The sequence below is a fragment of the Lissotriton vulgaris genome, unplaced genomic scaffold, assembly GCF_964263255.1.
Source record: "Lissotriton vulgaris unplaced genomic scaffold, aLisVul1.2 SCAFFOLD_2126, whole genome shotgun sequence".
Classification (NCBI taxonomy): domain Eukaryota; kingdom Metazoa; phylum Chordata; class Amphibia; order Caudata; family Salamandridae; genus Lissotriton; species Lissotriton vulgaris.
Genome location: NW_028252855.1, coordinates 1 through 442,808, shown reverse-complemented (window position 1 = coordinate 442,808; position 442,808 = coordinate 1). Strand labels below are relative to the sequence as shown.

The 442,808-nt window shown below is 45.3% G+C and overlaps 1 protein-coding gene and 1 pseudogene across 2 annotated transcripts; both read right to left on the bottom strand.

Annotated features, from left to right (window-relative positions):
* Positions 1-51,708: 51,708 nt before the first annotated feature.
* Positions 51,709-311,742, bottom strand: LOC147661235 (E3 ubiquitin-protein ligase RNF217 pseudogene; annotated as a pseudogene). The gene is made up of 2 exons (XR_015306005.1): positions 310,929-311,742; positions 51,709-51,942 (listed from the first exon to the last, which is right to left on the bottom strand). The product of XR_015306005.1 is annotated as an E3 ubiquitin-protein ligase RNF217 pseudogene (transcript).
* An 82,271-nt stretch (positions 311,743-394,013) lies between these two features.
* LOC147661234 (uncharacterized) lies at positions 394,014-396,782 on the bottom strand. Its single transcript, XM_086951215.1, has 2 exons — positions 395,772-396,782; positions 394,014-395,020 (listed from the first exon to the last, which is right to left on the bottom strand). Exons 1-2 carry the CDS (start codon positions 396,079-396,081, stop codon positions 394,014-394,016), a joined length of 1,317 nt encoding a protein of 438 aa, XP_086807341.1. The 5' UTR covers positions 396,082-396,782.
* Between the last annotated feature and the right edge of the window lie 46,026 nt (positions 396,783-442,808).

Genomic DNA, 442,808 nt, shown 5'->3' with positions numbered 1-442,808 from the left:
ATAATTTAAAATGAACCTTCACTGATCCTTTACCTCGGTGGGGGCGTCCAGCTGAAGTGCTTTTTGTATTGTATGCAATATGATGTGAGGTGGAATACTGAGGTAATTCTTGATGGCCGTAATTGCTACAAACAGATTTCGAGGCCGGCCAGGTTGGTTGTAGGCCCGTAATTGTATTTACATGCTGCATAACAAAGGTTTAATAAAAAAAAAAATGTAAAATAAAAAAAGAGAGCGAGCGAGAGGCAGGCAGTGCTGTGCTGCTGAGAGCGTGCTGCCCAGAGAGGTTAGGCGGGCGTAAGAGACCCGTGAGCCAAGCGAGAGCCGCGGGACACCCGCGAGTCCAGCGAGAGCCGCGGCAGACCCGCGACAGCTGCGGGAGACCTGCGAGTCCAGCGAGAGTCACGGGAGTCCCACGAGTCCAGCGAGAGCCGTAGGGGACCCGCAAGACCAGCGTGAGTCGCGGAGAGCCGCGGGAGACCCGCGGGACCCAGTCTGAATTCTGAATCTGCCGAAGCTCCGCAGGTGAGCTCACAGGAGGTCCGGGGCCCCAGAGCAGAAGTGTACTGCAGGAGATGAGCCATGGTTAGGAGCGGAGGTGAGGCTCATTAACTATCTACTATCCTGCGCCCAGCGTCCCCTCGCTACTATCACACTTCGTTCTGCTGTGCGTGGACGGAGCTGCTGACCGCAACGGGAGGAGCTGAGCCGTGAACGTGTGAATGAGCTGAGAACGCGGAGGTAGGTTCGACGCTTGACGCAGCTCTTGACGACCGTGATCACGAGCGCTCGCGCTCCCAGGTCGATCGGATCCAGGAGCAAAGAGCGAGATGCAGTGGCTAGCGGAGAAGCTCCCTAGGTTGCCTGGGGTAGTAACGAGGCTGAGGATAGTATAAATCACCGAGCCATTTCTTTTCTTCTTTCCCTGTATACAATGCAATAAGGCTGCGGTTTAACAGGCATGTAGTGGAGGGGCAAGCTTAAAGCAAAGGGCCTCTTGCCTGAGACAGCGGAAGGAAACTCTTTTCCCAGGTGGAATCAATCAACTGACATTGTGGCGTTGAAAGCAAGGAAAGCGGATTGAACTCAACCGGTCAGTTCAGCCTGTCCACGCACAGTGGAGGTAAGTGGACTAATAAGGATGTATAATTTAAAATCTTCACTAAATTTGGCACTAATTTATGAGACATAGAAAACTGATACCCCCAACTACGCATACAAGAAGGGTGGGGTCAGAGCAAATAAGTCGGCAGCACTATACCCTGGTGGAAAGGGGTCTAAATACAATACAGTCTAAGTAAATAAGTATTTTTATTCAAGTAGGAAGCCAAAGACATTGTATTATGGCACCAAAAAAGATTAAAAACCTTAAAGGTCAGAAGGAGCTGGATAACACCATTAAGGAAACTGCGCCTGAAAATGAGTCCCAGAGAGTGAGTGTGGAATCACCTAAAGGCGTGCCAAAAAGAAAAAGACACAAGCGAAGGCACCCAAGGTGGATTAAAGGGAGGCGCACATGTATCCAAATCAATTAAAGACTTTGTAGGGAAGCATTTTATAAAATTGCAAACCCCAGTGAAAACCCCGGATTTGAATAAAGATTTGAATAAAGAACTATTGAATGAACAAATGGACCTGGAGGACTGTGTAAGCAGCCCAGATGTACCCTTCAGTAACCAACTGAATCAAAGTCCTATTGAGGCCAGTGCGGAACCTAGACTATCCTCTTCACCTCAGATTTTTTTCTCTGATAGATGGCATTGACTTGTCTTGTGAAGGGATGAACTTAACCAACTCTAGAAGAGAACAGAGGAGTGACTCTGATCAGATTAGAACGTTGGCGACTGCAAAGAGCATGGAGCAACATGGAATGCAAGGAGTAGGACTTATAGAAAATTCAGCGAGTAGCAATACTTTGGGTATAGACATATCAGCGACTGCTTCAGCGTCAATGCTAGATATAATGTTAATGCTACAAAAAACCTTGCAAGGGCTGCTGGAAGTGGCGATGTTAAATAATAGCATTCTAAAAACCCATGAAGTCCAATTTCAGAAGATTGTAGGGGAATTGTAAGGAATCAGGGGGCTGATGCCCACAATACTGAGACCGGTCCAGACCCAGGACCCCCCATTGCAGGTAGAGGAGAGGGATAGTGAGCAGCAGAATGATCATCAGGAGGTTTATATATCGAGACGCCCGATGTTGGTAAATAGATGGAAGGACCTATTTGGCTATAGGCGATATAATGTACAAAGAGCAAAGAGAAGAACAGCACCCTTAAAAAAGAAGTTAAGGGCAGTGGAAAAAAGGCTGGAAGGAATCCCAAACACTGTGAAGAAAGGGAGTGAAGAATCAGTAATCCCCCAGAAAGACAGAGTTATAGCAAGAAATAGGAGGTCAATGAGGATCCCTAAAAATAGTGTAAGGGTGGGGGAGGTAGCAATGGTGAAAAGAAAGGAGCAAATAAAACTAGCGCCATCAAATAAAGGAGAGGTTAAGGTGACTAACTCATGGAATTTATCTCAGGGGCAAATGAACATGAATAGAGTAGTAGACAGTGGAGAGACCTCAGTGAAAAGAGGAAGGGAATGGAATGGGATGGAGGGGATGCATTCTGGTACCATTCCTGAAAAGGATGCGGATAATCTGTGGCTATATTTCGAACCTGTTGAATTAGAGAAAGGGAGAAAAAAAGGTAGGAAGGTCATACCCCTAAATCGCTCCCAACTCGTATACTCATTCTCTAAATGCCCTAGTTTGAGGGGGTTGGGATCAAAGGATTTAAAACAAGTAGGTTTCAGTAATGATATTGACGGGAAAGAACTTACTAGGGTATTATTGTACTCAAGCTTGGTAAAAACAGCAATTGTGAGGGCGGAAAATGAGATAACAAAGGAAGGGATAAGGTTGGTACCAGACAGGGAAATAGAAAAGAGGAACCAGCAGGACAGAACCTTTTTAGCTTGCCACTTAGGCTTGGGAAGAAGACAGATAAGTCTGATTTTAGGCGAGGGAAGGGCAGGAGAAAACATGAGAATGGTAGTTGAGAACCATGGGACAGGTAACCTGTGGGGTGATTGGTCCCTTAATGACAGCTGGCCAGGCGCCCAATATGGGCACAATTCCGTAGATGACTGTCTCAGCGATGTCGATTAGGGAGGAGGGGTGTCGCATAGCATGAACCTGTTATCTTGGAATGTAAATGGGCTAGGAGGGGAGATAAAAGTAGAAAGTAGAAAGACCCTAGCCCGAGGTGCTGAAATAGTAGGGCTGCAGAAAACCTGGCTATGCGACAATACCACCGACTTTGAAGGTTTTGTGCAACTACATAAGCCAGCAAGAAGGAAAAGATTTGGTTGTCCGGCTGGGGGCATTATGACGCTTGTCTCGACTAAGATAGAAAAAAGGGTCATGATTGTAAATACGACTTGTAAATGGTTACTGGTCAGTGATGTATCCCTGCTGGGCTCGGAAGGGTTGTATGATCACACGATAATTGTAAATGTTTACATTCAATGGGGATCAAATGAAGACTATGACAGTGAAATGCGACGTTTTGAAAATGACCTAGATATATTCTGTGAAAAGTTTGGAAATTATGCAATAATTGTAATGGGAGACTTCAATCATAAATTGAACCCCTTGAGAAATGATCAATGGTTTAAAGACCTCTTGAGTTCAAATAATATACCCCCAGCGACGTTTCCAAACTGCATAATCTCTAAACAAGGCATTAAGTTGGGCAAATTTCTGGGGCAAAAAAGATTGTTTTGCTTAAACGGCAGATGGGAAACAGACTGCCCGGCAAAACAGACCTTCAAGTTAGGTTCCCAACTTTGCCCGATTGATTATGTATTCATTCATGCGTGGAATTTTGACGTTATCAAGGGATTTCAGATAACTTCTTGTGACGGTAGTGACCACAATATTTTGCAATTTGCATCAGCATGGGGACCCTAAAGCTCTAGAGAATTGGTGCTCCCTCAACAAGTACCCTAAACGGCTGACAACAAGACTAACCGAGCAATATAATGAAAAGATAGCAGGATTTCAACATAAAGTAGGTTTGGAAGATGCTAGGACTAAGAAAATGCCTTGGTTTGAGAAAAAGATCAAAGAAATGGCGCAGTGCCTTAAAGTAGACCTAAAAAGCAATAACTCATGTACTACTACCAAACAATCAAGGCAAGGCAAACAGCCAAGTTGGTTTAACGAGGAGTGTCTAAACAAGAAAAGAGAAATAAGATGAGAAGAAAGAAGCCTGAGGAAAAAATATGATCCAATAAGGCATAAAAATCCAAGTGATATGAGGAAGGAGTATAAAACGTTAGTTAGAAACCTGAAGAGGGCATTCAAAGAGAAATGATGGGTTAACTTGCAGGAAATTATTGAATCTAAAAACTTGTGTAAGTTTTGGAATTTGATAAAGGAAGCATCAGGACAGGCTAACGGGGCTATGCCCTGTGTAGTAGAGGAAGCCGCTTGGGAAGAATATCTAGGTGATTTATATGGAACATATGCTGAAGAAGCAGGTGGGGATATTTGTCCCTGGATGGAGGCGGTGGTAGATCAAAACCTTTATCCACAACAGAAAAGATAAATTCAATCATAAGAAACTTAAACCTAACCCGTGCTGCAGGTCCTGATAATCTGCCAGCAATTATTATAAAATCCCAGCAAGATTGGTGGGCGGAATTCTTCTCCTGTATGTTTTTGGCTATATTGGAGCCAGGCAAAATCCCCGAAAAGTGGAGGGGAGCAGTAATTAGACCCATCCACAAGAAGGGTGACAGAAAAGCACCCAAAAACTAGAGACTTATTAATTTGTTGGATATTGGGGAAAAGGTATTCTCCAAAATAATTTTGGGCAGTTTGAATGACTGGGCGGAACGGTGGTCAATCGTGCCAGTGGAGCAAGGAGGTTTCAAGAAGGGACATTACACGATTGATCACTGTTTCCGACTGTGGGCTGTGGCGAGGAAGTCTGTGGAAAAGCAGGGGAAGTTATGCTGCTGCTTCGTAGATTTCTGCACGACATTCGACCTAGTAGATGGAGATGCCTGTGGGAGTCCTTAAGAAAATTCAATATCCCCGAGGGGCTCTTGAAAATTATCCAGGAGCTACACAAACAAAACTGGGCGCAAGTCATCAAAGACGCAGACGGAGCCTTGACACCTAAAATATTGATTAAGAATGGTCTAAGGCAGGGATGTGTATTAGCCCCCTTATTATTTGCAATATATCTGGCTGATCTCCCATCCATTCTAGAAGTGAGTAGAAGTCCCAGCCCCAAAATGCATGGGAAACATGTGTCCTGTCTGCTGTACGACGACAATTTGGTAATCTTTGACCAATCGGATTGCAAAGGAAGTTAGCTGCTTTCAATGAATACTGCTGGCTAAATGCCTGACTGTAAATATGGATACAACTAAAATTCTATGTTTTGGGAAGAAAATTCAGAATTTTAATTGGTACCTGGGATCTACCAAACTAGAAATCGTGAATGAATACAGATACCTCGGTATTTGGTTTGAAAAGTCTTTAAAATGGGATATCCATCTGGTAGCCCAGACTGCAAAAACCCATACATCAGGATGCAGGCTAAGGAAATTTAGCCAAATCTATGGGGATATGTCACATAGACCATTACTGAAAGCTTATAAGGCAATGATACCCCCACAAGTGCAGTACGGGCCGAAGTTTTATATTTGAGCGGGAAGAATAATTGGGACATTGAGGAGGGGAAATGTGTAAAACCGTTGATGTCACTGCCTGGCTCCTCTATGATTCAGGCAATCCGATTGGAATTAGGCGTGACTTCATGGAACATACAGGTACAAGTGGCCCTTTTAAGATTTTGGAAAATATTGGGATCTAAGGAAGTCACAAAAGTGTCACAATGGTGTAAAGAGGAGATTTTGCAAAGCGACTTAAATTGGGCCAATGTGATTAGAATGAAATTGTGCGCATTGTGTAAAAGCCTAAATGTAAAATTTGACCAGGCGACACTGTCGGTTGAAGCTTCAAATGCGGAGCTTAGAACAGTAGGAAGAGAAATATCCAGGCAAAATGATATGATATACCTGACAAAGAAAGTTTCAGCCCATTATATGACAAATAGATGGGAGAATGATACATGGTACCCCTATTAGGATACACTACCTAATGCTGGATTAAGAGCCGAAGTGCTTCGATGGAGAATAGGGATTAACTGTTGGGTATCTCAGGGAAATAGAAAAGCAGAATTGGTACAACCGGATGGTAAATGCCGCTGTGGATTAGGTACCAAGTGCGACAATCTACATATTTTACTAGACTGTCAAAATTTGTGTCACAGCGGAAACTGTTTTTACAACCTTTGTTTTTAAAATATGGCATAACTGAGCGCCTGCTAGCAATTAATCTACTTACTGACATGCCAAATCTTGATATAGCAATCGCCATGGCAAAATATATGAAGGCGGTAAATAGGACTCTGTTGGAACCAAATATGATTGGATAGAAATTGGCATGGAGTTACAGTAGATCATGCTCTAAGAAAATTGTGTTAAGGTTGGAATGCTATCCTTACGTTATAGCTTGACTGTGTTGATGACTGCCATTTTAGGAGTATTGCTGTACGAATTTTTTTAAGTTGCGGGTGAGAGGCAGGAACTGCTCCTTGAAGGAATCGTCACTTTTTAAAGTATTCGTGAAATTTTTTATATATGTTTTAACCTATTTATTGTAATATGTATTCTGTTTGGAGACCAACGGTCTAATAAATGTACTTTTACTACTACTGCTACCCTCCACCATAATGAAGGTATGAGCAGTATGTATGCACACACATATATTTCACTGAGGAAAGCCTAGTTGTTATGTTGAGTAAGTCGAAACAAAAACATTTTATTTTAATTTTTGAGTATATTAAACCTTTCATTTTCATTATTGGCCAGGACTACCAATCATCAACTACAATAAATACAGACCTAAGACGATCAAATATTATTGACTTGTTCTTAAAGTAGAATCCTAAAAATAAACATTAGAGTTAATAACATGCCTAAGTATTTAAATAGTTGCAGGAAGCACAGTAGCATGGTTGCACTTGGCTCAATGCATGAAAGAAAATTGCTCATGCTCCTCCAAATTGGGCAGTGAAATAAAGCTGCAGTTAGGCTACAGGGGGTCAGTCACACCCATTGGCCCCACAGCTTGGCAAATGTAACAACACTTTACAAAATTATTCTCATTTATATTTTTTGCCTTTCAGGCAAAAGCTAGTTGGGTGGGGAGAAGTTGCAGGATTTCTACTAAACATAAGCATCACATCTGTAGGATAACTAAGTTTTCCTTTTGTTGTAACTGAAAAGTGCTTTTAGCACATAAACAGAAATCAACTAATTCCAGCAGCTGATTGTGACACGCTTCTAGAGGTCAAAGTGTCAGTATAGGATCAACCATGTAAAAGTTAACAATTAATAATGTGCATCCATCTCGGTATACATTTCTTGAAAAGTTTAGAAACTGAAATTTGCCTTAAACAAGACAACTTTCAAATAAGCTACTCCCTCTGGGCCGTATAAAATAATAGCATTTTTTCTGAACACTGAGCTGCCCCTGATTGACCTGAGACACATAGAAGGGAGGATGTCCCTGTAGCTGCTGACAAGAAGTAAAGAGAATGCATTACACATGAGAAACAAGGAGGCAGAAACAGCCAGGTACCATAAAGGATCCTATTCCGGTCCCAGTGGCAGTCTTGGGAGACATCAAAAGCTTGAGAATATGTCAGAATCACTTTGAAAGGGCCACAGGGCAAGCAGGAGCTACTGGGCCCAACTGTATGTGTTAATGCCAGATGTTCCTGCTGCCCAATTCAGAATGTGTACTGAGCAACTGGACCAAGTACTTCCTCTTGGGCGCTTGTCTTTCAGTGATAGGGCGACTCGGGTAGGACAAGGATTCTCCGGGGGATGGGAGAGGTGATGCAGGGTTTGGTAGATAGGTGTAAGGTGAACACAGGTAAGTTTACAGATGCCAACAGCAAGCCTTGGGCAGTTACATGATCTCTGATGCTCAAGTCGGTGCTCTGTGTGCTACTGATCGAAAAGCCAGGTCTTGAGAAGTCTTCTTAAGGCCAGCAGGTCCTGGGTGTGTCGGAGGCTGGTAGGGAGAGTGTTCCAGGTCTTGGCGGCGAGGTAGGAGAAGGATCTGCCGCCTGCGGTGGTTTTGTGGACGCGTGGGACTGTGGCGAGGGCGAGGTTGGCAGAGCGGAGGCTGCGGGTGTGGGTGTAGAAGCGGAGTCTGTCGCTGAGGTATGCTGGTCCGGCGCTGTGTAGGGCTTTGTGTGGGTGGATGAGGAGTTTGAAGGTGATTCTGTGGTTGACGGGGAGCCAATGCAGGTCTCTCAGGTGGGGTGTGATGTGGCTGCGACGGGGGACGTCGAGGATCAGTCGTGCCGAGGTATTCTGGATGCGTTGCAGCCGTCTCAGGAGCTTGGTTGTTGTTCCTGCGTAGAGGGCGTTCCCGTAGTCCAGCCTGCTGGTGACGAGGGCCTGGGTGATGGTTTTTCTTGTGTCGGAGGGGATCCATTTGAAGATCCTGCAGAGCATTCGGAGGGTGTTGAAGCAGGAAGCGGAGAGGGCGTTGACCTGCTTGGTCATGGAGAGGGAGGAGTCGAGTAGTCCCTGGGGTATTATCCTTATCAGCCCCATCCTCTTTGTTAGATGTGTCTAGGTACCACCAATCAGTGACCATTCCATAATCAGAGAGTCCTTTTGAAGTACACAACAGAGTCTTGTTCTACCTTCCGCGAGGGTGTATCACTCCCTGCTCACAGAAATGTGGTAATCCTCTGTCTAGAAAGGCTCCTCCACATGCCTTCCCAAGTCCCTGGGCTTCCAATATGGAACCCAAAGTCTTCCATTTATTGTAACATTCAGAGGCACACATACATCACTGCACACAAACACACAGACATTGCACAGTGCTACATGCAGAAATTGATGTAGGCCAAACATGAGTTAAACACACAGCAGCAGAACATTACATGAGGGGTCAGTAGGCCGCACTCCAATGACACAGATAATAAGGTCTGTTCACACTACTGATTCTTATTGTAAAAACACAATATGCTGCGACGCCTGGGCTTGTGCTACTTAACTCTTAGTAAGACAGTCGCTATTTACAACCGTGAGAGTAGCGCTTTGGGCGCCCCCTCCCAAGCTATCAAAAGTGCACTCTTTGAGACATATATCATGGTGCAAATGCAAGATCCATGTGTGCCCGTGCTCAACAGTTTTGTACTAATGACCATAATATCATTGCTACTGCTTCACTCGGGCCTAGGGAACTTTCCCATCCTAACACATAGGGATCCAGACGGTGGTGGAAGCGGCAGCCCATCACAGGAACATCAGTGAACAAGGCCTAGTGCTGAATCTACAGCACCAAAGCAAATCAGTCTCTTTCTCGGTCTCTGAAGAGCCTGAGGTTCACCAAGAAGGCAGACCACCAACATGGACGGTCACAGGGGCACTGAATGGAGTGGTGCCACTGTGCCTGAACGCTGTGGGGAAGTGGGGTCCCACCTGCAGGAACACAGGAGAGCAGTCAGTGAGTCACCCCACAAAAACTGGTGCTGTGGAAATTTATACCGAACCTCTGCTTGGAGATTTTCCTGGTATTGAAAGTGGGGGAGAAACACACATGCCAGTGGTGGGGAGGGCAGGTAAAGCATCAGTGGTCTTTCATCTCACCCACTCTGAAAAGTGATGGCAGACTTGATGCCCGTGAGCGGCAAAAAGGATGTTTGCTGTTGTGACTGCATGACTGCAGTGGCTAGAATCTACAGAGGAAGAGTGGCTACTAGTACATACAGAAAAAATGGCACCTAATTAAAAAAAAAAAAAAAAAAAAAACTTTTTTGCATTCGCAAAGCAGTTTCCATTGGTTTTTAGGTCGAGCGTCAGCGAAGGACCTTTTGTCGGCGGTTTTGGGGGAATCTGGGACAGCGTTCGGGCACGCGCCTCTGCTGTCTCAGATTCCTCCTCGAGGGCGCGCACTGCGCCGTGCCCATCTCGTGCCTCATATTCCTGTGCGCAAACACACACACACACAGCCACTTTCACGCATGCGCACATACACAGCCACACGCATACACACACTGCATACACACGCACTCTGCATACACACACGCACCCCCCCCATCGCCGCCGCACCTACACACACACTGGCGCACCTACATACACATAGAGACCCCCCACACACACGCACGCACACATACAGAGACCCCCCTCCCAACGCCGCCGCCATCGCCCACATACACACACACACAAGCGCACGCACCCCCTCCCCCCTACAATTAAGCCCCACTTACCGCCATTCGGGACTTCTGTAGCCGGGGCTCTCCCTCGGGCATGGGAGCCCCGCTCTCAGGCACTCCGTGGGCGCGTGCGCGGGACTTCCGAAGACGGAAGTCCCGCCCAAAGGAACTGGCTTTTTTGCTTGCTCAAGCTGCCCCCATTGGTCTACGGTGTGCTCACTGGAGCCCAATAAGCCTGAAAATCAGCGTCCATGGAACACCGGGTTTCTTAGCCAATGAAAGGGCGACATGCGCGCATACGCCTACTGATACCATGTGGGTTGGCCAATGGGAGCCCAGGGAGCATGGCTACCGGTACCTGCGCTGTGATTGGCCGCGTCTGCAGTTCGCAGTGTGTAAAGCAGGAAAATGTGAATTAAAGTGAGAAGACTTCACAGCTACCTGACTGCTGTCCGGGCCTACACGCACGTCTTCCACGCAAAACTTATGCCCTTCTCTTAATACGTTGTAGGCGTACAGGGCACCATGAATCTAATTCATTCGAAAAAACATTGTAAGTAAGACGCATAATCTGCGTATTTTCAGAGGCGATTTAGCCAATCAAATTCAAATTCAAAAGAGACTTTATTCGGTGTTTTTCAACCATAAAAGTGCATAAACATACAATACATACATAAAATAACATTCAGAAAAAATATGATTGCAGATATTAAAAGAAATGTCTTCATTAGATCCGTAAAGCTCCAGTTCACTGTGATCACTTCATTCATTGGTCCAAACAGATTCGCAATTTAAGAGACAGTTTTAAAAATTCAAGAACTTGGAGGACACTATCACTGTGCAGCAATTGTAAATATAAAAGGGCTGGTCGTATCTGGTTAAAATTTAATTTCTTTAAAAGAGCAATTAAAAAGCGTTTACGTGGGAATTCATAAAATCTGCATAAAAACATAAAATGCAACATATCCTGTGGAGACTTTCCGTCGCAGCCACAGGATATTGGATTTTTACAGAAACTCTCCTTTTTGGGTCTAATAAGCAGATGTTGAAACAGGTTAAATCTGAATCTTGTTAATAGAAACTTATCGTGAGTGCTAAGAGTGCCGAGTAGGTAAGGCTCTGTTGTCAGGCAGGTTTTAACCATAATAAATTTCCTTACACTTACTTTTTGTAGCTCAACACCCTCCCTCACAGCCTTCTTACGCAGAAGAAAGGTCTGCTTGACTAGTTCAATGTCCCCCTTTCCAATTCCTGATGGTTGTTCGAACAGATCAAGACGACCCATCTCAGAGAAGCAAGTTTTTAAGTACTTCATCCATGGAGTGCCCAGCGCGTTATTATGAGCCATAAAATAATTAACAATTAAGTGTTTTAAGGGGATATCTTCGCACAACCACATTTTCAACCAACAGGTCAGAGGTCTTAGGGATAGGATATCGCTCAAATACCCCACACCTAGCTCCTTGTGAACTGCAAAGTTGGAGGTGGATGCCGGGACACACAGAAGCCGTTTGTAGAAAGAATTTTCTGTGATCTGAAGTTGGTCCCCAGCCATGTAACCCCATAGCTCACTACCGTAGGCTGCGGTTGCTACAGATTTTGCGTCACATAATTTTAACATTGAAGCCGTGGGCTTTTTACCAAGTTTTGAAGCGAAATTACAAATGGAGGCATTAACCCTAGTCACGTCACATCTTTTCTTTGCAAGTTGAGGGCCCCATGATAATTTAGAGTCAAAGAGGACTCCTAGATAGGAGAATGTATTAGAAAACGGTATTACTGCCTTATCTAGTTTAAAGGTATATTGTCTCTTTGGCTGTTTCCTGACTTGCATGATGTAAGACTTAGAGTTATTCACTAGCAGATCTCTATCTTCCATGAACTTTTTAAATGCATTAAGTAGTAGTTGAAGGCCTTTTTCAGTTCTTGCTAACAACACCGCATCATCTGCATATAACAAGACAGGAATTCTTCTTTCCCCCACTCTCGGACTATCTGCTTTCACCTCCTGTAAAACGCCATCCAGCTCGTTTATATAAAAATTTAAAAGGAATGGAGCTAATATGCAGCCGTGTCGCACACCCTTCCCGGTTTTAAAATCTTCAGTTACGGACAGGTCTTGGCAATACCTTATATTTGCACTTGTTTTACTATGGAGGTCAACCAAAAAGTCTATAATGCCATTGTCTACTCCCTTGTCCCTCATGGACCCCCACAGCTTCCCCCTGTTCACGCAGTCGAAAGCTGAGGATAGGTCCATGAAGGCCAGGTGGACTGTACCCTTTTGTGCAATAGTATATTTACTAAGTATTAAGAAGAGATTTAAACATTGTGTTGTGGTTGAGCGGCCATTACAAAAACCATATTGAGTAATAGACATGATGTTGTTATCCCGTGTCCACTCAGAGAGACGCCGCAGTACGATTCTCCCCACTAGTTTTGCCATGGAGTTAATTAGGGAGATAGGCCTGTAACAGAGGGGGCTATCCCTATCCCCTTTTTTAAATATAGGCACGATAGTGGAGAGCCCCCAGGATTGTGGGCATCCGACTCTTGCGGCTGCGTTAATAACCGCCACAATAATTGGGGCCCAAAAATTAGGATCAGATTTGAAGAGATCCGGGGGTATCCCACCGGGTCCTGGTGATTTTCCCGCTGTGAGTCCCTCTATCCCCACTAAAACCTCTCCTATACTAACATTAAGGCATGAGCCCCCTTTGATGCATTCAGAAAGTACATCATTGACCTCACTACCCCCATACAATTGTTTAAAATGTGCAACCCATTCATCTTTTGTTATAACACATTCTAACCCCTCACCCGAATCTTGCACCAGGAAGGGTTTCTTGAGCACCGCCCAAAATCTAGCGCTATCTTTCAATGTTTGTGGTTCCAGGATCTCGGCCCAAGCCTCATTCTTCAATACCTCCTTCCGTGAGGCAATCACTGATTTGTACTCTTTACGTGACCTCTGGACTAATTCCTTATTTCTTGGAGTTACCAACAAAGCAGCTGTAAGGTCACGAGCAGCTTTAGAGCATTCCTTGTTAAACCACCTCGGGCCCTCCCTCCCTCTGCTCTTTAATGGTTCTGTCATTAAAATAGCTATTTTGTCTGTTAGTGTCTGAAAATTAGACAGAACCTGAGTTGGAGCGGAATCATCCTGTGTGCATCTGATGATTATATCACTACAGGTATTTTTGATGTTTTGATATATGAGGTCCGGGGTGCACGTAGACCATTTTAGGCGGCGTCTACCATCCGTTGCTGTTACCCTACCCCTGGCCAGGTTGCGGCTTATGCTAGCCACCAAGGGCCCCCTTAGATGTATAGTCAGTGGGTTATGGTCACTAAGTTCGTTATTATCTATAGAAAATGAATGCACAAAAGCCTGCATGGGCAAGGTTAACAACATATAGTCGATAAAAGTCCCCTTTCCATGCCCTTTGAAAGTTGGGGTAACAAAGCGCTTTGAGGGGTCACAGAGTGCCATTGCTAAGGTAAGACCATGGTCATTAAGAAAATCATTAAAACGGACCCCCTCCGTGGTATGTTCCAGATGTAGACCATTTAGTCTAGGGCAATTTAATTCCTGAAGGTTTTTCCCTAAGAGGTGACCACAGGGGTGAATATTGAAATCACCCATGAACAATAAATTGTGAGAACAATCCCTCATTGAGGTACCCATATAGTCATTTAAATTTTCTAGGTTGCCATGAGCTGTGCCAGTATTAGTGGAATTTTAAAAATTAATCAGACCAGCCTTGCAATTGCCAGCAGATAAAACTAGGCCTTGTATACCGGGGTTGCTTGATGCCCTGCTATCAATTGTACATGTCAGTGCTACCGAGATAAACATTACCATGCCACCCTTTGGCCTTCCCCGGTTTACTGGTATAGCAGGTACAAAATATGCCTTGTAACCTTCAATACACATTTCACATTTTACTGACCAAGTTTCTTGAAGACAAATAATCTGAAAGCCCCTAATGTATGATAACCAGCTCTCATCTTGCATTTTGTTTTCTAGACCCGCCACATTCCAGCATATGACGTTATTTTTATATATTGTGGGTGGAATCACCTCTATCGTCTGCCCTACAGGAGACTGTACGATACTCTGACCATCCGGCACCATCAGTCAGTCGCAGGCGTCCAGCCCTGAAAACATTTCAAAGCGATTATGTGTGGGAACATTATACCCTCTCTTACTCTGATTGCCAGCATTAGAATTTGCTGCCGGTGTCTGCCAACCATTCAACCCACAGGTATTATTATTGTACATGTATGGTGCAGCCGAAGTTGGAGTCTGAACATGGGGTGTGAGCCTATACCTTCGAGGGACTTTGGGGGGATTCTGGTCAGGAGCATAGAAGTAACCCAGAGGGCGCACACAAACACTGTTTGCATTGTATACTAATGAAGATGCACACAGTAAAACTGTCGCAACATGTTGGGGGTGCTGGAAATTAACAACGACACAATCCCCTGTGGTCGCCTTCCTCGAGGGGCCAACCCAGTTGACCCTTTCAGTAGAGATAATTTGGTCGTAGTAGTGAGTTGGGTAACCACAGTTTTTGTTTAACCACGCCACCGTTTTATTTTTTAAAGAGTCATAAGATTCTCTGTGTGGTTGGGCTGGTACTTCTTCGTAGCGTGGAACATTGGTTAACACCACCACATATGGCACACAATCAGGAGGGAGATTTACATTCCTGAGTTTAGCCCTCTGCGGAGCAGCTGCACGAGTACTCAACGATGCAGGGACCTGATGTGATGGCTGGTTTACTGGTGCTGTAGCTATCACAGCCCCAGCGCCTGCCAATCCCTGATGATTCGGCTGCTGCCCGCTCTGCCCCCTGTCTGTATTCTCCTTCCCGCCCCCAACAGGGATCATTTTAGGGGCTGTAACTGCTGGGGCCGGGGTCAGATGTGCCGCCACCAGACCACCCAGCCTTTCTACCTCCGAGGCTACTACATCCAGTCTAGAAGGTATTGGACTGATTAGTTCTGTGATTTTGGCCTCCAACTTTCCTACTATTGTGTTTATCAAAATTTCTAAGTTCGGGGCAGATAAAATTAAGCTTCCCTCATTATTGCCCTCTTGGTTAGTTTCTTCTATGACAGGTTTACTTGTGCTGTTGGCGTTACTGCCTTTACTAGTGTTAGGAGGATTAATGTAAGATTTCGTTTTTGAAGGTTTCCCCCCGCGCTTCCCTTGAGTCTTTCTGCACTTCCTCACTGGCCTTTGTATAGGAGGGGGCTCTACTAACTCTTCCTCGACTGAATCTTCCACGGATGTATTATGCAGTCCCACAGGCATCTCAGAGTGTACCTGTGCCTGTACCACTATGCTGGGTCCCCCTGTGCTATGTTGGTTAGAGGCATCTTCTACAGTGCCTTCTGGACCTTCTGTTATTTCGATAGGCACATTATCCAGGGGGGGGGGGGGGGGGGGGAGACTTTTGCTGCCTAAGGATGCCCTACGTTCTTTGTTTATTTGAGTAACTTTTTTTACCAGGAAATTGTCCATGGTACGCAGGCCAGCTATTGGAGGATCCGAAATCATTTTGGGCATTATAGCTGCTTCACAATATATCCCAAGACCCCAGTAAGCGTAGAAAGACCAGTAGTACCTCAATCTAATGCAACAATTATCCACAAGTTAAATACGAGTTACAATAATATATAAACAGTCCAGTGTCTCACTTGAATGATATAGTTCCTTAAACCGGAGCCAAGATCTGCGGCCCTTCCCGTCCTCTTCTGGCCTCTGAGGGCCACAGAGGGCCCGCCCTTTGCCCGGGCTTAGCCAATCTTTCAAATGGGGTTCAGCCATCAGAGTGCGAGTCACGGAGACGTGTGCCTTCAAAGTATGAACTGTGCCTGCGTCCTATTCCAGAAATGTGCAATGGCTGTGAGTCATGTCTGGGGCACCGCGTTGAGAGAATTCCAGCAAAGCATAAACTGTTTATGCTCCCCCAATTAATATAATTCTAGTGGGTGACACGAAGCAATGGGAACCCGGAAAAAAAACAACTACGTAAACTAAAGCAGACAGCGTCCAACAATGACGTCACGGTGGAAGAGCTCCCTCGTGAAGAGCTTGTGTTCTGAAATCAACGAATAGACGTGAAGAAATCTGTGGACAAAGTAAGATGGTTTGTAATGTTTTTAATACATCAGATCTGAGGCCCATGACTTGCGTGTGGTCTGCAGTTACACGTTCAAATTCTGGTAAGGCCATCTCGGCCGGTCATCCTTCCGAAGTTATTGTCATAGTACCTCCTGCTCTGGAATGCTTATATACTACAAACTGCTCCATTAAGAAGATTTAAGTCGGCAAGTTATCAGTGACCTTAAATTGCTATAAAAGGGAATGTTTTATTTTAAGCGGCGTTGGGCTTCAAGGGTTTACTAATTCGCTTTTCACCCCAACCCCTTCCCGCTGCACCCCGCCCCCACACCTCTACCTCCAAATAATCTCAACATCGACGTTTCTGGCTGCTTTGCTCATGGCTGAAACTTTTTACCTTGTTCTTGACATTACTGCGTGGCTTTGGCACCTGTATCCCTGTCTCCTCACACTGTTTATTCTGACGAATTTGCAGGGGTTAAACATAGTAGTTTCATCTCCTGTTAAAGTGAGGACGCTTCTCTTTCCCACCTAATGATACATGAAGGGAGTTGGACAACCCCAGTGTAAAGTTTGTTGATGATGGAATTCTGTGGTGCTGTCTGAAGCCTGGCACGACTGAGCCGCTCTAAATGGGCACTGTCAACAACAGCTGGGCATGTCACAGAAGGTGGGGCTTAATGGGTTAAATACAGAATGTTGCCCCATCTCCAGGCTGCGGCAGGGTGTATGCATATTGCTAATGTGCAACTAGAGGACATTAGTCTATTAATTATGTTGATTGACGTTGCTCTTGGTACCTTCAGATCCCCTTAAGTTGACGGTCCCTGTTGTAATTGCATTTGTATAGCACCTAAAACATCTTCAAGGTGTCAAGGAGCATCAGCTGAAGATAGAGCTATACACCACGGGGGAGTGTCTGGTTGAATTGCTTTCATGTCTGTTTGGGAAGTCTTTTGGGGCCATGCTTTTTTAGTACCGAGTGTCAGTGCTTGTCAGTGTGATGGTGCAAAGTGAGAGCAAGGAGTTGGCAGTAGCTGAGCTACTCTATTGTAAGGCCCCTTGCACCATTCTTGTCTGATTATCTCCTGAGAAATGCCCTTTCTGATGTGGATACGAGCTGTTAGTCGCTGGTGTGGGGCAGGAGTGTGTTGTGGGAGATTGCGGTGACAGATGCTGAGCGCTAAGTCTACCACGAAGGAAGTTATTTTTGTAGCAAGAGATTTTTGCTTTACAATTCAGTGTAGACCTGTGAGGAACAAGGGACCGAGCTTGTAGTGATGGGCTGGGTCTAAGCCTCCCTAGGTGGATGATGTTGTAGAGGGTGATTTATTGCACTTAAACCTACTTTAATGGGAGAGCCATTCCTCCCTTTGTTTCGTGCACTCAGTAAAGAGTTAGATTGTTGTGGGAGGGTTGTAGGTTGAGTACACAATTGTCATGTGGTTTGTCTCGAGGTAAGTGGCTATGTTATGAATGTCTTTTTGCTCACCCTGTGAGGATACACAAACAGCCTTTGGTCTGAGAAGGCTTAATCCAGTCAGGATAAATCTCTTCTGGAAACTCAAGTTATCCAGAATGCAGCGCGTGGCATGAAGTGAATTGCCCGCACTGGCAGCACATTATTTCAGTTGTTACAGTGACTCTTCATGGACTGTTCTGTGTCTGCCTTGTATAAGTCTTATGAGTAGTATTCAGTTCAAACCCCTTGTGAAGGAGCCACCATTGTTTGAACGAGAGTGGACCTGGGGAGGTCTTGCCTATAGCTGTGTGCAGGGACTGGCTTCCCCTTCCATGAAGCATAAAAACCCCATAATACATGCGTGACCCTAACTGGTGTGTGTGTGTGTGTGTGCATGTTTTTTTGTGGTTTTTGTCTCTCCCATTCCAGGAATTGCATATTATCTCTTCCAACACCACAACTTCAAGAACTTTGCTATGTCTGAGTCTCATCCTGTGGGTGTGATGTACCTTCTTGCTCAGGCCAGGTGCGTAGTTTGTTCAGTAAGTTTGGGGGGGGGGGCAGCTTCTGATTTCCCAACAATCACACTGGCAATGCTTGTTCTTCTTCTCCTTTCATTCATTCATTTCAGTTTCGTTTTTTCTTCCTTTCATTTTCTTCTCATGTATCTTTTCCTTCACCGCCTTTCTTTTGCCCCTTTCTCTATCTATTTATCCTCATTTATTTCTTCTATTTTCATATCCTATCTTTCTCTGCTTGCCTTATTTTTCTTTCTTACTCTTGCATTGTTTTCTGCACTCTGCCATCCTTCCCTCTCGGTCTCTTTCTCTCCCCTCTTCTTCTAATTTTTCTCTCACATTTTCTATCTCTATTTATTTCTCGCTCTTTCTCACTTTTGCTGTCTTAGAGCAAAGAGGCAAAAACTGATCCTCAAGGACCACAAATGTACACTTTTTGCAGTACAGCTCATGTGTCATCAATGCTGCGTGCTGCTTGTAGCAGGAATAGGGTACTCTAGGGGCAGTACCCTACGCCCTCACTCTAACTATCGCCCTCCCTCTATCTATCCATCGCCCTCCCTCTATCTATCTATCGCCCTCACTCTATCACACTCACTTTATCTATCTATCGCATCACCACAGCATCACTCAGCACCACCACAGAATCACTCAGGGGCACCACAACATCACTATGCGCTACCACAGCATCACTCGTCACCACCACATCACTCCGCGCCACCCCAGCATCAATCTGTGCAACCATTCAACAACAACTGGCTCAAATATGTTCTCTCAATGTTTCAAGCTTTATTAAAAATGTCACAAAAAGATGTTAATATTTCACTTCTGTTCTTGGATTTTCGTCACAATAAAATACACTGAACATAATCTTCACAAAAGTTATTTACAAAAGTTGAAGCTATTGCCATTATAAATCACAATAACTTTTATTTAAGTATTAATTATAAAAAATTTTTTAAAGACATTGTTATTTGTAATATCAATACATCTAAGTCACGTAAATACAACACATATTACATTACAAATGCTATAGGTGTCACATGTGCGAAAGTTAAAACTATTGGCATTGTAAATGACAAAGCTATTAATTTAGCTATTTTCAAAACCAACACATAAATAAAATAATGGTCATTTACAATACCAATAGCTCAAACTTTCCTAATGCGAGGCCTATTGCATTGCAAATGCTTGTTTAAAAGTGAGGTTTAGGGCAAATATGGACATTAGGATAAGCAGAACACAAGGATCTGGTTTCCTATTTCTAACACAGACAGCCACCACAAGGCTTCCAGAAAGCATAACGAGGGACAACTAGTCCTTGTTCCGGGAGCAACCCAGTTTCTACTCCAGGAACAAAAACATTATTTGCTTCAGTGTATTTGGAGATATCCAGCAGGCAAATGCTATTTTACCTGGAACACTGAAAATCGCACTGTTCGTGGTTGGACAATAAGCCAAGAGGTACTGTGCAACAAAGAAAGCTACATCTTAGAGCCCATCCTTTAGGGAAATTCCTCCAAAAGCAGCAAAAACAGCTTGATTGGGGGGCAACCCGCTCCTTTTGGCACTGATTCAATGAGTCAAAGAAAGGCATCAGCACTTATGAGCCAGGCGTACAGAATAGTAAATTTTGAATCAATCAATCAATCAATCAAAGCATTTATATAGCGCGCTACTCACCCGGAGGGTCTCAAGGCCCTTGGGTGGTCCTCTACTGCTCGAATAGCCAGGTCTTGAGTTGCTTCCTGAAGGAGAGGTGGTCCTGGGTCAGTCGGAGGTGGATGGGGAGGGAGTTCCACGTCTTGGCAGCCAGGTAGGAGAAGGATCTTCCTCCCGTTGTGGCTCTTCGGATGCGAGGAACAGCGGCGAGGGCATGGGTGGTCGATCGGAGTTGGCGGGTGGGAGAGTAGAAGGTCAGGCGGTCGTTGAGGTAACTGGGGCCTTGGTTGTGGAGAGCTTTGTGTGCGTGGGTGAGGAGTCGGAACGTGATTCTCTTGCTGACGGGGAGCCAGTGGAGGTCTTTCAGGTGTCCGGAGATGTGGCTGTGTCGGGGGATGTCCATGATGAGTCGTGCTGAGGCGTTCTGAATGCGCTGGAGTCTTTTCTGGAGTTTGGCTGTGGTTCCGGCGTAAAGGGTGTTCCCGTAGTCCAGTCGGCTGGTGACGAGGGCCTGAGTGACCGTCTTCCTGGTTTCGGTGGGGATCCACCGGAAGATCTTCCGGAGCATGCGTAGGATGTTGAAGCATGACAAGGAGACGGCGTTGACTTGTCTGGTCATCGAGAGGGAGGAGTCCAGGATGAAGCCCAGGTTTCGTGCGTGGTCCGTTGGTTCGGGTGCGCTGCCGAGGGCAGGGGGCCACCAGGAGTCGTCCCAGGAGGAGGGTGATGATCCCAGGATGAGGACTTCCGTCTTATCTGAGTTCAGTTTCAGGCGGCTGTTCGTCATCCACTCGGCTATGTTTTATCGCTTCATGTAGGTTGGTTCTGGCGGTGTCGGGGTCGTTGGTGAGGGAGAGGATCAGCTGGGTGTCGTCGGCGTAGGAGATGATGTTGCGGTTGTGTTGGCGTGCAATGGCCGCGAAGGGGCTCATTTGGATGTTGAACAGCGTGGGGCTGAGTGAAGATCCTTGTGGTACGCCGCAGATGACTTCGGTGGCCTCTGATCTGAACGGGGGGAGGCGGACTCTCTGGGTTCTTCCGGCGAGGAAGGAGATGATCCACTCCAGTGCCTTCTCCTGGATTCTGATGTTGTGCAGGCGCTGAACTAGGGTGCGGTGGCAGACCGTGTCGAACGCCGCGGAGAGGTCCAGGAGGATGAGGGCCGCCGTTTCCCCGTTGTCGAGCAGGGCTCGGATGTCGTCGGTGGCTGCGATGAGGGCGGTCTCGGTGCTGTGGTTGGCCCGGAAGCCGGACTGTGAGTGGTCGAGGGATCCATTCGTCTCGAGGAAGGCGGCCAGCTGTCTGTTGACTGTCTTCTCGATGACTTTGGCAGGAAAAGGAAGGAGAGAGATGGGGCGGTAGTTCTTGAGGTCGGTGGGGTCCGCTGATGGTTTCTTCAGTAGGGCGCTGAGTTCGGCGTGCTTCCAGCTCTCTGGGAAGGTGGCGGTGTTGAAGGAGGCGTTGATGATGTCCCGGAGATGGGGTGCGATGATGGAGTCGGTCTTGTTGAAGACGTGGTGAGGGCAGGGGTCGGTTGGTGATCCGGAGTGGATGGAGTTCATCGTGCGGATGATCTCTTCGGTGTGGACCGGTGTCCAGGCGCGGAGGGTGGTGGTGGGGGGCGTTGGTGCGTTCGTGGGGTGCGTCGGCTGTGTGCTGAAACTGTTGTGTATGTCTGCGATCTTGCTGTGGAAGAACGAGGCGAGCGAGTTGCAGAGTTCTTGCGATGGGGTGATGTCGTTGTTTCCGGCGCTAGGGTTACAGAGCTCTTTGATGATGTTGAAGAGTTCTTTGCTGTTGTGGGCGTTGTTTTCTAGTCGTTCCTTGAATGCGGTTTTCTTGGTGGTGTGGATCAGCTGGTGGTGTTTTCGAGTGGCGAGCTTGAGGGTGGTCATGTTGTCTGGTGTCGGGTCTCTGCGCCAGGCTTTCTCGAGGGCTCGGCAGTTCCTCTTAGAGCTCTTGAGTTCGTCGGTGAACCAGGAAGCTTTCTTGTTGCCGGGTCTGACGGGGGGGGGTCTTCAGTGGAGCGAGGTCGTCTGCGCAGTTGCTGATCCACCTTGTGAGGTTGTTGGCAGCTTGGTTGGGGTTTGCTGAGCTGGCGGGAGGGTTCTGGCTCAGGGATGTGGCGAGCTGGTCGGCTGTGATCTTGTTCCAGCTTCTACGGGGGACCTGTTGCGGGTGGTGGTGGAGCGTGGTCCTTCTGAAGCTGAAGTGGACGCAGCTGTGGTCTGTCTAGTGGAGTCCGGTGGCGTGGCTGAAGGAGATGTCCTTGCTGGAGGAGAAGACGGGGTCAAGCGTGTGGCCGGCATAGTGGGTGGGGGTGGTCACCAGTTGCTTGAGTCCGAGGTTGGCGAGGTTGTCCAGCAGGGTGGTGGTGTTGCGGTCGTTGTTGTTCTCCAGGTGGAAGTTCAGGTCCCCTAGGAGGATGTAGTCAGCGGAGGGGAGGGCGTGCGGGCTGATGAAGTCGGCGATGTCTTCACTGAATTGTGTGCGTGGTCCCGGGGGTCTGTAGATGAGGGTGCCTCTGAGGGTGGTCTTGGGGTCGGTGTGTATCTGGAAGTGCAGGTGTTCGGCGGTTGTGAGGTTGTCGTCGGAGTTGGTAGTGATGCGGATGGTGTTCTAGTGGACGATGGCGATGCCTCCTCCTGTCTGGTTGACGCGGTCTTTCCGGGTGATCTTGTATCTGTCGGGGATGGCGATGGCGATGTTGGGCGCTGAGGAGGCGTTCATCCATGTTTCTGTGAGGAAGGCGACGTCTGGGGATGTGGAGTCGAGGAGGTTCCAGAGTTCCACGGCGTGTCTGTGGACGGAGCGGGTGTTGAGCAGGATGCACTTCAGGTGGTTGTTGCTGGTGCTTGGCGTGGAGGGTGCGGTGCAGGTCCGGATGCAGGAGAACTTGCAGGATTGGCACGTGAAGGGTCCGTGGGTGCATCCTGGGGAGGCTCGGTGGCAGCCGGGGGTCCGGCCGGTGTTGAGAGCGTTGAGGGTGGCTGCGTCGTAGGTCCGGCGGGTTGGCTGGCAGCTGCAGGGGCCAGGGGTTCTGGCGCTGGGCGCGGTCCAGGCGCGGACGGGCGCAGACGGGCTTGCCTTTGGCACGCGCCCGCTGCGCGTACGCATGCACTCTGCCATAAATGGAGAGTGGGGGGGGCGAGGGAGGAGCAGCTGGGAGGCGGGAGCGGGGTGGCGGGAGGGGGGCAGCGGTGCGGTGATGCTGGAGGGAGCGTGGGTGGGGCCGCGGGGGAGCAGCGGCAGGGAGCAGGGTGGGGCCGGGGACAAGCGGAGACACGGGGCACAAATTAGCTAAACAAAAAATAAAAGTACAACCGAAAAAGAAAACTTCACAACAAGTACAATACCACAACTTCACAAGGGTGGCGGAACGAGTAACGAAAAGCAGCAAAAAGGGCGGCGATACAGGTACAGAGGGCAGGCAAGGTCCAGAGGCAGGGGCAGAGCTCAGAGGCAGCAGGAGGAGGCCGGGCGCACTCGGGGCGGGCCACGCGGCGGGAGGAGGGAGCGACCGGGTCTGACCAGGTCAGATCAGGTCACAGCTCCTCGCCCGTGAGCCGCGCCTTATCTACCCTAGTGAAGAAAGCAGAGCTCCCAAAAAAACTGAAAAATACCACAGTAACATAGAATGATACTAATAAAGTAAACATGAAGAATCTAGAAATCATGAAAGAGTACTTAGGTTAATGGCATAGGACAACTTAATTGGACTCAAGACAGTTTTCCTGGTGCTCTTTTGAATTTTGACTAAGAAACTAAGTCTAAGAACCGGGAATATCTGTGCTGCTAATTCATCTGGCAGAATCAGAGTGACTTCTACGACTGCCAAAAATAATGGTTATTCTTTCAAAACACAAAGATATTGCTACTTCCTCATATACAAAGAACCATTTCAGGTCAAATATAACCACGTCAAAAGGGCTAATTACTATCACTATCAAAAGGCATGTAGAGCAACACATATCTATGAACTAGGTATCGCATGATACGGGCAGTGAGGACCCTCATAAGAGACTGGTGAGGCAAAAAAGAGCAATAAAGAGACAGAAACGGGGCCCTTGTTAACCTTAAAGTTTACTACATTAAAAATTGTCAGGCTTTGATTTTTTTGGGGGGGCCGGCACATAGATGGAACTGTTGGAGGTGCATATCTGGAGGCCCTGGGATCAGAGAGGCCAAAGTCACAAGATGGTGTTCAGGCTTGGGGATTGATGCAGGGTACATGAGCCATCCTAAACAAACCTAGCATTGAAGCCACAGTGCCTTGACCTGTGCAAGGTCTGTCAACGGAGCTGGGAATATTGGTCTCATCATTTTCAACATCAGCATCATAGCCAACCATGAGAAAGAGATTGGCACAGGCACAGGCGGCACAGTTAGCAGCGGTGGGCTGGAGCGGGTGGGGGTGGAGTGGACAGACGATGGGACAGGGAAAGTAAAATAAAAAAAATTTAAAAACCACTTACCTTGCACTCGCTGCATCTATGCTTCGCCGATGCGGTATGCACAATGTAAGTGTTTTTTTATTTTTTTTTATTTTACTTTCCCTTTCCCGCCATCTGTCAACTTCCCCACCACACCCCGCCCCACCGCTGATACCTGCGCCTGGTTTGGCATGAGGAAATGATGTTGTTTTCTCAAGGAAGATGAGGCACCTTTTGTGTTTTCCTGGGAACATCTTTTGGGAGATTACTCCCTGCAAGATGACTGACCTGAAGACAAGGGAGTTCGCTTTGGACAGTGGGTGCATTGAAGAAATGGCCTGGATATAGGCCTAAAAGACAACAAAGAAGACTAAAATAAATGGATGCAATCAGTGTAATTGTTATTGGAAAGGTTTATACAAAAAGGATAACTCACAAGAGCTTTGTCAGACTTAAAATATTTACTTTGGCTCTTTCAGAGCACCCTGAACTATAACTGTTGGGTCGGATTCCATTCTAACATTAATAACAAATATATTTCTATATATTAACATGCTCGGTTATATATTTTCCACTGAAGGAGGGAGTGGTGTTCTGGGAAGAAAGACAGGCGACGCATTAAAAGAGAGAAAATAATAGAGAGATTAGGTAAGATGGAGATCTGTAGAAAGAGATGGCTAAGAGAGGGAAAGAGAGCGAGAGACCACTAATCACTTTAACATCACATAGGGGCGTGCCACACAACATACCATCATCGGTCTATGCTACAGAATATCCCCTAAAGGGGCGACACATTTTCCAACTGTGCAAGACAGTAAAACAATCTGTGACAGAGTTATATTAGTGCCCAAAGTACAATCACTGTCAGAGATGCAATAGGTGTTGACCGGCATCCTACTAGCCGTATGAAGGCCTTAATTTTCTTTTCTCTGATGGTCTCATTTCCAATCCAACATGTCTGTACTGTATTGAGTACCTACAAAATACTATATGTAAAAACTCCAAATGGGCGGAATAACAGTTCTGGGCCCTCACCTCTTGCCCTACACTTTGTACATGCTGCACACCAGACAATCTCCTTCAGCTTCCATAGAGCTGAGCCTGTTCGAAGAGCACGACAAATAGGGAGGTGACTTACTAAATGCAGTCAAATTATGGAAAGGTATGTGTTGGACCCGGCCCTTTAGGCAGGTTCACCCCTAGACTTTTTGCTTTTTCCTAGCCTGTTTATGGAACCTGGTGTTGGTGATTTTAGGCCTCTGCGCACTTTTTCCTGTGTATGTGTGGTGAGTGACCTGCCCTCCCATAGGAATGAATGGGGAATATGTATGCCCATGGTAGTTCCTGATGTGTGGGGAGTGCAGGGTCGAGTTTGATATGTACGAACTCGTGAGAGTGAATGCTGCGTAATGGTATATGCGGCATGATTGTGTCTAGTCTAGAAGCGCCACTTTTAGAAGCTGGCATATTTGTGTAAGTTGGTTCTGGCGTGTGATTGGCTGGTGAGCTTGGGTCCAGAGTGCCTGGGCCTGCTTGTGGATTGACTGTCTGGTTTGAGGATGACAGGGGCTGGAGAGCCCAGGAGGTTGTCTGAGTCAGCCCGTGGATGAAAGGCTGCATCAGCTGCCAGGGAAGTGGGAGGAGATGGCACCTGATAGTGAAGGGCTGTGCCTGCCTGACTACAAAGCTGGCTCCACCTCCCGCTGGGCGACTGTCACCTCTGTCCCTGATACTGAAGGGACTTCCCTATAACCAGTTCTAGCTGGTTCTCACACTGCCTGCTTCAAAGGACTTCAAAGACTTTTCACTGTATAAGAAGGGGCTGTGTCCCCTTCCAAAAGGTTCTTGTTTTTGGACTTGAAACACACCAGGGGCGTGCTGCTGCTTGGGTCCAGGGGAATCCCTGGGCCCTGCCCAGCCCCTGGACCTCTGATGGACTGCTGGGGGACTCTTCCTGGCTGTCCCCCTGCCCTGGACCCCTGGAAGACTTTGCTGGACTGCTGGTTTGCTCTAGCGCTTGGGAGCGCTGTGCCTTGTGCCCCTCTAGCGCTTGAGAGCGCTTCTTCGTGTCCCTAGCGCTGGGAGCGCTTTGTTTGTGCCTTTGGCGCTGAGAGCGCTTGATTCCTTCCCCAGCGCTGCGTAGCGCTGTGCTTTTCACCTAGCGCTTGTGATCGCTTTTGCGTGCTTGGCGAGTGCCCACCTCGCTTATTTGTGCCTTTGTTGACCTTCGGCTGCCCACGCCGATATTTTTAATGCCTGGCCGCCTGCCTGCCTGAATCGGGCCGCCGCGCTGCCCGCGACGACCCGGAAGTGCCCTGAGGGAGGAGGAGAAGAGGAAGGACACGTGGTGGCCGGGAGAAGGCTGTTACCGCTTCCCCCTGCCTCAGGGAAGCTCTGGGTTGTCGTTGCCGGTCTCCCGTGTGCAGAGGGAGACCGGAGATTCCGCCGCCGCCAGTGGAAGCCGCCACATCGAAGCCGGCGGGAAGAGCCGCCGTCTGGAGGAGCAGCGGGGCTCCGGTGGCAGGAGCAGAGAGCCCCCGCGTGCAGCCGCTGCCCCAGGAGACCGGTGAGTGGGGCCCAGGGCTGATGTGAACGGAGGGGGGCGCGACGGGGCACATTGCCGGTGCCCGCCCCTCCTCCAGTGGTACCGAGTCCTTGCGGGGGCCCGTGAGGTCCCCCATTGCTGCTGGTGTTGCCGGCGGGAGGCGAATGTTGTCCGCTCCAACGAGGAGAGCCAGGGCGGCCCCGGTTGCCAGTGGGCCACCCCAACGTGATAGAGAGCCCATGAGAGGCTCTTGGGGGCCATGTTAGTTAAGCGGGGGCGTCGGGGCACATTGCCGGTGCCCACCCCCTCCTGCCTGCGAGAAGCTTGTGTCCAGAGCCCCGAGAGGCTCCCTGAGGGCATGTTTTGTGCCAGAGCCTGAGAGCTCCAACGTTGGGCATGTTTGGCGGCAGCAGTGGGCGCAGTTTGCTCCTGAGGGCTAGAGAGAGCCCTGCCGCAGTTATGATTCTCCAGCTGCCTAGCAATTAGTGGGCAGCTGCACCGTTTAGGCGCAATTTCAGGAGAGAGTCCCTGTGTGGGACAGAGAGGGCACAGTGGTGCCAGGCCTTCACAGCTGCGCAGCACTTAGTGCCAGCTGCTACGTTTAGGCTTTCTTTTCTTTTGACTGGCGCTGCAGGGCAGCGCGCCCTGACATTTGGACCCAGGGCATCTTTGCCCCAACAAGGCCAGTTGGCCTAGGGACTGCCACAGGTGGTGGCTTATGTAAGTTATGCGCAATGTGATTTCTATGTTTTTAATAGTAATTGCCTACTGTGTGTTTTTGCGCTATTGTGTTCTGGCACCTCTGAATGTTTTAGGCATCATGTGTCTTCTTGTGCTGCACCCCTGAATGTATTTTATTGCATCATGTGCTTTATTCTTAACACCTCTGAATGTTTTAGGCATCATGTGTTTCTCTTTATTACTCTTCTGAATGTGTTTCATGCATCATGGGTAATGTGTTCTGGTATACCCCTAAATGTATTTTATTCTTAGGTGGTTGTCTTTTTTAGTACAGGTGGTCCTAGTAAGGTCCTGGTTCCTGTTACCAGTGGATACTGGTTGTGATCTTTGTCATTACCATTTTAGGTTTATTATTTCTTATTCTAGAAGTGCTATATCTGAATCTGACAGTGGCCCATGTGGCCCTGTCTTGTAAATAATCCCTTATGAATGTTGCCCGTCCGTGCCAGTTGGCACAATGTACATGTGTGATTTTTATCTGATATGTGTTTTGACAATACAAAAGTTATTTTATAATAACCTTGTGTGGAGTTCCTTTTGTGGTGTGCCTAGTATGTTGTTGCTGTTGTGCGCTGACGCAAATGCTTTACACATTGCCTCCGAGTTTAGCCTTACTGCTTGTGCCAAGCTACCAAGGGGGTGAGCAGAGGTTATCTTGGCGTGTGACTTCCTTGCCCTGACTAGAATGGTGGTTTCTGCCTGGCTTTGGCATCAGCCTTAGCCTATCTGAAATAGCCAGTTCTAACAGTATGGATATGAAAATCAATCCCACTGCACAGGGAGGGGCGAACTCAATGATGATGAGGGCCTTTTATGGTGTAAAAAGGGTCAATTAATTTATCTTGATCTCCTTGGATAGATCTCAAGGTTTGCACAGCCTCATGACTTAATGGACACATGTGCACCTTATGTAGATCCTTTAAATAGTATAAAGCCTAGTATAAATATGATACATATCTCCTAGCTTCATTAACAGCTGCCCTCTCATAGCACTTGTGACCTTGAGAGAACTACTACCTGACCATGAACGTGTTATCTGTCCACATCTCCCATAAGGAATCGGTAGCTATAGTATTGATACATCATGTATAACAGTAACTCCATCACTCGACCCACATTGAACGAAATGAGGCATTACACAGTACCAAGAACATAGTTTCTGTTGGATCCACTAACCTTTTGTCTCCTAAACCACATATGAGAGCACACTCAGTTTCTTGACAGCATGCACAGCAAGGAATCTTGGTATTTCAGCAACCAAAAGATGTTATATAATTTTACCTCTCAGCATATACCCACAGAAAACTCTTCTAATTTAGTTGTGGTAACCTGTACTGAGCCAGATGCACACTGTTCCTTAGACAGCATTAGTCTGTTTCTTTTAACCTATACTAAATTTCTCATCATGAGAATCTGATTCACCAATATTTTTAGGTTTTTCTTCACCTATACTGGAGCATGGATACTCTAATCTAATATTCCTTCTATCTTAATGGATACCTGGTAGCATTATCTAAGATTCAGGTTACAGTTGTTAAGGTATGGTCACAGCATTTCCTGTACTAAAGGGCCTGCTCCAGAGTGTGTACTGTTACAGTTTGACTTGCTGGTGCTGATATTTCTTTTCTTTTCATTAAGTCAACTTGACTAACATGTTTTGGAATAGTAAATCTGTGTTCATTTCCACATCAGTCTCGAGAATAACATTACTTCAACACTAAGGAGCAACATGACATCTCATGTCTTTTCCATGCCTGGTCTCAGAGGGAGTATTATTCTTTCACTTTACTCAAAAATAAACTCCTGCGAATTACTTTTAAATTATTTTCAAAAGAATCAAAAGTAAACAACACTGTACTTGAGAAAGCTTTGCTTAACTGTTGGTCAGGCAATAATATGTGAACACTTTTAGCTATATCCACAAAAAAAGGTGCTGAACATACTTCAGAAATATATTTCACTTACAAATGATCAGATTGCTATTTTCCACAAAACAAATATATTAAAAGTAATTCTAAAAGTCTGGAAGAAGGCCTTGAGATTGACCCTGGCTAATAACTTAGAAATCAAGGTAAATAGCTCGGCATTTGCAATTGCAATATTTTATACCATTTTTTGTATACTTTAAATTCCTCTGCATCTATGTAATGCAGATAAAGTAGTGGCAATCTGGGATGGCAATAAAGACACAACCTTTTCATTGATTATGGATACCACAGCCGCATTGGCACTACCTGATATAAATAATACCCCACAAAGGAACTCTTAGTAGAGTAGATGTAAGTCAGTAGAGAAGACCCAACAGGAAATTCAACAAGCAGACAAAATTCTACAAGAAAGCGTAGATTTCAGAACATGTATAGTAAGGTCATGGGCCCTATTCAGCAAGAAACAGAGCTACTCTAGCAACTTGGTTTACAGTATTACAGTAAGAGAATATACAAGTGCTAACTCTGAAAGGCTTCACTTATTTGTAAGGCTTTAGGCTACTGTCAAGTATCTCCAATCATGATCCAGACAACCTCTGACGAATATTCAATGGCTCCATCTATCATCCTTATGGTGGGAATGATGTTGCGCTATCTTGGGATTCTTTACACAACATTGTTAATCAAAGTGATGTTATCTACATACTGAACTACGCAATAACCGTTAATCTTGGATAGATATCTTTACAGGGTTGTATTTGTTAGTTGCGCAGTTCATACCATCTTCGTGCAATTTACCACAATATGCCCCTTTAGCTGATGAGGACTTCCTGCAGCTGGTGAGTGTGAGCAAACTCTCTGGTTTACCTAAGGATCCTGTTCCTGCCAGAATATTCAGGTGGATGTTGTTATTTGAACGTGCCATCTCTAAATCTGTTCTTAGTCCCTTCATATTATCTGGAATTGTTCCCACTGGTTTCAGCATTAATTCTGTAACTCATTTGCTAAAGAAACCCTCTTTAGACACTGATGACCTGTTATAGTAAACAAACAATATAACAGCTGCCTTGATCCAGTAAGCTGTTTGAAAGAGCACATTTTTATCAGACATATGCTTTTGCTGAAGCGTGCGACTTGTAGCACCCCCCCAAGCAGACTTCTCCAGGTGAGAGTACCTAGATGCAGTGCCGGACTAGTCATAGCAGGCATCCGGCATTTCCCCGGGAGGCTGAAAGTGTGGGGGCCGGTTTTGTTGCAGTTTTGGTACAAGCGGTGCTACAATATCGACCCCCGGTCACAAAAGCAGCAGTGCTTCATACTTGCATTCCCACCCCCTCCCCACCCCGGGAGGGCTGGTCCGTCAAATTTGCCAGGGCTGCTGTGGGTTCCCAGTCAGGCCCTTTGAGGTGGTGTTTGTCTGCAAGCTCGATGATTTATGCCGGTGTGCTGTTGCAAACGTTTCTGCTGTAATAATTCGGTTAGTCCTACCAGCGACCTAAAATATAGCAAATCACTGAATTATTTCAGACCGTGTGAAAACATTTGTATCAAAGTACATGCACCGGTGTGATTTTGCAGCTTTCGGTCTGAAATGCCGTTCGAGGTAACAGTGTGGTCTTTCTCTTCATTGGTTTGATCGTTTTCTTGCAGGACCCCTCATGGATCTATATTGTCCACTTTATTATTTAAACTGAACATGGCCCACTGGCCCTGCTGACTCATTTACAAGGATTGGACCTATTCATGAATGCAGATGACACACAGATTGCATTACAGATCTATAATGATCTGAGTGGCATTGTAGCCCAACACTACTTCTGCATACCACAAGTTGGATAATAGATATATAACTACAATCTAAACTTAAATAACAGAGAGACTGAGCTACCCTGTACTTTGAAACCTTCTCGTTTCTTCAGCCTACCAGCTTGCCTACTACCCTAGATCCCAAGTCAATCCCAGGATGAAGAATATAGAACTGGACTTTGCTTCTCATTTGTCCAGGCTACGTCGGTGGTCAGTTAATTTTTTTTCTTTTACAGATCAGAACAGTGAATGGAATCTTACATTTGTTTTCTTTCTCTCATGTGGTGATGATTTTGAATGCCTTTATTGTGGCTCTATATTATTGAAAATGTGTTCACCATGACCTGCCTGCCTAGATTATTCCCATGCTCCAGCTGGTACAAAATTACGCCATCAGAGCCAGTCACCACATTTCACATGCTCTAGCCTCTCTTCACTGGCTCATGGTAAAGGAGTGCATTATTTTCAAGTCACTTTACCTAGTGTACAAATATGTGCCTTCCCCAAATTGATCTATCTTTGAAAATTGTTTAAAGTGGTTAGCACCCTGCTGGTACATGGAGATCTGTGGATCAGTTTCACTCTTTGGTCCCAGCACTCCTCGCTTGGTTGGTGGGCTTTTTAGGTCGAGCCTGAGCCAGCGCGCATGTGGTGTTCTGGCGATCTGCTGTAGTAGAGTATGGAAGAGAAGTCCAGCCCACTCTCCACCCACATTGGTCATTGGCGTCTGTGTTTGTCCTTCGTAAACGCAGGCTTCTGATTCAGTAATCAGTTTGCTAGTCCCTCCTTAGTACCGCCTTTTCTTCATTTGGAACCTCCCATGGCTACTGGCCCCTTTATTTCGGTTGTTACATGGTACGTGTTATTTATTTAGTCTTGTAAACACTATTTTATTCATTGAGTTTCTCTTCCGGCAGGCACTCCGTGCTTTGCTTACTTTAGCGCTCCATGCGCGCTTTCACTTTTCAAGCAACCAGGACAATTGCTTTCCTTATATGTGGCTTGCCGTAGACACTATTTTTTTTAAATACAGCACCCCATTTATTTATTTATTTATTTATATATTTGTATCGCGCCTGACTCATCCCCGAAGGGGTATCTCCGCGCTTAGCTTCTGGAAGGGTATTAGGAACAACCAAGGACATGAGACTGCAATATAACAGGAGAAGTCATTAATCTTGTGTGAAAAGGTATGTTTTTAACTTATTTCTAAAGGAGAGAAGATTAGGGGTGTGTCTCAACTGTGGGGGCAGAGAGTTCCATAGCATGGGGCCTTTAAGTGAGATGGCCCGTCCTCCCTGTCTTGCTCTCGTCACCCTGGGGACCTGTAGCAACATAGTGCTGCTGGAACGCAGGACACGTCCAGGTGAGTAAGGGACGAATATGTCTCTTAAGTATTTAGGGCCAGACCCGTAAATACATTTGTGCATTATACAGCATACTTTAAAGTTGACGCGTTGTCTCACCGGGAGCCAGTGAAGGTGAGAGAGGAGTGGGCGTGAAGGAGTTCGGGGCAAGGCATTCAAGATGAGTCTTGCTGCTGTGTTTTGTACCACCTGCAGTCTGCCCAGTTGTTCTTGATTGGCAGAGATGAGGAGTCCATTGCAATAGTCTATCCGACCGATGACCAATGCTTGTACCAACGTCTTCCTGTGGATGTCAGGCAGGAAGGGAAAGATGCGTCGTAATAGCCCAATTACTCTGAAACAAGTTCCCGTAACTTGATTGACATGATCTTTTAATATCAATGCTTGGTCTAGGCGCACTCCCAGATTTTTGACAGTCTGTTTTGGTACAGGGACAGGTCCTAGTTCAAGTGGCCACCAGTCGGGGGACCATAGCAGGGTGGCCCCTCCAAACAACATGACTTCGGTTTTGGTCACGTTGCATTGGAGGAAGTTATGGGCCATCCAATCTGCCACGGCTCTCATACCATTTTGGAAAGATTGTATAACTGTCGGTGTGAGGGTTTGGAAGGGATACAGCAACTGGGTGTCATCAGCGTAGGAGATTGGGGAGAACCCGTGAGATCTTATGATGTCCGCCAAGGGGGCCACGTATACGTTAAATAACGTGGGGCTTAAACAAGAGCCCTGTGGCACTCCCTTGGTGAGCTTCCTACAGATGGATTTGTGGGAGCCTAATTTGACACCTTGTTGACGGTCCGCAAGAAAGCTTTCTAGCCATGCCATGGCAGTCCCTTTTATTCCCACCTCCCTCAAGAGGCCGAGAAGAATTTTGTGCGACACTGTGTCGAAGGCAGCGGACAAATCCAATAGCACCAGAATCACTGAGCTCCCCCCGTCAAGTGGCATTCTGATGTTATCAGTCACTGACAGGAGAGCTGATTCTGTGCTATGGTTAGGCCTAAAACCAGATTGAGAGTGGTCTAGGTCGCCCGCTGCCTCGATGTAGTTGGACAGGTGCGCGTTGACATGTTTCTCGGCAAGCTTACTAAGGTAGGGTAGGAGGGAGATGGGCCGGAGGTTGGAGAGTTCCGTCCAGGGGAGAGCAGCATTCTTGCGGATGGGGTTCACCACCTCTCTCTTCCACTCAGTAGGCACGTGTCCCTTCTTTAAGGACTGGTTTATTACATCTTGAATGTGAGGACCTAACAGAGGACTCAGGGGGACTAAGGTTTTGGCAGGAATAAGATCCTCAGGAGACCCAGATTTTACATGGGTCATTAATATTTGAAGTTCTCTACTATTGATAGGGGGAAAGGTGGTCAGTGAGAAATTTGTATTCTTAGTGGGGAGAAGATCATTCAGGGTGCCTTTTTCTGTTTGGGACGCTAGGATCTTACCGTAGATGGAGTGAATTTTATTTTCAAAGTATAAGGAGACTTCCTCGCACAGACTTTGAGAAAAATCATCTGGGCTTATACAGGCCGTAGGCTTGACAAATGTCTCAAGAATCCTATATAGCTCTTTAGGTGAATTGCCAGCTTCCGTAAGTTGTTGGACTATGCTATTTTTACGAGCGGCTTTAACATGTTTATAATAATTTGTTTGTGCTACCCGGTGGGCCTTCCTGTTTTCCTCCGAATGGCATTTTCTCCACCTCTTCTCTATCCTCCTACATTCTTGCTTCTCCGATCTAAGAGCCTCTGTGTACCATTTTTCCTGTTTAGCCACGGGAAATTGCCTGAATGCTTTCAGGGGGGTGATTTTATCTATGGCTACAGTGAGTGAATTCTGAAATGTTGTTAGACTGTATTCCACTTCATCTGTGTCCTTAATGTTGGGTTTTTCCCAGACCTTTTGTAGTGCCTCCAATGTGAGTTTATGCCACTGTCTGCGCGTTATAGGGGGTAGGGATTTTTTGCTGAATCCTTTGTTGATTTTGAGTATGTTAAACTCTAATAGAAAGTGGTCAGTCCACTCTAGTTGTGTCGGTTTGTTGCAGGATATGTTCTCAAAATTAGTATATATCAGGTCAATACAGTGTCCGCCTTCATGTGTGGGGCCCTCATTTTTTTGTGTAAGGCCTAAGGTCGCCAGATCAGCAGACAGGCTCTTAGTGTCAGATAGTTCAGGCTGATCAGTATGTATGTTAAAATCCCCTAAGAGTAGGAAATCCTCTTTAGCCCGTATATGTGGGCCAAGTATTTCTAGGAGGGATAAGGAGAAACTTGGACATGTTACTGGTGGGCGATAAATAAGTGCTCCTTTACTGGTCTTTCTGTTAGGGAAAGTGATTCTGTAGATCATTATTTCCAATTGTTTACAACATTTCCTTTCTAGAATATCTAGTTTAAGGTGCTCTTTATAGATTATTGCAATGCCGCCACCTGTTTTTTCAGGGCGGTCTGAATTGTGAAGTTTGTATCCCTCTGGTACTCCCAAGGCAATAGCAGATATCGTATGGGGCTTGTTAGACCTGACATCATTGGCTTGAGTCTCTCCTCCATTTTTCTGTTTGCCTCTACTGTTTTACGATGTTTTGCTGGTATATGCTTTGGGCGCCGTGTCACTGCTGATCAGTGCCATGGCGCAAGTGCTCCCTATGTTAAAATGATGTATCTATTGTATCCATGTTTGGCTTATTTGGTTTACTGTCAGTCCCTAGTCTAGTGCACCAGGAGTGCCAGGGCTTGTAAATGCAAATGCCGCTCGTGGGCTTGCAGCACGTGTTGTGCCACCCACAGGAGCGGCCTTGTAAAAGAATGTCTACGGGTCGGTCATTGCGAGACCCACGTGCAGTCCTGTACTGTCACGCCGGCTGCGCAGGTATCCCTACTTGCCAGCCCCTCCAACCTTCCCTTAACTTCATGTTAGTCACCCCTATGGTAGGCCCATGGGCAGGGTGCATTGTAAGTGTAAGGAAGGACACGCCTGACCAAGTTGGCATGTCCTGATAGTGAAGTGCCGCCATCTTAGTGCTTCACTATTGCGAGGTAGCCTGCTCTCCGTTGGATAGAATGGGCCGCCGGGATTATTAATGCTATGATCCTAGCTGGCTCGGAGAGTACGGTGCAATGTCGAGTTTGGTATCCCTGAACTCGGGGTTTAATTACGCATCCGTTGGTGTGGATGGTTTTTGGACTCTGGGTTCGAAAGTAGTACTTTTAGAAAGTGTCTATTTTCTTGTCTAACCATATCTGGTCTCTGCTGGTCTTACGTGTGTGTGACAGGAGCTGGGTGGCTCCAAGAGGTCTGGATGAGTCAGTGTGGGATGAGTGGGACATTACGCTGAGAGTAGGGGGAGAGTAGTTGTTGATAGCCTGCCTTGCCTGATACAATGCTGGCTCCACCTCCTGCCAAGCGACTGATGGCTCTGTGCCTGCCATGGACGATCCTAGCCCCACCTCCTGCCAGGAGGGCGATAGCTCTGCTCCTGCCAGTATCAATGCTGGCTCCACCTCCTGCGGGGCGTCTGAGGACCCGGCCCGGCTCAATGAATAGGCCAGGTGCGACTACCTAGCTCCACCCACCGCAGACCCAGGGTGTTGGGAAACCCCCGGCATAGACAAAGGGATCAAAGACGAAAAGGGGTATAAGAGAAGGACCCCTGAACTAGGAAATCAGATCACTTCTGACAAGGAACCCTGTAACCAAGGACAAGAAGCCTGCTGATCTAAAAGGACTGCCTACCCCTTCTGCCAGTGTGCTGTTGTTGGGGGAATCCTGCAGTGCTTCTTTATTTTTGCCAAGGAACCAGGAGAGAGGAACTGTGTGTGTACTCTCACGCTTGCTAAGAAAATCTCCAAGGACTGGAAGAGTGCCAGTCTCCTGCTGAAGTCACAGGGCTAAAGGACTTCATCTGCTGAAAGTACTATTTGCTGGAAGTGTGAATCCAGCACCTCTGAAAGGACCAGCAAACACGACGATCGGACGCTGGGCCCGACCGACGCCAGCAGCAACGCCAGTGAGTGGGAGTACGGCTCTAACTCCAGAGGACCTCGTGTCTGCCCCGCTGCTGATCGCATCAACCGTGTGCCCTTCGACGCCGTGAGCGCTGCTCACTCTGTGCAACTGCATCATCGACAACGCCTGTTGAGGCCTGATCGACACCGAAGACGCGACGCCGGATTGCTCGACGCCGCTGATCATCGTGTGCTTCATTTTCCTAAGGTACTGTGTTGTTAGGGGTCCGTGTGACTCCAGGCCCGGCGCAGCACTCCTCGCGGTCGACGCCGAACCTGTGGATTATCTTTGCCCCGGCGTTGTGTAGCTCCCGTGTGAGTTACCCTGTTGCTAAGAACTGTGTTTCCAAGAAGAAGAATTGCTTGATACTAAAGACTTTTGTGCTAAAGAAGAAACTACCTTTGAACTCTCCTTTTTCCTTCCTAAACGTATTTATTCCGATTGTGTACAGTTTTGCCGTTATTTGGTCTTGTGCTAAACCTTATATAAAAATACTTATTTTTATAATACTACTGTGTCGTGTCCATTTGTAGTGTATTCACTTTATTACTGTATGTGGTCATAATTGCTTAACACACAGCCTCTGAGATAAGCCTGTTCTGCTCTGCCAAGCTACCAAGGGGGTGAGCAGGGGTTATCGAAGGGTGTGATCCCCTTGCCCTGACTAGAAAAGGAGTGTCCCTATTTGTCAGAAGTGTATGCCTCTGCCAACTAGAGACAGCCGGTTCTAACATTGGATGCAGCGGTGAGGATTTGGACCTTGCATTTATGACCCATGTACAGTGATTAGTGTACGCTACGTAGTGAAAGCAGACCATAACGCAGTCACAATCTGATTCGGAAGGATCCTATTTTTGTTCTCCGCTTTCCTGAAACGTGATTTTCTGAACACTGCCAGTTTTAACCATGAGTGACAACGGAGTCACTACCCCTGCTATCGTTGTTGTTGAAGAGTTCGAGAGGAGTAAGCTAAAGAGATACAAGAAAGATGAGCTGAAACACTTTTGCAACCAGTTTGAAGTTCCTACCAGCGGCCTCTCGAGAAAAGATGATTTTTATAAAGCATTACAGGCCTGGTGGGAGTCCAGAAATCCCTCTGATGTGGTGGTGGTACCCACAGAGGAAGGGGATGAGGAGGTGCCAGTGAATGGACCTGTGCCCTCTCCCGGAAGCAGTGTTTCCTCCAAAGGTCTTTCCCCTGAAGAAAGAGAAGAAAGGGCGAAAGAGCGAGCTTACAACATGGAGATGGCAAGGCTAAAGATAAATGGGCAGTTGGAGTTAGAAAATGCAAGAGGTAGGAGGGAAGCTGATTTAGAGATCAAAAAGTTGGAGTTTGAACGAGAGAAGTTAGCTTTGGAGCGTGAAGCCAGGTTGAGGGAACTGGATATCCAAGCTAAAAAGTTAGAGTTGAATCCCTCTGGTGGCAGCATTCCATCCGAGCCTGCAGAAAGTAAGTTTTACTTCCCGAAAGATGTGATCAAAGATTACAATAAGAATGAAGATATTGGTCAATGGTTTAAAGCATATGAGTTAGCATTGTTGGCCCACCAGGTCCCTGAGAAGAATTGGGGAGCGGGGTTGTGGGGTCGCTTTGTGAATGAGGGAAGAGATACCCTGTTAGACATGCCTGTTGCGGATAGGATGTCGTATGCTCATATGAAAGATGCTTTAATGTTGCGATATGGTTTAACCCCCGAGCAGTACAGACAAGCTTTTAGAGAATGTAAGAAGTTGCCTGGTACGACGTGGGTTGAATATGTGTCTTATTTTTGCAGAGCCATGGATGGTTGGGTAAAGGGCAGCAAAGTGGAAAGTTATGAAGCTCTCTATGATTTGTTTGCGTGGGAGCACTTGTCTAATAACTGTTTTCCAGAGCTGCGCCAGCACCTGATTGATAGCAAGATATCTAACCCTAGAAAACTTGCTGAGGAGGCGGACCGCTGGGTCAGTACCAGGGTCCACAAGGGTCCAGTGGGAGACTCAGCCAAGGGTGGGCAGGGTCCCCAGCAGAAGAGTGGGGGGGACAAGGGTAAACAGAAGGAGTCTCAGAAAGGGCCCCAAAGTAATCCCCAAGGGAACCAAGGGAAAGGTTCCCAGCCTCCCCCTGAGAAGAAGCCAGGGGCCCCGACGGGTAAACCTGTTCATAGGGGCCCCCTAACCTGCTACGGTTGTGGGCAGGTGGGACACCGGTTTTATGACCCCCAGTGTCCCAAGAAGGATTCGAATGCACCGCCGCGTGCACCCCCTCGTCAGTTGGCAAGTGTAGCCTTGGGAGGGGAGGAGATGGTTGTCCATGGTGGGAGGGGTCCCGCAGAAATGTCCCTGGTCTCGCTAGGAGACATGCAAATGGTCCCTCCACCCCCTCTGCCTAGTAACACTAGTAAATATAGGCAGTGGGTGACCATTAATGGCCATAGAGTGGAAGCTCTCAGAGACACCGGAGCGAGTGTGACAGCTGTCAAGTGTCACTTGGTGTCCAGAGAGCAGGTGGTTCCCCACGCATTCTACCCCGTGATAGCTGCCGATAACTCCCAGAAAGAGTGTGAGGTGGCTCAGGTTTCCTTTGAATGGGGGGGAGTTTCAGGTACTCTTCAGGTTGCTGTGAGGCCCGCCATGCCTGTCGACTGTCTCCTGGGCAATGATTTGGAAGACTCCCCTTGGGCTAAGGTGGAGCGAGCGGCGCACTTGAAAATGTTGGGTGTACCGGAGTGGATGTGTGCAACCACTCGATCCATGACAGCGAGTAAGGGTGTTGATGGGGTCCCGGAGCCTGAAAGTACGGCCCAGGACCCAGCTGTGAAGAGAAGAGGCAGGAGGCGCGGGAAACCGGCCCCCGTTGTTCCCGTGGTCCAGAAGGAGGTAGACCCTGAGGGGGATGCCCTGGAGCCCACAGGGGAACAAATTGCCGAACTGGGAGATCTGCCCGAGCTGACCCACTGGCAGCAGGATGGTGGTCCCTCCCGGGAGGAATTCTGTGCGGAACAGAAGGTGTGCCCTTCTCTTGTGGGCATGAGGCAGCAGGCCTCAGCCCAATCCTCAGGTGATCAGTCAGGGTCACACTTGGTGTACTGGGAGAACGACCTCCTGTATAGCGAGCCTAAGGCTGCTGAGCCTGGGTCAGCCCGTGTGCTGGTGGTACCCCAGCGCTTCAGAGCCTTCCTACTGGGTTTGGCTCATGACGTACCGTTAGCTGGACATCTGGGGCAGGACAAGACCTATGACAGGCTTGTCACCCATTTTTATTGGCCTCAGATGCGTAGGGATGTAGACATCCATTGCAAGACTTGTCGCACTTGCCAGGCAAGTGGGAAAAGCGGAAGGAAGCAGAAGGCTCCCCTCCAACCTTTTCCGGTGGTCAGCACCCCCTTTGACCGGGTGGGTATTGACATTGTTGGGCCCCTGGACCCCAAGACAGCCCTGGGCAACAGGTTCATCCTGGTCTTGGTGGACCATGCCACAAGGTACCCGGAAGCCATCCCTCTCAGGACAGTGACGGCCCCCGTGGTGGGACGGGCACTGATGGGTGTTTTTTCCCGGATGGGGTTCCCCAGAGAGGTGGTGTCCGACCGAGACACCAACTTCATTTCGAACTATATGAAATCTCTGTGGAAGGAGTGTGGGGTAACCTACAAGTTCACCACTCCTTACCACCCTCAAGGAAATGGGCTGGTTGAAAGATTCAACCAGACCCTGAAAGGCATGATTATGGGTCTTGAAGAACCAATGAGGCGGAAATGGGACGTCCTCTTGCCATGCCTGTTGTTTGCTTACCGTGAGGTGCCGCAGAAGGCTCTAGGGTTCAGCCCCTTTGAGCTCTTATACGGTCACCCGGTAAGAGGACCTTTGAGTCTGGTCAAGGAAGGCTGGGAGCAATCTCCCAGGAAACCTCCCCAGGATGTATACAGCTACATGCTGGCCTTTCGGAACCAGACTCGGCGCTTCAGAGAACTTGCTCAGGCAAATCTGGAGGCCAGCCAGGAGGAGATGAAGCGATGGTACGACCGGAATGCCACTCTGGTAGAGCTTCAGCCTGGTCAGGAAGTATGGGTCATGTCCCCTGTGGAACCTTGTGCGCTCAAGGACAGGTGGACTGGACCGTTTAAGGTTGTGGAGAAGAAGAGCGATGTCACCTACTTGGTGGACTTGAAATCTCCCAGGAACCCCTTGCGGGTCCTGCATGTCAACCGTTTGAAGCCCCACTTAGAAAGGTCCGAAGTGGGCATGCTCCTAGCTACAGATGATGGAACAGAGGAGGAGAGTGAGCCTCTTCCTGACCTCCTGTATGCTAAAGAGCAAGACGGGTCAGTGGATGGTGTGGTCCTCTCTGACACACTGACCCTTGAGCAGAGACAGGATTGTCACCAACTGTTGGGGCAATTCCCGGATCTGTTTTCCTTGGTTCCGGGTGTCACGCATTGGTGTGTCCATGACGTTGACACCGGAGACAGCCCTCCTGTGAAGCACAAGGCTTACAGGGTGACTGACAAGGTCCGAGCGTACATTAAGGAGGAGGTCTCCAAAATGTTCGCGTTAGGGGTGATTGAGTCCTCTAGCAGTCCTTGGGCCAGCCCCGTGGTCTTGGTCCCGAAGGCTGCAGCGCCTGGTGCTTCACCGGAACTCCGGTTCTGCGTGGACTACCGAGGGCTCAATTCAGTCACGAAGACTGACGCGCACCCCATCCCCAGAGCTGATGAGCTCATCGATCGGTTGGGGGCTGCCCGGTACCTTAGTACGTTTGACTTAACGTCTGGGTACTGGCAGATCGCCTTGACTGATGGGGCAAAAGAGAGGTCAGCGTTCTCCACACCAGATGGGCAATACCAGTTCCGGGTGATGCCCTTTGGGATGAAGAATGCCCCTGCCACCTTCCAGAGGTTGGTCAACCAGGTCTTGGCTGGACTGGAGGAATTCAGCGCCGCCTACCTGGACGACATCGCAGTGTTCAGCGCCAGCTGGGAGGAACACTTGCGCCACCTCCGAGAAGTGTTGTTGGCCCTGCGCGGAGCAGGCCTCACAATCAAAGCCAGTAAGTGCCAGATTGGGCAGGGTTCTGTGGTGTACTTGGGGCACCAAGTAGGGAGCGGTAAGGTGGCCCCCCTGCAACCCAAGATTGATACCATCCTGGCTTGGGCACCGCCCAAAACCCAAACACAGGTGAGAGCCTTCTTAGGACTCACGGGTTATTACAGGAGGTTTGTCAAGGATTACGGCAACATTGTGCACCCCTTGACCTCGCTGACTTCCAGGAAGCAGCCACGAAACGTGATCTGGACTGATGCCTGTCAAACGGCCTTTGACACCCTGAAAACTGCAATGTGCACAGCACCTATACTCCAAGCACCCGACTTTTCGAAAGAATTCATTGTTCAGACGGACGCTTCAGAGCATGGCGTGGGGGCTGTTCTAGCTCAGGTGAATGAAGAGGGCCGAGACTTGCCTGTAGCCTTCATCAGTAGGAGGTTACTTCCCAGGGAAACAAGGTGGAGTGCGATAGAAAGAGAAGCATTTGCTGTGGTCTGGGCGCTGAAGAAGCTAAGACCCTACCTGTTTGGGACTCACTTCCGGGTTCAGACAGACCACAGGCCCCTCAGATAGTTGATGCAAATGAGGGGTGAGAATCCAAAACTGTTGAGGTGGTCCATTGCTCTACAGGGGATGGACTTTACGGTGGAACACCGCCCTGGTACGGATCACGCCAATGCTGATGGTCTGTCCAGATTTTTCCGCCTTAGTGATGAGGACTCCCTAGGTTAAGGGTAGTTCTCCCCACATTTCAGCTGGAGGGGACACGTGTTAGACCTGACATCATTGGCTTGAGTCTCTCCTCCATTTTTCTGTTTGTCTCTACTGTTTTACGATGTTTTGCTGGTATATGCTTTGGGCGCCGTGTCACTGCTGATCAGTGCCATAGCGCAAGTGCTCCCTATGTTAAAATGATGTATCTATTGTATCCATGTTTGGCTTATTTGGTTTACTGCCAGTCCCTAGTCTAGTGCACCAGGAGTGCCAGGGCTTGTAAATGCAAATGCCGCTCGTGGGCTTGCAGCACGTGTTGTGCCACCCACAGGAGCGGCCTTGTAAAAGAATGTCTACGGGTCGGTCATTGCGAGACCCACGTGCAGTCCTGTACTGTCACGCCGGCTGCGCAGGTATCCCTACTTGCCAGCCCCTCCAACCTTCCCTTAACTTCATGTTAGTCACCCCTATGGTAGGCCCATGGGCAGGGTGCATTGTAAGTGTAAGGAAGGACACGCCTGACCAAGTTGGCATGTCCTGATAGTGAAGTGCCGCCATCTTAGTGCTTCACTATTGCGAGGTAGCCTGCTCTCCGTTGGATAGAATGGGCCGCCGGGATTATTAATGCTATGATCCTAGCTGGCTCGGAGAGTACGGTGCAATGTCGAGTTTGGTATCCCTGAACTCGGGGTTTAATTACGCATCCGTTGGTGTGGATGGTTTTTGGACTCTGGGTTCGAAAGTAGTACTTTTAGAAAGTGTCTATTTTCTTGTCTAACCATATCTGGTCTCTGCTGGTCTTACGTGTGTGTGACAGGAGCTGGGTGGCTCCAAGAGGTCTGGATGAGTCAGTGTGGGATGAGTGGGACATTACGCTGAGAGTAGGGGGAGAGTAGTTGTTGATAGCCTGCCTTGCCTGATACAATGCTGGCTCCACCTCCTGCCAAGCGACTGATGGCTCTGTGCCTGCCATGGACGATCCTAGCCCCACCTCCTGCCAGGAGGGCGATAGCTCTGCTCCTGCCAGTATCAATGCTGGCTCCACCTCCTGCGGGGCGTCTGAGGACCCGGCCCGGCTCAATGAATAGGCCAGGTGCGACTACCTAGCTCCACCCACCGCAGACCCAGGGTGTTGGGAAACCCCCGGCATAGACAAAGGGATCAAAGACGAAAAGGGGTATAAGAGAAGGACCCCTGAACTAGGAAATCAGATCACTTCTGACAAGGAACCCTGTAACCAAGGACAAGAAGCCTGCTGATCTAAAAGGACTGCCTACCCCTTCTGCCAGTGTGCTGTTGTTGGGGGAATCCTGCAGTGCTTCTTTATTTTTGCCAAGGAACCAGGAGAGAGGAACTGTGTGTGTACTCTCACGCTTGCTAAGAAAATCTCCAAGGACTGGAAGAGTGCCAGTCTCCTGCTGAAGTCACAGGGCTAAAGGACTTCATCTGCTGAAAGTACTATTTGCTGGAAGTGTGAATCCAGCACCTCTGAAAGGACCAGCAAACACGACGATCGGACGCTGGGCCCGACCGACGCCAGCAGCAACGCCAGTGAGTGGGAGTACGGCTCTAACTCCAGAGGACCTCGTGTCTGCCCCGCTGCTGATCGCATCAACCGTGTGCCCTTCGACGCCGTGAGCGCTGCTCACTCTGTGCAACTGCATCATCGACAACGCCTGTTGAGGCCTGATCGACACCGAAGACGCGACGCCGGATTGCTCGACGCCGCTGATCATCGTGTGCTTCATTTTCCTAAGGTACTGTGTTGTTGGGGGTCCGTGTGACTCCAGGCCCGGCGCAGCGCTCCTCGCGGTCGACGCCGAACCTGTGGATTATCTTTGCCCCGGCGTTGTGTAGCTCCCGTGTGAGTTACCCTGTTGCTAAGAACTGTGTTTCCAAGAAGAAGAATTGCTTGATACTAAAGACTTTTGTGCTAAAGAAGAAACTACCTTTGAACTCTCCTTTTTCCTTCCTAAACGTATTTATTCCGATTGTGTACAGTTTTGCCGTTATTTGGTCTTGTGCTAAACCTTATATAAAAATACTTATTTTTATAATACTACTGTGTCGTGTCCATTTGTAGTGTATTCACTTTATTACTGTATGTGGTCATAATTGCTTAACACACAGCCTCTGAGATAAGCCTGTTCTGCTCTGCCAAGCTACCAAGGGGGTGAGCAGGGGTTATCGAAGGGTGTGATCCCCTTGCCCTGACTAGAAAAGGAGTGTCCCTATTTGTCAGAAGTGTATGCCTCTGCCAACTAGAGACAGCCGGTTCTAACAGGGCTTTAGCCAGGTTTCGGTGACGAAACAAATATCTGGAGTTAAGGAGTCTATCAAGTCCCAGATTGCGATTTGGTGCTTAGGCATCGAGCGGGCGTTTATTAAAATGCAGTGCAGGTCGTCAGAGGGCATACAGGGTTTGCTCGACTTAGAAGAATTAATGGTGGAAAAATGACAATTTAAACATGAGAAGGGTCCTTCTGGACATGGCCAGTTATCGCGTGTGTGGCATGGGGTGATAGGTTTCCTTAGGTTCAATAAAGCCGACGCCTCATACCTGATGCGTTTAGGATCGCATGTGGGCGGCATGATGGGGACCCCTCGCCCCGTCCTGTCGCGGACGGGCGCAGACGGGCAGCTCTTTGGCTGGTCTTCGGCTGAGATGAGGCTGCGCGCAACCGCTGCGCGCTTCCGGTGAGGCGAGGGCTAAATAGCCCCCTGGAAACAACTAGAGCGCTAACCGCTCCCGGACGTGCCTGGCCCTCACCTGTCCGCCCTCCGCACAACGGTAACGAATTACCATGCTACACTTTCACTCAAATATGCTTTTCTTCCCACTCTGCACGGACGGCACACTAAGCGGGCGCAGTGTTAAATATATAAATCTGCTTCCACCATTGTTCCCCCTCCTACCTCCTAAAATGCCCTTCGTGTGCCTTGTTTTTGTTGTTGTTTTTTTAACACCGGAGGCACAGCGAGGTGGGTGTGCCTGAAACATCCAGCAAATTGGAGAAGAGAGCAAACTATGGCAGGAAAATAAGCCAGAACTAATAATAAGCTCTCGTCATTTTAAAAAGCCATAAAGGTGGGTTGAACCTGCTCGCTAAACTTCTGTGTGCAATATTTACTCACCACGAGGAGAGCCCTATGCAACTCCTGATTGGGTGGTGTCACAACAGACCTTTCTGGTTGGCTGTGTTTAGTAACCCAAGCTAGGCTGCAGAAGGCACTGGGTTATCCTGGTGAGCTGGGACCGGAACGAAGTTTGTGATTACTGCTCCTTGAACCCTGTCTGACTGTTGCAGTAGGTTGGTCATCCTAAAGGAGGGACCAGAAATAAGTAAGAGGATTGACGTCACCCCAGCGTTCTGCAGTGGCCTGAGAGGAGAGATCGGCACACTGTAAAAGAGATTTCTCTACTGGAATTTCGGTATGTTACTCAAAGATCATTGTTCTGTATAAATACACATCGCTACTGTCATGAAAAGCTGGGAGCAAGAGTGGCCCAACGGTTATTTGATCCATTTTGTATAGTGTGAGGCATCAGTGCTCTTTACAAGAGAATAGTTAGCAAACGATTACAGCAGGAGTACATCAATCACAGCAGGAGTACATTGGTGATACAACAGAGCTCTGGCTCAGGAACTTGGAATCTAGCCTCGGCTCAGCAAAAAGTTGTGGGCACATCACTTAATTTCATAGTTTGTGAAAATCTGTAAAGTAATCTAGTTCTCATGTAAAGTGCTCTAATACTGTGGACCAAGTTTGCAGTATGTAAAACCTATCTCGACCGCTTCTTCTCAGTTGGGTATATAATGTTACTGTCACTTCGCAACTGAGTATATGTCAGTCTACTGTTACCTTATATTTTTTGATTACTTATTATAGTCATAGGGCAGGTCTTCATATAAGAGCCTGGACATTGTAGAGTGTTTTTTATTGCACATGTATCTCTTATATCTACATTCAACCCACACACTAAAGAAGAGACTTCTTTAGACCGCTGTACTTCTTCCAATCTCGTTTGTGGCCCGGACTCATGATGAACCGAGTTAGAGGCAGAGGTTTTGAAAATAAGTAAAACATCTGTAAATATTGCAGGCCTAGAAACTTTTTTTTCCTATTTGCAATTCCTCTGGCTTTATTTTGTTGCCTGGAATGGGAGCGGCATAGCCAGTGTGTCATAAACCCTACGGAAAAGAAGGGATGGCATACATTTGCATTGAAAGAGAGAGCGAGACACTCTCCAAACCATCAGTGAACTTGTATGTCTGAACTATGAGATGAGCACTTCATCAGCTGTCATCAGACTTCCTCCTAGTTATGCTCCCTATGCTTTTCTTTTTTTGGCATCGCCTCAATGCATTCAGCTTTGACTTTGGCTTTGTTTACGGTTTCCTAGGAATTACTACCAGCATGTACCAAGGTAGCACCCTAACCGGGTATACACTAACTTAGAATAGGTCATTTCAAAACTTCAGACAGCAAGATATTACTTTCAATCCAGTGCTCCGGTAATTCTCTCTGTTAAGACCTATAAGACAACATAGCATCCTTTGTTCACCTTTTAGCAAGTGCACAGATCTAGTATGACAAACCTCTACAGTAGCTACTCTGGACAGATGAAAGCACAATAAACATGTGTTTTTTCGTATTGCTTTTAAATGAGCAGCAGTATCCTTTTGCCTGTGGTCAAATATATTTGTACATTTCAGGGTGGCATGGACCTTCCAAATTAATCCACTTAGTCTTATTTTACTTCTCTTCGCACCCTTTCTCTGCTAATTGAAAAACCCCTACGTTTTCCTTCTATGTTTGCAACACTTATATCAAGTATGCAGTTTGTTTTCGGAGGGACCCAGTAATCAAAAACTGGCCCTCTGTGAAACCATTTCGTTTTATTTATTTATTTATTTGAAGAGTTTTATATAGTGCTGGCTAGACCCGGAGGTATCAGAGCGCTTTACATGAGAACAGATAGTACATAGTTACACCAGTTACAATAGCATACAATAGAAACAGATTCGAGTCAATAGGAGCATGATGATGCATGGGGGAGCAATGAGACAAGGGTGTAGGTGAAAAAAAGCAAAACAGACAAAGCCAGGCTGGGCTGGAGGGGGGAGGAGGCAGCTACAGGTACACGGATCTGCTTTGATTTTTCGTAAGGATTCTTCCTTCGTTCAATCCTTTTTCGTCAAATAAAAATACATTATCAATATTTCAAATTCCTTCTTTATTATGTGGTTAATTCAAGAACAATGCACAGTTCATTTTTTTTTTTACATACATACATAATTTCAACTTTAAAAAAAGATCAAATTAAAAACGTGTTTGGCAAATCACTTCTGTCACTGGAGTGATCCACTTCCATCACTACAGCACCAAAAGCTGCTGCCAAATCTACTGCTAGACCCCAAGTCACTGCCATGCAGTCTGTAGCGAGGCTACGCTGCAGTCATGTGCGAGAATGTGCAGCATAGCTAAAAACGTATAAGGTCCCAAAGGCGAGACCGATTGCATTGCAAATGCTTGTTCCATTGCTGATTCCAAGTGCTGGAACAAGCTACCTGTTTACAATTAAGAAAGAAGGAATCTCAGATTTTGAAAAGCACTAAAACCTGTCGGTTTGAGCAGTATCTTAAATCGAGGCTGAAGTTCTTAGCATTGACTCTTTCTTTTTTATTTGCTGCTAGCATCAGTTTATCCCTTTCAAGGGGTAACAGTTTTGTGCTTGATAAATACCATTAACGAAATAAACATCTTATTTCAGTGATGCGACCAGCTCTACAGCGTCACCTCAATCAAACGTTAATTACCCAACTGACTATACTGCTTTCCCAGGCTTGCTTTTACAAATATGTAATTCCACTGACATATAAAACTTGTAGGTTCACTTTGCTGCCTTCCTGTAAAATACACAAAGGTTCATTGGCCATTTTAAAATACTCTACACTCCAGAGAGTGACGTAGGATGCAGTTAGCAGTACCATAATGGTTACTATGTATCATAAAATTACACCAAGGAAAAGTTCGTGCTTTTAACAAGTCATATCAGCTTTTATTTCCCAAAGTAAGAGCTGGGCAACATTGAAGGTGGCTATGGAAAAACACACAGATGAGCAGTGGGTTTAGAGCACGAATTATACTGCCCCACTTACGAGCATTCAAGAAAGCTAATACCAGACTTCCCGCTGCATGCCATTATTGGCATTCTAAATGTATATATTTAGGTAAACATAATGGCCATCATTCCTGTGTGCGGAAGAGCTATGAGTCAGAAATTCTAGTCATTCAGAACACATGGAACCAAAACAAGAAGTTAAAGTGACTTTTATACCCATACCAATAATTTTACTTCAGTTAAAATGAAACAATATAAGTATACATTAAAATATTTACATTTTGTACTTTGACATTCTTTAAAAAATCCATAATATATACTTTTTTTTATAAAAACATATCAACACTATTGAAGTATTCTATGTATTTATTTGACAGCCTTGTAACACGGCACCTATCCCGCAGGAAAGAGGCAGATAACGGTGACCCCAACAGACAGCTAGAAAAGCCAAGTCTTCAGGTTATTATAAAAAGCAAATAAGTAGTTGCAATTCCTAAGGGTGACTGGGAGAGAATCCACATAGGTAGGCAAAGGAGCGGCCTTTCATGTAGGTTAGACAGAACCTAGACGTGGCAAAAGGCTAGAGGATCTCAGCCGACGCATAGGCAAATAAGGAGTCACCAGTTCCTGAATGTATGAGGGCGCCTGGCTATGTTTGGCCTTGAACATACCACACAATGCCTTAAATTCAATGCGTTCAGAGATCTAAAGCCAGTGCAGTTCCTGAAGCAGAGGGGAGAATGAGATACGCCCCAGTAGATAAAAAAGCAACCGGGCAGCTGCTTTTTGAATAGTCTGTATTAAGCATCGAATCAAGGTCTTATCAGGGCCCAGGTCCAGCACATTGTCATAACCCAGTCTGGATAGGACTAGAGCCTGAATGGCAGTTCTCTGACCCGCTAAGAGAAGTAACTAAAGGATCTTTCTCATCATTATAATAAAAGTTATGTACATATTTTGAATTTGCATACATTTGTGTAATGCTATTTAATCATGATTTGAGCATTACAACTATATAGTCAATTAATCGATGTACTTTGTGTATTCAGTTAATTCATGGTTGTTTATTTAAATAGCAATACAGGGGCAATCCTCTACTCTTCATGTCTTCTTCAGGCAGTCCTGGGCATCCAAAAATGGAACTCCGGGTCTTCCATTAATGTAACTGTGTAGGCAAATGCGCACTCAGTGTACATTCATAGCACACTTAGGGGCCGATTAGGATTTTGGTCAGAAAGCCTCCAGCCGCAGGTCGGAGGCTTTCTGACCGACATCTCCGGTTTCAATTCCGGCCACCAAATAACAATGTAGGCGGATGGAATTGAAACTGACCGGTCGTTCCGGCTGGATTCCGATGACCTCAAGGAGCCCGCCGACCAATCGGAGGCCTGAATGTAATCCCTAAGGACGACGTTTCCGCCATCGTGATTAAGTTGTTGGTTTCCGACAGACTTGCCATGTCGGCCTTTCTCACATGGAAAGGCTGTCGGAAATTGACTCACAGGGCCCTAATTCCTCCACGGCCTCCAGTTGGGGGCGGGGGGTAATACCTGCACTGTGTGGCAGGCACCTTGAGGTGCATGCCACACGGTGCAGGGATTAACTTCTTTCGTGCGTCGGACGGCCCCCGGCTGTCTGACGTCATGGTGGACTTGTGCGGGGGACGTCCGGGGGCCATCCGAATCTTACACACGTCGAATTCCTCCGCACCGCGGGGCAATTCCGGCTGCGGCGAAGCAGTTAACAGAATTTCCCATTTCTCCATGGGAGCTTGTGCTACAGACGATTTACGGCCACAGCACAAGCTCCCATAGAGAAATGGGAGTATGCAACTGCACCATGTGCGGTCGCATTGTAACAGCGGTGCTAGGACTGACGACCGAAGGTCGGTCGGTCCCGCAAACGCAGCGATGTAGGGCGGGTATGATTTCGCCAGATATCGTAATCAGGCTGTTATTGTTAGTACGTTCATGCATTACAACATTACAGACACACATACATTCAGCACACACATTAAGTCTGTGCGCTGCTCAGTACTGTAGCTTTTCTTTATTGTATCGGGTGTGCTGTTTCCAAACACACTCTACTTGCACAGATACTCACCCAGTGCGCACTGTACAACACTTTGCCCTTCAAGTACTGCACTTTACACAATACAAACACACATACACCCAGCACATGCTTTCATTGTGAATGCACTGCACAGCACTAAATCTCTTATGTAATGTATTCCCAGCAGGCATACATACACTAACCACACATATAGTGCACAGCTCTGCTCTATCCCTTTACAGTACCTTTTCCAGGTACACATTCATCCAGCACAGATTCACTGTTCCTGCGCTGCACACCACTCTAAAACTACTTTATGCAGGACAAGAATGAGTTAAGCACAAAGCAGCTGAATTTTTAAAAGGGTGAGTGAGCCTGTAGCCCTCAATCCAGTGATGCAGGGAAAAATGACCAGTTCACTACTACTGATCACCGCACTGTATGCTGCCACTACTGCGCTTGTCCTGCTTCACTCCTGGTGAAGGCGGTAGCCTACCACCACTATGACTGTAATGCTTTGGATACCCCTCCTAGACCAACACGACCGAAATTCGTGAGCCAGGCCTATGCCTTGGTGAACATGTATGATACTTCCTTGTCTATGACAAAATATTTGCTTTAGAGACCCAGACAACAGTACCGTTGGGCACTCAGGGCAGGAGTACACGTCTAACTATGCAGAGGACTTTTCCATCCCATCACCCTGTCAGCTGATGAACAGGTCTGCAAAAGAAACCACTGAATGTAAACACTTGAATTCCAATAGTACATAAAATATACATTAAAAAGCAGAACCTATATCTGACCCCAACAAAGGCAGAAAGCTGATTTAATGCCATACTCTCACAGGCCTAATTTTTCTCAGCTTAGAAGACATGCTTACCTTGAATTTGTTCTCCACTTTGGCAGGGGTTGGAATGTGGCCCTTCCTCTTTAACGTGGTAAAGTGCTTACATTGCGGACATGGCTTGGTACCGGAGTCTGAGCGGCTGAGCTCCAGGAAGTACTTGTACTTGATGATGTCATCATGCGGTAGGTAGTAGAGGATGGTGGTCTCTTCCAGATGTTCAGTGCACTCTGTTATTGGACATTTGATCTCGGTCTGTCCCAGCTGCACCTGCATACAAACAACCGAAAGGTCACTTGTGTTGGATCTGCTGCATAGTTAATTCACAATACGTTACTTTTCTTTTATTGTGGGTCATGAGGTATTGCATAATCGCATTGGTTATGCATGAATAGATGAACAAATGGGATTTATTCTAGGTAAAGACTCCTACATCTATTGTACCTCTATAAGATGGAGTTGTGTGCTATTGCGAGTACTCGAGTGGTAAATGTAAATCCACTCAGCCCAAGAGAACAATATTATCTCTCTGCACTAAAGTGCAGCTTGCCTTGTTATTTTGCCTCAGTTCATCAGCCTTCCTTATGCAGTATTTGGAGACAAAAAGGACTCCTGCATAATTAAGGAGACAATTTAGCGCTAAACACAAGATATCACGGGAAAAATCAATCACCACTCCAAGACATGGGCTACACAAGCATTGATTATGTCAATCGTTTTTGTATATTGAAACTATTTTTACTGAGCTTCACCTATACACAATATTTGGTTCCTACAATAAAGAGCAGGTACGTGACAGGTCGCAGTGAGAGTAATGCAAGGCTGCATTACTCACAGAACAGGCACACACGTGCAGTAGCTGTGGGGTCTTCCCTCATGAGCAGAGAACAGTAAATGTACAGCCATGGAAGAGAGAGACAAACAGAGAGAGAAAGAGTATGAGAGAGAGAGAGAGAAAAAAAAGACACCCAACACCACGTGCACAGTACTCCCAGCTTGTATTACAACAACCCCTGCTTGAGCCACTAGTAGAGAAGAGAGACAGGAACTGAGCACCATAAGAGAACTGGAGCAATGCTTAGTAAAAAAAGGCCACATACAAGGGAGAAAGAATGGCAGGCGCTGAGCTCAATGTAGGGAAAGGAGCAGCATGAGGCAACTGATCAAATACCCAGGTGGAGTGGGAGGCCAAACAGGGCTCCTTAGACCATCACTTCTAGACATAATACTCTAAATGGAAAGACAATAATGAAACCATCAGTCACATCTCTGTTCTTAGCAAAAAGAACAAATACCATTCCAGAATGTTGTATCTCTACACCATCTCATTTGGAGACATAATTTCCAAATAGGGGTTCTCAGACCATTTCTATGCATATGACACCCACACCTTCTAATTTCCTACCTACCTACTCAGCCCCAGCTTTAATCACGTTTACCTAACCTTCTCACTTCCACCGGTCTCTCCATGATGCAGCTACCCCTCAGGTTGAACTCCCCCAAATCAGGGTTCTAGCATTTTCCTTTCTAATCTGCAACAATCTCTCTAAATACCTCAAATCCACCACCACTAAATCCCACACTTTTTGCCTTCTCAGCCAGAAACCATGATCTTCAAAACGTCTTTCTAAGTGAATAGAATTACCTGAAATCAAATATTACTGAAACAAAGAATCCTCCCACTTACGCTGCTTAAGAATCAGATTCAATTATCGACTGCTCAGTAGCATATATCATATGTTTTAACTCTCCTGTTTAAGTGTTATCCCTGCTTACAAGAACCAGATATTATATTGTAATTGATGTTACTATCTAAGCAACAAACATAATAGTATTTAATGGTAATTAGCAACTTGACTGTTAAATTGTTAGGCAATTAAGGCCTACCCACATTTTCAAATGCTGTAAATATGTATGTATGACGTGAGTCTTAAGAAAGACGTCCACCCAAGTTGTATGTCCTCACAGTTCACGTCAACAAACACCAGCTGATCCACATCTTAGTTTTAATCACCTCATGCCGCCCCCTCTTACTACGTACCACTGCTGTATCTCTTGTACAAAGTTTCTGTTCCTAATGCTATGCCTACTAAACGTATAAATAAAATCAATACACATGGTGGCTCACTCATTGGAGTAAAATGTATTGATGTTGTGGTTACTTTGTTTCGCTCCCTAAAGTATACTGAAACTTCTAGGGGATGGTGTTGTCCTATATAAATATGCAAAATAATGAACATAATAATGCATCACCCAGACACCAATGTTCAGTTTAATGGTCATCAAAGGAAGCAATATTCTTGCAAAGCTAAGATCTGTCACATTTTTCGGCAATACCGGTGTATGTATTTCACTATGCGATGATGTAGTAGACATATCTATAGCATTTCAATGGTAACAGTCGGAGTGTCCCTTGCTCCAGCGTACTCTGCGGCTCTAGGCCTCCTCATTCACCCCAGCTAGAAAACAGAGGGAGTAAACTCCATACACCTAACAACCTTTCCTCTTTCGGCGTCTGCCACATGTTATTTCCTCATCATAATAAAAGTCAATATTCATATTAAAATCGTCAATAAGGAGAGGGACATGCATATGTGAGAATATAAATCATTAGAGAAGAGGTGTTCAATGCAGCAAAACACGCAATAATGAAACTTGCGACAGTTCGTACTAGAACCAGATTTTCGATCAGGGGTCTTCAAACTGGGGGGGTGGCCTTAACTGGGGGGGTCTCTGGTTAAAAGAAGCACCATGCTGAAAGCAGTGCTTTGTTTTACGCTGAAAACCAATGATCAGCAGTAAGCCACTCTGTAATGGGCCATTAGTAACATTTATATCTGCTATATGTGTCCAAAGGGAAGGGACTTCAAATATTCTTTAAAATCTCTCCAACCTCTTTTGGATAATTACACTATGGATACTTGTACAAGTTAGTAAAGCCAAGCTAACCAGAATAGTATATTTGACAATCATGAATTTGATTGCATTTTTAAAAGGTTTAAGGTAACAAATGTTAAAAAAAATTGATAAATTTAAATATTACAAAATGAATAGAATAATTATGGAAAAATTATGGGGGCCCCTAATGAGATTTTTTTATACTGGGGGCGCAGCATTGAAAAGTTTGAAGACCACTGCTTTAGATGGGTGCCGTATCTCCAAAGGAGTTGCACGGTTCAGAACAACACATCGTCTAGAATTTCTAACTATCTTCGTTGTCTGGGGGCTAAATTGAAAGAGCTCAGGTCGTTAAAGGAAAGTTAGTGTTATTCTGCCTTTTGCCTCAAAATGATGACGTCAATTCTTAAACACACACGAGCTGGAGCACCTTGCCTGCTGTTCACGACTGGAGGAGTGCCAATACTTGTTCCAGGTGTCTACCTGGGGAAGTACCGGCAACGCTTTTAAATAATGCAGATCTGTAACTGGCTTGGCTGCCAGGCACGCGCCTCTGAGTAATCAAAAAGTAGTTCAAGATAGAGATTAAAGAGTTGGTATACGCCCATCGGAGCCTACCCTTGCTAATTTACTCCTCATGCAGGAGGAAGGGACACTATTTGCAGGAAAGCCATCATCGTCAAACACTGAGATAAGCAGAGCTGCCAACCTTAAAGAGAGTAGAGGGAGTTAAAGAGAGACAGGTTTCATTGACACAAAAAATACAGATGTCGTTTCGAATAAATCACCTTTGCAAACGCCCATAACCACCATACCTCTTAGACAATTAAGTTGCGTTTTAGTTTTAAAAGAAACTATTTTATAGCATTATCAGTTATTTGCCAAATATTTTAAACTATATGAAAGGTATTTTATTCACTTCTGAATCCAATTGTTTCTGTGGACTTTTTTTAAAACACGCTCCCGACAGTGTCAGATAACAAAATGTTTTTCTGTTCCAAAATCACGACACAGCTGAGAGAAGATCGAAATGCTGAGGGCGAGGATGGCTATGGAACTTATGAACAGTATATGGGCAGTGGCAGGGTAAAATAGTGAGTGCATAAGCGGGTAAAATGTAAAAAAAATTAAATTGATACTTGTATTGCGCACTACTCACCAGCAAGGGTCTCAAGGCGCTTGTATGAATACCGCTGTGGAACCCATCCTGGCTTTCCCTGTGAGGCGTCCACTCCTGGGCACCCCCAAGGTGGAGGCCAGGCATCCTTAGCGTTGTGGGGGCCGTTGTGGAGACACCGAGGCGAGAATTATCAGGTCCGTGGAATTTTGAGCCCAAGACCCGCCGAGGCGGGGAATTGAACCCTGGTCCCGGGCTAGACCTCTGCATCAGGGTCTGCCTCTCTAATCATTGAGCCACACTTCTCAATGAGTTGTGTTATGATACACGCATTCAAATCAAGCGCCCTGAATGATTTTTTCCTGTATGTTGGGTTTTTAAACTGATGCAGATGGTTGTGAACAAAGAATTGTGATGAGAAAATACAGAGTAGGGTACAAGACCTTAATTTGGATATGGTTTGCCTGGTAAAAATGACCTCTTAGTAGCACAATGAAAGGACTACTATAAAGACGATGGTGTAGGACAAGCATCTACGGAACAGGAAGAAGAGAACTATGTGAAGGACTTGAGTTGCCTGTGGACAGATCTGAATGTTTTCAGGCAGTGGAGCCACGAATCCCTACTCTAGCAGCTTAAGTGGGATAAACCATTACATGATGATTAGTTTTACATTGGCCTCTTCAGTCTGCAGGCGTGCACACAAACGATCATAACAGACTCTAAGAGAAGAGCAGGGCTTACAGGTAGAGGTCAAGTCTTGCCATGTGGGCCAAGTTCAGTAAAGGAGAGAGAATGAAATGATACTAACAAAGAACAAACTAGCAAAAGAGAGCAGCAACCTGTGGACGTGGGAGAAAGAGATGCAAGTAAGAGCATACGATGTGAGAAAAGAAAGAATTTTGGTAGTTAGAAACTGGACAGGGGAGAAGGTAGAAAGAGTGAAAGTAATGAATGGTGCAAGGAAGGTGTCATGTCGTGTGGTGTAGTCTAGTGTTTCAGGATGGACCGGTGGGAGGAGTAGGAAAGGGAGGAGCAGGAACAGGATAAGGGGAAGGGCAGTTAGGAGTAGGATGGCTAAGAATAAAGAGGTATTAAAGACTACTCCTGGCTCCGGTCTTGTTTGGGGGGGCACGACAATGGCGACGAGGATGGGATCATGCTGAAACCCGCATCTGCCCAGAACCCCTGCCGTCCGTGAACGACCCAAGACCTGAGAGCCTGCAGCCTGAGTCAGTGCCGAGTGCGAGAAGCGCGAAAATGAAACGCGCTACATGTCGAGCCTGAATGCTGCCCCAGAATTCAACAACCGATAAGCAAAAGGAAAAGGAGCTGCCTGCACGAATTCAACAACCGATAAGCAAAAGGAAAAGGAGCTGCCTGCACTTTCGGAGGGCCGCCGGAGTGCCTCTAATCCGGGAGAATCGGCCAGCGAACACGGTGAGCCTGCAGCCGGTGTCAGCGTAGCGCGCGGGGGGGGGCTCGAAACCAGCATCACCCCTTGCAGCGCGTGCGTATGCTGCCCAGAGCGCGAGGATCAGCGCTACTTCAAAAACTGTGCTCACCTGCAGCCTGTGTCGGCGTAGCGTGCGGGGGTCCAAGGCCAGGATCACTTTTGCGGCGCTCGCGTATGCCGCCCAGAGCGCAAATGTCAGCGCTGCTTTCGAAGAAACGGTGTGCCCGCCCTGAAAACTGGCGCGCATCAGCGCCACAGGCGAGGAGGGCGCGTGAGGACAGCCAGGCGTGAGCAGCAACGAGAGGGTGAGTCCTCGAGTGCCTGAGTGTCCGTACAACAATACACTGATGCCTGCCTAGAGCAAAATAAACGACATTTGAGAACAGAGCTTGGGATTAAGAAAATAACTATTCGTGTCCCAAACGGCGGCCATATTAGAGTCAGGCGCCACCCATAGAACTCCATCAGAGTTATGGAGTCGGCCATCTTTAAGTCAGGCGAGCTGAGTTTGGGAAAGGAACACTGAAGGAAAAAAAATAAATAAATAAATAACTCTGGAAACAAGCATCGGTACCCAGGATAAACAAGCACCAATAAATGCAATAAAGAAAATAACTTTGGAAACAAGCATTGGTACACAGGATAAACAGGCACCAATGAATGCAACAAATAAGGGGAACTAACAACAAGCACAAGCCAATACAAGAGACTGAACAAGCGAACGAACACATGCAAAGTAGGAGGTATCGAAGCGAGTTTAACGGCAAGCACAAGCCAACACAAACCGCGACCACAACAAACACAAGCAAATGCAAACCGTAAACGCAACGAATACGAGCTGATGCAAATTCATAGCAAGCACAACAAGCACGAACCACGAAGCATACCGCCAACGGGCGAGTGCCGACCAAGCTGATCTCAAGAAACCAAATCCTTTCAACTGAAGCTTGCGCATCCCACCACCATGCCAAGGAGGAAAGACACGCACAAACCCAACCCCTGCATCGGAATACCTCCTCCAGTGGCACGAGCCAGCGACCACTGTTTAGGTCCCAAATGGTCAAGGTGGCTGGAGTCGTTGGACGAATTCCTCGCAATAACCGGCGAGCGGAGGGATAGCAGGCGTCGACTACTATTGCTTCAGCTGGTGGGTCACGAAGGCCGACGCCTAATCAAAACATTTTCAACAAAGGACACGGAGAAATATACAGGACTCAGAAAGACGCTGCTCGCTTACTTCTACACAAAGGAGGACGTGGATCACGAACGCATTGCTTTCAACGCAGCGCGTCAGGAACCATCAGAATCCTTACCAAGCTTCATCACCCGGCTGCAACGTTTAGTGGAAGGCTGCCATTTCGACACTTTCACAAATGAAGAGGCAATCCGACTGCGGGTGATTGAAGGATGTTCAAAACCCAACACCAAGCGCAAGATCATTCAAGGACGGTTCTCGCTACAAGAGATCATCAGGAGAGCCGAAGTTGGAGAGCGGGTCACAGCGAGAGAAGCATCCAAGGAATTCCACCAGGACGCAGGAAACAACAAGAGAAGAAAGGAGACATTCCCCATGTCCATGAGGAACATCCAGGAGACAAACAAAACCCGAGAGAGGGAGGGCGAAAGCAGACAAGAAGCAAGATACCATGAGAGACAAAGTGACAGAGAAGCAGGAAACGAAAAGAGAAGAAAGGAGTCATCCCTATCCTCCATGTCCGCGAGGAAAGCCCGGGAGACAAACAAAACCCGAGAGAGGGAGGGCGAAAGCGAACCAGTGGCAGGATATCATGAAAGACAAAGTGACAGCGGACCAGAAACAAGATACCATGAAAGACAAAGTGTCAAGGAACTCCCTGAGCCACCAACACAAAGGACAATGGATAAGGATGTACGAAAGACTAGGACAACCAGGAACTATGACTCTGGAGATATACCAAGCAGTGACACAGACCACACAGAGGAGGCCGAAGACAATCTACTCAATGGTCGTGACGAAAATACCAAACACCGGCGAGGAGACAAGTCACGTTATGTCCAGAAACCAACATACTACTTTGGAGAACCATCATGCAGAGACACAGACCACACAGAGGAGACCGACGGTAGCTATGAGGAAAGGACCAAACACAGGCGAGGGGACAAACCACGCCGCCTCCAGAAACCGAGATACACACACACTCGAGCAACTCATGACCAAACTAAGGAAGCAAACACGTGGCTAGCAAACAACCCCGTAATAACAACAACACAAAAGACATTTCAAGAGAGACACCCAAAGGAGTGTCTCCTCGACAACATCGACTCCAAGAGCATGTCATCGTCACTTCAAGAGATGTACCCAGAAACGTGTCTCTTTGATAGCAGCGACTTCAGGAGTGCATCATCGAGCGATCCAGAAAGCACGTCGGGACGATCACCTAGATCAACGGAAACCCAGCACCGACAACAGTCACGGTGTCCACCACCTGAAATCACAGTGGAAGCAACGACCGTCTCGCCTGTCCAAAGTAACGCACCTCAGGCCAACAACCCGCAATGCCTGAACTCCCCACAAAACAACATACCATGTCAACCACAGGAACATCATGACGTGAAGAATATACCGTCACCACTGAAAGGGTCAGCAAGGCTTACGCAAAAGGGACACAGACGAAACACGGATGCAGGCGATTGTACCCGCTGGGGGGGGAAAGATCACCCAGTCAGGCATCCACATCAGTCAGAAGGGAAACATGCACCTATGTTGTCGGATATGCCTGTCCATGGACAGGAGGACAGTGTTGCCCTTGACCGGAGAAGACAACGAGAAATAGAAGTGCATGCAGACGCTCGGAAGAAAACCAAAATAACGGACACGCATGTAAGAGACCAATTGTCACTCAAGCTAGAATTACAAAAGAACACGGACAGCCGACATCTAGCGGAACCATCGACAGCCACATCACAAGAAGCGATACTCCTGTCAAGAATGCCGGAAAGACACAACGAAGTACCTCCAGCAGACTGCGCCCTGCTGATTGATATGCACGATTCGAAACAAGAGGACAGCACTGCCCACGACTCGAAGAGACAGAAGTTAGCAAGATCTCACACTGATGCTCAGAAGGAAACCAGAACATCGTCCACTCCGGAAGGAGATCGAGCGTCAGTCGAACGAGAACTACCGAGAAAGACAGATTGCCGATATCGAGCTGAGTCACCAACTGTCATCTCACACAAAACAGCCACGTTCGCGTCAGAATCTGTAAATGGGTGGATAACCCTGAAGACTACTGAAGCCCGCAACGAGTCAGAGAACCAGAAGACCACACACAGTACTCTGTACTCTCAAAAACACACTCCCGCAGTCAAGGACACCCTTATCGAGGCAGCTAACAGCAGCTCGAACAAAAACAGGGCCTCAATAGACTATACCTTGCTAGCGCCTGAGAAGCTGACTGAGTCCAAGCCTGGAACGGCAATGTGTCCACGACCGGCAAATGTGTCCAAGACCCCTACGGACTCCCGCGGATCTGTATGGGGACAGTCAAGAAACTATGAACAAGTTGAAGATGACTATTTTGTTAAGAAAGGGGGAGATGTCATGTCGTGTGGTGTAGTCTAGTGTTTCAGGATGGACCGGTGGGAGGAGTAGGAAAGGGAGGAGCAGGAACAGGATAAGGGGAAGGGCAGTTAGGAGTAGGATGGCTAAGAATAAAGAGGTATTAAAGACTACTCCTGGCTCCGGTCTTGTTTGGGGGGGCACGACAGAAGGAAGGAAACAGGAAAGGAATGAGGTGCAAGGAAGGATGGGTTGAAGATAAAAACTGGTGAAAACAGGCACTTTTCTGGCTTCTCCCTTGTGTACCGGGATGAGAAAAACAAGAAAAAGAGCTCTGCTTGGTGGATTGAGCCGAGAAATACGTTTCTTTAACCAATCTGTGAAATGTGGTAAGGAAAATAAAACAAGCACAGGCAAATTCAACAGGTTTGTATTTAATGTGTTGGTGTTTGCATGTGGTGGCACTTTAAAGTGAGATCTATATGCTTTACCGATTTTTGATATGCATGTCACACGTTCAGCTGGTTTCCTAGATAAACGTTACATTGAGAAGGCAAGGGAGATAGATGGTTTCTATTTGGTAGGGTGTTAAATGTTCATAGATTTATTCTTGAGAGAAGATTGAGTGTGTCTACCCATTGAATTAAAGCGAAACACACGAGTTGTTGTCTTGTTTTATTCTTTCATTTTTCCTTTTTGATGGTATATTCCATTGTAGGTTTATTTTCATATACCTTTACAAAGAAGTCCCAAACTTGCAAACACTTCATACTGTTGGTATATTGTGAACATTCAACACATGTTTCACCCGCTTTGGGACTGTATTACCTCAGTATTTTTCAAGAATGCAAAGTTGAAGAAAGCGTGGATTTAATTTTTAAGTATTGTTTTGATATTCAGACAATCCATCACTATATGTAAAGTGACTTCAAATCCAAATGACTTTATGCCCATTGCTAGGCATGAGGTTGTGAAAGTCCACCGCCATAGTTAGAAAGTGAGCGGTCTATGTTGCCTATGTAAGTGTGTCCAGGCATGTTTGAGCAAAAAGCCTCTATCCCAAGCACTCGCAATTCTACAGTACAGACAATCTAACATGCCTCTAACAATATTCAAGGGAAATCACAAATAACTCTTCAATCGTTAATTTTCTTAGGATCCAATTCTTTTATTCTTAGCCACAGAGCTAACACGTGTTTCGTCGCTGTTCAGGATACACCTGTGACTTCCTCAGGGCTGTCACGGTCTTCAAATTTTTCTTACATCTTGTGTCCGGATAATCTTCTGTCCCGGTCCGTTCCCTGTGAGATTTTTATAGAAATGCCACCCCTCCTTAAGGGATAAAAGGCTCTCATTACAAGAGAGATCCAATACCGCTCAATACGCAGTATTAAAGTTCACCACACCATATCCGGCGGGAGGAATCTGGCTGTCTGTAAACTCTCAACCTCTTGTGTACGAGGTGCAGGGTAAGTTTTAGGTTGGCCTTATGTAATTGCATAAGTGTTCTTATATCCTCTGCTTTAGCGGTCTGATTGTACTACAGATGTAGCTTTTGTTGAATGGGCAGGTTATGTTGTAGATCACATAGGTGCTCTCACCATTGATGAAATCCTTGATTCTGAATTGGATGCCATTTATTGTACGTTTCTGGGCTTTTGGTTATTCACAGCTTGCATGTGGAGCAGTTCTTACATGTGTAGATTCCCTTTGGTTGATTTAAGAAACTTTCCATTTATTTTTGTCTCTTGCTAGAAGGAGGGGCATAGTTTTTCCCTCAAGTTGGGTGCTCTTTTGAAGCTGAATTGTGAGAAGGATTTAATGTCCGCCTGTATGGATGGGTTGCTGGTGAGTAATGTCCAATGTTGATTTACGATTTTGAGAATGTATTGGTGGCTGTCACTATATTGTGTAGTATGCTGTATGGCTTGTTTGAACTTGGTATGTCTGGTATCTTGGAAGAGTTGGTCACAATTGACTGAGGGTTATTAATGCAGTGGGAAAAACGGGCCCCCCTCTAAATCCTGGGCCATCTTCACCATAGTGCCAGTATTCAAAAAGTATAATCGCGATAGCACTCATTGCTACAGACCAATATCTTTATTGGACTCTGTGGTTAAGGTGGTGGGCCGAGTTCTCCAAATAGACTAACTAGCTGGGAACATGATAATAATATTTTGACTGATGTCCAGTACAGGTTATGTCCTGGGCGATCCACTGTAGCCCAGTGCCTTAACTTATTTAGGATTCTAAATAAATATACAGTACCATCTATTTGGCCTTCATGGATCTGTGATCTGTGTTTGATTGCATGAACAGAGTTAAGCTTTTGCAGATCCTGTTGGCCATCGGGGTGGATGGGGATATTGTTCATTTATTAGGAGGACCTTCACAGAGACACAACAGCTGAGATTAGATATTCACAAGAAGTCAGGGGCTCCCACCAGATCTCAATAAAAAGAGGAGTACGTCTAGGGTGTACCTTAGCCCCTTTTTTGTAAAATTTGAATATTAACAAACTGGAAAACGTTTTATTAGAGATAAAGGTAGATTTCTCTCAGGAGTGCCAGCGTGGCCTACCGGTTTTATTATACGCAGATAATGCAGTCCGTATGTCTCGGACCACAAGATGACTGCTCAACTTTTTTCCTCATTTATGGTGGATCTAGACCAGTCAATAAACAATTCCAAATCCTATGTGATGAAGGTGGGACTCCGGTCCAGAAAGCTTTATCGGTTCGCGGTTGGAACTGCCCAAGTACCCCGTAAAGATGTTTTCTCATATCTTGGGGTGCTGATAGACAAAAAGATTAAATGGGAGCCACTACAACAGAGAAAGAGGGGAGACTTAGTGCACGCTAATATGGCTATTTTTAATTTGGCCTTACGATTAGGTAGGAGACCGACTGCAGCACTCCTACAGTTATATCAGGCTAAATGTGCCACTAAAGCTTCCTATGGAAGGGAAATATGGAGTTCTATTATTATGGACGAGTTACAAGTGGCTGAGAACACTTTTTTGAAATGCCTTTTATGTGTGCCCCAGGGAACATATAATATCGTGGTACATGAAGAACTAGGGGTGCCCTACCTTTCCGATATGTTGGCTCTTCGTCCCTTAACATTATGGTTGAAGAGCTGGTTGAACGAAGGTCTGTCAGCAAGTAAACTAATTTTGAAGGAGTGCATGGCTCTTGACCATGCTCACCACATCCTGTAGCTCAACAATATAAAGAGAGATTTTGAAAGACTGGGAAGTGTTGACGTATTTATTAAGCCAGATTTAGTGACTAAGAAAGACCTGGGCTGTGTGGGGGAGACTTTTTTACGAACAGAGGATACTAGATAGGGAAGAGTATGAACTGAGGAAACCTATTGTCTGTAAATTCATTATCCTGAAAGCTGTACAATCGACTGAGTTATATCGTTAAGGGTCTCTCAGTACCTATGAGCGTTTCCTACTGACCAGGTTTCACTTTGATCTCTTCCACCTCTTGTTGGCACAGCCACAATGGGTGTAGTAGAGGTCAGATTTTAGAGTCCTGTGGCTGCGACGGGAAGTCTCCACAGGACATGCTTAATGTTTTTATGTTTTGTAAGTATTGTGTGATCCCCCAGAAAACTTTTATTATACCTTTTTTAAAAAGACTGGAGTTTGAGCCGGTGCAACCAGCTTTTATTTACCTACAATTGTTGTCTAGTGAAACTGTATAGCGCTTTATTAGGCATTTTGGTGGCATATGTTAAGGGTTTTGTGCTTATTTTTGTTTATGTTTCTTGTAGGAGAATAGGGTCTGCTTCCTATGGTCACCCCCACTTTTTGCTGTGATTTTCTGGTTTTTCGACTTTAATGTGGCTGTGGGCCTGCTAATCAGACCCACAGCCCAGCTGTTCTCTCTCTAAACTGATACCATGTACTTTAGGTACATACCAGATTGTGTATTGGGTCACCTTTGTGAGCCCCTGTATAGTGTACCATAGGTACCCAGGGCATAGGTGCATCCAAAGTCTACCAGGGGCTGCAGCATGTATTATGCCACCCCTGGCTGGCCCTCCAAACTGACACCACAGGCAGATCACTCAGCTTGGGTAAGGTGGTGTAATCAACCCTTACTTAGAAATAGTATACCTATATCTACCTTATATATATATATAGACACATATGTACCTAAAAGTCACTCCTATGGTAGGCCTCGACAATCCTGGAGGCAGAGTGCTTGGTTTTATGTGAGAGGATGCCCTAGCATGAGCTGAGCCCCTCTGCAGCTTTCGGAACCATCTCCTTATAGCTGTTCTATGATATAGCCATACCATATACTCTTAAGTGCATTATAATCCTCACGGTTAATGCTAACTTTGGGTTGGCTTAATCAAAACATGTTGTGTAAGGTGTCAAACACTTTGGAATACTACCCCCCCCCCCCTCCAATTCTGGCGGCGGAGTTAGCATTCCACCCTTCTAGAGGGAAAAGACATGTATGTTACTGCTTTACCCGGTTAAAGTTAAACAGAGACCCAGCATTACAAAATGGATGCTGCTGCCACAGACACAAGTCTGGCCTCCTGCTGCTGGACGAAACTCCGGCAGGGGAGGCCTGGACAATAGGTTTCCTGTCCAGGGAGAGGCCAGCACCTCCCCAGACAGGCAGATGTGTATTGGGACAGGGAGGGCTGCATCAGCAGATGCTTTTTGAGACACTGCCTGGGGCACACAAGGTGCTCAATGCATAGCCTGTTTCAAACCAATTGCTGGGGCACTCCAGCCCAGCTCTGGCGCGAAACTGGACAATGGGAAAGGGGTGTAACCACCCCCTTCCCAGTGCCATCCATAGGAGGGACCTAGGCAGGTAATCCAGCCCCTTAGCTTAGTATAAGTATAGGAGCTGTGTCCCCAGGAATTTAGATTATCCTGGAAAGAAACTTTGATACAGAACTCTTGGACCTTCGACATTCTATTCTGACTAGAAGACGGAAGACATCTCCCTTGTGGTCAAGAAGTGATCACCCTGTGCAAATAGGCACCACCAGTAACTTGCCGGTCTGCTTTGTCGACGCTCCCGCCGGAACCCGAAGACTCAGCGACCCAGGAACTGGACTCTCAGACTTCTCTAACTCCGACCCACATCCACAGCAAAGCTGAGACCCGTGGCGGACACGAGAGACGTGGGACCGGACACCCTGGATATCCTGCATTTTGCGAACTGCTCGACTACAGAGGTACCTTCACAGTTGTGCATTGGGGTACGAGAAGCCCCAGACCCGAGCACCATTTGCACCGAAGCTCAGCCCTCCACACTCCACCATTTCAGCTCGGCGCGTCTTCCCGGTTCCTTGCCCGTTGGCTAGTGAGCCCCCTGAAGACTTTTCTTTTGAACTAAACTGCTTTCCTGGTTGCTCCAGGCTTGCTTCAGCTTCCCTTCAAAGGAGAAGCGCCACCGATCTTTCTGGTCTGCAACAGAGCCAATATCGACATCCTGCGTGGGTTGCGTTTGCCAAGGCTTGTTGGGTCCAAGCCGGATACCGACACCGCAGTCAGCTAGATCCTTCGTGGGACAGCTCGAGTCCAGCGCCTGGTCATCGTCGATGCCTCCTGGACCTCGTGGCTGAAGAAACAAGCTCACCTTCTTCACCTTCAAGCACGCGACATCGCCTGGTCCCTTCCTGGTCACTGACTAGTGACCCAGACTCTGTCCCCTCTGCTTTCAGGTTCTTCAGATCTCCGATCCACCCTTGGATCCACCCGGACACTTTTCCTCTGGTCGCCTACAGCACTTCTTTTGCAGATCTCCATAGAAAACGACGACGAAAGGCACCTATGCACCCTGCTTCCCTGGGTGAGGTAACACGAGTACTCCGGTGCTCCTGTGGGTCTTGACTCTCGAAGTGTCCTAGTCTAAAGGGGTTTTGTCGTAGTCCATCTGGAAGTGCTCTTAAACAGTAACTTTGCAACTCCTTCGTTTCCCATTATAAGTCAATGGTAACTCGCGATTGTGTTTAGACACTGCACGCGTCTCCCGTGGGCCTCCTACTTCCTAACCTTTCGTTGTTTAGTGTAGTCCCGGCGATTCTACAGGCCCTAGGCCTGCTGTCTAAATCTCACGTGGTTCTTATACCACTTGCTTAGTATATGGTTTGTGAGGCCCCTAGTACATAACTGTATTTGTGCAACTTATCGTATGCTCAGAATCAATGCTGGCAGGGCTCCACTCTATCTGAGATCACTAGTTCACCAGTACTGCCCGCCCCGCACCCTTCGTTCATCCAATCAGCATAGATTCCAGGTCCCTCGGATCAAAAGAATCAGAGTGGGTGGCCGCTCCTTCTCCTGCTTGGCCCCTTCCTTATGGAACTCCCTTCCTCTTGCCCTGCGAACTGAACCCTGCTATCTTAAGTTTCGCAGGGAGGTTAAAACTTGGCTATTTAACCAATAATCTGCTCTCTTCTTGAGTCTCTTGGCTGGTACACTCACCCATTAGGTCCCTAGCGCCGGGAAACCTCCGGGTAGCTGTGCGCTCTATAAATTTAAATATAATAATAATAATAATAATAATAATAATAATGCTAATTGAGTAACATGTGATGTACTTTTACCTCTGACCTCATAAAGAGTGCAGAGGGGTTGTGTTAGAAATAAATACATATTTATTTGATATATATACCTCGTGTGGTGTCCTTTCATTTGGTATTCAAGGGATTATAATTGGTAAAACAGCTTACTTCACATGCTCTCTGAAGTCTTAGCATAATGACTGCTGGTCCATGCTACCACTAGGATAGCTTGTCTATAAGGTTGACTTTACAACCTCCATCAATAAGGGTCGATTAGACTGGTGCAAGGTGCCCACTAGAATAGTGGATATCATATACCAGGCTAATTTCTCACATTTCTCTGCTTTAATGTTTTTCTGTATATGCATCCTATAACCTATTGTTTATGTATCGTATGTATTGTTTAACTATCACTGGGAGAAAGCACCAAAGGAAGGACAGGCTCTTCAGATTGATGAGGCATTGACATCTTTGGAGTTTGTCCAACTAGTGAACGGTCCAACACACGTCAAGGGTCATACCCTGGACTTGATTTGGACAACACCTCCTGTACAGGATATGGTGGTGGCCCAGCCATGTGTTTGGTCTAATCACTTTTTGGTGAGAGGTGAGTTCCTGCTGGACAAACAAATAATGAAGCCTAGGGAAGGATGGAAGGCGGTCAGGAAATGGAAAAACATTAATGGAGATAAAATGTTAGACCATCTCCGAACCCATCCATCTCCCAACACTAAGACAGAAAACTCTGAGGTCCTCTGTAAAGAATTATTGGACAAACTTAGAAAGACTATGGACCACATGGCACCTATACGTAGGTTGAATATAACGAGTAGAGGACATGGGGCCCCCTGGTACAACGAACTCCTTAGGGAGAGGAAACGAGGACATCGGAAATTAGAAAGAGCCTGGCGGAAGCATTATGATTCCAACTCACGGAGCCAGTACATACAGGCACTCGCTCAATATAAACAGGCGATTATAGCCAGGAAAGCAGAGTTCTTTGAGGAGAGAATAACTACTGCCAATAACCCTCAGAAAGAAGTTTTTAAAGTCCTCACGGAACTCAGGAAAAACAAAGAACAAACTTTGGAGTTCATGCAAGAGGACTGCCAAAAATGTCAAGATTTCTTTGTCAACAAAATCTCCGACCTAGTAGCTGAAATTGGCACAACCCCCGTGTTTGACTGTCCCTCGCTGGATACACCTGGCAGAGCATCGGTGACTAGTCTGTTAACGGCCTTTTCCTTGATTATGAAGGAAAGGCTGCCAGCTCTCTTGAGTCGGGTTAAATCGGGCTCCTCGGCAGACCCGTGCCCACCAGAGGTGTTTAAACTAGCACTGCCAGGTATAGAGGACGAGATGCTGAATCTACTAAATACTTATTTACTAACATTCCAAGTCCCGTCTTTCTTTAAGGAAGCCCGGCTGATTCCCCTGCTGAAAAGAGCTGGGGCGGATGTGGAATGCCTAAAACATTTCAGGCCCATATCTCAGCTGCCGTTTCTGACGAAGGTGGTTGAGCAACACGTACTCACTATCCTGTCGGAACATCTGGAAAATAACAACTTATTTGAGCCAAACCAAGCTGGGTTCCGTGCGAATCACAGCACGGAACTCGTTATGCTGTCTATTCTGGATGATTTGAGGAACAGGGCAGATAAGAAAACTCCAAGTGCCCTGGTGCTGTTAGACCTCTCCGCGGCATTTGATACCGTCTGTCATAAACAACTAATGTCGCGGATGATGGATTTCGGCATCGTGGGCACAGCACACGCCTGGCTCTCCTCCTTTCTCGAAGGGAGATCTCAGAGAGTACAGCGCGGTAATTTTTGCTCCACCACTACATCGATCACCTGCGGAGTGCCACAAGGGTCTGCCTTGTCGCCCCTACTCTTTAACATATATTTACAACCCCTGATCAGATTGCTCAACCAGATGGACTGCCATGTATATAACTATGCGGATGACACCCAAATAGTGATCCAACTTGACAAGGGTCCGGGTGGCCTCGTAAGACTGCAGAACATCTTGAAGCACACAGCCAACTGGATGTCCAAAAATTCATTAAAAATCAATCCGGATAAGACCGAGGTACTGCCAATTACCATCGCAGGGAACCCATGGACTGAGGATTTCTGGCCAAGAGAATTAGGGTCACCTCCGGAACCAGCTGCTGTGGTTAAGAGTTTAGGCATCCAGGTGGACGGCAGGCTGTCTTTGCAAAAACAAGTGAGGACGATGGTAGGGACCTGCGTTGGCCTCCTTCGACAACTTAGAAAAGTCTCACCTTTGTTGCCCTTTTCCACTCTGAGGCGAGCGGTCTCCGCCACGATCCTGGCTAGGCTAGATTATGGCAATTCGCTATATATAGGATTGCCACAAAAACTCTTGCATAAGCTGCAGGCTGTCATGAACGACGCTGCTAGGCTTATTTTTAAAAAACCAAGGAATACTCATGCATCTCCCCTTATGCAAGAACTGCACTGGCTGCCGATTAAGCAAAGGGTGATGTTCAAAGGATTGTGCATTGTTCACAAAGCCCTGTACGGTAAGGCTCCAATGTACATGAAATCTCGCCTTATCCCTTATAGCCCAGCACGGACACTTCGATCTGCTGACGCCTCTCTTCTTATTCAACCACGTTGTAGATTGGCCACAGTAGGTGGACGTGCCTTCTCATATTTGCTCCCAACAGCCTGGAATAAGCTACCAATTGAATTACAGAAGGAGACTAATTTGCTGGCCTTCTAAAAAAACGAAAAACAGTGCTTTTCCAGCAAGCATGGGGTGATCTGTAACTTTTTATGAACAGTTGTCCTCCACAGTACTCGATGTTTGGACCCTGATAAAGCGCTTAGAGACCCCTGGGTTATAACGCGCTATATAAATCGAAATAAATAAATAAATAAATAAATGTATTGTATGAGATTTTAAAGCTACATTTGTGATGAATGGGATCTTCGCATAATTAATTTGTATCAGATTATATTCAATACTATGTACAGTTTTAGAATACTTTTATGGTTTTATGCAGAAACTGAATAAAGTGCATTTGATTGATAGACTGCTATTTTATTCTGTGGTTTTTTTTCGAGAGTTGTGTGCTTGTGTCCTCTTTGGCTGAGTCATTGTGTGATTCCCATTGATTTAAACTGGTAATCCTCTTGTTTGCTGCAGTTACTTCTGGCCCATCTATATTCACCCTTTGAAAATTTGGCGAGAGTGTTATGGGGTGGCAGCTTGTGGCGTGAAGGATTGAGTAAGCCACAGTTGGTTTTCTGTGGATTTATGTTTGTAGTTTTCAATATATGTAGTGTTAGGTCCAAATATTCTATTGATTTCCTGGAGATTGTGTAAGTCACTAGGATTTGCCAATTGTTTGGAGAAAGGCTGTTGATGAAGTGATTCAGTAGAATCGGTGGTCCTTGCCAGATTAGTAGGATATCTGTATGTGCCCCAGAAGACCATGTTGTTACTGAGATCCCTATATTTTATCAGTATATAGCCAGTGTTTTTCTACCTCTCCCACAGGTGGCAGTCATATGGTGGAGCGAATTGGGCCTCCATCGGAGTTCCCTGTTGCCGCAAGTAGATGTCACTGTTAAATGTAAAGAATTTAAGGCATTTCCATGATCATCATATTCCTTTCCGGGAAGTGTACTGATCTCATTGCCAAGGAATTCTTACAGCCTCTAGATTATCCTGGTACTTTATTCATGTATATAGGCTGACTGCATCTATGGTAGCAAGTACGTAGTCAGTTTGCCAGTCAATGTTCTCCAGTTTTGTGAGGATGTCCTTTTTATCTCTGATGTGAGTGGGTAAATTCTTCACAAATTGTTGTGGTTCACCATCTAAAAATGTCATTACAAGACTGGAGGCTACCATTATGCAATAACCCTTTCTTGCTACCCCAACATGCAGCCCTTTAAAGAACGTAAAATCCAACATAAAAAAATCTATTTTAAGAACTTTCAAGATAGTATAAACTCCACATCACGAAGCATAGTCCTCTTTTATGCACTGCCCCTGCACAGTTAAGTACTATGGCGTTGGTAATACTTTTACTTATAATGTTTTTTAATCTAATTTTAACATATGCGGGTTGGACACATGCCAACTTACTCAGGTAAGTCATTGTCAATGTCTTTCTCACCCTTCCAATTTATGGTTGGGTGTTCTAACTTCTGTGTTTCTTTTCTTTAACCGGACATTGCGGCCTGTGATTCTGAAGGGCCGGGCAATTCACTTCTGGGCTGAGCCTCTTTAACTTCCAGTGGTCCGGCGGCCCGCGGCACTCACTGAGGCATCCGGGTAGTTTTCTTCAAGCAGAGCATCTTTTAAAAGACGAGTGGGCTAAGGTTCTCAGGCCTCAAGATGCCCTCCTGCATTTCGAGAACAGCGCGCACTAGGAAGTTATCAGAGGTGCTCTTTCGTATTTTGGGAGAGCACCTCTGATTTCATTCACCAGCAACCTTCCCAAAGCCTTTGGGTTCAGCTGAGTCCTCAGTGAGGTGAAAGGAGTACTCTGCATGATAGCAGCCATCTTCCTTTGGGTTAAGCCCTTTGTTTAAGATGCGCTCACAGCGAGCCCATAGCAATGCGAGCTCCTGCCAATGATTCCCGTTTTGCAGAGGCAAAACAGTAGGAATCGTTTGTGTCCGCTGGCTAATGCTTAGTACCTTATTAAAATATGGAGGAAAATGTTAACAAGGGCATGGCTAATAGAAAATTAAAGCCCCTTTGTTCATCTTTTTCTGAGGAAAGTTGTGCTAATGTCTAGGACCAGTAACCAGGGGACCCCTAACCATCTCCTCAGTGAAGATACTTAAAAAAGATTCTGTTAGAGAATGCTAATCTTCCCTGACAGAGGGGATGGAAGCCAATTTTTACAAACAGGAAAAAGGTTTCACCCTTTTGCAGAGGAAGAGACTCCTTTATTAGTTAGGAAGGGAGGTAAGGCAAACAAACAAACGAAACACCTCACATACGAGGAGCATTCCTGGGGCAGCCTGAGCACTACAAAAGACGGTGAACACTCCTTGGGTAGCCCGAGTGCTACAAAAGACCATGGTGTCCATAGCGGCACAATTAGCAGGAGACAACATGAAGGCGCAATTGATATAGGTGTCCCCAGCAGCATGAAGAAAATGAGTGGCCTTTATGGCAGTATTGATACTGATGATGATTACTCGTATGGTAATGAGGTAGGGAACACAGTGGATGAATAAGTCTTCAGTCCTCTGGAGACGTTGGAAATTGATTTCCTTTATGAGGATTTAGACCAGCCTTCAAGTTCAAAGTCTATAAAAAGTCCCTTCAGGTATGGAACTGGTCAATCCTACCCTTATTATGCAAAACAGGGGCTTGGATTGGTGGCCTATGGACTAGATGACTTCCTTGATTAAATTTTGGATCTGCAAGACTCTCGATAAAGAAACGCAAATCTGATGAGAGCTGAATGTCCCAGACAATTCCTGGAAAATAAATCAGGAATACCACCTAATTTGGACCCAGAACTCTTAACTTTCATTTTAAAGTCTAGGAAATATCCTAGGACAGTTCTAGAGTGCTGCTTTAAGCAGTACCAAGACAGATTATTAGACACTGTGGGTTCACCGGCCAGGAGTTTGGATATGGCTGAAAAAGCCTCCTTTAAGGGCATGCCCGTAGATGTGAAACTGCTCCGAGGCTGGAGCCAGCAGGCCTTATGCATGCTTGGCAATGCCAATGCCAGTTTAATTGCAGAAAGAAGGAGGGCTATCCTGATGAAGATCAACCCAAAAGTTGGGTGATCCTGTCAACAAAGAAACACCAGGGAATCCTTATGGCCTCCTTTTCAGGGAAAGGTTTATTAAAACCCTAGGATAATACGTCTTAACGTTCACTGCCTTCACTAAGGCCCAAACTAACATGAGACAAATGTTCAATAATAGCATTTTTAGAAGGGCTGACAGGAGGGGCCTGGCTGTCAGCAATGGGCTACAAAGGCCCCAATATTACTGTCTAGACCAGCGGGGATATGGAAGGAGCTTCCGTGCAAACATTAGTTTCTTCACACAAAGAGGATGAGCCCCTTGCTCACGCAGCAGCAGCAACAGATTTCAGGGATCCATGGAGCTAGGTAAGCCTCAATCCTCTAAATGGTTCTTCCCATGCAAAGGTAGGGGAAGTGAACGTTTTTTCACCCAAAATTGGTCTGCCATACCAAAGGATTGTTGGGTGTTACAGACTGTGAAGAGTTTCAAAATAGAGTTTTGCAGGTTTCTTATCAAAAGTGTCAGTCAAAGGATTTGATCTTAGATAATGAGCAAATGAAACTGGTAGATACGGAGGTTGCACAAATGTTGCTCAAAGGGGCAATTTGCACGGTCACAGACTAAGAAAAGAATTTTGTCCTCCAAGAGAAGAAGAAGGACAAGGGCTGGAGACTCGCAGTAAATGAAGGACTGAAGAGGTTTTTGGTTTATAGGCACTTCAAGATGGAAGGGATTTTACAAGAAGGCATTTTACAAGAAAAAGACTTGCTTGTGACGTTGGATCTGAAAACGCCTAATTTACAATTCATTCCAATGGATCCAGATTCACAGGAGTATTTATAGCTCAGTTGGAGATGTACTTTGTATCAGTTTTCCTATCTTCCCTTCGGTCTGTCATCAGCCCCTTGGTTCTTCACCAAAGTCCTGTGCCAGTAGTTGCTTTTATGAGAAAGAGGGGAGTATGTTTCCTGAATAATCTATTGACATGGTACTGATGTTGCAGCATCAGGGGGAATTGCTGAAGCACATGAAGGTGTCAACGGATCTCTTACAAGCCTTAGGGCACTGGTACTCATAGTACGGCCCGCGGGCCACCAGTGGCCTGGCAAGCCTTTCTGGGCGGCCCACAGACCTTGCAGACAATTTACACTTTAAAAAAAAAAATTAAAGAGTGTCTGCAAACACTGAGCACCAAGATCCTGCTGCTCTGTAGGGGCCCGGGCATTCCAGTGATAGTCAGAGTCTGCAGGGGCGCTAAGAGGTGAAATACAAACGCCTCATTAACATACAAATGGTCTTTTAAAGACCTGTGAAGTGCTCAGGTGCGGCTGTGTGTGTGTTTGTGTGTGTGTGTGTGTGTGTGCCCGGAAGCTGTCTCAGCCCGGGCTGAGGTGCTGACACACACACACACACACACAGGGTGAGATGAAGAGGGAGGGAGTCAGAGGGAGGGAGGAAAAGGGAGGGAGAGAGAGGGAGGGAGTGGGAGGGAGGGAGAGCGAGGGACGGAGGGAGGGGGAGGGAGAGTGAGGGAGGAAGGGAAAGGGAGGCAGACAGAGGGAGAGCGAAGGAGGGAGGGAAAGGGAGGGGAGGCAGAGAGAGGGAGAGCGAGGGAGGGAGGGAAAGGGAGGCATACAGAGGGAGAGCGAGGGAGAGAGGGAGAGCGAGGGAGGGAGGGAAAGGGAGGCAGACAGAGGGAGAGCGAGGGAGGAAGGGAAAGGGTGGGCGGGAAAGGGTGGGAGGGAAAGGGAGGAAGAGCGAGGCAGACAGAGGGAGAGCAAGGGAGGGTGGGAAAGGGAGGCAGACAGATGGAGGGAGTGCGAAGGAGGGAGGGAGGGAAAGGAGGCAGAGAGAGGGAGAGCGAGGGAGGGAGGGAAAGGGAGGCAGACAGAGGGAGAGCGAAGGAGGGAGGGAAAGGGAGGAAGAGGGAAAAAGAAGGAAGAGGGAGGGGAGGCAGAGAGAGGGAGAGCAAGGGAGGGAGGGAAAGGGAGGCATACAGAGGGAGAGCGAGGGAGAGAGGGAGAGCGAGGGAGAGCGAGGGAGGGAGGGAAAGGGAGGCAGACAGAGGGAGAGCGAGGGAGGAAGGGAAAGGGCGGGAGAGCGAGGCAGACAGAGGGAGAGCGAGGGAGGGAGGGAAAGGGAGGCAGAGAGAGGGAGAGCGAGGGAGGGAGGGAGGGAAAGGGAGGCAGACAGAACGAGAACGAGGGAGGGAGAGAAAGGGAGGCAGACAGAGGGAGAGCGAGGGAGGGAGAGAAAGGGAGGCAGACAGAGGGAGAGCGAAGGAGGGAAGGAGAGCGAGGGAGGGAAAGGAGGCAGACAGAGGGAGAGCGAGGGAGGGAAAGGGAGAGGGAGGGAGGGAAAGGGAGGCAGACAGAGGGCAAGGGAGGGAGGGAGAACGAGGGAGGGAGGGAGAGCGAGGGAGGCAGAGGGAGGGAGAGTGAGGGAGGGAAAGGGAGGCAGACAGGGAGAGCGAGAAAGGGAGGGAAAGGGAGGCAGACAGAGGGAGAGCGAGGGAGGGAAGGTGGCGGGAGGGAAACAGGGAGGGAGGGAAAGGGAGGGGGAGCGAGGGGGAGCGAGGGAGGGAGAGTGAGGGAGGAAGGGAAAGAGGCAGACAAAGGGAGGGCGAGGGAGGGAGGGAAAGGGAGGCAGAGGGAGAGGGAGGGAGAGAAAGGGAGGCAGACAGAGGGAGAGCGAGGGAGGGAGGGAGAGCGTGGGAGGGAAAGGGAGGCAGAGAGAAGAAGAGCAAGGGAGGGAGGGAAAGGGAGGCAGACAGAGGGAGAGAGAGGGAGGGAGGGAAAGGTAGGCAGACAGAGGGAGAGCGAGGGAGGGAGGGAAAAAGAGGAAGACAGAAGGAGAGCGAGGAAGGGAGGGAGGGAAAGGAGGGAAGGAAAGGGAGGCAGACAGAGGGAGAGTGAGGGAGGGAGGTGGAGGGAGGGAGACAGGGAGGGAGGGAAAGGGAGGGTGAGGGTGAGCGAGGGAGACAGAGGGAGACAAAGAGAGGGAGAGGGAGGGAGACAGAGAAATGGAGAGGGAGGGAGACAAAGAGAGGGAGAGGGAGGGAGACAAAGAGAGGGAGGGAGACAGAGAAAGGGAGAGGGAGGGAGACAGAGAAAGGGAGAGGAAGAGGGACGGAGGAGGGTGACAGAGGGATAGAGGAGGGAGGGAGGAGGGTGACAGACAGAGGAAGGAGGGTGACAGAGGGAGGGAGGAGGGAGGAGGGTGACAGAGGGAGGGAGGAGGGAGGAGGGTGACAGACAGAGGGAGGAAGGAGGGTGACAGACAGAGGGAGGGAGGGGGTGACAGACAGAGGGAGGGAGGAGGGCGACAGAGTGAGGAGGGCAACAGAGTGAGGAGGGCGACAGAGTGAGGAGGGCGACAGAGTGAGGGAGACGGAGAGGGAGAGGGAAGGAGAGAGAGGGAGACAGAGAGCGAGAGGGAGACAGAGAGAGAGGGAGACAGAGACAGAGAGAGAGGGAGACAGAGAGGGAGAGAGAGGAAGACAGAGAGAGAGAGGGAGTGAGACAGTCTGAGTGAGACAGAGGGAGAAATAGGGAGAGATGGAGGGAGAGAGGTTGAGAGAGGGAGATGGAGGGAGAGGGAGATAGAGGGAGAGGGAGAGGGAGGGAGAGGGAGAGAGAGGGAGAGAGAGAGAGAGAGATGTGTGTATGCTGGGTCTGGTGGCTCAGTGAACGAAGGCGTCCACTGCCGGGACCTGTGTTCAACCTCATGGTCACAGTTTTTTTTGTTGCTCTAGCCCTGCCCCCTCCCCCACTGACCCCGCCCCCACCGGTGTGGCCCTCGGACACAAACCACACCATTTGGCCCCCGAGAGAAAGTTTATGAGTACCCATGCCTTAGGGTATAATATCAATGCGGATAATTCAATCATGACTACTACACAGAAACTGGGATTTCTGGGGTTTCAAGCAGATACCAATTTCACACAGGTTTGTTTTGCTCAGAAACAATTGTAGGAGATCAAGGAGGAGGTAGCTTATGTTCTTGCAAAGTAAGTGGTAACTCTGAGAGGTCTAGCAAGAGTGGTAAGATGTTTGACATCCTCCATTGCGCCATTTCCCCTGGACCGTTGTATTACAGGGCTCTTCGAGACTGAAATCTATGGGGTTGAGGTCTGTGGTATGTAGAAATAATGCCCCTGTCCCAGGAGACTCAAAAGGTCCTTCAATAGTGGTTGAGCAACCTGTTCCGCTTGAACGGCAAGGCAATATTCGGGAATGTTCTTTTCTGTAGACTCGATGCAAGCAACCCTGGTTGGGGTGCAAGATTAGGAGAGTTAGAAACTGGAGGGAAATGGTCCAAGGATGAACTATCCTTACACATAAATTGTTTGGAAATGCTGGCAGGCTTTGATAAGTTTCAGGTCTAGTCTAACAAACAGCATCATATTGATCCGAATGGACAATTTCACCCCAGTACCCTATATAAATAGAATAGGGGGACCAAGATCAAATCAACTTGCTTTAAACATGCATACTGGTAGCCTCCAGTCTTGTAATGAACTTACGATTATCAAATTAATGTAAAGAGAGAATCTTGATTTCATTGAAGACAACTGAGGCTTACACTATCCCACTCACCACTCCCATTTAATTATCTTACAGTTCTGTATTTGAAGTAGTTGTTTACTATGTTTAATTGTGATTACATCATCATAACAGCTTTATTTCGGCAATTTCCATAAAAGCAAACACAGTAACTTAAAACTATAAAATCATTTAATAATTGAACACTTATAAAAACTTGACGTAAAATAATTAAAATACCCACAATTAAAACTAGCAGTATGTAAAAAGATCATCATAACAGTTTTAAAATGCAAGGTTAAATTTCATCCAGCATTTCCTACGCTTATTTTCTACTATTGCAAGTACTTAAGAAATTATAGGAAAACTGAAAAATGCAACTTGAATGCACAAAAATCATACGGGCTATGTAACAGACAACAACTGGGCAGTCTTTTTCTGTCTGATTCTCCACATATATGCCAAAATCCAGAAGACAGCAAAGACAATTGATTGTGCTGTGTCTGCCCTGAATACCATAGTTGCAGTTTTGTAGTCCCTAATGCCTAGATTACGATGCAACGGCAGGATTAATTTTCTCCTATATGCGAAGTACTGAGGACTAAAGTACAAGACCTGGTGAACAGTTTCCTTTACATCTGGCAAAACGGACAACTTAGGCCAGGTTCAGCACCAGCGAGGGGGTGTCACCACTTCAAAGTGAATAATCAAAGTGGCACGGTCCCAACTTGAAACTTAATGTAGAGTGTCTTAGCAGCCGGAGGCTCAATTGTGTCCATATACATTTCCAAATGATAAGTGTCTTTAAATTCCAGAAAGCTAGAGGTGAGAGTGCCTACCGCCCCAGAACTGTACAATCTACCATTGACATATCTCCAAATCGCTCCTTGAATGTAGAATTGAAAATGGCACTAGGCATTTTTGGATAAGCCACATGTTACCGCACCCAATTGCCTTAAATGAGAGCTTGATATCTCCCGGACATGCAATCCTGGTGGCCCCGGAGAGTTTTGTCACTTCCTCCAAGCCCAGCCAATAAGAAAATAGATCAGCCGAGGACCAGATCCCCCTCCAGTACATTAAGGGTTTAAGTTTTGCTATGTGAGTGAGTGAACCAATGCCCAGATCTCAAGATCTAAACGAAGTGGCAATATTGGGGGGGGGGGGATACCAGGGGGAAGATTGGTGATGAGACGGAAGAGACGATTTGGCAGCTCCAAATCATTGACATTTGCATGCCCCCTAAGCAGCTCCCCACAATAAAGGGACCTCCAAGGCTTGCAAATTATAGATTTGCAGTACAGGTGTCATCGGACGAAAGCTGTAACACTTCAAGGCTCTCAGAAGGATTCCACTATAATTTTCTAGAGTAAGTTTGGACTTGTGAATCTGAGGTGACCAGCCAAAGTGCTCATTAAGATTAAGTCTCAGGTAATGATTATATCATTAACTTGATGTCTTTCCTTACAGAGGTAAATGAATATTTACTTTAGAATGAATATTTTGTTTGTCTCACTTGGTTGCTTGTTTTTCAGATAACGGTTTGCAGTAAGAAGATGTTCCAGTCAAGCCACAGAACAACTTGTATCTTCATCGCGGTGTAAAAAAAAAGGGGTATGCTTAGTGACATGGAGTTATATGCCATCTTGAAAGTACTTAAAATTGAATATTTTGTTTATGATGTATATTATGTTCTTTAAAGGGCTTCTTGTGGCATCAACAAAAGGTTATTGCAGAATGTAAGCCTCTGTTGTCTTTAGTCAAATCAAATTGAATGAAATCAAATTTAATTAGAGATTCACCATTCTCCCAGATTGGACCAAACAGTCTCTATTCTTGCAATGATTGGTCTGCCTTTTGGTGGGTTTAATAGATTAATTCTTGATCGTGCATCTTATAAATTAAATAAGATGTGTTCTTCTTTTGGCTGCAATGTTAAAATCTTCCTGTAAATGTTTAGAAATCATGCCTGAGATAAAGGATTTAATGCACGCAAATAGTGATGAGTCAATCTTATTTTGAGATGATTCTAGTATGCATTGCAATGAAAGCATTTTGTAGGAGGCGAAATGATACACCAAAAAGCCAATAATAGGAGGTGAGATATTTACTTTTTTAAGCTCACTATTCATAATTTTTCTTTTTAGGAAAGCAGTATCAAAAGCTCTGCAATGTCAAGCAGATCTAATGAAGGGGTAGGTTGATGGTGAGAAAAGGAACCATGGCTAGCCCAACTTAGATCCTAATTCCATCCTCAGCACATGCTTGACACATACTGTAACCATTCCCAGAGGCAATGTGTACCGACTGGCTTAGCTTGCAGCTAGAGGTGAAAAAGTTTGAAAGCTGAAGTAATTGAGTAAAGAGTTAAAGCTTAGAGGTAAACGTATCTTCTGCTAGAGAAACTATTTTATTATGTTCCAAAATTTGCTAAATGAGTACTTGGATCCCTAAATGTAATCAAGGGCAGACGACTAGAGAAATAATTTTTTCATGTTCTGTAACGAGACATTATTTAAGCAGACATTAAGCTGGTTAAATACAGATAAAATTTTAAATTAAAAAATCGTTGCACTTGAAAATGACAAAATAAATGTATGCCCTGCAATTTAAAAATCAAGATATCATACACATTGAAGGACACTTTTTAATTCTTAAACTAGGAAATAATTGCTCCCTGCCATGTCCCCACTCCTGTTCAACGTCTATCTCAGACCGCTGGTGAGGGATTTGGCCCGGATGGACTGCCAGGTGTTTAACTACGTTGACAACACACAAATCATTTTGCAAATTGACAACACCCCTCAGGTCCACGCACGTGTGCACGACATCCTGAGATATGTGGTAAATAGGATGAGAGCCAATTCATTTAAAGTTAACCCAGACAAAAGGAAGGTATTAGCCATCACTATGGACAACAACCCATGGACCAACAAATTCTGGCTACAATAGCTGGGAGACACGCTGTCTCCAGCGCCGGTGGTAAAAAGCCTGGGTATTAAAATAGATGCCAATTTCTCACTGTCCAACCAAGTATCCACTGTGTTCAGGACTTGTGTGGGCCTGTTGAGGCAATTGAAGAAACTATAACCCCTCCTCTCATTCTCCACCATGTGAACTGTGGTGATACCCTTGATCATGTCACGCTCAGATTATGGTAACTCGCTTTACATTGAGTTACTGGACAAGCTGCTAGGCAAACTTCAGCTGGTGATGAATGACGCTGCCAGGTTGATCTTTAAGCTCCCCAGACGCATACAGGCTTCTCCTCTGCTGCAAAAACTCAATGGCTCCCCATCAAACAGAGGACCAGATTCAAGGACCTTTATATTGCCTACAAGGCCCTGCATGGACAGGCCCCAAGATACATCAAAGAGCACCTGGGGAAATACGTGCCTGGCTCCACTCTAAGATCTTTCACGGGGGACCAACTAACCTGCCCACGGTTTAACTACACGACTAAAGGAAGGAGAACTTTCTCCGCCCTCATCCCCCAACTATGGAATAGGCTGCCATGTCACCTTCACGCCAAAAAATCCCTCCTGCCATTTAGGAAGAAACTGAAGACTCTCCTCTTTGCCGATGTTTGGGCATAGCACAGTTCAGTCAGGGGTTACACTCACCGGGGGGGGGGGGGGGGGGGGGGGGGGGGGGGGGACTGTAGCTACTCTTTTCACAGCGCTTAGAGACCTGACGGTATTAAGCGCTCTACAAGTCACAATCAATATTAACATTAACAAATGTGTGATCATTTTTGGAACTAAACGGCCACGATGGACATGAATGCAAACATAAGCACACTGTAAAAGAGATGTACAGTCCATCAGGTGCATTTTTTCCAAGGTCGATGATGGAATAAAAAGAAAATCACAATATAGAGTTTTGAATACTAGAAAAGAATGGTTATATTAACTTTCTGTCAGCAAACACTAAGATTAGTAACACTAGTGCGTTCGAATCGTTGTTCAGTGGCAGGGAAAGCCATGGTTTCATTGATTCGTTTCATACTTATTTGTGGTTTAGCTTTAAAATAATTCTTTAACCAAAGAGCTAAAAACTAGGTTACTAGGTTTCCTGAGGTCTGTAGACAAGGTAAATGAGTGCCAATGGATGCCGGTGGCTGACACCAAAACTCAGTTTTGGGGGCCACAACTTCTTTCTTATCTGATAGGCTTTCACCCAGAGCAACAGCGATACAAACATAAATGATGCAAAGAAATAAAGCAAAAAGATAGGAAAAAGATGACAAAGGGAGAAAGCAGTGATGGAAAGAAGTACCTGACCAGACAGGACGTGTTAGGTGGTGGAAGAATAGAGTGTAAAATGGTTTTAAGACTAGGCCGCATTGGTATTCAGCAATCTCAGCATTCACAGGCTCCTAAGAAAAACGTTGGAACCCTAAACTTATTAAATAAAGCCGCGGCAATTAGTAACACAGCTTAGAAAAGCGCAATAGCAATGGAACAAAGTTCAGGATAATGTGTACATTCAGCAGTACATAAATCAAAAACCTACTCATCGACAATATGACTCAGGCCCTTCAAATCAAGCCATGGCTGTTCCTCTTAAATATTTTCAAGAGGGTAAACAATCTCCTCTTTGTAAAATGTTTGCAATGTCAAAAAACCACAAATCATGATAAACTACATAGATTTTAAAAGAAGAGAGTACTTGTCCCTAGAGACCTCTACCATTTCCCATTGCATGCCAGAGAGAAATAGATAATTACGTTAGAGACTGGGAAACATTAAAGTTGGATATTAATTATCAAATGCAAATATCAATAAACATTTGCTACCAATCAAGTGTAACCAAAATCCTATGGGCCACACACTCGCTTCCATGAAAACCCAAGCAACCTTGCATGGGATAGTTTGATAGGAAAAACAACCAGGAACCAAGGCCATTTTCTGTTACAGCATAACTTGTTTTACTAGCTATATATAACTTGCATTCATTTTTTTAAGACAACAGTATTCTCCAGTAACAGTATTTTCAAACGTAATTATAAAGGGGTGATCTCAATAAAAAATTATGTGATCTTGGTGCATTTTACATAAAAAATGCTTCTCTGAGCGCAACTTCTCAACATTCCCCATTTTGTCGGGCTTCGATGCTTTCTACTGGTAGGAGTAACAAGTATTGGCAAGGCCAATAGGTCTCTCCTCTTTAAGATCTCTACTGGCCTTGGTTGAGTGGTGTAGTGTGGCATGGAGTGTAGCGTGGCATGGAGTGGAATGGTGAGGTATGTAATGAAGTGTGGAGTGGAATTGGGTGGTATGAGGTGGAGTGGAATTGTGTGGCACTGTGTGGAGTGAAGTGCAATTGTGTAATATTGTGTGGTTTAGAGTGGAACTGTTTGGTATTTTGTGGAGTGGAATTGTCTGGCATTGTGTTGCATTGGTTGAAGTGGAATTATATGCAGTGCACACAAATGCCTTTAACCTTCTTTAACTCCCTTCTAAATTGTACCAACACTATCACATTTTTCCAGAGCTGCTCAGATGACTATAGTAAGCCTGTTGCAATGCTCCAGGCAGGCAGATGTGCTGATTTCTTTTCAATATATATATATTGTTATCTTTGCAATAAAATATGCAGTTCTGATGAACAAAAGGGTCAAAATATTAGTGCAGCATTAGAAGTTAAAATGAAAGGAGCTTTCTGGAGTGACGAGGTCCACAGCCAGGATGTCATTTTATGTAGATTTATTGAGTTTAGTTACATGGAGTGGAGTTGTACAAATGCAGCCCTACCAGGAGCAGTCTTCCTGCTGCTCAGCCAATACTCCAACTGACGCACTCAAGCATCCAGGCACCCAAACATTCCATTCAAGACTCCCACACCAACATTACATGCATCACATTCACACTGGCTGAGCAGCTAGGGCGTAAGTACCAAGATACATACAATACAGGTTACTACATACCTTCCCTTCCTCTACAAAACACAAATAGCAACCAACAAGAAGAGGAAGGTTCAAACAAGGAGAACCCCAGGAAATAGAAAAATGGAAAAGTAGAGAAAAAGCTAGAAGAAAGTGAACCCAAGGATAAAGGATCATAGCGAACAAACCAAACAAAATCAGTTGTGAGCAAAGAAGAAAATACAACGGAGGTATGCAAGAGAAAGTACAAGAGAAAATAAAATAAAAGTTTAAGACCAAAGTACAAGAGAAAGGAAAGAAAATTCTGAGAAAATATAAAAGAGATGTACAAGAAGTACATGTACATTTGTCTATGCATCTCCTCTACATTGTGTATTCTTCTTACATCATATATATATATCACCCACCCATCATCCTCCTATAAAACGTTTTTAAAGAAAACACTAGAAATGGGAGATGGACACCCAAACTGACTTTCCCCAAAATACAGGTGAATAAATGGACCAGAAACAAGGAACATCTACACCAATCATGAACTAAAAAAATGGTTACGGGGAAAGAAATATTGACAGCTAACCATATAGCTAATCAAGCCTCGGGGCAGACAACCACGTGTGTGCACATAGTACGCACAACCAATGATACAAAAGGGACTTGTGCCCATTAGAACCCCTGTGTAGAGGTTAGAAACATGCACAGAATAGCAGAACACATGGGGCTCGTACCCATTAGAACCTCTGAGAGAAGATTAGAAATGTGCAGGGAACAATAGAAAACATGGGACTTGTACCTATTAGAACCACGTAGATGGGACTACAACCCCCTACAGATTGCGTAGATGGGACTAAAACCCACTACAAAAACATGGTACTTGTATCCATTAGAGCTGTGTAAATGGGACTAACACCCACTGCAAAACCATGAGACTTGTACCCATTAGAACTACGTAGATGGGACAAAAACCCACTACAAAAACAAAATGTGAAACACCAGTTGAGTACACCATGAACTGTGAAGATACATTGAAAGGGACTAACACCCATCAACAATGGTAAAGGATAGACACCCTTTGGCCTACTACTTTGTAACAGTACGACGACAAACAGGTAAACCAGCCACAAACAATTAAAAGGTATGTAAGCTACATTAAAATGTATCACAGAATGCTGAATTGAGCATTGTAGGTTCTACCCAAACTCAAGATGTAGATAATACCAACAAACAATATGTCAACTACAAGCTGGTATTAAGTTAGGTAGCCAGATAAAGAAAGCATTATACAATAACGTGTGCGTGTAACAAACTACAGCACACTTGACATATTCGAGTGATGCAGTGTGTGTGTCACTCAAGATTGGCAGGAGAGAAGACACGCTCTGAATGTCCCATAGATGATGTCCATCTTAGCAAAATTAAAACACAATAGTGCCTGGCGCTAGAGCAAAAAAAAAAAAAAATTCCTACTGTCATTCCACAAGAAATGAAGACTTTACCAGAGATAAGATGTCCCGTTTCCCACACGCATTCATGGAGAATGGAGATCGCAGCTACATACTTGCAAAGGTGTGGAAAGTTTTCATGGAGAAAAGGAGAGAAATACCACAGCACGTATGGTTGACGCTTGCCGGGTGGCTCTGTGTAGCACAGTGTTGGGTGATGCCCCGGTTACTTACCGGTAATCTTCATTACGCCGAGTATAGTCTTCCTCGCCACATGACTTACATAGTGAGCTTCAGCTCCACGACAGAACCCTCCAAAGCAAAAAAAGCCACCCATCCCCTCCCAACATGGCCGACCAGTCACCCCTGACCTCTATAAGAAGCGGGCCGGCCCAACCAACAGCCTGAACCACCAAGCAAACAATGAAGCCGATAACCAGACAGGGAGGGGGGGGGAACTCATGTGGCGAGGAAGACTATACTCGGAGTAAGGAAGATTACCGGTAAGTAACCGGGGCATTACCTCCTCGTTAGTCTTCCTCGCCACATGACTTACATAGTGAGCAAATACCCAAGCCAAAAGGCTTCATTGACCACAAGAAAAACAACACCACACGGTGAAGTAGAAAACCAACACAAGGTTTATTCAGTACAAAAGAAAGAAAACAGGAATATCAGCAAACCTGAATCAAGAAACAAAGGGCCATCAAGGAGCCACCGCTCCAGCACTCAGCAGGGCCCCAGCAAATTCCCCAGGAACAGAACCACCCAGGATAACATAATAATGTTCCACGAACATGTGGGGGGATGACCACGTCGCCGCCCGACAAATCTCCTCAGTGGAGACACCCTTGAAGGAGGCCCAGGACACAGACACACTCCTAGTGGAACGACCCTTGACCCCCACCGGAACAACCAAACCCAGTGAAGCATAGGCAAGGAGGATAGCCTGCTTAAGCCAGCGACTCAAGGTGGAAAGAGAGGGCTTGTGGCCAGAATGAACGGGACCGAAAGTCACGAACAGGCTATCACACCGGGAAAGGGAAGACGTGCGCTCAAGGTAAACCAAAACAGCACGCCGGACATCCAGCAAGGGCAGGGAAGGATCCGCGTTGGGAGGGAAAGAAGGCAACGACACCTCCAGAGACCTGTTCACCAAGGAAGGAACCTTGGGAAGAAAACGGGGGTCATGACGGAGAACCAGCCGGTCAGGCAAAACCCGCAAGAAGGGAGGAGAGCGGAGGAACGAACCCAGCTCGCCCATCCGACCGGCAGACACAATGGCCACCAGGAAAAGCACCTTAAAAGTGAGAAACCTCAGAGCCACCGAGGCCAGGGGTTCAAAGGGGGGACCCTGAAGGGCCCGCAGAACGAGGGGAGATCCCAAGGGGGAGACAGGCAGAGCGTCCGAGGGCGACGGAGAAAACAACTCCGGAGCAAACGAGCCACCACCAAGGGAAACAAAACCCCACATTCCCGGCCGCCCCCCCCTCTGTACACCCATGGCACGCTAAAGCAGCACCTAACCGGCCCCACAGGACCGGGGGAAGGAAGAGGGGGGAGTATTGAAGTCCCAGGACCCAGGGTCCGCTAAGGCAGGACCTCCAACCCAAAACCCATGAACCAGCTAGAGCAGGTCCAACTTACCTGCACAGCGCCTCTGGAGAGAATCGCGCAGAACAAAAATAACAGGCTGTTGGTTGGGCCGGCCCGCCTCTTATAGAGGTCAGGGGTGACTGGTCGGCCATGTTGGGAGGGGATGGGAGGCTTTTTTTACTTTGGAGGGTTCTGTCGTCGAGCTGAAGCTCACTATGTAAGTCACGTGGCGAGGAAGACTAACGAGGAGGTAATTCCTGGTGCGTTTGCGTACCAGGCACAGCTGCACAATGCGCGTTTGTGTGCAACAGTCGAGGGGAAAAACAGCTGCGTCATTTTGCGCCTTGTGAAGAGCCAGAACTCCACTGTGATTGAGAATCCACATAGGTGTTCAAAGGTAAGAACCACTCGGGCACAGCATGCGGCACAAAGATGGTGCGTTAAAATTAAAAGATAAATGCCAAAGTAAAATAACAATCAGCAATGTACTTACAGTTAAAACCTCGCAGACAAACAAAACGTAGAACCTCACGTAGCGATGCTGTAAAGATGTAGGTTAAACAAACGTGTTTTACACCACAACACAATTCAGTTTGCCTGCGGCTGTCCGACCACTTAAAAGAAGTTTTCCTTGTAGGCGTCAGCAGGCTCCACAAATAAAACACAACGTGGCTTGTCTCAAACAGAAGATGAAATATAGTGAAGGCAGAACACACCTATATATGACTGTAAATCATTTTTTTTCACTAGAAAGTTGACAAGAAAAATGTGTACTTCCTTGTAGAAGTAAAGCCACTCATTTCACCACGTTTCTAGTCTTGTGAAAACACGAGTCCATCACTGCACAGTGTTGTGCCAGCAAACATGTCTTCAAAGCACAGAAAAACAAAGCTTGTGAGGCACATGGTGCACATGTAGAGCTAGCAGTAATTACCAAATCATGTTGCAGGAAGCGTACTCCAGACAGGTGTAGCTTGCCATGAATGTTTGTTGTCCACAAGATTAATAGTGAGCACATCACGCCAAGGCTGGGGCTGTCTGGTGTGGAGGGCACTGGAGGAGTGCTGAGGATCACACATGCATTATGCGCAGGCTAGGGCCAAGTTGTCACGCTGAGGATCACACAAGTTGTCATAAAAGAAAGAATACCCAGTTCTTGTAGCCAATGAAGTACGAGCAGGCTAGGGCTGTCCGGTGTAAGAGACACTGGTGGGGCTGGCACGCCTTGTATTTCAGACTGGAGGTTTCTTCTTAGCTTCTGTAGCTTTCCTTTGAAGATTTCTTGTTTCAGTAATATCTTTTTAAAACACGCGTAGTTTTGTTTCAAGAATCGTGGCAAAAAATCTATAGTGACGAGGTCCACCGCCAGGATTTCATTTTATGTAGATCTATTGAGTTTAGTTACATGTAGTTGAGTTGTAGAAATGCAGCCCCACCAGAAGCAGTCTTCCTGCTGCTCAGCCCATACTCCATCTGACTCACTCAAGCATCCAGGCACCCAAACATTCCATTCAAGACTCCCACACCAACATTGCATACATCACATTCACACTGGCTGAGCAGCTAGGGAGTAAGTAACCAGATACATACAACGCAGGTTACTACACTTTCATTTTTTGCAGATGTTAAACAGGGCACTTTATCAAAGGTGTCGGATGCTTGCACACAAAATAAATTATTGTAATGAAATTCAATTTGTGGTGTGGAGTGTAATTGTGTTGCACTGTGTGACGTGGAGTAAAGTGTAATTGTGTGGCTTTGAGTGTGATTGAGTGGAGTGGAATTGTACGGCATGGACTGAAGGGGAATTGTGTGCCATAGAATGGAACTGTGTGTTGAGGAGAGGAGTGGAATTGTGTGGTATAGTGTGGAGTGGAAATGTGTTACTTTGCAGTGGAGTGGCATTGTATGGCATGTAGAGGCATTGAATGGTGTGGAATTGAGTAGCATAGTGAGGGGTCGAGTGGAGAGATACTGTGTAGTCTAGAGCGGCATTGTATGGAGTATAGTGATATTGTGTGGTGTGGAGTGTAGCAGCATTGTGTGTGGTGAACTGGCATTTTCTTGGAGTGGAGTGGCATTGCCTTGCTTGGAGCGAAGTGATATTGGGTGGAGTGAAGTTGCACTGAGTGGAGTGTCATGGAGTGGCATGCCAGAAAGCATTTCAATGCATCATTGTAAGCGCTTTATAAATACAATTTGAATTAAATGGAGAAAAGTGACATTGAGTGGAGGGAAGTGGCACTGAGTGGAGTGGAGCTGCTTTAGTGGTATTGAGTGCACTGCATGACATGGAATGGAGTGGAATGGCATTATGTGGTGTGGAGTTCAGTGACACTGTGTGGCGTGGAGTAGAGTGGAATTAGGTGGATGTGAATTGTGTGGAGTGAAATGGTGCAGAGTGGAGTGGCACTGTGTGGCATGGAGTGGAATTGTGTGGCATGGAGCCAAGCTGTTTGGCGCTGTATGCAGTGGGGTGGCACTGAAGAGTGTTGTGTGGAGTGGAATTGTGTGGCACTGTATGGAGTGGAGTGGAACTTAAAGGCATTGTGTGGAGTGGAATAGTGTGGCATTATGTTGCATTTTTCATAGTGGAGTGAAGTGGAAGGGTGAGGTGTGGAGTGAAATTGTGTTGCTTTGTGTGGAGTGGAATTGTGTTGCATTGTGTGGCAGTAGTGGAATGGTTTGTCCTTTTGTGATGAGGGGTGGAACTGTGTGGCATTCTGTGGTGTGCAGTGGAATTATGTGACATGGAGTGGAATTGTGTGGTATTGTGTAGAGCGGAAATGTGTTGCATTGTGCAGAGTGAAGTGTGATATTGTGAGGTGTGCAGTGGAGTGGAATTGAGCAGCATTTTTGGAGAGGAGTGGAGTTGAATTGTACAGTGTGGGGTGGGATTGTGTGGCTAAGAGTGGCTTGTGTGGGGTGGAGTGGAATTCTATGGCATGGGGTGGAGTGAAATCAGGTGGAATTTTGTGGAGTGAAGTGGAATTGTGTGGCATGGTGTGGAGTGGAATTGTATGACATGGAGTTGGGTTGAGTGGAGTGTGGCATTGTGAGGAGTGGAATTGAGCAGAGTGCAGTGGAATAGATTGAATTGGGGTGGATATAGGTGAAACTGTGTTGTGTGGATTGTAATTGTGTGGCTTGGAATGGAATTACGTAGATTGGGTTGGAATTTTGTGTCATTGTGTGGCATGCACACAAATGTCTGTCACCCTCTGTTTCTCCCGTCTAAATTGTACCACTGTGGTCACGTTTCACCAGAGCCGCTCAGATTATTAAGCTTGTTGCAATGCTCCAGGGTAGGGAGATCCGTTTGAATTTTTTTTTTACAGATTTGTTTTTTACTTTACAATAAGACGGGCGGTTCTGATGGAAAAAAGGTTCAAAACAGGAGTGCAGCATTAGAAATTAAACTGCAAGGAGCTTGATTTTTTTTTAAATTAGACAGCATACATCATCAAAGGCCTTGGATGTTTGCACGCAGATTAAATTATAGAAATGAAATGCAACGTGCCGGATATATGAGTTGTACACCACAGATGTTAAGGGAACAGCAGCGTCTGCTGATTAATGAAGTGCAATACTGGTTCCAGGATGAGGTACAGCATGAGCGTAGCTGGGAGTAAGTGAATGGACAAGCCAGGTGAGTTTACCAGGACATTTCAAGAAAGGTAATTGAATTCTGTAAAGTGAAAGAGAAAACACTGAGAAAGTGTGGGTGTCAGGGGGCAGAAGCACCACGGAGAAGTGGGAGGGGAAGAAGAAATAGTACCTCAATGACAGGTGAGTAGTGGCCGGACACCAATTAAGATGTCTCAATCTGTGTTTGGTACATGCTCCACAGAAGAAACAGGAAGTGTCACCCGGCACACACTGGCCAAGCAAGAGGTACCAAATAAGATTGATAATGAGGCCAACGAATGGTAAGAAATGGGTAGGCTACAAACCCTTTATAGTAAACAATATACATTCTAGCAGACAGCGCATGTTAAAGGTAAGGTTCGCAGGTTTCAGCTAAGCATCATCATTGTAAAGTTCCAACCTCAAAGGTATTACAAATTTTGAGATTGAGGTCAATCACACCTTTTAGTTAAATCAGAAAAGAAGTATTACCAAAAAGTTACAACCTAAAGCAAACACAGTGTTGGAGTTACACCACAAACAGGCACCTTTGCGGAGATCATTTTAATCTATTTGAAGACCTTCAGTATAACTTTGTCTTGCAGCAGGTGATTCAGGCACTGCCGTCATGTTACAGTCAAAGTCATCAAGAAACTCTTGCAAGTAAAAGGCTTGGTTATTTCCTACATTATGGGCCTCTTTGCACCTTTTTCAGTGCCGACTGAATTAAGCCACCTGACTGACAAAAAGACCAAAGAGAACAATCAAATATGTTGAAACCCAGTGCACATCATCCAGTCCATACCATTTTTTTTTTCATCTCCATGCATGGAAGTTTCCTCTTTAGTCTTTGAAATCTATGCTAGGAATTCTACTTCCTGATCTGAAATAATTCGCAATTCTTTTCCGTGTATCATTTAAATTTGCAGAAGGGTCAGAATGAAAAAGGTGTGTGTGGCAGCTGTGGTGGAAACAGAGAAAAAGTGCACTTGGGTTTTAGATAAATAGCGGAAGGTCTCAAACTGTGACAATATTGTGGATATCTCAACACTTTATGGTCACCATGCTCATCCAAAAGTCCACCTCGACCAACATGTACATGGTACATACCTCTCAGGCTTGGCTCGATTCACACATTACTTTAATGATGAAGGATTTTTTTCACTTTCTTTCACACTTTTTTAATTAAAACATTAATTACACTCGAGGTTATACTGATAATTCTACAGACTAAGGAACCAAAAGAACTGCTTCAATTAATCCACAGGTACTCTGGGCACGTTTCTTTTTTTACTCGTCAATGTCATTACGAAAACTTGCTCCCCCCCGAGGGACAGTTAAGCCCAAACTGCAAGGATAAGTCCCCTCTAAACGACCTTGTACCTCAATGAGAAGGCCAAAAAAGCCAATATCTTTCTGGTTGCTTATTTTCTTAATCTGAGAATATGTGGCCCAGCATTTCAATCTGATCTACACCATTTTTGAGTGGGAAGAGGAAGGGGTTAGACCGCTTTGCCTATAGCTGGTTCCTTTTTGTAATGCTACAGTGAGCAAAGAAGCAATACAATGGAATACTGCCAAGAGTAATGACCAGATGTGGGATAAATTCAAGCATTTATACCTATCACATTTTTATTTTTCGGCAGCATATACCATCAGCATGCATCACTATTCATCATATCCATCCACACCTAAGGATAACCGTCGGAAAAACCAGAACGGTGGAATGCTTCAAGTAATAAGGGTATGCCAACAAGAGTGTTTGAAATGGCAAGATACAATGCGCTAAAGGTGTCTAAAAACTTAGTAAGATGGAACCTGAAAAAGTATGGTCTCCTTCTCAAAGCCCCACACTTTACCGGAGTCTTCACCACTTATCCACATAAAGGAACCAAACCGCTTTATTATGTGACTCAAGCACACGCTAATCAAATTGCAAAAAAGTATAACCACCAAATTCATAAGAACAGTTTTAACCTATTAATTATAAATACAGCATTTAAAAATAAAGAAATGCTAAATATTTCCAAATGAACACAAAATAAATGCAATAAATATGAAAAATTCCAATTAAAAATAATCAAACTACAACTCCCAAATGGATGAAGATTTTACTCCCAAATACCAGAAGTGAATAACACTATTCATAATTGCACAATTAACAAAAATAAACCACAACTACAATGTCTGGACAAAATACATTAACAAGATCAAGCTAATGCTAGGATGACTCTTGGTTATATATTAGATCAGGACAAATATGCTCCTGGAATCTGTGCCATAACCTGAGGCAAAGCACCCACCAAGGTTTGTAGAATGTTATCTAAAGCATTCCAGTGCGTTACCAATTACTTCCCACATTCAGAACTGTGCAAAAACAACACTCTCAATAATATTTTGCCACACAACTGAATGCTACGAGTATATTTTGCAGTACCTATTTCTCCTTAGACACTTTGCCAACGCAAATAAGCAACCAGAATTATAAGCAGATCAGACAATCAAGAAAGCAAAGCTCCCTAATAATATGCACGTGTTGATTATAGATTTTTTTTATTATTACAGGTGAGTTTTTAATTAAGTGGCACAGTAAGGACAGGTATTGGAGTATTTAGTTGTAATTGAGTAAGGAGATGTAATCGAGAATATTAGGCCCATTTAACATAACAATTTATAATAATAATAATAATACAGATTCTTGTATAGCGCGAACAGCTACCTCACAAGGAGGTGTCCCGGGGCTGAAAAAAAACTACAGCAGCAGAGTGGATTACATGGTGAAGTTCTAGGCTTTCTGCAAAAAGAGCCAAGTCTTTAGGAGTTTCTTAAAACTAGCTTCTGACGTGGCAGATTGGATGGCACGTTAAGGAGCAAAAAGCTATTGTAGAACAAACCATGAGAAATGGGGCCAAACTATGCACACAAAAAAAATAGCTAATCTCGATATCTGCAGGAGAAATCGAAATAGTTGAAAAACAGAAAGGAAAACAAAGAGAGAAAGAGAAACTAAAGAGAAAATCCCAATTCTGCCTCACAAGTGGTGGTTGCGGTCATTGCAGCTCTGTCCTTCTGTATGAATTCCTGCCCAAGAGAGAGCTTTTCAGACGCAATTTTAATCGGAATCTTTCCCGGAAGGTACCCGAACAGTTGGGCTTCAAGCAAGGCAGGCGGTGACCAAGACGGTTTAGCAACCAAGAGACCAGTGCAGAGATGTGTTAAAGGTTGAGAGAGTTAGATGTATACTTCACACAGAGGTTATTAAAATCATTTTAATTCAGTTGCAAACCAAGGTCTCTACTTGTATCTAACAAACTTTTTTTCATTAGCTTTACCTGGAGAGGATGTTCTGGTCGTGCAACACTGCAAGGCCACTTAGCCGAGACCCTGTTAACATGTTGATGCTAATGATGTTAAAAGCAGTTCATTGTTTTTCTCTTGTGTTTCGCATTAAAAACAAATAATGTGCAATGTTAGCCAATGCCAGCACGTGTTACTTTAGAATAACAATGTGACCGTTGTTGTGCAAGAAGAATTCAGTCATGCGCATGTAAGTAAGTCAGGTTATGAACATGGTGTGCTTTCCTGGTCTATAACATTATGAAAGATGGGAACAGACAGTTTTTTTTAAATGTATTTTAGGTTTAGCTTCAGGGCAGTTGGTTTGAAAACTTAGATGAGATTCTTGTCTTTGACTTAGATGGACCAGACCTTATGTCAGTCTACTTGACACATAGGGTTAGATGTTTGTAGCTCATTTTTATGTATATGAGGCTTAACATTAGGTTTTATGATAAATCTACTATGCTAACTTACCTGCCCATGGAACTTTGCACTTATTATGATTGAATTATGCCAATTCCATGTATTGATTAACTAACCTTTTGCCTTCTGTATTGACTATTTGAGATTGGTGCCTCGCGGATTTTCATTAATATGATATCAAGATTTCTCCCTCTCCTCCAACTATGCTTTTAGCATAAACAATGGCAAGTGGTGCAGAACCTGTACATTTCACACCACGATTAGTGGAGAGACTGGATTGTAGTACCACCGTGGTGGGTGCCATATGAAACAAGGCAAAATACCTTAATGCTAAGAGAGAGCTTAAAGTGGTATATAAATGGTATTGTAAAATGCTGTCTTTTCTAGTTGTGTTCAATGAAACGCTGTATCTACTCTGTTTCCTTTCTGGTGGCCTTCCAGACCCACAGCAGATATGCTTAGCACCGCCTTAACTAGTTACCTAGAAAACCATGCACATAGGGCCAAGACTACGAGTCCAGCTTGTCTTTCAGACAGAGCCGCCCTCTTCTAGTACCAGGCTACCGTCTCTCCTCTTGAGCAATGTGTGGTACATTCAATATTCCATTAAGAATGACAGAAGTACATTAACAATATAAATCATATCATCACACAATGTCCTCCGTGTGTTATTGCTGATATTGAGAGGGTATGCAAGTGGTGAATTCCTCTTTCTCGCTCAAAGTGAATTATGAACTATGTGGCCCTTGTTCTAGAGATTTGGCAGAGCGCAACAAATAAGATGCCTTGCATTGGCATTCTTTGTCTGTTCTCTCTCTCTATGAAAGCCATCCCTCTCCTGTTAATAGTGTGAATACACGCTGTGGTACTCCTTTATTTTGAGATACCGATGCTGCAGCACAGGTGAAGGAACTGAAAGGATTATGTGTTCATGAAAGGGTCTGAGATTGGTTTACAGATGCTCCAAGACAGGCGAAGGAACTGAAAGGAGTATGTGTTCCAAGATTGGTTTAGGCATCACCTTAAAACAAACATAAATTAATATACAGATGATATCTCACTACGCGCCATCTATGTTATTTTGTGACATTTCTCTTCCACAATGAAATTAAATTGCATGTGTAGACTGTGGTACTGAAATGATGGTACATATAGTCTCTTTAGTAGACCACTTCATAAAAACGTTATTCTATGTGAGATATGTGTTTACTAAATGGCAAAAGCATTGGCACAGTGCAACAAATAAGAGGCCTTGCTTCGGCATTCTTTGTGTGTTCCCACTTTCTGTGAAAGTCATCCCTCTCCTGTTAATTGTGTGAATCCACACTGTGGTACTCCTTTATTTTGAGATGCCGATGCTCCAGCACAGGTGAAGGAACTGAAAGGAGTAAGTGTTCATGAATGGGTCTGAGATTGGTTTACCAATGCTCCAGAACAGGTGAAGTAACTGAAAGGAGTACGTGCTCATGACTGGGTCTGAGATTGGTTTACTGATGCTCCAGCCCAGGTAAAGGCACTGAAAGAATTATGTGTTCATGACGGGGTCTGAGATTGGTTTACCAATGCTGCAGCATAGGTGAAGGAACTGAAAGGAGTATGTGTTCATGACGGGGTTTGAGATTGATTTACCGATTGTCCAGCACAGATGAAGGCACTGAAAGGAGTATGCGTTGATGACGGGGCCCGAGATTGGTTTACCGATGCTGCAGCACAGGTGAAGGCACTGAAAGGAGTATGTGCTCATGACAGGGTCTGAGATTGGTTTACTGATGCTGCAGCACAGGTGAAAATTACAAAAAACAATTTGATGGACAGAATGTAGATCAATGTCTTACATTCACCCCAGTACAATGATCTGGGCCTAAATCCATCGTTTTTTGCACTCCACACCACCCTGGGTCAGATAATGGCTTTATGCAAATCAGCTCTGACCCTGTGCCCCATGGGAACAGTCCAGTCCGAACTACAACAGCCATATCTTTCCCAGACCGGAATCAAGCATCCGAGGACCGGACCGGTTTCGAGGTAACACCTCTCATCAGCCCGGCTAGCTTGACTCCAGTGGTGTGGAGGCTCTGGGACCCACGTCTGAGCTACCCCAGTACACTCAGGGAGAAAATTACAAAAAACAGGGTCAGAGCTGATTTGCATATCGCCATTGTCTAACCCAGGGTGGTGTGGAGTGCAAAAAAACGATGGATTAGGACCCAGATCTTTTGACTGGGTTGAATGTGTGACATTGATCCTCATTCGGTCCATCACCTGTTGTTTTTGCAAACTCGCTATAAGTGTACTGGGGATGCCCAGATGTGGGTCCCAGGCACTCCACACCACTGGAGTCAAGCTAGCCGGGCTGATGAGAGGTGTTACCTCGAAACCGGTCCGGTCCTCGGATGCTTGATTCCGTTCTGGGAAGGACATGGCTTTTGTAGTTCGGACTGGACTGTTCCCATGGGGCACAGGGTCAGAGCTGATTTGCATATCGCCATTGTCTAACCCAGGGTGGTGTGGAGTGCAAAAAAACGATGGATTAGGACCCAGATCTTTTGACTGGGTTGAATGTGTGACATTGATCCTCATTCGGTCCATCACCTGTTGTTTTTGCAAACTCGCAGCACAGGTGAAGGCACTGAAAGGAGTATGTGTTCACGAAAGGGTCTGAGATTGGTTTGCCAATGCTCCAGCACAGATGAAGGAACTGAGAGGAGTATGTGCTGATGACGGGGTCGGAGATTGGTTTTCTGATGCTGCAGCACAGATGAAGGCACTGAAAGGAGTATGTGTTCATAACGGGGTCTGAGATTGGTTTACCAATGCTGCAGCATAGGTGAAGGAACTGAAAGGAGTATGTGTTCATAACGGGGTTTGAGATTGATTTACCGATTGTCCAGCACAGATGAAGGCACTGAAAGGAGTATGTGTTGATGACGGGGTCTGAGATTGGTTTACCAATGCTGCAGCATAGGTGAAGGAACTGAAAGGAGTATGTGTTCATGACAGGGTTTGAGATTGATTTACCGATTGTCCAGCACAGATGAAGGCACTGAAAGGAGTATGCGTTGATGACGGGGCCCGAGATTGGTTTACCGATGCAGCAGCACAGGTGAAGGCACTGAAAGGAGTATGTGCTCATGACAGGGTCTGAGATTGGTTTACTGATGCTGCAGCACAGGTGAAGGCACTGAAAGGAGTATGTGTTCACGAAAGGGTCTGAGATTGGTTTGCCAATGCTCCAGCACAGGTGAAGGAACTGAGAGGAGTATGTGCTGATGACGGGGTCGGAGATTGGTTTTCTGATGCTGCAGCACAGGTGAAGGCACTGAAAGGAGTATGTGTTCATAACGGGGTCTGAGATTGGTTTACCAATGCTGCAGCATAGGTGAAGGAACTGAAAGGAGTATGTGTTCATGACGGGGTTTGAGATTGATTTACCGATTGTCCAGCACAGATGAAGGCACTGAAAGGAGTATGTGTTGATGACGGGGTCTGAGATTGGTTTACTAATGCTGCAGCATAGGTGAAGGAACTGAAAGGAGTATGTGTTCATGACGGGGTTTGAGATTGATTTACCGATTGTCCAGCACAGATGAAGGCACTGAAAGGAGTATGCGTTGATGACGGGGCACAAGATTGGTTTACCGATGCTGCAGCACAGGTGAAGGCACTGAAAGGAGTATGTGTTCACGAAAGGGTCTGAGATTGGTTTACCAATGCTCCAGCACAGGTGAAGGAACTGAGAGGAGTATGTGCTGATGAAGGGGTCGGAGATTGGTTTTCTGATGCTGCAGCACAGGGGAAGGCACTGAAAGGAGTATGTGTTCATAACGGGGTCTGAGATTGGTTTACCAATGCTGCAGCACAGGTGAAGGCACTGAAAGGAGTAGGAGTTCATAACGGGGTCTGAGATTGGTTTACCAATGCTGCAGCATAGGTGAAGGAACTGAAAGGAGTATGTGTTCATGACGGGGTTTGAGATTGATTTACCGATTGTCCAGCACAGATGAAGGCACTGAAAGGAGTATGCGTTGATGACGGGGCCCGAGATTGGTTTACCGATGCAGCAGCACAGGTGAAGGCACTGAAAGGAGTATGTGCTCATGACAGGGTCTGAGATTGGTTTACTGATGCTGCAGCACAGGTGAAGGCACTGAAAGGAGTATGTGTTCACGAAAGGGTCTGAGATTGGTTTGCCAATGCTCCAGCACAGGTGAAGGAACTGAGAGGAGTATGTGCTGATGACGGGGTCGGAGATTGGTTTTCTGATGCTGCAGCACAGGTGAAGGCACTGAAAGGAGTATGTGTTCATAACGGGGTCTGAGATTGGTTTACCAATGCTGCAGCATAGGTGAAGGAACTGAAAGGAGTATGTGTTCATAACGGGGTCTGAGATTGGTTTACCAATGCTGCAGCATAGGTGAAGGAACTGAAAGGAGTATGTGTTCATGACGGGGTTTGAGATTGATTTACCGATTGTCCAGCACAGATGAAGGCACTGAAAGGAATATGTGTTGATGACGGGGTCTGAGATTGGTTTACCAATGCTGCAGCACAGGTGAAGGCACTGAAAGGAGTATGTGTTCATAACGGGGTCGGAGATTGGTTTTCTGATGCTGCAGCACAGGTGAAGGCACTGAAAGGAGTATGTGTTCATAACGGGGTCTGACACTGGTTGACCGAAACTGCAGCACAGGTGAAGGAACTGAAAGGAGCATGTGTTCATGACAGGGTCTGAGATTGGTTTAGGCATCACCTTAAAACAAACATATATTAATATACAGGTGATATCTCACTTCGCGCCATCTATGTTATTTTGTGACATTTCTCTTCCATAATTAAATGAAATTGCATGTGTAGGCTGTGGTACTAAAGTGATGGTACATATAGTCTTTTTAGTAGACCACTTCATTAAACCTTTATTCTATGTGAGATACGTGTTTACTAAATGGCAAAAGCATGGAAATAAAAGCTCATGTGTTTGGTAATATACAGGATTGGAAGGTCATATAACAAACCAATTCTATTTATATGGAATAGAAAATTTCCTTGTCCCAAAATTAAGGTATTCTGCAGCCTAACATCCAATACAACGCGTTATCCAGAACCCCTTCCATTGTGATAAGTATGTTTCCTCTTTGAAAAACAAATAATAGCCTGTGGGATCAGATCACTCAAAGTCTCATCAGGCCATACCAAGCCTAAAATAAATATTCCCACAGAAAAGCACCATGGGAACAGCATAGAATCTTCTCAGGGTCTCCGGACACCAACCATGTGGATGAGGTATTTGCCCACTCACGAAGAAAGTGAAAGTAGTTGGTCTAGGCTTCAACACGCCTTGGCTTATTAAAAACTACAACAACTGTAATTCAAAAAATGTAATCTACACGATAGTCTGTCCTGGCCTTAAATACCCAAGAATTACGACTCACAAGTACAGCGCAAGGATAAATGAACATAGAAGGAAGATAAGGTGCAAGAAAACAGAAACAAAACGGATGAGGCATTTTCTAGAGAAATACCGTTGCGAAAATGATCTGGAACTGTACATCCCTGAAAAACTGCTTCCTGGTACCGGTGAATCAGAATCAAAACTGCTCCATTTGGTACAGGGGTGGATATACTGTTTGAAAAGTTACAGCCATGGCTAGGACAATGGTTTCCAGTGCACCGCACTAAAACCCTGACTGCTTCCTTACACTCCTATCAGTTAAACGTGTATTTCCATCCCATTAGTTATGGATCATGCATTTGATTAATTGGTATTTCCTGTACCATTGGGAGACATTCAAGAAAGTATCCAAACACTATACAACACATGTTTTCAGTCAGACATATGATATTTGGACACTTATAAGCTAGCTCTTAAGATATAAATCTAGTACTACCGTCAATGAAGTGTATTATCTGGACAACCGTTACCATCCCTCCCAAAAATAAAGTAATCCTTCCTAAACGTCAGACACAAATAAAATAATGTATTACTGAATCAAAACCTGAGGATCTGTTAATTAACCACCGTGAAAACCTCAACTAAAAGAAAGCAGCCAAACAGCAATTATTATACAAGTATGACGGAGCCACAATGTGGTCCAGCAATAAGGAAGTGGAGCTCACTTTCAGATTTCTGAGCCACACCACAGTACATTTATTAGGCATCAGCTGACATTTAGAACAGGGCACTATGCTTCCCATCCGCCTTGCTCGCCGCCTCTGTGTATCACTAGGCTGTTAAAAATGTATGCAAACACAAAGGGGTTCCTTTGCTACACATTATAGTTCATAAGGCAGGGACAAATAACTCAAAGTGTACTAAAGACCCAGGCAACTTTACAATATTAAATTGTCAAAATCATCTTGACAATACTTCTGTTTACATCTATTTATTGTTTAGAGAAAATATATATGCTGTTCCATATACATAGGAAACATATTTTTACAACATTGAAACAGCCTCTATAATCCTTCATTCCATTAATATTTCACCCTTACATACATTCATACCCTTACATTCGCCCACAACATACATCCAATCACAAATATAAGACTGTATTCAGTGTTTTTCTTCTTCACTATTTGACACAAATGATCCTGAATATAGTGTTACCAACAGTGTTTCCTAATGTGGTATATTATGGACAAACAAGAAAGAAGAAAGTCATCCGCCCAGAGCAAGGGATAGATTCAAAATCCACTAAGTGCATCATTCTATGTATATATATTTTAATGATTTTGTGACAATAAGTCTTTGATAACTGACAGCTAAAGCGTATCTTAACACTCCAAGTCCTCGCCTGGGTCTGACTTAAAACGAAAGGCCAATAAGAGCTGCATGCTGGCATGTACTGTAATGTCATAACTCACTAATTATAATTCTATTTTTAAGTTGCTTGTTTACAGATAATTACCACCTCTGCGGAAAAAAAATATAGCTTAAGATCAGTGATTTTATTTAGACATGAACATCTGGTTCAGCAAGTAGGACATCCAGTTTTATTAAAGCATAACAAGTTAGTGCAGCTCCTCAAATACTATTAAATACACAATGAAAGAAAGACAAGAACATTCACTGAAAAAATAGACTACGTTACGGTGATTTGTTCAAACCAGACATCCCATCTCTTCAACCACAAGTCATTTCCACAATAAAGATTATAGCACAATCCAACATCGTAGTGAGAGGCATACTGATACCTGAAAAACAGCATGCCCCAAAAATGAGGGTAGTTTTATCAAGTGGGGGTATTCCAGTGAATAAAAATCACACATGGGACCAAGGTGTTATGTGAAGTAGACCTTTTATTACAAACTTGATATTAGGATTTTCAGACGTATTTCTTTAAACTTTTTTTTTATAAATTAAATCTTAGCCTGAACACCACAAAAGAAAACCTTGCCTTCAGCAACGAAATTTCAGGTGGATAGTCCTATTTGCAGATCTCTTACCTCTCAAGTTCTCCCCCAGACACCAGTTTAGTTCATAAAACCTTTCTCCATTGCTCTTCCCCGATTGTAGAGTGTGCTGGCTCCCTTTAACCCCAGAAGTGACATCCTTGTGACGTTGCTTACTCCACAAAGCACCCCGCATGCCATGCCAACGTCAGTTTCTAATCTGATTTTTCTGTGTCATCAAGCCGCAATATGAGATCGACATCAGTTAAGATACATCACAAAGGAGCAGAAATTGGAATCTATTTAATTCGGGCCCATAACCATACATTTAAGGGGAGCTGGCAGGTATTGGTGAGGAACCTGCAGATAGAGAACCCATCATAAGAATTATTGTGCAGGTACGCAACTTTTTCTTCTGATTGATACTGCTACACGCAGATTCCTCACCTCTTGATTAGATTCCCAAGCAAGACCAATTTAAGCGAAGTAGGGCCTTGATGGATGGTTATTCTGAGAAATTGCGTAGCACATATCAGTTTAAATGTCAACCCTCCAAACCACCAAACCCAGACACTAGTGCTCATCGAAGGTTTTAAGGGATGACCAAGTGACTGCTCTGCAGAGGTCACCTGCAAAGGTTCTCCTACAGCCACGGCAGATGTTGAGGATTTGGCTCTCTTATAATGAGCCCTAATGCCTTCTGTTGGATCTTTAAGGGACATGGCATAGCAGACTTGGGTATATAAAATTATCCTTCTAGATAATGTTCTTTTCTGTACTGCTTTGTCTTTCATCGTTGCATAAATCTGGCCATCCTGACAGAAGTCCTTTGTGTGGTCAATACAAAAACTCACTGCACGTATGGGGTCCAGCCTATGCAATATCTACTCCTTCTTAGCAGGGTGAAGGGAGGAATGGAAATGGGGCATCACCTTCAGAAGGAAAGCAACTCTGGTTCTGAAGACCAACTTATCAGGATAGAAAGTGGTGAATGGTAGTTTGATACACAGTGCTTGCAACTGAATGAAACATGGCAGAAGTGATAAAACCCCTCTTAATGGTTAAAAGTCATATTAAACTACTATGAACTGTCTCAAACGGGCCCCCATCAAAAACATGAGAACCAGATTCAAATCCAACTGTAGCATAGCAAATTGAGTTGGCGGAAATATATTGGTAAGACTAAGTACGACTTGAAAAGGGCTGGTTGATCCAATAGACAGAGGTCGCTAGATCCCCTTCACCATACCCACAGCACAACCCCACTGAGCTAAAGAAAGCATGACCTCAATGATTTTGGACAGTTGCATTTCAAGGAGTCAATCTGGTGATCTGTGCACCTATCAACAAATATGTGTCACTTACAGGAATAAACCGATTTGGTGGCAGAACAACATGCAGATAAGATCACATCTACTATGTTAACAGGCAGCTGCAAAGCAGTCTGACGCCCCTGCTCAATCCCCACAAATGAAGGTATCGTTTATGGAGACATGGGTGAAGAATTTGCCCCTTCAACTGGATTTGGGGGTTTAGTCTCAGAGGAAGACTAAGCAGGGGAAACAGAGTGAGGTGCAAAATGACTGCATTACACAACCTTCTTGGACAGTCGAGAGCCACTAGGATGACTTGTGCCTGGTCTTGGCATATCTTCCTCAAAATCTGAGGAATCAAGGGTATGGGTAAGGGTTAAAAAAGCTCCCGCAGTGTTCTATTACACCTCCATACACCACGTCTTTTCGAATACGTGGTGTATGGAGGTGTAATAGAACGCTGCGGGAGCTTTTCGAGCCCAGCATTTTCCTTTGATAAGAGGAGCGCCAACAACAGCTAACATTTGAATGATTTATATGCGGCTGACTAATCTAAGAACGCCACAGATTTAAGATCAGTGATTAATCACTGGGTATGACAGAATAAGAGAGTCACTCAATTCTTCTGGAAGTCAAAGGTGTTGTTTCACACAAAGGTTATTGAATTCCTTCATGCACTTATGTTGAGGCATTCGCCTCTTAACATACAGCCGGCCTTGAAGCATTAGACATCTTGATTTCAATACATGCCAGGAATCAAATTAAGATATACGTATTGAACTTGAGAAAGGAACAGTAACTATTCAAGTCCTGAAGAAGGTGGCATTATCAAGTTTCCCCCACCGAAACGTGTTGACGTGGGACATGAAACACAAAGATTAGATCTCACTGCCCTGTGCCATGCTTACAACTATTTCAAATTAACCTTACAAAGGCACAGTTGATTTGCCTTTTCTATAATCCTTCCAGGTCATGTTTTAGTTGTAGTATATTTGTGTTTTGCTCCGTGTAGGAAATATGTATTGAAATATCTGTTTGATTTTTTACAACTGGAGTGAAATTAGTGAAAGGTTTTTATGGTGCTTTTTATTGAATGATTTGAGATTGTAATTCTTTTATCTTGATGTTTTATTAAATGTATATTATTTTAAATATTGTTTCTCTGCATTACTTATGGAGGTGTTCCAAGTAGAAAATACATTCGAGTGACTGCAGTGTTAGTGATTAGAGTAAACTGTAACTGGTGTGTCCAAAGCGAACTCTTTTATTTTGCCTGTCAATATAGGCGCTCTGCCTCTTTGGACTTTTTGAGCCCCACTCCTTGTTTTCAAGGTACTTCAGTGTGTCACCTTAAGTGAGATGGGTATACCCAGATGTGGGTCCCGTGCACACTGTATCACTGAAACCAAGCTATACCTGTCTGATGAGCCCGAACTAGGGGGAAACAGGTCATAGGTTGCTTGTGTTCCGGTTCAGGGAGGACATGTCCTGGCAGTTGGGGCCAGAATGCCCCTATTGTAGAAGGGTCAAGGCTGATTTGCATTTGGCTGGGTTCAAACTGAGAAGGCATGGTGTGCAAAATAATGATGGACTTGGATGCAGAACCAAATGTAATTACCTGTGGTTCAGATTAATTAAAGCATTCCATCCATCCCTTTTTGTACATTTTAGTGTGTCGCCTGAAGTGTGATGGGTATACTAAGACAAGGGTGAAATGCACAATGTGTCACTGCAATCAAGCTATACCAGGGGGACAAGCCCTAACAAGGGAATAACTGGTCTTGGGTTGTTTGTGTTGCACTTCAGGGAAGACCTGGCTTGGCAGTTTGGGCTGGACCGTTCCCGCTGGAGCAGGATCAAGACAAATTTGCATAAGGCTGGGCCCAAACAGAGATGACATGGTGGCCGAAAAACGATGGAATGGGATGAAGCCAGAGAGACTGCCAGTGGCTGAGGTTAATTCAATCCCCTTGTTTTTGATGCCCAAGGGGTTGAGAGTTAGCAATGGGTTTTTCTAGAGCCTGTATAGATGTTGACGGTATTGGGCACCAACTGAGGTCAGCATCAGTGACTCCACAGGGGGTCATTGTGAAATCAGTTTGGGAACCAATGGGGCGATTTAAGGTACCAAAGCATACTAGAGTTATTTAAATTGACCCAGGTCCAGAGCACAGATTCAAAATATCTCTCAAGGACTCTTCAAGGTTATTAAAAGTCAAAGGTTTTAAATGAATTGCTAAGCTACCAACATTGCTGGGGTAATGAGGATAACAGGAGAGATCCGTGCAGATGGAGTGGTGTGGCTCACTGGTTAGAGGCGGCAGACCCGGAAGCAGAGAACGGCCCGGGACAAGGGTTCAATTCCCGACACGGCAGGGTCGTGGACCAGGGTCAGCGGACTCGATAATTCTCGGCTCGGTGCCTACTCTAACCAGGGATCACACTCGGCAACTCTGGGCATTAGCTTGCCTCATCTCTACAACGGCCCCCCACATTTGCCGGGGATGCCTGGTTTCACCTTGGAGATACCCAGTAGGGACCACCTCACAGGGATAGCCAGGATGGGTTCCCCAGCGGTCTACAGCGCCACGACGCCTCAGGGCAGCAGTGCGCTTTACAAGACCACATACATAAATACATATATACATACATACATAAGAGCGGTGGGGCGGGCGGGGTGGGGAGACTATGATGAGGGAACATTTTATTAATAATTAACTTTCCCTCGTCGTTTGTCAAGTCCCACCCCACCGCTCTTACCTGCACGGGCTGCTCCTGGAGGATAACACATCATTTTGCAAACAGGAGTGCCTTGTTGATGAGGTTCATGGACAGTGTTAAATTTTATGTAAGCCACAAGCCTATAAACCGTTGACTAGGTCCAGTTCCAGAGAAAGAAAAAGTATCTTTTACAACCTGGCTATATCATTAAGACAGGCTGTTCAGCATAAGTGTTTTCTTGTTAGACAGCCCACTAGGAGCTAGTGAGAAGTTTGCAAGGTTTGAGGGTGCACAACGTTGATATTTGAGTAGTGGTCGAAGTGGGCGGGATCGGAAAGGCACTGCATGCCCCTACTTTGTTAATTTATGCAATACGTTCCCCTACTTTTCTGTTTTTAGAAATGCGGCCCAGGATGGCCAAAATAGAGAAAGCCTTTAGCTAAGGTTCGGCCCTTCGTGGCTGTTCCAGAACAGGCGGGGTGGGCAGAAAAAGAAAAGGACTCTGTCTCTCTTCCTTCTTGCCCAGGGAAGACATGGACAGCATCCGCTTCCACTTTGCCGCTGGCAACTGCCCCCATCTCTCTCACGTCTTCCCCTTATTGCCTCTCTTTCTGTATTCTCTGTTGCTGAAAACCTTGACTTCAAAAACGGCTCTTACCCTCTCTTTCCTTTGTTTGTTCCCCTGTGAAATGGATCCAAAAAAGAAAGAAGCCCTTTTGCTGCAAATGTCTGTAATGTATTGAAGACGCTTCTCATAAGAATTTAGTAGTTCTTTATTTGTAGGCTGAAGATAAACTGCGGGTACCAAAGGCCCAGGAGCACGAAGACCGGTAGCGTTCAACCAGGTACAACAGAGTTCCGAACTAGAACATGAAGGGAACCAATAGCCTTACTAATACCAATTTACATAACAATAGACCAATCAGAGAAGAAATACTAACATAGCATGCCACAATGCCTTTTTCTGACATTTTGCAATTCCAAAGTGCAGCCTCAGGGCGGAGAGAAAAAAGGTTAAAAATACGAAAAATAACTAAATAAAGCAGGTCAGAGTGGTCGCAAAGTGGCCAGATTGGTTTTATTCACACCAAAACACATTAGGGTCCCTTTATAGAGTTTGCCAGTGAACCTCACTTTTGTTTTGTCGTCTTTTATTAAACAACTGGGCATAATTACAAAGAAGTGAAAGAGCGCAGCGTTAGCCTTCTTGGCTTAACACCACGCTCCGCCACTTCTGAAATGCAGGACTGCACCAAATTTACACCAATATGGGGCAGCCCTGCGTTTCCCGCTGCGCTGGTGATAATTTCAGCTGCCTAGCGCCAACGCAGTTACTCTTGCACCATAGTGCAAGGGTGCCTGCGTTGTGGCAGAATGATTGTTTGTGTGCAGAAAGGCGTCTCTTCCTGTACATAAACAATCTTAAATGGCGATTTATAACTTCTATGTGTGCTCCTTTGTGCAGTACATATAGAAGTTCCAACTCGTAATTTTTTAAATGACTGTTTATGTGCAGAAGGGACACCTTAATGTACATAAACAATCATGCATGGCGTTTTGCTGTTTTTATGTGGGCTGCCCAATGCAGCACACATAAAAACAGCAAAAACAAGGAGAAATAAAGCATTTCACCTCGTTGCGCCCTGTTAAGACCACGTTGTTCCTGCTTACATTTCACATGCTTTACTTAATCTTGCATTCCCTATGAGTAAATGCTTTTTCCAAGATGTTATTACTTTTTTTTCAGGCAGCATATTACTCGTCTAGGGCATAATTTGAATTGAGTTGCATTCAGGTGTTTATAGCGCAGCACAATTGGGTTATAGCTGAAAGCAGTGCTAGTTTCTCTCAGTGGGGCGGTATGGTGTTTAGTGGGGGAAAAGATGTTCACTATGGCTAGAGCAGCCGAATTTGCAACTGGGGAACCAAGTTCAGCCTTCATGACCACTCCATCAAACCACTATCCTGAGGGAGCACATTCCCAAGCTTGACCTTAAAAGGCTGGTGTCTTAGCACCAGCAGGTGGACCCGACCAGTGGCAAGTGTGTGTTAACCTTGAATGCCTGTCCATCACAATCCATGCTGAAGATCACCTCCAGTCTTGCGGGCAGGTTTACGAAGCAACACACCCCAGAGTGGCAGTGACTTTGTCACTGAGGTCACAGGACCCTTTAGGTCAGTCCGCCTCATCCATTGGTACCTCAATTGGCCTTGTTTCAGCAGTACTAGTGCAACTCACCAGGGATTAGCAATGCAGGATTTGCACGCACACCAAACTAAGTTCACAAACTTCACAGCCTCTCTGCTCCATGCACAAGCACTTTTAACATGTGCTGCCTACTTTGGGGCCAATAGAATTATGCAGCAAGAGGGAACTAAATTATGCCAGTGTTGACTAAATTATGCAGGAATCAAAAAGGCTGCAGCGTAATGCCGTACATTTTCGGATACTTAATTCAAGTTGATTTACTTAATGAGGATATTGCACAGTTTTTCCTTGAGAATAAGCCCTCGGTTAGCTCTTCTGTGGTTTTGTGGGACGCTTTTAAGTGTACGATCAGGGGACAGATCATTAAAAAAATGGCAAAAAGGAATTCAGATATTAAGAAGGAGCTTGCTGCTTCAGCGGATAATTATAAGCGGAAAGAATCCCTATATAGGAAGTCTAAAGATAAGGCGCTTTTACAAGATATCAAGAATCTAAAATATTCTTAAAACTCTATTGTATCTAAGAGAGCTCACATTGGTGTCCAGGCGCAGACGTCCAAACAGCTGCTCCTAAAGAATCGAGCAGGGAAGGTATTGGCGGCTATGTTAAAGTTCCAAGATTCTAATATTAGATCAGCGCAGATATCTTGTATAAATGATAGCTCTGGAGCTAGGAAATTTCAAACTAAAGAGATTCTTGAGGTCTTTCGTGAGTATACAGTAAATTATACACTCCTCATAATAAATCCTCTCTTGATCAATGCCACAATTTTTTTATTCAATTAATACTCAGACTATTTCTGATGCTGATGGGGTAAAGTTGGGGGGGCAATTGATTCCGAGGAAATTATCCATGCTATCAAGCCCACTCACTTAGGGAAAGCTCCGGGTCCGGATGGGTTTCCCATTCTTTTTTATAAGACCTTTCTCACATCTTTCGTATCTCGCCTCAAGGATGTTTTTGATGATTGTTTCGTGTGGCTCCATCTCCGGTTCTGCGGCTGAGGCTACTACTATTGTGGTGATCCCTAAAGAGGGTAAAGATCACTTGGATCCTAACATTTTCGCCCCATATCTCTTCTAAATATGGAAGCGAAAATGTTCGCAAAGATACTGGTTAAACGTCTGGAACCATATATTCCTTTGCTTATTCACCCATCACAGACTGGCTTTCTTATGGGTCGGTTGGCTAGGGATAATATCCAAGCCTTTTGTCATATCCTAGGAAAAGCAAAGCTTTCTAACCTTACTGCGGGGCTCTTGCCCTCTATGCCGAGAAGGCTTTTGACAAGATTTCCTTGCAGTGCTTCGATCTCACAATCTTGGTGATTTCTTTGTCAACATGGTGATGTCTTTGTATGCACATCCTAGGGCAAATATGAGGGTTAACGGAGCTACCTCTTCCTTTTTTAATCGGTGTCAGGGTACTAGACAAGGGTGCCCATTATCGCCTCTTTTGTTTTTGTTATATATTGACCCTCTTCTTCGTTTACTTAATCTTAACCAAGACATTAAAGGATTTCAATTTCGTTCAACCTTTTTAAAAACAGCTGCCTATGCAGATGATGTGCTATTTTTTCTGATGATATAGTTAATGCAATTCCTGCTATTTCCGAGACCATTAGTGTATTTTCGGGCGTTTCAGGATATACTCTCAATAAAGATAAAACAGAGACGTTTCCTCTCAACGCGTATTGTTTTCCTGCACACATGGGAAATGCTGGCTTTAAAAGGCTATCAAAACGTATTAAATATTTGGGGATTTGGTTTTGCCATACTTTAACAGACACAGTTTCGTATAATGGAGCTCAAAGTTTAATTAAGGTTCGTCAACTACTGGATACTTGGTCACCCAAATACATTTCGTGGTGGGGACGTTTTCAAACTTTAAAAATGATGATCACGCCCATTATTAATTTTGTGTCCTCAATGCTTCCTGTTAAGTTGTCTTCGTCTTTTTTTCATGAAATTGATTCCCTCACTTCAAAATTCCTCTGGAGTGATAAGAGTGCCAGAATAGCGTATAAACATTTGAGGAAACCCTATGATATGGGAGGTTGTAATTTTCCTGACTGGGATCGATACCAAGTGGCTTTTTTAGCCTCTTAAGGGGCTCTTTGGTTCTCTACAGATCCTCGACATACTCCGCAGTGGGTGTTTATTGAATGAGAATTATTTTCTCCTCTACCTACCTCTTCTTTTTTAACTGCGTCCACATTATCTATTCCTTTTTATTGTGCTATTATTTTAGATACCATTGCTGCCGTGAAAGCTATTGATAAAAAAGTAGCTAAGCCAATCCATAAGTCTAGATGGTCTTCTTTGTGGCCATCCTAAAATTAAGATTGATATGGATTCGACATTAGTGGCCTATTGGGCTAATAAGGGTATCACGTTAGTTCAACATCTTTATGGCCCAAATCATGATCCATTGCCTTTTTCTTCCTTAGCTCGGCAGTTTTCACTCACTGATTTGGATTTTTATACATTTTTTTAAGTTAAAGTTGCCGTTGCTAAGGTTCATTTTGATCCAGTTTCTCATACTGTTTCTCTCCTATCTATGTGGTTCAAAACAGGTCATGTGACCTCTAAAATCTATACATTTTTATCTTCCACTCCGCCTTTGTTGTCTACCGTTAGACAACAGAAATGGCTACATCATTTTGACCATGATATTTTTAAGCATATTTCCCCAGAAACTTGGCAAACTATTGGGAAACTTTCTTTACGTAATAAAATTGCTCCTTCTCGAATTCAGTCTAAATTTTTTTCTCTCAATCTGCTGCATTGGACCCCGGTACGCCTGCACTCCCTCAATCTTAAGGATAATGACCTCTGTTGCAGCTGTAATTTAGCCGCTGGTATACATCAACCCATGTTTTTTTAATGTTCTTTACAACAACCTTTCTGGGAACTGGTTCATAAACATCTCGTGGTAATTTTTAACATTCAATTTCAGCTTTCGTTACCTCGAATTTTGTTGGGTCCATGGGCTACATTATTGCCATTGCCGTTGGATTCTTTAGATAGGCAATTACTAGATTTGTTGCTGACAATTGCGGTGAAGATTATCCTTACGGAGTGGAAATCATTTGGGTCCATATCCTATCATAGATGGTGGGCTTGGGTCTCTTTTCTCCGTGGGGCTCATACCTCTGTGGAGGAGAATCCCCTTTCTCCCTCTATTTCTAGTGGGGTATGGAGATCTTTGGATAGATATGTGGACTTAGCTTCAAAAGTTATGGTAGAGCAATACCCCTTTGTGTCGTCTCCTTAATTTCTTTTTCCCGCCTTTTTGCAGCAGGAGACTCGCTCTCTTTTCTTTCTCTTTCTTCTTTTCTTTTTCCTCTCATTCTCTTTTTCCTTCTTCCTTGTCTTTTTTCTTATGATTAATTTTTATCAAGTGATGCACCTGACTCTTTAGTATGGTTCCTTTTCGTTTTTATTTTTGCAACATGCTTATTGCATTGTTATGTAGGAGCTATATTTGACAGTATTTACACTGAGGTTTGTATTGCTCTTTTGTCAGTGTATTGCTTATTATTGTATCTTAAAAATGTATATGTCCTTTTTAAATTAATAAAGATATTAGAGCTAAAAAAAAAAATGATAAAACCTCAGCAAAACAAATGTTATCATCCACTGCATATATATATGGACGTTTCTTTTCTTGGCGGTTTCTGGTATCAAAATCTGTACTGTATTGCATTAAAAAAATGTCAGGAGGTTCATGCTTCTGCCTGCTGGTGCGCGCCCGCCGCTGCTCACCAGCCGGTTAGATCCTCATATCTTTTCTCTTCTAGACCAATTGACGCACTGTGCCCGACCTAGAATGACGCGTGAAAAGTCAATCACGGCATGCCGCCCTCATGGCCAGGTGCGCCTCCGTCAGGCTTACGCTTTCTGCTGTCAGCTTACCTTATCTGGAGGAAACCCACGCACCGATGAACTTAGAAGCCTAAATTATCAAAGAAGGGAACTTTAGGTGTTAATTTCTCAAGATTTATTTTTGCAATTGTTTTGTTATCTGTGCGATATTAAACCTCGTCATACTTTTTCTCGCAGCTATAATGATTTCATAACCCTACATGCATTCTTTTTTGACAAAATAAAAAATGGCAATAATTTTTAATCACAAATTTTGGATAACATTTTCACTTTGATATGTGTTTCCCTTTTCAGAAATGAACAAACTGCAGCTGCCGGACTATGAAAAAATAAATAAATAGAATAGAATGAGAAGAGTAGGGTGGAGCAATGGTGGAGCACTTGATATAGGTGGGCGAAGTAGAGTAGAAAAGCGAATAAAACATTGGAGTGGAGGAATAAAGTAGCTGAAATGGGTGTAGAAATAACAAGCACTGGCGTTGCCAATAGGTCTCGCATTAGGAAAGTTTGAGCTATTGGTATTGTAAATGACACATTTTTTATTTATGTGTTGGTTTTGAAAATAGCGAAATTAATAGCTTTGTCATTTACAAAGACAATGCTTTTAACTTTCGCAAATGTGACACCTACAGCATTTGTAATGCAATATGTGTTGTATTTACGTGACTTGGATGTATTGATATTACGATTAACCATTGATTTTAATTTTCTTAATTAATAAAAGTTATTGTAATTTATAATAGCAATAGATTAAACTTTTGTAAATAACTTTTGTGAAGATTATGTTCAGTGTATTTTATTGTGACGAAAATCCAAGAACAGAAGTGAAATATTAACATCTTTATGTGACATTTGTAATAAAGCTTGAAACATTGAGAGAACATATTTGAACCAGTTGTTGTTGAATGGTTGCACAGATGCTGTGGTGGCGCTGAGTGATGTGGTGGTGCCCCTTGGTGGTGCTGAGTGATGCTGTGGTGATGCGATAGAGTGTAATTATGTGGTATGTAACTAAGTGGCACTGAGTGGTATTTGGAGTGTATGTTGCATTGAGTGCAGTGTAATTATGTGGCATGTAATTATGTGGCACTGAGTGGTATTTGGAGTGTATGTTGCGTTGAGCGCAGTGTAAATATGTAGCATATGTAAATATGTAGCATATACTTATGTGGCACTGAGTGGTATTTGGAGTGTATGTTGCATTGAGTGCAGTGTAATTATGTGGCACTGAGTGGTATTTGGAGTGTATGTTGCGTTGAGCGCAGTGTAATTATGTAGCATATAATTATGAGGCACTGAGTGGTATTGTTTGGAGTGTATGTTGCATTGAGTGTATGTAATTATGTAGCATATAATTATGTGGTATTGTGTGGAGTGGGTGTTGCATTCAGTAGAGTGTAATTATGTGCCGTGTAATTATGTGGCACTGAGTTGTTTTTGGAGTGTATGTTGCATTGAGTGCAGTCAAAACAACAAATTCCCTTTTCATGTGGTCTAGAAGAGACTTATGTCTCTGGGGGGGGGGGGTTTCTACAGAAAGGAGCTTTGGATGAACCAAACCGTGTATTGAGGTTGTGGAGGGATCAACAAATTTACAATCAGTTTCAAGAAGCCTTAACAAACATCATTTACCTTATCTGAACATTGCTTAAAAAAATATATTCAGGATGTAAGCACTACAGTCTAAGTTATGTAAAAAGTTTTTTATTGTTTATATTATTCTCTGTTCATATCATAATGTGAAACAATTACATACATTTATTCGTAAAAAATATTTTTAAAACAATTGATATAACATCTTTATCTCACAAAATAAACAATACAGATTAAAAAGGTTCTTTCAATGCAACAAATTTATCACACAAACAAAAAAGTCGACGCAGCGTTTCGGTGATATTTATGTCGTCACCTTCTTCAGGACAGTGCGTAAGTTAAAATCACTCAAATTGAGCTCTTGACTGGTCTGTCGCTTTTTTTAAAAATTGGCGATCTGGGACCATATCGGGGTTGTCTCTGTTTCTGTGAGCTTTCTCTAGTACAACTTGTTCATGTATGGAGTGGGTCGATATCCTTCCGCTGCTCCGTTCATGTTATAAAATCATGGTGCCTGGGGTGCTTTGCAGGCAGGTCTAATGCAGAGGACGGTCTTCCTTTCCTTCGCCCGGTATTTCGTTTAAGTTTTTGTTTTTGGTCTTAGTACATGTCTTTAAAGGCTCGCTCTTGCGTTTGTGGCGAAACTTCTCTTTACAGTACAGGGGAGGTTCTTATTTCATTTCGATTTTGCTTCCTCGCGTTTTCCGGGCGTCCGCCTTGACCGTCTTGCAGGTAGCTACCACTACCTGCAAGACGGTCAAGGCGGACGCCCGGAAAACGCGAGGAAGCAAAATCGAAATGAAATAAGAACCTCCCCTGTACTGTAAAGAGAAGTTTCGCCACAAACGCAAGAGCGAGCCTTTAAAGACATGTACTAAGACCAAAAACAAAAACTTAAACGAAATACCGGGCGAAGGAAAGGAAGACCGTCCTCTGCATTAGACCTACCTGCAAAGCACCCCAGGCACCATGATTTTATAACATGAACGGAGCAGCGGAAGGATATCGACCCACTCCATACATGAACAAGTTGTACTAGAGAAAGCTCACAGAAACAGAGACAACCCTGATATGGTCCCAGATCGCCAATTTAAAGCGACAGACCAGTCAAGAGCTCAATTTGAGTGATTTTAACTTACGCACTGTCCTGAAGAAGGTGACGACATAAATATCACCGAAACGCCGCGTCGACTTTTTTGTTTGTGTGATAAATTTGTTGCATTGAAAGAACCTTTTTAATCTGTATTGTTGATTTTGTGAGATAAAGATGTTATATCAATTGTTTTAAAAATATTTTTTACGAATAAATGTATGTAATTGTTTCACATTATGGTATGAACAGAGAATAATATAAACAATAAAAAACTTTTTACATAACTTAGACTGTAGTGCTTACATCCTGAATATATTTTTTTAAGCAATGTTCAGATAAGGTAAATGATGTTTGTTAAGGCTTCTTGAAACTGATTGTAAATTTGTTGATCCCTCCACAACCTCAATACACGGTTTGGTTCATCCAAAGCTCCTTTCTGTAGAAACCCCCCCCCCCAAGAGACATAAGTCTCTTCTAGACCACATGAAAAGGGAATTTGTTGTTTTGTTTGCTTAAAACCCCATCCCTTTTCAAAAAGGGTTTCTCCTTCCGAATTTGAAGTTATAATAGCATTGAGTGCAGTGTAATTATGTGGCGTGTAACTATGTGGCACTGAGTGGTATTTGGAGTGTATGTTGAATTGAATGCAGTGTAACTATTTGGCACTGAGTGGTATTTGGAGTGTATGTTGCATTGAGTGCAGTGTAATTATGAGGCGTGTAAGTATGTGGCACTGAGTGGTATTTGGAGTGTATAATGCATGGAGTGCAGTGTAAATATGTGCCGTGTAATTATGTGGCACTGAGTGGTATTTGGAGTGTATGTTGCGTTGAGCGCAGTGTCATTATGTGGCGTGTAATTATGTGGCACTGAGTGGTATTTGGAGTGTATGTTGCATTGAGTGCAGTGTAATTATGTGGGCCGGAGTGGTATTTGGAGAGCATGTTGCGTTGAGCACAGTGTAAATATGTAGCATATAATTATGTGGCACTGAGTGGTATTTGGAGTGTATGTTGCGTTGAGCGCAGTGTAATTATGTGGCGTGTATTTATGTGGCGTGTAATTATGTGGCGTGTAATTATGTGGCACTGAGTGGTATTTGGAGTGTATGTTGCGTTGAGCGCAGTGTCATTTTGTAGCATATAATTATTTGGCACTGAGTGGTATTGTGTGGAGTGTATGTTGTATTCAGTAGAGTGTAATTGTGTGGCGTGTAATTATGTGGCACTTAGTGGTATTGTTTGGAGTGTATGTTGCATTGAGTGCAGTGTAATTATGTAGCATATAATTATGTGGCACTGAGTGGTATTTGGAGTGTGTTGCATAGAGTGCAGTGTAATTATGTAGTGTGTAATTATGTGGCACTGAGTGGTATTTGGAGTGTATGTCGCGTTGAGCGCAGTATAATTATGTGGCGTGTAATTATGTGGCACTGAGTGGTATTTGGAGTGTATGTTGCATTGAGTGCAGTGTAATTATGTGGCGTGTAATTATGTGGCACTGAGTGGTATTTGGAATGTATGTTGCATTGAGTGCAGTGTAATTATGTGGTGGGTAATTATGTGGCACGGAGTCTTATTTGGAGTGTATGTTGCATTGAGTGCAGTGTAATTATGTGGCGTGTAATTATGTGGCACTGAGTGGTGTTTGGAGTGTATGTTGCATTGAGTGCAGAGTAATTATGGGGTGTGTAACTATGTGGCACTGAGTGGTATTTGGAGCGTATGTTGCATTGAGTGCAGTGTAATTATATGGCGTGTAATTATGTGGCACTGGGTGGTATTTGAGTGTATGTTGCGTTGAGCGCAGTGTAAATATGTAGCATATAATTATGTGGAACTGAGAGGTATCGTGTGGAGTGTGTGTTGCATTCGGTAGAGTGTAATTATGTGGTGTGTAATTATGTGGCACTGAGTGGTATTTGGAGTGTATGTTGCATTGAGTGCAGTGTAATTATGTGGGCCGGAGTGGTATTTGGAGAGCATGTTGCGTTGAGCACAGTGTAAATATGTAGCATATAATTATGTGGCACTGAGTGGTATTTGGAGTGTATGTTGCGTTGAGCGCAGTGTAATTATGTGGCGTGTATTTATGTGGCGTGTAATTATGTGGCGTGTAATTATGTGGCACTGAGTGGTATTTGGAGTGTATGTTGCGTTGAGCGCAGTGTCATTTTGTAGCATATAATTATTTGGCACTGAGTGGTATTGTGTGGAGTGTATGTTGTATTCAGTAGAGTGTAATTGTGTGGCGTGTAATTATGTGGCACTTAGTGGTATTGTTTGGAGTGTATGTTGCATTGAGTGCAGTGTAATTATGTAGCATATAATTATGTGGCACTGAGTGGTATTTGGAGTGTGTTGCATAGAGTGCAGTGTAATTATGTAGTGTGTAATTATGTGGCACTGAGTGGTATTTGGAGTGTATGTCGCGTTGAGCGCAGTATAATTATGTGGCGTGTAATTATGTGGCACTGAGTGGTATTTGGAGTGTATGTTGCATTGAGTGCAGTGTAATTATGTGGCGTGTAATTATGTGGCACTGAGTGGTATTTGGAATGTATGTTGCATTGAGTGCAGTGTAATTATGTGGTGGGTAATTATGTGGCACGGAGTCTTATTTGGAGTGTATGTTGCATTGAGTGCAGTGTAATTATGTGGCGTGTAATTATGTGGCACTGAGTGGTGTTTGGAGTGTATGTTGCATTGAGTGCAGAGTAATTATGGGGTGTGTAACTATGTGGCACTGAGTGGTATTTGGAGCGTATGTTGCATTGAGTGCAGTGTAATTATATGGCGTGTAATTATGTGGCACTGGGTGGTATTTGAGTGTATGTTGCGTTGAGCGCAGTGTAAATATGTAGCATATAATTATGTGGAACTGAGAGGTATCGTGTGGAGTGTGTGTTGCATTCGGTAGAGTGTAATTATGTGGTGTGTAATTATGTGGCACTGAGTGGTATTTGGAGTGTATGTTGCATTGAGTGCAGTGTAATTATGTGGCGTGTAACTATGTGGCACTGAGTGGTATTTGGAGTGTATGTTGCGCTGAACATTTTGCACTTTAACAGAAAGAATGATTCCCATGCAAAATGTAACTTAAGACCTGCCTGTATCTGAAAAAGTGAATTTGACCTGGTGAAATGTAATCCGGTGCTCTTGTAAAAGTGATCTACTGCACCAATGTGCATGGGGGCACGTAGGGAGGTATAGCAGGAGGGGAGAAGACAGCCTGCACACATACTCTTGTAGAGTGCTTGCAAAAAAGCAACAAGAATAAGTAAACAAATGCTGTAGGGAGTCCTTGGTAAGCTCCTACCTAGTTAGTGCAAATATCGGCATAAAAAAAGACTCTCATTGGGTTAGATAGAATAAAAGTGAACACATAATGCAGCCCACAAAAACCAAGTATGATACCTGTAAGCCAAAGTTCAAACTGTGGTGTGGGGTCTGGAGCACCGTAGCAGGACGCAGTCACCAACCTCTTGCATTTACGGGATCTCTTAGAGCTAGAAAAAGGACTTCCTAGAAAAGAACTCTGTAGTGTCTGGCCATTTTTTAATAATAATTAGAGCAAAAGAAACCAAAGTAATAACTGTAAGACTTACAATTTAATTTATTTATTTGAAGAATCAATGTAAAAACAAAGCATTAGCATGCTGTGAAAGAGCCATTTAGCATTCTGTGTAATCTGTAAGAATATTATGTCGAAATACAATGCTGCATAGCAGAATGTATGAGGAAGTCGGTAAACTCGCAAGATTCGGCCAACTTGTACTGAAGTGAGTAAGTACAATGGGAAGGATTGGGCCGAAAGCTAATTACATTCTAGCGACGCACAGACGGTGAAAGGGGCGCACCGAAAACACAAGCAGGAAACACATACCAACAACCAGCCATGGGCGGGAGGTGGGGGTGGGTCGACACGGCACGGGTGATTAAGTGAACTGCAAGCGGTGACGGACACCAACACTGAAAACCTTTTGCAGGAAACAAATAATAAAATAAATTAGGGAGGTATGGCAGAAGGGGCGAAGACAGCCTGAACACATGCTCTTGTAGAGTGCTTGCAAAAAAGCAACAAGAATAAGTAAACAGTTTCAAAAGTCTGTAGGGAGTCCTTGGTAAGCTCCTACCTAGTTGGTGCAAATATCGGCATAAAGTAAAGACTCGCATTGGGTTAGATAGAAACATGACACCATTGAATGGGCTAAAGTGAAGTCGTTAATTCTGGTGTACCTGTTAAAATAAAGACAATGAGTGGTTGTGCAAATCGTGCTAGTCACGTAACTTGAAAGGTGACCCCGTGTGGGAGTGACTTAACATAACAAGAGCTGCCGGGAAACTGAAAGTACGGCCGGCGAGCCATGAATAATTAGGGGAGGAGAAGCCGCAGAGCACACGCTGGGAAAAGCCCTTTGATGTGGTGGCGGCCGTGAAAAAATGCAATTAGGAGGGAGGGAGGGAGGCTGATGCGCGTGCTTGTTTGGTCACGTGATTCACGTGAACTCGAAGAAAACCGCACCAAAAAACCCTTGGTTTGACGAGTATTTTGAGCACTTGAATTCTCTCCATTTTCCATTCCTTCGGAATGGAAAAGGCGAGACCTAAAAAGACAAAACCAAGTTGGACGGGAAAGGGCAGCTGAAACAAAGAAGGAGCTCGTTTGAAGGTGATATATATTTTTTTATGTGCTAAAAACGAACAGGACGGGAAGAGGTCGGGGAGCAACAGACAAGCCGGGGAAGAGGAGGCAGTAAGAAAGGACTTTGGGGGTGGGACTTGAGTGGAAAAAGTTGAACAGAAAGGAAAAGAGCAAGAAAACCCAAGCACCCACAGAGTGCTGACAGAAAATGCACTTGAAAAAATGCAGATGAATGATGCAAGTGATACAATTAAAAGGATGTAAACGAAGCTGTGCTCAAAAGGAGAGATGAATACAATACGAGAGAGGAAAGCCATTGAAAAAGCAACTAAATTATATATGTACCAGAAACGTGGTAAGTCATGGGCTACCCCAAAGGCCACTATATTTGTGTTGTCCACAACAGGCCTTCAATAACAGTTAAAATCTGTTTGTAGGAGAGAATAACAAATCCTTCTACTTAGAATTAGACCAGCTTGGATAGCAGTGATTACATTTTTATCTATATTGGTAAGTCCACCCTTTGACTATGAAACCAGTTTATCGCCTCAGATGAGAAGCCATACACTTGTCATCTAGTCTTAAATGCCTATGACGCAATCAATTCTAAGCCACAGGGCCTCATCCAATTCATATCTAAGTACCTAATTTAGCCTGTTACTTCGATTCGTTCACGCCACTCACTCTTTAGGACACTGTTTATGTAGATGGGCTTCGAGGGGTTTGTCAGTAGAAGTTACAGAATAACTCTGCGGCCTTGGCAATGAAGAACTTGGTTTGTAAAGCCTTTCAAACTTTTAAGTGATGGTTCACTCCACTCACCGTCCGACGGAATGGGCCAACATAACGCCATACACTAAAGTAGCATTCTAGTTATTTATTCTTTGAACATTAAAACGCGTGACTTGGCCTTCACTTGATTCTTTTTTCCAGGATCCATTCCTTTCTATGTGGAGTCTTGTTTTTTTATCAGTATGTCCAAGTCTCTGTTAAGTGGACCATTTAAAACAGAGAGATGACTGAGTGTACTTTTCAGATGTAAAATAGTTCCTTGAAAATGCAATGTTGCACCAAATAGCCAACAGCATGAGGTGAGAGAAGCAATCCTCTGGGGAAGCCGAAGCCCACTCTAAGTATGAAAAAAATAGTGATAGAGAATGGTGACAATAGATATTACAGCCTGCTAGATTGTCAAGCCAGACCTAAAATATAAGCCAGACCTAAAATATGAGCAAGAGGAAGAAAAAACAAAAAAAAATGCTAAGGGATTAAATGCATTTAAGGCCCAGTTGCAAGTCCTCAGCAAAAGAGTTCCATGGTCCTTCCAATAACCTGAAGTATACAGACTCCTGGTAAAAAGCTATTGTCAATAACCACAGAAATATGTTTTAGTGAATTTCTTTAACTAAAAAAAGTGCACAATTAAACGTTGATTGGGTACCAAAAGATCGGTTTGGTTGAGGGGCACCTGGAGCCAAGGGCTATTGGATTGAATGGTATTGAGCCAACAAAACAACAACTTTTTTTCAATACAGCACGTCGTGCCACCTTGCTCTGTCTCTAAGAGATAAATGTTAATATCACTCAAGATAATGGCATTTAATGTTCAGTTACTAGTGAGTGGGGCTTCGATGTCTCGACTTAACAGACCTGGTGTTCTCCATCTCCGTCTCCGCCAAAGACAGCAAAAGATACACGGATTGCTTTTTTACGATGTGTAGTAAAAACGTGCCAGCAAAAATCTCTAATGAATGTTAAAAGAAACAGGTGAAAAATAATAAAAGAGGTACTAGTGATTTCTTTACTATTTAGATGCAAGGTAGGTAGCAGGCGAGAGTGGTAAATAGGGCCTGGTAGCCTCCTCTTTAACTAAATGTGTCTCCCATCCCGTTCAACAAAACAAACATTGGCAAACCCAAGAGCTTTCGCCAATACAAATTCTGTTAGTATGTCAATGTTTTTTACATGTTAAGAAAGCACTAATACACTACCTTTTTTTCTCTTAAAGCTATGTTGCCCAGCAGCTCATGCTGCTGGGCAACATGTACAAAACAGTGCGGGTGGAGGTCAAGTAACACTAGGGAGGGGGTGGGACACACATCAAAGGGCAGAGGTTGGAGTTAAGCGAAATAATTGTTTTGCTGTAGAACATACTAGTGAAAAAGTAAATAGGACCCTTCTTAAGCAAACCATGGGTCTAGCTGTTTTGTGCCACCACTCAGCTCTCCAGCCTGCAAGAGTGTGAAGGTGACCATGCTTCTGAGTGTCCACTGTGGTTATCTGGATATCAGACTTGAGAGATGTATGTGAGAAAGACAGAGTGATTGTGCAAGAGTGTCATTGCGACTATGATTGGGAGTGCTAAAGTGCATATGTTTGAAAATCACAGTGAGCATATTGTGTGTGTGAGTGCTTGTATTTTGAGTTCATCAATGTGAGTTGGTGAAATCTAGATAGGGTTGTGCATGTGAGTGTGTATAAAAGATTAAGATTAAGATTGCATTGGAAAAGCCAATCAGTTTAGATTTGCGAAAGCTTTTTTCTTTTCCCTATTCTACAGTAGTTGTGTGAATAGTAAGTGTAGATTGTGTTAATAAAATAGTTGTTACGTTTTTGCTGATTAAGTGATGTATGTTGAATGTTTTGTCGGCCTCTATAGACCTATTGGCTTTGCAAATGTTTTTTGTCGATGTTCGCCAGATGAAGCAATAATATCCTGCACGGGAAACCATTACTGCATATTACATAAGCTCCCTTTGGCATGTGTTTAGCGAGCTATAGTACATGATTTTTGTTAAGTCACAGCACACAGAGGCTTGGTTCTTTAAGAAAGAAAGGAGGTCTTATTTTAGACTCTATTCAGCACAGAAATTGTATTTACAAGGTATTTATATATAAACCTAATTGAAATGAAGTGGAGCTCTATATATTGTCAAGGCACAGCCACCACAACATATGATAGAAGTGGTAGCTGGTTTGTCGGGTATTGCTGATGCGGTTTGACGTAAAAGTGTGAATCTAGGTCTGTAAATCAATCACCTCATGCAGCATTGTCTCTGCGCAACCCGTCAGCAAACTAGAGTAACGTCATGCAGCACGAAGAGGATGAAATAGACTGCTCACACAACTGCTTTTCTTTCTCCTGAACGTTAACTTTTGGAACACACAGGCTGTGCACAAACGGTTCCTTTTATAACATACATAGCTGTAAAGGTTTGGGTCTGCATTTACGGTTGTGATAATTATTGTTAATGCATTGTGCCTCTGTGTGATGATTGGAGGTTTCATGTGTGCGTGTAGCTCTCCATTGGGAGCAGTTGTCACGAGGGGCCGGGAGTCTAAAGCGGGACTCAGAGGGGATGAGATGGAAAGAGCAGCCAATGGCAGAGGGGGCAAGCAGCGATGAGGGAGGGGGTCGGTGGACGGAACAAGCACCCTCAGAAAACAGCAAATGTGATAAGTTAGGGACAAGATTTCCAGGGCTGTTTACTGAAACGACACTATGAGCATCAACACTACATAGAAACAAAAGGAACAACCCCAAAATATGGGCCAAAGAAACAAAAAAAATAGTGTGCATGCACAAACTGAAATAGACAAATGTGAAAGGATACATGTAATAGGCCACTGTTTCATGGGAGGGAGCAAGACAAGAAGGAGGGACAAAAACATAGATTATCCACATAGAAGCAATGGCAGGCTCTAAGCCCATAGAGTGGATACAGCATGTCTCAAAGAGACAGCGCATGTGCTGACTAGGAAAGACCTAAAAAAAAAGGGCCTGCTAACCGGAAACACTAGTGTTAATACATCATTTATTTAAACATGGTTTATTTTCATCCTGAAAGAAAAAAACGGAGGCCTCCTTGTCTCCCTCTTCACTACGGAGACTTTCTGCAGCTAAGACGTTAAATCAGTCAGCAATCTGCTGTGGCACAGTGAGTGCATGGCGTTGTGTGCAAAGGTGTGCTATTGGGCAGTGTTTTCCTGGACAGAACAAGGGCAGGGATAAGGTAATCTTCAACATGAAAATAAAACAAGCATTTGCAATGCAATTGGTCTCGCATTTACGCGAGTTTAACCTATTGGCATTGTAAATGACAATGGCTATTATTTATGTTTCAAAAACCAAAACATAAATAAAAGGCAATGTCATTTATAACAAAAATAGCTCAAACTCTCGCAAATGTGAGACCTATTGCATTGCAAATGCTTGTTTTTTTTTACAGGTGAGTACCATTGAATCCCACCAGACTAAGCTTGGGAACTGGGGCTAGTTACAGGAGCCAAAATGCTGCGTACAAAGATATGTAGTGGGTGGGTGCTCCCTAACCAGAATTAGGCCCTGCAGGACACTGTACGCCCACTGAACAACTTAAGGCTGATGGACTTTGCCTGGGTTGGTGTCCGGGATATTAGGAGCAGAAATGTGCTATGCATGGCACTGTACTGACCCCCTGGGGAAAAGTGTGACGACTCCAGGCTTGGGGCACAATTGAGAACATACCCACCGCCGCCACCACACATAGCCTGTGCTCCTCCCTTGCGGCCGTAGGCCAGAACCGTAGAAGCCGCACGTTCAATCATAAATTTACACCTGACAACGGCCGTGGAGGTGCAATAAGCATTGCAATGAAATAAATACAAGTATTATTCCTGAAATTGAAACATACATAAAAACTAGTAGAAGTATTTGGAAGGCAATAAATCTGTGCGATGTAAGTGGGGATTCATTGATTGAGTGTGGAAAAGTAAATGAAGTTGCCAAAGCTGCAGTGGAAATGGGCATTGTGCCTGCTTTGGAATTTGAAGACAGGAGTGACAGCGAGGATCAGAGCAGCATTTCAAAGCCCTGCTGCTAAACTGTGTAATCGCCTGTGCCGCATCAAAAGCAAAGCGCGTGCATATGGTTTGTCCTTAAGACCAAAGCAGAGCGCGTGCATGTTTTGTCCTGAATGCGTACAGCTAAGCTGGGCCCAAGAAAAGCTAAAGTAAATACTGTGCCGCAACAAAAGCAAAGCGCGCGCATATAGTTTGTCCTGCGTGCGCACAGCTAAGCTGTTCGACGTACATGTGCCCCCGGCCGAGTAAACTTTACTCAAGAGGGGCTTTCAGGCCATTGTATGCAGCAGCCGCGGCCCTCCATCCGTCCCTCGTTGACTACAGAGCGAGGAAGTCGGTGCATGGAATTGAGAGAAACAGAGAAGGGAGCCCGGGGACGCAAAATAGACGTCAGGCTGCGAGGTGATTAATGTCGCTTAGGAGAAAATACAAGGTGAGGCGGTCTCAAGAGCGAGAGCGGGCTGAAGGCGCAGTTGTTTTGGCCAGTGCTTATTTATGGAAGGGTTGCTATGATACTCAGCACAGGGTTGGGGGGCTTTATGACTCGGCCTCATGTCCTGGGCTGCATGCGCTAGTTAAAAAGAACAAACTCAAACAGTCGCTGTGAGAAAGGTGGTAACGCGTCGCAATTTGGTACGTGCACATGTGCAGTCCTCCTGCTGTCTGCATCGTGAACCCCTCCGAGGAGCTCGGCGAGACAGGAAACTTCTAAGGCTCATGTTGTAATGTGCAGCGGCGCTTTACTAACCTGCATTTTTCTGTCCAGTCTTGCACAAAACAGGAGAGTCACTGCACCAACACTGGGCCCCCGCAGCAGCGCACAAGGTGTGGTAAAGCGTCACAAGTTGATGTGTGCACATCTGCAGTCCTCTGGCTTGTTCAGCAAGGAAGCAGGAGCCGTGTTAACGCGGCGCAAGCTGCCGCATTCACATCTCCTGCCCTGCGAGATGAGGTAATGCCACCGTACGAGTGCACAACTGCTGTCCTTAGTCCTCGTCCACATCTCCTGTCCCCCTTCCGAGCTCAAGTCGATAACAATAGATCTCGCCTAGGCGAGCAGCGCATGGTGCTGCGTCACTAGGCGAGACCTAAAAACAGCAGGAGGGCTAGGGGGGGTCAAGTAACATGGGTCAGCAGGGTGGGAAACCAATCAAAAGGGATGAAGGGGTTGGGTGAAACATCAGCAAGCGTGAGAGAGGAAGGAGAAGGACTGAAAACAGGACAGGGAGTTGGGAGGGGACTGCAGACACATGCACTCAATAAGAGTCATGTCTAAAAGTAATAAAAGAGGGCTTGCAACCAGTGGAAGGACACTGGTGACGGGAAGCAGTACTTGGTCCAGGCTCCATGGCAGGATGAAGACTGAGGCAAGGAGGAGGTGCGGACCACTAAAAAGCAAGGAAACAATAGTGCCATGGGAGCCAGACAATGTTAAGTAAGATAAGTAATGGGTAGGCTTCATGCCCCTTTTAATATAAGTTTTTCTTTAAATACAAGGCATTTTGCCAGCACAGTGCAAGTGCTGGGTAGGCAAAACCTAACTATGAATGGGGTAAAAATGTCATTACAAATAAAATCATTTCTCTATATTTATTAGGGTTTCTTTTACTTTTGATTTTTCTCTGGTATATTTTACTTTATGTCCATCCTCATGGGAAGCCTTTGGTTGATTATAAAATCTTTTCCAAGGATGTCTGAAGACCTTTTGAATCGGTAATATGGCGAGCTGGAAGAAAGGGTCTTAACCTCTCGTCTTCTGTTGCTCTATCATTCTAACGCTTCACCTGAATTATTACCAGCGTGAACAATGCAACAAATATGCAAGATAATGCTACTGAGATGTAGGCTTATTTACTTTGGAAGAAAATTTGTTCTGGGACGTGATGAAGATTTATCCCATAACACAGTCGGCTCTTCCACTCTACTAGATGCCCCAATATTATAGTGACAGGAATTCCAGTCAAAGGCCTGCTATTGGAGCCTCTAAAATTACCAAAATCATTCAAACCCGATGTCTTCTTGCAAGTCCACACCCGATAGAAAAACTACCTGGCTATCACCGTTTCAGAATGGCATGTTCTTTACTAGCAATAGAAACTATATAATGTACACTTAACATGCCATATTCCTTTAGATATATGAAAATGTTTTTAACGTTGCGTCACCAAACATCCAGTGCATTCTTTGTAAAAGCACACAATGCAGAAAATGATGAGAACAGGATTCCATACCAGTCCTTTAGGTTTAGTCGCTGTCCTTACTAATAGAAAATAATTTATCATTGTCATTTTTAGGTCTCGCCTAGGCAGCGCGCATGCGGTGCTCTAGGAGGGCCTTTAGCCATCGGTCTGCTCCTTTTCAAGCACACTTGTGCTTGTGCTGGCATCCACCATGCGGGAGCGAGCAGCGGCTCGCGTGGTAATTGGAAACACATGGCTCTCGCGCCGCTGCTACTTGCTCCCGCAAGGCAGATGCCGGCAAAAGCACAAGTGTGTTTGCCTGCTCTTTCGGGGCCGCGCCACGCTCCCTCAGGCTTGTTTTGTCATTGTTGGTGTTGTGCCTGTGAGCATCATCCTGGAAGGCGAGTTACTATGACTGCTGAGTGGCTAGGTGGGCTTCTTCTACATATTAATGTTACTATTATCCCTGGTGTCAGAAAACTACCCGTTCTCCATGCATATAAGGGCCGACTGACCCCCCCCCCTTTTTTGGGGGGGGGGGGGGGGGCGGCACATTTTTCCTAGCTTGTACAGATAATATTCTTTGCCTGCAATACTTCTGTTTGGGTGACTGTTTCATTTTTTCTTCTGCAGAAAAGGTTGAGCGTCTGGTGCTGCCCTCCCTGTGCAGGATGAATCCAAGAGCCCCTAGTTACCCAATGGCCTCGCTCTACATGGGGGACCTGCACCAAGACGTAACGGAGGTCATGCTTTATGAGAAGTTCAGCCCATCCTCTCGAATTGAGTCTGCAGGAATATGATCTCTCGCAGCTCTCTGGGCTATGCTTATGTCACCTTTCAGCAGCCAGTCGACGGTAAGTGCCACACAACTCTGGCATCTTTTTTTGTCTTGTACCTGTGCTGATGCACTGTTTGAAAACCCTTGTACGATACACGCGTTTACTGCAAGTAGGAGGGGCTCGCGTTTTTGCAGAAGTGGTATACTTTTACATTTTTTGCATAATTAGCCTATGATGAGGTCCTTGTAATTTTCTCTACAACCACTGCTAGCTTCCAAAACCAACTATCTGAACTTTTATCCTTTAACTTTGACAAAGGGCTCACGGTCAAACCAGCTAAAACAAAAATCATGGTTGTTGGAACGAAAGTAAAAAAACTTAGGACTGACATTGAATGATAAACCAATTGACCAGGTGATCAGATAAGACTATCTAGGCATGAATGCAAGTACTGCACAGAAAAGAGCTTGATGGGTTAATCAAATCAGATCCATTAAGTGCTTTGATCAACTATATGATGGTGGAACCATAATTTCTTCACACAGCCCTCCATGCCAAATTAATTCCTGTTTTTTCTTAACGCATCACCAGCGCTGAAACCAAACTCTGTAGGAAAATTCAATAAAATATACATTCAGTGTATCTGATCCTGGTTAAAACTAAGGTCAGCAACCCTACCTTGTTTAATAAGATCTGATTTCAAGTCTAATGTTGCTGTCTTTACAGCACACATGTGCTGTCTTTAATTGTGTGTGTGCCTGTGTGAGTGCTCTGATTAACTCCTTTAAAGATTTAACCCTTTCTGAACTGAATGAAAAACAAGTTAACTTGGATTTAAGTGCATACAATTAAACACACACCTCATAAAAGAACACCGCCTCCCATCTTTAGGTCTGTTGTTTTTGAGTAGGCAGTCTCGTAAACAAATTAAAGAACAATAACCACCCCTGCAACCTGTGTGCCTCTTTAAAATACAAACACTCAGTTACTACTTGACACCTATACCTCTGGCTGTCAAGATTATTCAATTTCCGCTTTAAAACTGCAAATAAAAACAAGTACTTGAGAATTAAGGTCTTGTGAATTCAACTCCTGCAGTTTGAAGGATTGTGGTAACATAATGGCGTCAAATCCCAGGAATGCAGAATCTGGTTATTAGGAGAAACCATTGTTTGTCTTTGTCCTAAATTATTCATTATATCTTCGCAAGAAGTATATACATGATTATTTTATTGCTACTAATGTACGGATGGTCAAAGATATATTTACTCTGTTTTGTCTTGCAAACAGAAGTCTTTATAACAAAACTCTTCACATTTCTTGAGTTAACCTATTCCATGTTAAACAAGAATTGGCATAGCCAATAGGTCTCGCCTTTGGGACCTTATAAGTGTTTAGTTATCCAGCACAATATCCTTGGTGCAACAACATCAACTGTTGCATGGCTAAACACTTATAAAGTCCCAAAGGCGAGACCTATTGGCTATGCCAATGGTTGTTATTGTTGTTATATTGCGGTTGTGTTTTTAAATATGTTGCACTATTTGGTCTAGTATGTACAGTAGCTTGTGCTGCAAGCATAAAAGTATGCTGTAGTTCATGGCGGACATAACATTTTAATAAAATAAAAAATGGCTGTGATTCTTCTGATTGGTCAGGCAGGCTGCAGAGGCCAGCACCAGGTTGGGGAAATGTGCTAACACAAAAGACATGAACTGGATTCTTTGCTTCACACCCGCTGGCTGCTACAACCACTCGGAAGACCAACTCCTAATATGCTGACCATGCTCAAGATGACAACTGCCTGCTAAAGGCCCATGGGAGATGAGAGATCAGGGATACAGTGGGAAGCACAGAGGTGGCTTACTTATGGCATGTTGGTTTCCTATACATCTGCAAGGAGGTAGGCACCTAACTTTACTCAAGTGAGACAGCAACCCACCAAGGCTTCCAGCTTTATATACCTTCTGAGGCCCCAGAGCTGTGTTGAACCAGGAGTTCCTCCTGTTAAGGGTGAGTGGAGACTAGGCCAAAAGCCCCAGGAGAGTGGGTCCACCTTAAGATGGATTGAGACCTGAGGAGAGCCAAAAGAGGGAATGTGTTCGGCCACAAAAAGAAGGCAAGGGGCGAAGAGAAATAGAAGACTCTTTCAATCTCAAAGGTCCCTGGTTTCTCAGTCACACGGAGACTGAGAAAGATGAAGCCATGACCTCCAAGAACAAAGGTTTGTCACACTGCAATTCGGGAATAATGTAAATGCTGCAGGTACTCTATCACACCACAAAATCTATTGACAAAAGAGTCTCAACAACTTCTCAACTTCTCCACTATAAAAACGAGGCTGGCGCATGCAGAACACACGACACAAGAAGCATAGAAAAAGGTCCAAAAGCTTTAGTTAATAGTGGAAATTATGCAGATCCAAAAGAATGTTCAGTACGAATTTAAAGAGTTGTAATTTTCATGGTCCAGCTGGACGATAGACTGGAACATCTCAAAGATGCCTTGAGGGCTACAAAGATCCAGATCCTGGTTTCCACAACAGCCTTGGGGGTACATCCCTCCTAATAAAATTACAGAGTTTCTTAGACACAGAAATCTTAGGGGTCGATCAGAACTCCTAGTAGCAGTGTAGAAAGCCTACAGAATCCCAACAAAGGAAGGGAAAGGTAATACCAAGATTAGAGGTTCTGTTTTAACTGAACTAAATCATCCTAAAGAAAGAGTTGTGCTGCCCAAGGCTGTTCACCAGAGCAAGAAGATCCACCAAGAGGGTGATAGCATTCTCATCTTTGCAGACTATGGCCAATGAGCAGTTAGGAGATGTTAACAGCTTCAGAAGATCAAATAAAACTTCTTGGCACTCCAGGTGGAGGAATTTCTATGGCAATCAGAGAAACTGAAAGTTGCCCATAAGGGTAGGTCCTCATTTATTTCCTCAGGAGTGACTAATTTCTTACAACACTGCACTCTAAATTGAGCCAGGGAACTATGGATCTGAGCAAAACAGAAGTGAAATGTAATACTGAAGATTTCAGACATGATGTTTGCCACCCTTGAACGGCCTGGGAATGTGTCCAATGGATCGTTGATGTAGACAGAGCTGAGAAAGTTGTGCACAATAAAGATAGATCCGGAGATTTCTTGCTTTCACTTAACTACAGACTATGGAGGACTTCAGTATGGGCGAAATGACAAGGGCGATCGGAGGCCTGGCTTCTGGGAAAGCTCCCGGACTAGATAAATTGCCAGGGGATCTCCTAAAGCAAGAAACTACCATATGGGCACCATATTTTCTTGTACTCTTTAATGCCATCCTTGCCGGCATGCCAGTTTCCCTCACTTGGCTGGGGGCGGAGATAGTCCCCATCTTTAAAAAGGGGTCGCCTCTGCTCCCGGCCAATTATAGACCAATCAGCCTGATAGACGTCCTGCAGAAGCTTTTTGCTAGGCTTGTGCTGGACCGTCTGTCGGATTGGATTGAGGAGAACAGCATTCTGAGCCCTCTTCAAGCAGGGTTCAGAAGAAAGGTCTCTACTGTTGATCAGGTCTTTCGGCTGTCCCTTATCCACTGGAAGACCATACAGTTGGGGGGTGGCAGCCTCTACACGGTCTTCGTGGATCTAAGGGCGGCCTTCGACCTGGTCCCCCGAGGGAAACTGTGGGAAGTCTTGTCAAGATTGGGGGTTCCAACTGAGCTCCTACACATGATCATCCGTCTGCACACTCACACCTTTGCCCAAGTGAGATGTGGGACGGATGGAGCTCTCTCCAATAGGTTCCCCGTTGGCAGGGGTGTAAGGCAGGGTTGTGTGCTCGCACCAACCCTGTTTTGCCTCTTTGTCAACTGGGTTATTGCCCACCTGGAAGGGGCACAGAACTCAGACGCACCAAAATTGGCAGGCAACAGGGTACCAGCAATCATGTTTGCTGATGATACCCTGTTGCTCTCCAAGTCGCCCAAGGGGATCCAGCGCGTCCTGGATGGTTTCGTGGTATTCTGCAAGGAACATGGCCTTGAAATTAATACCTCGAAAACGAAATTTATGGCTTTCAATCCTCCTCGAAGGTTCAACTCCAGCCCTCATATAGGGACAAGCACACTGGAAAGGGTCCAAACGTTTGAGTACCTGGGAATAACACTCAATGAAAAGTTGACGTGGGGCCCTCACCAGGAGAAAGCGATACTGAAACTGACACCACACGCGGGGGGGATACTAACACTGATGGGGAAAAACAGGTCATCCCTTAAACCGGTAGGCCCCCCACTACACATCTATAGGGCCCAGGCAAGAGGTGCTGCCACATATGGCAGCGAATTGTGGGGGCACGCTGTATCCCATGGAATACTAAAGGAAGAGAATAGATTTATTAGGTGTTTAGTAGGACTACCCCCCAGTACACCCTTGGTCCCACTTAGAATGGATCTAGGAATTAGACCACTAGATGAAGAACTGGCACTGCGACCCCTGATTTACTGGCGTAGGCTGTGGGCGGTGCCAGAACTGATTAGTTATAGGCAGGAGCTTCAGGAGGTGCTCAGCATTCCCCATTCAGGGAACATTTTGTGGCTGAAATTCGTGAGGAAAAGCTTGGAGGACTTGGGACTACACACCCTCTGGACAGATCCATTGTCTGTTTGTACTTTGACTTCGAACAAGACTATTGCCAAGGTGTATCACGCACACAAAAGAGCGGCACTTTTGGCCCGGCCCAACTCGGGAACACTAACGGAGTCATTCTTAACTATTAAGGATAACTACAGTTTGGAATTGGCACTTGACAAAATCTACCCTGTGCTACTAAGGAAGCTGTACCTCCAATGGAGGCATGGATCTCTCCCAATCTGTACTTTTACATCTTAATGGAAAGAGGTGGTATCCCCTCGATGCCCCGCATGCAGGGTGACAGATGAAACAGAGCTGCATCTGATGTTCTTTTGCCCAGCATACAGAGAGGCACGGAAAAAGTGGATTATACCAATTTGTAGGAACTTGGGCTTTACAAAGTGCACGGAGGCCCTGAGAATTCTCAAAGTTGACCTGTCGGAATTTATTGTGTTCGCTGTAGCTAAGTATCTAAATGCCGTCTGGCACTACAGAAGACAGTGTCTGAAACTGGCCCACTAATTCCGACTAGACTGGTGAAAGACCCTTTGTACATGATCGACCTTAGAACTCTTGTGTTCCAGATGTTTTAAACTTTAGCATTTTAAACTTTTAAGTCCATTTTTACCAAGGCTTTAAACTTGTATTGTATGTATCTTTTATGAAGTTCATCTTCGAAATAAAGATTGATAAAAAAAGCTTTCACTTAATAAAAGGATAGAAACAAAAATAAAATGGTTTCAAGGCTGGCAGTTTGGAATCCTTGTATAAGAAAAATGTTCTTGACCAGCAATAATTGTTTTATAACTTGTTTATGGCTAAATGCAACTGGCAATACTTATTTAATTGGACATTTCAAGGTTCCGTATATTACATAGATGGACGAGCATTATGGGAAAAGTGGTAGTAAGATGTAGATCCTGTAGGCGGATCAAAAGGTGTGATATAACCACAAGTAATCAAGAAAAACAGTGCATAATCCTGGTACATGAGGAACCCAAGTTGTGGGGTGCAATCTTGCAATAGTAGGTTCTATGGACATAGCCCACTGCTTGCTGGCATGTGTTTTAGGTCTCACGGCTAACGTTGCAGTGTGCAGAACTGTCGCGCAGCACGAGACCTCTTAAGGGTGTTTTGAAAGCTAACCACACGCTCATGCGTGTGGTTTTGCTCTCGCTTGCTGCCATTGGGTTTCAGTGTTTTTTTTTTTTAATCTTTATTTTATTTTTGTTAAAGGAAACAGAAAACATGCGACAATCCCGCACAACTTCCGTTTTTTTATTTTTTTTAAAGGCGCGCAATTGGGAAAGGCGGGCACATGTCCCGCCTTTGCTCCGCCCATTTCCACCGGTGTCTAGCACGCGCAGCAGCGTGTGTTCGCATCGCTGCCGCGCTCCCTAGCCCCCGCTCCTCTGTGGTGCGCGCGCACCACTGGTTTCGATTCCCGCTCCTCTGCGGTGCGCGCACCACTGATTTCGATTCCCTGCTTGTTTAAAGAGCACGTCCCGTGTGGCATCCGCTCAGCGGCAGTCTGGGTTTGTGGCGTGAGCTATACTAAATGAACAGAACATGAAAGTCTTTGGGATTCGAATGCCCCAGCGAGAACGTGCTTACATGTTCAAGGCTGGTAACTCATCCAGGGCAGGGAGGTTAGAATGGAGGCTTTTAAGCGCCTGCGGGCAGCAGTTTTTCGGAGGAGAGAGAAGGCAAGTGGAGTGTACATGAAACAGTAATATCCTGTGTGGAGAGAGTTGTTGGAGTGTGCCTGGACTATAACTTTGGTGTGATTTAGATTTTCAGCTGTGGTTTATTTATAAACAAATAGCAATAATAAGGATGTATTCCAGTCCGGCACAGGGTGATGCACTGGGGCAGTACCAGGCGGAGACGCCATTGATTGGAGTCCATGAAATAGTGATTTCAATATTACCAATCCGTGTGCCAAGATGCAAGGTGGCATATTGGGGGGCTGGGCGAGGGGTCTAATTGCCTAACCCACAGGAAAGACAGCTTGGACTAAAGAATAGTCCAGGCAGGCGGCGCAGGAGGGGTGAAATACTGGATTCAAGTGGTTCAGTGCAGCAGGTGCAGTTGTACCCGGTGTAGGTGCAGTTTTGTAAGCTGCCCCTGTGAGGATGAACCCACAGGAATAGGAATGGCCCTGGCATGGGCAGTGCTTCCTGTGTAATGTGCGGGTTACCTGCACGATTATGTAACCCGTGCCTGGCATGCGGGTGTGCCATGTGCGGTGGCTCTGCGCCAGCTTCGGATTGGCTGTACTTGTGGTATGTGAAGGCCTGTGAGGATGAACGGTGAGTCGGCGCGGATGTCCGGAGCGTGCACAAGAGCCCGGGGGGCGTGCAGAGAGTGCCTGTAGCCGAGTCAGTAATGTTTAGGCATGAGCTGGGAGACTGTGAAGCACACCAGGCACGAGCGCCCAGCACTAGTGCCAGTCTGTCCACCACGGAGGTCAGATGGAGGCTCGGATATCCATCTGTGAACTGCTCTTGTCTGTCCCTCAGCGGTGCCTCTTACTGCACGGGCACTGCCCCAGAGCTGTGCCTCTTACTGCGTGGGGTACTGCCCCAGAGCTGTGCCTCTTACTGCCCGGGCACTTCCCCAGAGCTGGGCCTCCTACATGTGCCTTGAAGCGGATAGTGGTGAGCTACAAAACAAGTGTCTTGGCGTACTCCAACATTCCTCTTGGTACCAGCGCCTAGAGGCTGGATAGAGGACGGCTAAACCAGGTATGTTCAATAATGGTGCCCTTACCTGTGGGGGAAGGGCTCGTGGGAGGTGGGGCTCAGGTTCATGCGCCTTTAGGGCCAGTCCACTAACATTGCATGCTGGCATGGGTTTGGTGTGGTAAGTTGTGATTCCTGCTTGCAGGCAGCGCTTGGCGCGCTCCCTCAAAGGCACGTAGTAGGGGGAGTCAGGAGCACTGATAATACCAATGGGATTAGTGCTGATGGCAACAATCAGAATAGCACTGATGATACCAATGGGACTATTGCTCATGACAGCAATGAGAATAGCACTGATAACCATGGGACTAGTGCCCATGACAACAATGAGAATAGCCCTGATGATGACAACGGGACTAGTGGTGATGATAACAATGACAATAGCTCTGATGATAACAATGGAACTAGTGTTCATGACAACAATGAGAATAGCACTGATGATAACAATGACTATAGCTCTGATGATAACAGTGGGACTAGTGTTAATGAGAACAGTGAGAATAGCGCTGATGACAACAATGAGACTAGTGCAGATGACAACACTAATGACAACAATGGAAATAGCACGGATGATAACAATGAGACTAGTGCTGATGACAACGAGACTAGGGCAGATGACAACGAGACTAGTACAGATGACTAGATGGCAAAACTGCATGATTAAGAGACTGTTACTCAGGGTCCGCATTGCTCATTCACATGAGACACTGTCCTGGACTCACATGCCTCTCATCAGTGTGCACACTGGTCTTTAACCATATTCCTCCAACAGATTCTAGCACATTATTACAGGTTAATATGTTCCTTGTGAGGCCTCCTGACTCCTGCCATTGGGATTTAAGTTCTGCTACTATGTTATTTATAATTCCAGTGCTGGAGCATTGTGCTTTTGGTAACACGAAGCCATCTTGTGCTTTACCTGTACTTGTTTGTTTTTGTGAGTAACGATAAAAGAGCCAGTATGCGCTGTGGAAAGGGCTTTTCGGTAACAACAAGCATTTGCAATGCAAAAGGTCTCGCATTTACGCGAGTTTGACCTATTGGCATTGTAAATAACAATGGCTTTTATTTATGTTTCAAAAACCAAAACATAAATAAAAGGTAATGTCATTTACAATAAAAATAGCTCAAACTCTCACAAATGCGAGACCTATTGCATTGCAAATGCTTGTTCTCCTTCTCCTCTCTCAATCACTCTCAGCCTTCACTACAGAGCCCAGAACGAATTTAGAAACATATGGCTACATAACCAATGACATGTTTGACTGTTGTCACTTTCCAGTGCTGCATTGCACATTTGTCTCTCCAGCCTTGCTCCTTTTTTGGCCTTCCCAGCAAACCCACCCTCCAATTTTCATGGAATGCCCAAGGTATCCCAATTAATGTATTATTGGCTACAACTACTTCAATGAACACATGCTAGTGTTAGTAATGAGACTGTAGGAACAGAATAAAACAGGCATTGTTAAAGCCAAGGGGTCTGTCTTTCATGTGGTGAAGCATGACAACTCAGGCATGCAAAAATGCTGTGGTGATAGTGGTGCTGGCCGCTGTAGTGATGGTAGTATCTTGATTGGTTGTAATGGTAGTAGTGGTAATGTCACTGGTAGAGATGCTATTAGTGGCTCACACCAAAGTACTGACCAAAAATAATAAAAAACCTAATGCAGCAAAATGATTTACAAAAAATCATTGGCAAAACCAAAGGGTTTGCTTTGGCTGCTAGCCTTTTGGATTAAAAAAAACAGTTTTATTGTTAACGCATACGACAAGTACATTAACACACAAATCACAACATCCATTAAACCCCCCAAATGCCCCAGAGTCCAGGCACAGTATATCCACAGAATCAATGTTCACCTCATCATCTTCCATCTACACTACCTAACTATTCCTCCCTTGTCCCAATCACCACCACCTTCTCTACCTTTATCTAGACTTGTGAACCTATCTCAGCCCTTCACTCAACCCACATTTGTGTCCCCTCTATATTGTATACAATATCCTCTGGCACTCTCTTCTTTTGTAGACGTTCTTTTCCATTAGTCTGCAATATTCCATGCAAAGCTGCCAATCCTGGTGCCTTGGGGGAACTCCAGAACCCCATTTCTGAGAAGAGAGAGCAATGAACATAATGTCCCTTTCCTTACTTCCAATCCACGCCAAAAATGTGCCCGTCTTATTCCAGTTTCTGTTTTTCCAGGTATGAGGTCTTGGCCTCATAGCTAGCAACTGCCTAGTACTCTGTCCTCTTTAGATCCATAGCTGTCCTGCTGGGAGGGGGGTTGAAGTCTCTACGGATTCCCCCTCCAAAGTAGCCAATCTGGTACGTCTCTCCCTTCTGTCCCCAATTTCCCCCATGATAATGACTCCCCTGATTGTGGCCTTATTGGCCTCCTTGAGTGACACAGGGCTCTGCACCGAGGTCTTATTCCCCTCGAAATAGTGTATAGAGGCTTTAGCAAAATGTTTGACCTCCTGCTTGTAGGACAGGTTCCATGTTTCCATTTTCCACACCCTGTGGTGTCTGGATATTAGTGGGCTGCATCGCTTGCAGAGGCGAGTGATCACTAATTCTTAGAACTAAGTCACTAGCTTAACTACATCTAGGGAGTTAATCACCTGTATTGAAGAAATAATCAAGTCTCGAGTGCATGTTGTGTGCCGCAGAGTAAACTGAACTTTGTCATGGAGAGCCCTCCAAATGTCACACGATCTCAAAGCTTGTGCGATGCCCTCTAGCTTCACTTTGGTTGTCACCCGTTCCACCTTTGAGTTCATCCGATCCAGATTTGTATTTAGTATCAAATTAAAGTCACTGCCTGCCACCATCAGTGCCGGGGCTTCCAGCAGAATATTTCCCACTTTTTGTAGTGTTGCAGAGTGGAAACCGGGGGCATAAATATCAATCAGCAACACTGCTATGTCCTTGTGTTCCCCCAGGATTGCAGTAAAGCACCCATGTGTATCCGTGAAACTTGAGTGTTTTTTTAATGAGAATCATCACCCCTCTTGAACCTGTGGTATATTGCGTATATCCTACCAGTCTGTATGTCAATCGGTGCAGTGTGTCTCCTGCAAATACACATGTCAAGTGTGTGTCTGCTGAGGGCCCTGATAACCAAACACCTTATTGCCTATACCATGACCATTCCAGGTTAATAGTGTCAAGGCGTGGATTTGTGTCATGGTGGATGTGTAAATTCCTCCCCAATAACAGGCTTGGCCTTTACGAGCAAGTTAGCTATTGCTACTCCCAGCCAGAGGTGTGTCAAGATGTTGCTAGTTACCCCTAAGCCTACCCCCTCCCTATCTTACCATGCAGTGATTTTAGAACTAACCACCCACCCAACACACGGCATGTCTGAGTCCTGAAACATAACAACATTAAAACAACTTGTGCTGTTATCGCTGGGCCGTGGCTCACGGTAACTTGTGCAGGACTGCCATATGTCTCTGCCTCACCTAGGTAGTCAGTGGCAATAAGCCCCTGCACCGACCCAGGCCCATTGTCCCAGAGCAAGGTCCAATCTTACCAGACTTTGTCATCAATCGGGCCTCTTCTACCTTAAATGTGCAGATGTCATTGGTGTCACCAGGGGCAGTTGTTCATCCTCTATTTCATGTTCTGTCTCAGTCCGTTCTAAGCCTCTACCATCTTCTTCTGAGACAAGGGATCTGCACCTGTTATTGCTGAGGACATCGCTGCATTGTTAGACTTCCTCAACAGTTTTCTCCTGCGCTGCCTTCATCTGCTCCTTGGTTGGGGAGGCTGTGGTGTTCTTCCTGCTGTTTCTTCACTGTGAGAGCACTAGTTGCCCGTTTTCATAGTTCCTCACCCCAGGTGGTGGACCTGACGAGAGACCCCATTGTTCGAGTCACAACCAGGCCAACTGCGCTGTTACCAGGAAAAGGGTTTTGCCACATGCACCATTTGCAGTCTCACCGGGTAGAGGAGGGCATACTTGATTTCTGCTGGCGCAGCACTCTCCTTACTGGCACAAACACCCCTCACTGTCTTTGAACCTGGTTAGTGTAGTCCGGGTACAAGTTCACCCCTTGTCCACATATCCCCCAGGGAACATGTTTCCTAGCCACCTGGAGGATAACATCTATGTCCCTAAAGTACATCAACCTCGCAATAATCGGGTGTGGGCTCGCCCTAAACAGTCATATTGGAAGGGCCTGAATGGCCACACAGCAGTCAGGCACACTCCTCTGTTCGAGGGTGCCAGTGAATGACCTCCGCCGTACCGGGCTCACACGACCTTGCGGGCTACATACTGTTGCCAGGCAGGCACTATCTTGCCTGCTTAGTCTTGTCAGCTATGCCAGCAATAAGGATCTATTCTGCACCTCTTGCAAGGGTAGCCTGGCCACGGGTATCCCCTCAGTATTACTGGCATGTGCAGCCCCTACGGCAAGGTCCACAGGTTAGTGAAGGTCAGGATTCCAAATCCAGAGCCTCTGGCTGCCGCTGGAGCTCCTGCTATCACTTCCTACATCCTTGATGATTAGGACACCGCCTTTTTGCTATTTTAATGCGGTTTTGTCCGTTTTGGGGGAAAACTTTATAGTTGCGGATGCTGCGGGGCTGTGAATCTAAAAAAAGGAATAGTAGTTGAAAACAAAAATAATGCTTTGGTCTTCAAAAGCATGTATTGTCATAGTAGTCTATGGCTCTTAAGGGAATTACTTTGTGAAGGTGCTCCCTATAAAAAGGCAGAATAATGTTACTCACGGTGAAGTTAGCCAAAGGCTGATGCAGGCTGAACCAGTGACCCATGTTAGATTCTGTAGTGGGTGGAAGAAAACATGAATGCTACAATATTACACCAACATTTGAAAGGGTGGGCTGAATACTGCGATTAGTAAACATATTATACATATAATTTTAGTAAAGTCAAAAGCTCTTGGTTAGCACCAACAATGAATGCATGAAATAAAGAGCTGAATGTGTGACGAGTGACCGTAATTTCCAGATGTAAAACAGCCCCTTTTGCATTGCAAAACAAGCACTCCTTAGGAGGTGGAATTATATACCACAGTGCCAGTAGCATGAGATGAGAGAGCAATAGTCCTCTGGGTGCAGCCAAAGCCAATTCAATGTATATTTTAAATAACTGGCAACAACAGGAATTCAGACAGACCTAAAAGCACGCGCATCGACACAGATGCATAGGCCGTGTGAGAGTAAATGCCTACCTAGAGAATAAATGGAGTCCATCGCATTGCACTGGTCAAAAAAACATTGATGAGACAGACCTGGTGTACTATTATTATAATCTCATTATGCATCTAGGTGCTTGGACGGAAGGAAGACTTGCGTCCACATTTGAGGGAATCTCATTACGTTCAGGGCAAACACTAACCGAGTAACTATGAGATTCAAAATGCATTGTACACAGCTAGTGCGGGAAAACATGCTTTTAAATTCAGCAATCACTGTAGAAAATACAATATCTGTAAAAATAAAAAAATTCAAAAACCTGGTATGTAGCTCCCATTTCTGTTTTTGCAATAGCTGTGTTCAGGTTTCACTTATCTTAGTGGGCCCGACTGACATAAAGGTGGTTTTGGGAGCATGCTTCCCGTGAGAAATTTTTGAAATGAAGAGGGGCAAAAAACACAATTAAGGCTAGCTTTCATAAATGTACAAAATAAAATAATTGCTTATGGTATGCTAATCCATATGCAGTCTTTACTAATTGCAAGACTGCCTATATTAGGAAACCATATAAACAAGTTTCTACTTTAACATACAGAAAAGTATGATGGCTAACTAGCAATGCAGAAGAATGCATTCACGACGTCTGCAGTGTCACCAGGAATCAAGGTGATTACTATCCGTTGAGGGCTATTAAAGGATTACTTTTCAGCATGCATGGGGTGGGATTCAGCTAGAAACGGTAGTAAGTGGATATACTGGTTATTAAAATAACCAAGATCATTCAAATGGGTACGATGTATGCCAGATGTGCTCAAGGGTTTAGAACAAGTGTCCTTGGTAAAAAAGGTATAAGGCTCTAAGTTTTGCCTAAATACAATTAGCAGTGACCAACTTTCATTCAGGAAGGTCCCTAAACAGACACGTAAGATAGGGTAGAGAGTTTAGCACTTGCTGCTAATGTTTGCTTGTAACATGTGAGTCTCAGCTTTGAATGTCAGTGGGTACATTCATATTCCACAGTGGACTGCTGATCCCCAAAATGTAACTTTTATTACACTAACTTTCAGAAAATATTAGCAACATTGTTGTTTTGCGACTCAGGATCAGAATCTTCTAATACTGGGGAGACAGCACGCAGGAGTTGCTGAGCCCATCCTTCTCCGACCTCTCTGCGAAGACCTGGAATTCCTTGCCTCTGCATATCAGGAACTCACCATCGCAGCCTCAATTCAGGAAGGACCTCAAGACCTAGCTCTTCAACTGAACCGCAGATTCCTCCCCACTCCCTTCGGCCTTGAGACCCTAGCGGGTTTGTAGTCGTGCTTCACAAGAAACCAGATTGATTGATTGATCCATGGCCATCCTCCACTTGCAAGCTTTACACAGTCTCGATCTTTATCCCATGATCACTCCACTCTGAAGAAATTGTCATTGACAGTGCAGTCAAGCAGTTGGAATACATGTGCCACACCTTTGCATATTCCTCGCCTGAGGATTGGTCACCCTGTGCATTTTCTGTTATGCTGGGCAACGCAGTGCAATAAACGTAACTGCGGTCTATCGAATAGACAAGCATCGGTTAGGAACTAAATCTAATTTCTCTTATTGCGTTGCCTGACTTTGAAAGAATCATTCTATTTGATACCACATATCACAGCTGGTTAGATGCACAATGAATAACAATAGATTAAGAAGGTAGGTGAATTTTAAAAGAGGGTAAAAGAAAAAAAAAACATTTCATAGAGGGAACCTCCCTTTAAAACATTGGGTTGGGAAAGTTTCAACATGAGAGGCATAAGGAAAAGAATAGCCAGCAGCAGGTGACCCGATTCCACAATATCGCATAACTTGTCCCAAATAAAGGTACACTATTGTATATTTATACTTACTTCAATATGACTACTTGGTGTCTGTAGTCCTTTCTTAGTGTTCTTATCTTACCACTTATCTTGTAACTTAATAAATCTATCTTAATAACTGAAGACGTGTCCTGCTGCCTACGTAATCTATTTACAACATACACCCTCTTGTTATCACCCTCCACTCCTGAATAAATAATGAGGCAACTGCACAACTTGCCAGACTGTCTCTCTTTTCTAGTGTTCGCGTCTGAAATGTCCTGCAGTGCCCCATCAATGGGCCCAACTGCAGGGCTCATGAGTGTGCTGGACGGTCTTGGGGAGGCAGAAAATGGGGGCAGGCAACTTCACATGTAAGCTTGGCAGGAGACTCCAGGAACATCCACGCCAACAATCATGATCGACACAAACTTCACACCCCCTGCTAAGATACGATCTGAAGGACACTCTATTTTAAATAACAGTCTGTCCAACATCTCTGTACTCTATTGGAGACCAGCGGTTGCACCAGGCTCAAGACGCTGAAAACAAATACTTTATTAGATGGGCAGCACTGAAAGAGCATAAATGTAACAGGGATACATAAAGACAAGCACGACATGGCTCAGTTGAGATAACTAAGATAATTTCTAAGGCGCCAGTAGGGAATATTATTAACAAACATCAGTGTCAGACACTGTAATAAATCACAATGCCTTAGCTCTCACTCACGGTTCGTTAAGAGATTTCGGTTTATAACGGGCTGTGACTGGCAGATCTGGAGCAGAGGCTGAAGGCAGTGCGAGTTTCTCACAGTGCCAGTCATTGGGCCAAAAAGGAAACAGTAAAATATTTTTAAAATGTACTTAATGATGCTTCCTCATCCTCTGCTTTGTGTTTTCTTCTGGAATCGAGTCAGTGCAGGTCCTCCCTGAGCCTCAGCCAACTCCCCTCTACGAATCCGGATGCTGCTCTCATGCTGCTGATCATGTTAGCAGCATGAAAGAAGCGCCCAGATTGGTTGGAGTGTGCTGCCTTTATGCTCCATCTGGCACTAGCATGCTCTCCACCCAGCTGTCTAGGACAGCTGAGTGGAGAGATTTAAAATGCACGTCAGGCTGGCTGTCACAAGACAGTTGGCCAAAATGGCATGCACAGTTTAAACTGGAGCAGCCATCAACACTACTCCCTGTGGTGAACAAGCAGCTACAGCCCTCCCCAGCGCTCCCACTTGGCACGGCTGACCTGAAAAATAAAATGGTAATGAAACCTCTTCATTACCATTTTATTTGTCATGCTTGCTGAACTGTCAGCGGTGGTAGAAGGGTGGGGTGACGCTCCTCCGTCCTTTTAACTCTTACTGTCACTTTAGTTGACGCATCTACAGCAGGGGCAGCCATGAACCTCCCACTCTTGCGGTGGATGCTACTGAGCAGTTCTGCTTCATATAAAACCTTTACATTTTCTTTTGCAGCTCTCTTGATTTTTCTTCGGGGGGTTGCTGGTCGTGGAGCAAAAGCTCAGAAATACCACTGTGAGAGGACAACATTGGATTTGTGTGGTGGGCCAACAAATGAGAGAACATGAAAATAATTATGGAAGGGTGAGGTGAGAACGATGGCTTGACGGATGTGTGAAGCAGTGGAGGGACAAATGGATGGAGTGTAGAATGGCTGAATGGATTGAAAGAAGCATGAATAGATGTAGAGAATGAACCAATGGAGAGAAGGACAAGGATAGATGAGAACAAAGTATAGAATGATGGAAAGGAAAAGTAATGACTGAAAGATGCAGAGGAGGAAGACAACAAAGAAAGATGAAAAACAGAAATGAGAGAAGGATGAAAACAAGACGGAAAGAAGGATTGAAGGGAAGGAGTGGAACGCCACAATTCACTGAAGGACTACTGGGCATACTAGCTTGCTCAGTGCCATTTGTTGTACAATTCAAAGTGGTGGGTATTTTATTTTTCTGGCTACTCCATTGATCCGCCCAAAGACAGCATATTTTGTTTAAAATAGGGCGAACAGCTCCGTTTTGTGACTGTTCACAAGGTTTATGATTTGATAGGGCATCAATATCTATGATGGAAAGTTACAGGAAAACCAGCAAATGGTAGATTACCAGCACGTGGCTTCTAGGCGTGTATTGTATTGTTTCGTACTACAAATTATGTGCTTGCAGAGTCTGTTGCACTATGAATCTGTAATAGAATATTTCCAAAGCTGTCCAGAAAAAACATCACTGACAAGTACAAGAAACTACAGAAACTAGGTAAGCCAGCTTTGCTCGTGGCAATGCTAGTAGGACGCGTCAGTGTCTTAGGAGGTGCTTGCGTGTTTATCGTTTTTGTACAGTACCTTCCATCTCTCCCAGCTTGCTCCAAACACCAGGAGTGACAGCGTGTTGCAGCTTTGTGCAGGACCATGCGCTGGAAACAGAGGCTGAAGGAAAAGGGCCTGGAAAGTACACAACATTTAAGGTCAAGTGGCCTTCAAGGTTGAATTGTTTGCTTGGATCAATTTAAATTAATCATGGGCGAAATTTGCGAATTCGGGATCCGCGAACTTGCGGATTTGCGAATTCGCGATCTGCAAAATTCGCAAATTTGTGCGAATTTGCGGATTTTTTTATTTTTGTGTGTTCACGGGGCGCTTTGCGTGTTCGCAGGGCGATTTGCGTGTTCGCGGGGCGCTTTGCGTGTTCGCAGGGTTTTTTTTGTGCGAGACCGCGATGCGCCCTCTGGTTCATGACTGCCACCCTCTCGTTTTTTGTGCCCTTTTGCCCTCTGTACAATCGTTTTTGTGCCTTTCTGCCCTCTGCCCCACTCGTGTTTGTGCCCTTTTGCCCTCTGCCCCTCTCGTTTTTGTGCTCTTCTGCCCAACTCGTTTTCGCGGTCTTCTGCCCTCTGCCCCACTCGTTTTTGTGCCATTCTGCCGCACTTGTTTTTGTGCCATTCTGCCCTCTGCCCCACTCGTTGTTGTGCCATTCTGCCCTTTGCCCCACTCGCTTTTGGGCCATTCTGCCCTCTGTCCCACTCGTGTTTGTGCCCTTCTGCCCTCTGCCCCACTCGTTTTTGTGCCATTCTGCCCTCTGCCCCACTCATTGTTGTGCCCTTCTGCCCCTTGCCCCACTCGCTTTTGTGCCATTCTGCCCCTTGCCCCACTTGCTTTTGTGCCATTCTGCCCTCTGCCCCATTTGTTTTTGTGCCATTCTGCCCTCTGCCCCACTCGTTGTTGTGCCATTCTGCCCTTTGCCCCACTCGTTTTTGTGCCATTCTGCCCTCTGTCCCACTCGTGTTTGCCCCCTTCTGCCCTCTGCCCCACTGATTTTTGTGCCATTCTGCCCTCTGCCCCACTCGTTGTTGTGCCCTTCTGCCCCTTGCCCCACTCGCTTTTGTGCCATTCTGCCCTCTGCCCCACTCGTGTTTGTGCCCTTCTGCCCTCTGCCCCACTCGTTTTTGAGCCTTACTGCCCTCTGCCCCACTCGTCGTTGTGCCCTTCTGCCCCACTCGTTGTTGTGCCCTTCTGCCCTCTGCCACACTCGTTGTTGTGCCCTTTTGCCCTCTGCCCCATTCCTTGCCTTTTATTTTAGAATGGCGCCGGCAAGCTGCCAGCGCCATTCTAAAATAGTTACTAAGTTAGCTTCATCAGGAAGCACTAATAGATAAAATAAAGCAGGTGCTTGAGTTGGAGCTCAAATTCAGTTAAACTCTAGCACCTGCTTCCTTTTATCTATTAGTGCTTCCTGTTGAAGCTAACTTATTAACTATTTTAGAATGGCTCTGGCAGCTTGCCGGCGCCATTCTAAAATAGTTACAAACACTGAGCTTGAACTTTTGCCCCCGGATCCGTTCCGCTCGCGGATTTGCAAATTTTCAGCAAATTCGCGGGAATCCGCGAATGCGAATTTGCCGAAAATCTGCAAAATCCGCGAGCGGAACGGATTTTGCGCCCATGCTTAATTTAAATAAGCCTTCTGGTGAATGATGTCAGAATATGTTTGGAATCCTAAACAGACATCAAATAAAGGAAGGTTCTGGAATGTTTATTCCGTGCTATTCACTACAGTTGCATATAGTAACCTCAGTATCGGCTCCTCAGCTATGGCAGAGGAGCGTCGCCCCCAAAAACGTCAGGAAAGGAAAAATAAAACAACACTTTGTGGTAATTGTGTCTTTTCTTTATCTTTATTATAGAATGTAGAGTGTATTTAGGTCATTTAGAATACATAGATGTAATCTTAGAACTATCGTTGTGAAGCTTGTTTTGAAGTAGGGAGAAGCGGTTGGAGATTGATACAGCTGGACGCTTTTACATCTGCACCAGTGGGTCTTTTACTCCATGCACTAAATAAATACCATTTCTTTATATTTTATGTCTCCATCGCATCTTTACACACTCGTTTTATTTCTCCTTTCCTGACGAGTCTTGAGGGCAGGGCCTGGAGGGATAGTGCACTCCCTTCGTTACGTGTGATGGTTAAGCCGGCCAAACCAGCATGAGCAGCGAAGCTCTCTGCAACCTGAGCTGCATTGCTGGGGTTTGAGACAGCAGGCACAGACTTCCAGTCTGTCCTGGAGCACAAATCGAGGGCGCTCAGGCCAATCCAGAAGCTGCTCTCATGTGAGAGCAGCTTCAGGATTGGCCATAGGGCAATCTGGGAGCCTGTGCCAAAGAGGAGGAGCAGAGGAGTGCGGCCGGCTGAAGGTACGTTTTTTTTAAAATTATTATCCTTTTTTATTTCGCCCCCTCGCTTCGCGACCCCTATGCCCCCTCTCAACCCAGCTCGGCTGCCCCGCCACTCGTCACAAAAACCGACCGCTACTGTGTACCCTACCTGGTGACTGACTAAAATGTATTCAACAAGCATTCCCTACGGGCCTGCATTAGAGCATCAATGTGGATGTCGAACTGACCTTCACCTTTTCAAAATTAACATTTCAGGTGACAGCTGCAGATTACATGCACAGTAGGAAACCATCCTAATTCTTGCAGACTGCAGCATCAGAAGGATTTAACACTCTATATCCTTTAGCCATCCGACATGGCACACAGGTTTTGAAAGGACCAAAGGGAACCGTCTATTTTGGTCATGAGAACATGTGGCTAAGCACACATAGCTTTCCACTTGAAAAAAGTCGTTAATCAGCCTCTCTGGAAACAAGAACGCATGTGTGCTCTTCAAGGAGGATGTTCATGGCCGGGCAGTGACAGGTTTGTCTGTGCCATGTTGGTCACAAAATGTGATGTTGTTACCCTAACTTATGCCTATTAGACTGTCATTGCTTGGTTGAAAACGTAGGCGCTCTTTCATTAATCTTCACCACTACGCGCCTAAGGGGTATTTCGCAGCAAATTCCCGACAACATAATGCATTGCAAAAAAAATATTTTATGTGAATGAGCGATCTTCAGGTGTATTTGTTTCTCTGTGTGATTTTCCATTTTAGAAAATCAGCAAAATAAAAGCGTCGGTTGTGGTGTTGCTTACTATAATAATATAATTGTATTAATGTGCCTTCCTCAAGAGGAAGATATCTCCAGGATGTTTCATATATGTTGCAATTTTCAAGGTCCTTGCCTAGGCATATACAAAAGTACCTTTAATTAAGTAGGTGTTTAGTAGATTCATCTTATAGAATGTATCTAATGTAGTTGAATGTTCATTGATCTGTGTCTTCTAACATTGTTAGCCCAACTATGTCAGACGATTTAAAGTAAAGAAAACGTGTGGGGCATTTTTTGCCTAAAGCCCTACGAAAAGATGGTGTTTGGGGGAAATGTGCCAGTCTTATGGCTTACTTCTTAGGGAGAAGATCCTCCACTAGTCTTCTTACACACTTTATACTTTTGCTGCTTTAGAGTTGAGCAGACTACGTTGTTCTGGTATTTGATTTATACTTAGATTTTACTGGGCTTGAGGCAGACTATGTCCGTCATCTTGCTTAATTATACATTGGTTCTGGCTACTACTTGTGTTAAAGATCCATCTTATACTAATTCTCTTGCACTATTTTGATTTTGATTTACGATTGCGGATTCTTCATGACATAATTAACAACTTTTTGACCTCTGTAAGAATCTTAATTGTGAATAGAAATGCCTGGCTTTGACCTAAATTCTTGTCTAAGTTTCATTTAATGGCATAAGACTTCATCTTATGAAGACTCTGACATGAGGGAGACAGCTGTAAACACCTACACACTCTCTCTCTCACATAGGGTGCTTAACTAAAAAGACAAAAGTGGCACCACAACAAATCTAGCAGTGTAAGGACACAGTAATGTGTCCATGCTCCAGGGGTGAAGGCTAACTCACGACAGGGAGGTAAGGTCGGTAAGTAACCATAAGAAATATAGAATCTTCCTGTATGCGTGTTGATCTACATTTTTTTATTTGAATCATTCAACTGATTCTAATATCTATTTGGAATGTTACTAAATGGTTTTTGGTTTGTTTAATTTTTCACTGCACGGTCTACTTTTCTTCTTCAAGTCTGGAAAGCTCCTGTCCCTTTCATTAGAATGAGCAATACACCAAGGATTTAAGTGTGTTGTGGAAATGGTGATGGTGTGACCGTGTATTACAAGGAATAAAGTGACCCTTGCCATGCATTATAAGGATATTGCCAGTCAACTTGGATTTTCATGCTCTTTTAAAGGACCTCTGCCTTGGCCTTGTTCCCCTAAATGATCACTGAAGCCCTCAGTGAGTTGCAATATCCTTATAAGGTGTAAGTTCTCTCTCTCTCTTTCTCTATAAAGGGACCGCCTCCACCAAGGAAGAGTGGTCTTTCAGCCTGCCCTTTTTAAGATCCATTGGTCTGTTGCGGAATCATTCACATTTTTCTTCCACTGACTACAGTTTACAGTATGGGGCAATGGGTCTGCCTACTTCAGCCACAGGCTAACTTCACTGTGAGTGACAGCATTCTGCTTTTTCACAGGTAGCAGATACGCACAAAAAGTAGTCATTTCAGTGTCCGGGACAAATTTCTTTTATACCAAAAAATAGGTTTGCTCTCCCAACAATAAGGGTTTACCTAACCGATAAGAGGAAAAGAACAATCTTTAAAAAAATAAGAGACTGGCTGCCAACGCCGACATATTGGCGTACATGTCTACAAAAACTGTATTTTTACCTTTAACGTTTAAGTTATAATGGTTACCCAGGTCTAGTAGCACTAATGTGTTTAAGGCAGACGACTGATGCCCCTCTGGGAGGGGAGGAAGCTCTGGTTAGAAGGCACAAAATGCCATACATCTTTGTCACTAAACCATTACCTAAGGATAGAATTATTAACTGCTGCAGGATTGGAAGTCTGAGACCGTTTACTGCATAAACCTCACTGTAATTTGGAAAACTAGGAGGTAAAATGGCATCATCAACTTTTCAAGTATGTAAATCTTCAAACTTCTCTTGAAGAGTAAGCCTGAACAGTGAGCCCCATTTTCCCACTTATAGATTTGCAGCAATTTAGACACTGACTCCAATGTAACAAAAAATTGAGAATTACATGTCCACTGACCGGCATCCATGCATTCAAATGCTGGATTTTTCTTGTTGGCAGAGGCTGGCTCAATACTTCATAGGCAGAAGATTGAATGTGGTAAAGTGTGCATTCACTTTATTGTATGACATGTATGCATATAACACTTACTACCCTGATTAAGCGCCAAAGCACTTTACGGATGGAAGCTGTACACTATTATTAACTACAGCATATATAGTGTGACTGCATATGCTATGCTATTTTTACCTAGTATTTAGCGGATGAAGAAGGAAAGCGATCTAGTTAGGTTAGATTAGGCCTGGTCAGTTTATATTAGGAAGATTACACTAGGGTAGATGTGGCGGGTCAGTGTGGGTTGTATATCATTGTACTGTAAAGGTATTTCTAAAGAACTTTTGATTCAGCTTGAAAGGTCAAAAATTCTTTCTTTTTGACCCCGCTGGATCATTTACTTGTTCATAAATGGATTCATACTCTTGGAGAGGACATTAAGAGCTTTGCATCAGATTCCTTGTCATCTGAGGAGCGTAAGGTTCAAAGGGTGTTTTCCGTGGTTTGGCCTGTACGGACATGTTGATGTGGTGAGTGACATTTGATGGTATTGTGAGCGCCCCTGAATATTGCAACATATAAGTATATATCTTGCAGAGATTTATTGTATTGTATTGTACATGCATTTATATAGCGCTTACGTGCATGCAGGTACTTAACATCTTTAGTGGTGGGTAACATGATCTGTAGAAATCACTGCTGATGTGCCTCATTGAGGTTAATTATAATACATGAAGATGACCCAGTGGCATAAGAAGAGCCAAAATGCTGGAGGCACTGGTACACCATCAAGGAACACTATATAGAGTGTACCAAGAGCAACAGAAGAGAAATCAACTGAAGGCACCATTACACAACCAAGGTCCATTATCTGGAGTCTATGTCGGACCCCCAGAAAGGACCCACTGGAGGTACCCAAGGTCCTGCCCTCCCTGTGCTGCTGCGTCGCTCTTGCTCCGGTCTTCTCCTTGCTTTTCTCCCCTGTTTTGAGTGCCTTTTACTTGCTTTCACCTCATTTTCACTGCTTTCTCCTTGATTCTTCTCCTGTTTTTCAGTGTCTTCTCCTCACTTTTCCCTTGTTTTCACTGCTTTCTACTTGTTTTTTTCTTTCATTTCCTGAGTGACTTCTCCTTGCTTTTCTCCCAGTTTCACGGCTTTTTCCTTAGTTTTTCCTCATCTTTTGAGTGCCTTCTCCTTGGTTTTCCATCATCTTCACCGCTTTTTCCTGTTTTATGAGAGCCTTCTCATTGGTTTTCTTTTATTTTTACTGCTTTCTCCTTGCTTTCCAATCATGCCCTGGCTTTTCAAATGAGCCTCCAGGACATGCCAATGCCTGGATAACCTGTTGGGGGATTAGCCACACTTTCAAGGCCCAGCTCTTCTCGTGCTGCTGCTGCATCACTCTTGCTACTGTCAGATCCTTGCTCCTTCCCCTGTTTTATGAGGCCTTCTCCTTGCATTTCCCTTGTCTTCATGCCTTTCTCTTTGCTTTTTCTCTCATTTACTGAGTGCCTATTCCATGCTTTCCCATCGTTTTCGCTGCCATTCCTCTGCTTTTTACCCATTTTTTGAGTGCCTTCTCCTCGCTTTTCCCTCATTTTTACGGCTTTCTTCTTTTTCACTCAGTTTTTGAAATCCTCTCCTTCCTTTACCCTTGTTTTCACTGCTTTCTCCTTGCTTTTACCCGTTTTTTGAGAGCCTCCTCCTTGCTTTTCCCTCATTTTAACTGTTTCTCTGCCATTGTTTCAGTGCCTTCTTCTCGCTTTTCCCCGGTTTTTTGTGACTTCTCCTTGCTTTTTCCCACGTTTCACTGCTTTCTCCTTTTTTCCCTTTTTTAGTGCCTTCTCCTCACTTTCCCTCATTCTGCTGCTTTCTCCCTGCTTCTTTTTCCCCTGTTTTTGACAGCTTTCTCCTTGCTTTTCCTTTGTTTTCCCTGCTTTCTCCCTGCTTCCTGATCAAGACCTGGCTCTTTAAATGAGCTTCCGGGACCTGCATGCGCCTGGATACCCTGGGGGAAGGGGGTGATTAACCACACCTTCCAGGCCCTGATCTCTCCATGCTGCTGCAATGCACTTGCTCCTGCCTTCTCCTTGGTTCTTCCTCTGTTTTAAGAGTGCCTTCTTCTTGCTTTTCCTCGTCTTCACTCCTTTCTCCTCGCTTTTTCTATAGTTTTTGGAGTGCCTTCTCCTTGCTTTTACCTAATTCTCTCTGCTTTCTCCTTGCTTTTTCCTTTTTTAAGTGCCTTCTCCTAGCTTTTCTGTTGTTTTCACTGCTTGCTCCTATTTTTTGCAATGTGTTTTAGCACCTTCTCCGTGGTTTACCTTAGTTTTCGCTGTTTTTCCTTGCTTTCCCATCAAGACCTGCCTGTTTGAAAGAAGCTTCGGTACCTGGAAGCACCTGGTTACCTTGTTGGGTGATTAGCCATGCTTTCCAGGCCTAGCTCTCCCTGTGCTGCTGCATCACTCTTGCCTTGCTCCTGTGTTCTACTTGCTTCTTCCCCTATTTTTTGATGCCATCTCCATGCTTTTCCCTTGTTTTCAATCCATTCTCCTTGCTTTTTTCTAGTATTTCGAGTTCATTCTTCTTGCTTTTTCTATCATTTTCGGTGCGCCTTCTTGCTTTTACCTCGTTCTCACTGCTTTCTACTTGCTTCTTCCCCTTTATTTTGAGTGCCTTCTCCTTGCTTTTCCCTCAGTTCCACTACTTTCTCCTGCTTTTTTCCTCTGTTTCTGGGAGCCATATCCTTGCTTTTCCCTCATTCTCACTGCCTTCCCCTTGCTTTTCCCCACTTTTTGAGTGCTTTCTCCTTGCTTTTCCCATATCTTGTCCCCTTTCTACTTGCTTTTTCACTCGTTTTCTGAGTGCCTTCATCTTGCTTTCCCTAGCATTTCCACTGTTTTCTCTTTGTTCCCCCTCCCTCCATTTTTTAATGTCTTCTCCGTGCTTTTCTTTCGGTTTCAGTGCCTTCTCCTTGCTTTCCCCTCGTTTTCACTGCCTTCCTCTTGCGTTTCCTCCTACTTTTTGAGTGACTTCTCCTTGGTTTTTCCTTTTCACGAAATCCTTTCTACTTGCTTTTTCTTTTGTTTTCTCAGTGCCTTCATTTTTAATGCGTTCTCCTCGATTGTTCTCATTATTTGAATGCCTTCTCCTTGCTTTACCCTTGTTGCCGCTGCTTTCACCTTGCTTTTCCCTAGTGTTCACTGCTTTCTCCGCGTTTATCTCATTGACGTTCCCGCAAAATTCATACTAATAATTACTTTAATGGTGACAATATTATTGTTAATAACTCATTCAGGAACAACCACTGTATCAATTTCCATTAGTATCTCAGCACAGCCGCTATACTCGCTGCTGAAATAGCTCAATGGTGGGGTTAACACGCTGACTGGGGAGACCTGTATCCAAACCTTCATATTATTGGCCATTATCAAAACAGTAACTTCTTCAGTTAATGAACATACTGATGATGTGTGTGTGTAACCTGTAGATCCCACAATAATATGTCCGAAAATTAGCTCAGTAGATAAATGTCCCTCTTCAACTGCTCTCTGTATAAACTGTGGGTCACTTGATCCCAGCACACTTTCATCCTCAACAAACTGCACAAATGTGACAAAGGCTGACAACTGTGGCGGGAGGGGTCTGAATGACCGAGCCGCCAGTAGTCGGAGATATCAGGGCCTGGTGCCCTAGAAATAATCTGAGCTAATAATATTAACCATGCGACAGCTGCTTCGGCTTCCCTGACCCAGTTTCCGGTCGCAGCCACAGTGAAACAGCATCATGCTGGTTTTCCACAGTTTTTACCCCCTCCACATTGCATTATATTGTATCCCTGGGCACCGTATCCCTGACTGCAGGAGTCGCTTCGCCCTGAGGCCGGTTTTGAAAAAGCCACAGCAAAGAACGTTCCTTATATAGAGAGATCCGTCAACAAACCCACGTAGTCTACCCCAACGGTGTTCGATGAAGTCCAAAAAGGCAAGGTTTTTATAGAATTTACAAGATATCTTTATAAAATAGATTTCCATACACTAAATCACAATGGAGTTCATCTAGGATATCTGTAGGAACCCTAAAAATATGACATACATCTGGGCCTACTGTGGCATACTGTGGACTCTATACAATATCTAATATTCAGTTTACATTTTGAGAAGGGTGCTTTAAATTGATTTTAAAAACACACATTAAGAACATTTACGACAAAGTGTGATACATAAATTAAAAGAGAAGAAAAACGTTTAGGCGAGTGCGTCATTCGTTTTTTCTCACATCCTTTTTACACAACGTAATGTATCTGTGTTCTCTGCAGCCAAAGCACAAAACGTGTCCTCATGTTACTGTTTCAGTTGCTTGTTACAAACCAGGGGGTACTCTGATCGCCCACCCCCTCCCGTGAGCCTATCTAATGCCACCCACTGTCAGAAGGCTACCAACTGGCTAATGCTGCGCCTCGAGGGCTGTCACGCGGTTTAATTTCAGGCTTTGAAGCACAGTGGTTCAATCGAGGGACTTATGCTCCTGCCACTCTAAGACTCTATACCCCCCCCCCCCCCCCCCCTAAGGGACTGTGGGACACCCCAGTGACAGATCAAATGGGTCTCTACGACCAGCCCGTGGACATGTATTACGTGTGGGTGCATTTGTATAGCGCTTCATACCCCAGACTAGACTTGAAAGCACTTTAGGGAAAAGGGTAGCACGAGTAAGCGCTTGGCTGTCAGTAACAGTAGGACAACAGCTAACAGTAATAATGAGTTATAGGAGAAGACAATAAGAGATGACATTACTGCAAACTCCATTGTCGTAGTTTTCCAATAAGAAACCCTAGGAACTTTCCATCACTATCACTTTTTTCCGAGGGTTAATTTTTACCGCAGCAGTTGTAAGAAAAACGGACAGAAGCTTTGCATGCTAAAGAAAAGGTGACCTAAAAACATAAAGTTCAAACTTTTACTTGCAGGGTTGGTTGCTTACTGTATGTTTTCAAGGTGTTGTTCCACTAAAAAGTTATATTATACGAATTAAAAACACGCGACATGCATGCCTTCAATCTCCCCGTGTACAAAACTAGCTTAAAGGACTTGAATTAAAGGGCCTGTTATTGAGGACATTTAAAAATACTGGTTAAAAAGCAGCCAGCAAAGGAAAAGTGACCAGCTATTTCAGAGTCAACACTGAGAGTCACCCAAGCACCAAACAGGAGTCTTTACAATTGAACCTAAACTGGGAGATAACATTCTCAACATGTTTTAAATAATAAACGGGTGCTCGAGTGGTAACATGGAACACAGGTCCAAGACCTCCATTCCCAGAATCTCCACTCTTCTAAAAATGATGTGCAATAACAAAAATAATACTCATACATCTATAACAACTGCTCTCCTATTGAGAGGACCGGAAATGTACCCAATTTGGGGAACTGTCGTTCAGTTTTAAGGAATCATTGTTCACAAGGGAACCCCAGCCTGAGGAAAAAAATACTATGAGCGAAATAGCAACTGTCCAGTGATACAAAGTTTTTGCAAGATCCCTGAAAAATAATTATTATGTCATGAATAAAAGATACTCTGATAATATCCCTTAATCAATCAATCAAAGTATTTGTTAAGCACAACTACTCACCCGTAAGGGTCTCAAGGCGCTGGGGGGTTGCAGTTTCCAGGCCATCAGACCCAGGTTTTGAGCTTTCTCGAGAAGATTGGGAGCGATGTTGTCTGTCTGAGGTGGAGCGGAAGGGTGTTCCAGGTTCTGGCCGCAAGGAAGGAGAAGGAGTGGCCTCCCGATCTGGTCTTTCTGGTGTTGGGGACCATGGCGTAGGAGAGCTGGGCTGATCGTAGGGTCCTTTGAGGTGCGTGGAATTTGAGTCGGCTGTTCCGGTATGCTGGTCCGGTGTCGTGGAGGGGTTTGTGTGCGTGGGTGAGAATCTTGAAGGTGATTCGAGGCTCAATGGGGAGCCTAGTGGAGTGTGCGGAGTTGCTGGGATATGTGGCAGTGTCTTGGCAGGTTGAAGACCAGTCTTGCTGCGGTGTTCTGGATGTTTTGTAGCTTGTGGGTGAGGTTTTGGTTTATTCCGGCATAGAGAGCGTTGCTCTAGTCAAGTGTGCTGGTGACGAGGGCGTGAGTGAAGGTCTTTCTGTGCGCGAGGGGGATCCATTTGAAGGTTTTACGTAGGAGCCCGAGGGTGTGGAAGCAGGAGGATGCGACGGAGTTCATCTGGTGGTACATTTTGAGCTCGGAGTCAGGATGATTCCAAGGTTGTGTGCGTAGTCCTTGGGGGTGGGTGGGCTTCTGACGGCGGGGGGCCACCAGGTGTCGTTCCAGGCATCAGGGTTTGGGCCCATGATAAGTACTTCTGTTTTGTCGGTGTTGAGTAGTAGGCAGCTGCTTTTCATCCTTTTGGCAACGGCTTCCATGCCTTCTTAAAAGTTTTGTCTGGTGGTGTTGGGTTCCTTGGATAAGGAGAGGTTGAGTTGGGGGTTGTCTGCGTATGTCACAATGTTGAGTGCATAGGTTCTGATGATGGGGGCGAGTAGAGCCATGTAGATGTTGAAGAGCGTGGGGGTTAATGAGTTAAGAACAGCGCTTAACTTGCGCGTCTGGTTGCCGGGACCTATTTTTCTTCATCAGACTTTGACCCAGAGCAAAAGAGAGAAAAACAAACAATGGGGAAAGAGCAAGGAAGAGAACGAGGGTAAAAAATGTGATATGGGAGAAACCAGGATCCTGAAAGAATGAACTAAAGTGTTTGATGGTGAACTAAAGACCTGTGAGCTATAATCAAGATTACACTACCTTGGTATGAGCAGAATATCTATGGGCCCTGGCACTTATTTCATTTACAAATTAAGCACCGGTTAATAGCATGTGTCAGGTATGCCACTAGAAGTAACTGCACCGGCTACCCGCTGCCTCACTGCTAGCAATCCTTCTAGATGACTTAGTCAATACCTGCTTTAACAACGCTTACTGATATAACCCTCCATTTCCAAAGATTTCTTACCAGGGACAACAGGGTTAACTTTTCTTCCCAGGAAGAGCTCCACGTGCATCACCGATTTCAAATACTAAAAGTTCTATCAAGTCAGCTTAAAACTGGCTGTTTAGCGTCATCAGTCTGTACTGTCAGTTTCCATCCTCTCTATACAAGTACCAAATAAATAGGAGAACAAGCTCTTAATTGCCGATTTGAGCTGCTTCACCACTAATAATGGAAGAAAGAACAACTCACTGAATTGGGGCCCTGGCAGCTTAATTTGAGCGGGGGGTTTCCGGTGCTCGGCACCAACACTTATTTGTCAAGACCTGCACTAGCATAAGTCCGTCACAGTGGTTTATTAATAAAATATACATTCAAATGACGAATACTTGCTGCCCAAGACATTCTTATAGTGTTGGGGGCATGGAATAGTCTGAATTGTCTACTAGGTGGGTAAAGGTTAGTAGTTGTGTTGGTTCTCTCACTGGCAGGGACAAAGGGTGCTGCAGTGGCCTCCTAGTGAGGGCCCTGGCCCTTATTGCTTTACAAATTAAGGCACCACAGCCCTGTGCATGTAGCCCACCACTACAGACCCCAGCAGAGGCGAGCAAAGTTTTTGGCCAGTTTAGGATTCATCACTATCGGTGAACAGCACCTGCCACAAATCTCCTTGCATAATAAACTTTAGTAAAGTGCAGCCAGATAAACTTGTTTTTGTGAACTGCATTGTAAAACTTGCAGGGGATGCTTTGGGATTTAAGATTTAACAAACTTTATTAACTAGATACAGAAACGTCTTTATGGATACATGCTGCAGCTTTTAGTTGTCATCTATTTTATTAGAGACAATGGTTATATGATGCCATTTGTCATGATTTCACTGGGGTCAAAGAGCATGACTGCCCTACACAGTTGATGAAATGATGCTACATTGTAGGTCTGGCGTTAGCCAAGACCCTTTGATTTTACTGAAATTATATATGCAGTAAACTTATTTCTAGGGTTTTCACCAGCCCTATTGATCCATTCATCAGTTACTGTGTCATTCACATTTTTCTTTCACCCTCTACAGCATACAGCATGGGCAGTGGGTCAGTCTCTTTGGCTAACAACACCGTGTTTGAAAACGTTTCTTCTCTTTCATAAAGAACTCATCTGCACACAAAGTAGGCCCCTTCAGGGCCAGTGGCTACTATCGCAATATGTGCTATTTGAGCCAAAAACAATTTTGCTTTTAGTCAATGTTATCATTTTGTACATTCATGATGACCAAGCAGCATCCTCCAACTAAGTTTTACAAAAAACATGGCAAAACAAAACAAGCACTGACAAAATCAAGATTGTCAGCCAACGCCAGACCAATTGGCTTTCCCAATGCTTCTTTTACAGTACTAAGAAACGCAATTAGCATTGAAGATGTTATGTAGTCGAAACACAATAGTACCATAAAGAAAAGAATGCCCTTTGCAGTGAGAAAGAGGGCAAGGGAGGCAGACCCCGTTTAATGTGTATGGTGCAGTGTCAGCCCAGGCTCCAATGAGTTTGTGTTGAGCACAGTTGTTTTGTTCAAGGTTGGGTTCTCAGCTTTGGACACCTGCAATTTATTAAACTTCTTTCTCTTGGGATTACTTGGGACTCATTCGTTCACACAGGGTTGGGAATTCTCCAGCACTTTCACAGAAGAACAGGAAACAATCCATACGCAGCAGCTTCCAAGATATGTCGATGATGAAAAAAATCGAGTTTTCCTACACCAGGGCCTGTCAACGTAGGTTCTTGAAGTCCTGATCCCGGAAAGATTTTCATGATAACTACAGACTCGAGACTAGTTCTATTTAAATTCATATGTCCCAAAAATCTGACCTAGATACAGCCTCCCTACAATTGGACACTGCTCTCCTACTATGTTCTTCAGCTGGAGCAGAGGTTGCCTTTGCAGGGGGATTTTACAGAATGTGGTGCATAATAAGTGAGGGGAGGAAAGCTTGATACAGCATTAAAGGTTCACTTTATAACAAGGCATTGGCGGCTGGTAATTTTAGGGGGGTGTGGATCACGCACACACACACACCCTCCCCTTCACTACTATTCAAACATACGTGCACGCAGGCAACATAAAAAACAAATGATCACAATTACCTGAAGTTCTGCCTTGGTGGTCCCAGGAGGATTGGGACTGCTGCCTTCGCTCATTGGTTGACCGTAGGTCAGTCAATGAGGGAAGGCAACAGTCCCAAACCTCAGAGGTCCCAGGAGGGTTGGGACTGCTGCCTTTCCTCATTGGCTGACCTAAGGTCGGCCAATAAGGGATTGCAGCAGTCTCAACCTCCTCAGAGGGTGGGGTCAGTGAGACTGCTGACCCCACCCCACTAAGTGATGAGGTGTCACTGATTGCGGTACAAAAGGGGGTGGTGATGGACAGAGCATCTGAATCAATCAAACACTCACACCCAGTCAAAAGATCTGGGTTTAATCCATCACCATTCTTTAGCCCACTCTGCCACCCCAGTTCAGACATGGCTATATGCAAATCAGTCTGACCCTGTGCCTCATGGAAACAGTCCAGCCCGAACTGCCAAGCCATGTCTTCCCTGGACCGGAAACAAGCTTCCGAGGACCGATTTCTGGCATTCCAGCCGTCTTCAGCCCAGCTTGCTTGAATCCAGTGGCAAAGTGAGCAAGGGACTCATGTCTGAGCATACCCTGCCACACTTATGGCGGCCAAAAGCGGTACAAAAGGGGGTGGTGATGGACGGAGCATCTGAATCAATCAAACACTCACACCCAGTAAAAAGATCTGGGTTTAATCCATCACCGTTCTTTAGCCCACTCTGCCACCCCAGTTCAGACATGGCTATATGCAAATCAGTCTGACCCTGTGCCTCATGGGAACAGTCCAGCCCGAACTGCCAAGCCATGTCTTCCGTGGACTGGAAACAAGCTTCCGAGGACCGGTTTCTGGCATTCCAGCCGCCTTCAGCCCGGCTTGCTTGAATCCAGTGGCAAAGTGAGCAAGGGACTCACGTCTGAGCATACCCTGCCACACTTATGGCAGCCAAAAGCGGTACAAAAGGAGGTGGTGATGGACGGAGCATCTGAATCAATCAAACACTCACACCCAGTCAAAAGATCTGGGTTTAATCCATCACCGTTCTGTAGACCACTCTGCAAGCTTGTTTCCGGTCCAGGGAAGACATGGCTTGGCAGTTCGGGCTGGACTGTTCGCATGAGGCACAGAGTCAGACTGATTTGCATATAGCCTTGTCTGAACTGGGGTGGCAGAGTGGGCTAAAGAACGGTGATGGATTAAACCCAGATCTTTTGACTGGGTGTGAGTGTTTGATTGATTCAGATGCTCCGTCCATCACCACCCCCTTTTGTACCGCTTTTGGCTGCCATAAGTGTGGCAGGGTATGCTCAGACGTGAGTCCCTTGCTCACTTTGCCACTGGATTCAAGCAAGCCGGGCTGAAGACGGCTGGAATGCCAGAAACCGGTCCTCGGAAGCTTGTTTCCGGTCCAGGGAAGACATGGCTTGGCAGTTCGGGCTGGACTGTTCGCATGAGGCACAGAGTCAGACTGATTTGCATATAGCCTTGTCTGAACTGGGGTGGCAGAGTGGGCTAAAGAACGGTGATGGATTAAACCCAGATCTTTTGACTGGGTGTGAGTGTTTGATTGATTCAGATGCTCCGTCCATCACCACCCCCTTTTGTACCGCTTTTGGCTGCCATAAGTGTGGCAGGGTATGCTCAGACGTGAGTCCCTTGCTCACTTTGCCACTGGATTCAAGCAAGCCGGGCTGAAGACGGCTGGAATGCCAGAAACCGGTCCTCGGAAGCTTGTTTCCGGTCCAGGGAAGACATGGCTTGGCAGTTCGGGCTGGACTGTTCCCATGAGGCACAGGGTCAGACTGATTTCCATATAGCCATGTCTGAACTGGGGTGGCAGAGTGGGCTAAAGAACGGTGATGGATTAAACCCAGATCTTTTGACTGGGTGTGAGTGTTTGATTGATTCAGATGCTCCGTCCATCACCACCCCCTTTTGTACCGCTTTTGGCCGCCATAAGTGTGGCAGGGTATGCTCAGATGTGAGTTCCTTGCTCACTTTGCCACTGGATTCAAGCAAGCCGGGCTGAAGACGGCTGGAATGCCAGAAACCGGTCCTCGGAAGCTTGTTTCCGGTCCAGGGAAGACATGGCTTGGCAGTTCGGGCTGGACTGTTCCCATGAGGCACAGGGTCAGACTGATTTGCATATAGCCATGTCTGAACTGGGGTGGCAGAGTGGGCTAAAGAACGGTGATGGATTAAACCCAGATCTTTTTACTGGGTGTGAGTGTTTGATTGATTCAGATGCTCCATCCATCACCACCCCCTTTTGTACCGCCACTTTTGGCCGCCATAAGTGTGGCAGGGTATGCCCAGACGTGAGTCCTTTGCTCACTTTGCCACTGGATTCAAGGAAGTCGGGCTGAAGACGTCTGGAATGCCAGAAACCGGTCATCGGAAGCTTGTTTCCGGTCCAGGGAGGACATGGCTTGGCAGTTCGGGCTGGACTGTTCCCATGAGGCACAGGGTCAGACTGATTTGCATATAGCCATGTCTGAACTGGGGTGGCAGAGTGGGCTAAAGAATGGTGATGGATTAAACCCAGATCTTTTGACTGGGTGTGAGTGTTAGATTGATTCAGATGCTCTGTCCATCACCACCCCCTTTTGTACCGAGGTGTCACTGATTGGCACTCGGCCCAGGGCACTTCGGAGCTGAAAAGTAAAGCACCCAGATCAGAGGCAATGAGTGACGTTTCACCTCACTATGAGGTGGAGGGCTTCAGGGTCCTTTGCCGAGCGGAGGAGGCCACACCCACAGGAGCTTTGACATCCTCAGCCCAGCAATTTCAGCTCTGTCAGCCAGGAGCTTGTGCACTTAAGGCACATCTAGCTCCTTGCTGTCTGACATGAAAATAAAGAGTGCCTGTCAGGCTGATCTTTGCTCAGCCTGAGAGATACAATTCTTGAGGGACAAAAGGTCAGGGGGTGTGGCCCCTCAGCGCCTAAGGACAGGTGGTAGCGGCAAAAAGGAATGGATGGGTTCTTTATTCTGCCAAGAAAATTTAATGTGGAATCTCAACCATAAGCAAGGATGTATTTTATGTGACTGTTTTTATGACTGTAAGGCTGCCTTGTGTTTTACGTGTTGCTGCCACTGAGATGATTCAGAGTGACTCACGCCCAGCAGCAGGCTGAGCACAACACCAGCGATCGAGTCATCACGGTGCGGCTGCAATGTCACCTAGATATGAAAAGCCCCAGAGACAGCCTTTTCCTGTCATCACGCTCAGGAACTCCTCTTTGCAGAGCTGCCAAGTGCAAAACAGATGGAACTGTTGCGACATTGACAATCAGCAGCAAATCCATGCCAGCCTTCCATTGTCAACTTACTTGTCTTCCAGATGTTAACAGGAAGACTCATTTTACTGCTCAGTTGCCAGCAGCATTGAAAGCCGCCAGTCGGATGCAGGCACTGGTATCTTTCACAACCAGCGCTTGCGCATTAGCTGGATTTAAATCTACTTAAACAGGTTATCGTGAGAGCTGCATGCAAACTACGAATCAAAAGAAAAACTGCGGGCAAATAATTTCCCAGATTTGGAGTCAGGGACCAAAGAAACCTGTCTTAGCATAAATTAGATATTTAGGAACGCTTTAAGGTGCAGGGAGCTGGAACAACCATAGGGTATGCAATTCAAGAATTAACCGCAGAATGCCTGCATTGCAAGCTGATTGACTCCAGTGAAAGCACACAGCATGGGTGGGCACATAAGGAAGAAGGGGGATGTAAACACGTGTGGAGGGAGTGATTGGGGAGTAACGCTGCATAGGACAGGTGCTAGGTATCTTATTGACAAACTGAAGTCATTACTGGAACACTGCTAAAATAAGAGTCCTGGATGAATGGTGGGCAGAATTCATGGAAACACTTTATCCAAAAGGCCTTATGGAGTCTCCAAGTAATGCACACTTCCAGTAACCAATTAGACAGTTAAGAAAGGCTTGATCATGAAGCATTTCACACAGTGATCATGTGGATGGAGGAAACTTCCGGGTGAACACTATTGGATACGAGAAGATACAGAACACTAGACACAGGATGTAAACAGGAAGGACTTATCCTTTGAACAAGTAAGAACTGATTCATCACTTGGAGGTGGGGACTCGGTCCATTGGTTGTACAGGAGAAATTTGACAGGATGACTATGAATTTCAAGACTTAATATTTAATGATTGCTTATCATGTTTTTGTATAAGATTGTAATTTAAATGTATGAAATGAAGACATTTCTTTCCAAACAGATTGAGCTTTGTGATTGCTCTATTTAAAGATGTCTTCAGTCATTTCAAAATGTGTGCGAGTGCAAACGTAAATAAATATTAGAAGAAATTCATAGGGATTGTGTCCTTTGATGGGAGCAGGACTGCGCCCACCACCACTTCTTTACAACTGCTGCCAAAAATATCACTTCAAACAATGGACAGGAGCACATTATAAAACAGGGCACGCTAGAGACAGAGCTGACCATGTAGGAACAGCCTGCAAGTTGTTAAAACGACCTGGTCTCCACCACAACCTAATTGTTTCTTTTTCGTAATTATGTAGCACCATATCTAGCAGATCATTTGATAAGTGATCATGTACTATTTCCCCTTTGCATCAACAAGTAAAATAAATCAAATAAAGAGTAATTTATGTCAGGAATGCAACATCCCAGACAGAAAACAAGTCTGTTTCGAACAATAGAAACTTCCACCAAAACCAGGTGGGAATAACAGATCCGTGGCTGTTACAGAGATTCACTGGGACTCAAAAACCAAGACAACACTAAATAGTTGACAGGTCATAATAAGAACCAACCCACTGCTTCCAGTGAAATACCCTACAGTGAAAATCTTACTATTGTTTACATTTATACCAGATCTGGGCTAAATTTCTGTTACATGGATGTAATCTCATTCATTTTCATGTTACCCATGGTACTCAAAATTCCTTAAATTACACTATTATGGTTAGCCACATTACTATGCATTTTTAACGGCAAAAAAATAGTGTGAGCACTCTGGAACAAGGAGAATAACAAGAAATCGAATGGCTACGGTTTACAGTGCGTCCGCATATCAGGCTAAAATGTAGTGTTCATTGCAGTTTGTCCTTTTACTTTAATTACTTAAAATGTTGTGTCATTTTTCATAGGTTTTTCATAATAATGGCAAAACAACTTACATGGAGATTACAGGAAGGTTGCAAAGTTCACCAGAGAGAACCATTCTAGGGGAAATCCTTACCCAAAACCACATCACACTCACTCATTCATTCAGACCACAGGACCAGTAAAATCCATACCCTCCTCTGAGAACACCATCCATTGGGATAAATCACAAATACAGAATTAAGCCCACGCACATCAACCTAATGCAAAAGAAGGATACATGGTGCGCTATACAAAACAAGCACTGGCAAAGCCAATCGGTCTAGCATATTCGAGATTTAATGACTTTGCTAATGTGAGGTTTCATCTCATAAGTATCTATTTAACTCCTAAAAACAGCAATCAACACCTGAAAAGTGACAGCTAAAACTCTGCAAACAGCCTTCTACTGTGCCACAAATGTGTAGTAACGTTTTTAGTAACTTTTGATCTGTCTGAGTTGGAAACTAATGTTTGGTAAAAATCTGATTATGCAGCTGATGGATTATAAACCAATTGTAGCAAAAATAATTTTTAATGCGCAAAATGCTGGGGCAGCAAAAACACATAATTGCACAAGCCATAACTATAACTCAATTCTCATGGTTGAGAGTGTAGCACAATAGTGCATAGGAAGCAGTTTCCTAGTAGAATCAGCCAAACCCCTGGTAATGCCAGCTTACTGTACCCCCACAGGCCCTGAAGAAGTCTCATGTACGCTGGAGGTGTATGCACAACAAGGTTATGTATGTGCTAATATCAAAAGTGTGGCACAGTCAGTTGAATCATTTTAGGGGTGACAAGGTGGTGTAAAAGGTTTCTTGAAGGAAACTTCCCACATGAATAGGATCAGCAAAAACATTAGAAAGAATATGGAATGCTGCCGAAAACACTGGGAAAACAGAACAGTGCAGCTGGACTTGCCATTACTGGGAGGTATGATGTAGAGCACTTTCAAGTCACCTGAAAAGCAGTCACAGAATACAAGGGAACATAGAAAAAATGTCTGTACAGAGGGAAGCAGAACTGGAAGACCAGGGGATCCAGTAATGGCTGTTGCATTATCATTCAAGTGCTCATGTGCTTAGGGATTGGAGAGAAGCCACAGCAGACTTGCCAAGTTGTGTGAAACAAGCACTTAAGCCTACTAGACTCCCCACTGATATATTACTCGCATGCATAATAAGCCGCAACAGTATTGAATCTGTTTACATTTCCTTGAAGCATCCATCTTTTAATGTCCACGACAAGAGTGGAAAAGAAAAACAAGTAAAATGAGCTGAATACAGAAAACAGGAGACAAGTAAAACCTCTGGCCTGCCACTAAATTCATATAAGGGGTATCTGGCTAAGAGGTGACGGTGGAGAATAAAAGGATTTCTCAGGCACATTGTACTTCCCTGTGCCACCTACTCTTTCTGAAGACCCAATATGACAGTAATAAGGCCTCACTGTCTGAGGAGTGAATATATTTATGCAGTGACACAGCCAATTTTATTGAACTGTGAAGCTGTGACTGAACAGCCAGCTGGAAAACCACCACTGCACATTGGAAGTTGGAAGAACATGCAGTGCCAAAGTCAACAAACGTCACCCTCACACTTGAGCGTCAACAGAGGCAAAAAAAAAATTACTGACAGCAGGAGGCGGGGTGTAAAGGGAAAATAACATGGGGGAGGTATGGAGCAGGAGGGAGGAAATACCAGACAGGTTAGAGCGGCTTGAAAGAGGAGGAGCAAATAGTACCTCAATCCAGTCGGGAGGAGCGGACGGGCACTGATTACATTGAATCCATCCTTGCTTGCTCCCTACTCCACAAAGGTGAAAGGAAGTGACGTCTGACCAGCACTGTCCAATTAGGAGACAGCAAAGAAGAGTGAAATTGAATCCAACAAATGGTAAACAATAGGCGGGCTTCAAGCCTTTTACTGAAAACAATAGTGTCTCACAAGTGAGCTCATGTGCTAGCGCATGCTGTCACAGGTTCGACTGTAGAAAACGGATAACAGATCATCCTCCTGCCTCCACTGATTACAGCTGTCCTTAGTGTAGATTTAGAAGATGAAAATGGTTTTGCACTTTCTGTCTAAAAGGCTAGTTTGTTATTCTTAATTTACAGAGTTTTATAATGTTACAGTTATATTTCCATTTTGATTGTTGTGCCGCAATTCATATTCTGCTTGGCGAGATCAGCATTTAGAAATATGACCAAATTATTTGATCACATAGAAAACAAGGCCAAAGGTTAAAAGGTTTATTCATGTCATCAGAGCCTGGAAAAGCCTAAAAAGACATGTAAATTACAACAATAAGGAGTAGTTTCTGTCCTGTAACTCCAGTTCTGTAGTAGGGGTATCTCTGTTATAGTCATAATCTAGTGAATAGTCCCGCACATGTGCGTGGACCCCGGCAATCAAAAATAATCTCTTAAGTTGTCAAAAAATGCAGAACTGCAAAGACACTTAAGAGAGAATTTAAAGACAAATAATGCAGCCTATATCCACAGGCTACACTGTCCAGTACTTCAACTAGAAATTCCACCAAAAAAACCACACACAACACAGCCTGCCCAGTTTCTTCCATAGAGAAACTTGCCTCTACCAGTAAAAGACTCTGGAATGATAGAGAGGAAGGTATGGACAGACAAGCCCCATAGGCTGCCATTATGTGGCTTAAATAGGATACTGTGCCTTTAAGAGAACTTTCCAGAACTTCTCCCAGTATCCCAGAATGCACAGCAGGTCCCTCTTACTTTCAGTTCTTTTTGAAGGCGTAGCACGCCAGACCTGTAGCATTCCTTACATGAATATCTTTCTCCACCGGGGAGGAGGGCGGGCGCTTATGACTATAACAGAGATACCCCTACTACAGAACTGGAGTTACAGGACAGAAACTACTCCTTCTGTAGAAGGGGATCTCTGTGTATAGTCATAATCTAGTGAATAGAATGGCAAGCCCATCCCCACACCAAAGCGGCGGTGGAGAGAAGAAATTTAACACCACTATTGTGCGAACAAAGTTCGCAGCGAAGCCTGCCCAACCTGAGCATCTGCCCTGGCATCAGTGTCCAGACAGTAATGCTTAGCAAAGGTATGAACCGACTTCCAAGTGGCCGCCTTGCAGATTTCTGCAATCGGAACATTACGGAGCAAAGCTGTCGTGGCAGCTTTTCCCCTGGTGGAATGAGCCTTGGGTTTACCCCCTAAGGTCTTATTAGCTTTTTGGTAACACAACTGTATGCAGGACACAATCCACCTAGAGATGGACTGCTTAGAGGTAAGCAAGACCCGTCCTGACCGATCCATAATTGATAAATAATTGGTCTGACCTACGAATATCTTTGGTTTTATCCAGATAAAATCTCAGCACCCTCCTAACATCCAGGGAATGTAGAGACCTTTCCGCTGGGGATGAAGGATTCTGAAAAAACGTAGGCAAAGTTATGGTCTGGTTGACATGAAAATCAGAAATAACCTTGGGAAGAAATTTAGGGTGAGTACGCATAACAACCTTAGCAGCATGAAATACAGTATAAGGTTCTTGGCAACACAACGCCTAAATTTCACTCACTCTGCGGGCCGATGTAATGGCCACGAGGAACGCCGCCTTCCAGGACAGGTGCTGCAACGAAGCCTTATGAATAGGTTCAAAAGGCTCCTTCATCAATCTGGACAGCACCACATTCAATTCCCGCGAAGGAAGCCTGACAGGAGGGAATACTTTCTTCAAGCCTTCCAAAAAGTCTTTGATCACAGGGATCTGGAAGAAGGAAGTCTGTGAAGGGCATTTCCTGTAGGCCGTCAATGCAGCGAGATGAACCTTAATGGAATGAACATTAAGCCCAGACTGCGCCAAATGTAGAAGGTAAGGAAGGATGACGTCTTCCTTGCATGTCGACGGGTCATAGTTCTTGGACTTGCATCAGATACAGAACCTCTTCCACTTGTAAGCGTAGGAAATCTGAGTGGAAGGTCTCTTAGACTCCTTCAGTATGTCCATGCAATCTTCGGGCAGATTCAAATGGGCATATTGCACTATCTCAGGAGCCATGCCGCCAAACTCAAAGACGAGAGGTTGGGGTGTAACATCTGTCCCCCGAACTTAGTGAGAAGGTCCAGCCTGCACGGCAGCCGTATGTGAGGAAGGAGAGATCGGTGAAGCAGGTCCGTGAACCACCACTGCCTGGGCCATTCCGGGGCAATGAGTATCATCCGAGCCCTGGACCGGGCCAGCTTGATGAGTACCGCCGGAATCAGGGGAATGGGTGGAAAAGCGTACAGAAAGCTGTTCGACCAGTTGATCCATAGCGCATTCCCCAGCGTCCCCTGCTGGTAGTACCTGGAGGCGAAGTCTCGGCATTTGCTGTTTGCGGCGGTGGCGAACAGATCTACGCCTGGAGTCTCCCACCTTGCGAAGACTTCTCCTAGTACTTCGTCGTTTATGACCCACTCGTGGTTTTCCTGAATCAGTCTGCTCAGCGCGTCCACCTGAACATTCTGCACACCTGGCAGATGGGTAGCCGTTATCGTCAGTCCTCTGGCCAGAAGCCAGTGCCAGATCGCCTGCGCCTCCTGTGACAGATTGCGTGATCTAGAACCCCCCTGCTTGTTGAGGTAATACATCGTGGTCGTATTGTCCGTCTGTACAAGCAGAGGGTTCGTCTGAAAGGACGGATGAAAGGCCTTCAGTGCCTAGTGAACAGCTCTGAGTTCCAGGAAAGTGATGTGATACGTGGCCTCCATCGGGGACCACGTTCCTTGAATCTGTAAGCCTCCGGAGTGCGCCCCCCAACCATGGAGAGAAGCATCCGTCACGATTGTCTGCGTGGGAATGTCCTTGTGGAAGGGAACCCCTCTGAGGAGATTCTCTGCTGAACACCACCACTTCAGAGACTGAAGAGCATGCAGAGACAGTCGTATCTTGTCGTCCCAAGATCCTTTCCTCTGATCCCACTGGTCCTCCAAGCACTCTTGCAACAGTCTCATGTGCAATAGTGCGTGTGGCGTTAGGAAGATACAAGAGGCCATCGATCCCAGTAGAGAACACACCGTCCTCACTGTTGTAGATGGAGTGGTCATAAGAGCCTGAGCCTTCCGAAGGAGTGATAATCATCGCTCCTCCGAAGGAGATACGCTTGCTGACAGCGTATTGATGGAGGCTCCCAAGTACTGTATGCATTGGACCGGAGTCGGGACAGACTTGGACATGTTGTTTTTTTTTTGTTTTTTTTTAAAGTAATTTTTATTGTAGTCATACATAGATCAGGCCAAAGCACATACGTGTATCGCAGTAATCAGGGCGCTGCTGCGTATCATTTCTTGCGCCGTCACACACAGCCTGTAAGCCCACAACCCGGGGGTCGGGCGGCAATAAATTCTCAGCCCCTCTATGCCAGATGCTAATGTTGCAGGAGTATCGTGCCGTAGAAGTGTGTGCATGACTACTTTTACCCCTCACCTAACTGGTGCAAACGACCCCCCCCCTCCCCCCTCAACTTGAAAACTCCCCTGCCCCCTCCCCCCCCCACCACCGGCCCGAGGGCCTCCGGCAATGTCCGTTTCAGCCCATCAAGGGCGTGTTCCTTGGCCACCAATCGCCAATGAGTATGTGTCTGTTATTCAGCTTATCCTACCTTCCCTGCCCGTGCCAAGGGTCTCTTCTTCCTCGTCCACCCCACTATCTCTGAGGGCCTGTACCATCACCTCCCACGCTGTTGCTGCCTCGGACGCCGCCTGGTTAGGAGTCCTGCGCGCTAGCTGGTACCTGTGTGTGCTGTCGGCGGTCGCCCATTTCAAGAATTCGTTAAGCCACCGTCTGGGGGTCGGGCCCGCCCTCGCCTTCCAGTGCCTGGTGATCTCCCGCTTAGCCACTATCAACCCCATATCAATGAATTTGCTCGTGAGTTTATTTTTGGGGGTGTGAGGGAACCAGTGCAGTAGACACTCCGTCGGGCCAAAATCTACGGTTCTGTCAGTCACCTCGTTCAAAGTCTCCCCTATGGCCTGCCAATAGTCTCGAAGGGCCGGGCACGCCCACAACATGTGCATCAATTCAGCCCCCTCCTCTAGACAGCGAGGGCATGTCGCTTCCTCCGCTCCAAAGTACCTCTTTATCCTCCCCGGGGTCATATAAGCCCTATGTAGTATATAGTAGTGGATAATCTGAAACCTGGCGTTTCTCGTACTATTGCGGGCCCGACGTACGAGCTGTGCCCATGTCGTGTCAGGGATGTCTTTACCTAGGTCAACTTCCCACTTGGCCTTCAGCGACGCTAGGGGTGGAAGACCCTCACGCACCATCCTATTGTAGAGGCACGTCACTGCCTTGACTGTACCCGCTGCCATCATAGTGTATTGGCATGCCGCAGCCGTCTCGGGTTCCGCCAGCCCCGCTCCCCAGTGCGTCTGGATCGCTCCACTCACCGCCGCGTGGAGAAGATAACCCCCCCTCGGAAGGTCGAAACGTTCTAGCAGTTCCTGGAACGGGAGTAGCGTTCCGTTTTCGTAAAGGTCTCCGACAACCTGCACGCCCGCGTCTTCCCATCGCTGTAGGTGCGACCAGTCGCCCCCGTGCGGCAACGCCGTCAGCATGCCCAGCGGGATCTCGGGGGCGTACGGGCGTCGGATCCCTGCCCGCTTCTGCGCTCGGTTCCAGCACTGACGGTACGTTCGTTGTTCTAGCGACAAGTCTCGACCGTCAATCCTCTGTTGTAGGGTGATATAGGCCAAGATGTGGTGGGGCGTGCCCTTCAGCCGTCCGTCTTCCGGGCCCCTGTACACTCGCGCTACCTCCTGCGTGAAGATCTGCAGTTGGGCAGCTAGATAGTAAAGCTCGTAGTCCGGCACCGCGAGTCCCCCCTCGTCTTTCGGGCGGTTGAGCGTTGCCAGCGCCACCCTGCATCGTCCCGCTCCCCAAAGAAACTCCGTTATCTGGGACCTGAGCTGCCGGAAGGAGCTAGGAATCCAGATCGGGAGCGTGCGGAAGTAGTACAGCAGTCGCGGTAGGGCAACCATCTTCAACAAGGAGATTCTGCCGGCCACAGAGAGCGGCAGTGTGGCCCAGAAGGACATGCAGCCCCTCAGTCCCCGCACGCAGCGCCCTAGATTACCCTCGAGCACGTCCGCTGCCGTGTGATAGATGTGGACCCCCAGGTATTTAATGCAGGTAGGTTCCCAGGCTATCGACGGCCGGTGGAGCGGTCGAGCAGTGCCCTCCCGCAGGGGAAACAGGCTTGTCTTGGTCCAGTTAACTCTCAACCCCGATAGTGCCCCAAACCGCTCTAGCAGCGCCTCTGCGCCCTCTAACTCCGCGACCTCATTGTTCAGGAAGAGCAGCAGGTAGTCAGCGTACAGTGAGATGAACTGCTGCTCATCCCTGGCTCGCACCCCAACGAAGTGCCGTCCCGTTCGGGCTTCAGCCGCCAGGGGCTCAATTGCTAGCGCAAACAACAGTGGGGACAGGGAGCATCCCTGTCGGGTGCCCCTCTCCACTGAATATCGGTGGGACACCGTCGTTCCGATTCTCACTCTCGCCACCGCCTCCGCGTAAAGCACCTGCGTCCACTGAATATAGCCGGCACCTAGACCAAAACGTTCCATAACCGTGTATAGATAGTCCCACTCTAGACTGTCAAATGCTTTTTCTATGTCCACAGAAAGGACCAGCGCGGTCCCGTCTTTCTCTACCAGACCATCCATTAGGCGGATAAGTCGCCTAATGTTAAGCGTGGTGTTGCGGGCCGGTATAAACCCGTTCTGGTCTTCATGTATCAGTCCCGACATGTGTGGTAAGAGCCTTGCCGCCAGAATAGTCGGTGGTGAGCATAGAGAGCGGCCGGTAAGATGCTGGGCTGCTGCTCTCTCTGCCCGATTTCAGGAGCGGCACCACTATTGCTTCACGCATAGACTGAGGCAAGCGGCCAGTCTTCCTGGCCTCCTTGTATACTATTTGGAGCCGCGGCGCTAAAATATCCAAATACTCGGGATGCCTGGCTTTCACCTTGTGGATACCCTGCCGGGGTTATCTCACAGGGCAATACCAGGACGGGTTCCCTAAGCAAGCGCCGGGAAACCCTTTGTGGGTAGCTGTGCGCTATATAAGCTCAAATACATTTACATTTACATTTGCTATAAAATTCAATGGGCAGCCCGTCTATCCCCGGCGACTTATTACGAGCCATTTTCTTCAGAGCCCTCCTAATCTCGCCCAGGTCAATGTCCCCAGCTCCTTCGCCTGCTCCTCCTCCAGCCGTGGCAAGGTTAAGCCGTCCAAAAAGGCCTCGGCCGCCCCCCCCCCCCCCCCCCGGTCTCCTGGGGCACTGTTATACAGGCCCTCGTAATACTTTTGGAAGCCATCTACTATATCCGATTGAGTGTAACGCATGAGGCCAGCCTCATCCTGTATGTGTAGGATGGGAGAGCAGCGCTTAGTGGGGTTCGAGAGCCATGCTAAAAGGGTGCCTGATTTATCCCCTTCCACGTGGGATCGTAGCATGTACGTTCTATAGTCGAAAGCACAGAGCCTCTTCATCTCAGCCGCTACCGCCTCCCTAGCTGAGCCGACCGCCTCCTGGAGATCCGGATGGCCAGGTCGCCTCCTCTCTGCCTCCCTAAGTCTGGTTTCGGCCCTATCCAAATCGCCCAACAACACCTTCCTTGTGCCTACGTATTTCGTGATACATAGGCCCCTCATCACTACCTTAAAGGCATCCCATTCCGTAGCTCTAGAGGCCGCCGACCCCTCATTCTCCGCGAAGTACTGGGACATCCCCTCCTCCAGGGCCGCACCAAGTAGGGGGTCCTCCAGAGTTTCTCGGCTTCCCCATTGTGTCCAGGGCCCTGCCTCAATCGTCTGTGTAGTGCCCGGTGCCCCTCTTGGGCATCCGCCGTCTCACGGGCCCTCAACAGTGGTGCAGTCCTATTGTCCGGCTGCCGCCGCCCCTTCCGCTCTCGTTGCTGTGGCCTCTGGGGGGAATATCGGGAGTCTTAATCGGCTCTGTCCGTCCCGTGGCTTCAGGGACCGTTCTCTGCCCGCCCCTCTCCGCTGCGCTCGTGATGCGTGCCTCTGCGCCCCAAGGTGCCGCCACCCGGTAGATTCGGGGCCCGCCCGCCACTCCGTGGTGGATCACAGCCGCCACTCGCGGCCTCCTTGGGCCCTGATCGCCCGGCCCCCTGAGCGGCTCTTATCTCCTGCAGTCGATCACTGCCCGCGGGAGGGGGGTGGTGGGGGCGTCGGCCTCTCCTGCTCACTGTCCTCAGCCCCCGGCCTGCTGCGCAGTCCCCTTCTCTCACCTCCTTTCTCGCCGGGGAGGGGGGGCCTCAGGCCAGATTCCGGCGCTCCTGGCTCGATCCGCGCCTTCTCCCTTCCGTCGGCAGAGGCGCCTCCGGGCGGCCGCCTCCCTCAGCACGGCTGCCTGCGTCGCGTCGATGGCCGGCCCTTCCCGCTAAAGTAGCGGCAGCCACCAGGTCCGCCGGTCCCTCAGGTCTCAGTGAAGTCGGTTGCCGGATGCCTCGTGGCCGGCGGCCGAGCCCGATTGTGGAGCCTCGGTGCAGCGGGCGGTCAGTCCAGTTTCAGCGCCCTCGGCTCTTCATCGCGGCCGCCATTTTGTGCGTCCCCTTCCTCCGGCCGCAGCTGCTCCGGTGTTCGGCGGCCGCACTCGGCAAAGCAGCTCACGCAGAGGCTCCAATTACGCCTCGCAAGTCACCACGATGCGCCCCTTCAGCGCCGGGGTTCACCTGGGCTCTCCGCCGTTTAGTTCAGGATGATCGAGGGGAAGAGGCACGGAGCTCTAGGCTCACGCCGCCATCACCCTCGGCGTCCAAGCCACGCCCCATCAGACTTGGACATGTTGATGTGCAACCCCAGCTTGTTCAAGAGAACGCACGTTTTCTGGAAGTGTGCTCGAGCTTCCGAGAAGGAGGAGGCCATGATCAACCAATCATCCAGGTAGGGTAGACGAACACCTTGTTCTTCCTCAGGTGTGCTGCTACCACCGCCATGCACTTCGAGAATGTTCTTGGCGCAGACTTTAGTCCGAATGGGAGTACTGTGTATTGATAATGATTGGCACCGACTTGGAATCGCAGGAACTTCCTGTGTTTGTGTGCAATGGGCACATGGAAGTACGTATCCTGTAGGTCTATAGCACATAGCCAGTCTCCCTGTTGCAACTGATGATAAATCTGATGCAACGACAGCATGCAAAACTTCTCTCTGCAAATCCACTTGTTTGCCTGTCGCAAGTCCAGAATGGGTCTGAACTCGTTCTTGTCCTCCTTGCGAACCAGGAAGAAACAGGAGTACAGACCTCTCCCTCTCTGAGACAGAGGTACGTCTTCTATCGCCCTTTTCCTTAACAGGATATCGGCCTCCACCTGGAGCTCGCGCAGCTGAAACTGTGAGCTGGCCGGTGGAATTGCTGGAGGCGGGCTGGTGAACCAAAGACTGTATCCATTGCAAACAATATTCAGCACCCACTTGTCCTGAGTAATTTTCCTCCACTCTGCCAGAAAAAATTGAATGCTTCCCCCCCACCGGAGTGGGTAACGGATGCGGGGGAAGTAAGCGCTCAGGGCCTAGACCCGGCCGGGCCTTTGGTCGCTGGTGCCGACTGTTGGCCGCCTCTACCCTTGGGCCGCTTCTGGAACTGCTGTTGTTGCTGTTGCTGTCCCGAAGCTTGGCCACGCCCTCTGCCCTGTCCACCGAACCGTCTCTGGAACGGGCGGTACGATTTCTTTGTCTCTTTGGGCTTTTCTAGACCCACAGCCGTGAGTGTTCCGGCTTCCGCCTTCATGCGGGCCATTTCGTCATCCGCATGTTTCCCAAATAGGGTTTTGCCAGAGAATGGCAGATTGGCAACCCTTTGTTGTGCGTCAGGTTTCAGTGACGTAAGGCGGAGCCAGGCGTGTAGTCGCTGGTTAATCCCATGGCAGAAGCCATGCGCCGCCAAGAGTGACGAATCGGCTGCAGCGCTGATGACCTGATTCGCCACCAACATCCCCTCATTTAACACCTCCTGGAAGTCTTCTCGCTTGTCACGCGGTAGATGTTCCACAAACTGTTGGAGGGAGTCCCAGAGGGCATGGTCAAAGCGTCCCAACAAGGCTGTGGCACTCGCAGCCTTCATGGAGGTCGCCGACGTTCCACACACCTTCCTCCCAGCCGAGTCCATCCATCTAGACTCTTTATCTGGAGGGACTGTGGATGACGGGGTGGTAGCATGTTGTTTGCGAGCCGCCGTCACTATCACAGAGTCTGGAGGAGGTTCCACTCTCAGAAAAGCCGGATCAGAGTCAGGGGCCCGGTATTTTTTCTGTAGACTCGAGGGGGCCGTCTTAGTCACCGCCGGGGTGAGAAAAAGGTCCATGGCGGGGGAGCGCTAGAGGGCGCACTGCAGTATGGCCGCACTGCCGTGAGGCTCCTGCCGCCCGGAGCTTTTATCCTTGCATTGATCCTCTCGGCCATCGCCAATCCCTGCTTTGACCCTGGATACTAGCTGTGGGAACTACCGACCGCACTCGGTCCAACTCCTGTTGTGTTCGGAGCATGCTGACCGGAGATACGGGGGCTTGAAGTTTCCCCCGCCAGACGCTCTGGAGGACGGGTGCTCCGTGGTCCGGCGTCCCTGCCGAATCCAGACCGCGGCGTCGCACGTGTGGTGGAGGCCCTGTCCCCTCCTCCTCTAAGTTCTTTTGCGGCTGGACACCCTGCCGCAGCGGGCGCTTGTGGCGGTTGCCTGAGACCCAGGGAGGCTTGTGTGGAGCATCGGAGTGGGAGCCACACCGGACTCCGGAGGTGGAGCGCGACGGGGCCACGTCTGCAGCCCGAGGTGAGACACGGCCATTACACAGGCGGGAGTGGCGGGGTGTTCGTGCCTGCTTGTGCCCCCGGCTGTGGTGTTTTTCACGTCCGCTGGGAAGCTGCCTGCGCTGTGAAGTGGTGGGCTCAGTGTGGACTACGGGTGCTGGAGGCGTCTGCCTGGACTTTTGTTTGGCGCCATTTTCATCACGAAGGTGGCTGGGTGATGGAGCCGGCCAGTATCGATGGCGCCTGATGTTGGAGCGCTGCGCTTCTCCTTTTGCGTGGTGGCACCTTCCGGCTGTCTGCTCTATTGACTGTTGTCCCTGCCTTGGACCACAGGCTATATTGTCCGGAGTGTGATATCTACTATTTGGGAGACATCGCCGGTGCAGGTCTGTGCACGCCGTCCTTGGTGCAGCCTTTGCGTGGCGCTTATTTCCCTGCGCTGGGAGGTGATATGCTGCACTACTGTTGGGCCCCCCCGGCCTAATTTTGCCTACAACTGAGGGTGCTCTTCTTTGCCATTACAGGAGTGGCTGGTTTAGGGACTGTTGGAGGGGACGGATCCCGTAGTACCGTGACGACATTGTGTGGCTGGCCGGAAATTACACGCTGGTCTGGGGCTTTTGTGCGCTGTGTGTTCTGGCTGGTGGGACACACCGTTAGGACCTCGTGGCTTTGGACCCTGCAGTCCCTTGGCTTCTCCCTGTGCACCTCTGTGGGGGCTACCACACGCTGAGAGCGTGTCAACATGGGGAAACCTGACAACAAGCAGCCTAAGCTGTCCTTTGACTCTGTGGCGGCCAGGAGGGGTGCTCGTCTGGTGCAGGAGGCCGGGAGTTCGCGATCCCCCCCCCCACCTGTCGCTGATGCTGCTCTACAGCCTCCCACCCCAGACTTTCAGCGGATGATGCAGGAGATGAGCCACTATTGTGGATAAAGTGGACAAATTGTCCTCGCGCATGGACGCAGTGGTGCAGAAACTGGATGTGCATGAGGAACGCCTGACCACGGCGGAGCAGCGCATCTCAGATCATGACGACACTGCCGCCACTCATACCACTTAGCTGGCGAGAATGGACAATATCCTGCGAGTGATCGCCGCTAAGAATGAGGAGTTGGAGGCGAGAAGTCGGCGTAATAACATACGCGTGGTAGGTGTGCCGGAGACGACCAATGTGGGGAAAATGGAGACGTATGTGGAGAGACTCCTGGTTGGCGCGATTGGCGCGGAGACATTCTCTACGCAATTCATTGTGGAACGGGCGCACCACTCCCTTGGGCCACGGCCGGCCACGGGGCTGCGCCGCGCCCTATCATTGCCCGTCTCCTGAACTATCGGGACCGGGACGCTGCTCTCCGGGCGGCTCGCGCTAATCGTGCGCTTTCCTTTGAGTGGGTCAACTTCACCATATACCCCGACTTCACGCCTCTGGTGCAGGAGCAACGGCGTAAATTCCTGGCGGTCAAGAAAAAACTTTGTGATCTGCAGGTGGACTATGCTTTGCTGTATCCTGCTAAACTGAGGGTGACCCATCAGGCAAAACAGCATTTTTTCACGAATCCGCAACATGCAGAGGACTTTGTAAAGCGCCTCAGGAGGGAACGATCTGCGCATGACCGACAGGATGTGGAGGAACGGGAGGGCCACCGCTCGGCGGGAGAGGAGGACGCTTGAATATGTTTCTCTCGGCACGACGGCTGTGGTGCACGCTGTGCACGGACATTCGTATAGCTGCGCTTGTGGCCTGGGCTCTTCCAGCCTTGTACTGTTGGAGGTGGACGTGAGGGTAACCGGTTTGGTCTGAGTGGCCGCTGTTGAGGGTCACTGAGGGGGCGATGGTGGATGACATTGATGTGCTCCGGGCACCCACCCCCACGCTGCGCCTGGGCCGTGTATACGCCCTGTGGTTCGGAGTACGGCGTAGTGTGTGGGAGTGGTGATGTGCACCTCTGGTGGGCACCCCACCGGGAATGCCCCATTATTTTTGAGTTTCTTTGTACGAATGACTTGTTGGTTGTATGGATGGATGGATGGGGGGAGGGGGGGGAGGGTACCTGGGGGTCCTGACGAGTTGGGGTTGGTCAGGTGGGTGGGAGGGGGGAAGCTGTGTTGGCAGCGCGTGTCCCACTTGCTCCTTGTGATTGTGGCGGGGCTGGCTGCGGCTGTGTGTCTGTCCTGGCGGTGGTCTGGGAATACTGTTCTGCTTCGTCCTCGGCCTTGCCGAGTCTAATTTGGTCTATTGCGTATGGAGGGGGGACTGATCTGCCCGCTCATAGTGGCCATTGTTGCGAGGGAGGGGGCGGACGATGTCGGGCTGCTCCTGGGACGCTCATAATCGTTGCTGAGGGGATGTGGTGTGTATGCCACGCGTTATTTTTTGAGCTGTATGCGTGCCTGTTGCACGGATGTTGTTGTTTGGGTTTGGGAGGGGGGTGTCTGGTTTTTTGGATTGAAGATGGCAGGGGTGAATGTGGTGTGAGGTTGTTAGAGGGGTTGGTGTGTGCGATAGTACCGTTCCACTGCCTTGTCCCGAGAGAGTGGGATGGTGCACTGCTTGCGTATGACCCGTTGCACGTTGATCACGGGTGATGTCGATTGATGCGGTGGATAAGATATCGATCTTGTCTTGGAATGTGCGTGGGCTTAATGATGCCAGGAAATGTCGGAATGTACTACACTATTTGGATAGACATGCAATACAAATAGCTTTGCTGCAGGAAACGCATCTGCGACATGTGCCTGCTCCTACGTTTGGAGGGAGGTGGGCTGCAGTGAGGAAATTTGCATCGTACTCCTCGTATACTTGTGGGGCTGTTATACTTATCAAGAGGTCGCTCTCCTTTCAAGAATTGGGGTCGCATGTGGACCCTGAATGGAGATATGTGTTATTGTGGGGGAGGCTTGGGCAAATCACTGTGCTCTTTGTGAATTGTTATGCACCGAATATTGATACACCTGCTTTTTTTCTTACGCTTTGGGGTCATGTTCTTGCTGTGGAAGCCTCACATATTGTATGGGGGGGGGACTTCAATTTAGCAGTTCAAGCTCTGGAGGACAGATCGGAGGGGAGTCCTCAGTACAATACACAAGCCAGGGATGTCTTACGGGGCATTGTGGAGGAAGCAGGCCTGATTGATAGTTGGAGGTATGCTCACCCGACGGATAGAGAGGGCACGCATTTCACTGCACAGGCTCGCTCCTGGGCGAGACTGGACTATGTCTTCCTCTCCAGAGGACTGGTGGCAGGGTTGCGAGAGGTGGTACACCTAGCCAGAACGTACTCTGATCATTGCCCGGTTAAAGTTGTGTTTTCGGTGCCTGGGCTGCACAGGCCGCGACCGCCCTGGAGGCTTTTCCCCTCTGCCTTGTTGGATCCCGTTTTTAAGGCGGAACTTGGCGAAGAAGTGGAAGCTTTCTTTCCAAGGAATAAAGGATCTGTAGATAGTGTGGAGGTGATATGGGAGGCGTTCAAGGTTACGATTCGAGGTGTCACTATCTCCAAGAGCTGTGGGGTGCTTAGGTCTATTGTTCGAAATCTCGCGGGTTTAGAGGCTGACTTAGGCTGGTTCTGATCCTGACCTCATGCATCAGTTTAGGGGTAAGCTTTCAGAGTACGAGGAGGAGGCTGCCAGGGAGGCTAAGCACAGGGGGAAATACTGGACGGCGAGGAGATACTGCGAGGGTGAGAGGCCTGGGAAGGTACTTGCCGCGCTCACAAGGCATCAGAGGTATAGTTTGGATGTGTTGGAACTGGTCTTGCCGGATGGCACACGCTGTAGGGACACGAAGGAGATTCAGGAGGCATTTCTCCACCACTACGCTCAATTGTACACTACTCAGCAATCGGGAGATGTGAGATATGGGGGATTCCTTGATGAACTAGCGCTCTGCTGGCTATCAGACGATCACAGGGCGTTCCTAGGCAGGCCCCTTGAAGAGGAGGAGATTAGAGGCGCTATTATGTCTCTTAACAACGGAAAGGCTACAGGGCTGGACGGCCTCCCCGCCAAATTTTATAAATGTTATGTAGATACTATGGCTCCAGTTCTCCGTGAGGTCTTTGAGGAGTCCCTTGATGTGGGGAAATTGCCAGGGTCTATGAGGGAAGTTGCTATCACCTCGTTACTAAAACCGGGTAAGGACCCCCTGGACGTGGGATCCTATAGGCCTCTTTCATTGCTTAACTGTGATGTCAAGATACTGGCAAAATTGTTGGCGGCGCGGCTTTCGGAGCTTATGCCTGTTATTGTCTTGCCCGATCAGTCCGGGTTCGTGCCTGGCCGGGCGACGTCTCATAATCTTCGAACGCTGTTTTCCCTAATCCCGACTATAGCTCCGGAGCTCCCGGTAGCCGCCGTTTTCTTGGACGCTACGAAAGCGTTTGATTCCGTGGAGTGGGGTTACCTGATCGATGTCTTGTGCAGGATGGGGTTTCCTCGGATCTTTATCTCGTGGGTCAAATTGCTGTACACTGACCCGGTGGCGAGGGTGGTCGTGAATGGTGTGCTCTCCCCCCAGTTTCCTATCACAAGGGGAACTAGGCAGGGATGCTCCCTCTCTCCCCTCCTGTTTGCCATTGCCATAGAGCCTCTTGCCTGTCGTATTCGCCAACTGCACCAACAGAGTGCGTTTAATTGTTTTCAGCGCCAAGTGGGGATTTCTTTGTATGCGGATGATGTCACGCTCTATGTGAAAGATCCGCAGGCGAATCTTAACGCGCTTCTGCGAGAGCTTGTTGCCTTTGGGGGTGTCTCTGGGATACATATCAATTGGCAGAAATCCCAATTCTTCCCGCTCACTGCAGCGATTCATCGCTTTCCATTGGACTACCCTCTGGAGTGGTGTGATTTGGAGCTGCAATATCTTGGTATTGTGGTCTCGCTGAGCAAAGAGGAGACTATTAGGCTTAACTACGGGGTCGCTATCACTAAACTTGCGGATAACATTACGAGATGGATGTCTTTGCCGTTGTCCATGGCGGGCAGAGCGTCTCTGATAAAAATGGTGATCTTACCCCGCTTTTTGTATCTTTTTCAGAATATACCATACCACCCTGGCGCGTATTTTTTTAAACGTCTCCGTTCGGAGCTGATTCGTCTGTTCTGGGGGGGTAAACAACCGAGAGTGGCGTGGGCTACCATAACGTTGCCCTATGTTGATGGAGGTTTTGATGTTCCTGACTTTGAACTTTATTATTTGAGCGCTCAAACACACTATGCATACCACTGGATGCGTCCCACACCGTTTATGCCACAGATTGCGGCTGAACAATGGGTCGCCCATCCTCTCCCATTGGAAGGCATGGTACTGGGCAATGTAGGCGATGTGGATACACACCAGACAACGGTGACTTGCACAGTGGATGCTTGGAAACGTGTGGCGAAGCTACTGGGTCTTTCGTTCCTCTACTCACCTGCACTGCCCCTAGCATATCATCCTGCTTTGTCCCTATTGCATGAGACAGGGTTCCAGCGTCTGTGCAAGCGGCTTGGGACGCTTACGTGGGGGAGCCTTTTTCGCGAGGGCACCTTTTGTACCCGTGAACAATTTTTTGGCGGTGTGATTTGTTCCCCCTTGGAGATGTTTTATTATGTCCGCTTGCGACAAGGCCTGCGGACCTTACTGCCTGAGTTCCCTAAGGAGCCAGACGTGACCTTACCGCTCCACGTTCTGTTAGTCTCCGATGGGCGACATTTGGTTTCTAAATTGTAGGGCGCCATCAGACGGCAACGAGTTACGCCGGCTAGTCGGGTACGGGAACAATGGGACGCTGAGCTTGGGATCACCATCTCTGACGAACAATGGGCGTACTGTTGTGGTGTGACTGCCAATATCTCCTCTAGTTGCCGCTTGAAAATCATACACTACAAGTTCATACAAAGGTTTTATTACACCCCAGCCAGGAAACTTAGATTTCGGTTGTCAGAGGACGATAGATGTGCCCGTTGCCGGGCAGCGGGTGCCGATTTCCTGCACCTGGCATGGGAGTGTGCGGCCATCTTGGAATACTGGGTACAGGTCCATACTGCTCTTCAGGCTATGACTGAGGATGGGGTATTGTTCGACCCGGTGGTCCTACTATTGGGGTATACTAAGGAGGTGCCAGCACTCCACCGTAGATTTGTGGACGTGGCCTTATTGCTGGCCAAACGACGAGTGGCTTGCTGTTGGGGCGGGGCAGAGTGCCACAGTTCGAGGACTGGTTGGGTGATATCATTTACTGCCAGGACCAGTACAACGTATATGCGGAAATGATGCCTGTGCGCTGTAGGCCTAGGGATTTTTGGAGCCCGTTGCAGGTGTACCTCCTTACTAGGGCGGTGCAGGACTCTGAATCTGAGAGTGAGGATCGGGTTGGGGTTGGTTAGTGCTACGATGTTTGTTGGGCTGCACTAGCAACTGCCGGACACCATGTTTCGTAGGGAGTGGTGATGTTGCTTTATTCTATTGCTATGCTAATTGGGTGAGTCACACTGTGCTGTCCCTGTGGGCGGTGTGATGGGCCAATGACTGCTTTCTTGTGGTGGTGGTGGGGGTCCCTCATCTGATCAAATGTTGAGTGGTGGCTCGGCGTTTACTGTGTTGCTGCTTTTCACCCTTCCTTGCCGAGTATGAGCTACGGGTCCATACGCCTGCAGTCACCAACTGTTCTGTGCAGATGCGTTGCACGCAGATCACTTACTGATGTTATGTGTTTTTCCATTGCTGTCTACAACTGTACTATGCCTGGACATGACACCTGGATCCTTCAGGTCTATTGCTGCATTGCACTATCTCTGACTATTTGCATGGTTTTGTGAATGTACCACTGCTATCTCCTGCTCGTTTTCCAATAAAGGTTTAAAAAAAAAAAAAAAAAAAAAAAAAGGTCCATGGCCGGTTCCTCCAGGCCCGGTACCAGTGGCAATAATGGACGAGACAGATGTTTCTGATGCAGCGTCTCGAAAATTACTGATGTCTTGGGCGTGGGCACCGTCAAGGAGATGCCCAATTTTGCTGCACCTCTTAACAGGACATCGTGAAAAGCCACCAGATCATCAACCGGCGACACCCTTGTGTCCGATGACCCCGACAGAGTCGGAGAGTAGTCCCTGGTCCCTGAGGACCTCGTACGGGAGCGAGACCTGTGCCTCCTGTGGCGGTGTCTCGATCGCGTGGATGAGCTGTTGCGCGATCGTTCCCTCCTCCTGGAACGAGAGCGCCACCTCCCAGTTCGTGGGCGCTCCGCAGGCTTTCGTGGAGGCGTCTTCCGTGGCCTATCCTGGGGTTTAGGCCTAGGTGTCCCCTTGGGCGGTGTAGGAAGAGGAGGCAGTGATGCCGACCTTGGCGGAGGAACAGGAGGCATGTCCGACTGAGGGGCGGGCCCATGCAGCAGAAGCGTTGGTGGTAGTTGTCCTGAGGGAGGAAGTGGTGGAAGAGGAGGGTTGGTAGGAGGGTCCTCCTTAGGTACAGGAGGAGGGGGAACCTTCGGCCGAGGTGGTGTATATACCACCGAGTACACCGAGCCCGGTGACTTCTTCGGGGGAGGGGACTGCAAACCAGCCCCTCCAGTAGGTGATCGCCATCTCCGGCGCCCTCCACCAGACCCAGCCTGACTTCTGGCGCCAGAACGCCTTCTGCGCCGTTTAGGAGAGTAGGAACAACTCCAAGACGCCAACCTCTTCTTTCTCGACGCTGAGCGTCGCTTTTCCAGCGTCGAATGTCGCCTCCGTGACTCCTGCGTCGAACGCCGCCTCCGCGACGTCGATCTTTTCTTCCTCGACGCCGAACGCCGCCTCCGCGACGTCGAACGTTCCATCCTCGACGACGAGCGTCGTCGATTCCTCCTCGACGCCGACCGCTTTCTCGAGGTCCTTGACGTCGAGGATCCCCTCGACGCCGATCGTCTTCTCGACGGCGATCGGTGGTGTCGCCCGATAGCTCGACGCTGACGTCGATGACGACGACGAAGACGCCGTCGACGGTGGCCTACCCAGGCCTTTCGACGTCGAATCTTCATGCCTTCTCGACCCAGAGCCCCGGGGAGATGGGGAACACACCGTCGTCATCCCTCTCGACGTCGTCGTTGATGCAATCGACGCCGACGGAGACCGGGACCGTTTGCTGGTCTTCCTGCCTCTGGGGAGCCCCCCAGAGGCCTCAGCAGAGGCAGAGAGAACCTTCCCAGCCTGCCCAGACCCACCTGCAGCCTGCAGACGCCTCTCCTCCAGGCCTTGAAGCCTAATCTTCAGCCTTTCCCTCAGGGTCCTTGCTGAAAGATGCTGGCAGATGTCACATTCTTCAGGGACATGTGCTTCAGGGAGGCAGATAATGCAGACGTCGTGTGGATCAGTCCTGGATTTCTTCCTTCCACATGCTGGGCACTTGTCGAAAAGAGCAGGCATTTTAGAGCCCTAAAAAGCCTGAACAAACACACAGGAGTGAAGGGAAACACCAAGATATATAAACTGCAAACACTTTTATCCAAAAAGTGAAGAAAAATCCAATAAACCCTTGAAAAAGGGAGAGCTCAATGCCAGGGTCCTGTTAGCAGGAACCGGAAAAAAGAACTGAAAGTAAAAGGGACCTGCTGTGCATTCTGGGATACTGGGAGAAGTTCTGGAAAATTCTCTTAAAAGGCACAGTATCCTATTTAAGCCACATAATGGCAGCCTATGGGGCTTGTCTGTCCATACCTTCCTCTCTATCATTCCAGAGTCTTTTACTGGTAGAGGCAAGTTTCTCTATGGAAGAAACTGGGCAGGCTGTGTTGTGTGTGGTTTTTTTGGTGGAATTTCTAGTTGAAGTACTGGACAGTGTAGCCTGTGGATATAGGCTGCATTATTTGTCTTTAAATTGTCTCTTAAGTGTCTTTGCAGTTCTGCATTTTTTGACAACTTAAGAGATTATTTTTGATTGCCGGGGTCCACGCACATGGGCGGGACTATTCACTAGATTATGACTATACACAGAGATCCCCTACTACAGGAACGTATATAGATTCAGCTTAAAAAGGTGTGTTTTGGGGTAATGTTCTTTGAAAATGATAAGTTATCAAGAACTGGCAAGGCCACTGGGTCTAGACTTCACAACCTGTTGTGATGGTTAACTTATTTTTACCTTAAGCATACGCCATTAAATAAAAAGCAAAACAAATGAAAACATGATGCCTAAACTTGGCGACTCTGAGCAGACAATTAATATTTGTAATTAGAAAAATATAATCATTGTATGTAATTTTATTAGAACAGAACATATGTTTCCTAGCAAGCATATGTACGTTCAACAAGTGTAGAATTTGTGTTGGTGCAAAGAAAAGGTACTATTGGATTTGAATAACTAACAGGAAGACATAGTTCAAAAGCATAAGATTAGCTAAAACACACCCAAAAAAGAATAAAGAATGGAAAGAAAAAAGCATTAGCAAGTTAAAATATTGGTGTCTCAAAAGCACTGGAACTGAATTGCACTGCCTTTTACCTGGATTTACGCATGCCGTCATTCAAATGCCAGAGAACCAAAGACTGATAAGGGCATACCCATTTCTCCATAATGCACACTGTGGTGAGTGAGAGTAAAGTTGAATGACACTTAAAGAAATCACCTCCCTGTATTTGTTAATAATGATTTCTTTTAATTTGAACAAGCAAAGTTGTATAAGAAAACCAATTCATTTTACCACGTATTTTGCATTTTTTTAACTGATACCCCATTTTTCCTGTTTCAGAGGTTTCAACCTACTTGCTGTGTGCGTGTGCAGGAAAGTGGTGTGAAATCCAGGGGTGAACGCAGAGAGCTATACATTTCTGTAAAATACACAAATTTGTGAATTCAGCAAAGGATCATTTTTATAGATTGTTCTTGGTTTTTCAAAAGAAACTACTTGTTGAAATAAAAAATAATGAAAATAAGAAGGAAAAAATAGCAATTGTTGACTAAGTTTTCATCTATAATTTTTTGCTCTGATTATTTATCTATTTACAAAAGTAACATAGTGTTACGTCGGTCAGATCTCTCTGGTTGCAGAGATATATAGGGTTTGATGGGTGTTAAAAAATACAGACTATCCAAGGCTGACTACTGAGCTGCAGCTTTTGAAGATTTTTCATTGTGTACCAACCATGCAGAAATGCATATGGCAATATCTAATGAATGAAAAATGGTATGAAGGAAACCCATATATTTTTTATATGTGCACAAGATATTGAGTTTATGGATAGTGGGTATTTGCACATGTTTAAATCTGGGGTTACCAATACTATCATGTGATACAGAGGGTAATTTGAAAGATGTGATCTATCTTGCACATTGACTTACATCCGGAAGCCAGAAAATGCTTAAAAATTTAATTCATAATATAAAATGTTATACTATTCTGTGTTTCCATTTTTTCTTGATAAAAACAATACTGCACTTGTGTGGCTGGGACTAGTGCCTCTGACAGAAATGGCCCCAAGCCGCAATGTGGAGACATCAGCATATCCTGTCAAAAATGACCTGCTTTGGTGATGGGGTAGCTGCGGTATTTTAGCCCACGTCCGACCACCACGCAGGAAGACATACTAACCCCAGATATTTTTGAAAACTAGACACCCAGGCGAGTCCATGATGGTATGACACAATTTTGGAGGGGAAATCAGGAATTGTATATATCTTTTTCTCCTTCCTCTCTCTGAAGACATTTTAATGACTAAAATAAATTAGTCCACGTTTAGAAGCACTTCTCTCCAAGTGCTCGAATGCAAAGGGGGTTTCCCCAAAAGTCAGAGATGGAGGAGTTTCCATGTGCTACACAGCCTCACCACCCAAATCCCATACTGGATGAAGACACTTGGAGGAGCATGAAAGTGGCAATCAGTAGCTGACATAATAGTGTCTCCACCATGATGCTGAATGAATATTGTGGTTAACCTTGAAGGTAAGGCTGAGCACATACTTGAAGGTGGTACTCTAAGGACATACATCAATGGTGGTGACACACAGGGATGCCCAACGATGGACATGCTCAGCACTTCACATTGTGCCTCAGAGTTCCTGGCTGCAGGTGACAGATCACCAAGCTTCCTGGTCAAGCATCCAAAGGGTCTTCATTTCAGGCCTACTTTTCATTATCAGCAGCCACACTCCTGTAAGTGTGGGTGCAGGTGGCATCAGCTTTTTAGGCTGGAATTCAGCTGGAACGATCTGCCTGTGGCCACAGTTAAGGCCTTTTGCCAGGCTATCGACTCATTCTTACAAAGCTGTGTAAATGACCAGGTCAGCAGCAGCCAGTTGGCAGAGAGTTGCACTGTGGGGTTTGGGTGGCTCACGGAGGCCGCTACATGTTAGCGTTTACAGGAGGTATGGTAGTGTGTGAGTTGATGTGTGATGAGGTTAGCTGGGAGTTATGAACATCTTTCCTGAAAACCATATGCATGTGCCCATATCAGATAAGGATTTGGTCAATCCTTTTCAATACGTCTGCACCACCTTGGAGGAATTGTTCTATCCAGTTACTTTTTTTTCTCCAAGAAACAGGAAAGGGTGACCCAGAGGCCCACCATAGCTCTCAATTAGTAGATGTACTAGTAAACATTCTCCTGCAGAACTACAGGCCACATTATGTGTCTGCACTAATGCAAAGGGGCTTGAATTTGAGGAATCAGTCTATTGATTGCTAGTAAAATGTGTGTAAAGTGTTGTTAATTTGTTCTCAGGTTTTGAGGATTGTTAAACCCTAACTGCTTTGTCTTGCACCCATTGCAGTCTTCCAGTTGGGTAGGCCAGTAGGGTTAGAAGAATCATGCATGCGTAGCCCACGTGAAACAATGGTAGGGAGATTAAAACACATACTTATTTGTGGTTATAGCACGTAAGCAATGATGTAATGTAGGGTGCGCCAGTGAAAAGAGTCTAGTTTTGACTTTGTTGTTGCTATGGGTTTCTAACAGGGATCAGAGTCCAGGATCACTGCATAGTTTTAAACTGCTGGTGCAGGGACTGCAGAAAGCAGCATGGAACTTGGACTACATGAGCTTGTACTGTTAGACAATATTACAAGTGGCAACATTTACAGACTGAAACCTTGCATAAATGATCAGACTGCAAAGAAAAGGTCAACGCTGTACGAATGGGAATGCATAGACAACGTAACAAAAAATAGAAGCATACCTTCCAGGTGCATTCACTTGAACTTCAATATAAAATCTTGCAACTATTTACCATACATTTAGTGAAAAGTTAAACAGTTATGAAAAAGAAAATGAATAGAGATCAAGAGATTCAAGTGGAAATTTGGTCCGGCTGTACAATGAAGGAATGCCTACTGCCTCGCTATCCAGATACAAAGAATGTATACATACCTGTATAAGCAATTTCAGTGCTTCCATAATACTGAATACAGAAAACTAAGGGTGATACAATCACCAACATCAATCTCATTGAATAATTTGGAGCATTGAAATTAATAACCTCTCAAAGGTTGGACAAACCGCAATTAACACAGACCATTGCAAATGTTGCATTCACTTACTTTCAAAATATCATTTGCACTTTGCAATTGAACAAAGGATGAGTCTGCATCGTCAGTTCTGGTCCCTGAATTTATGGCGCCCATATACAATTCTAACTCTCCTATGGAATTCAGGAGGAGTTTTGACTGTTTATAAATCAGCTACAAGTCACTTTATCAGAGCTGACACGGATCATAAAATAATACTTTAATCATGCCGCTTCATCAGTAGCATAATGTTTAGATCCAAAGAATGTCATTAAGAAACTAGTTTACAGGACTCAGCAGCATTGTAAGATTAGAATGTTTAAGCTGTGATTTGATGCAGAGCTCAATCAAGGTGACAACCTTTTGAATGAATAGAGCTACATCTGTTCACATCAAAATGAAGACAAAAATCTACTAAGAGCCCAAATAAAACTTTGCTGTTGTACCTGCACCTGGATTTTTCAGTTGAAGGAACCCTAAGCTCAATTTTACAAGTCAAAAATCCAGCCTCCAAAATCGCATTAGAGTTGGGCTCCAAGTGCAGCCCGGTTCTCGGCCAGTCCTCTCACACGGCACAGGAGGATCATGGAACACTACCCACAGCCGCCCACAAACCACCGTGTTCCTGACACCCCTTCACACCCCTCTTTTTACCCTGCAATGAAGGTATGTTTGTACCCTGCATTTTCAAGTCTATACTACACCTGAAAACAGATACCCACAACCCCGCCTAAGCTAATATTTCTAGAACTATTAACAACCAGAAATAGACTTTTCAAAAATACATTGCATGCAATAGTGCTGCAGTCCCTCTGCGAAGCAATTAGACGTTTTTGGAAAAGGTGAAAACAACCACGTGTACAGGAGAAGACTGGTTTTGGGAATCTGACGATTGGCATAGATTATGGCTGGGAAAGTGGGGTTACAAAAATTGTCTATACTTCCTTATCTTTGGTACCTTACAACATCTTTTACATCCTGGGAGGCAGGCATAAGTTGGAGGCTGTCCTATCGCCCAACAAAACTCAAAAACGTGAGGGGAAGTAAGGCCTGCATGCTTTGTCTTAACTTTTCATTATAACCAAATTATGTCTAAAGAACTCTGACATAACTTTTCCTAGGAAATATAAGCCCACAGCCTTTATCACTAGCTTGAGAACATAACCAACGGAAGCTCATGATACAGAGTGTAAGCTTTCAACAAGGCAACCATCCAGCATACAGTCATAAAAGTACACATGTGTAAAAAACTATACTTGGCAAAGCACAATATTATTTCTTCTAAAAGAGCATACCAAAGATGATGGCAGTGCATATCCCCACAGTTGGTTCGGGTGGATCACCAACACCAAAACACTTGCCGATTATAGTAATCTGTGAAATTCCATGTAAGATAAAACCTGCCTACAGGCTTTAGCACAGTGTAATAATAACCCATCCTTAACCCCTTCAGCGCGGCGCGAATTTTCGCGCTGTGCTGAAGGTTCTATTGTGCCAACGGACTCATGACGGAACGGTTCCGTCATGAGCACAGGCCAACCGACGCTCATGACGGAACCGTTCCGTCATGAGCACCGAAGAGGTTAAAACGCTCACTGTTTTTCATGCATACTTTTCACTTTAAGTAAGTCCAGCCTACTGCCTTAGGCATGACATTTTATAATAAAAAGAGCAAACCTATGAACTCTGTCATGACTTGTCCCAGTGAACTTATGAAGCTTTTTCCCTTTAACATTGGCTTTACACTTTACCCAACACTGGGCTACTCAAGTGCATATAAACTGCCAAACATGCACACAGTTTAAAAATTCCAAATATGTAGACAAATACAGCTTGCAAAACAATATACAACCACCAACAGGGCTTAACTAGAACCAAGGTCAGGCAATGGTTGCACTGTCCAGGGAGAGCTAAAAATCTTTGCAGAATTAGTATAGCCCCCGCTCTCAAACAGAAAACTGCACTCTGAAGTCTAAAGTGAATGACGTTACTCCTCTTATCTGTGCTGCTGCCAGAGAACAGTTATCTAAGACACTTTAATAGCAGTACAATGTTGTGTGGGCCTCTGAAAATTCAAGCGCAGACATTCTGCTGCTGGGTCAGACAACCGAATAAACAAAAATAATGATCACAGCGACGTGGAGGGCAAGCACTTCTTTTGTGAAAGTGCACAAACTCTGTCCAATCAAAACATGCACTTCTGACCACCAATATGTGGTAGGAGCCAACACCCCTCTCTTTTCTAGTGCTTCTGAAAGCCCTTTTTGAGTTTAATTACAAAGGGTCTGATTACAAGACAACTGTTTTTTAACGACCCGTGCATAAACCCACGTTTACGCACAGGTTAGAATTACAATTGAGTGTTATTTCATACACCTGATAATTATTGGATGCATTAAATACATACCTCAACCACCGTTAAATTTTGGCAGGTCAAACCTTACAAAATATAACAGGGGCAAACCATACGGTAATTACCATATCATACAGATTTTGGAGTGTTAAACACCAAATTCAGCATGTTATTCCCCAGAAACTCATAACATGTGCTATTTAATGCACCCAATAAAGAACGCAGTTGTATCGTTATTTACCAGGTGTGATATATAGAACCTATACTTGTAATCAAGCCCATGGTGTCTGGGGCAGCTACACTGTCAGACCTAAAGAGAGGCCTTGCAGTCTTCCAATGAATTAGCCTAACACAACACAGCTATTAAAGGTCCTTATATTCTCATGGCATGTGAATATACTCAGATGATTCCATTCCTGCTTTCAAATATGCCTGCAATGAGTTAACATTTACATGCATTTCTGTGTATCAAATGTGGAGGGAAATGAAATGGTTAAACAGGTAAATGGAAAAAGTTGATATATGCACAATTTTTGGATTCCTAAAAACTGCAATTCCATCTAATCGACGGGTTGGGAGGAATACTTAAAAATTTGGCCCAATGCAGAAGAAGGCCTGCCCATTCAGCAGGGGTCCACTAGAAGATGGAAGAGTGCCTGCATTGTTACCATCAATAAATTATACATTGCTCATTGGCTTGCGGAGTCAATCAAATATGCAGGGAATGGCTTACAAAGATCTAGCCAGTGTCCGGTCATTTTAACATGGAAAAATTATCATGATTGGGTGCCATATCAGAGCAGGGGTGAAAAAGTACAAACAGTGTTGTTTCCAGCTGATTTTGCAAAATAATAAATTATGGACCAGAAACACTGTGGATGGGTTTCTTGAAAGGGAATACCCGCACGGCGCTCAGAGTCTAGCTATCAGAGGCTTGCAGTGGCTTGTGTGACTAGCAATTTGGTAGTCAGCAGAATATCAGTTTTGCCAACCAATTGCAGTACGATTTTTATCATTTAGTGATCTGCAGAGGAGAGCTGGAAGTCCGCTGTGATACAGCGTCTGCTGGTTGGCTTAAGGTTTTGTGTAGGAGAGAGATGAAAATAGGATGTAACGTCAGACTGGTTTTGATATTTTTGGTTAACAGATGCGCACAGTCCATTCAATATTATTTTTTAAAATGTATTCATGAAACAGCTGACTAAGGGGTAACTGGGTCTTCAAAAAGGGTCACACTTCCTTCAGTCTGTGAGAAATAAATGTGATTTGTATTAAACTATATTCTCTGAAATATTCAAGTCAAGCCAAGTTGAGTCAACGGGTAGTAGTTATAATTTTCAAAATATTTTAACAAAAACACGCATTTCCATTTGATTTTGAACACTAATGTTGGGGGGGGGGGGGGTTGACACCTTTCTTAGAAAAAACTAAAGGCCTTTTGCTTTAGTTTTGATATTCTGGAAGACCAAGAGATGAAAGTTAAATAAGGATTCCGTTTTAGGATGTTGAACAACATCGCTCTGTCCAGGAGGACCCTGCTTCCACTTAAGAACAGACAAGAATTGGCAAAGCCAATAGGTCTCGCTTTTGGGACCGTCTAAGTATTTAGTTATGCAGCACAATATTCTTGGTGCAACAACAACTGCTGCACAGCTAAACACTTTAAAGGTCCCAAAGGCGAGACCTATTGGCTATGCCAATGCTTGTTTTTAGTTGATGGGAAGGAAGTGGGTGCTCGAATTAATAGAGCCAATGTGTACGATTTTTTTTCTATATGGCCAAAGTATCCACAAGCTATTTAAGAGGCTCATATGTGACATGTAAAGGCTTGATTTTTAATAAAATCAGAGTAAACCTTTTGCATACCAAGTAGCAGCATGTAATGTGAGGTGCCTTCTTACGTTTTAACCCACACTATTTGGATTTTTGAGCTTATACTTACGTTACATAAGAAACTACAAGTCCCAGAATGCAGCTTGCTGTTGGCTAAAATTGGGACTAACATGCAAACGCTTGGCAGCTTTGCAAATAAATCCCTCCAAGTCACTCCAGTGGTGTTCTTTTAGATATCATTGTTTCAAGGTGTGTTTGATTGTGTGTTGGACCACGGCTGCCAAAGGCACAACCTAAAATGACCTGCACACCGGCGAAATATGTTGAACAAAGTTCTCAAATTTTGCAGGTTCAGGTACGAGTAGCTCATTCGGGTCAGGTTTTTTAATTGCATTCTGGAAATTGTAGTTCTGATTTTATGAATGTGATCAAAAGGGCCACAAATCCCAGGATGCAAAGAAAACAAGAAGAGTGCTAATGGTGGGTCGGGGGGGTGTCCACTAAACAAATCAAACTCGAAAAGGCACTGGGTGAGGCAAGGCTTGTGGCGGGGGTTACTGCTGATCCCAATCCATGAAACGCCTTGTCTCCTGCATCAAATGCAGGCCTACCTATGGGGGATGAAAAGCATCTTCTGACATGGAGGGTATGGAAGCCGGGGGTCCCTAACCCCACAATGGGCAATAACAGCAGCAGCTAGTGAAAGGGGGAGTAGTCAGGTAGACCCTTAAGGAGGGGCTGTTGGGTGGGTAATTAGCTGCCACTGGGTTCACAGCGCAAGGCATGTGCCTTCACAGGGAGAGAGATTACAGGGATATCATAGGGGAGTGAGCCCACTCGGGCACCCTAAGGGCGAGTCGGCATCTAGGGCAAAGCTGGGAAAAAAGAAGCTGCAGTAACGTTCAACGTAAGAGATGTAAACGGTCAGGGCACAGGCACAAAGCCCGAAGGAACAGAGAGGGGAGCGAAGGTCAAAGGCAAAAAAAGGTGGGAAACCACTTCTAGGGGGTGATTTTCCAATGGATTCGGGAAGGGGGGGGGGCGATTGGGGTTCAGTGGCTTGCAATGGCTCACAGGTAGGCGCACCCGTCCCACGATTCAGATCTTCTCACTGTGACCGGAGAACCAAGGGGTGATGAGTACGAGAGGAACTGGCCAAAAGGTGGGGCGCCTGAAGCGCAGAGTTCAAAGGGCACTCGGGGGTCCAGGGCAGAGGCAGGGGTAAAAGTGACAAGGATACCTCTCCGCCTTGCGTCAGCTGCAGTGCTGGTCCTGGGGTAGAAAGGAATATTGTACAAGAAGGGCACCAAAGCCCTGCTCTCCCCCGCCCCTCATCCCCCCGCACACATGGAGGAGCGTCACCAGCCAATGACCTGGGAAGGCTTCAAACAACTCAAAAGGTGTTCGGAACGGAGGGTGCAGCCAAGGGGCATACGCATACAGGCCATGAAAGACAACTGCGGACACTACAAGGAGGGGCTCACAAAGGCGTTTGTGGGGGGGGGGGGGACGGGGGAGCGATCAAGGGGACCGAAAAGAAGCGAAACATACTAGGAAAAGCGTGAATGGTGATTTTGGGCCCTGCACATCCAGTGTAGGGCCCCTCTGCAGGAGTCACCCACTGAAATATTACTCTGCATGGAAAGGCGGGTCATTGGGGTTGATGGAAGCACCCAATGTCAGGACTTATTCATTTGGCGGTTAAATAAAGAGAACGGAAGAGGGCACGTATAGTTATGTTCACATTTGCAAGGGGGGGCACCCCAATAGGGTCACTGGCCCATCAAGAAAAGAAAGATGAGGAAACTGGCCACCAATAGAAGCTGTTGCAGTCAGCTGCTGGGATGTGGGATTCCAGGAATCTTTAACACAAATTTATTTCAGACTGGACCACCCAAGGCAGCCGTACAGGACTGCTGTCAGGAGATGCCATCAAGAGATTGGGAGATGGGTGGGAAGAGGGTCAGGGTGTGAGTCCACCACTATCAAGGAAAAGTGAAACCAGAGGGGAATGTATGAGAAATGTTCAGCATATGTGATGGTTAAAAAGCTGAGAATGAATATAACACATCAGGGGAACAAATGTATTTAAACAAGGACTGATGGCGGATTCCCCTCGGCTCTTCGGTTTCTAGTTTGCAGAGAGCAACAGGGGGGGGGCGGTCACCGGGGACTCCTTGGTGGCCAACGCAGAAGAAAGACCTGGCAAACAAGCGCGCGCTCGCGCTGCAAGTTTAAATATGCATTGTCTGAAAGAAACCCCGCGCACCGCTCGCGAAGACGGCAAAAGTGAAAGCTGTGGTGCGCGTGCACCACTCACGAAGACGGCAAGTGTAAAGTCAGCATGCTATAAATCACGACCTCGTGCAAAATGCAAGACACGTTTACTGAAAATAAATGCTAATATAGTGACTGTTCCTCGCATTGCATCGTTTGTACGAACCCTGACAGGATGTAAACTATATACACACACTTTGATTCAGAGGAATGATTTCCTGCTGATTCCATACAATGCATTCTGCAAGGTAATGGACATACCGGAAGCAGTCCTCGGTAACTTCAGACAAACTGCACTGTGTCCGAGGCGGCCTCTCCTAACCCACTGACAGTCCTCTATCAATCACCATTTTGAAGCACTTCGCACAGCAGGAAGAGGCTGAGAAGGAGGTAATTACTTGCCAAAGGTTTCTAGCGATGCCCCATAATGCTGTGCAGCGGCACCCGCGCCGCGATTATAGCAAAATGAAAGAAATAGCTCCCGCGCTTTACTTTTCATGTTAAAAGTAAAGCGCGAGTGCCGCGAATATAGCAAAAGTAAAGAAATAGAAAAAAACATCTATTTCTTTCATTTTGCTATAATCGCGGCAACCGCACTTTGCGCAAAAGTAAAGTAAACAAGGCATGCGCGCGCAGATTTAAGAGGCGGAGCGTGGCGCGCGCTTGTGCACATGACCGCAAGCTAGTGGCCGTTTTGGTAGCACTTCCAAAAGCAGGCTTACTAAATGTCTCGCCAGCGCGACGCTTGCGCTGGTTCTGGCGATACCTAAAAACTGAATTCTACATCACAACTGTCCTGTTCCGCTCTCAGAATCCAGCGTCTCCCTAGTCAACTCAGTGACTGTGTCATTGCATTTCACTCTGTACAGCGCTCTGCTAATGCCTTGCTAGTTCTGTATTATACAAATACCATATACATAAAGAGTGGAATACAAATTTGCGGAAAGTCTTCAATATTCTTTCTAACATTGTAAATATTCCTCTGTTTGCTTTAATAATCATTTAGAAACAATTTAGACGGCTTTCAAATATGTTCGTCTTTTATTTGTTCTCTTAACTTTGTATTTATTACGAGAAAAATGTCACTGATTTTTTATTTGTTATTTTTACCAGGTGGAACAGAAAAATAATGGTCAGGTTGAATAAACAGTGGATCGGTGGGAACCCTAGAACACAATAAATAAAAACTATGACATGGCTAAAATCTGCGAACTGACTCGGATAAAAGTGATTCCTTGTTCGGCTTGGGGGGGGTAACAGAGATGATTTCAGAAGGAGGTGAGAATAATTCATCACTTGTCCTACACAAAGGCCTATTAACCCCGAGCTAACCTCATCAAATGTGCAGTACAACATGTGCTACAGTTTACTAAACCCCCTCAGCGATTTGAAGATCGTGGTTCTTAACAGGCATAGCCACCAGAAGGACTCTTGCCAGTTACTTCTCGGACAGAAATGTTGCATTATTACTACGAATGATGAATAAACACGCTTCTTGTGTACGAATGTCTTAAAAAGATATTCGTTTTCTGAGAGTGTCACTAGAACTGGCCGTGAAGCCTTTGTTATAGTGCTTATTTATTTTAATTAGCATTAGAATTACTTGACTTTGTGTATGTCATGTAGTCCCTTAGGGACCCTTTGGCGTCCTAATAGTGAGAAGCTACTCAGAGCTGTTATAGGCACATTTCGGTCAGTTGACTCTTGTAATCGGTTTTCACAAACAATGTTGGCTTTCATTTGACTTCTTCTGTAATAAGAGAATTGCTGCATACTTTAGGATTCAAACAAGTTATCACTAGGTTCTACGATCCACAGTGCAACGGGCAAGTTGAGCACTCTCACAAATTTATTGAGGCAAATCCGACATGGACATTGGCGAATGGTACTAATTGGAATTCATTATATGTGAAAAATGGTGCTTGTACACAAAATACACCGCATTGCACTGCACAGGAGAACCCTTTTATGCTAATTAAAAGTAGGAAGCTCATGGTCCACATTCTGTTAATGGTGGTTAAAATATAAGTAAATACATCAGCTCAAGCAGGGTGAGTTAACTCAATCGTCCTAGTGTTGCAACTCAGGATGGATGTGCTTGAACTGTTCGGTTGGAGGCCAAATACCTCGTTGAGAAAAGTCATAGGAAACCTAATAGCGGCTTGGTTGGTTCAGAGATTACTTTGTGCCGTGACTGATGTGCTTCCAAAAAGTGTTCGTGTTGAAGCCGCCACTGAAAAGATTTCCTCCTCATCGTCCTCATCATAAGTATCCCTTTAGTATTGTTTTCTGTTTGGGTAAATGTGTTCTATTTCTTTATTACTATATTTAAGTCATTGATTACTTGTTTTGTTTGTGATTCTAATCATCCTGCCTGTTCTTTGATTATCTCGTCTTTAGAATGTTGTACTGACAGGATTCTACGGGCCAATGATTCAGCTGCTGTCCCTCAAGTTGTAAGATGCATTACATCACTTGTTAACTTTTTACGACTTCCCGAGTTTAATACATTTCCCTTCAGTCAATGAGGCAAACATGTTTGTGTCAAACGGATCACAGGGGTACTCCATTTAAGGACACACCTTTATTTATTTTTTATGGAATCAAATTATAACCAAGAGCCAGCGATCTTAGGCTAAATAAACAGGTACTTTGGTCTCAAAGATATCAGACTGACTTGGCCGCTCTTATTAGCACTGTACCCAATTGGTGGCATTAAGTGGATAACGTTGTTGTCTGGGTGAGTTAAAAGGCATTATATTATTTGGGAGCAGGGCACCATGCTTATCCCTAATGACATCAGAAGGCTGCCTGCTTATTCCGCCCCTAGCTGCACAACAGCCTGCTGTCTGCTGCTCGTGGACTGGGTGAGGTGCTAATAGTAGAATCAAGACCGCAAACTGCTGTCTTTGCCTCGGCCATGATGCGCACGGAGACCAGGGCAATGCCAGTGGTACCAAAAGGCAAGTGCGAGGTAGCATATGCCACAGCCTGTTGCCACTGACGGCCATGCTGAGTGAGCCTATGTGTCTTTTCACCAAGGATGTCAATATTTTTTTAACAGGAGAAGATTCTCAGACATCTTACAGAACACAAATCATACATCTCACCCAACAACGCTCAAAGACAACAAAAACACAACATATCATACGTGCTAGCATGCTGAGTCACTATGTGACTCTATTGCTCAAGGAGGGTAGCTGGTCTTACAGCTACTTATAACCACAAGCAAAGCAGGTCCAGACAGAGAGAAAGGAAGCTGCCTGACTGGTTCACCAACTAAAAACGACAAACCTTTGGCTGTGAGAGGTCCATTGTTAACCTGCGCGTTTCCTAGAAAGAGCACCAGTAGCGCGAGGGAGGTGTTAGATTCCATTAAAGACGTAGAGATGAACATTATACCTTCAACCTCTTTATTAACAACATAGTAGCAAATAAGCTACTCAACTTCAGAGCATACTTTGAAGTGTTTATCTGCAAAGGTGTCTTTGCTTTTTTGTCTCAGTTAATTTCACAGGGTTTCTGATGGGAGGGCCCTTGAAGGGACAATCCAGTTTTTACCCCTGAAAGTGCTGTGTTTTATTTAGGCCTGGGTGAAATTTTGCTTAGGCCGCAATATTCTTGCGTAATTTCTGGCACTTTGCTTTGTGCAAAATGCCTGAGACTATGCCATCACACCAAGTTGTGTAAATGAGATGTCAGGTCAAATTCCTGTCATGGGAGCATGAGGGAATTTTGCTCTTTTTTTTTACGCCAAATACGTCCTCGCAAAATTGACTCAGGAAACATTTCACACTAAAAAGGAACATGAAGGGCAGACCAGCATTTCACAAAATTTCACTTAATTGTTTTGCCGTTTCCTGTAATTTATTCAAAGGAAATTACAGGAAATTTCGACCAGGCCTTGTTTGACTTAACTAGACAGACAAAGAGCGTCAGCTTCCAGTTTCAGTTTCAACTTTATTTTGATAGGATTGCAGGCTCTTATAGAATGAAGGGATTCATTTTAGACTATCGCTTCCACTTCCTCAACACCTTATTTGGAAGCACGAAGGATATCACGAAAGAAGAAGATTATTATAGAGTCAAGCTTTAGCACACTGAACCATAAACTCCCGCTTCTTGTACACAATGTTACAAATGTATTTTAGACATGCATAATAGAGCCGCGGTCTTGCAACAAAATGCCCTCCAATTTTAGACTTTGGGCCCAATTCACAAAAGTAATCTGAGACAAAATCCTGACTTTACGACTTTCGGTATTTACAAAAGGTATTTAGTGGTAGTAAAGGTATAATTCCTAACTTTACTACTACTAAATGCCTTTTGTGAATACCGAAAGTCGTAAAGTTAGGATTTTGTCTCAGAATACTTTTGTTTATCAGGCCCACAGAGATTAATTTGTATTTACCTTAACTTGAACAGAAGCTCTGCAGCACTAGATGAGAATAGGACAACTGCCAGGAGTTTTGAGTTGCCACCCTAAAGTCTTACTCTCCCGTGTAATGAGAAAGGAGCCTACATTCATCCAGAGGCGAGGTCCACTTCTGCTGTTCCCCTTTGCAGAGCCATCAATGTCCAAAATACACCTTGTGGTCAGGCCCATGCCACAGCAGAGAGAAATATCTTCATAGAGGACACTCTTTAGAGAGATTCTGCCCCAGAGTAGAGGTACGAAACTTGTGTAATATCCTTTTGTGAATATACGTGAAATATAAGAAAAAGTATGCAAAATTATGCACATATCTGGATTTTAGCTATATCTATAAGCAGGAAGCAAGATGCAGTATGTGTTAAAACAATAAACTACTTACCCTTCGTAATGCTCTTTCTGGTGGATGCTCTACGAAACTGCAGATTCCTCTTCTTTACAATATCCCCAGGCGCCAGACCGAATCCAGAAACTTTCTCAGCCATGCTACACATGCAACCAGAAGTGACGGAGCAGAGCCCCCTATAAATGCCACCCCTGTGCACTGACATCAGTGTCTTGCTTGACTCCTTCCATGCACTTGGATGTGGAGCATAACACAATTGTCAATAACACTGTAGAGATCTCTAATTAGGGTGTCTTTCAATATGGTAAAAATAGACCACTCCACAGAACAGGGAGCAGGGTGGGCTATGGGGAATCTGCGGTTAGGTAGTGTATGGACGAGAAACAGAGTTAAGAGAGGTAAATAGCTTGTTCTTCTGATGGAATCTTCTGACATGAGATTGCTAATCTTCAGAATAGATACCAAACCAGTATAACCCAAGGGGGGAGGGTCTGTGGAGTGGGCTCACACCAAAGTGTCCTGCAGAACCAAACAGGCGAAATGCCCTTCCTGTCGGACCTGGCTATCAAGGCAGAATTTCTTTGTGATCGTGTGCATCACATTCTGGCAGATGTTAAGGACAGGCACTCCACATGCCAGCACATTGGTGGCGGTTTTGGCCCTGGTTGAATGGGGCCACAGTTCTTCAGGAGACTACAAATGTACAGCAGATCTTAATGTAAAGGACTATCTACCTTGCCATAGTTATTTCCTGAACTGCCATAGCTTCCTTTGCCCCAAAGAACATCACAAAATGCGGATTTTCCACCTGATGGCCTATGGTGCAATCAATGCAAAAGCTTATAGCTCGTCTGGAGTCCAGTCTCCTTTTGAGGGGTGAGGCGGGGGAAAAGAATGTTGAGAGGGTGATGGATTGACCAATGTGAAATGGAGTCACTACTTTCCGCACTTGGGCACCCGGGTCCTCAGCACCAGTTGGCCTGGAAAAAAAAAACGGTTGTGTACGGCAGCTGTACCAAAACAGATTGGAGTTTACTCATGCGACAAGCTGAATTAATCGCAACAAAGCAGATAGTTTTGAGAGTAAAAAGACTCAACAAGCAGCTGCAAACTGGCGTGTAGGGGTTAAGCATGAGAAATATCAGGACCAAATTAAGATCCGGCTGTTATATCGCAAATGTTTTGGATAGGAACATGTGTGTCAAACCTTTAACAAACCACATCACAACAGGTGATTTAGACAAGGGCGGTTGGTCATGCAAACACAAAAAAGACAAAAGGGCCAAAAAATAAACTTTAATATTGCCACTGGGCCAAAGAGAAAACTAGCAATAAAACACCCAGACTAAACACAGGCCTCAAACTTTTCACAGCAGAAGGCGTATATGGACATTGTAGAGGAATGCCTGGTAGAAAGAATGAAATCAACAACCGAATGAAGTTAACAGCCGCCCCCTCAATTTTCATGCATGGGGGTGTAGATTGCACAGTTTGGGTGTTGAACCCTTCCCCCCTGCTGCAACAGAAGACCCTTCTGAAGTGGTAGCCTGATTGTAGGTTAAATGCTCATACCCAGAAGTTCTGGGAACCACACTCGCCTGGGCTAATCTGGAGGCACTAGGATGACTTCAGTCCATTTGTTCCTGATCTCACTAAGAACTCGCAGCAGAGATGCAGAGGTGGAAAGACGTAGTGTCCAGTGCTCGACTCTTGCCAGAATGTGTCTCGTAGAGCCAACTTTCTTTGGAAACCAAAAGCGCAAATCTTTGACAGCGCACGTTCTCAACAGTGGCAAAAAAATCCAGTCAGGATTCTCCACACTTTTAGAAGATGCTCTGTGCCAATTTTTGGTGCAACCATCATTCATGATCTTGCAGGTACTGCTGACTGAGCCCGTCGTCCTGGCATCTAAAAATCCCACCAGGTCGTAAACTATCAAGGAGATGTCATGATGCCCCAGCCAACTGCAGAAGAACAGCACCATTTGGTACAGGACCAGGGTCCCCACTCAACCCCACTTCATGCAATGTCACATGGTGGTGGTCTCTGTAAGACCTGCACCAGCCTCCCTTTGCTGTAGGTAAGGGCGGGGGTAGGTCAGTATGCCTTAAAACCACGACACACAGATTTGAAGTTCCTTCATGATTTTTGTCCTCGCCATCCAGGAGGACACTACCAAAATTTGAAGGATCACTTTTGAGAAGTGAACACCATGCTACTGTGTGGGCTGTTTTCATTACGTTCCATAGGTGTAAGTTTGCTCTTTACCTGTGATGGTAGAGGAACATGATCTATTGACAAGCCCCTCACCCTTCTTATAATATTAGGTTTATTTAATTGAGGGTCTGATGAAATGTCACTTGATCACTCCTCGACTTCTTCAGGCATGAAACATGTTGACCGATAGGTAAGATTTGACTAAACTAACTCGGACTTACATCCGAATAACACTTCCCACGGCATACTTCACACATACTTTCATGCCACTTCACACTTCCACTTCCCTTGGACGATGATATCCTACAGTCTCCTCTAGATTTTAATCTCAACACTGACCAGGTGCCCTATTAAATATATAGACTGACAGGGTCACCCGGACAGGGATTTTAATTCACCCCTTTTCTACACCTTTTCCAATCGTCTCATGTACCAACTGGATACACACACCCCACCCCAGTCTCTCCAGTTGCAATTAAAAGATCCCTGGTAAGGTGCCCCCTTGAGGGGCCCTTTGGGCACTGCAGTGCTAGCCCGACGTGGAGCAAAGCCAGACGATAAAGCATGCCACCCTTGGGTGTGTGAGGGTATTTGTTCCTAAGAGCATATGCTCCCAGTGACTCTACATGTACTCCAGTGTGAGTTATACAATGTTATTAACGGAACAGTATACTTTTAGTTTATATGGCAGAAAAGTCTTCAGTGCTGGGCAAGTGGCCTGGAACCACAACTGGTTAATAGGGAGCCATGTTTCATCCGGTGACCAGAGTCCTTGGACATCTATCCCCTCAAGATGACCTGCCAAACCCTGCACTGATGCATTTGTCACCAACCGTCAGCTCTGGGTGGGACAAGGAGAGGGTCCAATTGAGGTCATGCAGGCACCACTACAGATCTTCTACAGTCTACTCTGAAACCTAGATGACATCTAACAGGTTTCCTTGAGCTTGGGACACTGAGACTTCAGATTCCACTGCAGAGACAGCACTTGTCACCGAGCATAGTCAACACGCAGGATACAGGAAGCCAGCTAGCCAAGAAGCCTCAGAATAGTTCTCACTGAGACCAAGGAGGTGTAAACATTTGGATCATGGCCCAATGTCCTTGACTCGCCATGATGTAGGGAAGGTGTTGGATTGCAACGTATCTGAGACAGCTTTTATGAAAGGAAGCCTCTGTGAGGGAGGTAGGTGTGACTATTGCACATTGTTCAGGAACTCCACCAATGTAAGGAGTTTTTCTGTTGTCTTGAGGGGGTTCACTGAATGAATGGTGGGAGCTTGCCTTCAAAAGCCAGTTGGCAAAGTACGATAAAACTGGTACACCCAACCTGACAACCATCACTTTTGAGAACACCTGAGGGGAGCTGGTGAGGACAAAGGGGTTGAGCTGGTGAGGACAAAGGGGAGCACAGCAAATTGAAAATACTCCTAGCCTACCTTGAACACAGGTAATGTCTGTGGGATTGCAGGATAGCTACATGAAAGTAAGTATCATGCTTCCAGTCACTCCAATTCAGAGTAGATAGAACCTGGGCCAGTATAATCAGTTTGAAATTGTCCTTCTGATTGGAAGGCATTCAAAAGGGACAAAATCTAAAGTAGGACTGACAGAAGCCTCCCTACTCCTTTGGCAAAAGGAAATAGCAAGAAAAATAACCTGTCCCTCGTTCCAAAGTCAAAACCCTTTTGATGTCTCCTTTGGAAAGGAGAGCATACATCTCTTGCAGAAAGAAGGAAAGGTGATCTTGTGAAAGCTGTTCTGATGTGGGAGGAAGCTGTGTCGTTGGCTGGAAAGGAATGGAAGGGTAGGGCTCAGCTAAATGATCTGGAGCACCCATTGGTCAGATGTGATGGCTTTCCACCCTGGGAGAAAGTGATGGATCCTACTCCCTCACAGTGAGTGTGCGCCAAGGACAAACTAAAATGGTTTGGCAGCTGATGCAGTGGAGGGGGACTGGGAAGTCCGGTCAATCTAAGGACCTGTATGGAACCTGCTTGATCTCTGACCGTGCCAAACAAGCATTTACAATGCAATGGTCTCGGCAGCATTAAAGGTAGAGCTATTGGCATTGCTCATTATTTATTTATTTTTTTAAATCATAAATAAATGACATTGTCATTTACATTGCCAATAGCTTCATCACGTGCATATGCAAGACCTATTGCATTAGCACCCACACACACAGTAAGTAGTAGAGAAGTCGATAGTGAGTAGGAGAGAGTTATTAGTAAAGAGTATTAGAGAGCGCAACAGAGCTATGTGAATAATAACAGCTGTGAGCCCGTGCCTGAGGTGCATCATCTGAGCTGTGTGAATAATAACAGCTTTGAGCCCGTGCCAGAGGTGCATCATCAGAGCTGTGTGAATAATAACAGCTGTGAGCCCGTGCCTGAGGTGCATCATCAGAGCTGTGTGAATAATAACTGCGTCAGCCCCGTGCTTGAGGTGCATCATCAAAGTTGTGTGAATAATAACAGCTGTGAGCACCTGCCCGAGGTGCATCATCAGAGCTGTGTGAATAACTGCGTCAGCCCCAGGTGCATCATCAGAGCTGTGTGAATAACTGCATCAGCCCCGTGCTCGAGGTGCATCATCAGAGCTGTGTGAATAACTGCATCAGCCCCGTGTCCGAGGTGCATCATCAGAGCTGTGTGAATAACTGCATCAGCCCCGTGCCCGAGGTGCATATTCAGAGCTGTGTGAATAACTGCGTCAGCCCCGTGCCCGAGGTGCATCATCAGAGCTGTGTGAATAACTGCGTCAGCCCCGTGCCTGAGGTGCATCATCAGAGCTGTGTGAATAAATGCTTCAGCCCGGTGCCCGAGGTGCATCATCAGAGCTGTGTGAATAACTATGTCAGCCCTGTGCCCGAGGTGCATCATCAGAGCTGTGTGAATAACTGCATCAGCCCCGTGCCTGAGGTGCATCATCAGAGCTGTGTGAATAACTGAGTCAGCCCTGTGCCCGAGGTGCATCATCAGAGCTGTGTGAATAACTGAGTCAGCCCCGTGCCCGAGGTGCATCTTCAGAGCTGTGTGAATAACTGCGTCAGCCCCGTGCCCGAGGTGCATCATCAGAGCTGTGTGAATAACTGCGTCAGCCCCGTGCCCGAGGTGCATCATCAGTTCTGTGTGAATAACTGCGTCAGCCCTGTGCCCGAGGTGCATCATCAGAGCTGTGTCAATAACTATGTCAGCCCTGTGCCCGAGGTGCATCATCAGAGCTGTGTGAATAACTGTGTCAGCCCCGTGCCCAAGGTGCATCATCAGAGCTGTGTGAATAACTGCGTCAGCCCTGTGCCCGAGGTGCATCATTAGAGCTGTGTGAATAACTGCGTCAGCCCCGTGCCTGAGGTGCATCATCAGAGCTGTGTGAATAACTGAGTCAGCCCCGTGCCCGAGGTGCATCAGAGCTGTGTGAATAACTGCGTCAGCCCTGTGCCTGAGGTGCCATCTGTGTATGTATGTGTGTATATTATTATTATTTGCGAGAAAGCTCAGGCTATTAAGGAGGAAGACGGTAAAAAAACATGCTCATTGCTTTTCATTAAAACAGGCACGAACAACGGGACAGAAGATCATGGTGACCAGGGAAAGTGAGGACAGGGGCCAAAGATACATTCAACTTCCCACACATGGACTTCAGATAAAAGGTCATGACACCACCTCTTAGCACAATGCGTCAGCCCCAGGTGCATCATCAGAGCTGTGTGAATAACTGCATCAGCCCCGTGCTCGAGGTGCATCATCAGAGCTGTGTGAATAACTGCATCAGCCCCGTGTCCGAGGTGCATCATCAGAGCTGTGTGAATAACTGCATCAGCCCCGTGCCCGAGGTGCATATTCAGAGCTGTGTGAATAACTGCGTCAGCCCCGTGCCCGAGGTGCATCATCAGAGCTGTGTGAATAACTGCGTCAGCCCCGTGCCTGAGGTGCATCATCAGAGCTGTGTGAATAAATGCTTCAGCCCGGTGCCCGAGGTGCATCATCAGAGCTGTGTGAATAACTATGTCAGCCCTGTGCCCGAGGTGCATCATCAGAGCTGTGTGAATAACTGCATCAGCCCCGTGCCTGAGGTGCATCATCAGAGCTGTGTGAATAACTGAGTCAGCCCTGTGCCCGAGGTGCATCATCAGAGCTGTGTGAATAACTGAGTCAGCCCCGTGCCCGAGGTGCATCTTCAGAGCTGTGTGAATAACTGCGTCAGCCCCGTGCCCGAGGTGCATCATCAGAGCTGTGTGAATAACTGCGTCAGCCCCGTGCCCGAGGTGCATCATCAGTTCTGTGTGAATAACTGCGTCAGCCCTGTGCCCGAGGTGCATCATCAGAGCTGTGTCAATAACTATGTCAGCCCTGTGCCCGAGGTGCATCATCAGAGCTGTGTGAATAACTGTGTCAGCCCCGTGCCCAAGGTGCATCATCAGAGCTGTGTGAATAACTGCGTCAGCCCTGTGCCCGAGGTGCATCATTAGAGCTGTGTGAATAACTGCGTCAGCCCCGTGCCTGAGGTGCATCATCAGAGCTGTGTGAATAACTGAGTCAGCCCCGTGCCCGAGGTGCATCAGAGCTGTGTGAATAACTGCGTCAGCCCTGTGCCTGAGGTGCCATCTGTGTATGTATGTGTGTATATTATTATTATTTGCGAGAAAGCTCAGGCTATTAAGGAGGAAGACGGTAAAAAAACATGCTCATTGCTTTTCATTAAAACAGGCATGAACAACGGGACAGAAGATCATGGTGACCAGGGAAAGTGAGGACAGGGGCCAAAGATACATTCAACTTCCCACACATGGACTTCAGATAAAAGGTCATGACACCACCTCTTAGCACAATGAAAAAGAAATCCCACACTCCACAGATGTAACTGATCACAGACTGGTCAGTTGCCCTTCCTCCACCCCATACCTCCCTCTCTGCTGGAAACATTCTCAATGGAAACTTTTGAATGGTAGAGGTTTGCATAGTTCAGTGCAATCATTTACCTATTTTTGAATATTTGGATGTGTGCATCAACAATTCATTTGGCAGCAATGACCAGGTGAGAACATACTTCAAGGCAGCCTCAGCCATTTGTGATAAACAAACTGAGCTCGCGGAGCTTACCTTTCACTGAGACAATTCATTATCCAGAAAGTTGGTGCTATTTAAGGGAGGCTTTTTTAAACTTTTGAATTACTTCCTCTAGAGCCATCTACTGTCAGTGATCCCATCAATTTATCCATCTGTTTCGCTATAAAAGTTCCCAATGGGAGTAACTGATAGAACACACTCACCAATGAAATGCCTGCACGCCTGAATCTTTCTATTTTTTTTAATTTAAACTTGGATAATAGCCGAAGACCCATTTCCCTAGGTAGGTGTTAGACCTCGGAAGCAGTGAAACGGAACTGTTGTCTTATTTCTACAGTTTTGAGTGGAGTTATTGGGCTTACCATTACGGATAACAAAGAGCGCTGGTTCTTCAGGAGGAAGGCCTCTGTGGATCGCCTTTGAGAAGGCCGTTGTCTGCTCTTCATCAACTGAACGACGGCGCTTTTGGACTTCCACAGCGAGCCCTGTCAGAACAGCAAGGACCGCAGAGCATTTTTTAATCCGCTAAATCAGAGCATAAATTGCTTTTGAAATCTCCTCTTCCGAAAAGATGCGAGAGGGGGCCGCACTGTGCCTTTACTGGCACCTCCGCCGTCCGCGGGCGCCCCTTGAAACCATCACGCGGTGGCGGCTTCGAAGTTACATGATGAAGCAGCGTCTCGCTGCAGCACAGGACAGTTCAGCTCGGATATTACTGTGGAATAAAGCAAATTATTGCTAGTAGCCCTGCGGTGTCTGCACCGGCGTTGTTTATCTTAGGACGGCACGGACCGCGGTGGAAAGGCGAAGGCTCTGGAACGGCTGACAACCTGCAAGAGAAGTTATCACCCACACCAGGAAGAGAGCAGTCATCGGCGCGCGGCGGGGACGCTTGCACCGTGAGCATGCGCACGACCAAATCCGCGCGTGGCCACCACTTGTCGCTCCCTCTCCCATTAGGAATGCTGGGCGCGTGCCCAGCTCTTGTCTCCTTTTTGGCGGCTTTGGCGGCTGACACGATTGCAACAGTTCTCTGCCGAGAACGCGCTTCGCGCGTCTCTAGGCCGAGACCTAAAAAGGACTGGGATGACTGCTGAAGTTCTGGGAGGCCTGGCAGTGCCAGAACGCAAACCCTTTTAAGCATCCTTAGAAATGTTGAAAATAGTGGAAAAACTGCCAGCAAGGGAAGAGAGGGCTAACATGCAGTAGACCAGTTCTCCTTTAAATGTTCAACAGCCCAGTCAAGTGTTATGCCAAATAGGCAGGACCCATCAAAAACATATCCTTAAGGGATGTCCTGAAAACTTTGTAGATTGCTTCCACGGATGGTGTGAAAGTACCATACTTATGCTGACTGCTCTTCCCAAGCAATCAGTCACATCTAGATCAACACGAATGACGTATTTTGAAGCATTCTGACCATCCTGAATGGTCAGAGCCAGGGTGGCCCTGAAATCTTTTGCAACCACTGGCAAGATCTCGCTGGTCATGTCCCAAAGGAAGTGTGCATATCGGCCTTGCAGACAAATTGCATTCAAGACCCTCAAAGTCAGGCTGATTCAAGAGAACATTTGTTTCCAAAATGTCTCAATCTTCTTAGGTGGTTTTAGGGAATAATTTGGTAGTTACCCTAGCTAGTGGAAGCCGAACCACCACAATCTCAGGAGAAGGATGCTGTGCAAGAAAGTCATCCTTGTCTGGTGCATTTCTGAGGAGTCTGTCCGCCTGCCTGATTACTGTTGAGCAAGAGCAAGGTTTACACCAGGTGCCCATCAGATTATCAGTTAGGGCTTTGTTGAATGAAAAAAAGGGCTTCGGGGAAAAAGGACCAGGCTTTAAGGCTACCATAAGAGCTATCATCTTAACCTCAACAGAAGGTAGTTTTAGGGTGGGGACCTCAGAAGCACATCGAAATACCACAGCAAAAGAAGCACTATAATATGGTGGGGGCCCGATGGGGATAACAGCACTCTATGAGAGGTAGTATCAAGCCAACTGGATCCTGTAGTTCCATATATAAATTGTCAATAATAATGAGGGGTAAATCACCTCTATCATCACCACTGTCATCTCTGGGTTGTAAAATTCGGTCCAAATAGGAACTGAAAAGATAATGAAGCATCAGAGGAAGGATCTGTGGTAGTGAGTATATATGGTCTGAATCAGGTTGTACAGGAACTGGGTGTGCTGGAGTAGATTCAGAGTTCAATCTCAGTCAGGGTCAAGAGGAGTTTGGTTCAAGGTCAGACAACAGAGCTGGCACTGGGCCCCCTCTAGCATCAGCAGCGCTGGGATCAGCATTGAGGAAAGAGGGACTAGCAAAGGTTTTGGAGATGGAAAGGGAGTCAGTGCGGAGGTTTGTGTGGTTTCAAGGGGTTCAGATGATGCAGAGGATGGATCCATTAGTTATCAGACTGGATGCCCCTGCAGATCCATGGGGCCTGAAGAGTGCAAAAAATGCACTGCATTACCTGCTTAAAAGCCTTGACATGCTGCAGTGATGCTGACTGCACAAGGAAGTCGGGGTGCAGCGATATCCACTGTGGATAAGGAGCAACACCAATGAATCATGTTAAATTTTGGAAATACTAATTGAAGCCAAACTAATTTTTTGGGCATTTGTGCGCAGTAGGACTGCATAGTAGTTTGTTTGCTGCAAGTGTTTAGAAAGCAAAAAGGCACACATTACAAACAATTAGCTTTAGTTGTCATTCTATCCCCTGCAACTATACAAAACCCTAGCAATGTCACCCGAACTAAAGCAATTGAGTCCTCAATTATTGTATCTTAATTGCTGCTGACTGTAGACAAGCGTGGGCTCAAGAATTTAGTCAAATGTCCTGAAAAATGTATGGGATCCTTTACTACTTTTCATCAGTCTTCGAGAAAAACTAGCTTCTCCCCTTTCCACCTTGTGAGTGATGTTGTGCTTTTCATCTGGACTCTAAGCCAGAGTGCTACTGGGATCCTGACCTTTTTTTATTTTTTATGAACAGGGCTGTGGATACCCAATTCAGTAAAAAAGAGGTTTTTGTCCACCAGGCATGAATGCAGGGTATACCTACCCTGCCCCCTTTATGTTTTTTCCATTCTTTAAACAGAACTGTATCCTAGAGTCCTAAAGTAGCTACTGTTACATCTTTGTTCATGTGGTGGCAGCCAATCAGATCTTACCTTACTTACCTTTCGGCTCTGTGGATCCTCCACGGCGAGAAATACACAAATGTTTTGAACCTTAAGTTGTCAAAAACGTCTGAACAGCTTTACACCTAAGCACAAAAAGCACGCTTTCTGGACCAAGATCTAGCTTTCTGCCAAATGTAGTGCAATTCCTTTCAGACAATTTTGCAGTATCACTGTTCTGCATAGAAAAAATCTCCCCGCTTGACTCATCTCCCTGAACGTTTCCATGAAGGAGCCGACTTGCATGAGACCATTTTTGCAGAAAGTTTTGTCAAACACCAAGGATACAGGTAAACCAAAAAATCAATTTCCTATTCCCATGGTTTTAATTATACCCACCGTTATACAAGTTTTTAGTACGTTTAAAAGGGCTTCGCTAATGCGGGACCTAAAAATACAACTTGGTTGAAAATCCCAAAAGGATGCCATAATCTTGTCTTCACTGGGAGATGTAAAAGTAGGCGTTGTGCAAATAAACGATAATACCACATTTGTAAAGTGCAAACTTGAGCAACATGGCTGATGACCGGTGAAGCTGCTTGACAGCTAATGAGAAGATTTGGCCCTGGTTTCCCCCTTGACCGTCACCGACCCAGCCGGACATTTGGCATTGTTCCTCTTCCTCCTCTCCCCGCTATTACTCCTTCCTTCCTCCCCTCCCCTCCTTTCTACGAATAATTGAAACATTGTTTATGTACACTGTACCTTACTATGCTCTTGTATCTGATGTAACTTGAAACGCAACAATCCTAATTGTAAAGCGCTCTGATACCCTCTTGGGTCAAGTTTGCGCTATATAAAACTATATAAATAAATAAAAATAAATAAATATCACCCCTAAAGGTATCCAGGTGCTCGAGGCCATCGGGGAGAGTGAGCTATTGATCACAGACACATGATGGCGAGCTGAGCTGCCTCTGGCCCACAGTACAATGATGGCCTTCCTATATAGCCTATATAGATAAATCTACTTCTCTGCAATCCTTAAAACAAGCATGACACCCCAAACCTGGACGTGGGAAATTAAACAAATCTATTTTTTAAGCTGCTTGGTCAGCCAAGATGAACTTTTATATAACGTTTCTGTTTCCAGTTTGACAAGAAGTTAAAATACATTGCAGTTGAAAGAAAAAATATATATATATTTCTGCCACTATAGATAAGCACGGCTCATAGTGACACACAGGTAAAAACAAATGGCCTGTGTTCCAAAGCGGAGGTGTGAAAGTCTTTGTTTATCGGCTTCACCAAAGATCAGGTACCAAGATGCAAACGCGATCTGTTCAAAGACAGTCAAGAACAGCACTTCCTCATGGATAATGGCGCGTAGGTTTTGGGATAGTTCACCAAAACGGAAGGAAAGAGTTGAATTTACCCAAAAAATCGATTTTATGATACTTAAACACAGAACAAAATGGAAAATGTATGGATCATCAGGTTTTCAAACACGATGAGTCACATGGATTCACGGTTACTCACTAACAATGCCTGTAAACCACTAAGTAAGGACATTAAACTTTTGTAATCTTAAATGTAACGAGTGTTTTTGCTTCAGCAAACCTGTCTGGCTTTGTATTTCTTTTCATAAACAGTGTTGGGTTCTTTAACACTGTAAATCAGGTTAGGTTGAGTGTATGGGATACACACTATGTACTTAGTAAGCAGATAAAACGTTCCAAATGTATCAAAATATCACAGGGGTGGATCAGATATGATCTTATCAACTCTGTGTCACAGACAGTCTCAGTGCTGTGTGTGCATACCGTGCTGCAAGCAAAGCTCACTCTCAGTAACTGCTGGCTGCGTATGTCTGCACAGTATCTTTAATTAATAATGACTTGCTACTAAGGCTTCTTATAGCACCAAGTGGGGCAATTTATCATATAGATTTTACAGGGAATTTTTTTGCATGGCTTTAATCGTAATTACACGCAATGTCACACATAAAGAATGTAATGTCACACATAAATGCACCTAAACCATAGTAATGTCACACATAATCAATCTACAATTTGGCAGCTATGGCAAAGTCTTGCAATGTTTTCGATTGCAATTCACTAGTTCATATCATGCAAATACACTCTTAAATGTCCTTCTTTAACATATAAAATACAACTAAAGTGATTAAAACAATGTGCTAGAAAATCTGAGAAAAGAATACATATTCAGGCACTTGATTGAATCTTTTCTTGTTCCGACATGAGACTAATACTTTGAATTTATGGTCATTGGGGGATTTTCTTTCAACATTGTTATATACTGACCACTCCCGCTTAAGCCTAAGAGAATCCGACACAGTCTTGGTAATGGAGTGGTTTAGGATGGACATTGTGTGAATGGAAAAGTCCTTTGCATGATAATGGACGTGCACCCCTGCCCTAAGTGCCAAACTGAACGGATGTCTGAATCCCTAATGCTGATTTATATGTCATAGGCAAACAAGGATCATGTGTGTGCACCATGACATAGGCCAGTCTCACAGATTGGGGCTGGACAGGGAGGGGTGCCTAAAGCCTCATAGTCATGGAAAGCTACTGCCTTCATAAGCAGCTCAAATGAGGTGGTGCCAGCGTACCGTGTAGTAATCAGTAGGAGTGAACAGGTCCTTTTTTAACCTCTGTCGAAGGAGTGAGGTCTACAGGCTCACTCATTTGTAAAGGGCCGCTGCTCTGGTCTTAACTCACTCTCAGACTACAACAGTTTGTTGTGAAGTGCTACGCAGTGCAGGAGTAGTGGAGCATCTGTCCTGGGTATATGAGTTCTTGTGACTGATGCAATACAGCCAGGAATAATGCAGTACTGTGTACTGCATCCACGGTGAATGCATGTGCTGGGTGCATGTGTGCCTGTGAGTGGTACAATACATGAAGGATGTAGTGCTGTGCACTGTGTGTATGTTAAATGTACGTTCAGGACATATGTGTGCCTGTGAGTGGTACAGTGCATGAAGGATACAGTGTTGTTCAGTGTGTGTAGGTTGTGTGCATGCACTGAGTGAATGTGTGCCTCTGGATGGTACAATACATAGAGGGCCCTGTGTTCCATTTGGGAGACCCAGGCCTGCATGTTACAACATAGAGAAAAGGTAGAGAAAACTCCCCTGACAGATTTGTGTATATTACTGCAATGCTGTAAGCAGGGTGGGACACACTGGAGAGGGGAGAGCCAGGCTTCCACTGTACACTTCAAAGGGTGCTCTTTGATTCAGTGACAAGTCACAAGGAGAGTGGTGCAGGAACATCTCAAGAAGGACATGAAACTAAAATGAGAATCATAAAAAGTAAGGCTGGGGCGTTAGGCTACCCTTTTGATTATCATATTACTGTGGCTGACATCCAGGTGTGAACGTCAGTCAATCCCCTGACCTATGAGGTGGGGCTATCGGCTCTAGAGTCCCTCCTGCGGTCACAGACTGCTTTGAAGAGGATGAAGAGGGTACATAAGTGGGCACTTTAAACAAAGCAGAACCCCAACATAAATGTCAAAGACTCAGACTCTAAATTACATTTGGTGTCTGGAAATGGACTATAAGAACGGGAGCTTGCACCTCAAAAAAAATTATCTGCCAAGCTGCCAGGGGGCCTGCGTGGAGGAGAGCATGTTCTACAAGACCAGGACTAGCAGCCAAGGCATTCAAGTCTCCCTGCTAATGAGGAGACATCACCCAGGGAATCCAAAACCACCTTTCCTAGAGACTAAAGCACCAGCGACTGCCTGATTGCCAAGACCAGTGTGCCCTTTGAGGAAGAGGAGAGCATTGGAAGGAGCGAGGTCCAGAGGGGAGCCCTGTCGATTGGACTCCCTCTGTGAGGGGTGAGGAGATGGCTGCTGCATCGATTAGGTCTTTGCCCAGTGCAGAACGAAGTTGTGGACCCTCGTATGCCAGAGGAGGGATGCCCTGAGCTGAGTCATGTGGATTGCAGCTCCAGCCAGGCCACAGCCCATACGTAGTGGGAAAGAAGCGACCTAGAGTTTGAGGAGGTGTTGCTGTGAGAAGACAGCAATGCAGTAAGGGATGTCGCCAGAGTGAGGTAGTGACCCTGTATGCCAGGAGAGGTAGCCGCCAAGGACTTCACTGTGCTGATTGGGCCAGAGCCCTCGTCTGCCAGAGGAAGTCACGGGGACCGGCAAGTCGTGTGACCTGGTCGGAGTCTTTGCAGAGGAGTGAGTCCGCTGTGGACTGCGCTCCTACAAGAGACTAAGGATTCACACCAGGAGCTAGGTAAGACCACCCACCCATCAGAATGAGAACCAGAGACTTGCCCTGTGAAGAGGAGCCATTGAGAGCCTCTGGTCTGAGTGTGGAGGCTCGCCGACCACTGAATGCTACTCATTTGGTGCCATGCGCAGCTAACACATCTGGATTGTCTGCTGCTGCTTTAGTGCCCTTGGAAAAGGTGCACTCAAGAACTCAGAGCACTCCAATCCTGCGAGGTGTCTGTAAGACTGATTGTGGGCCAGTCGCCCTCAAGGGAACTTGCTGTTAATTAGTTCTACGGAACTGGAACACTGTTGACATTAAGAACAGAGTCATGGTGGACTCTTAAGACTCGGCCTACTAGTGGGGAATACCCTGGATGTTGACAATAGTGAATGGGGATTAACCACTATTGCTAATACAAGGAGGAAGTGGCACAGGAAATCACCATGATAACACTAGAGCCCTGACATCAGGGCTTTTTTTCTTCATGAAAGTGACTACACAATAATTTATTGTTGCTCTTGCTCACATTTTGAGTTGTAAGCCTGTGTTCACTCCCATGTATCCACATGTTCCACCCCACTATGGCTTCCCCCCTCCTGAGGGAGCCATGAACTGTTCAACCATGTTACTACTGAGTGTAAAGTGCAGAAGGGGTGTAAAAGGTTGCAACCCCCACTGTTGGTGCCCAGTAACCCTGCTTGCACTGTTGCCCTCTGGAAGGGGCTCTGACAGACATTAATGCATACTGGAGGAAACATAACTTTCCTTACTGTGAGCAGGCATGACTTGATTGTGAAATATAAACAATGAAAAGGCTTGAACCCAAGCAAGTTTACATGTTTCCTTTCTTTTGACACAGGTATTCTCTTTTACTGCTTGTACATCAAATATCTCTTCCCCTACTACTCTTACATTTTCCTTACAGTCTGTGCCTTGTTTGATCTCTCCTACACAGAGGGAATACAGTCACTATGCTTACACTACAATGCAGTAGGCACTTTTGTTCTGTTTCACATATTCACATATTCTCAGGCTGCTGGGAGGAGTAGAGTTTGATGAAAGTGCATGCTCCCCACAGTTAGCAGGGGACTCCCCCTCTCTGAAGCTGCGGTGGTGCGTTCTGACGGATAGCCAGTGTGTGATGAAAATGAATGTGCCAACACCGCTGCGAAAATGATTCGCACACACCGCTTTCCCCTCCCTGTGACGTATCTCTTCCACAGTCAATTGAGGCCAAATATACCAGAAGTTGTGATATATTTCCCAGGGACCCGTTAAACCTTAAAAAGGCGATCTGCTTCCCTCGATCCAATTCAAATGCTGCGACAGCTACACCCGTCTTGCTCAGAAAACAGCACTCAACTCTCTTTAATGCGTTGTAACACACTCGCCAGCACCAACACTCGCTTTCCGGTCAGTTTAGCCCGCTTGCCGGTCCATTTCGCCCATGGCACCACTACACACCCCCACTGAATTTCACAGTGAAAGTGTTTTCAGCTTCAATTCACACACTAGTGATCAAGTATCTGTTACTTTGACAGACACCCAGTGGCACTCAATCCCCTTTTTTGGTACATAGTCATCCATCAGCTTCCAAAAGTACTCACATAACCCTGGGATGGGTCTGACTCCCGACATCAAACTTTAGTCAGGTGCTTGGAAAAATCTCCAGCATGCACCCTTTTGTTGGGACATTACACTCTCTAGAAGTCTTCAATGTGATGCTCAAACTGGAAAACTCTTCCTCCAGTGCGTGTTGAGGTGTGCACCAACGGATGGCAGATAAATCTCATTCTTGGGCCAGTGTCAAACTGGGTGTGCGCATGCAACGATAGATAGAGGGAGGTTTATTCTAGCTATAATGCTTTATTGTCTACAACTCAGCCAGAGTTTGCTCCAACTGCCACCACAGAGCTCAACTGACATATAGAAGTCCCAATCTAAACCTGGTGGCACCCAGGGTTCCAATGTTCCAGTCCCTTCTCAAGGGGCCATCAAGAGTGGCAGATACCACAGTTAATTTGCTCATGTATGTGTTTGCTTTAGTCTGAACATATTGCTCAAAGTACAGAGAGCTTTACAATAAGTAGCCATTAGCAGCCAAAGATTACAAGTACAGTTTTGCAGAATTATACAGTGTGGTAGTAGGTGGAGAGGGGCATGAGGTTAGTGATCTGCAGTACTAAGGAGGCCAGGGTAATGCTGGAGAACAAGGAGGGCATTGTGCTTATTGCAAGCAAGCAGTAGGAATGATAGAAAGGATTGTGGGTTTGGATCATCAGTCAGATTCTATGCATCTATGTTTCCAGGTGGTACAGGGCCACTATATCCCATGCGATATATCTCAAGACAATAGTATTCTATAAACTATGTCAAGCAACTGTTACAATGTATACTTACCCATCAATGTAGCACTACACTGATATTGGGGATGAGATGAAACTGCAGATTATTACTGACCTCGATATAGACAAATACAACTTTTTCGGTAGCTAAAATGTACTAGTTTGGGGATTTTGGGCCCTAAAAAATGAATAGACCAAAGAGAAGAATATGGGACGACAATGGGTTGACTGGTTGAAGAACAGAAGGGAGCGTTCACTATTATAGTTGGGACGCAGAATGAAGAGAGAGGGGACAAGAAGACGTACTACTAATACAAATAGGTTTGATTAACATGCTGTGATTTTCTGAGTTTGGTCTAAGTGTGGGAGTCAAAGCAGGAAGAAAGTAGGTGGCTGATAGCAGAGTCCGTTGATTCGCCAATCAGCTCTCCTGTATATAGAAGTTCAACAATAGCATTTTCTTTCTTAGGAACTAATTTTCATCACTCACGGGGTTTTAGACAGTGTTCATTTGGGCTCTTAATCACAACCTGCTAATCACACATTAGTCTTTTAGTGAGCCGGATCAACCAGGGACCTAGCATGATGGAAGCGTGTTTCATCTGCCCTTATGGACCCAGGATTGAGTCTGTCATTGGCTTAGTGGAACTCAGGTTGATTATATAGTTTGCTTCAGGTCAGAACAGGAAAGCAATTTAGCCCTGAGGTTACTGATACACTGTCTTTCAACATTCAATTTTAAGTTGTTCAGCCGACGGAAGCTTTAATTTTTTTCTGTAGGGATTCTTCTGGAGCTCCTCCACATATAGATTTGGTCAAGTGGTACACCAGCACCTAAAACATAGTCAAGGCTGGAGGACAGCTTACATAAACCTCCCAATTCCTTTAATACTTTCCACTCATGTAGACTTTTAAAAGTCAGCACCTTACTGTGAACTAAGCCATCAGGTCCTGTGAACGAGATCATATCAACTGTAAAGAGAAAGTCTAGATAGGGTCACATACTGAATTACAAACTCCTAGCCACTCAAAATCTATCTAAGGAGAAGGGACTAGGCAGCTTATATTAATATATTAATTCACCAGGTTTCTTTTAATAGCCTTTTCATGTTTAAATGTACCTGCACTATTCATAACTAAGACGCCCGGTTTAATGGTTTAATGGTATTTATTCTTTCAACATTTCCGTCTGTATTTATCCATATTTATTTTTTGGCCATCTTATTGGTATCTATCCATATTTATTTTGTGTTTTGATAATAAGTGGAGCGTTTATTTGACTCTTGGACGTGCACTCACACAAGGATGCCTGTCACATTTTAGAAAATTAAGCAGTCACGTATAACAAAAGCCTACACTCGCAGGTACATATTAGCATTATACTACAAATATATGTTAGTATATGCCTGTATTTAAGGAAATCTCATCCTATTTGGTAACTCGCTATGCTGTCTAGCTGCTCAGCAGTTGCCTGGAATTGATTAAAGACAGCATGGAGAGTTCCTCAAAAGAAGAACCATTTTCAGTATCTTTACACTATTAAAAATAAATACAGATAGGAAATACATTGTTTTCTGCCTGTATTTTTCTGTAAAAATCAGTAAAAACGGAAAACCGGAAACCTTAATTATAACCTACATATGCCGCACACCGGAAGCTTCTCAGGAGCTATGAATGTCTATGAAAGGGAATTTAACATGGATAACATAACTTTCACCATCAACTATTTTTGCTCCAGGACAAACAAGTTGAAATAGGAATTCATTTTTGATATATTTCTAGCCATTTTCTCAGTATTGGATAGTCATTTGTATGTAATCCAAATTTAACATATATGAATTGGTGCACTTAAATCTCCTTTCTCCTGGATTTCGCTATGCCAACTGCAGATATGTGTCAACATTATACCACCAACACCTCAAAATATATACTTAAGGGGTGCTTAATTTGCTAAATAAATAAATAATAACGACAGGGCCGATCGTTTTCCTTAAAGGAGTCCGCATCAGCACTTCCCGAATATTAAGGCTGCTAGTTTTTATTTCAGCCCATGCCTCTTTCACCACTCTACACTTCCTGTCTTTATCTTCCTCCAACATATTCTTTTCATCCCTGCTTTCTCCCATTATCACAGTTTTCTTATCTTTCGCTTCCCATTTTAATCTTTCTTCTGCCGGTCTTTATCCTCACTCTCTCTCTCTCAAATGGATGATGACAAACAAGTCCCTGCACTATAAAATAAATGCCAGCGTCCACCGCCTGTCTTTTCTGGCACGCATTAATCAATGCTTTCAACTACTGAAAACTTGCATCACGTTATTTTATCTGGGACAAGCAGGTCACATGGAGTAGATCGGGTATCAGCAAACAAAGGGTAGAGGGAAACAAAGTTAAGGAACTAAATTTCACACGTCTAGGCATTATTTGGGTTTATTGTGTAGCTTCTAACCTGGAAATTTTCAGAACCATCCTTTGAGCGCGCTGACGTCGTGCCTCAAGTTCACACTGAAATGCTTGCACTCTAGACCAACAAAAAGCAATATCACTAGCAACAGCAAACAAAGAGTTTTCCTATCAACACCATGAAGGCAGGACGCACCAGCAAAAGGGGTCAGACTAAAAACACCACCACCACCACCACCTATCATCATGAGGAATGGGTTTTAAGTGAAACAAACATTGGCAAAACCAAAAGGTCTGGTGTTGGCTGCCAAATTCTGACTTTGCCAATGTTTGTGAAAGGTTTTGCAAAACTGTTCAAGGGGATTGCTTTTTAGGTCTCACATACACCACGCATTCTCTGCCTCTTCAAGACCTTCTGTTTTCTGTCAGTGGACTTAGAAACATCCCATTGCTTACCACTGGTTGGCTTCATTGTCACTCATTTGTTTGCTTCTTATTGGTGAGCGGCCTTAGGCTTCCTTCCCCTGCTTGTGTTTCTACCTCTTCAAGAGCATGGATGCATTACTTGTGATATTCCTGGTTCTGGTGACATTTACATACCACAAGGCCAAAGGTTGCGTGATTTTTAAATGTCACCTGTGGGGTTTGGTCCTTCCTTGAAATGACAGAGGTCACTTAGAAATGGTGATTGACACAGATGTATTGTAGTATCAATTGTAGAGTCCTCATCCACCAAGTAGCCAGCTCTAACTGACACTCTCTCAGAAATCTATGTTCCACCTTGACAACCACCCACATTCTGATTGATGGCATCATCACACAGAAACAAAAACAGCCCCATCAAGGATAAAGAACACCACATCTCCTCCTACCTATTAACGCAACAAATAAAAGAAATGCAAAAACCTAATAAGCATGGCAAGAACACAGGGAATGCTGAAAACATTTTTAGCAGACACAGTCATGCAAATGGAGTGGAATCCTTCTTGCAAGAAGAGGCCTTCCGACCTCCCCTCACAACGCCGCTTTCTTATGCTTGATCCCTCTCTCTCTCTCAGAAACTCCTCTGCCACCCTAGACGGCAACTGAACTCCATTGTCTGTCATAATGGACAACAAAAAACCCTCACGTTCAAAAAGTTCCTCCAAAAAGTTAATCACTACCCCGGACTCATCCGAATTGACCTCTTTGATCTTAAGCCATCTAGAAAACATATCAAGGCAAACAGACACATACAGGTCCTCAGATTTTAATCTAACTGGACCTAAAATATAAACTGCAAAGTCTGACCATGGACCACCCGCTTGCTCTCTTATTACCATAGGCCGCGATCTGCAATTCAAAATCCTATCAATATACAAACATTGTGTACAATCGCGAACCACTCTCTCAATATGCATATCCACGGTGGGCCACCAATAGACTTTTCAGACTCTTTAATTTTGGCAATATCCCAAGATGGCAGTATAGAACCACAATAACAGGTTACTAGCAATACATGTTTTAAATTACCATTTTATAAATTGATATTAGTACTCTTTACAAAGATTTTGAACTTATGAGAGTGATCTATTTAGTACTTATTGTTTGCCTGAAACTGTAGATATGTCTATGAATGTTTTGAGAAATATGTTTTTTTTTGGCGATAAGGTGCTAATATTCTCTCAGTTGAAGGAGGATACAGAATAACAAACATACATGCCCTGGACCTCGCAAAAAGATAAACAACATCTTTTTCAGAGACAGAAAAATAAACTAACTTTGCCAGAAAATCCAAAGTTTTTGCTCCTTTACTGCAAAGGCTCATCAATGTGAGTGTTTGGAGTGCAGGACAAAAGTGTTTTTACGTTCAAAATAAAAATTGGGGAAAACTTGCTTTTGTTGCATTTTATGTAATTTTACTTTAGTTATCCTTAATAGTGTCCCATTGTTAAGAATCTAAAGTAGCGCAGTTCACTATAGAACAAGTATACAAAACATGCATTTGAGTTGTTACATTCTGACTGGAGAGAATTACATATATGCAGAGGCACTACTAGTTCCCGGCCGTTTATGCGGTTCGTTGGGCATTATGAATGGTGTTTAATGTTATGCCATGTTATTTTAAAAAATATATATGAATTCCTGCTATTACAGAGAAGAATCAAGTTAGTGCATGCAGTTGTTCAAAATTTTCCATGGCAATTAAATTAATTTTCCTGAATGTATCCTTTCTTCTGTCTCCTTTCGCTACTTTCCACACCCCTCTCCCATGCTGAAACAAATATTTTCTGTCAGTCACTAAAGTGAAGAAATGTGAGTTGAAAGAATGTAAATTAATTACTGGAGGTTTAGTTGCAGTAAACTTTTTCAATCCAAGTAGTTCAAAATATCCGCCTTTGACTACTGAACACTTATCTATGGAGATTCTGATATCCCCCTGAATTGCCTGATAATTTGAAATGCAGATAAGAGCGCAGCCCGCACAATTAACACTCGTATAAACTCCTCTAATCTCGCTTAAAACAGTTGTTAAGAAGTCTTTTGCAATGGCAGTGATCAAGCATAAATTCACTTGAAACTAGAACATATACATGCACGTAAAGAGAACCAAGTGTGTTCCCCTTATTTTTCCATAAATACATATGAATGAACAACACTTTTTTTACTACTCTTGCAATTGACCAATTATACAAAGTTCCATACCTTTTCAAGTAATCTCACCTAATGGCTAAATATGTAGCAGAAACAAGGTTTATGTATTAGTGGTTTCCTCCTCATTTAACGCAAAGCTGAGAATTGTGAAACACAAAGAATTTCACTATAAATATCATGTTCTGCATGGCTCTCATAGAGAGGCATTAGCATGGAGGACTGGATTATAGACAGCACTGTTTCTGGAGGGGAGGAAAGGAAAGTCACCGAGAGTAGAGAAGGTAGGTGGCAAGAGTCCTTGCATTTTTTTTTAACATTATGGGAAGCCATGTTATGTTTGGCTCCACCATTATTCCGCAACAGTTGAACGCAATAAAGATGATTTTGGAAGCCACACATACCATAAAATTATAGATGGGTAAAAAGTGAATGACGGATGTTTTTCACCGCAGGTTTCTGAGTGTCATAATAGACATAATAGACAACTTGAACTTCCCTCTTGTTGTCTATCTGATGTCGCTCAGAACACCTCTGTGAGAAACATCGCCTTAATTCACGGTTGTCCTTCTATAATTTTATAACTATATATTGCCATTATAAATATTGTAGGTCTGTACAGGCCTAAGCCTCTTGTCGCCACGTACCGATCTCATGTTGCATCTCGTGATGTGCAGAAAGTACACTGTAGTCAGTTAATTAGATTGATGGCTGTCAGCTGAGCACCAAAAACCAGTTGCAATAACAAACATTTACAAGCATATTTTCATGGAGGATTCACATGACACGGTGAGTTGTATAATTTCTTTCTCTAAATCAAGGGCTTACAGTGCATTTAGAAATTAGTAACATGTAAGTACGCTCCTGCAAATTCTACAAGTACTTTTGCTCATATGTGTAGCTCCATGACCACATTCATTTCATATGTTCACTGTAATGAATGATTGCTGCCAAATGCTAATTTCAAGTCTTCAATTGGCTTTCTACATGAGCAATGACATACAGACAGCAGGCAGACAGATAGACCTGGAACAGTGTAATTTTGATTCCACCCTAAGATACTGTAGGAGTGCATTATAATTATGTGTAGTCAGCACTGGAATATACTCTGTGTGACAAATGCTACTAAGTAAGATGCGGTGTTGTGTATTTAAAATCTTCCACATGAAAACCCGTGCCTAGAAATGTGATTAAAATAAACTCCTTCAATATTTGTATATTAATATTCTAAGAGAAAACAAAGCTTATAATGTGCCTCATTGTGAAGCTGATATGAGATGTATGTGCAGATAATGTTTAGACATGTATGTGTGTAACAAGAAATTATATTCATATTGGTGTATTTTGAAATGACACCTTTTATGTAATAATTTGCAATTTATTCATTCATTAAGAAACTGCGTTTACTATGTGTTAGTAATGTGCACGCATTTGCAACCTTGTGCACCATTAAGTTGACATGATTTTGCGGCCTCACATAAAGTTTCAGTATGAGCTCACGTTTTAGTCTAACATTTGATTCGCATTTAACCTTTCTACAGTAGGTGCGGACAAAGCTTCTTTATTTATAAAAAGGAGGGTGTGTGCTTTAGTAAGATTAGTGAAGACGGATTTTGGCAAGGAGAAACGCAGTAGCGAGCAAGGAGGCAAGTTTCCATGGAGGAAGAGAAGAATGACTAAGGACGAATGAAGTAGCAACTTATCAATGTGGGAAAGGTGGTGCCAGTAACCAATTTGTGCCAGAATTGTGGAAAGTTACCAGAGCTGATCAAGTGATTTACCTTGAATGCAGACTAATATCTTACTCTTTAACTTAGTGAGGGACTCCGAGATATCTTCGGACTTCATAAGGCAGAGGCCTCTTCTTCTGCTTGGTGTGGCTTCATGCTACATGACCCTTGGTTTGAGTTTCTTCTACAGCTGACACCTCTCAATCATCCATTCTTGCTTGATGCTTCTTAGTTTAGGATTTTACCCTAATAAGGTAGTGTTCTTATGCTTCCCTTTGATAATCAACTGATGTAATTTAACGTTCAATTCTTGTTCCTTACTACTTCATCGTCATAACCAAATTGGTTGCATGATTTTTGTTATATAGCGTAATCTCTTTCGGAGATTTTGACTAATTCGGTTTGTCCTATATTTCTATACTGTAATGCTAAGACTGATTTATATCGATCTGTTTCTGAATTCATAGTTAAATCTTACAAATCTCATTTTGGTTATCGATTAGTTATTGTGCAATCAAATTGGATGCCCCATATTGAGATTCAATTGGGATTGTTTTCTCCCTCTTACTTCTCAAGCAGCTAAAATGACCATCGGGCTTAATAGGGATGTTTCAGTGGGCCTGAGCTTTTTCAGACACTACCACCACAGAGAGTTTTGAAATCAGTCAAGTAGGTTAGCTTCCATAATGAGAATGACTGCCTAATCTGATTAAATTGGCCGGTAATAGCTCTACAATTAGAATCAAATTCAAATGGATGATTGTACAGCGGGCGAAGAAGGGATGAATAACCAACACGGAGCCAATCAGATTTGAGGAAAAGGGGCAACCTGAAAACTCCAAAAAGCTATGAAGTTTGTCATTCTATTGGTATATGGTACTTTCACTTTTATAATCGTCATATCTTTCTGTGACTCTGGTCTTACCTCCCTCACAGAGAAGCCAATTTGCATGAAAGCTGTATTTGTTAGACTCAGCACGGATCAGGGTGAACCAAGTCACTGAGAGTTGCAGAAATTCAGTTCGGCCTCCCTTCAATATAGGTGACAGGAGTGAAGGATGGATAAGCAGAACACTGTTCTTCTGTTAACCTCTCAGATCGGTTAGTGCATTTATTTTATTCTCTGCCCAGAGAAGCTATCATACATCAGATTTAAAGTGAGGCATGGCATTCTTGACTACAGAACACATATCAAGTGGGAGAGAAATCAGTTCGCAAGCTGGTTGTCAGAGCAACCCTGATCAACGAATGCACCAGAGAAGGTGGTTGTCAAGATTTTAAGAGGTAAATGCTAATTCCTAGGTTGTGGCCGGAACTGAAAACCGTTCTGTCTTCTTAACACCGCTAACAAATTTATTTTATCAATTTTGAAAGGCTTTGATGAGGTTGGGAAATTCAAATTGTCAAATGCTTATTTTGTAGGGGGAGCCATGTGCCTTTTAAGAAAATACTCTCTCTCTTTCCTTTGCCTCCCATATTCTCTCCTCTGCCTCTTACTGTACAAATGTTGTTTTGTTCTATAAGAGAGAAGCCCACCCCTATAACCCCCACTTTGCAACACTCACGTCTAGGAATTTCTTCCTGTCTCCATTATACTCTTGCAGTGCACTACTGCATTGTGTGCCCTCAGTTTAGGTCTGGCACTAACCAAGTCCTTTTGATTTTACTACAATTATATATATAATATACTTACTTATAGGTCTTTCAGCCAGCGTTTTCCATCAACTGATGTGTTGTAGTTTCATTCACATTTCTCTCCGCCCCGCTGTACCATATAACATGGGTCAATGGATCATCCCACTTGAGTCATTGAACTAACTTCTCTGCAAGTGACTGCATTCTGCTCTTTCACAAGAACATATCCACAATAGTTCAATTGAGTGCTAGGGACTACTATGGAGCTGTATGACTTAAATGTAAAAATATTTCTTGCAGCCTTTTTTTATTATGGACAAGGGCCCAGCTGCACCCTAGCAATACAGTTTTACAAACACCACGAGGAAAACAACATAATTATTGCAAAGCCACTAGACTGGCACCCGACGTCAGACCTAAAGCTTGTTTAGTGTGGAATGACTTTTTCACTAAAACTACCCAGTCCCTTTAATTTTCTCTTACATGACCCCCTCACCCATTGCTCTTTAATTGTCTGTCTTCTCTGTTAGTCAGTCTTTCTCCGTTTCTTGTAGTTGTATGGGTAAACAGAGAGAAAAAAAAGACTACCACACCATTGTTTTCTTTTTCAACAGTGCCCATGCCTATTTCACAGAATTTTTCTGTCACGGAATCCTGTAAACAATATCTCGCTCACACCCTATGACTCTGTGGAAAGAGAAATTCCAAGTTGGCTGTGTTAAAAGCAATGGAATAAAGAGCTGCACAATCACATCAAATACAAATCCTTCCATTAATGTCAAGTCAATCAACATATGGCGATGGGTTACAGGCCTGAAAGCGAAAGTGGGATTATTCTCTGGATTAAGGTCATCGCAGACTGATTCGGCGGCTCTCTTTTGACTGGCACCGAGTTTTGATAGTCTTGTTTTCATCATCTGCAGGGGTATGCCCTTCACCACACACGCGTGCCCTCCCTGCACAGCTAACGCCAGCTTGCAAACAAGGCAAGGCGAACGAGGAACTGGTTAAGATAAAATTTGAGCCAGCTCCGTGTTGACAATCAATGCAGGAAGTAAAGCGTGCTCCAGTTTAAGTAAACCCTTCTTTTCCTGCCCACACACAGATGGCAAGACTTAATATCAGCAGGATATAGGAAGAAGAGCAAAGGAACTTAAAAGCAAAGAAAAAGATAAAGAAGCGTTATCTCTTAAAAACATGCAATGTTTACAAAAGGTAAAACAGGATACCCACAAGACTGGCAAGGAGATGTACTTCCTGAATTGAGAACTTTGTGAGGAAACGAAAAATGAAAAGTTAAAATGCATACCCCTCACTAATTCTACGTTCTCCTGCCCTCTAACAACCAGCCACCAAGATACAACAGACATGAATGATGGCTCTCCTAGTTCCTTACAAAAGGAGCCAAAAATAAGAAAAGGCTACAGCATGACACTAACTGTATTGATTATCAACATTTATGTAGCCCCTATGTGGGACACTGAAGCGCTTGCCTACGTGTGTTAGCACACTAAACCAGGTAGGGTGTGTTGCTGGAAGTGCTTTGTCTTTCTTTGATACTATGAAGTAAGTTTTTCAAGTCAAACATGATGACCACCGAGGTGTGGTTATCGTGCTATGGGACACAGCACTTAGTAGTGTGGTGGCTTAGAAAGAGGGAGAGATGTGTGCAGTTTATGGTTTTAAGTAAGCTGGAAGCTTTCAGGAGCTCTGCAGGTTCCTGAATGCTATTTCTTATGATCATATTACAATGAGCTCGTTACCGAACCGTCCATTCTGAGATATTTTGCTTAAAGTTAAGGTCCTGAGCAGGCATATGCTGGAGGAAGACGGAGTGGAGAGATCTCCCAGCTTGGACTTTAGCAATATCACCCCATATCTGATTGTCATTGTGAGTTGTCAAAAAGTGGTCAGAAAATGTAGCTTGCTAGGTCCTGAAGTGGTGGACTAAATTAAAGTCCTCTTTTGGCCAATGGCAAGTGGCAAATCTCTCAAGTTATTCCATATCTGTAATGGAAGATTTGTTGCTGTGAGCTATCATGGTTTTAAATGCTATGCAAATACCAATAACATAAGACTGTTCCGTTTGACAGCACGGTAATATGGATTTAGGCTTGGCAGCGGCTGGGATGAGCAGGCAGGTACCACTAGGTATATTGCATTAGGTAAGGGTTGCAGGAGGAAGGGACAGTCATTTACTGATTTAGGTACCAGCTCAAGGTACTTTTAGATTAGGTGACATACCACCCTCCAGTGGCTCAGCGCGGCACTAAACAGGGCTCTGGTGGTCACTGAGAGGCAGCTGGACTGCTGCTCAAAAGGGGTGATGCAGTAGGAAAAGTCGAACAAAGGTTTGGGCAAAGAGAGATTGGATGCTGCCAAGAACAGAAAGCACCAGGACACTTAATAAGCCCTGCCCACGAGGTGGCATGTAAGGAGTGCCACTAGAGTGCAGAGCCAGAAGTCATCCTCCTCATATTTTTTGTAAAACAGTAAACTACTCAAATCCCAGAAACGAACACCGCACCACTAAATGCAATTTTAAAACTAGATAAAATCAACAGACTTGTGTTTTGGTCTGTTTCCTGGGTGACAGTGTGACACAGGTTCCCCTCAATGAAAGAGGACGTTCGGTGAATAATCTGCATGCCTGTACGGTAATTGGCTAGCATTCCACTCTAGACCAATCATGCCGGACACACACATGGTTCTATAGAAGTGAATTGCCAGCCCCTGCTTTTGACATGAGGTGCCTGTTTCACACATGGTGTGCAAATGTATGCAAATATCCCCTGTGTAAAAGGTAGCAACATTTGCTGAAGGTAGAGACAGCAGTCTAGGCTCTGTTGTAAGCCATGATACTGAAATGAGTAAAAAATACTCTCTGGGTTGCCCCAGTTAGGCGAAAGAGCTAATTAAGGCAATGATTAACGCTAGTGATTTACTGAGTGAGAATGCAAGAATGTATGCAGAGTTTTGAAAAACATAATTTTTTAAAAAATTGTCTATGAACAAGAATGTTGTTCACAAAAACAAATGTTTATGCCTTTCCTAAGTGATTGCAGCTATGCGACCCATCAAAGTAAGACTTGTATATATTTCTAGCCTGTTTTACACTAACATGGACTAGTCTCCTTTTTCTGATTGCCTACAAAATTCCAAGACCAATAACAAGCTTATGTTTAAGATCCATGTCTATTTATGAAAACTAAAAAAGGGAAATGCTACTTACCAGTATGCATCTGTTCTTGGCATGTAGAGCTGCAGATCACTACACTTTGCATTAGATCGACACCTGGTGTTGGGCTCGGATGATTGCATGTTGTTGTCTTCTTGGAATAAGTCTTTGTAGTCATGAGATAGGTGACTCCTCCCTTGGACAATAGTGCGCATGGGCATCGGCTCCATCCTTAGATTGTTTTTCGCCATGATGGGAAATGATGGAAAATGATGAAGTTAGGAGAACTAAAGAAAAAAGATGTCCATGCGTGTGCATCTAAGTAAAATAAAACTGGAACAGCTACAAGTCCCGGGGAGGTGGGAGGGCGTGTAGTGATCTGCAGCTCTACATGCCAAGAACAGATGCATACTGGTAAGTAGAATTTTCCGTTCGAGGCATGAGCTGCAGATATTAAACTTAGCATTGTTTGTGCAGCAGTGTCTCCCCTAGCGGTGGTCACCTGTATCTGTTGCAGTAGTTTGAAAGAGAGTTTTAAGGACAGCTTGGCCTACTGCAGCTTGCTGCTTGGCTTGCACATCAACACAGTAGTAGTGTTTAGTGAAGGTGTGTGTTGTAGACCATGTTGCTGCTTTGCATATGTCCTCTAGGGGGATGTTTCCTAAGAAAACCATAGAGGCTGATAGTTTGCGTGTTGAGTGCGCTCTAGGAGGAACTGTTAATGTTTGTTTTGCTTTTTGATAGCATATTTGTATACATTTTACAATCCACCTTGCAATGCCACCTTTAGAGATGGGGTTGCCTTTATGAGGTGGAGAGAAAGACACAAACAGTTGTTTTGTTTTTCGAAAAGATTTAGTCCTATCTATATAGTAGAGAAGAGCTCTTTTAACATCTAATGTGTGTAGAGCTCTTTCTGCCACAGAGTCTGGGTATTGGAAAAATCCAGGTAACTCTACAGATTGGTTTAAATGAAAAGGACTAATGACTTTTGGAAGGAATTTTAGATTCGTTCTTAGAACCACTTTATTACGGTGTAGTTGTGAAAATGGTTCTTGTATTGTGAAAGCTTGCATCTCACTTACTCTCCTAAGAGAAGTGATAGCATTAAGGAAAGCTGTTTTCCACGTGAGGAATTGCAGTTCACATTTATGTAAAGGCTCAAAAGGGGGTCCCATTAGCCTTGTAAGAACAACGTTTAGGTTCCATACTGGAGAAGGTGGCAACCTGGGTGGTATGATTCTTTTTAATCCTTCCATAAAAGCTTTAATTGCAGGTACTCTGAAAAGAGACGGATGTTGTCTGTTTTGTAAATATGCTGCAAGGTGCAGGCGTATGGATGAATATGCCAAGTTACACCTTTGTAAATGTAAAAGGTAACAATTGATATTCTGGAAGGAAGCATCTAGGGGGTCAATTTGGTTATTGTTGCAATAAATGGCAAATCTCTTTCATTTAGCAGCATAACAAGCTCTCGTAGTAGGTCTCCTGGCCTCCTTAATAATGTTCATACAGTCTGGTGGTAGGTTAAGATAACCAAACTCTAAGACCTCAGGAGCCAGATCTCCAAATTCAGTTGATTTGGGTCTGAATGTCGGATGTCTCCATGGTTCTGCGTGAGCAGAGATGGAGTCAGTGGTAGCTTTTGGTGTGGAACTAGAGATAGTTCTTGCAGTGTGGTGAACCACGGTTGGCGTGCCCATGTGGGAGCTACTAGGATTAGTGTGAGAGACTGTTGTTTGAGCTTGCGCACTACTAATGGTATTAGTGGTAGTGGCGGAAAAGCGTACGGAAATTTGCCTGACCAGTTCATCCATATCGCATTGCCCTTGGACAGTGGGTGTGGAAACCTGGCGGCGAAGGTTGGGCATTTTGCGTTTTCGTGTGTGGCGAACAGATCTATGTCTGGATGAATCCACTTGTGAAAGAATGGTTGAAGAACCTGCGGATGTAGTTCCCATTCGTGAATTTGTTGTGTCTGCCGACTCAACAGATCTGCTATCTGATTGTGAACTCCTGGAAGGTGCTCTGCCAACAGATATATATTTTGTGGAGTGGCCCATCTCCAAATGTTCTGTGCAAGCTGGGACAGTTGTAGAGAGTGTCCCCCCCTGTTTTTGTATATAATACATGGCTGTCATGTTGTCCGTCCGGATCAAGACAGCTTTGTTCTGTACTTGTACTTGGAATGTTTTGAGTGCTAAGAATATTGCTATCAGCTCTAAAGGGTTGATATGGAACAATTTTTGTTGACTGTTCCATTGTCCTTGAGTTGTATGATGTAGGAGATGGGCTCCCCATCCTGTGAGGGATGCGTCTGCTGTGAGCACTAGTTGTGGAACAGGTTCGAGGAACGGCCGCCCTTATGTCAAGTTTTTGGTGTTCCACCACTGCAGAGAGCGATGTGTGCGGCTGTCTACCAACACCAGGTCTGTTAGTTGACCTTGAGCCTGGTTCCACTGCTGTGCTAGGGATTCCTGTAACGGACACATCTGCAGTCTTGCATGTGGTACTATGAAGATGCAAGATGCCATCATGCCTATTAGTCTCATGAACACTCTGGCTTGCAGAGCTTGTTGCTGTTGAAAGACTGACTAAGACTTGAATGCTCTGTATCCTTGCTGGACTGGGATACGCTAGAGCTGTAGACATATTTATTGTAGCCCCTAGATACTGCTGTATGTGAGAGGGTTGCAGGTGCGACTTGGTGTAGTTGATGGTGAACCCTAAGCCGTGCAACATTTGAATTGTCTGATGTGTGTGTTGGACACACTGATTGAATAACTTGGCTTTTATGAGCCTATCATCTAGATAAGGGAAGACATGTATTGTTGTCTTCTGAGATGTGCTGCTACTACTGCTAGGCACTTTGTAAATACTCGCGGTGCCGTTGTCATTCCGAATGGAAGGACTTTGCACTGATAATGTTGTCCTTCTAGTACAAACATTAGATACTTCCTGTGAGCAGGATATATAGGAATGTGGAAGTAGGCGTCCTTTAGGTCTAGTGTTGTAAGGAAATCGCCTTGTTACAGTAGTGTGAGTACTTGTTGTAAAGTGATCATATAAAAATGATCTGATTGTATGTAATGATTGAGGGGCCTGAGGTTGGGAATTGGTCTTAGTGTCCCATCCTTCTTGGGAATTAGAAAGTACAGCGAGTGAACCCCTGTTCCTTGTTCTTGTAAAGGAACTATTTGTATTGCGTCCTTTTGTAGAAGTGACAGAACATCTTGTTTGAGCAGAGTAAGGTGTTCTGTAGACATTGGACGCTGCCTGGGTGGTATGTGTGGAGGTGTTGCTGTAAGTTCTAGGCAATAACCATACTGGATAATCTGTCGTACACACCTGTCCGTTGTGAAGGAGTTCCAGACAAGCAGGAATTGCGTTAATCTGCCCCCCACAGGAGTGTAATGCTGTTGGGGGAGCAGAGGGAAGTCACCGTTTTGAGGTGGAAGAGGTTTGATTACTGTTGTTACCCCAACCTCTTCCTTTATTGTTGTTACCTCTATATCCTCCTCTAAAATATACCTTGCTAGAGGATGTTTGTGTGTTAGATTTGAAGGATGTTGTGTTATCGGCACCAGTTTGTTTGGAGCCCCCTCTATAGAAGGAGCGATGAAAGGAACCTCTAGTTTGTGTGGACTGTAAAAATCCCATAGATTTGGCAGTGTCTGTATCCTTTTTCATCTTCTCAAGTGCTGTGTCTACATCTGGACCAAACAATTGGTTTTGATTAAATGGCTGATTTAAAATGGTAGTTTGCACTTCCTGTTTAAATCCTGAAATGCGTTGCCACGCTTGTCTTCTAAGTACGACACTGGTATTTACAGCCCTAGATGCAGTATCCGCTATATCTAGTGCGCCCTTGATTGAGGCATTAGAAATAAGCTTGTCTTCCTGTATGAGGTCAGTTGCCTGTGCCTTATATTGGTCAGGTAGATGTTCTAGCACTTTCTCTAACTGATCATAATGAGCCCTATCATATCGTGAAAGGAGTGCTTGTGTATTAGCTATGAGCCATATGTTGGCAGCTTGCGCAGCTATTCTTTTGCCTGAGGCATCTATGACCTTGGATTCTTTGTCAGGTGGGGGTGCCTCACCTGAGGTTTGTGAGTTTGCTCTCTTCCTAGCATTTGACACAACTAGTGAGTCTAATGGTAGTTGTCCTTTAATGTAGGTTGGATCTGCAGGTGCAGGCCTATATTTTTTCTCAATTCAAGGATTTAAGATTCTAGTACGTACAGGATCTTTAAAAATTTCAGGCGCATGTTTGATCACCCCTTTTATCATAGGAAGAATTTGGACAGATCTCTGTGATTGTTCAAATGTATCTAAGAGAAAGTCTTCCTCTGCCTCATCAGAATGCATTGTGACCCCATGGTAAATGGAAGCTCTGTTCAATAGGTGCCCAAAGCCAATGTTATCTTCCGGGGGATAAGGCTTTGATGGGTATGACTGTGGGTCAGGAATATCTGGTATATCGTTTGGGTACTCCCAAGACTGTGTCACCTGTAGGGTATGGGAAAAGCACATCTGTGTCTATCCCTCCTCCTAAACTATACTCATCATCATTTAGAGGATGCGTGTGGTGATAAGAGAGGAGAATGTTAAGGACACATCTGAGGTGAATTGTTAAGAGGAGCAGGAGATGAAGGTGAAGGAAGTATAGGTGAAGAAGGGTGCATAGGGGATGTGGCAGAGTCCTTCTTCTTGGCAGGAACCACAAGTGTGGATGTTTCATCTGCCTTCCTTTTCTTGTGAGGTGTAGTGGACACCTGTCCAGTTTTTGGGTCAATGTAGATCTTCTTTTGCAGAGGATCGGGCTGGAAAAGTTCTTCTCCTTGTGGAACCTTTGTCGGAGCCGATTATTTCGGTATCGGACGAGGTTGTTGCTTGTCTTTAGCCTTAGGAGCTGTTACAGTGTCCTTTGGCGTAGTTTTCGACGCCAAAGGTGTAGTTTTCGGTGTTGTAGGCTGTTTCGAGGTCTTGGACGCGTCGGAATCAGGCCTTGCCGGTTTCGGCACCGAAGACGGTGTCTTCGGAGTGGAAGCTGGTCTCGTCGGCTTCGAGGCGTCGGACGCTAGATTCTTACCCTTGTCTTCAGAAGTCGACGGTTTCGGAGCCGGGACTTCTTTCGGTTTCAGTGCCGAGGGGGCTGGTGGGATCGGCATTTGCGGTTTGCTGGGTACCGAGCTACCGGAAGGCTTAGTTACTTTCTTCGGAGCCGGGCTCGATGGCGGGGCTGTCTAAGTGGTTTTTCGGTAACTTGAAGAGCTAAAACACGTAGGGGCCGATTCACAGAACTAACTTACGAAAAAATCCTAAACTTACTACTTTTGGTATTCACAGAAGGTATTTAGTAGTTTTAAGTTATGATTTTGTCCTAAGTTAGGATTTTGTCTTCAGTTAGGATTTTGACTCAAGTTAAACTTAAGAGAAACTTTAATTTAAGACAAAATCCTAACTTAAGACTACTAAATGCCTTTTGTGAATACCAAAAGTAGTACGTTTAGGATTTTGTCGTAAGTTAGTTCTGTGAATCGGGCCCATAGTCAACACTGACTGGGAAGCCATTTTCAGAAAGCTCTAATTTCATAATGATGTAACAGACTCTGGTTGAAGAAATAAATCACGTAATACTAATTTTACGTTAAGAGCCAGAGACCAATACTCTGCAGTATCTTTTATTTCCGCCACACAAAGCAACTGCTTTGAAGAACATAGAGCCAAGAAATCTATGACATTCCGAAGTTCAATAAAAAAAGATTGTGCCACCAGTCCTCTACCATCTTTCATTGATGTACACACAGATAAGTCAGACTGATTAATGCTTTTAGCAACTTTGCCTGAAATGCTTAACCCCTTCCAAGCTGATGACGAGCTGGGCTCGTCATGGTGTAGCCTCCTCGTACACTGATGACGAGCCCAGCTCGTCATAAAACAAGTAAAATAGCAATTCCCAGCACAGGAGGGGAATTGCCTTAGCAGCCATGGAGTTAAAAAGATTTTTTTTTCGACAAATTAATTGAAAGAATGATCAGTGCAGGCAATGTTGTGGTGCCATACTGTTGTGTTTGCAGCCCAGTTAGATTTGTAATTATATTGATTTCCAGAGGAGCCGTATGTTTAAGAGAGAAGCTTTGAAATGTTTTCGAGTCAATATTTGTTAGGTTAAACTTGTTAATTATGATAATTCTGTAATTGTGTTAGTATATATTTTACGAGACCCCTCTTACCATTAGCTTTATGTTTTAAGTGTGGGGCACTCCAAATACCCAGAGCATGCGGGTCTCATGTCTCCATCTCCGACTAGGTTGCGTTGCAGACTAGCATGTGGTTCATTGAACCAGATTGTTGCGCAATCCAAGGTATGCACAGCCTTTCTTTATTAGACCTCCCAGTTACGTTTGCACATCAGAAGTCGGCCATATGATAATACTGGATGTGGAAACTGGTGATACTGTACTGCAAGTGATGTGTTTTGACAGCTTGATTTTGACAATTGATATTTCCTGTTAGCGTGTGATCACTCTTCAGTAGTGGGAGACCAAGGTTTAAAAGCAAAATGTTTTAATTCTGCCAGAATTTAACTAAACAATTTCATAATGGCAGCAAAAGCTGAGAAATCTCAGGAAGAGTAATTGGCAGTTAGATTTAGGCCCATGATCAAGAAAGTGTCCTCTGAGATTTCTAGGAGGATGGAAAAGAAATATGAAATATTATATTTAACAAAAGTATTGTAAGGAGGAAAGGTTCTGGTCTGCAGCAGAAGCAGAGACAAATGAAACATGCATTGGCAAAGACAATAATTGTCGCCAATGAGAGCAATAGGTTTTGTCAGTGTTTTGCAGCAGTGCTGAAGCTCATGAACTGATCTAACACATGGTTGATATTTATGCCCTGCAAGATACCAGGCACATTCGACACTCTTCCACACCTAGTCACACCTTCTAAGCTGCCCATCACGAGATTTGGACAGGGCTTGATTATTGTCTTCTCTCTGCTGATGCCTTCCTCTGGACCACAGAGGTCAAACCATTACTGCAAACCCAATCGGATCATAGCCCTGTCCTTGTGACCCTCCAAATCCCTAATGGATGTGGGTCAGAACACACCGGAGACTTTGCGGTGCCGCTTTGCATGATCCATTTTTCTGTAGCAAACTCCACAACTCCATCATCAAATACTTGTTCGTTAACTCTGGCACCTCTCAACACAGCTGGCTCTTTGGGAGGCCTTTAAAGCATATATCTGTGGAGTGTGCATATCAAAGCATGTGGGTAGTCTAACGATATTGGGTATTCTGCAAGATATCAGCTCCCAACTACAACACATTAAAACTACCCTGCGCGACACAGTCCGACCCAACTGTCAAGGTAGCGATCCCCAATTACACTGCAGCTCGGTCTTATTGACTGGATTTAGAGGGCTGGCTGATGGATAACTTGCATATCTGGGGAAACAAACTAGGCTGCCGATATGGTGACGGGGAGCTCCTGGATCGCCCGTTGGTGCAGTTGCTCCATCTCAATTGCCTTGGTGGTATGTCATTGAGTTGCAAACAACCTCCGGGTCCTCAGTCCCCGAAGATGAAGATATCCTGAGTTACACTGCATTTGGACGAGTCCAAGTCCCCAGCCTCAATGGCCTTACAGAAGATTTCTATAAAGCGTTCAAATAACAACTTGACCTACACCTCTTGGGAATGTATACTAAATCTCCGGATGCCGGCACACTGCCACCCACATTGCGTAAGGCAGTGTTCAAACTCCCCTTGAAGTCTGGCAAAGACCCCGACCTGTGCATCTCCTACCCTGATCTCTCCCACCACAATCTGGACAATAAGATTTTAGCCAAGATCCTTGCTACCAGACTATCCGCACTGATTGAGAAATTATCTCTCTTGGTCAGTCAGGCTTCGTTCCCCATAAATCAACCTCCCTCAACTTACAAGTTCAAGTTCAGGAATTTGTATAGCGCACTACTCACCCAGAGGGTCTCAAGGCGCTTGAGGGAGGGTGGGTGCATTACTTATCGAAGAGCCAGGTTTTAAGCTGCTTTCTGAAGGAGAGCTGGTTCTGTGTAAGGCGGAGGTGAGTGGGAAGTGAATTCCAGGTTTGGGCCTCTAAGTAGGAGAAGGTGCGGATGCTCGACTTAGCGTGTGTGATTAAACCCTCTTATCAACCTCTTTTGTTAGTGTGCACAGTCACTCTCTCGTAAATCACTCACATTCCATAGATTTACATTTGTGGGCATCATCGGGCAGCCAGGGAGTCTTTTCCCTGCTAAAAAATAGGTAGACAATTCACAAACATGTTCATTTATGTGCTTTTTTAAACGTTACGGTTTCGTCGTGTAGTGTCAGTCCTTTTGCTTCTACCTTTGGCTCTGCTCCAGCACTGCTTGTGAGGATTCTTCCTCTGGGGGTCCGGTTGCCCGTGACTTCCAGGTCACATGTTTATGTAAGCCAAGAATGGAGCTTCAAGAAAGACTATGCGGTCTGTAGTGTTCGTTATGTTGTTTCTATGTTAAAAATTGGCATGTTATTTCAAATTAATAACTATATAGCAACCATGACTGTGTGGTGCCCTGACAGATGGTATTATGTGCACGTCGCATTAATTGTGAACAAATTGGGTGAAAGGGAGTCTTTGTGATCTACAGTAGTCGTGGTGTAGAGTACACTTTTCTATTATGAGATCAGTATGTTCCGGGAACAATGAACAGTGTCCAATGTGCCACACCTTCTCAGACAGCATAGCGTAATTGGTACGTTTGTCATAGACAGTCGGGCATCTCAGACCGTGTCCTATTTCCTATAGTGGTTCCTTGCTGGTATACCGGGCATATTTGTTAACAGTCGGCCCTAGATCTTCTGTGGTTATACTCTCAGGAGACTTCTCGAGTTGGTAATAAATAATTCTACTTCTCTCAATTGGTGAAAGGCCTGTGATGTTTTTTCAACTATTGAGGCTCAGCCAGAAATATGATTGTTGAGTCCTTGGGTATTGGTTTTGAGTCTATGCACCCATCTCTGCTCCTTCTCGAAGAGTACTCTCTCTGCATTGTGGGTTTTAGTTGTGAGTGTCTCCAGTATTATCCAGTGTAGATTGTCCACTGTGTGTTCTGCATTGATATAGTGGTTGCTCATTTTTGTTGTGTTCCTTTTGCATTTCACATTACTCCTGTGTTCGCATATTCTTTGTTTTACCTTGCGACAAGTCATCCCTATGTAGAGTTGGTTACATGGACAAGTAATCATATAGATTACGTGTGCCATTTCGCAATTAGTGTGATGTCTTATAGTCCATTTGAAATCAGGTAGAAGTTGGATGTTTGTTGTGACTGTGGTCAAATTACATACGGAACACGAACCACATGGGTAATGTCCCACCACCGGTGGAACAACCGGTGGATTGTTCCAAAGTCGAGGGATTTCTTCTACTCGTGTTTTTTTTTTTGGGGTGGGGGGGGTCTGGTATGTACCAGCATGTCCTTTAGGTTTCTTGTTCTCTTGTTTGCAAATCTTGGTTTAGGCCAGTTTAGGGAACCTGAAGTTAGAGTTCTCAAATTCTTGTTTATTATCTTTTTCACACTGTTGGAGGCAGTGTTGTAGGTTGTTACACAGGTTAGTCGATCTACCTCAGGTGCCTTTGGTGTAGTGTCTAGAAGTCCCTCCATGGGTTGATTTCTCGCCCTTTTCTTGCATTTGTTGATGACTTTCTGTGGGTAGTTGCAGACTCTTCGTTTTTCACAGAGATCCTCTGCTTGTGTTTTGTAGTCCTAGGTCTTACTGCAGTTACGTCGTAGCCGTAAAAATTGGCTATATGGGAGGTTTTCCCTTAATGGTCGGGGGTGGAAACTCTGGTAAGAGAGTAGACTGTTTTTGAGGTGGATTTGAAGAAAGTTCTTGTTTGCAAGGTTTTGTTTTCTGCAAATATGGTTATATCCAGGAAGTCAAGTTTTGTTTTGTCCGCTGTGTATGTGAACTTCAGCCTTTCGTCTCTTGTGTTCACCCATCAGTGGAATTCTTTTAGACTTTCCATATCTCCCTCCCAGATGAGGATGATATCGTCTATATAGCGCTTCCAGAATAGTATCCTATGATGGTAGGGATTTGTGATGTTCTGTATATGGGTTTGTTTGAAGTCGCTAACGTACAGACCGGCCACACTTGAGGCAAAAGTGCTGCCCATGGAAGTTCCATGGTATTGTTGGTATAGGGTATTGTTGTGTTCAAAGTAGTTCTCTGTCAATGCTAGCTTGAATAAAACCTGACACCACAGCTCAAGTCAGAGAGGTTTGGGGTGTGGACGTGGGCTCCCTACTCACTGACAAAGTGTCGTCCTACTGTTGTTCAAAGACCGAATGTATTTCGGTCGACCACAAACACAAGTTTCAGCATTTAAAATTTCTCCACCGAGCATACCTCACCCTTTTTTATATTGCAAAACTCAACCCTATTTGCTCTGATCAGTACAAAAAATGTTCAGCCCCGAAAGCAGATTTTGCACACCTAACTTGGACATGCCCGCAGACTTGCCTCTAATGGACCTCCATCTTTTCTCATATCTTAGCCATGACCAAAGTAGCGGTTGTACCCGACCCCCTCATGGCACTCGTAGACTATACTGGCGATATTCCTAGGTCTGCTCGCTGGCTTGTGTCAATGGCACTCTTGTTTGCTAAACAAGAGATCACAACTGCTGCAGTGTGGATTCAAAAGTACTACACATTGCGATGGCATCAGTGGATACTATGCACAGCCACAGCTACAGCTACTCACATCTCAGCCTAAAGATGTTTGGCAGCCCCTTCGGGACCATCTTCTCACCCTAGAACTCATACCTCCAGATTGATGACTGCACCCACCTTAATCATTTTACCATCCTTTCCCTTCCGTTCTGCGTCCAATGACCTTATCTGAGAAGTGGGGAGGTTTTTCTATTTTTATGTATGCAATGTATATGCTGATGTTGTCATTCCTCAGACTGTGTCTTGCTCATGATGGTGCACCTTGCACACTGCTACAACCTGGCTGTACTTCTGTTTCATGTGTTTTGTTGGGGTTACGTTGTCGCTCACTCTGCTCTCCTTGTACAAAAACCTAATAAATACTTCTTTTTAAAAAAGGATCACAAAGTCTTGAACGATCCTTTGTGTCATAGTATGTCTGAACCCCTTCTCTTAAAACACCCACTTTCTCCTGAGTGGATTCCCACTCAGCATGTGGAATATTGGATTAGTAAGGAAAATCACAAAAATGTAAGAGTAAGCTTAACTTCAGAGTGCCCAAGACCTTCCTTACGAATGAAGTTTTAGTTACTCCAGAGTTGGATGGATAGATTTGAACGGAATGAACAAGAAAAGCGAGGCAGAGTCTGCTCACGCTGCCTACACGCGCCAGTCGGCCCTCTGACTGGTTAATAAGGAACACCAATCAGGGAGCTGACTTGAGCATGCAGGCAGCGTGATGAGGGGCGTGCTCTCTCCGGATGACGTCAGGGGGAGAAAAAAGAGCAAAAACACACCCCTCTATCCCAAAAAGACGGGGTTTAAATGGAGTGATGCCCCTCTCCTCCAATGGCTGGCCAGCATTTACATGGCCAGCCAATGGAGAAGAGGGGCGGGTTTAAGCCCCCAATACTCTAAACATAAAATCTCGGCTGCGCGACACTGGACCGCGCCCAGCGCCAGACCCCCTGGCCCATTGCAGGTGCCACCCCACCCGCCGGACGTACGACTCCGCCACCCTCAGCGCACTCCCAGACTGGAGGAGGCATCGCCATCATCCACAAGAACACCATCCGCATCACGACCAACTCCGACGACACCCTCACAGCCACCGAACATCTCCACTTCCAGATACACACCGACCCCAAGACCACACTCAGAGGCGCCCTCATCTACAGACCCCCAGGACCCCGCACACAATTCAGCGAAGACATCGCAGACTTCATCAGCCCACACGCCCTCCCCTCCGCTGACTACATCCTCCTAGGGGACCTCAACTTCCACCTGGAGAACAACAACGACAACAACACCACCACCCTGTTGGACAACCTCGCCAACCTCGGACTCAAGCAACTGGTGAACACCCCCACCCACTACGCCGGACACACGCTTGACCCAATCTTCTCATCCAGCAAACACATCTCCTTCAGCCACTCCACCGGACTCCACTGGACAGACCACAGCTGCGTCCACTTCAGCTTCAGAAAGACCACGACTCACCACCTCCCGCAACAGGTTCCTCGCAGGAACTGGAACAAGATCACCACAGACCAGCTCACCACATCACTGAACCAGAACCCTCCCGCCAGATCAACGGACCCAAACCAGCAGCCCTCAACCTCGCACAGTGGATCACCAACTGCGCCAACGACCTCGCACCCCTGAAAACCCATCCCAACAGGCCCGGAAGCAAGAAAGCCCCGTGGTTCAACTCCAAGAACAACTGCCACACCCTCGAGAAAGCCTGGCGAAAGAACCCAACCACAGACAACATGACCGCCCTCAAGCACGCCACCCGCAAACACCACCAGCTGATCCACACCACCAAGAAGTCAGCATTCAAGGAATGACTAGACAACAACGCACACAACAGCAAGGAGCTCTTCAGCATCGTCAAAGAGCTCTCCAACCCCAGCGCCGGAAACAACATCACTCCCTCACAAGACCTCTGCGACTCACTCGCCACGTTCTTCCACAACAAGATCACAGACATACACAACAGCTTCGGCGATCAGTCCATGCACCCAACCACAGAACCAACGCCCCCCACCACCACCCTCCGCGCCTGGACCCCAGTCAACACCGAAGACACCATCCACACGATGAACGCCATCCACTCCGGTTCGCCGACCGACCCATGCCCCCACCACGTCTTCAACAAGGCCGACTCCGTCATCGCACCCCAACTCCGGGACATCATCAACTGCTCCTTCAACACCGCCACCTTCCCGGAGAGATGGAAGCATGCCGAACTCAGCCCCCTCCTGAAGAAACCATCAGCAGACCCCACCGACCTCAAGAACTACCGCCCCATTTCGCTCCTCCCGTTTCCTGCCAAAGTCATCAAGAAGACCGTCAACAGACAGCTTGCCGCCTTCCTCGAGACGAATGGATCCCTCGACCACTCACAATCCGGATTTCGAACCAACCACAGCACCGAAACCGCCCTCATCGCAGCCACTGACGACATCCGAACCCTGCTCGACAACGGGGAAACAGCGGCCCTCATCCTCCTGGACCTCTCCGCAGCGTTCGATACTGTCTGCCACCGCACCCTAGTACAACGCCTCAGCAACGTCGGAATCCAAGAGAAGGCGCTGGAGTGGATCATCTCGTTCCTCGCCGGAAGAACCCAGAGAGTACGCCTCCCCCCATTCAGATCCGAGACCACCGAAGTCATCTGCGGCGTACCACAAGGATCATCACTCAGCCCCACCCTCTTTAACGTCTACATGAGCCCCCTCGCAGCCATCACATGCCAACACAACCTCAACATCATTTCCTACGCCGACAACACCCAGCTGATCCTCTCCCTCACCAACGACCCCGCCACCGCCAGAACCAACCTACACGAAGGGATGAAAGAAGTAGCCGAGTGGATGAAGAACAGTGGCTTGAAACTGAACTCAGACAAGACGGAAGTCCTCATCCTTGGATCATCACCATCTGCCTGGGACAACTCCTGGTGGCACCCGGCCCAAGGCAGCGCACCCAAACCAACGGACCACGCACGCAACCTGGGCTTCATCCTGGACTCCTCCCTATCGATGACCAGACAAGTCAACGCCGTCTCGTCATCGTGTTTCAACATCCTACGCATGCTCCGAAAGATCTTCCGATGGATCTCTACAGAGACCAGGAAGACGGTCACCCAAGCACTTGTCACCAGCCGACTGGACTACGGAAACACCCTCTACACCGGAACCACAGCCAAACTGCAGAAAAGACTCCAACGCATCCAGAACGCCTCCGCACGCCTCATCCTGGACATCCCCCGTCACAACCACATCTCCGGACACCTGAAAGACCTGCACTGGCTCCCTGTCAACAAAAGAATCACGTTCCGCCTCCTCACCCACGCACACAAAGCCCTCCACGACCTAGGCCCCAGGTACCTCAACAACCGCCTGACCTTCTACACTCCCACCCGCCATCTAAGATCAACCAGCCACGCCCTCGCCGCCGTTCCACGCATTCGAAGAGCCACCATGGGAGGAGATCCTTCTCCTACCTGGCAGCCAAGACCTGGAATACCCTCACCGTCCACCTCCGTCTTACCCAAGACCACCTCTCCTTCAGGAAGCAACTCAAGACCTGGCTGTTCGAGCAGTAGCGGAGCCCCCCTCCCCAAGCGCCTTGAGACTCTCCGGATGAGTAGCGTGCTATACAAATTTCTTGATTTATTGATTGATTGATTGACTGCTGCGCAGTGTACGCTAGGCCGAGACCTAAAAATAAGGAAGGAGATTCATAAAATTTTAGTACTGGATGAAATTTCTTTAAGAATGATAGCTCAAATTGTAGGTTTGTTGTCTTCAAGGATTTAAGATATTTTTCCAGACCATTCACATTATCGTGCCCTTCAGCGGTTGAATGCTGGGCATTTAGGAAGTTTTATGAAATATTCACAAAATATTGACCAGACTTAAAGGCGAGAGAGGAGTTTTCATACTAGCAGAAGAATGTGGAGGCATGTAACAGTCATTCGATTTGTGGTGTAAACCCAGATCTTGTAATAGAGTTGGATGAGAGTTTGAAAGGCTTCTCAGCAAGATGTGGCCCTATGACAACTGGAGGTTGTTGGTCAGTTCAAGAAAGTGGGATGCGACGGGAGTGGCAAAGCTCCGGAACAAGATGGCTGCCTGACACCTTGGCTCCGTCTGTGCCGTCCCCCTAACTAAGTATCCTGTCATCCATCCTGCCCCACGAGGTCCCTGATCTGTAGCGGAGAGCAAGCGGAGCCGATCATAGTGCCTCACGCCCCCGAGCAGCACCCGGGACCAGAGATAAGGGGCCCGTTTACTTGGGCCTGGTCGAGCATTGCGGGCCAGGGGCTGGAGTCCTGAAATGGTTGGCCTGAAATAGTTGGCCGAAAGTGGTGAGGAGTCGGCCGCCCAGACCGGAAATCGCCAGTCGGCGTAAGACCTGTGGAGCTGGGGACATCGACACTGCATGAGGCGGCGATGCTGACTGTGGACATAGTGAAGCGGTGTGGTCCCCGCCTCCTCGGGACCAAACACAGTTGCCTTTTGTAGTGCCGTACGCGGCGGCGATCAAAGCTTGGCGGCCCAACTTACTGAGCGGAGGTGATCTGCCCGCCCCCTGCCTTCCTCCGGTGGTCTGGTGGAGTCTGCCGGCGGGGAGTGCTCTGTGGCTGGGTCCAGTTCGCCTCTCTGCTCACGTGCACCTGCCGGTCCCCCAACGAACCGTTAAACGGAACATTTCCCGGGCGTTGGGGCACAGCAGCAAAGACATGGCCCTATATGAGAGAGGCGACCCACCAAAGCTATGTACCTTGTAATAGTGGGGGCAGTGGTGCAGTAAATTAAGAAGCGCCGCAGCATTGTGGTATTGCGCCAGAGCTGTCATCGTCGCTTCCTCACCTGAGACTGCTAGATGCAAAGAGCGCCCCCCACTGTGCATTGCCTATTGTGCTCCTGGGTGGCGGCGGAGTGAATCTCTGATCAGATTGGCATAGTAATTGGGCGCACCTGTTGGAATTGGAAGCGATTGGCGAGCGCTCCCCTCCCCTGCACCGGCCGCGCCCTGCCTGGCCATCTACCGAGGAGGAGCTACACCACACACGGAGGGCTCTCAATCTCGGCGGTTACCTTGGGCGCCCATAGCAAGTGACATAGTCCTTACTTCACTGGAGACACAAGGAGTTTTAAACTCAAAGGTACTGACAGAAAATGGCTAGTAAACCGGAAATGGATAAGTGTCCTGCCAGGGGTCCAAAGGGTACAAGACAGATCCAAAAAAACAAATTGGACCGCTACACCCTGCCAAAGGGCACTCCGACGAACACACGCCAACCCCCCAGGGTAGTGTAGGATTCCGTGAGCCCACCCTCATAACTGACTCTGCAGGATGTTATGGCAGCCATAGGAGGGGTCAAATCATCTCTGGACACTATCTCCATCGAAGTAAACCTTATTCGGCCGACCTTACTAAAATCAACTAAAATGTCAAATCCCTGGATATAAAAACGGCCAGCTTGACAGACGACATGTCGCAGCTCCAGCAAGAAGTGCGGGATCTCAAATCTTTCTGTGCAACGGCCGAACGCAAACTAGATGATTACGAAGGACGATCCACACGCAATAACATCCGCATCCTGGGGGTGCCTGAAAAATCAGAAGGGCCAGCTCCACACCTGTTCGTTGAGGACCTCATCCTAAACCACCTCAAACCTAAGGGTCTCGGGAAATTCTTCACCATTGAATGTGCGCACAGAATCCCAAGTGGGCGGCCTAAGCCCGGCGCACCTCCGAGCTCCTTGATAGCCTGAGTCCTAAATTTTAGGGACAGGAATGCTATCCTGCAAAGCGCTCGGTCTGCACCTCCTTTGCGATATGAGAATGCCACCCTTTTTTTTCTCCAGATTTTACGCAAATGGTTCAGAGACAACGCAAATCGATTCTTGCCGTCAAGAATAAACTCCAGAGACAAAGGGCTGAAGTACGCCATGATGTTCCTGGCCGCCTCCGTGTAGAGGTTGGGGGCAGGGCCTGGTTTTTCAATAATCCGGAAGTGGCCTCGGACTGGTTGGACAGTCGACCCTTCGGCGGCCCCAGAGGGAGGTGCTGGGGCGAGGATCAAGATTTGCAGGACCAAGAGTGAACACTAAGGGGCGTCCGTAAAGGCCCCATAGTTGGAGATAAACTTGCCTAGAACAGAAGTGCATCAGGGAAGCTTATTATGACCTGTTGGGGACACTTGAACAATTTTTGGGTTGGGGGGCAGGGGGATGGAGTGTTGGCCTTCCTCCTCTTTTCTACCTTTAGTTATTTTCTAGTGTTCGTATACTGGGTGACAGGAATTCTGCCAGTTGTGATGGGCAATTCTAAGCCCAGAGGCGGGGAGTTGTTGGCAGGGAAGTTAGTGGGGGGGGGGAATCTTGTTGTTATGTTTTATCATTGACACATGACCATGGGCATTCAAAAAGTACAAAAAGCTCACTATGGTTTTAACACACACACACACACTGGGGAAAAATCATTAAAATAATAAGCTAGAAGGTCAACGGGCTGGGGGACAAGATTAGTCCTGCAGTATATCAGGAAGCAGGGCATGGATGTTGTGCTCCTTCAGTAAACCCACCTTATGGGGCACACCTGTAAGGCAATTAGTCGATATGGATTTAAACTAGCTGCACACGCGGGGTTCACGACTGGTTCCAGAGGGGTGGCATCATGGTTAGGAACATATTCCAACTTAGCATTAACTCGACTTGGACCGACAACAGGGGTAGCTATGTTGGCATATCTGGCTCCTGGGAGGGGCGGATCCTCATGCTGTTTTCATCTATAACTTACCTGGCCTTCAATCAACCACGTTCTGCGGTTCTTTCCCTACCGGAGGGTCTGTTAGTGTTGAGGGGAGACTTTTACTCAGTGTGCTCCGGGGCACTCGACCGACATCCCCCTCGCAAATTGGGACCCTCTTCCGGTGGGTTACCAGACTTCCTTGAGGCCCTGGGCCTAATAGACACCTGGAGCACTTTCAACCCCGAAACATAGCAATACACATTCCACTCCGGGGCCCATCATAGTTTCTCCCGCCTTGACCACATCCTGGTACCTAGGTCTCAAAAGTCACACATCCCAGGAGGTCCATCACTTAGCTAGAGGCATCTCTGACCATTCACTGGTTTAGACTCATTTACTCCTAGATCACACGCGGGTAGGTCGAACCGCCCTATCAACCCCTGGCACCTTCGCAACCCCAAAATACGTAAAGACCTCCTGGTCGCCACAGACAGGTACTTTAAGGATAATGTGGGCATCGTGTCCTCTAGCTAAACACTCTGGGAGGCCTTCAAGACGGTGATCAGGGGGAAGCTCTGTCTTTAATATCAGCCCATAAAAAAGAACAGCAAAAAGCAGTGACTGACATAGAAACCAATATCCTTCGGCTGGAGGGAGAGCTGGTAAACAGTGACTCCCCTGAATCGCTCCATTTACTGAGGCTTAAACAGTCTGAATATAAAACCCTTGTTACTAACGCAGCCCGTACCCTGGGACAGGAAAAGCTTGGGCGACTTTATGACTTGGGGGACAAGGCGGGAAAATTGATAGCTTGGTTTGATAAGCGGGATTGGGCGAGTAGATTGGTCCCGGTCCTCCATGATGCATTAAACACAGACATAGTAGACCCCCAAAATATAACTTCCCATTTTGCCACACACTTCGAGGCGGTTTATAGGGCGGGGACGCCCTATACAGAGGCGGACTCCACCGACCTACTAAAAGATATCACATTGCCCACCCTTCCCTTGGTAGATAAGCAACTTCTTGACAGCTTTCTAACCACGGATGAAATTGCCCATGCCATTAGATCGCTTCAATCTGGGAAAGCCTCTGGCCCTAATGGTATACCAATAGAATTATATAAACTCTGTCCGGATAAACTATCAGCGCACCTTAAAGTCATGTTTGAGGAGATTAGGGAGCGGGGGGAACTTCCACTAGACCAGCGCATAGCTAACATCGTAGTAATCCATAAGGAGGGCAAGCCGAAGACCGACTGTACTTCGCATCGGCCCATTTCTCTTCTCAACTCTGAACCGAAAATCCTTAAGAAGGTTCTCGCTAAATCGCCTAGTCAAGGTCATATCAACTCTTATACAACCTGATCAGTCATGCTTTATTCCACGCCGGAACACGGCACTAAACCTCCGCCGAGTCCATGGGGTACTTGGGAGAGCAAACACGATGCGTGAACCGGCGATCTTGGTTTCTTTAGACGCTACGATGGCGTTCATTATGGTTGAATGGCCCTATCTTTTTGCTGTACCCCAAAGGCTGGGATTTGGCCCCAACTTCATTGGCTGGGTCCGTATTCCAAACGCGGCGCCATTAGCAAAGGTAGTTGTCAATAACAAACAATCAGACACCTTCGCCCTGAGCCGAGGCACCCTTCAGGGTTGGCCACTCTCCCCCCTTCTATTTGCATTGGCACTAGAGCCACTAGGGGCCTGGATCTGACAGGATCTGATGATCCGAGGATTCCGCTGGTTGGCGGACTGGGAACACAGGATATCTCTGTACGCCGACAATATCCTACTATATCTCAAAAACCCTCGAAGATCTTTAATTGTCCTAATGGACATATTGGCAGTCTTTGGGAGGTATTCTGGATTCAAAATCAACTGGACCAAATCTCACCTGTATCCACTTAATGGGGGAGTGCCCGCTCTGCCCTCCAACTGCCCAATTCAAATCAGTGCATTAGGGTTCAAGTATTTAGGGATCTTCGTATCCTTGAATCCCATACTCCGCTACAATCACAATCTCCTTCCCCCTCTTCACCGATTGCAGAGAGACATCGCAAGTTGGCGAACTTTTCAATTGTCCCTATTGGGGAGGGCCACCCTTTTTAAAATGATGGCCCTCCCCCGCTTCCTCTTCGCCCTGCAGAACTCATTAGAGGCCATTCCCCCCACCTATTTCAAAGAAGTTGACCGACTTCAGAGGGAGCTTCTGAGGGATGTGCCACCGCGAATAGCCTTCAGTAAACTGACTCTTAAGTGGTACGACGGAGGCATCGCCCTTCCTGACATTAAGAAGTACTATTGGGCCGTCCACCTGGCCGCCATCAATCACGGCACCTATGGAACCCCTGACGGCCCCGGCTATCGAATGGACAGGTGGCTACTCCTGAGGGTAATTATACCAGAACCCAATATTTCAAACTAGTTCGCCCAGCTTTAACCGGCCCCACAGGGCACTCAGTGTCGCTCTGGCGTGCCGCCACCAGATCTCTGGGCTGGGAGGGTAAATTGACACTGGCCACCCCCTTTTGGTAGTCTGCGAAATTGGGAAACCTATGGCAAACAAAGGGTTTCGACAAATGGGATATGATATGCATCTCCCGCATCCAGGACATGTGGGACAAGGGAGATATTAAAACGTTCGCATCCCTACAAGAACAATATGAATTAGCCAACACAGAACGCTTTCGCTACATACAAATACGACACGCCTTGCGATCGGCTACAAGTTCTCCCTACTGGAATCTAAGGTATTAGACGGGCACCTCCCAGAGAAATCGATCTCCTTGATTTATAATAAACGAATACATAATACGGATGACCCCTTCACACAGCTCCGGCAAAAATGGATGGCGGACGGTATCAAGCTAGATGATGAGGAATGGCAGGAGGCAGTGTCCTCCCCCAGAGTGGTGGATATCTCTGCTAGACTGCGCCTGGTCCAACTTAAAATCCTGCACAGAATATACGTAACTGGACCTAGACTGGTGTTGATGGGCAGGGCACCCACGGGGACTGTGGCAGGCGATGTGGGCAGCTAGGCACGTTCCTACATATGATCTGGGACTGTCTAATTGTTCAGTCCTATTGGAGGGAGGCCTACCGTGTATTGGGGAAAGTCTTGGGAGTCCCCCTGCCACTAGAGGCACGTAGGTGCTGATTAACGTGTGGGAGCCCACAGACTTGAACACGCACCAAACACAATGGGCCACGCTTGGTTTTACGGTGGCCAAACGGAACATAGCCCAAGCTTGGGGGGCAGTTGCCCCTCCATCGCTAAAAGACTGGAAGAATAACATGGATTTGAGTATGTTCTACGAGAAAACTGTTTATGTGGCCCGTGGATGCCCTAGGAAGTGGTCCTGGTTATGGGGGCAGTGGAACCATTATAGAGGTGACATCTGTACCCCACCACTGCAACCAACCTCTCCTTGATTTTTCTCACTGACTGTGATGTGTCATATTGTGACCAAAATTCTATGTACCTGATTTAACGGTCAGAATGATTATAGTGTGCTCTATTTCGTGATTAAAGTCGATGATTGTTAATAAAAAGAGTTATTTTTTTTAAAAGAAAGTGGGATGCTTATAAATTGTTTAGAATTATTGACAGGATCCTTAGAACCGTCAAATGCTTAGGGCTGTTGCGGGTGAACAATGTCTTTTTTGTGACAAAAAATTATATTTCTTATGCTTACCGTTTGTGGCTAGCATAAAAAAAGAGAGAGGGCTGGATGCACATTATTTATACTCTAATATGGAATGTTATAAAGTTCCATGTTCTTTAAAAGAGGTGCTGTGCGTGGTGGCAATAAAGGAGCTTGCATAATATTAGCCACAGTGTCTTGGAGGAAAATCTACATTTTTCTCAGGAAGTTCCTGATAAATTTGAAACTCAATTCCCCTGGCGATACGCACAAATCATTCCTTTAACGGACTCAAATATGGATTGAAACACGTAATGAATGTTTCAACTCTATCAGTATGGTTGATGTCAAACCTGAAAATATACACTATACTGTCTAAGAGTCTCAGACCATTTCTTTGTGTGTATACTAATACTTTCTCTGATACGGTCTTTGATGTTTTAATTTGAGGTCTCTGCGATTTTAACTAGTATTTGCAAATGTAACTAGTAATTGAAAATGTATCACTGAATGCGTATAATGCTCATACTTTCTGCTAGAAAAACGAATGTGGTATCATTTGGTGATATGCTGCAAACCTGGGACTGGCAGGCATTATGTAAAACTGCAAAAAGACATAAATTAATAAGTGTGATAATTTGCGAAACCTGTCCCCAAAGCCTCTGCACTGGAAAGTCTGTTTTAAAGCTTTGCAGGTGGGAATTGAGAGACGAAGATAGAAAAAATATAGGAAGAAACTGTGTGCGTAAGTGTTTTCTTTTCTTATATAAAGGACAGACCTTTTCATACATCCCCTATACACACTGCCAATGTCAAATGTCGATGTGATTGGTCTATAGATGTATGCTCCATTATTTTATCAAATATATTTATTTGAACTGTTGTGATGATCTCACAGTAGCCCCCACACATGCCTCTTTGGTTCAATCAACATCTCTTTGTAATCAGCCACCGCCATGATCTTGCTGCACATTATTTATATTCTAGATACTTAGCCAAGGAAAAAGATGGAATCCATATGAACAATTCTTGTTCATGCCAATTAACAATTTCAGTCTGACATGAGCCCCCATTTGTAACTTGTTGTAATGGCACGCCGAGCAAGTGGAGTGTCCAAATTCTGACTCTTGTGCTCCACTAATATTGCCAAAATTCAGGGCAAATCTGCTGGTCTCTTCACAACTAGGTCAGGCGTCCCCGGTAGCCACAAATGATATACAGTGAAGCCGTTAATCTCCCACTTCCGCACATACAAAGTGGGTTACCACTGGACCCGATGGCCAGGTGGGCTGGGTCATACTTACTGTCTACTTAGTGCTTGATGAGCCCTCTTCTATCTGCAGAAGAAGTTCATAAATGATACTATACAGCTATATCCCGATAGGAGGTGGGAGTCGAAGACTGGCAAAAAAAAAATAAGTACTGTGATGGTAAAAAAAAAATAGAAATTATGAAATTGGGAAGAAAAAAAAGAGGCAAACAGAACGCGGGAGAAAGTGATATGAAAGAAAGAAAAAGTAATGAGGGGAAGAAAAAAAATGTTGCTTTGGGGAAAATGACTTCTAGTTCTCTGTTGTGGAATGCACAATTTGGCCGTTACAAAAATACGCTTTTGAGAACAAACTCCCATCCCCAAAATTCCGCCTATATTTCTAACGACAGTCGTACTGACTGGTTTTGCGCACTGGAGTGACAGAAAGTGGGGGACATTGTACTTATATGGCTGCTGCCTTCATGGTAAAAAGAGTTCATCAGGGGCTCCGGACCGGAGCTGTAAGTATAAGCAAAATACCAGAATTGCGTGCTTGGTGTTTAGAAAAAGAAAGTAATTCTTTGTTTTTGTAAGGTAATGGGAGGTGTGTGAACACATCTTGCTTAGGACCAGGTGTCCTTTTAGCTTCGGTCTTAAAACCACAGAGCATGACCAGCCAGGAGAAAGGCCGTCCCCCACTGCAGTTTCCTATATGAAGCGTGCTGTAAAGCATACCTGTGAATGCAGCATACATTCATCTTTTTGAACCCTCGGGCCCCGATTAGGAGGCGGTGATGAATGCTAATCCCTGTGCAAATTAGAACCTTGCCAGGGACCGGATTTCCAAGTGCTCTAGTAATGAGCGCACCCAATGAAATTTTACCATGGCACATTTCTGCAGGTCAGCCCCATCAAAACTCACTGGATGAAAATTAGCAGTAAATTGTGAAACATTGGAAATTCAGTCAGGAAACTGCCGACTCTGCGTGTAATTCCCCAGCTACTAGAGGAAAACTCAGAATATTAAGTATTTATGGCACCAATAATATACTCCATTACCAGGTATTTCACTTTCCGGGTGAAGAAAATACCTCGCCATTTTTCCTCCAACCTCTCAATCAGGACCTCAGAGACACATCTTACATTAAGGCGAACAGAAAGGTGCAACTCACAGCATGTCCAATGAAGACGAAAATATCAACCTCTTCTAAATTATGGCATCTGAATCTTTGGAAAGAGGAGCAGCAGTGAAACAAAGACAACCAAAGATAAACTCTCACAATGGCCTGTAGCAAACGCAGAAAACTGAAGTCATAATTTAAAACTACTAAATAAACGAACAACCAATTTTCTGACCCTACTTAAGTTCCATTATTTCCATACTTTGATGTGTGATTCTCTTTCCAAATAGGTGGTGAAAATGAATCATTAATCATTGGGAAGAATGGCTTCAACAACACTTGACAGACAACAACAAAGTGCAACCTGAGAGCAGATAATGGCTGACATCTATTTACAGTACTACAAGAAACGCTAACACAAAAACTGGTAGATAGAAATTGTCTTCAATATTGTAAATGTTAAATGTACGAAGAATTGGTTAAGAGACACCATGGCAATAGTGTAATGGCACACAGAGCAGCTCCAAAATGACAGAAACACACATGGCGTAAATTGTACTGTAAGGGGCCATTTAACAAATTTACTGAAAAGAGTATGGCCATCTATGCCATATAATAACAAGACAATATTGTTTCTTTCTATCATTGCGTCTCTCCATAGACACATAATGGGTAAAACCCTCCAATACATCAGGACCATTGTTGACTACAGAAATCGCTTGGAAAGCCTACTCAAACTTCAGAGGGGAAATTAAGGCCAAACAAACATTGTGCTTTACTAGTCAACATCTTAAATTACTGTCTGCCTAAGCAATTGAGCATGTCTAATGGACAACCCTATAAGAGTAAAAAAACATTATTCTTTTGTGTGGTCCGAATTTGCCATAGATATGGTAGACACAATGCAACTTTTCGAACCTTGGGATTGTTGTGGGCTTTGTGTTTTACTCTACAAGCATCATACTGAAAGTTATTCATGATGGACAAAAAACATGTTGTTCCACATTTTATGAAGCCAATGAGGTACCTACGCTGCTTCAGAAGTAGGCTGGCAGAAATGCTGGTCACTATTCTGATAATTGTTATTTACTTCGAGTAATTAATTTGAGTTTAATATACTGCAAATGCAGCTCTGTGCTCTAAATGCAATAACGTTTTTTGCTCGGGGTTTTGTTTGGTAAGAGGAGTTGGCCCTGGGGGTTACAGTTTTCTGCCCTGCAATCAGTGCAAGGGACAATTACCAGTGGACCAAGCGCAAAAGAGCCATGGATTTCTCTTAAGGAGGGAATCGATGGGAGGCTGAACATGGTGACTTGGATTGAAGGTACTGGTGAGGAGAAATGCTACATAATTAAGAGAAAAAAACTATATAGAAGGTTGTTCATAAATGTTTTGTTACTAGAGGACAACTTTTGGGGTTAGAGTCTTAATTAAGCTAGAATGGGACAGGCATCATTAATGGTATCAAGGAGACGGCAACATTCCAGGAATCAATTGTCAAATAGACAATTAATTGGGGGAACCCATGTCATCCATATAGATTTTCCAGAAAGTGTGCTTTACGAAATCACAGGTCACGTCCCAGGTAGTAACGATACATGGGGTCACTGAGGTGATTTTTTTAACACCAGCATTACATTAGAAACCTGTAAAGTAGATACTCAGGTCTATTTCAAGACTTTGTTTCCAATGCAAATATCACAATGTGCAGTATCCACCTAATGACAGTGAAACACAGGTCTTCCAGCTATTTATTTCTCATGGTTGGGCACCCTTAAAGTATCTAGACAGCAACAATCCAATATAGACAACAGAAAGGTCGTGTCCATAAATTATATGGGTTGAGGGGGCACTTGAATGGAGGATCATGGCAAAAAAGAGGTACTAGCTTTTTTTTAACAGGACTCGTGCTTTCGCTGCCTATTTCCAAACTTTTGCCCAATCGATACATACACCTTAATATTTTTTCAGCCCCCTCACTAGAGATCTTGGAGTTTGCTTAGTCTCCATTTTACTATATCTAGTTCCTAGATATTTGAGCTAGGCTGACTAAGCCTTTTTTTGTTATCTGGGAAAGGAAATTGAATAGTTTTACTAGAGAAGGACTAGGCAGTCTTTCAAAGCGATGTAGCATAAGTGATTAAAAATCAGGCTGACTTTGAACGAGTGAGCGATGCAAGGGAGGTTCTATTGTGGGGTGAGGTTAACAGGAAGTTACATAGCTCAATACACAAAATTGTTTGCTGCCTCTGAGTGAAGTCGAACAAGTTTGTCACTTGAAAGTCTGAATTTCATTCAGGGATGCCTTTTACTTGATTATCGAATTATATGTGGAACTAGAGGTGAATGTGATCTTTTGAGATCAACTGTATAGTTAACAATACAGATGGGGCAGTTCAGTTGCTTGATGCCTCTGCTGCAAAATCATGAGTGCCATCTGCAGACCACCGAGTCAGAGTGTGATGACACTGTCTCCACCTTCCATACTCTTGTGTGCGAAAAAAGAGAATCACTAAATAGGGTAGTAGCAATATCTAGTTTGTAGTTCTACAAAATCTGATTGCGACAGGAAGGGCTTTAAGAAAATAGTGGTGTTCTCTATTTGGACATGGGAATCTTCAACACTTTCTAGTTTTGCCACCTTTCATTGCACTTTTCTGATGTTCACGTTATATATTTAGTTTTCTTTCAAATGTTTTCTTTCTAACTCCTCTGTTGCTGTGAATCCCACAGTGCAGTGAACGTCTGTGGAAAATCACAGGGAGTCCCTCCTATCCTCATCATGGCGCCCTGCTTTGAATTCGTCGGTGTTAACAGTGTGTGTCTTGCACAATCACTAAGTGTGGGAAGGCACCGCCTTTGCCCTAGATCATTCAAAGGCAGGATACAGTTGTCAGTTGGGCAGAACCAGAATCTGAGGCTCTGCAGCACGAGGAGGCACAGGGATAACACAAACAACCCACTGCAACTGAATGAGATTATCTGATCTAAAGACTCAAAAACAACATTAGAGATGGGGCCATCCCACCCTACCCTAGCCTTTTACATTAGTTCCTCCCTTGCATCTGTGTTTCTTTTGCGTGGTGTCAGCCAGAACCCAGAGCTTCCGCCACTTCTGAAACAAGGCCCACGTCCAAAGACCCACGGCGAGAACAGTGAACATTTTGCCTTAAACCCAGCCTATATACCATGGGATCAGGCTAGTTACTCAAAGTTATTTTTGTAAACGTACTCTAATAAACAACATACTGCTGTATATGCATTGTACTACCTGATGTATTAACGTCATTTACATTGCCTGTAAGTGCACTTATGTGCTTTTCATTTACTATCAAAAGCCAATCAAAAACTGGGTGTGTCTCGCTTTCCAGTGAGAGACACTACAACGTGTGTGTGGCTTCTCACGGGCTAAGTCGGACCATGGAGTGACTATTGCTACCATTACACCATTTACTCCACCCTTTCCCCAGCAGTCTTCGTGGCTTCCAGCTTTACTCAGGTTTTCTTGACAACCAGCACATTATCCTTGCCTTCCCTTTTCACCCCAGCGTTTTCACATCACTTAAACCCCTCTCTTCTGCTGGTACAGCTCTCCCAGCGTTTAACCTGGTAAGACTGCAGATGCCATTAACTCTATGCACATCAAAGACCAACGAAACATCAGACATACCCCGCAGACTGCTGCCTCACTTATTGCTCCATTTGAGGTACATAAGGATTTGCAAAAAGCCTTACATCGAACAGACCTGTTGTGTCAGCAATGCCAATAAACAGTGTTTTGCTCCAACAAGGCAAAATAAAATAAGTGCACAGCGGCATTCAACTGGCTCAGCCATCTTCTGCTCTGATAGAAGAGCTCGCAGCTGCTCTGGCGACACACACTTAGGGATCACCAAGCAGCTGTACCGTGGCAAACACAGACACTGGTGCCAGTCTACCTTCTATAAAGCAGTGAAGACAGACTGCAGCTTGGGGGAAATCTTCCAGTCTCAGTCTAGCGAGAGTTAAAAGGAGAGAGAAACTAACTAAATGTAAATGGCGTGGGGCTTTGGCACGCTGAGCTACAGAATGCAAGGTCCTACAGACGTTTTCTTGACCACACCCGACACAACGACGGAATTATCTGTCCTCACGTGAATCAAATGCTTAAAAAAATTAAGCCCTGGATAATGCTGTCTGCCCTCGAGACTCTATGTGTGTGCACATGCGAAGGCTTGGCCTGCCAGTTCGGCTGCCTGATGCTCAATGGGACCATGGAGCAAGGGTCAAGGACTGCAAGGTACTGACATATTGTAGAAATATTATGTTTAATGAATGGAACAAAAGGTGAAGGGGACCTGCTGATTGGAGTGGCAGAGTCCTGAAACCATAATGCACAATCCGCCACTGGGTAAGGAAAAGGCTACTTACTTGTATCCACTGGTTTCCAAATATTTCTATTTTAGATTCAAATGCTCTACATTGTCTTGTCATCTGTTGGCGGGTCTGCAATATTGTGTTTTCAAAATATTCTTTCAGCTTCACAAATTAATCTACATCATAACATCCTGAAGTTCTCAATACAACAGAACGCAGACGTCCTCGTAGTTTGGCCTTTTTTTCATTCATGTTAGCAGAAGGGACACCAGTGAATCTACAACTGAACAAGAGGTAAACCAATTGTTGTGCAGGTTTTATCTTCCATTTCCAGCATAAATATACTGTAGATTCCCATGATATGCCCAGACTGTGAATCAGTGTTTGACCTTCCTCAAAGTAATAGCTGGTGTAGTTAAATAAATCATGTTTTAAGAACTGTTTGACCCACCAAAGCCATTCTCCTAGCATGAATGGCAACACAACAGCGTTAATTGAATGTTTGGAGAGAGTGTACAATATAGCTACTTTACAAATGTCACCAGCAGGAATCGTCCCTAGAGAAGGCCATATTGACACCTTCCTTTCAGAAAGTGGGCAAGGTTGAGCAAGAAAGTGACCCTGAAATTCGGTCTTTTTACTGGCCGGCTCTCAGTGTGTGATTCAGGTCATTCACACAAGGGAACCTGTTAAGATTTTACTTGTGGAAATATACTCGGGAGTCTTGAGAAACCCCACATATTCTTCAAATATGGCTACCCTGAGTTCCTCTAACACATTATGAATAAGACGCTGTATACCTCTTTTGTTATTTGGACTAACATCGCTTAATATTACCAAATACCTATAAAGGTAGAACATCTAGTTATTCAAGTCGTATATATTTATAGGAAACCTTGCGTCAGACAAAAAAAATGTCATTCCTATAGGAAAAAAGTTGTATTAAGAATGCACATTAAAATCATTTACATACATCTCTACTTTTTTCTGTCTGGGCTTCTTCTTTTAATATAGTTAGATAAGTGATTATTTGTCCATCGTGTTGAAATCTTATACCAACTGATCAATAACCAAACCCACTTTGCTCAATCTCTTTCTGCACGTATGTGAGTTTTAACAATTCCACGTGCCTTGTCAAAAAAGAAGCTATTGCAAAATTGGAGTTTAGATGGGCCACTTGATTATGAACTTTCACATTTGCCAAACTGTTTTCTGTGTGTATGCTTATGGTAGACACAGTATTCACTGTCTTTACCCATAAAATCAACACCAAGTAAATAGAAGCATTGCCAAAAGTTGGTATGCTGGGTGGCTTGATTTATACATTCCTAGAGAAACACAGCTACCACGTTTTCTACCAGTGAGAGGTGTGCGTTACTGTGATGTAAGATTTCTAATTGTATTGAGTTATGGATATAATATTTATGTTGAACACTGATGAAGGTATCCATTTTGAACAGGCATTTATTGCTATGATTAAAACCCAAGTGTTATTCGCTCATACATAGATAATGCAATTCCTCCTACAGTTGCAGAATGCTACTGCAAACTTCAAAAAGACTTTAACCTTGAAGGCCATATTTCTCATTATCAGTCTACATTCAGAAAGTTTCAAAGTGTTGGATTGATTTCGATCCAGAGCAACAGGGCAATCTGAAGATTATCCTAGTGAGTCTGTCTCTATTCGGGATCCCTCGCTTTCTTTTGCTTTTCTTTTTAAAAGTGTTCCTTTTCTTGTATAATAAATCATTACAAAAAGATATTTAAGGAATGAACCATTTCTATTTTGATTAGTAGAATTCCTACATTGCTCTGTCTTAATCCACCTGTACTGCTTTTGGATTGATAAATGTTTAACAGGTCTTATTTACATATTTAAAATGTCTAATATTTGGCACTACTTGGTCTATCATCCAATGAATATCTCTCAAATTTAATTTTTCTTGTTATTATCTCTCCAAAATAATACATTTTGTGAACAAGAGAAAAAAATTAAAAACCGTACATAACCCCCCCCCCCCAAAGAAAAGCCATAATGTAAAGAAGTTGAAAATGAAGCAAAATGTTCCTGAATATTTTGTTTGTCTTGGAAGAGGAGTGCATGCATTGATAACACACCTCAGGCTGATCCAACATTTGTGCCTCTAAAGTGCATGCATGCTGCTCAGATCCTGTATCTGAATTGGCCGACTGATGCCACTAAGACCCTAAGCAAAAAAGATAGAATATGGAGCCCTGCTGCATCTTCCAAGCAGGCCGAATGCCAACGAAGGTCCTTGTGCCAAAACCACCTGTGCCTGACTAGAGTAGATACCATGGCAGATTATGATTAGGTCAGGCTATGGAGTCCTATGCCACGCCGCTCTGATATAAGGGAGTGTCAGGTCCTATCTTACAGCATGGAGGGCAGTATTTTCCTCTCATATACCAATGTCACTTTGTTCTGAGCGGAGCCCACCAATCAAGAACAAAAGGATAGGAGTTCATGGAACATGCCTAGACCTTGCTGCCACCAACTAATTTTTCAATCCATAGGTCTTGAAGAAAATGTATTGACTAGGGAGAGATAGAGTTGATAATGTATATGTCAACGCCGATAATGTCAATGACGATAATGTATAGGTCAACGCCGTCTCCTCCTCCTGCTACAACACCCTCCACACCCTTCGCAGGATCTACAAATGGATCCCGGCCGAAACAAGAAGAACGGTGACACAGGCCCTCGTCAGCAGCAGGCTGGACTACGGCAACGCACTCGAGGCCGGAATCCCAGCCAAACACCTACAACGACTCCAGCGCATCCAAAATGGCTCTGCCCGACTGATCGTCAACGCACCCCGCCGCTGCCACATCACCCCCCACCTGAGGAACCTCCACTGGCTCCCCATCGACAAGAGGATCACCTTCAAACTCCTCACCCACGCACACAAAGCACTCCACAACACCGGACCAGCCTACCTGAATAGCAGACTCAACTTCCACACCCCCACCCGCCAGCTCCGCTCCACCAGCCTCGCCCTTGCCACCGTCCCCCGCATCCAACGAACTACCTCCGGTGGCAGATCCTTCTCCTACCTCGCCGCCAAGACCTGGAACACCCTTCCTACCCACCTACGTCAGACCGAAGACCTACTCGCCTTCAGAAAACTCCTCAAGACCTGGCTCTTCGAACAGTAGCGTCGCCCCCGCCCCTCAGCGCCTTGAGACTCTCATGGGTAAGTAGCGCGCTTTACAAATCCCCTGACTGATTGATTGATATATGTCATGATTGGTTAAGGACGGATGCCATCACCTGCTATCCTCTGTATTCTTCATCAGGCTATAGTGAACATTTCACTGCCTGACACAAGAACTTTTGTAGCATTCAACACTACCATACAACCTTGTGAGTGCTTCCAGTTTTTAAAAAAATTGAGTTAAACCAGGGACTTGCACCCACCAATGGGAGTGAATTTCACGATTTTCCACCTGTACAATGTAACTCTGGCATGCAAAGTGAAGCGGCTACCTCAAATGATAAGTTGCACTCAACAAAAAAATCTAAATAAATTAGTTCCTGATTAAAGTGTTTGATAAAAAAAACTAATTAAGTGCCTGGGTTCAACTGATTGGTAAAGAGGCCAATGGATCTCGCACCACCCACTGCCAAAGCTACGTTTTCCAAACGCAAGTAGTTGCACTGCCTAATAACCATCGTACTGATAAAAAAAAGTGATATTTTGGACTATTCCAAGCCACCTCGAGCCCTAAGGATAAACTAAATAATCTGGCTCATTATGCTTTCTTAGTATTTGGAACTGTGAAACACTTAACTGCTCTAAAAAAAAATTAAAAAAAAGACTGAGATCGCCACCATGTGGGGATTGTCATAATTAAAGGCAAGTGTTTTATAAACAGGCGCCGATGCTGAGCGCTGGCAAATACCAACACAAGTAAAGCATTGCCTCAAGTGCTTCTCCACTCTCTTGAGACATCCAGAATTTTGGGAACTAAAAACTGTTCTTGTGAGCTCGGGCCCAAAGACACATTCTCTCCTATCGACAACAAGTCAGCATCAACCTCATTCTGTAAACCAACTCAGGCTAGGTTTCCCATCTTTCTTAGAAAAAAAATTGCCATTTAAGTTTTTATATTCTAGAGGAGCCAAAAACTGGTAGTTCAATAACAATTTGTGCAAAGTTCTAAGTATCCTTTTTTAACGAGACAAGTATCCCCTTGTTTCCTTTAATACTCATTTAGAAATAATTCAGACAGCTCTCAAATACTTTTGAAGCAATATCGGCTTATCTTTGTAGCTTTACGTTTCTATTTCAAAAGAGTAAAATAGTGAATTTCACAGATTTTTCCAACTACCTTTTTTTTACTGGCCTTGACGACAAAATGCTAGCCAGGCTAGTGAAATACAGGGGATGTAGCAACCTTAGCTCAAGCTAGTGAGTATGCATATACCTCATCGTGGTCCAGAAGAAGCACTGTGACTAAGTCGGTGCCAAATTATGCATATCAATAGATCCATTTCAGTACAATGGCACGAAGAATGCATGGAGAATGAAAGGTGCCAACTACCATGATAGAAATTAAAACAAGAATCATACTTAATAAAGCAGAAAAAGATAAGATACCGCATAAGGCCCATGCTATATGGGATAAAGTACCCCCTTCCGTACAGTATAAGGATACCTTTAGTCATCGAGGAGTTCCATGAGCATATAGAGGAACACGGCTGAAGTCACAGATCCATTATAAAGCCATGGAACTCAGAGGCAACATGCAATATATTTATAAAGTAATTTGAAATTAGTTATTTATTGTTCAGTTAGTTAAAACCATAACAATATAACAAACTCTAATTTTAAAAGAATCCCTTAGCATAAAAGTTACATGTCTCTAAAAACATCTAATATTAAAATTTATATGGTTATAAAATATATTTTATGTTTAATCATTACTCAGATTCAAGTCAAGTCAAGTCAAGAGATTTATATAGCGCGCTACATACCCAGAGGGTCTCAAGGCGCTTGCAGAAGGGAGGGGAATTACTTCTCGAATATCCATGTTTTAAGTTGCTTTCTGAATGCTAGGTGGTTCTGAGTAAGGCGAAGGTGAGTGGGAAGTGAGTTCCAGGTTTTAGCTGCCAGGTAGGAGAAGGATCTTCCTCCCATGGTGGTTTTGTTGATGCGAGGTAAAGTGGCAAGGGCTTGGTTTGAGGATCGTAGCTGGCGGGAGGGGGTGTAGAAGGACAATCGTGTGTTGAGGCATTCGGGTCCAATTTCGTAAAGTGCTTTGTGTGCGTGGGTTAGAAGACTGAAAGTAATCCTCTTGTTGATGGGGAGCCAGTGGAGGTTTTTCAGGTGCCCAGAGATGTGTTCTTTACGCGGGATGTCTAATATGAGTCTGGCTGAAGCGTTCTGGATGCGTTGGAGTTTTTTCTGGAGTTTTCCGGTGGTACCGGCGTATAGGGTGTTTCCGTAGTCCAGGCGGCTCGTGACCAGTGCGTGGGTGACTGTTTTTCTAGTTTCGGTGGGGATCCAACAAAATGTTTTTTTGAGCATACGAAGAATGTTGAAGCAGGATGAGGAAACGGCGTTGACTTGTCTGTTCATCGAGAGTGAGGAATCTAGGATGACTCCTAGGTTCCGTGCGTGGTCCGTAGGGATAGGTGCTTTTCCAAGGGCCTCCGGCCACCAAGAGTCATCCCAGGCTGAGGGGGAGGTGCCTAGGATGAGGACTTCTGTTTTGTCTGAGTTCAGTTTCAGACGGCTGAGCTTCATCCATTCGGCAACTTCTTTCATTCCTTCATGCAGGTTGGTTTTGGCAATGTTAGGGTCTCTGGTGAGAGATAGGATCAGTTGAGTGTCATCGGCGTAGGAGATGATGTTGAGGTTGTGTTGGCGTGCGATGGTCGCGAGGGGGCTCATGTATACATTGAAGAGGGTGGGGCTGAGTGAAGATCCTTGTGGTACGCTGCAGATGACTTCAGAGGCCTCTGACTTGAATGGTGGAAGGCGGACTCTCTGGGTTCTTCCAGTGAGGAACGAGGTGATCCATTCCAGTGCTTTTCCTTGGATTCCGACGTTTCTGAGGCGCTGTAGAAGGGTGCTATGACAGACTGTGTCGAAGGCTGCGGATAGGTCGAGGAGGATGAGGGCGACTGTGTCTCCATTGTCCAGTAGAGTTCGAATGTCGTCTGTTGCAGCGATGAGGGCGGTTTCAGTGCTGTGTTTGGCTCGGAAGCCGGATTGTGAGGAGTCTAGGGATTTGTTGGTTTCGAGGAAGGCGGCGAGCTGGTTGTTGACAGCTTTCTCGGTGACTTTGGCCGGGAATGGAAGGAGCGAGATAGGGCGGTAGTTTTTGAGTTCAGTGGGGTCAGCTGTGGGTTTCTTCAGAAGGGCGCTGAGTTCGGCGTGTTTCCAACTTTCCGGGAAGGTTGCGGTGTTGAGGGAGCAATTGATGACGTCTCGGAGGTGTGGTGCTATAATGGAGTCTGCTTTGTTAAAGATGTGGTGAGGGCATGGGTCTGTGGGGGATCCTGAGTGGATAGAGTTCATCAGACGGATGGTGTCTTCAGTGGAGATAGGGTTCCAGTCATTGAGGGTGTTCAAGGGGGGTGGGGGTCCTGCAGAGGGTTGGGTGGGTTGGTCTTCGGGTCGGGTTGTCGAAACTGTTGTGGATGTCTGCAATTTTGTTGTGGAAGAATGAGGCTAGGGAGTCGCAGAGGGCTTGAGAGGGGGTGATGTTGTTGGAGTTGGCTGAGGGGTTGGTAAATTCTTTGACGATGTTGGATAATTCCTTGCTGTTGTGGGCGTTGCTATCTAATCGGTCCTTGAAAGCGGCTTTCTTGGCATTCCGGATCAGTTGGTGGTGTATGCGGGTGGCGTTTTTGAAGGCGTCTTTGGTGTTGGTGTTTGGGTCTTTTTTCCAGACCTTCTCAAGGGAGCGACAGAGTTTCTTGGATTTCTTAAGATCATCGTTGAACCAGGAGGCCTTCTTGCTGCCTAGTTTGGTTTGTCGTTTTTTCAGTGGTGCTAGGATGTCGGCACTGTTGGATAGCCATTGGGTGAAGTTAGTGGCTGCTTGGTCGAGGTTTGCGGAGTGGGCGGGGGGGTATTGAAGAAGCGATGAGGAGATCTGGTCGATGGTGACTTTGTTCCAGTTTCTTTGAAGAGTGGGTTGGGGATGGTTGTTGAATGTGGATTTGTTGTAGGTAAAGTGAACGCAGCTGTGGTCAGTCCAGAGGAGAGTTGTGGTGTGGCTGAAGGAGACGTGTTTGCTAGAGGTGAAGATAGGGTCGAGTGTATGACCTGCGATGTGGGTGGGGGTAGTGACAAGTTGTTTAAGTCCGAGGTTGGCGAGGTTGTCCAAGAGGGAGGTGGTGTTGCGGTCGTTGCTCTTTTCAAGGTGAAAGTTGAGGTCTCCCAAAAGGATGTAATCCTCGGAGGGGAGCGCGTGTGGAGTGATGAAGTCCGTGATGTCTTCACTAAATTGTGCGCGGGGTCCTGGTGGCCTGTAGAAGAGGGTGCCTCTGAGTGTGGTCTTGGGGTCGATGTGGATCTGGAAGTGAAGGTGTTCAGTGTTGGCGAGATTGGCGTCTGAGCTGGTTGAGATGCGGATGGAATTCTTATGGACGATAGCGATGCCTCCTCCTGTTTGCTCGGTGCGGTCCTTACGGATGATCTTGTATCCTTCCGGGATGGCAATGGTGATGTCTGGGGCTGAAGAAGCATTCATCCAAGTTTCTGTTAGGAAGGCGACGTCCGGTGAGATGGTGTCTAGTAAATTCCAGAGGTCAATGGCGTGTCTGTGGACCGAGCGTGTGTTGAGCAGGATGCATTTTAGGTGGTTGGTGTCAGGTCTCTGTTTGGTGTTGGTGGAAGAGGAGTTGGTATTGGTGCCGTCGAACTTGCAGGAGTAGCAAGAGAAGGGTCCATGGGTGTGTCCAGGAGCGGCTTGGGCGCAGTAGGGGGGACGGCCGGGGTTAAGGGCTAGGAGGGTGGTGGCATCGTATGTAATGCGGGAGGGGTGGGAGGAGCGAGGACCAGGGGTTCTGGCGCTGGGCGCGGCCTTGGCGCGGACGGGCGTAGACGGGCTTACCTTTGGCGCACCTTCGGCGCAGCCGTAGCGCGTGGACGCTGCGCGTGGGACCATCTGACATAAATGGACAGTGGAGGGGGCGGAGCGTGGGAGGGTCAGCAGGGAGGCGGGATCAGAGAGGCGGGTCAGGGGAGAGCAAAACACAAAATGGAGGAATGAAAGTGAAAACAAACAGCGAAGGCACAATACAATGCTCGCCAGCAAGCTATCAAAGGCACCTAAATCCTGCACAATGTGTACACCTAAAGCGCTATCCACAAAGCAACCAACCTTGGAAGCGTTACACAACACAGATGTTAAAGCGAAAAATACAGAGCGCTAATTAAATGAGCACAGTTGGGTTTCCTAAGCGCTACACGATAATGATCTTCAAAGCGCAATAAGACTAGGAGACGCTACGGTGCACGCCTTAATAACCTAGTGAAAGAAGCACAGAGCGCGAGGCAGATGATACAATGTAGTTTCCAAGGTGCTGCAGGAGCGAGAGCTTCAAAGCGCGACTATGCACAGAGCGCGAGGCAGATGATACAATCAAGTTTCAAAAGCGCTTCAAGAGTGAGAGCTTCAAAGCGCTACTATGCTGTCTGAGGCTACGATACCAGGTGCAGTCTGGAGGTCGAGGGTGCAAGAGGCTTCAGCTGCGGGCTGTAAGGGCTGCAGATAGATCGAGCGGGGAGCGTGGGGGAGCAACCGTTCCGGACGGAATCCAGGCGGTCACAGCTGGGCTTGGGCTGAGGGGAATCAGCTATTCGTGTGTGGGAGGGTCAGCAGGGAGGCGGGATCAGAGAGGCGGGTCAGGGGAGAGCAAAACACAAAATGGAAGAATAAAAGTGAAAACAAACAGCGAAGGCACAATACAATGCTCGCCAGCAAGCTATCGAAGGCACCTAAATCCTGCACAATGTGTACACCTAAAGCGCTATCCACAAAGCAACCAACCTTGGAAGCGTTACACAACACAGATGTTAAAGCGAAAAATACACAGCGCTAATTAAATGAGCACAGTTGGGTTTCCTAAGCGCTACACGATAATGATCTTCAAAGCGCAATAAGACTAGGAGACGCTACGGTGCACGCCTTAATAACCTAGTGAAAGAAGCACAGAGCGCGAGGCAGATGATACAATGTAGTTTCCAAGGTGCTGCAGGAGCGAGAGCTTCAAAGCGCGACTATGCACAGAGCGCGAGGCAGATGATACAATCAAGTTTCAAAAGCGCTTCAAGAGTGAGAGCTTCAAAGCGCTACTATGCTGTCTGAGGCTACGATACCAGGTGCAGTCTGGAGGTCGAGGGTGCAAGAGGCTTCAGCTGCGGGCTGTAAGGGCTGCAGATAGATCGAGCAGGGAGCGTGGGGGAGCAACCGTTCCGGACAGAATCCAGGCTTTCAGTTCTTGTTCGTGAATGCGTAAAAATGTAATCAAGTTACAGTTCATTTGGGGGTCAGTGGAGTCCAGTCCACTTATGATAGCTGTTCTGCACGACTTTATGCCTCTATCCTGAAATGCTCGCCGTAATATTATTGTTCGTGCTGGTTGCAATGTCTTGCAGTGACATACAAGGTGAATCAAATCTTCCTTTTAATAGCCACAATGCCGGCAATTTTCATTTTCCTTAAATTTCAAATGAGGTGCATCCGCCAGAGTCGGGAACTGTCCGAACATTAACGTTATTAATTTCCTCTTTACGTAAATAGAATAAGTGGAATCCAAGTAGGCCGCTTATTTATAAAGTACGTTTTTACCTTGGTCACGCAATCATCCTTCCCAAAAACCACCTAAGTCCTTCATGTATTCCTCTTTTACATGAAAGAGATAAGATACTTGCATATGTGAATCTGTATTGCAAAATTAAATACTCCAAAAAGTTGTTAGATATTTGTTTCAAATAGATATTAGCATCGGTCTCGTCAGATTTAAAAATACAATGAGTGTCAGCATGTGTAGAAACATGTAGAGAGATTCGCCATTCTGCTGATCACTGTTCACCCTCAAAAACAGAGCAGGAGGAAAAGCGAGGTTTCGCTTTCGCTGATTAAACTGAGCTTTAAACATACTTGCGTTCCGCCTTTCACCTGGCAACAGCCACTGTGATGTAAGAACTCAGCTGTCACAAGCTATTACAGCTGAGCAGTTAATTACAGGCGGCTAGAGACATCACACGTTGCCTGTAATAAGGGCATTAGAGACGGGGTTAAATACGGGGACTGCAGGCTCGTGTATTATGACACAAGGTCCAAACTGTTTTGCTCAGATCTAGCAGTGCCTTTTTTAAATGCACAGAGGTTGCATGCTTCCTCTCTGGAGAACAGGCATGTAACTTTACTGTGAGCTCCAACAAAAATACTCCAAGGGCAATCAGACAAAAAAACGATGCTTCTAGCCTGACACCGTCTGCCAGGCCATGCCCTCCATGGGCACAGCACAACACCTTAGGCAGCAGGGTAGCCTTCCATCAGACTCGTCCAAACTGCCCAACTTCGCTGTCATGTTCCTAATCCAGAAAAACCTTACTGTATTAACTCGGTCCTCCACACTCCCACTCAGGCCATCAATGGTTAATTTTTCAGTCTTCCGAAGCCAGACACTAAATGCGTACCATTTTGCTAAATTCAATTAAGCATGCTTCTGCTGATGATTTTCAGTGACGAGCGTAATCTCGCCTGAGCTGGTTTTACTCAGATTCTACCAGGAAATAAAAGTCTCTCCTCCTAAGTGACAGACATTCCATCTGTTCCACCTACAGGAAAAAATACCCGATACTGACACGCTTTTGGAAAGAACAAAAATGACAGATGTAAATTTGGGAGAATTTGCAGATTGCAATGTTTTCTCACGCAGCCCCTTATTTAATTTCCGGCAGTGCGGTGTAAAATAACATCTCTTGAAGGTGCAGAGATAAGCAGACTCTTTTAAACAAACAATATATCTGACAAGACAATATGCGCAATCGCGAGGATGAATGGTCACTTATTTTCATGCAATTAGTTGTAGTGATACATCTTTATTCTCACGTTTGAATTTACAAAACAATAAACTTTTTTTTACAACTAAACTCGGAAATCTACTCTAAATATATATTTCAATGGAACACATTCTTATGTTGCAAAATCCATTCTTCTATACCCCTTCACAAATTGGGATCTTGAGGTTTTTGTATTCATATACTACATGCAAACCCTTAATCTCATTAACCTGATTTTTTTCTTTTCCCAGAATTTATACCGAGGTATCCACCCTTTCCACGACAGATATCCCACATCCAAGAAAAATACATTGTGTATTTATAGCATATTGGTGAAAATAAACGTGCTGCTAAAATATTTGACATGTAATGTTGTTTGAAACAAATAAACTAATACACATACGATTGACACTTTTATCACTACTGTGTAAAGGTGTTATTACCACTTCATTATGACCTCGTCAAGGTTTTGTCTTTTGTAACTCATGGCCCCTCCTCCATACTTAGCAATGGTAATAAATACCTACTCAATTTGCACAAGTGCTACAATTTGGCAGAATATCACGTTATTTAGAGCAACTGCACGCTTAATACACATGAATTTGCAAATTTTTAATACTAGGGTGGCAAGATAAAATGTGAGTGTATCACCACAGTACAGCAATAGTGTCACAGTAAAAGCATTTTTATTGTCTCACAGACTCTATGAAATAATTAATTTACACATGGGAACAACTACTAATAGTCACACATCCACAGATTGTAATTTTACCTTCCACAAATGTAATCCCTTACATCTTTGTTTTATTTAACTTATTTTGTTCAAACAAATACACCTACAGAATGCCATGGCATAAACCACATAGGCAGATGCATACAGTATCAGTCAGTCAGTCAAGAAAGCTTTATTATCGGTTAAAAACCATAAAAGCACAAATACATATTTATATATTTATATACAGTATAAAATCCTACTTATTGTTGAGGGAGAGGCATTACGATTTGCCTGAGGCTTTGCCCCTCATGACTTATCATCCCTATCCACATTCAACAATGGTAATAAATGTCATATTACACTCTGTGCATCTGCGTGAAAGTTTATATGTTACCCAGTGGTAGTTGCCACTTGGTAATTAAAGTTAAGACCACGTTTGCCAAGGAAATAGATTTTTGATTTGCTAATAACTTTGGCGTTGTTTGACAAATCTTCACGAACCTTTAAAAAAAAGAAAGTAGACTTATGCACCTCATCAGCTACCTGAAAAGTTTTAGGGTGATACGTCAGGTCGACAAAAAGGAGGGGTCCCAAAAAGCATTGTCCCAATGCAAATTTCCATAGGGAAAAGTAGGTTTTCCACAGCCTTATGGGCTGAAAATCTTATTTTTTTGAAGACATGGAGGCTAATATGCAATATCCTTTATTGCCATTACTCACAGCAGCTCCTTTAAAGAACATAGAACTTCGAATTCAAACATAATAAAACGCCAGAATCCCCAACAGTCATCATTTTTTTGTCACTACTGCATCTGACTTCATAAACTATAGAACAGGCTTAACAAAGCATCTGAATCTGGATCTCTAAACAAATCCAATTAAATGTATTTAGATTAAAAGATATAACCTCCCCATCTCTGCAACATTAGTCCATGGCAGTCATTAAGTTTGTACTAGTGCTAGGATTTCAACATAAAAAACTATTTACCAGGGTTGGGTAAACGGGAGGGAAAATAGTGGCCTCTGTGTCTTTAATGAAATTCTGATTTTCTGCCCAATAGGCTGTGGAAAATCTACATTGTATGGCAAGACCTGGAGGCTAACATTATACAAGTTCAAAGCTGTTCCAACAAACAACTTGCCATACTTTCAACAGGTTTAAAATAAAATCTTCTAAAAGTCCGATCTTTATACCAATCTGCAAACGCAATACATCTTGTAAAGAACTTCCCATCATGACTGAGATGCAACCACTCCTCTCACTGAGTGAGCTCCAAACATACTGACATCCACACCTGCTTTATACATCACCTCCTTCACCCGTCTTGTAAGCGTAGTAGGACGCCTAATTAAAAGGCTTTTTAAAAAAGTAAGCAGCTGAAAGCGGTTCCACCAGAGCAGTTCTCTCCCCATACTCCTTCACATACTTAACCACGCATTTTCTCATTAAAAAGGGGTAAAATATAGAATATGAATGTGTTTTTGTTCTTTTTCCTAAATAGAAACACGCCCTCAGGAAAATAAATCCTGCTGGTAACATCAAGAGCTCGCACATCTGCCATTCTCCTAAAAGACACCAAACACAACAGAATTGTCAATTTCAAACACAAATCTCTTAGAGAATGACTGATTTGGATTACCAAACAAGCAAGAAGTCTAATACTTTTGCCACATCCCATACTGAATTATACCTGGAAACAGCAGGTTTAGCTATTCTTATGCTTCGCATCAACCTTGGTATCACCACATTCTGTCCCACAGATAATCCATTTACTAACGAATGGCCTGCAGCAAACGTCAATCTATACACATTTACTGTTCTGTAAGACAAACCACCCTCAGACCTTTTCGATAAGTAATTCACCACCTCCACTGAAGAGACTGAAAGCATTAAACTTCCCCTCCATGCACCAGCAACCCTATTTCTGCCAAGCCAATCTATACATCTTCCTTGTTGCTGAAGCCCAGGATTACTTAATGAGTTCCAAAGCCTGTAGTGACAGGTCTGGCACCTCTCAAACTCTCCTGAAATTTTCCATGCCACCAATCTCAATTGTTCTAAGATCACTAGATCACGTACCTCTCCTGCTGGGCCCTGCAAGAGTTCCAGAAACCAAGGAAACAGAATGGGGAAAACATTGACATCTCAAACAGAACAGGGTACCACACCGGAGTCCTCCAAAGCGGAGTTATCACTACCGTTGTCTCCTGCCACCTGCAAACCATCATAGTCACTTGAGCAATCATTGAAAAAGGCAGGAACGCATACGGGCTGAGACCCTTCCAATTCTGCCAGAAAGAGTCTATCCCAGCTGAATCCAGATCCAGATCTGGACGCCAACTGAAAAACTTGCTTACCTAAGCATTCAGTCTGTTGGCAAACAGATCCACACCAAAAGATCCCCAAATACTTTCTATTTGCACAAATACTGTCCTGTTCAGCATCCATTCACTGGAGTCCATGGAATACTTCGGAACAAATTTGCCACGCCACTGCTCAACCAAGTGATGTGTTCTGCCTGCACACACACTTTCCTCTTCAGACAATAATCTCAAAATACCTAAGATAAATCTGCCAAATCTTTAGACTTCGGACCCCTAGTTTGCTCACATACCGACCTACCGACACATTGTCCATCTTTAAAATCACAGAACACTTCACTTTGTTTTGCATAAAACACCTTCTTGCAAAAAGACCCTGCCCACAACTCTAGGCAATTTATATGCATCTTCTTCTCCTCCTCTGTCCATTGGACTCATGCAGATACTGCACCACACCGTGCAATCCAAAGATCTAAACTCGACTCAATTATCAACTCCAGTTTTTCTCCAAACATCACTCTCCCATGCCAAGCTTCCATATTTATCAATCACCAAAAGAGTTTCTCACTCGCCACCTCTGAATACTTCAAACCACTTCTCAAATGCATTCCCTTTAACCTCTGTAAAGCCTAATAATTCAAAGGTCCAGTAAAAATAACCTGCATTGGAGAAGGCAAAAGGCCAACTACACAAGCTAACATCCTCAGAGAAATCTGACCCTCCTGTAATACTCTCCATAATTCTTTCCTTATCCTCTTCAACTTCTCCTTTGGAAGTTTTCAAACCCCATGTGCCATGTTCACTAAAAATCCTAAAAACAGAGTCTATTGTTTTGGAACCAAACAAGACTTCTTACTGTTGATCACAAACCCCAACTTTTCCAACAAACCAACTGCCATCCTTGTATAATTCAACATTCTTGTGTTGCTCTAATCCATTAACAAGATGTTGTCTAAATAAATGATCAACATGAAACTTCTCTCTTTTAGATTAGACACCACTGGTCACAAACTTTTTGTAAAACGCCATGGGGCCAACAAAAAGCCGAATTGTTAGGCAAACAAACTTCCAAGACTTTATGCCCCACCTGAACATGATATTTCTGACGTGGTTCCCAAATTGGAACAGTAAGATAAGCATCTTTCAAATCTAAACAGGTCAATCAATCTCCAGTTTGCAAAATGTCCCTCAACATGTAGATTCCTTCAATTTTGAAGAGATGATACACAACCCAATCGCTTAAACTTCTCAAATGTATTACTGGCCTCATTCCCTTGTTCTTCTTCTTCTTCACCAGGCAATTATTGCTCCCACAATCTCCCTGCTCTTGGAATGCCTCTAAAATTGCACCTTTCTCCTTTAGAACCAAAACTTTTTTGTCCACCAATATTGCCTGATCCACACTGAATTGAACTACTATTGGCACCCATCTTTGAACTGGTTCTTATATCAAAAACATATGCAATAACCCCTCACCATCTATAAAACCAAAGTATACTTGGTTATCTGAAAAAAATTACATGAAAATTAGGCAATTATGACACCCAATTTTACCGGGATAGAAGTAAGATCTAACATTAACTGTTCCTCAGAACCGCTGATCGCCCGTCCTCCACGTCCCCTAGGATGCTGCCGCTATGGGTAAAATCTGGAAGATTTCCATGTACCTTCTCCTTAAAAGGGGCAATGTTCCTGGGAAAAAGAAGACATCATATTCCCCTAATCCCGGCTGGGAAAACGACCACTTGATCTCACAGCCCAACACAATTTACAGTTATTAAAGACTCTCTTGATATCCCTTTGGGATTTTTGTATTGATGAATACGCTCCCACAAAATTAGACATTGGTTTTATAAAATCATCTCAGCAGAGAAGGCCTTTAGCCGATGGTCCTGTCTCATTATTCGCCAAGTCAACCAGCTTGGGATATATCTTGAGCAAAACACTCTTCCTGCTTTCTACTTACACAGCAATATTTGCATTGCCCGCTGGACCCACTGGCGAAGCTCGTCAATATCTACACTCTCCTTGTTCAATGTGCCTCCCCAACCATACCAACATTTTTTTGTCAAAAGGCCAGTTACATCTAACAGTCGATCCTGGCACACATGCAGCCCTTTGTCTAACCCTTAATGGGGATCACGACCCCCTTTACCAGTAAAAGCCCAAATTTTGGGATCTAACTTAGGGGTCACCAAAACCTTGTCCTCTAAAGAAGGTCTAGGACATTCAGCACTCAGTCTGACCCTGGCCTCCTTTGTAATCAGCTTCTTGAGCCAGAAATGTACATATTAAGCCACATTCTCCAGAGGAACCACTCTGGAGTAACAGGGTACTTAATCAAGAAAGGGTCAAACATTGATTCTCCCAATAGATCTGTTATAACAACAGTATTCTTTCTCCTCTCCTTTGCCTTTACAACTTTTTCTCCTTCTGACTCATCAGTCACACATTCCGATGAGCAACTTAACTTTACTTGGGTGTTACCGGAAAACTCATCACAAAGCACAACAGTGCGCATACGCCCTTTCTTTTTTTTTTTTTAAACCTTTATTGACAGTTATAATAATACAGCAACAAGCATACAACCTCCAGGGCCGGCTGTCTCTGGTATAGACAAATGCTTAGGATAATTCAGTTACACAGCGCTTCAGCCGGCAACCTGGGGGTCCGGCGGCGATTAGGCTTACATGTCAAATCTATAAATATTGAGACACGGGAGAAATAAGGTTTTTCTTTTTTTATTTTGTAAAAAGGAAACCAACAAAATAAATGAAAGAAAAAAATATATACAACTGATGAGGCAAGACAGGCATCAAATACATGAGTGATCCCTCCGGGAGGGGGAGAACCGCACCTAAAAGATTCTTCTGTATCAGCGGATAAAGCTACAAGCAGTAATAAAGGGGAGAGGGGGAGGGTGGAAGAGAGCGAGCAATCAGTGTATCAACTAAAATCAAGACAACAGAAGGAACACCAGGCTAAGGGGATCGCAGCACCTCCGGTGGATTTACAAAAGGGGAGCACAAATCTCTCCGCGATACTGATTTCACTGGTTCCATATCCTCCCCCACTTCTTAGGTCTACCCCATGCGACATACACCGTTTTTTCCCGAAACATGCACCAATCCAATGTTCTTTGACCAGGCGGATAGACTGGGTGCTCTCGAGGACCCCCACAGCTGTGCAATGTCTTGTTTGGCGACCATATTCCCTAAAGTGGCCCATTGTGTCTGAGCCACGTTATAATTGTTGGGTTCCCACACATTCAGCAGACACCTACGGGCCTCAGGCAATATCAAAAACTCCTGTCACCTCTTTCATGACGTCATGCATACGATTCCAAAAGGATACTATCTCAGGGCATTCCCATAGAATATGAAGGAAGGTACCCATCATTCCACACCCACGCTTACACAGTCCATCCACAGAGTATCCCATAGGTAACAATCGGGGGCCTGTCACATACACGCGGTGTAAAATTTTTAGTTGCACCAGTCAAAGACGGGCCGGGATAGCCACCTCCTTAGGAGAGGATATCGCTGCCTGCCAATCCTCATCATCCAGCTACAGTCCATCGCTGGTCCAGGCCTCCCGTAGCTGTAGAAGAAGGTCTGTCCGGTCGTTTATCAGTTTTTTATATATGAGAGAGATGGTACTGTCCGGGACGTGACCATCGAGCACCCTATCTTCCAGGGGTGAGGATTTCGGAATGAGGGTACCGGTCGGGAAGACCGAGCCAATCGCGTATCGGACCTGCAGGTATCGGAAGTATTCCCTATGTAGCAAACAGCCAGCCGACACGTGTTTCATCGCACTCGCGATTCCTCAGGGCTAGATGGCTGTGTTCAGATCAGGAAGGTCGCTCAGCTGGTGATAATTCCAACCCAGCCGGGCCCTTGACCGCAGATACTTCGTATGAGTCTACGATGAGAAGTCAATTATTTACTGGTTTGTTTTCATAGTTTCGGGCTTGAAGATCATAATGTGTTATATTTTCCAATTGTTGCCCACGGCGAACAGGGTATTCTATTTGTTGACGATATCTTTCTGATGCCGGGTATGGCTCAGATGTGTATGGCGCTTCTATCTTGGTAAAGCATAGAAGCGGCGTGTAGCGCGTCCGGACCCTAAGTCAGTGTTCCTGTTTGGATATAATGATATGCGGTCTTCGAAGTCAGGGGTCCACCTGATACCCTTGAGCGATGGTTCCCACCGCAACCATGCGGCCAGGGGTTCCAAAGCCAAAGCAAACAGCAGCGGGGACAGGGGGCAACCATGTCGCGTACCTCTACCATGAACGAAGGGATCTGAGACCCTACCATTAACAACAACCTGAGCCAGAGGTTCCTCATAGAGAAGCCTGACCCAGCTAATGAACACCGGCCCAAAGCCAAACTTCGTAAGGGCCGCCCACAGGTATGTCCACTCCACTGTATCAAAGGCCATAGTGGCGTCAAGAGAAACCAAAATGGCCGGCTCACGCAATGTCCCCGCCCTAGCAAGAACGCCGTGAAGACGGCGTAGATTCAACGCAGTGTTGCGGGTTGGAATAAAGCCAGATTGGTCTGGATGTATCAGGTCCCCAATCACTTTAATTAAGCAATTCGCTAACAATTTCGCCAGGATCTTAGGTTCGGCATTCAGAAGTGAAATGGGTCTGTAAGAGGTACACAGCTCGCGGGGTTTCCCCTCTTTATGAATTACGACGATAGACGCCAATCTCTGGTCTCAGGGAAGCGAGCCCTTCTCATTTGACTCCAAAAACCTCGAACGAAGATATGGCGCCATTTTGTTCGGACACAACTTGTACAACTCGATGGGTATACCATTTGGGCCTGTAGCTTTTCCCGAGCGAATGGAGCGAATAGCGAGCGTTATTTAATCGGTGGAGAATTCCACCTCCATAAGCTCTCTATCAGAGTCAGATAAGCTAAGCAGTGCGATATCTCTCAGTAAAAGACGCGAGTCCTCCTCTGGCCTATCGGAGACTGGCGCATACACCGTTCGGAAATGACATGCAAACTCTTCCACGATCTCCAGTGGATCCACCACACGCACACCATCCGCACGTTCAACAACCGGCACCACTCGATTCAGTCTTTCTCTCTTGTCCAACCATGCAATCAATTTCCCAGCTTTGTCACCCACATCATACAAACGGCCCTGTTGCTCGCGACTCATGGCTTTAGCAGCATTTGTCACCAAGGCTTTATAGTCAGACTGTTTTAAATTCAAGACATGCACCTTATCTTGCGTAACCCCGGACTCAAGGTCGGCCTCTAGGGCAGTGATTTCAGATTCTAGCTTCACAGCCTCCTCATTTTGACGTCTCCTAGCACAGGCAATCAGCGATAGCGTCTGGCCCCGAAGAACAGGTTTGAAAGCCTCCCACAAGGACACAGACGAGGACACCGATCCCACATTTTCGGCAAAGTAATGGTCGATAGCCTTAACCACACCCACCCATGTTTCCGGATTACGGAGATGCCAAGGACTGATCGGGGCAACCCGACCCCCGGCTTCCAGATGGAGATCTATGAGTAGCCATAGCGGGGAGTGATCCGAAATGCCTCTGGGCAAATGTCGGGCCTCTCTCACCGATACGGCCTGTGCCGCAGGCATAAGGATGTAATCGAGCCTAGCGAGGCTCCCTCATGCCCCCGAATGGAAGGTGTATTGAGCTTGCCCAGGGTGTAACATCCGCCAGCAATCGACCAGCCCAAATGTATCCAGTAAGCCATCAAGGCAGGACTGCGACCGCGTGAGAGCCCTGGGAGGGTTACGATCTTCCATGCCACAAACAACAGAGTTAAAGTCTCCTCCCACAACCAAAATCCCTTCGGGGAGCTCCAGTACCAATTTCCCCAGGTCGGCAAACGTCGTGGTCTGTAGACCCGGGGGAACGTAGACTGAGAGGATGGAGATCGCCTTCCCCTCCCATCTACCAATAATGGCCGCGTACCGTCCCCTATCATCCAGGACAGTATCATCAACCTCCAAGGGGAGGGAATTTCTAACCAGAACACCAGTCCCTCTCGATCCAGAGGTGAACCCTGAATGTGCAATCAACCGATAGCCCCTCCGATTCATAGCGTGAAACGTGTTCCCCACCAAGTGTGTTTCCTGCAATAGTACAATATCAGGGGAGTGGCGATTCAAGTATTGAAGTACTATCCCCCGCTTTATCCTGTCCCCCAAGCCATTGACATTCCAACTTAAGACTCTCAACCCCCTATCCCCCATCCCATAAGCATTGGCGGGGTCCCCCAAGCCCCGAAAAGGACACAGAGATCAAAATGTGCAGCAGTACGTAGCCTCTAAAACAATTCAAACAAAGAAAAGAAACCCCCCCCCAAGAAACCCCAAACACACATCCCCCCTCCCTGCACCCCTGCGATAATACAAAAAACCACCCCAACTTGCAGTGTGCCTGTCGCCCTACCCCAAAAAGCTAATCTAGAAGAAGAAAAAGGAACACCCCAAGAGGAGGAAAAGTCCCAATCCCCCCCGCCGCCTCAGGGTTTGTATCGTGAAAGTGTCATTGACCCAAAAATAAGACGAACCACCGCTGCGCGGTACGGGAGTTGCTCATGCCGGTCTCCTCACTCCCCCTGGTCCGTCTGGCCTCCCTCCGCGCCTTTAGGCTGCTCCGCATGGTCCCGTTGCGTTGACAAAGTGTCTAACCAGTCACTAACCACCTCTGGCCTATCAAAAAATAGTACACGTTCATTATGTTCGATCCGTAGCCGGGCGTGGAAGAGCATGGCGTACTTCAGGCCCAGGTCTCTTAGTCTACGTTTCACCCCGGTGAATCCCAGTCACTGTTTCTGCACTGATTGGGTGAAGTCGGGGTAGAAGCTGATGGATGCGTTCTCAAAGTTCGTGGGGCCGTTGGTCCTGGAGGCCTGCAAGATGGCGTCCCTGTCCCTGAAATTTAAGATCCTAGCAATTATGGGTCGCGGTGTGGCACCCGGTTTGCGTCTGCCGCCCGGAACTCTATGGGCACGCTCCACCGCAAAAAAGTTGCTGAGGCCCTTAGGAGCAAGATGGTTTGAAATCAGATCCTCAACAAGGAGATCAGTCGATTGTTCAGCAGAAGTCTCCGGTACTCCGACGATGCGAACATTGTTGCGCCTTGCGCGGCTTTCAAAATCCTCGAGCCGGCGTGCAAACTGTTCACTTGAGGTCCGCAAGTTCCGGACCTCGGTCTGGAGGTCGGACACGTCGGTGGTAAGACTGGCAGTTTTGATATCCAGAGACTTGACCCTCTCATTGGTTTTGGCCAAGTCCGTCCTGATCAAATTGACATCAACAGCCACTGTGTCGATCTTGGAGGCCAAAGTTTCATATTGCTGGCCCATGGATGACTTCATGCTTGCGATGGCGCCCATTACATCTCACAGAGGCAGCGCCTCCGTTTCTGGGGGGCCACCTCCGAGGTCCTCCGAAGTTTTGCCAGTCCCGCTGGGGGAACCCTTGGGGCGTGTATATCGATCCATAATGTTGGATTGAGTGGCACCACCCGAGACGTATTCTTGGTCGTCCGTTTATCGCTTTCAGGTTTACCCGCCATATTGAGCTGTGCGCCCCCAAGGGCCTTTTGGGACCTGGTGCGAATGGCTCCTCACGGAGAGAAACTGTAAAAAATCAAAATACAGGGCGCCGTTTAGAAGCAGTAGAGCAAGTTGTCTCATGGACCGGCAAGAACAAAGAGCAGCCGTCTTTCAGCAGGCGAGAGCAGGAAAAGCGAAACCAAAAGTAAACCAGGGGTAGCAATCTCCTTCCATCAGCCGCTGTTGTTCAACTACCCCCCGGGTATTTCGGCTGCTCAAGTCCCAGGTTGTCTCACGGTGTAGGCCTTCAGGCGTCAGGACGGAGTATTTCAGGTTCCCGGCGTCCGATTCAATTTTTGAAAAGGCCAAGTAGATCAGGAGAGTTATAGCTACAATAACCCATCGTTAAAAACAGGATCCGTGACATGATAGATGTAGGAGGCGGCGAGGGCCTCTGGAGCTCACGCGACCATCTTGGATGCGCGCTAAGCTCCTCCCTCCATACGCCCTTTCTTAATATTTTTTATTTTATTTTATTTCCTCTTTCTGGGCCTTTGCAGTGCTCACCATGTGTGTATTAGTAACTTCCATGCCTCGTGCTTACACAGGCACCATGCTCTGCCTCTACAGACTTCTGCCTTTTAGCCTGAGAAAAATACTCGGAAAGTTGCTTTCTTTTCCTTGCCACTTTCTTCTTTTTTGAGACTGGGAAGTCTCCCAGTGTGGACCAGACTTTTCCTCTACTGAGTCAGTCATAGTGCTCGCCAACATAGCTTCCAACTTCTTTTCCATTCTCATTCCTAACTCTGTTGACGTTATTTTAATAGCCACCTTTAGTCTCATCTCAAACTGTGCCTCATCACCCATCTGAGACCGGTCCTCACTCATCTTTAAATATCAAGCTACTCCAAACTGTTACCTAAAGAAACTCCACAGAAAGACTGTAATCAACAGTCAATTAAGTTATTTACCCGTAATCCACAGACAAAACCCCATTCAACACTATGCGGATCTGAAATGAACCTCAACTCTCACCTCAAAATAAAACCTCCAGACCAACAGTCAGGACGGCAGCAGTAACTGTCATCAGTAAAGGGTCAAAGAAAAAATAACTAGTGAATTAAAGACAATCCTCCCCAATCCTTAAACACAGCCGCTAAATGACTTGATTGTGTTGAATAACCGATTAAAATACCTCGTAGGCGGCCAGTCCTTCCATTATTTCTGTTACATGAGTTTTCTCCTTCAGTCAGTGCATGATACACACAATACCCTGTGCCCGAAAACGGCCTTAAAACGAGTGCACAGCCCGTGGAAGTACTCAAATGCAGGAGTATTTTAAATCAAATCAAACTTCTTGCACAGTCTATGAAGAAGCCGGCGCACGCTGGATTTTGAGCCCAATCTTGCCATGTGCAGTCGACCCCAAGTGCGCCCCAGTCGAAAAGCTGCACGAGCCTCCACAATATTCCAGCCTCAGCACATGACCGGCCCAAGCACCCGGCATGCATATAAGATCAGTGAGCTCTTAACCGGCGCAGAGATAAACGGTACCAATAATTAAAATTATTACAGATTTACCAGCATTTTAACCAAAGTCACTGGAACAAACGCCTCAACCTCTTAACCCCAAAAGGCTATAACCAGGTGGTAACACAAAAAAGGCTAGAACCAAGGATTAGTAATCTAACACTTTCATAAAAGATGTGAACCCTAAACACAAAGTGTTAGCTAATTTTATATAATGTATAACATTTTAAATTATTAACCAACCCGCATATGCATCAAATAAACCAAATCTCTATCTCAACACACAAGTTCTTAACTGCAGAAGCAGCAGCAAAAAAGAAGGATGAGGGTTGGGGGTTCTGTGATTTATTTTTTTTGAAATTCTAAGCTCTATAAAAGAGCTGGTGTGAGTAGTGTCAATAAAGCATATTGCATAATGTTAGCCTCTGGGTCTTTTCATAAAATTAGACACAGCTAAAGCCAAAACGGCTGAACATAATTACACAGAATTTGGCAGAAAGTTAGATCTTGGTCCAGAAAGCATGCTTTTTGTGATGTAGTGTAACATTTTTCTGCAGTTTTTGAGAAATTGAGTTTCTAAATGTATGTATATTTTAGGCCTCAGAGGAGCCAACAGATCTCAAAATAAGATCTAATTCGCTGCCACCACATCAAGAAAGACACTCACACCTGTGTTCTACAAAAAAGTATAATAAATTAATCCCCAAACCCTAGGCCTGGTGGTGGGTGTCGTGGAGGGTCCCAGGCCCTTCTTTTTTCTATTTTTTTTTGAACTATTGATCTTCAGAAGATTTGTGGATCCATTGCTTTGATAAAAATAAAAAAGCAGGCTATTGTGAGCTTTAAATCTTAGCCCTTCGGAGTTGACTGTGATCTGGGGAGTCGATGCATTTGTTGTTCATTGTGGAGGGGGGCATGCAGCCACCTCCCAGAGCCTTATATAGACCCAAGAGCTGACTACCATAATTAATGCGAGAGGGTGTTTGCCCTCCGCGCCTCATTGAGACTCTGGAGACACCATCCCCCAGGGTCGATACCCTAAATTAGGGGAGCGAGTGTGTTGCCCACAAAGAGTGCTGACTGGATAATCGGTAGCAGGGGCCTTGAGGTTCCCACTGTGGCCCCCAAACTTTTGATCACTTATGGGTGCCCTGGATGGGCACTGTCTTAATTTTTTTTTTTTTTTAAAAGACCAGCTCCTGCTAGCAACCGGTATGGGTGCTGGTGGGGAAAAAGCTGGGGCGGTGGGGGTCTTGGGGCATCTCCTCATAGGCCCCATCCATTTGACCCCTTGGGGGTGCTCCAGATGAGCACTGAGGCACGCACTTTTATAAACAAAAAAGGCACAGCTCCCGTGGGCACCCAGTGTGAGTGCTGCTAGAGATACGCAGATGCTGAAGGTGGCATGGGCCATTACTGCTGTCTCCAACTTTTTGACCATTTGTGAGTGCCACTGATGGGCACTCACTATGAAAAAATAAAAAAGGCCTGCTCACGCTAGCACTTGTATGGGTGCCGGGGGCTTGCCCGAAAGGGCCGCAGAGCCATGGAGCTCCCCCCACAAGCCCACAACTTATAAAATTAAAAATAAAAGTGTGGGTGCCCCAGTGGTACACAAAAAGCCTAAAAATGAATAAAAGAGCAGCAGAAACTGCTCATTTACTATTCACTGCGCAGCGCGGCGGGCCCCACAATTCCCTACCTCTTTTAAAAATTATATTTTTATGCTGGTGGTGCACCTACTAGAGGCAAGGGCATCTCCAACCATTATTTTTATATTTTGGGGGCTGCAGAGAGAGCATTAGCTACCCAGCAACATTAAAAAAAAAACACAGCAAGTCTCCTGGGTCATGTATTTCATGCCCACAGGAGAGCTTACCACAATTTTTAAAGCACTCAGAGTTGGAGCTGTATAATGTTTAGCAGGAGTGCAGGGACCACTTGCGATTGGTTCTATGGGTGCATTCGGTGGTCTGAAAAAAGTTAAAATAAAAAGACTAAATGGCAAGTTAAAGGTTCATTAAAAATATTTTATGACAATTACTTTTAGTAAACTGTCCCCATGATAATGCCAATAGGCCCACGTTTTATATTTTGGTGTTCTGGCCCTTTTACAAAGTTAGTAAGTCTGCTTTACTGATAATGTCCCCCTTTATATTGTTACATCACAAAGTCAGCCATTGGTGCCCGCTGGGGAGTTGGGAGCTAGCAGGAGATTGTGTGCGGGGTGATGAGGGTCGGGTTCAGGGCATCACCACAGGCCAGGCCCAGCCTCACACCACGAACAGCCGAATGCCATGTGTGGCTAGGGTTAGGTGCCCAACCCCAAGCCCACAAAGCGATGGACATTTACTTTATATTACAAACAACATAGAAATTCCTTGAAAAAAACAATTGTTAAAGTGATGTTTTACTTATGAATTGAAACATCTTACTTTATAATTAAAAAAAATCTTAGACATTCACTGAAAAAAACGCGGTTAAAAGGCAAGTTATAACTAGGTGAAAATGTAAGTTAAACATACTGTTTTAAGTTAACAAAACCACTGAAAATCATCAGTTATAATTATCTCACGTAACCATAATTCACACCCTAAAGGAACTATATCTCATGCCCTAGCCATGCACTGCTCATTACCTCACATATTACAGTACCAATGACAAGTTTGATGGCATTATTGATAACATCACTGCAACATCTGAAATGGCATAGTTGATGACAAATCTATGTATGGCGGAGACCCAAGATAAAGTTACTTTAGGGTATGAGTTATAGTTGCTTGAAATAACTATAACGGGTGTAAGTGGGTTTGTTAGTTTAAAATGGTGTGTTTTAACTTACAATTTCACTAAATTATAACATCCACTCAACCTCTTGTTTTTTTCAGTGAATATAATCATATAATAACTTTATTTCAATTGCCAATGATAATTAAAGTGCACATACAAACACAGTTAGACGAACAAATCATTGTACATAAAAAGCCATACAGACCAAACCATCAAAAAGGCAAAACATGGCAAGTAGATATGTTGATTCTTTACAAAGTGGTAAAACCTGCAAATTTAAGGAGGAATCACTTGTTCACTCTCCACAGGGCATATTGGACCCCAAAGAGGCTCGCTAAATTTAAGGATGGGGGCACAGTGCTATGCCCTAAATGCAAAAGCCCAAATGAAGACGATATTCACATGTTTGTGACATGCCCGGAGATTCAAGAGTTTTGGGTAGCTGTAAGTATAAAGTTATCAAAAATGATGGAGCTAAATATCAATGTAAGCCCTGAACAGATCATCTCGGGCAGATTGGACACACAAGGTAAGGGCCTTGATAATAAATCTAAGTTGTTTTTTTATGCTATTTTGATTGCTCGAAGAGAAATATGCAAATTATGGGTATCGCCAGAGCCTCCGACAGTCTTAATGTGGATCAGAGCTATGAGAGGCATAGCCAAGTTGGATATGGCTGGCCAATATAAAAGGAAGCACCAGTTTTGGACTTTATTTCTAAATCACTTTGGGTGAGGGAAATGGGAGCTCTAAATTCTAGGATATCTACGATGTGAGAAGAAAAATGGTCCGATGATTAAGTCACTTTTGAAGCTCTTGGAGGTCAATGTAGTCTATATGCTTTGCTGCACTAGGCAAGGCTGCGGCACTTCCCATCTACCTCAAGCCTATAAGCCTGCAGTATAAGCAGTAGGAAACAACCTCTCATAGTTGAGTTGAAAACCACCTAAGGGCGCTACAAGAAAAGAAGGGGTGGGAAGTGGCGTATGAGGACAAAAAAAAAAAGACAAAAAAAAGGCAAAACATGCCACTAATCTGCTGTTCTGAGTACAAACAGACCTGTGCAAATTAGCAATAAAGTGCAAATTCTGCATATGAGTGTTATATGAGCTCAGACTATCAATCCGTTCAGATCCTAGAAATAGGTGCAAAATAGCAATATTCAAGACTCCTATATATAAGACAAAGGATCTTTTGTATCCTTTAAAAACACATGTATTTCAAAATGTAACCAACCCCATTCTCTCTCCTTGTACACACTCTCTTATGATATTCCATTCACACCACATACCATAAACTCATCATACACCAATAGGGAGAGGAAACATCCCCCAAACAAAGGCGGAGTCTTGTCTCTTCTCTTCTTGCCTCTCCATCTGGCCACCGGATTGAATAAATAAAATAAATAAATAAATATCAACAGTCAATGCACATTTCTGTAGTTCTAAACATGTCTTATCTACCACCTTCTTCAGGACTATATTACATTTAAATATATGTACAATTCATCAGGAGGGCAAACAGGTGAAAAATGTCATGTCAGGAGAAAGTTTTATTCTTCATAAATTAATAAGCAAAGATATAGGTGGCCTCAGACGCTATGACAACGGACCTTCTCATATGTAAAAGATTTGACCTTCGCCGTGAATTTCACTTTATTATCCTAGGGACAGAACCGGCACGACCTAATGGCAGTTGTCCTCGTGATTTAGTTACCAATACAGGATTCTCCTTTTCTCATAGTGTGTTGTCCCAATGAGCAGAGATCCTTAATTCACCCTCGCATTTTCGTAATTTATAACATTTCTTCCTTAGTAACTCCTGTCTCTACCTTCCTCCAAGACAAAAACGGACCAGCTTGCACCAACTGTAATAAGAATTTGGCAGTAAATTGTTGAAAAGAAATTAAAAAATAAGACATTTGCTAACAAAAAAGTATAGACTGTGAGCTAGATTTGTTGTAGTGGGATTTATTCCTATGTAAATAGAAGTTTAGGCTAGTAGGACCTCTTATGTGGAATGTACACTGTTATCTAGCATTGTTTACTGTAAACAGATGGAGTACAAGGCTATCATTGGTCTTTGACTTCGTGTTTGGAGAGCCCATACTGAAGATGAAGAGAATAAAGCATCATAGATTGACATGATTAGAGGCTTAAGGGGGGGGGGATACATGGATACCAGATCACAGATTTATAAACGTTTTTTTTTTTTTAACATTTAATACTTCTAGAGAATGACTAATAAGATCCGAAGAGACAGTACTCCGATTATGGTTATAGAGACTTAGGGTCATATGTATCATCATGACCATTTGCGATTTCTAAATAGCGATTTTTAAGGAATCGCTATTTAGAAACCGCAAAATGGTATGTATGTAGGAAATCGCTTCTTTTTAGCGATTCCTTAACATTCCTAAATTGCGATTAGCAAATTGCTAATTGCAAATTTCCCATTCATTACTATGGGCCAGGAGGCCCATAGGAATGAAGGGGAAATTTGCGATTAGCAATTTTCTAATCGCAATTTAGGAATATTTTCAAGGGTGCAGGGGTGTCACAAGAACACCCTGCTGCACCCCTGAAAATGACATGTGTGGGCATATGGCGCACATACATGCCCTAAGGGCATGTATGAGCGTCATATGGCACCTTTGAATTTTAAATAAATTGCTTTTTTAAAAGAATTCGCAACTTACCACCAACTAGAAGTTGGTGGTAATTTGCGAACCCTTATGGGCATTTTTGAATTAATTTTCCTTTGATACATTGCATTTAAGGAATCGCACAATTTGCGATTCCTTAAGTGCAATCGCAAAATAAGGAATGGCAAATTTTGCGATTCCTTATTTTGCTGCCAAAATGTTCCATACATACCATTTAGCAAATTAGCATTCGCAAAGGCCGAAATTCTGCGAATGCTAATTTGCTTGATACATATGGCCCATAATCTTGCATTGCTTGTCTGTCTCAATTTATAAGGGATGCTTAAAATCACTGAAATCGGTTTAAAATAAAATAAAGGCATGCTTTTTAATAAGTGTCCCACATATCTTTCTCATTCCTTGGTCACATTTGTAAAGTGAACTATAGGTTCATTAAGCTTCTGTGCAGCACATGTGGAAATGATTAGGAAAATGAAGTGAGGTGCCCTGAGACAAAAAGGTGGCAAAGATGTAGGGAAAAGAATAAAGTCCGACCAGCAACTCTAATTTTCAAATGTCCAGCAACGACGAGTACCCTTATCTCACTGACTCCATTTAATTCTCTGTATTTAGTACACTGGTGATCACAGGATTCAGTTGAATCAGTACTTAAAATGGGCAGATGTTGCCAGGTATCTGGTACATGCACTTCTTTACCTTTAAAAGGAGAGTACGTGCACTTCTCAGCTGATGTCTAATACCTTTAATGGTACTGGCACTTCTAAGAAGTAAAATAATGTGCTCAGGGATAGTAATTACCAATTCATCTAGATTTATGTTGGAAACAGTGAGTTGAACTGTCATAGAGAAAAAGCATGCAACCACAGTATAATTAACAGACTGTGTTCAATGCACACACAACAGCTGCTTTTATAGCTACTCTTTCCGTTACGCACAACAGTGGTTGGGGGCAGCTGACAGTAGGGAGGTCTGCCCCCAGGGTAGATTGGTAGGGTGGTACAGTCCGACAGACTGACATTTTGTATGGGCTACATCCGGCTATCCCAATGTAGCCCAAGGGGTATTTCGCCTCTGGTCTTTGGGCTCCCTGCCACCGTTTTAGGTTTGGTGACCTGGTAGCAGGGAGTAGGGTTAGCAGTAGATTTTCCCTGCCCTCCCTCCCCAAAAGTAGTGGATCTCGATGGCATATGTTGGTACTCGGGGTGGATGTTGTTTTTCCCACCGTTTTTGTGGCCTTTTTTTGTTGAGACAGGTGCGAAGGGGTACGTTGTAGTTATCGCTTGGAACAGGTGCTCTGCAGGGGCATGCAAAGTTTGCCAGTTTGTTTGGCGTTGAAAGTTAGGAACCATGGGCAGGGAGAGGCCAGGCGAGTAGCTCAAGGTTCAGTTTGGGATATTTGGTTATTTACAGATTTATATTTTCAGGCTTAGGATACAGGTTTAATAGAGTTGTTGAATTTTTAATTGCAATACATGGTAACGTTTGTAATGTGTTATTTGCAGGGTGGGATAGGTTGGGGGGGGGGGGGTGAGACCAGGTCTTAGGTTATCGAAAGTATAGCGAGGTGTCAGTTTTGTAAGGCTGTTGCCAGGTTAATTGATTGTAATGTGCACCTGTTTCAATGAAGCAGCCTTTTACACACAAAAAGTGGTCAGTGTCTTGGCTGCACCCGCTCTCCCAGTAATGTACAAATACGTGGAAAAGGTCCATAGGGATCAAATATACTGAGGAGCAGTAAAGCAGAGGGGTCAGATCTGCAAGGAAACCGGGTCGGTACATACAAGCGAAGAAGGAGGGCCAGGTTCGACACGGTGCAAGCGTTCACACGGGCCTTGGCTGTCACACAAGACAGCACCTCTGTGCCAAGAACTGTGGGAACAAGCATTCATGTGAGCGTAACCTAATACGGGACAAGTAACTCCAGCCACGCCGCTTTCTTCTTAAGCACTGCTCATTCAACCAAGAGAGAAACGCAGCAACTATTCCTCGCTCAACATTTTGTTCACTCATCAAAGATTTAGCTATATCCAAAATGTCCTTTCTTTCGCTTTAATAATCGACAGCACGCTTTTTTTTTTTTGCAAACTCCACACAGCTTTGTTAACCGAAATAAAATTTGAATTCCGCATGTACGAGCTGAGAATGCAGTCAGACCGGAAAGGAAAATGTGCTAGATAGATAAAAAAAAAAAAAAAGCAGGCGCTCTCTGTCTACCTTCCAGGACATGGAATACAGCTCGATAAACATAAGAACTGCTCCAAAGCTCCAGCAAAGCAGAAATAAGCTGACGATGTGTTTCCTCGAGGTATGTATGCTACCCTCCATGTCACAATAGAAACCGACTGATGCCTCACTCTCCTGTTATGTGACAGTAGCGGGGGTGGGGGTGAACGCTGTGGCAGAGATGCTACTGCCTCCGGGAGTTGTGATAAGGCTACCAGCTGCACGGCCGTGGTACAGGCTCCAACCTGGCAGTGACGAGGCGCACCCATAAGTGGCAGACAGACGTCCCTTATTACCTTGTAATCATGACTTCTAGACTTAGCGTATCCAGATTACTTTCACCTCCAAGAAATTTGATCAGCTTAAACATAAAGGTGGATTTAACAAAGACAACCCTTTTTACACGTTTAACTTGCGCACAGAAAGCAAAGTATTCCGTTTGCGACAGCTCCTCTGTTTCCGATAAAGCAAGACCCGCAAATTAAAAGGAAGTTTCTAAAGAATTATTTACAGCGTGGAAGGCGCCCGGCGTGAACCCTCGACAGATGCTAGGTGTGACCTTTCACTAATTGTACTGCCTGTTTGCTCGGTGAAGCGGCACGCTGTAGACACTGTAACACGCGTTGGATGAACTGCCTGTTCTTTTGAAGTTAATGGGTTTCATTGTGCAGCATGAGGGGGGCAATATGGGCCCAGGTGGGCTGTTTGCACCCACATCATCTTGGCGGGGAACTTTGTGAGCACTGATAGTTGCCTCAAAAAGTGCAGGCTGCTATGTAGTAAGATTGGAGGGTCTGTAAATATAGACTTTAAAAAAACAGTAAATAGGCTCTTGGTGTGTTGACATTTTAAAACTGACGACTTCTCACTTTCTGTAGTCAACGACGCATCTGCTGGGCAAAGCGTCTGCACCCTTTCTGGTTGTTTTTTGCTGTCTCACATACTTAAAGTTCTCTCAATCTTATGCCATATGCAACCGAATACTTTCCTGTTCATCCGTTCGTTCATGCCTGCTCAGCTTCTCTGTTGTCTGTGGTTCTATCACCACTGTTCCATATATTTTCTCTCTCTATTGTGCTGGCTTACACTCACGCCTTCCCCTAACTCAGCCATATCCCATGACGTCCCTCATTCTCTGGTTTCTCTCTCTTCTCTCACACATGGCGGCTCTCACCATCTCTGTTGCTCTTATCACTTTTACTGTTTTGGCTCTCAAAATGCCCACAAGATCACGGGCTCATGCTCTCATTACCTATTCTGCGCCTCAAGTCGTGAATTTTCTTTCATATCACCTGCACCCGCTCATTCATTGCACTTGCTAGTCCCTACAACTCTTGTGGCCAGGGCTTCAAGTGGTATGAAAAATGTGTGGTATCTCAAAAATGGGTGTGACCTATGAAATTAAGGAAGTCGCTCAAACGTATCCTTAATTTCTGCGATTCCCAAAGTGTGCCACCTGACCGGTAGTTTTGTGCCTCTCGAGTTTTCCGTTAGTTCATCCAAATTTACAAAACAACTGACATACACCTAAAATCAGTTATGACTAATGGCTTTGTTGATATTCATATAACAACAATGATTTTGTTGTAAGTATTTATATTGAAAATATTTCAATTTTGAAATTGTGAGACTGTGAATTAAACATTATTGAGGAAGAGGTAGTGCTTTTCAGAGTGTCTTAGCCAATCCTGTTATATTTACTCTATGCTAGACAAGTACGCCTTTATTCTCTCCACATCTCCTCAATGTGCACATTTCACCCCTCATTTCTCTCCCTCTCCCTGTTGCAGGATTAAGCTAACCTGACTACCTAGTGTTTAAATTCAACACATCTGCTAAGAGCTGCTTGGCTAGGTGCACCCACCTTGGCGGGCATCATTGATAGATGTAAGGGTGCTGCACCACCCCAGAAATAACTATGCTGGAGTTCAGAAGGTGAATGAGCAATAAAGATGCCATTACAGGTAGTCTTTATCTTGCCACGTTTGCTGTGCATTCAAAGACAGAAGTCAAATGTATTTAGACAAATTTATCCTTATTCCATTAACATAGAAATTGGTGTTTACTTTTCATTCTCTGAATACAACCTGAGAGCATTTTTTAAAGTGAACTATGTCTAGTGGCAGCTAGTATGTAACGGGCGAGTTAGAAAGAAAAAAAAAGACCTACCTGCTTGACACGCAGCCTCTTCTTCCTTCTGGATGTTCCACTGGCTCCCGGTAGCACCCAGGCTCCCCTAAGCCAATCACAACGCTGCTGTCACCATGACAGCAGCCTCGTGATTGATCTGAGCACCATAGTTCGGCACTTACAAGGGGACTGACACCCTGAAGATGTGAAATTGGGAAATTGTTATCACCAACTCAGTTGAGGTATGTTCTGAACCTTGGACAACGTGCTATTTAAGTTGCAGAGCAAATTATTCGGTGGGGCTGATGGTAATTCAGGGATTGTCAATCTTAGAAAGCAACACATTGTCTAAAGGCTGCTGTGTCTCACCTTCTGCTCTTTGTTGACACTCTAAAAGTATCATAACCTGCTTGCGTAGTAAGCAAACATTTCTTGCTACCATTCAAAGAAAACCAGAAGAATGAGAGGGAACACATTAGTTATATGGGTTCCGAAATGGTAGTAGATTAGGTATACTTGAATGTCCTTTGTATGATTGAATGTGATAAAAACGGATTCTTTTTGAGTTGTATCCAAGAGAAACCTCTATTTATACATTTACTGTATTTGGTACCCCATCTCTTGGTTAGTGGGGCCACTCCCTTCTTGTTTTGAATAATTTGTTGCATAAAGTATGCATGACTGTTTGGCCGTCCGTCTTGGGCCGGCCAAACAGCCATGCACACTTTGCATGTTCTCCACCATGGCTGCGCATTACAGCCCGGTGGAGAACTTGCAAAGTGCGCGTGACATTTTGGAAGGCCAAACAGTCATGCGTACTTCATGCAACAACCATCACTCCTTCTCCCTCAAGACAGTATGCTCTGTGATTCCTCCGGTTCAGGCCAGCACTCTCCCCAGCAGTTCCGCCACACCGCCGCAGCCTCGAGTCGCCAAGCTGCGCAGGGTTTGCGCCTGCAGCCCTCCAGTCTCGTAATTTTAACTACACTCGTAACTTTTCATTTTACTGTGCCTGCTCCCTGATTATTCTCCTGTTGTTCGTTTTTTCCTCCCTCTTGTTCATTACTGTGCCCTCTTGTTAATTACTGTGCCAGTTTCCTCCGCCCTGTTTTCCCACCACTGATGCCCCCGCGAGTCCCTCCCACTCTGTCACAGTCCCCGCTCCCGCCTCAGACCCCGCCCCCTCCCCTACTTATGGCGACCGCTGAGGGGGGAGCGCGAATGATTCCTATACTTGTGGTCCAGGCCAGCACTTTCCCCAGCAGCTCCACCTCACCGTCGCAGCCACGAATCCTCAAGCTGCGCAGGGTCCGCCCTCGGAATGAAGCAGCTGGTCAACACGCCCACCCACAGAGCTGGACACACACTCGATCCCATCTTTGCGGTAGGGACAAACCACCTTGAGACCCCCCAGGGTGAATAGCGCGCTATACAAACCCCTAATTGATTGAATGAATGATATGCTCCGAACCAACCTTTGGTGTTCTTTCTTGAGAATAAACAAATCTGCACCATCAAACTAAAGTTTTCCCTCTCATGCCTCTGGTTTTCTTTGGACAGTAGCCAGAAAGGCTTGCTTACTACGCAAGCAGGTTATGATACTTTTAGAGTGTCCATAAAGAGCAGAAGGTGAGACTCAGCAGGCTTTTGACATTTTGTTGCTCTCTAGGTGGACAATCCCTGAATTACCATCATCCCCACAGAATGTTTTGCTCTGCAACTTAAATAGCACGTTGTCCAAGGTTCAGCACATACCTCAATTGGGTTGGTGATAACAAGTTCCCAATTTCTCATCTTCTTAAAGTACCTACCTTTATTTTGAATTTGTACCAGCACAAATGAGTGAAAAGACTCTGAACCTGTGTGCCATTACACCGTCAAGACTGGCCCCAGGAAGCAGACACAAACTGTTGAGCAGCTGGTACCAAAATCTCACTGCATCCTAGGGTGCTCCCTTCACACCGGTGAGGCATGTTGTACTTAAGAGGGTCAAGAAACGCCCTTCCTCAATTTCTATAAATGTGCTGCAGTTGCCGTGGGTAATCTACATCTTACCTGGGTTTCAATTTTCTTTGCACACAAAAACAAAAGTAGAACAGTAAGAGATAGAGGGGAAAAGGGATAATTGATTTGTAAGCTAGATGCAACAAAGATTTAGCCACTGGCTGCTGCATTAGCAACAGATCAGTAAATCTGGCATCTGCCTTTTGTTTTACAGTGCACCACAATTCCTTGCTAATTCCAGGTGGTGGTACTGCGGTGCCGTGCAGAGGTTAACATGGTGATTCATCTATGTGCATTGGCCCTCTGTTTTCGAGGCATTCTCGGGATATCGCCTAACCTTAACCCCACATCTGTACATGACAGCTCTGACAGGTCTAAGTGTGCTTTGGATGCCACAGGCACCAGGCTTCCAGATTCCCTAAAACTGGCTAAGATTGTAAAACTGGTAATGAAGGTAGAAAACATCCTAACTTGCAAAATCAGCCTAACTGAATTGCAGTTTGATAGAAATGGAGGGATGCCTTTGAATTATTTGTTATTGAAATTTTATAAGACGAAAACATACTCTCAATGAGTACACAATGCAGATTTCTTGTACATACTTCTAGACAGCACGGAACTGTTTAAGTCAGTTATGTTTAAGACATTGTTGGTGGTTGTGTAACTGGTGAAAGAAAACAGGCTTGAACAGCAACATGAAATAACACGGTTAGAAATTGCTTAGATCAGTAGTGCGGTGCAACATGATTTTAGGTAAAAAAAAAAATTTTAAAAAGCACTGTCCACTTCAAAGCTGCTGTGAGGCAGGGCAAGCAGCGCAGGACGTTAAACCTCGTTCTTTTGTAAGGACTGGGCATCTTGTGCTGCTGCAAGCCCTCTTGGTAATGAGAAAGCCGCCCTACCTGCATTCGTGTCAGATATGTGCTCGCCCTCCTATATATGTTCAAGTCAGGCTGGGCAGAGGGTGCAGTGAGGCTTTTAATCCCCATGTACCTCAGTGTTGGGTCGTTCATGCTCCCTTTGAAACAGTGAAGCCGCCCTACCAATCAGTTATACCGGTGCAGGTCTGTGAAATGCTGGCATTCTACCAGTAAATATGTGCGTTTTGCAGCTGCAGTGTACAGAACACAGAAGTAATCTTGTTGCATATATAGCTGGAGCAGCTGCTTTGGCGTATGTACGTGCGAAGTTTAGTGAGATAAGGCGCTCCAGGCCTTGGCCCTGGAGCACAACTCTTTTCCTTTTGGAGGGGAAAGGATACAGCTACTGTTAACCCGAGGGAAAGGGGAGATGCAGAACAAAGCAGCAGATCACTCTAGTGGGTTGATGTTCAAGAAAGGCCTTCCTTTCCTTGTATTTACTCGGCAGCTTTTGCGTTGTTTTGAAAGTGTAACTTGCAAGTCAGCAGAGGGTTTTAATGTGACATGGGGCCTAACTGAATCGCAGTTTGATAGAAATGGAGGGATGGCTTTGAACAATTTGTTTTGTTCGAAAGTTTATTGAAATTTTATAAGACGAAAACATACTCTCAATGAGTACAATGCAGATTTCTTGTACATACTTCTAGACAGCACGGAACTGTTTAAGTCAGTTATGTTTAAGACAGTGTTGGTGGTTGTGTAACTGGTGAAAGAAAACAGGCTTGAAGAGCAACATGAAATAACACGGTTATAAATTGCTTAGAGCAGTAGTGCGGTGCAACATGATGTTAGGTAAAAACAATTATTTTTTAAAAGCACTGTCCACTTCAAAGCGCTTTTTCCCCCTTTACTTTAAGCCTTGTTGCAGACCAGCCGGCCATTAAAAAAGCACATTGACAAAGACAGTAGATCTTGCATAGGCGAAACCTTTAGGCTTTGCCAATGCTTGTTGAGAACACGGTCTAGTGGGAAGAAAGCAATGGTCTGCCCTTTTAGACTGGAGACGCCCTTTAATCTTCCAGACAGCATTACGACAGCGTCCTTTATCTTCGGTTCCCCAGCCAGACCATGTTGCAGGCTTCATGCAGAAGGAAATGCTGCAACCAGACTGGCCACAGGAATCAAGAAATATGATCATATCTCTGGAAGGAGGGTGGAGCTGCGGGAGCTGGTTCCCCAGGCCAGAGAGGCATGTGTACAACAAATGCCTCAGAACTTATTTTGCAGGAGTGCTTTAAATGGAAGTGCACAACTGCTGGTACTCACTATTCACAGTACCTGTTTGCTTCAGGGAAGTGACGGCACTCTCCCATTAAATATATTGCAGCAGATCTCAGGATTGCTGGTACTCTCCCTTTCAAACTAAAGAAGAGCAGGCACTCAGTACCTGTCCATTTAAATCACTGACCACAGCAATTCACACTCCCTCTAAGCACCATTGTGTTTGCCAGTCGTGGGCTTCCTTAAAAAGGTGGGTGACTGATTCAAGATAGAGATATCCAGTCCTGGTGATCACCCCCGAGACATGTGGAAGTGGCGATGGAAAGTTGTGTGCTTTGTGGTTAGGAATTTCCCTGTGGTGGCACTCATTGACCACTGTCTTTCAGGTCAAGTGCTCGTTTGCGTCTTCATCATCCACATACGACGAGTTCATGTCACTCGTTTCATGGAGTTTGCATCATCTTGTCCAGAAGACTGTGCCTCCTTGCTCTTGTATCAGTGGCATTCTTCTTACCTCAACGTTCAAGCCTGGCCCCGAATAGAAATGGGTCGATGTTTTCCACACCTGTGTAGAGTTCGGAATACCCAGTTGTGTGGTATTGGTAATTAACCTGCAAGTTAAATACCTCATTTTGTGTAACACTTTGACATATCAAACCAGCTGAAATTTAACAAAATAAAACAGTATGGCAATTATTGTACCATGCTTGTTTTTCATGCGGTAAGCATCTAAATCCACATTATTTCCCATAATCTCAGAACAGGTGCCATTTATCATGCCCGAAAAATTACGAACCCCAGGCAGTCTGGTTTTATCAAGGGGAATTAATAGCACTTACTCCTCCAACACGCTCATTATAATTGGCCTATGTGTCTCAATTCCCCTATTTTTTTAATGCTCATGTCCGAGTTCTTGTCGGAGTTGTCCTGCCTCATCCCCATCTCTGTTTTCTCTGTCCACTGGAGTTTGTATCCAAATCCAACTCTCAAAGCTGCGCTGGACTGGGCAAGTTTTCCAGAGGTTAGCTGGATGGAGGCCAGTTTGAACAGAGACTGGTTGGAACAATGATGCCACCATTCTACGCTCCCCAGCTTATGTGCAGCTCCCTCCTTCCAGACAGTGCTGAAATTGGAATGGATTGCCATGCAGTGCCATTCTTGCAGAAATCTTCTGCCCAGAACTAGCCTCCTGGCTGGCAGTTATAGAAAAAGAAAATGTCAGCCATGGTCCTGGTGCAGGTGTGAGTAGAGTGATTGGCGGATGGGGGGAAAGAAGGAGGCAGATCTCTTTATAGAGGGTTGAGGCTTCCTCTGCAGTAACAGTGCCTTATCTGATGATTCCTGGTGGTGGCGACTGTATATATATATAGGAACAATCTAATGTCCTCCTGTTTCATTGCATGATCTCCAGGATACAGAAATGTGGGACCATCTTCTAATCTGCGCTGTCGTGGACAATACAGAATACAAAACGGGCAAGGGCACTAACAAACCCAGATAAAATAGATTTAACTACCAAATTAATAATTCTATCAAAGCACCTAGAGAGAGTATGTAATGGGAAGGTAGGCTCAAAGAGTTTCTTCATTCTGGTGTTTGCCAGAAGAAAAAAAATCGGTCTGTTAATTTATCATTCATATTTTGTACAATCCATACTATGTACCACCCATTACAGCATACAGCATGGGGTGATCAGTCAACCCACTTCAGACACTGGCTAATATTCACTGAGACTAACGGCATTCTGCAACTTCACAAGGGGCACTTCCACACACAAGTAGATACATTCAAGTAGCATGGACTACAACAGTAAAGAGTGTTTTCTGAGTACAAATATAATATTTTTGTTTTAGCCAATGTGATTTTTTAAGACAGATGATGGCATTACAGCTTTTCCGAATAATAAAGTTTTGCAAAAAACATAACGAAACATAAGAGAATAACCACTGACAAAGCCAAAAGGCTGGCGGACAGTACAGACCTCATGGCTTTGCCAATGCTTGTTTTAAGTTGGTTCTAAAACCAAAGATATTACAGGTTTATAGTCAAAGGGCAGGTTGTTTTAAAGCAGAGTGTTGTAAAACTGAGAGACGTAATCGTCTCTTACGCGTAAAGTTGGTCTTGCCAAGTGCGTTTCTGCCTTAGGCTTTAAGTCTATTTGTTTTCCAGCGTCTGCTGTCTAAGCACTTACAGTATAAAAGGATTCTCTGTAATTCTTGCTGGATTTTGCTGACAAGGAAGCTCCAACCAGTCCTGTTTTTAGGACAGTCCAGCAGTTATAAAGTGCACTCTGGGTTCCCGAGAGACAGTCAGCAACATCAATCCAATCCCACGGAGCACTTCTGAAGAGCTACAATTTTGCCTTTGTAAGCAAAATAAAAACACCATAAATAGTCCAATTGTTTTGTATACAAAAAATAAAGGACATGTCAACTAGAGTAGGGACAAATGTATGTGAACACAGAAGCCTGATGTTCTAAAGTAATGTGTCCTATAGTCCGTCAGGCCTGGCTTTTTAAATAACTGCCCTTTTTAATATGGAATGTGTAGCTTTGCTTTCAGGAGGCAAGCTTGGAAACCAAACATGCAAAATATTGTTGATCAAACAGTGAACACAGGCTGTGTGCCAAACAAGACATCAACGCCTCATCAGGGTTATCAAGCGCTATATAAATGCAAACCTTTTCTCTCTTCTATCCCTCCACTATCCTTCTCAATCCAAATAACTAACATATCCACCACTCAAATTACTTTCATATTTCACTATACCAATTTACCACTAATCCTTTATGGGTTCCAGAGTAGCGTGCTACTCGTAAAAAAAAAAATCAAGTTGACGCCTCATCAGGGGTAGTAGGAGCTATATAAATACAATTGCAATACAATAGAATACATGAGACACCTTGTCCGAGGTTCTTACGTGTAAACAACCACAACAGTGCTTAATGTCCTACAGCTAGTCTGTTCTTATGCACTCCAGTTGAATCAGTGGGACCAGGCGAAGCAGAGTGAGGTCAATTCATGTGCCCAGGATTACAGAGTTAAGTGAAGTTGGAAAGCTAGAGCTAAACGCCAAGTCGCATGTTTTCACACAGAGAAATGTTGCAGGCCCCACCTGTGAAGAAAGTCATGAACATGGAGGACAAGAGCAAAGAACTATTGTCTGCCTTGGTGTGCAGCCGCCACCAAGGTCAGACTGGACCATTCTAAGGAATCTCTCAAAAGACAATGATGGGGCACAACCCATGGGAAGCATCTTAAGACATACTTGGCTTTTTAAGAGGCCTTGGAGAAATTCGTATAATTTCCTTTGTGGAAATTACATAAAATGCCCCTAAGAAAATATGAAATTGTACTTTAATATTTGACTAAATGCAGGTCTGGCATTTGGCTCTCTCTTTAGGACAAAATGGAGCAAAGAATGCATGTGACCCTAATAGCATCTCATGTCCCGTTCCTTTGCGTTGTTCCATGGCTCATGCAATAGAATTTTTACCCCAAAAAAATCTAAATTACGCGATGCAGCATAATGGCTTGATCTTGGGCATTTTGTGTAGCAAGTTTAACGTGAAATGGTAGAAATTTATAAAGATCACGCAAGCGAAAGCAACATTTTGCTAGGGCCCACTGTTTAGCCACCATCTTTACATTCTGAGGCTAATTAATTTATATTATTTATTTTGTAATGCACTTATAGAGACTCTCCCATCCCCTCTACTATGCAGAGGAAAATGACAGAACCCTGTTTAGGTCAGGATTGACAGTTTAGCTGTCTCCAAGATTTATTGTATTCAATATCCAGACCGACCTTTCGGTAAGCCTCCTTCAGTCATTGCTATCATTGTGCAAACCCAATCACTCACTGATTTGAAACATTGCCAATCACACTTTTTTTGCCAACCTTGAAAAATTGCTGTCCCAGCTGAAGGTGTAACTCGTGGCTATTGAAATTAGCACTTTTTAGGTTGAGCCTAGGTAGCGCATGTGCTGCTCTGCGAGGCATGCTTTATTCACGTAGGGACTTAAAGCTCCACCCATTTTTTTCATTGGCTTGTGTCATTGTCCGCTATAAACTGTGGCTCTTCATTGGTCAATAGGCTTTGTAGTTCCTCCTTAGTACAGCCTTGTCTCGTTTTGTAATCTCCCATGGCAACACCCCCTATTAAGTGTGTTGTTACTCAGTAAGCTTTAATTACAGCCTATGAGCACTATTTTCTCAAATAGCTTTGTCCTGCCTGCTGTTGCAGGCAAGACACGCTCTCTCCTAAATCTTTAAAAAAAAAAATGATAGCACGGGCAACGGACATTTTTGCAATGCCCGTTTTAAAAACAACACAAATAAAAGACATTGTCATTTACAATGCCAATAGCTCAAAATATCGTAAATGTGAAGACCTATTGCGTTGCAAATGCTTGTTTGTATGATATAACAGTTGGGAAAGTCTATATATAGCACAAAACGAACTACATGCAGCGCTCCAAATGGCTTAATTCATCCCAATCCCAACATTGGTTCTAATTGTAAGTAACCTATAAACCATCAACCCACCCAGTGGTGACCATGTGTGAATAGCATTCAGGTGGGTAAATTACTGGTAAAACCTGTCAAAAATAATAAAAAATGCATATGAGGCAGACACAAGAAAAGTGAAATGTAGAATAAAAAATCCCCAGAAAATATCTGTTTACACACTCCGAGCCCCCTTTCCAACTGTTTTTTAGGGCTCGCCTGCTGATGCGCTTGAGCATGGCTGGCCAGCTATATTGTGGCTTAAACAGAGCTTAACCATCTCAGCGATTTGTTGCACTGCCCGAGAAAAACAAGCTCAATGCGCAAGCGCATTGGCAAAAAGCGTGTGCACATCAAAGCCACCAGCCTCCTCAGGCATCTCAAGCTTCCTCCAGCCGGCATTTCTCCTCCCCTAATTATTCCCACCGGCACATCAAAGGTTGCTGCTGCCGTGACTCGCATTTCTCCTCCCTCCTCCCCTTTCACTGCCCAGGCCGGCCATACTTTCACTTTACACGGCCGTGCTTAGTTGTCCCTTTCGTTTGTCTTGCCTTTAAGTTTCCTTCGGCGTTGTTTTTTTCTGTCAGTACTTCATTTTGCATTTCAGTTTCTCTTACTCCTACTCTTTTCCTCCCTTAAACTTTATTTCTGCTTTTTATTTACTGTTTTTTTGCATTCTGTAGTTCTTTCTCACCTTTTCCTTTGTCTCTTCCAAGTCTGCAGCCTCCTTTCTGTAAACAAGTAAATCTGCTGTGTTCCCTGAAATGAACGCATTACCTCAGACCACCCCCCTTGTCAGACAGCACCGCCGCAGCCTGCTGCACCCCCTTTCCGCTGAACTTTGTCCCACGTGGATGCTTTTTCCCCTGTTAAAGTCATACAACCTCCGCCGCTTTTTCCGAGTTCCTCGTGGCTCCAGAGAGAAACTCGCATTTCCTTCCCTTTCACGTGCCATCTGCAGACAAGCCTCACTGTGTGCCCAGAGGTGCAGGCGCAGCGCTAGAGTGGAGCTCGGGGGAGAGGCAGCGGCAGCTCAAGAAAACTGAGACTGCACCAGGAACCGCTCAATTGAGCCCGTCAGCTCAGCCAGCCTCCCTCACGGCCCCGGTAATGAGAACGATAACCTGTTTTATGTAGCGCTTCAATGCACTTGTCTGGTTTCTAACCGCGGTAAAAAAATAACACATTCCAGAGAACCCTCCTTCCGGTGCCCACGCGTCAACCATACAGGAGCCCTCTCCAATATTAACCTCTTTTATATAGCGCTTCAACCCCAGTGGTGTGGTTTCTAAGTGCTGTAAAACAATAGGGCATCACAGCACATCATCCTATCACTGGCTACACACCTTGTCTAGACCCCCAAACATATTAATATAAACGGTATTTCTAAATAGTGTTTGAAGCGGCTTTGCTGCGGTTTCTTACCTCGGTAAACAGCGCGACTGTCAACTTGCTACGCATCACCTTCCTCCTGCCCATCTTTTGCTGTGACCACCCCCCCCCCCCCAAAATCAAAAACGTGTTTTCGTTAAATATCGCCTCACTGACAGTTTGCAGTTTTTCACCACCATAAATACGAGTTGCACCATGTTTTTAGTCATCAGAGTTTTTTTAAACCAAATAATTAGTTTAAAAACAGAAAGTGAAGAACTCTTATTTTTTTATTTTGGGATGCCGCCTGTCACCTTCAACGGTGTGAGTGAAAAAAGGACTGTCTGCTTAAGGCCAGTGTCTCTCAAGAACGTTCGGCAATCAAAGATACATTTTGCTCTGTTTGCGGCTCACCAGTCTGATGGAGGCACCCGGCGGTGCAGGTATCATTTTATGATCTGCATTTGCATCCACCCTCGTTGTTTCTGTATTTTGTACTGCACACAGTGTGCTTGCACATGGCTCTCTGTGCTCTGCCTTCACCAGCGTAAACTGCTCTGGCCACGTGTCCCGCGCTATATAACATCAAAAATAAATAAGCCACGGAGAGCAGTGCTTGGGTGTGGGGGAGGGGCTGTTTCCTATAGGACAGGTTTTTAGGGCTCGACATCACCAAACAATAAAGAGTAAAGATACTCCACTGCCCACAACAGAAGAACTGAAATGAGGGATGCGCTCTTATCTCTCCGCTCTCCTTACTCTCACAACTCTCCCCTCCCTCTCTCACCTCCCTCTCACCTCCCTCTCCCCTCTCCTCACTATCCTAACTCTCCCCTCTCACCACTCTCCTCTCACCACTATCCCCTCTCACCACTCTCCCCTCTCTCCCCCTCGCTCCCCTCTCCCCTCCCTCTCCTCACTCTGCCCTCTCCTCACTCTCAATCCCTCTCTCCCCTCCCTCTCTTTCCCCTCTCTCCCCACTCCCCTCTCTCCTCACTACCCTCTCTTCACTCCCCTCTCTCCTCACTCCCCTCTCTCCTCTCCATCTCCCCTCTCCTCACTCAACCCTCTCCTCAATCAACCCTCTCCTCACTCTCCCCTCTCCTTACTCTCCTCTCTCCTCTCTCTTATTCTCTCTCACCTCTCTTCTCCTATCTACTCTCTACCCTCTTACCTCTCTCCTCTCGTCCCGCTCCCCTCAGCACCACCACAGCATCACTCAGGGGCACCACAACATCACTATGCGCCACTACAGCATCACTGAACGCCACAGCATTACTCATCGCCACCACAGCATCACTCAGCACCACCCCAGCATCACTCAGCACCACTCACCATCACAACATCATCACTCACCATCACCCCAGCATCACTCAGCACCACCACAGCATCACTCAGCACCACCACAGCATCACTCAGCACCACTCACCATCACAACATCATCACTCACCATCACCCCAGCATCACTCAGCACCACCACAGCATCACTCAGCATCACCACAGCATCACTCAGCACCACCACAGCATCACTCATCATCACCACATCATCACTTAGCGCTACCCCAGCATCACTCAGCACCACCACAGCACCACTCAGCACCACCACAGCACCACTCAGCACCACCACAGCACCACTCAGCACCACCACAGCACCACTCAGCACCACCACAGCACCACTCAGCACCACCAAAGCATCACTCAGCACCACCACAGCATCACTCAGCACCACCACAGCATCACTCAGCACCACCACAGCATCACTCAGCACCACCACACCAGCACCACCACAGCATCGCTCAGCACCACCACAGCATCGCTCAGCACCACCACAGCACCACTCAGCACCACTCAGCCCCACCAAAGAACCACCACAGCACCACTCAGCACCACTCAGCACCACCACAGCACCACCACAGCACCACTCAGCACCACCACAGCGTCACTCAGCACCACCCCAGCAACACTCAGCACCACTCACCATCACCCAGAGGCGCAACTAGAGTCAAATTTCGGGGGTGGCTAAGAAAGAATTTCAGGGGGGGGCTGAACCTTTAGGGGGGCTGAACCTTTAATCAGTAGGCAGAGTGGATCTGCAGGGGCTCTTAGAAGGGGGTGAAACAACTGCAAGGCCTAATTAACATTCAAATGGTCTTTTAAAAGACCTGTGAAAAGTTTGGGTGTGGCTGTGCCCGGGATCTGTCTCATCCCGGGCTGCCACACACGACGGGGGGGGGGGGGGGGGCTGAAGCCCGGTGAGTCGAATGGGTGTTGCGCGCCTGCCATCACCACATCATCACTCAGCACTACCACAGCACCACTCAGCATCAACACATAATCACTCAGCGCTACCCCAGCATCACTCAGCACCACCACATTATCACTCAGCACCACCACATTATCACTCAGCGCCACCCCAGCGCCACCCCAGCATCACTCAGCGCCACCCCAGCATCACTCAGCGCCACCCCAGCATCACTCAGCGCAACCACAGCATCACTCAGCGCAACCACAGCATCACTCAGCGCAACCACAGCATCACTCAGCGCAACAACAGCATCACTCAGCGCAACAACAGCATCACTCAGCACCACCACAGCATCACTGGTTCAAAAACTGTCAGGACAGGCCCAAACAAAGAGGGGGTGGGCTGGCCATAATCGCCAGAGATATATACCCGGTTAGAACAACCTTCATTCCTTCCACCGCCTGTGAGGCCATGCAGTTTTCTATTAATATCTCCCCTTCATTCAATTTTAAGGGTATGTTAATATATCGGCCCCCGGGATCAAAAACTACTTTTCTGTCCAACATAAATACTATAATGGAATCTGTAGCCACAGAAACTAGTTTCACAGTTCTCGGTGACCTGAATTTTCATTTAGATCTTGATCACCTAGCCGACTCCGTTGCCCTCACCACTGACCTAGGCAATCTAGGGCTAAAACAGCTTGTTATGTCCTCCACTCACCAAGCAGGCCACATTTTGGACCCCATTTTTTCCAATTTAGAAGGACTCCAAATCACTAACATTTTGCCCATGCAGTGGACAGATCACTTTGCAATCTTTGCGAATATTGCTACTGGCAATGACTGTAACAACAATCCCCAATCGGTACCCAAATTACCGTTTAAAGACTGGAAAAATATAAATCTAGAAAACTTTAAGCTCACACTCATACAAACCTGCCCAGAGTTCGCTGCAGACCCCAATTTAGCTCTCCAGCAATTATATGACTGGATTGGCCAGGCATCTCACCAATCAGCCCCTTCCAAGGAACACTCCGGCAACAGAGCTAAACCCACCGCTCCTTGGTATAACGATAAACTTAGGACACAAAAACAGATAAACCGCTGCAAGGAGAGAACCTGGAGAAAAGACTATGATGCCGTCAGTAAGTCTGCCTATAGGGAAGCCGTCGCCCTATATAAAAATATGATAGCACAAGCTAAAAGAGAATATTACACTGACCAAATCGAGCAGGCCAGGAACTCTAGTAAACAACTATTCTCCATCACCAAAGCTTTATCAGGTAACTCCCCGGATCTCACGCCCCCCCCGTCACAATCTCTGTGTGACTCTCTTGCATCTTTTTCTACACTAAAGTAGACGACATTTATCAAGCATTTTCCTCCAAATCACTTCCGGCCTCCATATCATCCGTCACTTCCTCCTCAGCTAATGCTTTCCCGTGCTTTCAACCAGTCACCCAGGAGCAAATAAAAAACACACTTCTGACCATCAAATCAGGCTCACCCCTAGACCCCTGCCCTCTATCTGTCCTCAGACCAGTCTTAGACGTTATCATACCGGCACTCACACAGGTCTGCAATTTGATATTGCGGTCAGGCCACTACCCTAATTCGCTCAAAAACACTCTACTAAAGCCTCTGTTAAAAAAACCCTCGCTGGACAAAAATGAGCTAAAGAATTACCGACCAATTGCCAGTTTACCTTTCATTGCAAAGACAATCGAAAAGATCATGAACACCCAGATCTCTGAGTTTATTGAAGTACACCAGCTCCTGGACAACACGCAGTTTGGATTCCGAAAATATCACGGGACCGAGACAGCCCTGATCAAAGCCGCTGATGACATCAGGGTTATTAGGGACCAAGGTGGCACTGCCATACTGGTTCTGCTAGACCTATCAGCGGCTTTCGACACGGTCGACCACAACATCTTGGTCGACCGTGTCCAAGGATTTGGCATCTGTCATACTGCCAAAAACCTAATAGCCTCTTTCCTTGCTAATAGAACGCAGGCGGTCATCCTAGGACCCTTTCAATCAGCACAACTCTCCGCCCCCTGTGGTGTTCCTCAAGGCTCATCCCTTAGTCCGACACTCTTTAACATCTATGTGTCGGACCTAGCTAAGACCATCAAAGCACATGGGATGAGCCTTACCTCGTACGCCGACGACACCCAACTAGTGTTGGCGATCAAAGGTGACGGAGAGCAAGTAGCTGAAATATTCAAGAAAGGGCTCCTAGATATAGGAGACTGGATGGCAACAAACTGCTTAAAGCTAAACTCAGATAAAACTGAGGTACTCATTTTCGGTCCATTATCCCCAGCCTGGCCCACCAGTTGGTGGCCAGAGACCTTCGGTACTCCTCCCACACCGACCTCGAAGGTCAGGAATTTGGGGGTTATCTTCGATGATGGACTGAACTTCATGGATCACGCCAACAAGACAGCATCCACAGCGCACCTAAAACTAAAAATGATTCGTAAAATACGTCCTTTTCTTCCCGAATCTGCGATTAAGACACTGGTCTCTGCTCTTGTCCTCTCATCCTTGGATTATTGTAATGGTTTATTTCTCAATGCGCAAACCCGAGTCACTACAAAACTTCAAACTATACAAAATGCAGCAGCCCGTCTCATTACCGGCAAAACAAAGTTCGAACCCATTGCCAAAAACATAAAAGATCTCCACTGGCTGACTGTACAAAAAAGGATCCACTTCAAGGCCCTCTGTATAGTCTTCAAATCAGTCAATAATCAAGGACCACATTTTTTAAGAGACAAACTTCAACTCTACAAACCTACAAGAGCTTTACGTTCAGCCACCCTTAACCAACTGCCTGTCCCACGCACCAAAACAGTGTCCTGGGGTGACCGTCGCTTTTTGGTGGCGGCCCCCAGACTCTGGAACACCTTGCCTCTTAACATCAGACGAAGTGCTACGCTGTTCCAGTTCCGTAAACTCCTGAAAACCTGGCTTTTCTCTCAGTAACCTATTCTCAGCCGTCAATTCTGTTTATTCTCTCATTCCTCTCTTTCTTCAATAATGGTTTTCAGCGCCTTGACGCCCAAGGGTATAAGTAGCGCTTTATAAGTGTTAAAAATAAATAAATAAATAAATAAATAAATAAATAAATAAATAAATAAAAATGTTCTTTCAATGTTTCAAGCTGTTTTCAAGCTTTCACGCTTTATTACAAATCACAAAAAGATGTTAATATTTCACTTCTGTTCTTGGATTTTCATCACAATAAAAAACACTGAACATAATCTTCACAAAAATAATTTACAAAAATGTAAGCTATTGCCATTACAAATTAAATAAATTAAGTATTAATTATTTTAAAAAATTAAAAGCATTGTTATTTGTAATATCAATACATCTAAGTCACGTAAATACAAAACATGTTGCATTACAAATGCTATAGGTGTCACATTTGCGAAAGTTATAACTATTGGCATTGAAAATGACAAAGCTATTAATTTAACTATTTGAAAAAATAACACATAAATAAAAAACAAATCATTTATAATACCAATAGCTCAAACTTTCCTAATGCGAGCCCTATTGCATTTCCAATGTTTGTTTCTTTTAGTGGGGTCATTAGCGATTCCTGCACCGGCCACCCCCCTTATTTGTTTATCTGACAGCCACAAACACTCATCTGTTCGACCACACGGGGCGGAGTGCAACCCCGCTGAGATCCTATAATTCACGCTATCACTGCAGCACACAGACCCTGTCAAACAGAAGCAGGGACAGTAGAGGGTTAGCCGAGTTTATAAAACCAAACTAGTGCTATTCGGGGATAAAAAAAACAATGAAAACTATAAAACGCTCGTTTAACTTTAGTATCTAATGGGATAGGGAATAACTTTCCAATATGGTGGACGGGCTCGCTAGATCAGTACGCGTACGCCACGCACTCACTCACTCATTACGCTTTGAAAGGGATTACAGGTGGCTGTGTTTACCCACGGCCTCTCTCGCCACAGTGCGTCCATGAACATGTGCTGGCGTCATTGGGCTGTTCACTGAGATCTCCCTTCCTGGCGATGTAAAAACAGTTCAATGATTAACAGACACATTTGAGTGCCTGGGTCAGCCCTTATATGATTCATATGCACTCAGCTCAGTCAATTATCTCCACAAGCCCATCACGTCACCATAAATATATATTTTCTTTCACTCTCTGCTTCCCGTGAACCATTTCTGCTTCAGAAAGTCGCCATGCAGCACATGGTTGTCACAGGGCCTTATCATGAGTGGGTCAGAGGGAAGGTGCAATTTATCACACTTGATAAAATCTGGCTCCCCGTGGTGCCGAATTTACAAAGTGCGATAAATGGCACCTGTTTTGAGGTTCCTGGGGAATAACATTCGAAGTTTGGTGCTTTCAGCATTAAGAAATGAAAGTAAATATCATACTCTCTTCCATTTTTGAAATGCGACAGGTTTGACCTTCTAAATGTAACGAATGGTGACGAATGTATTGCACTCTTTAATTAACGGGTGCTCTCAATTACATACAACTCGGAATTTCGACCCCTGTGCAACAGGAGTTTCTGCTAGGGTTCCGAAAATGCAGGCCTACTATGAAGCAGTCCATGGTAACTAGAGGCCTGCAAAATTATTATTTTTTGTATACATTTTTAGAATTGTAACAAATGGTCTGTGCGGCTGGCGTTTGCTAGTAGGTCACGTGAAATGTTTGTACAAGGGCACACGTCGTGTAAAACGTCACACCAGATACCTCACCGAGGCATGCTCTGCCCACCATAGTCATCTGCGACCAAAAAAAGTACTCAAATGTACTTTATTGAAGAATTTCACTCAATACAAAATTTGGTAAACGTAATTTAAACTTTACATTGGCCTAAATTGGAAACCTCCTTATTTGACCATCTAAATAACAAATTCAAACAGCGTTTGGCACTCTCAAACAATAGAAGTATCCTGATTCTAATCTAAAACCTTTTTCAACTTAATCGAAAACCCCATTATAGATGTAATATTCCCTGAGGGGTTACCCGTCATACATCTAGATTGTGAAGAAAAACGGGCCAATGTTATATATAAAAATATATATATATATATATATATATATATATATATATATATATATATATATACATATATATATATATACACATATATATATATATATATATATATATATATATATATATATATATATATATATATATATATATATATATATATATATAACACAAACACTCAGAAACAGGCAAAATATCTGTTGTAAACAAATATGTAAAGACATCAGCCACACGCGGCACACTACTTCCGTTAGGCCTGGACCAGGCTTTGTTGACAACTCCAAGGAACAGGAAAGGCATTATTAGTCTTGCCAAATAGGCAGGATGATCTTTATATTATCTGCATTCTTAACCTCCTTAAATTCATCCTTATATAAGAATGTAAGTATGCTTTTCTTGGCACGGGAACAGAAATGAGTTTCTTTTCATGGTTCTTAATATCATTTAGTATATCAGACTATTCCTTGAAAAATGTCCAGCATATTACCTTATTGATGGATTTACAGACTCACCATCGATTTCTATGTCCCCTCTAATTTGTTTCCCAGGAATTACACTTGCCGCTTATGTTACATATAGTCCCTACTGGTGCTCACGGACCCAGATCACTTACAAAGTAAGTGAGGTTCTCCCATCCTCACCTTCATTCCAGAGTCTTCAGAAAAGAAAGTCCGGGGTCAGCAGAAATCCAGCCAAAGCCTCCTTACCAATTACCTCCTTGGAGACATTACCCTTCAGACAGACTCTTCCTACCTTCTTCCCGATCTCTCTTACATGCATGCCTATAGACTCTATTCAAGTGGAGACTCAAGAGTTTTGAAGCCATAAATGGCTTTGCTTTAGCTGTCTCCCAACTGAAATTACCTCTTCTTCATAAGCAGTATATGGGAAATTACACCGCCCTGATTTTTTTTTGTCACTATCTGCCACTTTCCAGTACTAAAATGTTGGCATGTATGATCTCATGGTATATACCATGCTGGTCAGATCGCTCCATTGCCCCTCTCAACATTCATCCAACAAAGAGATCAGTTTTGTACCAACAATACTTAAACTGGCAAGCAAGTTTCCCGTAACCTCTCCTCTTCATGGTTACCACCAATGCTTACACTGTTCAACAGTAATTCCCACACACAGCTGTCTATAGTTCTCTAGATCACTTGTGGCTTACCGTATCAGGACTTCTGCTCAACTCCTTTATCCCATTTGGTGATGTCACCCCTTAGGATGAGTCTCCCGTTACACTGGTATCCTTCTGCTTCCCTTCATATTTGTTGTCTTAATTCACTCCTTCCAAGTATGTCAAACTCATGTCTTAGTCTTTAAACTGTTTATCTTTGGGTAGTAATTGATCACACATGCCTAGAAGGCCGTATGTGGTACAGACTGTTGCCCTACTCACCCCAAACAGCCTCCAAATCATTGGGAAATCGTTGTAGAAATGCCACAGCAAGCACAATGTTAGCCGATTAACTCACTGATCAAACCCTAGCCATTCAGGAATCCTATATCGCCTATGTACAATTCACAGTGCATTTTAGAAGCTAAACATATGCCAAGCAATCAAAGCGCCCAGCCTGAGTAACCGGATAACCCAAGTTTGTCCTGCACCCCCAAACCACTCAAAGGAGAGACCAGCTGAACTTACAGAGAGAAATGTAGTTTTAGGTGGAGCAGTTTTATTACAGCAAGGTAAGAAATTGGCTCAAAATTGTCAAATCACACTCGGGGAAAAAAAAGTCATAAAAATAGGCATGTGAGAAATGAAAACATCACACAGAATAGCATTGGATTATGTGAAGCACCATCAACACACATGGCCATTCCGCAATCCCAAATGCCATCAGACCACAAGCCTGCAAGCAAATTAATATATAGTTTCCTTATTCTGATTATATAAAGTCTTAAAAGAGTCGATGACTGTCTCCATCCTAAAATGTTTGCTCATATAAGAATAGCTATGCATTTTATTACACTTACCAAACAGCACTTCAAATACCTACTTGGATCTAGTCTGGGCTTCAGAAAACCACACTATTTAAAGAAATTAAATGGACATATGGTATCGTCAGCACTTATGGCATATGATTCCAATAGACTGTGTAACCCCTATTCATGGCGATAGCAGAATTATACGTTTATTTATTTATATTTAAATTTGTAAAGCACAACAATGACCCCAGGCATCCTAGTGTTGAAAATTCTAAGACCAGAGAACAATTTGAAACATACAGACTGGCAAAGTATGAAGAAGGAAAAAAAAACTCCATCTGGTTTGTTCTCGTCTAGCGTTGCAGCGCATGCACTGCTCACTTTGCGAGGCATGCTGTATTTGGGTATTTTTTTAGAAGTGGTGTGGAAGCCCCACCCATATTTTTCATTGGCTGGCGTCAATGTCCATGGGAAATTCTGGCTTCCGATTGATAATGAGGCTTCTTAGTCCCTCCTTGTTACCGCCCTGTCTCTTTTTGGGACCGCTCATCTGGGCTGGATCGTTTACTTGCAGCATTATACGGTCTCCTTCAATTGGTTGGTAAGCTCGCACTATTTTGAAAATGGACACGATGGGGACAATGACGGCTGCAGCACTATGCGCGCTCTAAATTGATTTTTTTTTAATTACTTTTATGAGCGCGGCACCCTCTAGGGACACAGCGCTCTCTTTATTTATTTATATTTTACATTTATGTTAAAGAGATTACAAAGTAGTGAAGACCCAGAGTCCTAGACTTCAGAAACAGGTACATTTAAAGCAGTAATAACAAGCATTTGCAATGCAATAGGTCCAATTGAATTGCAAATGATTAAGATTAAAACTGAGCGTGGCTCCGCTTCAGGGACACCGCACTCTGTTTGTTGTTTTACTTTAAAACTGAGCGCGGCGCCACTTCAAGGACACTGCACTTGGTTTCTTTATATATTTTTTTACTTTAACACTGAGCGCAGCCCCCTTTCAAGGACGCCTCGCTCAGTGTTAAAATAAAAAATAAAAAAAAGAGTCACGCATCTGTGCCGTAAAGGTGGCGCATTGCTGGAGTTGCGTCGCAAGCGCGACGCAGCTCCAGCAAGGCTTGGGGGTGCCCTATCTGTCCAATGCTGCGTCAAGCCTTACGCCTGCTTCAAGCAGGCGCAGGGTTTTGACGCAGCATTGGCCTAAAAGTGACTGAGTGAAATCTTGTAGATTTCACTCAGCCACTTTTGCGAGGCGCACCTGCCCCGGAACGCTCACCCTGCGCCGGAACGCCCACATGTGGCGCAGGGCTTTACAACGTGACGCATCTGCCTAGATGCGTCACGTTGAAAATGGGTCGCAGGGATACGCCACGTTTACGCCGCCGTTGCGTGACGCAACAGCGGCTTAGACGTGGCGCAAGTCCGACATAAATCTGCCCATATGTTCCCAATCGGCTTTAACTTTGCACATGGTGCTTGTTGTCTCGCCTCCAAATTCGCTGACCCCACCCCTATTCCACTCATCATAGTCCCCATACAATGTTAAGCGCGTCACCCTATGAATTAAACAAATGTATAAAGCACCATAGCAGCCCGCAGGCGTCCTAGTGCTAGAACGGAATGACCGGAACGCAGGCCTGAAAACACAAGGGGGCAGGACCAGTGCTGGGTGAAAAGCCAAGACTAACTTTTTTTCTTTATTTATAATAGCATGAAAACCCCGTGAAAATGACAGTACAGGAGAGAGGAAGAAACCGACAGAAAAGAACGTAGATGTCTTCTGTTAGTATTAAAATAAATAGCGCCTTTCCAGAGTGACAATGGCCCAGGCCCCAGTGCCTACACTTGTCGGGTGAATGACCGTTTAAGTATGACACTGGGCATGTACAGGAAGTGCTTAACAACTGGTTTTCTTAGAGCTATTTTTGGCGCTCCTCTTTGCTATGCCATTATGTTCCAGGAACAGACTGAGCACACACGATCTTTGTATGTTCAATACTCTCGTTACGAGAGCCCCAAAACATTATTTTTATCAGCACAGCATACCCATGCCAAGCACTGACATCACTGCACCGAGCTTCCAAGGGTTGCAAAAACCACAGTGAAGGAAGGAGGGGGTGAGGGGGAGGGAGATTCCAGCAAGAGGAATGTTTAGTTCTAAATATAAAGAGAACTTTTTGACCATTTGGTATTAAATTGGTACCGCTCTGTGTTACCCAGGCACTCCTCGCCAGTGCTTACCTAGCAATTATGCAGAAAAAGTACATGAAAAGTTGGGTATTATTAGCACACACAAAACGGGCGCACAAACATTTGTGCACATGACCCCCCCTCCCCCCCCCCCCCTCACCCTCACCCTCACCCTCACCCCCGTATTTCCGGCAATCTGTAAATTGGATTCCAAAGATACTTCACTGTCGGAGGCTGTAATTAGCGCCAAGGTATTCTGTGCCCAAATGTACACCTAAAGAATGAATAAATGTAATGATCTCTGAAATTAGTCCCAGGAATACAAAAGTAGGAGAAGAGTGTAACATTTTAATTTGTTGGTGGTTCTACACGGATTCCTCCAATGAACTGCTTGCTGTCACGTGCTCCGGTTTTTCAGGGAGGCTGCGTGGGCTTTGCTGGGCTGTGCAATGTAACAAAAGGGGGCATGCATAAAACAAACCTGCACAGTCTATCCTGCCTTTCACTTCGCTCATCCCCTGCCCTGTGCAAGTCACGGGGGCAAAAGTTCCCTCAGGGCCACCGTTCTCATCCAGACTCCCCTTCACCAGCCTAGTCAAGGCACAGTCACTCCTGCCTCTCTGTTGCCCCAGTGGAGCTGCATGCATAACGCATTTGTCATAGTCTGTGACGGGCCTTAATAAAATCACTTGTAAACAAAATATGTCTGTACGTTAAGGCCTGGGAAGCATATGCGTGTTTTGCGACTATAGGGAACAAAAAAACAGCGTGAAAGAAGGGGGCAGATTCGTGACAAACTCACTATAGACGCAAATCACATAAGTTAATTTCGGATAGCTAATAGAGTTATGGTCTGGAAAAAAGATATATGATAACGCTTCGGTAGCCATACCCACAAAGATACAATGCAAGCAACAATACTACCCGTGCAAATTGGTGACTGTGATGCTTAGGTGAACAAAAGGAAGTGGGCAGTTGGTAGCGAAGACTAGCTTTCGGTGCCACAAGGGTCCCTTCTTCAGAGGTTATTAGCGTTCAGCTTGAGGCTTATGTCTTTCCGACAGCTGACAAGCGTACTTCTATCACCTCACGAGCAACACGCGTCCATCACTTCTGAACTTCCTTTGTTGGCCAATGAAACCGAATATTTCTCGAGCCAGTGGCAAATTTTACCTTTGAAGCACTAGCCCGAAAGTGGGGTGTGGGGGTAGAGAAAACTGGCAAAAATGCATCACTGGCGGGTCGCCAAATTGGGGCATTTGAGGGATTATCCCTAAAGCGCCTAGAGAGTGAGAGAGAGAGGGAGAGGACGGCAGGTGTCCCCAAAGGGCTCCCTCTGTCTTTGCTGGAAAAAAAGCCATCAGTGAATGACTAAAGCTCCACGGAAGGAAAGTACCAGAGCAGCCACCTTTCTTACAGACAGATGGAACTCGGCTATAATAAACTTTCGAAGGGAATAAACAATAGGCCACCACCACTGCCTGCCGACATCTATCTAATGCCAAACAAAACACTCGGGCCTCCTTGGTTTTCCTGCTCACAGGACTGATTTGCCGAAAACATTTACGTAGTAGGTCAGACAGACATGTGCAAGATCAAATATCCTAAAACCTAGCATTTGTTTCTATGCAACATGTATGTTGCGTGTGTCCCTTCTGAAAACCGAGGTAACTCCAAAGAAATCAAGCAACTTTACTGTATGTTTGGCAACTTTACATGCGTTTTCGATACATTTGTAAACCCTGTTTTGTTTTGTTAGTTAAAAAGGGGGCTCTGTTAGTCTCAGGAGGGAATTGCACTGGGTCCAGGTCCTCTCACCCCAGCAGCACTCACCTGCGAGCCCAGGTAGCGCTTGAGGCACTCTTCGCACACCGCCTTCTTGCAGCAGGGTAGGGGCTTCAGCTGCCGGTCCTCCAGGCAGACCCGGCAGCAGGCGAGCACCAGCCATCCCAGCCCCTGCTCCGGGTAGAGAGGGCTCCCCGACTCCAGCAGACCAGGGAAGAAGGGGTCGGCGGGGGACAGCGGCAGCGGCGGGTCTGGGCCATCCTGGCGCCCGGGGAGGTCATTCTCCACGCAGTAAACGCTGCACTGCACCAGTCTCTTGGGCTCGGCGGGCGGCGGCTGCTCCTCGGCAGTCTCCGGCGATGGCGGGGCAGGGTCTGGGGCACCCGGCTGCGTGGACCCTTCAGGCTCCCCCTGCTCCCCACTGCCCGTCCTCCAGCGCTTCCGCCGCCTCCGCTGCTGCTCGTCTTGGTGCCTCCGCCGGCGCCGACGCTCGGGCCCCAGCTCCCCGCTGCCCTGTTCCTCTTCACCCCGTGCCTCGGAGGAGGGGATCTCCACCGCTGCTTCCTCCTCTCCGCCGGCCTCCTCCCCCGGGGGCGCCTCGCCCTCAGTGCCCACCATCCTCAGAGCCGGTTCCGAGTCCTCCATGGCCGGGGGCCTCCTCGGCCTCCCCCCATGCAAGCTCTGCTTGCAGTCACCGCCGCGCTTCCGGGTGCCACCCCGGCCCTGTCCGCGACCTCAAGGGCACCCCGGGGCAGCCTAGAGTCACTCTCCGGGCTGCACGTCTGTCCCGTGCCTCTCTTAGGGGTAATGTTGTGTTTGGTTGCGTTTTACTTCTCTAGTCCGCGCTTCGTTCCTGTTTCACTCCGAGCCGGGCTGCAGGGATTGCGTTTGTTGATCTTTTTTTTTTTCTCTCCCTCTAAAGGGGTGGAGAAGCCAGCCAGGAGCTGCAGCAGAACAGAGAGGGTAAATCAGCTCACTTTTCAACTACTGTAGCAAGGAAACCCGAGTCGTGACTGACCCAAAAAGAGGGGTGGGGGAGGGTATAGGGGGGGGTGGGGGGAGGGTGCAATAATATTCCGTGTATCAGGAGGTGGAGGGTCAGTAAACGAGTTGTGTGGCGGTGCTATTTTATACAGTATCCTGAATTGTTACTTTGTTTATATTTTTTGCAGAAACATATTTCCACCCTCCACAACATTAGTGCAAATTAGGGACTGCTTCGACTATAACGTAAAATAGACCAATATTGCCGTTGAAATTGGGCTGTTAGAGTTAACTTTAAAAAGTGGGCAAGACTATTCCTTAATTACATAAATAAAAAGTCTAACAAGCAATACTGGCCTATCAGGAAAATGTCACTGAGAGGATGTGTGCATATCAATTGAGGATAAAAGCATCTGACTGAAATACGTTCTGTTTAATGTGCTAGTCTCTGGAATAATCTTCTCTGACACTCTGATATTAGAACGCGTGGAATGACGTGTATGGAGAGAAATGTGACTCTAGGTACCGGTACGGAATAGCGAGAGGACACATATCTAGCGATCTCTATAATAAACCAAGTAATCTGTAAAAACCTTGGTTTGTATATGTTTTTTTAGATCGCAGCCTACCAGATAGCGCCGCTGTCTGGTTTACTAAAGACATCTTGGGGACTTTCAGAAACTTGACCTAGGAATGCCTTACTCCCATTTATTAACATCGGCTTTGTGGTTTGTAAATCACATTTTCTGACTTTCTATTTCCTGGCTTTATTTGTTTTAGGGCCTCCAGGTTCATTTGGTCTTACCCGTTGCCTAAACCGTGTTTACTGTACTCTTACACAAACTCCCTTCTGTGAACAGGCCTTTAAGTCTTGTTCTTATGTTGCCACGTTTGCTGCATTCAAAGACCGAGGTCAAATATCAAGAGCTGTCTTCTGAGGGGCTTGTTTTCTCATCTTTCACTGATATCAGTGTGGGATGATCTATTTGACAATCTTGCTGGATATTGGGGGTAGAAAGAGGTTTTTTTCCAGCACATGACAACATTTAGAACTGTGTAAGTATTTCAGAATTAGGAACAGAAATGAAGCACATTTTTTATTATTTCTCAAGTGTGTTGGAAAAAAATAATATGTTAAAAACAAATAATCTCACTCGGTTATGCAATTGCCACATGTTTTCGTTTATACAATGTAAAGTTTTATTAGTAAAACTGTATATCTGTGCAGATGTAATGGTAATTCAATAAAAAATGTGTTGTCAATGATGGCAGTGCGCTACCATACCATGCATACTCCACTCTACGCCTCTCCTCTCTACTCTGCACCACTCTACTTTTACCAAGGAAGAGTGTACTTTACTCCACTCCACTCTACACCAATGCACTCTATGCCGCTTCACTCTACACCTCTCTACTCTACCCTGTACCACTCTACTCTGTGCCAATGCACTGTTCCCCACTCTACACCACTGCTCTCTTCGCCGCTGCACTCTACACCACTCCGGTCCAGGCGGCACAAATCTGCTCTGCACTGCTCCACTCTACACCATTGTACTCTATACCACTCTGCAGTACTGCACTCTTCGCCACTGAAGTCTATGCTAATACACTGTACGCCAATACACTCTACGCCAGTGTAGTGTACTTTACTCTGTAGCACTCAACTCTATGCCCCTACACTCTACGACAATCTGCTGAATACCACTCTAATCTACTCTGCACCACTGCACTCTATGCCACTGTGCTCTACAACACTTTACTCTATGCCATTATACTCCATGCCACTCTACCCTGCACCAGTCAATTCTACGCCACTTCACTCCATTCTGAAACAATCTACTCTATGCCACTGCACTTTAGGCCACTGTACTCCACTCTGCAACACACCATTCTATGCAACTACTCTGCACCACTCCATTCTATGCAACTACTGTTAACCTCTGCACTCTGCACCAATGCACTCTAATCAACTGCAGTCTGTCACTGCACTCTACTTTGCATCACAGTACTCTATGCCGCTGCTCTCTACGCCACTCTACTCCACTGCACTCTGTGCCACCTCACTCTAGAGGACTATACTATACTCTGCTCCACTCTATACTATACTCTGCACTTTATGCCACTCGACTTCAGTCTGCGTCACTGCCCTCTGCATCACTCAACTCTCCGCCTCTCCACTCTGCACCACTCTATGCTACTCTACTCTATACAGCACTGAACTCTAGTCTGTGCCACTCTACTATGCATCACTCTACTCTACGCCACTCCAACCTGCACCACTGCACAATACTATGCACCGCTCTAATCTGCGCCACGGCATTCTATGACACTGCCTTGTATGCCACTGAACTCAATGCCACTGCACCCTATGCCACTATTCTCTGCAACACTGTACGACAATGCACTCTTAACTAGTCCACGCTACTCTCCCTCCAGTGTATGCCTCTCTATATGACTCCACACTATGCCTCTCAAACACACAACACTCTCTGCCATTCCACTCTACTCCACTCTTCACTATTCCATTCTGCAACACTCCACATGACTCTCCTCTATGCCACTAACTTTTAGCCTTGCTGAACAGCAACATGGCTAAAACACATTGGCAAAGCCAATAGCTCTTGCATAGGTGAGACTTATTGGCTTTTCCAGTGCATGTTTTACTCAGCAGGTATCTCTTGTAATTAATTTAACTCGTACCTGTGTAGAGTTGATGCAATCCTGAGAATTCCTATTGCAAGGTAATGCAGAATTTAGTATCCTGATACAAGAAAGTATTCTTATGAAAAGGGTGTTGAGTGCTGGATGCAGAGGGAGAGAAGCTGGAGGTGTTTTGTCGACAACAATAAACTTCTGGATACACTTTAACACCTTGGCTGCTGTGCATTTTCCCCTCCTGTGCTGATTATTTATGAGCCCCATTGTTCATGACGAGCTCAGCTCGTCATCAGCACAGCTCAACCGTGCATCATGACGAGCTGAGCTCGTCATCAGCATCGAAAGGGTAAACACTGTCAAGTGATCTTTACACTGGCAATGAGTTGTGCTGTGCAGGGGGCAGATAATAGAAGAACACCTCTGTTAGAACTGGCTATTTCTGGTAGGCAAAGGCTGACGCCAAAGACAGGCAGAAACCACCATTCTAGTTAGGGCAAGGGAGTCACACGCCAAGATAACCCCTGCTCACCCCCTGGTAGCTTGGCACGAGCAGTAAGGCTAAACTCGGAGGCAATGTGTAAAGCATTTGCGCCAGCACACAACAGCAACAACATACTAGGCACACCACAAAAGGAACTCCACACAAGGTTATTATCAAATAACTTTTGTATTGTAAAAACACATCAGATAGAAGTCACACATGTACATTGTGCCAACTGGCATGGGCAATATTCACATGGGATTATTTACCCCAGGACAGGGACACATGGGCCACTGTCAGAATCAGCACTTAGTAGAAAATGGAATATAGTAAAGCACAAAATAACAGTTATAAATCAGATCCAGTAACTACTGGGAACAGGTAAGTACCACCTGTACTGGAAAGAACAACCACCTAAGAATAAAATACATTTAGGGGTATAAGCAAGAACACATTACCCATGATGCATGAAATACATTCAGAGGAGTAGTAAAGGGAAACACATGATGCATAAACCTACACATTCAGCGGTGTTAAGAACAAGGCACATGATGCATCACAAACACATTCAGAGGTGCAGCGCTAGGAGACACATGACGCCTAAAACATTCAGAGGTGCAGCGCAGGGAAAGAAAGACACATGATGCATAAAAACATTCATAGGTGCCCCGACACAACTCAATAGCGCAAAAACACACAGTAGGCAATTACCATCCTAAACATAGCAGGTAACCACATTGCGCAAAACTTACATAAGCCACCACCTGTGGCCGTCCCTAGGCCAACTGGCCTTGTTGGGGCTCAGACGCCCTGTGTCCAAATGTCAGGGCGCGCTGCCAAGCAGCGCCAGTCACAAAACCTAAACGTTGCAGGTGCCCACTACTTGCTGGGCACCTGAGCACAATCCCAAGCGCCTAAACGGTGCAGCTGCCCACTAATTGCTGGGCAGCTGGGAATCAAAAACTTCAACAGGGTCCTCACTGACCCTTAGGCGCAAACTGCGCCCACTGCTGGAGCCACACAGGCTCTGAAAACCACTGTGCCCCGAACGTTGGAGCTCTCCGGCTCTGGCCACAGACATGCGGGCTGGGTTCTTACTGGCCCTTCTCTAAACAAGGGTGTCCACCGTTGGAGCCACGGGGCTCTAACCAAAGCATGCCCCCAGGGCCTCTCTCAGGCTCTCAGTAAGTAAAAAAAATGCCCATGAGCCTCTCTGGGCTCGTAAATACAATATGGCACCCTCAGCCTCTCGGGGCTCTAAAACCAAATATGCCCCCGGAGCCTCGGGGGCTCTAAACACTGAGGCCTCGCTGGGGCCTCTCAGCGCCCCTCCAAAAAGAAGCTTGCACCACCTGGGGGGGCGGGCGGGCACCAGCAACGTGCCCCGACAGCCCCCCTCCCCGCATCTGGCAGGCACTCCGACGTCAGAGCCTCTCTCCGGGCCGGCACGCTGAACCAGCACAGTGCTCTCCCCTGCCCTTTACACTCACTGGCTCTCCCGGTGCGGCGGCTACTCCTCTCGGCGGCTGGGCTGCGGGGTTCCTTCTCGCCCTGCGGCTGCAGGCGGGCAGGCAGGCAGGCATCTCTCCTCGGCGGGGCTCTCTCTCCTCATGGGAGCCCTGCCTTTACGAAACGCCCGCTTTGCTCTACACCCGGTCCCACATCTCGGGACCGGGCCTTCACTGGCTCGCGCTCTCCTTCGTTGGCGGCCCCGGGGCTCTCTCTCCAGCTCACGGGAGCCCCGGGCAGCCATTAATCGTCCGGCTTCCTCCTTCTCCTCCTCGGGCCGGCAGCCAATCACGGTGCGGCCTGGGGAAACGTCACCCAGGAATCCCGGGCCGGCCAGCCAATGGCAGCGCGGCCCACCGGGATGAGCCCCCCAACAGCGGCCCAATCCCAGCGCGGCCCCTTCGGTGCTTCGTCCACGGCAAGGCTGTGGACGGAGAGGTTTGCGGACAACATCGAGGGGTAGGCTCCCTTTAAATCAACAAAGCGAGGTAGGCACTCGCAAGATAATTCAATAAACGGGGTGGCACCCGTCCATAAGGGAAATCCAATACGGATCAAGACGCAGGGTGACGCCTGCGCACTTGACACACAAAGGGCAGGAGCGCTTCCCACACGGTATAACCACGGCGCTCTGCCAGAAAATTAAAAGTAAAGCGCTCCCAAGCGCCATAAGCAAAAATAAAGCGCTCTTAAGCACTGGAACAGAATAAAGCACTCTCAGGCGCTAAGGGTCAAGATGCAGCGCTTCCAGGCACTGGAAGCCAGCAAAGTCCAGGCAAAGTCCTTCAGGGGATGCAGCAAAGTCCTGGGGGGATAAGAAGAAGGTCCAAAGGATCCCAGGGCAAAAGCAGAGTCCCCCAATCAGCCCAGGCAAGGCAGAGGGGTCCCCCAGGAGTCCTCCAGGCATCCAGGGGCTGGGCAGGGCCCAGGGATTCCCCTGGGCCCAAGCAGCAGAACGCCCCTGGCAGGATTAAAGTTAGAAACAAGAACAAATTGTAAGGGGACACAGCCCCCTTTTATACTGTAAATTCCTTTGTCTAAAGGGTGCAGGCAGTGTGAGAACCAGCTAGAACTGGTTATAGGGAATTCCTTTGACTGTGAGGGGCAGAGGCGACAGCCGCCCAGCGGGAGGTGGAGCCAGCATTGTGGCAGGCAGGCACAGCCTCATTCACTCCCAGGTGCCATCTCCTCCCACTTCCCTGGCAGCAGATGCAGCCTTTCATCCACGGGCTGACTCAGACAACCTCCCGGGGCTCCCCAGCCCCTGTCACCCTCAAACCAGACAGTCAATCCTCAAGCAGGCCCAGGCACTCCTGGACCAGGCTCACCAGCCAATCACACGCCAGACACAAATTACACAAATATGCCAACTTCTAAAAGTGGCACTTCTACACTAGACACATTCATGCCGCATATACCATTACGCAGCATTCAATCTCACGAGTTTGCACATACCAAACTCGACCCTGCACTCCCCACACATCAGGAACTACCATGGGCATACATATTCCCCATTCATTCCTACGGGAGGGCAGGTCACTCACCACACATACACAGAGAGCTCAAGCACTTTACACTGTACCACAGTGAAAAAGTGCGCAGAGGCCTAAAATAACCACCACCAGGTTCCAGAAACAGACTAGTAAAAAGCAAAAAGTCTCGGGGTGAACCTGCCAAAAGGGCCAGGTCCAACAACCTCCACCCCTAGATAAAGGTAGTGACCTACCATCGTTATTCTCTTCTGACATGAGTAACTACATGAATGAAAAATTATGAAATGAACGGAACTGAGAGCTAGAGTTAAAGTCATTAGTTAACGTGCATCTTACTTCTGGTGAGGCTGTTGATATACTGTTTGCCGAATTATGAACGCAGCTTGTAACGGAACATGCTGCTCAATTAAACTTGAAAGCACAGCCAGTAAACGCAACACACCGCCCAGCAAAAGTGGAAAGTGCTGCCTGTAAGCACAAAGTACTGCCTAACCGAGCATTCGAACATCAACTGTAATTCTGAGTTTTTTATATAACTGCATTCCATGTGCTGCAACCAGCTGTGATTTTCGTTTGTGACCACATGCCAGTTTACTGCCGTGATTGTAATGATTGGCAGTCTTTATTCCCAGCGGAAGTAAAATATTTCTGAATTTTGTCGATTTGCTTCAGGGAAGAGTTACGCTACAGTATTTCATTGCACCCACTAGCATACATGCCGAAGTTCGAACACATACGCTGATCACACGCTGAAGTTTGAAAACTAAATATCCAGCGAAACAAATAATTTTGATCATCTTACCTTCTTTTCTAGAACCTCGCGAATGCAAATTCCAATGGAATCTCGTCAGGCACATGACGATCTCTATATTCTCTGAAGAATCATGGAGAACAATAAGCGGGGAGTTTTGCTATCTGTTAGAGGGAAATCCTCAGCAACTGCAATTTTTATCTTAAAGGAAACCACCCATTTTGGATGCACTACATACATTGGAGAAAATATTTCATCCATTGTACTTATTATGGTAGTTTATTATGGTAATTTTTTGTGCTAGTTCCTTGTTTTGCTTATTTATGTACATTTTTTATGTTGATTAACAAATTACATTTCAGGTCAAACCACAAGTAGTTACAAGAATAAAAAGGCAAAAAATATTTAATATGGCAGACCAAGGTTTAGCTCCACCTCCCAAGTTTTTGGCCGCTCCTGGAGAATCTCTTATGCCCCAGAAGCAATGGCAAAAATTATTTCTCACTTACATGTTAGCTATTGGAGCGGACAAATATGACCCAGTAAGGAAACAAGCAATCTTGCTTCACCACCTTGGAAGGGTGAAGGTTGTATGAGGATCTCCAAGAGGTCTCTCTAAGGGTAGGAGATGGACAACCCAGTAATGCCTATGATTTGTCTCTTCAGATGTTGGAGATATGTTTTGTAAGAAACCTAAATATAGTTCTAGAATGGCATTCATTTTTCTCCAGGGTGCAAAAGCTGGATGAAGATATTGCGTCCTATGTGGCAGCCCTGAGAGGATCATCTTTAACATGTCAATTCGAAAATCTAACTGATTCTGTCATATGAGATCAAACAGTGACATTTACTAGTGACAAGAGGATTAAAGAAAACTATTGATAAAGAACCCAACATTAGAAGAGGCAATAGATATTGATAAAAGTTTAGAGCATACTAGCTTATGGATAAAAGAAATGGAGAAAAAAGTCGTTTTGATATAAGTAAAGAGCAAGTCTCTAGTACTTCATATGTATGTGGGTCAATAGTGATGTCAAAAAGACTAAACTACCTGAAAAAATGTCATTTTCAAGGAGAATCTAAGGACAAAGAACTATCACTACATGTGCAGAAAACTAGTCCCAAATTTTTCACATGTTATCGTTGTGGAGCATCAGGCCACATAGGATCAAGCACAACATGTATAGAAAAAAAATCCTTATGTTGTAACTGTGGGAGAAGGGGTCATTTTGCCAAAGTTTCTAGGTTAAGGAATCACTTAACCAGACTTAAAGAAGTCAATGATGTCTGTGACAATTTACAAGAAATGGGGCGAGTGGTGGAGGATGCATGTGAAAGTATGCAAACAATCTTACAGACTGGAGGATTGAATATGGAAAGTATAGACAAACTGGAAAAATCTCATTGCAATTTGTATATTGATGGACACGTAGTGGAGATGTTAGCTGATTCAGGAAGCTTATGTATTTTGTTATCCAAAGACACTTTTTACAAGTATTGGATGGAAAGCAAAAAAGTTGAATAAATCTGACATAAAGGCGGTGTGGTATGGAGGAAAACCATTGATATAATAGGGATGAAATGGATGACAGTACATTTTGTAGGAGAACTTGTACATGGCAGAGTGTATATATAACCAAACAAGGTTCCCATTTATTAGCGTGGCAGCATCAACGAGATCTGAACATATTACTAAATCCCAATGCTCAGAAACCAATAAAAACAACTGGGGTGCACTGTGTGGGAAAAGGAAGGTAATGTCAGCAGCTTTATAGTACAAAATTGATGGAGAAGTACCCAGAAGTATTCACAGAAAAACTTGGAAAACTCAAGGGGTTTTCGCATAAGATTATCATAAACAACAATACTGTTCCAGTTGTACACAAAGTAAGAAACGTTCCTCATCTAATGAGGGAACCACCGAAGAAAGAACTAGACAAGTTGTTGGAACCAGGGATAATAGAACCAATAACATTTCCTCAGTGTCTGGAAACAATAGAAGTGGCACCCAAGGATGGAGGCAAAATTAGGTTATGTATATATCTGCAGGACCTAAATAAGAACATATGGGTGGACAAGCAGCCCCCCCCAACATCTCTGAAATGTCAGCAGCAAGAGTGGGGGGAGGGAATATTTTAAGTATATTAGACATGTCTGCTGCTTACCACCAGATCGATCTTCATAAAGATTCAAAACACCTCATATCCTTTGTAACACCACTGGGAGCATATCACTATTGCAGAAGGCCTTTTGGGCTACTGTCAGCCTCAGCAGTGTCTCAAAGAATCATGTACTATTCTGGGAAACCTTAATTAGATCCTATGTTTTCAAGATGGCATCTTGGTCATGGGCAAAAAGGAGGAGGAACATTATCTTTTGACGGAAGAAGTGTTATTGAGACTAAAAGAGAGCAGTTTGACCATAAAGAAAGAAAAATTCCAGTCGAGGAAAACCAATGTTACATACCTTGGACAAGAGATATCTGAAAGTGGCATTACACCAAAGAAGAGCGTTGTCAAACCAGTGAGAGAATCTCCCAAACCAATAAATAAAGATCAGCTGAAGTCTATTTTAGGACTGGCGGAATATTGTTGCAAATTTGTGCTGAATTTTGCTGCTATTATGGGTGTTGTCTTTGAGTGGTTCGAAGATTGTGATATGGCATTTAACTGTGTAAAATATGGTATATTATGTGCACCAACCATAAGTCATGTTGACACCACTGCCAGGACATACATAATGAATGATGCCAGCAATTTAGGAATTGGTGCAAGTGAATGATGGTCTGGATAGAATAATTTGGTTTGCTTCTAGACGGCTCTAAAAATCTGAATCCAATTATTCTGTCATTGAAGGAGAATCCCTAGCATGCTGTTGGGGAATTAAACATTTTAGATATTCTGTGTGGGGATTACCATTTAAGGTGAAAACAGATCACAAGCATTTGACTAATCTTTTCAAGGGGGATAAAGGACTTGAAGGAAACGTAATTCCAAGAATATCTAGATGAATGCTATCTATTTTGAATTACAATCTCACTGTAGAATATGTCATGGCTTTCAAGAATGTAATTGCTGACTTTCTATCTAGATTGCCTGTGAAAAGTCAGGACAAAGAAGATGTAGATGATGTTGTGGTGGAAGTAACGGATGGGTATGAGGAGTCAGCCATCAATAAGGAAGAATGGGATTTGGCAATGGTTGATTATACTACTCTACAAGAGTTAAAGAAACAAGTGACTGAAGGTTGGAACACTTAAGGAATGTCTAATGACTGATTCAAATCATATTATCACGTGAAGGATGAATTGAGTGTGAGTGGTGGAAAACTGATGAGGAGAAACTTGAATATTCCCCATAAAAGGTTTTTTATTTTAAACAATCTTTATTGAAATTTTCATCAAAACAATGAGACATACCTTCTTGCATCATCAGACAGGTTAAAACCATAAGCAATGAATACCATATGCTGTTGCTCAATCAGTTAAAGCCAAAATGAGCATGTATTAGCCCATATTAGCACGTGCCTACATAGGTAACACCAATTCAGATGACCTGTAGCATAGGTTAACTAAATCATATTCCGCCTGAAAGACTTAAGAGAAAAGTTATCCAAATTGCACATGAGTGACAACGGGGCAGCAACATGACTAAAAGACAAGCTTGTCAGTCTTTTTAGTGTCCTGGGATGGATAGTGCCATTGAGGAAGCAGTCAAAGAGTGTTACCCTTGTGCCAATAAGGACAAGTCTAGGGTTGTCAGACGGGCTCCTTTGAACACAGTAGAACTACTAAATAGACCATGGGAGAGGGTGGCTATCGTCTTCTTGGGTCCTGTAGCCAGGTTAGATAAATGAAACGGGTACTTGATTGTTCTTTTTGACTATAACACTAAATGGTTCATCACTAAGACAACTGGATCCATAAACTCTGAAAGGGTGATTGCATTTCTTGAGAGGGTGTTTATGGATGATGGAATACCCAGAGTACTTGTATCTGATAACGGATTTGCAGTTTACATTCAATTGTATGTGAGAGTTCATGAGCAGAATGGGGGGGTTAAACACGAGAGGATGGTCTTACATTGACCCCAGGCCAATGAATTGGTTGAAGTGATTAATCGTTTAATTGTGGAGAATATTCAGTTGTCTTTGGCAAATGGCTTGTCATGGAGGAAAGAGATGAACAAATTGACTTGGGCATACAGGGTCACTCCTCATTCCATGACTGGCATTTCACCTTCAATTTCTCTAGATGGTAGGGAGCCAAGAATGAAAGGAATTCCAGGATGGTTGAGGAACAGGGAGCGTGTATGGGTAGATCGAGACGCTGTAAGGAGAAGTGTGATGGAAAATCAAAATAAAGGGCAAGAGTTACTATGACATAAAAAAGGGTTTAGAAGATCTGGACATAAAGGAAGATAACTGAGGAAACTGGGTAGTGATGAGGAAAAGTGGAACCATTAAAAAGGGAGAAAGTATGTTTTCCAAATCAGTTAAGGTGAAAGAAGCAAAGAAAAGTGTTGTAGTTCTGCAAGACGGATTTGTGTGGAGTCTCTTGAGTATACGTAAATGTTCTCATGGATGTGTGATGGGCGGTGAGTTGAAGTAATCACTGTTCATGATTATTTTGTATTGTTTTAATTTAACCTTAATTCTTATATTTTCATGTGCTGCATTGTGTTAATTCTATTCTGTTAATGCCACTGTTTAATGGTTTTATTTTCATGTGTACCATTCTGTATTTTCATTGTGCTAGTGCTGTTTATGGTAGTTTTTTTTAATTGTTACATTATACCTAATACTATTCATATCATCTTTTGGTTTAAATAGTGTAAGGGAGGAAGATGTGTAGAGTTGATGCAATCCTATTGCTAGGTGATCCAGAATTTAGAACCCTGATACAAGAATGTATTCTTATGAAAAGGGAGTTGAGAGCTGGACGCAGAGGGAGAGAAACCGGAGAAGTTTTCTCGACAACAATAAACTTCTTGATACACTTTACCACTGTTAAGTGATCTTTACAGACTGTTAGTCCGAACACTGCTATGTGACAGAAGGGAGAGAGTACTAAACCTTCTGTGCAATAGAAACATACATTTGCCCCTATTGTGTCTGCTCTGACCCAATCGCTTGCCCTGTTCCTGGGTGAAATAGGTCCCTGTGTTACCAGAAAATAACAGATCAAGAGACCTCACGTATGGTGTCACTTAAATTGTCATTTAGATTTGGTAGTAAAGTGAGGTGCTAAACACCTCTGTACAAATTATGTATGTGCCGGAGATGTGCAGCTTTTAACTCACGAGTCACTGTAAAATGTCTAAAACGGACAGAGACACTTACAACTGTTTTAAGGCCAGTTTAGCGTATGTTTATATCTTCCCGCAGCCCAAACTGTCTACATTGGATTAATAGGCCTTATAATATTGATCTAGCGCTACCTTTATCAGGGATGGATGCTCATTAACATTTCATACAAAAGGCCCATACACATTTACCCAATTTATGAAATCCCTGTTACGCTAGGAGTCAAGTTTTAATGATGTGAAAATGTGTTTCCTTCACAGGTTCATATCCAATAATTCTAAATACATAATTAGACCTTTATATCAACTCTCTTTCCTCTGGTCGATAGACCAATTAGTTGAGTAGTTGATGGTAGTAATATTACTATCTAGTTAGCTAACTAATCACAGACTCTCTGTAAGATTAATAAAGTTTATCTCAAATTAATGTGAAAAATTGATGCTCATCGCATAAAGGTTACAAATGCAATCTAAGAATTTCACAAGAGGGTGTAAAAAACATCAGCAAACATACAAACAGTGTCATACTCATCAATGAACAATATGTATATGAAGGAGTGAAAAGATGAAGAGACATAATTTTCAGCAAAATAATGTGAAACAATATACATATGACGGAGTGGATAGATGAAGAGACATAAGTTTCAGAGTCAAAAATACATTTGCAATGAATTATGCAAAGTACGAATCAAGGGATATACTAACCTAAGGGATCAGAGAAATACCACCCCCTGGCCAAGGAGTTAGTGGGGGTCCCCTGAAATAGAGTCAGGGAACAAAGATTTCAGGACTTAGAAACAGAACCGGGACAGAAACAGCTAGGCTTCTCTGCAAACCGATGGAGAGCGACAAATCACCCCTCTCTCCTCTCTAGACTACCTACTCTTCTCTGCACTGCATCAGCCATCAACTCTCTTAACCACACCCCTAAAGGCACCCCAGTTATACCCTAAAACCTACATGTTCAACCCACATTAATTGAAACAATTTATAAAACACGTTTTCCAATTCAATGGTTTAGGGGGTGTTCAATCACACCAACATGACCACATTCATATTTCTGCATGTTCATTGTTTTACATCCTTTCACATGACATAATTCTTGACTCGTTCATTCATTTTAATACTTTAACTTTTTCATTATTTCACATGAGTCTTTCAGCTACGTCTGCGGAAGAAGTCTTGGGTGGTCCCATGGCCAGTCTCATCTTTTGGCTGACAAACAATGTTCTCCGTAGCTGACCAACCTTGACTTTTCAGGTGCTTCTGCAGCACTAAGCTTTTCTATCTATTTATCAGGTTATTCATGCTTTCTTCAGCCCCCATAGCTCATGTAAATGTTAGGAAAATGCAGGCCCATTCAGCTCACTATGACGAATAAAACATAAGCATTCATTAATTTCATGGAAAGGCACTTCTCACTGTTTACCACCCCCCTTGGCACTATCCCATGTTAATATTTTTTCTTAGCAAAGCTTAAAGTAACAGCGGCATTATTTATTGTTAATTTTAAAGCAAGATGCAAAAATGCGAAATGTGGCCTAGTCATGAATTAATTTTGTTTCTTTCGAAGCGCAATGTAAAATGCGGCCTAGTTCTTTCATGCAGAAGTTCACATTAGTGCACGCATGCGCAAAGTGGTTTCCGATGTATTTCATGTGATTTGAATGTTAGTCTCCAGTGCACACTGTTAGTATGTATTACAGGGGTGTCAAACTGAGCAGGTTTCTTTTTTTCAAAACCCTGCTCCATCAACCCCCCCTCCGATGGCTTACTGAAGCCATCATAAAATACCCACCATACCAAGTGCCATCTTTATTTATCTAAAGTTCAGTATTCCTTTCTCTTTTTATCATATTTTCGTCTAATTTTTTCATCCTTTCATAGTAATCTCCTGTCATCTCTTCTAGTTCTATCTCATCTCTTTTTCTTTTTCTTGTTTTTTGTTATTTGATTTTCTTTCACGTTTACACTTGCAACATTTATATATTGTTACTATTACTAAGGCTACTACAGATACTGTAACGATTAGCATTATTATTCTTCCTAATAAATAAGCTACTTCCAAAGGTAGAAAACAATTTACCTACAGAAGAGAAACTATTACCAAGTCTCTCCAAGACACCGTCACCTCCAGTTGGGCGAAATCTTCATGTAAATTCGTAATCTTCTTAATATATCCTTCAATACCTTTTCTTTTGTCAGGGATATAAGTGCAGCAGTGTTGCATTTTCAACATGCCACAGACTCCACCCTCTTTTGCCAATAAGATATCAAGGACAAGTTGATTTTGCAAAACCATTGATCTGATTGCAACCATTTCTGTGTTAATCATCAAGAACTAGATAGTAGCTTGTGCACAACCTCTGATCAGACCCTCCAGGATATTGCGATTTCGCGATTTGCCGTGAAATCGGCACTTTTAAAAAAATGCAGCGATTTTTAAAAAAATGCCCGCAAAATCGGCATTTTTGTAGAAATCGCTGCATTTTTCGCTATATCCTGGGGGGTCTGCTTTATGTGGCTATCGCCTGTGCCTCTGTCTCCGATGCTGCACCAAAGCTCCTCAGATACTCAGCAGCATTGAAGCGTCACAGCGGGATGGCAAACCTCACACCTCCAGCCCTTGATGACCTGTTAAGAGGTGCTTCGAAGGTGACTGAGAGGGAGGGGCTGCAGGTTCAGGAGCTGCGACATCTATTCACATGCAAACAGCCCTGAATGTGTCATGTCTCTGCTATTTAGAGGGGAGCTCACACATTCCATTTCTACCCAGGGCCCCAAACATCCGAGACTCGGCCAGATTACACCCCTGATTACACCGAGGCAGCACGTGGTTCTCTTCACAGAGCGTAATTACTGTCACTAAATTGTAAGCAAACCTCGGTTCTTCAAACATGCAGTCTATAATTTAAGAAAATACAGAAATGGCACAATCGCACCCACACTGATTAACAGAGTATGGAGGACAATCAGTTCAATCAGTTCTCTTAGAGTATCTCCTGTAAGTACTGTACATCACAGTGGGGGATGGCATTTTGGACAGAGAGCCTGTCTTCTCGTTGTCTTGTGCAGGAGGGGGCGAGGAGCCCAAGATGATACTAGAATACTGCATGCCCACCCCTGTGCCCACCCTGGTGGATCCTGTTCCCTCTCCTGTGATGGCTCCTGCCCTCCCCTCAGTGATGGCTCCTGTCCCCCCATGTGGTGGCTCCAGTCCACCCCCCGCCTGTGATGGCTCCTGTCCCCCCATGTTGTGGCTCCAGTCCACCTACACCTGTGATGGCTCTTGTCCCCCCCTGTGGTGGATCCTGTCTCCGCCCTGGGTGGCTTCTGTCCCAGTCCTGGAACGGCCCCTGCAGCGAGGGTGAAGTTCTTGATGGGCCTCTTCTCAAAAGGGCTCAGTTCAAAATTAATATGGAAAGGTCGGCGAGTAAGTAAGTGAAGGGATGGGTGAATGGCTGGATAAATTAGTGAAAGGGTGAATGGATGAATGAAAGATTGAATAAATGGATAATGAGAGAGGATGGATGGATTGATGAGAGGGGAAGGATGGAGAGAAAATGTAAATAGCTGGATGTATGGGTGGAAGGGTAGCTGGATGATGGATGAGGGGAAAGATGGATGAGGGGAAGGATGATGGATGAGGAGATGGATTGATGGATGTAGGGGAAGGATGGATGGATGAGGGGAAGGATGGATGGAGGGGAAGGATGGATGGATGAGGAGAAGGATGGATGGATGGGTGAGGGGAAGGATGGATGATGGATGAAAGGAAGGATGGATGAGGGGAAGGATGGATGGATGAGGGGAAGGATGGATGAGAGGAAGGATGGATGGATGAGGGGATGGATAGAGGGGAAGGATGGATGGGTGGGTGAAAGGATGGATGGATGATGAGGGGATGGATGGATGGATGGTTGATGAGGGGGTGGGTGAAAGGATGGATGATGAGGGGAAGGGTGGATGGATGGATGATGAGGGAATGGATGGATGATGAGGGGGCGGGTGAAAGAATGGATGGATGATGAGGGGAAGGATGGATGGATGATGAGGGGAAGGATGGATGGATTGGTGGGTGAAAGGATGGATGGATGATGAGGGGATGGATGGATGGATGGTTGATGAGGGGGTGGGTGAAAGGATGGATGATGAGGGGAAGGGTGGATGGATGGATGATGAGGGAATGGATGGATGATGAGGGGGCGGGTGAAAGGATGGATGGATGATGAGGGGAAGGATGGATGGATGATGAGGGGAAGGATGGATGGATGAAGAGTGGGTGGGTAGATGGATGGATGGATGATGAGGGAAAAGGATGGATGGATGGATGGATGATGAGGGAAAAGGATGGATGGGTGATGAGGGGAAGGATGGATGATGAGGGGAAGGACAGATGGATGGATGGATGGATGGATGATGGGTGGGTGAAAGGATGGATGGAAGGAAGGATGGCTAAGTGAAAGGGTCGATGGAGAGAGAAAGGGAGGATGGATGGATGACTAAAATAGTGGATGGGTGGAAGGATTAGTAAGTGAAAGGATGGCTGGATTGGTGAAAGGGTAAATGGCTGAATGGATGAGTGAATGGATGGATGGGATGAAGAGTGGATGGATAAGTGTACAGATGGATAGGGTGAAAGGGTGGATGGATAATGGAGATGAGTGAAAGGATGGATGAGGGGATGGATGAAGGGATGGATGAGTGAAATGATAGATGGAAGGATACATGATGGATAGGTTTGCAAACGGTTGAATATGTTTGGAAATGGCTGGGCTTACTTATATACTATTGCGCGACCTCTGATGTGTCTGTAAAATGTAATTATTGTCCTGAAGTTTTGTCCTGAATTTTGAGCTCCTGTCCTGAATTTGTGTCCTGAATTTTGACCCTTTGTCCTGAATTTTTACACTCACCGTCCTGAATTTGCACCAATGCCAGTTGGTCACCCTATTTGCTGGCTTGGAGACGGAGCGCCGTGCAGAGATGTCTGTCCCTCAAGATAAACAGACAGAACCACTCAGCCGAGAGAGCTGAGGCGCACACGGGACGGGGTATCTGCAGAGGCGCGCTGGACAAGGGATGAAGTCAGAGGGTTGAGCTCACCTATTGCAGACCATTTCCCCCTGGGAGTGAGCCATGGGAAAAATCCTAGAGGCGAGAAATTTAACACGGGCGTCAAGTGGCCCCATGTCATAGGTGTCAACTTCAACCAGTCCCCGCTTTTAAATCGGAGACGATTTGCAGGCTGACATTTTGCAACGAAACTACAAGTACCAACATGCAGTTCGCTACTGTTTAACAAGTGACCACTTGGCGGTTTTGACTGCTCTTTCTCTAGTGGTTAGGTCTGTCGAACGGGCATCCGGTGGGATATCAGGTCATGTTCAAAATACACTGTACTATTTAACGTGCTTACTAATAAAAGGGGCGATAGGTATAGCCATCATTAGTGCAGCAGGTACAGTGGCACCAAGCTCTAAGGCTATTGCAAGACACAAACTGACCTGCAATGGTACGCCTCTTCTGGCGCAGGGCTTTGCAACGTGACGCATCTGGGAGATGCGTCACGTAGTAAATACCCCGCACCATGGTACATCTTTTGCACCGCCGCTGCGTCACAAAAGTGACGCAACGGCGGCGTAAAAGCAGCGCAAGGGGCTTGTAAATCTGCCCCAAAGTGTCTACATTGTAAAGAAACCAAATATACATAGCTTCATGTTGTTAAATAACTAAAAAAACTAAGATATCTGTGTTTGTTGTAGGAAAAATGGCCACATAAAATGCCGCAAAATTGCCGCTAAATTTCCATATTTGTGCCGCTAAATTTCCATTTTTGTGCCGCTAAATTTGCTAATCCATGCCGCTATATCCTGGGGGGTCTGTCTGATTGGTCTTGAATGCTTATTTGATGTTGTATTTTAATATAACTTTTCGGGGTGCTCCAGGGGTGATGTTTCCATCCTCAGGGTACGTTTGGTACAATGCGTTAAATAATGCTTCTAATAACTCGTGGTTGCATCCCCCTTTGTGCACTCTCCATTTCTCCTCCTCTGAGGGAGTTAAATGATCACACTACTTTTTTTTAACTGTTTCACTTCTTAAATTTTAATGAAATCTTAAATTGTATAATTTTCATTTTCATTCTTTTTATTACTTTTTTTGAAACATTATGCATCTTCATAATGCTCCATGCTCCAATGCATTTCGAGCTGGACTCGCTCTTCATCAGGGAGCCAGTCTACAAATAGAATCATTACACACTGTTTTTATACACATATGTCAATAAAGTTATTTATCTGTTCATTAATGCTCTTTTAGCATGCATTAATTCTTGCAGCTTACATTCAGGATTTCTGTGAATTTTTATGAGTTTTAATGAACCTTGTGGTTACACCTTCTTAATGCGACCCGGTGATGTGAATTGTGTGTTTGGGTGTTTAAAAAAACGTGGTGTCAAATAGTTTGTGTCAATGTGTAAACTGCTATTACCTACGAGTCTATTGAACTCGTCTGTTTCAGCTGCGTAAGAAATACTGTGAAGGTAATCGGAAAAGTTAGTATTTAGCAATCGCTAGCGTCTTGGTTCTAAGAGTGTATTCTATCCCCCGCATTCCCGGCGTTTGGAAACACTTACTTTAGTTTAATTCTTCAGTGTTACATGTTCAATGTTCTTCAACGGTGTCATAACGTTGACTTCGATTCTCATGAAGAGAGTCTCTGGCACACTTCCGGTTTTAATAATAAGGCTAAAAAAAGGACTATAGCTGTGTGATGTGCGGCGGCCATATTTGGTGTGCTCGCTTGTACCAGATGTTATAAATCCAATATGTTCGTGCATAATTGAGGGTATGAATAAATGTAAATGAAATATTATTAAATGTAACTAGATGTGTCGCATGTAGGTGAACAAATAGTATGAACATATGAATAATATGCTGACATATTTTTATTGTATAAAAAACTTTTTGGCAACTATACATTTTCTTAGAACAGAACTGTCCCATTGTTACTTATAAGTAACATGCGTATTCCATACGTTCGTTGAGAGCCTTCGGTCTACATGACTGTAATCTCATCATCCTATAATTTTCCCTTCTAAGAAGGTGTTTATTATTGTCTCTTCCCTCAATCTTTTCGATGACTTCTAGAATGAGAAATTTCAATTGGGATATATTGTGTTTTGCCTCCATGAAGTGAGTCGCAAATGTTGATTTTGTGTTCTTAGTTCTGATATTTGATATGTGTTTATTGATTCTTATTTTAAACTTTCTTTCAGTCTTTCCCACATATACTTTGCCACATTTTAGTAAGAAAATTATGTTTTCTGTGTCACATGTGGCTGTCACGTATAGTTTGATATAATTTCCTTTCATTGGATGATTTAATTTTGTCCCTCGGATAATTCCATTGCAATTATTGCAGTTCATACACGGTAGTGTTCCTTTAATATTCTTTACAACTCCAAGTGTCTGTTTCAATATTTCACCTATATTTTTATTTCTGGTATAGGCAAAAATTGGCAAATGTATAAATGCGTCCTTAAAATCCGGTTCCATGGTTAACATTGGCCAATGTTTATTAATACTTTTTTTGAAGATTTTACTTGATGTAGAAAATCTTGAGACTATCACCATTCTGGTGTTTTCCGGTTTATCTTTAGTTATCAATAGTTCATCTGGAGTCATTGATTTGCATCTCCTTTTGGCCTTCTGCAGAATTGTCGGAGGGTACCCTCTTTGTTTAAATCTCTGTTCCATTTCAGTTATTCTTTGTGAGGATTTTATCGGACTTGATACAATCCTCTTGACTCTCATCATCTGTGAGATTGGTAGATGGGTTTTTAATGTTGTTTGGTAATGGCTATTAAAATGTAGAATGTTGTTCCTGTCTGTTTTTTTACGAAAAATGTCAGTTTCTAAACCATTGTCAGTTCTTGTGATTAAAACATCCAAAAAGGTTATTTGACTCTCCGATATTTCACTTGTGAACTGTATTCGTCCATCTATCATATTCCATGCTGCTAGAGCCATTTCCGCTTCTTCGGAGAGTCAAATAATCTTTTTGGATGTTTTAATTACAAGAAATGAAAATGGTTTAGAAACGGACATTTATCATAAAAAAACAGACAGAAATAACATTCTACATTTTAATAGCCATCACCAAACACCAAATGGCTGCTGGGAAGGAGCTCCTCAACATAGCTCCCGGGCGCTAGGATCACCAATCTCGGTGTAAATCCCTTCTTGCCCCCTTGCATGCCCCCTGTTGCCGTTCCCACACCGGACCGGGCTAGAAGAGGTCTGAAGCTGTAACTAAATGCTGCTGCCATCTGCCAGAGCCGACACTACCACCGGACATAGTTGTAAAACAGAAACTGAGAGTCCCTGGGTCCCTGGCACTGGGATCGCCGACCCCCGGTGGAAATACCTGCTTGCCCCCCCTCCCCCTCCACACCACTCCTGCGCTCCCCCATCACCAGAGCGCACAAGAACGGGAAGAAGACATCTTCCGCCGCTATTGCCCTTTGCACGGAGCCATGGTGAAACTGGGCTGGTGATACGAAGCCCAAGAACGTAACAGTGGTTTTCCTGTGGCTCGCAAGGCTCCCTCCACCCTGCAGGTCGACCGCGGACCCCCTGGGCAGCTCAGAGAACACTGGAAGTAGGCAGAAGGCACAACTGTATTGCTCTGACCCTCATTGCCCCTGCAGAGGAATGAGCGCAGACCGATCTGCCAATTGAGGCACGCTCCTGACCCCTACTAGGCTACTTACCTCTGGGCTCTTCTGGGCTACTTAACAATGAAAAAAGGCACTTACCTCGGATAGAACCCACGGTGGACTTCGCTCCCTAGACAGGAGCAGAAAAGGATTGAAGAGACTCCGGGACAGCATCCAACCCTCGCAGCCCCAAGATGCCTGACTTCAAAATGGCCAGACTCCACAAAACGGATTCAAAAGACAGCTATCACAAAAATTGAGTAATTAACAACATAAAAATCGAAGAAGCTCTTGGATTCTCTTCAGGACTATCTCTAGTGAAGCGCGAACCTCCCTGCATATCTAGACCTAAGCCCCCTCCACTCGCCTGTGCCTGTCCCCAATATGGCCGTCATGCCTGCAAATCAGCAAGAAAAGGCTAATAAATATCCTACCTAGAACTGAACCACAAACACAGACTTCAGGATAATTGACCTGTCCTAAGTGCAGCGTGACTCAGCCTAACCCCCCCGTCCCCTCTCCCGAGGGGCAGAGCTCTCTAGTGCCAACCACAAGGTGGCCACTGATAATCACCTACCAGACATAACTTCCACTCAACCACCATCACTGAGTGGCTCACTGTTTGCATTGGGTTTGATAGCTCTCTTTTCTCATTTGGTCAGTTTTTGACCACCTTTGAGTAAATAACCACACAAATCTCACCCTAACTTAAATCTCTCCTCTCACCTGCTCACATACACCAGATTCTGCATCCAAATCCAACGCATCCTGAAGCTGGCCCCCTCTTTCAGACCACGTATTACCCACCCGATTCTCTTCATATTTGAATTCCTCGACTCACCTATCACTTTCCTTAGATTCGCCATATACATTTACCCGCCCTCCTTTGCGGAGCCTGCTCCCCCCACACCCTTCACTCACTATGCCTCCTGACATGACAGCTAACACCGCGCTCCCCTTCTTTGAATCTCGTAACTCCTCATGGCCTGAACTTCCTCCCGGTCTGCTTCCTGCCTAACCTCTCACCCAAAGCGAAGAAGAACTTTAAACAGAAACTGATCCGACAGCATCCTGAGTCACTTTTTGCTGACACCTACCACTGACCTTCCAAAGGACAGGTAAAAACTGACCTTATCTTCCCCACTGAGAGATGGGAATCCATCCTCAGAACACACCTCAGTATCTCAAAAACCACCAACACCCCACATAGCTTCAAACTAACAATATCACTCCCCCACCGCTCAAGGAGTACTGGAAATACCACGGTGACCATCTACTCCAACGGCACAGTCCTGGTACAAGCCAACAGCGACAATCTAGAGTCCTTCGACTCCTTCTTTCCCTCTCTCCGGAATACACCCTCTCACACTCCTCCTCTCCCGCCCCTACTCCCCCCCTGGAGGAACCGGACTGGCCATCTGAATCCACCCACCGTGTCGGAACTCACTAAGAACTGCACTCACCCTTCAGCACGTAGCTTCCCCGCACAACCCCCAAGGAAAGCACGTCCCCTCCACTTTCCCTGTCCGATTCTCACCCATACCTGTCACCCACATCTCCGAGTCCCCCTAGCTACCCCCATGCCCGCCTCCTTGAAACACCCCCGCTCCTCCCACAGGATCCATCTTCTCCCCCCATCAGCTCTCACCGTCACCTGCCACCAACCGCCCCTATTCTACCTAGCAACCCCACACACCCCATCCACACGACATTCCCCCCACCGCCCCCATAAAGAACAGGACCCCCCTACTTCCCACCCGCGGCTCTCACTCACACCAGCCTCTTGCCAGCTCTCACCCCCTCCCACCTCTTGCCGGCTCTCACCCCCTCCCACAACCTGTCCCCCACTCTCTTCCCCCATGCCAAACAACCCGAACACCCATCCCCTGAACACACAGGCTATATAGCACCCACACCCCAACAAGACCCCCAACCACCCCACACTCAGGGCCCTGCCCAGACCCCACACAGACAACATAGCCCCCACCAAGCTACCAAACACCCCAAGACTCTCCCCCCCAAGCACAACACACTTGCACAGGTCCAATCCCGCTACCTCAACAAATACGTGACTGAACAATAAATTTCCTCACTGGAAACCCAGATAACTACTATAATCAGGGGCCTTAGGGAAATCATAGCCAACCTCGCAGCGCCCCAACAATCGCATCACCCTCACTCTTCCATCGCTCAGACACAACAAAGACCACCCACTATCCTCCCCAAGAGATGGGTAGCTAACACCCTCCCCAATGTATCACAGAGACCGAAAAGAACCAGAGACACTATGTCTGAGAAAGATGCGGTGAATCTCGCCTCTTCGTACGACAACCATAGTGCTGTCACCCCCCAATGCGAAATCCAGGTAATCACCGGACTAGGAAGAGACCAAGCACCCCCTAACTCACCGAGACCACAGACCACCCGCACTAACATCCCTACGGCCCCCCTTACGAAGAAACCCAAAACAGAAATGACCCCCACGAACTGCCTGCTCATAAACTGCACATCAGCCACCAAACATGCCACAGAACTAGCAGAATCCATTCTCAGCCATGACATTGACATAGCATTCATCACCGAAACCTGGCTTAACGACTCCTCCCTTCCACTCTTAGACACCCTCGTCCCCCCAGCTTTACTATCACCAACAAAGACAGAAAGGACCATAGAGGTGGAGGCTTAGGAATCATCCATATAGACAATATGTCTGTGATGGAAACAGAATCATCAAACTACAACACCTTTGAGTGCCTAACTGTCAACATCAACACTGGCAACAAAAAGCCTCTAACATGCCACCTTATCTATCAATCCCCAGGCAACTCCAACTCTTTCACTGAACACCTGTCCAACCTAATTGCCAACTGCTCCCTACGAGATGCAAACAACCTTATTCTGGGCGACCTCAATCTACACTGGAATGATGATAATTCGCTAATCCAAAACCTGAGCGAGTTACTATGCAATAATAACCTCATGCAACACTGCATAGAAACAACTCACAACAAAGGAGCAACCCTAGATGACATCATAGCCAATCAAGACACAGTAAAGATAAACCACACCCTGCCCATAGACTGGTCTGACCACCACCTAATCCTCTTCCACCTCACTCAGCCAGCCGCTATTCAACCCCCCACCCAGGAACAACCCAAATGGACCAGAAATCTCACTCAGATCAACATGACTGACCTGGAGGAAAAAGTCACCTCTCTCCTCACCTCCTCCTCGGATGATCTATCCACAACAGAACTCACTGATCACTACAACACATCCCTGTCATCCATTCTTGATCAGGTGGCCCCTCTGAAAAAAACCAAACAGGAACATCCCACCCAGATCCTGGTTCAATACGGACATCAGTAATGAAAGGAGACAACTAAGAGCCACAGAAAGGCTCTGGAGAAACAACCCCTCCGCCAGCCTTCTCGAACAACTCAAAGCAACTCGGAGAAATTACAAAAAACACATCCATAATGAAAAAAAACAACTTCTTCTGCTCCGCCCTGGACAATGCAAAAAACAGGCCCAACAAACTATTTAAAATCATCAAGCAACAAACAACTAAGCCCCCCGCATTCCTCACCCAGGCCTCCATGGAACTCTGCAAAAACGTTGCCATTTTCTTCGAAGACAAAATCACCAAGATTGAACTCTCGCTAGACACCAGTAATGATCCCGCCAGCACTAGCCTGCCTCCAGCCACTATAGAAGGTACATGCCTACACTGCACAACTACTTGGAAGTCCTTCAATTCCACCATGGAAGTGAGATTATCAAGCTAATCTCCACTTCCAAACCCGCCTCTCACCTCCTGGACCCTATACCAACTCAACTGAATAAAAATCTCAAACTCTCCATAGCCCGTTTCTGGTGCAGAATTATCAACAACTCCCTACGATCCGGCACTATACCTGACTGCCTCAAAGTTGGCCAAGTCACGCCACTATTAAAAAAACACGCCTTGACTGCATAGACCTGAACAACTTCAGACGCATCTCCAACCTCCACCCTCATATCTAAAATCCTCGAGAAATGCGTCCTCTCACTACTGAGTCAACAAATGGAAAACATCAACCTTCTTGACCACCACCAATCGGGATTCTGAAAAGGTTTCAGCACTGAGACGGCGATCCTCAATATCACAGACGACATCCACCAGCCACTAGATTCCGGTCAATGCTGCCTTCTCATTCTCCTCGACCTATCGGCAGCCTTTGACACAGTAGATCACCAACTTCTCATCAAGGTCATACAAGAAAGGGTTGGCGCCAATGAAAAGGTCCTCCGCAGGTTCACCTCTTTCCTCCAGAACCACTCGCAAAAGATAAAAATCAAAAACTTTACCTCCGAACTCCACCCCATCAGTAGAGGTGTACCCCAAGGATCAGTTCTCTCACTACAACTGTTCAACATATACATGGAACCCCTCACCACGATACTCAAAAAGGCGAATATCCCCTTCCACCTTTACTCCGATGACACCCAGATCTATCTAGAAACCTCCTCCCCAAACAACATCCTCAGACTTAACAACACTCTAAACTAAATTCAACGCTGACTATCCCAAAATCGCCTTAAACTCAATCAGGAAAAAACGGAGATCCTCCTCAAATCCAACAAAGAAGAGAACCCTCAAATCACAGAATGGCTTAAAGCTTAGGACGCTCTAAACGGTAATCTCACCCTGGCTAAATCCTTAAAATCCTTAGGAATCACCCTAGACCCCAAACTGGACATGACCAACCACATCAAAAACTCTGCAAGGACTGCCTTCCTCAACCTAAAGTGTCTATACAAAATCAAACCATTCATCCCTACTATAGATCTCAAATAAGCCACCCAATCGCTATTGCTATCCAGGCTCGATTATGGCAATGCAACCTTAACGGGTGCCACAAAATCAAACCTGGCTCCACTCAAAACAACCCTCAACGCAGCAGCAAAACTGGTCACTGGAATCAGGAAATATGACCACATTTCAGCAGCAGTAAGAGAACTAAAATGGCTCCCTGTTGAACTGAGAGCTAATTTCAGAACGGCATGCTTCATACACAAAGCCCTCCACACTGGAAAACCGGACTATCTGGCTGCCAAACTCAAGAGGGCCGGTCAGACAAGTAACCTCAGGAGCTCGAACTCTCTCCTTCTCATCCTCTTGAGAACACGCAAACACAAAACTGCCGCAAGGTCATTTGCTGGAACTCCCCCAAAAATCTGGAACTCCATCCCAGCAGACATAAGAACTATCGCTTCCTTCACTAAATTAAAAAAAACACCTTAAACCCTCCTCCTGAACCACGCCCTCCTGAATGGATAGCCACACTATCCCTGACGCCAGTGCTCTATGGCTATACACTGCTCACATCCTCCTCAGCCCGCCTCAATGACTAATGTGCATAATATTAAACTGCCTCAAGATTTTCGGTCTACCTCAATTTAGCATTCAACCAGGATACCTAAGGCCTCTACCACTACCTCGAGAACCCTCAGCACTCCTGGACTGCCGAACTCTATGTTCAAGACTGCTCTAATATGTTTAACTATCATGATACAATGTTGTAAAGCGCACCAATACCGCCGGGTCTCGTCAGCGCTGTATAAGACTCCTAAAATAAAATAAATAAATTAAAAACCCATCTACAAATATCACAGATGATGAGAGTCAAGAGGATTGTGTCAAGTCAGATAAAATCCTCACAAAGAATAACTGAAATGGAACAGAGATTTAAACAAAGAGGGTACCCGTAGACAATTCTGGAGAAGGCCAAAATGAGATGCGAATCAATGACTTGAGATGAACTATTGATAACTAAAGATAAACCGGAAAACACCAGAATGGTGATAGTCTCAAGATTTTCTACATCACGTAAAATCTTCAAAATTATTTTAATAAACATTGGCCAATGTTAACCACGGAACCGGATTTTAAGAACGCATTTACACAGTTGCCGATTTTTGCCTATACCAGAAATAAAAATGTAGGTAATTTATTGAAACAGACACCTAGAGAAGTAAAGAATATTAAAGGAGCACTACCGTGTATGAACTGCAATAATTGCAATGGAATTATCTGAGGGACAAAATTAAATCATCCAATGAAAGGAAATGATATCAAACTATACGTGACAGCCACATGTGACACAGAAAACATAATTTACTTACTAAAATGCCCCTGTGGCAAAGTATATGTGGGAAAGACTGAAAGAAAGTTTAAAATAAGAATCAATGAACACAAATCAAATATCAGAACTAAGAACACAAAATCCACCATCACTTCATGGAGGCAAAATACAATATATCCCAATTGAGATTTCTCATTTTAGAAGTCATCGAAAAGATTGAGGGAAGACACAATAATAAACATCTTCTTAGAAGGGAAAACTATTGGATGATGAGATTACAGTCATGTAGACAGAAGGATCTCAACAACCGTATGGAATACGCATGTTACTTATAAGTAACAATGGGACTGTTCTGTCCTCAGAAAATGTATAGTTGCCAAAAAGTTTTTTATACAATAACAATATGTCAGCATATTATTCATATGTTCATACCATTTGTTCACCTACATGCAACACATCTAGTTTCATTCATTCATATTTTATTTACATTTATTCATACCCTCAATTATGCACGAACATATCCGATTTTTAACATTTGGTACGAGCGAGCACACCAAATATGACCACTGCATATATCACACAGCTATAGTCCTTTTTTTAGCCTTATTATTAAAACAAGAAGTGTGCCTGAGACTCTCTTCACGAGAATCGAAGCCAGCGTCATGACACAGTTGAAGAACATTGAACATGTAACACTGAAGAATTAAACTAAAGTAAGTGTTTCCAAACGCCGGGAACGCGGGGGATAGAATACTCTTTTCTAACCAAGACGCTAGCGATTGCTAAATACTAACTTTTCCGATTACCTTCACAGTATTTCTTACGTGGCTGAAACAGACGAGTTCAATAGACTTGTAAATAATAGCGGTTTACACATTGACGCAAACTGTTTGACACCACGTTTTTTTAAACACCCGAACACATAATTCACATCACCGGGTCGCATTAAGAAGGTGTAACCACAAGGTTCATGAAAGCTCATTAAAATTCACAGAAATCACGAATGTAAGCTGCATGAATTAATGTATGCTTCAAGAGCATTAATGAACAGATAAATAACTTTATTGATATATTTGTATAAAAACAGTGTGTAATGATTCTATTTGTAGACTGTCTCCCTGATGAAGAGCAAGTTCAGCTCGAAATTCATTGGAGCATGGAGCATTATGAAGATGCATAATGTTTCAAAAAAATGAATAATGAGAATTAAAATGAAAATTATACACAAGTGAAGATTTAATTAAAATTTAAGAAGTGAAACAGTTACAAAAAAGTAGTGCTATCATTTAACATCCTCAGAGGAGGAGAAATGGCGAGTGCACATTTAAAGCATTCAATCAACAAGAACCCACCAGCAGTATCTGTTGCTAAACGATCAACCACTGTGGCCAATTTTTGAATTGTATGTGAATTCAGAACAACTCCAAATGATGGTATCAGTGCACCAAAAATGTCACCTATTATTTCTGAGAAACTCGCTCTTTTATTGCGTGTTAGTCCTTCTTTTATTTTATTGATTCTATTATTATTTCTATCCAATCCAATCCAAAAATTCTTTATTTCGGTCCTTAAGACCATAAAAGATTCACACAAATACATTTATACAACCACATTTTTAAAAGGTACATTACAATTTAAAATACAATGATAAATGGGCTTTAAAAAAGTACCAAGGGTAAAAATGGATAGGAGAGTCATTTACACGGTATTACAGAGAATGAATTCAGAATGTTAAAAGGATGGTTATGATTGGGAGAAACATTCAACTTTTGTATATTTAGGCGAATAACAGTTTTTTTCTTATCAGCCACATAGCCATAATGAACTTAGCCACAGCGAATACAATATGGGGCAAAGTGCTTGTTTTTAAAATTCTATATACAGACAGGTAAGACCTAGATCCCAAATTCCTGCATAATGGCACCAGCCAGTATTTTCTGGGTCTATTGTAAGCAGGGCAGAAAAAAAAGGTGAATTTCCTCCTCATCATACATGTTACATCCAGGACAGAATCTATCCCCCTCCTTAAGCCATTTACAGGTGAAGGTTTTTATAGGTAGAGTGCCTAGCCTCCACTGTATGAACAATTTTCTCGCTAGGATGGGGAATATTATGTCCATCAAATCTTCAAATTCATAGGAATTCTTAAATTCCAAAAAGCGGTCAGTCAGGGTGCCGTTGGTGGTGGCCGACAGGTGAAGAGCCAAAATGGATTCCCTATGGATTCGCACCAGGTTTTTACGGGAGATGGTTCGACACCCCTGCTCTGGGTCTTCCCATAACTCTTGGAGTTTCAACCGATATAGTTCCTTTTTGACAAAGGCCAGACAAGGGATTCTATCGCGCTTGTTCAAGCTCATTACATGGGTGAGATCACGCCTGTAATGAGCAAGCTCGCTGGTGGTCCATAGCCTATGCCAAAATCTTAATGGCTTTGACTCTAATTCTATGGCTATGAAAGGTAATCCCACATCTAATCTAAGGGGGAGCAAGGGTGTGCCACGAGGAAGTGCCAAAAGGCATCTTAAGAAGTTATTTTCCACGTTAGCCAATTCACGCCCCGCTCTGTACCCCCAAAGCTTGCTGCCATAGGATGCAGCTGCTTTGGCTTGAGTTTTATAGAGTTCTAGTGCCGGGCTTATGGGTTTAAAAGTGGAAGTATTCACAACCTTTAGAATAGCACCTGAAAGTTGGCACAATTTCAACCAAGATTTTAGTATTTGGGGGTCCCAGGAAAGATTCTCTTGCAATGTGACCCCCAGGTATTGAAAAGTTGTGACCCTTTCCAAACTGGCTTCGCCCAGGGTGGGATTTGATCTAGTATTTGGGGATGGGTTGAAGATCATGAACTTGGTCTTTTCGGTATTGATCTCTAGACCATGCTGTATACAGAGGAGACCAAATCCAACCAAGATCTTTTGTATCCCCATCGGAGATTTGGAAAGCAGGAGGGTGTCGTCAGCAAACATGACAGCTGGCACTCTCCTGCCTGCCAAAAGGGGGGCATCATTGTCCTTAACGTTGTCCAGGTGGGATATGATATTGTTAACAAAGAGGCAGAACAGGGTCGGTGCCAAGACGCATCCCTGCCTCACCCCTCTGCGTACAGGAAACCTAGATGACAACGGTCCATCCCTCCCACACCTGACCTGTGCGTAGTTATTGTCATGGAGCCTAATCATGGCATGCAATATTTGTGTGGGAACACCAAGCTTTTTCAGGACCTCCCAAAGTTTTTTGCGTGGGACCATATCAAAGGCTGACCTCAGGTCCACGAACACCATGTACAGTCTCCCCCCCTCTATCCTCACCGTTTTCTAGTACAGGAGGACGAGGCGGAAGATCTGGTCCATGGTGGATGTGTTTTTCCTGAAGCCAGCCTGCAGTGGGCTCAGGATTTCATTGGCCTCCATCCAGTCCATGAGATGATCCAAGAGAAGGCGGGAGAAGAGTTTTTGGGGAACATCTATGAGACTGATCGGCCTGTAGTTGGCTGGGAGCAGGGGGGAACCCTTTTTTAAAATGGGCACTATCTCCGCCCCCAGCCAAGTACAGGGGATCTTCATGCCTCCCAAGATGGCATTAAAGAGGATTAAAAAATATGGGTCCCAGATCTCCGGATGGTATCTGAAAAGATCGCCGGGCAATCTATCCAGTCCAGGGGCCTTCCCCCTTGTTAATCTCTCCATTGCACCCACCACCTCCCCTAAGGTGAATTCCATAGCAGTTACTGAGGTTGGTAGATCTCCAGGGGCAATATCGTCAATTGTGGGTTGTTCGGTCTCTTGGTATAGTTTGCCAAAGTGCTCTTCCCACGCAGAGGATGCAATGTTTGGCTCCACTGCAGCTTTGGGTTCTCCTGTGCCAGAGTTAACCAGGGACCAACATTTTTTAAGGTCCCTGGATTCTAGTGGTAGGGAAAGCTCCTGCCAATGGTTCCAATCCCACTCTGACCTTGCCAGTGCCAGGGCCGCCTTATACTCCCGCCTAAGTTCGACTACCCTACCCCTGTCTTTGCCTGCTTTTATTGAGGCAATGAGCTCTGTTTTGGCCTTTTACATGAGGAGTTATACCAGTTGGAGGTTCTGGTCTTTTTGCGTCGCAAGGGTACCACGGGATAGAAAACCTCGCCTAGTGCTCCCACCAAATTATCGTGGATTTGGCCCAGTTGCTCGTTAAAATCCGGTTGCCTGGGCAAATTGATTAAATCCTCCATTTCTTCAAATTTGGGGAGTGCTGCTTCATAAATTCTTCTTATGTTATCTTCTGCACTAATTATATTCCCCCATTTAACCCTACGTCTGTTGGACGTGAGAACCAAGTTCCCAGGGTCGCCACCTTGATTGAAGGGAAGTAACTCGCCCACAGGAGCGGGGTGTTTTATTTCTAGTAGCAGGGCGTTGTGGTCGCTATCTGTTCTAGGCACTATCCTAAAATCCTGGACCTTGGACCATAAGGAAATGTCGACAAAAATATAGTCCAATCTTGAGTCATGATCCCTCCTATTAAAATTACACAGAGAGGGGCTATCGGACGGGGTTCGTCCATTACAAGCCCTCACCGCGTAGTTCAAGGTAAGGGACATGATTTGTACTGCAAGAGGGGACCAGGTCTTTGGGTGAGGGGATTGACAAGATGGAACACCCCAGTAGTCCTCTTCAGAAGAGATAGCGCCCTCTTTTAGACCTTCCAGCGGTTCAAAGTGACAATTAAAGTCACCGCCCATTACTATTTTACAATCACTGAGAAGTTGGCCCAGGAAGGAAGAAAGGTCGTCAAGGGTAGGTGATTCCGAGGCCACACTGACAGGGCGGGAATATACATTAACAATTGCCAGGTTTACAGCATTTGGCCATCTGAGAAGCACACACTGGAAGTCCCGGGAGGACGTGGGTAAACTCTCCATGGAACACCCGATGTGTGTAGCCACCCAAACCGCCAAACCCCCCGAAGGCCTCCCCCTACCACTCCAGCTGGCCGGGATTTCAAAGATTGCATAGCCCGTTCTACTCAGGGGATCCCTTGCCCAGGTCTCCTGAAAGAGACAAATATCGCTCCCTTCCACTAGGAGATCCCAGTCCTCTGTGTGAATTTTATTTGCAATGCCCGCTACATTCCAGGACAGGAACTTCAAAAGCTCAATATGAGTCTTCGGTTCCTGCCCTCCGGATGATCCCAAAGGATTTTCCGCTACATCGTCCGCTGGTCGAGATGCGCGGCGACGAACAGGAGATTCCATCGTGGGCTGCAAGGTAGGAGTGGTGTAGAGGACACACGAGATTTGAGGTGTTGGGGTACTGTCGGATTGGCTCTGATGTAAAATGTCTACAGTCCCGCCATCCGTGAGTGGCTTTAGTATACTCCCTTGGGAAGGTTCCAGGTCACTATTATTTCGGGTCTCCAGTACGGTGTTAACCTCCCCCTGTCCCAGGGGTTCACTCTCACTATTTCTGTTGGGTTGCAAGGGGACACCCCTACAGAGTCAATCCACTTCATCAAGGCAGGTATATCTGTTGGGGTGTACGTAATTAACATGGGCGGGGAAGATATTATGCCTAGGCCTGTATCTTGTCCCATCCACAGCATAGCCCACCCGTGTCCAGCCTTCATCCCTCCTCACAGTGTGGGTTGGGGTATTAGGGTAAAAATAGGAGAGGGGAACCAACTCAATGGTAGTATTACCTTGATTACCAAGCCAATTGCAAATGTGTGTAACTACCTGGGGGTTCCTGAAACTAACAATAATACAATCCCCCACTCTTTTCTTGACGGTATACCCAACCCATGGGACCCTTCTGACCATAAGGACCTCTCCCTTTAGGTGCGGTGGTAGGGGTCTGTGAATGTTTAGCCAGCTAAGTACCTTGTTACGTAAGGATTCATAGGGTTCCGTTACGCCACTTGCCAGCTCAGGTGCCCCCATCAAAATTACAGTGTATCCCACTGCCTCTGGAGGTAGATGAACTGCCTTATGCCTGGATTTAGGGCCATCTGGTCTTTTAGAGCCGTTATCCATCCCATTCGAGGGTCTCTCCTGTCTGGGTAAAGTGTCCGAAGTTATTTGCTTCGACCTCCTAGGAGCAGGTATCGGTGGCACTAACCTGGGTGTTGTTACAGGTACTATTTGGCGCTCTGGTATAGCGCCATTGTTAGTATTTTCCCCGGGGAGAACTGTCGATGTCGTTACAGCTACGACCAAAGAGGTCGTTGGAGAATGGGATGGTCCAGCGATAGGCCCCTGTGTTACCAGTGTACTGTCTCCCCTCCCCATCTGGACTTCAGTGCCCGTACTTAGTTTTTCAAGGGCTGTTAGTCTTGATTCAATTAAGTCTAGTTTGAGGGCGATGGGGTTTAGAAGACTCTTAAGGATGTCAGTAAGCGAGGTAATGAGGAATTTTATGTTATTAGTGGAAACTCCACCGAAGATAAATGGTTCAGGAGGGACAGGTACAGAGGGGATGGATGATGTTACCAGCACTTCAGGATCATCATCATTACCAGAAGCTAATAACACAGAAGTACTTGAACTTTCTTCCCTCACGGGCAGTATGGAATCAGTTTTGGCCCTTTTAGCATTTTTAGATTTTCTTGATCTTTTCCTTTTTAGTTTCGGTACCGGATCCACTCTACACCTCGCATGCACCAAAGAATTAGGCTCCCCAACCTGGGCCCCGGACTGCACCAGCTCCACAGCAGGGGAGAGCTCCACATCACTGATAACCCGAGATGTGTCCCTATCCCTCTACGTGGACGATGGAGTCCTGAGCTGTTGAAATACGGACTCAATAGTTTGGTCAATACTGTCCATTAAGGACAGGTGGGTGGCATCAAGCATTACTGGAATACTAGTGTTTGCTACTAAACTAGGAGAAGAACACACAGCATTATTGTCTACACCCCCCTCTGTTGATGTTCCAGGTAGCTAGGGACCATTGCTGCCTGACATATTAATTTTGGAGAGGAATTTGTCCATAGTCCCTGAAATCGCAGTCACAGCCTTGCTTCTTGTTTCCCTAGTGGCCATAGTATATTGTCCTACTGCCTACAGGTCCACGAGGGGAACTGGGGGATAGGCCTTAGAGAGGTGGCCCGGACCTGACTCTTCCGTCCTCTAACGGCCTCAAACGGCCCGCCCTTTGCCCGGGCTTAGCCCGGCGCCCGCCCGCGCGCGTCCCGCGTGGCGCGTTACCTTCTGTGTTTTTATTCCCAGTGATTCAGGATGGTTTCCTGGGAGGAGGAGGCGGGGTCAGGTGGGAAGAGTCACACAGGTGCGGCCGATGACTGAGCCGCAGGCGTTCCTGGGACTCGCAGTCCCGCTCTCCCTCGCCGTCCAGTCAGTTCACTAGGGCTCCCGGGGACACCAGGCACAGAGCAACAGAGTCCTTCCAGCAAAGTCCTTCACGCAGCTTCGAGCGGCCCCCGCGAAGCGGGGGCCGCGAGGCGTGGATTTGAACTCCTGGGAGGAGGCGGGGTCAGGTGGGAAGAGTCACACAGGTGCGGCCGATGACTGAGCCACAGGCGTTCCTGGGACTCGCAGTCCCGCTCTCCCTCGCCGTCCAGTCAGTTCACTAGGGCTCCCGGGGACACCAGGCAAAGAGCAACAGAGTCCTTCCAGCAAAGTCCTTCACGCAGCTTCGAGCGGCACCCGTGAAGCGGGGGCCGCGAGGCGTGGATTTGAACTCCTGGGAGGAGGCGGGGTTAGGTGGGAAGAGTCACACAGGTGCGGCCGATGACTGAGCCGCAGGCGTTCCTGGGACTCGCAGTCCCGCTCTCCCTCGCCGTCCAGTCAGTTCACTAGGGCTCCCGGGGACACCAGGTACAGAGCAACAGAGTCCTTCCAGCAAAGTCCTTCACGCAGCTTCGAGCGGCACCCGCAAAGCAGGGGCCGCGAGGCGTGGATTTGAACTCCTGGGAGGAGGCGGGGTCAGGTGGGAAGAGTCACTCAGGTGCGGCCGATGACTAAGCCGCAGGCGTTCCTGGGACTTGCAGTCTCGCTCTCCCTCGCCATCCAGTCAGTTCACTAGGGCTCCCGGGGACACCAGGCACAGAGCAACAGAGTCCTTCCAGCAAAGTCCTTCATGCAGCTTCGAGCGGCACCTAGAGAAGTAAAGAATATTAAAGGAGCACTACCGTGTATGAACTGCAATAATTGCAATGGAATTATCTGAGGGACAAAATTAAATCATTCAATGAAAGGAAATGATATCAAACTATACGTGATAGCCACATGTGACACAGAAAACATCATTTACTTACTAAAATGCCCCTGTGGCAAAGTATATGTGGGAAAGTCTGAAAGAAAGTTTAAAATAAGAATCAATGAACACAAATCAAATATCAGAACTAAGAACACAAAATCCACCATCACTTCATGGAGGCAAAATACAATATATCCAAATTGAGATTTCTCATTTTAGAAGTCATCGAAAAGATTGAGGGAAGACACAATAATAAACATCTTCTTAGAAGGGAAAACTATTGGATGATGAGATTACAGTCATGTAGACAGAAGGATCTCAACAAAGGTATGGAATACGCATGTTACTTATAAGTAACAATGGGACTGTTCTGTCCTCAGAAAATGTATAGTTGCCAAAAAGTTTTTTATACAATAACAATATGTCAGCATATTATTCATATGTTCATACCATTTGTTCACCTACATGCAACACATCTAGTTTAATTCATTCATATTTCATTTACATTTATTCATACCCTCAATTATGCACGAACATATCCGATTTTTAACATTTGGTACGAGCGAGCACACCAAATATGACCGCCGCATATATCACACAGCTATAGTCCTTTTTTTAACCTTATTATTAAAACCAGAAGTGTGCCTGAGACTCTCTTCACTAGAATCGAAGCCAGCGTCATGACACAGTTGAAGAACATTGAACATGTAACACTGAAGAATTAAACTAAAGTAAGTGTTTCCAAACGCCGGGAACGCGGGGATAGAATACTCTTTTCTAACCAAGACGCTAGCGATTGCTAAATACTAACTTTTCCGATTACCTTTACAGTATTTCTTACGTGGCTGAAACAGACGAGTTCAATAGACTTGTAAATAATAGCGGTTTATACATTGACGCAAACTGTTTGACACCACGTTTTTTTAAACACCCGAACACATAATTCACATCACCGGGTCGCATTAAGAAGGTGTAACCACAAGGTTCATGAAAGCTCATTAAAATTCACAGAAATCACGAATGTAAGCTGCATGAATTAATTTATGCTACAAGAGCATTAATGAACAGATAAATAACTTTATTGATATATTTGTATAAAAACAGTGTGTAATGATTCTATTTGTAGACTGTCTCCCTGATGAAGAGCGAGTTCAGCTCGAAATCCATTGGAGCATGGAGCATTATGAAGATGCATAATGTTTAAAAAACATGAATAATGAGAATTAAAATGAAAATTATACACAAGTGAAGATTTAATTAAAATTTAAGAAGTGAAACAGTTACAAAAAAGTAGTGCTATCATTTAACATCCTCAGAGGAGGAGAAATGGCGAGTGCACATTTAAAGCATTCAATCAACAAGAACCCACCAGCAGTATCTGTTGCTAAACGATCAACCACTGTGGCCAATTTTTGAATTGTATGTGAATTCAGAACAACTCCAAATGATGGTATCAGTGCACCAAAATGTCACCTATTATTTCTGAGAAACTCGCTCTTTTATTGCGTGTTAGTCCTTCTTTTATTTTATTGATTCTATTATTATTTCTATCTACATGGTAGACTTTTGGGGAAACTAATGCTAAATTACAGCTACCACAACAATGTGCAGGCAGCCTGTAATAGGCTTTCTTACCACACACATAATAATTCCTGAGAAAATAGGATCAGTTCCACCCTTCAATCCCCATCCTCCAGTAATTTGGAAATTATGCTCACATTTCCTAGTACCAATGAAATAAATATTACAGTTAGTTTTTAGTCTAAGCAAACAGATTTTCCTTTTTATACCAATCCAGGGACATTGCAGGATATGTCTCACCTTTCTCCTAATTTCCTCTCTAAAAGCCCACCGTGGTACCTGTGACTTCTGTTCATCAGCCTTTCTTTGGAAACCTTTTCTTCTATCTTGTACCATATCTATAAACACCTTTTCTTCAACCCAGAAACTACATGGTAGATTATGTTTAGTGTCTTGCTAATATGCAATATTATGCATCAGTACTACTTTAAACCTTGTTCAGCTCCTTTATAACAGGTATTTCCAAAATCCTAAATCTATATTTGAATAATGATACTCCAGCTTTCCCGTCACGTAAAAGAGACTGGTTAAAACACTACATGACACACCATATGTTAAAGGTAGGTGATAGTAGGTCACCCCCTCTGAGACAGACGAAGGTAGTTGCATGCACAAATAACAATCATTTACATTCATTGTGTTAACATATTCATACAACAATTTAGTAAAAACTAGTGAGAAATCACTAATTGATTTATCATGATTTAAAATACTTCCATCTATTTGTTCTACATTAGTATTAGGGGTTTCTTTAGTAACATCACTCACTCTTTCACTTATTACGTCATTAGTATTGCTTATGTTATTAGCTACCATTAGAATAGGTACAATGACAGTTAATGATATCCACATAAATGTTAGTAAAAAGACACTACATAAGCAAGCTTTAATACATCTACGTTTTAGACTAGATTTCAGATGTTCAGTCAATGTTGCTTCTGCCATTTTGTATTCTACCAAAAATGTAAAAATCTATAAACTATAAGTCTATAAAACTCTAACTTTGCTAAAAAAATGTCTGAAAATAGTGTAATCCTACACTTCAGGCTTTTTCTTTACCCACTTCTATTATTTCTTTCTTCAAGTCTTCGGAGTCTTTTAATTCAATTTGACTGACAAATTGTACCTTAGTTTTTCACTGTTCTTTTAAGGTGGTTTCAATTTGCTTTCATCACTTTGCTCAATATAAGTACTGTCTTTTTCTTCACTTGAATCTGTGCTCTCAATTTCTTCCAAAACTACGTATGTCCATTCTGGTGCTGTGTATTTCTTACTTGGAATTCTTACTCTCATTGTTTTTCGTATTAAATCTTCTCCTGACTCTTCCTGTTCTGTTTGACTTGAGACCTCATTCATTTGTTCTGATCTTGTTTTACCTTCTCCACCTTGCCAATTATCACCCTTTCTTGCTCTCTTAGTTTGAACTGCTTCTTCGCCTTCTTTTCCTGGCTCATAGGTTCTTTTGCTTGGCCCTTCTCCTATTGGTTCTTCTTCTTGACTTTCAGTAGTTCCTTTTTTATTTGTTTCAACAGCAGTCTCATGTGGGAGTTTGTAAAACCAGCTTGGTTACGTAGGAACCACCTATATACGTTGCATAGGGCCTACTACTCCCCACTCAGGCTCTCGAAATTCAATCCCGGAAACCCTGTAATGTGCCCAAAATGTGGATCACCGTTGGCGTCAGATGCCCATATGTTCTTCGAATGCCCCTCTCTAAAACCTTTTTGGGAAGATATTGGCCGTTTTCTCTCAGATGCTCTTGGAACTATAATTACTTTTGATTTGGCTATGGTTATCTTTGGGCTCTCGCCTGAGGTCCAAGGACAGGCAAAAATTATTTTGTTCTATGCTGCTTTGCTTGCCCGGAGAGAGATCTGCAAAAAGTGGAAAGAGGTTACACCACCTGCATTTTTAGATTGGCAGATCTCGGTTTTACATGTTTCAAGAATAGATCTAGAAAGATCTGGTAACCAGGCTAAGAGAGCCTTTTGGCACCGTTTGGTATGGGTAAACTGAAGCCGGGGTTTTTTTTTTTTTTTTTTTTTCCCCCGGTCCAATGATTATTCACTGTTGGGGCTTCCGAACCTGAATACCCGGACTCTCTTGTTTGGTGTCCTTGGTTTATATTAGCCCCATCAGCCGGGCATGGTGGTGGTGGCACTTACCCCTTCCTATCTTGATTCCTCATTATGTGGCCCCTGAAGGCATATCTTTCTGAGGGTAGTGTTCAACCTTGTGTTGTTACAATCTATACCCTGCCTGGTTTTTAACCTGAGACGGACTGTTGTGTTCTTGTAGGTGGCCACATCTGGAATCAATAGTGATTAATGAGGACAAAAAAAAACAAAAAAAACAGCAGTCTCATGAGACCCAGTAGCTGGTGCCCACTCTACTTGACTTGTTATTGGTTGTTCATCATCTGTTTTTTCTTAAGAATCTGTCACTCTAGATTCTTCAGCTTCACACACTTCAGCCTCTGGTTTTTGGTTTACCAGTTGCTGCGCTTCTTGTCTTTCAAGTGGACTTGGGACTTGCCTGGTACGGCTCGCATGAATCCAATTTGGCAAACTACTACACTTCACTGCTGTCTTCGTCACCAGAATCATGTGGTAAGGCCCATTACGCCTGGGTTCTAAGCACGATTTTCGCCTGTGTTTCTTCATGAGAACCCACTCTCCAGGACTCAGATCATGAGCTTGATTCAGCTTTGTTATAGTGGCATTTTCTCCAACCTGGTGAGAAACAGCACACACCAGATCAGCCAATTCTCTGCAATAATCATGCACTAGATCATCAGATATATTCATCAGTTTGTTCGCTGGTATAAATGCTTGTCTCATCGCTATTTCCATCAGGATTTCATGAGGACTCAATCCCGTCTTTTTGTCAGGAATGCTTCTAAGACTCATCAATGCATGGGGTAAAGTGTCAGGCCATTTCAGTGTTGTGGATGCACACACTTTCCCAAACCTGAATTTTATTGTGCCATTGATCTGCTCAATCACTCTAGATGCTTCGGTCTATAGGCCCAAGGAAGCTTCTGTATAATTTTTAATGCTGCACACATCATCCACATTATCTCACTGTTAAAATCTGTTCCTCTATCTGTTTCTAAAGTGACTGGAAATCCACATCTAAGGATCAGCTCTCTGATGAGTAGTTTTGTGACAGAGAGAAAGCAAATCCTATTGGATAGGCTTCCACCCAGCGAGAGAACAAACAAACAACAACCAACACATATTTCAGTCAGTTACATGGGGGAAGCTCAATGAAATCCAATTGGAGATGGGTGAATGGTCCTGCTGCCTTTTCAATTCGTCCCCAACTAACAACCGTCTTTCTGCCTGGATTTTGCTGCTGACAGGTGACGCACCTCTGGCATAGACTCTCTGCAATGACCCTGAATTTTGGGTTACACCATGACTGCTTGAAGAGTCTGATCATTGCATCTCTTCCAACATGTACAATTCCATGGTATACCTTTGCCATATGGGAGAGTAAACAGTCTGGCATGACTGGTCTTTCGTCTATATAAACCCACACTTTGTACTCTGCTCTCTTTCTGCAGCCTGAATTTATCCAAATTTCCTTTTCCTCATCACTTGCTTTTTCCTGCAACCGTCTAATTTCATCCCAAGGTTCAAATGAAGAAGAGAGGTGGCAATTGATATTTTCTTTTTCTATCCCTCAGTTTAGGGCAATTACATTTTGTGCACAGAATGCGCTACCTGATCTGTGAATCTGTTGCCCTTCGTCACATAATCATCTCCTGACTTATGTGTGGAACATTTGACCACCGCAATCTTTTTGGGCAATTGCAAAGCATCCAATAAATCTTTCACTGTTTTGCTGTTCCTTACTGGGGACCTGAAGAAGTCAGAAATCCCCTTTGCATCCATAGCTGGCCGAAATGGTGGACCACCCCAAAACCATATTGACTATCAGTAAATATAGTTACCCTCAGACTTTTGGTGATTTTGCATGCTCTAATCAGAGCTATCAATTCAGCAATTTTGGCAGAGTTTACCCCTTATAGACAGGATGCTTCTAAAACTCCCTCTATGGTGTAGACAGCACAGGCAGAACACAATTCACCTCTCTCATTTCTCAAGAATGATCCATCAACAAACATCTCACTGTCTGATTCTTCTAATGGGATGTCCTCTATGTCAGGTCTGGGTTTTGTGCCCATATCGATCACATCCAAACAATCATGATCCGCTTCCTCTCTTATTTCCTCACAATATTTATTTGGCAACAAGGTTGCCGGATTTACGGTTGTGCACCTTACCACAGTCACATTTTGAGCACCCAAGATCACTCTTTCGTACCTAGTCAGCCGACTGTAGGTCATGTATTGCGTCCTTGTTGGTGTCATAAGAATCTCAACTGAATGTGGCACATATACCTTGACTGCATGTCCCATCACGATTGCTTCACTCTGTTTCAGACTCTTACAAGTAGCAGCTACTGCTTTCAAACAGCCTAGTAACGCTGCAGCCACTGAATCCAAAGTAGCAGAAAAATATGCTACTGGGTGTCGTGCCATTCCATGTTTCTGAGTTAAGACAGAAAGCGTGCACCCGTCTCTTTCACAACAGTACACTGTAAAATACTTTGCATAATCTGGCTTCCCAATGCAGGTGCTTTACACAGACTGTTTTGTAATTTAGTAAAAGCTTCCATACTTTCATCATCCAAAATAATCAGATCATTTCGTGTCAACCATTGTAAAGGTTTTGCAATCAGTGAGGAACCACTGATCCACTGCCTGCAGTATCCAACCATTCCCAAAAACATTCTAACTTCTTTGTGAGTTTTAGGTGGGCTCATTTGTTTAATCACACTGATTCGTTCTGGTGTCACCTTTCTGACTCCTTTTTCTATTTTGTGTCTTAGGTGTCCTCCTTCTGCCAAATGGTTCAGTAAGGCAATGGTATCTGTCACACATGCGTCTTGTATCTTTGATGCCACTAATAGGTCGTCAATGTACTGAACCAAAACTGAATTTCCTGGCATGATTAAAGTCTCCAAACATCTTTCCAGAATCTGATTAAAAATTGAAGGACTCTCTGTGTATCCTTGAGGAACTCGGCACCATGCCAAAACACGGTCTCCAAACTTTGCTTTCCGGATGTAAAGGAATCAAGAAAAATGCTTGCCACAAATCAATCACTGTGTACCATTCATCATCACATGGAATTTGGTAAAGGATCACTTCAGGATTTGGCACTACTGGACAACGGTACTACAATTTTATTAATTTATCTTAAATCCTGCACTATTCTGTATTTTCCACTGGGTTTCTTAATTCCTATAATACGTGAATTAAAGGGGCTGCTCAATATTTCTTTCAGAATTCCCTGTTCAATCATTTGGTCAGTCATAGGAGTGACTCCTGCAATTACTTCCAGACTCATTTTACACTGAGGTGTGCTTGGATATATAGAAACCAGTTTCACCGTAATCTGAATCGAATCTACATTTATCATTAGACCAATCTCTTTTCCTGTAAAATCCCACACATCTGACCTTACTGTGTTTTTTAATTCTTTGGGCAAATTCTCTTCCGTGAGAAGTGAAAACAACTCATCTACTTCTGTCCCTTGCTTTGCTAACATCAGGTGCTTTGCTAACATTCAGGCGTCTGAAATGCAATACCATCTGGCGTACAATAGATTTTACAATACATTTTACACAGTAAATCTCTCCCCAATTGATTTACCGGACTTGAATCACATACCATGAAAGGATGTATGTCTCTGAAACTCCCAATATGAACTTCTATTGAATTTGTGTCTGGTGTTCTAATATGCTTATGCTTATTCGAGACTCCTACAACTTGGATAGTTTCTCCTGAGAGGGGTAGGTTTTGGAATTTCTGCTGCTCTCACAGTAGAATGGGAAGCACCAGTATCCACTAGGAATGTAATATCATTGCCTTCTACTTTTCCATCAACAAATGGACCTGTCTTATCTACTGCCAAAGATGCACCAAGCACGCACCTTTCCTGCCTCATCAGGCACCATAATTGAGATTAGTCTGAATCAATCTCATTGCACTGCAAGCAATATTGGGGAACCATTTGCACATTTTGATTCTTACCAACTTGATCACATAAGTGAAATCCAGTGTTCGCATTGTACCTTTGCACTTGAGCATTCATATTATTTGGCATAGGAGCTTGTGGCCCCTGTAACTGTGGAGCAACTACCTGCTGCTGCTGTTGATTCACAACCACCTTATTCTACATCTGTGGATTTCAATTTTGATTTACCCCATTATTCTTTTGAGCAGCTCTACACTCATTCTTCCAATGTCCATACTTTCTGAACACATGACAAGGGAATTTCTTCTTAGCCTCCTCTCTACTCATTTTGCCTTGACCTCTACCTCCACTGAGTACCAGACTATTTTGATTTTGGCCATTCATCTGAGAACCACTGTTTCCTTCTTGCTTCTCTGCTACCATCACTTGTGCCCACATAATTTTCTCTTTTAACTTTTTCTTTTTATGTCTCATTTCAGTGTCGTCACTATAATACAAAAAGACTCCAGCGGGCTCAGAATGCGGCGGCACACAATCTTTTTGCCCTACCAAAGTACTGCCACACCTCCAATCTTCTTCGCTGTCTTCACTGGCTGCCAATCAAACAGAGAGTCCAGTTTAAAAATCAGTGCACCACAAATAAGATTCTATATGGCCAGGGTCTCCGAATTCTACAGTGACTGTGCACATCATATGTTCCATCGCAAGCACTGTGCTCTGCTGACCTGTATCTGACTTGCACTCCTCGGGTGCGCAGTTGTAGAGCAGGGGGACACTCCTTCAAGGCTCAGGCTCCTGACTCATGGAACTCCATTTCACTGGCCGCCCGTAGCACACAAGATCACTGGGAATTCAAGAAATTGATTAAAACTTGGCGTTTCTCTTCCATCTAGCCCTATTTTCTCTGGCCTCCTGTCCGCTAGCGCTCGGACGCCCTGTTGCTGGGGCAGCCATGTGCTTTACAAATGTGCCTAACATAACATAACATAACTTTGCATACCTTAACATTTCGTCAATTGTTTTGCTCTGCCAGCGGATCAAATGCTGTTGAATCATGTTACGAATCTCTGGTTTCAATCCAAACACAAAACGATACACAAAATGTCCCCTATTTTTGTCTCCAATATTCTGAAACCCACTATACTGTTTGAATACCTGCAACAACTTTGTACTGATTCCTTTGGTTCTTGGATTGCTCTCTCTATCTTAACCCAATCCCTTTCCTTAGGGGAAATGTTCCTCTTCAGAAAGGTGATTACCTAATTATACTTTCTCATCATCTCATCAGATAGTGCACCTGTTTTAGGATCTCTAGGATATTCTTCTTTTGGCCAATCCACAGTGATCTTTCATTCTGTCCACAAATCGGCTGGAACAACAATCTTAAACAAATCATGTAGATCCTTTATCAAAACCTTTTAAACTTTCACAAACCTCTCTACCGGTTTGTACCACTCAACTGGTTTCTCCCTTAACCTAGGAAAATCATTCGTAAAGGATAATGTATCTTGTCTCGTCCAAGGAACGTGAACATGTCCACCACCTGGAACTTCTTTCATCGGACATGTCCTTTCAACTTGTTCTGTCTCTCTCAATGGAAATAAAGATGCTCCTTTGCCAGCTGCCTCTTCTTTCTTTTTCGTTCATCTATCTTTCCATTGTTCTACATCTCCCCATTTTTTCAAAATATTCATCAACTTTATTATTTGTAGTCTTTTTCCAGATGCATTCAAAGTTTCCAAATCCTTATCAGTAAAATCCATCCTGTATGTTTTCTGCAACACCTTTGACTTCCCTATGTCTACTCTATAGTCACTAGCAGCCTCTGCTATTTTCTCATGAAGATTTCTCGCACTCCGAGTAATATTTTTACACAAAAACAACAGCTCTTCATCTCGGTAAGTAACTAGTCTATCTGGACTTATTGTACCAATAATCATATCTTCCAAATCTACTCTCAATTGACTCACATATATATTCTGTGGTTGAGGTTTTCGTTTTTCCATTCCCTTTATCCAGTCATCTAATTCATCTAGTGAAGGACCTACTGAACTCTCTGTCAATGGAATGACATTTGGCCCTATTTCCCACTGGTCCATTTGTGTACTTCTCCTAAGGGTTTCAGTTATCATCCCACAGACAGGAATATTTAACAAAGAAGTATTCCTGCCAGCCTGTCCATCCTCATCTGCTGCTGTCACCATTTCCCTCCGTACACTACTCCTTAGAACTGCCAACATATGTACTTTTGATATATACAGTCTTTCTCCATAGAATGGAATTATGGGACCAATGGTTACCGGTACCGTCAATGTTTCTGCATTTAAACCTAACTGATTTATTTTCTCCGTCAGTTCTTCTTTTGACTTATTCAACATGTCCTTTTCACTTTCCCATACTACTCTAGTTATTTTTGGGACTTGTGGAATTAATGGGGTTCCCATTAGCGGTGCATTTGGAGTCACTTCACCTGAAGTTTCTTGATATGACGGAGGTCTTTTGCTCAAAATGTCATCATCAGAATCGTTTGGGTCACAGCCTAATCTCAAAGTTTCTATATTTTTCTTTATCTCTTTAGCTTTACCTCCTGTTTGATCTTCTGCAACTAAAACTGGGTACAAACCCTAAGTTACTACAGCTCTCCTCCATCTTTTCATGTTATCTTCTGTTCTCTCAAAAGGATATCTAGTCATTTTATTTCTGTATCTTCTGCAACCTCAGTATTTCTCTCTTTCGAATGCTTTTACTTCCCATTCCTCTAATGCTTCATACTGCGTAGGTCTGATATTTGGCTCTAGTGAATTAATTCGATCTCTCAAATTCCTTAAATCCTTACATTAAACAAACCATGCTGCGGAAAAACCTATAACACCATCATCCTTTGTATATTCCACCCAATTCTCTAACCAAGTGCATGTATGGTATCCTTGCTCCAACATCATATAGGAAGCAGGCATTCTTGGAGGTGAAATAGGAATTCCCTCTCTAGTTACTATTGGTTTGTCCTTTTTAAATACATTCTTTATTTTCTTAAGCAATTCATTTTCCGACTCTTTACGCTAATGTATCTCAGCAAAACAAACAAGGAAACCTTTCTGTAATTCTACTTATTCTATTTGTCAGTTCTTGTCCTATACTAGTGCGACTCACACCAACCGTCCAATCGGGGCTTCAGTACGTAAGCAATGTCTCAACCAATACAAATGTAGTTCACATAAATCAACCAATCACAGCTCCCTAAACGCCCTCTAACTGACCAATGCCAGCGCAGCCTTTTCTAAATCAAATTCTTGTTAGAAACAACATAAAACAATGCTACTTTGTCTGCTCCACTAAATAAAGAGATATTCTTCACTTTTCAAAGAGAAAATCTTTCACTTCAAGTAAAACAACGACCAGCGCTATTTTACACCCAAACAAGCAACAGGTGGACTTGGTACTCCTCTAGGGATAAAGGCCAAAGTTTCACAACAGGACTTTATGTAAGAGGTCTTGTTACTCCCCTGGGTTTAAGGCCAGAGTTTAGGAAATGGACCCTTCGCTATTTCAGACACTTTACTAAAATACAAAATTGTCCCTAAATGTAACACCTGCCGCCTTTTGCCGTACCGTGTTATAACAGACAAAGTACTTCTGCAGTGTGATAACTTATCCACACTCTTCCTCTGCCTATATCAGGCTAAATTTCCATCCAGGGATCTATCAGGTAACTCAGTACCCGTACTTCTAGACAACATAGAACAGGACACTTAACTTTTCATGTTAAGAACATATAATCAATAATTATTACCAAACTAATCAATAATTAAACTGTTCTCTGCCACCCAAAAACTAATCTAGTGCTACACTTAATTATGGATCAATACTCAATAACATTTCATACAAGTGGCCCATACACATTCACCCAACTCATGAAATCCCTGTTGCCCTAGGGGTCAAGTTTTAATGGCATGAATTTTGTTTCCTTCACAGGTTCATGTTTAAAAATTCTAAATACACAACTAGACATGTATATGAACTCTCTTTTCTCTGGTCGATGGACCAATCAGTTGAGTAGTTGATGGTAATAATAGTACTATCTATCTATGTAGTTAGCTAAATAATCACAGACTCTCAGTAAGACTAATAAATGCTCATTGCATACAGGTTAGAAACGCAAACAAAGAATTTCACAAGAGGAAGAGAAAAACATCAGCAAAAATACAAACAGTGTCATACTCATCAATTAACAATATGCATATGAAGGAGTGGAAAGATGAAGAGACATAAGTTTCAGCAAAATAATGGGGAACAATATACATATGACCGAGTGGATAGATGAAGAGACATAAGTTTCAGAGACAAAAAATACATTTGTAATGAATTATGCAAAGTACGAATCATGAGGATATGCTAACCCAAGGGATCAGAGAAAAACCACCCCCCCAGGCCCAGGAGATAGTGGGGGTCTCCTGAAATAGAGTCAAGGAACAAAGATTTCAAGACTCAGGAACGGGACCGGGACAGGAACAGCTAGGCCTCTCTACAAACCGACGGAGAGCGACAAATCACCCCTCTCTCCTCTCCATACGACCTTCTTTGCTTCATATGGCATCAGCCTTCAAATCTCTTACCACACCCATAAAGGCACCCTAGTTATACCCTAAAACCTACATGTCCAACCCACAGTAGTTGAAACAATTTATAAAACACATTTTCCAATTGGAAGGTTTAGGGGGTGTTCAATCACACCACCATGATCACATTCATAATTCTGCATGTTCATTGTTTTTAACATCCTTTTACATGACATCATTCTTGAATCATTCATTCATTTTAATACTTGTAACTTTTTCATTATTTCACATGAGTCTTTCAGCTACGTCCGAGGAAGAAGTCCTGGGTCCCACGGCCAGTCTCATCTTTTGGCAGACAAGCAGTGTTCTCCGTAGCCGATCAACCTTGACTTTTCAGGCGCTTCTGCAGCTCTCAGTTTTTCTGTATATTGATTGGGTTATTCATGCTCTCTCTAGCCCCCATATATCATGTCAATTTCAGGAAAATACTGGCCCATTCGGCTCACTATGACGAATGAAACATAAGCATTCATTAATTTTCATGGAAATGCACTTTTCACTGTTTACCACCCACCTTGGCACTATCGCATGTTAATATTTTTTCTTAACAAAGCTTTAAGTAAACGCGGCATTATTTACTACTAATTTTAAAGCGTGATGCAAAATGTGAAATGCGGCCTAGTCATGCATTAATATTGTTTCTTTCGAAGCGCAATGTAAAATGCGGCCTAGTTCTTTCATGCAGTAGTTCACATTAGTGCGCGCATGCACAAAGCTGTTTCCCGTGTACTTCATGTGATTTGAATTTTAGTCTCCACTGCACACTGTTAGTATGTATTACGGGGGTGTCAAACCAAGCAGGTTTCTTTTTGCAAAACCCTGCTCCATCAATATTACTTAAAAACACCAGCAGGATAACGCACCAGCCTAATCAGAAAACTTTTGCGCTGCTCCTACTGCCTATAAGTTGTCACTTGGAACCTTCTGAAAGGCGGTAGAAGCTGAAATCGAATAGAAGCTCAATGCTTGGACTGTGCGAAGCTGCGAAACCTGATGCCTGACAATTTCACCCTATTTCAAAATAAAGCTAGCCAGATGTATTACATGCAAAGGTGGAATCATTTCTTTTTTTTTAAAGAATGAAACCAAGGCAACTTCCCATGTCACTAAAGGTACCAAGTGGGTGTATGACAATGTTCCACAAGGGGTGCTTCAGTAGTGACAAATTTGAGTCTGTTCCTGTGTTGAAATATCCTGTATTTCACCTTCTTTGCAGTCTGTCCTATGTAGTTTAAGTTACATGGGCACCATACCGCATGGGTGACTTCTTGGTTATTGCAGTTTGAGAACCCAGTTAGTGCAATTGTGACATTGATGTGTACAAAGGTATTGCCATTTATACTGTATTTACATGCCACACATTGGCCACATTTATAATGTCCTACTATTGCCAGTAGCCTCCATAAGTTATTGAGAGTGGTTCTAGCAGGCTTTGGCTGGGCAACCTTCACAAGTGCATCCTTTAGATTCTTGTCCTATTTGAAGGAGAATAATGGTTCCTCCTTATGGTGAGGGGATCACCCACTGGTCCCCAATGTTAGATATAATGTACCGTGTCTCTGTCTCTGCCAACAGTATGTGTGACTCTGCCTAAGATCACTGTGATGGGAGAATCAAGCTTCAGTCACAGTGTGATTTTAGGCACATGATCAGAATGTTACACATAATGTACAGTGTCTGTCTCTACCAACAGTATGTGTGACTCTGCCTAAGAACACAGTGATGGGTGAATCAAGCTTCAGTCACAGTGTGATTTTAGGCACATGATCAGAATGTTACATATAATGTACCATGTCTGTCTCTGCCAACAGTATGTGTGTCTCTGCTCATATTATTTCACTGTATCTACAAGCCAAAAACAGGCCACCTATATATAAGAAAGACATAACATTAATTAGTAAATCGTTTTTGACACAAAGCAAAGCACATGTAATGTAAATCAGCCTTTTGTTGTATAGTAGTGTTTATATTGTTTACTTATTGTAATTGCTATGTAATATGTTTGTAGTGGTCTATAATATGTTTTTTTTGTTTACCACAGATTATAATCATCTATACAAACAAAGAAAAAAATGCCTTCGAAAGAAAGACGTGCAAAAGTTTATAAAAGAAAATTAAGGTCTAAGGAAAAAGAAAATCTAGAACCAACCAAATTAAAATCTTCAGAGAAAAAAAAATGCTCCTGGTAAGCAAACTAAAAATTTTCTCAGGAACTTATTGAAATGTCAAGAAAAAAACGTTTTTTTTAGCAAACAAGAATGAAACACCTGTAATTAGAAAGAAGACAGGATGTCCTTCTAAAAATGTTAGACCTGTTCAAGGAGATGATATTTTCCATAACAAAAGAAGGAGTAACTAATTTTTGGAAATTCGTAGACGAATGTTTTATAACACAATTATATCTAATTTATTAAAAAATGTAAAGAGGTATCAAAGAAAGACTGCTTTTTACAAGAAAAAAAAAACATAGTTAAGATTGTGGATGAAGCATTTAAAGTTAAAAATAAATTGTTTACTTTAGTAATGAATAGAATTCGTACACTGGATAAGGTAATCAATGTGTTCAAATCAAAATGTAAGTGGAGGAGAGTAATTAATCGGACTAATTTCTGTGATGTTTTTTCTGGAGAATGGAAGCATAGTTCAAGTTGTGAGACATTTTTTAATGAAGAAAGTTACTTTCAGGATAATGATTTGGTGCATGCAGTTGACACCAGTGGTCGAGCATATGAGGTGAAGGACGGTTGTCCGGTTGAAAAAGAAGAGATTGTGCCTAGAAATACAGAAGAGGTGTTAGCTGATAAAGTTTTAGGGAGATGTCCTAAGGCTCCAGTGTATACATGGAATTGTAGTAGTATTTGTAGTGTGCGACAGGATTCAATTGATTTGTTTCGCACTTTCTTACGGACATATACTAAGAAAAGTGTGAAACAAAAAATGAAAATTTTGCAAGAGTTAGATCCTTGTAGAGTGAGAGAAAAAACACGTTTGCAAGGGCATTCACTGGCTTTTCTTTCAAGAAAAGTATGTCAGAGTGTTTTTCACCATTTTAGGATGTTAGCAGTGCATCATAATAAAGTGAGAAAATTAGTGAGAAGGTTGTATTATGCAAAAAGTCCAGCACTTAAACTAAAACAGTTAAACAGTGCTCTTTTGCATGGAACTGAATTAGATGTCAAAAACATTTGTGATGAAATTGAGTTTTGTTACTTTGGTGAAAAAGAGGTCAGTGCAGAAATTGATACAGTAATAGAAGGTAATGTAGAAGAGAGTGTAGAGATTTTAAGTACAGAAAAATTTGAAAATGAAATTACAAAGTTTAAGGTCAATTCAAGTGAAAGGCCTAATTTTTCTTGCGTGTGTTGTCGACGAACTCATTATAAGAATCAGACTAGATTAGTTGATTTATATGAAAAAAGCGAAAAGATAAATAATAAGGAGTGGAAGGATTTTGCAACTTATTTGTTGGTTGAAAATTGTTTTGATTTGGGCTCTGATCAGCGTATTTGTAAATATTGCTATAATAAATTAAATCAAAACAAAATGCCTGCTAGAGCTGTTCATAATAATCTGGAGTTGGTAGACATTCCTTCTGAATTGATGGATTTAAATGCCTATGAGTCTATTCGGATTCAATGTGTGCATCCTTTTCAGGCTATTGTTCGCATGGAGCCTAAGACAGGGAAATTGCCTGCTTCAGATTTATAGAGAGGATTAAAGGGAAGAGTTGTTTATTTGCCTCTAGATTTTAAGAAAAATATTGATACTATTGGTGTCGAAAAAGTAGATGAGGAACCTCTGGTAATTCTAGTTAATGGTGTCCGACAAAAAGTAAGAAAATCTGGCAAGAATTAGTGGATGTTGGGAAAGTCAAGAAGGCAACGTTGTATCTGGTAAAAAATAATCAGTATTATAAAAATGTGTATGTGGAAGAAGAGGAAACAACTGTACAAGACGACACTGATGTCTCTGCTGGGCAAATAGAAAAAGTTGATGTCTCTAGAAGTGAAGAAATTTATGAACATTATAGTGTTCATCCATTGCATTCCAAAGAAGTAATGGGGAATGCTATTGACTTGTTTCAGATGAAAAAAGCAGAAGGAAGTCCCATTAGTGTATGGGAAGAAAGTTTGGAAGCTCGTTGTTTTCCACAGTTATTTCCAACAGGTGAAGGTGGACGATATGACAACCGACCTGTTCAAATTCCTGCATCTGAATACCGGACTTCACGATTATATGCAGAAGATCCAAGGTTTCGTCAATGCATTCCATATTTGTTCCATCTTCTGTTTGAGAGTGACTTGTCTGGACTTTCCTATGCAGTAAATCATATACTGAAAAGTGGAACACATCTACAAAATGTTTCGGTAAGGGATTTTATGGATAAAGTGAAACTGCGAAACAGTGTTTTGGAATCTCAGCTAATTAATCTCATGGCATGTCAGCGTGGTACTAACGAGTATTGGTACCGTCGTCATGGGGAATTAAAATGTATGCTAAGAAACTTAGGAACTCCTACATGGTTCCTCACTCTTAGCTGTGCTGAGTATGCTTGGGAAGACTTACTTGAATTTCTACGAGAGGCAAATAAAAACATTGAAAATATTGAATACAAGACATCTGGAGAACTGTGCTCTTTGGACCCAGTTAATGTATGCAGATATTTCAATCATAGGTTTGAAGCTATGATGTCTTTTATTACAAACAAAAAAAATCCTCCGCTTGGAGAGGTGTTGGATTTCTTTTGAAGAAAGGAGTATCAAGCAAGAGGTGCTCCTCACATACATATGCTGCTATGGATTAAAGATGCACCAAAATTTGGAACAGATTCAGATGAGAAAGTGATGAGTTTCATTGAGCAGTATTCTACATGTGCTGTTCCGAAAAGTACAGAAGAAAACAATTTAAGACATCAAATTTTACGCTTTCAAAGCCATCGTTGTGAGAAATATTGTCGTCGAAAATACAAATCCAAGGACAAGTTCTACACTAAATGTCGTTTTGCATTTCCACGTCCAGTAACATCGAAAGGAAGAGTCAACAATTTTATGTCTTCTCTGCGACATACTGTGACAAGAAAATCACCCAAAAATACATACAACCTAAGAAGAAATGAGGAATCCAAATTCATAAATGATTACAACCCAGTCATTTTGTCCATGTGGAATGCTAACATGAATATTCAATATGTGACTGACAACTCTATTGCTGTGGCTCGATATGTAACTTCTTACATCACAAAATCAGAAAAGACGGAACTGAAGGAAATGTGTGAGGAAATTTCACATGAAAAGAGTCTAAGCAAGAAATTATACAGTTACAGTCTGAAGATGTTGTCGCATCGTGAAATTGGAGCATATGAATGTTCTGATCGGTTGTCATCAGCAAGTCTATATGCCAAATCTAGAACCATCATTTGGGTTAGTCTAGGTCTTGCTGCAACACGAAACCGAGTTTTGAAATCTGTACAAGAAATTGAGTATTTGGCGGAGAAAGAACCAGACAGTACAGATATTTTGAAGACAAACATGTTGGATACATACTATCCAAATAGAAGTAGTCACCTTGAGAATCTTTGTCTCTATGAAGTTCTGCAAACCTATATTTTTAAAAAGAATGTCACAGAAGACATCAATAAAGGTGTATATGCTGTAATTGGTTGTGAAGGCTGTCTAGTGAAACAAAGAAAAGGCCATTTGATTAATCATCGAAAACTGAGTTGTGATTCTCCAGACAAAAGGGAATTTTATTACTTAGCTCTTTTGCAACTCTTTAAGCCTTGGCGTACAGAAGAGGAACTACTTGGAGATTTTCTTACTTATGAAGATTCGTTCAATGCAACCAAGGATACGATAGAATGTCCAGTGTTTTCTAATTATCTGCAAATGTTGAACGAGGAAATACAGCAAGAAGCTACAATTGCAGCAGAGATTGCTAGAGACAGTTCTCAAGATAGTCAGAGTTCTGCTTCATTGAGTCAGGATCCACTAGGAGGACCAATTATACAAAATTAAGCTGCTACTGTCATGGATGAAGTTGAAAGAGCCATGGAACAAGCTCAGGAGGATGGAGTTGACTTAGAAGATTTGGAAAAAGAACTAAACGTTGAGCAGAGACAAATATATGACGAAGTCACAGAACACATTGAGCATGGTTTATCTCATGACAAAAAAGAGTGCTCATGTACATCATTTGTATGTGGGTGGAGAAGCAGGAACAGGGAAAAGTTTCCTGATTAAAGCGATTGCAACATATTTGCAGAAAACAACTGAGTCATCGCTCTCTTGTGTTGTTACTGCTCCAACTGGGTTGGCAGCACAAAACATTAAAGGGATTACTTTACATCGCTTATTGATGTTGCCAGTGGAGCATGATAACAAATTACAATACCACAAGCTATCTGGAGAAGCTTGTTGTGAAGTTTCAAGAGTCCTAAAGAAAATGAAACTTCTTATCATTGGTGAAGTAAGCATGGTATCAAATGTAATGCTTGCTTTTGTGCATTTAAGAATGCAAGAAATTCTTAAAACAGAGTATGATGTGTTATTTGGAGGCAAACACATCATCGATTTTGGAGATTTACTGCAACTAACTCCAGTGAAAGGACAGCCAGTGTTTAAAATGCTTACGCATGAAGATACCAGGAAGTGCTTAGGAAGCATTGGAATGTTAATATATGGTTAAATTTCAAATATGCAGAACTGCTTCAAAATATGCGACAGGCAAAGGATGAAGATTATAAAAATATTCTACAAGATGTAAGAATTGGAAAACTAACTGAGCATGGCAAAGAAGCTTTACATGGACGAATAATTTCAAATTTGTTTCCAAATGAAAATATTCTCCCAGAGAATATTTTTAAGAAAATTCCTGAAAACAAATCTGTCATATGCTTGATGCCAACTCTGAAAGAATGTTCAATCTTCAACAGCAAAATGTTAAAGTTGGAAAATCAAGAGATTGTGAAACTGGAAGCTATTGATAAAATAGAACATGAAGGAGCAAGTATTATTTTGTCAGAAAAGTTGATATCAAAATTGTATTCTTTAGAGAAAACAATATCTAAAACTGCTGGGTTAGAAAAGACTGTATGCATCATTAAATTGTCGTATATTTTTACGACGTAATTTACATGTGGAAAGAGGTTTAGTAAATGTAGCAATGGGTCATGTTGTTGATTTTGTGAATTACCGAAATAGAGATGGAATTGAATTTATAAAAATTAAATTTGATAGTATTGAAGAAGTACAACAAATCAGTCGTTGTTCTGCTCGATTTTTGCTTGTGAACGATTTATATGTCCACCGAAAACAGTTTCCTGTTTCTTTAGGATATGCGGTGACTATTCATAAATGTCAAGGTTTAAGTGTGGATACTGCTTTGGTGAATATTGGAAGTTCTGTGTTCAAGGAGGGTATGGCATATGTTGCTTTATCTCGAGTCAGAACCTTATCTGGATTGTACTTGATTGATTTTGATGAGACAAAGATTAGTGCAGATCTAAATTGTGTAAAAGAATATAATAGGTTAAGAAGAAAGTATGCTTCAAATTTACCTCAATATCCTATAATAGAAAAGCGTGTGGTAGGCCAAAAAAGAAGAAATGTGAAAAATTGTAGTGAAGTTGAAGCAAAAAGAAAAAAGGTAGATGAACCAGTAATTGTAAGCAGAAACAAAATGGATTCAGTTAAAGATGTTATTGGATTTCAGTTTGAAAATAGTTCTGGTGTCAACTGCTATGCTAATGTAGTGGTTAATGTTGTTTTCTTTCTCCAAACTGTACAAGAACAGATTGCTGAAAATCGTGATCAAACATTTTGTTGTTTATTAAATTCTGTATTAGAGAAATGTAGCAGTGATAGAACAAAAATACAAACTGTTTCTGAAATTCGAAAGGTTTTAGACATATGTTCTGGTCTAAATCAATTTTCACAGAATATTCAGCAAGATTGTCAGGAATTTCTAATGTATATGCTTGTTGTATTGCAAGATGAAGGTGTAGATGTACAAAATCTTTTTGGCCTTTCTTATAAATGGCAACATGACTGCGACAATTGCTCCTTTTCAAGTAGTACTACAATAGACACTGAAAGATTTATGTATTTGACTTTACCAGACTGCAAATCAGTGTCTTTTAATAATCTAGTTAGAGGAGCAGATCAAAACATGGTCTTTACTCAATGTAAATCTGCAATGCTATCAACTTTATTTTTACAAAGATATGGACAGTATTTTATTTTAATGTTCCAACGATGTAGACCTGATGGAACTAAATTGACAACATTAATTAAAAATTATGTGGCTTCTCAATTATCAGTTTCAGGAAGAACCTTTACAACTGCAGCAAATATTTACCATGATGGTCCTTCAACAAAATCAGGACATTACACAGCTTATTTAAAATGTCAAAAAGGCTGGAAACACTGTAATGATACTCAATTGACTTTCAAACAACGTTTGCCTTCTGACTTACTAAATTCTTACCTAGTGTTCTTACAACCAACATTTTAGGGAAGGTAATTGGCCTATGAAGATTGCAGCAGTTAATATAACTTAGTTTGCTATTCAAAATTATTTTCTAAATGAGAGTGATGAAGATAATAAAAAACATGTAGTTGTCATAGAGATAGTATATGTATATCATATAGTGTGTGCTGTGAGTATTATACAAAATATGTATAAAAAGTAAGCTAGAGGTGGAAATAAAACTCTTGTTTCATAATGTAAAAGATGTTGCAGCTTTTCTTTCAGAAAGTCGGGTAAATGAGTAATTAAGAATACTGTGGACTAATTTAAAAAGAAAAGGACTTTCCATATACTATTTGGCCTTGTGGAAAAGTGGATGGATCAAAAGTGAGTTTAGATATGTTTTTTCAAAATTTTACATTATTTAAGAAAAGATTTTATGGGTTTTTTAAACACAATCATTTTGATTGTGTTTTTTTTGCCCGCTGTTATATGATGAGTACTATTGAAGTCACTGTTTTAAGTGAAATTCTATATATACTGAGAACAGCAAAAAAAAAAACATATAACATGTTGTTCAAATTATTTTGTATTTTCTATTATTAAATATATATTATTTACCCATTCTCTTATGCTCAGTTACCTATTTCCCCCCTCTATCACTCCTCTTAACTTACCCTCACTGGCCTTTTTTCACTCTCCCTCACCTCCCTTCCCTTATTCCACTTTCATCACTTATTGTCATTAACCATTCCTTCACTGCCCTTTCCCTCTGTCCCATCCACTACTTTCCAGCTGTCAGTCATTCTACTTCACTCCTCTTCCCCTTGTTTTCCTTCTCTCACTCATCTTATTACACTTCACTCACTCCTTCTCTCACTTCCTCTGTCCTCTTACATCCTCACTCCCTTTCCCTCACTCCCTGTCTCTTAGCTTTAGTCTCTTGATCCTCTCACTCCCTCACTCCTCTTCCGTCATGGTTACTCCCTAAAACTCACCCACTCTCCCGTACTTATCTTTCTTTGCTCTCTTACTAACTAACTTTTTTTGTCTTTGACAGATATAAATTTTAATGAAAATATGAAATTAAGTTTACATTACTTATAAGGTAAGTTTGGTGTAGAAAATGTACTTTCCCTATACTCTTTTCCTTAACCTCACTACTCTTCTTTGATGCTCCCACACCTCTGTTCCCTTATTGCGCTTGCCTCACTTATTCTGAATCCCCACGTTTACTCCCCCTTTTCACACTCTTCTCTTACAATCACGTTCTATCAGACCTTCTCCTTTACTTTTTTACCTCTCTTTTCTCTTACTTCATTGTTTTACTCTTTTCCCTTCTCCTTAATGCACTTCACTAACTCCTTCTCTTTCTTCCTTTGTTCTCTTAGTTCTACACACCCCTTCCCTCAATCTTTTTATGTTAGCCTCATTCTCTCTGTCCCCTTAGTCTCTCACTCCTCTTCTGTCACACTCACTGCCTATAACTGAGCCATACTCCCACACTCACCTTCTTTCAGACTTTCAACTTTACTTTCCTTCCTCTCTCTTTCCATCCATCCTTTGCTCCTTCACTCTTTTCCCTTCCCTTACTGCCCTTACTTCACTTCAGTTACTCCTTCTCTCAATCCCTCTGTCCTCTAACTTACTCACTCCCCTTCTCTCACTCTCTCTCTGTTACCCCCATTCTCTCTGTCCTTTTAGTTTCTCACTCCTCTTCTGTCACGCTCACTCCCTATAACTGAGCCATACTCCCACACTCACCTTCTTTCAGTCCTTCTCCTTTACTTTCTTTCCTCTCTGTTCCCTTCCTTCACTCCTTCATTCTTTTTCCTTCCCTTACTCCCCTTACTCCACTTCAGTAACTCCTTATCACAATCCTTCTGTCCTGTAACTTACTCACTCACCTTCTTTCACTCTCTCTCTGTTACCCTCATTTTCTCTGTCCCCTTAGTCTCTCACTCCTCTTCTGTCACGCTCACTCCCTATAACTGAGGCATACTCCCACACTCACCTTCTTTCAGTCCTTCTCCTTTACTTTCTTTCCTCTCTGTTCCCTTCCTTCACTCCTTCATTCTTTTTCCTTCCCTTACTCCACTTCAGTTACTCCTTCTCTCAATCCCTCTGTCCTCTAACTTACTCACTTCCCTTCTCTCACTCTCTCTCTGTTACCCCCATTCTCTCCGTCCTTTTAGTCTCTCACTCCTCTTCTATCACGCTCACTCCCTATAACTGAGCCATACTCCCACACTCACCTTCTTTCAGACCTTCTCCTTTACTTCCCTTCCTCTCTCTTCCTCTTCCCTTCCTTCGCTCCTTCACTGTTTTCCCTTCCTTTACTCTACTTACTCCACTTCACTAATTCCTTCTGTTACTCCCTCTGTCCTCTTACTTCTACACTCCCGTTCCCTCATTCTCTCTCTGTTTGCCTCATTCTCTCCGTCCCTTTAGTCTCTCACTCCTCTTCTGTCACGCTCACTCCCTATAACTCAGCCATACTCCCACAGTCACCTTCTTTCAAACCTTCTCCTTTACTTCCCTTCCTCTTTCTTCCCTTCCTTCGCTCCTTCACTGTTTACCTTTCCCTTACTCTCCCAACTCCACTTCACTAATTCCTCACACCCCCGTTCCTTTACTACATTTTGTTCACTTATCCTCATTCCCCATGTTCACTCTCCTTCTCCTCACTCACCTCCCACACTCACCTTCTTTCAGTCCCCCTACTTCACTTCCCTTCCCCTCTCATCCCTTTCTTTGCTTTCTCACTCATTTTCCTTTCCTCTCTCACTGCACTCCACTTCAGTTACTCTTTTTGATTTTTTTAAGAATACAGCTCTTTTTTGAGAATTGGAGGTAGTTCTAAAAATAACTTTTTCTTTCTTCTTTTTTCGTTTTTTTAACAACAAAAACAAAAACAGGGTATGTCAAACTGCTCAACAGGAGCAAAAAAAAAGAGTCAAAATTAGGGCTGGGGACGGCACCGGTGGTTTTCTCTTGTTCGGACAATGTTCATAATACTTTGTTCACCGTAACAAAGTAGTTCATCACAGTCTTTACATTTGATGCTGATTACATTAAAAACAGGCTGAATATTAGGAATCAGCTGTTCAGGTCGCCCCCTCACCGATGATGTAGTTGGTCCTCCAGTCGAAGTCGAAGCACCATCCTTTGGAGCATCTCGAGCCAGAGCTTGGACATTCTCCCGAGCATAATTCTGGGGGTGCCTCCTCTGAACGTGGCGAATCATGGTCGAATTTCTGAAACTGTATTTCCTTGTAGGGTCACCCCGTGAAAGGACAGTATTACAAATTTTGCACTCTACCTTAGGAGTATTCCCTTTTTTTTTATCTGCTGGTATTTTGAAAAACTTCCAAATGAAGTGCTCCTTTATCTTGGGCGGAGGAACCTCTTCATCTATAAACTCATTCAAGTCATCACTGCTACTGGAGGATCTAGCATCCATTATAATCCCAAAAAGGTTCAACAGAAACAAACAGGTCTTGCATTCACAAAAGTGAAAGCAGAAGTGAAGGAAATGGATGAGGTTTTCATTCTTTGTAAAAAAAAACTGTTAGCAACCAATGAAAAGTGCTAATTTAAGGTCACATGACTTGACGCGCTTACGCTGCGCGCACCGAAGCGCTTCTGGGGGCGCTTACGTGGCACGCACGTAGGCGCTTCCGGGGGCGCTTACGCGGCACAAACGTGGGCGCTTCCGTGGGTGCTTACGCGGCGCGTCTAAGTGACGTTTTGCTAGCTTTACGAAAATGCAAAATCATATCTATTCTGAAAATCAAAAATACTACTTTTATAAGTCTAGTACTGAATGTCTTGCATTATTATTTAGTTTTCATACATATTTATTTTTATGAATGCAGAAATGGCGCTCTCGCTGAGCTCTCTGGTGAGATTACCGGTGCGCGCACCCGGAGAACTCCAAGGCAAAATGATACGGGTAAGCTCACCGGTGTGCGCACCCTGAGCGCCCCAGGAAAAAATGATTACAAAAAATATATATTTTTAAACAATAAATTAATAATAAGTAATAGTTATACAAAACAGCTAATAAAAAAAACACAAAAATTTGTAAGTTACAAACTCGATATACAAAGGAATTTAGTTTTAAAAAACCTTTCAAATTCACTGAAAAAACCAGAGGTTTCACAATGGTTATAGTTAGGAATTAGCATTTAAAAAACCTTTGAAATTCACTAAAAAAAACATAGGTTTCACAATCGTTATAGTTAGGAATTAGCAGTTAAAAAACCTTTGAAATTCACAGAAAAAAACCATAGGTTTCACACCAGTTATAGTTAGCTAAACATTTCACTCATACAAAACCATTGAAATTCCCACGTTATACTTAGTTGGACTCACTATAACTCGCGCGCCCGCAATCCACTGCTGATGATGTCACATATTACATCATTCATGACATGGTCAGTGACATCACTGATGACAACACAAATGAAAATACGATGCACCTCCTCACACTCTAATCTAACCTTTGATACACCCAGTGTTAAATACAGACTGCCAATCTTGAAACCATTGACACACCAATATCAGTTACTACATACAAACTCACTGATTCCTAAGACAACACACACATCCACTCATTCACCCATAGAATCACTCATACATACAGTCACTCATCAATACAACACTATCATATGCACTCATACGCCTATAAAGACACTCACACACTGCCACTCATCCACAGAGTAACTCACACACCTAGTCAGTTATACAAAGAAACAAACAAACTCCAAATTCCTCATCTACACAGTTATACACACTAAACTTTACTTATTCAAACATAAACTAACACATAGTTACTCTCTTTTACAACCACTGATACAAGTACACATTGATCCATACAGCCACTTACGCAATCACAGGCTCCCATGTATAGTCATTTACATATGCCAACTCTCCCAAGCACCATGTTTAACATATGTACTTACTTGGACATATAGCACTGAGATATCCATTCACTCATCAACACATCCATGCACAGTCAACCACCCATACAGCTGTTTCCACATGCACTCTTGTATTCATACACCTAGTGAATCAACTGCTCACACATCTATGCACAGAGTCACACACCTCCCAGGCACCCACACACACACTCAGTCTCCCATACAAATACTCGGGCAACCAATCAATAACACATATAGCCACTCATATAGCTACTGATCAACACATGCAGTAGCTTACACAACAACAGACATACTGATGCACACATTCAAACACTTTAGTCACTAACCCAAGCATTCAGTAAGACACATTTAATCACTCACTCATACATTCAGTCATGTACCTACTAAATCTTTCATCAAGACACGTATACATCCACTCATTCTTCAATATGTAAAACATATTTAAAATTTACAGAAACACACAGTGCCTGGATGATGCCATCAGTAATGTCATTTGAGATGTCATCAGTGATGTCATCAGTGATATTATATTATAATATTGCAAGTAAAAATAAAGTAGGGAAACTCGAGTTCACATACTACTGAACGTGCACTCTTAAGTGCATCAGCAGTGCACAGTGAATCGGAGCGTTTCACAGGCCTGTCACAGATAAGAAATGCTATCAAAACGAAATCCTACAAAACAATATACTCCTGGCCGGCAGCAATTCATACCCGGACAACGTCGGGACGGGCTGCTAGTGATTCTATATGTCTCATAGATGCCCATGTAAAGGTAAGCTACATCCTGCGCAATGCCTGCACCCATGGCAACTCCCTTTGCTTGAAAGTAAAATCCATTGTCATATTGAAAATCGTTTTTTGTCAAGGCAGTCTATGAGTTCTGCTATGAACCAGCCACACATTTATATTGGTTGTTCACGTATGTTCGTCAGGTCCATGATCACCTTAAGTGCTTCGATTTGTTTGATATTCATATACAACGATTATACGTCCAGCGTGACCAGCCGGTCAGTGTTTTTTTTTAATGTTGGGCCTTTAATCATGGTAGTGAAGTGCATACTATCTCTGATACATGAGTTGTCAGAGGTACCCAAGGTTTATGGAACAAGTCTAAGTTTTGCAAAGAGGTTCCAAAATGAATCAACAACCAGATACAATGGTGTCTCTGGGGTATTGTTTATTCTCTTGTGGATCATCAGTAGGGTACAAATTACTGGTAACTTTGTCTCTAATAAGAAACAGGTGTACATTTATACTTAGAAAACACAGTTCTAAGCCCTTTTGGGTGGTTTTGGTTACCATAGATCCCAAGTCACCTATAAGGATTTTATAGATTATTTATTAGCAGTTAGTGTCACTTGGTTGAAAATCTCTGTTCAGTAATTGGGGATGTCTTGATGACTCTTCCTCTGCCCTTGTTGGATGATTTGAATACCTCTTCAGTGTTAATCCTTAGATCTTTAATGGCCATGCTTTTGTAATACGTAAGGTTGTATTGTACATAGCTCCTTTCCTTGCTTAGTGTATCAATATCCCTCATGGGCATCTTTTCAAAGGCCAGTATTTCTGTAGGCATTGGATATGATGGTGGCATGAAGGCAGAGGGCGGTATGGTCTAAGACCTGTGGTGTCTTACGTGTGTGATGTGGTCTGCCCTGCAAAAAGGTGGTTAAGTCAAACCTATCTGAATAGTCTTTGCATCCTCAATTTAATCTAAAAAAAAATTGGTCTGGATGTCAGAACAGACAAGAGCCCCTCACTGAGTACATAGGTCTCTTCTGGTGAAAGAGTATATTTAAATAGGTTGAAAATAGGAGCCGTTTTGTGTCAGATGAGAGTGGTGTGTGTAGGGGTAGTAGTGTCTATCAGGAGTATCGATGCCGCCTGGTCTGTCGTTCTCCATGTGTCTCTTGATAATAACCTCCTCAGCCTCTTTCCTTCCTCTCACTCTTCCCCTTCTGCCTCTCTGGGTCCCTCTCTTCCTGTGTCCCCCTGACTAAAAAAGTGTGTATGTAAGTTTGGCTTGTACCTGCTTAATTGGCTGCCGAACTCAGACCTGCTGGCTTGTTGTTTGAGATATCTGAAGAAGAGGTATCTGTGAAGGTGGTGTATATCCTGTATTTTCCACAACCCCTACTGACATATTTCCTGGTCTTGTCTTGCTTGCAGTAGTCTTCTTTGAGGTAAGGGTACATGTAATTCTTATTGTACTTTGCTATGTCCTTTACTAGTTTGTCCAAATGTTTTTGCTGGGTAATGTAATTTAAACTCTGCTGTTGTCTTTTCTAAGGCAAGCAAATAGAAAGATCCCCTTTGGACTCACCAGTTTCAATTTACTCCATTCACTCACAATGCAGTCACTCAAATATATTTTATACTTGGAACACCTCCATAAGTAATACAGAGAAACAATGATTTAAAAAAATTACATTGAATGAAACATCAAGGTAAGAAATCACAATGTCAAATCATTAAAAAAATACATCATAAAACCATTTAACTAATTTCATTTTAGTTGTGAGAAGCTAACAGATATTTCAATACATATATCCTACATAGAACATGGATATACCACGACTTAAAAATTGCATGGAAGGATCATAGAGAAGGCAAATCAATTGGGCCTTTACAAGGTTAATTCGAGATAGTTATAAACATGGCACAGGACAGTAAAATCTAGCCTTTGTGTTTCATGTCCCAATTCGAATTTAACAGAAATATTAAGTGTCAACGCGTTTGGAGCGCTAGAGGGCGCCGAGCAAGATGGCTGCACGTAAGTGAGGCTCCGCCGAGACCATCCAACATTTGCTAATTTATCCTATATAACCCGCCTAACCTGAACCCCATCTATGAGCCGCACACCACCCGATGTAACTGGGAATCCGATGAGGTGATTTTTGGCTGCCGGAAAGCTGGTGCGACCTTCTCCGAAGTCGAGCTGTCCCGCACTGTGATCGCGCCTGTGGAGAACCGGCCTCCCATCTTGAGCCCGCCCTGAAGTTGAACGGACTGAGGGCCTTCTCCACTACCTGCGGAGGGAATCCGGAGAGAGCGGCGCCCAGTGCCTGGGGTAGCGGCGCTTGTGCAGAACACGCTGTGCGGCACCTGGACATCGAGCGGCCTGGCCCGGCCCTGCTGGTTGCGGTGAGTGGGGCGGGGAACTAAGCGAGCCCGGGGCTGCGGAGGCGGCGCTGGGCCGCGCCGCGCGAGCTGTGGCCGGCGGGGGCACGGGGGGGAGGCCTAACCAATGGCGGAGAGGCGGCGCTGTGGTCCCCAGTTGGCGGAGAGGCCGCCAGACGAGCTTTCTTTACATACGCTTAGCAGCTGGGGGCATAGACATTTTGGCGCACTTTCACCACCAGGCGCCATTGCTGCTTCTGTCCCAGGCTGGGGATAGTTGAGGGGCCACCGAAACATACTTTGGCGCGAGGCCATTGGTACGTGCTTTGAGGCTCCCTGGGGCGCTTTTCACGATATTCCTCCTATATAATTGCGGTGCCTGGGCAAGGGTACTGCACTGCTTGCCGCCATGGGCAGGCCGGAGAGAAACCAACCGAAGATAACGTTTGAAACAAAAAAAACAGCGCTCACGTCTTCACAGGCGCCGCCTGACTCTGAGCAAGGGGGGGCAGTTGGGGGCACCCCGAATTTAGAGACTACATTGGTGGCCATGCAAAAAACCCTACAGTCCATTGAAGGCACCATGGAGTCGGTTAACCATCGCCTTGACCAAATGGCAACTCAATTCGACCGCCAAAACGAGCGGATGGGGGAAGTGGAGCAGAGATTGTATGCCACGGAGGATGGACTCGCCACGGTCACGACTAAGGTGTTTAATATGGAGAGGGTGTTGGCGGTCATACAGGCGAAGAATGAGGAGTTAGAAGGGAGGTCCAGAAGGAACAATATACGCGTCACGGGCCTGCCGGAGTCCACAAATGTTGGCCGGATGGAGGACTTCATGGAGCGTATGCTGGTGGACGTTTTTGGGGCGGACCAGTTATCTCGCGTCTTCATCGTAGAACGCGCCCATCGCTCCCTGGTGAAGCGTCCAGTGCCTGGGGCGCAGCCACGTCCTGTTATAGCTCGGATCCTGAACTATAGAGACCGGGATACTATACTGCGCCTTGCAAGGGAAAAGGGCACCATTGAGTACCAAGGTAACAAACTGGAGTTTTATCCTGACTTTACCTTGGCGGTACAAACGGCGCACAAAGAATTTGCCTCAGTGAAACAGCTCTTACGCGCCGAGGAAATCCAGTACGCCATGTTGTATCCTGCACGGCTTCGGATAGGGCCTCCGTCAGACAACAACATTTTTTCCTCCCCTAAGGCGGCCATGGATTACGCCAAAAAGCAGAAAAAACGTAAAAGAGACTCAAATGGGCATCGGGATGGGGAGGATGATAGGTAGGACGAGGTTGCTTAACTTGTCGCAAACAGACCACCGAGCACGATGCGCAGCCATGATGTCCTGATCTGATACACGCTGTCTGCTTTCCTACTTGTAAACACAGCCCATACTTTAAGCGACCTGTCACCTGGATTATGAATTGGCGTGCCCGCGCATGTTGCCGCGTGATATACATGCTGGCCCGTACTATCGGCATTTGCTAAGCAGTGAGTGCTATTGACTGGGCCATGAATCCTACAGGAATTATTGGGACCTAGCTTGGTGGCTGCGGCCGAAGAGGGATGTACACGCATACTGTGATGTCTGCTTGTGACACTGTTCACATATGTTGGCACCTCTACTGAACCATGAGTGTATAGATAAGAGCCCTATGGCGGTGTATTGATATTTGACTACTGTTTGTTTTCCTATGACCATGCAGATGGGGTGAACGGGTTGGGGTTGTTCAATAATGAGCATGGTCTGCACTCTCGTTAGTTCACTGACGGGAGTTGTGTGCCACTGCGCCCCCGGATATGGGAGTTCCCCAAACACAGTTGATTGCAATGTTGGGGTTTGTAAGGGGGGGGGAAAGGGATGGCTTTGGCAGGTTGGGGATGCTGAAGTGGGTGGAGGGATGGGGGGGGGGGTTGACGTTTGGGGCGAGGTTGCTGTATTTCCTGGTCAGTGGTGGGGGATCTGAGAGGTCTATAAGACATTTGGAACATTGTAGGTATATGTACGGTTTAACTTGCAAGGAGGTTCATGACATTTCTGGATTGCTGGGTGGCGGATACTGGGTCATCGGGAGGGGGTTGGGAGGTGTCCACTGGCTGCTGGGTAGCGTGAAGGTCTGGGAGTATGGATAGGGGGGTAAACTCCTTTGTATTACTTGGAATGTTCGGGGATTGAATCGGCCGCAAAAGACTAGACAGATGCTTGCGTTCCTGAATACGCATGGTGCACAGGTAGTTTTTCTTCAGGAAACGCACCTTCGGGGAAAAGGCGGCTGAAATTGTGGGTAAGCAGTGGGCGGGGGTACGGCTGGCTACGGCCTATTCTTCTTATGCACGTGGGGTGATGATCTTGATTAAGAGAAATGTACCATTTGAAGTGCTCCATGAGGAGATTGACCAGGATGGTCGATATATCATTGTGCAGGGTAAATTGTGCGGGACGCTGGTCACCCTTCTTAATGTATACGGGCCGAATGTGGATGATCCTGACTTCTATTTTACACTTTGGAACAAAATATATATGCTTCCCCCGTCGGCTGTACTCTGCGGAGGAGATTTGAATGTCACGTTGGATGTTGAATTGGACAAAAAACAGGATAGGCCTTGCGTGCGAAAGAAAGCAGCGGATGCGGTCTGTGAGGGTATGCATGGACTAGGGTTGTTGGATGCTTGGAGATTGAGGCACCCGAGCAGACGGGAGGGAACATGCTACACATCGGCGCATGATACATGGTCAAGATTGGATTATTGGCTGGTGACTCGTGATGTGAGTGGATGGGTTCTGGATGTGGAACATCTACCTCGCACGATCTCTAATCATGCGCCGGTTCGTCTGGTGATACATTTGCCGACACATGCACCGGCTCCCTTCACTTGGCGCCTATCCCCTGGTGTGTTGTCTGATCAGGTACTGCGTGAGCGATTGCGTCAGATTATCGAGGAGTTTTTCACCAACAATGTGGGATCTGTTGACAATATGAGTACAGTGTGGGAGGCCTTTAAGGTGACTGTGAGAGGGGCGTGTATTGGCCTCCGATCGGGGGTGCTTACGTCCCTGAGGGACTCTATGGCCAGGTTGGAAAGAGAATTGTTGGTCCTGGAACGACAGCTGGAGGAATGTTCGGGGGAAACATTATTAGCCGAAATTAGATCGAAAGTCACTGAATATAATGAGCTGGCGGAGCAGGAGGTGAAATTCCTGTCCAAACACACTAGAGCTGGATATTATGGTGAAGGGGGTAGACCGGGAAAGGGATTGGCGGACCGGGTAAGGGACCCCTGGGCGCGTCACTGCACTGTGCAAGAAATAGAAGACGGTGAGGACGTTGTGACTAGCACGGATGGTATCCTGGCTTGCTTCACGAAATACTATGCACAGATGTATAAGCACAGGGACACAGCAGATGAGGAGGAAATAAATAGGTACTTCGAGGACATCGCTCTGGTATGGTTATCGAGGGGGCAACAAGAATTCCTTATGCATCATATCACGGAGGAGGAGTTTAGAGAGGCAATAGCTGCTCTCCCGAATGGCAAAGCAGCTGGCACGGATGGTTTGCCCTCTGAATTTTATAAAGAATATGCAGATCAGTTGATACCACACTTGGCGATGGTCCTGGAGGAAGCGGTTGACTGCGGCCAGTTACCAACCCCAATGAGAGAGGCGCTACTGGTAGCGCTGCCTAAGCCGGGAAAACCCGTATCGCCCTCTCTCCCTCATGAACACAGATGTAAAAATAATAGCTAAAGTTTTGGCCACGAGACTGCGCTTACTCCTCCCAGTCATGGTGCTGCCGGATCAATCGGGATTCGTACCTCTCCGGTCCACTACTCATAATCTGAGGGCTCTGTTTGCTGTGTTACATCTGCTTAAGCCGGAGCTGGCTGCGGTAGCTGTCATGCTTGACGCTGCCAAGGCCTTTGATTCGGTAGCATGGAGATATATGATAGCCATACTACACCGAATGGGGGTGCCTTTTTTTTTACATCACTGGTAACTCTCCTATATACTGAGCCCATAGCGAGAGTGAGGGTCAATGGTCATGTCTCCAGCCCATTTCCGGTTCAGAGGGGGACGAGGCAGGGCTGCCCTCTCTCGCCCTTGCTTTTTGCTATAGTATTGGAACCACTGGCCTGTATCTTGAGGCAGAGGTATGCAGAGGCGGCGCTGAAGTTCCCTCTCAGGTCTTTGGCAGTGTCCATGTATGCTGATGACATGGTCCTTTATGTGCGTGAACCTGCTCTACACCTAGAAGCCATAATCCGAGAGTTTATCAAGTTTGGTCGTCACTCCGGTCTGACCATCAACTGGGACAAATCTGTTGTATTGCCCCTCACGGATGCTACTCACCAGATTCCCTTAGAATTTCCGTTGGAATGGGCGACAGAGTCAGTTCGGTACCTGGGCATCTGGGTGCACAGGGACAGCCAAGAAATTATAAGGGCTAATTATGGAGTGGCCATCTCTAATTTAGAAGATCAGGTGGCGCGTTGGACACGACTCCCTCTAACTCTGGCGGATCGAGTGTCTTTAATTAAAATGGTGGTATTGCCGAAATTCCTCTATCTCTTTGTCAACATTCCTGTCCCACTGAAATCACACTTTTTTGCCAGGCTAAGATCCCTACTGATTACTCTAACCTGGGCTGGTAAGAAGCCGCGTGTAACATGGGAGGTATTGACCAAGCCATACGAGCTGGGGGGCTTTGCTGTACCAGATATGAAGTTATACTATTTGTGTGCACAAGCACATTTTGCAACCTTCTGGCTGTCTGCTCCTCCATATACCCCGCATGTAGCACTTGAAGCCAGTGCTGTTCTGCCAAATCCGCTGAGGGCCATGATAGTCAATGATCATTCAGTGTTTGATAAAGGAGAGGTTGACACGGTGAAATCCACGGCGACCGCCTGGCGGGAACTGGGCAGACGAGCAGCCAGGTTGCCATTATATGCGCCTGCTATGCCACTTCTCTACCACTCAGATATCTCGGTATCGGGCGAGATTGGAGGTTTACAGATTCTGCAGGGAGCTGGGCTACATACTATGGGGGATCTTTTCCCTGGGGCCTCGTTCCTCTCCTTACAGGCTATGACAGACCAATCGGCTAATGCAGTTATGTCTACCTTTACATACGTCAGGCTTCGGGCTGCTGTTCATGCTCTGTATCCTACATATCCGGAGGAACCGTTGACACTCGGAGCCTTGCAACTGCTTTACACCACTAAGGACAGGGCTAAGTTGCTTTCTAAACTGTACCGAGCTGCGCAGGAAGATGAGGGGGGTGGCGCGGTTCTGGCCAGGGCTCGATGGGATAGGAGTCTCCCAGAACCACTGAGTGATGCTGAATGGACCGAATGTTGCTCTATGACTGGGGGATATGTGGCCAACGGCAATTTTCGTCTTCTTCATTATAAGTTTGTGCATCAGTGGTACTACACGCCGGTCCAGCTGGTTCGGTATGGCCTTCGTGCGACTGCTCAGTGTGTCCGGTGTGGAGAGGATGACGCTGACTTTGTACACCTGGCCTGGGGATGTTCACGTGTGTATGCCTTCTGGAAGGCTGTCTCTGAGGCGCTCACTGCCATGACGTCGACTGAGGTTGTGTTGGATGTGCGCCTATGCCTCCTGGGAATAGCCTCTGGTATATCTGCAAAATCGAGACGTTTCATTGTGTTGGCGCTACAATTGGCTAAACGGAGGGTTGCTATGGAGTGGGGGGGGGGAGAAGAGCCCCTGATGTTCAACTGTGGCTGAATGACATGGCTTACTGCAGAGATCAATTGAATTGTTACTATGAGGGACTGCCAGCGAAGGCACGACCGCGAGATATATGGGCTCCGTATACGCAATATATGCTTTCCCTAGCTGATGATGATAGCACCAGGAGTGGGAGTGATGGATCGTTGGAAGGAGGGGGTGAACCTGAGTGAGTGATTCCCGCAAAAGTGACTGCCGTGTGTCATGCTTAGTCCGAGTGATCCATGTGTCTGACTAGGAGGTCCACATGGACCTTGAGAGTTTTATCACAGCCCAAATGCCTTTTGTGTAACTAATGTTTCTTGTAAATTGATGGGAGTAATTGCCAAAGACTGAATGCCCTGTCTGATAGATTTCTTGCCACTCGAGGGTCGAGTGTATCTTTGCCATTCTACCTCAAAGACTCGGAATACTCACTAGGACCGGGAACCAGGGTGGACCAGGTGGGAGTTGGGGATTGTTGTTACTTGAGTTTGTTTCAAAAAAACTGTAAAATGAGACCGAGATTCCATAAGGGCGATACGGCTGCAGTCTTACAATGAACACTGACCATTGCTTCTTGACGACTTGGTGTGCCTTTCCATGCTGTACACTTGTGCTAATGATGGTTATTTGCGAATTCAGCTACTTCAGCTGGTACACTGATTGCGGCCGGCCCTACCAGTGGGTTGTAGGCACACCGCTGTGTATATGTATTATGTGCAATAAAGGTCTACAAAAAAAAAAAAAGTGTCAACGCGTTTCGGTGGGGCCAACTTGATAATGCCACCTTCTTCAGGACTTGAATAACTACTGTTCCTTCCTTAAGTTCAATAACAAAACATACATATTTCACAATTGAAATCCTGTAATACCACAACTTTTAACATAATAGTGCTAATTTAATACAGATTACTATGTCTAAACAAATTACCAAAAATCATCTTTTACACATTTCACTAAATATGAGGTGATATCGCATCACCAGGCAACATATTAAAAAGTGCTCCATATTCAAACCACCAATTGCATGGTCATTCTGTATTTATCCTATAGAGGTGTTCCTGTACCCTCTTATTCATGGCATCACTACACCACACCATATCCAACCTGTAACTCACCCCCCCATGATTATTCATTATAAAACATTCAGAAAACAATCATTTTTAATTGCTTCAATAAACGCACGGTCACTATTTGAATTAAGACACCGCCATTTATATGTCGCAGTGGGACCTGCTGTTCGACAATAACATGACACTTTACTCAGATGGGATGTTACCCTGTATAAAGCCAATACCTTAGTTTGACTCCTGTCATGTATTGAAATCAAGACGGTTTAATACTTCACAGCCGACTGTAAGTTAACAAGGGCTCATGCCTGTTGGAAGATATGATACAACCCTTGCTATAATGTTCCATCAATGAGATAATAGTAAACTTGGAGCAGCAATTGAGCCCCTGTGCATGATCCTCACCTTAACATAAGTGCATGAAGGAGTTCAATTAAACCTTTGGTATCCAGATAAAGTGGGCGACTGTCTATTTGAGCCCCTATCCTTCTTTTCAAGGTCTTTTCTAAGGCTTCTAAAGCCTCTTTGGCGTTAGTTGATGTTGTGTAATCTGAGATTTCTCTTGATAGATTGCAATCTCTATTTTAAGCTTACTCATGTATTCAAGGCCTGTGTCCATCCCAAGGACCATCCAATGATAAGAGCATTGGTTTATCACAAAACTGAAATGGTTCCCGAATTTCTGATCTTCTACGAAGATCACCAGCTCATTCCTGACTTGTAGTTCTATCATGATAATGTTGGACTGCAAGCACTCTTTCATGTGTATATGTAACTAGGTTTTAATTAATTTTTTCATTGATTCTCTCGAATCCCATGATTTTCTCTTGTGGGGAATCAACTAAGTGAAATTCTCAAAAATAAGTGGCATCTCAGTAATACGGGGAACTGGGTAGGATAAGTAATAAAGGCACAAGTGGTCCCTGTGGGGGAAGTGTGGCCCTTGACTTCCACTGAAATAGTTACAAAAAACTTTCACTAATAAGGTTCTGAATGCAATATACAAATGTATTGTTATTTCACAATGAAAATGTCTTGCTAGATAAAGGAATTCAATTGTATTAATCAATCTTACAATAAGGTACTCCTAAAAATGTGATTGCACAGTAAAAGTGATAAGGTGAAGGAATTGTGCAGAAGTGCTATACATTACGCAGGTATTTACCTGCGAGTGATAAAGACATTTGGATGAAAAAGCAACCACTCCCAATGGGACTGCTCAGATCCTAGATCAATTTAAAAACAGTCCACTGTAGAAGTTGTCTGTCATTTTGAACCCCAATACCCAATTATTAAGGGAAAGGTCATCATCAGAACAGAAATTATATTGCAGCAATACCTGAGACTAAAAGAATCATGTATCAATCCAATTGCATGATTGTTAGTAACAGGGGTCTCTAGTTGGCAATGGTTTGCACCTTTGTCCAAATAGGGATCCTTCCTTCTAGTCAGGATAAGGGGGATACACTGCTGAAATAACCCCTGCTCACCCCTTGGTAGCTTGGCTCGAGCAGTCAGGCTTATCTCGGAGGCAGTGTGTAAAGCATTTGCACATAACCAACAGTAATACAGTGAAAATACTACAAAAGGACACCACACCAGTTTTAGAAAAATAACCAAAGTTTGTCTGTGCAAACAAGACCAAAATGATAAAAGACCAACATACAGTAACCAAAAATATGCACTTTGCAAGAATGACTTTAAAAGCTCCATCCGGGACTACCGCGATGCTGAAAACAACAGAATTCAACAGTTCCAGCCGACCACTGTGGTGTGGACTGGCGATAGTGTCAGCAGACTTGCAAACAGTACCTTTTGGTTCTGGCCGACTGTGTCAGTGTGGGCCGGTCGTGGCAACCGCTGCGGTTGCGATGTGAAGTGTAGCCGTGCGGCGTGCGGTTCCCTCAGGTCACGGTGCAAACAACAGCTCATTGATGGTTGTCCAGCGGCGTTGGTGAGACCAGGGCTGCGGTGTGGAGTGAAGCAGTGCTCTTTGTGGTGCTGACAGGTCACAGTGCAAGTGGCAGTGCCGGTTGATGGGAACTGGCATCAGTCGGCCCAGACTGCGGTGTAGGATGGGGCAGGGTGTTGTGTGACTTACAAGCGGAGCCCCCAATCCAGGGTGAAGTCACGGGTGTCAAGGTCAGCGTGCAGTAAAGTCGTCGATGAGACCGGGGTGGCGGTAAGAAGCGAGGCGGTGTGGAGTGCGGTGCCCACAGGTTGCGGTACAACAGCGGTTCGGTGGCGGCGACAGTTGTTGTCGTCGGTGAGACCAGGGTTGCAGAGTGAAGTGCGGCGGTCCGTCTGCGGTGCCTTCTGGACAGAGAGCCAGCAGTGGTGTCAGTGACAGTGTCAGCTGCTTCCCCCCTCTGTGGCAACTGAAACCCACGATTCCTGAGGCCACCCTCAGAGGTGGGAGAAGTCTTTGCTGTCCTTGAAACTTCGTGAACAGGAGTCAAGCTCTATTTAAAGTCCTTGGAGATACTCAGCAACAAGTAAATAAAGTTCATTCCAGTCCTTTCACTGCCCAAGGCAGAGGCAGCAACTGCAGGCCAACCCAGCAAAGCAAACAACACAGCAAAGGGGCAGTACTTCCCCTGGCAGTTCTTCCAACTCTTCTTTTTGGCAGGCTCCTTGATCCAAGTGAGTTCTACAGGTCTGGGGTCTGGACCCCAATACTTATACTCAGTTTCTCTTTGTTTTCTTGGGCAGAGAGTGTCTGTGCTCAGTCCAAACCAGTTTGGTCCTCTGTGGCCCAGCTTCCCAGCAGGAGGTGGAGACAGCATTGTCCAATGCAGACCAGGCCCATTCAGGTGTAAGGAAATGTCCTACCACTACTCTAAATGCAGCCCAGGTCTATGCAACCCAGCCTAACTTATCCAGGAAAGGCAGGATACACCTCAACCCCCCCCCCTTAGTGGCTGTCTAAAGAGACTGCATATCCTCAGCCCCAGTCACTCCAAAGCCAGACACTCAATCCAAAACCCAACAGAGGCACAGAGGATGGCTAAGCAAGAAAATACCTACTTTCTAAAAGGGGTATTTTCAAACACAGAACATAAAAATCAACTTTACTAGATGCATTTCTACATTCTGAGTTCAAGCATACTAATCTCTCTTTCTCCATCTTGTCCCAATGGGAAGATATACTCGTAAAATGTTACCAAGTATTTCCCATTCTGTCCTATGGGACAGATGGCCTTGCAACTGTGAAAACGCAATATACTGTATTTCACTATCAGAACATGTCACACACACCAGTACATGTCCTACCTTTTAAATACTCTGCACCTTGCTCGTAGGGGTACCTTGGGCCTACCCTAGGGTTGACTCACATGTAATAAAAGGGAAGGTTGGGCTTGGCAATTTGATGCGCTTTTAAAGTCAACATGGCAATAACAACTGCATGCAGACACTGCAGTGGCAGGTCTGAGAACCCTTTGAAAGGCTGCTTATGTGGGTGGCACAATCAGTGCTGCAGGCCCACTAGCAGCATTTCATGTATAGGCCCTGGCACTCTCAGTGCACTTTACTAGGGACTTACCAGTAAATCAAATATTCCAATCATGGAAACACCAATCCATAATCCAATTTACAATGGGAGCACTTGCACTTTCACACTGAACAGCAGTGAAAAAGTTCGCAGAGTCACAAAACCAGCAAAAACAGAGTCAAAATTGGGAGGTCAGAAAGCAAAAAGAAAGGAGAAACATGCCAAAAGATGCCAGGTCTAATAATGATTGTATGTGTATTAATTCCAATAAAGGATTATGGAGTGTGATCTTATAACATACCATGGGATTGTGACTAAGGATATCACAACTAAAGTTGTGTTTATCAATTTTTCATGGAAAACCTCAGAGCTGCTCACATACGAATTGGCAAGCTGCAAAGAAATATACAGAGTTCAGTCTTATTGTATAACAATCAAACGTATTTCTATTTGGGTATAGAGTAGGATAGAGGGGTTGCTGGAGCCAAGTTGATCCTCGACCGTCCTGCCTGCGAGACCCGACAGGGGAGAAAGCACAACAACTGAATGTGGCCGAGAGGCTCTTGACCCCGCTCACTGTCGGGGGCAGACATTACGGAGTGAGTGACTGACGGCTGTTGCCCGATACAGAGGTGGGCGACCGTTGCAGTGCTGAGCCCTGGACCCGGCAGGGCTCAAAATGGCGGAAGAGCCGATTTGGGAGACGGAGCTGTAAGCACCGGGTGATCGCCGGGACCGCGCTGATCCTGCACTGCCTGGAGGTGCCCGTAAGAAGGGAAGTGCACGGAATGCAGACGAGGAGACTCTGCCTGCGATAATTGAAGAGGCTGCGGCTGCGAGACTGGCGGCCAGACGCTGCGGCCCATTTTGAGGCAGGTGGGTGATCCAGAGTGGTGTCCTGGACCCAGCGGAGTGCACCTGTGCGAGGTAGGGGCTCCCCCGGGGCCGGCGGGACTCTGCCGAATGGCCGCAGCGTCTGACTTCCCCGTTGCCCCCCGGGGGGCCTGATTGCCTGCCTGGAGAACACGAATTGGGAGGCAGCGAGATCTGTGCTTGTTGCGGAGAGGCGACAGACTGTCGCATGAAGCTGTGCTGGCCCCATCACTGGTCATAAGTCTTGCCCCTGGAGTGAGGAACACTGCACTACTGCCCTAGTTCCCTTGATGGGAGCAGAAACTTGTTCCAGCTGATGACCGACTGCCCCCATGTGGTAAACATAGTGACTGGCCTGTGTTGGGAGGGGCATTGTTGGAGCGGAATCCCTACCTGCTGCTGCCCTGAGAGACGCTGTCCTGCGGGGGTAGCTCCTGGGTCCCAGACGCTGTAGTCTCCACGCCGTTTACCGCCACCATCTTGCGACCAGAGACTACAGCTCCCAGAGAGCTTTGCGGGGACTTCCGGTTTCCGAACGGATCGCGCCCGGAGGCGCTACAAAAGTTGAGACGCTCCCTCGGTGGAGCGGGGGGGCATTGTTGGAGCGGAATCCCTACCTGCTGCTGCCCTGAGAGACGCTGTCCTGCGGGGGTAGCTCCTGGGTCCCAGACGCTGTAGTCTCCACGCCGTTTACCACCACCATCTTGCGGCCAGAGACTACAGCTACCAGAGAGCTTTGCGGGGATTCCCGGTTTCCGAACGGATCGCGCCCGGAGGCGCTACAAAAGTTTTGTTTGCAATACAGACAAAAGTTGAGACGCTCCCTCCGCGTCGCGGGACGCAAGCGGGACTAGCCGGGCGAAGCCCGGGCTAAGAGCGGGCCCTCTACGGCCCTCAGAGGCCGGATAAGGACGGGACGGGCCACCCCCTTTGGCTGCCACATTAAAGGCCTACTATCAAGAAGGTAAAGACCCCCTCTAACCGATTAGGCTCCATATTTGTGGACTTGCTCACATATCGCAGCCCTATATCCCTTTATCACCATGACCTCCAAGGGGGACCATTCAACCAGCGTAGCAGGCACTGGGCAAATGATCTCCCTGTTAGACGAGTTAAACCTCCTATGTCAAACCAACTATGCTACATTGGAAACTCCCCCTCCGCCCAAAAGCGTTAGTACACAACCAGACAAGGCTACACTCTTAGATCACCCCATATTATTTAACAAAACCTGCAGCCCGAACACTCTAGGTATTGAACCCCCTCAGGTCCCATCTGTGAAAAGGAAACATAACAGTGCCAATCAAGGTGGAAATGACCCCAAAATCCAAAAATTGTGCCCAAGCTCATCCACTGTTAATTCCCCAATGATCCCAGCGATTATTGAGCACCCAGATGCCTTAACTCCTCCCCCACACCTGCACATACTACCGCTCTTTGAACAATTGGTTAGCTCTATGATAGCTCCGTTGTTAGAAAAAATTAACATGTTAGGGGATAGGCTCTCTGGAATAGAGACAGCCATCAAGTCAAACCTGCTGGCTGACAAATGTAGTGACACATCCAACCGCCCTAAGTCACCTCCTACTCACCAAGGCTCTAAACCATCTGTGCGGGATAAAAGCTGTCAAACACAACCAACTGGCCCTAGTGCATCAGGGCAAAAAATAGCTAAATACCCCGCCAAAGTTTCCCTTCCCCAGTTGACCGTACCTAGAGTAGTTCATAACAAAGCTAATACTATCCACTTACCACCGGAAGCGGCCCCATACGTGTGCATCCTTGCGGGTGTACCTGCTCTCCCACTTGGAAAAACTGAGAGACAACATGACTTAGTTAATAAAACCAAATTCTGGCTGTCAAAAAATAGGCCACTGCCTCGTAATTTATACGGAGCAATCAGGAGCGTCAGAAGGGTGGGCTGGTTGGGTTCCCTTCCTAAAGATGTTGCTGGGGACTTGGTACTTGTGAGATTTAGAGACAGAAATATTGTCCCTTACTTGAAAACTTGGCCGCCTCAAGAAAGAGACGGCCCAATATCCATATAGGACTTACATGACTTCTATCCCAAAATTCTGTGTTTTCCTCCTCTTTCGAAATCACACCCCAGGTGGCCGGAATCATAAAATGCATCATGAATTTTTGGGAAACACCGGGACATGTAACAATGACTAACTATGAACTCCAATGTCTAACCACGAACCCCTCTGATACTGTCTCAACCTTGGAGTGGAAAAGAATTTTTATGATTGGGACCCTGCCTTACTGTATCTCGGTCTCTTAAAGTGTTTTTATTATAATCTGGATTGTAATTTATATGTATTATGAACTTTTATGGTTTTGTATCACAAAAACCGAATAAAGTATATTTGATTTGATTTGATTTGAGTATGATTGTATAACATACCCTGATACTGTGGCAAGAGATCACACAACCAAAGCTGTGTGTATCATTCTAGTAGTCGGAGCATCAATGTTGCAATTGGCAAGCTGCAAGTAAACAGATACTATTGAGTCTATTATATGTTTTACGCATTTAATCATGTAATGCAGGAATGAGCCTACCAGCTATGGTAAAGAGCACTGATAGGAGCTTGTGAGGCTTCAGTAGTTCAAATCACCACATAAGTCTGTGTAATATATGATATACTGTGAGCCTGAAATTCAATCGCAATGTACTAATATATGTCATGTATTTAGTTGTTTTTGTTAAACCACATGTGCAGGCAATGCCTTTCCCACTATGTATTTTCATCCACGGAGATACTCTTAACAAGTAAACATGACCCCCACACTCTTCTCTGTCTATAGAACTTTAGGGATAGTATTTCTTCCAACCTATCAGATCCCTTTCATTTATTATTATTTTCTTGTAAATTCAATTTTTCGTTAACAACATTAGGATATTTCCTTTTATCAATATCCTGGCCTGCTTTTCTGCTTTTAAATGATTGGAGTCACACATGCAGTGGCGTAGCAAGGCTAGGTGGTACCCAGTGCGGAAAATTTCTTGTCACCCGGCTTGACAAAATGGCAAACATATGTGTTTAAAACACATATTTTTGCCATTTTGTCACAACCCTCAGTGATGACACCCGAGGCGGCCCGCACCCACCCCACCCCCCTTCCTATGCCACTGCGCACATGGCTCAATCATCGCCAGAGTCGCTGCCTTTGCCGGTCCTTCCGCATGCACACAGTACCGTGCATGTAGGACTTCAAATAGACTACATTGTCTTTTCACGCGGCCACTGTGAAAGAGACAAGCCCCAGCCAGATCACCTTGCATCCAGAAGTAAGTACAGTAGGCTCTGCTTGTTTAGCAGCCTCCTGCCACTCAGAAGAGACGCTGACTCTTTTTATTACGTTCTCATACAGCCCCATTTATTGGCAATTTTTGCAGTGCAAAGACATCAATTCTGGGGATTTTATATTTTAAGATTATCACAACTCAAGTGTTTAACTGTTGAATCAGTGGACATTATTTGTTTTCGGACACACATTAATAATGAAAGTAATACTTTTTTGGGTCTCTCACATATGTATTCTAGTTTTCTGCAGACTTCACTAAGAGATTCTGGTATTGTTACTTGAGGATGAGTAGGAGCGGTTTGAAAGCAGATTATTTATGCATCATAGATCCATTCAGGCTTTGATCCCACTCAAAGTGCTAGTCTTTGCTTGCATGGTGAGCCCAAGGCAGACACATAGGGGTCCATTAGGATAGCGGGCGGTGGCACTACCGAAACGATGGCGGGGCGGAAAAACAGCTTTTTCCGCCCGCTAGCAGTGGAAATCACGTCCGCCACATTAGGATATGTAAACACAGGTCATTTCCCGTCCGCCGCGGAGCGCCTCGCTCCGCCATCAAGGTGCGCCCGCCACCGCGGCGGCTGCAGCCAATCGAGACCCTCCGCCGCGGTCGATGACGTCCGCCCCGCTCGACATATTAGGATGGGCCAAACAAGCTGACGCACCGCACCGGAGACACCGCACAGCTCTAGCAGGCGGAAAGTCTACAGCGGAGCACGCACGCCGAGATCCGACATGAACCCCATGGACCCAGCCCTCCACATGCATCCGGTCATGTACCTGCTGCAACACTATCGCCAGATGGGCCGCCGCGGACGCCGCCGCAGGTACGTCACTACACATATACACCACACAACACACATGCCGACACAGGTCCCAAGCACAACACTGGCATCCTGCTGGGGGGCACAACACATCCACATGGGCACCCACACATCACCCACCTCAGAACAAGGCACCCCACGGCATCCGGAACACACAACGTCGGCCAACCTGCAGCAACGTCACGGTCACGGACACGTCACCGCCGCGGTCAACACATGCGCACAATGCAGAAGGCAGGGCAACAGCAAGGCATGGACACATTCCAAACATCACAGCGACACACCACCCCGACCAACACTGCACACCACCCGAAGTAGTCACAGGCCAGGTGCCAATCCCGTGCACCCCCTTGCACATCAACAAGCACTGTAACAACAAGCACAATACACACACACTGCGACACACAACCAGGGACAAAGGCACAGCAGGATTGCCTGACAACGGACACACAACACCAGTGCACTCCCCACAGCCCACACAATTGAATACAAACATCCACACAGGGCAAGACAAAACATACAACAGGCATACAACTCCTGCCTGACACATGTGTGTCTCACACCATACAGGGGCACACATACATACACTACAAACTAACACCCTTCACACTGCACACCTCTGCCACACACATGCCATGTAAGCCATGCCACCAGGACCAAGGGCCAACACAAGACGACCATACACATACACGCCAGGGCACACAGAATGGGAAACACACACCTCATCACATCATAAACATCTACTGCACCACAGCACAGCTGCACACCCTGTGCTGCCAGTGTCCCCCAAGGTGACCTGTGAACAGTGTATGCAGCAATAGCAATTCACCCACACGAAAACTGCATGGCCTGCCAAATAACCATCACAGAGTACAACATCAGCAGGGCCACAATGGACTGAAGAACCTGTCCCCCTGTCTAAAAATCATATGGCCACATACAACCTTGCAATGGTGATGTACAAAATAGACCATGGAACTCAGTCAAACAAGAAAATGACTTTAATCAGTAAGGAGACAGAGAAAACCCACCATAATGTACTGTATTTATTCACATATTGCACAGATGTAGCTACACAACATAAGTAGACAACAGCAACTCTCAAAATCATGTGCAAATGCCATAGACTATGCACTGGTGAATCACAATCGGGAAGTGCAAAGTCCTTGGCAGGGCAGGGTACAGCACATCAGAGCAACAGGCCCAGAGTCCTTGGCAGGGGAGAGCACATCAGAGCAACAGGCCCAGTGTCCTTGGCAGGGCAGGGTACAGCACATCAGAGCAACAGGCCCAGAGTCCTTGGCAGGGGAGAGCACATCAGAGCAACAGGCCCAGTGTCCTTGGCAGGGCAGGGTACAGCACATCAGAGCAACAGGCCCAGAGTCCTTGGCAGGGTACAGCACATCAGAGCAACAGGCCCAGTGTCCTTGGCAGGGCAGGGTACATTACATCAGAGCAACAGGCCCAGAGTCCTTGGCAGGGGAGAGCACATCAGAGCAACAGGCCCAGTGTCCTTGGCAGGGCAGGGTACAGCACATCAGAGCAACAGGCCCAGAGTCCTTGGCAGGGTACAGCACATCAGAGCAACAGGCCCAGTGTCCTTGGCAGGGCAGGGTACAGCACATCAGAGCAACAGGCCCAGAGTCCTTGGCAGGGTACAGCACATCAGAGCAACAGGCCCAGTGTCCTTGGCAGGGCAGGGTACAGCACATCAGAGCAACAGGCCCAGTGTCCTTGGCAGGGCAGGGTACAGCACATCAGAGCAACAGGCCCAGAGTCCTTGGCAGGGGAGAGCACATCAGAGCAACAGGCCCAGTGTCCTTGGCAGGGCAGGGTACAGCACATCAGAGCAACAGGCCCAGAGTCCTTGGCAGGGTACAGCACATCAGAGCAACAGGCCCAGTGTCCTTGGCAGGGCAGGGTACAGCACATCAGAGCAACAGGCCCAGTGTCCTTGGCAGGGCAGGGTACAGCACATCAGAGCAACAGGCCCAGAGTCCTTGGCAGGGGAGAGCACATCAGAGCAACAGGCCCAGTGTCCTTGGCAGGGCAGGGTACAGCACATCAGAGCAACAGGCCCAGGAACACACCCACATCGCTAACAATGGTGTACTGTAGCACACCTATGCGTGGCACAGGCGTCTGAGGGTGTTGACAACTCACTCCTGGCTGTCATGTGGAGTGGAACCTGGCTGTGTGTCAGGGACTGCAGGTCGACTTGACTGGTGTGACAGAGGGACATGTGGTGTGGCTATAACAGAGGGCCTGCAAGGTGGAGGGCTGTGCGGACCAGGTGGCACCGTGGCACGTGGAGGTGGAGTCATGCACGCCCTTGACACAGTGTGGGTGGGAGAGGTTGGAGGGGTGCCCTTCCACTTCTTTGGAATATGAATTTGCTTCCCTGTCATGGGGTTGATGGGAAGTGGCGTTGACACCACCTGCACACCCCCCAACTGTTCCACTTCAGGGGCAGACACTGCCACTCCCTCTGGAGAAGTGCTTGATCCTGCAGTACGCTTGTGCTGGCTACGCCTCCGGACCACTTTAGCCTCTCTGGAAGGTGTACCCCCCACAGTGACCACCTTCCCACTTACCCCAGGGATGGCCACTACACTGCCCTCCTGTCCCTTCTTGCCAGGGATGGCCACTACACTGCCCTCCTGTCCCTTCTTGCCAGGGATGGCCACTACACTGCCCTCCTGTCCCTTCTTGCCAGGGATGGCCACTACACTGCCCTCCTGTCCCTTCTTGCCAGGGATGGCCACTACACTGCCCTCCTGTCCCTTCTTGCCAGGGATGGCCACTACACTGCCCTGCCCTTCTTTGCCACAATGACTGGGCTGGTCACAGCAGGGCTTCCCTCCACCTGCCTCGATGTACTTTGTTCTGGGGTTGATGTGGTAGGTGGGTGTGTCCCTGTGTTCACCCCAGGTGTAGTCATGACATCCCACACATCCTCTGTGGGCATAGCAGAGTCAATATCTGGTGATGGCTCAGCAGCATGTGAGCCTGATGTCTGACACAATGTTGTTCTGGCCTTGCTCTTCTGTGACTCCACCTGGTCTGTGCATATTGGGGGGTCCCTGCCCTTCTTTGGGGATGGAGTCTGTGGACGGGATTGTTTGCTTTGGGTCTGAGCTGTGCTCCTAGTGTTGTAACGTTTACTTGATGTATGTCCCAAGTGCTCACTGTCATCTGATGTGGCCACTGACTGGGTGGACGTCACAGGCACCTGAGCTGCAAAGGGGGCATGTTGGAGGGCTGACGTCACTGTACCTGACAATGACAGGAGTGTACGATGTAGGCCACCCACGTCAGAGTGTATGCCCTCCATGAATGCCAGAACCTGCCCTATTTTGTAATCGTGGGCACTGAAGGCATTCAGCAGGGCGGTCTGGCCCACGCAAAGTTGCCGCAGGAGCTCTACGCACTCTGCACTGAGGGCAGCAGGGGGGACAGGTGCAGGTGCTGCGGTGCCATGTGTGAATGTCACACGTCCCCTCTTAGTGACACGGATACGGCCAGCCCCAGAGGAAGTGGATGGGAGGGTGGGCAGTGGCCGTTGGTAGTCAGATGCAGCAGCAGAGTCCCCATCCCCTGTGGCTGCTAACAGGGACTCATCCCCCCTGCCATCAGATGAAGTGGTACTCTGTGTCTCAGCCACAGATTCCTCATGCATACTCCTGTCACCCTCAGTAGCGCTGGTGTGGTCAGTGTCACTTTGCTCCGTCTCACCCTGCTCTGCTGCCGCTGTCGTGCTGGTCTCCCCACCACTTTCAGGATCATGTTCCGCCGTGGTGTCTTCCGAATCTGCATTAGTGACAGAAACATGGTTGTATAAGTGTCATAGTCTGGTCACACGATATCAGAGCAATGCAGCACATGAGAGGCCTAGAGCTACATGGTAACCACCACACCCTCAAATCATTGTGCTGCTACACACCAGTTACACCACAACTGAGCCTGTCATGCGGACAAACAGGCAGGAGTGGACCAATGTCGATGACACACAGCACTACACCCTGCCCATGGATGGTGTTCCCCTAGCCCACATGGACCTGCCCCACGGACATGATGTAGCCACAACTAACATCACCACTTCCAGAGCCTAAAGGGATCCAGAGGGGAATACACACACCTGTTTTGTCTACACATGCCACATTGTCAAATAGGCCATTACAATCACCATGTGCCAATGTGGGTTCACATTGTTGTCAGATGTGTGGGCCACTACCATGCAGGTGCATGCAAAGTACACTGACATGGTGTAACACTCATTAAGTGGACACAGCTGTACAGCATAATAGGGACTACACCCACCATCACAAAGAAGAGTGACCATGTGGACAACAAAATATATGTCAAGGACTGAAAACTGCAGCCAGGAGCTGCAGAGTAAGGCCATGGTGGGCCAATGCCTCATACAGACACACATCACAGTTGCCACTCACATCACATATCACAGCATGGCAGCACACGCACATCACATGTGTCACCGCAGACACAGGCACTCTACACATGCATCCACTCCCAGACAAACTCTCCCTCCCCGGATACTCACCATCGCTGTCTTGCTGCTGAAGCCCCTTCAGACGTGCATCCAGGTCTGGATAGGTCACTGCCAGTATGCGTGCCATCAGCGGAGTCATGGTGCGGCGTGCCACACGCCCTGTGCGTGGTACCATCCCCAACTTCATCTCTGCCACTTGCTTAGCCAGCCGGCTGATGTCGTCCCACCTCTTGTGACAGTGTGTGTGTCGTCTGTTTGATACCCCCAGGGCTCGCACCTTTGCTGCTATGGCCCTCCAGACAGCCTTACGTTGGTGTACTTTGAGCTGCAGGTATGAGAGTAAAGAAGGACTAATGAACATTTACACATTGTCATATGTCAGCATCTATCAGTACAGCAGCCAGACACTGAATCAGGACGCACAGTGACCCCCCTCCCTCCAGAACTGGGGGTACCCTCACAAGGCCACTCTGCATGGCATAAACATTAGTGAATGCATGCACACATTGAGCTTCGTAGTCTCCATGATTATCACACTGAAGAATGATGATTCAACACAAATGCATCGACAGCACTGTATAAATCATAAATTGTACAGGGCATTGATGTGGCATATCCACTAATCAGTGTGCAGCAACTGTAGCATGTAAGTTGGCTGATGGACAAACTTTGGAAGGGCAGCCACTGAACCTACTCTGTGGGGCACACTGACTATGACTACAGGGGCACCCTGAAATTACATCACAAGCGGACACTGTCCAACCAGCTACAAGGCAAACAACCGTTGGTCATGTCTGCCCCAAAAAGTAGCACATCCCACTCACACATACAAGTATTGGCCTAGGACAGAGTCATAATGCAAAACACACACTCCCACCACCTGCAAACATCTTGTCTGTCAGTGTTTGTCAGCACCACACATCCAAAATAACATACAGCTGCATCATGAATACACGTCTGACACCACCCTGCCCTACAGCTCCCTACATGGTGACTTACCACGACATTGGGGCCACCAAACAGCCGTGGGTACTGTGCCAGCACCTCGTTCACAAGGACATCCAGCTCCTCACTCGTGAATGGACTGGCACGGATCTTATCTGTTCTTGACATCCCTGTGGATATGGCAGACCTGTGGCGGAAGTGAGTTGTGAGGTGTCCCAGGCAGCAGGCTCTGTGAGCAGCAGGAGAGGGTCCCAGGCAGCAGCAGGAGAGGGTCCCAGGCAGCAGCAGGAGAGGGTCCCAGGCAGCAGCAGGAGAGGGTCTCAGGCAGCAGCAGGAGAGGGTCCCAGGCAGCAGCAGGAGAGGGTCCCAGGCAGCAGCAGGAGAGGGTCTCAGGCAGCAGCAGGAGAGGGTCCCAGGCAGCAGCAGGAGAGGGTCCCAGGCAGCAGCAGGAGAGGGTCCCAGGCAGCAGCAGGAGAGGGTCCCAGGCAGCAGCAGGAGAGGGTCCCAGGCAGCAGCAGGAGAGGGTCCCAGGCAGCAGCAGGAGAGGGTCTCAGGCAGCAGCAGGAGAGGGTCCCAGGCAGCAGCAGGAGAGGGTCCCAGGCAGCAGCAGGAGAGGGTCCCAGGCAGCAGCAGGAGAGGGTCCCAGGCAGCAGCAGGAGAGGGTCTCAGGCAGCAGCAGGAGAGGGTCTCAGGCAGCAGGCTCTGTGAGCAGTGGGAATGTGTGGCTCACTCCCACAGATTTATAGGCCCATGGGGTCGTTAGGAAGCTGATAAGGTGCTACAATTGGTTGTCTGGGTCAGCCTTATTCATAAGCATCCAATGACCGGCTCCGCGGCGGCGGCGCGCCGCTTCCGCATTATTCAAATCTGCATCATGCCACATTGAACACCCATGCCATTGGCTGTATGCAATGCACCATGGCGGTGACGCACCGCAGGTGTCCGGGGTGCGCTACCGCGATGGTGCATCATTCAAAAGCATCCAATGACCGGCTCCGCGGCGGCGGCGCGCCGCTTCCGCATTATTCAAATCTGCATCATGCCACATTGAACACCCATGCCATTGGCTGTATGCAATGCACCATGGCGGTGACGCACCGCGGGTGTCCGGGGTGCGCTACCGCGATGGTGCATCATTCAAAAGCATCCAATGACCGGCTCCGCGGCGGCGGCGCGCCGCTTCCGCATTATTCAAATCTGCATCATGCCACATTGAACACCCATGCCATTGGCTGTATGCAATGCACCATGGCGGTGACGCTCCGCCGGGGACCGGCGGTAGGTACCGCGACTGATGCGGCGGAGCCTAGCCAGCGGCATGGACACCAGTCCATGTGCCAATGGCTACCTTGGCTGGGTAGATGGTGGTGCTGGGGTCACACCGCCAGGGACTGGCGCTAGGTTCTGGCATTTTCGTACACATTGCTGTGTATGTCAATCATGGACAATGTATAAGTGCCATGCAGCTACATGGTGTAGGGCACATCATTGTACACACGATGCCACAGAGCCATTGCATCCACAGGAGGACGCACGTTCAGTCTGAGCCACTTTAGCATGTGTTTGTGCCATTTTAGTAAGGCTTTTGATGGGTGCTGATAATTGACAGACGTCAGGTGCTCTACATAGATGTAGTGAGGTTTAATGTGTTGTTGGTCAGTGCAGACCTTGACCAGGCTGGTGGCACTGCATTGTATCGTACCTGACTTGTGCATAGGGTGACCAACCGTCCGTAAATTTCACGGACAGTCCGTAATTTTGGCTGTCTGTCCGTTGTCCGTGAAGGATTCTTTAACGGACGCCATTTGTCCGTAATTTTAACCGGGCACAGCTTTCCCCCACCTCCCTTCTTGACTCCGATGCTGCATGAAAGCTCAGACCCCCAGCAGCACTGTAGAGGCACAGCGGGATGGCAACCCTCACACCTCCAGCCCTTGATGAGCTGTTAAGAGGTGCTTGAAGGTGACAGAGGGAGGGGCGCAGGTTCAGGAGCAGGGGGCATCCATTCACATGCAAACAGCCCTGAATGCGTCTTGTATCTGCTATTTAGAGGGGGGCTCGCACATTCCATTTCTACCCAGGGCCCCAAACATCCGAGACTCGGCCAGATTACACCCCTGATTACACCGAGGCAGCACCTGCTTCTCTTCACCGAGCTTACTTACTGCCACTAATTTGTAAGCAAACCTCGGTTCTTCAAACATGCATAACGTAATACAATAAAGAAATGGCACAATCGCACCCACACTGATTAACAAAGTACGGAGGACAATCAGTTCTCTTAGAGTATCTCCTGTGAGTACTGTATATCACAGTGGGGGATGGCATTTTGGAGCTTGTGCAGGAGGGGGCGAGAAGCCCAAGATGATACTAGAATACTGCATGGCCACCCCTGTGCCCACCCTGGTGGATCACGTTCCCTCTCCTGTGATGACTCCTGCTCCTGTCCCCCATGTTGTGGCTCCAGTCCACCCCCTCCTGTGATGGCTCTTGTCCCCCCCTGTGGTGGATCCTGTCTCTGCCCTGGGTGGCTTCTGTACCAGTCCTGGAACGGCCCCTGCAGCGAGGGTGAAGTTCTTGATGGGCCTCTTCTCAAAAGGGCTCAGCTCAAAATTAATATGGAAAGGTGGGCGAGTAAGTAAGTGAAGGGATGTGTGAATGGCTGGATGAATTAGTGAAAGGGTGAATGGATGAATGAAAGATTGACTAAATGGATAATGAGAGAGGATAGATGGATTGATGAGTGAGGGGAAGGATGGAGAGAAAATGTAAATAGCTGGATGTATGGGTGGAAGGGTAGCTGGATGATTGATGAGGGGAAAGATGGATGAGGGGAAGGATGATGGATGGAGGGGAAGGATGGATGAGGGGCAGGATAAATGGATGGGATGGATGGATGGGTGAGGGGAAGGATGGATGAAAGGAAGGATGGATGAAAGGAAGGATGGATGAGGGGAAGGATGGATGGATGACGGGAAAGGATGGATGATGAGGGGAAGGATGGATGGATGGATGGATGATGAGGGGGTGGGTGAACGGATGGATGATGAGGGGAAGGGTGGATGGATGGATGATGAGGGGGTGGGTGAAAGGATGGATGGATGGATGATGAGAGAATGGATGGATGATGAGTGGGTGGGTGAAAGGATGGCTGGATTGGTGAAAGGGTAAATGGCTGAATAGGTGAGTGAATGGATGGATGGGATGAAGAGTGGATGGATAAGTGTACAGATGGATAGGGTGAAAGGGTGGATGGATGGATAATGGAGGATGAGTGAAAGGATGGATGAGGGGATGGATGAGTGAAATGATAGATGGAAGGATACATGATGGGTAGGTTTGCAAATGGTTGAATATGTTTGGAAATGGCTGGGCTTACTTATATACTATTGCGCGACCTCTGATGTGTCTGTAAAACGTACCTATTGTCCTGAAGTTTAGTCCTGAATTTTGACCTCCTATCCTGAATTTGTGTCCTGAATTTTGACCCTTTGTCCTGAATTTTTACACTCACCGTCCTGAATTTGGACCAATGCCAGTTGGTCACCCTACTTGTGCATTCAGAACTGATCATGCACACAACCAGAAGTGTCCCTGCTATTGTGATCATTGTGTTGATGAATGCTTCCACAATGTACATGATGCATTGAGGTCTGGCAGGTACGGCAGATGGGTATGACAGACATGTTAAGTCACATTAGATTTGTGGCTCTTGTAGCTCCATGTCTGCGCATGTCACTCGTTTAATCATTGTATCCACATTATTGTCACTTGGGTATTGTCACTGGAGAGGCCTGCCCTCTGTGTGTAGCTATTGGGCAGCCATGTAACCAGATGTGCCATGCAGCTTTCTGGCCATTGTTTTTTACCCATTACATCAATGATGTTTTGTGCTATGGCCATCTCATGATGCTTGTCATTGACCTATTGTTTTTAATCCTGAACTAGGAGGAGGCCAGATCTCCTACGTCAGGTGATTGTGCTTGAGGACATGGAGAATGAGGCAATCATCAGGAAATTCCGGTTGGACAGACCGACATTGAAGATCTTGTGTGATCTATTGGAGCCCCACCTGCAGCCTCGCCGTCACTATCCTACGGCATTCACACCCGCCCACAAGGTAATGGCAGCACTACACTTCTTTGCAACTGGTTCCTTCCAGGAGACCGTGGCTAACGCTGGGGGAATGTCGCAGCCCATGTTCAGCATGGTGCTGAGGGATGTACTCGAGGCCATGATGATCTATCGGAATCGCTACATCCATTTCCCCCGGGGACATGAATTGGCTGCCGTTAAGGGGGACTTCTATCCACTTGGGCACATCCCACATGTAGTCGGTGCGATAGATTGCACCCATGTGGCTCTGGTGGCACCGCAGGCGACGGAGCACATTTATCGAAACCGGAAACACTACCACTCCATGAATGTGCAGGTGGTGTGCCTTGCAGACATGACAATTTCACATGTGTGTGCTAAGTATCCCGGTTCCGCACATGACTCTTTCATCATGAGGAACAGCATGGTGCCACGGATGATGGAGAATCTGCATCCCGAACGTGCCTGGATTGTGGGTGAGTTACACAACTGCTATCGCGTGCTGTGTGTCACTGCCTTTACTGTGGCCGTACAACATTGCAATGTGTATTTTTTTTTCCACAGGGGACTCGGCTTATCCCAGTAGGCCATGGCTGTTGAGCCCACTCCGTAATCCCCAGACACCTGCAGAGATCCGCTACAATGAGGCCCATGGCAGGACACGACGGGTAATTGAACGTACTTTTGGGCTGCTGAAGGCAAGGTTCCGGTGCCTTGACAGGACTGGAGGCGCACTTGCATACTCGCCTGGGAAGGTGTGCAAGATCGTTGTGGCATGCTGTATGCTACACAACCTGGCCATCCACAAGGGGGTCCCCCTGCTCCTGGATGACGGTGAGGAACCAAGGCCACAACCTGCTCAGGGACTTGAATCCAGTGATGAGGAGAGTGGAGAGGAGGAAGGAGTTGACCAACGGCAGCAGCTAATCCAACGCTACTTCACTTGAAGGTGTGTGACGAGTTACAACGTCTACATAGTCTAGTGTCTTAGCTTATTTTATGAATGGTTATGCGCAGATGTTCCCAATAGCCACATGTTCTGTCACCTATGTATGGGATTGTTGGAATGGACGTTACGTCCGGAGATGTATTATGGACGGCATTACAGCATTTCAGATAGACACTGTGTAGGGTACCTGTGATAATTAGGATATTTGTGGATCAGTGATCTGTGTGTGTTGCCACGATGAGACCAGTGACTGTAGTTCTGTTGTGTCTCCCTAGGTTCTCCAGCGTGTTCCTGCCCTGCATACTGTACATCATGTTTACATATCATGGACATAATCATCATTGTAAATTATGCACTAAAGAATTCACTACACAAAATCTGGATTGTAAGGTATTTTATTTACGGGGTGGACATGTGAATTGTGCGTGAATATTTACAGGAAGGTGGGGAATGAGCAGTGAGTTGACAGTCATGGTCGCTGAGATGCAAGAGTAGACACCACATGAATGTGGTGACCCAGTCCAACAGACAGTTGCCATTGCCAAGGCAATGTGGGGAAAGATAGTCCAAAAGAGTCAATGCAGTTGGGGAGAGGGTTGTCTTCAAGGCTGGCTCCGTGACTGGCGTGTGGCAGGTGCTTGGCTTCCAGAGACTCCCAGGCTCTTCTTTGGACGCCCCCTAGATCTTTTTGGCGGTGGGGGGCCTGCTGAATGGCCAGCGGCGTCAGAGGACTCGCCCCTCTCTGTTGGCGCAGGGGAGGATGGTGGACTGGCATCCTGCTGCACAACAGGAGGGGATGTCGGTGATGGTTGGGACACAGGCCTGTCCCTCTGCAACGCCACTTGCTGGCCCATGAGGTCCACCATCTGTCCCATGTGGTTATTGATGGACCTCATCAGCAGGATGAGCTCCCTGAAAAATTCCTCCGACCGGCCACTTTGTCCCTGGACCTCTTGATAGGCATCCACAACTCTGGTGAAGTGGTCCAGGGATGGTGTCCACTCCGCCTGAGGTCTGGTGTTGGCCCTGGCCCTCCCACCTGCTCTGCTGCCACGAACCTCTTCCCTCGCCACTGGTGCGCCACGCACTGGCTCCCTGCCCTCCACAGTTGTTTGTGTGGGCTGGTCATCCCTAGGGACAGGGAGGGTGCGGGAGGTGGTACTGGTGGTCGTGGTGGTGTTGGTGGCAGTGGCTGCGGTGGTGGTTGCGGTGGAGGCAGAGGCTGTGACAGCAGGGGTCTGCTGCGTTGTCGTTGCAGCAGAGGTGGTGGTGGGGAGGATGGGGGCCTGGGACCTCTGGGTGTGTGGAACACCGGATGTGCCGGGCTGGAGCTCATCGTCCATACTGTCCTGGGAGTCTGCATCTGTGAGTCCATGTGCCGGAGGTGGAGACTGGCTCTGCGGGTCGTTGGTGTTGTCCCCAGCAGTGAGTTCTTCATCACCTGTGGAGTAGATGGGGAGTGGTCAGTGTTTGTGTCATCTGTGTATCATCAGCTGTCTGTACACTAGTGCATTGTGCTGTCATCAGTTGTACAAATCATGGCAACATCGTGTTACATTACATAGTGGATAGTTAGATCATGGTGTCCTAAAGGTTGATTGTCTATGCATTTTGTACAATAGTAAATCGATTAATACACACACACTTCATGAAGATAAACGGTAGTTACATACCTGTAAGGTGAGCGTGCAGGGTATAATGGCTGACACTTTCTCCTGGGTGGGGCAGGCCTCCATGCTGCTGGGCTGTGGGACAAGGGGCATGCTGGGAGTAGTGAGACAGGCCTCCCTCCCTCCCTCCCTCGCACCCACAAACACCCTCCAAGTGCAGATGGCTACCAACCTGTAAGTTTGTTTGTTAAACAGTGCAATGGCTGACACTTTCTCCTGGGTGGGGCAGGCCTCCATGCTGCTGGGCTGTGGGACAGGGGGCATGCTGGGAGTAGTGAGACAGGCCTCCCTCCCTCCCTCGCACCCACAAACACCCTCCAAGTGCAGATGGCTACCTACCTGTAAGTTTGTTTGTTACACAGTGCAATGGCTGACACTTTCTCCTGGGTGGGGCAGGCCTCCATGCTGCTGGGCTGTGGGACAAGGGGCATGCTGGGAGTAGTGAGACAGGCCTCCCTCCCTCCCTCCCTCGCACCCACAAACACCCTCCAAGTGCAGATGGCTACCAACCTGTTAGTTTGTTTGTTAAACAGTGCAATGGCTGACACTTTCTCCTGGGTGGGGCAGGCCTCCATGCTGCTGGGCTGTGGGACAGGGGGCATGCTGGGAGTAGTGGTACAGGCCTCACCCCCACAAACACCCTCCAAGTGCAGATGGCTACCTACCTGTAAGTTTGTTTGTTACACAGTGCAATGGCTGACACTTTCTCCTGGGTGGGGCAGGCCTCCATGCTGCTGGGCTGTGGGACAAGGGGCATGCTGGGAGTAGTGAGACAGGCCTCCCTCCCTCCCTCCCTCGCACCCACAAACACCCTCCAAGTGCAGATGGCTACCAACCTGTAAGTTTGTTTGTTAAACAGTGCAATGGCTGACACTTTCTCCTGGGTGGGGCAGGCCTCCATGCTGCTGGGCTGTGGGACAGGGGGCATGCTGGGAGTAGTGGTACAGGCCTCACCCCCACAAACACCCTCCAAGTGCAGATGGCTACCTACCTGTAAGTTTGTTTGTTACACAGTGCAATGGCTGACACTTTCTCCTGGGTGGGGCAGGCCTCCATGCTGCTGGGCTGTGGGACAAGGGGCATGCTGGGAGTAGTGAGACAGGCCTCCCTCCCTCCCTCCCTCGCACCCACAAACACCCTCCAAGTACAGATGGCTACCAACCTGTAAGTTTGTTTGTTAAACAGTGCAATGGCTGACACTTTCTCCTGGGTGGGGCAGGCCTCCATGCTGCTGGGCTGTGGGACAAGGGGGCATGCTGGGAGTAGTGAGACAGGCCTCCCTCCCTCCCTCGCACCCACAAACACCCTCCAAGTGCAGATGGCTACCTACCTGTAAGTTTGTTTGTTACACAGTGCAATGGCTGACACTTTCTCCTGGGTGGGGCAGGCCTCCATGCTGCTGGGCTGTGGGACAAGGGGCATGCTGGGAGTAGTGAGACAGGCCTCCCTCCCTCCCTCCCTCGCACCCACAAACACCCTCCAAGTGCAGATGGCTACCAACCTGTTAGTTTGTTTGTTAAACAGTGCAATGGCTGACACTTTCTCCTGGGTGGGGCAGGCCTCCATGCTGCTGGGCTGTGGGACAGGGGGCATGCTGGGAGTAGTGGTACAGGCCTCACCCCCACAAACACCCTCCAAGTGCAGATGGCTACCTACCTGTAAGTTTGTTTGTTACACAGTGCAATGGCTGACACTTTCTCCTGGGTGGGGCAGGCCTCCATGCTGCTGGGCTGTGGGACAAGGGGCATGCTGGGAGTAGTGAGACAGGCCTCCCTCCCTCCCTCCCTCGCACCCACAAACACCCTCCAAGTGCAGATGGCTACCAACCTGTAAGTTTGTTTGTTAAACAGTGCAATGGCTGACACTTTCTCCTGGGTGGGGCAGGCCTCCATGCTGCTGGGCTGTGGGACAGGGGGCATGCTGGGAGTAGTGGTACAGGCCTCACCCCCACAAACACCCTCCAAGTGCAGATGGCTACCTACCTGTAAGTTTGTTTGTTACACAGTGCAATGGCTGACACTTTCTCCTGGGTGGGGCAGGCCTCCATGCTGCTGGGCTGTGGGACAAGGGGCATGCTGGGAGTAGTGAGACAGGCCTCCCTCCCTCCCTCCCTCGCACCCACAAACACCCTCCAAGTGCAGATGGCTACCAACCTGTAAGTTTGTTTGTTAAACAGTGCAATGGCTGACACTTTCTCCTGGGTGGGGCAGGCCTCCATGCTGCTGGGCTGTGGGACAAGGGGGCATGCTGGGAGTAGTGAGACAGGCCTCCCTCCCTCCCTCGCACCCACAAACACCCTCCAAGTGCAGATGGCTACCTACCTGTAAGTTTGTTTGTTACACAGTGCAATGGCTGACACTTTCTCCTGGGTGGGGCAGGCCTCCATGCTGCTGGGCTGTGGGACAAGGGGCATGCTGGGAGTAGTGAGACAGGCCTCCCTCCCTCCCTCCCTCGCACCCACAAACACCCTCCAAGTGCAGATGGCTACCAACCTGTTAGTTTGTTTGTTAAACAGTGCAATGGCTGACACTTTCTCCTGGGTGGGGCAGGCCTCCATGCTGCTGGGCTGTGGGACAGGGGGCATGCTGGGAGTAGTGGTACAGGCCTCACCCCCACAAACACCCTCCAAGTGCAGATGGCTACCTACCTGTAAGTTTGTTTGTTACACAGTGCAATGGCTGACACTTTCTCCTGGGTGGGGCAGGCCTCCATGCTGCTGGGCTGTGGGACAAGGGGCATGCTGGGAGTAGTGAGACAGGCCTCCCTCCCTCCCTCCCTCGCACCCACAAACACCCTCCAAGTGCAGATGGCTACCAACCTGTTAGTTTGTTTGTTAAACAGTGCAATGGCTGACACTTTCTCCTGGGTGGGGCAGGCCTCCATGATGCTGGGCTGTGGGACAGGGGCTATGGTGGGAGTTGTTGTACTGACATTCCGGCCCCATACAGGCCTCCTCAGCAGAATGGCTGGCTACATCTTGTTTAGGGATGGACAGTGTATTGGTGGTTGGGTATTGCAAGGAGGTAAAAGTCAATGTGGTTGTCTGTACTTACCAGCCTCCACTCCCCCGGCTACTCCTGTGTAACTCTCAGGTAGCAGGATACCAAGCACCTTCTCCTCCCATGGTGTGAATGTCTTCATTGGGACGGGAGGGCCACTGCCAGTCAAGTTTGCCACAGTCCAGTTCTTGCTCCTCTTCTCCTTGACAACCCTCTTGAGATCATGCCACCGCTTCATGATCTCCTTCTTGGATCTTGGGGTGGCCCCAACTGCATTAACCCTTTGGACAATCCTTTCCCACATTTGTGCCCTGGTGGCTAATGGTGTCTGTTGGACTAGGTTCCCAAATAGTTGTGGTTCTACTCTCACAATCTCGTTGACCATGACTGTCAACTCACTCTCTGTGAATTTGGGCATTTTTTGTGAGGTCATGGTGTGGGGGTGTTGAGGTGTTTGTGGGTGCAGGGGTGTGTGGGTGCAAGGGTGTGGTGATGAGGTGTGTTCTGTGCTGGGGGTTTGATTGTGATGGTGTGATGGTGGTGTTGATGGTGGTGGTGGGTGTTGTGTGCGATTTTGCCTCTCTCAGATGTGGTGTGTGGCCTTCTGTTCTGGGAAGATGCAAAGGATTGTGGTGAGTGGAGGGTGTGGATTTGTACTCAGCTGTGTGGGTGTGTCCAATTGGATAGTGGTTGTCAGGTGTGTAGTGGGTGTGGTTATGTAGTATTGTGTATTTCTTTGCCATTTCTGTATCTGTGTGTGTGTGTTGTATGTATTTGTTGCTGGGCTACTTTGTTTATGCAGTATTTTGCATCGCTGCGGTGCTTTGACATCGACCGCGATGGATTTCGTGTTCGTCCGCTGCGGTGACTTTGCTGGTGCTTGTCCGTCATTTCTCCCATGCAATCCTGCCTTCGACCGCGGCGGTCGGTGCCTGCCGGTCCGCCCGCGCCACCCTCGGGGATATCGTAATTTCCTGTGCGGTGTCTCCGCTTTCCCTGTGGGCGGTGTTGTATTTCCAGCTGCTTTTCCGACCGCCGCGGTCGGAGTTTTGTCATCACCGCACACGTCGGGCGGTTTCATTTTCACCGCTACCGCCGCGGTCGGTCTCTAGTGGCGGTCGATCCTAATTTGTCTGCCGGTTGCACCGCCTCCATGGCGGGCGGTTGTTTCCCGCATCCATGGCGGGCGGGGTGGTTTTCCGCCCGCTATCCTAATGGGGCCCATAGTATGTATTTTTGAATCATAATATGTCCTTTTTGGAATACTGAGACACTCCTCCCTCTTCCTTCAGCATTCTCACCTGAGGCCATTGCTAGCAAGGAACCTTGGTGGAGAATGCAGAATTAATTTAAGTACGCTAAATGAATGGCATGAATACTTAAGATTCTAGCCAACTCATTTTCGCAATTAGAACCTGGTGCATAGTTCCTCACACATTGTTTCTTTCAATATATTCTGTTGATACTGTTCCAGATCACCTTTACAATACATCTACTGATCCGCATAAGCTACTATTGGTGCTCTTTACCCTAGTTGGTAGATTCACTCCTGTAATACCTGATTATATCGCTTGAAACATAGAAGAGACTCAATATGATATGTTTACGTGCTGCTTGCCAATTTGTATGTGAGCAACATTGATGCTCTCACTACGAGATAGACACACACAGCCTTGATTGTGGGATCTCTTGCCACAGTCCTGAAGCATGTTATACAATCATACTCTATACCCAAATAGACATATATTTGACTTTTATACTCTAATTAGGCTGAACTCAATATATTTCTTTGAAGCTTACCAATTCGTATGTGAGCAGCTCTGAGGTTATCCATGAAAAATTGATGCACACTTCCTTGATTGTGAGATCCTTTGCCACATTCCCTTGGTATGTTATAAGATCACACTCCATAATCCTTTATTGGACTTAATAGACATACAACTGTGCAATTAGATTGACACGTGATTATTTTATTCTCAGGTGTCGCTTCTGTATAATATCCATCTGGATGATAACTCGTCTCTAAATAATTGTGTATTGGGGGTCGAAACGTCGACAGACAACCCCTACAGTGGACTATTTTAATATTGATCTAGGATCTGAACTCTCCCATTCGGAGTTTTTGTTTTTTCATACAAAATGTCCTTATCAGTTACATGTTAACTACAAGCATAATGTATAGCAGCTGCTCATAGTTCATTCACCGTATCACTTTTACTGTGCCATCACATTTGTAGGAGAACTTTGTTATAAGATTGATTCATAAAATCGAAATCTTGTTTGTAACAAGACAGTATCATTGTGAAATAACAACAAATGTGTATATCGTATTCTAAACCTTATTAGTGAAGGTTTTTTGTAACTATTGTTGTGGAAGTCAAGGGTTACACTTCCCCCTTGGGGCCACTTATGCCCGGCTCAGCTCGTCATGAGGCACAGTTGAGCTGTGCTGATGACGAGCTGAGCTCGTCATGAACAATGGTAAATCTGGGAATGCAGCGCAGAAGGAAAATATCACTAGCAGCCATGGTGTTAAAAGACCATTTCAATGTTAATTAGGCCTTGCTGTTGTTTCACCCCTTGTTGGAGACCCTGCAGCTCCACTCTGCCTACTGATCAAAGGTTCATCCCCCCGCAAAACATTTTCTTAGCCCCCCCCGAAATTTGGCTCTAGTTGCGCCTCTGAAACACACACACACATGTCTCGATGCTCCACCCATCTTGATGGAGGCAGTGTCTTAGCTAAGCACACAGCAACATAACTTTGATGGAGGGAGTTAGTAGGTCCCCCTCCCATGACACAAGCAAACAGGTCTGCTTATCCTACTGATTACTCCTCTACTAAGTGGTATGCTGCCACCACCACGTTTGTGCTACTTAACTCTTGGCAAGGGCAGTAGATTTTCACCCTTATAAGGGTAGTGCCGTGTGCACCTTTCCTGGTCTAAACATACTTCAACCATGAGACAGTCCGACCGCACATGCATAATCCGTGTTCGTCATGACCAAGTATCTTTATCAAGCAACCGGAATCACCGCAGCTGGGATACACAGGATAGGCAAACATACCTATCACCATGCGAGGGGCTTTTCAGTTCCAACAACATAACAAGACCTCAAGTTTATTTATAGTGTCATACACTGCACATTTTAAATGTGCTTTCTCATTTTCTTCTCTGTACTCTGAGAGATGTTCAGTAAAAAGTGGTTAAGTTAGCAGAAGTAGGCCATGTCGGACGATGGCTCTCTATATAGTGTACTCAAATGAAGTACACTATGCAGAGAGTCCAGTGGATCCCGAGTAGGTGTGCAGAAACAAAAGCAGATAATTCTAATGTTCTTTTTGTAGTAATGTGGACGGACAGCTAGGCTTATCAAAGGGTTGTGCGAAGCACAGAGACAGTATATGAGACACACACTCAAGAATAAATCCGAGACCAATTTGTAAAAAATAAAGTTGTATCTTTATATAAATTTAGAAACCAAGAAATTCGTTCAACAGTGAATAAATGCTTTGTAAGTCGTTTTTTTATTAACAAGTGCAGTTCACAATACAAATTCTTACACGTTTCAAGCAAGAGCGGGCGCTACCATCAGTTAAAGACAGTCGGGGTCAGGGCGGGAAAAAAGCATAGGGTAAGAGAGTGGAGTGCCGCCAACACATTTACAGTCCCGTCGATGGTAGCACCACTTCGCTACAGAGTTTGGGGGGACATCGGTCACCCATAGTTCAGGGAAAGTCCTACTCCAGGGGAGTTGGAGTTTTGGAAGTTCCAAGGCTTGGGCTCAGCAGTTGACCGGGTTGGAACTGCCGGAGGTCTTGGGTTGTGGGACTGGTTCTTCGCCAGCAGCGTTCATGTACCAGTGCAGTGAGGGCCGTCCATCGGGGTTGGGGTGGTCGTACCCAATGTACTGCTTTTAAGCAGTCAACGCCACCAGAGAGTGGGTACAGGCACACAGGAGCGGGGCTGTTTCCAGCGTCAGTCGCAGGTACAGTGAGGATCCCTCAGGCTGGTTGATGCGTTGAAGGGGTCGGTTACCGGACTGGTGACCAACAAGCATTGGCTGCTGCAACTTTTTAGTTGACTAGATGAATCGAGTCGACGCAGTCCAAGCCAGTCTTCACCTCTTTGCGGTCTTTACCATTTGAGTGCCAGGGACTAGTACCACTAGTTCAAAGGGAGGTCCTAGGCAATTAGCACAGGCTGGCAGGGCTTTGGGTTTTTTGGAGGCTGCATAAGTTTCAGGTAGGGACGGCAGGCCACAGTTGTCGAGTCCTTTTGCAGTTGGCAGGTTTTGGCACCGGTTTTGTCTTCAGCTTAGTCTTATTTAGGTTCATGGAATTTGAAGTTCAGGTTTCGGGAAGCCAGCTACATGCTGAAGTTAGGGACATTACAAGGGGAGCAGGTAGTAGACAATGGGCTACATACTTTTAGGCTGGCTACACCCTCTAGTGGCCACTTCCTGTGGGAAGGGACACTGCCCTAGCCCCGATAGGAGGTTTTCTCACCATCTTAAGATGGTGGCATTTCAAAGAGAGGGCTTCACTTTGCCTACCTTACCCTAGGGGTGGTGCAGGCTGAGGGGGGAACCCTCCTCATCTAACTAATTTTACAGCCTTTCTTCCCACTAAAAGTGGATCAGGAAAGGGGGCTTGGACTCCCCCACTATCTGGGTGTTCCTGGGATGGAATTCAAAGGTGGCACTGCCATATAAGCTGCCTGCCCTGGAAGGCCATCCTTTTCTGGCGGAGGTGTGAAACAACCCCACCCAGATCAGGTATTGTTTCTGTCCTGTGAGAGCATGGACTCTCATCCCGTGAGGTCAGACACATGTCTGGTGTTGGCAGGCTGATGAAAACTGGCCAGAGACCCCAATAATGTTTGGTTAGGTTTCAGGGGGTCCTATAAAATGGTCTCCTGTGTGAATTTATTAATAAATCCAACACTGGCATCAGAGAGGATTTATTAAGACAAGATGTTTGGTACCAAGCATCTTAGAAATCAGTGAAGCAGTCATTGAGCTAGGAAACGTCTGTTGACAGGTATCCAGCCTATGTACTCTTTACGGATTTCCTGTTCACTTACAACATCATCGAATGGACAGGACATTGAAAGGGCATTTCTGCTCATGCTGATATGCTAACACATAGGATTTAGTGCACTCTGCCTTAGGGCTAAAGGCCTGAAGTAGGGGTGACTTACCTCTAGTGCATGGATGGCATGGCAAACAGGGCTGCGTGCCATGTCGACCCTTCAGATTTTCCTGCACCAAAGCACGTAGCCTGCAATGGCAGAGTGCAAAGCCTTGGTGAGGGGTCCCAGGGGTGTCTCAGTTTGTGTGTGTGGTATTGAGAAGAATGAAAAAGGTGTGTTTCTAACATCTAGGTGTCAGGCTCTGCTTTCTGTCCTCTTCAGGGCTGTGTTGATAGGCCTATAACCTCCCCTATGAACGGCCTCAGAGTCTGAAGTTGATAACACAGACTGCTAAGGAAGTCCCACCGGGGAGGGAAAGGAAGGGGACAGCAGGGAGGGAGATCTGAAACGACAAAGAACAACTCGTTTAGAAGACCCTCCCGAGAGTGCGATTCTAACCCACCCACTTCTCTGTGTCCCTTTAACTCAAAGAAGAACTTTACAATTAAACACATTCATACCTGTAAAGGAAAATACAAGTGACTGTTTCTTTAGAAGACACGAAGGGAGGTGGTACCAGGCACTCTACCCAGCTGTAAAACGACAAACAGATAAACATCTCACGAAAACCCTAACCTATGAGGCTACGCTATGTAAATGGAGGACTGACACACCTACCTAAATCATGTAATAAACATTCATCAATGGTTGAGACCAATCCCTCTGAAACAGTACCCCTCTTGTGTCTCCTAAGTTGGGAGAATGATAAACAAATGTTGTGGGAAGAAAAGCATAGATTATTCCAACAAAACGGAAAAGGATTCTCTGCTCCTGATATAAAGGCGCGTCTTTGATATTTGGATGTTTAATCACACACCCTGGACTGAGTAGCACAATATGAACGAGTATCCAGGGTACATCACTGTGATCATTGCCACGGTTCCCTGGATATGTTTCAATGTTACTTGCACTCTAAAAGTCAACTTATTCCCCCTCAGCCGAGAGGAAATCAAGAATCCAACAAGATGCCACGTTCACAGCGTGGCTCGTATGGTCCCAAAAAGAGAAGCGGCAAGGAAAAGGATATCACAAGCAGTTCCCTCTCAGCCGAGAGGAAATCGATATCACAACAAGACTCCACGCCAACAGCGTGGCTCGCACGGTTCCAACACAGTGTTCTGCGAGAAACAGGAGTATCGCGGGTAAGATCCGCTTTCTTACTGCGACTTCTTGAAAACAAACCGTCCTCCAGGCAGTGAAAGGAATTATCGGCAACGCCAAGCCTACCGGAGTTCCTTTTGATTAAGCGATGCGCACACACCGTGCGTCCATTACGTGACTGCCCCTCAGCCTGACGGGAATTGTAGTCCTCAGTCATTCCGACGCGCTAGGAGCGCGTTTTCCGGGTTATCTCTCTTTCTGACTGTCATGAGATAATACCTATATGTCATGTATCTAATAGTCATGTATTTGTATTTAATAGACATTGTATAAGCCCGGGTTATCTCTCTTTCTGACTGTCATGAGATAATACCTATATGTCATGTATCTAATAGTCATGTATTTGTATTTAATAGACATTGTATAAGCCCTGTCGTTGTGCAATCAATAAGCTCAATGTATTCATTGCTTGTTCAATGGTAAACTTGTAGTTAGCAATGCTTGTTGATTTTTTGTGGACATTCAGTTCGGTTTCAAGACACCTGTAACATTTCCGCCCTGAATTCACGTGTGGAAACGGTTTTGAACCGCACGTGAGAAATCCAGCCAACGCCCAGCTAAAAAACTATAAATACTGTGCCCCCACCTCATGAAGACGCTTCGCTTCCTGTATCCGCGTCTTCACGAGCGATCCTGCCCTGATGCCGAGAACCCGTGGAAGATATCCTGCCCTGCAGTTGCGGTCCCATTCAGCTTCCCTATTTACCTGTCCTTCCCTCTTCCTTGAAGCAATCTCCGACTGGCTCCCTGATCTCCGGACCTTTCCTGCAATATTTCCTTATCTGCCAGTCCGTCTGAATTTTCAGCGCTGCTTTCCCTTCAAAGTTACCGGTGAGTTTTTTTCCGGTTTTAAGAACATTCTTCCGTCAACATCCGGAATCTGTGAAAAGCAAGTAAGAACTCTTTTAGTTACTTAGCAATCACGAAAACAAAAGAACATTGGTATAGACAAAAGGACAATCGTCTTTTAAGCAACTCAAATGCAGAATTATAAAGCGGACAAAGCGGACTTTACTGTATGAGAAGGTTTTGTTGAAAATTCAGTTTATGAACATTGTTATTTTGCCTTAAATGAGCCTTGAATATACAAAGGTTTAATTAGATGCTGAAACTTCAGATCTGAAAAAGTATTTTAGTTAGGACTTAATTAAAGGCCAGAATAGAAGCGCAAAGACAGGTTGTGTGTTTGCTTCTCTCTTTTCAGAATCCCATTTTGAAGATAGGCTACATTAAGAACAAGGGGAGAGGAGTTACAGTTGCAAATTTTGCATGATATAACACAACTAACCAGTTACTATATGTGTGTCCAGTGAAAGTATTTTCCTTGACCATTAGAAGTGTAAAATGACTTTCAACTGTGTTTTTTCTAGATTAATGTAGATACCAGATATTTAAATTAGCAAGAAGTGTTTGAATGGGCTCTCCAAGATAAGGTACTTCCTCTTAATGTTAAATCGTTATTTATAAGTATGGTTATGGAATGCTGGTGTTATATGCACTAATTTATTCGTGTAGAAAAAGGCATTAACAAGCCAGAGAAGCCCAGATCACTTCAAGATAGAAACAGAAGTCTGAAATCCTTCAAGAGAAGAGCTCCTGTGTTGTTTCTCTTGTTTCTCTAAATCCACTTCCCCTTTCCCTTGTGGGTATATCAGTGGGTCCAAGTGTAATAATCTTGGCTTACTGGTGAGTTCACGAGGGAGTTGGGAGCTAGCGCCGTCAAGAAGGAAAACACCAGGACCTCATGAGCAGACGCTTGACAGAAAGCGAAGCCACATTCTCTCGTGTTTTCCTTTTGACGGTGCTACAAGAATGGATCTGTCTGAATTAGATGTTGAACAGCTTGCCCAGATTGTACAAAAATTAAACAGTGACATGCAAGAATTACGCCTTGAAAACCAATCCCTTAGACAGGAACTGGATAAAACCAAAACTGGTTTTACCACCTGGAGAGAAGCCTCGGACGATAGACGTCCTGTTCTGCAACCCCCTAAATTCGGAGCCTCAGCTCCTTTGTCCCAGAGTTCCTTTCGATCTATATCAGAACAACCAGTACAAGTGACTGTAGTAGCACCCAGTCCAGTCCCTTTGGCAAACCCTGAAAGATTTTTGGGAGATAGTAGTCATTTCACCACGTTCATGAGTCAGTGTCAGTTACACTTTTTGTGTAAACCTCAGATTTTCACTACAGACGCAACTAAAGTAGCCTTTATTATTTCATATTTGGGTGGGGTGGCTGCAAATTGGGCCTTGCTCTTAGTTGATAGAAATGACCCTGTGCTACGTAATCTGAATGATTTTAAAACAGCAATTTCAAGTCTTTTTGCAAAACATAAATTTTTACAGGCTTCAGATAACGAGCTTTTAAATTTGCGTCAGGGCACCAAGGATTTGTTAACGTATGTCACTACCTTCAATAGGTTACTTGCTGAGACCCGATGGCCTGAAGATAAAAGAATATCACTTTTTTATCGAGGGCTAAAAGATGATTTAAAGGATTCTTTAGCTCACATAGTGAATGTACCAGAAGATTTTACTGAGTTTCAAGATCTAGTGGTAAAGCTGGACCATAGACTGGGAGAACGAAAACATGAAAGACCTAGAGGGGATTTTAGGAATCTACATTTTAAAACTAACCGAAAGGATAGTGAAGATAAAAATGCTCAAGTAGAGCCTATGCAAATAGGAGGTGTTAAAGGGCCTTTATCTCTGGAGGAAAAAGAGCGCAGGCGAAAAGGGAACTTATGTTTGTATTGTGGAAAATCAGGGCACTTTGCCAGGGAATGTCCTATAAAACCCATCAGGAAAATAGCTCTGGTTACAATCTCAGATCCTTCCAAGGAATCGGAAAACTAGTCATCTCGGGGAATGCTGAGATCGGTTCTCCGGGAAGTATTGGTTCAAAGATCTCACGGTACGCAACTAGTGTAACCCATCATGTTCCCAAACATTTTACTATAAGAGTCATTCTGGTTTTATCAAATCAACAGAGACACAGTATTCCTGTGCTTATAGATTCGGGAGCCACAGGTAACTTTTTTGATCTCGAGTTTGCTCGTAAATTACATTTGACTTATGTAGCTAAGGCTGAACCAGAACCAGTGCGAGCAGTAGACAGCTCTGCACTATCATCTGGTTTAATAAAATTCAATACTGAACCATTGCTGTTAGTTGCAGATAATGGACATACTGAACACACCATATTTGATTTAATTGATACGCCAACTTTTGGAGTCATTCTAGGGATTCCTTGGCTAGAGCTACATAACCCACAAATAGATTGGATCAAACGTACAGTAACCTTGGATTCATCTCATTGTAAATTACACTGCTATCAGGAAACCAAGGACCCTGTCTTGCCACTGTACTGTGCTTCTTCACATCTAGAACCATCTATCATTCCTAACGAATACCAAGAGTTTGCGGATGTTTTTGATCCTGTTAAGGCGACTAAGTTACCACCCCACAGGATCTACAATTGTAGAATTGATCTGATTCCAGGGGCCGTGCTACCTTGTAGCCGAATCTATGCTCTAACTGAATCTGAAAATGAGTATTTAAGAACTTACTTAGATGAACTATTAAAGATAGGGTTCATCCGCCATTCCACATCACCGGTCTCCTCTCCTCTTTTTTTTGTAGCTAAGAAGACAGGGGACTTAAGGGCTTGCATCGACTTTCGCGCGGTAAATAAGGCAACCATTAAAAACCGGTATCCTTTGCCTTTAATTCCTGTACTCCTGAACCAAGTGAAGGGCTCAAGCATTTACACCAAACTGGATTTGCGTGGGGCTTATCACTTGATTCGTGTAAAAGAAGGAGACGAATGGAAAACGGCATTTCGTACCAAATTCGGCCTATTTGAATATACAGTGATGCCATTCGGACTTTGTAACGCTCCGGCCGCTTTTCAATACTTCACAAACGAAGTGTTACATGACTTGTTAGACATCTGTGTCATCGTTTATATTGATGACATTTTAATTTATTCTAAAAACACAGAAGAACATGTGAAACATGTCCGATCTGTTCTTCAAAGACTGAGAGATAACTCCTTGTTTGTTAAACTAGAAAAATGTGTGTTCAATACTTCCAGGGTGGAGTTTTTGGGATATTGGTTATCCCCAGAAGGAATCATCATGGACCCAAAGAAGGTTGAGGCAATTTTAAATTGGCCCGCTCCAACCTCGGTAAAAGAGACACAAAGAATTCTAGGATTTGCAAATTTTTATAGACGCTTCATTTCTAAATTTTCTGAGATCGTTGCTCCAATTACACAATTACTTCAAAAAGGAAAAAAAATCCTTTGGTCTGAGGAAGCAGAGTCAGCTTTTATGACATTGAAAAAGGCGTTTACTTCAGCTCCAATTCTAATACATCCAGATCCTGACAGACCATTTTTTGTTGAAGCAGACGCCTCACAAACCGCCATTGGTGGTGTTTTGATGCAGAAGGAGTTTAATACAGGACATTTTCATCCCATTGCCTTCTTTTCAAGGAAGCTTTTACCGGCAGAACAAAATTATACTATTGCAGAGCGTGAGCTACTAGCAATTAAAGCTGTTTTCCAAGAATGGAGACACCATTTATTGGGAGCAAAACACACCATTACTATTTTCTCAGACCATAAAAATCTGCAATTTTATTCTACTGTCAAGGCATTCACTACTAGACAGATGCGATGGTTACAGTTTTTTTGTGAATTTGATTTTCTAATAACTTATCGTCCAGGCGCAAAACAATTATTGTCAGACACATTATCACGCTTGGTTTGTGAAAAAGATACCGAAAAAGCAAGGGAACCACAAAGTATAATTCCAGCTGAAAAAGTGTGTGCAGAAATTTCCGTTGCTAACTTCTAAACTCATTTAAAAGAAAAGACGGAAGTTCTAGATAAACAACAATGGCTTTCACACAAACACGCAACGATACAAAATGGGTTCTTTTATCATAAAAAGAAATTGTTTGTACCAGAAAAAGATTTGAGAGATCAAATAATAAAATGGAATCATGACTTAGCTACAGCAGCTCATCCAGGAATTGCTAAAACTCTTGAATTGTGTCAGCGACACTTTTGGTGGAAAAATATTAGTGATGATGTACATCATTATGTTCAAACTTGTCCAGTTTGTGCTCGACAGAAATCCTTACATACTCCTCCAATGGGGTTATTACAACCAATGACAATACCTCCATACCCATGGCACACGATCAGTCTAGACTTTGTCACTGATTTACCCAAGTCAAATGGTTTTACCACTGTTCTAGTAGTAGTGGATTTGTTGTCTAAAATGGCACATTTTATACCACTAACTAAACTTCCATCCGCAATTGAGTTCAGTAACATTTTCATAGCCAATATAGTCAAATTGCACGGATTGCCACAAAAGATCGTGTCTGACAGAGGTCCTCAATTTCTTTCAAAATTTTGGAAAAACCTTAGTTCTCAGTTAGGTATTGAATTGGCATTATCATCAGCTTATCACCCTCAAACTGATGGTCAAACTGAAAAAGTAAATCAATATCTTGAGCAACGTTTACGATGTTTACTAACCACTTCAACTTCCAATTGGAATGAAGCATTACCTTGAGCAGAATTTGCTTACAACAACTCAGTACATTCAGCCTTAGGGTGTTCACCTTTTTACTTTCTTACAGGGCAACATCCCGTATCTATTCCAATAGAATTACCCGACCAAACAGATAACATGCCAGCTGTCTCAGAGCGATTAACTAAGTTGTCAGCTTTTCAGGAACATATTAAAAAGACTATAATGAAACAGAAAGAAAGAATGAAGGAGGCAGCTGATCAACACAGGATACCAGCTCCACCATATAGGATAGGAGATTTAGTGTGGTTGTCAACTAAAAACATACAAATTGAAGGACCCAAAAAATTAAAACCACAATTCATTGGACCTTTCCCTATAGACAAAATTGTAAATCCAGTTTCCATGAAATTGCTTCTGCCCCTGGAATATTCCATCCATCCAGTTTTTCACGTATCACTTCTTAAACCTTATATTCCGAAAACCCGCACTGACACTCCTCCACCTCCTATTATAGTTTGAGATTATGTTGAATATGAAGTGAAAAGGATTTTAGATGCCAAAAGAATTCAGGGTTGTTTGTATTACCTGATAGATTGGAAAGGATATGATCCTTCTGAACGATCTTGGGAACCAGCAGTTAATGTAAATGCCCGAGATTGATTAGATCTTTTCATTCTCTATATCCCAACAAGCCACGACCAGTTAAACAACCTTTGGGGGGGAGAACTGTCATGAGATAATAACTATATGTCATGTATCTAATAGTCATGTATTTGTATTTATTAGACATTGTATAAGCCCTGTCGTTGTGCAATCAATAAGCTCTATGTATTCATTGCTTGTTCAATGGTAAACTTGTAGTTAGCAATGCTTGTTGATTTTTTGTGGACATTCAGTTCGGTTTCAAGACACCTGTAACATTTCCGCCCTGAATTCACGTGTGGAAACGGTTCTGAACCGCACGTGAGAAATCCAGCCAACGCCCAGCTAAAAAACTATAAATACTGTGCCCCCACCTCATGAAGAGGCTTCGCTTCCTGTATCTGCGTCTTCACGAGCGATCCTGCCCTGATGCCGAGAACCCGTGGAAGATATCCTGCCCTGCAGTTGCGGTCCCATTCAGCTTCCCTATTTACCTGTCCTTCCCTCTTCCTTGAAGCAATCTCCGACTGGCTCCCTAATCTCCGGACCTTTCCTTCAATATTTCCTTACCTGCCAGTCCGTCGGAATTTTCAGCGCTGCTTTCCCTTCAAAGTTACCGGTGAGGTTTCTTCCGGTTTTAAGAACATTCTTCCGTCAACATCCGGAATCTGCGAAAAGCAAGTAAGAACTCTTTTAGTTGCTTAGCAATCACGAAAACAAAAGAACATTGGTAAAGACAAAAGGACAATCGTCTTTTAAGCAACTCAAATGCAGAATTATAAAGCGGACAAAGCGGACTTTACTGTATGAGAAGGTTTTGTTGAAAATTCAGTTTATGAACATTGTTATTTTGCCTTAAATGAGCCTTGAATATACAAAGGTTTAATTAGATGCTGAAACTTCAGATCTGAAAAAGTATTTTAGTTAGGACTTAATTAAAGGCCAGAATAGAAGCGCAAAGACAGGTTGTGTGTTTGCTTCTCTCTTTTCAGAATCCCATTTTGAAGGTAGGCTACATTAAGAACAAGGTGAGAGGAGTTACAGTTGCGAATTTTGCATGATATAACACAACTAACCAGTTACTATATTTGTGTCCAGTGAAAGTATTTTCCTTGATCATTAGAAGTGTTAAATGACTTTCAACTGTGTCTTTTCTAGATTAATGTAGATAGCAGATATTTAAATTTGCAAGAAGTGTTTGAATGGGCTCTCCAAGATAAGGTACTTCCTCTTAATGTTAAATCGTTATTTATAAGTATGGTTATGGAATGCTGGTGTTATATGCACTAATTTATTCGTGTAGAAAAAGGTGTTAACAAGCCAGAGAAGCCCAGATCACTTCAAGAGAGAAACAGAAGTCTGAAATCCTTCAAGAGAAGAGCTCCTGTGTTGTTTCTCTTGTTTCTCTAAATCCACTTCCCCTTTCCCTTGTGGGTATATCAGTGTGTCCAAGTGTAATAATCTTGGCTTACTGGTGAGTTCACGAGGGAGTTGGGAGCTAGCGCCGTCAAGAAGGAAAACACCAGGACCTCGTGAGCAGACGCTTGACACTGACAGGCGGATCATGACACTAGGGTACAGCAGGATCCCTGTTTAGGGCCTCTTAGAGGCTCAAAAGCATTTGACCCCAGTTAAACCATGTATTGGGTGGAGTTCTTGAAGGGCTAAAAAAGCCTGTCTTTGTCCTGTACATTGAACTAAGTTCATCCATGTTACCCGTTGGTATGAAAACAGACATAATAGAGCTGAGCCAGAGAGTCAGTTAAGGCAACATTTGCGCCCAATGTGGGACCTGGATGTTTTGGGAACCTTGAGTAGTCTCTTTTTGTTATACACACACACACACCATAATTACATCATTGTGGAGACGTCCATAATAATCATGACCAAATGTGTTGAAAATGGCCACCAGGACGAATCAGTGTTCTACCAACCAAGGAATGTATAGGATACTTCTCATCCAGAAACCAGGATATTCCCAATTCAATTATTAGTGCAATCGCAACTATTGACATAAAGCCTATTTTACTTATTGTGGCCCAACCACGCACTGGCTATGGAGATGCAAATGGCTGTTCTTCCTCGGTAACTGGCCGACCAAATGGATACATTATGAAGCAAGGAAAAGGGAATGCAATAAAACTGATGGCAAGGGGCAAGTGTTCCCAGTGTCCGTCTGAGCCACACTGGTAGACTCCTATTGTTCATCAAGGTTGGTGCTCTCGAGCAAGGTAGTGGAGCTGCTCGGTCCTAGTTCGCAATTAATCAATCCCACGTCATCCAATATAATGTACCCCCTCCAGTGAAGCACAGTCTATTTATCCTGTCCAGTGTCAGAACAATGCACCCTAAACTAACACCGTTGGTATTACTGACAAAGTACACCCTGACTTGCCCAGTCCATCCCTAGCTAATCTGACTTCTCCTTTGGTGCACTGTTCTTCCATCGGGGGCGCAAATTGTACCTAGTGACTCCAGGCACAGAAGGGTCGGTGAAAAGGGGCTCAGGCACAGAGGGGTCAGTGGAAAGGGGCTTCTTAATTGCTTGGATCTCCAGAGGGACTACCACATTTAGTACTTCATTATTTTTGGCATCCGTTTGGGTCCACGTGAGCTTGGCATCGGAAAAATTGACAAATCGGGGAACTCTCTCATACGCCGAGCCCCAATACCATCCTTCACCCCTTGAGCATAGGGCAAGAGCAGGGGTACTCTGCGGCACTGGTGCGAATGGATCCAGTTCTTTCGGCCGGCGACCTTCACAGCTTTGTGGGTAACAAGTAGGACCTGGACAGGTCCCCTCTAGTCGGGCTCCAAACTCTTTTTCTGCTGGATATTTTTCACCAAGATGAAGTCACTGAGCCAAATATCATGTCCTGGCCCCTCGGGTACAGGTGGTAGGGAGTCATGTATCTGTTGGTGAATGGAACACAGACTTTTAGTTAACTCACACAGGTAAGCTGTCAGCAAAGGATACTTGATTTCCGAAAACTTACGCGGCCGCAGGACACCCCAGGCATTCGCTGGGCACCCGAACACGACTTTTTAAGGTGACAATCCTGGGCAAAGGAACTAATGGTAAAGCATTTGGCCACTGCAACCATGTAGTCTCCTGAAACATTGCCAATTTCAGTTTGAGAGTACCACTGTACTTCACAACCAATCCTGCTGACTGAGGGTGATTTGCAGTATGTAACATCTGTCTTATGTGTAGTCCCTAGCAGACTAGCTGAATAACCTTGGCATTGAAGTGACTTTTGTTATCACTCCAGATCAAACGAGGCAAGCTTCACAGCTTTGTGGGTAACAAGTAGGACCTGGACAGGTCCCCTCTAGTCGGGCTCCAAACTCTTTTTCTGCTGGATATTTTTCACCAAGATGAAGTCACTGAGCCAAATATCATGTCCTGGCCCCTCGGGTACAGGTGGTAGGGAGTCATGTATCTGTTGGTGAATGGAACACAGAGTTCTAGTTAACTCACACAGGTAAGCGGTCAGCAAAGGATACTTGATTTCCGAAAACTTACGCAGCCGCAGGACACCCCAGGCATTCGCTGGGCACCCGAACACGACTTTTTAAGGTGACAATCCTGGGCAAAGGAACTAATGGTAAAGCATTTGGCCACTGCAACCCTGTAGTCTCCTGAAACATTGCCAATTTCAGTTTGAGAGTACCACTGTACTTCACAACCAATCCTGCTGACTGAGGGTGACTTGCAGTATGTAACATCTGTCTTATGTGTAGTCCCTCGCAGACTAGCTGAATAACCTTGGCATTGAAGGGACTTTTGTTATCACTCCAGATCAAACGAGGCAAGCTGAAGTGATGAAAGAACTCATTCAGGAGTATCTTTTCAGTCGCAATGGCTGTATTTTCTTTAGTGGCGTAAGCCTCAACGCATTTACTGAATGCACAAACAACCACCAACACATACTTAAAATTATTAACCCTGTCCATTTAAATGAAATCCATTTGAAGGACCTCAAAAGGGAAAGTGGGAGGTGCAAAATTACTGTCTGGTGTAGGGGTACCCTTGCCAGGATAGTGCATCATGCACACCATGCAGTATTTTACTAAATGGACAGCTGTGTAGGAGATATTGTCATTCTGCCATACAGGGTGTGGGTAACGACCTGGACGGGTCCCATTCAGCGGGGCTCCAAACACTTTTCCTGCTGGATATCTTTCACCAAGACGAAGTCACCGGGCCAAATATCATGTCCCGGCCCCTCGGGTACAGCAGGCAGGGAGTCATGTATCTGTTGGTGAATAGAACACAGACTTTTCGTTAACTCACACAGGTAATCTGTCAGCAAAGGATAACCGATTTCCGAAAACTTACGCGGCCGCGGAACACCGCAGACATCCGCCGGGCACCTGAACATGACTTTGTAAGGTGACTATATCTTCCTAGAACGTGCTGTTGTTCTGGTGACAAAAGGTCTAATGGTAAAGCATCAGGCCACTGCAACCCTATAGTCTCGTGAATCTTTGCCAATTTGAGTTTGAGAGTACCACTGTACTTCTCAACCAGTCCTGCTGACTGGGGGTGATTCGCATCATGAAACTTCTGTCTAATGTGTAGTCACTCACCGACTACCTGAATAACCTTGGCATTGAAGTGACTTCCGTTATCACTCCAGATCAAATGAGGCAAGCCAAAGTGAAAGAACTCATTCAGAAGTATCTTTGCAGTCGCAAAAGCAGTATTTTCTTTACAGAGGTAAGCCTCAACCGGTTTACTGAATGCATAAACAGCCACCAAGACATACTTCAAATTATTAACCTGGTCCATTTCAATGAAATCCATTTGAAGGACCTCAAAAGGGAAAGTGGGAGGTGCAAAATCACCGTCTGGTGTAGGGGTTTCCTTGCCAGGATTGTGCATCATGCACACCATGCAGTATTTTACTAAGTGGGCAGCTGTGTTGGAGATATTGTTATTCTGTCATACGGGGTCTAACAACTTGCAAATACCCTTAGCACTGATATGAGCTGGGCCATGGGCCATAGTGACTACAGAAAGAACATATGCATCTGGCAACATCCATCTCTGCTTTCCTGACTTGTCAATCCAAACATTTTCATCATTTAAATGTGCTGTATTTTCTTGCCACATTGCTAATTTCTCCACTGTGGCCTCCCTCTGGATCTCCTTCATGTTTTCTAGTGTATCTTCAAACATGGAGAACTCGGGCACCTACCTAGCTGGACCAGCTACAAACATTCTTTTCATCTTTGTTTGGGCTGTTTCCTTAGCTGTTTGATCCGTAAAAGCGTTCCCCTCACTCACCTTGTCAGTAACCTTGTCAGTAACCTTCTTATGAGCGCTGCATTTCACAATCGCCAACATCTTAGGGAGTGTCAAAGCAGACAGAAGTCTATGTATAAGGGGACCATGCTGAATGTGTGCCCTGTGGGATGTAAGAAACTTTTTGGCGACCCCAAAGGCATACTGGCTGTCAGTATAAATATCAACAACCAGTACCCTCACTCAACTCACAGGCTCGAATAAGGGCGACTAGCTCTACAGCATGGGTCGACTGATGGGGTACTCGTGATGTCTCAACTACTGTGCACAGTGTTGTAATTGCGCATGCAACAGTTGTAGTGCCATCTGGTAACTTAAAACAAGAGCAATCAACATTAGTTCCCCTTGGGGTTCAGACAAGGGAACATCCGTCAAGTATACCCGTACCTTCATCTCTTCCTCTGTCCGGAAGATACAATCATGTATGTCGATCTCCTCATTCTCAGAAGGGAGCGGTAGTAACGTGGCTGGGTTCAGAGTGGCACAACGTTTGATCGTAATGTGCTTTGGAAAGAGCATTAGCTCATAACCGGTCAGATGCGCAATGGTGAGGTGCTGCGTCCTTGACTTATTCAAGAGTTTATCCACAGCATCGGGTACCATGACTGTGAGGTCGGTATCAAGTATGAGTCTGGCCACTTGCCTTATTGATTCGGCCACAGCCATGACCGCTCTTAGACAGCTCAGGAGGGCTCAGGCGACAGGGTCAAGTACAGCAGAGAAATAGGCACACGCTTGTTGCTTATCCCTGAATTTTTGTATTAAAACAGAAAGCACACAGCCACCCAACTCATGGACATACAACACATATCATTTTGCGTAGTTAGAGGTACCAAGCACTGGAGCCAAGCAAAGCGCAGTTTTCAATTGCTCAAAAGACTGCTGACACTCTGGCATCCAAGACAGGGGCTCGTGCACATCTTTTAGTGTTAGTGCAAGCAAGGCTTAACAAGCAGTGAGTATCCAGGTATCTACTGCCTCCAATAGGAAGTGATACCTATGAAAGCGCACACATCTTTCTGAGTTTGCAGAAAAGGCATTTTCATAATGGTACTGATGTGCTTAGAGGTCAATCCCCTACCCTCCTACAGCATTAGGTGACCTAAATAGGTGACCTCCTGTCGACAATACAAAATTGGGAAAAGGATACCTTATGGGCATGGTCATCTAGATGAAGCAACAATTTAACCGTACTGTCTCTACAACCTTGTTCTGTGTCAGAGGCGATGAGCAGGTCGTCAACATAACTGTGGGGGGCGACAAGGAATGCAGCTGAATTTTCAATACCAGACTATAAATATTCAGACTCTGTGTATATCCTTGAGGAGCACAGTAGAATCTAAAGCTTCTACCAGCTAGGGTGAACCCGAACAGATACCTGCTGTCAGGATGAATGGGGATGCTGAAGAAGGCATTTTTTTAAATCAATGACAGAGAAGAATTTGGCAGAAGAAGGAATCATCGTCAAGAGAGTTGTAATGTCAGGGACCACTGGAAACTGGGGAATCACTATTTTGTTAACTTCACGCAAATCAATCACAAAGCGATAAACATCTTCGTGACACTCGGAGGGACCCGAAGGTGTCCATTTGAGAATGGGAAAAATAGGGCTATTACAGACATTAGCAGTCGTCTCCTCAACCACTCTTTTCTCAGTCAAATCCTCACAATTTTTATCATAGCTCGTTTACCTGCCTGCCCTATCTTATACTGAGGAAAACGGGGTAAAATAGCACCTTCCTTGACATGAACCGGAACAGGTGAAATCTGCAACAAACCCACATCTGTGTCACCCGTTGCCCACAGTGTGGGTGGCACATCTTTAAATTCAGCAGGGAGAGGCACATCTTTAGACAGACACGGTGTAGCGCACCCAACATTTGGACCCACTGTCATGTAGACACCCTCCTGGGAGCAGTATATTGTTAGCGTGTAATACTTCAAGAAATCCAAATCCATCAAATTTTCTCCACAATCAGATGTCAACAAAAACGGCCAATCCACAGTAAAAGGACCAATCGTCAGTGCAAGAGGTTTGGAAATGGGGCTCACAACCAGTACACCAGAAAATCCTACCAAAACATTATTATGGCCAGAGCTGCCCCAGGGACCAAGAAACGAGAAATAGAACTGTTCGGCGCACCTGTATCCACCAAAAACTCCTTAGTCAATATATGCACTTCCGCACTAACTTACTGACCTCTTTGGTCTACAGGTATCAAAACTGGTCCCTCACCCTGCCCCCGGCTGGCCTAGCTGTAAGACATCCCAGTCACCTCATCCGTATCATAGTCATCATGGTAGTACTGTTTGCCCCAAGGGACTTAAAAGTAGTTCCGATCAGTGCTACGCAGCGATATCTCAGCTGTCTGAGCCCAGTCCTGGCCCATCTCCATGACCCTATCTACCGGAACCCATCCTCATGGGACCGCCACCTTTTGCTAAAGCACCGGACACTCGGTGCCCCAGTGTCTCTCCTCCTTATAATATGCACACTGACTCAGCCCTACCCGCATAGTATTCCTGCTAGTAAGCGGACGCTGCCAGGCTGGACCACCACGTCCTCTACCATTCCCTCGAGAAGCCTGCTGCAAAAAAACCTTTGTCTCCTTATGCTTTTTCTCGATTATGACCCTCTTAACAATGATTCCTTCTTCTGCTAAATTCTTCTCTGTCACTGAGTTATCCTCATTTTCCCTGTGCTCGAAGTACTGTGCTATGTTCAAGATAACAGAAGGAGAAGGACCGGATGCTGTTGGAAGCCTGTAATCGAGTCGCAATATCGGGGAGTAAATGTGAAACAAATCTACTAACAAACAAGCGCATACACACTTCAAACGACAAGTCCTGTCCACTATAATCCAACAACACACTTTCAAGCTTAGTGAAAAAATCAGACACACTCTCATCTTTCTTCTGACGACAGGCCGATAGCTTGTCCCAATCAATCTTTAGGGGTGGGATAAGGGAATGCATATAAGTGATAATACGGCGAGGCAGAGCAAGTATGTCTGCCTTAGGCTTCTCACCAGGTTTCCTTTCCTGGTCGTATACTTTAATTTGGTCCCAGGTACCACCCAATTCAGCAATGTGATCCTGTGTATGTACCTGTCCCCACATATCAACAGGCACCAACAAACCAAAGAACATTTCAATACCCGCGAGAGTCATCACTGTCGAAGAAACGGCCTCTGCCAATTCCTTGTAATATGCAGTAGGATTTTTCCTAGGGTCAGGTAACTGAGTTTTAATTGAAAAGCCTTCGCTCTTTTTCTATTGAGTATAAACACACTGTTCCTGAAAACTGGCCTCTACCCTTGGCCTAGTCACATGGTCATGCTGAACACATATCTCTGTTACCGCAGGATGATATATGGGATGCACCTCCCTCATCGGGTACTGAGACACTGGGGTGGGGCTCTTCTCCAGTAGCCTTCCCCAATGTTACAATATTACCAAAGACATGAGCAGGATCCATATCAGTAACATACACATGATCCTTAATATCGTATATAATCTGCGGTTCTGCATCCTTGAAATGCTGCTCCCAAAGACCGATCCGATTAGCTGACATGTGCTTAAGGGCATGTTGCTGTATGACAGGCTCATAATCTTTCATCACACTTCACACATCTTCCACACTGTAAATGGGGTTATGAGCCCACTGTGCTACCTGATTAGCCACCACCTTTTTCTCTGCATCTCCCTCATCAGACCGGACCAATGTCCACCCAATGCGCTCCTTAAATTTCGTCCACTCTCTATCCTCAGAGCTGTGGACCGGTGTCTCACCACTCAGTGATGTTGGGCAATAGAGAAACACAGTGAGGGTAACAACAGAGGGAGCAGGCACTAACGTCATTCTCGGCTGCGTCGTGGGTGTAAGAGCCGGAGAGAGAGACATCGAAGCAATAGGCGTTGCAGGAGTACTAACAGTTACAGTTGCCACAGACAGCGAAGACAAAGAAAGGACAGGAGGTGCATGGTCAAGGCAGTCTGATCAACAGTAACAGAAGCAGAAACAACAGAGACAGAAAAAACGGGTAGCTGGGCCTGTTGGAGAAGAGAGGGATATACCTTTTGCGGGGCATCCGGAAGTGGGGGTCGAACATCTAGCAGTTCCTCTACAAAAGTGTTATTTTCTTCTTGGGCTACATATGATTTATCAATATTCAGTCAAAACCTCCTATCTTTACGTTCAATTCATATCTAAAGATTCTCTCTATCATGCGCTACAGCTTTCTGAGTCAATGTTTGCATCCTCCCCTTCCGGGCCTCTTTCTCTACTTTCATTTGTCTCAGTTTAACCTCTTTTTGGCATATTCTGAGGGAATCAAACATCGACTGCCTACTCCTTTTCGCAAACAACTTCTCCTTAAAAACACATTTTTTTGTTCATCAAAAGTGCCCGTCAATGACCATTGCAACTCAGCATTGTTCCTCGTATATTTGTGCCATAATGTACTAAACATAATAGGGCCAATGCCATGTTTTACATACATATAAAAATTCAGAGTGCCTTCCGGAGGCGCTGGCTGACTTTCTTCCAGTCGAGTATCAGTAGAACATCAGCGATAAAACAAAACCAAAAACCGACTAAACACCAGCATTTTCAAAAGTAGGCCAAATTCGTTATGTTGCCGGGCAAAATGTTCGCAAACACTTTGTATCCAAATCGGTCCACAGACCATCCCAAGTGCAAACCAAGATCGGTCCTAGGACCGTACCAAAGTCAAACCAAAATGGTACCATATCCACAAAGAACCAAAGAAAACTCACTTGGTGCACACAGGTCAAACAAATTTATTGTCCACTGCAGACTCTTCGGATCAAATGGTCAGATTCAAGAGTTTTGCTGTTCAGGACGCCAGTCGGGATGATCGCTGGGCGAGGCACCGACCGGTCAGACAGACGGGGCAGCTGCGAGTTCAGGACTCTCTCATGCAGGAAGCCCTGGTCCGCCTGTCTGACCTGACATGGCCCGACCTCCTCACCCATCCGCGGGCAAGGATGGGTCACCCGATGGGGTCCCTGTTCAGGCGCTAGCTGAAGAAAGTGACCCGATTACGGCCAACCGGGTCATTCGCGACCACCTCTCAGCCTTCCATACAAATGAAGAGTCAGTCAGACAGTAGAGAATACAAACCAAGTATATTTTCAAGTACATTCGAGTGGAGTCCAGTGTGACCGGCCTCCTGGGATTGCTGCCGAGGGACTGACCTTAGCAAGCATGGTGATAAATTATGTACAGTTCGGAACCAATAAAGACACGCCCTGATTGGAAATTTCCACTTAGTAGCTGGTGAACAAAGGAGATACAGTAGGATGTGTTTCCATCCTGACACCTGGCACATGCTATCTCAGCGCCAAGGTCACACTGCCTGACCCTGCCGCTCTAAGGGTGGGAGCAGGCTTATCTAGTGGGAAAGGTATGGACAGACAAGGACAGTGTATTTATTACAAACAGCAAAGCTCAAACTTGGAGAAACAAAGACTATTGCAGCTGCTTTCAGCTGGGGCAGAGAGAGAGTGAGACGGAGCTTAGTTTTGATCATGGCTCAAAATGGCGGGTGAATATAAAATGGTGCCTCGCATGCTACCTTAAGGCATAAAATGCATGGATAACTTAGTTAAAACATTTTTATTACAACAGAAGGAGATTCTTTTGTTGAGGTATTGGGGTCTGGTGTTATGGGGGGCTTTGTAGGAGTGTGTGAGAAGTTTGCAGGTCACTCTTTTTTCGACAGGGAGCCAGAGGAGGTCTCATAGGTTCTGGGTGATGTGGTCTTGTCGTGGGATGGTGAGGAGAAGTCTGGCTGCGGTGTTCTGGATGTTCTGGAGTTTGTGGAGGAAAGGTTTATTGATTCCGGCATAGAGGGCTTTCCCATAGTCCAGCCTGCTGGTGATGAGTGCGTGGGTGACGGTCTTCCTGGATTTGGGGGGAATCCATTTGAAGGTCTTGCAGAGTATGCGGAGGGTGTTGAAGCAAATGGAAGTTAGGGTGTTGATCTGTCAGTTGAGCACACTGAGCTATGTACTGTCATGAAAGAGCGCCATGCAAACTGTAAGTTATAGGTTAGAATGTCAAGTTTTTCACCAGTCTTCCAATATCCTAATGATGCTAAAATGGAAATACTTATTAGTAAAGCAAACCCCAAGTACTGTGTTACATTTTAAATTCTGAATGTGTTCTTCTCAAGAAAAAGCGCTCTTAAAATATACTGCCTACCAGTTTGGATGACATGTCACTCCTGAATCTTGTAGTCTGCTTTGTCTTATGAAACATTCCATTTACACCGATTTACAGACATATGATTCATAGTCTCTGTATAATGTGTGAGTGTGATATAAATGCTCTGACACCCTACACTATTGTGATTATTGCTATAAAACCAACAAAGTACATGTGAGAGAGGGGCTCTGAAAACATGAGAGAAACCATTGGAGAGTGATAGTGAGGGACTCCATGGAGAAGGAAATCATTTGGGGAAGCCAACAAAGATGTTCACACTGGCCGCCGCCCATGGTAAAGGTGGCCCTCTGTTTAATCCAGTAAAGATAACACATGTTATCAGTCAGCTTGTGCCAGAATTCTGCAATCTCTGCATCATTTTAAAAATCATGAAATAATTTAGCAATTACCATCCCACATTTTTGGCACATAGAGCATATTTTCGCTACCATTTCATGTAAGATGTTACAGTAAGGTACCTACGATGCAGTGCAACTTGGCGTTTTCTGAGCTACATAATTATTTGTTTCTTATCTTTGCTAAAGCCACCATTATTATTATTATTATTATTATTATTATTATTATTATTATTATTATTATTATTATTATTATTATGAAGCTTATAAAGTGCAATGGTTACTCCAACCAGAGTGTCCCCGCGCTAGGATATAGCTGAACCCCAAACCCTCCCATGGCCACCAAGAAAACGCGGGCATCCATATAGGATGGCACCTTACCACTTTAGCCCACTCTGGGGAGACGCAAGAGCCATGTTTTCAATTTCTTTCGAAACAAGGACTACGACTCAGTTGTCCTAAGATCCACTGGGAGCTTATTCCAGGCCTTAGCTGCCAAGAAACCAAAGGATCTTCCACCAATCTGCACCTTCCGCACCCTAAAATAGTATTATCTACAATTTCACTTTCTGTTTTCCATACATATTTTCCATAATATTTAAAATAATAAACGTTTCCCTGTGTGAAAAAATACACCTTTCAGGTTAGCTGCCCCAATACACGCATTTAGTACAAAATAAATACATAGAGATTACCATGTAAAATGGTCCTATATTGCCATCTCATGATTATGGTGACATGTACAACCACCTAATTTTAGACTTCATAGTTTTTATGCCATCACCAAAACCCCTCAATAGCAATATAGGACTAAAATGCAAAACTGGCCACCATGTATTACACAGTCTACAATAGTAACTGTGAAGGTATGGCCAAGTCTCACTTTCCATTAAAAAGGCATGCTTTGTTCCTTTACTATCCCTGATACCTTTGATAGCATATTTCGGGGCTTTGAATTTTAAATAGGAAGCCAGAGATTTCCCGGCTTTGTTTGCTTCACACAGACGAATACTTTTTTGTTTCTTTACCCAGATACCAGCTCTTGTGCTAATAATTTTGTTATATTCGTATTTTTTCTTCTGCATTTCTGTTAGCAGCATTAAACACACTAAGTGACCATGAGAGGGACTCCATTAATGGATTAATCATGATGTATGAACTCAAACTGGCCTTTAAAAAAATTAAAACTGGTAAGGCCCCAGGACCCGATGGGTATAATGCATCCTTTTATAAGTCCTTCGAGGAACACATTTGTGATCCCCTACTACTCCTGTACCAACAGTTTGCAACCACAGGCCAAATAACTGGCACACCATCGGAAGCCATAATCACAGTCATCCCTAAAGAAGGGAACGATGACTCATTGACAAAAAACTATAGGCCAATTTTGCTAATAAATCTTGACTGCAAATTATATGCGATGATTTTATCTTCAAGAATACATAAATATATAACTAAACTCATCCACCTCTCTCAAACAGGATTTCTAAAAAACAGGTTGTCCAGTGATAATACCAGAATATTTTGCGATGCAATAGAGAAAGCAAAATTACTAAACTCTCCGACGGTTGCAATAACGCTCAACGCTGAAAAAGCATCTGATAAAGTCGACTGGACACTCCTAGAGGCGTCACTTAGAAAATATAATCTAGGAGAGAATATGATCAAGATGATCATGGCACTATACCATGAACTAAGAGCTTGAGTGAGAGCAGGAGGAACGCTTTCAGAATTTTTCCCGTCAAAACAGGGCACCAGTCAAGGCTGCCCATTATCGACCTCCTTATTCTTACTAGCGATCGAACCTCTCCTCCAACATCTACGTGCCAATCAGGAGATCCAAGGCATAGATTTTGGAAAGAACACATTCAAGGTCGCAGCATATGCGGACGACATTCTATTTGTGACCAAGGATGCGGCAATCGCTATACCGGCCCTCATGAAGTCGATCCAAGCTTATGCGGAGGTTTCAGGGTACACCCTCAATAGAGATAAGACGGAAGTTAAATTACTCAATCTATATGGCTCCAGGCAAATCTTGGGCGCATCTGGACAGTCTTGGCAACCTGGACCAATAAAGTATCTAGGACTGGAATTCACAAATGACCTCATCGCCACTCTAGAGGTTAATGAATCCATACTCTTAAAAAAAATCACAAATCTTCTAGAAGGGTGGTCTCCAAAATTCTTATCGTGGTGGGGAAGGGTCAAAACGGTTAAGATGATTATCGCTCCTCTCATAAACTATCTCGTTAGTATGCTCCCCATGATGCTATCGGCAAACTTTTTTAAAAAGGTGGATAGGGCCATTAGCAACTTCCTAATAAGCATGGGTGAAATTTGCGAATTCGCGTTCCACGAATTCGCGGATTTCCCCATGAAATCACAAAAAATATCTGCGAATTCGTGAATTTTCCCGCAAAATCACAGATTGTTTTTTGCGATTTGCCCTGGAGTACTTTCTACTGGCTATTCCAGTAAGTGCTCCCTCATTGAGTAAATGTATAGTGCTTTTACTACACTGCAGCTGCGTAAAGGGCCAGAAAATATGTCTCCAGTGACCATGTGTGCCTGTAACACAGGCACAGGCACACATGGTCACTGGAGACACATCTTCTGGCCCTTTACGCAGCTACAGTGTAGTAAAAGCACTATTGGGCAGATTTACAAGCCGCTTGCGCCTCTTTTGCGCCGCAGTTGCGTCACTTTTGTGACGCAGCGGCAGCACAAAAGATGCGCCATGGTGCTGGGTATTAACAACGTGACGCATCTGAGAGATGCATCACGTTGTAAAGCCCTGCGCCATCAGGAGGCGTTGCGGCGCAGGGGAGGGGGTTCCTGCGCAGTATCGCCTCCTAAAAGTGGCTGAGTGAAATCTACAAGATTTCACTCAGTCACTTTTAGGACAATGCTGCGCCAAAACCCTACGCCTGCTTGAAGCAGGCGCAAGGCTTGACGCAGCATTGGGGAGATAGGGCCCCCTAGAGCATTGCTGGAGCTGCGTCGCGCTTGCGACGCAGCTCCAGCAATGTGCTGCTTTTACGGCACAGATGTGTGACGCATCTGTGCCGTTTTTGCCACATGGTGCAACGCATTGTAAGTGCGGCGGACCATGGGTGGCGGAGCTGCGGCGCACAATAACTGGTGCATCCCTGGGGATGGGCCAGTTATTGTAAATCTGCCCCTATACATTTAGCCAACGAGGGAGCACTTTCTGATTAGACAGTAGAAATGACTCCAGTTGAGTAGAGGTATTGCACAAAACGGTGGCATCTTTGTGGACAAACACGCAGGGCGGGATTCATTCTGCCCCCTGTTAGACTCGTTTTTTGAGCCCTTCTGCCCCCTGTTAGACTCGTTTTTCCCTTGTTTTTGTGCCCTTCTGCCCTCTGTTTGACTCGTTTTTTGTGCCCTTCTGCCCTCTGTTAGACTCGTTTTTCCCTTGTTTTTCTGCCCTTCTGCCCCCTGTTAGACTCGTTTTTTGTGTCCTTGTGCCCTCTGTTAGACTCATTTTTCCCTTGTTTTTCTGCCCTTCTGCCCTCTGTTAGACTCGTTTTTTGTGCCCTTCTGTCCTCTGTTAGACTCGTTTTTTGTGCCCTTCTGTCTTCTGTTAGACTGTTTTTTGGTGCCGTTCTGCCCTCTGTTAGACTCGTTTTTCCCTTGTTTTTCTGCCCTTCTGTCCTCTGTTAGACTGGTTTTTGTGCCTTTCTGCCCCCTGTTAGACTCGTTTTGTGTGCCCTTCTGCCCTCTGTTAGACTCATTTTCCCCTTGTTTTTCTGCCCTTCTGCCCTTGGTTAGACTGCTTTTTGTACCTTTCTGCCCTCTGCATCACCACATCATCACTCAGCGATACCCCAGCATCACTCAGCACCACCACATTATCACTCAGCACCACCACATTATCACTCAGCACCACCACAGCACCACTTAGCACCACCACAGCATCACTCAGCACCACCACAGCATCACTCAGCACCACCACAGCACCACTCAGCACCACAACAGCACCACTCAGCGCCACCCCAGCATCAATCTGCACAACCATTCAACAACAACTGGTTCAAATATGTTCTCTCAATGTTTCAAGCTTTATTACAAATGTCACAAAAAGATGTTAATATTTCATTTCTGTTCTTGGATTTTCGTCACAATAAAATACACTGAACATATTCTTCACAAAATGTATTTACAAAAGTTTAAGCTATTGCCATTATAAATTAAAATCACTTTTATTTAAGTATTAATTATTTTAAAAAATTAAACGTCATTGTAATTAGTAATATCAATACATCTAAGTCACGTAAATACAAAACATGTTGCATTACAAATGCTATAGGTGTCACATTTGCGAAACTATTGGCATTGTAAATGACAAAGCTATTAATTTAGCTATTTTCAAAATCAACACATAAATAAAAAAAATGGTCATTTACAAGACCAATAGCTCAAACTTTCCTAATGTGAGACCTATTGCATTGCAAATGCTTGTTTTTATATCTTTCAGTGCTTCCTGTTGAGGTTTAATTTTGGTGACAGGCGCCTTATTGCCTACTTGTAACTATTCTCTGACCCTGCTTCAAGGGTCAGATCAGGGTCAGAGAATAGTTGCAAGTAGGCAACGAGGCGCCAGGAAGCACTTACAGGCTTACAGCAGCAGGTGCCCAAGTTGAAGTTAATTTCTTTGTAACCCTTTTGTAAAAGGTTACAAAAAATTTGCTTCAACTTTTGCACCTGCTGCTGTAACCCTGTAAGTGCTTGGCTGAAAATTTGTCCCGCTGATTTGCGGATTTTACCGCGATTTCGCGAGATTCGCGGATCGCGAAATCGCGGAAAATCCGCAAATGCCGCAAGCGGAACGAATTTTCAGCCCATGCTTACTTCCTATGGCAAGGGAAAAAAGCAAGGATCTCCACAAGTAAATTAATGCTCAGGAAGACCATGGGAGGAGTTGGCCTTCCTAATTTCAGAAATTATCAAATAGCATTCCTCTGCAAAGAGGGAGCGGCATGGGTTATAGATAATCCTAACTAAAAACCACAGTGGGTAGATGTGGAATTAGAACTCACTAAAGGAATCTCCCTCCAAGCGATTATGACTATGCAGACAAATAAAATAGAACACTCTGAATACATCATAGCAAATACAAAAAAGCCCTAAAACGTCTGGAGACTGTCCTCACAAAAAAAATGGGTGCCTCAAATTTACAGGCGATCTGGAATAACCCTGCGATAAAAATAAATGAAGAGACTGTATTCTGGAAAGATTGGTCGCACAAAGGGATCAACTTCCTTAAAGACCTATACAATGAGACTGGTCCTATCCTATTCTCCACACTTAAACAAGATAAGGGTTTACCCGAGTTAGATTTTTATGACTTCCTGAAATTGAAAGTCCAGATCACGAAACGTACCTCTAATTAAAACCCCCCCTCACTCCCCTCAAAACTCACCCAATTACTAGGAGCCGGTCACACAGTCTCGAGGATTTACAAACTTCTGTTCTGAGAGCCAGGCAAATAACACTGGCACTAATTGAAGGCTTCCCCCCTTTTTTGATTTGACATTAATACAATACCTCTTGTTATTTCTCTCCCCTCGCTATTTCTCCTCCTTCTGTACCTCTGCACTCTCTGCTTTCCTTCTCTTTTTTCTAACTTTATTCTGCAGGCCTTGTACTGTTCAATATTCGACCCTTGCTAGAACTTGGTCTATCAGTTAATTCATGTACAATAGGATATGCATGATGTCCGATCACATTCAGTTTGTACCCCAGCAAAGCATTACTGAGGGAAGAACACTCAGTTTATGGTCCAGACAAGGTCCTACCAAGTTCATCAAGTGTACATGCTATCTCATCGAGTTCTCGGTAACTAAGGTCTTCTGCGTGCCTGATCCCTGAATCTATTTCTTGAGTTTGAGTTTGAGTTTTAAAATACTTGTAAAGCGCTCATACACCTGCGGTTTCTTGGCGCTACAACTAACAAGGTCCGGGGCTAAAAAGGCGGGGGGAAACTACTGGGAATTTAGTCAAAAGACTTTGTGAACAAATGGGCCTTGAGGTGTTTGCGAAATTGAGGGTACATGGTGATGGATCGGAGTACAAGGGGAAGGGAGTTCCAGAGTATCGGGGCAAGGGTGGCGAATTTCGAGCCTCCCCACTTCTTTGTCCGGTAGCGAGGGATAGTGAGGAGAGATTGGGAAGACGAACGAAGTTCCCTGGTGGGTACGTAAGGGGTGATCTCCGAGGAGATGAATGCTGGTGCTAGGCCCAATCGGGCCAAGAAGGTGATGGAGGCGAGCTTGAATTGGATCCGGGCTCGCACCGGGAGCCAGTGTAAGGATTTCAAGAGTGGGGAGGAACGGTGAAATTTAGGAAGATTGAATACCAGGCGGGCTGCCTGGTTTTGTATCTGCTGCAAACGCCATAAGCTGTATGCAGGGATACCTGCATATAGGGCGTTGCCGTAGTCCAGGCGGGACACCACCATGGCTAAGATGATAAGTTTAAGGGCAGAGAAAGTGAAAAAATGGGACACCCTGCGTATAGTGCGCAGTGAGAGGAAAGAGGAAGATACCACAGAGCTAACCTGGGAGTGCAAGGTGAGTTGAGAATTGAGTTTTATACCGAGGGTTTTAACAGAGGTAGTTGGTTCAGGGGAGGGGCCAAGTGAGGGGGGCCAGAAGAGAGAGGACCAGGGGCTGGATGAACCACCCGTCAACACCAGCTCGGTCTTATCGGGGTTGAGTTTGAGATGGTTGTGGTTCATCCAGTCCCGGATATGGAGCATAAGAGATTGGAAATTAAGGACGTAAGAGGGAGAAGAAGAGAGGTTAAAGACAAGCTGGAGGTCATCCGCATAGTTAAATACGGCGACCTCCATTTGTTGAAGAGAAAAGATAAGAGGGGCAACATAAAGATTGAACAAGAGGGGGGAAAGAGAGGAACCTTGGGGGACCCCGCACTGAACTTTCCGGACGTCCGCTGTAAAATCACCCAGGCGGACGGCCGGGGTGCGGTCACTCAGGAAGGAGGATAGCCAGACCAGAGCAGTCCCCCCGATCCCCGCCGCCCCGACACGGGAAAGCAAGATGGAATGATCCACCGTGTCAAAGGCGGCTGAGAGATCGAGGAGCACTAAGGCCTGGCGCTGGTTGGTATCCATACCCTCCCTGAGGTTGTCTAAGACCGAAATGACAACGGGCTCCGTGGAGTGTGCGGGGCGGAATCCGGCCTGGCGGGGAGCAAGAGCTCCATGAGTCTCAACAAAGGAGCTCAGAGCGCAGGTGACATGGCGCTCGAGTACCTTTGCCAGAAAAGGGTAGAAGGGAAATGGGGCGGAAATTGGCAGGGACAGAGGGATCTGCCCCAGGTTTTTTCAAAATTGGCACAATAACCGCGGACTTCAGGGGGGGAGGTACCACACCTTGAGCCAAGGAACTATTAAGGAGATGGAGAGGGGGGTCCGGGCAGGTAACAAAAATATGGCGAAGAATGTGAGCGGGACAGGGGTCAAGTGGAGAGCCAGATTTAACTAAGGGTACTAAGGAGGACAGGGCTTCCTTAGATATGGGGGGAAGGGCAGTGAGTTGTCCCTTAGGAGGGGGACATTGGGGGTCAACAAAGTCGGGAGAAGGGGGTGGGATGTTAGCTTTGATGGTCGCAATTTTGTGAATGAAGTAGTTGTTGAGGGAGTGGCAGAGTTCCTCGGAGGGGGCGGGCTTGAGAGTTGTTCTGTCCGAGAACGCCAGGTTGTGGACAATCGTAAAGATCTCCTTAGGCTGGTTTTCTGCTGCAAGGATTTTGGAGGAGAAGTAGGCAGTTTTGGCCTCCAGGATGTCTTTTTTATACTGGGTAAGGATGTTGGTATACTCCAGTTTTAGAGTGGGGCAATAATTTCTCCTCCAAGCCCGCTCCGCGTGACGGACAGTGAGCTTGGTGGCCTTAAGCTCTACGTTGAACCACCGGTTAGCATCCTTATCACGCTTGGAGGTAATGCGTTTGAGCGGGGCAACGGAGTCACTGTCAGCGGAGAGCCACTGATCTATGGCCTCGACCTGGGAGAGGGTGGAAAGACCCTGTAGGGAAGGGAGGGAGGTGGTAAGAAGGGAAGAAAAGTCTTCTGGAATGACACGGCCCCATGCTCGGACCCAGGTGTTTTTGGGGCGAGGGGGCTTGGCTGGGGGATGAATGGGTAAGGAAAACGAGATCAGGTGGTGATCGGACCACGTACAGGGCGAAATAGAGAGAGATTCCACAGGGCAGTTCAAGGACCATATCTGGTCTAACGTGTGACCTTTGATATGGGTGGGGGAGTGAACATGGGGAGTGAAGTTGAGGGATTGAAGGGTTTCTGAAAATTCCTTTGAGGACGAACATTCAGCAGGGTCAGAGGGCCAAAAGTTGAAGTCGCCAAGGAGTAGGATGGAGGAGGTATTAACCGTAATGGTAGCCAAGACTTCCAAGAAGTCAGAAAGAAACTGTAAAGGGGATTGAGGAGGACGGTAAGTGAGAAAACAAGTCAGAGGGGGAGTGATGGAGGTAGTGCGGATAACCAGATATTCGGAGGTCGCGATATTAGGTAGGGACAGGGTTTGAAAGGGAAGATCGGCGCGTGCGATGACCGCCACGCCGCCCCCAGCTCTGCCGGAAGGGCGGTCAGCCCGAAGGGCGTAGTAAGAGACCGGTAAGGAGGCTAGTAAGGCGGGGAGGGAGTCGTCGCCGAACCAAGTCTCCGTTAAAAAGAGAAGATCAGGGGCATGAAGATCCAGCAGGACTGATAGTTCGTGCGCATGAGCGACTGCTGACCGGGTATTAAGGTAGAAGGCGGTGAAGGATTTGGGGGTTGTCGGAAGGGTGAAACGGCTGGGTAAGAGAGAGGGGCCAACTGTAGGAAGGGGGATGGAAGGGGGAGCAGTAGGGGAAAGACCAAAGGAGACAATGCGAGAGCAAGTGGAGGATGCGATGGGCCAGGGTCCCTGGAGACTACGTAACTGGTCCGGGGTGTAGGTGATAAGCGGGGCAGAGTGACGTGCCCCTAGCCCCGGACAGTCGCGGACGGGCACAGACGGGCTTGCCTTAGGCGCGCCCTCGGCGCGCAATTGTCGCGCCCGCTGCGCTCGTCCGCTGCGCTTCCTCCCAAGACACATGATTTATGCTGAGTGGTCGGGGCGTTGGAGGGGGCGTGGCCAACCGAGTGGGCGTGTCACGTGGCACACCTCGCCCTCGTGAATGGCGCCCTGGATGTAATGGTTCGTTGCAGCGTAAGCCCGCTGTTTGAGGGAAATGCCAGAGAGTGCAGCTATGCCAGGTAAATATAAAAGCAAAGTATCACACAAATATTTTTAAAAAGCAAAGTTTGGCGCTCCCGGCTTTCCGCCTCAGGAGTCCTTCGTTAGTGTCGCGCTATGACAGCTGCGCGCACTATATATAGAGATGGTGAGGGGGCGTGGCCAACCGAGGGGGCGAGTCACGTGGCACACCTCGCCCTCGTGAATGGCGCCCTGGATGTAATGGATCGTTGCAGCGTAAGCCCGCTGTTTGAGGGAAATGCATTAAGCTGTTTGTAATGTTCTGTCCATTCCACCACTTGTTGTCTTCTAGTATTGGTCACATGAATGACGTTATGTACACACATTACTCCGCCCGCTCTTTTATGTATTTTGTGTTGTAAGTAAAATCAATAAAATTTCCTTGAATTAAAAAAACAGAAATGAAGTGCAAAAAGGAATGCTTTGGTTGGCTTAATATTTCCGGCACCATTGTGACAAAACTGCATAAACCCTTTCAGTCAAATGCATTTCAAGTTCTTCGGAAGATCCTATTTAAGGGGAAAAATGATGTGGAAGGATAAGAAATCTGTACTTTTCATGTTAAACCCCATAGGAAACTTTTCTTTTAACCACAGCAAAAACCGCTGGACGGAATTGAACCAAACCTTGTAAGTGTGGGCTGAAAGTCCATTCCGCTCGCTGAATTTGCACATTTTTGACAATTTGGTGGTCAGCGAATCGCGCGAAATTGTCAAAAAATTTGCAATTCGCAAGCTGGCAGATTTTTTTGCTTGGTCGTGCTTAAAAAATACAATCTCGCACGCGCGGCGTTGACTTACCGTGATTCTAAGTTCGCTGAGTTGTGTTTCCTCCCGGTTTGCGTGCGCTGCGCCATTTTGGATCTGGCTGCGTGATCGCGCGAGACTTTTTGACTGCGAGCATGTCATAGCGACCCTCCATCTTGCACTGTAAGAGTTTGAGAACGCAACTACGTCATAAGGGCCCGCGATCAAGCATCGCGGGAGTAAACAATTGCGAACACGTAGATGCGAAGCTTTGCTGACTTCCGGCGGGAGATTTGAACAGCTCACTTTCCCGAACTTGCAAAAATTGCAATTCTGCACAAGAAATCTACCACAGACAGCATAAACCTTCTGAAAATGATGATTTCGATCAGAATAACTCCTCAGATTTATTTCAACAAAGGGAGAGGTAGGGAAAATCAAGGACACTCTCTCAGTCCCCGGTTAAATGTACTTCAACAAAAAAAGAGAGGTCTGGTCAGTCACAGGACTGCCACAGGTTTGGAGCAAATTATGGAAAGATAACACACTCACTCAGTTTGAGTAGGAAGGCCCTCACACACCGACCTGGTCAGTGTCATGCTTCATCATCGGGCCCCACCGAAGAGGCCGAGTGCCTCTTTGGTGTGCTGCGACGCCAGAAAGACTGCGGAGCTGGTAGTGTGAGGAGGGCGTGATGTGAGTAAAATATAATTAAAAGTGTCTAAGAGGGTATCCCAAAAAAGTTTTTTAATGAGTGATCCCTAAGACACAGGTAAGTGGTATATGTGTCTGAATTTACATGCCAAGGTTGTTAGGATTTGGTTAAATTCAGCTAAATACCACAGGGTTAATTAATCAGTCAACATGTTTCTGCCATACTAGTGGTATAAATTTACCAAGGCATTCTTCAGGACTATACCCCGGCGGTATGGACACTCTAATAGTCCACCCTAACCTGGGGGCGTGAAAGTGAAAAAAGAAAAGGTGAAAAAAGTGCTTAAAATTAGAAGAGCGGGTAGCTCATTCTAAAGAAAAAGGACCCCAAAATCAGGGGAATCTCAGCACCTGTGGAGTGAAAATACACAAACAAACACACATAGACATACATATAATTAATATATATCATTGCGAGTTATCACAGTGCTCCATAGATGGTGGCAAACATTAGTGTGCCCACAGTAAACGCTATTTTTAGCACCATCCAAATAGCCCTTAGGGGATGTTTAGCGTTAGACTCTGGGAAGTGAAGTGCTAGAAGTGTTTAAAAACTACAGTTGTAGATGGGGAGATAAAAACGCAATATGGGTTCTCCTTGTAGGAGGGATCAATTGACCAAGAGGTCTGTGACCCCCCTAAGATGGTAAATATGGGTGGTATCTCACTTTAAAACAGGGCGCTACTGGCACCATGGGTCTCGGGAGGAGGATTGGAGCGCACCTGGCACATCCTGAAAAGGAAAAGAGTTGAATGGCATTGCTTCCAAAGCAATCGGGTACTTAGCTCATTAAAATCGGGAAACCAGTCCTGCCGGTAAAGAAGACTCACGCCCTCAGCGCTCACAACCCGCTTTGAACCTTCAAAGTTCCTCGTAACCGGACCCCGACGATGAAGAGCGGGGCCGGAGAGTGAGTTTAAATGCGTTTGTTGTGATTCAGCGCGTGATTCCGGGTTGGGCGTGTCTCGCTCAGAGCGAGGCTTGGAGCGCACACGCCCATGTGGGTGGGGCGCAGTGCGTTTCCAACTAGAGGCTTGGGATCGGGAGCCTGTCGCTCGCCGGCCACGGGTGTTGTGCCGGTGTCTATCATTCGGACAATAGCATTCTAGCGTGAAATAACGAAGAGTGCTCATGCATTTAAGCTAATGTATAGAAAGGGGATTACACGAGGCACTGGAAGTTAAGTGCAGACTAATGGCAATAAAAATGGTG

Excerpts from the sequence above, each read along its gene's own strand:
- LOC147661234 (XM_086951215.1), bottom strand. The coding sequence starts at position 396,081 with ATGTTCATTAGTCCTTCTTTACTCTCATACCTGCAGCTCAAAGTACAC. Across the intron at positions 395,021-395,771 it reads TCAGCAGCAAGACAGCGATG|ATTCGGAAGACACCACGGCG; the intron begins GTGAGTATCCGG and ends TCACTAATGCAG.